Source organism: Schistocerca serialis, chromosome 5, assembly GCF_023864345.2.
Source record: "Schistocerca serialis cubense isolate TAMUIC-IGC-003099 chromosome 5, iqSchSeri2.2, whole genome shotgun sequence".
Taxonomy (NCBI): domain Eukaryota; kingdom Metazoa; phylum Arthropoda; class Insecta; order Orthoptera; family Acrididae; genus Schistocerca; species Schistocerca serialis.
The window spans coordinates 649920822-650458244 of record NC_064642.1 but is presented as its reverse complement, the minus strand read 5'-3'; the positions used below and the strand labels follow the sequence as shown (position 1 = coordinate 650458244).

Sequence of the window (537423 nt, the reverse complement as noted above, 5' to 3'; positions counted from 1 at the left end):
CTCCTGGGGTATCGGCGAGGACCATTCCCAACCGTCTCCATGAAGCTGGGCTACGGTCCCGCACACCGTTAGGCCGTCTTCCGCTCACGCCCCAACATCGTGCAGCCCGCCTCCAATGGTGTCGCGACAGGCGTGAATGGAGGGACGAATGGAGACGTGTCGTCTTCAGCGATGAGAGTCGCTTCTGCCTTGGTGCCAATGATGGTGGTACGCGTGTTTGGCGCCGTGCAGGTGAGCGCCACAATCAGGACTGCATACGACCGAGGCACACAGGGCCAACACCCGGCATCATGGTGTTGGGAGCGATCTCCTACACTGGCCGTACACCACTGGTGATCATCGAGGGGACACTGAATAGTGCACGGTACATCCAAACCGTCATCGAACCCATCGTTCTACCATTCCTAGACCGGCAAGGGAACTTGCTGTTCTAACAGGACAATGCACGTCCGCATGTATCCCGTGCCACCCAACGCGCTCTAGAAGGTGTACGTCAACTACCCTGGCCAGCAAGATCTCCGGATCTGTCCCCCATTGAGCATGTTTGGGACTGGATGAAGCGTCGTCTCACGCGGTCTGCACGTCCAGCACGAACGCTGGTCCAACTGAGGCGCCAGGTGGAAATGGCATGGCAAGCCATTCCACAGGACTACATCCAGCATCTCTACGATCGTCTCCATGGGAGAATAGCAGACTGCATTGCTGTGAAAGGTGGATATACACTGTACTAGTGCCGACATTGTGCATGCTCTGTTGCCTGTGTCTATGTGCCTGTGGGTCTGTCAGTGTGATCATGTGATGTATCTGACCCCAGGAATGTGTCAATAAAGTTTCCCCTTCCTGGGACAATGAATTCACGGTGTTCTTATTTCAATTTCCAGGAGTGTACATTGTGCCTAAGGAACACGAAGATACAATAAATAAGGGCTCAAACAGAGGCGTACAAAAAGTTTTTTTCTCTCGCTCCATTTGCGACTAGAACAGGAAAGGAAATAACCGGTGTAAGGTGCCAGATTTTAGCACCTTATTTATTCAGAAAATAATAAATGACAAATACCACGTGGATAGAGATAACTACTTGACAGAACAATACTAATATCAAATTATCAACGTCGATACTGGTACGTAAGGTTGTTAGAACTGTGCGTATTACCATCGGGAAGGTAGTTTGGACGGACACAGGAAAGAACTGTTTTGAGCTGTCGAATAAACGAAGTGGCTGGCAGCTGGCCGGAGCTTCACACGGCGGCTGCTTTGGCAGCAGAGTGGTACTTGTGGCCGCAGGGAGCATCGGGGGAGCCTGAGACCACACAGGTGGAAGGAGCGAGGGAGCGAGAGAGAGAGAGAGAGAGAGAGAGAGAGAGAGCGTCCGTGCGAGACAGAGAGAGACTGCTTCCCGCCGTTGCGGCTAACGGGACACAAAGTTTGGCGGCAACAAGATACCGCACGAAAATTCAGAGTCCTGATTGGCCGAAAACGCGCAGGGATACATGTGAGACGAACAGCAAAGTTTGGCGGCAACAAGATCGGGGCTCTGGTGCCGGAGGTGGTGCTGGGCGGACGCTGTGGATGTGCTCTGCAAGCGGAGGCCTAGAGATAGTTAGTGTGGTGTGCGTACTGTAAGACCTTTGGTACACACACCATCAGATTATTTGACTTGTCGCTCTAACGAAGTAGGCGAGTGTCAGCAATATGTCTCGTGGTCTTATTGTGGCGTATTTATCTTCTGCCGTTAGGTCAGTCGATAGAAACGCCACTTGCATGCTTAGAGTAGCAGAGTGACGGTGACCAACTTTAAACAAAACTTGATTAATTTTCACACGCATTTATTAAAATAATAACAAGTGTAAACATTACTTAACTTGATTCTGGATGCTATTTACAACTGACAATCTGAAGTTCCTGTGGTATTAGTACGTTAATCTTATTCTCACATATATCTCTGATACCTGACAAAAGTGTCTATTCATTTATCTTCATGGCTATGTACGGGAATATGGTAATCTTATTAGGCGCAGACTGCAACTTGACTATAAACTGGTACAGACTAATGCAGACTGGTACAGACTGGTGCAGACAAATGCAGACTGACTAATCGGAGGTCTGTACACTCGTTATAATACCTCGCGCGTTCATGTATCACGGCGCGAGTGTGATCCGAGAGGAGAAAAGGTTCTACTTTAGCAGCAATCTCATTGGCTGCGTTACATATTAATACGCGGATCGACGGAAGCAGAATTTGGTCCGTCTCTAAGGCAGCGCCATCTCGTAGTGCGGAGATGGACGAGCGCTGCGCCTGCGCTGTTGTGCTTAGCGGGGCGCGCTCTAGTGGGAAAGTTGTGTACGCGCTGACTACGCGGAACTATGTACACAACAGTTAGCTTTGCAGATAATGCTGGCATTGCGATCAATGTGACCCCTCTCCAGTTTTTCAAAGGTAATGCATACGTCTCCACAAAAGCAGAATCATCTGTTTCTCTGACAAAAGAAGCAGATTTTTGCTCACTTGTGGCGTTCGAATGCAACATTAAGTGTTGCTTTGCTGCCGCGCATTTGAGTCTACCAACTACTCCTGGGATTTGTGCAAGTAGATTGTGTATTTGCTAGTGACGGACTCCACAGTTTAGTACCTTACGGTCTGGAGTTTACAGACAGAAATCACTTCCACGTTTTAGGTAAAGTCGAGTTCTCATAGGATAAAGACGGCATCACGCCGGTACCTGGGCCGACTGTCGTAATCGTCGCGCTGAATTATGGTGATATTAGCACAAACAGCTGGCAAAGTAGGGCACTGTAATTGCAAATGAGTACCTGTTCCTCTTTTGCTTGAGCTCTCTGATTCTGTGTCCATCTAGGTGGAGCTTCAATAAAACAACTTGTGTGGCCAGTATTAACCTGCGTAAGTTAGTGAAAGTGGCATGATTAGAGACAGAGTCTCCATTGTGCCAATGGTAGGATACTTAGTTTAGACAATTAATTTGATTGTAATGTTTTAGGTTAGTAATATTGCTCATCCTGTTTTAATGAATAAATGTAAGATTTGATAACATACCATAATTAAAGTATTATTATTTCCGCAGGTAGCGAACTACTCATTGAGAATAAGAGTTTTCATAATTACAATTATCATTCAAGTTCGATGCAGACGGTATTGGGGGTATATTCGCGCAGTTAAACAGAGCCGAAGTCGGATAGCACTAATTAAAAATAAAGATGTTTCATAAACATAATACACCCGTACGTTGCACCGCTAGTGGTACAGGGTACCCTCCGCCACGCATCATTCGGTGGCTTGCGGAGTATTTATGTAGATGTAGATGTAGACATGTGACTGAAACAACCTTTACTGGTGGACTAAACACAACTAAAACAATTTTTAGTGCGTGAGAACTGCAGAAGTTCTCTCTGTTCGATAATTTATTTTGGTGCCTTGCTCCACAAGATACACACTCAGCGTATGTAAAGGCCAAAAAGGGCTAGGATATAGGAATTTCCCAGCGAGTTCGCAAATCATCAGAAATAGTTACAACAGAAAGCTGACCAACAAACTGCCGGCCACCAAGGATCGAGTGTGAAATTCCAAAAATATGTGCGGCTCAGAATCAATAGAAAGAGTTGTTTCTCGCCACCTGTGTAATGGTGAATAAGTCATGCCGGGTTGCATCACATTAGGCAGAAAAATGATGACCCCTCGCCTCCCCTCACCCATACACCTTAACAAAAATGAGTGAGAGCGATTGGCACGTGCAGTAACCTCATAAACAAGGATCTGGGTGAGATATTCTTAGAGATCTCCCTCGTTCATGTTGTTCAGTTCAGATTATAGTATGTCGGACTTAAGATCGCTCGATAATTAAATACTGGTATGACGACTACGTCGCCGGTTACATGTTGATTAATAATCAGTAATGGCGGCCGAAGACTTCCGGAATAAGAATTCACACTCATTCTGCTAACGGCCTTATCAAAGAGGGCGGAGGAGCGGACACCGGTTTAGGGCACTCTTTGTCCTTGGGGTGGGAAACTGCCCCTAAAGGTGGAAGAATCAGCAATTTGACTGCATGTCGAGTTTCCTAGCTGACATTTTCATCAACCAATTAGAGAATAAGTTCTTCAAAGGAGAAAATAAACTTGTTCAAAAAATTGTGTATTACAAGAGATATGTAGATGACACACTACTCTTATTTGATGGCACTAAAGATGAACTAGAAGAAGTCCTCGCATCATTCAACTAACTCCACAATAAAATAAAGTTCACAATAGAACATGAAACAAATCACTCCATAAATTTCTTAGACCTCACAATTGTGAATAAACAACAAGAACATAACTTGTACATTCACCGAAAACCAACCTACACTGACATCACAATACATGAATCTTCATACCACCCGAGCACACATAAGTATGTAGCATTTAGATCACTGTTGAACAGGGCACATACATTACCTTTAAAACCCAAAGCACTAACACAAGAAATAGATACTATCAAAACAATTGCAGTAAATAATGGTTACTCTGTAAAATTAATTGATAAACTATCTAGAAAAATTCAACATCATTCACAAAAGCAACGAAAAGAAAACTACCGACACAAAACAAATCTTCACAAGCATTCCATACTTAGGCACAGTATCACAAAAAATAGCTAACTTATTCAAAAAAACCAATATTAAAATATCTTTCTCCACAAACAGCAAACTTGGATACCACTTACCTCACACAGTGAACACAAACAAGCCAATAACACAAAACAGTGGAATATATCAATTACAATGTAACAGTTGCCCTGCATTTTACATAGGAAAAACTGGAAGAACCTTCCAAACACGGTATAAAGAACACACCGACGTCTTTCGACTAAACCATTTTGAAAAATCTACAATAGCTAACCACATGTATACTAATAACCACAGACTTGACGACATCCACAACAGCCTAACTGTACTTCACACAGAACCCAACAGTAAAAAACTTAATCCACTGGAACAGTTAGAAATAATGCTACACAAAGAAAAATATTCTGAAAACTTGTTGAATGAACAAACAGAGTTTAACAGCCACAATTTTTTCTACACCTTTAAAAGTTTATTTTCTTCCTGAGGAATCAAATCTATAACAGTACAAACAGCTGACAACCTACAACATGGTACCAAATAATTATTTTAATAATACCTGTGTACTAATAATATTATATCATATTATCTTGTGTGAAACAAGAAAATCGATTATATTTAGAAGTAGAACATCTGTATGAACGAGAATCTTTGGCATGTTCTGCTACTACAATGTGCGAAAAAGTGTGTGACTATGTATATATGCCAGTATGTACTGCAAAATTAAAGATGTATATTGTGTATACCAACTGATCAACAGAAGCAGACATCAAACAATGTTAAACTGTAAGTTATTTTCATATTATTAACGCTGTTAAACTTATATCTACAATATACCATGTTGCAACACAAAAATGTAATATCAACAGGCAAACAACTAAAAAACCCGACGTAAATCACTAAAAAGCACCTGAAGATGAGCCTCCAGGGCTCGAAATGCATAGTGCAGTAAATAAACGCAACTTGTGACTGAAGGTTGTTTGTTCTTCATTTTAAGAATCAGCAATGACCAACGGCATGAGGATGCAGAAGGCACTGGAAAACACTGCATTAAAGGTACGTACCGTGTACGCACAAGATATGTGGCCTGTAATTCAAAATGTCCCATTGTGATCTCTCCATTGGCAAAAGATTCCGGAATAGCCCCACATTCGAATCTCTCGATCTGCCAAGGAGAAGGTGACCATGAGAAAAAGATTAAATAACCAACGAAAGGATAACATTCTACGAGTCGGGGCGTGGAATGTCAGAAGTTCTAACGTGCTATGGAAGCTAGAAAATCTGAAAGTTAAATGCAAAGGCTCAATCTAGATATAATAGGGATCAGTGAAGTGAAATGGAAAGAAGACAAGGATATCTGGTCAGATGAGTACAGGATAATATTAACAGCAGCAGAAAATGGTGTAACGAGAGTAAGATTCGTTATAAATAGGAAGGAGTGGCAGAGACCGTGCTGCTGTGAACAGTTCAGTGATACTGCTATTCTTATCAGAACAGACAGCAAACCAACGCCGACATAGATATTTAAGGTATACATTCCGACGTTGCAAGCTGAAGATGAAGAGACAGAGAAAGCATATGACAATGTAGAAAGGGTAATACAGTACTTACGGGAAGATGAAAATCTAATAGTCATGGGGGACTGGTGTGTAGTTGTAGGGGAAGGTTACAGGACAATGTGGGCTTGGGACAAGGAATGAGAAAGACTAATTGAGTTCTGTAATAGATTTCAGCTAGTGATAGGAAAGGAATTGATATACTTGGAAAAAGCCGGGTGATACTGGAAGAATTCAGTTAAGTTACATCATGTTCAGACAGAGATTCCGAAATCAGATACTGGATTGTAAGGCGTACCCAAGAGTAGATATATACCCAGATTACAATTTATTAGTCATGAAGAGTAGGCTAAAGTTTCAGAAATTAGTCCGGCAGAATCAATACACAAAGAAGTGGCATACAGAAGCAGTGAGGAACGACGAAATACCCTTGAAGTTCTCTAAGGGTATAGATACAGCAATAAGAAATAGTTCTGTAGGCAGGACAGCTGAAGAGGAATGAACATCTCCAAAAAAAGGGCAAAGTTGGGAAGAAAAACATAGGTACAAGAAATGTAACTGCGAGGAAACCATGGGTAACAGGAGAATTCAATGAAAGAAGAAAGTACAATAATGTTCAGGGAAATTCGGGAATACAGAAATAAATGTCGCTGAGGTATAAAGTAAATAGGGTGTCCAGGGAAACTAAGACAAAATGGTTGCGTGAAAAATGTGAAGAAAATGAAAAAGAAATGACTGTCGGGAAGACTGACTCAGCATACAGGAAAGTCACAACAATCTTCGGTGAAATGAAAAGCAAGAGGGGTAACATTTGGAGTGAAACGGGAATTCCACTGTTAAATGCAGGGGAGAGTGCGGATAGGTGGAAAGAGTACATTGAAGGACTCAATGAGGGGGAAGATTTGTCTGATGTGATAGAAGAAGAAATGGGAGTCGATTTAGAAGAGTTAGGAAATCCAGTATTAGAATCATAAACTATGAGAGCTTTGGAGAACTTAAATAAGGCAGAAGAGGTAGATAAAATTCCAGTAGAATTTCTAAAATCATTGGACGAAGTGGCAGGAAAACGACTATACACGTTGGTATGAAGGGTGTGTGAGTCTACAACATACTATTTGAATTTCGGAAAAATATCATCCACACAATTGCGAAGACTGCAAGAGCTGACAAGTGCGAGAATTATTGCGCAATCAGCCTAACAGCTCGTGTATCCAAGTTGCTTTCAAGAATAATTTACAGCAGAATGAAAAAGAAAATTAAGGATAAGCGCCGCGCGGTGTAGCCGCAAGGTCTAGGCGCCTTGTCACGGTCCGCGCGGCCCCCCCGTCGGAGGTTTGAGTCCTCCCCCGGAAATGGGTGTATGTGTTGTCGTTAGCGTAAGTAAGTTTAAGTTAGATTAAGTAGTGCGCAAGTTTAGGGACCGATGACTTAAGCAGTTTGGTCAGATAAGACCTTACCACAAACTTCCAAACTTTTAAGGATAAGTTAGATGACGATGAGTTTGGTTTTAGTAAAGGTAGCGGCACCAGAGAAGCAATGTTGATGGTGTGGTTGATAATGGAAGCAAGACTACTGAAAAATCAAGACAAGTTCATAGGATTTGTCAACTTAGAAAAAAGTTCGACAATGTGAAATGGTGCAAGATGGTCGAAATTATAAAAAAAAAATAGAGGTAAGCTATAGGCAGAGAAGGGTTTTATACAATATGTACATGAGCGAAGAAGAAAAGACAACCAAGAACGATGTGCTCGGATTAAGAAGGGTGTAAGACAGAGATGTAGTTCCTCGACCCTACTGTTCAATCTGTGCATCGAAGAAGCAGTGACGGAAATAAAATAAAGCTTTAGGAGTGGAATTAAAATTCAAGGTGAAAGGATTTCAATGATACGATTCACTGATGACGTTTCTGTCCTCAGTGAAAGTGAAGAAGAATTACATGATCTGCCGAATAGAATGAACAGTCTAATGAGTGCAGAATATGGACTGAGAGTAAATTGAAGAAAGATGAAAGTAATGCCATGTAGCAGAAATGAGAACGACGAGAAACTCAACGTCAGGATTGATGGTCACGAAGTAGATGAGTTAATGAATTCTGCTACCTAGGCAGCAAAATAACCAATGACGGACGCAGCAAGGAGGACATCAAAAGCAGACTAGCAATGGAATAAAAGGGCATTCCTGGACAAGGGAAGTCTACTAGTATCAAACATAGTCCTTCATTTAAGGAAGAAATTTCTGAGAACGTATATTTGGAGCACAGCTTTGTATGGTAGTGAAACATGGACTGTGAGAAAACCGGAACAGAAGTGAATCGAAGCATTTGAGATGTAGTGCTACAGACGAATGTTAAAATAAGTAATGAATGAGGAGGTTCTGCGCAGAATTGGAGAGGAGAGGAATACGTTGAAAACACTGACAAGGAGAAGGGGCAGGATGATCGGACATTTGTTAAGACATCAGTGAATAACTTTCATGGTACTCGAGGCAGCTGTAGAGGGTAAAAGCTGTAGAGGGAGACAGAAATCCAGCAAATAACTGATGACGTATGCTACAAGTGCTACCCTGAGATTAAGAGGTTGGCACAGGAGAGGAATTTCTGGCACGCCGCATCAAACCAGTCGGAAGGTTGATGACTCAAAAAAAAAAAAAAAAAAAAAAAAAAAGACGACTCCCAAAACAGTGAAACAGTCACAGACGCATTTATCGGCTATGGTGATTGGTGATTAACACTACAGCTACCAAATTCAGTCAACCATCGTAGCGTCCAACTCGTCTATAGCAACCACTGCTCGAGATGATAGACTTACCATAAGCGTTCTGTCAAAGTAACATTGTCCATGACCGATTACAAACTTATACCTGGTAATGAATAAACTATATTCTGCACAAGGAAGATTCGAGCATATCCAACATCTGAACTACTAGGTAAATGAAGAAAACTGGCCCGGAAAGTATTTCAGGTGCCGTAAGATACGAAACCCAACTTACATCATCCGTCCCGAATGTGGATGATGTGAGCTCGGTTAAGTATAGTAAGATGCTTTAAATATTTTCCAGGCCAATTTTATTTCGCTCGCCTTGTATATAAGTTATACGAGGAGCTATGGGACGAAGGGAAACAAAATGTGAAATGTGTGCGTAGCCGAAATCATGCATGCCCACTCTTTTGTACACATCGTGTCAAAACTGACATTACTGCTATAAAAACTGCGCGGCTTTAGCGCCTTCTCGACAGACACGTGTTTCTAAAAACATATTTCTGCTCAGTCAGTACGACAAGCAATCATGGGTACCTCCTCTGCGGCAGAAAGTGATGATAGAATCAGCATAGCTATGATTAAAAACATAGACGTTACTGTTATTTCAGTTCTCAAAGGCCTCCTCATTCTCCCTCTAGTTAGTGCTATGGATCCTGCTAAGTGGAAGCAAAGCATAATTTAACAAATATGTAAGACTGTTCAGCCAAACTCACCAGGCGATTTTAGGCTGATCAGCGTATTACCCTCAGTATCTACGGACTGGGAGTACACCGTCCAGTAACAGGTGACGCAATACCGTAAAACTTATACAACTTAAAATTTATACCGATCAGGCTTCCGGAAACACAGCAACATTAATCAAATTGTCAGCAGACGTCAAATACGCCATGGACAGGCGTTAAGAGACCAGCAAAGCTTTTCATACTGTTGATTTATATGTATTACTTATGAAAATGAAACAGATGAATTTCTGACGTGAAATACCGTGGTTCGGCAGATACGTTGGAAACAAATGTCAGTGAGTTGTCTGTAGGTCAGAGGGGTCAGCCGCTAACACATGCTCTCTGGAGTCATCTAGGTGTTTGTCCTCGGTCCATTGTTTTTCTGCCATATTTCGACGCTATTCTACCTGCTCTTCATTCTTGTAACTACGACTTTCATGCTAACGATAACCAGGTGGCTCTAAGAATCAGCAGTACGAACGACGCTGCTTACGTATCAGACATACTGCATGTCCAGTCAGATTATTGTGAGAACCTGAATAACCTGAATAACTAGCTTTTGCAGAGCGGGCCACTACGAGACGTAAAAGAAGAGAGTCAGTGAGGTTCTGGAACGTACCAAGACTGATATGCAGCCATGACTCCAGTGCTGTGAGCAGCTGCTCTAGTTTTCTCGGTTGAGGATCTATGGTGCGAAAACCATGATCGAGGTAGTCCTGCAGATTTTCGAATCGGTTCAGATCCGGGGAGAATGTTGGCCAGGGTAATACGATGAAATCAACCAGTTATTCTTCGAACCACACACGTACAATGCGAGCTCTGTGACGCGTTGGCATTGTCGTGATGGTAGGCGCCATCGTGCCAAGGTAAAACAAACTTCATGTCGGGATGGACATGGCACCAAGAATAGATGCATGCTTGTGCTGGTATACTGCGTCTTCCAGAATTACGAGGTCACCCAGGAAATACCCCGAAGTCCTTCCCTAGACCATAAGTGATACAAGGTGTTCGCTTTCAGACGTTTTACGTCAACGGCCATCTTTTAGATGAAGCCTAAAACGTGATTCGTCTGAAAAGGCCACCTGTCGCCAATCACTGGATGTCCACTTGCGGTACCGGCGTGCAAATTCCGGCCTCCATCGGCGATGAACAGCAGTCAGCCTGGGAGCATGAAACAGGTGCATTCTGGGAACTCTCATGTGCAGCAACGTTAGCTGAACGATCGCTGAAGAGACACCGTTCGTGGCCACTTGGTTGATGTAGATGGGCAGTCGTTGAACAGTTGCGCGTCTAGTCACCCAGACACATCTCAGCTGCCGTCATTTATGTGCCGTGGTTCAACAGAGTTGCCCAATTTTATCATGTTCGGTTTACACTGACCACGGCTGTACACGAACAGCTTGCAAACATAGTCGTTTCTTGAAATGCTTCGCCGGCCGGAGTGGCCGTGCGGTTCTAGGCGCTACAGTCTGGAACCGAGCGACCGCTACGGTCGCAGGTTCGAATCCTGCCTTGGGCATTGATGTGTGTGATGCCCTTAGGTTAGTTAGGTTTAATTAGTTCTAAGTTCTAGGCGACTGATGACCTCAGAAGTTAAGTCGCATAGTGCTCAGAGCCATTTGAACCGTTTGAAATGCTTCCGCCCATGGTCCAAAAGCCAATTAGGATGCCCTTTAGGATGTGAGATGAATTGTTCCATTTCCGCATTACAACAACAGCTGCACTGATTCCCGTTTTCCCGCGACACGCATTATACAGGGTGAGTCGCCTAACGTTACCGCTGGATATATTTCGTAAACCACATCAAATACTGACGAACCGATTCCACAGACCGAACGTGAGGAGAGGGGCTAGTGTAATTGTTTAATACAAACCATACAAAAATGCACGGAAGTATCTACATCTACATCTACATTGATACTCCGCAAGCCACCCAACGGTGTGTGGCGGAGGGCACTTTACGTGCCACTGTCATTACCTCCCTTTCCTGTTCCAGTCGCGTATGGTTCGCGGGAAGAACGACTGTCTGAAAGCCTCCGTGCGCGCTCTAATCTCTCTAATGGTTTTTAACACAAACCTACGTTTATTTAAATGGAACCACGTTAGTTTTGTTAGCACATCTGAACATATAAACAAATGCGTAATCAGTGCCGTTTGTTGCATTGTAAAATGTTAATTACATCCGGAGATATTGTAACCTAAAGTTGACGCTTGAAACCTCCGACGTTCAGTTGCGTGTTGTAACAAACACGGCCCACGGTCGGCGAGCAGCATCTGCAGGGACATGTTTACGATGACGACCGTGTTTACGAGTGTGGCTGTAGTGCACTGTTGTGGTTTGGTCTAGCTGTCGCAGTGTCCGCATGTAGCGCTTGCTGCTATTGTTATTCTGCATTCGTATCCGCACGCAGACCAACTGTAGTACACCGTGTTACCAGACGTCTGTGATAGTGTAGTGTTGTAGGAAATGTGACCATGATGTATTCGAACTCTGAATAGGCGGAGATGAGTGTGGACGAAATGCAGCTGAAGCCTGCAGGGTTTATGCAGAACGGTACCCAGACAGAGAGCATCCAACGTGCCGCACATTGCAAAACATCTACCACCAACTGTATGCAACAGGTATGGTCGTAGCACGCAAACGGGTCCGTAACAGGCCCGTCACAGGAGAAGCGGGTGCAGTTGGTGTGTTAGCTGCTGCTGCCATGAACCCACACATGAGTACAGGGTACATTGAGAGAACCGGTGGACTGAGTCAAAGTTGTGTCATGCGCATACTGCATCGTCACCGATTTCACCCGTTTCATGTGTCGCTACATCAGCAATTACATGGTGATGACTTTAATCATCGAGTGCAATTCTGTCAATGGGCATTAACAGAGAATGCGTTGCAGTTCTACCTGTTTACCGATGAAGCGGGTTTCACAAACCACGGGGCAGTGAATCTACGGAACATGCATTACTGGTCCGTGGACAATCCTCGCTGGCTCAGACAGGTAGAGCGACAGCGACCGTGGACTGTAAATGTATGGTACGGAATCATTGGCGACCACCTCATTGGTCCTCACTTCATTGCAGGGGCCCAAACAGCTGCAACATACATCGCGTTTCTACAGAATGACCTGCCAACGTTGCTCGAAAATGTCCCACTGGAAACGCGTCGACGTATGTGGTATCAGCAAGATAGTGCACCTGCACATTCTGCAATTAACACTAGGCTGACCCTTGACAGAATGTTGGACGGGAGTTTCATAGGACGTGGAGGACGCATAAATTGGCCAGCCCGTTCTCCTGATCTTACACCTCTGGACTTCTTTCTGTGGGGTACGTTAAAGGAGAATGTGTACCGTGATGTGCCTACAACCCCAGAGGATATGAAACAACGTATTGTGGCAGCCTGCGGCGACATTACACCAGATGTACTGCGGCGTGTACGACATTCATTACGCCAGAGATTGCAGTTGTGTGCAGCAAATGATGGCCACCACATTGAACATCTATTGGCCTGACATGTCGGGACACACTCTATTCCACTCCGTAATTGAAAACGAAAACCACGTGTGTACGTGTACCTCACCCCTCATGGTAATGTACATGTGCGTCAGTGAAAAAGACCAATAAAAAGGTGTTGGCATGTGGACGTAATGTGCTGTTCCAGTCTCTTCTGTACCTAAGGTCCATCACCGTTCCCTTTGGATCCCTACGTAATTCGGTGCTCTCCAATACACACGATCGAACAGCGGAGGAGTGGTACTCAAGCGTCAACTTTAGGTTACAATATCTTCAGATGTAATTAACATTTTACAATGCAACAAACGGCACTGATTAAGTATTTGTTTATATGTTCAGATGTGCTAACAAAACTAACGGGGTTCCATTCAAAAAAATGTAGGTTTGTGTTAAAAAACATTCTTACGTGCATTTTTTTATGGTTTGTATTAACCAAATGCACTAGCCCCTCTCCTCACGTTCGGTCTGTGGAATCGATTCGTCAGTATTTGATGTGGTTTACGAAATATATCCAGCGGTAATGTTAGGCGACTCACCCTGTATATCCTCCATTACTAGAGCTGCCACCTGTCTGTGATTGGTTAGTGCACGTCGACGCTGAACATTGGCGGTGATCACATTAATGTGACTGGACCATGTATGAATGAAGATTTTTTTCCAGTATCACGAAAGGCACAAATCCATAGTCTTAAACTAAACCCTAAGAAACCACAGATCATCCTCGTACCACAGTAAACCTTTATCAGGGCACATTTTTGAAACAGTTTCTCCAATACTTCTTGATAGTATCCAGTTACCTAAAAACAAAATAGTATACCATTTTGGTTGAACATCTAAATTTAGCAAAACAGATTGTTGCAGCTCGCATGAAATTCGCATCAGCCAGAAGTAATCCAAAGCTTTAGAAAAAACATTTCAACCTTAAATTAAACAAAAATTAATATAGTCCTTAGTCCAACCAATTCTTTACTATTGTGATGTGGTTCAACGTTAGAGTAAACTCCATACATAGCGATTAACTTTGAATGCACCCGCACGACACGTGTGTAACATTCAGTTGATCACATCAGTTCTTGCTGTTAGGCTGGATCCAGTCGGACAGGTGATACGACTTTCACGAGCTCTGGTTACTTACACAATTTCATAGTCACTAGTAGCCGCAGTACCTCTTCCGACGTACTAAATAACTATCATACGGGATCGGTTACATTTATTACGCTGGATGTACTTTTATGTAACACTAAATGTTTCAAGAAAAGGACTCCAATTCGTGGCGTTGCTGTTTTCACCACTTAATATTTCTCGAGCTCCTTTACCACTTCAGCCATACAATTGTTGAAGAAACTGGTCTGTAACCTGCGTGTCACCCAAAACTCCTCTCCATGCAAGAGAAGATTGAAGAATTATCAGCTATCGTTGGTGTAGCTTCTCTCTTGGCTCATTATAGCTGTTTCCCATTGTTTCAGCAGAAAACTACTATCTCCCTCACTTTGTAAACTATCCAGGTTTTCCTCACACTCTTTTATTTCTGTAGTCTTCCTTCCATCTCACCTGCTAACCGTACCCTGTTACCTCTCGATCTTCCTCTGTCCAATAAACTTCTTCCCAATGAATTATTCTGTACTGCTGCCAACGTTTCTTTTACGTGCCGTCACTCATATTTAACAAGAACGTAGTAGTATTGCTTATGCCATTGTTAGCGTCCGATGTTTTTTAAATTTCGTATGTTCATTAGTGCCCATTTTCGGACAAAACCAACTGGTTACCTGGTCAGTGTGCCAGCACTGTTTAGACTTGAGAAAGAGGGAGGGGAGGCAGTAATAGCGTACAGTTCGGTACTTCGTGTAGTGTCCAGCATTCACTCCCATACGGCCATACTTTGTGTAGTTTCAAAAACTGCTACAGGATTATACGCAACGATTAATGAAGCGCTCATTTAAAAGAAAATCGGAAATGGTACCTAAGTTATATCATACCTTGAGTGCTCACGATGCTTCACTGTCAGTGTTCGTAAAACTATCTCCCCGGTGACGTCGCTATTTCCCAGTGTCCGCTGATTCGCCGTCCGCTGTTTCAGTCGTGAAAGACAATGCCGACTGTTTTGAATCTATGCTAACCGATTTTTCAGTTTCCTACCGTTCCACAATTACAAAAGTATTGAAACAGAGGTGCTGGCTCTTCTCCAATGTAGTTTAAAACACACGTTTAGAGAGCGTTGAAGTTATGAAGTAGGAAATGTACAGGAATGAGTATTAAGGTAACAGAGCATCACTGTATGTACACTTTGAACTTCGCAGATGATCAGGTCGGGCTGTTCAGCTTTTTTTTTTCTTTTTTTTAACTAACATAATTATTAGAAGAATATAATAAGAAGACACTAAAATAATAATCTCTTTACTTTTTTTTTCATTCTGACTCGTTTTCATTTCACTGCCCGTTACATACATATTACTGGTCGCTTTAATTCGGATGTTTCATTTTTTCTAAAAAATCTAAAATATTTTTGCAAGTATGTTCTCTCGTCTGCACATGCTTAGTTGTTTATTTAAAATCAGTCCCGTAAATGGAACAGTTTTTCTTACGGTTCCTATGTTAATCTGGAAGTCCAGTTCTGTGCAAAAGAAAAAAAAAAAGAAGATCTGTGATGTTCTTGCGAAGATGGTATTTCCTTCTAATGTCCACTATTTCCAAGAAATTTCTGTCTGATAACTCATTTGTCTATATCGTGAATGAAATATTTATTGAGTTTTTTTTTACTAAATCTGGAGGTACTTGACACTTGCTTCACTCGGCAGCGTGTCCCTCCTTCCGTAATTTTCACACCATTGACTTAATTTACTTACGCTTGTCAGCATTTACTTGCACGGTTCGATGCCTCTGTATCGACTCTATCACACTTTTTTAATTAATTTTGTCAGTAAAATTACTGATAACAGGAAGTTGCTGCATCTTCCCGCAAAGATATTTTACGCGATTATTATTCGTCGTCACTTTTCGCGCTTACACAGGAAGGTAACGAGTGTGGCTTTGACTCTCCCTAGTCACGTGACCAAGTTATACCCCACTGCGACCAGCTGACCAGTTTTGCCGAGAAGTACAGGTTGTCCGAGGGCGGATGGTCAATATTCAGGAAAATAACAAAATACACTGGCAAACAAGGAAATTCCTGTTCAAGAGAAGCCTGTAGTATCAGATATAGGCGATAATGTGAGGCAGAAATTTCTAAGAATGTACGTTTGGGGCGCAACATTCTATGGTAAACTGTAGGAAAACCTGAACAGAAGAGAATCGAAGCATTTGAGGTGTTGTGGTACAGAAGAACGTTGAAAATTAAGTGGACGGGTAAGGTAAGAAATGAGGAGGTTCTCCGCAGAATCGAAAACACTGATAGCAAGAAGGCACACGATGATAGGGTATATGACACCAGGGATTGACCTCCATGATACTAGAGGGAGCTATAGATGGTAAAAACAGTAGAGGAAGAAAGAGATTGCTATAGATCCAGCACGTTACTGTGGACGTATGTTTCAAATGCTACTCTGAGACGTAAAAGTTAGCCCAGGAGAGGAATTCGTAGCAAACCGCATCAAAGCAATCAGACGACAGCAACGAACATTCGAAGCGAAAATATCTAGTAAACATGGGCTCCAAAACACACATCTTTAGAGATATGAACATCTCTTCATCTGCGATATTGCGAAACAAATCTCTTCACTGTAAGCTCTTTGCTTTCCATATTTTGAGAGGTGGAAGCAACAAGAAGCAAAGTACAATAAACATGGGCTCTAAAAAGCTTACCTTAAGAGCTGTGAGCAGTTTTTTCTGTACCACAGGTGAACAAATGCTCATAGCTTTTTTTTTTTTTTTTTTTTTTTTTTTTTTTTTTTTTTTTTTTTTTTTTTTTTTTTTTTTTTTGCACACCTTTTCTCCTCCTATTCGCTTCGAATGATCTTTCCTGTTGTATCCCTGAATATTCGGCAATCCTCCTGCGACGCCCTGTGTATTGTCATTATATAATTGTTACTATAATTATTATTATTATTACTATTACTATTTTACAGCCGAAAATTAAACAAAAACGCATCATATTGGGTGGAAATCAGTGGATATGATGCACATGTACAGATAAGCAAACGCAAGAATTATACGAATGGGACGGAAATCAGTAGATACACATGTACAAACAAACGATTACAGTCTCAGAAAAAAAAAATTTATTCAAGGGAAGACCTTCACAAACTAAGCAAGTCAATAACACGTTCGTTCACCTCTGGCCACGTTGCAAGCAGTTATTCGGCTTGGCGTTGATTGATAGTGTTGTTCGATGTCCTCCTCAGTTATATCGTGCCATGTTCTGCCTAACTGGCGAGTTAAATTGTCAAAATCTCGAGCTGGTTGGTGGGCCCTGTCCATAAGGCTCCAAACGTTCTTAATTGGGGAGGGACCCGGCGACCTTGCTGGGCAAGGTAGGGTTTGGCAAACCAGAAGGCAAACAGTAGAAACTATCGCCGTGTGTGGTTGTTAAATACGCATGCTGATCTGAAAACTGTTGTTAGGTTTATTCTACCCTGACGAGATTTTTCTCTACACCTTATGTGAATTGCACCGCTCTCCACAGGATCGACCGTGGAGCACAACAAGCACTTTTGCGCTCCTAGTGGCTGACACAAACGGTCTCCGATCGAAGAGCGGAGGAGTGAAAGACGCCATAGCACACCAGCGAGAGGATTATTTTATCTGAACCGGTGCAGTTACGCTGCAGACACTGTAGAGAGACGTTGTGCGTCGGTCTGATACAGTGAAGCGCATTTCAACGTGGAATTCGTTTTCTTGTGTTTGTTGTTGTTGTTGTTGTGGTCTTCAGTCCTGAGACTGGTTTGATGCAGCTCTCCATGCTACTCTATCCTGTGCAAGCTTTTTCGTCTCCCAGTACCTATTGCAAACCTACATCCTTCTGAATCTGCTTAGTGTATTCATCTCTTGGTCTCCCTCTACGATTTTTACCCTCCACGCTGCCCTCCAATACTAACTTGGTGATCCCTTGATGCCTCAGAACATGTCCTACCAACCGATCCCTTCTTCTGGTCAAGTTGTGCCACAAACTTCTCTTCTCCCCAATCCTATTCAATACTTCCTCATTAGTTATGTGATCTACCCATCTAATCTTCAGCATTCTTCTGTAGCACCACATTTCGAAAGCTTCTATTCTCTTCTTGTCCAAACTAGTTATCGTCCATGTTTTACTTCCATACATGGCTACACTCCATACGAATACTTTCAGAAATGACTTCCTGACACTTAAATCTATACTGGATGTTAACAAATTTCTCTTCTTCAGAAACGCTTTCCTTGCCATTGCCAGCCTACATTTTATATCCTCTCTACTTCGACCATCATCAGTTATTTTGCTCCCCAAATAGCAAAACTCCTTTACTACTTTAAGTGCCTCATTTCCTAATCTAATTCCCTCAGCATCACCCGACTTAATTAGACTACATTCCATTATCCTTGTTTTGCTTTTGTTGATGTTCATCTTATATCCTCCTTTCAAGACACTGTCCATTCCATTCAACTGCTCTTCCAAGTCCTTTGCTGTCTCTGACAGAATTACAATATCATCGGCGAACCTCAAAGTTTTTATTTCTTCTCCATGAATTTTAATACCTACTCCGAATTTTTCTTTTGTTTCCTTTACTGCTTGCTCAATATACAGATTGAACAACATCGGGGAGAGGCTACAACCCTGTCATACTCCCTTCCCAACCACTGCTTCCCTTTCATGTCCCTCAACTCTTATAACTGCCATCTGGTTTCTGTACAAATTGTAAATAGCCTTTCGCTCCCTGTATTTTACCTCTGCCACCTTTAGAATTTGAAAGAGAGTATTCCAGTCAACATTGTCAAAAGCTTTCTCTAAGTCTACAAATGCTAGAAACGTAGGTTTGCCTTTCCTTAATCTTTCTTCTAAGATAAGTCGTAAGGTCAGTATTGCCTCACGTGTTCCAGTGTTTCTACGGAATCCAAACTGATCTTCCCCGAGGTTGGCTTCTACTAGTTTTTCCATTCGTCTGTAAAGAATTCGTGTTAGTATTTTGCAGCTGTGACTTATTAAGCTGATAGTACGGTAATTTTCACATCTGTCAACACCTGCTTCCTTTGGGATTGGAATTATTATATTCTTCTTGAAGTCTGAGGGTATTTCGCCTGTTTCATACATCTTGCTCACCAGATGGTAGAGTTTTGTCAGGACTGGCTCTCCCACGGCCGTCAGTAGTTCCAATGGAATATTGTCTACTCCGGGAGCCTTGTTTCGACTCAGGTCTTTCAGTGCTCTGTCAAACTCTTCACGCAGTATCATATCTCCCATTTCATCTTCATCTACATCCTCTTCCATTTCCATAATATTGTCCTCAAGTACATCGCCCTTGTATAGACCCTCTATATACTCCTTCCACCTTTCTGCTTTCCCTTCTTTGCTTAGAACTGGGTTTCCATCTGAGGTCTTGATATTCATACAAGTCGTTCTCTTATCTCCAAAGGTCTCTTTAATTTTCCTGTAGGCGGTATCTATCTTACCCCTAGTGAGATAGGCCTCTACATCCTTACATTTGTCCTCTAGCCATCCCTGCTTAGCCATTTTGCACTTCCTGTCGATCTCATTTTTGAGACGTTTGTATTCCTTTTTGCCTGTTTCACTTACTGCATTTTTATATTTTCTCCTTTCATCAATTAAATTCAATATTTCTTCTGTTACCCAAGGATTTCTACTAGCCCTCGTCTTTTTACCTACTTGATCCTCTGCTGCCTTCACTACTTCATCCCTCAAAGCTACCCATTCTTCTTCTACTGTATTTCTTTCCCCCATTCCTGTCAATTGCTCCCTTATGCTCTCCCTGAATCTCTGTACAACCTCTGGTTCTTTTAGTTTATCCAGGTCCCATCTCCTTAAATTCCCACCTTTTTGCAGTTTCTTCAGTTTTAATCTACAGATCATAACCAATAGATTGTGGTCAGAGTCCACATCTGCCCCTGGAAATGTCTTACAATTTAAAACCTGGTTCCTAAATCTCTGTCTTACCATTATATAATCTATCTGATACCTTTTAGTATCGCCAGGGTTCTTCCATGTATACAACCTTCTTTCATGATTCTTAAACCAAGTGTTAGTTATGATTATGTTGTGCTCTGTGCAAAATTCGACCAGGCGGCTTCCTCTTTCATTTCTGTCCCCCAATCCATATCCACCTACTATGTTTCCTTCTCCCCCTTTTCCTACACTCGAATTCCAGTCACCCATGACTATTAAATTTTCGTCTCCCTTCACAATCTGAATAATTTCTTTTATTTCATCATACATTTCTTCAATTTCTTCGTCATCTGCAGAGCTAGTTGGCATATAAACTTGTACTACTGTAGTAGGCGTGGGCTTCGTATCTATCTTGGCCACAATAATGCGTTCACTATGCTGTTTGTAGTAGCTTACCCGCATTCCTATTTTCCTATTCATTATTAAACCTACTCCTGCATTACCCCTATTTGATTTTGTGTTTATAACCCTGTAGTCACCTGACCAGAAGTCTTGTTCCTCCTGCCACCGAACTTCACTAATTCCCACTATATCTAACTTCAACCTATCCATTTCCCTTTTTAAATTTTCTAACCTACCTGCCCCGATTCGTAGAACGCCAGTTTTCTTTCTCCTGACAACGACATCCTCTTGAGTAGTCCCCGCCCGGAGATCCGAATGGGGGACTATTTTACCTCCGGAATATTTTACCCAAGAGGACGCCATCATCATGTAATCATACAGTAAAGCTGCATGCCCTCGGGAAAAATTACGGCTGTAGTTTCCCCTTGCTTTCAGCCGTTCGCAGTACCAGCACAGCAAGGCCGTTTTGGTTATTGTCACAAGGCCAGATCAGTCAATCATCCAGACTGTTGCCCTTGCAACTACTGAAAAGGCTGCTGCCCCTCTTCAGGAACCACACGTTTGTCTGGCCTCTCAACAGATACCCCTCCGTTGTGGTTGCACCTACGGTACGGCTATCTGTATCGCTGAGGCACGCAAGCCTCCCCACCAACGGCAAGGTCCATGGTTCATGGGGGGGGGGGGCTTCTTGTGTTTATAAAACAGTATTTTGTAGTGGATTCGAGAAATTACTTTGTGACGTCAGATACCGTCAACATTACCTATGAGGTCGCCCCATGTTGTGCGCCAAAAATGTAGTGAACTGTGAATTCTTCTCTCTGCTGTCGGACGTGAAATGACGTGCAGATAACTGATGACATTGCCCCACGTTAGGAGCCAACAATTAATTGATATCAATAATTAAATAAAATAAAACACGAATGGTTTAACATTAAGGTGTTCACGAATGAACGTAAAAGATTCTTTATATGATCAAACCATGAAAGAAATGTATTTATTGGCGTTCTGTTTACACAAACTAAAACAAATTTATATATCTCAGGGCCTATTTGATTGGGTGTGGACACAACTCAGTTATTAAGGGGAAGGAGGAGGGAACGAATCGTATCACACTATTCTTCCTTATCGTTCGTCGTATACTGCTGTCGGCGGCAGGTGCTGCGTCGGTATGGCGCGTCGCCTCGGATCTGTGGTGCGCGAGTCGGCTGCCCTGACCAGCACTCGCGGATTTGCGGCGGGGCCCAGGTACGATCTCTGCGTTGTCTGCCCGTTATCGGTTGCGTGGCCGAAGCTGTGATATCACGACGTCGGAGGGCGGATGTTGGCGCTAGGTGGAAGACGGCCCGTGCCCTCTCGCTTCCGCGGTGTCTCCCCGACTCCTTCTCACTTCTCCTTCCATCACTCAGCTCAACTCCTCTTCGAAATATTCTTCCTTATGCGTCGTCATTGGCTGACAAAATTTCCAATACAGCACAGTGACAGATCATAGCCACGCCACACCTTGCGGGGTGGAAATTTCCTATCTGGCGTGGGCTGGCGTGTGCCTCGTGAACTGGCATCTTTCTCACAATTTCACATTCGTGAGATGTTTTCCTGCATTCCGAGGCTGTTGGGAGAGCAGCTACTGGACAGACTCATGTTTGGGCTCCGTCTCGCGTGCATTCTTGGCGTTCCGTCCTAATGGCTGTAGGTGTCCATCAGCTCTCGGCACGGCACGCTTCTCGTTGTCAGGCAGGCCCTTCGCATAGTGTCTCTCCTTGAGTTCCCGCTGTTCAAATGGCTCTGAGCAGGACTCAACTGCTGTGGTCATTAGTCCCCTAGAACATAGAACTACTTGAACCTAACTAACCTAAGGACATCACACACACCCATGCCCGAGGCAGGATTCGAACCTGCGACCGTAGCAGCAGCGCGGCTCCGGACTGGAGCGCCTAGAACCGCACGGCCACCGCGGCCGGCAGTTCCCCCTGTGTCCTTGCAGAATGGCTGCAGTGTCCTCTACCCAGGGGATCGCCCCATGGGGTCCTGCTCGGCCTCTCGCAGCACGTTGGCGGAATTGGCCGCGGTCGGACGTATTACACAATTTAGTTTATATGTGCGTATGAACTTAAACTTTCCTTATGTCTGCCTCTGGTAGTACTTGTCGTATGTGCTTAAACAGCCACGATTCGCAATTTTAACATTCCCGCCGGCCGGTAGGGCCGAGCGGTTCTAGGCGCTTCAATCTGGAACCGCGCAACTGCTACGGTCGCAGTTTCGAATCCTGCCTCCGGCATGGATGAGTGTGATGTCCTTAGGATAGTTAGGTTTAAGTAGTTCTAAGTTCTAGGGGACATATGACCTCAGATGTTAACTCCCTTAGCGCTCAGAGCCATTTGAACCATTTTTTCCCATTCCCAGTCCAAGGGTAAGTATCATTACATTAGTCAGGTAAGCCTATTTTGCCTACTTTAAAATGAAAATTAATGATAAAGACAAATTATGGGCCACTCAGTAAGTGTGAATGCAGTGTGTCGAGAGTTTATGGTTGAGGTCGAAAGGAATTTGTATTAAGCCTTTATTTGGCATCCCTATGATTTGGGAGAGCACAAATTTCACCCAAGTGATCGTTACATTTGATAGTGGAAAAGTCAGGATACAAGAAAAGCAAATAGTGTGTCCCAGATTAAGCTGTCGGCATGCAGAATGAATTACGTAACGTTGACGTGGCGCTCTACGAGTTCTATGACGTAATTTCCGGCTGAGGAGCCGTCATATGAAACAAAAAATAAGTCCTCCGACTTATCGGCGACCTGCCAAGTAAACTAGAAGAACCGAAAGGAAGCAAGAACACTCCATACGTCACGAGACGAGAGCTTGAAGCCAACAGCAAGCAAGACGCCGTGTCGTACTTGTCTTGTTCAGCAGAAGCCCATATTCGGTGGGTTTTTATGTTGTGCCTTACACTTCATGAATGTATGCTGTTTCTACGCACCAGAAAATTTAATGCATCGGGAATGAATCGTTACTTGTACGGTCTGCTGTAAGAAAACTAGAGGAAACCTCATACTGGCGGTTAAAACATTTTCGTGTTTAGTTATTATCGCGTTGTAACTCGGGTGTTAGCAGAATAAGCCGTTTTAAGGCAAGAGCACATTAAAGGCTCCTGACACACTTGTCGTTTTTGTTAGAATTTAACTGTAAATTATTAACATATCGGTGATTAAAGCCTCTAGAAGACTGTGAGATAAAATCCAAAGTCCATTGTATCAAAGCTACAGCGTAGCGTAGTATGTAGAGGCAGAGATTAGTACGGTATAGGGTTCGAGTTCTGTTGTATCTAATTCTTTTTTTTCTCCACCTACATATTTTCCGAAAGACTGTGAGACTGTCTTCCGAAATCAATAGAAATAATTTCTGTCATTCTTAATTTTATGTAAATGTAAGGAAGTTCCCTGTCATGAGTGAGTTTGTTAGATTTGGTGGAATTTTAAAAGCTGATGTCCTCACTGCCCGTGACACGTATCTTTCCTTTTTATCTTATTACATGTTCACTGATATTGAAGTTTTTATTTGTGTTTACCACGGACAGAACAATATAGTATTATATGGAGAAAGGCGGAAATTTGCGTTTTGATATAGCCATCGTAGGAATTTTACGTGCGTCCATTTTCGTGAACGAACTGCACCGTTCGCGAGCCAAATAAAGCCGACAACTTCGCTGGAGGGCGCTGAGAACGCATAATCGCGTTAACCAGGTCGTCCCGTGTGCCGACAGCGCTGTATCTTGTGACGATGGACGTCCCATCTGCTTACGGATCAACGTTAGCAAACCCGTCCCGTGTGCTGATGGCTTTTCCACAGCTATACACACAGTGCCTCATTCAGCTGACATCCCAGTGCCATTCTCAAAGAGATAACTTCTTTGGAAATTACTCTGCACGCAATGAGCGCTGATTAGCACTCCTTCCGAAACACCACAGGTGAGCGAGAGCTGTAGCTTATCGAAACCCCAGACCACAAAGCCTGGGAGGGGGGGTACAGTATGCCTAGGACGAAAGCACTCTACGAAACAACGCTGAACACATCCACGTCGTACGCGGAAACGACCAACACTTGCGTGCAGGCAGAATCTGCTTCCATCGCTGAAGACCACAATGCATCATTCCATCTTACAAGTGATCCTCTCATGGCATCAGCAAAGCTGTGCAAGTCGATGCCGAGGCGTGAGTGGCAGATGGGCTAGAGGTGTTTGTGCCCATAGTCCCACTGATAATAACCGGTTAGTTCACACGTCTGGGCTCACAAGCCCTTTTATCTGTGATGTGGTAGGTGTACGATCTGACAATGCTGCCCTTACAATACGACAGTCCTGGCGGGCATCTGTGCTGTGTGGGCGTCCAGAACCTCGTCTACAGATGTGACAATCTTCACGCGATCACTGATACCAGCATCGTTCCACAACTGACGCAGCACGTACAACTTATGTGTCAACTCTCCGAAAGGACCGTCGTACCACTAGGTAGGCCACAACTTGACTCCTTTCAAATTCGCTGTGTTGGCTGTACGAAGCACGAATGCGTCTCCATGCCATGGTTCCATCTTGCTTCACAATTTTGCGCGACACTGAGCCTTCAGTCTGTGGGCGTTACCTATTAAAGAGTAGATACAGATGGTCCTCTGATAGCTGTGGCGCTACGCTATCTGTTGGTGGACGACGTTGAAACCATTATCAATACATCTTCTGCCCTCCAGGTGGTGTATGGCGTCATCGGATCAAAATCGACGTCGTCTTTTCAGGTGTACCTCTATTTTTTTCAGTGTATTTCCAGGCTGTTCCAGGCTGTTGCAGGTATCTCATATCGGTGTTTGCTAGCTTGTCATATGAAAAGGTAAGGGTCAGTGTTTTTCACGGCCCCCAGATTCAGCGGCTCGTTAAAGATGATCAAAATGGTTCAAATGGCTGTAAGAACTGTTGGACTTAACATCTGAGGTCATCGGTCCCCTAGACGTAGAACTACTTAAAGCTAACTAACATCAGGACATCACACGCAGCCATGCCCGAGGCAGGATTCGAACCTGCGACCGTAGCAGCCGTAGGGATCCGGACTAAGGCACCTATAACCGCTCGGCCACAGCGACCGGCAAATGTGATCATTTCTTTGGAACAATGACAGAACTTGAAAAGAATACTTGGTTGGCATTCAAAAACATAGTCAACAATTTTCATGGAAATAGACGAGCACAGAATTACATCGAATTTGTCCAGAACTCTTCGAGAGCTTCAAAATGCTTTGTTACAAAATGAGCATCAAACTGAATCATTTTACATAGCCATCTCGCTGACTTCTCAAAAAATCTTGATGCAGTCAGTCATGAGCAGTGTGTACGGTTCCACCAAGATTTGAAGGTTTATGGAGGCACTATGTCAAGGTAGACGGGATACACACACGATGGCTCACTACTGTTGGAGCATCAACCTAAAATATCCACAGATTAAACACTCCAAAAGAAGTTACAAGCAAAAATTTTCATTCTTTACCATTTGGTAAAGAAACTTTACTAATTGCGTGGACACAGTTCAACCTGTAGTAAAGCTTTTTTATGAATTATTCTGTGTGAACAGCATATTTGGTAAGTTTTCCCTTTATTTTCCTGTACATGCAAATTTTGAACTTCTTTTGAGGAAAATAGAGGGTACCTTGTAGCTTAAGAAGTTAACGTAATGGACAGAAACTGCGGTTGTTTTTTGATTCACAGGCCAAGAGCTATTCATGAAACAAGTCACAGACATACTACAACCCAATTTTTCGTCTCCAGTGTACTTTTTAAGTATCAGCATAGTTGCTGAAGTCTCTGTCGACGATTGTGTCATGTAAACCTATTCTGAATACTGGTGATATCTGCCGGCCGGAGTGGCCGAGCGGTTAAAGGCACTACAGTCTGGAACCGCACGACCGCTACGGTCGCAGGTTCGAATCCTGCCTCGGGCATGGATGTGTGTGATGTCCTTAGGTTAGTTAGGTTTAAGTAGTTCTAAGTTCTAGGGGACTTATGACCACAGCAGTTGAGTCCCATAGTGCTCAGAGCCATTTTACTGGTGATATCTGTCAGGAAATATCTTCCCGGTATATTCATTGTGGCAAGACCATTTCGATTAGAAACATTTATTTTGGCCAGGGACTGTTGCAATAAATTAGTTTACATAGGAAACCACTCGCCATGGTTGCCAAAAATTGCATGTTGTTGTTAGTAATTGAAGGCAGTGCAATCACTTTGGAATACGATTCGAGATAGTGTATCGTTAGCTTCATGAGCCTTAGCGAATCTATTGAAAATTTCATTTTCTGTAGAGAAGAACACCCGCGGTGATGCTACTATGCTCGTCTGGTCTCTTTTGACATCCTGAAAAAGCGGGCGCAAGTTTGCTGCTGGGCTTGCCGTAAACTCTTTTATAGACCCATTTCCCGCTACCTGCTACGAACGGCAGGGAAGATCTATTCCGGCAGTAACCGTACCCCTCAAAGTACGTGGCTTGCCGCTATAGAGGACTTCTCTTCTTCAACCGAGAATACCTTCCATATATTACACTGTTCTACCAAACTACAACTCGTCATGTTCGTAAGATGCCGTAGCCACGAAGCAATGTTGAAATGAGCGGCGCGGGTTAGTCGTATGAGGTGTACGTTGTTTTATGAAAATTGGCCACTGCTTCATTCATGTATGCATGAAAGTTCTTTGTACGTGAGTTTAAATACGAAATGTATTTCTTAACTGCCACTCTCAAAAGCGAAATGCATGAATCGTAAAACCAGAACAGTAGAACCATAATTTCCTAACATATGAGAGTAAGCGTAAATTACAAGGACAGGCCAATAATTTAAGGCGTCCACAAAAAGTGTAAATAATAAAAGCTGAAAACCAAGACATACAAAATAGAGCTAAGGATTTTAGAATAGACTTGCTGCTTATCTCAGATTTATCTGTCTGTTGTAAAGGAAGTAAATAACAATTTCAGAACATGAAAAAAGTGCTGTAGAACCGAATAATGAAGGAAAGGATAGCTGATTGTACTTTCTGTTTTTGTTGAAAGTAAGGATTCAATAAAAATTAACAGTCTGCTTAATACTGAGTTTGGGCCGAGAATAAGCGGAGCCTAGCATAGATAAAGAATCACTTCAAAGAATGGCAGTAACAGGGATCTGTATAACGAAGACACAATTGAGAAGGTAAATAATGTTTGAAATATCGAAACATACATTAGCTGAAGATGCAAGAAAACCATCAGGAGACTGAATAAGGTGGAAAATGTGTCAGTGAGACAACGTCGACTAATAAGTTCAACAATGAAAGGAGCTCTAAAGTTGATATCTCACGTTATTGAAGGACTCTTTTGTATCAAATATGTAGGAATAAAGAGACAAGCACAGGATGATAAGAAATGTAGGGGAGAAACCTACAAGATATAGTATAAAGTAACTGCAACGCTGTGTGTCTCGAGCGTTGTGTCAAACGGTGTCATGGAAACTGAGAGGGACTTACAAAGAGTGCTTGATTGTCATGTTGCAGGCGCAGACGCCGAGTGATTGCCTTGATTTCCGAGCAAACTGTGTTTAAAGATAGGGAAATTAGGTCACGAGTTGAACTGCGAAAGTGAAAGTCGCAAGTTCTAGAGTAACCTCTCCCCCCCCCCCCCCCCCCCCTAATATATATGATTTCAGGAATGAGGAATTCTATGGTTTATCTAACCTACCCATGAGGTCACGACAAGTAGAACTCAGTATAGGGGAAAGACCGTAGCACCTGATACAGAGCACACAAGATTCCGAACACATGGAGCAACTGGCATCTCTTCTAGCATCAGACGCAGGCCGTTACGACCCACAAGGACGGTCGAAAGAGTGGCGCGCGGAGTGGTAGCCTTGTGGTGTTGACGTCAGTTTCTTACAGATTTACGGATAATAAGAGGGTTGTCTGTCAGGCTGTAAATAAAATTCTGTAATTCATTAAGCAAATTATTTCTAAAAAAATCTTGAAACTACACATTTTTATTGCGTCTTTTCATAATCACCATGAAGATTTACCGAGTTGCTGAATCCGTCTGCATATTTATCAGCAGCTTGAAATATGTGGAAGCAAACGAAAAGAGAACTTGTGGCAATCTAAATGTTGCCTCGCGATCTCAAGAAAAAGGCCCCGAGAAATCTGAGAAAAATTGGCCGCCATTAAGATATAGTGAATCGCAGATTTTCATTAACGTATTTTATCACTTATATGCATCAGTTCGTTTCTGACTACAGGCGGAAGACCACTTTTGTCGTCATCATGGACTCGTCCTTCCATTCTTAAATGATATCATTGACGGACACTTCTTCACTCATCAAATTCGCTATGAACGTCTGAGTTTTGAGAATTTTTTGCCAATAGAAAGAGTAGTAAAGAATCAGTTTCACGTTTGGCGGTCTTGCAACGTTCATTTTTATAGGCTACTCTATGGGAACGAGAAGTAATGAATCTTTTCCTTATCCACGCTCTAAGTACAGTGATCTACAGTGACTGCGCTCGCTGGGGCACATAGAGATTGAACTGACAATTTAGTAATGATGAAGAGTAGACTGAAGTTTAAGAGAACCGTTTGGAACAATCAATGTGGAAAAGAAAGACATGGGCTACTGAAGTAATGAGGAAGTTCTCTAATACTATAGGTACTGCGATAATTCGTACCTCAATAGACAGTTTAACATAAATAGACTTCCCCAAAAAGGGTAACAACATAACCGGGATAGGCCAGGAAGTTTCCTTGGTCAACAGAACAAGTACTTCAGTTGATCGACGAATGAAAGAAGTACAAAAACGTTCAGGAAAAGATGCGAAACAAGTAAAACAAATCACTTAGGAATAAAGTAAACAGGAAGTACAGGGAAGCCAAGGCGGAATGGCTGCTCGAAAAATGCGAATAAATCAAGAAAGAAATGGTCGTCGGAGGGAATGGTATAGCATACAGAGAAGTCAAAACAACTAACCAAGTAAAGACGAAAGTAATGAAGAGTAGCAGAAATGAGATTAGTAGTAAATTTAACATGAAAATTGGTGACATAAAGTAGAAAAAGAATTCTGCTAGATTGGAAGCAAAACAACACATGCTGGACAAAGAAAATAGGTTATCAAAACCAAATTAGCAGAGTAAAAAGGGTGATCCTGGTTAAAAGAAGGAGGTTAGTCCCAAACATGAGCCTTCATTTGAGGAAGAAATTTCTGACAGTTGACGTTTGGAGTATGGCTTTGAATGAAAGGTATTCATGGACTGTCGGAAAACTGGAAAATAAGACAATCGGAGTGTTCGACATGCGGTTCAATAGAAAGATGTACAAAATCAGATGAACTGATTATGATAAGAAATGAGGATGTTCTCGGCAGAATCGATAAGGAGAGGGACTCATGAAAAACGTTGACAAGAGGTAGTGACAGGATGATACGACATATGTCAAGACAATAAGAAATAATTAGAGGGAGATATAGAGGGTAAAAACTGTAGGGGATGACTGAGTTTGGAACATATGCAACAAATGATTGAGAGGATCGGGCGCAAGCGGTACCCTGAGATGAAGTGGTTGGCACAGGAGAAGGTTCACTCCAAAAGGATCCGATATCTCTTGACAACGCGATCGCCGATCAATGACAATCGGTTATGACATAAGTTTCTGTACGGAGAGATTTTTATCTGAATGACCGTGGGGAAAGTAGATGAAAGACTCAGATGTAATCGAAAAATCCAAAGAAAGTGCAATTCATGCATGAACCTCGTCTTACAAATCCCTTGAGCAAGAATAATGAGAATAGAAGGCAAAGCCAGAAGTGATAGGATTAAAAATTGCTTGAGGCACTGATGCAGTCTTTGTCTACTGCTGTTTGACCTGCGTATCGAAGAAGCGATAAATAAAATAGGACAAAGTTTCGAAAATCTGATTACATTTCGGGGAGAAAAGTTATCTATGAGATTCTCTGTTGGCATTGCTATCGTCTGTGACAACGAAGAAGGATTTCAGCGCATGTTAAAAGGAACTGTCTGCTAAGCACAGAAAACAGAAGCAGAGTAAAGCAAAGAAAGGTGAAAGACTTGAGCAACAGAAACTAAACAACAAACAACATCACAACTGGGCGCCAAGGACTAGACAGTGTGAAGGAGTTCTCTTTTGGAAGTGAAGCATGATGGACGAAGGAAAGAAGACATAAGAAGTGGTGTAGTACGGTAAAAGAAACCATTTCGAAACAAAGAACTATACTAGTATGAATCATAGGCCTAAATTTGAAAAAGAAATTTCTGAGAACGTGTATCTAGTACAAAAAGTGAATCATTGACTTTGGGACAGCGAAAGAAAATGCGTTTGGGAAGCGGTGTTGTAAATGGGTTCTGAGAATTTGCTGAACTGATCATTTAAGAAAGCTAAACTACACAGGCTTGCTAGAGATAGGAATATATGGAAAAAATCAGCTGCGAAAAAGGTGATCACTGAACGTCCTAAGACGTCGGGGATAATTTACGTGATACTGGGAAGGGCCGGGAGGGGGGAGGGGGGGGGGGGGGAAACGCTGTGGTGTGTAGTGGTAGACACAGGATTAGTCAGAAGGAAAGGTACATGGTTTGAGGGGTGATAGTATTAGCGATTCTGAACAAAAACACAAAAAAGGTCCTATTCATTTTTTATCTAGAACTAATGGTTTGTGCGAAGAGGGTTTTGTAGGTCAATTTGAGGTACATCTACATCTACATCCATACTCCGCATGCCACCTGACGATGTGTGGCGGAGGGTACCTTGAGTACCTCTATCGGTTCTCCCTTCTATTCCAGTCTCGTATTGTTCGTGGAAAGAAGGATTGCCGGTATGCTTCTGTATGGGCTCTAATCTCTCTGATTTTATCCTCATGGTCTCTTCGCGAGATATACGTAGGATGGAGCAATATACTGCTTGACTCTTCGGTGAAGTCATGTTCTCGAAACTTTAACAAAAGCCCGTACCGAGCTACTGAGCGTCTCTCTTGCAGAGTCTTCCACTGGAGTTTATCTATCATCTCCGTAATGCTTTCGTGATTACTAAATGATCCTGTAACGAAGCGCGCTGCTCTCCGTTGGATCTTCTCTATCTCTTCTATCAACCCTATCTGGTACGGATCCCACACTGCTGAGCAGTATTCAAGCAGTGGGCGAACAAGCGTACTGTAACTTACTTCCTTTGTTTTTGGATTGCATTTCCTTAGGATTCTTCCAATGAATCTCAGTCTGGCATCTGCTTTACCGACGATCAACTTTATATGATCATTCCATTTCAAATCACTCCTAATGCGTACTCCCAGATAATTTATGGAATTAAGTGCTTCCATTTGCTGACCTGCTATTTTGGAGCTAAATGATAAGGGATATATCTTTCTATGTATTCGAAGCACATTACACTTGTCTACATTGAGATTCAATTGCCATTCCCTGCACCATGCGTCAATTCGCTGCAGATTCTCCTGCATTTCCATTGTTACAACCTCTCGATACACCACAGAATCATCTGCAAAAAGCCTCAGTGAACTTCCGATGTTATCCACAAGGTCATTTATGTATATTGTGAATAGCAACGGTCCTACGACACTCCCCTGCGGCACATCTGAAATCACTCTTACTTCGGAAGACTTCTCTCCATTGAGAATGACATGCTGCGTTCTGTTATCTAGGAACTCTTCAATCCAATCACACAATTGGTCTGATAGTCCATATGCTCTTAATTTGTTCATTAAACGACTGTGGGGAACAGTATCGAACGCCTTGCGGAAGTCAAGAAACACGGTATCTACCTGTGAAACCGTGTCTATGGCCCTCTGAGTCTCGTGGACGAATAGCGCGAGCTGGGTTTCACACCGTCTTTTTCGAAACCCATGCTGATTCCTACAGAGTAGATTTCTAGTCTCCAGAAAAGTCATTATACTCGAACACAATACGTGTTCCAAAATGCTACAACTGATCGACGTTAGAGATATAGGTCTATAGTTCTGCACATCTGTTCGACGTCCCTTCTTGAAAACGGGGATGACCTGTGCCCTTTTCCAATCCTTTGGAACTCTACGCACTTCTAGAGACCTACGGTACGCAGCTGCAAGAAGGAGGGCAAGTTCCTTCGCGTACTCTGTATAAAATCGAACTGGTATCCCACCAGGTCCTGCGGCCTTTCCTCTTTTGAGCGATTTTAATTGTTTCTCTATCCCTCGGTCGTCTATTTCGATATCTACAATTCTGTCATCTGTGCGACAATCTAGAGAAGGAATTACAGTGCAGCCTACCTCTGTGAAACAGCTTTGGAAAAAGACATTTAGTATTTCGGCATTTAGTCTGTCAGCCTCTGTTTCAGTACCATTTTGGCCACAGAGTGTCTGGACATTTTGTTTTGATCCACCTACCGCTTTGACATATGACCAAAATTTCTTAGGATTTTCTGCCAAGTCAGTACATAGAACATTACTTTCGAATTCATTGAACGCCTCTCGCACAGCCCTCCTCACACTACATTTCACTTCGCGTAATTTTTGTTTGTCTGCAAGGCTTTGGCTATGTTTATGTTTGCTGTGAAGTTCCCTTTGCTTCCGCAGCAGTTTTCTAACTCGGTTGTTGCACCACGGTGGCTCTTTTCCATCTCTTACGACCTTGCTTGGCACATACTCATCTAACGCATATTGTACGATGGTTTTGAACTTTGTCCACTGATCCTCAACACTATCTGTACTTGATACAAAACTTTTGTGTTGAGCCGTCAGGTACTCTGTAATCTGCTTTTTGTCACTTTTGCTAAAGAGAAAAATCTTCCTACCTTTTTTAATATTTCTATTTACGACTGAAATCATCGATGCAGTAACCGCTTTATGATCGCTGATTCCCTGTTCTGCGTTAACTGTTTCAAATAGTTCGGGTCTGCTTATCACCAGAAGGTCTAATATGTTATCGCCACGAATCGGTTCTCTGTTTAACTGCTCAAGGTAGTTTTCAAATAAAGCACTTAAAAAATTTTCACTGGATTCTTTGTCCCTGCCACCCGTTATGAACGTTTGAGTCTCCCTGCCTACATCCGGCAAATTAAAATCTCCACCAAGAACTATAACATGGTGGGGAAATCTACTCGACATATTTTCCAAATTATCCTTCAGGTACTCAGCCACAACAGCTGATGAGCCTGGGGGCCTATAGAGACATCCAATTACCATGTCTGAGCCTGGTTTTACCGTGACCTTCACCCAAATTATTTCACATTTCGGATCTCCGTCAATTTCCTTCGATACTATTGCACTTCTTATCGCTATAAACACGCCTCCCCCTTCACTGTCCAGCCTGTCTCTGCGGTATAGATTCCAATCTGAGTTTAGGATTTCATTACTGTTTACGTCTGGTTTCAGCCAACTTTCTGTCCCTAGTACTATATGGGCATTGTGACAGTTTATTAATGACAGCAGTTCTGGGACCTTTCTATAGACGCTCCTGCAGTTTACTATTAGCACATTAATATTGTTATTCCCTCTTGCATTTTGCCTACTCCTACCTTGCCGCGTCTCAGGAGGCGTCTTGTCGGGCCTAGGGAGGGAATTCTCTAACCTAAAAAACCCACATGTGCACTCCACACGTACTCCGCTACCCTTGTAGCCGCTTCCAGCGTGTAGTGCACGGCTGACCTATTCAGGGGGACCCTACATTTCTCCACCCGATAGCGGAGGTCGAGAAATTTGCACCCCAGATCTCCACAGAATCGTCTGAGCCTCTGGTTTAAGCCTTCTACTCGGCTCCAAACCAGAGGACCGCGATCGGTTCTGGGAACGATACCACAAATAGTTAGGTCAGATTCCACCCCGCGAGCGAGGCTTTCCGCCTTCACCAATTCCGCCAACCGCCTGTACGAACTGAGGATGACCTCTGAACCCAGACGGCAGGAGTCATTGGTGCCGACATGAGCAACAATTTGCAATCGGGTGCACCCAGTGCTCTCTATCGCCGCCGGCAGGGCCTCCTCCACATCTCGGATGAGACCCCCGGCAAGCAGACAGAGTAAACAGTGGCCTTCTTCCCCGTCCTTTCCGCTATTTCCCTAAGGGGCTCCATCACCCGCCTAACGTCGGAGCTACCAATAACTAATAAACCCCTCCCCCCGTGTGCCTGCTCGGACCTTGTTGAAGGAGCGGGTAGTTTCCCGATTTGATAGACCACAAGTGTCTCGTATCAAACTGTTCGTCTCAACTTGTTGCCTCAATATGCTACCTCAAATTGGCCAACAAAAACTACGTAAGCTACAACGCACGCGCTTCGAGCTAGTTTTTCAACATTTTCGCGCTCTCTTCGCTCAAACCATTAGTTCTAGAGAAAAAATGAATAGGACCTTTTTTGTAGGAAATTTAATATGTTAACTTTGTACTGTGACACGTTTTGGCTGGAGGGTGCGGTTTACGAGTTATTCAAGAAAAATGTACCAAAGTGATTTTAAATGTGTTCTATCTCGGAAAGCATTCGGAATAGGGCATACGCCCATATGAAGTTTTTTGTTCAGAAGCACTAATATTATCAACCCTCAAAGCACGTACCTTTCCCCCTGACTCACCCTGTATACACGAAGTTGTTGAGATCATTGTGTGTCATTGCTACCCTGAGATGAAGTGTTTGTCGTAGGAGTGGAAATCGATTGATCGAACTTAACACACAGCGCCGGCCATCGAAATGTTGTATACTGAGATGACAAAAGTCATGGGATAGCGACGTGCACATATACAGATGGCAGTAGTATCGCGTACACAAGGTAATAACGGGCAGTGCATCGGCGGAGCTGTCATTTGTACTCAGGGGACTCATGTGAAAAGGTTCTCGACGTGATCGTGGCCGCACAACGGGAATTAATAGACTTTGGAAGCGGAATGGTAGTTGGAATTAGACACATGGGACATTCTGTTTCGGGAATCAGTAGGGAATTCAGTACTGCGAGTTCACAGTATTGGGAGTGTCCCTAGAATACCAAATTTCAGGCAGTACCTCTCCGACGACCATCGCTTAAAGGCCGAGAGCAGTGGCGTTTGCGTAGAATTGTCAGAGCTAACAGGCAAGCAGCACTGCGAGAAATAACCGCAGAAATCAATGTGGGCGTACGGCTAACGTTTCCATTAGGACAGTGCGGCAAAATTTGGCGTTAATGGGCTTTGGCAGTAGACAACCGACGTGAGTGCCTCAGGTAAAAGCACGACATCACCTGCAGAGCCTCTACTGAGCTCGTGACCATATCGGTTGGTCCATGGATGATCGGAAAACCATGTCCTGGTTGGATGCGACCCGATTTCAGCCGATAAGAATTGACTGCAGCGTTCGAGTGCGGCGCAGACCTCAGAAGCCATGGACCAAGGTTGTCAACAAGGAACTGTCCAGTCTGATGGAGGCTCGGTAATGGTGCAGGCTGTGTTTACACGGAATGGACTAGGATTTCTGGTCCAATTGAACCGACCAACGACTGGAAATGGTTATCTTCGGCCACTTCGAGACCATTTGCACCCATTAAACGAGGGAAATTTTATGGATGACAGTGCTCCCGTCACCGGCCCACAGCTGTTCGCGAATGATTTGGAGAACATCGTGGACAATTCGAGCGAATGATCTGGCGTCCCAAATCGCTCTGCGTGAGTTTCATCGAATATTTATGGGACACGATCAAGAAGTCAGTTCGTGCAAAAAATCCTGCACCGGCAACACTTCCGCAATTACGGACGGCTATAGATGGAGCATGGCTCAATATTTTGCAAAGACTTGTTGAATCCATGTCACGTCGAGATGCTGCATTACGCAGGGAAAAGGACGTATTTCCATTACTTTTGTCATCTCAGTGTATCATTCAATGATCAGTTGCCACTGATCATCTACGGATACGAATGTCGTGGCTTGTTATGCTCATACGTACAAATATCTGTCGGAATGCATTTACCCAAACACGGTACCTAAGATCTACAAACAGATCCTAGTCGACAGTTAGCTCATTCACACCAAAATTTTATTTTCGATTAAATGTGATTAGATAATTATCTCAGTAGGACAGAAGAGCGAACTCGTAAAATGACAGACCAATATCTTTAATGTCGCGCGTTACAGCATTCTTGAGCGTCTTCGGATATAAGAATCTTCTTGGCGGAGAAAAGCTTCTATCCGTAAGCCACTAGCTACTTAGAAAGTGTCGCTCGTGCAAAACTCAGCTTCCTCTTTTCTCTCACGATATTCTGCGAACCATGTGTGAAGGGCAACACGTAGTTTCCATATTCCAAGGTTTCGAGAAACCGTTTGACAAAGTGCAGCGCTACAGACTGTTAACGATGGTTCGGAAAAGACGGAACAGTTATTTAAGTAATGGAACCGTGTCCTGGACGGCGAGTGTCCGCCAGGGACGATTTTATTGTCATTAGTGTCGCAGCGAAGTTTGATAAGACCGTCTTGTTTTATATGTGGTCATGGTGTATCATAGTTAATGGCATAAACGCGTGCAGTTGAAAGTACACGATACTAGAAGCAAACAAGTCTTAGTAAACATGGGCTTTATAACACATACCTTAAGAGCTACGAACATTTCTTCTTCTATACTATGAAACCAGTGTCTTCTACTGTAAGTTCTCTGCTATCCGCGTTTGATAGGTGTTAGAATGGAACAAAAAAAATAAGCATGGGATCTAAAGCGCATACCTTAAGATCTATGAGCATTTGTACATTTTCGCTATTGAGAAATACATGTCTTCTACTGAACAAGTGCTCATAGCTCTTAATGTATGCGTTTTGGAGCCCATGTTTACTGAGACTTCAACGCTTATAGGATCGTGTAATTTCTATTGTGTGCGTTTATGCAGTTATGATACATCCTACATAAACGATTTGACGGATAAGGTGAGCAGTAATCTGCAACGGTTTTCCTGATGACGCAGTTAATGGGTATTGCCGTCTTTGAGTGACTGTAAAAGGATACAGGACGACGTAAATAGGATTAGTGTTTGATGGGATGAATGGCAGCCTGTTCAAAATGTGAAAAAATAATAATTCATAAAGGCGAATATGGCATTAGTGGCGTGCTGGTTGCCACATGCACCTCGATTAAATGTCTAGGCGTAAGTAACGCTGCAAAGGGACATCAAATGGTTGTAGACAAGGCGAATGGTCGACTTGGATTTATTAGGAGAATTGCAGGAAAGTGTCTTTATCCTTCAAGCAAGCCGAATACACAACACTTTATAGATCATTCTTGAGTACTGTCTGAGTGTGTGCGATCACCACCAGGTCGGATTAAAGGAAGACACTGAAGCAATTCAGAGATATGTTACTAGATGTATTAATAGTAGGTTCGTTGCGTTACCAAGAATTCCTCATGAACTGAAACGAAAGTACCTGAATTGGTGAAGATGTTGCTTTCGGAAACACTGTCAAGTAACTGATCCGATGGAATTACATTTTTCTGGAGACATATGAGTCAACACGATATAGAAGCAAATAAGTCTCAGTAACATGGCTCGAAAATTCATACATTAAGAACTACGAGGACTTGTTCAGTAGAAGTGATGTACTTCACAAGCAGCAATACTGACGATTTATAAGGGGAAAACTGGCTGAAGGTGTGAATTGAAGTTTCTGTTAGGGAGGGCATTGCACGACGGTGGTCAGTGCAGTTATGGTAGCCGTGATGCTAGGGTGATCCAGTGATTAGAACATCTGCCTAGTAAGGAGACGACACAGGTTCAACTCCTGGCTGTGGTACAAATTTTAATTCATTGCTACAACTTCTATCCTTACCGAAATACTATTGAGTGAGTTAAGAGAGCCGAATTTGCGACAGTCTGTCCTTGTACAGAATCTGTCCGTCATGTCTGACAGCCGGCCGTTGTGACCGAGCGGTTCTAGGTGCTTCAGTCTGGAACCGCGCGACCTCTACGGTCGCGGGTTCGAATCCTGCCTCATGCATGGATGTGTGTGATGTCCTTAGTTAGGTTTAAGTAGTTCTAAGTTCTAGGCGACTGATGACTTCAGATGTTAAGTCCCATACTGCTCAGAGCCGTTTGAAACATTTTATGTCTGACAACGCAAACCAGGAAGTGGCTCTGAGCACTATGGGACTTAACTGTTGTGGTCATCAGTCCCCTAGAACTTACAACTACTTAAATCTAACTAACCTAAGGACATCACAAACATCCATACCCGAGGCAGGATTCGAACCTGCGACCGTAGAGGTAGCGCGGTTCCAGACTGCAGCGCTTAGAACCGCTCGGCCACCCCGCTCGGCCAAACCAGGAAGTCCCCACCCTCTGGCTCCTTGCCACATCTGCAAACTGTAACCCGTTCCAGACACAGTTAGCCAAGCAAATAATGGAAACTGAATTTTCGTGTGTAAAAATCATCCATATTTTCTGCGGGAGACTTTCCTGTATATATCGAACGGGTTTGATGTACGGGGCATGAGTTATAATCTGTACTACTGTATAAAGACAAGATAAAATCTCCCAAATTTCTTTACGCATTTACTTCAGACTTTTACACGACACTCTAATAAAAGTGTTAACAGAAGGTCGCGCGGGGTAGCCGCGCGGTCCAGGGCGTATTGTCACGGTCCGCGCGTCTCCCCCCGTCGGAGGTTCGAGTCCTCCCTCGGGCATGAGTGTGTGTGTCATCCTTAGCGTAAGTCTGTTTAAGTTAGATTAAATAGGGTGTACGCTTAGGGACCGAAGACCTCAGCAGTTTGGTCCCGTAAGTCCTTACCACAAATTTCCAAATTTGTTAACAGAAAAAGAGGGAGTTGTGCTTATGGCTTATCGGCTTATGGGTAGGATACTACTAAGGAATGTGAATTGTCCGAAACTTTGTAATCGTACCCGTTCACAGATTGCAACAATGCGAAATACTGTCATTAAAGGTACTATTGTCACAGATCTAGCAGCTGGAGAACTCTGCCTCTCATATGCCATACACCAATGATTACACCCGGTTTACCTACTCATTACAAACGACTTCATTTGCCAATTAAGGTTTGGTTTCCAGAAACAATGAACTAGGCTAATTATTAGCGGGGTTGACGCTTGAGGCGATGGACACTGAGGGTGGTTGGGAGGGGGAGGGGGGGGGGGGAAGAGTGAGGAAACGGATGTAGAGAGGGTGAAGGAGGAGATTGGTGGAATGAGGGGGAGGAGGAAGTGGACAGAAGAGGGAGTAGAACGAGATTAGGAGATGTATCCAGCTGCATTGCATATTTACCAATTCCGAAGCACTGCTGGGTTCATTAGCTTTTTTCAACTTCAATCTGTTAGCAGGATGGCACTGAAAAACCACAAAGCATTATGTATATCTGCAGCTATACACAAACTCCTCAAGCTGCGAAATGGGGCGTGACGAATGGTGTCTCGTATTACTGCTAGTTCTTTTCTTTCTTGTTCCACTCGTAAATATAGCGAGGGAGAAACGGCTGTCTACATGTTTCCGTAGGAGCCCTGATTCCTCTTATCTTGTCTTCGCTCTACCACATACGCGAAGTATCCTGCCGGAGGAAATTCACTGCTTTCAAAGTTACAACCCTTTTCACTTGGTTCATTACTGGAAATTTCGTGATTTTATGACCAACATGCTTCGTTTAGATGAAACCACTGCCTGAAATTTGTATTATTTATGTTCTCTGAACTTACCGCTTCTGAACTAGAGATAATTAGCAATAAATTCGTAAAAATGGGTTCACGGGAGAAATCCTTTCAGGGTTATCTGCACATCGGATTTCCTATACACCATGTATGCCTATTGTCATTCCATAGCTACATAACCTTTCGAATCTTCTCAGCGTTATCTGTACATCTGATTTCCCATACACCATATATGCCTGTTGTCATTCCATTATTCCTTTATATTCCATATAGCTACAGCCCTTTATATTGCTATTACTGCACCCTATAAGCTGTACAAAAATGATGTTGACAGCATTCAAGAGCTCGTAGTGATCAATACAATCCCATCGAGATTATCATAAATCACTTAAATGAAATCAACACGTGGTTAAGCTACATGACCTATTATAAACTGAATTTCAGCTCCTAAATGTTTTTTTCCATGTCTCGGTTTTCGTGAACCATCACAAGGCATGCTATCAAACGAATCAGTCTAATCACTCGTCACTAAATTATTTCGTAAAACACATATGATAATAGAATACCACAATAACATAATATGAGAGTGATCGTTTCTGTTCCACGAGAAAGTAAATAATAGCGAACTAATATTCCGGTCTGAAAAACGCGCGAAGCCACAGAAACTGGTGAAAGGTCTACAGTAGTTCCCTCTGATACGGGTTGCTCCCAGAAGGGTGATCAAGTACACGTTTCTATAGTCGGAGGGACCTACACAGAAGATTTTACCGATCGGCATCGATTTACGCACTATAAGACACCACATAGGTTTGCCAGTTAACTGCCAGTGAACAGTTGTGACCTTCTGCTTAATGCCGCCATTCCTCCGACAAACTGCAGGCACGCGCTAACGCCCTGTGATATACAGCGCACTCGCTGCCTTATCAACTGCCCTTCTGCTCCATGACGTTTCTACAGCATCGCTTACTTATTGTGTAAATTTACGCACGTCATGGGAAAACATTTCCAGCTTGCTATCTCGTTTTCTGGCTCACACATTGCGTCAACACAGTTTTTATGAGTGGTATCCCAGCTCCATCAGAGCACCTCTTACGTTTGTACTTCCTGTCATTCAGTCTTTTTATGTGGTAGTTCACTACAGAGGTGAGAGGCCATACAAGCTATTAGTCAAAGTTCCGTCCATTGAAATACTAAACTTATACACATTTCGTTACAAATCGCGTTTTGTTCTCATAAATCTCACATTTTGCTTAGAATCCACATTTTCAGGGTATCTGTACAATGTTACCAGAGTTTTGAATAAGGATACGTATTGACTACTTAATGATGCGTTTCATTAGCAACGTACTTCGATGTATGGACTACTATTATTATTTACTTCTTTGCAACCACTTCTTATGTTAATAATTCTTCGTTGCGTCAGAAATCTCTTTCTTTAAGAGTGTACATTAGAATAAAGTCATAGCTCTCTACACCAGCGTAACGGCTTTAAGGTATTTATGTATTCAGTTAACGGTAATCAGGACCTTGTATTTACGAGCAGTCATTTGTAATAAATCTCTTTTAGTTAGGCGGTGTGTGGAATAAAACAGCAAACTGATATTAGCGACCGTTCCAAAATACATTCCTGAACCATTTAAAAACAATTATTGTTGAAACCATGCCCCATGAGCATCATACTCAACACATCCGCAATTACAGCCATTACAGGGCCTGTACCTTTCTGCTTTCTCATTTCAACGAATTGATTGAAGAGAATTGATTGATAAGAACAAAGCCTCTGGCAATGAGAGCGACTAAGCGAAGGAAGTACGCTGTAGCGAAACGTCATAACTGAATGCAGAAGTGTTGCACGCTTGTGTAGGTGTGCCTTTTCGCTTTTTATTTTTATTATTAGTATTTTAGCTAACTGTAAGAGAAGTAAATTACGTGTTTTGAATCACATGCCTGGTTTTATTACGTTTACAGTTTAAATAGCAAAAGTTGCACAAATCACCTTCGCCTAAAACACATTAGAACAAATCACTCATAATGTTAATATAAATACCACACACTGACTTTCTTGTAGTACAAGTGTTCTTTTTTTCAATTTTAGGAAATGCTTAAATTATGTAGCAGTTGTTGAAATTATGTTGTTTAATGTCTCTAATATGCATCTAATGGCTTTGCAAACAACATGTATAGCATACAGAAATTTTCTGCTAGAAGAACTTGAAAACAATTTCGTCGCTTATAGACAAAGGTACTGTCGATGTAGAATGAATACTATTACACTGGGCCTTTGTATTATTATTATTATTATTATTATTATTAATAATAATATTCAAATCTTGCTTAGTGCATATAATATGACAAATATTTTCATTATGGTTAAGCAATGCATCAGCAAGATAGCGTCTTTGAACAGTAATCGAAACTTCCAGAGCCTCGGGTTCTAACCCAGCCACTGCTTCAATTTTGAATAAAAGCAGTCAGCATTCGGTGCCGAAGCCTCCCCCTATAACGAGTCACCCTCGTCCTGCCAGCGGCATCAAAGAGAATGGAGGAGCAGACGGAGTTTCAGGGCAGACTCTTGCCCTTGGTGTGGGAATCCGTCCGTAAAAGATGGGTAGCTGATCAGAACCAACGGAATGTGGATACAGAAGACAAGGGAAACAACTGCATTGAAGATACACTACGTACATCCACATGTAACATTGTAATCATGACCTCCCCATTGCCAAAAGCTGCCCGATTACTCTCCCATTCGGATCTCCAGAACGGGACTATCGAGGGGGAAACAACCATATACAGAGATTAAATGACCATCGAAAAGGTAGCAATATGCGAGTCGTAGAGTGAAATTTCAGAACTTTGAACATGGTAGGGACGCTAGAAAATCTGAAAAGGGAACGGGAAAACGAGGGCAGGCAAGTGAAATGGGAATAAAATAAGGATATCTTGTCAGGCGAATATGGGGAAATATCAACAGCACTAAAAATGTTAACATGAGTAAGTTTCTTTATAAACAGGAATGAAGGACGGAGACTGAGTAACTGTGAACAGATCAGTGGAAAGAGTTTTCTCAGCCAAATCACCAGCAAATCAACGCTAGCACCATAGTAAAGGTATACGTGCCGACGTCACAAGTAGAAGAAGAAGAGATAAAATATATGCCGATATTCAGCTAGTAATGCAGTACGCAAAGGATATCTCATGAGGGATTGGAACGCGGTAGTTGGAGGATTAGTAGAAGGAATGGTTACGGGAGTATGTGGGATCCGTAGTAGGAATGAGGGAGGAGGAAAACTAATTAAGTTACGTAATAAATTTCTGTTAGTAATAACGAATACACTGTTAAAAAATTCAAAAGAGAAAGAGGTGTAATTCGAAACGCCCAAGAGAAGCGGGACGATTCCAACATGGAGACACAGATTCTGAAATCAAATAGTGGATTGTGAGGAGCAGATGTACAGGGTGATTATAATTAAAGTTAAACTTTCAAACCGCTGTGGAAATAACACCCCTGGTGAGAATGACGTCAAATTGCAACGGAATGTTATCGGAGAAGGGAAAAAACATATGGTAGAAATAGTTACAAAATGTAGCTATAGATGGTGCTGTAAGCATCATAATTTAAAAGTGGTCGACTGAAAATGACAAATGAATCGTACAACAATGCCTAAGGTGTACGTTTGACGTTAAACAAACTGTACTACACAGTGTGCATGGGTGTACAGGTGTGATAACAGTATCACACCACGGCAAGGTCATATCACATCGGAGGCCAAACACAGCATAAAAAGCGTCGCTCCTATCGGTTTTTAACTGTCCTAAGGCAAAAAATCGCATAAAAAGCATCAATCTCACAGGTTTTGTAAAACGCATAAAAATATCAATCAGAATCAAATCAGATTATTAATTTCCATGTGACTGGCGTAAAACATGTTCAATATGCTGTCCACCATTTTCTGCAACAATTTGAAATCGAGAAACAGGATGTTCCACAACAGATCGAAGTGTTTCTGGGGTCACGTTCAGAATGTGATGCGCAATGCGTGCCTTCAATGCAGCTAAGTTTGCATTCGGGACACTGAACACAACATCTTTCAGATTGTCCCACAGCCAGAAGTCACACGGAGACGGCCAGGCTGTAGGGAAATGGCGGCTGATAATTCTAGAATTTCCGAAACGGCGTTTCAGCAGCTGCGTAACTGGATATGCAACGTGCGGAGGTGCGCAATCTTGCATAAAAATGATCCCATCCACGCTGTTGGAGAGCTGAAATGACGTGGTAGCACAATAGACACTGATAGCGCTTACCATTGACGCTACAGGTAACAGGAGCGGAACCACCTGTCTCTTCAAAAACATATGACCCTATGATAAATGATACCGTAAACCCGCATCATCCTTTTCAAGATGAAGTGGTACTGGTTGATCTGCGTGTGGATTTTCCGTTGCCTATATTCGACAATTCCGTGTATTGACATTTCCCGTCAGATGGAAGTTGGTTTTGTCTGTCCACAAAATCTTCCACGGCCAATCACTGTCCACTTCCACACGAGCAAAAAAATTCTAAAGCACAGATCTCTGCCGGCCGAAGTGGCCGTGCGGTTAAAGGCGCTGCAGTCTGGAACCGCAAGACCGCTACGGTCGCGGGTTCGAATCCTGCCTCGGGCATGGATGTTTGTGATGTCCTTAGGTTAGTTAGGTTTAACTAGTTCTAAGTTCTAGGGGACTAATGACCTCAGCAGTTGAGTCCCATAGTGCTCAGAGCCATTTGAACCAAAGATCTCTCTTGCTCGCAGTTCAAAAGGAAGCAACTCGTGCACATGGGTAATTTTTAATGGATAGCAAAGAAGGAAGTTTCGTAGGATTTTAAGCACCGTGTTCACGGGTATATCCAGTGTTCTGGCAATTCTCCTTGCACTACACGTTTGCACACCACCACTCATCTCCTCCCGCATTGCTGTAGCCACTGCTTCCACTGACGTCGAATCAATTCGTTTCCTCCCTTTATCAGGTTGTACACCAAAAGAACCCTTCTGGTCCAATTTCCGAATCTTTTTCTCCAGACCCACGGCAGTCATCGGACCAATGACGTTTTTCGAACCCTTCAGTGTCCGGAACTTCATTTACGTATTCTGACACATACAACGCTATCTACTGATCAATTTTCACACTATTTTTTTCTTCTTCCGCTGTGCGTGTTCTCCCTTCTCCGTTAACATTCCGTCGCAATTTGACGTCATTCTGACCAGTGGTGTTATTTCTACAACGTTTTCAAAGTTTAATTATAATCACCCTGTAGACACGCAACACAATTTAGTAATGATGAAGAACTTGCTGAAGAGACTCGTCCCGAAGAATCAATTTTGAAAGTAGTGGCACGCTGAGGTATTGGAGAATGATGGAATGCTTTTGAAGTTTTCTAAGGCTGATACCGCGATAATGTATACCACAATAACCAATTCTGTTGAAGAGGAATGAATACCTATGCAAAGGACAAACACCGGATTTCAACAGTACACCATTGGTACAAGGTAAATGCAAAGAATATCTTTTAACAGAAAACATGTCAGTTGATCGACGAAAGAAAGAGACACATAAATGCTTGGGGAACATACAGCAGTATAAGTTACTTAGGAGCGAAGTAATGGGAAGTGTGGGAAAACCAGTGCGAAATGGCTATAGGAATAATGCGAAGAAATTGAAATAGAAATTATCGTCGGTAGAATCGGCACATATAAAAGTCCATTAACCTTCGGTGGAATTACAAGCAAGGGTGTCAACATCAAGAGTGGAATAGGACTCCACAGTTAAACAACGGTTTAATACATACTTTCACAACAGTCTGCTTCTGAAGTTGTTACTATTCGACAGCTGGAGCGGCACTAGCACTACAGTTATTTTGTACTTCAATATCGATTTTTTTTTTACATTTTGAGTTCGATTTGTTAGTAAATTGCCAAGAAATATAAATTATCGTGAAATACATGTAAAACCACCCCATTCACACTGATTCAACGTCATGAACTACAACGCATTTGCAGCTTACTCCGTTGACTGCAAGAGAATAAAAACAAGCATTTCATGCATGAGACCGCTATATTTTTGTTGTTGCCTATTTCATAGGCACTTTCCTTGACACTTAAAAATTTTTATGCGTCTAATGATTCGCCCATTCGTACACTTCACTCGACTTTCTGACACATGGATGCTTCAAAAGCGGTTGAGTTGACGATTTTTTTCCGTTTGCGGCTCGAATTTAGCAACAATTGGGGCATTGCTTTCTTCAGTTCGGGGAAACACTTTCATTGCTTTTGACGATTTATTAACACGTCTTTGTGGTTTTCCCCTGAGCTACAGGCGTGGTGGCTTATTTTGTAGATTAAATAATGTAGGTATTACATTTCATATCGGTTTCCTACGTTTCACATTCACTGATTTTGTTGAAAGTGTAGCGAACAGAACTCCGCTTTATTGGGTGGACATACTACGTCTTTCTGCAAAAGGTCAGGTCTTGCGGTGTTTACTAGCTATATTTATTATTAAAGGAAAACGACATTATTCGCTAACTATCTGTACACTGCAACAGAATCGTCAGTAAACTATAGTATCCTGTAACGTACCACCGCGCGGGATTAGCTGAGCGGTCTTGGGCGCTGCAGTCGTGGACTGTACGGCTGGTCCCGGCGGAGGTTCGAGTCCTCCCTCGCCCATGGGTGTGCGTGTTTGTCCTTAGGATAATTTAGGTTAAGTAGTGTGTAAGCTTAGGGACTGATGACCTTAGCAGTTAAGTCCCATAAGATTTCACACACATTTGAACATTGTTTTGTAACGTACCGCTTCGTCCCTCCGAGGGTCCTTAGGAAACTAAAATATGACAAATATGGTGTCGATTTTTATATCATTACATACACTCCCTGTTGTAAAAGCTGTGTTAAAAATCAATATAAACATTAGTATTCGTACTCATCCGATATAATGTTCAGAAGTGCCGCTTGCTGCTGATTCCGGCGCTGTTATTGCTGTGGATAAAAAAGAGACGGAGTGTCGCTACTGTTATGTTAGAGACTGTGGTTAGGGGAGAGAGCGGAGAGGTGGAAAGAGAACATCGAAGCCCACTGGGAAGATTTCTCTAATGTTATGACAGAGGATGAAATGGGGGTCGATATGGAAGATAATGGGATTCCACTATTAGAGTTTAATATAGCTGTGACAGATATGCAGTGAACTAAGTCTGGAATTTTTAAAATCATTTGGGAAATGGCAACCAAAATACTAATCAAGATGGTGTCTAGACTCTGGAGTCTGCTGTAGTGCAGTGACATGATACTCTGCGGTATCACCAGACGGTGCCATCAAGCACAGATATTCCACATCAGGCCCCACATACTTACTTAGGCCTCTGCCACGAGATCTTTAAATGGTCTCCTTCACTCGCCGATGTCTGACCGAGGCTCGAACTAGGGACCTTTGCTTTTCGCGGACAAGTGCTCTACCATCCGAGCTACTCAAGCACGACTCACGATCCATCCTCATGGCTTCAGTTCTGCCACTATCTCGTCTCCTACCTTCCAAAGTTCACAAGAGCTCTCCTGCGAACCTTGCAGAACCAACACTCCTAGAAGACAGGATATTGCGGAGACGTGGCGTACCCACAGCCTGGGGGATGTTTCCGGAATGAAATTTTCACTCTGCAGCGGAGTAGAGCATTTACCCACGAAAGGCAATGTCGCGAGTTCGAATCTCGGTCCTTTACACAGTTTTAATCTGCCAGGAAGTTTCAACACTCATCCAGTTCGTCAGTTGCGATTCAGTAGTTGCCAACGGTTCCAGTTGATCGACAGCAACAGTTCCAGTCTACAATTATCGCCCACCGAACAGATCAGTTGTCGTCATAAGCCAGCCTCTATAATCGAGTGATCTTCGCCGAGTGTCAAGTGGGATTCATTATTCACAGGCAGGATTCAAATCTCTCACATACAGCAATCCAGAGAGCCCTTCTGTAGATTAAATAGTTCTATTTCACTCTGTTGGGTTAGACTGGTATCTTGCTTGTGCACTAGAGAGCGTTGTATGAGTCACAACTCTGAATATTTCACCGCGCGTAGTGTTAATAAATGTTTATTACTTGTTTCATTTTGTTGCCTGTATTATTTGTTTTAGATCTAAATCCTGCGAGCAGGTCTGTTGCTGGCATACGAGCCAACTGTCTTGTACGGGAACAGTTATTTTGTAACAGGGGATTCGCTTCGTGCTGCCTTAGATATTGGGTATCAGATACTTTTGATGATTTCAACAGAGACATCCCTCATTCTGGAAGATAGCAGGTGCAGTTGAGTGAGGGAATTGCCGTAGAATCATCTTAACGGATTATGCGTCCAAGTTGCTGACAGAAGACTGGAAAACAAAATCGAAGTGCTGTTAGATGACCATCAGTTTGGCTTTCGGAAAGGTAAGGGCACCAGGGTGGCAGTCCTGGCGCTGTATTTGACAATGGAACACTTAATAAAAATTTAAACACATTCATTTTGTCGACCTAGAAGAAGCGAAAAAGTAAGAGGGAGCAAGTCGTTAGAAATTCTGTGAAAAATAGGAGTAGCGGTTAGGGATAGCGGCTAATACACAATAATACAAGAAGACCAAAGCCCGAATGCTGGAATTAATAATAGAGCAGTAGTCCTCTACTCTCAGTCTCTGCGTTAATATTCGGGGAAAAGGATTTCAGCGATAATATGCTATAATTAAACTGCTACTCTCAGTGAAAACGAATAATTACAGGACCTGTTGAATCGAATGGTCTGATGAGTACAGATATGGATTGAGAGTAAGCCGTAGAATGACGAAAGTAATGAGGACTAGCAGATATGAGATGAACGATACACAAAATCAAGGAATTTTTCTGCCATGGAATAAAAATAACACGTGACTTATGAAGCCAGAAGGACACAAAGAGCAAACTAGCGCCGAACGGGGGATACCTGGCGTCAATAAGTGTAGTTCGCAGGGAAGGCGTACATCTCATTAATAACTGAGTATGTAGTGTGCAAGTGCTACTGAGATGAGAAAGTCGACACAGGTGAGAAATTCCGTCAGTGAAATTCCTGTGGGGAAAATGTTTTCATTGCACACAAACGTACGGTTACCAAAATACGTAGTACTCATCCACAGTCATATTTTAAATAGCTGTTTAAGGACGTGAAAATGTCACTGCAGTTTAATAGTAAATATGTAACATTCAGTTATTCAACTAGACGCAACTAATTGTGGTCACGGCTAAACTTCATTACAAGTTTGGTTCAGAAAAGAGCGAATCATACTGCTAAAACAACTAATTATCAACCTACCGATTTTCTTAAACCAACATTTAGCTTTAGATGAGCAAGAAAAGTTCGACATCATATATCACTGTGAAGTAGAACTAATGTAGACGCCCACCTCCGTCCACGCCCACACATTCGTCTCCCCCCCCCCACCCCCCACACACATGTGTGTTCTTTATTAAATTAACACACTATACATGAAACTAACAGGATGTGTCATTCGTAAAATGGTAGCCAACACCCAACGGATCACCACTTTTGCTCATCTTTCGCACTATTTTAATACGAGAGTCGTTTAATAACTAATGCCCCACAATTTTTTTTTTTTTTTTTTTGAAAAGCCATTAAGATACATAGATAAGCGTCCTTGTTGATGTTTCACACCTGATGTTTGTTCTGTGCGCTGGTGAAGTTTCGAAGCAGATGGCAGAGCTGTAGTACTGCGTCAAAATGACGTATACATATGACTCAGGTTACAAGCAGCGTGCTGTTATTGAATTCTTGTGTGCAGAAAAAGAAACCGTGGTGAACATCCATAAACGATTGTGTACAGTGTATGGAGATACTGCAGTTGATGGTACAGTAGGTCGATGCGTAAAGAAAGTTACAGCCTCAGGAAATGCAGAAACAGAGCTCCATCATCAGCCACGCTCGGGATGAACATCACTGCCTCATCCACCCCACAGTCCAGACCTGGCACCCTCGGACTTCCATCTCTTTGGGCCGCTTAAAGATTCTCTACGGGGAGCACAATTTGCCTACAGGACAAGAGCTTTTATGAGCAGGGAATACATGCTCTTCCACAGCGTTGGCGTATGGTCATAGATTGTGATGGAGACTACGTGGAAACATGGGACTTGGACAAGACACGTTGATCTATATTGTCACCAAATTTTGACTCTTAATAATAAAGATGTTCTGAGAAAAAAGTGTGACATTTGCTTACTGAACGACCCTTGTATATACTTAGGTGGTGTAATATAACAATGACAACTGACTTTCTAAACCAGTATTTAAAAGAACTACTGATATCAGTGAATCTACCACACCAAAATAAATTTTATTTCAAATTTAAGTAAGGAATTAATTGTACGGGCTTTTGGTAGTTTTATTTATCCATGTCATGGCTGTCATATTCGGGCAATGCCATGTATTTTATTGTTACTTTGTAATCATTAGCGTTCAAGTAAAATGAAGACTGTATTTTAAGTAAGAATTTGGAAAAGTTTGTCTATCAAAATTCATAACAATAAAGATAAGTCACGCTAGCTCATTATTATCGCATCGCGTACTGCTGTGACGCATTCGTGCATTCGTTTCCCTTCTTTTTTTTCTCATGAAGTTAAAGAATTCTAAGGTTCTGATTGTGAGCTCTGACTCAACTAAATATTTTGTAATCCCTGGTATCTGAAAACTTATTCGTTCTCAAGTAATGACTGACATCAATACACGCTTTACTGATCATCACGTGAACTCAAGGCTGATTATAAGCAATTGGCTTCAAAAATAAATTATTCGCTTTAGATCTGATTACTCGAATAATTTATTCCATGATTGGAATTTCAGTACAAAACAAATTTTAACTGACAGACTCGATTACTTAACGTAACAATTACACTTCCATGCACTCATTCTTTATTAAAACAGTGCATTCGGTTATCGTACTTGTGATTAAACGTACACTTAACCACATCATTTCGACCAATTTTCTTCGGAACCGGTGCCTTTCAGACAAATTACGTACACGTAATTGACTATATCTTACACCGGACACTGTAGTAACGTCAGAATAGGACTCATTCTCCCAGGCCAGGTCGGTCTGTACTTCCTTAAAAAGTGAATCGTATGATTTAACCTCATACTCTACACTCCTTCTAAAAATAATTTCAGTGATTCCGCCACTATTAACAGCAGAACCTCTAGAACTGGGCTTTCACATCAGTGATGCCTTTCAACAGAGCAGTACGAACACACTACTTCGAGTGTGGAATGAAGTTGACTGGAAACTCTATATGTGCAGAATTCGCAGGAGTGAGAGAGATGTGGGACGGTGGAGAAGGTTCCAAGCTCTTCTCACAAAAACTTCATTAATTCTATCAATATGTTTCCAAAATAATCAGCAAAGGCAATTAGTGCAACCGCTTCAGTTCTTAATCAAGTGTGCGTTTCTTCTATACCTTTCTCTAGAGACGCAATTAATTCTCAAATCCTTTCGAACACCAGATTCTTGTGAAGAACTCATCGATGACGATGTCATAAATATCTTCTCTTTGTTGCCAATATAACACACTAATTTCGGATGATAATTTTTGACTGCTAAGTTCAAGCCTCATCGCAATTACAGGGAATGCCATGCCAAGCCACCTACGTGAAAATACCACAAATTTCACTACGGAGTAGATGCACGACGCTGGTACTGTTGAACTGAATGTAGGCGTGGCTCACCCCTTGACAGTGACGTCGTACGATGAGAAGTCGGTCAGCAGGATGTGGAGTCTTCGCAGCCCCTCCTGGGTTGGTAGGCCTGCGGCATCTGGCGTGCTCCTTGGAAGCGACTGCGCCGCGATTGTCTCCTCCGGTAGTCTAATAGTTGGCCGGGTACCTTGTTTTTGTCAAGGACGCGGCGATTATTTTTGTTTGCACGGGGAAGTCTACCCAGGTCTGACACGATAAGGAATAATAGGGTCGTTGCCTGTCCAATGTTCGGCGGCATGATGTAATATCTTACCTCACAGAAAAGTGAGCACTTAACGGGGCATTGGATATCTGTGAATTCTTAGAAACAGTCTTGTCTCGTAACGCCTTTGAATTTAACAGGGAGACCTAAAGCCAGCGAGAAAGGCTAGCAATGAGAAACAACCTCGCAGGCATTGTATTTAAATTTTAACAATAACCTCAAAGTCCAGTTGCTTTGAAAAACACCATTATTACAGATACTTCGACGGCTCTGTTTTATCACACAGAAGTGATACAGAGATGTGAAATGTAGTTGCCCAAAAATGTCTTCCATGCACCCGGATCACTGAATTTACCGTTGATACCGAAACATTTCGGAAAATTAACTTGCTCGAGACGGCTACAACAGAGCGGGACAGGGGAACACGTATTCGGGACGTGTGGAAAGCCAACATGTACAAATGTTATTACAGCAAATTCATGCCACCCATACAGTGCATAACGGCGTACTTTACATTCACGATTAATAGAATTTTAAGGTTTCCGTTGCTAGGAAGCTAAACCGACAAAGAGCTAGTACTTCTGAAACAAGTCTCGATTAATAATAACTATCTTCTTAATATGATTGAAATATACAGGGTGAGGCAGGAGGAAAGCTGCTAGCTATGAGGGGTGATAGTGTTACCAATTCTGAACAAAAAACTTGATATGGGCGTACGCCATTTTCCTAATGATTTCTGAGATAGAACACATTTAATATATGTTTCTATTTATTTTCTCTGTTCCTCAAACACCGTCATTTTTAACTACGTACCACGGTAAAATAGGGGAACCTAAGGCGAACAATTTGGTTGGTTGGTTGGTTGGTTGCTTTGGGGAAGGAGACCAGACAGCGAGGTCATCGGTCTCATCGGATTAGGGAAGGACGGGGAAGGAAGTCGGCCGTGCCCTTTGAAAGGAACCATCCCGGCATTTGCCTGGAGCGATTTAGAGAAACCACGGAAAACCTAAATCAGAATGGCCGGACGCGGGATTGAACCGTCGTCCTCCCGAATGCGAACAATTTGGTATGGGACACTTGTGGTCTATCAAGTCGGGGAGCTAAGTCAAATTGACCTACAACAACAACCTAATCTACAGTGCGTGTACGTCGCGCGAGATTTTCAGTTTTTCCGCGCTCTGTTCAAGCAAACTATTGATCCTAGAGAAAAACTGAATAAGTTCTTTTTTATAGGAAATTTAATGTAGTTTAATTTTGCACTGCGACACATATGTCTGGAGGATGCGGTTCTCGTGTTATTCAAGAAAAATGTACGAAAGTTGTATTAAATGTATTCTGTCTCGGGAAACTATTCGGAATGCGAAGTTTTTTGTTCACCCCAGTCACTAACACCATAACTCTTCAAAGCATGCACTTTCCCTCCTGAGTCACCCCGTGCACAGAAATTTAGAAAAGGCTTTGGCGCGAATAAAATCTGTAAATGCAGACAATAAAGCCGCCCCTAATAACAACAACGAGGGCCGCGCAGGATTAACCGAGCAATCTAAGGCTCTGCAGTCATGGACTGTGCGGCTGGTCCCGGCGGAGGTTCGAGTCCTCCCTCGGGCATGGGTGTGTCTGCCTCTCCTTAGAATAATTTAGGTTAAGTAGTGTGTAAGCTTAGGAACTGATGACCTTAGCAGTGAGGTCCCATAAGATTTCACACACATTTGAACATTTTTTGAATAACAATGAGGTGAAGGAAAGATATGCAGCAATGATTTAAACGAACGAATATCAGATAAAATTAATGTAGAATTCGAGGCCAAGAACGCACTAAGAAAAAAATTAAAAGATATAATAACATGTGACGAAAATAACTAATTTTTGAGCTCGAGCGTGTGCAAACTCAAATGTGGTTGCTATATCGGCCACACAGGCAGTAACTTCATAACACGAAATAAAGAACACCCAAATAAAAGAGTAAAAAGGTCTACGTCTAGACCAAAAGCGTTCCCTACACAGCTTGTTGGAAGAACCTGAAATAAATGACAATCCAGAAAATAACTACATGAACTCCGAAAATGAGCAAACCGAGTTCCGTCACGGAAACTGTTTCGATACCTTCAGACTCATTCATTAGTATGGGACACAATTGCAGTACATTTATAATATATGATGAATATCACTGCATAAAACTAAAATAAACCGACTAAATATTAATATCTAGCTTCCTAATCAGCTCCAACGCTGCGACACTGGCGTTCATTAAACCAGTCCACATGTCCTTACAGCATCGTAGGACACACTCCTATCTTAAATGTCTGATAAGTTGTTTCTGTGCACCACAGAACTCGGAGACTCCACAATACTCCATTAATGGAGTGAGTGAGAGCACCGACCACATCTACTGCGGATTCTATTTAATTTGAGCTACAGTCTCCTGTCATGTTCGACGCCCACATTGTCACAGTTATACTTCTCGGACCATTCCCGTTCTTGGTAATTTCCGTTGTGTGGGTAGTTCTTGTTCCAGAGATCTCTTGCTTTGGTGTTACCTGCTCAGCTAGCTGGTTATGCACCTGCCTGGTGAGAAGGAGATCAGTGCTTCTAATCCCGGTCCGGTACACATTTTCGCTAGTCGCCACTGTTTCCGCGTAATGTCCCGATGCAGCTGACATCAGCAATCCCTTTTCTTTGTCCCCCACTCCACCTTCAATTTACATATATATCACAGCTGCGGATTCCGTGTGGTGTCTGTTCTTTCGGACCTGTTGAGCGGCAGTTTTCTGTGCATCTGATGCTCATGAAGTCATATTTCCTGAACTATGTGTCGTATAATGACGTATTTCCTAGGTGTATTCAGTGGCATATGTGTATACTTCCTGCAAAATGTCTTAAGAATAGAGTTAGTAGTAAAGATGTATTAAACTGAAGCGTCATACACGAGGCAGTTGTCTGTGTCGCTTGGCCACCAAGAGCTGTTGCATAACGACTTTATTCACGGATCCAGTTATATGGCTCCCTCCGTGTATAGCGATTTTACGACTATGACGTGTGAGGCCTGAAGATGGCATCAATGTAATGCCCAAACAGGTAGCACATAAGTTCATAAAATAAATTCCTACAATACATACGGCTGTTGGTAAATTATTACATCAAGGTCTGCATAATGTGTTGCGAATACAGTTAGTGGAACAGATGTAATAAATTAAACTGTCAAGAACGACGCGGCAGCTTTTCATGGATTTCAGTACTTGGCGTCATATCTCCTGAGTGTCTTACAAAATACAGTTAGTAGCTTTGTTAATGTGAAAAATCAAGACTGATATAAATATAACGTCTTGCATGATGCGTCTGTTTTTTCATGCACCTCAGGGTTTATGACATCATATCTCCTAAACCATGTGTCAACAATGATACGGTTTTTCTGGTTCATTAAGAGGTATGTGTGAATATTATCTGCAAAATGTGTGGCGAATAGAATTCGCAGTAAAGAAGTAACAAATTGAAACGTTATTCTTCATGCGGCAGTTTTACTGCAGGAACAGCAGAAACGTAGTAAGCCCTGAAATTTCTTCGTTTCGTTGTTTTCAGTAGGTCATTAGCGAGAAAAAGTTCAGTAAAGCTTTGAAATTACGTATAAAATTCGGTACAAGTTGTAACGGGATATCCTCCTGTAGCATTACTTTTCCTCAACAGTAGTTCCTGATACCAGTATTATTTTTAGAATTTTGGGCAGGGCAGTATTATCTCAGTTGCTCTTCCGAAAGCTTTCATATAATTCTGTACACACTATGTTATATTTAAAGCAAAAATTTATGAAAAGGAATTACTTTATTTCGATGTTATTATCGATTAGTACTAGTTCTGAAGTACTAGTTCTGAATGTGTAGTTAATAATTTTTTCAGAAACATTTGAAGTTACGAATTATTGCCACACATAAAATTTGTATTATTAGTGACACAATACAGTACTGATTACTGCGTCTATTTCTGGATTCATTTGTGAAGTAATAATCGAAAGAAATAATAATACAGAAACTAGTGGAAATTCATTTGTTAAGAAAAATTGTAAAGCCTTTGGAATATGCTTATTTCCGAAGAGTGTAAGAGTCGCAAGGATGCCTCTGTTGTGATCGGACGTATTTTAGTATTTTGTACGAACAATGTAATCTCGGCTTTGTTAATGTGAAAAGCCAAAGAACTGTATGATATAGTAACATGTGAAAAAAATAGTTTTACGTAAAACAAAAATTCTGCAACAATAAGCTTCAAACTGATTTAGATCGCCGGCCGTTGTGGCCGAGCGGTTCTAGGCGCTACAGTCTGGAACCGCGCGACCGCTGCGGTCGCAGGTTCGAATCCTGCCTCGGGCATGGATGTGTGTGATGTCCTTAGGTTTGTTATGTTTAAGTAGTTCTAAGTTCTAGGGGAATGATGACCTCAGATATTAAGTCCCATAGTGCTCAGAGCCATTTGAACCATTTGATTTAGATCAATCCAACCCTAGGACCTAAAATGTGACATTTCCAGCTTCAAGAAACAGACGCCTAGACAAGAAGAACTGGAGCCAACTCTGCATGACGAGCTAAGTAAACTAGAAAGTTTATTGTAATCTTTGCTTCTCTCACATCTTCGTAACAGACTAATGTGGATAATAGATGGAATTAGGAACAAGAGGGGAGATTATAAAGTCCCTATGTGCTATCATTCTCTGATACTGGATACCTATAGTGCGGTTATTTGTGAGTCATGGACTATATTATTGTTTCAATCCCACTCTTTTGATAGGCAGGTGGTTCTTAGCCCCACAGCAATGATTTCCAAACAGTAAGCGATTTATGTATCGAGTTTGGTTGAAATTATTCCAGTGGTTTAGGAGGAGGTATGGAATATCCATTCATACATACATATATACATACTTAAATGCATTTTTATACTATGTATGGATTATACACATATACCTTTGATTGACTGTAACTGGTGTTTTACTAATACCTCCAGCACTTATCGGCGTAAATTACATTTAATCTACACTGCTGGCCACCGTAAATGCAACACCCTGAAGGAAGCATCCGAATCAAGTGAAATTTACACCATGGGTTTGCAGCGATGAGATATGCAACTGATTAGAATTTCAGCGCAGACGCACATCACGCGCGCCTGTGGCGCCACCTCATAGCGCCATTTAAGGCTTGGCGATTTCGACGAGTGTACGTTCGGCACGTGTGTTTACCTTGTGGTTGTTTCACAAGACGACCAGTTATGCCTCGTAGACAACAGCGAACATCGTTTGATCAAGTATCCGAGTTCGACAGAGGAAGGATAGTGGCTTACCGAGATTGTGGATTATCATACAGAGAAATCGCTAGTCATGTTGGACGAAACCAAACAACTGTATGCGGATATGTGACCGTTGGATGCAGGAGGGTACGACGGACCGACGTGGTCGATCGCATTCACCTCGGTGCACCACTGCACGTGCTGATAGGCAAATTGTGCGCGTGGCAGTGACGGATCGCTGAGTGACATCCCGAACCATAGCACAGCACATTGCGTCTGTAACGCATCATCCAGTGTCTGCGCGTACCATTCGACGCCGTTTACAGCAGAGTGGTCTGTCCGCAAGACGTCCATTGCTTCGTCTACCATTGACGCAGAACCACAGACGTCTCCGTCGCCAATGGTGTGATGACAGACGGATGTGGACGGCAGAATGGAATGACGTTGTCTTTACTGACGAGGCACGCTTCTGTCTGCAGCACCACGATGGTCGGATTCGAGTGTGGAGACACCGTGGAGAGAGGATGCTAGACAGCTGCATTATGCACCGCCACACTGGTCTTGCACCGGGTATTATGGTATGGGGCGGTATTGGATATTACTCTCGCACGCCTCTAGTACGCATTGCCGGTACTTTAAATAGCCGGCGCTACATATCCGAGGTGCTGGAGCCAGTTGTCCTTCCTTACCTTCAGGGCTCGGCCACAGCCATATTTCAACAGGATAATGCGCGACCACACGTGGCACGCATTGTCCAAAGGTTTTTCGTCAATAACCAGATTGAATTGCTTCCCTGGCTGGCTCGCTCTCCGGATCTTACGCCGATAGAAAACATGTGGTCCTTGGTTGCTCAACGAGTGACCCAGATTACATCCCCAGCTGCCACACCAGATGATCTTTGGCAACGTGTGGAAGCTGCTTGGGCTGCTGTACCCCAGGAACACATCCAACGTCTCTTTGACTCAATGCCGAGACGTGTGGCAGCGGTGATCTCCAACAATGGCGGCTACTCTGGCTACTGATTCTGGCAGGAACCACATGTCACAGACGTCTGTAAACGTAATCATTTGATACTTGGTCAACATGTTATCTACAAAATAAATTTTGTTGTGCTACCTCTTGTCTTTCTTGGTGTTGCATTTACGGTGGCCAGCAGTGTATAAATATGCGTCCACTTGTTCTTTTCTATACTGACTAAGTTCCTATGTGTAGGTGCTGTAACTTTGTGTGTCGATTTTCTCGTTTTATAAAGCCATTGATATATTTTGTTCATATTTTCTCATTTTTAAATTCTAATACTGTCTGCAAACTCTAACTGACAATCAAATTTCATAAATTAACGTGTGACCGACACATAGACTTTCATAATCTTATCCAATAGAAAACTCTCGCCGATCTCCTCAGGAAGTTCCAACGCCTCATTACTTCTATTGCTTTTGGACACACCACTATCAGCACACCTCACTTGCTACTGTGTCAAGAGAAATCGCAACAGTGACTGTCGTATTGGCGGCCTGTGGTGTTTCAGACATTGTCGCACTGTTCACGTGGATATTTGTCTTTCTGTAAACAAGATACGTGGCACGACTGTACGATCTCGCACGGCCAAGTGAACAATATGTCTGTCCTCTCGAGCGCTATTCGCTTGGGGCCGCTGATAAACCACATGGCGCTGAGTATGGCCTTCCTGGAGCCCTCGATTCGGCATTCTCGTGGCAGTCATGAGATTCCGACAACCTGTATGGCGTATCCTGTAGCTGTCGTTTTCCGAAACTTGCTGACTTATCTGTATCGTTCTTTCACGATGAGTCGGTTCAGGGCTCATGTATCAGAAGCCGGTACTTGTGGTGCCAAACTTACAGGGGCGTCAGCGGCATCACAACCAAAAAGTTTCATGCAGGACGTATCATAATTAGTAGCGCCTACCTGGGGCTCCGATCTGAAAGGGGCACAAGGGACACTCGAAGATTTATATTCACTTCGTATCAAACTGAGTAGTGAGAAGTGACACGGGTGATAGTGAACAAGGGAAAATGGGCGACGGGAGGCGCGGAAGAACGTTTCGGAACCGATCCTGCTTACGCGAGGCATAACTAACATTCAAATGTGATTTCCTAACGAGAAACCCGCTGCGTGAGCTTCCTTTGTATACAGACCGTAGACGGCGTAACTCCTATCTGTATTCTGATGTTGCGCTTAATGCTTAATCATTTGCATCTCCAAGCATGGAGCACACTTCATGATATTTTGACGTTTATTGCATGCCGTCTTCAGTGTGTTGTGTATTTAAGTGCCAGAAGAGTAGTTTTTGAGTGACACTCGATATCTGGTTAAAAGCAGAATTGAATTCCGCAAAGCACCACGTCGACGACTTATATAATTAGGACGTAAACGTACAGAGTATGAAATTAACTCCAAGATTTATTACTGATATAATTCAGTTGGCTATGTCATATTCGATGGCAGTTGAGCAACATAAACGAAAGCAACATCGGGTGTGCCCCTAGAGCAAAACTGGAACACCGTTATCCTAAATATATTTACACTAAACGATTATTCAGATGGGTTTAGAAGCAATGTTCGTTGACAATATTATTGTTAAGATATAGTAAAGTACCGTCGCTGGATGATTTCAAGAAAATTTAGAACGTCCTAGATGACAGTATCTTTATGTTCTCAGTGACAACAGTCTGCATGCTTACAAATTATGGCTAACGCCTATAAATTGGAAAACACTATTAGTATTCCGGTGTAAGTGAATATTTAACTTTGGGAACACGTCGTATTGTTTAAGTACCTATTGGTAACCCTACGAAATTAACTGAAATGGAATGCATTTGGGAAGTCAGTATACAGAAGACGTACGTAAGATTTCTCTTTCTCGAAGAGTTCTGGGAAACTGCAGTCTAATGAGTAAATGATAGTGGTGACGTAAATTAAAGTACTGCGACCATGTTTAGAGCTGTTACTATCGTGAGGAGATGACAGCAGAAGTTGAAGGCATGCAGAATGCGTTTATACAGCCGTATTAGAACGGAACAGCCCGTACTGAAGTGCAACGGAAATGCTGAGGGAACTTATATGGGAATGTTAAGAGAAAGAGAGACAGTTTCCTCAGGAAACCTACGAGATTAATTAATGCTCAGTAGTCCCCTTACGCAATATAAATCCACTTGTTTAAATGAATAAGTGGCATGTTGTAGATGTGAGTGAATTACATGAAACCATTATTTAGTGAGTTAATCATTCAATGCTGAATTAAGATAACTGGAGCATTCCAGTAGTTATTAAAAAGTCTGAGATGGAAGATGGTGCTGACTTCAGGTGTAATTATTGTGAAAGATAATTACTTTTAGATAATTTAAAATACGTGAATGGAAAGTCGAAATACTTAACTTTCGAATGGAGTAGGTCGCCTTTCTCAAATATAAGTGTTAGCACACAGGTTTCTGCATGTAGTGAACTGTAACGGTAACTTAAACTAAATGTAACTTTTAATTAACAGTTTCCTATGAAAATCCATTACACCAAGGGAATGACAACACTCAAAATGACAACATGAAAAATAAATTCCTGTAAAATTCCGTCTAAAGAAGAGCTTGACTTTTTATTTAGGTTTTACATACCAATAGGTAAATACACTGAAACAAGATAAAAATTGCTAGAAAAATTTGGTTGTTTACGGGAGTAAAAAAAAAAAAACGTAAGCAATGTGAAGAATCTGAAGAAAACATCTGTTGTGTCACAACTGTATATAGCACATTTGTACATACGAGGTAAATTATACTTCCAGTGAAACGGTGAATGTTAAAGATTGCTTTGGAACATGTTCTAAATAGAGATGAAAGCAGGAGGGAAATGACCCATATGCGATAATTTCATCTCCACGGATACGGAAACAACTGAAAGCGGGACGGAAACCACCAGCACCCTTGGCATTCGTGCTGATCACTCTAATCAGCATTAGTACTAATCACTCAAACAACAGAAAATCAGCAAACATTAAGATGTCTCTTACCACTGTATTCCTAACTTCAAGAGCACCCGAATATCACCAAAAAACTGAAATACTGCACGCAATATTATGTAAAAAATGTAATTTTCTTCAGTTTCACAGAAGACCATTACTAGACAAAAACTGAATTTGCACACTACAGTTAAAGGGTCACTTTATCGAAACCTCATGATTCGAACCCATTCCGAAGTTTAAGTTTATAATTTGGCTCAAAGATGGGTACAACTTTCCCCTGCAATGATGCAAAAGCGTGGTGCCCTGTAATGTCACCTTTGGGCTCTAAGACGCTTCAAACAGCAGGGCGCCAACACGTGCGAAGAAAATACAACTCAGAAGTGCATGCCACGACTAAGATGGGTTAATGATGGCACATTGGCACCAATTTTGAGCAAAATTCTGTCCAATACCACCGTGGACGGATGGGAAGGTCGTCAGTCACCCTCTCACCCATATGTCACCCTTCTTTTGGCGCCTCTGCGAAGGACATCAGAACCGCGGTGCCCAGCGCTGAAACCACACGGGTTTTATTACGAGTGGAAGAGGAAAACATTCCGGACATACTGCCGGTCAGGAGGCCGCAGAGGGTGAAAGATAGTGACACGGGACTGGACGCGCACGTAGTTTATGTATCAGCCGATAGAGGACAGTATTGGATAGGGGACTGTGATTTAGTTTCAATTGTGCCCACTAGAGTGCACTAAAGTAATTGTTTTTCATAAACTGTTCTAGTATTTTCATAAAGTGTTATTATGTCTTTTGTGTATGTAAAATGTTATAAATGTGTTTTAGCAGTATGAATGATGCGTGAGTGTGGTTTAAGGTTAATATGAAGATAATTGTTTAACGAGTTATGTAGTGGGATTTAGTGTGGGAACATTTCGAAGAAGTATGGATGTGGACAAAGGGGATTTCTGTAGAATAGATTTGTAAAGTAAGTTTATGGTAAAGGAAAAGTTAATTCAGGTATAAATAACAGTAGTAAATAACTTTATGCATAAACAAAACTTCAGAATGTTAGATAATTGCCGGCCGGAGTGGCCGTGTGGTTCTAGGCGCTACAGTCTGGAGCCGAGTGACCGCTACGGTCGCAGGTTCGAATCCTGCCTAGGGCATGCATGTGTGTAATGTCCTTAGGTTAGTTAGGTTTAATTAGTTCTAAGTTCTAGGCGACTGATGACCTCAGAAGTTAAGTCGCATAGTGCTCAGAACCATTTGAACCATTTGTTAGATAATTACGTTGGTAAAAAGTGCAGTCGTTAGATTTACTATTTTGCGATTGGTTATTGATGAAAAGCGCGCACTGACGTGGGAGAATGTTGTTTTGCTATTGGCTGTTGAGTTAACTGACCAATGGTAAAGCAATATTCTTCGCGCGCCTTTTTCTGCTGGTAGAGAATACTTAGAGTATTCTAGAGAGGAGTCGTAGCCTAGCCATGAAACAGTTCGGACGTGTGTAGTAGTAGTTCCGATGGAAATGATAAGTTGCCCGATCTAGCTGTGTTTCATACATCAAAAGTGTTGTAAAGTGACGGCATAATTATCCAGATGGGTGTGTAGAAATTTCGGAATTTTGAAGTGAATTTTGTGACGAGAAAAAACATAAATTCCGCGTGTCGTATTGAGCAGGTCGGTGGCTAAAAACTGTGACTGCATTAGGTACCGACAGACTTAATATTTGTCGAGCATTCTCAATCAAAAACAATCCGTATTTTTGTAGCTATTACGTTTTAAGGAAATGCAACACCAGAAACTTGCTAACATGAGTGAAAGGGATTGTGAGTGACTGCGTTGAGACTAGCACGGGCTTGGCAGTGATACTTGTTCACCAAAGTTTCAGAATATGTTAATTAAGGACAAAATTTCCAACCTTTCATTTCGTGTGAAAACTTTCTCCCGAAACGTAGATTAATGACTTTAACTGTAGCCTGGTTCACGTCGAAGTCCAGTAGGTTTCGCTCGGCTTCCCTACTGATGATCTACTGAGACAATGTTCACAGGTAGGTGCAGATCCGTCGTAAAGGGATGGAAGGAACCGCGCCGCCGCAAACAATACCCTTGACTCTGTTGAAATTTTATCATAATAATCTATTTCGCCAATCTCAAACTTTCAGAATTAAATGGAATAACTGTTCATTAATAATTAATCACTTTTTCATAACACGCAAACTTGCTTTTCCTATCTGAAGATTAACTATCTTCCTTTTCATTGCAAGTCGTTCGATGAAAAATACTACTACTACTCTTTAATTTCTTTGAACTTTGCTTTTAGAAATATTACAGTCTTTTACTTTATTGACCTTTGGATTTACTTTATTCCGTGAAGATATATTCCAGTTATTAGTCTGCTTTCAAATAAGCCTTTCATTATTTTTTCTTCTAATAGTTTTGGGATAAATGACAAGTCGGGTAAACTGTTTTCTTTATTTCCTGCAAAACCCCACTAAGCGGAAATGTAATAAAAAATAAATAAAACAAAAAAAAGTGAATGTCTCCGCCACTTTTCAGCTACATGAACTTCAAATAATCATCCAAAGCTCAACCACTTCAGGCGTTGACTTCCGCGACCGACTAATATTTACAACTCAAGACACAGCACTCGACGATCTTTTTCAGAGAAAATTACCGTATTCTCTTTTAAATGGTCCTTGATTTGGCGTTTAGGGCCAAAGGGAAAAGCTATCACATTCTCGATAAACTTCTGATTGTTTATCAATAAATAACTCTTACGTATGACGCCCGTTCTCTTTAATATAGACCATGCATTCAGTGCATCCAACGAGATTTCCGGAATTTACTATATTGCGACGGTCACACCGAAGTCACACAATACATCCTAACCAAATATCGCTAAGCCACTACCCCTTGGTGCTTGTGTACACCTATACAACCACAGTAATACAATGCAACACTACTACTCCTTAGTGCGTGATTTAATTCTCAATCACAAAATAGCTAAACCACTTCGCGTGAACCCGTTTCTTCACATGCACCATCCAACGGAAAATCTCACAAAAATATTGAAACACGGTTCACCCACCATCGCGTGGCTGTTAAGCGGCACAACTCACCAGTAATCACAACAGGGAGAAACTAATCACACTTCAATAAATCGGAGCTTTTCCTATACCTCGCGAGTCTACACTCTATCGAAATCGGCGAAATAATTAATTTCTACACAAGCCGATATCTTCTCAAGATACCTTTATAAACGTTTTATAACTGCTTTGAACGCCTCTGAATTCTATCCCCATTGCAAATTCACGTATCGTAGTGTGAGGCGATCTCATCACACTCTTGAGATAACCTCTCTCGAGGCTCACTACTCGAACTCCACTCGGATACTGCTACTGCAATTCCAAAAGGTCAAGCCAAGAACCGTTCTCTGCGAACAAACACATCACGCCAATTCTCTCTGTAACAGTGAGTGTTTCTTCTTTGCAATCGCCGGCAAACGTCCGTAGTGGCCAGCCGCATGGTAGCGTCTTTGCCACACGCCGCTGTGGGCTGCAGACCCGTTGACAGGACACAGCTTTTCTCGGCCATCACTGATCACACATCTACTACGTTTCAACAAAAAATCAAGAAAACTATGTAAACAGCTTTATCTCTTCATTCTTCTAGCACATGAAAATCGATAGTAAGTTGAGGTGATACAAACAAGTGATGCGCATTTTACGGGCTGAAGACGGTTTGTCGAAATGCAAAGAACGTTATAAATGAATTAGAAAGCTTAAAAGTCTGATCACTTAAGATGCTTTGAAACAAAGCGAATCGCGTAAGATCTAAATAAGACTGTAATTATAGTTATGTAACCTACGTTATTTGGATAACTGCGACTGCTGAAAAAATAAGGACTAAAAACAAAAAAAACACAGTACTTATTTACTATACATTTCTGGACGCCAACAAATACGTCAAAATGTTCTGATGAAACGTCCTGCACGAAAAATGTTCGAAAGCGCAAGCTTTATTTTTTCCCTCAGAAACTGCAAGTAGCTATTTTACTTAATTAATGCAAGTACCATTTGTCTTTCTGAAGAAACGCCTTCTCTCTAGAATGTAAAACTTTTTATACAATAGATTGCGTGTGGCAGCTTACAGAAAGCATCTTTTGATTTCGTTTCAAATTACAAACGATTATTTTTTCCTCTTTCGCATTAAATATTTTACGAGAAATATGGGACTCTCGGCGTACCACAATCACAAAGCAAAAAGACTTTTTAATTTCATTGTGTAAACAAAACTTAATGCGGACGGCGCTAGTTTCATTATTTGTTCATCAGGTACCAACGTCAGAATCCCAGGGGAAAAAAAGGTATATTTCAAAACTCTCCCGCTGAAAATAAATTTGAGAAGACCAGAGGAAGACAGGCAAATAAAGCTTACTGTCTACGGAAATTATGGACAGTCGCTCTTTCAAGGACGAAGTATGCTGGTGCAGAGCATCAGGTAACATAGCAGCAAAAAGGCAGAATGCAACGTTTCACCGACATTAGAGGCGTTAGAGAATGTACACTTCATGCTTCTTAAATATTTCTACAGGTAACAACACAACGATCTTCAGGGTGAGTCCCTGGCAGAATATAAACCACTTAACGCAATACTGCGGCGTAAACGATCGTGCGTCATAGGTAACACTACTGGCAACAAGATCGTCAGTGATAAGCACATCGGGTTTTCTCCATTACTGAGACCCATACGAATCGGTGGGAAAATTATAACTTCTAGCTGCACAGGCTAGTGCGGTACAGCAATGGCGGAAGTTGAAAATTCGTGCTGGACCGGGGCTCGAACCAAGATGCTTTGTTTCTTTTGCTGCAGTTGCTTTAACCGTCTTTGCCACGTGAACACAACTATCCCACCCAAGTTCTCAACTTAGCGAGCGTTGCATTGCAGCATAACTCGTCCATTACAAGCCCGACTCGCAAATTGTCGATTCCCATAGAGGTTCGAACGATATTTGTGCAGACGCCCCGAAACACATGTAATGGAGACGTCGCGCTTGATTATATCAATGTAACTGAGTATTAGCTGTTTTGTCGCACCCATCCGACAGAGCAGAAAACACTCGGGGTGATGCGGCCTGTAGTTAAGAGAGGGGTAGAAGAAAGGGAAAGCGATAGATGGGAAAATCGTGACTTCAGCTGCACAGGATATTGTGGTACTGTAACTAAGAAGGTAATTTTTACCACCACGGAGCGAGTGGGGCATATGAAAGTGGGAGGTATGGGAATCAACTGAAGTGTAAGACCCTTTCTTGTATTACTATTATGAGATTATGGTGACCAACGGTCGCCTACGTAGAAAAGAGAATCCTTAATGAAAAGAAAGGACAAAGAACCGAGAAGGGTCAGAGACCCTGCATCCGAGGAGCTCGGAGAAATTGCAAGGGCGGGCTAGCATGTGTCAAAGCCCAGATCTGGAAACAAAGTGATAAGATGAAAGGGGGGGGGGGGCGCAGTAAGCCGAAGTCTGTCGTGCGTAGGCGCCAGAAGGGAGTTGGTCCCGTAGTACTAGACAACAGAAGAGGGGTGAAGCAAAATGAGAAGCCAAAAAAGAAAAAAAACGGAAAAAAGTGCATTTACGGCGCAGTGCGTAATCTCCCATCCGCGGAGATCGGAAGTTCGGAGGTAGAATCGATCATAGGTGGCAAAACTCTGACATGGCCGGAGAGCGGGAAAGGTGGGGAGGGGGGGGGGGGTTCGCCAGTTCCCGGTATTGCCAGTCTCAGTAGCATGCGTTCGAGTGCTGCATGGTGTATTGAAATTTGCACCCAGTGAAATTTGCGCCCAGAAAGGGTCGAGGAGGGGTCCACTAATCCCCTTGCCCGTCAGGTAGAAGAGCTGAGAGACGCCACCTACAGGTTTCCAGCTCGCTTATGCAAGCCATTCTATGCAAAACGCTGCGAACTGAGGTCATTATTAAGAGTGCATCGCAAGAGCTTATTGTCCATGTGTCAAAGCCCAGATCTGGAAACAAAGAGATAAGATGAAAGGGGGGGGGGGGGGGGGAGGCGCAGTAAGCCGAAGTCTGTCGTGCGTAGGCGCCAGAAGGGAGTTGGTCCCGTAGTACTAGACAACAGAAGAGGGGTGAAGCAAAATGAGAAGCCAAAAAAGAAAAAAAAGGAAAAAAAGTGCATTTACGGCGCAGTGCGTAATCTCCCATTCGCGGAGATCGGAAGTTCGGAGGTAGAATCGATCATAGGTGGCAAAACTCTGACATGGTCGGAGAGCGGGAAAGGTGGGGGGGGGGGGGGGGGTCGCCAGTTCCCGGTATTGCCAGTCTCAGTAGCATGCGTTCGAGTGCTGCATGGTGTATTGAAATTTGCACCCAGTGAAATTTGCGCCCAGAAAGGGTCGAGGAGGGGTCCACTAATCCCCTTGCCCGTCAGGTAGAAGAGCTGAGAGACGCCACCTACAGGTTTCCAGCTCGCTTATGCAAGCCATTCTATGTAAAACGCTGCGAACTGAGGTCATTATTAAGAGTGCATCGCAAGAGCTTATTGTCCACACACTAAACTTGTAGTACCCTTGCTCACATGTCCGAAAGAACAGATACCATCTTCATATAGATGAGGCTCATCGGTCAATGATCTTCTTCAGTGCAGATGCGCTCACATTGCTCAAACTCTTACGGGCATTGGTAGGTTGACTGCCGCGAGTAATGACTATAGTGGGCAGGGGCATTACAAATGTTGTATTTGGGCAATATGTGGGTCTCACGGTGAGCGTCTCAGAGATAAGTCTCTGCAGTACCAGTAACTGTTCCGCCCTGCACTGTTCCTTTCGCGCATAGCGTGTGAGCAGAATCATTGTCGGTAAAACTCTGTACTGTCTCTAATTTATCGAATTTTCTCGTCGTGGTCATTACATACGGTGTGTGTGGGAGAAAGTGGGATGTTGTCCGATTCTTCCTGGATAGTTTTCTCTCGAAATTTCGATAATAAACTTCTCAGTTATGCGCAGCGCCTTTCTTCTAACGACTGCCAATGGAGCTTGTTGAGCAGCTTCAGCAGCACTCTCACGCCGACTAAACGATCCCGGTGCGAAATGCGCCGCTCCTCGTTGGACCTTTTCCATCTTTTCTATCAGTCTTACCTGACAAGGACCCCATATTGATGTACAATACTAACGAATAGGTCGAACAAGGTCTGGCATCTGCTTTTCCCACTGTTGGTGTTGTGTGGTCACCCCACTTAAAGTTCGCTCTGGACAGTTGCTCATAGTTATTTTATGGCAGATACTGTTTCCAACAATTTTTCAATGGTGTCTTTCTTTTCCTACGTATGCAGAATATGTCATATTGATTTATGTTCAGTCAACTGACGGAGCACACTTCATTTGTCAGCCTTCCGCAGGTCATTCTGCAAATCGATATTGTCTTCCGGCATTGTTACATTGTCATTGACAGTCGTATCATCTACGAACAGTATGTGCTGGTCACAAAGGACGGCGAAAACCTGGGACACAGCGTGTATCGAAAACCGACTCACACGGACCGATACCTGCACAAACTTTCAAACCACCATCCAAGCCAGAAAAGAGGCATGATTAGTACGCTAGTAACGAGAGCAGGACGAATATGTGAGCCGCAACATCTCAAACGAGAAATGCAACACCTGGAAACTGTCCTGAGGAGCAATGGGTACTCCACAAGCTATATTAGAAGTGTAACAGAGCCAAACACTTGGCGAAGTAAGGAACCAGAAAGAAAAATGTCGGGTACGGCCTTTCTGCCATACATTCCCAGAGTGACGGACAGAATCGGCCGTATATTGCGCAAACATGGCGTAAAGACGATTTTCAAACCGACAAGGAAGATCAAAGAGTGTCTTAGATCGGCGAAGGAGAAAAGAGACCCACTTGCAATGTCGGGAGTATACCGTATACCATGCACATGCGGAAAAGTTTATGTCGGAATGACTGGACGATCCATTAACACCAGGATCAAAGAGCATAAGCGACATTGCAGGTTGGGACAGGTGGAGAAATCGGCCGTGGCAGAGCACCAACTGAGTGAGACCGACCACGTAATAAAATTCGCCGACACGGAAGTTCTGGCTGTAGAGAAGCACTATCACACGCGCTTGTTCAGAGAAGCTGTAGAAATACAAAAACACGCGAATAGCTTCAACAAGAAAGAGGAAACCCTTAAGGTAAACGGATCCTGGCTTCCCGTACTGCAGCGAACGACCGTCGCAGGTAGCAAGAGGAGAACCGCACCGGAAATGACCGCGGAGAAGCCCTCGGACGTCGGCGCGCCAGGTACATATAGTCTGCGGCCGCGAGCTCGGCTCCAATTCACCACCGGCTATGGATGGTGAAGCTTTGACAATGCCAGCCACTCGTGCTGGCGAAACGTCAGAAAAATCATTAGATGAACGTCGGCCGAATAACCCGAGACAGAAGGCAATAGGCAGTTTGTCAACAAGTGGCCACGAAAGCCTTAACAATTTTGTATTAAAGAACATCCAACACTTTCTATTATATCATTTATGTACTTGGTAAACAATAATCGTCCCAACACATTTTCATGGGATACTTTGAAAATTATCTTTAAATCTGTCAATTATGTTCTGTTAACAGCCACTTGTTGAGTTCTGTCTGCAAGTAAGACTCCATCCATTCGAAAATCCAGCCCAGTACTCGGTAAGCTCGTATTTTTCCTCTAAACGGCAGTGTGGGACTGTCTCAAATGTCTTTCTGAAGTCCAGGAACACGGCAGCAAATTGAGCGCCGATGTCTACAGCGTTATGGACCTCATGGAGGAGTTTCTCAAGATCTCTGTTTGCGGAATCCACGTCGGTTTCTACAGGGGAAATTTTCAAAAAAATGATTCAAATGGCTGTAAGTACTATGGGACTTAACATCTGAGGTCATCAGTCTCCTAAACTTAGAACTACCTAAACCTAACTAACCTAAGGACATCACACACATCCATGCCCGATGCAGGATTCGAACCTGAGACCGTAACAGTAGCGCGCTTTCGGACTGAAGCGCCTAGAACGGCTCGGCCACAACGCCCGGCTGGGAGATTTTTGTTCTCCAAAAAACGTCATAGAACGATGTAAGTCTGTAAATGTGTGCATCTGTCCTGAGGCCATTCTTGGAAACGGGAATGACCACCGTCTTTTTCCAATGGTTAGCTGCTCCAGAGATTTGCGATAAACTCTGTAACCTCCCCACAAAAAATAATAATACAATAAATATTATGGATAGTGATTCTAATTTTAGTGTAACCTCAGAACAAAATTTGGTTCCCATTTATAATCTCCGTATAGAAATGCATTCACATTTAATGTACCCACAAAATTCTTTTCTCATTTAATGTAAGCTCGAAACAGAAAAATTCTTAAACCTCGTAATAAAAAATAAATTCAGTAACCTGGTAAATTTTGGACGACAGCAGTGCTGTGTCATGGCCCTGTAAGATCATTCTGAATAAAAAAAGGAAAAATTCTTACCTCAATAAAATTGCCGAATATACACTCCTGGAAATGGAAAAAAGAACACATTGACACCGGTGTGTCAGACCCACCATACTTGCTCCGGACACTGCGAGAGGGCTGTACAAGCAATGATCACACGCACGGCACAGCGGACACACCAGGAACCGCGGTGTTGGCCGTCGAATGGCGCTAGCTGCGCAGCATTTGTGCACCGCCGCCGTCAGTGTCAGCCAGTTTGCCGTGGCATACGGAGCTCCATCGCAGTCTTTAACACTGGTAGCATGCCGCGACAGCGTGGACGTGAACCGTATGTGCAGTTGACGGACTTTGAGCGAGGGCGTATAGTGGGCATGCGGGAGGCCGGGTGGACGTACCGGCGAATTGCTCAACACGTGGGGCGTGAGGTCTCCACAGTACATCGATGTTGTCGCCAGTGGTCGGCGGAAGGTGCACGTGCCCGTCGACCTGGGACCGGACCGCAGCGACGCACGGATGCACGCCAAGACCGTAGGATCCTATGCAGTGCCGTAGGGGACCGCACCGCCACTTCCCAGCAAATTAGGGACACTGTTGCTCCTGGGGTATCGGCGAGGACCATTCGCAACCGTCTCCATGAAGCTGGGCTACGGTCCCGCACACCGTTAGGCCGTCTTCCGCTCACGCCCCAACATCGTGCAGCCCGCCTCCAGTGGTGTCGCGACAGGCGTGAATGGAGGGACGGATGGAGACGTGTCGTCTTCAGCGATGAGAGTCGCTTCTGGCTTGGTGCCAATGATGGTCGTATGCGTGTTTGGCGCCGTGCAGGTGAGCGCCACAATCAGGACTGCATACGACCGAGGCACACAGGGCCAACACCCGGCATCATGGTGTGGGGAGCGATCTCCTACACTGGCCGTACACCACTGGTGATCGTCGAGGGGACACTGAATAGTGCACGGTACATCCAAACCGTCATCGAACCCATCGTTCTACCATTCCTAGACCGGCAAGGGAACTTGCAGTTCCAACAGGACAATGCACGTCCGCATGTATCCCGTGCCACCCAACGTGCTCTAGAAGGTGTAAGTCAACTACCCAGGCCAGCAAGATCTCCGGATCTGTCCCCCATTGAGCATGTTTGGGACTGGATGAAGCGTCGTCTCACGCGGTCTGCACGTCCAGCACGAACGCTGGTCCAACTGAGGCGCCAGGTGGAAATGGCATGGCAAGCCGTTCCACAGGACTACATCCAGCATCTCTACGATCGTCTCCATGGGGGAATAGCAGCCTGCATTGCTGCGAAAGGTGGATATACACTGTACTAGTGCCGACATTGTGCATGCTCTGTTGCCTGTGTCTATGTGCCTGTGGTTCTGTCAGTGTGATCATGTGATGTATCTGACCCCAGGAATGTGTCAATAAAGTTTCCCCTTCCTGGGACAATGAATTCACGGTGTTCTTATTTCAATTTCCAGGAGTGTATCTTCTCCTACAATAAAATTTTCCGGCACAGCTCTGTGCAATACTGGCCGATGGATTTGTCATTTATGAAAGGAAGCAACTGATTTTTCTTTTGCAACAATCAGAATGATCATGGATTGGAGAAATTAGTAAATTCTTTAAATTGAAATGAATGCTTGTAAAAAATTACTTTATATGACAAAGATTATTATTAAGACATTTTTAAAACATTTGCATGGGAGTTCGGGTAACGTTACTAGATATGCGCGAGGCTGCTTTTTACCTAACACAATAATACTCAGGTTCCGGCATCGCTGCACCGCGACCGGCCCAGCCAACACGATACACTATACCAGACCGGAGCAGACTCCACACTAGCAACAACTTAGTGCTACAGCTACACACTTCCTACTCAGTCAACACTGCTCTCTGGTCAGCGATTCTCTTATACCTTGCATATCGCAGGCAGCGCATGAGCAACACATTGAAATTACATCTGCTCGGACCTCTTACAACTCCTTATGGAAGAGAAGCAAGTTCTTGCGCATAATCTTTGTAGAACCTTATAGGTATCTCATATTGTCCAAATTCTAGTATGTTCTGGTGAAGAATTTCGTTCAAGGTGTAACACGTGCGAAACACTTGCTCTGCCGGCAGGTGGCGTGGTTGCGGGTGGACACGCAGACCATCCTGACGATCGCCACGCACGTCATCACCAAGAACCACCGAATCGGCGTCACGCACAGTGACCAGCGCACGTGGTACCTGCAGATCCGAGAAGTGCGCGAGTCAGACCGCGGCTGGTACATGTGCCAGATCAACACCGACCCCATGAAGAGCCAAGTCGGATACCTCGAGGTCGTGGGTAAGTCGTCAGTGGACTCTTTAAGCAGTTTTTGTATGTCCATCCTTTTGATTGGAGGTCTGAGGAACTTCGGCCGTCCACTTACATAACAAAGTGAAACACTTGCAGCCGTCCTTATGATCCCAGCTATTATATGGCTACCAGTTGCGGCGCTTCAGTGCACCATTTTCAGGCCTTAACCGACGCTGAAGGGATTAACTCCAATCGTATACACGATTCGTCGGTGGCCAACATATATGAACTTGTTTTCGCAGACTACCTGTAATAAAGACGTTGTGGTTGATGAATCCTATATACGATTGGAGTTGACGCCCTCAGCGCCTGAAGTTGTGCTCTGAAAACCGAAACTGGTAGCCATATAATAATATCGTAAGGACGGTTGAAGATTTTTCATTTTATTACATACTTCAAACGATGCCACAGTAGGTATAGGGCAACTATTACGCTCTAGTTTGCCGTCAGGTCACGCCGCATTGCAGTAGCAAGGAGCGGTTAAATGCGGTTAGACTGAACGCAAAACCTCATCACGTGTTCACTACATAGATTCAGAGTGGTCACTATTTTAGAGTGATTTTTTCTTCGCATCTATATTTGTGACAGGGCGTTAGTAGATGATAGTATAATTAAGCTAATGGTAGGAAAAAATATCTTATCCTTAAACCATTATTTTCTTTGTATTCTGTTTATTACAGCTACGGAAACGCACACCTGTTCTATAACTTTGTTGTTCAAAGGTATTCCACGGATCATACGTTGCAGCCGCCTTGTTATTAAGGAATTTTGTGTTATTGAAGTTTTATTGTTGATTATAGGTTTTGCTTGTGTCTTTGTAAAATGGATGCATATGAACACATGACTAGGACTACTCGCATCTTTTTTTGGTTAAAATTGCTTTTAATGGAAGCAGAAATATTTCACTGATCGTGTTATTTTACGTAAATTCAATTCTAGAAAAAAGTTCATTAATATGCTTTCGTTCTTTTTCCTAATAAATTTTCAAAGTTTTCTACACTCCTTTCTGTAGTCACACAGTAAAAGAAATCGTTTGTGTAAACTTTACTATGTTCTTAACAGCAAATCATATACAATATATAAAAGAGCTTTGTTCCCGCAATCAAACGTAATACTTTCAAAGCTGTGAAAAGTTTGGATCAAACCTTTCAGTTCGGGAAACAGGCGTTGATAAGGTAGGGAGCACGGCACAAGGGTGCTGGAGCGAAATACTGAGCCACAATTTGAGGATACAATAAAAAAAAAAAAAAAAAAAAATTGACAAAACCAAGAGCAAATATTGGTAACAACACAGTTACAGAATAATATTATCATAAACAACAGGTGATACCCTCAGTTGTTACAGTATTAATTTAAAATAAGATTTTAAAAAATTTCCCCCTATTTAAGCAAACAATTCTTGAAAGTGTGAAAGATAAACAGCCTTATGGCCCAAAACTTTATATATAAACAGAATTTCTGTTACATAGAATTAATTTCACAATTAAAATTACAAGAACTTAACTACCGAAGTATGTTGAATGAACGAATGTTGACCCAGGAAAAATAGTTCCTTATGAAAGTCAATAATGTAACACAGTTAATAGCAAGCTAGAAGCTTTCAAACTAATCAAATGCAAATCGTCGTAACAGCAAAACTCTCTAATACAATTAAACAACCAGATTAATGACCAAAGAATCTGTAGCTTACAGATCATTACATAATGCAGCAGCCTGAAAAGAGTAAACACAAATTAGCACACTATTGACGTTGGAATTCAACGTCGTCCGCCCGTCTGAATTTCGTGTGCGGGACCCAATCGGAAACGACAACCATCACTGGCAGTACAATACAAACAGCTTCTATAACACACAAAACCAACATTAATATACAATTCACTTAAACAAATCACCACAACGGTAAAATACAGAATCATAAAAGAAGAAAACTAATGAAGGTAAGATTCGGCTCAAAGTTCCTTAAATTCGGTATTGCATTATAAACTGCAGCTACAATTGACGTTAATTCTGCCGTTAAGGCATCTTGAATCAAACTGACATTCAGAAAAGGTAATCTGCAAAGCAACTCAGGACTTTGACCGTGCACACATTTTCAGCTACTAAGAATACCGCCCTTTGACGGCACGAGGTTTTCAAGAAGTTGCAACCGCCCACAGGCCGAAAGTGGTACAGCAAAATCCAACTTAAGTTGAAAGTTAATCTTTAGCAGGCAGGCGAGGAATTCTTTGACAAATCGTGAAAGCAGCAATGCACTCTGATAAGTTACAAATTCGTCGAATGTCGGTGACAAGTGACAGTATCAAAAACTGACAGCAGAATCAATTAGGGCCGTTAATTCCACTCTCGATTGACAGTGATGCAAACTCAACACTCAGACGATTTAGAACACCCCTCGATCAAACGGAGTGGTAACAAGGAGCAATAAAAGTGTGAAAACGATCAACCAGACAAGTAGGTCAAAATTAGAAAATTAATCCGGGGAGCTGCCGTAGCTGTACAAGTCAGGAAGCGGCCGAGTTTCGCCTAAACAGAAACAATTTCAACAGAGACCAGGGATACACACTTAGCAGGGCATGGGGACGGGCGTTGGACATCGAAAGAAAGCAGAGACAGATGCGCGACGCGGGAGCGGCAGTTTCAAACGTGGCGCCTCCTCCTGGCGCCACCTGACGTCACCGGTGCTGCCACGAGCTGCCCGGGTCGACTTAAGCGCGCGCGCCACATTGGATCGATCTGATTGGCTGCTGATGATGTCATCATGCCTATATAAGGGAGAGACCGTAACAGCCCCGGCAGTCAGTGAACTCCTGACGACGATGGCGGAGGTGGCCATCGAAAGCTCGAGCATTTTTTTGAATTGACGCGGATGGAAACCCGAGAACGTTTTATTCATGTACAAGTCAGGCGGGTGTGTCGTCACAGCGTAAAGGCGGAACGGCTCTTGAACAGAGCATATTTTTAATGATCACTGCAGCCACACTCCAGTTCCGCTGTCACCAAGTAGGCCCCGCATCTTCTCACCATAGGATTATGCTGAGAAGATGCGAAGCGTACTTGGGGACAGCGCATACCGCAAGATTGGCACCGATCCTACCAAGAGGGTCGAGAGGAAGACTCTGGCGCTTCTCAAGGATTCCGACTTCCCTGACGAGATTACCAAGAAGCTACGCCAGAGGGCTGCTGTTCCTCCGAGACTACGGACTGCCGAAGGTACACAAGGAATCGATTCCGTTACGTCCAATTGTCAGCAGCTCCAACGTACCTTCTCGCCAAGCACCTCAAACAACTGCTTATTCCTTACGTTGGGAAATGTACACACCATATCCGTAACTCCGTGGATTTCCTGGGACGCTTCAACAACCTTACACTTAAGGAATCTGACATACTGGTGAGCTTCGACGTGGTATTTCTATTCACTAAAGTTCCGTTACAAGAATCCTTGGAACTCATCAGCAAGAAATTTGACGAAGCGACCACCAACCTTTTCAGACATGTTCTGACATCAATTTACTTCTTATTTGACGGTGAATACTACGAGCAGACAGAAGGAGTAGCCATGGGGAGTCCACTCTCACCTGTTGTCGCAAATATGTACATGGAACATTTCGAGGAGGAAGCTCTTGAATCAGCACATCTAAAACCCATCTGTTTTTTTTTAGATATGTGAATGATACCTTAGTTATCTGGCCACATAGAAGAGATAAAATGGCAGACTTCCTCACACATCTCAACTCCAGACACGAGAATATTAAGTTCACTATGGAGATCGAAACGAATGGGATGCTACCTCTCCTAGATGTTTTGATTAGAAGACGAGTTGACGGCACTTTGGGCCACAGCGTGTACAGGAAGAAGACGCACACCGATTTGTACCTACATGCGGATAGCTGCCATCACCAGACACAAAAGAATGCCATGCTCAAAACTCTTGTACACAGAGCTCACACCATCTCCGACAGGGACAGTCTCCAACAAGAATTGGACCATCTGAAGACCGTGGTTCGGAGGAACGGTTACAAGGAAGGGCAAATTCGGAAGGCTCTACATCCCACACCTGCAGCACCGGCGGAAACTGAGGATGAACCTCAGGAGGAGGCTGCATTGGCTGTTATTCCGTTTTGTGGTGCCTTATCCGTAAAAATTGGACGCATTTTACGCAAACACCAAGTGAAAACCATCTTCCGTCCTCCAAGCAAAACCAAGAGCCTTCTTGGTAGTGTCAAGGACAACCTTGGTCTACGTAACTCAGGGGTTTATCAGATACCTTGCCAATGCGGTGGTGTATACATAGGTCGAACCATTCGTACCACTGACGACCGATGCCGAGAACATCAACGGCACACTAGACTGCAACAGCCCAGTAAGTCGGCAATCGCTGAGCATTGCCTATCGGAACTCCACAGCATGGATTATGACCAAACCAAAGTCCTGACACCCAAATACTGGGACTGTGTCATCAAAGAAGCCATAGAGATCAGAGGGAGCCACAAGTAAATCGTGACAGCGGTTACATCCTTAGCAAGGTGTGGGAACCCGCGATCACCCGGATTAAGAAGAAAAAGGATATTTACCAGAGAGTACCGACTTCGGGGGAGGAGGGAAGAATAACGATAGCGGTGCCGGCAGACCCTCCTGAACGAGAAGACCTAGGACGCAACGGGAGAACGGACGCTGTATCTGGACCGCGCGCGGGGCGCGGACCGCACCGACTCATAGGAAGCGCCTGAGGCAGGAGCGGGAGGGGGATTGTCTTACATATGGCAATGTGGTCGATTGCCGAAATATTGTGTCCTATGCACACTCATACCAGGCAGTTCACCCGAGATTCATTTCGTCAGCTTTCTACCTGATTGTGCGCTAATTCTCGTACTTGTCAGCTCTTTCAGTCTCCTGAATTGTGTGGGTGATATTTTTCCGAAAGTCAGACAGTATGTCGCCAAACACATACATTCTACATGCCAAAGTGAATAGTCATTTTGTTGCCACTTCCCCCCCCCCCCACCCCCCCCCACCCCACCCCACCCCACCCAACGATTTTAGAAATTATGATGGAATGTTATCCACCCCTTCTCTCTTATTTGATCTTAAGCCCTTCAAAGCCCACTAATACTGGATCCCCTACCTCTTATAAATAGGCTTCTGTTTCTTCTTGTATCACATCAGACAAATCTTCCACCTCCTAGAGGCCTTCAATGTACTCATTCCACTCCGTTATCTCCTCTACATTTATCAATGGAATTCCTGATGCACTGTTAATCTTACCACACTTGCTTTTAATGTGAACGAAGGTTGTTTTGCCTTTCCCGTATGCTGAGTCAGTCCTTCAGTCAATCATTTCAGCCTACTCTTCATCACTACTAAATTGTGATCTGAGTCTGTATCTGCTCCTGCGTACGCCTTTCAATCCAGTACATAATCTCGGAATCTCTGTCTAATTAAAATCTTCCCTTATCTCCCGGTCTTTTCCAAGTATGCCTCCTTTTCTTGTGACTCTTGAACAAAGTATTCACTATTACTAGTTGAAATTTATTACGGAATTCAATTAATCATTCTCCTCGCCCGTTCCTTGTCCCAAGACCACATTCTCCTGCCCCTACAACGGCATTCCAGTCCCCCATGACTGTTAGATTTTCATCTCCCTTTATGCACTGTGTTACCCTTTCAATAGCTACATACACTTTCTCACTCTCTTTATCTTGAACTTGTGACATCGGCATGTATACCTGAACTATCGTTGTCGGTGTTTTTTTGCTGTCGATTGTGACAAGAACAACCCTATCACTGAACTGTTCACTGTAACACATTCTTTGCTCTACCTTTCCATCCATTACGAATCGTACTCCTGTTATACCATTTTCAGCTGCTGTTGATATTACCCTATACTCATATGACCAGAAATCCTTGTCTTCTTTCCATTTCACTTCAATGACCCCTGCTATATCTAGATTTAGCCTTTGCATTTTCCTTTTCAGATTTTCTAGCTTCCCTACCACGTTCATGATACTGACATTTCACAACCCGAACCATAGAACGTTATCCTTTCGTTGGTTATTCAGTCTTTTTCTCATGATCACCTCCGCCTTGGCAGACCCTTCCCAGAGATACGAATGGGGGACTATTCCGGAATCTTTTGCCAATGGAGTGATCATAGTGACACTTCTTTAGTTCCAGGCCACATGTCCTGTGGATACATGTATCTGTAATCTGTGGTTTCCATTGCCTTCTGCGTCCTCAGGCCGTTGTCATTGCTGATTCTTCCGCATTTAGGGGCAGTTTCCCACCCCTAGGACAAGAGAGTGCCCTGAACCTCTGTCCGCTCCTCCGCCCTATTTGACAAGGCCGTTGTCAGAATGAGGTGACTTCTTACGACGGAAGTCTGCAATCGCCAATGCTGATTATTGATCATAATTTACGCGGTGGCGCGTTTCGAACGCGGAACAGAGGACGTTTTAACCTTCATGCGCTCGCGCTAGAAATAGAGAGCTTTCGCGCGGGCGGTCGGCCGACCGCCCGAGAGTTTTCATCAATCTCTTGAGGTTTTCCGTTTTGAAAGGTCATATTTCCATAAAATATCGACGTAGGATATCTCACACAATATTGCAAACACATTTGTAATCAAAATTATTTATTTAGCAATAAAATATACAGTGGAATACAAAAAGGAAGCCAAATACCCAAATGAAAGATAAGAACATTTTTTAATTGTAATGTTTTGGGACTATATAATGTAATACTTAAGACTAGAATTATTCACTGTCTTAACTCGTCACAAGAAATGGCAATTTTGCTTTGAAAAAAGAATTTTTGATTGAAAACGTCACATTTCTGTCAGATGAAAAATGCTGATCAGTCTGTATCCATTTCATTTTCGTTTTGAGACTGACAACAATTATTGCACGTAACTGTCGTTGTTGAATGTCGTAGACAAACGTTTCTTCCACATTCACCGCATTCTCGCTTTGCTTTTATATTCTCTTTTGAGCCACATAAATAACATATTCCTCTCCATGTAGGGGTTGATACAGCTAGATAAACTACATCACTCTCCGTAATTTTCCAAAAATACTAACAAATCTTTTGGTAAATGCTTCAATTTAGCTCTTTCTTTCAGATTTTCGCTCATCAGATCCAAAGATAACGCATGTAAGAATTGTCTTCTCGTTTTTTCTTTCATATTACCTGTGTTGAATTGAAAAATGCGTAACGAATTTATTCCTACCAAGTCAAGTAAGAGGAAAAATATACATGCAGGACACCTTTGTGTTCTTCTTGATGTTGAAATTATGGAGCACATGAGATCTTTAGTATCAACTCCACCTTTGGTTGAATTATAGTCTGTGATTTGTACAGGTTTTTTGGTATCTTCATCAGTGATGTCGGTATCATGCATTGTGGAGAGCACTACTACAGCTTTCCTTTTCTTGTAATCATAGAAATCAAAGTTTTGTCGTCTTGACAACCGAACATGTAGTCTCCTGCCACTGCATTTCCACTTACTGTCACAAATTCTGGGGGAATTTCTCTTTTATATTTTCTCATTGTACCTAAAAATGTTAGGTCTTTGGTAAGGAGGTATTCATCCAACGGGTAACTTGAAAAATAATTATCAGTTGTTACATTTCTATTTGTTCCTTCTATGCATTCAACCAATCTAGCGACCAAGTCGTATTGTTTGTTGGAGAGTACGTTAGGGCCTGGCACTTGTTTTTCGCAGTACACTTCTAAAATTATATGTATAAAAAGTGCGTACATCACACAATGCATACATTTTTAACTCGTATTTGGCTGGTTTTTGAGACATGTACTGGATGAATGAACATCGTCCTCTAAACGCAACCAACATCTCATCAACAGTGACAAATTCCCCTAAACTGAATGATTTTTAGCTGTTAACAATGAAAGAAGACAAAATTTCTCGTATATGAGCAAGTTTGTCCGTTGCTTGACGTTCCAATCTCGTGTTTAGGTCATCAAATCTTATAGCTCGTAGCAAAAATCTAAATCTATTTAGGTTGAAATTGGCTCGCAAAATTATTAGACCTGTTCCATTGTTATTGAAATATTCAGAGAAATTTGCACGGTTTCCTCTTTTGACCGCAACCAAAAACAGAGCACCAAACAATGCTAGCATTTCAGCCGTTCTTGTCGGCTTATAATCCCTTTCACGTACTTCAGAGTTACTGCTTCCTTCTACCAGTGCTTGAGGTGCCAATTTTTTCCTTTCAATATAAATATTCGTGTACCTTACGATCCCTTCTACCATTTCAGGAGTTATTATACACTGAAAACTTTCCAGTCGAGTTTCACATTGTCTGGCTTATCCTCTAGGACCTGGTAGAGTTTTGATTATATTTTTGACTTTGATTTTGTGCTGGTAATATTGGCACTACTAGCCCAAATAGTTGCCATGTCCTTACCTATATAAAATCTGATGTCATTTGTTGGTAGGTCTTGTTGTTCTATGTAATTTTCTCCCCCGCTTTCCAAACAATTTCCGACTCACTTTGATGTATATCATCTTCAATCCCTTCTTGTTCATAATCTGAGTCATCGGAAACGTCATCTTCTAGGGCTTCCTCATGGCCTTTCCCCTCTGCTTCCTCTCTCTCCAATTCAGCCAAGATTCTATGTGTCATCAGACGTAAGGTTTCGTAAAAAATAAAAATAATTGTTACTTTTGCCAACAGAAATTTCTTAGAATGACGAAGTGCTAAAGTAGAAAGAAAAACAGAATTTGTGAATGGTAAAATTTATAGAAAGTAATGCAAATTCACTAGAGAATTGGAAGAGTCTATAAAATTGAGGAATTATAGCGGAATTACAAAAAGAAATACTTACATTCCGAAGTGGACGAGTACAACAAAGTCTCGTAAGCGCTTGAAAGGCGGTATACTGACCGCCGAACGTGTTCGGATCTGTCGGAAAAAAGTGCAACTAGAGAATACATGTCCCTCTCGTCGCCTCGGTACCTTTGTGGAGTAAGTATGGCGCGAAATTGCAAAAAGGCGGTCACTTCACCGCCCGCGCGATCGCGTGAAGGTTAATTACTAATCAAAGATGCTGCCACGACACTAAAGGCTCGTTCTCACCTTATATTTCCTAGAAATACTTAGTTTTCAAGTTAAGGACTGCCGAGACACTCCCAGAGTACCTAAGCAGGTCACACGTAAACTACTCTGTCGTAAGATTCTGGTAATGGAGTGTTGTATTGCACACGTCTAATGTGTGAGTAAATTGAAGAGTTGAGATTATTTTCAAGTGTCTGACTGGTCCTAATGCATTTGAATTATTTGAGTGGTTCTCATTAACACCAATAAATAACATCATTGAAATCGGTATTTTCCTGTACTAAAGACTCGCAAATGTTCTATAATTGTTGGAAATTGCTAATTTTTACTTTAAATTTATTTTTATCAACATGTCATAGATACCTGAATCAACGCTTCCTCTGTGCTTCACAGCAAATAATTTTCCTGTCAGTTTGTCTCTTAAGGCATTGAATGAAATAGGTCTTATCACAAAATAACACTAATAAGTGGTGTCTCACGCGAGGAGACTTCTGTTCCACAAATCATAAGAATGTGCTTTGCCTTTGATAAAAATTGATATCCATGTTTTCAGCACTCTTCATCTGGTAACCTTGCGAGGTGCTGAGATGGAGAGACGCGATGTTCACCTGATTTCATATAAATCTGCATCAGAAGGGCAAGTAGACTCTGCTCCCTCCCCCCCCCCCCCCCCCACACACACACACAATTTAAGCTCAAACAACTCCTATCACTCATATGAGGGCTATCCACAAAGTACATTACGTTTTGGAATTAAAAATAAATAAAGTATTGGAAATTTTTTTTATTATATACAGATGAAAGCCACACTTAAATACTACTTTTCTACATAGTTGCCATTTAAATTAAGGCAATTATCGTAGCGATGGACGAGCTTGGAAATTCCGTCGTCGTAAACTTCGGCCGCCTGCGCCTTCAACCACGTGGACACCTCTTCTTGAAGCTGTGCGTCGTCATCAAAACGCTGCATAGCCAACCACTTCTTCATTGCTGGGAATAAGTAGAAGTCGCTCGGTGCCAGGTCGGGGCTGTGCGGCGGATGAGGAAACAACTCCCACTTAAAAGATTCGAGAACTTCACGAGTGGCATTTGCCGTGTGGGCCCGGGCGTTGTCGTGAATCAGCAAGATCTTTGAACCCAACTTTCCCCTGCGCTTGTTTTGTATTGCTCTTCTGAGGTTATGCAGAGTTTGGCAATACCTTTGAGAGTTTATTGTAGTGCCTCTTTCCAGGAAATCCACAAAAATCACACTTTTTCTGTCCCAAAAGAAGAGGTAACCACGTGGTTGAAGGCGCAGGCGGCCGAATTTTACGACGAAGGAATTTCCAAGCTCGTCCATCGCTACGATAAGTGCCTTAACTTAAATGGCAACTATGTAGAAAAGTAGTATTTAAGTGTGGCTTTCATCTGTATATAATTTCCAATACTTTATTTATTTTTAATTCCAAAACGTAATGTACTTTGTGGATAGCCCTCGTAGGACACTAATTAATGCTACAAGAAACTATTTGGGCCCCGAGTAGACAGCTGAGAAATTGACATCCGTGTCGTCATTTATTTTTGTGGTAATCTGATTAATTAATATCCCCCAAAAATGTATGGTACAGCGACAGGATATTAAATGTGGTACCTTAACTTCTGAAACGATAATCCGATTGGATATCACGATGACATTTATTGTCCTACACACCGAGATAATTCAATATACAAAGTAATGATTCTGTAATATAACCGACAAAAAAGAGGTATCTGAGAACGTGCTGTTGGCAAAGTCAAATAGATACCTATTCTGTAACTATCGTGATACACGGACACCGCGTTGTATCTGTTGTGGGCGGGAATGAATTTCAAGTGGATCGAAAAAGTGGATTGCGCTGTCTACACTGTAGAATAGTGATGGTCAGAATGCGATAATGCCCGTAGCTGAGAACGTCAGCATGAATAAACAGGTCCCTACTTTTCCGGTGCTTGTGAATGCTTTACCAAACTGGAAAGTCGAATCATGGGTACACAGTTATCAGCACAGGGCTGCTCTGCACGCTGCAAACAGGGTTACCGACCTCCGTTACGAGTTGCGGCGGCGGATAATTTTCCGACAAGTCGCGGATTCGGAAGATGACTTATTCAGACTGTGACCGTAATCACTCCCATGCTGACCAAGAATTTGGTCTTGAGACTCTTCGAAAACTCCAACACTTCCAATCGTGGGATCACTCACCAGTCATTTCCACAGAGTAAGCCACCTACAGGAGTTTAAGATGAGCTAAACTGATCCATATGGCTCGTCGACTACCTTGAGCAGTTTGTTATATGTAGACCTAACAGGTCCTGTCAGCCCATTTGTCAGCATTTTCGAAATCTCTTTAGCGATTTTATCTGTGCAGACCAGAGAAATTGGATAAGGTGGCGCAAATAATTAATTTCTTGTGCGGACGTCTTGAATCCATAGTGGAAATTCTTTATCATCCCAATTTCTGGCAGAAAACTTGTGTGTTCTGCAGTAACGTGTCCCGTAATTCATTGGACTCTGTATGTTCAATGTATTGTACTGCTTCTACTTTCTGTTCAATCACCTCTCTAATTTCTCTGGTCACTACTACCTTATTCTGCTCCTTGGTTTCTTTGGGCACTTCGTCAGATAAACGAAATGGTAGTTGAGGTAATTAAGACTAACGAAACTGGTAGAAGGTTACACTTGTATCGCGTGCTCCTTAAACTTAATGCAAATAGAAGTGTCAGTGCAACCCATACCCTCTCCTCCTCCGAAGTCAAGATTGCTCTTGCGTTCTTCAAAAATTCATCCTAATGATCAGATCTGTTGCCAAATTTGGCACGACCACGAAGCTGATTTTAAGTTTGTGTCCTTGACACACAAATTCTAATCGAGCCTGAAGCGTATTTATTGCTTGCAAATGCTGCCAGAGCCGATTGTATTTTCGTCTTATTCCTCTACTGTGTTGGCCAGATCCTTTTTTCAGAACATGTCTGGTATACTGCCTCCGATATTGCAGTAATGTAGCTGCCACTGTCAGAAATACCATTCAGTCTCATGTCACATAGTGGCGCCAGTAATCATGAGGCAGAGATCCTGACTTGTTACTTCTTCTCTTTCTTCCAGCGTACCTCGAAAATGTCCATATAATTTAGCATACGTGCTCGAGTCGGTCCGATGACAATTGCGGAATTGTGGTGAACCCTTTCCGCACAACCCACGATTCCATTGTTCCTTGGTGGAGTTTGGTGAGTGACCTTCCACTACCTCGCTTTCCTGATAACTTGGTTCGTTTCGCGCCAGATGCGTTTATAGTGTCGCTCGCTATTCCTCCCACCGAATTTTTACCTGTTTTCTCTCCGTCTGGAATTCTATCCTCGATTCTCTTGCCTCCCTGTCGCGCCATCTCTCTTATTTCTTCTCTCCTTACTTCTGTGGAGCTGCTGGGAGTTCCCATTCTGAGTTCTCCTTCGTTCTCGAGCGGATTGTGCCTCAAATATTAGCTCAAGTTCCCTAACTAGGCTGTTAAATGTTTCGATGTTCGTGCCACATTAGTGTGCTGCTGCTAATTACTTGGTAGTTTTGAAAAGCAAAACTTGATTATTTCGCTATCAATACAGGGTGCGTCTAGGAACTGATTTTTCTTAATGAGTCCATCAAGCAGTTTGATGGGGCTCTTATATTCTGACAATTCGTGGTCTGGCCACTGAATAATTTCCTGTTTTATTCTTTCTTGCATCTCTCGGTACCATTGTGTCGTAAGGAAAGCGTCTCCAAATTCCTGATATGTACGGAAAGTTGTCGCTGCCCCGGGAATTTTTTCGGCTGCTGGCCCCTCGACATGTTTACAGATAAATTCTAACTTTGCCGCCAATGGCCATGATGTAGGTAATGTACTGCTGAATTGTGACATACAAATCTTCCGTCCTCACGAAAATCCTGAAATTTTAAAACGGAGTGGAAGCGTTTGTGGTCAAATCCTAGATCGCCCCTGGGTGCTCGCTATTAACCCAGCGTCAGAGTCCCTGTTCTGCTCCGCACGCCCCGAGTATTCACGTCGAGTGCCGCATTCCAACTTCAAAAGCAGGCTGCAGCTGTGCGAAACACTCGCTTCCAGTTCGGCAGTGCACGCCCTGCGGCCCGTTGCGCTGCTCTGGGACCGGGCAAGGGGAGCCCGCTGATGGTGACACGACTGTCTGAACGGCTTCGTTTATCTCTGAACGCAAAGTGCTCTTCAGGACTACTTGTTCCCACTGAACAATGTGGACATCCAAACTGTCTACTGACGGCGCAGTACCCGCAACTGCATTCTCTCCCTGAGTTTAGAGTGACACCGTTGTTGTTGCGGTCTTCAGTCCTCAGACTGGTTTGATGCATCTCTCCATGCTACTCTATCCTGTGCAAGCTGCTTCATCTCCCAGTACGTACTGCAGCCTACATCCTTCTGAATCTGCTTAGTGTATTTATCTCTAGGTCTCCCTATACGATTTTTACCCACCACGCTACCCTCCAATACTAAATTGGTGATCCCTTGATGCCTCAGAACATGTTCTACCAACCAATACCCTCTTCTAGTCAAGTTGTGCCACAAACTCCTCTTCTCCCCAATTCTGTTCAATACCTCCTCATTAGTTATGTGATCTACCCATCTAATCTTCACCATTATTCTGTAGCACCACATTTCGATAGCTTCTCTTCTTGCCCAAACTATTTATCGTCCATGTTTCACCTCCATACATGGCTACACTCCATACAAATACTTTCAGAAACGACTTCCTGACTCTTAACTCTATACTCGATATTAACAAATTTCTCTTCTTCAGAAACGCTTTCCTTGCCATTGCCAGTCTACATTTTATATCCTCTTACTTCGACCATCAACAGTTATTTTGCTTCCCAAATAGCAAAACTCCTTTACTACTTTAAGTGTCTCATTTCTTAATCTTATTCCCTGAGCATCACCCGATTTAATTCGACTACATTCCATTATCCTCGTTTTGCTTTTGTTGATGTTCATCTTATACACTCCTTTGAAGACACTGTCCATTCCGTTCAACTGCTTTTCCAAGTCCTTTGCTGTCTCTGACAGAATTACAATGTCATCGGCGAACCTCAAAGTTTTTATTTCTTCTCCATGGATTTTAATACCTACTCCGCATTTTTCTTTTGTTTCCTTCACTGCTTGCTCTATATACAGATTGAATAACACAGGGGAGAGGCTAAAATCCTGTCTCACTCCCTTCCCAACCACTGCTTCCCTTTCGTATCCCTCGACTCTTATAACTGCCATCTGGTTTCTGTGACACAATCGCATGAATTAATGTTAGCAGTACGCCTGGCTATTCTGTCACGATTGTTTCCCACTTTATCTAATTTCCTTGCATTGGTCGCTTCTTGTCTTGCCAAGCCAACCTCCTTCTTACCCCTAAACACATTTTGATTAGCTTCAATACTAATTTTGTTCTATTTGAATCACATGGACGTTCTCGTTTATGTTAGTGCTCATCACGTTCCTTTTCTGATTTTTTCATTTCTTTCAGTATTTGGAGGAGCAATTATTAATCATCCTTAGGCTCCTTTATGCCTCTGGGTGACATTTAGCACTAAACCAACCCTACAAAACTTAATTTTCCTGTAAATGTAAATCTCAACCAACAGTTTATTCAGTCAGAATCCTTGTTTGTATGGAAGTCATAATATTTTGCCTCCAACGAGGGGTAAGACATAACATTTCAAAGCCAAGCATGGGGAGGCACGACAACTTCATCGAGATTTCATTGTTACAGATTTTGTCGCTTTATTATTTTAAAATCATTTGTCTAATACCCACAGTCCGTCAACGTGCCCATTTTGCATTTCCAGAAAATGACAAAAACAGGGCTGCCGGTTGCAGTTCCTTATAATCAAGCATAAAACTGTATTTCTAAATAGTGTAGTTCAGTAGAGGCCCAAAGTGGATCAAATTAATAACTGGGCATGCCCCAAAATATTCTTGGGTTTATCCTCCATTACTGCTATCCACATCAGGGTTGCAGTTTAGAAAAAACAAAATTTACTCCACCTATTTCGGCCGGAAACTTCTGTTGTGATCCAACGTCTTTCCTCACAGACAAACGACGGGCATCCTCATTTCTTTTCTTATCCTCTTTCACCTTTGTTCTGCTCCCGTTACCTCTCTGTTCTTCTCTTTAAAAAACAAATCATTTTGCCACTTATCTTTCTTTTGTGATTTGTATCCCTCAATCCTTCGCTTTCATCTCATCTGAATATCTCTGTCTTCTTCCTAATTAATACTAGACCAAATCCGCACTCTATTCCATTCTTATTCGTACGTGCACCATTATTGTCCAGCAATCTAATAATTGACCTATCAACTCGATTCATCTCTTTACTGTTACAGTCATTATCTTTGTAATAATAACACTTTTACTCATTTCCTCAAAATTGTTATGACATTTGGGAGAAAGAGCCATGAGAAAACTGTCCCACTTGGTGTGCAGGATGTATGAAACAGGTCAGACATACTCAAGCATCAAGAAGAATGTAATATGACGGCAAATGGTGACAGCTGAAGATTAATACAGAAAATACTACCTCGGCTTCTCTACACCCGAATGAAAGAAATGAAGTATCATGTGGTGTAATGAAGTATCAGGTGGTGTTCAGGAGAAATGTAGAAACAGGTGAGGCAATACTGACCTGATGACTTACTTTGGAAGACAGGCTGAAAAAAAAACGAAATTTATGGCATTTTTAGATTTCAAAAAGGCTTTTTACGATGTTGACTGGAATACGTCCTTTGGAATTCAGGGTTAAAATACAGGGGTGGAAAACTATCTACAACTTTGTTGTACAGAAGCCAAACTATGATACTCGAAGGATATGAGCGATAGATAGCAGTTGAGAAAGAGTGACATGGCGGAAGTCTATCCCGCACGTTATTCATTATGTACTAAATCAAACAGCAAAGGAAAGGGTGGTTAAATTTGTAAATGAATTAAATTGCCACTAATAGAACAGTAGCCTTAAGATGTGCAGGTGACACTATAATTCTAGGATTCGGAACACTATTCAAGCCGACTAAGCTTCTTGAAACCAGGCTACAGGATCAACATGAACAGTAAAACACAGGTAAGGAAATTTAGTCGAATTAAATTAAGTGATATTGTTGGAATTAATTAAGGAATTGGGACTCTTCAGGTTGAGTATTCAGATAGCTAACGATTCAATTAAAAAAAGAAATGTGTAAAATGCCAACTGCTCCAAAGAAAGAAAAGTTTTTCTGAACAAGAGCAATAGTTTACCATCTGATTTTAATATGTCAGGGAGTCTTTTTTGCGCCTGGTGTGTAGCGTTCTCAAGAGAGTGAAACGAGGAAAATAAACGGCACAGACAAGGAGAGAACGGAAACTCTTGTAATGTTGTGTAGGAGTAGAATTTTGAATATTAGATGTGTAGATCGTACTACTCATAAAGAAGTATTGCATCAAATTTGAGAGAAAAGAGCTACGTGGCGCAAGATGGGACAGATTGCCAGGACTCATATTAAAGCATCAAGTAATATTTAATTTGATCATAGAGGGAAGCGTGGGGTGTAAAAACTGCACAAGGGGTCCAAGGCTCAGCACTGTAATTAGGGTCAAAGCGATTTAGGATTCAGTAGTTATATAGACATGAAAAGACTTGCATTGAGAGTGCAATCAAACCAGTTCTTCAACACTATTTTAGTGTCATTATTGCTTTTACCTTTTCTAAAAACTTGCATCTAACATTTTCGCGACGGATGGCTAATTGAAAGAAAGAGATAGCGCAATGTCCTTTTTTTCGCTTGGGAAAATAAATACACAAATAAGTAAGAGTTAGAAGCAGAGGAAAATGGTGTAGTGACGGACAGTGGATTGAACCGGATAAGAGCTGTTCCTAGACTCTAATGCACGTGGAAGCATCTAAAGCGCGTTTTACGCGAGCGACTTTCTGGTCAAAATTGAACACTCGAAGTGCTTGTGGCTTTTGTGTCTGAGTGTAAATCAGCAGCTAACGACGTCACAAAGTGTGACGATAACGTCAGTGCTCTATATACTGTGCGAGTGTGGAGTGCTAGATTCCCGAGTATGCTGCACCAGTGCGCATGCGCAGAAACAGGAACTGTAACGGCGTGTGCTAACAGTCGGTAGTTAATACACTCCTGGAAATGGAAAAAAGAACACATTGACACTGGTGTGTCAGACCCACCATACTTGCTCCGGACACTGCGAGAGGGCTGTACAAGCAATGATCACACGCACGGCACAGCGGACACACCAGGAACCGCGGTGTTGACCGTCGAATGGCGCTAGCTGCGCAGCATTTGTGCACCGCCGCCGTCAGTGCCAGCCAGTTTGCCGTGGCATACGGAGCTCCATCGCAGTCTTTAACACTGGTAGCATGCCGCGACAGCGTGGACGTGAACCGTATGTGCAGTTGACGGACTTTGAGCGAGGGCGTATAGTGGGCTTGCGGGAGGCCGGGTGGACGTACCGCCGAATTGCTCAACACGTGGGGCGTGAGGTCTCCACAGTACATCGATGTTGTCGCCAGTGGTCGGCGGAAGGTGCACGTGCCCGTCGACCTGGGACCGGACCGCAGCGACGCACGGATGCACGCCAAGACCGTAGGATCCTACGCAGTGCCGTAGGGGCCCGCACCGCCACTTCCCAGCAAATTAGGGACACTGTTGCTCCTGGGGTATCGGCGAGGACCATTCGCAACCGTCTCCATGAAGCTGGGCTACGGTCCCGCACACAGTTAGGCCGTCTTCCGCTCACGCCCCAACATCGTGCAGCCCGCCTCCAGTGGTGTCGCGACAGGCGTGAATGGAGGGACGAATGGAGACGTGTCGTCTTCAGCGATGAGAGTCGCTTCTGCCTTGGTGCCAATGATGGTCGTATGCGTGTTTGGCGCCGTGCAGGTGAGCGCCACAATCAGGACTGCATACGACCGAGGCACACAGGGCCAACACCCGGCATCATGGTGTGGGGAGCGATCTCCTACACTGACCATACACCACTGGTGATCGTCGAGGGGACACTGAATAGTGCACGGTACATCCAAACCGTCATCGAACCCATCGTTCTACCATTCCTAGACCGGCAAGGGAACGTGCTGTTCCAACAGGACAATGCACGTCCGCATGTATCCCGTGCCACCCAACGTGCTCTAGAAGGTGTAAGTCAACTACCCTGGCCAGCAAGATCTCCGGATCTGTCCCCTATTGAGCATGTTTGGGACTGGATGAAGCGTCGTCTCACGCGGTCTGCACGTCCAGCACGAACGCTGGTCCAACTGAGGCGCCAGGTGGAAATGGCATGGCAAGCCGTTCCACAGGACTAAATCCAGCATCTCTACGATCGTCTCCATGGGAGAATAGCAGCCTGCATTGCTGCGAAAGGTGGATATACACTGTACTAGTGCCGACATTGTGCATGCTCTGTTGCCTGTGTCTACGTGCCTGTGGTTCTGTCAGTGTGATCATGTGATGTATCTGACCCCAGGAATGTGTCAATAAAGTTTCCCCTTCCTGGGACAATGAATTCACGGTGTTCTTATTTCAATTTCCAGGAGTGTATATTCTGGACGAGCTCACTCCTATTACAGAAATAGATTTTGTGCTTCCGCGTCTTAATTTTTGATGTGTTGTTTGCTTTGTTTTCGTAACACACGGAAAGGCTGCACGAGGCGTTAGCATTTTTCCTACTAGCATTTTCCTACAAGAGATATGAAATATCTGAAAAGAAAAAAAAGATAATTACGTTTTACAGAGGAAAAGAATACCCCAAGCATAAACAAGAGGGTAAATAGATAACATGTTATAATGAAAATTATTTGGCACTTTGCTAGCAAACAAGATACAAAAAAGGAGAAAGACGCTGTTAACTGAGTTCTAGATACTGTGTGTCTGCAACTATATATTTTCTCGAGCAAATAATGTATCTCTTATAAAGTGTTTGGATTACAATTTTCCTATTATTAAGTTCTCAGGAATGTAAAGAATTAACTACACGAGCTTTGACAAGTAAACCCACAATTAATTTTATTTTGGTTATTATTACACCCTATTATCATCGCTTGTTCCTAGATTTTCTCATATATTTAGATTTATACGTAAAAAAAGATAGTCCCTCATATCCTACTTCCATCGGCAGGTACAACACAAGTTCTTTTGGCGCTGACGTGTTGATTGACGACTCGAGACAGCCGACAGTCAGTTCAAGAATAAAACACCAGGGCACTGCAGTAGACTCACTTGCCTCAAGTAGTCAACTGCGGCAGGAGCGTCGATCCTGTGAAAAGGGCTTAAGCGGCACTGCAGTATGAACTATGGAGGAGCAAGACCGCTTACGGAATTTTGAATCAAAACAAGCAGAGCTTTTCGAATTGGCAACAAGTTACATGCCTCTACAGAGTTTTCCTGTACATGAAAATTTTTGTTGTGCTGTGTATTGTTCGCAGGTAGGTTATATATGAAATGTATTCAGTAGTGAATATGGACAGCCATCAATTTTATAATCGAATGATGACAATGAAAATTAAGGCCTGACGGGAACTCGAACCCGGATTTAAAGTCCGGTTCCATCATCAACTTTACCACCCTAATTTCAATAAATTGTGTCATCCATTTACACATTTTCAAAAGCTTTATAACGGAGGGTCGAATACGCCTACGACGAACCCATGACTTCCTCGGGCGTCGTGTTCTTCTTCAGACACACAGCGAGGAATGCCTAGAAAATAGTCTCGTTGGTAGGGAGACGACCTACTCAACGTGAGAAACTTAGTCTTCGTCCACAAACAAAACACAAGAAGAAGTTGTGTGTGTGTAAATGTGAGGTTGCGTGGTATGTGTACCAAAGGTTTGATTCTATTAAGAGAGTGTACGAAATACTATCATTTACAATATGGCATTCAATACATCTACGTCTAACAGGTCCCGCACGTGAAATATGAATACCGAGCTGTGTATGAGATCGACAACGTACTTTCCAGCTCCATTAAGTAATGTGTCGTGGCACTATCTGGTTCGTAGAATGTATTAATACAACATTCAGAAAATGTTATGATTTCGAAAAAGCTTGAGGGTCGGACACTACTTCATCTTATCCTGTATCTTGTAGGTCCTATTATGCAAAATTGGTATTATTTACTTTTTGAAAATGTTGTCAGTAAATGCAGCAGGTGTATGGAAACCTACATCTACATCCATACTCCGCAAGCCACCTGACGGGGTGTGGCGGAGGGTACTTTAAGCACCTCCATCGGTTCTCCATTCTATTCCAGTCTCGTATTGTTCGTGGAAAGAAAGATTGTCGGTATGCCTCTGTGTAGGCCCCATCTCTCTGATTTTATCCTCATGGTCTCTTCGCGAGATATACGTAGGAGGGAGCAATATACTGCTTGACTCTTCGGTGAAGGTATGTTCTCGAAACTTTAACAAAAGCCCGTACCGAGCTACTGAGCGTCTCTCTTGCAGAGTCTTCCACTGGAGTTTATCTATCATCTCCATAACGCTTTCGCGGTTACTAAATGATACTGTAACGAAGCGCGCTGCTCTCCGTTGGATCTTCTCTATCTCTTCTATCAATCGTATCGGTACGGATCCCACACTCCTGAGCAGTATTCAAGCAGTGGGCGAACAAGCGTACTGTAACCTACTTCCTTTGTTTTTGGATTCCATTACCTTAGGATTCTTCCAATGAATCTCAGTCTGGCATCTGCTTTACCGACGATCAACTTTATACGAACATTCCATTTTAAATCACTCCTAATGCGTACTCCCAGATATTTTATGGAATTAACTGCTTCCATTTGCTGACCTGCTATTTTGTAGCTAAATGATAAGGGATCTATCTTTCTATGTATTCGAAGCACATTACACTTGTCTACATTGAGATTCAATTGCCATTCCCTTGCACCATGCGTCAATTCGCTGCAGATCCTCCTGCATTTCAGTACAATTTTCCGTTGTTACAACCTCTCGATACACCACAGCGTCATCTGCAAAAAGCCTCAGTGAACTTCCGATGTCATCCACAAGGTCATTTATGTATATTGTGAATAGCAACGGTCCTATGACACTCCCCTGCGGCACACCTGAAATGACTCTTACTTCGGAAGACTTCTCTCCATTGAGAATGACATGCTGCGTTCTGTTATCTAGGAACTCTTCAATCCAATCACACAATTGGTCTGATAGTCCATATGCTCTTACTTTGTTCATTAAACGACTGTGGGGAACTGTATCGAACGCCTTGCGGAAGTCAAGAAACACGGCATCTACCTGGGAACCCGTGTCTATGGCCCTCTGTGTCTCGTGGACGAATAGCGTGAGCTGGATTTCACACGATCGTCTTTTTCGAAACTCATGCTGATTCCTACGGAGTAGATTTCTAGTTTCCATAAAAGACATTATACTCGAACACAATACGTGTTCCAAAATTCTACAACTGATCGACGTTAGAGATATAGATTTATAGTTCTGCACACCTGTTCGACGTCCCTTCTTGAAAACGGGGATGACCTGTGCCCTTTTCCATACTTTTGGATCGCTACGCTCTTCTAGAGACCTACGGTACACTGCTGCAAGAAGGGGGACAAGTTCCTTCGCGTACTCTGTGTAAAATCGAACTGGTATCCCAGCAGGTCCAGCGGCCTTTCCTCTTTGCAGCGAGTTTAATTGTTTCTCTATCCCTGAGTCGTCTATTTCTTTATCTGCCATTTTGTCATCTGTGCGAAAATCTAGAGTAGGAGCTATAGTGCAGTCTTCCTCTGTGAAATAGCTTTGGAAAAAGACATTTAGTATTTCGGCCTTTAGTCTGTCATCCTCTGTTTCAGTACCATTTTGGTCACAGAGTGTCAGGACATTTTGTTTTGATCCACCTACCACTTTGACATAAGACCATAATTTCTTAAGATTTTCTACTAAGTCAGTACATAGAACCTTACTTTCGAATTCATTGAACGCCTCTCGCATAGCCCTCCTCACACTACATTTGGCTTCCTGTAATTTTTGCTTGGCTGCAGGGCTTTGGCTTTTTTTATGTTTGCTGTGAAGTTCCCTTTGCTTCCGTAGCAGTTTTCTAACTAACAGGCAGCCACAAGCATGTATGTATGAAAGAAACATCTACCAATGTGCCCTGTTGACTACGAAAAGTAGTATTTGTCAGTTCGGTTGTGTCATTCAGGTACAACAATAGACACATAGGCCAACTTACCAATGAGAGAGCTAGTGACCCAAGTTTGACTTTCTGTACAGAAGCTACTCGTGCTTTTGGCACTATATTGTATGACTAGTTACGGTTAATAACAACGTATGTCTATAAGCATTGAAGTAAATGCAACATGGACCTGCATCTGTATGTAAACATTGTTGTACGACAATCATTTTAAAAATTTTAGGATTGTGGTTTGAGAATGGGCATGTCAGCCGGAAACCGGTAACCACTGCAGCAAAAATTGTACACTATTGGTCACTGAAATTTCTACACCAAGAAGAAATGCAGAAAATAAACGGTGTTCATTGGACAAATATATCTTACTGAAACTGACATGTGATTACATTTTCGTTTGGTCGAGTTCTCGCTTCCCACGCCCGGGTTCCCGGGTTCGATTCCCGGCGGGGTCAGGGATTTTCTCTGCCTCGTGATGGCTGGGTGTTGTGTGCTGTCCTTAGGTTAGTTAGGTTTAAGTAGTTCTAAGTTCTAGGGGACTGATGACCATAGATGTTAAGTCCCATAGTGCTCAGAGCCATTAAACCATTTTTTTATTACATTTTCACGCAAAACAATGGTTCAAATGGCTCTGAGCACTATGGGACTTAACATCTGATGTCATCAGTCTCCTGGAACTTAAAACTACTTAAACCTAACAAACCTAACGACATCACACACATCCATGCCAGAGGCAGGATACGAACCTGCGACCGTAACGGTCGCGCGGTCATTTTCAGGCAATTTGGGTGCATAGATCCTGAGGAATCAGTACCCAGAAAAACCACCTCTGGCTGTAATAACGGGCTTGATACGCCTGGGCATTGAGTCAAACAGAGCTTGGATGGCATGTACAGGTACAGCTGCCCATCAGCTTCAACACGATACCACAGTTCATCAAGAGTAGTGCCTAGCGTATTGTGACGAACCAGTTGCTCGGCCACCACTGACCAGACTTTTCTGTTGGTGAGATATCTGGAGAATGTTCCGGCCAGGGCAGCAGTCGAACATTTTCTGTATCCAGAAAGACCTGTACATGACCTGCGGACGTCCATTATCCTGATGAAATGAAGGGCTTCGCAGGGATCGAATGAATGGTAGAGCCACGGGTCGTAACACATCTGAAATGTAACGTCCACTGTTCAAAGTGCCATCAATGCTAACAAGAGGTGACCGAGGCGTGTAACCAATGGCACCCCATACCATCACGCCGGGTGATACGCCAGTATGGCGATGACGAATACACGATTCCATAGTGCGTTCACCCGATGACGCCAAACACGGATGCGACCATCATGATGCTGTAAACAGAACCTGGATTCATCGGAAAAAATAATGTTTTGCCATTCGTGCACCCAGGTTCGTCGTTCAGTACACCATCGCAGGCGCTGCTGTCTGTCATGCAGCGTCAAGGGTAACCGCAGCCATGGTCTCCGAGCTGATAGTCCATGCTGGTGCAAACGTCGTCGCCGGCCAGGGTGGCCGAGCGATTCTAGGCGCTACAGTCTGGAACCGTGCTACCGCTTCGGTCGCAGGTTCGAATGCTGCCTCGGGCATGGATGTGTGTGATGTACTTAGGTTAGTTACGTTTAAGTAGTTCTAAGTTCTAGGGGACTGATGACCTCAGAAGTTAAGTCCCATAGTGCTCAGAGCCATTTTTTTGAAACGACGTCAAACTGTTCGCGCAGGTGGTTGTTGTCTTGCAAACGTCCTCATCTGTTGACTCAGGGATCGAGACGTGGCTGCACGATCCGTTACAGCCATGCGGATAAGATGCCTGTCATCTCGACTGCTAGCGATACGAGGCCGTTGGGATGCAGCACGGCGTTCCGTATTACCCTCCTGAACCCACCGATTCCATATTCTGCTAACAGTCATTAGATCTCGACCAACGCGAGCAGCACTGTCGCGATACGATAAACCGCAATCGCTATAGGCTACAGTCCGACCTTTATCAAAGTCGGAAACGTGATGGTACGCATTTCTCCTCCTTACACGAGGCATCACAACAACGTTTCACCAGGCAACGCCGGTCAACTGATGTTTGTGTATGAGAAATCGGTTGGAAACTTTCCTCATGTCAGCACGTTGTAGGTGTCGCCACCGGCGCCAACCTTGTGTGAATGCTCTGAAAAGCTTATCATTTGCATATCACCTGTCGGTTAAATTTCGCGTCTGTAGCACGTTCATCTTCGTGGTGTAGCAATTTTAATGGCCAGTAGTGTATATTCATACAACCAGTCGAAAAAAAACAATCAAATTTCTTTTTCCTGTATCGCCTAATTTGTGACCGTTCACAATAAACAGTTGTTAGCTGTACGAAACGTAACGTAAGTGAATGACAGACGGTAAACCTTAAATTTCAATCGTAAGTCTGATGAAAAAGAGACGTTAAATTACGAACGGCAACGAATGCACGGAGGGCAAAGAAAATTTGACTTTTGTGAAGTTTATCCAGGGAGCGCCTGGAGAGAGCGGGGTACGGTGTGCGATTGGAGAGTCCTCGCGGCCCCCGGAGTGTCCTCATTGAGCGGCGCGGGAGCGCGGCACTTGCGGTCTAACGAAGGCGCCGGCGGCTCGCCGAGCATTCACAAAGGGCCGACAATGGCCGTGTCAGGTGTTCATTAGGGCCTCGCGCATTGTCTCTCGGCGCGGCGCGATCCGCCCAGGGCGCCAGGGGCCTTCCTGACTGCAGCTGCTGCTGGCTGCTGGCTGCCGTGTAACAGGTGTTCTCGCGGGGGAGCACGCATAACGCGCTTTGTCCGCGCCGCTCTGTGACAACCGATGCGCAACGGCTCAGGAAGGGCAACAGGGCAGCCCTTCTGCCTCCTGGCGCCCCTCATACACCACGTTCACACTGCCCAGCGCCGCCGCCACATCAACTCCTAGCTTATACACTGCGACACAATACCGACAAGTTACACAGCATACGCGAAGAGAGAAGTTCACGGTCTGTTAATGTACTGGTGTGACGATAAAAACTGCATTTGTTGGGGCGGTTTTTGCGGTGTGCGTACTGTAAGACCTTCGGTACACACACCGTCAGAGTATTTGACTTGTCGCTCTAACGAAGTAGGCGAGTGTCAGCAATATGTCTCGTGGTTTATCGTGGCGTGTTTATCTTCTGCTGGTAGCTCAGGCGATAGAAATGCCGCTTGCACGCTTAGAGTAGCAGATTGACGGTGACCAATTTTAAACAGACTTGATTAATTTTCACACACATTTATTAAAATAATAAAAAACGTAGACATTACGTAATTTGACTCTGGATGCTGTTTACAACTGACAATCTGAAGTTCCTATGGTCTTCGTACGTTAATCTTATTCTCACTTATCTCTGATACTTAACAAAGTGTCTATTCATTTAGCTTCATGGCTGTGTACAGGAATATGGTAATCTTATTAGGCGCAGACTGAAACTTAACTATAGACTGGTACAGACTAATGCAGACTGGTACAGACTAATGCAGACTGGTACAGACTAATGCAGACTGGTACAGACTGGTGCAGACAAATGCAGACTGACTAATCGGAGGTCTGTACACTCGTTATAATACCTCACGCGTTCAGGTATCACTGTGCGAGTGTGATCTGCGAGGAGAAAAGGTTCTACGTTAGCAGCAATCTCATTGGCTGCGTTACATATTAATATGCGGATCGGCGGAAGCAGAATTTGGTCCGTCTCTAAGGCAGCGCCATCTCATAGTGCGGAGACGGACGAGCACCGCGCCTGCGCTGTTGTGCTTAGCGGGGCGCGCTCTAGTGGGAAAGTTGTGTATGCGCTCACTAGGCGGAACTATTTACACAACAGTTTTCCAGTGACACCCGTTCAAGTTCATCGTCGACCCGTTCATTCAGTTTTTTATATACGAGGGTCACTCCAAAAGAAATGCACACTATTTCTTTTTAATCCATCTTTTATTCTACATGTTTGAAAGTTTTTCAGTGTGTAGATACATCATTTAGGAAAAACATTTTCATTTTTCCGCATAATTTCCATCCTTCTCAACTGCCTTACGCCATCTTGGAACCAGCGCCTGTATACCAGCACGGTAAAATTCTGGACCAACCTGTTGGAGCCACTGTTTGGCAGCGTGCACAAGCGAGTCATCATCTTCAAACCTTGTTCCACGAAGAGAGTCTTTCAGTTACCCAAAGAGATGATACTGACATGGAGCCAAGGCAGGACAGTAAGGTGGGAGTTTCAGTGTTGTCCACCCGAGTTTTGTGATCGCTTCCACGGTTGACTGACATGTGGCTGTGCATTGTCAAGCAACAGCAAAACATCCTGCTTTTGCCGATGTGGTCTAACACGACGCAGTCGAGCTTGAAGTTTCTTCAGTGTCATATGCATCAAAATTTATGATGGTTCCACTTGGCATGATGTCCACAAGCAAGAGTCCTTCGGAATCGAAAAACACCGTAGCCAGCAGAAGGTGTGGTTCTGAATTTTTTTTCCTTGGGTGAATTTACATGAAGCCACTCCATTGATTGCCTCTTCGTCTCTGGTGAAAAATGATGCCGCGCGGGATTAGCTGAGCGGTCTCAGGTGCTGCAGTCATGTACTGTGCGGCTGCTCCCGGCGGAGGTTCGAGTCCTCCCTCGGGCATGGGTGTGTGTGTTTGTCCTTAGGATAATTTAGGTTAGTAGTGTGTAAGCTTAGGGAGTGATGACCTTAGCAGTCAAGTCCCATAAGATTTCACACACATTTGACATTTTTTGAAAAATGATGGAGCCATGTTTTATCACCTGTCACAATTCTTCCAAGAAATGAACCCCACCATTCCCGTACTGTTCCAAAAGTTCGCTGCATACCGTTTATCTTGTTTCTTTGTGAGTCACTGTCAACATCCTGGGAACCCATCTGGCACAAACCTTTTTTAACGCCAACACTTTCAGTATTCTGCAAACACTTCCTTCCCCTATCCCAACGTAGCGTGACAATTCGTTCACTGTGATGCGTCTGTCGGCAGTCACCAATTCGTTAACTCTCTGCACATTGCCTGGAGTTTGTGCAGTACGAAGCCTGCCGCTGCGAGGACAATCCTCAATATTGCCGTGCCCGCTTTCATCACGTAACCAGCTTGCCCACCGACTAACTGTACTGCGATCGACAGCAGCATCTCCATACACCTTTTTCAACCTCTTTTGGATATTTGCCACTGTCTCGTTTTCACAGCACAGGAATTTTATGACAGCACGTTGCTTCTAACGAAAGTCAAGTGTAGCAGCCATGTTGAAGACATGATGTGACGGCGCCACTCACGGTAACAGATTGAGCTAAGTTTGAAAACAAGCGGGAAGGATGTATCTACACACTGTAATACTTTCACACATGCAGAATGATAACTGTATTTTTACAAAAATAATATGCATTTCTTTTTGAGTGACCCTCGTATTTATTTATTTTGGGTCACTTGGCAGCACTGCATTCTTCTTCAAATTTCTTCACTGTTATAAGTTTCTGTTTCTCTCCCGGGATCTTCTTCGGGATACCATTCGTTGTCCTGGATGGCTGAGCACTATTGAAAGGCAGAGAATCGCTTTCCCTTAAAAAAAAAAAAGGCAAGTTATTTCCAGCGCATTTTTGGAAATATGGAGAGGTTGGATAAAAATCTTCTGGCTGCTGTTGATATACCACCGTCTTTTCGTAAATACTGAAACAGGTATTGATCCACTATACTATTATTGCACTTGGGGGTGAGGCCGCATCGAAGGCACATCTTGAGTTTTGTCTGATATTTCACGAGAAAATGCTGCGCTATTTGATAGTATACGCACGAAAGACCTAAGAGCATTCACAGTGCTATGATTTTTCCTTAGTTACCAATGTACTTGTCTAACGCACCGCATTTTCCAGATAACGGCCACAGGAGGCCTAGTACAATTACATCGTGGTCCGATAGTACAGACAGAGAGGGGTAGTCGAGAATATTACAGTTGTTGTGTCGCCTGGTTTGTTTCCTGGAATTAGTCGACTATAATATTATAGCACTTGGCAGTTAGGTCGCTTCGATTGGCTTGCGAGATCTTATCGTAATATTTCACGAGGACACTCGGAACCACTTGAAAGTATGTGCACAATTGCCTTGAAATCATTCAGAATGTGATGCGTTTCGCTTTGTGACTACAGTACTTCTTTACTGAAACATCAGCGCGTGTTTCCGATAGCGGCCACTGGAGGCCCACGGTCAATAATATCGTGGCTGGGTGATAGCTGTTTACGCTCTTGGCTGGGTGTTTACTTCCGTGACAGCTGGCAGCCACGAAGACGGAAACCTGTACCTGATACTTCTGCTGAAATTTTACTCATTCTTCGATATGTAGACTGTTTCACGGACTTTCTTCCTATTAGTATTACTTTCTCTGGATAGCAAGCGTATGTTCTTAACATCCATTGCCTGGTCACATTCTTCCTGACGCTCCTCTACCGGTGATTATACCTTTTGCCTTAAGGACGGTAGGACGTCAAACGGGCCGACTTGGAGCAGGAGAGGCACCACAGGACATTTTAATTGCCACTGTCTATACTTTTACAAGTAAATTCATAAAACTTCGTCAGCACGACCAGGAAGGACGATTCACACTCGTAGCAGTGGAATTTCAAAAACATAACAAAATAAATTTATTTACATGTGAAATTTCATCATTTTTTCACTTACTATTGGCTGCATTTGTTGCTGTAGGTACACTTTCCGTCATAAGAGAGATTCTTCGATAAAATTTGCACAGCATAAAATCCGTACTGAGACTCTAGAATTTATTTACGTTATGACAAAAAGAATGAGCTCTTACATTTTAAACGTCATATTTAGGAAAAACCCAAATTTTATAGTTAATTAGCCCAATATTTACCACAGTTTTTAATAGATTTGAAAAATTCTAGAGTTTTGCAGTATGGAGATTGTGTTTAGTAACCAGTGCAAAACTGAAACAGCGCATAACTGATTTTACACCTCAGACAGGATCTACGTGCAAGAGGTTTTGAACGTTCTTCAGTACGACAACTTGCGTTCCCGGATGATAACGGAAACACTTTACAGCAAATTTCTCTGTGTTGCGTTCCTCTATCAAACATGCTTTCTCCTCACACCGCATTTTACCTGCGTATTTTACATGTACAGTACGGTATCTGTGAAGCTCTGTACCTCGGGAACGGATAGAGATATAAAGAACATTTTCAAAGCTGTTCGCGATCGGGATTTTAGGAATGCATCGTAAAAATTACAGCAATTTGCTGTGCATAGATGTTATCGGAGTATGGGGAAAAAACATGTTTTTAGTCTGTTCCTCGATAATGGATAAAGATTTTTAAAAATGAGGATAAGGTCTAGTGAATACTCCGGTAAAATTTGAGCATTTTTCTGCTATTTTTTATTATTGAGATTTCGCCACATACCGAATTTTTCATGTAGCCTAGAAATAGGGTAAGTCTGAACCTTTGTATCTAACAAACGGATAAAGACATTAAGAAAATATCCAAGGTTATTCGAGACGGGGATCTTAGAAATATGTCTTATAAATTTCAGTCATTACCTATGCACAGCAGTCTTGTAATCCTTGCGTGGTTTTTAGTCTACTGGTGACAGCGAAAATATAGTAAAAAATTCTTTTTGTATGGCTTCCCGAGGAACCCGAACTATGGTGCCTCCATAAGTAACATCAAGCCCACCGTAGACCACATCAAATTCAAAAAGAACCAATGTATTTGCCGCATTTGCCTAAACAGGAGGAAGTGTGTAACATTCAAACTTCGACCTTGTGCTGTAGGATAGTGGCATTAAGGCGTTCCTTCTGCTGCGTATATAAGTGGTTCCTATCCCAAGGGCTATCCAAACCTCTTGACCCTAGCTTTTTATCACTTATAGAACCCGAGGTATGAGCACCTGGAAATCCTGTTTTTACGCGCGGTGTTTTGGTACATTTAAGTACACTACTGGCCATTAAAATTGCTACGCCACGAAGATGACGTGCTACAGACCGACAGGATGTGCAAATGATTAGCTTTTCAGAGCATTCACACAAGGTTGGCGCCTGCGGCGACACCTACAACGTGGTGACATAAGGAAAATTTTCAACCGATTTCTCATACACAAACAGCAGTTGACCGGCGTTGCCTGATGAAACGTTGTTGTGATGCCTCGTGTAAGGAGGAGAAATGCTACCATCACGTTTCCGACTTTGATAAAGGTCGGATTGTAGCCTATCGCGATTGCGGTTTATCGTATCGCGACATTGCTGCTCTCGTTGATCGAGATCTGATTACTGTTAGCAGAATATGGAATCGGTGGTTTCAGGAGGGTAATACGGAACGCCGTGCTGGATCCCAACGCCTCGTATCACTAGCAGTCGAGATGACAGGCATCTTATCCGCATGCCTGTGACGGATCGTGCAGCCACGTCTCGGTCCCTGAGTCAACAGATTGGGACGTCTGCAAGACAACAACCATCTGCAAGAACAGTTCGACGACGTTCTCAGCATCATGGACTATTAGCTCGGAGACCATGGCTGCGGTTACCCTTGACGCTGCATAACAGACAGGAGCGCCTGCGAAGGTGTACTCAACGACGAACCTGGGTGCATGAAAGGCAAAACGTCATTTTTTCGGATGAGTCCAGGTTCTGTTTACAGCACCATGATGGTCGCATCCGTGTTTGGCGACATCACGGTGAACGCACATTGGAAGCGTGTATTCGTCATCGCCATACTGGTGTATCATCCGGCGTAATGGTATGGGGTGCCATTGGTTACACGTCTCGGTCACCTCTTGTTCTCATTGACGGCACTTTGAACAGTGAACGTTTCAGTTAAGATGTATTACGATCCGTGGCTCTACCCTTCATTCGATCCCTGCGAAACCCTACACTTCAGCAGGATAATGAACGACTGCATGTTGCGGGTCCTGTACGGGCCTTTCTGGATACAGAAAATGTTCGACCGCTGCCCTGGCTAGCACATTCTCCAGATCTTTCACCAATTGAAAACGTCTGGTCAATGGTGACCGAGCAACGGGCTCGTCACAATACGCCAGTCACTACTCTTGATGAACTGTGGTATCGTGTTGAAGCTGATGGGCAGCTGTACCTGTACACGCCATCCAAGCTCTGTTTGACTTAATGCCCAGGTGTATCAAGGCCGTTATTACGGCCAGAGGTGGTTGTTCTTGGTACTGATTTCTCAGGATCTATGCACCCAAATTGCGTGAAAATGTAATGACATATCAGTTCTAGTATAATATATTTGTCCAATGAATACCCGTTTATCATCTGCATTTCTTCTTGGTGTAGCAATTATAATGGCCAGATGTGTGTTTGGCGAGCAGACTATCACATGCATACTCATTATAGCGAATTTCGGTTTTCCCGTTTTCATCATCCCCGGTCAGAACTAGAAGTTAGAATTCCTAAACTCTGCCAGTTCGGCAGTGACCACAACTTCCTCATGCCGGAAATCCGATTGCATCTCAAAGAACAATAATGCTAAAGAACCCATCTTGAAAGAAAGAAAGTTTAATATAAAGTTATAATGGAATGAATCGATAAAAATTTTATATCAGAAACAATTAGAACCGTAAATAAAAGGAAACTCTTTTAATTCAGAGAATAATGTAGATCAGTCTCCGGAGAGAATCAAAAAATGCGTTGAACCAGCAGCTCAAGGAGTACTAGGTAGACGAGTTATAAAGCTTGCGAGGGAAACAAACAGAACACAGTGGTGTGTGAAACTTCCTGGCAGATTAAAACTGTGTGCCCGACCGAGACTCGAACTCGGGACCTTTGTCTTTCGCGGGCAAGTGCTCAACCTCGGTAGAGCACTTGCCCGCGAAAGGCAAAGGTCACGAGTTCGAGTCTCGGTCGGGCACACAGTTTTAATCTGCCAGGAAGTTTCATATCAGCGCACACTCCGCTGCAAAGTGAAAATCTCATTCTGGAGACAGTGGTGTGTGTGTGTGTGTGTGTGTGTGTGTGTGTGTGTGTGTGTGTGTGTGTGTATGTGTGTGTGTGTGTGTGTGTGTGTGTGTGAGTGAGAGAGAGAGAGAGAGAGAGAGAGAGAGAGAGAGAGAGAGAGAGAGAGATTCCTAAGGGAACAAACTGCTGACGTCATCGGTCCCTAGACTTACACACTGCTTAAACTAACTTACACCGACTTATGCTGAGAACGACGCAAACACCCATGTCTGAGGGAGGACTCGAACCTCAGGCGGGAGGGGACGCGCGGTGCATGACATGACGCCTCAGAGTGCACGGCAGCACAGAGGTTCCGCAAAGAAATTAAATAAATGTGTAAAGAAAAGGAAGCGTGCGTGTTTCAAACAGAGAACATTCAAAACATAAGAATCTTATGAAGAATACCTAATAACTCGTGCCGGCCGGCGTGGCCGAGCGGTTCTAGGTGCTATAGTCTGGAACTGCGCGACCGCTACGATCGAAGGTTCGAATCCTGCCTCGGACATGGATGTGTGTGTGATGTCCTTAGTTAGGTTTAAGTAGTTCTAAGTTCTAGGGTACTGATGACCTCAGAAGTTAAGTCCCATAGTGCTCAGAGCCATTTCTTTTAATAACTCGTAATAAACATAATCGCATGTGAATCGTTTTATGAAGGGAAGACTGGGAAATGTTTCCTAAAAATATGTAACATGCGCTCCGTCGGCTGCAGATACAAATCTGAAGAATGATGTGATGAGAGAGGAACTAATTACACTAAATTTTGAAAATTTACCACGTAAATGAGGAATCATGAATTAAATACCTAACACAATTGTTCAAAGGTAAAAGAACTGCCAGAAAGATGAAAGCTATCGGCGATCAGCAAACAAGTTCAAGGTGGCGTAACTTTTTCACATGCATAGATAGTAGTTAGCTGTAACTCTGCTAAAAATAGGAAGTCCCCAGGGAAAGGTAGAGTTATTAGTGAAGTACGGAGGATATCCATTAATTGAACAATCAAGAAAGTAAGTTAAAAATCATACAATTCTTAGTAAAGTTCCAAATCAGTAGACAATTATTATCACAATTCTCACACACATGGAAGGAGATAAGAAAGACCCGCCCGATTACAAAGGGATAAAGCCACTCAGTTCAGTTCTTACAGTGATAACAAAAGTAATAGGAAATACAATAAAAAACATTACAACCCTTTCAGAGGAGCAGTACGGCCTTAGATCGGATAGGTCATGCATAGATCCAGTATTCATTCACAGCTAGATTGTATACACCTATCTAGTTTATCTGTGTTTTATTGACTTACAGAACGCTTCCGATAGGATTCTGGTAACAGAGGTGGTAAACCCGCTCTGCAATACGGACATTCCTTCCTGTTTAGTAATAACGATCGAAAACATTTATTCTAACAACAATATCCAGAACAAAATCGATTCCAGGTTAGCTAGTTGTATATTTTCTAGTTGGATACCAATTAACTGTGGTATTAGAAAATGGCTCTGAGCACTATTGGACTTAACTTCTGAGGTCATCAGTCCCCTAAAACTTAGAACTACTTAAACCTAACTAATCTAAGGATATCACACACATCCATGCCCGAGGCAGGATTCTAACCTGCGACCGGAGCAGTCGTGCAGTTCCAGACTGAAGCGCCTAGAACCGCTCGCCCACTCCGGCCGGCGTGGTATTAGACAAGGTAACTCTTTGAGCACACTACTCCATCAGTCATGGATGAGATGATAAAGAAGCTATTGGCTGATAGTGGTTGTGAACTGGGGGGGTGACAAAATAAAAATCATTTGTTATGCTTATGTAGCAGCTCTACTAGCAAACAGTGAAGATAACATGCCGAAAAATATATGTATATTTAACGTGACAGCCAAAAGGCAAAATATGGCCATATTCACAAAAAAAAGTGTGACCATATCTGTGGAAACAGTTAGATGCAATCTGGAATTACGTGGAAAAATTATGGAACACGTTACGATATTTCAATAGCTTGGTACTGCATTGTCTAGCAATGAAAATGTCGAAAAGGAGGTTAAGGAAGAAGTAGCAAAAGCAAGCAAAGTGGCAGGATGTTTAAATGATCAAGTTCAGACAGGCAAAAATCTTGGAAAAGATACAAAGGTAAGAATACTTGGAACAACAGTGAGACCAATTATGACGCACACGGCAGAGACAAGACCTGAAACATCAAGAACTAGAAGACATTTGGTAAACATGAAAAGGTAAATTCTGCAGATGGAGGGTTGCGGGGAAGACACTGAGACGTAGGGAAGTGAATGCATTAGAAAAGAATGTAAGGGCGCCCATTAATAAGTACGTACGTATCAGAAAGCGTGGGTGGAACGAAAACCGACAGGATGGATGAACGGAGGATTGTGAATATCACAGGAAATAAATCACCTGTTGATAAGAGAAATATAGGCCGACCGAGGAAAAGATGGAGTCAGGGTAGTATGAGGTATACTAAAGTAAACATGCTTCAGCCAAGGAAGAAAGGAGGAGGAATAATAAGGTGTTCATTATTAGCAGAAATGTCTTTCGAAAACTGGATCCTTAGTTTAGTTAAATCTTCCATTACTTGTATTTGATCCTTTTCATCTCCAGAGTAACTAATATCGGTCTCGTAAAGGTGTGCCGTGCGGGATTAGCCGAGCGGTCTTGGGCGCTGCAGTCATGGACTGCGCGGCTCGTCTCGGCGGAGGTTCGAGTCCTCCCTCGGGCATGGCTGTGCGTGTTTGTCCTTAGGATAATTTAGGTTAAGTAGTGTGTAAGCTTAGGGACTGATGACCTTAGCAGTTAAGTCCCATAAGATTTCATACACATTTGCACTTCCTTTCGGAAAGGTGTCATATCTGTACTATCTGTGCAGTTAAGATATTATCTAAGTTTTCAATTTTACAAAACGAAATTTCAATTTCATTTTTACTCCCTTATTTCAATTTTTTTAATTATTTAACATTTGTACTAACTCAGTCTTGTGCTATTCCAACCTCACTGTAAGTTTAACTATTTTACATGGCTCATACTATTGCATTAACTTCCTTTAGTGATTATTATGTCTTCTACTGAATGGAAATACACACTGATGACCATTAAAATTCCTACATCATGAAGGCGGTATGCATTAAAAGTCAAATGCGCCTGTTTCCATGTGCAAATGGTCAGTATTTCAGCAGAACGACACACAGAAGATAGGAGCAACACCATCCATGGTCTGTATATAAGGAAACATTTCGCAGCTGGTTTACAATTCAGAAATTGCATCTGAAAGTAGTTCCTTTGCGAGAAGATAGTGTTATATCTTGTATAAGAAGATACAACATCTGCCGCACTTGAGAGCACAGACGTAATGTTCTTTCGGCCATGTAGGGTTGTACAGTCATGTACCATATCTCAGTAAACGGGCTTGTTTACTGCATCGCAATACAGGGTGGTTATAATAAAGATGACGGTGTTCCATGTGCTGCTCCACTTTCTGCCAGTCGAAAACAAGACGATGTAAGCAGGCAGAATATGAAGTGTTTCCTGTTTTGATTTCAGTATGCTGTTCGTTACTTGGCGACACATGTTGAATTCTTTGTAAAGTGATTCTTGTTGTAAAGGGTTAAGGAGATGGAAATGTTCCGTACGAAACGCAATGGCTATGGAGAAGAAAGACCGTGGACTGCTGATGAAGGTTTTTTTTTTTTTAAAAAAAAAAAAAAGAACGGCTGCAAAAGCAGCGCTGCATTGCGGAAATGTCGCTGACAGAAACAGATGTGAAAAGGCCCCGTATCAATAAATGGGCTAAAGAATATGTCAACAAATTTAAGGAACCAGGTGAATTAGGTAGTGCAGCAGGGACAGAGCGGCAGCCCACACTCTTGGCTGTTGTTGACAGTTGCCGTAGCTATAGCTGACCGTGCATCACATGCCTCAAAATCTGCAGCCAGTGCTCGAGCTGAGTCGCAGGATTTGTCTCTCCCCTGGCCAAGAGATCAAAGGATTTTGCAGCGCATTTTACACTGTTATCCCCCAAGACAGGGGTGACTTTTTTGGCACGCAGGGAAATGGATGGCATGTGAATACATCTTGGATAGGTGAGGCACATTTTACTTTACACAGATACTTGAATACACAGAATTGTCGAATATGGGGTTCTACTTTTCCACATTTTGTGTAGGAACTCTACTGCATTCAGCTTACGTGATTGGTGGTGTGGTTTCACAAGCTCCTTCAGTCTCTGCCCGTTTTTGTTCAAGGAGATGACACTTTGTGGGACTGTTAGGCATGCAGCTACGAGAATGCTTCGGTAACCACCGCATCATTTCTAAGCGATTTCTAGATGTGTGACTTCCCCGATACCCCAATATAAATCCATTTGGTTTCCAGTTGTTGGAATACCTGAAGAAATGGTGTCTGTCAGGGGTATACTAAGACTCTTCTTCATCTGAAGGATAGCATTCGCCGACATCTAGCTCTGATTAGACTAGATGCGCTGCAGCAACTGTCGACCATGTCGTGTTACAGATGCAGCATGTTGCTGAGTCGGGCGACAATGTTGAACACATGTTTTAACTTGTGCCAATCCTAATAAACGTTCCAGAACCACCACCATTATGCCTTCGATCGTTCCTCCACTTTTCCTGCACCCACACCACATTGGGACTGCTTACAGCGCCATATTTTCACTTTGTGGCAAAGAGTGGAACTATATTTTTCAGCATGCTCCACGAGTGCACCGATTAATGAACATACTTAAAATATTGCAGTGTTTTGCATTGTATACAGTCCGCACTGCGGCACTCGGAACACTGCCTATTTAATCCTAACCAGCTGCAGTGCTACTGTTGCTGAAGGACCACGAACACTTAGAGCGGCCAATCAGTGTTGTGGCTCCCCCTGCGGCGGCAGTACATCTACATCTACATGGATACTCTGCAAATCACATTTAAGTGGCTGTCAGAGGGTTCATCGAACCACCTTCACAGTTCCCTATTATTCAAATCTCGTATAGCGCGCGGAAAGAATGAACACCTATATCTTTCCGTACGAGCTCTGATTTCCCTTATTTTATCGTAGTGATCGTTCCTCCCTATGTAGGTCGGTGTCAACAAAATATTTTCGCATTCGGAGAAAAAAGTAGGTGATTGGAATTTCGCGAGAAGATTGCGTCGCAACGAAAAACACCTTTCTTTTAACGATTTCCAGCCCAAATCCTGTATCATTTCTGTGACACTCTCTCCCATATTTCGCGATAATGCAAAACGTGCTGCCTTTCTTTGAACTTCCTATCTGGTAAGGATCCCACACCGCGCAGCAGTGTTCTAAAAGATGACGGACAAGTGTAGTGTAGGCAGTCTCCTTAGTAGGTCAGTTACATTCTCTAAGTGTCCTGCCAATAGAACGCAGTCTTTGGTTAGCCTTCACCAGAACATTTCCTATGTGTTCCTTCCAATTTAAGTTGTTCGTAATTGTAATACCGAGGTATTTAGTCAAATTTACGGCTTTAGGATTAGACTGATTTATCGTGTAACCGAAGTTTAACGAGTTCCTTTTAGCACTCATGTGGATGACCTCACACTTTACGTTATTCAGGGTCAACTGCCACTTTTCAATTATTCAGATACTTTCTAAATCGCTTTCCAGTTCGTTTTGATCTTCTGAGGACTTTATTAGTCGATGAACGACAGCGTCATCTGCAAAAAACCGAAGACGGCTGCGCAGATTGTCTCCCAAATCATTTACTTAGATAAGAAACAGCAAAGGGCCTATAACACTACCTTGGGGAACGCTAGAAATCACTTCGGTTTAACTCGATGACTTTCCGTCAATTGCTACGAACTGTGACCTCCCTGACAGGAAATCACAAATCCAGTCACATAACTGAGACGATATTCCATAAGCAAGCAATTTCACTACGAGCCGCTTGTGTGGTACAGTGTCAAAAGCCTTCCGGAAATCCATAAATACGGAATCGATCTGAAATCCCTTCTCAATAGCAATCAACACTTCATGTGAATAAAGAGCTAGTTGAGTTTCACAGGAACGATGTTTTCTAAACCCATGCTTCGAGGTAATTCACAATGTTCGAAATCAATATATGTTCTAAAATCCTGCTACATATCGACGTTAACGATACGGGCCCGTAATTTAGAGGATTACTCATACAACCTTTCTTGAATATTGGTGTGACCTGTGCAACTTTCCAGTCTTTGGGTACAGATCTTCCGTTGAGTGAACGGTTGTATATGATTGTTAAGTATGGAGCTAATGTATCAGTATACTCCGAAAGGAATCTAATTGGTATACCGTCTGGACCAGAAGACTTGCTTTTATTAAGTGATTTAAGTTGCTTCACTAGTCCGAGGATATTTACTTCTACGTCACTCATGTTGGTAGCTATTCTTGATTCGTATTCTGGAGTATTTACTTCATATTCTTTTGTAAAGGCATTTCGGTAGACTGTGTTTAGTAACTCTGCTTTGGCTGCACTGTCTTTGATAGTATCTCCATTGCTATCGCGCAGAGAAAGCATTGATTGTTTCTTGCCGCTAACAGACTTCATATACGGCCAGAATCTCTTTGGATTCTCTGCCAGGTTTCGAAACAATGTTTCGTTGTGGGAACTGTTATAGGCATCTCGCATTGAAGTCCGTGCTAAATTTCTAACTTCTGTAAAAGATTGCAAATCTTGGGGATTTTGCGTCTGTTTAAATTTGGCATGTTTGTTTCGTTGTTCTGCAACAGTGTTCTAACCCGTTTCGTGTACCAAGGAGGATCAGCTCCGCTGTTTTTTAATTTATTTGGTATAAATCTCTCAATTGCTGCCGATACTATTTGTGTGAATTTAAGCCACATCTGGTCTGCACTTACATTATTAATTAAGAATGATTGGAGATTGTCTCTCAGGAAAGCGTCAAGTGAATTTTTATCTGCTTTTTTGAATAGGTATATTTTTCGCTCATTTTTCGAGGATTTGGGGATTAAAATATTCCATCTTGCTACGACAGCCCTGTGTTCACTAATCTCTGAATCGGTTTTGATGCTCGTTATTAACTCAGGATTATTTGTTGCTAAGAACTCAAGTGTGTTTTCACAACCCTTTACTATTCGCGTGGGCTCATGAACTAACTGCTCGAAATAATTTTCAGAGAATGCGTTTAGCACAATTTCGGGTGATATTTTATCCGTACCTCCGGAATTAAACATGTATTTTCGCCAACATATCGAGGGTAAATTAAGGTCACCAGCAACTGTTATCGTATGAGTCGGGTACGTGTTTGAAATCGAACTCAAGTTTTCTTTGAACCTTTCAGCAACTGTATCATCTGAATTGGGAGATTGGTAAAATGATCCAATTATTATTTTATTTCAGTTGCCAACAATGTCCTCTGCCCATAGTAACTCACAGGAAGGATCTACTTCAGTTTTGCGCCAAGTCAAACTATTCCTAACAGCAACAAACACGCCACCGCCAACCGTATTAGCCTATCCTTTCGGAACACCGTTAGGTTCTTCGCAAAAATTTTCGCTGAGCTTATATCCAGCTTTAGCCAGCTTTCAGTGCCTATAACGATTTGGGCATCAATGCTTTCTATTAGCGCTTGGAGCTCTGGTACTTCCCCAACACAGGTACGACAATTTACAACTTTTATACCAACGGTTCCTGTACCTACGTTCTTCCTGTGTCCAACCTGCACCCTTTGTGACTGGACCCCTTCTTGTGTTTTCCCGCGACCCTCTAACCTAAAAAACCGACCAGTCCACGCCACACAGTCACTGCTACCCGTGTAGCCGCCTCCTGCATATAGTGGACACCTGACTTATTCAGCGGAACACCACCCTTTGGCGCAAGTCAAAGAATCTGCAGCCTACACGGTCGCAGAACCGCCTGAGCCTCTGATTCGGACCCTCCACTCGGCTCTGTACGAGAGGTCCGCAATCGGTCCTGTCGACTATGCTGCAAGTGGTCAGTTCTGCTTTCATCTTGCAATCAAGACTGGCAGCCTTTACCACTTCTATTAGTCACTCGAAACCAGAGACAATCTCTTCTGATCCAATGTGACACACATCATTGGTACCGACGTGAGCAACCACCTGCAGTTGGCTGCACCCTGTGCTCTTCATGGCATCCAGGAGGACCCTTTACACATCTGGAATGACTCCACCCGGTATGCACATGGAGTGCACATTGGTTTTCTTTCCCTTCTTGTCAACCAAGTCAGTAACGCGCCTAACGTTGGAGCTCCCAACTACCAACAATCCCACCCTCTGTGATTGCCTGGGTCTTGCAGGCTGAGTGGTTTCCTCTGAAACAGGACAGGCGACAGCATCTGGCTCAGCGACAGTGTCAACCACAGACAGCACCTGGAACCTATTTGTCAGAAAAACCGGGGAGGCCTTATGTGCGGACGCCTGGGAAGTCCTTCGCTGCCTACTTCGCACTGGGGCGACGTACCACTCGACCACAGATGAGGGGTGAACCTAAATGTCAGCAGGAGCTGGGTTGGCCACTGGTAAGGACCGATCGGAGGACTCGGACGTGCTGCAAGTCCGTTGGATCCCCACGGCCGGCCCACAGCAGCTGGGTAATCGAAGCCATCACAGCCTGAAGCTGAGAGCGAAGTGTCACCAACTCCGCTCGAATCCGCACACAACAATCGCAGTCAGTGTCCATACTGAAGACCGTGGAAAACTAAACTATGCAGATAAAAGGACTATCGGCACGTGCTGCGCAACTCTACGGTAGTCCCTGACGAAAACACACGAACTGTGTCTAGTAATACGCAGATAGTCAACCGAAGCACTCAGGTGAAACTAAATGATTTTCCCCTGATAAGGAACTTGTAATATGTCACAAAATCGATTTATTTTCTGACGCAAACTAAAACGCGAGAACTGTGGCTATTAGATTTTGAATTTACACGCAGAAGCTCACGAAACTAAACTGTTAAAGCACACAGATGATATAATAAATTCCGCTCCTAGTTAGGAACTCGTAAATGACACAACAGCGGCTTACTTATCTGTTGCTGCGTCTGTATCGGTCGGCTACTGGTGCCCGACTGCCGCTCCGACAGTTGAGCACCCAACGACAATACTGGACACAACAATGATACGAAGTCGCCTTTAGTAGACGAGTTCCCAGTTCTTTGTGAAGAATCATGACGGACATACCCATGTGCAGAAGCCCCGGAGAGAACGGAAGTTGCTAGATTGCATTGGTGATGGTCATATGGGCCGACCACCTTTCATGACTGTGTCGAGTGTGATTGCGTACATAGCACAATTACGTCTGGTTCGTGTAACTGGTAATTTGGACAGGAGCCGTTACATGTCCGACATGTTAAGGCCGGAACTGTGTCTTATCTTACCATTCACTAGCCACTACGGTTTATAAACTCTGCCAGTTGAAGCAGCATTTGTCATCCAAGCTTAGTTTGACTCGTCACCCAGACGGGTCTGAGCCATTGTTCCTGTCTGTACATTAAATTTCTAACCCTGTACACTACTAAATCACGTGTAAATTTAATTATACATTCTTCCTACTATAAGATACACGTACAGAAGTATTTCGTTATTTGATATTCTTCCTGATGATGCAATTTTATTATCGGCTGTGTAGATTCTCTATATCATCGCAAATCAATAATCACTACTACTATTGCCATATTCTCTTACAGTGTCATTTTCAAATACGACTCACCATACTGTCATTGTGTGTGTGTGTGTGTGTGTGTGTGTGTGTATGTATGTATGTTTTAGCCTTCTTCTTGACAGTAGCAACGGACATAGCATCCACCAAAGTAGCCTATATCCTATGACTATGATGACGAAGTCTGTTTAGAAATAGTCCTTGGTTCCTCAGGGAAGCTTGAAAAGGCGGCGTCTGAGTACTCGTCGGAAAATACGATGGTCCTATACAATAAAATGGAGTCCCTTATTGGAAATTTTTCTTCTGCACAAAAAAGATATATTTCAGTCTTCACACAACGGACAGTTACGTTGGTTTTCTTCTTTCTTCTTAGACCTTCTTCTTGTCCTCCGGCGCTGCAGCCCATGTAGGATCCGGACTTTGTCGACCACCTATGAATTTTTTGAGTCTTAATGTTGGCCTTCGCACAAGTAAACACTTATTTAGGATTTACAGAAAAATCATAACTACAGACAATGTAATCCTTACAAACTCCCAACAACCACGAAGACACAAACACTTACCTTTCCGTCTCATGGCCCGTTATATCAGTTCCGCTATGTTTGAATTTGCCTCCGAAACCGAATTAGAGAATGTCAAACTTACCGCAATTGGTAACAGCTATAAGCCTGATCTGTTTAATAACATTTCACGAAAAAAAATGCAAAATTGTACAACTTCCGTACGCCGAAAAAATTGGAACGAGTCAGCAATTACAAAAACTTGATCGAGAGAGGTGGCGCAGTGGTTAGCACACTGGACTCACATTCGGGAGGACGACGGTTCAATCCCGCGTCCGGGCGTCCTGATTTAGGTTTTCCATGATTTCACTAAATCGCTCCAGGCAAATGCCGGGATGGTCCCTTTGAAAGAGCATGGCCGACCTCCTTCCCCGTCCTTCCCTAATCCGATGAGACCGATGACCTCGCTGTCTGGTCTCCTCCCCCACAGTAACCAACCAGCAAAAACGGAGCGCTGTCACTGTGTTGGAAATATTTCAGAGAACATCGCCACGTTTTACAATAACACAATGTCTACATTATTATTGAATATTTAAGGCAAAATGGAACGTTTCATAAGTGTGGTGTGTACAATGTCACTTGCAAGCCCTGTGGTAAGTCAGGCAGAGCTGTGACAGAAATGCTGCAGATTAGTAAGACAGATTCAGACTTAGTGGCGCATATATTATGAGAAAGCCACGCATTATGTGAAGTGTTACGTAGTGTTAAAAAGAGCAGAATGATGACCCTACTGAAAATACTTGAAATCAATAAACATAGTCCACCAGTTTAATTTTAAATGACCAAACATAGTTCACTTCTTTCTACATTTTAAGTTGCTGTACGCAAATTTTAGATTAAAATTGTAAATTCAACTTCGTTTTTCATCTACTGTTAAATGAAACGATATCCACATAAACCCTTGTTTCTCATATACAGGTTGAATCACTAACTATTGCCACCTACAATAACTCCGACAGTATGATAGTAACTGAAAAGTTTGTGAGACAAATGTTGCATGGGACAATGGGGGCCATAATATGACGATGGTGATTTTTTGTTGCCAGGTAGGGTCGTGTCAGAGACATGAAGGTCAACTTTTAAATGGGATGCTATAGTTTGGCACTTATTTTCTGATAGCGGCTATCGAGACGAATCATTGGATCCAATGATGTGTAACAGTAAGATCTTTGAAAGTCAACGAAGGTCACAAAGGTGGCATAAACGTCCATTTACAGAAGGTTTTCGAAGTGATGACCATTGGTATCAATGGATTGAGTGGTATTCCTTATCACTTCGGCGCATACGGAAGCACGTGCTCTGACAATTCTCTCTTATGTATCATGCAAATAGTAATTATTCGCCGAATACGGCGCACCCATCTAAAGTGTCATTGACATGTAAACACCATTCGACGGTTTCGCAATATGACACTAATAGGAAAGGCAAGATCAGTATCGTCGAATCAAGCGATTGTGAATGATGTATTCTTTCGAAGAACCAGTCGATGTGCTTCTCATTTACTGAGAATGGCAACGAAATTCAGTAAGAGCTAGAGGCTTATACGCTGGAAGATATCCTCAACGTACTCACCCTACACGTCGTACACTTAAATATGTGAATGATAAACTGAGAACAACTGGATCTTTAACGCATCGGAAACATCCGGCAAAGGAAACTTACTAAGGAGGAAACGGAAATTTGTACTCTTGCCACTGTCGTTCGAGACCGTTGTGTAAGTTCACGTCAAATCGCAAGGGAATCTGGCATGAGCCAGAGTAGTGTTGTTCGTGTTCTGTGTCGCCATAAATATCATCCTTACCATATCAGTCTCCACCAAGAATTAACTGGTACGGATTGTATGCGTCGCGTTGAATTCTGCCGATGGGTTCAACTTCAGATTCAGAGGGATTACACATTTATTAATTTGATTTTATTTACTGACGAGGCTATATTCACTAACTATGGAAATGTTAATTTACATGAATTGCATTATTGGGTAACTGAAAATCCATGCCGGCCGTAGTGGCCGTGCGGTTCTAGGCGCTGCAGTCTGGATCCGAGCGACCGCTACGGTTGCAGTTTCGAATCCTGCCTCGGGCATGGATGTGTGTGATGTCCTTAGGTTAGTTAGGTTTAATTAGCTCTAAGTTCTAGGCGACTGATGACCTCAGAAATTAATGTCGCATAGTGCTAAGAGCCATTTTTGAAAATCCATATTGACTGCGGCAAGTTGCACGCCAAAAACCGTGGTATGGGATTCTGGAGGACAGAATTATAGGCCCCTAATTCATCGAAGGAAATCTTAGTGGTAGGAAGTACACCACATTCCTGCAAGAAACATTAGGTTTGTTATTGGAAGAAATACCTTTAGGAACAAGGAACGGAATGTGGTATCAACACGATGGGTGATCGGCACATTTTTCACTGATGGCTAGATATGAGTTGCAGAGACAGTTCCCAAATCGTTTGATTGGACGTGGAGGAGATGTGTCGTGGGCAGCTCCTTCGCCAAACTTCACACCTCCGGATTTTTTCTCGTGGGGAGTAGTAACAGACATTGTTTATAAGGACGTTCCAACTACACCTGAAGATATGCGAGAAAGAATTGTCAGAGCATGTGCTTCGATAAGTGTCGATGTGATAAGGAATACCAATCAGTCCATGATAAGAAGATTGCAGCACTGCATTGATACCAATGGTCATCACTTCGAACACCTCTTGTAAATGGACGTTCATGCCACCTTTGTGACCTTCGTTGACCTTCAAAGACCTTACTGTTACACATCACTGGATTCGTCTTGATAGCCGCTGTCAGACAATAAGTACCAAACTACAGCATCTGATTTAAGAAAACAAGGTTAGCCTTCATAACTCTGAAGCTACCCCATCTAGCAACAAAAAAACAACGTCATATTATGGCCCCTGTTGTCCCCATACAACTTTTGTCCCACAAACTTTTCAGCACCTGTCATACTTTCGAAGTTATTATAGGTGGCAATAGTTAGTGACCACCCTGTAGAATCAAATATAACGATTTCTGTGAGACCTAAAAATATAATACATTGCTTTGCAAACACTCTATGTCTCATCATTTTAGTATCTTTTGTTTCTGTATGAATAATTAGCGCGCGATTTTCATAGCGTAAGATATAGATTTTTTTACGCCGTTGACAACAAAAACGACGAAACGTGACAGTAATTTCACTTACTTTACTCATCATCCAGAGTTTCATAATCGACAATTGCGTGTGTTTGCAGCCGGGAGCAATCCTGTTTCGCTAGCCAATACAAGTACCAAAATATGTAAAGTTTGTCCCAATCACGTAACACACCTCACGACAAAACCCATAGTAATCGCAAACAGTGTTTGCAGATAATCCTGTTTCTGAAGCAGTGACTTCTAACGTATATTCTTTAACCCACCAAGAGATTACAATAATACTCCGATGTATCGTCAATTTATATCTATCGAACCATTCGATTCGCTGAAACATCTATCACAAAGTAATTTTAATCGGACTATAATGCAATCTAAAGAAAAGCAATTCTCACAGATATCTGGTGCCGTGACAGTCTAGCACTCGGTATATATCGCTTGCAAGTTATCTAGGAATTGCCAACTTCTCGTACAGGTAACGAGCGATCTTCAAATGTCACCATTAATACAATATATGTTTTGACAATTCCACAAACACTAAGCTTTTTCAACCCAACTACAGAGCTAAATTACAGTTTTCATCTTTTCATTTATGTTTTGTTAGCATAATAAACAGCTTTAATCTTCACAATGCGGCTGGTATCTTCATGCGGTCGCTGGTCAGTGACTATCGTCAAGAACATGGTACCAAACTGCCACAATTCCAGTTATCTCAACATAAAAGAATGAGTAATTTTTGTGCATATATTGAAAATATGATTATTGCAACCATATTGAAATATTCAAATACAGCTGTTTAGGAGAGAACGCTCGGTATTTGAAACACTGTTGTTGTGGATGCACAACTTTCGTGCAAATGATGCACTTAGAACATTGCATTTATTCAAAACCACATCCTTTTAATATGATTGTACGATAAAAGTCAGACACTAGAACCAACATTTCCCTTACAACACACAATCAGGTCTATTGACATCACAATAATGCAAGAACATTCCTTTCTGAATTGATTCAATAAAGCCTCTCCTAATAATGCCTATACCATCGAAAATTCCTTTTCTCCACTTTTCATCTCTGTTAGAAATATTTTTGGAAAACTGGATTTTAGTTTTGTCTTCTGTTATTTGTTTTATGTCACTACATTATAGATCATTTTCCTCTCAATAATGACGACACTGATGTGCATCTTATTACTAATCTACACGGTTCCATTGGTCGTTGCATTAATATTGCCGTCATAGAAATTTCAGTATGAGACGAATGTGTTTACAGCGGTATAGCTCAGGAATTAGTTTCTTGTTTTCTTCACATTTACTGACAGTAGACTACAAATAACCGTTTTCAAATTCGTATGGTTGCGATAATGATCGTTTCATGTTGCTAATGTCAACTGCTCTCTTTTAATAGTAGTATAAGAGATGGTATCCAAAACTTTTCAAAATTCCTATTTTTTTACAAATACAATGTATTGATAAGGTCTCCCCATACATCCTCCTTGAATCCCTGTTATACACTACTGGCCATTAAAATTGCTACACCAAGAAGAAATGCAGATGATAAACGGGTATTCATTGGACAAATATATCATACAAGAACTGACATGTGATTAAATTTTCACGCAATTTGGGTACATAGATCCTGAGAAATCAGTACCCAGAACAACCACCTCTGACCATAATAACGGCCTTGATACGCCTGGACATTGAGTCACACAGAGCATGGATGGCGTGTACAGGTACAGCTGCCCATGCAGCTTCAACACGATACCGCAGTTCATCAAGAGTAGTGACTGGCGTATTGTTACGAGCCAGTTGCTTGGCCACCATTGATCAGACATTTTCAGTTGGTGAGAGATCTGGAGAATGTGCTGGCCAGGGCAGCAGTCGAACATTTTCTGTATCCAGAAAGGCCCGTAAATGACCTGCAACATGCGGTCGTGCATTATCCTGCTAGTGATACGAGGCCATTGGGATCCAGCACGGCGTTGCGTATTACCCTCCTGAACCCACCGATTCGATATTCTTCTAACAGTCCTTGGATCTCGACCAACGCGAGCAGCAATGTTGCGATACGATAAACCGCAATCGCGATAGACTACAATCCGACCTTTACCAAAGTCGGAAATGTGATAGTACGCATTTCTTCTTCTTACACGAGGCATCACAACAATGTTTCACCAGGCAACGCCTGTCAACTGCTGTTTGTGTATGGGAAATCGGTTGGAAACTTGTCTCATGCTAGCACGTTGTAGGTGTCGCCACCGGCGCCAACCTTGTGTGAATGCTCTGAAAAGCTAATGATTTGCCTATCACAGCATCCTCTTCCTGTCGGTTAAATTTCGCGTCTGTAGCGCGTCATCTTCGTTGTGTAGCAATTTTAATGGCCAGTAGTGTAGTAATATTAGAGATAGTATCCAAAATTTATCGAAATTCCTATTTTTTTACAACCACAATGTATGGATAATGTCTCCCCATACATCCTCCTTGAATCCACATGAAAAATGGATAATAGTTGAGGGGTTTACTTAGTTGTTGATCTTGTATCTACCAGCGGTGCATACGTACGCAAAAATGTCCTTTTTATTTGAAAGACGCTGACTGAGTTACCAACTGCCTCATTCTTTCTTCCTCAGATCCTTTGAAAGTGTTCTCAAAAGTATTGGCATACGAACATATTCGCGCTCCTTTTCACACGCAAATCACCTGTCAGTCCCACAGGTCCCCTTAGCTGCAATTCGCTCACACCTTCTAGTTCAAAGCTATTAGTCGCTCAGACACATCCACTCCCACTTGCGCATTGTCACCCACTAACTCAGTTCAGCTCATTGTTATTATCTCTTTGTGTCTGTCTCCTTCGCCTGTCTCACACCCACAATCTTCGTACTATTAATGCCTCCTCCCACTGTCACTGCCTCCTTCATACTCTCTGATACTGAATGTGTCTCATTCACTCTTTCACACTCCTGCTGTATCTCCTCACCGTCACTGTCTCTCTCTCTTCCTTGTTGTCGTTGTCATAGATATTTTCTCTCAATATCACTGGCTATCTCCCTCTTCTACTTTCTTCTTCTTTTATTCTACTCGTTCACTCTTCCCCTAGCACTGTTACTGTCACTGTAAACTACACTACTGGCCATTAAAACTGCTACACCACGAAGATGACGTGCTACAGACGCGAAATTAAACCGACAGGAAGTAGATGCTGTGATATGCAAATGATTAACTTTACAGAGCATTCACACAAGGTTGGCGCCGGTGGCGACACCTATAACGTGCTGGCATGAGGAAAGTTTCCAACCGATTTCTCATACGCAAACAGCAGTTGACCGGCGTTGCTGATGAAACGTTGTTGTGACGCCTCGCGTAAGGAGGAGAATTGCGTATCATCACGTTTCCGACTTTGACAAAGGTCGAATTGTAGCCATCGCGATTGCGGTTTATCGTATCGCGACATTACTGCTCGCGTTGGTCGAGATCCAATGGAATCTGTGGGTTCAGGAGGGTAATACGGAACGCCGTGCTAGATCCCAACGGCCTCGTGTCACTAGCAGCCGAGATGACAGGCATCTCAACCGCATGGCTGTAACGGATCGTGCAACCACGTCTCGATCCCTGAGTCAACACATGGGGACGTCGGCAAGACAACAACCATCTGCAAGAACAGTTCGACGACGTTCGCAGCAGCATGGACTATCAGCTCGGAGACCATGGCTGCGATTACCTTTGACGCTGCATCACAGACAGGAGCGCTTGCGATGGTGTACTCAACGACGAACCTGGGTGCACGAATGGCAAAACGTCATTTTTTCGGATGAACCCAGGTTTTGTTTACAGCATCATGATGGTCGCATCCGTGTTTGGCGACATCGCGGTGAACGCACATTGGAAGCGTGTATTCGTCATCGCCATACTGGTGTATCATCCAGCGTGATGGTATGCTGTACCATTGGTTACACGTCTCGGTCACCTCTTGTTCGCATTGACGGCACTATGAACAGTGGCCGTTACATTTCAGCTGTGTTACGACCTGTGGCTCTACCCCTCATTCGATCCCTGCGAAACCCTACATTTCAGCAGCATAATGCACGACACCATGTTGCAGGTCCTGTACGGGTCTTCCTGGATACAGAAAATGTTCGACTGCTGCCCTGGCCAGCACATTCTCCAGATCTCTCACCAACTGAAAACGTCTGGTCAATGGTGACCGAGCAACTGGCTCGTCACAATACGCCACTCACTACTCTTTATGAACTGTGGTATCGTGTTGAAGCTGCATTGGCAGCTGTACCTGTACACGCCATCCAAGCTCTGTTTGACTCAATGCCCAGGCGTATCAAGGCCGTTATTACGGCCAGAGGTGGTTGTTCTGGGTACTGCTTTCTCAGGACCTATGCACCCAAAATGCATGACAATGTAATCACATGTCTGTTCTAGTATAATATATTTGTCCAATGAATACCCGTTTATCAACTGCGTTTCTTCTTGGTGTAGCAATTTTAATGGCCAGTAGTGTATGGTCCACTGCCGCAGCGTCCCCCCCCCCTCTCTCTCTCTCTCTCTCTCTCCCCCACTGGAACTGTCTCCTTCGCTCATTCTGTAATACAACCACTGTCTACTATCTTCTAGTACTTATTACTTTTCCGTCTGTTTGGCAGTGTCACTGACTCCTTCTCTATCAGTATAAAAAAAAAAAAACATGAATATTTACGCATGTGCCAGCTGGTGCCGCACTTTATGCTCCGATAAGAGCATTTTTCCGCTGGTTCGCTTCTTTCTCCAGCTACGGTAGGGCTTGTCACTCAAATGAGAACAACTTTATGGGTCAGGAAAACATTGATAGTTTACTTACGTAATTGAAATAACGTAAAACTACTTTTACACATCAGACCGGATTTTGGGTGCACAAACGTTTTGTATGCGCTTCAGTACTACAATATCGGAGTCTCAGAACCCTTCTGATGATAACGGAGACACTGTATACGTATATGTCCGTCGCCTCACACCGGATTTTACGTGCGTACGTACGTAACTTTGAATATCTGTGTCTGGGAAACGGATAAATATATCAGTAAAGTTTTCAAGTCTGTTCGTGATCGGGATCTCAGGCATACATCGTAAAAATTTCTGTCATTCGTTGTGCAAAACCTATTTGGAATCAGCGGGTCGGTTTCGTAAGAAAAATGGTAAAAAATGCTTTCTTTGGGTTTTTCTAAGGAACTGCCCGTCAACTAATGGTGCTCCATAAGACCCTTAACGCCCACCGTAGACCACACCTACACTGTCGAGTAGTCACCCTAGACGATCTTTCTGTTGGGTATACAAATGGTCTCTAGTTCTGGGGCTATCCAGAACACTTGATTCTACCTTTATGTCACCTATAGAGCACGAGGTATGAGCCCCGGGAGAATCACGTTTTTATACGCGCTGTTTTGGAACAGCATGCATGGCGATTGTTCCGATTCCCTGAACTTGCGATGGCTGACCTATGAGAGCAGCAAGTCTGCATAATGTTTTGTTCCAAACTTGGGAAACCTGCTGCATATTGACATATACATCTCTACCCACAGCCACACACTGAAAACGATTGTGAAGTACATAGGAGAGGGTATCTCCCATTGTAGTTTCGTCGGATCTTGATCAGTTTTTTCAAAGTGGTGCAAAGATTGACAAACTGATTTAAATGTTAAAAAATGTTAGACTGCACTTCAATAAACGAAAAAAAACCAGTATCCTTTGACTACCGGATCAACGAGTCCCGTCAGGAATCGGTCAACTTATACAAACACTTAGTGCTTCGTCTCGTTCCATTCACGTATAAAGCGTGGGAAGAATGATTATTGAAATGCCGCAATGTCCTTTATAATTAATATAATGTTCTCCACACGATCCCTATGGGAGCGATACATAGGGGGTTGCAGTATATTCCTAGTTTCGTTATTTAAAGCTGTTTCTTCGAACTTTGTAAATAGGCTATCTTCAAGTGCCTGTCAGTTCAATGTATTGTGTATCTTGTTGACATTACCGACGCCTCAGACAAACCTATGATCATTCTCGCTACCTTCTCTGTATACTTCAATATCCTCATTTGTTGTGGGTCCCACACACTTCATCATGATTCTAGTATGGGGCGCACAAATGATTTCTAAGCAATATCGATTGCCTAGTATTCCACCAATGAACTTGTCAGCCACCTGCCTTTCCTACGACTGAGCCCCTGTGATTGTTCCATTTCATATCCCTACAAAGTGAAACACCCAAGCGTTTATATAAGTTGATCCATTCCTGACGGGACTCGTCGATAGGGTAGTCAAAGGATACTATTTTTTGGTTTTTTGGAGTGCAATTTAACAGTTCTTAACATTTCAATCAATTTGCCAATATTTGCACAACTTTGAAATCTTATCAAGATCCGACTGAATATTTGTGCATATCTTTTCAGAAAGTGCTTCATTATAGACAGCTGCATCTTCTGCTAGAAGACTCAGGTCACGGTTAATAATGTTCGCAATTCAATACGAACAGCAAAGGTATCAACACACCTCCCTCGGGCATACTCAAAGTTACTTATACATCTGTCGATGATGCACCAAGTGCTGAAGCAAGCTGTTGGTGACAACACTTTAGGTCAAACACAGCCTTACGATTGCTAGAAGTGTTTCTAATCGGGTGGACAAAGATTGATAACGATTACCAATCAGGTCCGTCGTTAACTGTAATTTCCCCCAGAAAATGCTTTTAAAGTAAGACACTTTATTCTGTAAGATCGTAAGCATCCGTGACAACCTTAAGGGAACATATACAACGGCTTCAATTCGATCCAAACTGTCCTTCAGCCGTTGTGACCCAGCAGATGGTTAACAAAGAGTTCCATCGTGATGTTCTGAGACGTTTAGAGAAGGACATGAGGAGAAAACATCCTCAGAAGTGGCATTCAAACGACAGGATAATCAACCATAACCATGCACAATCGCACAGGGCTTACATTATTCAAAAATTCTTGTCTAGAAAACAATGTGCCAGTTATCCCATCACCTTTCAGGCGTGCTTTAAAGATGTTTATTCTTGTTCTGATATTTCGGCTGACAACCTCACAGTCCTTCTCGAACTGAGTCGCTTCCAAGATTTTTAAATCACTTTACACAATACTGTGCAGTAAACGCGCATGCAGCTAATGCTGTTTATTATCCATTTATTATCAGTTGCTAGCAAACATACTTTTTAAGCCATCAAAATAGCACAGTTGGAAAAAAGAGCGTCACTCATAGATAAGACAATATGCATCTAAGAGCAAAACAACGAAAATGGAGAGTCAGCAATTCCACACTGCATGTGTTGGAATACCAAGCAGTGAAGACAGAACAATATTTCCATGATTTGTCAAGGTGGGAACACTCTTCTCCGTTGAACAGCTTGTCTGCTAAGTCTATCTCCACAGCTTTCTTGATCACTGAATTCCAGGAGGATGAGGCTGTAGCCAGTATCTGAAATCCCCCGTAATCCATGAAGTGGTCAGTGGAAATACAATGTTCAGCCACGGCAGATTTATTGGGCTGTATACATGGTGTTCAATGCAACGTTCTTGTACATCACCTATTGTTTGTCCTATGTACACTTTCCCACACTCACAAGTAATTTCATATATACACCAACCTTTCGTAAAAGCAGATCATCTTTCACATATCCAAACGTCTTTTAAAATGGACCGAATATTATACAAGGTGCATTCAAGTTCTAAGGCCTCCGATTTTTTTTCTCCGGATTGGAAAGAGATAGAAACATGCGCATTGTTTTAAAATGAGGCCGTGTTCATTGTCAATGCGTCCCAGAGATGGCAGCACCGTACGGCAGATGGAATTTTACCGCCAGCGGCGAGAATGAGAACTGTTTTAAATACTTAAAATGGCGACGTTTTCCTTACTTGAACAGCGTGCAATCATTCGTTTTCTGAATTTGCGTGGTGTGAAACCAATTGGAATTCATCGACAGTTGAAGGAGACATGTGGTGATGGAGTTATGGATGTGTCGAAAGTGCGTTCGTGGGTGCGACAGTTTAATTAAGGCAGAACATCATGTGACAACAAACCGAAACAACCTCGGGCTCGCACAAGCCGGTCTGACGACATGATCGAGAAAGGGGAGAGAATTGTTTTGGGGGATCGCCGAATGACTGTTGAACAGATCGCCTCCAGAGTTGGCATTTCTGTGGGTTCTGTGCACACAATCCTGCATGACGACCTGAAAATGCGAAAAGTGTCATCCAGGTGGGTGCTACGAATGCTGACGGACGATCACATGGTTGTCCGTGTGGCATGTTGCCAAGCAATGTTGACGCGCAACGACAGCATGAATGGGACTTTCTTTTCGTCGGTTGTGGCAATGGATGAGATGTGGATGCCATTTTTCAATCCAGAAACAAAGCGCCAGTCAGCTCAATGGAAGCACACAGATTCACCGCCACCAAAAAAATTTCGGGTAACCGCCAGTGCTGAAAAAATGATGGTGTCCATGTTCTGGGACAGCCAGGGCGTAATCCTTACCCATTGCGTTCCAAAGGACACTATGGTAGCAGGTGCATCCTACGAAAATGTTTTGAAGAACAAATTCCTTCCTGCACTGCAACAAAAACGTCTGGGAAGGGCTGCGCGTGTGCTGTTTCACCAAGACGACGCACCCGCACATCGAGCTAACGTTACGCAACAGTTTCTTCGTGATAACAACTTTGAAGTGATTCTTCATGCTCCCTACTCACCTGACCTGGCTCCTAGTGACTTTTGGCTTTTTCCAACAATGAAAGACACTCTCCGTGGCCGCACATTCACCAGCCGTGCTGCTATTGCCTCAGTGATTTTCCAGTGGTCAAAACAGACTCCTAAAGAAGCCTTCGCCGCTGCCATGGAATCATGGCGTCAGCGTTGTGAAAAATGTGTACGTCTGCAGGGCGATTACGTCGAGAAGTAATGCCAGTTTTATCGATTTCGGGTGAGTAGTTAATTAGAAAAAAAATCGTAGGCCTTAGAGCTTGAATGCACCTCGTAAAGTTTACAATGTGATATATCACACTGCAATCGGACGACACCATGTTCTGCAGTCACGCATCATGAAAACGACACGGCAACGATAACGGCTGTTGTCTACCGTAATGGTATTCATTCATATCCTCCTCACTATTCTCAATATCATTACAGTGACAAATAATAAAAAAGATGAATTACCTTACGTAAATTACCCACCTCGATCAATGCATAGGTGTTCCATTCATTTGTAACTGGAAAATATTTTTTGTTGACATTTACTCGCGAAAGTCCGTATCGCGAAACAAATTGCAATGTAATTTATTTAGTATCCGCTATTGATATGGCGCAAACATCAAATATTTTCAGCTAGAGGCACTTGTTGCTTTGCTTCACTCGCTCGCTAATGGAATGTAAACGTGCTTGACAAACAAACAGGATTTATCTTTGCGTAATATCCCGAAACATACAGCTCTTAATATTTATGGACCATACACATTCATTCGAAAAATCACGACGTGGTGAACTTTTATTTTTCGTGATACTAACGTTTTCCAAATCATGTTTCCTATATTAGTACAAAGAAGGAACGGAATATCTTTAGGTCTTCAAAAAATAGCTTTGATAAAACTTGTTTGCAGTCAAGTCTCTTCATGATATCACTTAAGTATTTTTTGAACAATTACGCATTTCCAGATTTAGAAGAACACGAGAATGACATCCATCAGAACTTACTGCTTCGTATTATGGAACGCTTGTGTTGGGAGAGCATGGACAGAACATGGGCGTTGCAGCTTTCCATAACTTTAATAGCTTTGCTCACATTTTTCTTTTTATTTCTATAAACCACTCATATAGAGTTTAGTGCACATTATGCTGAGTGTAATCCACAATCGCAGGAAGTGGTGACTCGTGGAATATTTCGTAATCAGTGGCAGGTAACATGCTATTCATGCCGGCTAGATACTTCCAGACGAACATCCCAATAATAGGAAATTTTGAATAATCTCAAATTTCAACCAAACTAGCAGTTAAATAATACTTTCGAACCCAAGAACTGTCTTGAACGTGCACCAGGTCTGTGTATTATTTAATTTGTTTCTTGGATTTAGTTTTGTGTTTTATGTTATGTACTTTTATGAATGTGTATCGTCATATGATATAATAATGTACACAGTCAGCCTCTTTTCATCCCCGCTTATTTGCTTTACATATTTTTTCAGTGATTTGTAAGACGTTCATTGTTTTGATTACTTTACTGTGCCCCGCGAATTTCGCAGGACCACACACAGAGACGTTCGTGTTCCCATACCCATCGGATTATTATCGACGAAATGAATATCGAACTTGAAGTTTCTACTTTCGTATCGTCCGCTGCCTATGAAAAGAACCAAGAAGGCTAATACACAAAATGATTTCTCTTCTGCAGCAGTTAATAAATGATCAGCTTTTATTGTTTTCGTTTCATATGAGCAGTGTGTCAGGGAGAGGCGTTGGTCCTAACCTTAGAAGCTGGAAATTTTTTGACCCAAGCAAGTGTTCCAGGCAAAGTGTAATTTGATTGGCTAATGTATCGATGAAGAGCAATACACCACTTATTTACCACATGCATAGCAGCATTTGGAGAGTCTTTGGAGATAATGAACTGTTAGCTGTTCAAAGCACCATAGAATTCAAATGAGTGAACATAACAAGTTCAGGGATGTAGGGAAGTGAGTGGAACACGGCAGGAAAGTTAAAATACTGTTAGCCTGTTAATACAAGCTATTAAACAGGAATTTGAGTGTATTTGACTGTATTAAGAAATATTGGTATAATTTTCTAATGAGTAATAACTAGGTGGTGCAGGATACGAACGAAAATACGAGATGGCAAGCTTTTAGTGTCACCGTGTTGCATTGTCAAAACGTGATTTTCCCGTGGGCCACACACTCATCACATTGTGCTCCTTCAAAATACATCCACTGTCTCCATATATTTGACATTGTAAGTTATTCTTATGATGTGGGAAATGGTAACTCTCTCCACGTTTTTCATTCTCCTCTAGACATTGTTGAAGGCATTGTAAAATATCACGTACTCCTCTTTATTGCTACATTTTCATCAGCTATACGGATGTGAATAGACGTACACAGAAGACAGACAAGCGTGGAAATCAGCAGTAAACCAGTGTTCAGATTGATAGCTACAACAATAACAGTATTGTCGAGGATACTGGCAGTTATTGGTGCGCGTAATGGTTTTCTTCGTCACAGTAACATTCCCAATAAGAACAGAACGGCATGTGAGTGTCATACGTTGTGGTTTGCCTTCCATCATGATCAAATAGCAGCAATAAAGCATTCCTATCACTCAGATTAAATACGATTGGAAAAGTAAGATGTCGCATGATCATAATTGGTATTATGTGCAATTCTTTGCACCCACTTACGAAAATATACTATTTATATAGCACATGTAAGATTTACAGATTTACATTTGATTTGTTCCTATACCTCTTCATCCTCCCCAAAACATCCTATTGTTTTAAATGCTTGGGTTGCTTTCCAAAACCCAGATTAATACGTAATTATTTAAATAAAATTCACAATTATCATAATTATCTGACCTCGAGTGTGTGCATGGTACTAGCAGATACGTTCGAATATCATAATCAACTACAGCTTCACTAAAATTCTACCGCGTTCTATACGTAAAAACACGACGTCTTTCTGTCGTACAGCATTTATGTGATACTGTCGTGTGTCTTGAAATGGACCAGAAGCAGTAACATACACCTGGCGCTCAGCGGTTAAGATACAGCGGGCTTCTATGGAAGTACGGGCTTACCACTTTGAGGAATGTATAAGCCGTGTGTTCATTACGTTGAATCGTATTATGTAGGACGTATTATTCAGTAAAAGCATTTCAACAAATACGACACAATTCAAAAGTCAAAAGTTAAATATCTTTATCAAAGATGAATTTCGCACTGTATCCTTCAAATCAATATTATATATCTTGTGCCTCCCACCTTTAACAGTAGCCCTTGTGGTAATTCAGGCCATGATCTAATTCCATTTCAAATTTCCTCCAAATCCGTGCAGCTGTTTCAGAGTGAAGGAGTAACAAACATACTCACACACGAACTTCCACATTTATAGCATGTATGGAAATAAATTATCCAAAACCATTCAAATATCAAACCATGTAAAACGAATGTAAAGGAACTACACTGACTATCATGACTACAGTAACACCATGTTTCAACACACCTCCGTATTCTTGTAATCTAGTATTTATATATTATTCTACCACTGATATACAGAGGGGTCCAATAAAATGTATCCACTGTTTAAAAGTCCATAACTTGCAAACTAATTGACGGAGTTGTCTCATTTTTGGTGAAAGTGTAGCGTAAGTCCAACTTAAAGATATGACTGTAGGAGTTCGAAATGGTCACCATTAACATCCACACATAAACGATGCCATAGAACTGCAGAACGAACTACTGACTGCAACGTGTTCAGTTGGATATTTGCACATGAATGTAAGATTCTCGAAGTTCATCCAATGTGCGTGGCTGTTGTCGATAAATGACGTCCTTTAGTGTTCCCCACAGGTAAAAGTCCAGAGGAGTTAGGTCTGGGGAACGTGGTGGATACTCCACAGCACCTCTACGGCCTATACATCTTCCTGGTAGATTTTCGTCGAGATACGCCCTAACACGATTTTGGTAATGGGCTGGGGCACCATCTTGTTGAAAGTCAACTCTTCCGTCTCCATACAAGTCTCGGATGGCAGGTAAAATGGATGTCTGAAGCTTCTGAAGGTACACCTCACCGGAAACTGCCGTCAAAGAAGAATGGCCCTATCAGGCCCCGGTAAGACCACCCACACAACACATTTACTCATGACAAATTCACGGCTTTGTCTACATGGACGTTCGGATTTTCTGCGGCTCAGTAGATGCAATTGTGGCGATTTACTGTACCATTGAGTTTGAACTGTGCCTCATCAGACCACGCAATCATCTCTGCAAACTCTTCATCGTTGCGCACCATGTTAGTAAACCACTCGCAGTACTCCATTCTACGATCTGGGTCGTCCTCGTTGATTGCATGTAGCAGTCGTGGTATATAACACTTCCACTTTGCTGACTTCAAAATTCGCCGAACACTCACTCCAGTTTCACGGGCACACGGTCTCAAAGACTTCTGTGGAGAGCAAGTGAATTGTTGTAACACACGACGGGAGTTAGATGGACTGGAATCGTTAAACGTGTCGGTGGCTCTGTTTGATACTCATTTCGCCATTGCCGTTGAAACTCATTAACGTTTTCGTATTTAAAATACCACTTCAAAACTGACTTCCTTTCATCGAAGGTAAGCCTTGCGCCAGCCATGTATACTCGAGTAACTAGGTGCAACTAAGAACAAAACTGACTATCTGGCGACTGTCATCTGACAAAGCAAAACAACGCAATACAACTCTTGTGTGGCGATTCCCAGAACTACAGACTATTACACTACCGAAGATGAGACAACTCCGTCAATTAGTTTGCCAGTTATGGACTTTTAAACAGTGGATACATTTGTTTGGACCCCTCTGTATTTAATGTCTCCTGCATTAACAATATTATTAAATGAGATAGCTGTGTTGTTTGATATATTGAGGCTAACAAATGAATAGAAGCTCCAGAGGGGTGAATACAGTCTGAACAATAAACCTAGAACAATACAATCGTCATCAAAATAGATATTTAGTTAGGAAGCCTCCTAGTAAAAACACACTGTAGTAAATGTTCAAATGTTCCATAGCAAAAGCGACAAGTAAACAGTTAATTAGTTGTCGACGAGAAATCAAGTGTGTCCGACACGACTAGTATCTGTTTGGTACTTCACTATATTCACAGGGTGTTGCATTTGGCGGTACGGCCTGTGGGCTCTCATGCCCTCACGGTCCTCTGGTGATCACAGTAGCCTTGGAGAAGTGCGTGGTAGCACGCTGTACTGTCTTACAATATGTGTTATCCTGCATTTCTCCCAGTATATTGATGCTGTTGACAGCCACGTTAAGAAAAGTTGATGATAGTATTGTCCCTTCCTATTGCCAATCTGCGTTTTATATCCTTTTCTACTTCAGCCATAGTCAGTACCTTTGTTGTCTCAATAACAAAATCTCACTAACAAAACTCGTCTGCCACATTTCCTAACCTAAATACCTCAGCACTATCTGATTTAATTCGATCACACTTCATTTCTCGTGTTTTCATTTTTTCTGTAATCTCGTATTCTTTTTTCAAGACACTATCCATTCCATTCAACGATTCTTCTACATTCTTTATTGTATCTGACTGAACTAGCAAGTCATCGGCAAACTTTAAAGTTTTTATTTGTCCTCCATGAAGTTTAATCACTTTCTAAATTTCTCCTTGGATTCCTTTTGCTGCTCATTTCAATATACAGATTGAACAACATTGGCGACTTGTTCATAAATCTCGATGGACGTGTTGTCGAAATTTTAATAAAATGTAATGCATCAAAAAACATCCAGCCAGTGCAATACTTAAGAGTGTGAATGATACTTATAGGAACAAACTAACGGTCCCTAGTAGCTTTTAGAGTTACCATGTGTAAAGTAAGGAAGAAACAAACAATTAGCGTGACAGGCAACCGCCATAGGGATTATCTAATAAACTCCCTTGTGTAAAAGAGATTCAGAGAGTGGAAAAGTACTTACAGCCTGTCAACTGCAATTTTTTTTTTCTGGAGCGTTTTGTATCTCCTCTGTTTCCTGCAGTTGCCATCTGACTTCATCTATCCTCATTTCGTGGGAATACGAACTTACAAATTCACTTTTGTACCTGTTTGCACATCCAAAACCAACATAAGCTGTCATTATTTCTAAGTATTAGCTCGATGCATGATTGATGATGTAATACATATTGTACACATTGTAGTTACTTCAAACACGTAATGATTTCGTAACGAATACTTCCTTGCTTGTACTTCGAAGTGATAATTGTCAAATAAAAGCTCATTTTAAGTTTCCAGGCATAAAATGCATACAAAAAGCTGTCCATCCAAAACGCAACCACATACCGAATGCATAAGAAATCCAGAAACAACTAAGATATGTCGCAATGTTTGTTCTTACATACGAATCAAAAGAGGCAAGCTGACGAACATGGCGTCGTGCTGATACATGTGTCACGCACTAATGCCACTTGCAGGTGCAGCTGAAATCTCGCATTAAAAGCAGCCTCCACAGTGCTCAAACAAATGTAAGCTCCATACCTTCCGCTAAATAAAAGACGTGAACAATACTAACCACTGTTAGCGTGCTAGCAGAATGCAGCCATACTGCTAAATTAGATTACATAACTTTAGGTGTACTTTTTATTCCTTAGGTTTGTGGTGAGGAGATTCTCAAAGGCATATAACAGGTCGTTACCCAAGAATATAATACGTAGTTACAAAAAAAGACATATACTAATGTCTCTTCCATAGATCTTAGGTGAAATAGTTTTCATAGAAAATTCTTTAACATATTTTCACTGAGGAGGTAATAACAAAGTTGTAGAAAACGCTGAGGAGCATATGATAACTCTTAGTTTATTGTACCCAAGTTTCATCAAAGGGGAAATCAGGTTATAACAATTACATTGATCACATTACCGCAGTGGGGGCGTGCGTAAATCACGTATTATGTAACCGTGATGTCATTCGATGCTATTAGAAATACACACATCAATAGGTTATACTAAGAAATTCGTCAAAAGAGAAGGAGTTGGTGCTGAACCACTGCTTTGAGATCGTCTTGAAGAGTAGCGGTTAAACGGTTCATGGTTGATTGCCTGTTACTGAAAAATGTGTGTTCTTAAATAACTGATACCTTTATGGACCAAAATAAGTGAATATTATTCTTACTTCTAGTGCCGAATGAATTCCACGAACTGTAATTTGAAAACTAAGAGTATTATTTATGAGAAATTTCGTTAATTACTAAATGTATTGAGCTGCGGCGGTCATTAACTAGCAGTTCCCGTAAAATGATACCATATGAAATTTCTGAGGATAAGGCGACTGCTTACTGCATAAAGAAGTTGGTTTTAGAAAAGCTCGATGAAACCTGGACCATACAGAAAAGAAGTGATATATTGTAGTACAGAAAGTAACTGAAAGAAGTACGTAATGAGACGAAAAGAAATGACACTTTTGTTCAAAGACAATAATTTTTACTAAAATCACAGCAGCTTGTTATGGGTATTACAAAAGGCGAGACATAGTTTTTAATAGCGTGTGTGAGCACCATGGACAGCGTTGCGAGCATTACAACGTGCTCTAATGGCGGACACAAGGTTGGTAAGGAGAGTTTGTGGTGAGGCGTTTCATTTTGCCTGCAACGCAGCTGATAACCTTGAGATGATCGTTGGCACATGTGGATGTGCTGTAGCAAGTCTCCCCAATGCATCCTACACGTGCTCAATGGGATATATAAGTCGGGGGAACTGGCGGGCCACTCCATTCGTTGAACATCCTCCTCCTGCGCTGTTCAGCGAGTTTGTGCATTGTCATCCATAGAAATGAAGCCTGGACTGAATGCACCCCTGAGAAGAAACACAGTGGGAAGGAGTACAGTGTCACAAAGATCGATGAAACCTGGACAATACAAAAAAGAAGTGTTACAGTATAGTTCAGAAAGTACCTGAAATAAGTACGCAATGAGTGTACCGTGTTCAAAGATTTGGATGTCAGTACTCAGTACACCTATGCAGCATTATGGCTCCCGACACCATAACACCTGACCCACCAAAACGATCGGTTTCGACAATGTACCTGGGTGCATTATGTGTTCCCACCTCTCGCCACATGATGGTCCATCCAGAACCACTACTCATACTGAATTTGCTCTCTTCCAAGAAGAGCACGCGAATCTACTCCTCGTGGTCCAGTAATCGTGCTTCTGGCACCACTCCAAGACGTATCGCTGATGAGCAGGTGAAAACCAACATAACGTATTGGTCGTTGGCCAAAGAAATCACACCGATTGAGCTGCCGAGCTACTGTGGAGCGTGATACTGTGGTCTTTGCTGCACCTGCTGTCTGACTTAGACCCTTTCTTGCCTGCTGCACAACGTACCTGATCGTCGTAGACCACCTTCTCTCGTTCAAGCAGCACTGCCTGTGGTTCAGCACACTACCCATACATGTAAAACAATAATGTGAACAATATGAAACTCTTGGGTGAAACGTGCCACTTTTCGTCTTTCTTCTAATTTCCCCACGATTTTTCTCCATATGAATTCATGCAAATGTCTTATCCGGGCCACGTTGTTATGAAGAACGCAGCAGTACACCATAACTTCTCCCAGATGGACACAGGCACTGTTTTCCTTTCCTTCAACTGCCTTGTGTTGCGGTGTCAGCCACATTTCGCTCCATAGTTGCACTGACCTCACGTAATGTGACCTAAAGCTTTCTCTGCACTACTAGGAGACTTCTGGCAACATGCTCCTGCACTATCGCTCATTTCCACCAAGTTGTTAATATGTTATATTATTTTATCTGTTACAGTCTTCAGTTAATACTCGGCAGAAATCAAACCTGCATTTGGATCGAACTTCCATAACTCATGTGCATAAACGTGTGCAGTATACTGCTGCATCCATTTTCAATAAGCCACCACAAGAAATGAAAAATCTTAGCAGTAATCCAAACGCTTTCAAATCGAAATTAAAGAGTTTCCTCATGGGTCACTCATTCTACTTCGTCGAGGAGTTCCTTGAAAAATTAATCTTATTCTCATGTTATATTGTTGATTGTGTTTACTTAAACTTATGACCTGACTTTTTGGGTCCATAAACATTTTAATTTATCTGTTATTTTTTTTACGTTGTAATTTCATGTACTACACGTTCCACGACCTTGCAGATGTGCTTCTCAATTTGGTCCTATGGAACCTGACGTGTAAATAAATACATAAATTTACAGAGCAATATATATTGGGTTGCAGTAGTCAGAATCCCTACTTCCTTAAATAGGTCACTGCAGGACGTTCTTGAGATTACATCACTAATAACTGGCATTACGTGCTTCTGGACTTGAGAATCTAATGAGCTATCCCACAAAATGATCAAGTATGACATTTGTAAGAGGATGACGAATACTGTTTCACTGGATTTAGAAGTAGGCTATTTTCTGGCGTCGAAAGCGAAACATAAATTATATGCCCTCTTGCTGGATTTTAATTTTGTAATATAAAACTGTCACTTTTACTGTTTATAGCCATATAAACGTCACTTAATCCTTTTGTTCCACAGCATCTTTATTTCAATGATATGAAACAAGGTTATATTAAACATATATTAGGTACCCGCACACAAAATACCAGTATAGTAAACTAAAAAGTGTCTGAGACATATATAAATAATTTATTTTCTCAGAAGTAATGTTGGTGGACTTATGCTGTTCTGGAAGCCATGGTTTCAATTACTCTCTCGTAATGATCTCATCTTTCATACACTCTCAACATGAATTCCATATTCATTAAATCAATGGCAACAGTGACCACGCGCCTTCACTCTTCCGTTCCTCCCGCTGACAGACTGTCGGCATCTTCCCCTTCCTCCAGCCTGCGTCCTTCGGAACTGCCACACTGGTGTCCTCTTCAGGAAAGTGCGTTTCATGCTCTGAGCACATTAACACGACGTAAGGATTCACAGTAGCAACGTATGTACACTACTGGCCATTAAAATTGCTACACCAAGAAGAAATGTAGATGATAAACGGGTATTCACTGGGCAAATATATTATACTAGAACTGACATGTGATTACATTTTCACGCAATTTGGGTGCATAGATCATGAGAAATCATTACCCAGAACAGGTGGTTACCTCTGGCCGTAATACGCCTTGGCATTGAGTCAAACACAGCTTGGATGGCGTGTACAGGTACAGCTGCCCGTGCAGCTTCAACACGATACCACAGTTCATCAAGAGTAGCGACTGGCGTATTGTGACGGGCCAGTTGCTCGGCCACCATTGACCAGACGTTTTCAATTGGGGCGAGATCTGGAGAATGTGCTGGCCAGGGCAGCAGTCGAACATTTTCTGTACCCAGAAAGGCCCGTACAGGACCTGCAACGTGCAGTCTTGCATTATCCTGCTGAAATGTAAGGTTTCGCAGGGATCGAATGAAGGGTAGAACCATGTGTCGTAACACATCCACTATTAAAAGTGCCGTCAGTGCGAACAAGGGGTGACCGAGACGTGTAACCAATGGCACCCCATACCATCACGCCGGGTGATACGCCAGTATGGCGATCACGAATACACGCTTCCAATGTGCGTTCACCGCGATGCCGCCAAACACGGATGCGACCATCATGATGCTGTAAACAGATCCTGGATTCATCCGAAAAAATGACGTTTTGCCATTAGTGCACCCAGGGTCGTCGTTGAGTACACCATCGCAGGCGCTCCTGTCTGTGATGCAGCGTCAAGGATAACCGCAACCATGGTCTCCGAACTGGTAGTCCAAGCTACTGCAAACGTCGTCGAACTGTTCGTGCAGATGGTTGTTGTCTTGCAAATGTCCCCCTGTGTTGACTCAGGGATCGAGACGCGGCTGCACGATCCGTTACAGCCATGCGGATAAGATGCCTGTCATCTCGACTGCTAGTGATACGAGGCCGTTGGGATCCAGCACGGCGTTCCGTATTACCCTCCTGAACCCACTGATTCTATATTCTGTTAACAGTCATTGGATCTCGACCAACGTGAGCAGCAATGTCGCGATACGATAAACCGCAATCGAGATAGGCTACAATCCGACCTTTATCAGAGACGGAAACGTGATGGTAAGCATTTCTCCTCCTTACACGAGGCATCACAACAACGTTTCACCAGGCCACGCCTGTCAACTGCTGTCTGTGTATGAGAAATCAGTTGGAAACTTTCCTCACGTTGTAGGTGTCGCCACTGGCACCAACCTTCTGTGAATGCTCTGAAAAGCTAATAATTTGCATATCACAGCATCTTCTTCCTGTCGGTTAAATTTCGCGTCTGTAGCATGTCACCTTCGTGGTGTAGCAATTTGAATGGCCAGTAGTGTGTATACTCTGATGACCACAATGCTTTTTCGTAGCTCTTCTATTACCAAGAATTGAAATAGAAAGAGGCACTGAATCGAGGACGTATTCAGATATTAATTTACATATTAACAGTTAACCAATGAGAGTTAATAAAAATATGAGGTGACATCTGAGGTGTCCAAGGATATTGTCGCTTTGCACATTATGGACCCAGTTCTTATCTCTGTTGTTCTCTCTTTCGGGACGTGGCACTGTGACCAGAGCTACAGCTTGCCTTGGAGTGTGATGGAAGACGTGCGCCCTGTTTTGTGGTGTTTCAGTGCCGCCGGACATCCTGGACTACCCGACGAGCACGGACATGGTGGTGCGCGAGGGCACCAACGTCACGCTGCGCTGCGCGGCCACCGGCTCCCCGCAGCCCACCATCACGTGGCGGCGGGAGGGCGGTGAACCCATCCCCATGGCCAACGGCCAGGAGTGTAGGTAACTTGTACCTGTCTCGTCCGTAGCCCGGCACTGCCGTGTAGCGAGTAGCCTGACTGGTCGGTGAACGTACGCTGCCGCAAAAAAAAAAAAAAGTCAATACAGTACCCTCAAGGGCAGGGTAGTTCATTATTGTAGGAATACATGATACCAAATACAAACAAAAAGAAACACGCGTCTCACAGTGAAGGGTGCCCAAGCAGTTTCATTAGTACACAGTGTAGCCTCCTCTGGCGGCAACACAGCCATGTACTCTCGCATGCAAACGGTTGTAAAGGTGCTGAATCGCGTCTTCCGATAGATTTTCTGAAGCATCTTCCGATTTTCGTTGCCTGCATTTCGGCAACGGTTCTTGTAAGCCAAGGAAAACGGGTAGGTTCGTGCTTCATCATGCCCCACACAGGTTCAACTGGCGAGTCATCTGGCTATCTTGCTAGCAAGGGCACTCATACACCACAAAGAGCAACACTATATGGACATGTCACTAGCACATCAATTACAGCGTCTGTAATGTAGCAGGCACTGGGTGGTTCACACAGCAGAAAACCCAAATGCGACTGTCTGCTGCATCTTACCACTCCTCCCCTCCACTCATCATTAAGCCTGGGATGGCACCTGTGTGTCGTGAGCGAACGTAATATGGAATACCCATCTCACCAGGTCCATGCCATTCCTTTGTATGTCCGGCACTTGTACATAGACAGAACCTAATCTCATCACTGAAGAGAACAGGGCGCCACTCCACTATTTCCCGACACCCCATTAGCTATGCTTTTCAGTGCTGTGGCGCCAGTGGCAACCTGGCCATAGGCACACGTGACCTTAATCTGCCCTGTGCTTCGTGATGCCACTCCAGGTGCAACATATTCCCAGATTTCGTCCCTGGATGATGTTCCGTCGACTACCGCTGCTCGCGCAGTTCGTCGATCTTAACGTACCGGTACGTTTGTACTACCTGGACGCCCGGAACCTGGTCTCCATGTGTGGGAGTGTTCCACAAACCACTATTGAAAGTAGCGACACACAACCGTTACATTGCCGACAATAGATGCAACAAACCGTCGGTACATCCATTAAGCATCGCACAGACCCACAATGCGATCGAGTTCAAATGGCTATAAATCAATACTTATTCGTTGGTGAGACATGTTTGTTACCTAGCGCTAAAAGTGCGAACACTTTTCACTTCTAAACTCAGCAGATTCACTATCTGGACCGTCAGAAGAGACAGGCATTCTGAGCACCGTCTCATCGCCGATGACCGTGTCAAATGAATAACTAACACTGCAACCTACCAGTCCTTGAGGGTGTTTTATTTTTTGACGACTGTGTACATCTGACAAGGGAAATGTCCCCACTAAAACGCAATAAAAATGTAGTATGCTCACTGTTTGAATACCTAAATATATTCAAATAATATACAGGTCGAGCACAAAGTCTTGCCCTGATTATAACAATTTATTACAGAATAACCATTTGACAGAATAATTTACATTTTATGCCGTTACATAGGTTAGTGTTACTAGTTTTTATTTTTTTAATTTTTAGATCTCTTACGTTAGTAAAGCTTAACGTGTGCTCTCTTGGTTACTCGGAGAATGTCGTGGTGGTATTCCAGTTCCCGCCAGGTGTTTCGTAACATGTGTTCTGTCACAGCAACCACAGTAGCTTGTATCTTAGCCTTCAGTTCGTCGACATCAGCAACTGGTGTGACGAAGACACTGTCCTTGATATAGTCCCAGAAAAAAAAAGGCAAGAGGCGTAATGTCTGGAGAGTGGGGTGGGCATGGTGTTGGACAGTTCCTTCCAATCCACCGATTTGGACATCACTACCCTCTCCAGACATTACACCCCTTACCCTCTTCAGACATTACACCCCTCGACTTTTTTTTTCTGGGGCCATATCAAGGACAGAGTCTTCGTCACACCAGTTGCTGACGTCGACGAACTGAAAGCTATGATACAAGCTGCTGTGGGTACTGTTACGAAACACCTGGCGGGAACTGGAATACCGCCTCGACATTCTACGAGATGCCAAGAGAGTACACGGTAAGGTTTACTAACGTAAGAGGTCTTAAAAAACAAAAACAAAAACAAAAAAAAACTAACCTATGTAACGGGATCAAATGTAACTTATTATGTCGAACGGTTGTTGTGTTATAAATTGTTATAATCAGGGCAAGCCTTCGTGCTCACCCTATATATATATCTCCTGTTGTATTACATCACTTCATTGTAACTCTACATTCGCACTCCGGTGATCAATAAGAGAACAATGTACGACAATAAGGTAACGCCTACGAGGGCTATTTAGAGAGAACGATACGATAGGTCGTGAAATGTAAACGACAGTGAAATTCCAATGAAGCTTTGCACAGATGTGTTGGGCAGGTTCTCTAGTATGCCCGTCGATCGCGTGACGTTGCTGTTCTCAGTTCTGAGCACACAGAGAGCACGTAAAGATGTCTAGAACAATAGTGTCTCCCACCAAGTATGGGCTCCCGCTGCGAGGCTTCCCTGATTTCATGCAGCACCACATACCGCACGCCCTACATGTCATGCATATCCTTCTTTATGACAACTGTCGGCCGCACGCAGCAGGACCAATGGGAAGTGTTTGATCACCCACCGCTCAGTCCGGACTTGTCTGCCTCCGATGTTCATCTCTGTTCACCTGAACTGCTGGCTGCGAAGATAACATTTTGGCACAGACAACGAACTGTAGACCAGCCTAGAGAAGTGGTGCAAAGCACAGGCAACTGCCTTCTATGACGACGGCATCGGAAAGTTGGGACAACGCTACGACAGATTTCCAAGTAGGAACGGCGACTATGTAGAGAAACAGCTGTAAGGTGTTGCAAATAAAACATTTTTGATTTTCATTGTGCTTTCCATTTCGCGACCGATCGGGACCTTACTTTCTGAATAGCCCTCGTATACTGGGTAATATAACCCAGTAAGTACATATTGTGTGAGTTAACATATACCATTTTAAGGAACTCTTTACTTTTCTGCCAAGTAATTCCTCGCTTATCACTTTTGTAACTCTGCTGTTCTTAAACAGCTGTTAAGAGTTATTGTTTATTCGAGGAATTGTGCTTTTGTAACCTTTCCATTCGTTAACGTTCAAACATGGGCTGTATGCACGTGCAGAGTTTTACAAACAAATGGCCGTCATGGGTTGTATTGCGGAACTGTTTGCTCATTTGAAAATTACCTTTATTTGGTGTTAACCTTCCAGTTCAAATACTTCCCTTGTGAGTCAGACCCACATATGAACCGTAACTGATACAAAGTCAAACCAGTGTAACGTCTCTGTCATCCGTATGGGGTGAGCATGTGTGTGGAAAACTAGACATACAAACCATTTATATTTTAATATTTGTTATGCACAGTCTGCCTTAGATACTCGAGTAAATTGTAAACTTTATAGAAATTTTACAGTTTTGAGCATTATTGTTATTCAGCAACCGTATACTAGTTTCAATATAAGATTAAACATCGTACCGGTTGCACATAAACGTACATTGACCTAGGTTTCGACGCCTACTACGGATGTCTTCATCAAAATAAATTGTGTTTAGTTTTACTTTTTAATTGGACATAGCTGCTCCAAATTTTGAGTATTTTTTTTTAGCAATGTAGCCGGTTGGCTACTTAATCTTATATTGAAAGTTTGTAGAAATTCATAAACTTTTGACATACATTGAACACCAAACAAAATGATAATAATACTATACGTAAACATAACTGTCGTAGGAGGAAGGCGCCAAGTAATGATTTACCAACAACAAATGCGCTTACAATTGACATCTACGTCGTAAGAATTTGTAGAATAACCACCGTAAAGGCAGCTGTTTATACTTTTATATTAAACCAAACAAATATGAACCTGAGCATAATAGTTGATCCAAACCAGTAATCAAGTAAAAATTCCTTCCTATCAAAGGCTGATACATGTTCTACAAATTCAAACAGTGACTAAGTCACATTTCATCTAGGCTGAAGAGAGAAGAAATTCCACATCTCAGTCAACTGCTTGTCTGCGTCGGCCTGAGCATGAAAATTATCATGCAAAACCATCCATGCTGTAGAAAACAAACTCAGGAGTGTGCACGATGTCATCACTATAAAACATGACACACACAGCACGACGGCTAACAATCACAAGTTGATTGTAAGAAATGGTCTGCTGGATGATTACTCCTTGGTTGTAGGCTACCTCGTCAGCGTGACTCAATCCAAGTCCAGGAAATGGTCAATCTGCGTCTGAGTTACGACTTCTGAGGTTTTTTTTATTGAGGTTCTAATAATGGTACCACAATGGCCTGTAACGGCCTTGCCTAAAATCTAAGTACCTGTATGCACACCTCATACCGTTTGGCATAAATACATATTCTCTATAAGCGTCCCTAAATTGACGTATTAAATCATCCAAATTAGGCTTATAATACTACAATTCTTCCAATACAATAACAACTGCAAAATAATTAATCCTGTTGCCGTAAAATGTTACAGCAAGTTCATCAATCCTCTGCTGGTTGTTAGGAACAAGGAAGCCGAGGCGTAGATCGTCCGGGTAATTTCGGATATGGTCCCAGTTGGCATAAAAAAATTCCAACGCAGACATTAACTGTAAACAAATACCTTTATTCAGAAAGTAACATTACCTTTCCTCTTACAAGAAGTCATATAGACTCTATTCCTTACAACAAATGTAACGTATTTTACTTCACTCTGCACATTATCGTTTTTCTCAGGTTCATCACCAGCTATTTGCAGTCCAATATAGAATGGATTGGTACCTTGAAAATGGCGATTCTTTACTTTACACTCCTTCTCTAAATCTGTCCAGGATTTAACTTTAGATATATCGGCACTTTGTTCAGTTTTAGAATACGTTACAAACTTAAATCTATTCCTTCTAGTATATTTACGCCATGGTACACCGGTTGACCTTTGTGGATTCAAATCAAACGCACCCATTTTATTACTACAAGCTATACGAACTTTTTATAGTGTTCTTCCTTGGACCTCTCCATATCTGGCTCTCCGAGCCCCTCATATGGTAACAGACGTGAGTAGAGTACAGTCACTATCGAGCTCTTGACTATCGCTTCAAAGTGTCTAATGTCTCTGCAATAACTCCAAAATTGTGTTTGATAAGGTGACTGGTTGTCTTAGTGGTAATACGAAGAGTCGGAAGTTGGTATCCTCTTCTCCTCCAGGAGACATCCCAGACCTTACAGATAATTCGATGAGTGCAATGCTGTGCATGTAGTCACATACTGAGAAAACTGACTCGTGTCAGCCAACCTGTTATTTGGCATGATAACAATTCTTTGCCACTTGGTGGACGTTCTCGGACACTTAAGGCAAGAATTAAACCTAGTGCTCATTTGGACAATATTCTATACGACCATTTGAATATATCCTCCCTGCTGCAATCTTTCCTTCGGCTGCGAAGTTTTAAGAGTGATATTCATATTCGAATTCATTCAAAAATGGTTCACTATGGGACTTAACATCTGAGGTCATCAGTCCCCTAGAACTTAGAACTACTTAAACCTAACTAACCTAAGGACAGCACACACGTCCATGCCCGAGGCAGGATTCGAATCTGCGACCATAGCGGTCGCCCGGTTCCAGACTGAAGCGCCTAGAACCACTCCGCCACACCGGCCGGCCTCGAATTCATCCTGCACTGATTGTGTTCGACCTGTAATAATGTGGCTACACGTACTGTGTTCGATGTACGCCAATTACTGTACGCCAATTACTCGTGTACTGTGTGCCAGGTTGTTTGGCTCTGAGCGCTATGGGACTTAACTTCTAAGGGCATCAGTCCCCTATAACTTAGAACTGCTTAAACCTAACTAACCAAAGGACATCACACACATCCATGCCCGTGACAAGATTCGAACCTGCGACCGTAGCGGTCGCACGGCTCCAGACTGTGCCAGGTTGTTTAACCACTGTATTCAAGATCTATGATCACATAGGCTGTTGCAATGATGACAGGTGGTTTAGTCTTGACATGTCATTTGCGTCACGCGTTTCTATTTTACTTAACAGTTTAGTCCGAACAGTGTTATTTTGGCCCTTGTTTTTCCCCGGAGTTTGGCTATATCTTATTTTACGAACATCAACCAACAAGTAGTGTATAGAGAAGATATACTGACTTCTCATATTATTTTGTCCCCCCATGAACCATGGACCTTGCCGTTGGTGGGGAAGCTTGCGTGCCTCAGCGATACAGATAGCCGTACCGTAGGTGCAACCACAACGGAGGGGTATGTGTTGAGAAGCCAGACAAACGTGTGATTCTTGAAGAGGGGCAGCAGCCTTTTCAGTAGTTGCAAGGGCAACAGTCTGGATGATTGACTGATCTGGCCTTGTAACAATAACCAAAACGGCCTTGCTGTGCTGGTACTGCGAACGGCTGAAAGCAAGAGGAAACTACAGCCGTAATTTTTCACGACGGCATGCAGCTTTACTGTATCATTAAATGATGATGGCGTCCTCTTGGGTAAAATGTTCCGGAGGTAAAATAGTCCCCCATTCGGATCTCCGGGCGGGGACTACTCAGGAGAATGTTGTTATCAGGAGAAAGAAAACTGGCGTCCTACGGATCGGAGCGTGGAATGTCAGATCCCTTAATCGGGCAGGTAGGTTAGAAAATTTAAAAAGGGAAATGGATAGGTTGAAGTTAGATATAGTGGGAATTAGTGAAGTTCGGTGGCAGGAGGAACAAGACTTCTGGTCAGGTGACTACAGGGTTATAAACACAAAATCAAATAGGGGTAATGCAGGAGTAGGTTTAATAATGAATAGGAAAATAGGAATGCGGATAAGCTACTACAAACAACATAGTGAACGCATTATTGTGGCCAAGATAGATACGAAGCCCACACCTACTACAGTAGTAAAAGTTTATATGCCAACTAGCTGTCCAGATGACGAAGAAATTGAAGAAATGTATGATGAAATAAAAGAAATTGTTCAGATAGTGAAGGGAGATGAAAATTTAATAGTCATGGGTGACTGAAATTCGAGTGTAGGAAAAGGGAGAGAAGGAAACATAGTCGGTGAATATGGATTGGGGCTAAGAAATGAAAGAGGAAGCCGCCTGGTAGAATTTTGCACAGAGCACAACATAATCATAGCCAACACTTGGTTTAAGAATCATGAAAGAAGGTTGTATACATGGAAGAACCCTGGAGATACTAAAAGGTATCAGATAGATTATATAATGGTAAGACAGAGATTTAGGAACTAGATTTTAAATTGTAAGACATTTCCAGGGGCAGATGTGGACTCTGACCACAATCTACTGGTTACGACCTGTAGATTAAAACTAAAGAAACTGCAAAAAGGTGGGAATTTAAGGAGATGGGACATGGATAAACTGAAAGGACCAGAGGTTGTACAGAGTTTCAGGGAGAGCATAAGGGAACAATTGACAGGAATGGGGGAAAGAAATACAGTAGAAGACGAATGGGTAGCTTTGAGGGATGAAGTAGTGAAGGCAGCAGAGGATCAAGTAGGTAAAAAGACGAGGGCTAGTAGAAATCCTTGGGTAACAGAAGAAATATTGAATTTAATTGATGAAAGGAGAAAATATAAAAATGCAGTAAATGAAGCAGGCAAAAAGGAATACAAACGTCTCAAAAATGAGATCGACAGGAAGTGCAAAATGGCTAAGCAGGGATGGCTAGAGGACAAATGTAAGGATATAGAGGCTTATCTCACTAGGGGTAAGATAGATACTGCCTACAGGAAAATTAAAGAGACCTTTGGAAATAAGAAAACGACTTGTATGAATATCAAGACCTCAGATGGAGACCCAGTTCTAAGCAAAGAAGGGAAAGCAGAAAGGTGGAAGGTGTATATAGAGGGTCTATACAAGGGCGATGTGCTTGAGGACAATATTATGGAAATGGAAGAGGATGTAGATGAAAATGAAATGGGAGATACGATACTGCGCGAAGAGTTTGACAGAGCACTGAAAGCCCTGAGTCGAAACAAGGCCCCCGGAGTAGACAACATTCCATTGGAACTACTGACGGCCTTGGGAGAGCCAGTCCTGACGAAACTCTACCATTTGGTGAGCAAGATGTATGAAACAGGCGAAATACCCTCAGACTTCAAGAAGAATATAATAATTCCAATTCCAAAGAAAGCAGGCGTTGACAGATGTGAAAATTACCGAACTATCAGTTTAATAAGTCACAGCTGCAAAATACTAGCACGAATTCTTTACAGACGAATGAAAAAACTAGTAGAAGCCAACTTCGGGGAAGATCAGTTTGGATTCCGTAGAAACACTGGAACACGTGAGGCAATACTGACCTTACGACTTATCTTAGAAGAAAGATTAAGGAAAGGCAAACCTACGTTTCTAGCATTTGTAGACTTAGAGAAAGCTTTTGACAATGTTGACTGGAATAGTCTCTTTCAAATTCTAAAGGTGGCAGGGGTAAAATACAGGGAGCGAAAGGCTATTTACAATTTGTACAGAAACCAGATGGCAGTTATAGGAGTCGAGGGACATGAAAGGGAAGCAGTGGTTGGGAAGGGAGTGAGACAGGGTATTAGCCTCTCCCCAATGTTATTTAATCTGTATATTGAACAAGCAGTACAGGAAACAAAAGAAAAATTCAGAGTAGGTATTAAAATCCATGGAGAAGAAATTAAAACTTTGAGGTTCACCAATGACATTGTAATTCTGTCAGAGATAGCAAAGGACTTGGAAGAGCAGTTGAATGGAATGGACAGTGTCTTGAAAGGAGGATATAAGATGAACATCAACAAAAGCAAAACGAGGATAATGGAATGTAGTCGAATTAAGTCGGGTGATGCTGAGGGAATTAGATTAGGAAATGAGACACTTAAAGTAGTAAAGGAGTTTTGCTATTTGGGGAGCAAAATAACTGATGATGGTCGAAGTAGAGAGGATATAAAATGTAGACTGGCAATGGCAAGAAAAGCGTTTCTGTAGAAGAGAAATTTGTTAACATCGAGTATAGATTTTTCAGGAAGTCATTTCTGAAAGTATTTGTATGGAGTGTAGCCATGTATGGAAGTGAAACATGGACGATAAATAGTTTGGACAAGAAGAGAATAGAAGCATTCGAAATGTGGTGCTACAGAAGAATGCTGAAGATTAGATGGGTAGATCACATAACTAATGAGGAAGTATTGAATAGGATTGGGGAGAGGAGAAGTTTGTGGCACAACTTGACCAGAAGACGGGATCGGTTGGTAGGACATGTTCTGAGGCATCAAGGGATCACCAATTTAGTATTGGAGGGCAGCGTGGAGGCTAAAAATCGTAGAGGGAGACCAAGAGATGGATACACTAAGCAGATTCAGAAGGATGTAGATTGCAGTAGGTACTGGGAGATGAAGAACCTTGCACAGGATAGAGTAGCATGGAGAGCTGCATCAAACCAGTCTCAGGGCGGAAGACCACAACAACAACATATTATTTTGTGCATGCTTCTGCTTAGATGCCACTAAGCAGGAGGGATACTGTAATTAATAGCTTAACAGCAGTCGATACAGTTATTCATTACCGCAATCCACTTCACCAGTTCATCCCAGCAGTAATTAAAACTTGTGGATTCTGGTGTCAATACACAATCGTTCAAAATATATGGTTCTCGGGCGAGACGTCTCCACAATATTTCATCAGCGCAACTGGCCGACATCATACCTGAAGATGTCGGCCTGTTGCGCTGATGAAATATTGTGGAGTTTTCACTATGACATCCGACGTCTCGCCCGAGAACCATATTTACAACATGTCCGTCGGGAAAGCCTCAAGCAACACAATCGTCCAAAAGTTTCTGAACAGTATTACTGAAAATAATAAAACAAACTGATCATGCCATAAAACTAAGGGTATCGTTAAGTAGTGGGCATACTGACCTTCCCAAGCTAGCGAGAGTTTCCATTTAGCTAGATGGATATTATGCCTACTGACCTACTGATTAATGGCGTCCTTCTGCGTGATAGAGTCATTATGTGCATGAATTACTCTACTTGTATGGTTGCCACTCCAGTATGGAAAAAGCTCTCTAATACAGGTGATGGAATAAAATAACGGCTAACATTTTGCGATTATTATATTTACCTGAATTTTAATGTGTGATCGTGCAGTGTAGCTTTTGAAACACACATTCTTTCCTGTCTCTACAGTGATTAACAGACGCTAGACTGTATCTCTTACATACTTAGCTCATAATAACAGAGCAATAGCGCGAAGTATGAGTTGCTGAAACGCATAAGCTGAAAAGATTTTTGTGCTACACCTTGGATGAGAGCCCAAAATTATAATTCACGGGGTATCTATAGCCTCGATAGCTGTTTTATAAGGGCCGTTCAAAAAGAAACGAGCTGGAGACATAATCACAGAAACGAGTACCTGTATGTTAGACGTATTGACCCTGGCTGTTGAGACACTTGTCCCATTGTGACGAAAGGCGGTGAATGACTGCCTCATAAAATTCCTAGGGCTGCGATGTTAATCAGTTCCGCACGTACAGCTGGACGACGTCGTCCACATGAGTGCAGGAAAGGCTATGCTGACGTTCTTCTTTAACCAAGATGGGCCCCTTTTGATTCACTTCCTACAGCACGGGACAACAGTGACTGCCCAGCGTTACTCGCACCTTTGACCACCCTTCGCCAAGCGATCAAGTCAAAACGACCAGGCAATCCCACCTGTGGAGTCACTCTGCTCCATGACAAAGCAAAGCCTCATATGGCCAACACAGTCGCGGCACTCCTGCAGAAATTCAAATGGGAGGTTCTCGGCCACCCTTTGTACAGTCCGGACCTCTCTCTCTGTGATTACGCCATTTTCGGTCCCCTTAGAAAAGCTCTGAGGGGCAAACGATTCACCTCAGAAGACGACGTCCAGCTGTACTTTCGGAACTGGTTAACATCGCAGCCCCGGGAATTTTATGAGAGAGCCATTCAGCAGCTTGTGTCACAGTTGGACAAGTGTCTCAACAGCCAGGGTCAACACTTCCAACATACAAGTACTGGTTTCTGTAATTATGCCTCCGGCTCTTTTCTTTTTTGAATGCCCTTATAAATATAGGGTACCATACCCGACGCGTAACAGTTCATTCAAAATACAGAATAGACCATTCGTAAAAAGGCCAATGATTTTTTAAATATGTAGACATATTTGCGAACTAAACGAAAGTCTTTGTACGTACTTAATTGCTGGCCTATTATCACATAGTGTGAATTATACTTCCACTCCTTAATAGAGTATTTCTTCACAGGCTGTATCTGACTGCCGACCGTGAGATGCAATTCTGATATACTGGTTGCTTTTGTTGCTGTCTTGACCTGATAAGGCATAATTCTTGATGTATGTAGTGGCTCCGTGTGCATTTTAACCATACATTGTCACGTGTCATTAAAAATGAATATATATAGTTATTTGCATACTTCACATCGAGTTTGTAAGTTGTGATAAGACAGATTTCCATAAGTTAAAGATATCTGAAGAACATAACTCTGTTGTTCCATTTCGACTAAGTCTGACGCTTAAGGTGCACCTTTTCACTTTCTTCGAGTAGCTAGTTTATTTGACATATTTGTTTTTTCATGCATACTACGTATGCCTTAAGAGAAAAAAGATGGAGGAAAGTGCCCTAAAGTGGAATTCTCTTCTAATGCGCACCTCCTGGTCTTTTGGCTCTGCTTCTCTTGAATTCTTGTGGACCCAAGTGTAAACAGTAGGTCAGACTTCTACCATTCTACAGTGAAGTACACAAGTCTCCCACTGCACTTGTTACTTATCAGTTGGCCGTTCATGGTTTGACAAAGGAAATATGTTTACACTGTGCTAGACTTTTCGTTATTTGTCCTAGATAACGGTAGGTAAGCCTTCCAACCTGTATGTGTCCTGTTTTAAGTTCAATGTACATTATTAAACCATTTCATTTAGACGTTTCATTAAAATTTATTAGCTTAACAATATATGGGCTACTGTCGCATAAACCGGACCCCTTCAGTTGCTTCAATTGTACCCCCCCCCTTTTTTTTAAGTCGGCCTGTGTTAAAACACACTCTTACTTTATCGTAATTCTCCTGCAGATTCCAAGAGGATAACGGATAAGGTTGATCAAGGACAGGAGAGTGCGTCTAGTAAAATGACTAAAGCTATTTATGCAGATCAAAACAAGAAAATCTGTTGGAAGAAAGTGGGTAAACACTTTGATATTCTAAAAACAACTCTTATGAGGTTGTACACCATAGAATAAAACACAAAAGTGGCAGATCTGCAATTCTGGTTAAAGATCTTAAAGAAGAGCTGGTTTACAATTGTCTTGCAGTGGAAGATTCTTTGGGCTTACTCGTAATGACTTGTAAAGAATGGCCATCCTACTGGTGAAAAGAAATGACATATAAAACACTTTCAACGAGGAAATTACTGGGAGAAAGTGGGTTAGTCGTTTTCTTAAACTCACAAAACCAAACTATGTATGAGAACGCCTACGGGAACATCCTATAGCAGGTCTCTTCAGTTCAGCAAAGGAAACAAGAGGGAAACACTGTAACCGTGTAGAAGATGTTATACTGCATTATACTTATACTTCGCAATTAGTTTATGTTTATCTGATTTAATACTTTTTTTCGAATTTTGTTTAGTAATATTAAGATTATTTTCAGAAGGTTTCCGATTTTGGCATTTATTTTTCAAATTTAGTAACTGTAAAGTTTTGGAAAATAAGTTTCTTTATGATGAGTGTTAATTACATTTTTTAAGTATAAAATGTAAATGGAGACTAACATTATAATGTAAATACATTTTCTGTTTACTCTTAGAAACTATTTCTGAAAAATGAAAATATATATAAAAATATTCTCACAACGAAAATTTCTAGTTGCATTAATAAGAGGCTCAGACTTCATAAAGTAACAAGGAGCCAGGTGGCATACACAGCCTGTGAACTTCCAGTCACTATGAAACGTTCCCTTAGAAAAATTAGTGAATTACTGTGCTGGTAAACCCCTTATGTTATTTGATTTTCAAACAGCTGAGAAAAACTGAACATACTCAGACATTTCTCTCTTTACTTATTCTGATCATCACTAAACTGACACAATATTTTTAGCGCAACGCAATCTGACTTTTAATAATCCCTACAAAAGAATGGCCCTGACTAACAATAACCTATACCTTTCATGAATCACTTACCTCACAAAAATCTTCGTTACTCGAACTACTGCAATACAGCGAGCGCCACTACTGCCAGTTAAATAAAAGATTCTAACTACTGAAGTCACTAACTACTGATAGGCGCAGTTAGCAAATGAAAGATTTTGATAAAGAACAAACAATGTATTTACCTTAATAGTGTTCAAAAGTCATAATATGTACATATATATCAGTTCATGACATCCTGTCTTACAAATTTACTGTCTCTGATGGACACACGTCCATCCGCTCTCAAAACTCCGTCATCTCTCTCCCCACATCCACCACTGCTGGCGGCTCAGCTCTAACTGCGCAACGCTACGCGCTGTTAACAGCCAACTTACCAACACTACAATAGCGACTATTTCAACAATGCCCACCAGCTACAGCCAGTGATTTTCATACAGAGCGCTAGGTGACGTTACCAACATAGAAACCTAAACAGCCTAGTTACAACTAGCCCTGTAGCCCTTGTTGCTAACACATCAGTGTGCTGCTGTTCGACTTGCGAGAAACTGGGGCGAATCGCAATGACACGAGAAAATCACCGCGTTACAGTCAGCAAGATGAAGGAGAGTAATTGCCCTCAATCATCTGACTGCGCCAGTTGCCTGAGTGAAGTGCGAAACCTTTGAACAGCGCCCCGAGGTCTGAGCACACGTAGATATCACAATTAATTCTCGAGGTCCTTACACGAGTGATGCACTGTCCAGCCACATTAACGTGACCACCTGTGAAAAGCCTGAATAACCGTCTTTTGTAGCGCTAGACGTCCAGGAAGGGGGTCGGTGAGCTTCCAGTGCCGTGGCCTGCTACGCTATGTTTCTCGGTTGAGATGCGAAGGGCCCGATTGAAGTGGTCCCACAGATTCTCGACTGGGTTGAATCCGGCTAGTTTGGTCCCCAGAGGAGTATGGTAAACTTATCTCGGCGCTCTTCGAACCACACACTTAGAATGCGAACTGTGTGACATGTTCCATTGTACCGCTGGCAAATATCGTCTTGCTCATGAGAAAGCAACTGCGCGTAGGGGTGGATATGGTCCCTAAAGATAAATGCGTACTTATGGTAACCCATAGTGCCTTCCAGAATAACAACATCACCCAGGGAATATAGTCAAACAATCTGCAGACCATGGAACTCCCTCCTCCGGCCTGGACTCTAAAGACGGTTGTTGCAGGGTGTTTGCTTTCAAAAGTTTCACGTCGGACATGCCAGCGGGCATCTGTCATTTAAAAAGGCCACCTGTCATCACCCGGTGGACGTCCACTTGCGCTACTAATGTCCAAACTCCAGCCTTCGTCGCTGACGAACAGCAGTCAGCATGGGCGCACGAACCAGGCGGCTGCTGCAGGGGCTCCTGAGCAGCAACATTCGCTGGACTGTTGCTTAGGAGACACTGTTGGTAGTCGCTTGGTTCACCTGGGCGGTCAATTGTTCAACAGCTTCACATCTATAAGCCGTCTTTCACCCCTGACACCTATGGTCCGCAGTGCACCACAGTTGCCTCAGCGACGATTTGGGTAGCGCCATTTTGCCCTTATTGGATTTTAATCCCCCCCCCCCTCTGGGGGGGGGGGGGGCGGGCTGGCAGCAGCGTAATGTGCCGCTCTACAGCCTACAGTAAAGTTAAAAAGCATAATGAGAATATAAACAAACAAGAAAAACAGGCGATAAAACGGTAGCATTGTAAAAAAACTGTGGAATTTAAAATATGATAACCCTGCGGTGACGATGCAGATGAAGATACACAAGAAGGAAACAGGCACAATTAAAAAACACGGCGACAGTATGGTGACTGTTTCCAACACTGACAGGGGACGTACAACACTGAACATTCACTCATAACAGAACTGTACAGGTGACACAGCGGCAGATTGGGGGGGGGGGGGGGGGGGGGAGGCGGGCCGACCCGGACCTATGAGGGCGAAAAGGGGGGCAGGAGAGAAAAGAAAAAAAAGGGGGCGCCGGGCGCCGATGGAGGGAGGGAACATAGAAAAGGGGTGGCTGGGCGGACGCGAGAAGAAATGTGCGAGGCAGGGGAGGGGAGAGCAATAAGACTCGGAGGAGAGGAGGGAGGCAGAAAGAGGGTAGGTGGGGAAAAAACAAGATGGAAGGTGGGGGGCAGAAGAGGGAGCATGGGGAAAGGACAGAGGAAGGTAGGGGGAGGTGAGGATCAGAGTTGATAGGAGGGATAAATGGAGAGAGAGAGAGTATCATCTGGGAGGGAGAGTCGACAGAAGCCACCTTGGGAAAGGAGATGAAGGATGCAGTGGTGAAGGGTACGGGGGACACAACGGTGAAGGTGTGGCAGAGGCCGAGGGTTGGAGAGGAGATGAGCATCCAGAGGATGAGGTGAATCAAGGCGGCGGGCGTCATTTTGTCAAGCACGATACGCTTTTACCACGGCGTCACGTGAACTACTTACAGACGTAGCTGTTTCAGAGATCCTTCCACCCTTCTCCGGAAAGCCAATTATCATGCCCTTCTGGACGTCATATAAATCTCTTGCTCTCGCATTACAAGAACGTCATTACTATTACTGTTTCCCGCGTCCCCCGCCCCCCCCCCCCCCTCCCATCGTCACGCTTTATATACCCTCTGTCACTCGGAGTACTACCCGCCATCTGTGAGTGGTTACTGCACATTCAGTCGAACATAGGCGGTGGTCACATTAATGTGACAGATTCTGTAAATTTACACTACAGGTTTCCCTGTGAATAAAGCCTGTGTCTTCTCCACGTACTTCTTAGGTATCTATGTTAAACTTTCTGATGACCACACCGAATTCTTGCGATGCTAACGGTGTGCCTGACAAGGAATCCCTTGAGTATAGGGTCGCAAGCTTAGTATTTAGTAAGGCGCATTTGAAAGCGTTGTGTTACCAATTGTGACAGGAAAAATATTAGCAGTTAATGATTCGCCATGGGCATCAGGAGGGCGACAGATAATCAGTGTGCGGGAGGTGCAGAGATCAACCTCCAACGGTATATATGCATTACATTTTACACAATGAGCATCGCCGACATTCAAGCAATGTTCAAAACAAAACATGAACTCCGAATATAAAATGGTGCGCCACAGTGATCACAAAAGTTCACACCGTCAAGATCGAAGACGAACTCCTTGGGAATTAAAAACCGGACAGGAGGTTCAGTTTGCTTAAAGAATGCATATACAGTGAAGCACCAAACAAACTGGTATAGGCATGCTTATTCAAACACGGAGAGATGCAAACAGGCGGAATACGGCACTGCGGTCGGTAACGCCTACATCAGACAACAAGTGTCTGGCGCGGTTTCAGATAGCTTACTGCTGCTACAATGGCAGGTTATCAAGATTTAAATGAGTCTGAAAGTGGTGTTATAGTCGACACATGGTAAACAGCATGCCCGAGGTAGGGATGAAGTGGGGGTTTTCCCATATGACCATTTCACGAGTCTACCGTGAATATCGAGAACCCGGTAAAACATCAAATCTCCGACATCGCTGTGGTCGGAGAAAGATCTTGCAAGAACGGGTCCAACGACGACTGAAGAGCACTGTTCACGTGATAGAATTGCAACTCTTCCGCGAACTGTTGTAGATTTCAATGCGTGTGAACCATTCAACGAAACATCATCGATATGGGCATTCGGACCAGGAGCCGAAGGCCGACTCGTGTACACATGATGACTGCACGACCCAAAGCTTTACGCCTCGCCTGTGGCGGCCAGCACCGACAATGGACTATTGATGACTAGAGACATGTTGCCTGGTCGGACGAGTGTCGCTTCAAATTGTATCGAGCGGATGGACATGTACGAATTTGAAGACAACCTCATGAATGCGTGGACTCTGCATGTCACCAGGGGACTGTACAAACTGGTAGATGCTCTGTAAAGGTGTGGGGCGTGAGCAGTGGGAGTGATATTGGGCCCCTGATACCTCTAGGTACGACTCTGACAGGTGACACGTATGTAAGCATCCCGTCTGCTCATCGGTATCCATTCATGTCCATTGTGCGTTCCGACGGAGTTGGGCAATTCCAGCAGGACAGTGCGACACCGCCGGCCGGGGTGGCCGAGCGGTTCTAGGCGCTACAGTCTGGAACCTCACGACCGCTACGGTCGCAGGTTCGAATCCTTCCTCGGGCATGGATGTGTGTGATGTCCTTAGGTTAGTTAGGTTTAAGTAGTTCTAAGTTCTAGGAGACTGATGACCTCAGAAGTTAAGTCCCATATTGCTCAGAGCCATTTGAATGCGACACTCCATATGTTCAGAATTGCTACAGGGTGGCTCCAGGGACACTCTTACGAGTTTAAACACGTCCGCTGGCCACCAGACGCCCCAGACCTTAACATTACTGAGTATATCTGGGATGCCTTGCAACATGCTGTTCAGAAGGGATCTGCACCTCGTACTCCTGCGGATTTATGGGCAGACCTGCAGGATTCATGCTGTGAATTCCCTCCAGCACTACTTCTGACATTAGTCGAGTCCAGGACACGTCGTACTGCGGCACCTCTGCGTGCTCACGGGGGCGGTACACGACATTAGGCAGGTGTACCAGTTCCTTTGGGTCTTCAGTGTAGAATCATGTTAGATGATGAGAACGGATGAATGTGATTTCTTACAACCGAGTGCTAAACATTCTGTCGTGGTGCTTATTGTGAAACTGGCTAATCCTTAAGGCAGGGCCGGCCACGGTATGCCATACTTCACGCGGGCAAGGCGTGCGGGTTGCGTGCCGCCACGGCACGGCCTCAGGCTTTGCTCGTTCCTTCCCTGAAGTACTCGGTACAGCGCGACATTTCATTTAGTACTGTGGTGCTGCGTTTTTCTGTCGGCACAATTCTCTTCATTTCGGCAGTATTGAGCGGTCAGCGCTATTTATCCTTCGCCGTTTGTTCGTGGTATGAAGGACTATTACAGGTTCAGTCGATGCTTGCACAAAAAGAGGCAGTCTAGCAATCTATCGTCACAAGCATTTAAAAATGAATGGGAATGACAAAAGAAAAGGATGTGAATTCTCAGTGTCTATTATGCAGTTGCATCAGCGATGGGTACTGTAAACTTGGTATGAAACGATATTACAATACCAGGTAGAAGGAATTTAAAGGTTCCGTTAACATCGAAAGAGCAAAAAATTACAACAATCGATTGATGGGGATCATCGTTCAGCACATCAAGAAGTTCTTAGTTCTAAATACTCAGGCACGTAACACACGAAGAAATTGATGGTATCAATAGTAAAATTTATGAAGTCGCATTTGCAACTGTTTTCGAAAAATGGTTCAGATGGCTCTGAGCACTATGGGATTTAACAGCTGAGGTCATCAGTCCCCTAGAACTTCGAACTACTTAAACCTAACCAACCCAAACAACCTAAGGACATCATAAACATCCATGCCCGAGGCGGATTCGAACCTGCGACGTAGCGGTCGCGCGGTTCCAGACTGAAGCGCCTAGAACCGCTCGGCCACACCGACAACAGTTTTCGATTGAACTGAACGAAGAGTATGAAGCCTTTATATATTACTAAAAAGTTCGTTGTTAAGTCATGCCCAGAACGATTATTCGGTTTAAAACTCGCTATTGGTGAATTTACAAAAGGAAAAGGAGTTCAGGAACGAAAATTAGAACATCCTGAATGGATTGCAGACCTCATATTTTAAGTGCTCTTGACTGCAACTTCTCTGTGGTTCTACGGGGATTCGTTAAAAAATCTCATAATAGAAGTAATACACTCTGAGAGACGCAGTCTAATGCCTTACGCTCACCGTCGTAAAAGAAAACACGAGCTTCGAAGAGTTCGTTGTGCCCTTGAGCGAATTATAAGGGTAGTTTTCCAAAGGTTTTGAGGACGCTGTCAATCTTATGTATGTTTTCGAGACAGTTTGCCATTTCAGTTGAAGACATGTAACTTATTGAGCTGCAACGTAAATCCAGTTTTAATGACAAATCTTTTCACACTAAAACTGTCCAGGCCGTTAACAACGCTTTCCTCAGAATTTCCGCGTCTCCATAATGACATTGCAAAAGCGCTATAACATTTTGATCGACACATTTGTGTGAAAAATATTTTTCGATTACGAAACCAAACATCACGATTATATGGGAACCTGAGTGCGAAAAATCTGTGAAGTTTTCTACCTGTGTCCGTATGCCGGCAGTTTGTACCAGATTAAAATTATATTATGTCTTCATCGCCAAAAAAAGTTTAATAATGTGTAATATTTCTTTCTTTTGTGAGTTATTTTATTAAGGAATGTGAAATATGGAAACAAGTTGTATGCAGTTTAAATGCTCGCTGTTTCGCTCTCTTCCCTCCCCTCATGCTCAGGCTGTATGGTGTGGCGGTCGGGGGAAATATGTAGCGAGACTGAGTGCTTTGGCTCTCGAGTCTGGGCATGGTCTGCGTGCTGTCTTGGCCGCCCCTGCTTTAAGTCGTAGATGCCGATACTGCGATAATATGTTTTAAAGGCATGGAAAACACAAACATCCAGAGGCTAGCTTTGTCCTGTGGTTCCGGGAGGAATGAATTCCAATGTCACACACTTGATGTATAGATTGCTCTACATATTACGATTTTTATACCCAGACCAAGCATCGAGTAAAAGCAAGTTATTTTCACCGGCTATCGGTCAGAAGCACTGTTGATATCACAGTTCTAGTTCTTTTACACCAATTTTCCACTCTTGCTCGCTATGACGTAAATATCCTCTATTCCCCTTTCAAATTCATACACACGAAAAAGAATCGTAGGGGCAGAGCGCCTCCACCTTTTCACAGCACTTCCCATCTAGATTAACAATAAGCTTAATTCTATACACATGTGGTAAGACACTGATGTTAGTTGATCTTGATTCAGCTCTCTTGGTACCCCTAGTACCTAGGACTCCTTTCATATCCATTTCCTCTTCAAATCCCGATTGGTCGAAGTTGAAAACAAATCCCTTACTGAACGATGGGATAAGTTTATTTGTCTCATTTACAAATTTTAGTGCAGTTTCGTCCGTTTGCTGTACATCATCAAAGTGGTGCTTTTCCTGAAATTCCGTTGTCTCACGTCTTCCAATTCTGCAGCACTGTTTGAAGCTATGCAACCATCCACTGTATAATGTTGCATTAATTTGTTCTGAAAGCGGTGCTGATATTCAAGACCATAAAAGTGGGTTAAAAGCTGTGAGCTATGTGAGGAAGTTAACCTTGCATTACTGCGCAACTTTTTCACCAGGTATTCAGTCTACCTTACCAAATTCCCAACCAGACTACCATTAATTATAATCTTTTAGTACTCATCTTACGATAACCGTTGATATATATATATATATATATATATATATATATATATATATATATATATATATATAAGACAATTTAAATAAAAAGAAATAGATCAGTTTATATTTGGACATTTATTTTAACATTGATCATTGTTCCACTAAAATTTCAGCACATCAAACTTGATTCATAGCTAAACTGGTGCCTTATTTAGGATTGTGAAAATGTGAGTTTGTAATCTTACGGAACACATCAAATAGGGAGCCAAGATTGGGAGACTACATACAGCACTGCATTCATAAAATAACACACGAAGAATGTTGAAACACATCCAAGAGGAAATCAACCACAACCAACCGATGCAATTTTCACCCAAAGAAGTTATGTTCGTAGCGCAATCCTGTCCATCATGAAATTACCACACACTGGTATACTAAATTCATACTAACTCTCTATGAAATCTTCCCGAAAAGAATAGCTGAGGACTACTTTGATGCTTACACCACATGCTTCACGTGGTCAACTTGGTTTACACAGAGAGTGTAACTCCACAATAATTTTGATAATTAAAATAAATTACATCGAAACGCAATTTACAGAAGAAAAACCTCAAACTGGTTACTACCGTCTTACTATTAACCTGATGGGTCAAACAATTGTATAAGGACGTGGTACTGGTCTCACAAAGTACACCCCATGTGGGTTGAACATAAAGAAAAGTTGCTATATTGAAAAACATTGTCAAGACGAGACGTTATAATCTCACGCACATTCACATTTAAGATTCATGATCTTAGTTAGAGTTACTGATCAACACGTGGTTCCACTTTCCTCACCAAGTAGTGACAAAGCAACTACCGGAAAATATTCTGAACTTCACACTCGAAATACACTGCGTTGCAATTTAAGATAACATTAGATATTTTAGATCCAGACCTGAAATAAAGATAATTAAATTTTCAGTTAGGTTGAACTTAAGAAATCCATTGTCCTACAGACTTAGCAGAGACGAGCTTAGCCGGAGATCTCACCACTTCAGACGCTCGCCGCGGACGGACTGACCTGGGCTCCTACTGAGCGTGCTTAACAGATACAAACGGAAGTGACCAGAGAGGCAGCTTCCTATACCAACATGACAAGGGACGGACAGGACCATACTAAGAATAGAAACCTCTCTGGTTTTAGAAAGCGTAGCTACCTGTTCCGATGTTGGTCCTACTGTTCTCTAGCAGACAGGTTTGTCTGTTACCATCAAGCATGCAACTAGAAATACATTTGCTCATTCATCCTCTCACACAGAAGGGAAGGGGGATAACAGTATCTTATCATATACAGTATATAAAAGAAAACAGATGTAGGTTCCGTATGAGTCTGTGTGACATGAATTACATATAAACTGTGTTTTAAAGTGTAGTAGTGTGACATATCGTTCTTGTTTATGTGTAAAAGTAACACGTTTCACTGCTTAGTGTCCTCCCAGATAGTCAGAAACACCACAGTAAATTTAGAAGAGGAATTTATGCCGTAAATGACAACAGATTTAAGAAATTAACATTAAAGGAATCCAACAGAGACTTTTCATAGCCCCAACGGTCCAGGAAGAGACTGTGTGGGGAATTTTCTGGCCATGCTAGGACATTCCCAAGCAGGCTTCTCACACCCAACTTAAACCAAAAATGTAAAGAAAAGGCAAGAGGTCACCAGCTACTTGCTAAAACACAATAATTTCAACACATCTTCAAAATCTACCAATTTCAAAGAGAAAATCTGTGACACCTATTTAAAAGATAGTGTAGACCTAATTCGGTCAGCAAGTAAAAACAATGGTCCCTGTGTCATTAATATGAAAACAATTTCTGGTTGTTACCCTTGTGGAGTTCACCAGTATTTGCTCATTGCAAGAGCCAACTGATCACAGGATAATTTATGACTGTTTATTAACAAGTAAAATTTATGAAAATAGCAAAGGTGCCACAGCAATTAAAAAAATATGAAAATAACATCAGTATTATAAAGCAGAACATTACAATCCACAATCTGCAAAAACAAAAAAAAGATAAGAGAAAAAACGTGTTTTACAAAGTGGTTATCGCAAAAAAATTCTATATCTTATAAAACTAATAATTTGTAGAATTAAAATAACTTTGTGGCACTAATTTAATCACTCTACTATATTTCAGTTAGTTAGCAAATAATGATCACTGTGTCATTATACTGAAACTACAATTAATTGTGTGATTGTTACCCTTATGGGGTTCCTCACTATAAATATGCCCTAAGCAAAGGCTAATCTATCACACTCCAATGACAATGAATAGCTATCTGTCTGATAAACGAAGCAATGCCACAGGAAAGAATTTACGAAACAAAATATCACAAATCTAATACATCACACAAGAACAAACATTGATCAATAAAACAGCTCTCAAATTACAATAGTCAACATCTAAAAAAAAACACCAATAAATAAAGCACCTGCAAAATACAAGAGTCAAAGTCTAAAAAAAGAAACAATAAATAGAACACCTGCAAAATACAAGAGTCAGTCTAATAAACAACAATAAATCGAACCCCTGCAAAACACACAAGTCAAAGTTTCTCTGACAGAAACACACATATATGCATTTGACTAAGAACCGTATAATCACTGTTCACTGACACACTCAGCAGTTCCACTGTTCCGAGGCAAAATATAAGGGGTGGGTGGGGGGGGAGGGGGGGGGGTTCGTCGCCGCAGCTGTCAGTAGGGTTTTTTGTCCATCTGTTGCGTGCTACCCCGCTGCCTCTGCCCTCTCATGAAGTTTCTCAACGCCTCTTGATGACTGGGTGTTGTGTGCTGTCCTTTAGGTTAGTAAGGTTTAAGTAGTTCTAAGTTCTAGGGGACTGATGACCATAGATGTTAAGTCTCATAGTGCTCAGAGCCATTTGATTTTGAAGTTTCTCTTGGTGGCCCGTGTCACGTACATCTCGATTTGGTTCCATGTTTGTGTTGTCAAATTCCTGCGGTATCCTTGTTTGACAAGCCAGGTTGATATTCCTGGGCAAGGATGACACTTAATGGCTCTTCTTTGTGCCACCCTTAGCTACCAGAGAACATCGAACCATGATTTACTCTCTCTTGACAGTGGGCATCCGCCAGGAAATGTTGATAGGCGTCGTTGAAGTCTGCCAGTTTCTCTGGACAGTACGTGTCAAAAGGCTCCACACTCCTTGTGTTGTCAAATTCTTGAGTTATCCTCAATTGGCTCGCCAGTTTGATATTCCTGGGCAAGGATGACACTTAGTGGCTCTTCTTTGTGCCACCCTTAGCAACCAGAGAACACTGAACGATGATTTACTGTCGCTTGACAAATGGGCTTACGCCAGGAAATGTTGATAGGCGTCGTTGACAGTACCTGTCAAAAGGCTCCACGCCCCTTTATCCCCTGTCTTCTGTCGTTTCACCGTGGCCGTCTCGTCATGGTCGCGTGCATGTGTTGCGTTGCCAGCAGATGGATTTCCGCGGGGTGGACCGCTCGGCCATTTCAGGTCATCGCCTCCACGAAGGGTCGCACCGTCCCGTACCCTTCTTTTGTTGTCGACCGTGCTCCCGAAGTGGCTTGGTTGACAGTGTGTCCTGCTGGAAATCCCGCCTGTTTACAACTAGTGCTCCTCCTCGCTGCTCCCGCTGTCTCGTAAGAGTTTAGCCAGTTCCCTTTCATGTTCTCAACTGCATTCTCAGAAATTGTTCATCATAGTTATGTGATTACAAAATGTCATACATAATACCACTTAGCATTGTCTTTCACAATTTTTAAGAACAAAAGTGACACTTATTTTTTTTTAAATACAAAAGTTAGATGAATCGACAATATAAAAATAAATGTTAAATGACTTGACAATATAAAAAATAAAAGTGAAATGACTTGACAGTATAAAATTAAAAATTAAATGAACTGACAATATAATATCTAAATCCACAACACTAATATGGTTTTAATAAATCAAATGCTACTTATTAATTCACTAAAATGAATAGGATTATGCCTTGTCCAAGTATAGGTCAGGACAGAGTAGGGTTCACATGTTATTTACACATACACACATGCACACCTGTTGTCTATTCTACAAACTAACTACCCATAAACATGAATTACTCAAAATTTTACTTCAATCCACTACTAGTTAATGCAACAAGCTACTTCAATGCTATTTCAACACAGTGTTTATACCACTGCAACATTGTTCTAATTCGTCCTCTTCCTGACGCTCGTGGCATATGTCTTGTCACATGATAAATATGGAGAAACTTTCCTCAAACACACACAGTAAAAAGAACAATGGTTATTTACATGCCAAAACATTTATACCAGTTGACACACCTGACAAGAGACTCGCAATTATACATATATCATACTCATGTGTTTATACATACAACAGTAAGACAATTTCATGTAAAATTACGCTATCACAAGATTTAATCACGCAGATGACTCTGAGAAGGGTAAAAATATTTTCATCCTACATGTTATATTTCATTTTCTTACCCATTTTACTCCAATTTCTTTCCTTCTTTAAGTTACCTTTCGCTCCCAGATCAGTTATTTCGCCTGTGGTGGTTATTCTGGATTCATTTCTCATGAATGGCAAAATTGTGGTCTCCTCTATTCTGTAAAACAGTTTCATCTTAACAAATTGAACTTACAACAGACACAAAAGATCCGAATCCTGCTGTAGTTTAAATGACAAATGTTTTGCTTCATCCTTATTACATTAAACCAAGCTTTCCTTCGGTCCCATAATCAAAATTATTTAATCACCCTCTACCTTCAAGAGGGACATTTCTTCATTTCAGCTCATATAGGCTGCAGTGCATCGCACACCAACGAAAACAGTAAACTGTAATGCTCACAGCATCTGAAAAACACATAAAAGTCACTTTTCTAGGACAAGTATTAAAGCAGAATAATTTTTCAGGCTCTGGCTCAACATTAGTCAAGACTACAAAAAGAATCCACATTTCCGTTCCATTCTCCATTTGCTAGAAAACTGCTTGTCATTTGACTGCCATACTACTATTTCAGGGCCACATAAATTACACAAACCACAACTCTTCTTTCACCTTGAAGGGAATCAATCTACTTACGAAATCCACAGACAGCACTTTACGTACTCAGCTATAAAGAACAAAAAAGACATATATCATCAATATTAACATATTAGCGTATATTGGGAAGCCATTGGTTAAACAATCATATTATCGCATCCTGTTTTCAAGATTCCAAACTTACTCATTCCTTTCTCAGAGTTCTCCTATTTTAAAATATTCATACAGCACGCATACTATAGTAAGAGATCCTCATTTATATTGACAGATATAGAATAGTAATAGATAGATAGTAGCACAGAAAGCAGAAAATCGGAAACAAGGCTACTAGCAGCTGGGGACCTGGGTTTGCCAGACCCATAATACCCGCAGATCGCATATTCCCCTGAGTTTTGCATTAATTAAACACAGATCTTGCTTCTCTCAGGAGCGACTCTTTTCAATTTACACAGAAAAACCATAAACAGCATTTCACTCTTTCACAAAGAAACCTTTTATCTTCACATTTGAACCAACCTAAATCCTATCTGCACAAGGAAAGAAAAAAAACTACAAACGTCACTTCAATCAATCACATAGAAACGTCTTATCATTATCGCTCATTTGTTGCGATTGGGCGCCCTCTGCGCTGATCATTTGTCATTGCCGGTTTTGTTCATTTCCATTTGCTGGATTATGTCTAGGGTTAGCCGGCCGAATTTCAACATCATGTGGTGCTCCACCTACAATCCTATTCCCACCGTGTTCACCGTAGTATCGATTCTGGTTGCCGTAACTGTTGCGTTCACGAACCTGTCCACGTCCTCGATCATTTCCGTTGTTCCACCTGTGTTCGCGACTGTTACCCCAGTTTCTATACGGCCGGTCCCGATTATTGTTCCGTTCGCGTCGCGACGACCAGTCACGCCGTTGATTAGTACCACGGCCACGACTGCGATCGCACTGCTGTGCCCCGTAATAACTTTGTGCTTTATTAGGTGGGCATTCTCCTGTATTGTATTCCAACTCTTGGAGAAGTGTCTTAAACGTAGCCACGTCCTCTTTGCATTGTCCCGCAAGAATGACGTGGCGCAAGTGCATCGGCAATTTGGTGATGCATATCCTAATTAGTTCCGCAGGCCCGTATGGGTCATATAGAAATTGGTTCACCTGCAGCATGTGGTCGAATTGGCGTGCTGGGCTGCCGAAACCAGACTGGTTCATATTTGGCAGCATAATTACGCCATGCTTGACCCTATCTTGTGCCACTTCCGACCAATAGGCGGACAGAAAGGCTTGTCGAAACTCCCGAGTGGAGTTGCAGTGACGCGCTGCCGACCTCATGCGAATCGCCGGTTCGCCTTTCAAATAGCCACACATATATTCTATCTTATGTGAACTTGCCCAGTCGGGAGGAAGACAGAACTCAAATTGCTCGAGCCATGCTCGTGGATGTATTCCTTTTTGTGAATTTCGAAATATCTGAAACTTTCTCACCGTAAGGAAATGTTTGAAACCAAATCCCCGCATTTCCTCCTGGCGAGGCCCTTGAATGTTTCTATTTTTCTCATGTCTGCCCCTCAAAATACATTCTTCCCTGTCGTCAAACTCTCCCTCGTGGCCGGAGTCTCTCTCTGCACTGTTCGTACAGCTATTTTTAGTGCTGTTGGCGAGTTGGGAATCACACCCCATGCGGCTTTCCAGATGCGCCACGCGTTCTTGTAATTCGCCTGTTACAGCTTTGTGCCGCCTGTTCACTTCGAACTGTCCCTTCTGAAATCTAAGAAGCGAACGCACTTCTTCGGTCTCTACGACCGCTACCGGTGTAGTATTGTTATCGCTCTCCGTCACCTTCATTGTGCCTACGATGTCCGCTAATGCCGCAATCTTATCATGTATTTGTCTGTTGTCCTCGGCCCCAGTCTGCTTCAATTGTTCTACTTGCTGTTCAAGTGTGTGAATCGCTTGACTGTTGTCTGCTACTGTGTTGCTAACGGATGCGGGACAATGCGTTTCTGCCTCCTGGACCCTGGAGAGTACCTGCTGGTATTCCCTTTGGCATTCTTCTCTCAGCACTTGGAAATTCCTAAGTAGCTGTTCCTCGCTCTCTTTCGATTCCGCATCGCGACTCCGCTTGCCCTTTTCTAAGGCTTGCAGATGATCATTGATTTGTTCAAATGTACGGCCTAATTCTTTCATAATATCACTTTTCATTTCACTTGCCAGATTGTTTATTCTTTGTGAGATATCATCGGACACTCTCTGCATCGACTTGTCGACTTTATTTGTCTGCTGGATTAGTTTTTCATCTATTTGTTCGCCTATCTCGGGGATCGATTTTTCAGATTTCTGCGTCATTTGTTCGCCTAGCTCGCAGATCGATTTTTCGGATGATTCTTTTTGTTCTCGGAACGATTCTTCTGATTTCTCTGCGTTTTCTTTATCTTGGTGCAATAAGGCTTTTATGAGTTCTGCCAAATCAATTTGGTTAGTTGGAGGCAAATTAATTTCTGGCTCTGCTTTGAGCCCGTTCGTCCTGTTTTGCATTTCCTCTGAAGTATTCCCCAAGGCATTTTTTGAACCGTCCAACGTGTTAATATTCGAAATAAAATTATCCCCTTGGTCCGTGTTGCTTAAGTTGTTGGACCGCCTACTTTTAGCTTGGTTACGTGTCTGCATTAGTTCAATTTATACCCGGTACGCAACACACTAATCAGAATAAATGTATCCCCCAAAAATTACGACAGTCACACGTAAGGTACCCAATCTAGTACGCACTTTTTCACACGCAAAACAAATTTATATGTTTGATCGAAGTCAGTGTAATTTACAAGCGAGATAAAAAAACATATATATAAAACACACAAATATAGAAAACAAAACAGGACAAACAACATAACGCCGCTCAACAACGCCGTGAATCTTTTGAAAGTCTGCTCAGAAACAACGCAGAAGTTGTTTGAGCGCTGCAGGGGAAAAAAATTTAAGATTATACAACGCTCGCAATCTAACGTTTCAGAGATTCCAGAGTCTAGCGGAATCACAGAACAGCGTCGCCATGTATAATGTTGTTGCATTAATTTGTTCTGAAAGCGGTGCTGATATTCAAGACCACAAAAGTGGGTTAAAAGCTGTGAGCTACGTGAGGAAGTTAACCTTGCATTACTGCGCAACTGTTTCACCAGGTATTCAGTCTACCTTACCAAATTCCCAACCAGACTAACATTAATTATAATCTTTTAGTACTCATCTTACGATAACCGTTGATATATATATATATATATATATATATATATATATATATATATATATATATATATATATATATATAAGACAATTTAAATAAAAAGAAATAGATCAGTTTATATTTGGACATTTATTTTAACATTGACCATTGTTCCGTTAAAACTTCAGCATATCAAACTTGATTCATAGCTAAACTGGTGCCTTATTTAGGATTGTGAAAATGTGAGTTTGTAATCTTACGGAACACATCAAATAGGGAGCCAAGATTGGGAGACTACATACAGCACTGCATTCATAAAATAACACACGAAGAATGTTGAAACATATCCAAGAGGAAATCAACCACAACCAACCGATGCAATTTTCACCCAAAGAAGTTATGTTCGTAGCGCAATCCTGTCCATCATGACATTACCAAACACTGGTATACTAAATTCGTACTAACTCTCTATGAAATCTTCCCGGAAATAATAGCTGAGGACTACTTTGATGCTTACACCACATGCTTCACGTGGTCAACTTGGTTTACACAAAGAGTGTAACTCCACAATAATTTTGATAATTAAAATAAATTACATCGAAACGCAATTTACAGAAGAAAAACCTCAAACTGGTTACTACCGTCTTACTATTAACCTGATGGGTCAAACAATTGTATAAGGACGTGGTACTGGTCTCACAAAGTACACCCCATGTGGGTTGAACATAAAGAAAAGTTGCTATATTGAAAAACATTGTCAAGACGAGACGTTATAATCTCACGCACATTCACATTTAAGATTCATGATCTTAGTTAGAGTTACTGATCAACACGTGGTTCCACTTTCCTCACCAAGTAGTGACAAAGCAACTACTGGAAGATATTCTGAACTTCGCACTCGAAATACACTGCGTTGCAATTTAAGATAACATTAGATATTTTAGATCCAGACCTGAAATAAAGGTGATTAAATTTTCAGTTAGGCTGATCTTAAGAAATCCATTGTCCTACAGACTTAGCAGAGACGCGCTTAGCCGGAGATCTCACCCCTTCAGACGCTCGCCACGGACAGACTGACCTGGGCTCCTACTGAGCGTGCTTAACAGATACAAACGGAAGTGACCAGAGAGGCAGCTTCCTATACCAACATGACAAGGGACGGACAGGACCATAGTAAGAATAGAAACCTCTCTGGTTTTAGAAAGCGTAGCTACCTGTTCCGACGTTGGTCCTACTGTTCTCTAGCAGACAGGCTTGTCTGCTACCATCAAGCATGCTACTAGAAATACATTTGCTCATTCATCCTCTCACACAGAAGGGAAGGGGGATGACAGTATCTTATCATATACAGTATATAAAAGAAAGCGGATGTAGGTTCCGTATGAGACTGTGTGACGTGGATTACATATAAACTGTGTTTTAAAGTGTAGTAGTGTGACAGATCGTTCTTGTTTATGTGTAAAAGTAACACGTTTCACTGCTCAGTGTCCTCCCAGATAGTCAGAAACACCACAGTAAATTTAGAAGAGGAATTTATGCCGTAAATGACAACAGATTTAAGAAATTAACATGAAAGGAATCCAACACAGACCTTTCAACTGTTTACCGTTCAATCACTGTAACGTATGTTGCGCGCAATCTGATGTGTGTAACGTAGTAAGTCACTGTCAGGGACAATATGTATATTGTACCGAGCATCTTTGGAACGCGCGAACACCAGGTTTTGTTGCAAGGGCACCTTTTCCTCCCTTGAAAATCCGTGGATTTTCTTATGCACTACATGATCATATTGCTGCGGACGAATCTGTTCGTAATTGTTCTTTTGTTATGCTGCGGAGATCTTCTATCTACATAATTATGGTTAGTACCCATTTCTTGGACAACGATTGTCCTTATGATGAACTACATCGCTCGACACCGATTCCATATCACATTCACTTGTTAAGCACATATTGCCATACTTGTACTCATGTACATTGTACGCACTGTGGAGTATATATGACATCACACAATCCACTGATTCCTGTGGAATCTTGCAGAAACGCTAATATTTCATCTGCCACTTTTTCATTCTGCGAAATTCCTCGGGTTCCTTTCTGACGATATGTTTATTTCGGCAACTGTTTGGAAACTAAATGCGAGTTTGCTATTGTGTGGTCCTTAAGTGACTTGCAAGTTACGGCACAGAATCATGAGGTTACGCAAATCATACTCAAGTAGGTTCATATTGAATCCGCACAGGGTGTGTAACGCTGTCTTATAATGACCCTGATACCACTCCTACATGGACTGGTTAACCTCTTATATAATTTATTCTTCAAGTTAATTGATTAAAGTTCTCCTCCAAAAATGATGATGGCAAAGGAGTCTGGTGAGTTTTTAACAGATAAATGCCACCCTAAAGACATACAGTTATATTTCTTTTCTTTAAATGGACTACAAAATTAAATTTGTACAAGGAACAATCATCACTTGACAGAGGTGTTGCCAAGAATATAGTAGCTACAACAAACGACACTGCATGGAACCTACTGTGCTCCTCTACTACGAGAAGAGGGAGCAAAGAGAACAAATGAAATGTATACCTTCGATAAACAAGTCGATAATAGGATGCATTACCACGATATCACCTAAGGAGGCGAACTGCTGAGGAACCTCAGTTCGAATTTTGCTCGAGTGGAAAATGAGCTGAAACCCTACAGACCTGACTGCGTATATTAGCGACAGTACCGCGCTTCTCGTGTCGACTGCTGCATGTACACTCATGCTTATAAATTAAGGATAATTGCAGAATGTGGTACCACACAACGTGGCACTACACGAAACTGACGCTAATAGTATATGTACATTGGGGACACACACGACACAGATCTGATGAGTTGAGAAAACCGTCCCAAAACACATGTACTACAAAACGCCACTGTTTCCTGCACATGTACCCCGACATCAGTATGGGATATAATCACCATGCACACGTACAGAGGCCGCACAACGGGTTGGCATACCCTGGATCAGTTGGTCGAGCAGCTGCTGGGGTATAGCCTCCCATTCTTGGACCAGTGCCTGTCGGAGCTCCTGAAGTGTCGTAGGGGTTTGAAGACGTGCAGCGATACGTCGATCGAGAGCATTCCAGACGTGCTTGGTGGGATTTAGGTCTGGAGAACAGGCAGGCCACTCCATTCGCCTGATATCTTCTGTTTGAAGGTACTCCTCCACGATGGCAGCTCGGTGGGACCCTTAGTTATCATCCATCAGGAGGAAGGTGGGACCCACTGCACCATTGAAAAGGCGGACATACTGCTGCAAAATGACTCCCGATACACCTAACCTGTTACAGTTCCTCTGTCAAAGACATGCAGGGGTGTACGGGCACCAATCATAATCCTACCTCACACCATCAAACCACGACCTCCATACAGGTCCGTTTCAAGGACATTAAGGGGTTGGTACCTGGTTCCTGGTTCACGCCAGATGAAAACCCGGCGAGAATCACTGTTCATACTATACCTGGACACGCCCGTAAACATAACCTGGGACCACTGTACCAATGACCATGTACTGTGTTTTTGACACCAGGCTTTACAGGCTCTCCTGTGACCAGTGGTTAGTGGAAAGCACCTTGCAGGTCTCCGGGCGAATAAACCATATCTGTTCAGTCGTCTGTAGACTGTGTATCTGGAGACAACTGTTCCAGTGGCTGCGCACGGTCCCGAGCAAGGCTACCTGCAGTGCTCTGTGGCCGTCTCTGGGCACTGATGTTGAGATATCGGTCTTCTTGTGTTGTTGTACACTATGGACGTCCCGTACCGTAGCGCTTGGACACGTTTCCTGTCTGCTGGAATCGTTGCCATAATCTTGACATCACAGTTTGTGGCACACGGACGGCCCGTGCTACGACCTGCTGTGTTTGACCAGCCTCCAGTCGCCCTAGTATTCTACCCCTCAGAACGCCATCAATATGTGTTCTTTGAGCCATTTTCAACAAGCAGTCACCATTAGCACGTCTGGAAACGTCTACACACTTACTCGCTGCACCGTACTCTGACATGCACCAACACACCTCTGCATATGTGGACTGCTGTCAGCGCCACTGTCCGACGACCTCAGGTAAAATGCACCGCTTGGTCATCCCTGAGGTGTTTTAAACACGCAAACCGCCCACCAGAGCGTGAGTGTAGATGGGCGCCGCCTCGGAGACCAATCGAAGAGCGGAAGCGAAAAAAAAACGAAAAAAGAAAAAAAGTGTTTGTCCGGACAAGTGAAACTGTGAATGAAATTATTCTGCAGCAAGGACGGCAAAGTACGCGGCCGACTCCTGCCACGGCCAGCAAACGACTCCCCAACTTCTCTTCCTCCCCGCACCCAAAGTGCGACCTCTCTGCGGCGCAAGAACTCGGCCAACCATCGGCAGTAAACAAATATTATGCCAATTATGGCCTTACAACAAATTCGTCTAGACTCCCACTACCGTACTTCATCGTCCTAAGCGCCAATAACATTTCTTCCCGACGATGACTGCCAACGTGTGTTGATGTAACAGCCTACTCCAGGACGCGGGAAATTTTCACGGCGACGGGTGCCAGTGTAATATGATAATTGGTGTATTACATGTGGCGCTGTTCTGTCGGCTGTCCCGTGGAGATCAGCTACCATTTCTCTGAAACGTCCCAGACAGTAGCACAGCCGTGACGCCAGCTTGGCGCGTTCCTGAGCAAAACATAGGGCTTACGCGAGTAAACTGCCACAACCAGCGAGTTTCCGTTGCTCTGGACCCTGAGACATCAAACGAGAAAGCCGCCAGCCAGGCGTCGGTTGGACACTGTCCGCAATTCCCAGTGACCGGATGTCCCCTCATCTCCTGCTACTGTGAGTTCCCCAAAGCCCCAAAGCTCCTGCTCGTCACTTGTGTGAAATGAGCACAATATCGCATGCATCCTACTCCCGATCACGTACATCCCATACGTACGTCCGATTTCCTACTATGCATGGTAGTACAATACGGTAGCGAAGTGACATCAATTTGCATGTACGCAAATTCAGATTTAAAAAATGCAACACAGGCTGCTTTGAAGCTCTTAACAAGTATGTGTTAAGAGCCCAGAGGGCCTGCGCTTTGCATGTTGTTGTAGGTATAATGCAATGTTTGCTTTGTTTATTGTTGCCATTGCTCTGCTTTGTGTCAACACCACTAGCACTGTACCACTGTTCTGAGTTACTCGTCACTAAGCAGTTCAACTACGCTCCTTAGCCTCATTCTGTGCTCACCATTGGACACCTGTCGACCGCTGTGTCCGAGCAGTTCTACGCGCTTCAGTCTGGAACCGCGCGACCGCTACGGTCTGATGACCTCAGATGTTAAGTCCCATAGTGCTCAGAGCCATTTGAACCATTTGAACCAGCTCCGTCCCCTGTTGCCATCAGCAGTCAATATTATGGTTGCATGGTGGATAATACGTGAGGCGTCGAATGCCGTAAACGTCTTTGGCCTTTTGCGACTTCACATTCAAGGGGTTCCTTGTAAGTATGGCTTCTAAGTCTATCGGCAGTCCACCTGGATGTAAGGAAGTGGCACTCTAGAGGAGATCGCGCTTGCTTTCAGCATGTAGCTGATGTAAAAGGTGCATTTCTGTCTTCCCCTCAGCCTCAAAACACCTGTTCTTGTCCACCTTTCACCATCAGCAACATGAACCCAACCAGATTCTCTTCTCAAGTATCCGTCAGCCAATTATATAAACCCACTAAAGACGTCAGACTCATAAGTCTCGTTAGACAATATGCACAAACAGAAAGACTCTCGAATGAGGAAAGCTGTAACAGACATGATAACTCTTTCTCCTCTCATTAATCTATTGTGCAGTGCATTTGACCATGCTCTTACTAGAATGTGTACGGGAGTGTACTAGGAGCTGGTAAACTGCAATTCCCTTGGCGAAACGGTCGGAGCGTGGCGTGTAAGTAGCGATCCCCACGGTGGCCTGGTCACGAAACAGGCAAGTGGAATTCCTCAGCTGAAGTTCATATGGTAATTCAGCGGTAGGGCGCCAGCTTAGGGAGTCGTAGTAAATTTTACAGCGTCCTAGAGCACCGAGTGCAGCGGCCGCCGCCGCCGCCGCCCCCGCCACCGCGGAAGCGGACGATGCGACCGAGGCTTACGGAAAGTTGTGTTCCGAGCCATTGCCGTAAGCGAGTACGTAATCCCTGGTGGTGCGGCCGGCGTGTGGCCAGCCGGAAGGGCCGGCCCCAGGAAGCGGTCCGTGCTCCTCACCCTCCGCCACGCGCCGCGCGTACTTCCCACCAGCTAATGGCGTCCCACAGCCAGCGGGCGACCTGTGGCTGGCCAGGCCCCGGGGACTCCCCTCTGCGCAGCTGCACTCCCTCCCCCCCACCCCCCCCCCACCCCCTCAACCAACCACGCTCCTTCCGCGGACCACCTTATCGGCAGCACAGTGGCCGAGTCGTAAACAGTGCCGGAGCCGCCCGGGGCGGCTGTGTCTGCTGATACGCAGAGCAGCGAACAGGAGCAGCGCTCCCTGAATTTCGGATTTCACTGACTTGACGTCATTTACGGTAATACAGACCGTCGGCCTGGTTCACAGAACTGCAGACACACCTCACTGACGCATCAATTAATACACAGTAGCGGAACATACTTTGTGTCCCGTAAGACCTCTTTTTTCACAGGCGACACCTCCGCATCAACGATTCCACACTTATATGAACGGGTAGTGGATTGCGGATATGTGGTGCTCAATGGGAGTGTGAATCGACCCTGAGGTGCGAGGAGATAGTCCGTGCAGTTGCAGTGACGCTGTGTCCTGGATGGCGCAGTGGTTGGTTAAAGCACCTGCCTACTGAGCAGCCGATCCCGGGTTCGAATCCTGGTCCAGTACACATTTTCACTCGTCGCCACTGATTCCGCGTAATGTCCTGATGGAACTGATAACAGTGATTCCCTCCGTTTCCTTTCCTTTCTTCCTCTCTCCGCCTTCAAGTGCCGTTAATGTAAAACCGGCTTGCTCCATCCAGGCATAAGATGAAGAAGGATGCATCTCGTAGACTGATTGCCGTACAGCCAGTGGCGTAAGGTGATGTCCATTAATTACGGGAGGTTCATCTTTTAAAATTTGGACTGCCGCCGTCTCTTGGAGATATCTGATGAGATGTGGAGGGAACCCTCTCCCCCTCACGTAAGGCTTGCCCGCGCCGCGGTAAAAATACGTAAAAATGAAAGTATTTTGGTTTAACCAATGATAAAAACACTTGATAAAACATGTGATTAAAGCCACTGTATTCTAAACGTTCCAACAGTGAGTAGTATTTGCACCGATAGACGGAAAGAGACCGACAAGAACGCCGTACGAAAATAGTATTAATCGTTTTGACGGGCCCCTAAAAACTGATCCTTCATTGACGTATATATTACATGTCGTTGGCCATTTCCTTACGTTGAGAATGAAAGACAACATTGTTTGTACTGTCATTTGAATGGTGTGATTACGTAGCTTTTAAATCTCTTGATGTATATGATCACTAAGAGAATTCTTCTTGGTAGACTTAAGCGTAGCTTTCTCTCAGAAACGATTAACCTCTTGCTCTCGCGTTTGTTTCGAATTGTCGGCACGTCGCTTAACATGCACATTATAAAAATTTTGATACTAATTCATGTTGAGCATAATGAAATCGGCTTCTTATGTGTTCCACAATATCACGACTAACTCACTATCACGCAGTGAGTGTGACCGGCGCGGCTGGAAGCTTTCCGAATGAAATCTAACACTTGTGCGGCACTTGTTTCAAACTGGGAAATCCGGGGCATGCACATGTGTGAAGCATTCACTTCAGCTCAGAGAGGCCGTAATGCTCGGTGGACGCTCGGGATTAATTTTATTAAAGAAAGTATTATAGTTATAATCATATATATTCTCTGAATTAAGAAGTTGACGTGAGATTTTCATTGTCCGCCCCCCTTTAAATGAGTTTTGATGACAATTTGCAACCACCTTCCTCTCCATTTTGGGCTCTTGATTTCTTTTGTTTGACACAGTTGCCTTCGGTAAAGGTAAAGGTTGGCAGTTGTGAGGTTGTGCCTCATAATGATGGCAAGGTTAATAAAACCTTAAGGCTCATTATCAGTAATTATTGATCGTAAAACGCGTTCGATATTGTAAAATGGTTCTAATTTTTAGAAATTCTCTGAAAAATAGGAGTAAGCTACAGAAATGCACAGTTACTATACAGAATGTACACGAACCAAGAGGGGACAATAAGAATCGAAGATCAAGAACAAAATGATGCGATTAAAAGGGGTGTAAGGGAAAGTTGCAGTGTTTCGCCCGTGCTGTTCAACATATGCATCAAAGAAGCAGCAACATCGGTAATAAAAGAAGTGTTCCAGAAGTGGACTGAAATTCAGGGACAGAAGAATTCTACAGTAAGGTTCGTTGATGGCCCTGATGTCCTAAGTTAAAATGAAGAAGAATCGCGGGATTCACTGAACTAAATGAACTGTCTACTGCGAGAATGTGGGTTGACAAATCGAACATAGACGAAAGTAATGAGGAGTAGTAGAAATGAGATTAGCAATAAACTTAACATCATAGCTGATGACCACAGAGTAGGCGATATTAAGACATTCTTGTAAGTTGGCAGCAAAATAATACGTGAAGGACGAAGCAACAAGGACGCAAAATGTAGACTAACACAGACAAAGAGGGAATTCCTAACCAAAAGAAATCTACTAATATTTAATATTGATCTTAACTTGAGGAAAAAGTTTATCAGAATGTACTTAGGGACCACAACATTGTATTGGAGTGGACAGTGGAAAAACCAGGAAAGAAGACAATCTAAGAGTTTCAGATGCAGTGCTGTAAAAGGATGTTGAAAATTAAATGGACTGACAACGTAAGGAACGACGAAGTGCTTTGCGGAATCGACGAAGGAATGACAAGGAGAAGGGACAGATTAATACGATATAAGGAACTAACATTCAGAATCAAATTTTCAATCTGCATAGGAGCGTCCGCTGATATAAAACTTCCTGGCATATTAAAACTGTATGCTGGACCGAGACTCGAACTCTGACTGACTTTCGCAGTCAAGTGCTCTAAAGACTGAGCTACCCGTCCTGACAGCTTTACTTCCGGTAGTGCCTCATCTTCTACCTTACAAAGTTGACAGGAGCTCTCCTGCGAAATTTGCAAGAGTAATTACTCCTGGAAAATGGGATATTACGGAGACATTTCTGAGCCACAACATGGGGGTTGTTACCAGAATAAAGTTTTGAAGGTAGGAGACCAGGTAATGGAGCAAGTAATACTGTAAGGATGAGTCGTGAATCTAACTCGGGTAGTACAGTCGGTAGAGCACTTGCCCTCGAAAGGAAAAGGTCCCGATTTAAAGTCTCGGTCCTGAACACAATTTTAATCTGCCAGGAAGTTAATTTCATACGAGAACACACTCCACTGCAGAGCGAAAACTTCATTCTGGAAACACCCCCAGGCTGCAGCTAAGCCATGTGTCTACAGTACCCTTTCTTCCAGGAGTGCTAGCCTTGCGGGTTTCGCAGGAGAGGTTCTGTGAAGTTTGGAAGGTAGGAGACGAGGTACTGCTTTGAGGTAAAGCTGTAGCAATGAGAATGTCATGTAATTACACGGGATTTACTCTGAATCTGTTAATACGTTCATATGTCATCAGCAGGAACATATGCAACTAAGCTAATGATATTGAACAATATTAGTTAGCATCTCGGATTTATATATCCTTCATTTTATCAAAAAGAGATGTGTAATTACTGGCACTAAGCTTAGGTCTAAAATTGATTTTCTTTTTAATGATATAATCTAGCTCTCTCACTAGTAAGTACCAGGGAGCAAAAAGAGGTGACACTACTGGGCACATCGGAAATTCAGTTACTATGATATTTCTCTTTATGGTGTGTACGTAAACTCGGCGATACCTTCTTTTTTCTGAGTCATCCGTCTCCTGACTGGTTTGGCGCAGCCTACCACGATTTTCTCTCCTATGCCAACCTCTTCATCTCAGAGTAGCAGCTGAAACCCACATCCACTATTATTTGCTGTACATGTTCCAATCTCTGTTTTCCTCTAAAATTTTTACCCTCTACAGCTTCCTCTAGTGCCATGGAAGTTATTTCATGATGTCCTATCAGATGTCCTAACATCCAGTCCCGTACTCTTGTCACTGTTTTCCATATATTCCTCTCTTCGCGGATTCTATGGAAAACCTCCTCATTCCTTACCTTATCAGCCTACCTAGTTTACAACGTTCTTCTATAGCACCACATCTCAACTGCTTCAATTCTCTTCTGTTCCTGTTGTCCCATAGTCCATGTCTCAGTGCCATACAATGCTCTGCTCATAACGTACATTCTCAGAAATTTCTTTCTCAAATTAAGACCTATGTTTGGTAGCAGTAGAATTCTCCTGGTCAGGAATGTTCTTTTGCCAATGCTAGTCTGCTTTTTATCTGCTCCCTGCTCGGTCCGTCATGCTGCCTATATAACAGAATTCCTTAACTTCATCAACCTTGTGATCACCTGTCTTGATGTTACATTTCTCGTGGTTCTCATTCCTGCTACTTCTCATTAGTGTTATCTTTCTACTGTTTACTCTCAGTCCATATTCTGTGCTCATTGGATTGTTCATTTAATTCAGAAAATCCTGTAATTCTTCTTATTACTGATATCTATTCACCTTGGATCTTTCTTTTATTTCCGTCATTGCTTCTTCAACACACAGATTGAACAGTAGGTGCGAAAGGTTAAATACCTGTCATATACCTTTTACAATCTGAGGGCTTCGTTCTTTGTCTTCCACCTTATTGTTACCTCTTGGTTGTTGTACATATTGTATACTACCTATCTTTCCAACTAACTTACTGTGGTGTCTGGAAAAGGCTGTTCGGATGGCAGACTCGAGGGACACAAGATTTTCAGTGGTAGAGCACCACTGGCGGAAGCCGCTCTGACATAGAGCCAATAGCCCACGTGACTACAGGACCCAATCCAACCGACGACATACATCGGACCAGATCTGGTTGAACATCACGAGGAAATGGCGCTTTTAGTCAGATGAGAGATGTTTAATCATCTGACTGTGGATTCGATCTGGCCCAGGAGCTGTGTCAGGGCAATGTGCAAGTGCGCTGAGGAGCTCCCACTCCGTAAATGGGGCGTTATAGGAGTTCACTGTGGTGTGTAGTGAACGAGGGGATTTCCTTTCCGTCTGCAGGTTGGGGGTACTAAAGGCTGGGCGGTAGTTCTCCGACGCAGAGGTTACAGCAAAGTGCTCGGCAAAGTGCTTGGCAATCAAATTTGCTTCGGTACATAGCACGCCATTGATGGTAACGCCAGGGACACCTGTTGGAGTCTGGTACCCAAAAAGATGTCTGATCTCCGACCAGACTTGGGAAGTTCACGTATGGCACCCGATGTTCGACACGTACCTCTCCCGACATACCTGTTTCCGTCGTTTTATAAGCTGACGTACATGGGCACGGAGCCGCTTAAAGGCTATCAAATGCTTTAGGGAAGGTTGTCGCTTATGTTGCTGCAGAGCTCGCCGATGCTCTGTAAATGCCTCAGCGACTTCCAGTGACCACCAAGGGACTGTCTTTCGCTGGGGCACCCTAAAGAGCGAGGGACCGCGTTTTGTACCGCAGAAACGATTGTGGTAGTCACCTGCTCAACCATGACATCGATGTTACCAAGTGGGGGAGAGTCAACACTTGCAGCGGTGAAAGATTCCCAGTCCACCTTGTTTAAAGCCCATCTAGGGAGGCGTCCATGGGCCTGACGCCCAGGAAGATGGGGAAGTGGTCACTACCACACAGATCGTCATGTGCTCTCCAGTGGATAGATGGGAGAAGCCCTGGGTTGCAGATTGATAAATCAATGGCCAAGTAACTACCTCGAGCTACACTGAAATGTGTGGCGGCCCCAGTATTTAAGAGGCAGAGGTCGAACTGAGACAGTAAAGTTTCAACATCTTTGCCTTGGCCAGTAAGCACGGTGTCACCCCACAAGGGTTTATGAGCGTTAAAATCTCCCAAAAGAAGGAAAGGTTTAGTGAGTCGATCAATCAGTGCAGCTAATATATTCAGGGGTATTGCACCATCTGGAGGAAGATATACATTGCAGACATTTATTTCCTGTGTCATCCGTATTCTGACAGCCACAGCTTCAAGAGTGGTTTGAAGGGGCACAGTTTAACTACAGAATGATTTTAGGACATAAACACAAACTACACCTGACACTCGATTATAGCCACTAGGTTATAGCCATGGAGGGCAGGGGTCCGCATTGCCAGGAACCAGGTTTCCTGGAGCACAATGCAGAAAGCAGGTGTAAAGCTTAACAGTTGCCTTAGTTCAGCCAGGCGATGGAAGAAACCGCCACAATGCCACTGGAGGATGACATCATTGTGAGACTGGGAAAGCATGGAATATTCAATGAGGCAGATTACGCCTCAGGGTCATCTGCTGCCACCGACTTTTTGCTTGAGCAGTGTATATTCATTGTGTGTGAGGGTCCAGCGAGATCCAGGTCCTCAGCAAACGCCAGAATCTCCACCCCATCCTCAGATGCAGAGCTTGCAGCTAGCGGTGGTGTTCTTAGGGGTCTTCTTTTTCGCTTTCTCGCGCTGTTCCTTGGGTTTCCCTGGTTGGGCGAACTTCACTGAATCAGTCTCTGGGACTGAGGATAAGTATGAAGCCCTACGACCAGCTGTTTTTGGGCTCTTCAGCTGCTGGTGGGCGTCATCTTTCCCATTAGCAGAAACCTGGGAGGGGAGTGGTCCAAGGGACCCCTTTCTGACAGAGAGGAGCCGAAGAAGACTTACCTTCTCCCACTGAGAAGTGGGGACTGGTGTCCCCAATGGTTGGGGAACAGTGCCCGTGAGGTAGGTGGTGCAGGAGCAACGGGGGAGGGGGGGTGAGTGCCCCCCGCCATCAAGGGATCAAGGGAACAGGTGTAACATGCTGGCTTTGAAAGCCGACTGGACTTTATGGAATTGATGGGACTACAACTATTCTCGTAGCAGCGTCATATTAGGTGATCATAGCCACAGGATGTAGGTGCTTAAATTTCCTCTTAGCCTCAGTGTAGGTCAGTCGATCCAGGGTCTTATATTCCATGATTTTCCTCTCTTTCTGTAAAATCCTGCAGTCTGGTGAGCAAGGTGAATGATTCCCTCTGCAGCAGAAACAGATGGGAGGCGGGGCACAGGGAGTAGTGCGATGCGATGGACGTCTTCAATCTCGAAAGGTGGGGCTGGAAGTACAGGGGGCAGACACATGGCCGAAGTTCCACCACCTACTGTACCGCATGACTTCAACTTGGCCTTTGAGGGTGACACATTACATGAGAAGTTCAAGGTGATGGTCTACCGCTGTGACGTCAGGCCTCTGTACCAGTGTCAACCTGGTTATCCCGCGGACCCCGATGGACGCGCCGGTCGAAATGAACACTGCGCCGCTCTAAATTATTGCAATAATCACTGTGTGGACGATGCGGCCTATGCTACACCTTATTTTAGTTCTATATGGCGATGCTATTCTGATTATATGTTTTGACGATGCCATTATGGCCTTATCACTTTAGAGCATGGTGTAAAAAAGATCTGAGGATGGTCACTACGGACTGAAACCGGTCATCGTCTAAACTCTAAGGAATTCGTATTGTGATCAAAGACTGGACTAAAAAAAATTTAATGTAGTTGCATTTGCGTCAGAATTCTGGAACGGAGGGACTGAGGAAAAGTCGGGTCACTAGCTAATGGAAAACCACATTCTCAGCATAAAAATATATGTGTAATTTCTTCACTTATTTTGTGGAAAAGCAACATTAATTCTCATTTCGATAGCTATCGAAAACCCTTAAAAAATTACATTGTTGCAGTAAAAAAGTTGTAATGAGCATAGTGTTTTTAAAACCTTCCGAACTTAGGGTGGAAAGTATGCGTGCGTGACTGATATATAAATTTTTATTACTGTTATAAATTTTCAAATCCATGCAATAGTCAGCCACTACATCAGCTCATTTTTTATCATTTTATTATCATAAGTAAACAGATGGGGAAAATTAGATTAAAAAAAAGTAAAGTAAGTTTAAGCTTTTATATTTATTTTAAAATTCATCAGTGTTCAATATACGTGTAACATGTGCTAAGTCTGTCTCAAAGCTGGTGCCTTATTTACTATTGTAAATTAATTAAGAAAGGTGTTACTCAGAGGGGGTTCAGTTTGCATAACACGTGATTTTCGAAGAATAGGAAGCCGAAAGAATAGGAAACAGGAATGGATATCGCGTTCAGACAAGCACACAAAGATAGTTCAAGGGTACACGAGGAAAGGAACTTAAACATCACTAATCCCTTTTATTTAGGCAAAGAAATTTCGCACGTCGCGTAGTCGTGTTCCCAACAGATAACCACAAACTGCTATTGGAAGTTTAGACAAAGATCATGTGGTTCGATATATCCACAATCTTATCAAAATGCTCTGTAAAAATCTTTCTAGAAATTGTGAAATAGGGAAATTGGTCGCGACAGCGATTAATTATGACTGAATAAGCGAAATATTATGCAAAAGAGTAGCTGAGGGCCAATTTTGTTACTACACCACATGTTCCATGTGCACAAGTACATTTACAGAAAATACGTAATTCCGCTAAGATTTTAATGAAGAAATCAAATCCAAACACATTAGTTACAGAAAACTTCCGAACTGCGTTAACAACGACATAGTATTGATCTGATGGCTCGTTAAACAATTTTTTTACGAGCACGTGGTAATGTTACTACAAAGCACACACCACGTGGATTGAACACAAAGAGAAATAATTAATTTGAAGAATTTCAACGAGAGCAAACTATACAATCACATGCTCATTCACACTTATTGGGACGGAAACAAAGCAACTACCGCAATACACTCCGAAACCAACACTGAAATCCCACTGCATCGCGATTTAAAATAATTTAAAAAACATTTTCGATATAAATCTGTAAGAAAGGTAATTAATGTTTCAGTTAGGCCGAAAACTTACGAATTTCATAGTTCATTGTCTTTCGGACTTACCAAACACGCGCTTACCCGACGACGTCATCACTTGAGAAACTGCCCGCAGACTGATAGCATGGGCCCCGTCCGAGGGTATCCCACAGATACAATAGGAAGTGACCAGAGAGGTAGCTTCCTTTACGAACTTGACAAGGGACGGACAGAACCACACCAAGAGACAAACCTCTTTGCCTTAGGAATCGTATCTACCTACTGAGACTGTTCTCTAGCAGACAGAGTTTCTCTGCTACCACCACACTCATTCATCCTTTCACACCAGAAGGGAAGGAGATGACAATATCTTAAGAACATCATATACACTACGTAAAGGAGGCGGATGTGGGTTTCATAGGGAAATCTGTATAATAAGAATTACATATAAAAATGTACTTGAAAGTGTTGTATGACAAGTTGTTCGTGTTTATATGTAAATATAACATATTCCACTCCTCAGTCTCCTCCCAGATAAATTCAGAAATACCACAGTAAATTTAGAGATGCAAATGTATGACGTAAACAAAAATAAATCGATCAAAATAGTATGAAAGGAATCTAACAGAGACCTTTCAAAGTCTGTAGTTCCTCGTACAGTGAGCTGGATAGGAATGTTCCGCATGTTTATCATACGGCAAAATACACTTCCCTTTGCTTGTTATCATTTGCCAATGTCTGGTTTAGGTATCTCGAAAGATGTTTTGAATATTTTATGCTTCCTGTAACATCCCCTCATACCCGGACGCATATGCCGCCATTGACAACTGCTGAACAGCAGGTGGTCTGAAGCCTCTATTATCGTAACAAATTCACAGAGACAGCATTTGACATCAGCGGTTTTCATCTCTGACACCAACTGTGAGACTCGATGCGGAGATAGCATGCGGTTAGACGCAGTATGAAGAGTGCTGGTGGAGTCCTTGACTTCACTCCGGTGTGGAGTAGCGGAGATCCAGCTGTCTTCCGAGAACGGACAGTCAGTGCTACAGCATCCAAAATATTTGAGTAGACAAAATGTCTATCCGGGATCACTTGCAATATCACCATGTTTTCTTTTAGTATGTTTTTGATAAACCGCTGCTTTTTATTTGGTTGGTTGATTTGAGGGGGAGAGGACCAAACAGCGAGGTCATCGGTCCCATCGGATTAGGGAAGAATTGTGAAGCAAGTCAGCCGTGCCCTTTCAAAGGAACCATCCCGTCATTTGCCTCAAGCGATTGAGGGAAATCACGGAAAACCTACATTAGGATGGCCGGACGCTGGTTTGAACCGTTGTCTTCCCGAACGCGAGTCCAGCGTGCTAACCACTGCGCCACCTCGCTCGGTACTGTCTTTTATTGCGTTATTTTACACCACTACCACATTTATATGGTTATGCAAAAAGGCAGTGCATGAAATTAACATCAGAATTGTAGTAAAAGAACAATCAAATGCACACGAATCCTATGCAGAGGACAAGCTCCTGAGTATATGTTCGTCTATTCAACAATATAACAGAGGAAATAGCTCATTTTTCCAGCAGAAATTACTCGACAGAATAGAAGCAGTGAGGCATGAGGAAATTCTTCAGTTTGATCATGAAAGTGCGAGGATTACGTCTCTAAGATTTTTCTTAAATTCTTGTGGTAGTTTTTTTAAAATGTATGCAGCAGAACACCGCACACCTTTCTCCACAAGAGTCAGGACACGCGATCCAAATGCAAATTGGGTTTCCACCTAGTATTAACAGAATGAAAGTTGCTAATTCTTGGGAACAAGCTTGTGCTATTAACAACATACATTAAAGAAGATATATATTGAGAGGCCAATGTGAGGGTTCCCAGACCCCTGAATGGTGTGGACAAGAGGATCGCGAACTTATCCATTTCTAAGCGAAAAATTCCCTTGGTGAAAGGGAAGAGTTAACCCAGAATATACTGCCATACGTCATAAGCGAATTAAAATAAGCAAACATTCTAGTGGTACATATAGCAGCATTCAGGTTTTTAACAAGATGCTGAACAAGGGCATTCCACGACACATTACCATCTATTTGGTCACTTAGGTATTTGAATTGTTCAACCACACTAATCATATGCCCATTCTATCTAATTATATTTTCAGTTTTAGTTTTATTGTATATAGGAAACTGTACAAACTGAGCCGTACTGCTATTAGCATGAAGTTATTTTCTGCAAGCCACGAACTTATGTCTTGAAATGCACTGTTTGACACATTAGCTATGTTACACTCAAAATCCTTCGCTACCAAGCTTTTTCATCAGCAAATAGAAACATTTTAGAACCGCTGCCGTTTCACAATTCATGTTAAATACTTTAAAAGGTTGTTGAGGGGACACAGTATATGAAGTGTTACATAGGAACCAGGAACAACGTCTGGAAACATCATCCAACGACAATACAGAGCGTCAAAGTAATACGATCCGGCGACTGTAAATGTATGTATATGCAGGGTAATATTGTGATGATATTACGAACTTTCAAAGATAGATAAATGTATCAATTCGTTTAAGGGCCTGTGGTTCGGGAACGAATGAGTCGAAAGTTACAAGCGAAAATCATTCCAATACTTCTGACAGTGGAATACATACTGATACAGGTGTTGCTAAGAATGTATCGTATGCACCTTTCAGAGATGCTAGTATGGACTGAGACAAGAAAAAAATATCCAGCAAACACGGGCTCTAAAATGCATACCTGAGGATCTATGAGCACTTGCTCATATTCGCTAATGAGAAACACATCTCTTCTATAGACTTTCATGATTCCTCATCCTAGATTACGTCTGTTTTTCTAACTTATAACTTATTGTACCATTTAAAATAATTTTCCTTGATTTGTTCTATTTATGTAATATTTTATGAAGATTTGAATTTATGTACCTCTCCTGGAATTTTTATTCTATTTATCTGTCAGTTTATATGTATCTCTTTTTTGGCGACAATATTTTTTATATAATTTTTAGTTTCTTTTCTTCGTTCATTTTATTATTCATCATTCGTATACTTTTGTAAATATTTAATTTTGTGTACTACACTTCTTATAAAAAAGAAAAATAATTCCTGTTTATTGCTGCAATAATTTACCAACAGCCGTATGTACTGTAGAAATTTATTTTATTTCATTTATGTTTGCAAACCGCCTCAGTCTGTGTCGCCTGACCACCAAGAGCTGTTGCAGGACGATTTGACTCACGGATCCAGTTATATGGCTCCTTCCGTGTATAGCGATTTTACGACTATGACGAGTGGGGCCAGAAGATGGCATCCGTGTAATGCAGAAACTGGTAGCACATAGAAGTTCATAAAATAAAATAAATTTCTACAATACATACGGCAGTTGGTAAATTATTGCATCAAGAAGTTCATGCCAGCCGTCGTCCCACGATCCATAATGGATCAACGAAGAAGAATTCCTGCTTCTGTCGCTTCGTGGTGGTACTTTCGCATCCATCACCGCCCTCTATTGGCTTGTCTTCCTGGTAATTACGTTGTAGCTAGCCTCTTAGTTTTCCTTAACAGATTTGTTTTTTACATACTACTTCCCACGCACAGTTCGTGAATGGAACAGGGAAGGGGGGATCAGATAGTGGTACAATAAGTACCCTCCGCCACACACCGTAAGGTGGCTCGCGGAGTATAGATGTAGATGTAGATGTAGATTTGATCACCAAGATGTTCATGGTGTGTTTTTCTGCTGTTTTAGTTTGACTATAGTTGTAGTTTAATTCTCTTGTACATACACCCTATAGTTGCATTTTCTGTTTTATATATATATATATATATATATATATATATATATATATATATTACTGGTTAGCAGACAATCTGATGATCGTTTCTACCCGAAACCCATCAAACAACGCTACTGGCGCAGTGGTTAGACACTGGACTCGCATTCGGGAGGACGACGGTTCAATCCCGCGTACGGCCATCCTGATTTATGTTTTACTTTTTTTTCCCTAAATCGCTCCAGACAAATGCCTGGGTGGTTCCTTTCAAAGAGCACGGCCGACTTCCTTCCCCGTCCTTCATAATCCGATGAGACCGATGACCTCGGTGTCTGGTCTCCTTCCCCCAAAACCAACCAACCAATAATGCTACTGCTTTATCAGCTGGTGGCTTTTTATTTAGTGACCAATACAGTAACTGTGCAGTACTCCTATTAAAGACTATTTTTGCATAACAGGCTCGAAAAAAATTCTGTAATTTTGGGTATAAGCATCAGCATCTACGAAGGGAGTTGTGGGTACACGTTATAAAGAAAAACGTTGAAATTGTACAACAAGTGTCTTGTTAACCGATCCGTAAAGTATTGTAAAAGCACTGCAAGCAGGAAGTCCGGCAGATTCTTGCACGCCAGAGCAGCTATAAATTGAGTTTCATTTGCATTCAATCACTTTGGGAGAGTGTACATTCACACGATGTCTTGTGGATTGATGCTGCAGTGACGAGCGTCGAGGGCCCCGTGTTCAACATCACGCGTGTCAACCGGCTCCACATGGGGGCCTACCTGTGCATCGCCTCCAACGGCGTCCCACCCAGCGTCAGCAAGCGCATCATGCTCATCGTCCACTGTAAGTCTCACATCCCCAATTACGTTACTCTGCATGTGTCTCTTAATACACTACTGGACATTAACATTGCTACACCAAGAAGAAACGCAGATCATAAACGGGTATTCATTGGACAAATACATTATACTAGAAGTGACATGTGATTACATTTTCACGCAGTTTGGGTGCATAGAGCCTGAGAAATAAGTACCCAGAACAACCACCTCTGGCCGTAATAACGGCCTTGATGCGCCTGGGCATTGAGTCAAACGGATGGCGTGTACAGGTACAGCTGCCCATGCAGCTTCAACACGATACCACACTTCATCAAGAGTAGTGACTGGCGTATTGTGACGAGACAGTTGCTCGGCCACCATTGACCAGACGTTTTCAATTGGTGAGAGATCTGGAGAATGTGCTGGCCAGGGTAGCAGTCGAACATTTTCTGTATCCAGAAAGGACCGTACAGGACCTGAAACATGCGGTCGTGCATTATCCTGCTGAAATGTAGGGTTTCGCAGGGATCGAATGAAGGGTAGAGCCATCGGTCGTAACACATCTGAAATGTAATGTCCACTGTTCAAAGTGCCGTCAATGAGAACAAGAGGTGACCGAGACGTTTAACCTATGGGACCCCATACCATCACGCCGGGTGATACGCCAGTATGGCGATGACGAAAACATGCTTCCAATCTGCGTTTACCGCGATGTCGCCAAACATGGATGTGACCTTCATGAATCTGTAAACAGAACCTGGATTCATCCGAAAAAAATGACATTTTGCCATTCGTGCACCTAGGTTCGTCGTTGAGTACACCATAGCAGGCGCTCCTGTCTGTGATGCAGCGTCAAGGGTAACCGTAGCCATGGTCTCCGAACTGATAGTCCATGCTGCTGCAAACGTTGTCGAACTGTTCGTGAAGATGGTTGTTGTCTTGCAAACGTCCCCATCTGTTGACTCAGGGATCGAGACGTGGCTGTACGATCCGTTATAGCCATGCGGATAAGATGGCTATCATCTCGACTGCTAGTGATACGAGGCCGTTGGGATCCAGCACTGCGTTCCGTATTACCCTCCTGAACCCACCGATTCCATATTCTGCTAACAGTCATTGGATCTCGACCAACGCGAGCAGCAATGTCGCTATACGATAAATCGCGATAGGCTACAATCCGACTTTTATCAAAGTCGGAAACGTTATGGTATGCATTTCTCCTCCTTACACGAGGCATCATAAGAACGTTTCACCAGGCAACGCCGGTCAACTGCTGCTTGTGTATGAGAAATCGATTGGAAACTTTCCTCATGTCAGCACGTTGTAGGTGTCGCCACCGGCGTCAACCTTGTGTGAATGCTCTGAAAAGCTAATCATTTGCATATCACAGCGTCTTCTTCCTGTCGGCTAAATTTCACGTCTGTAGCGCGTCATCTTCGTGGTGTAGCAATTTTAATGGCCAGTAGTGTGTATATTCTGTTGCATTGAGAAGCAGTACACTGGTGTGCAAAACTTCAGGACGTAAGTAATTTTCGAATAATTTGTCACTGCCAAGTGACATAGCTCGATGAAACTCAGACCACTCAGAGGAAAATCTGATACGGTATAGTACAGAAGGTAGATGAAAGAAATATACAATGAGATGATCGAAAATGATTCTTTTGTTCGAAGACAATAGTTGCACCGAAGTCGCCGCCAATAATGATTGTCCCCTGGGCATTACCAAAAGGCAGCACATGGGTCTTAATAGGGTGTGTGATCACCATGGGCAGCAGTGCATTCTCTGCAACGCGCTCCGGGACCCGAGGTTAGTAAACAGTTCTTGCGATGGGGCGTTCCATTCATCCACTAACACGGTTCACAACAGTTGGATGGTCATTGGTGCATGAAGGCGCGCTGCAGCACGTTTTCCCGCTGCATTCCACACGTGCTCTATGGGACTTAAGTCGGTGGGAACGGGCAAGCTAGTCCATTTGCAGAATATGCTTTCGTTCCAAGAGCTACTTCACTTGCGCTGCGCCGGCCGCGGTGGCCGAGCGATTCTAGGCGCTTCCGTCCGGAACCGCGCGACTGCTATGGTCGCAGGTTCGAATCCTGCCTCGGGCATGGATGTGTGTGATGTCCTTAGGTTAGTTAGGTTTAAGTAGTTCTAAGTTCTTGGGGACTGATGACCTCAGATGTTAAGTCCCATAGTGGTCAGAGCCATTTGAACCATTTGGTTGCATAGCTTCAAACAGTGCTACAGAAGTGGAACACGTGAGATAATGGAATTTCAGGAAAAATGCCAATTTGATGATGCACAGCAAACTGAGGAATCGGCCCGAAAATTTGCAAATGGGGGGACATAATGTTAGGCTTGCTGATCTTTAGATCTTTGGACAAGGTACGCGCTCTGGTCAAGGTCATTGCAACACTATATTCGTTTCCTATTGGGCGTCTTTTCAGGGGAGCAGGTGTAGGAGCTCCTGGGACGAGGGGATGTTCGGTGAATGTACCGGCTTGGCCGTTTCTGCGACTCAAATGCCATTGAGCACGCTTGGGGTGCCTTGGGAAGAAGAACTGCCGTACGTCCACTAACACCCACGAGCCTCCAGCAGTGATCAACAGCGCTGGTAGCGGAATTGAACATCCTACCACAAGAAGCCTTTACAACATTGTGGGCAGGATGAGAGCACCTTCCTGAGCATGCACTGCCACCTGCTGTTCAACATCCTATTAAGGGCCATGTCCCGTCTTTTTTAAAGTCCATCACAAATCGATGTGTATTCAGTGTAATTATTGTCTTTGAATTAAACCGTCATTTCTGTGCGTCTCACTGCTCATTTCTTCCAATTACCGTCTGATTATACTGTAACAGTTCTTTCAAAAAATGATCAAATGTGTGTGAAATCTTATGGGACTAACTGCTAAGGTCATCAGTCCCAAAGCTTACACACTAATTAACCTAAATTATCCTAAGAACAAACACACACCCATGCCCGAGGGAGGACTCGAACCTCCGCCAGGACCAGCTGTACAGTCCATGACTGCAGCGCCCTAGAGCGATCGGCTAATCCCGCGCGGCAACAGTTCTTTCTATGTATTCTTGTGTTACTTGACAGTGACACATCATTCGAAAGTTATCTTCGTTCATACGTTTTTCACAACTGTGTACAATTCAAGAACTAGGGCTTCCGTAATAGTTATGGACTCGCTACTGCTCTACTGAACGAGTTAGTGATAACTGTAGTCATATTGTGTCATTGATGCGACTGCAACATAATCGGCCATAAAGTACAGAAGCCAGTATATAATCCCAGGATGGCACTGCGCTCCTTGGCTTTTATACGTTATTCGATACAGTTTCGCCTCCTAGCAAGCAAACTAAAATCTTACAGAATATCACAACAGATTTGTGACTGCATTAAAAGTTTCCTCAAGAAATACGACCAGCTTAGTACTGTACTCTCAAAAAAGAGGCATCATATGTGAAATAGCTTCTAGCTTGTCTTAAAGGGGTGTTACTGGGCTCCTAACGTCTACAGTCTACATAAATCACCTTTGTTAATTTTAACGACCTTATATTACCACAACCGCAAAATGTGATGGAGTAGCCGACCGGCAAGATTTAATGCACAGAGAATACACAATCCTATTTATAGGATAATTTGCGCAGATATTACAATTTTCAATACTAACGTCAGCTGTAATGTCATTATCGTCATTATTAATTTATTGGAAATAGGTTTCGACGATACGCATCGTCATCATCAGATCCTATAAACACATAGGGCTGAATTTTCTCGAAACATATCAGTTATAAAGTATCACGTGAAAACACGTGAAAATAACCGGTATCCGCACCAGCTCTTGTAACAAGCAACCACGCAACGTCCGATTAATGTCTTTCTGGAAAATTCAGCCACTTCGTATTTAGAGGGCCTGGTGCTGACGAGGTGTATCGTCGAAACCGGTTGCCTGTAATTGATAATGGAATTACAGCAGACGGTCCTGTGGAAAATGGTAATATTCCTATTAGCTATGGTCCCTCCTTCCTATTTAGAAATTATGGATAAGGTGAAATTTGCAATGAATCCTTGGTAGGTTCCTAAAGTACTGAAATTCATCCGCGATAGGGTAGAAACTGCGTGCGTTTGATTCTCTGTACTCTGCGTCAGTTCAGTGCCATTAACAGGCTGGATGAATTAAGCACGCAGACTTGAATCAACGGTCCATTAAGCCAGCGCGGGAGCTCGTCAAACTCTAGTGGCAGGCGCTACAAGAGAGGCGTAGTGAATCACGGCGAGCTTTGGTGTTAAAGTACCGAGAGTGCACGTTCGGAGATCAGTCAAGCAATGCATTATCTCCCCCAACATAGGTCTCACTAAATCAGAGGTTATATCGCCGGTGAGTGTGGCATGGAGTAGAGCGATGGGGGCCTGAAGAGAGAGAGGTATATGATTAACTATGTTCTCTGTACTACACGGAGCGCAAAAGAGGAAGGGTTGCAGAGTATGTAGTAATCACTTATCAATCGCTGTTAAATGCCACTAAAGGAAAATTTTCTTATTGAATCGTCAATCTTTTGACACATCTGATGCGGCCTTCCAAGATGGTTCAAATGGCTCTGAGCACTATGGGACTTAACATCTGAGATCATCAGTCCCCTAGACTTAGAACTACTTACTTAAACCTAACTAACCTAAGGACATCATACACCTCCATGTCCGAGGCAGGATTCGAGCCTGCGACCGTAGCAGCAGCGCGGCTCCGAACTGAAGCGCCTAGAACCTCTCGGTCGCAACGGCCGGCGGCCTTTCAAGAGTTCTCTGTTGTGCTATCGTCTTCCGCGTACACCTAACGTCCTTCGTTATTTGTTGGGTGCATTCCAATCTCTTCCTCCTTCTACAGTTTTTACCCTCTATAGCTCGATCTAATATCATGGATGCTATTCGCCTGAGTCTCGGCACACGTCCTATCAACCTGCCCTTCTTGTCAGCGTTTTCTATATGTTCCTTTCTTCGCCGATTCTGCGGAAATCCCTGATCAGTCTACCTGATTTTCAGCCTTCTTCTATAGCACATCACAAAAGCTTCAACTCACTTCTGTTCTAGATCTCCCACAGTCCGCGTTTCGCAGCCATACAATGGTGTGGTACAAATATACATTCACAGAAATTTCTTTCTCAAATTAAGGCACACGTTTGATACTATTATATTTATTTTATCGAGGAATTCCCAGTTTTTATATACGTTCATCGCTAATTTCATTTCTGCTACGCATTACTTTCGTCTTTCTTTGGTGTACTCTCAGTCCGTATTCTGTACTCATTAGACTGTTTATCCCATTCAACTCATCCTGTAATTCTTCTTCACCTTTACTGAGGATACCAATATTCTTTCACCTAAATTATAATCCCACTCTAGAACATTTCCTTTATTTCCGTCATAGGAACTTCAACGAATAGGTTGAAAACTACGTGATGGAAGATTACGCCCCTATCTTACACTCTCTGTAATCCGTGTAACTCTTCATGATTTTCTTTTCTATTGTTCCCTCTTGGTTCTTGTACATATTATGTATTATCCGTTTTTCCTTATAGCTTACTTCCATTTTCCTCAGAATTTCGATTATCTTACACCATTTCAATGGCCTAACTTTTTTTCTAGATCGACAGATCCCATGAATGCGTCTTGTTTTGTATGTCTTACTTACGTGATCAACCACTACGTCAGAACTGCTTCTCTGGTGGAGCCTTATCCTTAGAAAGCCAAACTGATCCACAACTTAGAGATCCTCAGTTGCCTTTTCCATTCTTCTAGATACATTCTTGTTAGCAACTTGAATGCTTGAGTCGTGAAGCTCATTGTCCCATAGTTCTCGCATTTACCTGCTCTTGCTATCTTCGGGATTGCTTAGATGATATTTTTACAAACGTCTGATGGCACGTCTTCTCACAGATTCTAGATAGCAACCTGAATAGTCGCTTAGCTGCCACTGCTTCCCAATGATTTCTGATATTCCGAAGAAATGTTGACTATCCCTTCTGCATTATCTGATCACAAGTCTTCCAAAGCTCTAGTAAATTCTGACTCCACCACTGGATCCCCTATATCTTCTAAATCTATTTCTATTTTCTGAACCACGTCATCCCCATCACAGATGTCTTCAGCTAGCTCTTTCCACTTATCCGCTCTCTTCTCTGCACTTAAGGGTGAAATACTTGCTGCACTTTTAACGTTGACGTCCTTGGTTTTTATAGAAAGGTATTTTGACTTTTCTGTAAGCAGGATAAGTCCTTCCGACGCCCATTTCTTGATCGTTTTCTTCACATTTTTCATCCTTGACTTCCTCTGCACTTCATTTCATTCGTACGTTGCTCATATTTCTCTACTCATGAAATTCTCTGATCATTTTTGGGTTTCTATCTTTCGTCGATTAATTGCTGCATTTCTTCTGTTACTCACAGTTTCTTCGTAGTTACTTTCCTTGTACCTGTGTTTATCAGTGCAACTTCCGTGACTGCAATTTTAGATATGTCCATCCTCTTCAAATGAACTGCCTGCAGTGGCATTCATTACGCGGTGTCTACAGCCTCAGAGAATTTCAACTTATCTCATCATTCCTCAATATTTTCGTAATGCTCTTCTTTTAACATTGATTTTTTTCCGGACGATTCTCTTAAGCTTCAATATGATATTCAACGTTACTAGATTGTGATCCATACCTGTACCTGCTCTTTAGCACGCCTTACAGCCCAATATCTAATTTCGGAATCTCTGTCTGACCATGATGTAATCCAGCTGAAATCTTCCCATATCTTCAGGTCTTATCCAAGTGGACCACCTTCTCTTACAATTTTTGAACAGTGTATTCGATATAACAAGCTGAAATTCATTGCAGAATCCAATACGTCTCTAACCTCCCTCATTCCTACCTTCAAGCCCATACTCTCCCGCATCTCTTACTTCTCTTCCTTCCTCTACTACCACGTTTCAATCCTCCATGATGGTTAAACTATCTTCTCCTTTCACAAACTGAATTACTCATTCAAAAGGCTAATTATTTCCTCTATATCTTCATCTTCTGCTTGTAACGTAATGGATACTTGCATTATTGCTGTTAGCGTTCGGTTGTTCTCGATTCTGATGAAAACAACCCTGAACTAATTACAGTAGCGCACTCTACGCCATACTTTCTTATTCTGAAAGAATCCTGCTGCTGGTGATGTTACCCTATATTCGTCTTACCAGAAATCCTTATCTTCTTTTCATTTCACTTCACTGACCACAACTATATCTAGACTAAGCTTCTTGCAACCACGTTCCGATTCGTAATATGTTCCCCTTTCGTTAGTTACTCAGTTTTTTTCTTGGATTCCCAGCCCCCCACCCCCTCCTCCTTGGCGGTCCTCTTACGGAGATCCGAATGGGGGGAAAAATTCGATATCTTTCCCAATGGACAGATTATCAAAACACTTTTTCAGCCACAGGCGACATGTCCTGTGGACACACATTGTGTGGATATACATGAACGGTTTTCATTGCGTTTAGCATTCTCATCCCATTTTTCATTGTTATTTCTTCCGCCGTCTAGGCGCAGTTTCCCACCCCAAGGACAAGAGGTTGCCATAAAATTCTGTCCGCACCTCCGCCCACTTTACAAGGCCTTCGGTAGAACGAGAGTCATTCCTTATACAGGAAGTATTCGGCCACCTTTACTGATGATTTTTATTCAAAATTCAAGCATTGGCTGGTTTCGAACACGGGACCCAGGACGTCAAGGCCATTTACAATACTACAACATATTTTGCTATGAAGCCCACTGGCGGATTTACTTGCACTTTTAGGTCTCTAGAAGAGCGTAGCGTTCCAAAGGATTGGAAAAGGGCACAGGTAATCCCCGTTTTCAAGAAGGGACGTCGAACAGATGTGCAGAACTATAGACCTATATCTCTAACGTCGATCAGTTGTAGAATTTTGGAACACGAATTATGTTCGAGTATAATGACTTTCCTGGAGACTAGAAATCTACTTTGTAGGAATCAGCATGGGTTTCGAAAAAGACGGTCGTGTGAAACCCAGCTCGCGCTATTCGTCCACGAGACTCAGAGGGCCATAGACACGGGTTCACAGGTAGATGCCGTGTTTCTTGACTTCCACAAGGCGTTCGGTACAGTTCCCCACAGTCATTTAATGAACAAAGTAAGAGCATATGGACTATCAGACCAATTATGTGATTGGATTGAAGTGTTCCTAGATAACAGAACGCAGCATGTCATTCTCAACGAAGAGAACTCTTCCGAAGTAAGAGTGATTTCAGGTGTGCCGCAGGTGAGTACCACAGGACCGTTGATATTCACAATATACATAAATGACCTTGTGGATGACATCGGAAGTTCACTGAGGCTTTTTGCAGATGATGCTGTGGTGTATCGAGAGGTTGTAACAATGGAAAATTGTACTGAAATGCAGGAGGATCTGCAGCGAATTGACGCATGGTGCAGGGAATGGCTATTGGATCTCAATGTAGACAAGTGTAATGTGCTGCGAATATATAGAATGATAGATCCCTTATCATTTAGCTACAAAATAGCAGGTCAGCAACTGGAAGCAGTTAATTTCATAAATTATCTGGGAGTACGCATTAGGAGTGATTTAAAATGGAATGATCATATAAAGTTGATCGTCGGTAAAGCAGATGCCAGACTGAGATTCATTGGAAGAATCCTAAGGAAATGCAATCCGAAAACAAAGGAAGTAGGTTACAGTACACTTATTAGCCCACTGCTTGAATACTGCTCAGCAGTGTGGGATCCGTACCAGATAGGGTTGATAGAAGAGATAGAGAAGATCCAACGGAGAGCAGCGCGCTTCGTTACAGGATCATTTAGTAATCGCGAAAGCGTTACGGAGATGATAGATAAACTCCAGTGGAAGACTCTGCAGGAGAGTCGCTCAGTAGCTCGGTACGGGCTTTTGTTAAAGTTTCGAGAACATACCTTCACCGAAGAGTCAAGCAGTATATCTCGCGAAGAGACCATGAGGATAAAATCAGAGAGATTAGTGCCCACACAGAAGCATACCGACAATCCTTCTTTCGACGAACAATACGAGACTGGAATAGAAGGGAGAACCGATAGAGGTACTCAGGGTACCCTCCGCCACACACCGTCAGGTGGCTTCCGGAGTATGGATGTAGATGTAGATCCTACTTTAGACGTGTAATTTAGTACGATTCAGCGAGATATGAATTGGTAATACACATAACTTTTGTCCTGTTAATGGAAATGGGTAAAAGTAACGCTCGGAGGACAACAGTTTTTCTTTCAGTTTGGCCAGAAACTAACTATGAGGATCACGGGTGCAATAACACCTAATAGTAGTAATATTTGTAGCAAAATGCACTGTTGAATGGATATCATTTGAGATAACCTGCAATGAGTACAAAAACTCAATTTTCGTCCGACAAAGCCTGGTTTCTGTGATGAAACGGACTCTAATATCCAGTACATATTTCGCCGTAGTCGTAATCTCGACAAAGGATAACATGTGCAATACAGAAATATACGGCGAAATTTAAGTCTAGCGCGTAGCATAGGAATGATGATATCACATTAAACTGCTACTGTTCTTTTTCTATGTCCTTAATGCATGCCAAATTCTGTGTACGTTAATTTTCCAAATATTCCTGTAGAGTTTTTGGCAGAGCAGATTGAATAAGAGGTAAAGAAAATTTCATCACGGAAATGTAAGTTCTTTTTTTTTTTAGAGAGAGAAAATACCTTCTCAGGAAACACTAATTTGTTCAACAAGAATAGATATGAGAGAAAGGAAGAGTTTACTATCCCTTGAAAATCTGGGGACGAGGGAGAGGAGGACGCCACAATTTAGGCTCTAACTTTGTAAGAAAGTAACTAAAGTGGTTTAGGAGAACATGAAAACTAAATCGATAGTGGCCGCTACCATCTGCTTACAAATCATCTTGTTACCTTCTAAATGACATTGAGAAAACTTTTGTACAGCAACATGAGGTCTTTGAAAAAATCGAACAGAGAATAAGAAAAATGAAATTTTTCATTTTCATCTAGGACTGCGAAAAAACTGAACAAGGGAAATGTTTCCACATAAAACTAAGGAGGCAGGAGGAGGATACATTGTGACACATTCAAAATTGAATCGCTAACCGATACACGTAACTGAAAAGAAATCTGGTCAGTAGAACACGTGCAATATGCAAATAACATGAGAGAAACATAGACCAGGAAGAAATCATTGTGTGAAAGCAGCGAGAGAGGAAACAAAATGTCTGGGGTTTGTACATAGTTCAGAGTCAATATAGTTCTCTTAATAGGAACTAAAAGTATTGATCATTATCTGATGACGATATTGCTAACAGGATGCATCTTGATAAGACAAAATTTTGAGATTATATATTACATTGTAAAGTAGACGCAGGCACGTAAGTGGATTCAAACGATAACTTAAAAGTAACGAACAACTTGTTGAAACTTCAAAGCAGTGACTAAAAGAAACGGTCACACTAGGAATTGAAATCACATAAGACGGTTTACAATAACTCTAAATTCTATGAGGTGCAGACCAATGAACTGTACAAAAACGTAGCAGATAGTTTAATAAAAGGGTCGGTTTAATAAGCAAGCAGAAAAACAGGGTAGGTCATCATATGCGAAAACACTATGCTTGGCCAATTAAATACCTCAGGTGCAAAATGCAAATGTTGACCAACGGAGGCAGGAATATGGGTTGTTTAGAATTTAAATCAGTACTGTCTCTCATCATTGGTGTTCAGCCTGTAAGGGCATAAAATCTTATAATGCGGCCTAGTTGTAAAATAAGGTTAGCTTTAGCCTGTGTTATGTTCAATTAATGTCAAACATTATTGTGAGACTGTTCGTATACTTTGCATGAACTCCGGTTCACTTCTCTCATCTGCAAACCTTCAGTGTTCACGTCCCTGTTTACTACTGCTGGGCTGTTGCAGTTCCGCCGATGATCTGGATCCAGAACCAGCTCGTGGGCGCGTACGAGGGCCAGCAGATGACCCTGGAGTGCCATTCGGAGGCCTACCCCAAGTCCATCAACTACTGGACGCGGGAGAAGGGCGAGATCATCGCTCAGGGTCAGTCAGCAGCGCAGCCATATCACCAGCCATCATGCTAACGTAGATACTGCACACTACTGAAAACTGCTGTCGAAGAATACCGGATGTACTTGATCTAATCTGTAACACATTACACTACATAACGCACCACACATATAGCTTGCAGGACTTTACCCTTAGTTTTTAGGAACTCTAAGGATATGCTTCAACATCAGAACGGTTAGATGTAGAAACTAAATGGGCGAGCAGAGGACACTGAAGGAAGCCAATAACCCTATTAAACATATACTTATATGGATATGGTGTCTGTTCTTTCGGACATGTTCAAAAGAACAGACTCCATTGATGACCTGCAGCTGTCTAGAACGAAATTAGAATTATATTAATACCTTCAGTTGCTGACGGGTGTTGATATGTATCAATGGGGACAGGTGAAAATGTGTGCCCCGACCGGGACTCGAACCCAGGAACTCCTGCTTACATGGCAGACGCTCGCGCACGCCTCCCGCGAGACCCACATTCTCACCTTTTATTGCACACACTACATTCGAAGTGTCCCACCCAAACACACTCATTACTCGTGGAAGACATCCTTACCAAGTTCCGTAAGAGTTCGGGGAATATGTATGCATCCGCACAGAAGAAGAAGGTCATGGCCGGTATTGCCAGAACTATATATTATATGGATATGGTGTCTGTTCTTTCGGACTTGTCACTGCAGTCGCACTATCCTCTGTGCCCTCTGTGACTCAGATGGATAGAGCGTCTGTCATGTAAGCAGGAGATCCCGGGTTCGAGTCCCGCTCGGGACACGCATTTTCACCTGTCCCCCTTGATATATATGAACGCCCGCCAGCAGCTGAAGGTATTAATATAAAATGTTGCTATTAAACATAGGTCCGGATGCGACGTATTACGACGGACTACATGGACCCCTTGTAACAGCGCCACGAAGGATTTAAATGGCAGATATGCACTTGATGACAAACACGTCACAGAAAGTGTTCCGCATGGCCACCGTTCACATGAGGTTCGATTTCAGCACCTCTCCTCACAAATGCCAGTACACATTTAAAAAATCCCAGCAGTTTCCCGACAGCGCTGACAACCATCCACAATGCGTTTTCGGAGTCAATGGATGCTATCAGCAGGGATGGAACAAAACAAAGCTTTTAAATATCCCTCAAAAAAAGATCCAGCGGTTTCAAGTGGGTCATCTGCGACGCCATTGTATTGGTGAGAGACGACTGACACACCTGTTTTCGAAACGCTATTTACCAGTAATTCGATATCCATCATGATGATAACATCAAATTAGGGCAGTTTATCGCTTTGTAATTTACGCCTCACTTGCAGTATTTCGAAATAATCGCGGCCTTACACGTTATCTGTGTTATAACATTGGCATGACTGAACTTGTGCAGATGTCCTATCAGGGAAACCATTCATTTCCGAACTTACTTTTACTAGGATTTCTACTTTTTTCATCGGTCTTTACTCGCTTTCGTTTATAAGTACAATAGCCAAACACCTTGAACAGAAGGTCTTCCTTAATGTTGAATGACAAGCGAAGGTTCTTCCGCTTTATAAACTTACGTAACACAAAATTTGTATTGGTGATTCTCTGTGAAAATGGAAATTATTTTAGCAAAAGTAGCTAGTAGATAGTACAGTAGATAAAAACTGCATACATGGCAGAAAGTTTCAAAATTTCACTGTTACCTGTAAATAAAAACTTGGAATAGGAAACTCATTCAGTGAATCTAGAACAGACTCCATATTTGCTTCAAAGGAAGTCATAATTTGCAGTTTATGCAATAGTTAATGTATAACACTATGTCACATTCAGAATAAGTACAATATGCCCTGTTTTACATCATATTCTGACAATACCAAAACTTGCGTGAACCGTGAATTGTTGCCAACTGAAATCGTAAATCTTCCCTCGGTTTAGGAATCTAAAATTAAGATAACTGACAACTTTAGCGATACAGAAGTCTATATGTCAACTTAGTTTTTGTACTTTCATTCACTTAGCTTCTACAGGGTAGAACAGTGGGGAAATCTTCACATATACACTGGAGAGCCAAACAAACTGGTACACCTGCCTCATATCGTGTAGGGCCCCCGAGAGCACGCAGAAGTGCTGCATCACGCTGTAGTATAGATTCGACTAATGTCTGAAGTAGTGCTGAAGGCAATTGGCACCATGAATCCTACAGGGCTGTCCATAAATCGATAAGAGTACGAGGAGGTGGAGATCTCTTCTGGACAGCACGTCGCAAGGCATCGCAGATATTCTCAATAATGTTCATATCTGGGGACATTGATGGCCAGCGGAAGTGTTTAAACTCAGAAGAGTGTTCCTGGAGCCACTCCGTAGCAATTATGGACCTGTAGGGCGTCGCATTGTCCTGCTGGAATTGTCCAAGTCCTTCGGAATCCACAATGGACTAATGGATGCGGGTGATCACACAGGATCCTTACGTACGTGTCACCTTCAGACTCGTATCTACACTTATCAGGGGTCCCATATCACTCCAACTGCAGTCCCTCCGCACCATTACAGAGCTTCCACCAGCTTGAACAACCCCCTGCTGGCATGCAGTGTCCTTGGATTCATAAGGTTATCTCCATACCCGTACACGTCCGTCCGTTCGATACAATTTCTAGACGAGACTCGTCCGGCAAGGCAACATGTTTCCAGTCATGAACAGTCCAGTGTCAGTGTTGACAGGCCCAGGCGAGGCTTAATGCTTTGTGTCGTGCAGTCATCAAGGGTACACGAGTGGACCTTCAGCTCCGAATTTCCATATAGATGATGTTTCGTTGAATGATTTGCACGCTGCCTCTTGTTGATGGCCGAGCACTGAAATCGAAATCTGCAGCAATTTGCGGAAGCTTCGCACTTGTGTCAAGTTGAACGATTCTCTTCAGTGGTCGTTGGTCCCCTTCTTGCAGGATCTTTTTCCGGCCGCAGCGATGTCGGAGATGTGGTGCTTTACCGGATTTCTGATATTCACGGTACACTCGTGAAATGGTCGTACTGGAAAATCCCCACTTCATCGCTACCTCGGAGATGCTGTGTCCCATCGCTCGCGCGCCAACTATAACACCATGTTCAGACTCACTTAAATCTTGATAAGATGCCATTGTAGCAGCAGTAACCGACCTAACAACTGCGTTAGACACTCCTTGTCTTATATAGGCTTTGCCGACCGCAGCGCCATATTCTGCCTGTTTTCATATATCTGTATTTGAATGCGTATGCCTATACCAGTTTCATTGGCTCTTCAGTGTATAAATAACGGAATAATTCAATTTTGTTTGATGTTGAGACACATAGATCTTGTACTATTTACGTGAACAAATGTTAGCACTAACTCGTACAATAGATTTCGGATGGATATACTTGTTAACAATCCATTATTGTTTAAAAATATTGAAGCTATACACAGAGGGCTTATTTGCAGGAAAACTTATTTTCACTATTCTCTGTAGAATCTGCATTTAGCTCAAAACGATAACACAAATACAAGAAACAGCTGTACCTGCCACTCAACTGCTCTGTTCGTTTTCTTCTGTGTTTTCCATAAAGATATATCACTTGTAGTTCCTATCTTTGTTCGTGAAAGACTTCTGTTTTTTTTTTCTTTTTTTTCATACTAAGCAGCACTTGACACACATGAGCGACACAGACAAAACGAAAGCTGCTTTTCCTCTGTGGCCCATTTATACCGAGATCGCGACGGTGCAAAGGTTTCCTACTTGTTCGAAGTTGTGTGTTTCCTCATTAGTGTACAAAATTGCGAACTTCCGATAGGTCAGCAATCGGTTACGTGTTCAAAACAAATTAAAACCAAGCTGAATGCCGTTAGTATAAGGATGTGCACCACCAATTGCCAAAAGTCTCAGGAGTTTCGTGTACTGCAAAAACATTCAACGCTCTCCGTGAGCGAACAATTGGACTAGGACACAAGTCATTTGTTAGATACAAAGATTTGCCTATCTACTAATGGTAAGTGGAGTCAGTTCGTTCTTCAATTTCTGAGTCTTACACCACTTGGCATCCAACCCGACCATGTATGAACTCAACAGGAAGTAGCCTTAATAAGTGGCGCATTGGGAAGCGTCCTCTGCCATTATCTTCGCAGTGGTTTGCAAAGTATGGGTGTAGATCTCGATGTAGATGTAGATTGTTGGGTGCGTAATTTTGCTTGATCTGACGTATCCTATGCTATTCTTAATACGGAGTGTTTCGATTTGCGTTGCGTAGAAACCAGTGGTTGTCGAAATGCGGCGTGCCGGCCTTATGCGGCCCGAATCTAGTATTCTTGCGGCCTGTTGTTCTCAGACGTATTTTATGGTAACAGGCAACCAGTTCAAAAATGGCTCTGAGCACTATGGGACTCAACTACTGTGGTCATAAGTCCCCTAGAACTTAGAACTACTTAAACCTAACTAACCTAAGGACATCACTCACATCCATGCCCGAGGCAGGATTCGAACCTGCGACCGTAGCGGTTGAGCGGTTCCAGACTGTAGCGCCTTTAACCGCTCGACCACTCCGGCCGGCAGGCAACTAGTAACTAACAGTTTAATGCCAAACGTCAACCAACAGCTTCTTAGGAGTGTAGTTTTCTTGCTAAGGAAAAAACAAAAATACATTCAGAGGCACTAGTATTTTATGATGTGCTTTATCCTTTCGCTGTTGGCAAGCGGGGTGCACTAAGCCCTTGTGAGGCAAATTGAAGAACCACTTGATTGAGAAGTAGCGGCTGAAGTCTCGTAAACTGACATACGGCTGGGAGAGCAGTGTGCTGACAACATGCCCCTCTATATCCGCGTCCAGTGATGCCTGTCGGCTGATTATGACACGGCGGTAGGTCGGTATCGTTGTGCCTTCCAAGACCTGTTTGGACAGAGTTTAGTTTTAATCCTTTCGCTGCTGTGGGCGTGTGTACATGTCCTGCTGTGCCGCACCCCAAGGGTTGTGGAGATGAGTAAGCGCGCCACTAGGATTTTGCTACAGTGCTACGGACATCTGTATGCGTCCTGAGCCGCTGACCTGTAACTTCTGTGGACAGGTTACTTCCACATCTCCGTGAACAAAAAACTTTCGAGTATTTATCGTACAACATATGTGCCTCATTACTTGCTATTATTTGCAAAAAACTTTGTTTCGATATCTTGAATCGTTTATGAGGTATGAAGACTGATATGACCGCATGATTCGCCATGAAGACTGATATGAGCACGTGATTCGCCATGCTCAATGACATGAATGGACGCACCGCGCGCGGTTCGTCCTTCCGATATAATACCTAATAACTTGAGAACGACATGAGATCTGCTTCTCCTCACAGTTTTAAATAAAATTAGATTTCTTCTCTACATATCACTCACTGGAATGTATGAGCTACAATCAGCCATGCGCAAATTTTGCGCATTACGTTTTTACCTATGGAAAAATCTTTAAAATTTCGTGCAATGTTTTACCTAATTTGATGCAACGCGGGAAGTATGACGGATAAAGAAAAGTAGTTCAGTTCTTTATCGACTGAAGATGTCAGATTGTAATATGTGCAAAAATCAAAATTTTTTCACATGATAGTTTTCGAAAATATCGGATGACAAGTACTTGACATCGGCCGGAACGCCGTCTCTCAGCATTGGAACCAGCATGTGGCGAGCAGTTCAGCCTCAACACGGAATGCCAAGCACGCGTCTGTAGCAGGAAAAATGTTGAGCCGCGCGGGAATAGCCGAGCGGTCTTAGGCGCTGCAGTCATAGACTGTGCGGCTGATCCCGGCGGAAGTTCGAGTCCTCTCTCAGGCATGGGTGGGTGTGTTTGTCCTCAGGATAAACTAGGTTAAGTAGTGTGTAAGCTTAGGGACTGATGACCTTAGCAGTTAAGTCCGATAAGATTTCACACACATTTGAACATTTTGAAAAATGTTACCTTTAATAAGTAAAGTTGGCCGCTTTCCTCAGGTGCAGAGGGGGTAAGTAGCGTGGCCACCGCTAGACTAGACGACTTGAGTAGCAGGGTGCTAGATTGTTTGGTTCAAAAGATGGCTCTGAGCACTATGGGACTTAACATCTGAGGTCATCAGTGCCCTAGAACTTAGAATTACTTAAACCTAACTAACCTAAGGACATCACACACATCCATGCCCGAGGCAGGTTCGAACCTGCGACCATAGCGGTCACGCGGTTCCAGACTAAAACGCCTAGAACCGCTCGGCCACACCGGCCGGCTGTCTGAGTTTTGTCACGGAAGTAACACGGATTCGTGAATTCTTATTACACTGACAGCCGTCTTCATAAACGGTAATTAGGTACATTTGTAGCAAGGTACATTAAATTAATAGAGACTGTAGTAATACAACACAGTGAGTAAAAGAAAAATGGCATTAATATCAGTATCAAACTTTTGTGATGATGCCTCATACTTCATTTCAATATGGGATGAGTCAAAAAGGACTTTACAACTTTGGAATCATATATAAATTTATTACATAACTTACGGTATCGGTAGGTATCTATTTTGTAGCAAAAGACCTCTAGTTTGACTCACGTAGTGTGTCAGATACCCCTGCCGCCACCAGGAGCGCCAGCGTAGACCACAGTTAAATTGTCTTCTTTTAGTGATGCGTAGCATGTTCGCTGTGTGTTTTGGGTCCATGAAACGAAGTCTGCAACAACTGTTCCGCGTAACGTTCACACCGAATACGCTGAAGAGCCTCCAGGCAGGAGATAAATGAACATTATTGACACGGGTTGTTCGTTGCAGTATGCTAAATCACCAGGTCGCCCGCGTCGTGATGATTATGTTGAACAGGTAAGTGAGAGCTTTGCCTCTCTTCTGCGAAAATCAATGCGGCTTGCGTCCCGTGAGACTGGCATTTCGCAAAAGTACTGCGTAGACGTTTAGACTTGAAACTGATGTGTCGACAGAAGTGCCGACACAGTGTGGTTTGAGGAGACCGAAATGCACGCTATAAGCTCACGCAGGATGGCGTGAGGTATCGTTCTTGATGAGACATACTTCATGCGATAACTATCAATTGCTATGGCGCCTTGCTAGGTCGTAGCCATTGACTTAGCTGAAGGCTATTCTAACTATCTTCTCTGCAAATAAACGAGGCTTCGTCCGTTGCATCGCTAGCTAAGTCGTCCGTACAACTGGGGCGAGTGCTAGTAAGTCTCTCGAGACCTGCCGTGTGGTGGCGCTCGGTCTGCGATCACTGACAGAGTCGACACGCGGGTCCGACATGTACTAATGGACCGCGGCCGATTTAAAGCTACCACCTAGCAAGTGTGGTGTCTGGCGGTGACACCACAGAAACCATACGGATTCACAATGGCATAGCACATTAGCGATGCAGATAAAGTTGTTCATAGGGAATTCTGTGCGGAAATGCTGCATCAGATAGAGGATGAAGAGACATTCCTGAAGCAATAATCTTCAGAGATGAGCCAACGTTTCATGTCAGTGGCATGGCGAACACCCGCTACTGCAGGATACAAAACTAAACTAAACTCCTCCTGCGCATGTCATGAAGGCCCAAAGATACCGACTAGCCGTCGTGTCGTCATCACCCTACACGTGTCACTGGGTGCGGATATGGAGGGGAATGTGGTCAGCACACCGCTCTCCCGGTCCTATGTCAGTTTACGAGACCGGAGCCGCTACTTCTCAATGAAGTAGCTCCTCAGTTTGCCTCGCAAGAGCCGAGTGCACCCCGCTTCCCAACAGCGTTCGGCAAACCGGATGGTTACCCATCCAAGTGCTAGCCGAGCCCGACAGCGCCTAACTTCTGTGATCTGACGGAGACCAGTGCTACCACTGCGACAAGGCCCTTGGGCCACTGCAGAATAGTGTTTTGTACAGGAGAAATGGTTCAAATAGCTCTGAGCACTATCGGACTTAACATCTGAGGCCATCAGTCCTCTAGAACTTAGAACTACTTAAACCTAACTAACCTAAGGACAGCACACACATCCATGCCCGAGGCAGGAGTCGAAACTGCGACCGCAGCACTCGCGCGGTTCCGGACTGAAGCGCCTAGAACCGCTCGGCCACCGCGGCCGGCTGTACAGGAGAGTCAAAGTCAATTTTGTGTTATGTTTTTACTTTGTTTTCATTTGTTTTTTGACAACTCCAGCGCGTAGACGAGTTTTTAATCCAGAGCTCAAAGTCAACATCGTGTTATGTAATTACTAACGCTGTGTTTCAGTGAATGGTACACTGTGAAACATTTTTGAATAGGTCTTTCGGAGAGGAAATGAATTACCGAATAAAAAATACAGGGAGCTTTTAAAAAAGTCATACTGCTGTTCATATATTTGTAAAAAACAAAGCTACAACGAAGGCAGTCATGCTGATCGATATCCCCCTGGCGGCTAAAGAACATTTGCTTGAAACATTTTGTAATTTGCATCAGGGCAAAGTTATTTAGGGTGGTCAAGGTAAATGGGACACCCTGTGTATACAGTTGACCTCAATCTGTTCCAGAACGCCCTGTGCTCATTTGTTACGAAGATTTTCGAAAACGAAAATCTCCCCTATAAAAGCCAATAGTGAATTCGCAAACAAAGATCTTGCGAAACCCAGATCCCTCTGTTTTCCCATGAGATTCATAGCACTGTAGACATCGGCACTCAGGGTAACGTCAAATTCTTCGACTTCAGGAAGGCATTTGATTTTGTCCCGCACTGCCGTTCAGTGAAAAAAATGAGCTTACCGGGTCCGGACAAGATTGCGACTGGATTCAAGATTTCTTTGCCGATAGGATTCAACATGTTGCTCTTAACGAAACAAAATCGACAACCGTAAATGTAATATCTGGGGTACAGGCACCCTTAGGAAGTGTGATAGGAGCCACTACTGTTTTCAGTGTGCATAAACGATCTAGTAGAAAGCGTCAGTAAGTTTTTAAGATTGTTTGCAGATTAAGCGGTTGTCCATAAGAAAAGTAGTAACGCCAGAAGACAGTATTGCTTTACAGAATGACCTACAGAGGATTGATGAATGGGGCAGGACCTAGCAGTTGACTCTGAACGTAAGTAAATGAACATATTGGGCGTAAGGAAACCACTTCTATACAACTACACTGTTAGAGACAAATTGCTGGATACAGTAATCACCCGTGCCCAGGACTACCTATACGAAGTGACGTTAAGTGGATTGACCACATAAAACAAGTAGCAGGAAAATTGGATGCCAGACTGAGATTCAGGGAAAGAATCTTAAGGAAAAATTACTCGTCCACCAAAGAAGTGAAGTTCAGGGTGTCTGCTCGACTGATTCTAGTGTACTGTTCATCAGTCCGGAACCCTTACCAGATGGGATTGATAGAAGGAATAGAGAATTCCAACGAACAGCGGCATATTTCGTCACGGGGTCATTTAGACGGCGTGAGCGCTTTACAGAGGTGCTCAACAAACTCTAGTCGTAGACTCTACAAGAGGGGCATTCTGCATCACCGAGAGATTTACTAAAATTTCGAGAGAGTACTTTCAGTGAAGAGTTAGACAATATATTAATTTTTTTGAAAGTCTCTTCGGGTTTGCTGCCGGATCCTAAAATCAACTTGATATTTCGGCGATCCAACTGTTCGCCATCTTCAGGAAGATGCTGCTTCTGCTGATGAGTCCCGCTGAGAACTGCCACCAGGTTGCAAATCGACGTCCTATATAGGCCACCGTTCAGTACACGGCGCATGCGCCGCCCATCACGGTTTCTGCCTTCCAATACAGGGAGGTGGCGCCGCCCTTAGTGAAACACTGCTGGCAACGATATATCGCACTCAGGGCCGCACCGAAAAACGTTAAATTTTGAGGCGAGATAATACAGGATTCCATGTCTTGCTAAGAGGAAACCCATTGTCTCTGTTGATTAAATTATCAGCCAACCTAATTTCAATCGCCTCTTTATAGACACTGTTCCAAAAACCGGAAATGTTGGCAACTACCACAGTTTCATCAAATTTCATACTGTGTCCCTCATTTAAGAAGTGTTCTGCTACTGCCGATTTTTCCGGCTGTTGTAGCCTCGTATGACGACGATGTTCCACACACCTGTCATGCACTGTGCGAATCGAACGGCCAATGTAAGCTTTCCCACATTGACACGGAATTTTGTACACACCGGGTTTCCCAAGCCCCAAATCATCTTTCACAGAGCCGAGCAGTGCCCTAATCTTAGAATGTGGACGGAACACACTCTTAACCTATATAGGACGTCGATTTGCAACCTGGCGTCAGTTCTCAGCGGGACTCATCAGCAGAAGCAGCATTTTCCTGAAGACGGCGACCAGTTGGATCGCGGAAATATCAAGTCAAGTTGATTTTACGATCCGGCAGTAAACCCGAAAAGACTGCGAGGTGCCGGGGCTAGCAGTGTATTTAACACTAAATTCTTCTCGAATCTTCATATGGAAATGATGCTCTAGGCCCCCCCTTTTCTAACTCCTACTTTTGCTGTTGCACATGGATTAAGAAGAAATGCGAACTGACTGTAATCGACCCTGCAAGTGGAGTAGAAAAGAGTTTGGCACCTACAATAATTTAATCTGTTAGACATTAATTAAATAAAGTAAAGTTTCAGTAACGTAGTGAGAAATGAAAGGGTTGCTCTGCCGATTAACAGAATTAAAGTTCTGTCCAAAATAACAATTTGATTTATTATGACTAAACTCAAAATCATAAACAAAACACATGAAACATTTACAATACATCAAACTGGATCAAATTGGATACTCAAATAAATGCTGTGAAGGTGAAGTTGTCAATAAACTAGATTGTGACATTTATGACGAAGTGGTATGTGGAGCCAATTCCCTGCAACTCAAATCTTAAGAGAAACACCCAGCCAACTGAACATTAATTGCTGCTACGGTAGTGATAACTCAGACAATGAACACCCAAGACAGAACAAAGTTAGAAAAGACGAACAGGCGCGTTCTGCTGAGCTCTGATTATCACAGTGCAAATTCCCCAGTTTGCCGGTGCTGTGGACATACATCAACAAGCTGTCTTCTTAACTGCAAGGACACGATCTGGCGTACCGGAAGCGATGGCTGGTTGCTTCGACGTCCCGTCATGGTGATGATAATGTCGCGAGTGTAGCCTGAAACAAATTGTCCTGGTCTGGTTGTTCCAGACTAAAGACTTCCTATCAATACAAATGCGCCTCTGAGGGAGACGAAGAAGGCTCGCCACACAATCACTGATGGTACAGTAATTGATTTTAACAAGGGAAATCACACAGTAACTCCGATACAGTCAACTTTAGCCAAAACTGCCCAAGACAGACAACATAGGCCGCTTGTACGCAAAACAATTGACAACTGTACTTGGAAAGTTACGTTGAAGTCGAAACTTTGTTAAACAGTTACAATCAAATAAAAGTATATTAGACAGCCAACGGAAGGTAGGCTGTCCAGAGCAGCGAGAGCCCAGTCTTGTAACCTACTCCGACCGAAAGGCGAGAGCCGACTACCACCAGAGCACACGTACAAACCGAACACAGAACATTCCCGCCCCCACGACTGTGGCCATGGTTAAACGTTCCAATCAGCAACTCGAAAACCGGCGGGAAATTCCACTCTATTGCCGAAGCACTACCATTCCACCAATGGAGATTCTTGGCGCCAATTTCTGTGCCGATTTTGCTACGTCACGGAGCTATGCCCCGAGCAAGCCAATCACAGTTACGATTTTGCAGAAAACGCGGGAATTTGCCCGCCAAGACTGCCTGGGGACACAAGTCATTGCCACACCTCGCTGGTAGCCCGCCAGAAAGTGTTTTCGCTAAGTTTCTGCGAAGTAACGGAATCTCTATCCCAGCCGCTCCTTCAGGCCCCTGCGGGCGTGTCTCCGCCGCTATTATGACAATGTCGGCGTCTGGAAAGCATTCACTCGCCTCCCTCACACCTGTCGGCTTAACCCTTTCAAGATCAGCAGAGCCCACTTGTCACCGGACCACCCTGGTGACGAGAGACGCTGCGTGGGAAGTCCGCGTCTGAAGGAATAGCAAATTTTCACCGCATGCAATTAGAGAGGAAAGTCGAATTACTCAGAGATAGAAATATGAGAGGGGGCTTCTGCCACCTCTCAAGACTTTCAAGACTTATCACGCTGGGAAAGCCTACATAATCACAATATATTAATTCCTCCTAAATACATCTTGCGAAATGGCCACGGCGAGAAAATTCGAGAAACTAGAGCTAATACGAAGGGTAACCGACAATAATTCTTCCCTCGTGCCATTCGAGAGAGGAACTGGGAAGGGCACCGGAGGCGTCAGTTAGTGGTGCCAGAAGTTCCCTCCGCCACACACTGTCATTCTGGTTGCGGCGTATTGATTTGTATGTGGGCTAAGGTTGTCTACACGGTCAGGTTGGCGCGTTAGGGATAGGGAAAGTGGTGGTGGTGATTTGGATGAGGGTGGAGGGGGGGAGGGGGAGTATGGCGTGGTGTGGTGTGGCGCCTCGGCTTTGTAGCATCCGTCCCGCGCCGTCCCCTCGCGCTCATGTAAAATTCATCGCCGGCCGATCTGAAGGCACAGCCGCGCGCCAGATCAGATCGATGCTCAGGCCGCACTCTCTCCGGCGTGGGCCGGCGGGGCCCGAAAGACCATTCTCCTCCGGAGAATCGCCTGCTCCAATTGGCCAATCAGCTCCAATTGAAGCTGTAGAAACGTTTACGGCGAGCGAGACAGTCCGGCCGCTCCAGCCTCGACCGGGCGCGTCCGTCATAATCTGGACGGCGCGCGGCGGCCTAAGCAGGAGCGATTGTGCCGCTACTTTTCCCGTCCAGCGGCGCGTGTATTTGGATGCTGCAGCGGCCGCCGAGACAATTCCGGCCGCCCGAACGGGGCTGCGTGGATGAGCGGCTCGATTGGACGTCAAATTCCCATACAAGAGCCGAGAGCCGGGCTTTGCGGGGGGGGGGGGGGGGGGGGGGGGGGAGGGAGGGCGTGGTCTCCATCGAGGACTGCTGCGTGCGGTCGAACGGGAATACATTGTGCGGAGCGGAAATACGTGTGACAGGAATATATGTACCCGGTTCTCAGGCGGAATAACTACCTCGTGATGGGAATAAGCGAAAGAACATAAGTGTCATCGAGTTTAGGGTACTTTTCTCTTTACTCTGTCCTTTCTTTTTGCTGATGATACAAGTATAGTAATAACATCCAAAAACCAAGAACAAAGTGATGTAATTGTAAATGATGTTTTTCTCAAAATTATTAAGTGGTTCTCAGCAAACGGACTCTCTTTAAATTTTGATAAAACACGGTATATACAGTTCCTTAAAGTAATTGGCACATCTCCAGTAATAAATATAGACTTTGAACGGAAGTCTGTAGCTAAGGTAGAATTTTCACAATTTGTAGGTGTGTCCATTGATGAGAGGTTAAACTGGAAGCAACACATTGATGGTCTGCTGAAACGTCTGAGTTCAGCTACGTATGCTATTAGGGTTATTGCAAATTTTGGTAATAAGAATCTCAGAAAATTAGCTTACTATGCCTACTTTCATTCACTGCTTTCGTATGGCATAATATTCTGGGGTAATTCATCGTTGAGTAGAAAAGTATTCATTGCTCAAAAACGTGTAATCAGAATAATTGCGGGAGCCCACCCACGGTCATCCTGCAGACATCTATTTAAGTATCTAGGAATCCTCACAGTTACTTCACAGTGTATATATTCACTTATGAAATTTGTTGTTAATAATCCAACCCAGTTCAAAGGTAATAGCAGTGTGCATAGCTATAACACCAGGAGAAAGGGTTAAATCTGACATTGGCACAGAAAGGGGTAAAGGCCACAAAAGTCTTTGGTCACCTACCAAACAGCATCAAAAGCCTGACAGATAGCCAACTAACATTTAAAAATAAATTAAAAGAATTTCTAGACGACAACTCCTTCTACTCAATGGCTGAATTTTTAGATATAAATTAAGGGGGGAAAACAACTTGAACATTAGTGTCATGCAGTATTTTGTGTAATGTAATATCTTGTACAGACACCTTTTATTAACCTGACACGTTCCACATCATTACGAAGTGTCGTATACATGATCTATGGAACAAGTATTAATTTAATCTAATCTAATCTACTACTGTATTATTTTTCCACCTGAAATTTTACTAAATGTGCCGGGTGATTAAAAACGCCAGTATACATTTGAAAACTGAATAAATTACGGAATAATGTAGATAGAGAGGTACAAATTGACACACATGCTTGGAATGACATGGGGTTTTATTAGAACCAAAACAATACAAAGGTTCAAAAAATGTCCGACAGATGGTGCTTCAGCTGATCAGAATAGCAATAATCTGCATAACAAAGTAAGACAAAGCAAAGATGATGTTCTTTACAGGAAATGCTCAATATGTCCACCATCATTTCTCACCAGTAGCTGTAGTCGAGGAATAATGTTGTGAACAGCACTTAAAGCATGTCCGGAGTTATGGTGAGGCATTGGCGTCGGATGGTGTCTTTCAGCATCCCTAGAGATGTCGGTCGATCACGATACACTTGTGACTTCAGGTAACCCCAAAGTCAATAATCCCGCGGACTGAGGTCTGGGGACTCGGGAGGCCAAGCATGACGAAAGTAGCGACTGAGCACCAAATGACGCGCGCAAGAGGTCTTTCACGCATCTAGCAATATGGGGTGGAGTGCCATGCTGCACAATCATAGTACGCTCCAGCAGGTGTTTATCTGCCAGGCTGGGGATGATGTGATTCTGTAACATATCGGCGTACGTCTCACCCGTCACGGTAGCAGTTACAAAACCAGAATCATGCATTTCCTCGAAGAAGAAAGGCCCGATAACGGTAGATGTGGTAAATCCAACTCATACCGTGACTTTCTCGTCGTGCAATGGAGTTTCCACTACAGTTCTACGATTTTCGGTAGCCCAAATTCTGTAGTTGTGGGCGTTGACAGACGCTTCATCGGTCCACAACACGTTACTCAAGCAATCCTCATCTTCCGACGTCTTTTGAAACGCCCATACCGCAAATGCCCTCCGCTTCACTAAATGCCAGGTAACAGTTCATGATGCATATGAGTTTTCTGCGGATAGCCTCAGTGCCAACCAAACAGTAGTGTATGAAATGCCGGTGCGACGTGCGACTGCACGAGCGCTGACTTCCCCGTGCATAGACGAACCCGCTACAGTCTCCATTTCTTCTTGAACTGTCTCAGCAGCATTACGCCTTGTGCTCGGTCGGCCACTACGGGGTCTATCGTCTAAACAACCCGTGGCTTCTAACTTCGAAATCATTCTCGCCACAGCTGCATTTGTCAACAGACCTTTACCCGTTCGAATCCCCTTCCTATAGTGATAGGATCGTGACGCTGAACTAGCACATTCCCCATTCTGATGATACAGCTTCCCTAAAAGCGCCTTTTCAGGTAACATCAACATGCTGCGACTGCTGGCGCATCTGATTCTCTCTCTCATTACAGCTCCTTTTATACACGATTGTCATGTACAGTCACTGACGTTTTGCTGTCCAGCGCCATCTGTCGGACATTTTGTGAATTTTTTTTTGTTCTAATAAAACCCCATGTCATTCCAAACATGTGTGTCAATTTGTACCTCTCTATCTACATTATTCCGTGATTTATTCAGTTTTCAAATTTATACTGACTTTTTGATCACCTGGTATTTAAAAAGTAGAAAAGCCACATTTTTCTTCACAAATTCGTCTTTTTTGAAATTGTGCTCTCGGTACTCTGTTACATTTTGCCAGACGTCTTCCAAGAGTCAAGTCATGAAGCAAGAGATTGAAACATTCAGTACCAGAAGATGCTTGGTCTTTGAGCCAAGTAGTGCTTCGCTTAGGTGTACCGCCAGTTAAAGCTATGAACCCATTCCATATAATTCAAGTGCTTATAACTGAGTTCTTTGATTTTAAAGATGCTGCTGAAACACTGTTGTCAATTCAGGCGTGTAAAATTCAGCATTTACTCTCATTGGCCGGAGCAGAACTGTGTTCAGTGATGAGTCCGGCCTCGAACTGAGCCCTGACAACCAGCGAAGATGCGTCTGGAGAGGTCCCAGAAGGCGGTGGAAGACCATCCTCGCTGTCGCTCGCCATATGCCCTGACGGCCAGGAGTGGCGGTCTGGGGTGCCATTTTTCTTATCGTAGGACCCCTTTGATCGTCATCCGCGGCACCCCTACGGCACAAGGGTGGGTCGACGATATTCTACGCTCCGCTTTGTTGCACTTCATGGCAAGCCATCATGGCCTTATATTTCACCAAGACAATGTTCGCCGCACTCGGCGAGAATTTCTACTACTTGTCTTCGTGCGTCTTAAACCCCACGTTGCCCATCAAGGTCGTCGGATCTTTCCCAAGTTGAGATCGTTTGGAGCATTATGAGGAGGGCCCTCGAACCATCTTGGGATTTTGTCGATCTAACACGCCAGAGGGACATTATTTGGGACAATGTTCCTAAGGAGGGCATCCAACAACTCTATCAGTCAATGCCAATGCTTGCATAAAAGCCAGAGGTTGACCAACGCGTTAATGACTTGCACAATTTGCGAAGCTCTTCCTCTTGAATAAATCATCCAGTTTTTCTGAAGTTATAATTATTTGTTTGTCTGTACACGTCATGAAATCTAGCGATATCCATCCGATCCGGGTAGTTCCTTCGTGGTGTAATGTCTTTTCTGTCTTAGACTGTATGAAAGCTAAACGTTATTACGAAATATCTTGGAAAGTTCTGGACCAATTTACTTCAAATGTTTATGCAGTACTCAAATGAACATTCGGACGAATGCAGACCACATATTGTTAATATATATCAGATTATGAGCACGATACTATTACGGAATCAGAATTTGCAGTAACATTAAACAGGGCTCTAAGTCAGAGAGAGGAGGGGAGGTGGAGATGGGTAGAGGGGTGGGAGGAAATGGACATAAATAGAGGGAGGGTGGAGATGCAAAGAGAGAGGCAGCTGGAGGCGTTGGACAGAGAGGGGGAGGAGAAGATGAACACAGAAAGGGAGAGAAGGTAATGATCAGAGAAAGGGGGAGAGAAAGGGGGCAGTAGGAGGTAGACAAAGAGGGGGGGGGAAGGAGAAATTGGACAGAGTGAGAGGGAAGCAGGAGGATATGGATAAAGAGATGGGGAGTAAGAGATTAAAACGTATATCCTATTGGCGAGGAAACACTGACTATGAGAAGGGACAGGATGTTAGAACGTCAGGGAATAACATTCATGGTGCTAAAAGGAACTGTAGAGGGTAAAAATTGTAGAAGAAGACAGAGATTTGAATACATCCAGCAAGTAACTGAAGACGTAGGTGGCTTCTCTGAGATGAAAAGCTTGGTACAGGAGAGTAATTCTGACAGGTCGCATCAAACCAGTCGGTAGAGTATGATTCAATAAAATAAAATTAAAAAAGAATCCCGATAGGTATTAGAAACGTGTGCTTTCTCTTTTTTTCTGTTTAACCAAACTGAGCCACTGCAACACAGCCACTGCAACACATGGGCGGGCGGGAACAGCTACTGTTTTAGATACTGAACATGTATTAAGGCTTCAAAATTAAAAAATACTGCTCATACCAAATTTTCTGCATTTCTTGCTGTCGACGAGCACAAGATTCAGAAGTGATCTGTCAAGATCAGCGCAACCTGGTAGATGATGAAGGATCTTCTCTTATTTTTCTTTTTTTTTTTCCTAATGGATCAAACTGCTAAGGTCGTCGGTCCTTAGACTCACAAAATAATTAACTAACTTTGCCTCGAGTTGACTGGGTGTTGTGTCGTCTTCATCATCATCATTCATCCCCATTGCGGTCGGAGGAAGACAATGGCAAACCACCTCCACTAGGACCTTGCCTAATACGGCGGTGCGGGTCTGCCGCATCGTGCCCCTATGCTCTGTCAAGGAGTATGTGACTATATCATCAATATGCAAAGAACAACACACACACCCATGCCCGAGGAAGGACTCGAAACTTCGGCGGGTGCGGCCGCGCAATCCGTGACATGCCACCTCAAACCGCGAGGCCACTCTGCGCGGCAATCTTCTCTGCCGACGCCTGAAGTTACCAAAGCTTCAGGTTGCAGGAGGTTTCGTAAGCGAGTCAAAGTCGAAGGACAATGCTTTCGCACAAACTCCCGCCCAAGGAACATAGACTGTGATGAATTCCGTTCCTTCAGAAGAGGTGAAATAGCAGTTTCACCACATAGATGCTGGCCGTTGTGACCGAGCGGTTCTAGGCGCTTCAGTGCTGAACCGAGCTGCTGCTACGGTCGTAGGTTCGAATCCTGCCTCGCGCATGGATGTGTGTGATGTCCTTAGGCTATTTAGGTTTAAGTAGTTCTAAGTCTAGGGGACTGATGACCTCCAATATTATGTCCCATAGTGCTTAAAGCCATTTGAACCATTTTTAAAGTGCAGTGTAAAAATATGAAGTAAATTAGTCAAGAATTTTTGGAGGTTTTGGTAACAACTTTAAACTATGATAAGTCTTTATGTAACAGCACAGATACTGCTCTGAAATTTACACTTTAAGTGTTTGGCAGAGGCTTGAGATAACCACTTTCAGACATTTTGAGCCACATAGACACTATAAAGGGTCAAGGACCTGACCCACTGCCAAACCAATACCTAAAACAGCTACTCTCAAACGCGGACTACTACACCGTAGATTTCAGTGGCATACTCTCTAAGGGACACAGTCCGAACGTATGTCAACATTCCTAGACAGTGACCTTAGGAAAGGTAGATAAAGATATGAGATTTTCATAGAGTTATCGTCTAGTTAGACTTCTTCTTGCAGTTTCGAAACTAATTTAGAGGCAGTTGCAACCTAAACACAATATCCTCAAGACCCCAGATTTTGGAGCAGGCACTAATGGAATGGGCCCACCAACACTTCGCCGATTGTTGCAGCTAGTACTGAGCTAGGTGGAGTAGCGTCAAAACACTGGTCTCGTAGTCGGGAGGAAAGTGGTTCAAAGCCCACATCCCCTCCCCCCCCCCCCCAGACCATGCCGATATCCCTGGTTTTCCAAACCGCTTAAAGCAAATACTGGGATGGTCCCTTGGAAGGCCACAGGGGGTTTATTTGAAGATCCCCAAGCTGAGCTTTCACTGCAAATCTAACCTCAACGTTCCTCCTTTTTCTCTTTTTCTTAGTGCTGGAGCAAGGACACAACTGAGCGCGGAGAGTTCTGAATTGTTTGGAGCCGTCTTTCTCTACATCTCCGATGCTTTCGACAGCATGTGGACGACCACGTGATATACCTTTTTATTTTGGAATCCCTACCACACACGTTCGTCTCCTGCACACATACCTCCAAAGTAGAACATTCCATGCTTGAGTTTAGAAAGGGGTCTTCTTAGACAGTACAATCAATGCCAGTGTGCGCAATAAGGAGGAGAGCTGCGGTCAAGGCCCAGTTTTCGGTGTTCATGTGCCATTCGCGGACCGTATTTGGTTTCCCCTCTATGCGTACGGCACTTGTGTCTTGAGACGGTGCATGGACTCTCGGGCCTCAGTCGATGCCTCCGAGACGCGTAGACCGCATAACTTTCATACAGTGGCGCCTTGCGTGCAACGTAGTCAGAAGTCAACCCAGTATCGTCAGCCAGTGGAAATTTTCGGCCTACCTATAGCCCGTTCACTTTTAAGAAAACTACTCCAGCGTAATGGCATTGGACACACGATTAACGTGGCGCCAGAACTGCAGGACAAGGCGCTGTTTTATTTCAAGTATTCTCTACCTGCTGTTAAACTCAACTTCACACGAGTGTCTCCTCCTCCTCCCCTCGCCCTTTCCCACGCAGGGTGTTCTCGGGAGACTGCACAATACTTTTGGAGAAGGTAGCACAGTTCTTAGACTGTTGCGTACCGCACTTGAACGCAAAATTATTTTATAAGATTTGAGGCATCTGATCCATCGAAACAAGGCCCCGGGAGTAGACAACATTCCTTTAGAACTACTGACAACCTTGGGAGAGCGAGTCCTGACAAAACTCTACCATCTGGTGAGCAAGATGTATGAGACAGGCGAAATACCCTCAGACTTCAAGAAGAATATAATACATCCAGTCCCAAAGAAAGCATGAAAGATATGAAAATGACCGATCTATCAGTTTAATAAGTCACGGCTGCAAAATACTAACGCTAATTCTTTACAGACGAATGGAAAAACTGGTAGAAGCCGACCTCGGGGAAGACAGTTTGGATTCCGTAGAAATGTTGGAACACGTGAGGCAATACTGACCCTGCGACTTATCTTCGAAAATAGATCAAATAAAGGCAAACCTAAGTTTCTACCATTTGTAGACTTAGAGAAAGCCTTTGACAATGTTGACTGGAAAACTGTTTTTCAAATTCTGAGGGTGGCAGGGGTAAAATACAGGGAGCGAAAGCCTATTTACAATTTGTACGGAAACCAGGTGGCAGTTATATGAGTCGAGGGACAAGAAAGGGAAGCAGTGGTTGGGAAGGAAGTGAGACAGGGTATTAGCCTCTCCCCCATGTTATTCAATCTGTATGTTGAACAAGCAGTAAAGGAAACAAAAGAAAAATTCAGAGTAGGTATTAAAATCCATGGAGGAGAAATTAAAACTTTGAGGTTCACCGATGACATTGTAATTCTGTCAGAGACAGCAAAGGACCTGGAAGAGCAGTTGAATGGAATGGACAGTGTCTTGAAAGGAGGATATAAGATGAACATCAACAAAAGCAAAACGACGATAATGGAATGTAGTCGAATTAAGTCGGGTGTTGCTGAGGAACTAGATTAGGAAATGAAACGCTTAAAGTAGTAAAGGAGTTTTTCTATTTGGGGAGCAAAATAGCTGATGATGGTCGAAGTAGAGAGGATGTAAAATGTAGACTGGCAATGGCAAGGAAAGCGTATCTGAAGAAGAGAAATTTGTTAACATCGAGTATAGATTTAAGTGTCAGGAATTCGTTTCTGAAAGTATTTGTATGGAAGTGAAACATGGTCGATAAATAGTTTGGACGAGAAGAGAATGGAAGCTTTCGAAATGTGGTGCTGCAGAAGAATGCTGAAGATTAGATGGGTAGATCACATAACTAATGGGGAGGTGTTGGATAGAATTGGGGAGAAGAGGAGTTTGTGGCACAACTTGACTAGAAGAAGGGATCGGTTGGTAGGACATGTTCTGAGGCATCAAAGCATCACCAATTTGGTATTGGAGGGCAGCGTGGAGGGTAAAAATGGTAGAGGGAGACCAAGGGATGAATGCACTAAGCAGATTCAGAAGGATGTAGGTACTGGGAGATGAAGAAGCTTGCACACGATAGAGTAGCATGGAGAGCTGCATCAAACCAGTCTCCGGACTGAATACAACAACAACAAAAATCCATCCATTTCTTGCCATGGAAAAGGATATACCTATAAAAAGAAAATTCATTCATTCATTAACAAGTCTTATATACTACTTGCAACAGAAATAAATACCACTTAAATAGTAAACTTGACGTGCACCAGAAAGGCAGGCTATACTTCTTTGGCACGAGAGAATTTGTTGCTGTAGGGGATCTCAGATATGACTAGTGAGATAAACAATGAGAATCAATGGATACTTTTAACCAGTCCATTTTTTCTATATTATTCGGTTCTGTAGGAACCTCACATTGTTATTGTGTACCGGTAACTTGTATTCTATAAAGCTATTTTCGAAGTGTCAGTCCTCATCTATCCGTTCGTCTTTTGTGTAAACGTTTATAGAAACACGATACACATTTTGAGTTAATTCCACTCGCAATATACACTACTGCACTACAGTTTAGTAGTTGAAAAAATGCTTTTTTACTGTACTAAATATATTTTCTGAAAACAATAATAATCAGTTGATGGGACATTCAACCCGCAAGGGAAGTACATTGATACTTTCAGCAAGAAACATGCCAGAGATTCCGAGTATATGAACGGAGAGGTGGTAAACTGATCAAAACGCTTTTAAAACATCGTTATTCAGTGTTTTTTAATGAAAAGTTAAAAAAGTCAACAGCAAATATTCAGCTCCGAGGAGGAAAATGTAGATAACCTCTTGAACAAATCCAGACGTATCTTAGGTCAACTGCTAGATATGTTCATGCAGTGGAAGACAGGTCATGCTAGGAAGCATTCAGAAAGTTACTACGAATTACACTCAATGACACAAAACGTTAAGCTCGTAGAAGCAACGGTCCAGTGTAGACCCAGTTCCGTACATATACATACCATTTGCTGGTATGTAAATCATTAGATTATCTATCATCTGAGACCACTACAACGACTGCTAGAGTGCATTGGTGTTAACCTCACATGGTCTTGTTATCAAATCTAGCATTGTACGTATGTAATGGGCCTTTAAAACGTCAGACGGTGAAGCCTGGCACGAAGTCGACGTTCCAAAACATTCCAAAGGTGTTCTATAGGATTCAGGTCAGGACTCTGTGCAGGCCAGTCTAATACAGAGATGTTACCGTCGTATAACCACTCCGCCACAGCCCGTGCATTATGAACAGGAGCTCGATCGTGTTGAAAGATGCATTCGCCATCCCCCAATTGCTCTTCAACAGTGGGAAGCAAAGGGTGCTTAAAACATCAATGTAGGCCTATGCTCTGATAATGTAACGCAAAACAACAAGGGGTGCAGCCCCTTCCATGAAAACACGACCACACCATAACACCATCGCCTCCGAATTTTACTGTTGGCACTACACACGCTGGCAGATGACTTTCAGCGGGCATTCGCCATACCCATACCCTACCATCGGATCGTCACATTGTGTACTGTGATTCATCACTCCACACAACGCTTCTCCACTGTCCAGTCGTCCAATGTTTACGCTTCTTTCACCAAGCGAGGCGTCGTTTGGCATTTACTGGCGTGATGCGTGTATTATGAACAGCCGATCTCACCTCCCACCTAACTGTCGTAGTACTTGCTGTGGGTCCTGATGCAGTTTGGAATTTCTGTGTGATGGTTTGGATAGATGTCTGCCTATTACACATTACGACCCCCTTCAAATGTCGGCGGTCTCTGTCAGTCAACAGAGGGGGTCGGCCTGTACGCTTTTGTGCTGTACGTGTCCCTTCTCGTCTCCACTTCACTATTCCATCGGAAACAGTGGACCTAGGGATGTTTAAGAGTGTGGAAATCTCACGTACATACGTATGACACAAGTGACACTCAATCACCTGACCACGTTCGAAATCCGTGAGTTCCGCAGAGCACGCCATTCTCCTCTCTCACGATGTCTAATGACTACTGTGGAGTAGGTGGCAGCAAGATGCACCTAATATGAAAAACGTATGATTTTGGGGGTGTCCGGATACTTTTGATCACATAGCGTATAAGTAACCCAAACTCCACAGCGGTACATCACAGATGTCCTGCGCTCCCGTGTGTTACCGCTCTTGAGACAGTACCCTGGTACTAACCTGCAACAGCACAACTTTCGTCCTCACATTGTAGGTGTCACTATGAAGTTAATACATCACTTCGAGAGTTTATCTTGCCCAGCAACATACCTCAAATCTCTTCCTATTAAAACTTCCATAAGACCAACTTATATGTCAACTCTATTCCAGAAACAAAATCCATGACATCGAGGAGCACTTACACAATAGAGGATCAACTTAAGAGAAAATGCAGTGGCTGTATGACACCCTTCATACCAAATCAACGTATATATCCGGAACCAAGTGGATGCTACAACTTACTGATAAAGACTAACAAAGTGCTCCAACTGACAGTTTCGATGCTCATTTGACTTTATTTGGTAATCACTGAAATACAATATATAATTTCTCAATACGTAAACTTTCGTATCACTGCCCTTCTTCTAAGTGAGAAACGATCGGCAGCAGCCGGCCGAGACAGACATAAACGCAGCAACAGGGAATTATCAGATTTTCTGGCTTTCACGAGTTCCTAACCAGAAACTTATTTTACAGTACCATCTTTGTGCTTTAATAGTTTAGTTTCTTGAGTTTCTGCGTGTTAATTTAAAATCTAATAGCCACATTCTCGCGTTTTCGTTTGAGTTAGAAAGTAAACCGATTTTGTGACCTATCTAATCAGGGGCGAATTATTTAGTTTCACCTGAGTGGTTCAGTAGCTATGTTTCTGAATCCCTGCGTATTCATATAATTTATTAGACACAGTTCCTATGTTTTCGTCACTGTATACAGTAGAGTTCTGTAGCATGTGCTGATAGTCCGTTTATCTGGGTAGTTTAGTTTTCCATGGTCTTTAGTATGGATAGGAACTGTGATAGTTGTGTGCAGATGTGAGCCGAGTTGGTGACAGTTCGTTCTCAGCTCCAGGCTGTGATGGCTTCAATTACCCAGCTTGAGGCTGCAGTGGATGGGCACCACAGTTGTGGGTCAGCTGTGGGGATCCAACGGACGTCCAGCACGTCCAAGTCTTCCAATCAGTCCTCACTGGTGGCCAGCCCAGTTAATGCTAGCACTGAGGTTGACACCTAACCTGTGGTTGAGTGGGAGGTCGCTGCAGGGTGTAGCAAGCAGCGAAATACTTCCCAGGAGGTTTCAAGTAAGGTCTCCCCAGATAGTCTGACAAATAGGTTCCATGTGCTGTCTGTGGCTGACACTGTCACAGAGTCAGATGCCATCAGCTGTCATGTTTCAGACGAAACCTCCCAGCCTGCAAGATTTGGACAAACACAGAGGGTGGAATTATTGATAGTTGGGTGCTCCAACATTAGGTGCATTATGGAGCCCCTTTGGGACACACTTCATGTGCATACCGGTTGGAGTCATTCCAGATGGTTCCTTCTGGATGCCATGAAGCGCACAGGGTGCAGCCAACTGCAGGTGGTGGCTCACATCGGTGCCAATGATGTGTGTCACTTTGGATCAGAAGAGATTCTCTCTGGTTTCGAGCTGCTAACATAAGTGGTAAGGGCTGCCAGTCTTGCTTGGGAGATAAAAGCAGAGCCAACCATTTGCAGCATGGTCAACAGGACCGATTGCGGACCTCTGCTATAGAGCCATGTGGAGGGTCTGTATCAGTGGTTCAGACGGTTCTGAGACTGTGTAGGCTGCAGATTCCTAGACTTGCGCCAAAGGGTGGTTGGGTTTCAGGTTCCACTGAATAGATCACGTGTCCATTATGTGCAGAATCCAGCTACATACGTAGCAGGGGCTGTGTGGCGTGGACTGGGCGATTTTTTAGGTTCGAGGGCCTCGAAAAACACAAAAAGGGGTTCAGTCACAAAGGATGCAAGCCGAACACAGGAAGAACGTAGATTTAGGAACCATCCATATAACAGTTGTAAATTGTCATAGCTGTGTTCGAAAAGTACCAGAGCTCCTAGCGCTAATAGAAAGCACTGATGCTCAAATCGTTATAGGCACTGAAAGGTGGCTAAAGCCAAAGATAAGCTCAGCTGAAATTTTTGTGAAGAACCTAACGGTGTTCCGAAAGGATAAGCTAAATACGGTCGGCGGTGGCGTGTTTGTTGCTGTTAGAAGTAGTTTATCTTGTGGCGATATTAAAGTCGATAGTTCCTGTGAGTTAGTGTGGGCAGAAGTCATTGTGGGAACCGCAGAAAAATAATAACTGGATCCTTTTACCGACCTCCCATTTCAGATGACACAATTGTTGAAAGTTTCAAAGAAAACTTGAGTTTAATTTCAAACTCGTATGCGACACACAGGATTAGAGTTGGTGGTGACTATAATTTACCCTCGGTATGTTGCCGAAAATACGAGGCACGACAATAAAGTAATGAGACTGATTTTCTTTGCAAGATGTGGCAACCCTGCAGGCTTGTGTAGGCACAGTATTTTTGACCTTGTTCTATAAGCTGCTTCTAGTCCAAGCGGCACATCGATGCAACTGCTCAGTCGTGAGCTGTGCTGTAACAAGTTAACACATGTTTGTGTCTGTCGTCACGAAAATGGAACTGCATAACATTGCGCAACAGTATGCCACTTATTTTTGCGTTAAATTGGGTGAAAACGCGACGACAATTTACTGTATGCTTCAGAAGGCTTTTGGAGAAGAGGTTATGTCAAGAGATCAAGTTTTTCGTTGGCATAAAATGTTTAGTGAAGGCAGAACGGACGTTGAAGATGAAGACCACAGTGGACGACCATCATCTTCAAGGACAGATGTCAACCTGGCCAGGTTGCATGAACTCGTACAATTTGATCGATGATTATCCATGATAATGATTGCAGGAGAATTGAACATCAATCAAGAAACGATTCGTCTAATAATAACTGAAGATCTTGGTATGAGAAAGATTTGTGCAAAACTGGTCCCCAAAAATCTCATACCACAACAGCGAGAGACACGGAAAAATGTGGCAGCCCATCTGTTAGAGCAAACGGAAATCAATCCAGAATTGTTGAGCTGTGTTATCACTGGTGATGAAAGCTGATTTATTCAGTACAATCCAGAGGCAAAACGCCAAAGTTCGCAATGGTGCTCAAAGGGATCACCCAGACCAAAAAAAGTTCGCTTGTCAAATTCAAAAGTGAAATGCTTGCTTGTGTACTTCTTTGATTCTAGGGGAATTGTACACAAAGAGTGGGCACCACCTTGACAAACAGTTAACCAATATTACAACAAAGAAATTTTAGAATGACTTCCTAAAAGAGTTCTTCGTGTCTGTGCCAACATTGCTGATAATTAGATTCTGCATCACAATAATGCGCCATCCCATACTGCACTGTCAGTACAGCAATTTTTAACCTCAAAACAAATTTCAGTACTACCACAGCCACCTTATTCACCAGATATCGCTCCGTGCGACTTTTTTCTATTTCCAAGAGTCAAAACGGTGGTCAAGGAACACCATTTTCAAACAATGCAAGATGTCCAAAAAGCTGTGACGAGGTTCTTGGAGGATATTACAGAAGATGGGTTCCAGAAATGTTACCATCAATGGCAGAAGCTCTGGAAAAAGTGTGTGCAATCTGACGGGAACTACTTTGAATGATGCAACATTAAACTTGACTAAAACGCTAAGCAACATTTTTTTTTCACATCAGTCTCATTACTTTATTGTCACACCTCGTATATGTTTAATTCGGGGGGGGGGGGGGGGTACGCATAAGACATCATCCGAAATTGTGCTAAACACATTCTCTGAAAATTATTTCGAGCACCAAGCTCATGAGCCCACGCGAATAGTAAACGGTTGGGAAAACACAATTAAACTCCTAGCAACAAATAATTCTTAGTTAATAACGAGCAACAAAACGGATACAGGGATTAGTGAACGCAGGGTTGTCGTAATGAGACTGAATATTGTAACTCCCAAATCCTCCAAAAATGAACGAAAAATATACTTATTCAAAAAAGAAGATAAAAACTCACTTGACATCTTCCTGAGAGAGGATCTCCACTCCTTCCAAATTAAAAGTATAACTGTAGAGCAGATATGGCTTGAATTCAAAGAAATAATATTGACAGGAACTGAGAGATTTATACCAAGTAAATTAACAAACGACGGAGATGAACCTCCTTGGTACAGAATACGGGTCATAACACAGTTGCAGAAACTACGAAACAAACATGCCAAATTTAAACAGGCGCAAAATTCCCAAGATTGGCGATTTTTTCCAAAAGCTCGAAGTGTAGCGCCGACTTCAGTGCGAGATGGTAATAATAGTTCTCATAACGAAACTTTGTCTCGAAACCTGTCAGAAAATCCAAAGAAATTCTGAATCTGTGTAAAGTATGTTAGCGGCAAGACAGAATCAAAGCCTTCTCTAGGCGATAGCAATGGAGATACTGTTGTAGACAGTGCTGCCAAAGCAGAGTTACTAAAAACAGCTGTCCGAAATGCGTTCAACAAAAGAAGACGAAATAAATGTTCGAGAATTCGAATCAAGAACAGCTGCCAACATGAGTAACGTAAAAGTAAATATCCTCGGATTAGTTGGTTCAAATGGCATGAGCACTACGGGACTTAACATCTGAGGTCATCAGTCCCCTAGAACTTAGAACTACTTAAAACTAACTAACCTAAGGACATCACACACATCCATGCCCGAGGCAGGATTCGAACCTGCGACCGTAGCGGTCGCGCGATTCCAGACTGAAGCGCCTAGAACCGCTCGGTCACGCCGGCCGGCCTCGGATTAGTGAAGCAACTTAAATCACTTAATAAAAGCAAGTCTTCCGGTTCAGACTGCATACCAATTAGGTTCCTTTCAGAGTATGCTGATACATTAACTTCATACTTAACAATCATATACAACCGTTCGCTCGAAGAAAGATCCGTAGCCAAAGACTGGGATGTTGCACAGGTCACACCAATATTCAACCAAAGTATTAGGAGTAATCCACTAAATTATATGCCCATATCATTAACGTCAAGATGCAGCAGGATTTTGGAACACAAATTGTGTTCGAACATTATGAATTACCTTGAAGAAAACGGTCTATTGACACACAGTCAACAGGGATTTAGAAAACATCGTTCTTGTGAAACAACTTGCTCTTTACTCGCATGAATTATTGAGTGCTATTGACAAGGGATTTCAGATTGATTCCGTATTTCTGGATTTCCGGAAGGTTTTTGACTCTGTAGCACACAAGCGGCTTGTAGTGAAATTGCGCGCTTATGGAATATCGTCTCAGTTACGTGACTGGATTCACGATTTCCTGTCAGAGAGGTCACAGTTCGTAGTAACTGACGGAAAGTCGTCGAGTAAAACAGAAGTAATTTCTGGAGTTCCCCAAGATAGTGTTATAGGCCCTTCGCTGTTCCTTATCTAGATAAACATCTTGGGAGACAATCTGAGCAGCCCTCTTAGGTTGTTTGCAGATGACGTTGTCATTTATCGACTAATCAAGTCATCAGAAGATCAAAACAAATTACAAAACGATTTGAGAAAGATATATGTGTGGTGCGAAAATTGGCAATTGACCCTAAATAACGAAAAGTGTGAGGCCATCCACATAGTGCTAAATCGAATCCGTTAAACTTGGTTACACGATAAATCAGTCGAATATAAAGGCCGTAAAGTCGATTAAATACCTAGAAATTACAATTACGAACAACTTAAATTGGAAGGAACACGTAGAAAATGTTGTGGAGGAGACTGCCTGTTTTTGACCAGACACTTAGTAAATGTAACAGCTCTACTAAGCAGACTGCCTACACTACGCTTTCCGTCTTCTTTTAGAATACTGTTGCGCGATGTGGGATCCTTACCACGTACGATTGATAGAGTGCATTCAAAAAGTCAAAGAAGAGCAGCACGCTTTGTATTATAGCGAAATAGGAGAAAGAGTGTCATTGAAATGATAGAGAATTTAGGATGGACAGCCGGTCGGTGTGGCCGAGCGGTTCTAGGCGCTTCAGTGTGGAACCGCGTGACCGCTACGGTCGCAGGTTCGAATCCTGCCTCGGGCATGGATGTATGTGATATCCTTAGGTTAGTTAGGTTTAAGTAGTTCGAAGTTCTACAGGACTGATGACCTCAGATGTTAAGTCCCATAGTGCTCAGTGTCATTTAGGATGGACATCATTAAAACATTTCCGTTGCGGCGGAATCTTCTCACGAAATTCCAGTCACCGACTTTCTCCTCCGAATGCGAAAATATTTTGTTGACACCAACCTACACAGGGAGAAACTATCACCACAACAAAATAAGGGAAATCAGAACTCCTATATAAATATATAGATGTTCGTTCTTTCCGCGCGCTGTGCGAGATTCGAATAGTAGAGAATTGTGAAGGTGGTCGATGAACCCTCTGCCATGCACTTAAATGTGATTTGCAGAGTATCGATGTAGATGCAGATGTAGAATTTCTTCAGTAGGTGAAACTTTGTTGGAAAAGAAAATCTAAATGAAGTCAAAGCAAGCTGAAGGATATCTGTGCGAGAATCTGTCAATAAATCTGAGAGATATATCTTACCTGCAGAGTTGTGAAAAGACGATTTGAACTTCTAGTGCAACGTAAACTTAATTAATGGCACTCGTTAATCATTACGCTCGTTGACTAAAACGGCACCGCAGCGGAGGATGTGAAAATGAAGACTGAAATATCTTCTGTGATTGCTGCACAGGTGAATATCACAGCGAAGACATTATTTTCGACCGTCATGCAGATTTAAAAATGGAAAAATATGTGAGTCTGGAATTGAAAACCAGCTACTCGATAGAGGAAAAGCCCCTGAAACTCGTCTGATTCTGTATCGTCGCTGCGAAAGAAATGGACCTGCTCCCAGAAACAGTTTATCGGTGAAAGAGGATGGAAAAACCCGTTTGTAGGAATCTACATGTTTCCAGCAAGCTCTGAGCGAGTGAAACCCAATTTTCTTTGGGCGTCCGTGCGATTCAGAAAGCAGCAGAGACCGGACGTTACTTTGGTGCTATGTTTCTTCACTTCCAGAAAGCCCTCCACACAGTTTTGTACCGTCGCCTACAAAAATAAATGTATACGAACTGGGTGAAAACTGGTATACACTGATGAGCCAGAACATTATGACACCTGCTTGTCGGCTTGTTTGTCCGTCCTTGGTACGAAATACATCACTGATTCTGTCTATCAGGGATATGACAGTTACTTTCTAGATTTATGGAGTTACGAGGAATTAGATGTTCACGCACAGGAGATGTAATCTGCGTAAGCGGTGATGGTGCCCGATAGCGACCCAGGTGGGTTCTATAGGATTTGCATGAGGCGAAGTTGGTTGCCGAACCGTTCACTATAGTGCTCCTCAAACCACTGTAGCGCAGTTCTGGATTCGGGCCACGGGCAATTATACTGTTTAAATCCGTCGGGGAAGACATTGAGCATGAAGGGATGTAGGGGGTTCGCAGGTGTCAACGTGTCTTCGACTACTACCACGGGTGTCATACAAGTGCAGCAGAATGTGTCCCATAGCATAATACTGCTCCCATCGTGTATCAAAGACGCACTGCACGTTTCGAACAGCCATTCACCGCGATTACGGCGTTTATGGAGACGACCATCGACGTAGTATAGGAAAAATGTGATTCACCCGAAGAGCCTACATCTTTCCATTGACCGACGGTCAAATGCCGATGGTTCCGTGCCCACTGCTGTCGTAACTGATGTCGATGGATCAACGTGTGAAGACGTGGAGGTGGTATGCTTCGGAGCTCCATGTTCAACAGTGTAAGGTGAACGGTGTGCTCCGAAACACTCGTGCGTGCACCATCATTGTGCTCTTTCGGCATAGCTGCAACGGATCACCATCTACCCTACTTTAAAGAACAGCCTCCAAATCCCACTTTCTGTGAAGAGTCGTGGACGTCCAACCGTTTAGCGCCTGGTGGTAGTTTCATTGTCCTTCTACCTCTTTCCGCACATATTCACGACAGTAGCACGTGGACATTCGACCAGCTTCGCCGTTTTCGAAATACTCGTTCACAGTGTCTGCGTAATAATAACCTGCCCTTTGTCAAAGTCGATTATCTCAACGGATTTCCCCATTTGCAGCCCATATCTTCGCTAGGGTGATCTCCCGTCCGTGTCTGTTCCGTTTACATACTTTTGTTAACGCGTCACGTGCCCGCAGCACCACCAAGGGGCACCCAACGTTGCACTGGACAGTGGTCATAAAGTTTTGGAGTATCAGAGTAAATTACTCTGTTCAAAAGCACTAGATTTTATGGTTGGGGGAATATTCAGTGTGTATCGATCTTTGATCTGACAAACGTAAGTTTTTATTTTTGCAGTTTGAGTGTAACATCAGTGGTAAGTGGTAACATGTTTTTCTTGCCACAGGCGTATGTATTTGGAAATTAAACTGTCATGTTACCCCACGAATTTAGAGTTGGTTATACCTCGGTATTTTCACATCTAGTAAAGAAATTTTGTTCGTAAGTTGTCTTGGCTGCATGATATTTAGGTTCAAATATTTTGAAGGTTCTCGAGAGTTCTTTTTGCTGGAAGCATCTCATCTTGAAATAATTCAGAATTAATGTTCGTGGGATTCATGTTTACACGCAATATCTACGAAGCGACTGAATTCTGGAATGGCGTTAGCTTCACTAAAGGCGGAATTCGAAGGGTCTATGAAAATCACGACTGCATGTATTCTGTTCCCACGATCAAATGAAAAAATGCAAAAAGCATACCATATTTAGAGGAAGTTTTGATGTTGTTACAGTATTTGTCACTAGGCTGTAATTAATTTTTTACACCTTTCTTTTGGCCTGACAAAGGAAAGTGACAGACAGCAGGGCACCCGGCAGGTATTCGAACGGGTCCTTCCACCGTATTGTCATAACGTCATGCTCTATGTTCGACAGTACACTATGGGGACCACACATTTTTGCTTATAATCCTTTACCTATTTCTCACAGATTTATATTTAATTTCTGATTTCCGTGCCGATGCCACTGCTTCACTCTACAGCAATTTTTTTTGTTCCTCTTTTGACATGTCTGCAGATCTGAGGCGTATAGTTCGTGCTAACATGTCACGTTCTCTCTGATAAAACATTGTTGACGTACGTACCCTTCATGTTGTTATAGGCAATCATATGTCTATAGTCCCAAACAATGGGCATACCTTTTTCTTAGTTGTCCTAGTTGGTCTACATCGCAAAGCGCACCTTCAGGCAACTATAATATATTCAAATTCGCTTTTAATATTTTTCATTTAGCTTGAATTATGTATTTCAATTTCTACTAATAGGGGAGACTCATTCACAACTGAACTCGCTTTGTAGTTGACAGAGGTTAGGTCCGGATGAGATAACTTTAAGATTCTACAGAGATTATGCGAAAGACATTGCTCCCCTTCTAGCAGCAGTTTATCGTAAGTCACTGGAGCAAAGAAGGGTACCTAGCGATCGGATAATAAGCGCAGGTTATTCCGCATTTAGGAAGGATTGCAGGACAGGTGCACATAATCATAGGCCTATGTCGTTGACGTCAGTCTGTTGCAGAACTGTGGAAAATGTTTTACGGTCATGTTTTATGACATTTTAGAGAACAAAGATCTCCTCAATAAAAATCAGCATGGTTTTTGCTAACAGCTTGCTCAGTTTCCACATGATATCTACAGCGCTGTAGATATCGGTGCTCAGTCTGGTGCCGTGCTCCTCGACTTCAGGAAGGCACTTGACGCGGTCCCACAGTGCCGTTTAGTGAAAACAAAAACATAAATTTATCGAGTATCGGATCAGATTTGCGACTGGTTTTAAGACTTCCTTACAGACAGAATTCAACATGTCGCTCTCAGCGGAAGAAAATCGACAGATGTAAACGTAGGAGGGTTGCGCAGAAAGTAATGCACCGCATTTTTTCCTCAGCCGAAAAGAATTCTACTAATGCGAAACGTTACGTGTGTATTATTTGAAGTCTCCTGAGTGAGCGCGCCAAAGTTCCCGTCACTTCCGACAGATAGCGTAGCTGCAGGACAGTTTCAAAACGGTGTCTGTAGGTACATTACAACCAAGGTGCCGTTATTGAATTTCTCACTGCAGAGAAAGAAACTGGGAAATATTCACAAACGCTTGTGCAAATTATATGGAGCATCTGCTGTCGTTAGTACAGTTAGTCGCTGGGCACGGAGGGTGAGGTCATCAGAAGGCGGTTCACCGGAGCTCCACGATTTACAGCGGTCGGGATGGCCATCCACGGCTGTCATACGTGACAACCCTGACCTAACCCCTTCGGACTTCCGCTTGTTCGGGCTATTAAAGGATGTCGTTCGTGGAAGACATTTTGAGAACGATGAGGAGGTGATTCACGCAGTGAAACACTGGCTCCGCCACTAGGACGATTGGTACCGACAGGGCATACACGCCCTTGTTTCGCGCTGGAGGAAGGCCATAGAACGGGATGGAGATTATGGGGAAAGACAGTGTGTTTGGATAAAACACCATTCTTTCGTGTGTGTAATTCTCATTACGTTCAATAAAGAGGAAAAAAATGTAGTGCATTACTTTCTGGCAAACGTCGTAATTTCAGGAGAACTGAGGAAGTATGATATGAGCGTTACAGGTTACATTGTGTGTAGATTATCTAGTAGCTAGCCTCGAAATCTGTTGAAGGCTGTTCGCAGATGATGCGGTTGTCTCTAAGAAGGTAGCAAAGCCAGAAGACAGTAACGATTTGAAGAATGAGCTATGGAGAATTGATGAATAGTTCAGGCACTGGCAGTTAGACCATGAACTTAAATAAATGTAATGTATTGCGGATACGCAGCGAAAGAAATCCACTACTGTAAAACTACGCTATTGTTAACAAATTGCTGGAAACAGTAACCGCAGTAAAATATCTGGAGCGACCTTACGTAGAGTTACCACATATAACAAATAGTAGGGAAAGCAAATACCAGACTCTTAATGAAATGTAATTCGTCCACTAAAGAAGTGGAATGGAAGGCGCTTTTTGACCGATTCTCGAATGGCGTTCTTCAATCTGGGACACTTACTGGGTATGACTGATAAATAGATAAGATAGAGAAGATCCAACGAAAAGCGGCACATTTCTTCACGGAATCGTTTAGTCGGATCGAGAGCGTGAAACTTCCCCTTTGAGTGTAAAGAATGACTGTGCTGGTAAAACTTCTACGTTACTTGATTTTTAAACTCTAGAGAGAAACTGAATGTTCTGAAACTGTTTTCTCTTTACTTATTCTGATCATTTCTAAACTGACACACAGTATTTTAGCGCAACGCAATCTGACTTTCAATAATCCCTACAGAAGAATAGCCCTGACTAACAATAACCTATACCCTTCATGAATCACTTACCTCAAAATAATATTCGTTACTCGAACTACTGCAATAGAGTGAGCGCCCATACTGCCAGCTAAATAAAAGATTCCAACTACTGAAGGCACTAACTACTGATAGGCATATAGTTAGCAAATGAAAGATTTCGATAGAGAAAAATGTATTTACCTTAATAGTGTTCAAAAGTCATAATATATATACAAATTCTTGACATCCAGTTTAACAAATTTCCTTTTTCTGACGGACACACGTCCACATTGTCCGCTCATATTAACATCTCTCTCCCCCCATCCACCACTGCTGGCGTCTCACCTTCAACTGCCCAACGCTACGGGCTATTCACATCCAATTGCCCAACACTACACTGGCGAATAACTTCAAACAAGTCCAACCAGCCACAGATTGCGCACAGCGCAGTCAGCGATTTTAATAGAGAGCGCTACGTGGCGTTACCAACATAAAAATCTAAACAGCCTACTTGGAAGCGTTACAGAGATGCTTAAGAAACTTCAATGGCAAACGCTACAAGAGAGCCGTTGAGCACCATGGAGGGATTTAGTACTGAAACTTCGTGAGAGTCCTTTCTGGAAAGAGGTGGACAACATGTCACTTCTTCCCATATATGTGAGCATCACGGATGGATATGGTATTGAAATATCGTTCGAGCACTTTCAGGGAAGAGTCGGACAACATATTACTTCCTCCCACATACATCTCGCGAAATTACCACAACGAGAAAAGTCGAGGAATTAGAGCTAATTCAGAAGCTTATCGTTAGTCGTTCATCTCACGTGCCATCTGTGATCGGGTCATGGAAGGGGGAATCAGTTAACGGTACCAGAGATCTCTTCCGCAACACACCGTCAAGTGGCTTGCGGAGTGTTACTTTAGATGTTCGTAGCAACCTGCAGGAGTAAGAATTTCAGAATGTGATCACGTGTCATATTATCTGTGACAGTCGCCAAGACACATCTTTATCAGAGCATAACGGTCAGGCGAAGTTACATCTAAGTTTGCTTCTGCTTCTGTTCTCTCATGGTAATTCACGTCCGATCCGGTTTTTTTAGCACTTGGCGACCAAAATTTTGCAATACCGCTTACTAGTTCCACGCATCTCCCAACGGCTGCACGGCTCTTCCAGAGTATAGATTTGGCGTTTGTATCTAACACAAAAACGTGATGTCGGTTTTTTCTGTCGACAGAGCGACCTGTAACCACACCAAGCAGGAATGAATTTCGTACGCGTACTGAATATATACGATCCTCAGGGAATATTTTCAATAAATTTTGACAACAGAGTCCACGGAGAGCAGTGACCTAATTCTATATTTAAAAATGAAAAGTCGATATCGCAATAATATTTCTTTATTAACCGGTTGCGGCTTATCTACAAGCCATCTTCAGAATTTTTTGGACCTCTGTGGCTGGTGCTGCCGGCTCCTCGGATTTTTCGAGGTACCACGATCGTGGTATAACGAAAAATCCTGTCATGAGTCTGCCTCGCGTATCATGTTATTTCTGGAAACCCAGAAACTACTCTGTAGGAATCAACCTGGATTCCGGAAACAGCGATCGTGTGAGACCCAACTCGCTTTATTTGTTCATGAAACCCATAAAATATTAGATACAGGCTCCCAGGTAGATGCCATTTTCCTTGACTTCCGGAAGGCGTTCGATACAGTTCCGCACTGTTGCCTGATAAACAAAGTAAGAGCCTACGGAATATCAGATCAGCTGTGTGGCGGATTGAAGAGTTTTTAGCAAACGGAACACAGCATGTTGTTCTCAATGGAGAGACGTCTACAGACGTTAAAGTAACCTCTGGCGTGCCACAGGGGAGTGTTATGGGACCATTGCTTTTCACAATATATATAAATGACTATATATGACGGTAGTATCTGTTCCCGAAAGAACAGTTACCGTGGATGACCATGCAGCTATGCTAGAAATGAAATGATAATTAAATAGACACCCTAGCTGCAAGCAGGCGTTGATGCACTTCATTGGGGACATGTTGAAAATGTGTGCCCCGACCGGGACTCGAATCCGGGATCTCCTGCTTACATGGCAGACGCTCTATCCATCTGAGCCACCGCGGGCACAGAGGATAGTGCGTCTGCAGGGACATATCCCTTGCACGCTCCCCGTGAGATCCACATTCCCAACATGTCCACAACACTACATTCGTAGTGCGCCTATTAAATTTCATCCTCGTATTAATGCCTATGCGTAATACCAGTAGACTTCTTTTGAGAAGGAAGACCCTCTTTGCCTGTGCTAGATGTCTTCTCACACCCCCTTTCCTTAATCCATCAAATCTATTTTCCTTCACAGGTAGACTTCCTTCCAGTAATTTTGATGTTATCTTCGTTGCTACTCTGGTTTTCGCTGTTCCTTAGTACTTTCGTTATTCTTACGTTTACTTCACATTCTGTGTTCAATTAACTGTACATCAATGTCTATATATTCTGTAATATTCTTCATCACGTCCAGAGGACAGAAATTTCATCAGCGAATTTTGTTGTGGATATCTTTTCATTTTTTTAACTTTCCTTTATTTCCACCGAAAGGATGTTCGATATTGAGTCTGAAAAGTAGAGCAGCGAATCTGAATCCTTGCCTTCATAATCCGAGGGCTTATAAAATTATAACATCCAAAAAATCTGTCATACAGAATTTCTGGAAATTACAGATGTTTTCTCTCATAGAAATGTTTGTGCGAAAGATAGGGATTCACGTTCCAGATGAACTTCTCTGAATGTATGCAATTTTGTCATATGATGGCATGATGGAGACCGTGGCTGTTGTTTGAAGACAAATGTTGATGGTGTTAGGACAGCAACTAGCCACAAATTTACTTTCAGTTCCTTTATTCAAAGGCTACCGCTACCGGTTTCGAATCGTTGTGATTCATCCTCAGACGGTTTCATGCTTTCTTTATGACATGTGGTGTGTTTTTTACCTATTAATTGTCCTAAAATATAAATAACACATAATTATAAACACACCACACATAGATGGTTGCGTTACAGAGGCCGGCCGGTATAGCCGAACGGTTCTAGGCGCTTCAGTCTGGAACAACGCGACCACTACGGTCGCAGGTTCGAATCCTGTCTCGGGCATGGATGTGTGTGATGTCCTTAGGTTAGTTAGGTTTAAGTAGTTCTAAGTTCTAGGGGGCTGATGACCTCAGAAGTTAAGTCCCACAGTGCTGAGAGTCATTTGAACCATTTTTTGCGTTACAGATTTTCATTGCATGTGACACGTGAAACGTCGGTCTCGAGTGTTTGTTTTCATAAAATTCGTCCAGCAGATGTAAATGCATTCCCAATGAATTCTTATTGTTGCACACGTAAATTGTTCTCACTGAAAACTTAAGATTTGTCACTGAGATGATTTCCACCACTTTCAAATGGTTCAAATAGCTCTGAGCACTATGGGACTTAACTTCTGAGGTCATCAATCCCCTAGAACTTAGAACTACTTAAACCTAACTAATCTAAGGACATCATACACATCCATGCCCAAGGCAGGATTCGAACCTGCGACCGTTGCGGTCGCGCGGTTCCGGACTGAAGCGCCTAGAACCGCTCGGCCACACCGGCCGGCTTTCTACCACACACCACATGTTTTGATACATACAAAGAGCTTACAAAAATATGAGTATCACAGATGCTATGCCGGGCGCGGTGGCCGTGAGGTTCTGGCGCTGCAGTCCGGAACCGCGGGACTGCTACGGTCGCAGGTTCGAATCCTGCCTCGGGCATGGGTGTGTGTGATGTCCTTAGGTTAGTTAGGTTTAAGTAGTTCTAAGTTCTAGGGGACTTATGGCCTAAGATGTTGAGTCCCATAGTGCTCAGAGCCATTTGAACCACAGATGCTATGATATATCGTAACATTTGACGATGATGTCCTTTGTTTGGGAAGGATCATATATATTCATTTACACAACTGTAATGCTTGAATGTAGGCCGATAGTTCCTTCTGGTTTCTGTGCGTGTACTTGTACGAGAACATAGTAAATAAAAAGTATGAAGTGACCACACTACCATTAATAATTAGTACGTAAAATGCTACACAGAACGCACACAAATTCACTTCTGGGTAACCAGTACGAGTTTTACTCGCGAAACGAAGACTGGTGCATTGGCACAGCAGTAAAACATGGAAATGCGGGAATTCGAATTGGGAACGCTCTCGCGCAGTACAGACTTGCCGAACCGACGCGAGAGAAAAATACGGTACACACAGGGCGGTGTCAGCAAATCATATTTAGAGTCGTCGCGCGCAATCAGCCCGCACTGTAATCCAGGAGACGTGTGTGACAGTGATGTCAACGCAACCAGCTTCTCTCTGGGTCTTCCCCAGCGCTATCAATATATTGGCGATTGCGTTTGGCGGACGCGGCACATAGAAGCCAGGATTTGCGACAGCGAGCGGATTGCTTGCATTCGACGCGAGTAATTCAGTCTGGCTTCATCAATTGACCCTCTTCCTTCATATCCCGTCATAACTGTTTGTCACCGTACAAGGTGGGTAGGAAAAGCAATAAGACTGAATGTAGGGCTGGAAAGCCAGAGGAAGGGAGGAAAAGATGGTCAAGAGAGTGTAATAAACTTTTGTGAACCCGTGTTCTCTCCTACGGGCCGGAAGCGCCATCCAATTTACTTGTCCCACCCAAACTATTTGAATCTGCGCTACATACTGCAGTAGATGGTTCTCTGCAGCTCTTTTACGACTACACATCACTAAAACCCCAGATTAACTATGATATTTTCCACTATTTTTCGCGTATTGTGGTAATTAATGCAGACTATTTTTCGTTGCCTGTTGTAATCGTTTCTTTCCTACTCGTATTTACTTGTTACTGTGTTTCTATACCAGCACATTCGAAAAACCTACACAACTTTTGTTTTACTGTTCTGTCTATGTCAAGAAAGTATCACTTGTTACACATCTAAAATGAATCTATCTCTGTCGAAAGAGTGAAAATCCACTTCATCACGGATCTGTTACCGAAGAGTAGGTAAGAGAGAGGGCAGATAAATGAGACATACATGCACAATATTTCTTCAGTACAGAAATGATATCATTAGGAACTTGTACTTGTAGTCAACTGGAATTTAAATAGCAATCTAGAGACTAATTGGTAACAGTATTCTCCTAATGGAGAGTACATATTAGGCCACAAAATCTATGTGGATAATGTCAAGTAATTCCCACTACCTTGCATTCGGTACTGTATGGATGAAATGTGTGTAAGGGCGGTTATAGTTAATCCGATAGTCAACGGAAGTAAAGCAATGGCTCATATGGAGAACAGTGAGGAAAGCAAGCGGTTGTAGCCGTAATGAATACATCACTGATATAAAGTACACTGAAGCTCCAAAGAAACTGGTGGAGGCATGCGTATTCAAATACAGAGATGACGCAGAATGTGGCGCTACGGACATCAACGCCTGTATAAGACAGCAACTGTCTGGCACAGTCGTTAGATCGGTTACTGCTGCTACAATAACAGGTAATCAAGATTCAAGTGAGTATGGACGTAGTTTTGTAGTCGCCGCTCGAGCAATGGGACACTGCATCTCCGAGGTAGCGATAAAGTGACGATTTTCCCGTACGACAATTTCGCTAGTGTACCATGAATATCAGGCATGTGGTAAAACATCAAATCTCCGACGTCACTGCGGCCGGAAAGAGATCCTGCAAGAACGCGACGAAAGACCAGTGAAGAGAATTGTTCAACGTGACTGAAGTGCAGCCCTTCCACAAATTGCAGCAGATTTCTATGCTGGGCCATCAACAAGTGTCAGCGTGCGAACCATTCAACGAAATATCATCGGTATGGGTTTTCGGAGCCGAAGGCCCACCCGTGTACCCTTGATGACTGCACGACACAAAGCTCTGCGGCTCGTCTGGGCCCGTCAACACCGACATTGGACCGTTGATGACTGGAATTGTCGCACAGATGACAAAATGGTAGATATCGAAATAGGCGACAGAGGATAGAGAAACAATTACAATCGCTCAAAAGAGGAAAGGCCGCTGGACATGATGGGATACCATTTCGATTTTACACAGAGTACGCGAAGGAAATTGCCCCCATTCTTGCAGCGGTGTACCGTAGGTCTCTAGAAGATCGTAGCGTTGCAAAAGATAGGAAAAGGGCACAGGTCATCCCCGTTCTCAAGAAGGGACGTCGAACAGATGTGCAGAACTATTGACCTATATCTCTAACGTCGAAAAGTTGTAGAATTTTTGAACACGTGTTTTGTTCGAGTATAATGACTTTATGGAGACTAGAAATCTACTCTGTAGGAATCAGCATGGGTTTCGAAAAAGACGATCGTGTGAAACCCAGGTCGCGCTATTCGTCCACGAGACTCAGAGGGCCATAGACACGGGTTCCCAAGTAAATGCCGTGTTTCTTGACTTCCGCAAGGCGTTCGATACAGTTCCCCACAGTCGTTTAATGAACAAAGTAAGAGCATATGGACTATCAGACCAATTGTGTGATTGGATTGAAGAGTTCCTAAATAACAGAACGCAGCATGTCATTCGCAATGGAGAGAAGTCTTCCGAAGTAAGAGTGATTTCAGGTGTGCCGCAGGGGTCTGTCGTAGAACCGTTGCTATTCACAATATACATACATGACCTTGTGGATAACATTGGAAGTTCACTGATGCTTTTTGCGGATGATGCTGTGGTATATCGAGAGGTTCTAACCATGGAAAATTGTACTGAAATACAGGAGGATGTGCAGCGAATTGACGCATGGTGCACGGAATGGCAATTGAATCTCAATGTAGACAAGTGTAATGTGCTGCAAATACATAGAAAGAAGGATCCCTTATCATTTAGCTACAATATAACATGTCAGCAACTGGAAGCAGCTAATTTCATAAATAATTTGGGAGTAGGCATTAGGAGTGATTTAAAATGGAATGATCATGTAAAGTTGATCGCCGGTAAAGCAGATGCCAGACTGAGATTCATTGGAAGAATCCTAAGGAAATGCAATCCGAAAACAAAGGAAGTAGGTTACAATACACTTGTTGGCCCACTGCTTGAATATTACTCACAAGTGTGGGATCGGTACCAGATAGGGTTGATAGAAGAGATAGAGAAGATCCAACGGAGAGCAGCGCGCTTCGTTACAGGATCATTTAGTAATCGCGAAAGCGTTACGGAGATGATAGATAAACTCCAGTGGAAGACTCTGAAGGAGAGACGCTCAGTAGCTCGGTATGGGCTTTTGTTGAAGTTTGGAGAACATACCTTCACCGAGGTTTCAAGCAGTATATTGCTCCCTCCTACGTATATATGGCGAAGAAACCATGAGGATAAAATCAGAGAGATTAGAGCCTACACAGAGGCATACCAATCCTTCTTTCCACGATCAATACGAGACTGGAATAGAAGGGAGAACCGATAGAGGTACTCAAGGTACCCTCCGCCACACACCGTCAGGTGGATTGCGGAGTATGGATATAGATGTAGATGTAGAAGATGTTGCCTTCTCGTGTGAGTCTCGTTTGAAATTGTATCGAGCGGATGGACGTGTACGGGTACGGAGACAACTCCAGGAATCCGTGGACCCTGCATGTCAGCAGGGGCCTGTACAAGCTGGTGGAGGCTCTGTAATGGCGTGGGGCGTGTGCAGTTGGAGTGATAATGGTCGTCTGATACGTCTAGATACGACTCTGACAGGTGACACGTACGTAAGCACTCTGTCTGACGATCTGCATCCATTCATGTCCATTGTGCATGCCGATGGACATGGGCAATTCCAGCAGGACAATGCGACATCCCTCACGTCGAGAATTGCTACAGAATGTCTCCAAGAATATTCTTCTGAGCTTGAACACTTCCGCTAGGCACCAAATTCCCCAGACATGAACAATATTAAGTATATCTGGGATGCCTTGCAACGGGCTGTTCAGAAGGGATCTCCACCCCCCCCCCCCCCCCTCGTACTCTTACGGATTTATGGACAGACCCGCAGATTTCATGGTATCAGTTCCCTCCAGCACTACTTGAGACATACGTAGAGTCCTTGCCTCGTCGTGTTGCGGTACTTCTGCGTGCTCGAAGGGGCGCTACACAATATTAGGCAGGTGTACCAGTTTCTTTGGCACTTCGATGTGGAACGTTATAGCTTACGATAGTTCACATGTGTACCTGAATTCATCAAGAGGGATAACTTAAAATTTAATTTTTAAATAGCTTTGCCTCAGATCTATTTTTTTCCAAAATCAAGTAGACTGTGTTCTAGTGATGTGTTCTCGAAGGACCTACAGATTGTTATATCGTTGTGGTGCGCCATCGGACAGACGATATTGATGAAAACAGATACATAAGAGTCTTTCACTATGTTATATTGTCTATTCTATAAAGTTTAATTATGAAAATAAAATACTGGAAAGTGAGAACCAAACTGCCTATAGCTCTGGGCTCACAGGAAGCCTCGCAGGAATAAAATTTTCTTTCCATTTAATACATTATGTTCAAGATATGTGATCTAATTCCAACATCATGCACTTACGCACAGAATGTATTACAAGGGAAAGTTGGCCAGTGTTCTAAACAGATTTATAAGAATCACCATCTATACTGTGCTCAGAACTATCGAACGATAAGATTTTTTCGCGTTACCTACAAAAGTATCTGATCAAAAAATTGCGTAAAGGGTGTATCCAGAAGTATTTCCACATCTAAAATCATCAGCAACATGCATACATACGTACATACACACACACACACACACGCACACACACACACACACACACACACACACACACACACACACACACACACACACACATCCGTCACGTTGTTGACAATAACATGATGGTGATCTTCCAAAAAAATGTTCAAATGTGTGTTAAATCTTATGGGACTTAACTACTAAGGTCATCAGTCCCTAAGCTTACACACTACTTAGCCTAAATTATCCTAAGGACAAACACACACACCCATGCCCGAGGGAGGACTCGAACCTCCGCCGGAACCATCAGCACAGGATGATCTTTCTGCCTGTCATCCCACAACTTTTCATTTCCGTTGTCTTATTTTTGTTACGTTACCAGACTACGAAAGATGAAATACTTACATGCTTTAAGAGTTCATTCACAGAAGCTTACAATTTATAAAACAACGTTCACCACCAGTATCACTGAAATCTACGCCTAAGAGGTACATCTACAAAAGTACAGTGCTAAATCCTCCACACTAACGTCACCCGTATGATAACACTTGAATATTTGTAAATTTTGACGCTGAACATTTTTTATAAGTTTTAAGTTTTTGTGGATCATTCCTTTAAAATTCTGTAAGTTTTTCATCTTTCACCTTTTGGAGCCTGATAATGTATATAGAACACGTCTCATTCTTATGCATTTGAATGCAATGCACAGAGCGCCCATACAGCTGTCGGAAACTGTCAGAAACGTCCTTCTTTGAGATGTTGTTCAACTCGTGGCTCACATTCGCACTTTTTCGGCGAACCACCAGCGACCCATTGTACACTTCTTCGATTTGTGCTAGGTGAGTGGTTGTAATACCAAGTCTTGACATCCTTGATGATCTTCTCAAGAAAAAAATTATCCACGTGTTTGATTTTAATTGTCACAGCAGGGGTCCACAATTCATTTTTAGGGAGTGTGAGACCACCTGTGCACACACGTTTCTCTGCTTTAACACATTTTGGAGAATGAGTTGAGGGCTTGATTTAGAAATGTTCCGTTCCTTGCTCAAGCGTGATTTGTGATACAACACCGTTGACACACCATGGCCACAGGTCCACTACTTAAAACCGCCCGCTCTCAGCTCATTGGTTAAAAACATGTCTGTTGTTTACTGTTGTTAGTTCAATCAGCCACCGTGCTTGTGGTGCTGATGTCGCTTGTACACCAGAAACAAAATCAGTCTCGGAATTTTTGGTTGGACAGTGTATACTGTTTTCGAAAATTACAGAACCAGCGGAAAACTGCTACTATCAGATCATAAAAAGTCGAATATGCTCTCGTTTAAAAGTCTCTGATTGAAAACTGGGATACCAGCTGCTTCATTCTACCTTTCTCACCATCTTTCAAAATTTCCCCAAAAAGTTTCGCATGCGAACATACTCGCGCTCTTTGTAACACGCAGCTCACCTCTCACACCCAGAAGCTCCGCTAACTGTAACTCTCTCGCGCCCACTAGTCCATTGCTGCGATTCGGTCATACATATCCACTCCCATTCTCCCGTTCTCACTCACTCACTCAGTCCAACTCATTGTCATTATCTCTTTGTGTGTCTATAGCTGTCACTGTCTCCTGTCTCACAATCACAGTCTCCTTCGTTCTGTCCTTCTGCTACTGTCTCCTCTCATTACCATTGCCTCCCTCTCGGTCTCTCTTACTGTTACAATCTCATTCATTGATTGATTCATTCATTAATTCATTTATTCCCGCTGCTTCTGACTGTCACTGCCTCTCTCTACTTCTTTGTCATTGTCATAGTCTCTATCTCTCATTATAATTGGCTCTGAACCACTTCCCTTTCTCCCTGTCTGTGTAGTTCTCCCACTGGTAATGTCTCCTTCACTCTTTTCCTAGCAGTGTTATGTCATTGTCAACTATGTTCCGTTCTCTTCTCTCGTACTGTCCCTGTTTCCTTCGCTTTTTCTGTATCACAACCACTGACTACTGTCTTCCAGTAATTATTAGTTTCCCGTTTCTTTCCCAATGTCGCTGTCTCTTCCTCCTAAGCAGTAAAAGCGCAACTATGTTCGAATGCTAGAATGTTTAGGAAAATTTTTAAAGATGCTGGAGGCCGAAACAGGGTTCATTAAATTAGTGTTAGCGGTCTAATAATGTAGCAGCCGAATCTTTTTATTTTAATGACCGTGAACAAGTGCTAACCGGCTTCACCGCTAAAAGATTTGCTTCAATCGAAATTTTACTGATCGCTTGTGCTCAGTCAATGAATAGAGGTTTTTGCATTATTTAAGATCGCGAAAGGTTTGCACAAACTAAACTTATATGTTCATTTTAAGCACAATTGAAGAGAGTCACTACCATTGTAAAATACACATATGTTTACGTTTAATCTCGACACAGGACTAATATTTCGAAATATGGTCACACGATGTTGTAACAGACTGCACACACTATCCTTCGCTGCAGGCTGGCGCTATAGAATCGAACGCATAATAACGACATTAAGTATCATTTAAAATCACTTCTTGGTAAAAACACTTGTCGCGTTTCCGTATAATTCGGTTTGTTGGGGGTGATCCCACGACGATGTGGTTACACTCTCAGACGGTAGGATATTTCTCCACTCTCTCTCCGGCATCTCACAACAGTAACACTAGCTGGTCGCACTCGCCGCTTGACTATCGATCCTTGGCTTATCCTCGACATGTGTGAGTTAAATATGCTTTTATTTGCGTAAAGAACTGATGCAACCGGTACCCCACTTTTCAGTCATTTTTTAACGAGCAAAATATTTTCCTTTTTTTTTTTTTTTTTTGATCCGATAGGAGCATTTTCCACTGGTTCCCTTCTTTTGCCTTAAATAGCAGAGCTTGCCATTCATATGAAAAAAACTTTATCGGCCAGTAAAATTTTGACAGTTTACTTACGTGAAATTGAAATAACACAGTACTAATTTCCCAGAACACTTCAGATGATGCATCCTGTTCCTCCACGCTACGTCACTTTATATTCTACTTTTTTGTCTCACACATATACAAGTAGGTTAAATTTGACCTCCGTATGGCGAGAACGGACAAAGATATGAAGAAAATTTTCAAGTGTGTTTGAGATCGGCATGTTTGGAATGTATCGTAAAAATTATACCCATTTACTGAGCATAGCCGTCTTGGAATCTGCGGCTTAGTTTTGGTAGCCAAATACCGAATTTCTGGGGTGTGTCTCTATAACGGATAAATATTTCTGAAAATAGGAAGATAACGCCTCTAGATAAATGTCTAGGTAATATATGAGCAATTTTCTGCTGTATTTGTTATTTAAATTTTGTCTCACACCGGATTTTATGTGCGTACTTTACGTGTACTTTGAATCTCTGTATCTCGGGTGCGAATAAAGATATCAAGAAAATTTTCAACTTTGTTTGAGGTCGATTCCTTATGAATTTCAGCCGTTTGCTGTGCATAGCTGTGGTGGAATCCGTGGTTCGGTTTTGGTACGACAAATGGTTAAAAAATATTTTTTGTAGTTTTCTAAGGAACCGTCCATGAAATAATGGTCCTACTATAAGCCCTATAAATCCACCAGTGACCACATCAAGTGCAAAAATAACCAACCGATTTGCTCCAGTTGCTTAAGCAGGAGGAAGTGTGTAATATTCATAAAAATTGGCTCTAAGCACTATGGGACTTAACAGCAGAGGTCATCTGTCCCCTAGAGCTTAGAACTACTTAAACCTCACTAACCTAAGGACATCACACACATCCATGCCCGAGGCAGGGTTCGAACTTGCGACCGTAGCGATCGTGCGGTTCCAGACTGAAGCGCCTAGAAACGCTCGGCCACATCGACCGGCCTGTGAATAAAGAGCTAGTTGTGTTTCACAAGAACGATGTTTTCTAAACCTATATTGACTGTGTGTCAATAAACAGTTTTCTTCGAGGTAATTCATAATGTTTGAACACAATGTATGCTCCAGAATCCTGCTGCATATCGACGTTAACTATATGGGCCTGTAATTTAGTCGATTACTTCTACTACCTTTCTTGAATATTGGTGTGACCTGTGCAACTTTCCAGTCTTTGGGTACGGATCTTTCTTCGAGCGAACGGTTGTATATGATTGTTCATTATGGAGCTAATGCATCTGCATACTCCGAAAGGAACCTAATTGGCATGCAGTCTGGACCAGAAGACTTGATTTTATTAAGTGATTTAAGTTGCTTCACTACTCCGAGGATATTTACTTCTACGTTACTCATGTTGGCTGCTGTTCTAGATTAGAATCCTGGAATATTTATTTCGTCTTCTTTTGTGAAGGCATTTCGGAAGGCTGTGTTTAGTAACTCTACTTTGGCAGCACTGTCTTCGATAGTATCTCCATTGCTATCGCGCAGAGAAGGCATTGATTGTTTCTCGCCGCTAACATTCTTCCCATACGACCAGAATCTCTTTGGATTTTCTGCCAGATTTCGAGATAATGTTTCGTTGTGGAAACTGTTATAAGCATATCGCATTGAAGTCCGCGCTAAATTTCGATCTTCTGTAAAAGATCGCCAATCTTGGGGATTTTGCGTCTGTTTGAATTTGGCATGTTTGTTTCGTTGTTTCTGCAAGAGTGTTCTAACCCGTTTTGTGTACCAAGGAGGATCAACTCCGTCGTTTGTTAATTTATTTGGTACAAACCTTTCAATTGCTGCCGATACTATTTCTTTGAATTTAAGCCACATCTTGTCTATACTTTTATTATTAATTTGGAATGAGTGGAGATTGTCTCTCAGGAAGGCGCCAAATGAATTTTTATCTGCTTTTTTGAATAGGCATATTTTTCGCTTATTTTTGGAGGCTTTGGGGATTACAATATTGAATCTCGCTACGACAACCCTGTGTTCACTAATCCCTCCATCGGTTTTGATGTTCGTTATTAACTCAGGATTATTTGTTGCTAAGAGGTCAAGTGTGTTTTTACAACCGTTTATTATTCGCGTGGGCTCATGAACTAACTGCTCGAAATAATTTTCAGAGAATGCGTTTAGCACAATTTCCGATGATATTTTATGTTTACCTCCGGAATTAATCGTGTATTTTCGCCAACATATCGATGATAATTTAAAGTCACCACTAACTATTATCGTATGAATCGGGTACGTGTTTGAAATCAAACTCAAGTTTTCTTTGAACATTTTTGCAATTGTATCATCTGAATTGGGGGGTAGGTAAAAGGATCCTATTATTATTTTATTCTGGTTGCCAAAAATTACCTCTTCCCTTACTAACTCACAGGAAGTATCTACTTCAATTTCGCGACAAGTTAAACTACTTCTAACAGCAACAAACAGGCTACCGCCAACCGTGTTAAGCCTATCCTTTCGGAACACCGTTAGGCTCTTCGCAAAAATTTCGGCTGAGTTTATATCCGGCTTTAGCCAACTTTCAGTGCCTATAACGATTTGAGCATCAGCGCTTTCTATTAGCACTTGAAGCTCTGGTACTTTCCCAACACAGCTACGACAATTTACAACTGTTTTACCAGTGGTTCCTGCCTCAACGTTCTTCCTGTGTTCAGCCTGTCCCCTTTGTGACTGAAGGCCTTCTTGTGTTTTCCTCAGACTCTCTAACTTAAAAAACCGCCCAGTCCACGCCACACAGCCCCTGCTACCCGTGTAGGCCCTTGACCTATTTAGCGGAACCCGAAGCCCAACGACCCTTTGGCGCAAGTCAAGGAATCTTCAGCCTACACGGTCGCAGAACCGTCTGAGCCTCTGATTCAGACCCTCCACTCGGCTCTGTACCAGAGGTCCGCAATCGGTCCTGTCGACTATGCAGCATATGGCCAGCTCTGCTTTCATCTTGCAAACAAGACTGGCAGCCTTACCACTTCTGTTAGCCGCTCGGAACCAGAGAGAATCTCTTCTGATACAAAGTGATACACATCATTGGCACGGACGTGAGCAACCACCTGCAGTTGGTAAGGGGACCCACAACGCGCCTAATGTTGCAGCTCCCAACTACCAATAGTCCCACCCTCTGTGTTGCCGGCATCTTGCAGGCTGAGTGATTTTCTCTGAAACAGGATAGACGACAGCATCTGGCCTAGCGACAATGTCAGCCACAGACAGCACCTGGAACCTGTTTGACAAAAGAACCGGGGAGTTACGTGCGGCCGCCGGGGAAGCCTTTCGCCGCTCGCTTAGTCCCGGGGCGACCTCTCACTCGACCACAGGTGAGGGGTCAACCTCAGTGCGATCAGTAACTGGGTTGGCCACCGGCGAGGACCAATCGGAGGACTCGGACGTGCTGGACCTCCGTTGGATCCCCTCGGCCGGCCCGCAACAGTGGTACCCATCCACAGAATTTCCTGGTCGCTGGATTGGAGGTCCTATTCCATGGCCTACGAGGTCACTTTACCTGAATTCCCTTGAGAGCCCAGTGGATGCGGAGATGGAATTAGTTGCCAGAATTGTACCGGCCTGTGATGTGATTCAAAGCATATCTGGAATACTAGTCAGAGTGCACCAGAATCTTGTTCGCCGACGTCATGTTTGCATTGAGGTTGAACCAGTCAGTTTCAGCACATTTTATAAGACACAGTACAAATGGTACATTCATTGCGTCTATGATGGTATTTTCAGTTAACTTACGAAAATAAAAAATTACGCAGTAATGTGATTTTATTCCTATTATCTCCTTAAGCTGGCTTCTTCGACCTCAGGTTCCCTGACTCAAAATGTTCAGTGGAGCATCCTCTATCATCATCATCATCATCATCATCATTATCATCAAGACTGATTATGCCTTTCAGCGTTCAGTCTGGAGCATAGTCCCCCTTATAAAATTCCTCCATGATCCCCTATTCAGTGCTAACATTGGTGCCTCTTCTGATGTTAAGCCTATTAGTTCAAAATCATTCTTAACCTAATCCAGGTACGTTCTCCTTGGTCTACCCCGACCCCTCCTACCCTCTACTGCTGAGCCCATGAGTCTCTTGGGTAACCTTGCTTCTCCCACACGTGTAACATGACCCCACCATCTAAGCCTGTTCGCCCTGACTGCTACATCTACAGGGTGTTACAAAAAGGTACGGCCAAACTTTCAGGAAACATTCCTCACACACAAATAAAGAAAAGATGTTAAGTGTACATGTCTCCGGAAACGCTTAATTTCCATGTTAGAGCTCATTTTAGTTTCGTCAGTATGTACTGTACTTCCTCGATTCACCGCCAGTTGGCCCAATTGAAGGAAGGTAATGTTAACTTCAGTGCTTGTGTTGACATGCATTTGTGCAATCACGTCATCAACACAGATTTTCTGTGAACGTTTGGGCAGGCATTGTTGGTGATGTCTTGATTGGGCCCTATGTTCTTCCACCTACGCTCAATGGAGCACGTTATCATGATTTCATACGGGATACTCTACCTGTGCTGCTAGAACATGTGCCTTTACAAGTACGACACAACATGTGGTTCATGCACGATGGAGTTCCTGCACATTTCAGTCGAAGTGTTCGTACGCTTCTCAACAACAGATTCGGTGACCGATGTATTGGTAGAGGCGGACCAATTCCATGGCCTCCACGCTCTCCTGACCTCAACCGTCTTGACTTTCATTTATGGGGGCATTTGAAAGCTCTTGTCTACGCAACCCCGGTACCAAATGTAGAGAGTCTTCGTGCTCGTATTGTGGACGGCTGTGATACAGTATGCCATTCTCCAGGACTGCACCAGCGCATCAGGGATTCCATGCGACGGAAGGTGGATGCATGTATCATCGCTAACGGAGGACATTTTGAACATTTCCTGTAACAAAGTGTTTGAAGTCACGCTGGCACGTTCTGTTGCTGTGTGTTTTCATTCCATGATTAATGTGATTTGAAGAGAAGTAATAAAATGAGCTCCAACATGGAAAGTAAGCGTTTCCGGACGCATGTCCACGTAACATATTTTCTTTCTTTGTGTGTGAGGAATGTTTCCTGAAAGTTTGGCCGTACCTTTTTGTAACACTCTGTATAGAGTTCATTCCCCGTTTTTCTTTGATTTCCTCATTGTGGACACCCTCCTGCCATTGTTCCCATCTACTAGTACCTGCAATCATCCTAGCTACTTTCATATCCGTAACCTCAACCTTATTGATAAGGTAACCTGAATCCACCCAGATTTCGCTCCCAAACAAAAAAGTTGGTCGCTGCACAGATAACTTAGTCTTGGTACTGACTTCCTTCTTGCAGAAGAGAGTAGATCGTAGCTGAGCGCTCACTGCATTACCTTTGCTACACCTCGCTTCCAGTTCTTTCAAAAATGTTCATCCTATATGCCCTGTTAAATTTTTCCACGCTCATACGGAAAAAGGGCTGCATATACACTGTTCGTCATCTCAGCAGGAGTCGAAGACGTCTTGATGGATCATAACAAACGGCACCTGTGAGGTACGGACCATCATTGGGCCAGTAAAGGCATACACTCTACTGTGGCAGTAACCCTTATAGTGGCACGGAGCGTGCGAGCGCAGCTGCGGAAGCCAGCGAGCTGCTCGGCAGCGGGGGCCGTCGCCACGGCGTGTGGCGTGCCGGCCGCAAATCCCGCCCAGCCTCCGGCTACTGAATATTTGATGCGCGCTCCTCGCCACACTGTGCGCGCTCTGGCCGCCTTAAAAGGACGCCTGGCCTGGCCCGCTCTGCCGCGCGCTCGCCCACCGGCTGTCTCGGCCGGACGTCCGCTAACGACATTAGCCACGCCTTTTGTCGCCGCTCCCAGCCTCGTCTGCCGGCCCACACAACACAGGCGTCCACTGTGCTGTGTAACCAAGAGGACACAGGCCACTAACAGTACACTGCGCTCCACTCACCACTACGACCTTAAGCGCCGCCACATACAAGAGCGCAGGGATCCGTCGCACAGGCGACCGGTCGCTACGTAGATCGCACGTGTGTGAGCGAATCGTAGCGATCTGTCGCTGATCACTGGTCGCACGGGAGTCTCAGGCAAAATGATAGATCGCACGCAATATGGCTAACTTGCTGGTAAGCAGTGGTGTGTGACAATATGGCTGCGACTTGTTTCTCTATGCATGGTTGTGCAGTTTTGTTTTCTTTCACTTTGCCCATGCTGAGCAAGAAATTTACGTCGTAATTTATAGTTATCCTGGGTCCACAAATTACTCTGAGAAGTGAAGTTGACTCCGGAGTTGCCATTTCTACACTACTGCCCACTAAAAATCCTACACCAAGAATAAATGCATATGATAAACGGGTATTCATTGGACAAATATATTATACTAAAAATGACCTGTGGTTACATTTTCATGCAAGTTGGGTGAATAGATCCTGAGAAATCAGTACCCAGAACAACCACCTCTGGCCGTAATAACGGCCTTGATACGCCTGGGCATTGAGTCAAACAGAGCTTGGATGGCGTGTACAGGTACAGCTACCCACGCAGCTTCAACACGATACCACAGTTCATCAAGAGTAGTGACTGGCGTATTGTGACGAGCCAGTTGCTCGGCCACCATTGACCAGACGTTTCCAGTCGGTGAGAGATCTGGAGAATGTGCTGGCCAGGACAGCAGTCGAACATGTTCTGTATCCAGAAATGAAGGGTAGAGCCACGTGTCGTACCACATCCGAAATGTAACGTCCACTCTTCAAAGTGCCGTCAATGCGAACAAGACGTGACCGAGACGTGTAACCAATGGCACCCCATTACCATCACGCCGGGTGATACGCCAGTATGGCGATTACGAATAAACGATTCCAATGTGCGTTCACTGCGATGTCACCAAACACGGATGCGATCATCATGATGCTGTAAACAGAAGCTGGATTCTTCCGAAAAAATGACGTTTTCCCATTCGTGCACCCAGGTTCGTCGTTGGGTACACCATCGCAGGCGCTCGTGTCTGTGATGCAGCGTAAAGGGTAACCGCAGCGATGGTCTCCGAGCTGATAGTCCATGCTACTCCAAGCGTCGTCGAACTGTTCGTGACTGTTGACTCAGGGATCGAGACGTGGCTGCACGATCCGTTACAGCCATGCGGATAAGATGCCTGTCATTGCGACCGCTAGTGATACGAGGCCGTTGGGATCCAGCACGGCGTTCCGTATTACCCTCCTGAATCCAGCTATTCCATATTCCGCTAACAGTCATTGGATCTCGACCAACGCGAGCAGCAATGTCGGGATACGATAAACCGCAATCGCGATAGGCTACAATCCGACCTCTACCAAAGTCGGAAGCGAGGGTACGCATTTCTCCTCCTTACACGAGGCATCACAACAACGTTTCACCAGGCAACGTCGGTCAACTGCTGTTTGTGTATGAGAAATCGGTAGGAAACGTTCCTCATGTCAGCACGTTGTAGGTGTCGCCACCGGCGGCAACCTTGTGTGAATGCTCTGAAAAGCTAATCATTTGCATATCATAGCATCTTCTTCCTGTCGGTTAAATTTCGCGTCTGTAGCACGTCATCTTCGTGGTGTACCAATTTTAATGGCCAGTATTGTATTAAGAAGTACTACCAAAATGCAGTGATTTGCATTTTGATACATGTGCTATTAAAGCAGAATTGATTGGAAATTTGTAGTAACAGTTGCACAATGGACTCAATTTTATGATTCTGAGTGTGTTATGAAATAATTATAGGCATTATTGAAGGTTTTAAATTCGAAACAGAATTACGTATGTAGGCCTCTCTATTGCTTTATTAAGAGGACATTTTAATGTAAATGTTCATGGCAAATCTATTATTCAGTCACACTCAAATCCCTTGTGATTTCATACAAACTAATTCTCCTTCATACCACTTATAACAAGAGTTGCAATAACCAGTAGTGCTGCTACTGACAACATCTCTGTAGACACAGCGAGTGAACTTGCTGTTAAACTATAAGAATAATGAATAAAAAAGGAACTGAGGACTAATAAATGTAAAATGAATTGTATTAGCACACTGGGAATATGTACACAGTCCATTTGGCGTCAGTGAAAAACGTAATGTATTTTGTAAAGTAGCCTACAGTTCTCAAGACCAGCGTTTCAAAACAATTTTAACAAATTATAGTCCTCCTTTAACTTAAATGTATGTTCTGCAGGTATTCGTGGGGATACGGAAATCAACTGCAACTGCTGCTAAACATAGCAGTTCATTTTCCAAAGAACAACTTCACGACACAGGTACACTCACAATACTGGTTCATATTGCTTGACAAATCGCCCGTGGGTGAGGTGTCGGGGCGAGCGATTAATCGCAACTGATACCGTATGGCCGGTATTACACTATCAAATTTCTTTGTCAAAGATTTGATCAAAGATGTGATCCAATATTCCGTCCAATATATTTGACAAAGAATTTTGACGTAGCGCTACAAGGGGTATTACACTGTCATCAAATTTTTCGTCAAAGTTCAAGATGGCTGACAACAACTTGTTATTTAACCGCAGCAGTTCTACGTACTCCAATTGCATTGTGTGCACATGCGGAAAAGAAGTGGGGGAAAAAAGTGGAACCATACATACGAGGTTGACAGTCTTAAAAGTCCTGGGATTACAACTTGATAATAAATTCAGTTGGGAGGAGCACACCACAGAACTGCAGAAAGGCCTTAACAAATCTGTATTTGCAATTCGAGTGTTAGCAGACACAGGCAACATAAAAATGAAAAAGCTTGCATACTTTCATTCCATAATGTCATATGGGATAATATTTTGGGGGTAAATCTTGAAGTCAAACAAAAGTTTTCAAGGTGCAAAAGCGTGTAATACGTATTATTTGTGGAGTAAATTCACGGACCTCCTGCAGAAACCTCTTCAAAGAACTGGGTATACTAACTACTGCCTCTCAGTATATTTACTTCTTAATGAAATTTGTCGTAAATAATATATCTTTTTTTCCAACAAACAACTCAGTTCATACATACAATACCAGGAACAAAAATGATCTGCACAAGGACTTAAAAGCGCACTTACTTTAGTTCAAAAAGGGGTCCACTACTCAGGAACACTCATCTTCAATAATTTGCCAGCAAACATAAAAAATTTAGTTAGAAATAAAGATCAGTTTAAAAGGAGCCTGAAAGACTTACTACTGGCCAACTCCTTCTACTCCATTGGCGAAATTTTTAATAAAAACAAATGATGTATTGTTTTTATTCATACTATTAGTATTGTTAGTTCAGCTTAAAAAAGTCGACATGTTCCACATCCACGAGGATCTCCTCAGCACGAATCTATGGAACGAAAACTAATCTAATCTGGGTGAAGCCGTGTGTTTTCCGACGACACGATAAAAGTATTCAACAAAACTTGTTACGTGAGCTTACAGTGGAAGACGTCAAGTCGTACATCAATTACTTAAGAATGGATGAGCATACATTTCTGTATGTGCTCAATGAAGTGTATCCTCATATCACAAAGCACAATATTCACTTAAGAACTGCTACATCTTCAGAAGACAGGCTCACTATAACACTCCGATTCCTTGCTACAGGAGAGGGTTATGTTAGGTTGGGTTAGGTTAGGTCAGGTTAGGTCTCCAATCTTCTTAATCTATTTTTGTATTCAGGGTGCCTCACGTTGTAAAGCGCCTCATCAGCTTCAGACATCTCTATTAATTTTTTAGTTGTCGGCACACACCAGTTGTATTTACGGGCAATGGTTATAAAAACACTACAGACGACAGAACGCTGCAGCGATGCTAGTGCTCCATGTGGTAACATGTCACATTGCAGTGAACAGAAGACAAGCGGTTTCTTTGATCAAATATACAGCGAGGCCCTAGATTTGATCAAATATTGGACGACATTTGACAAAGTCCCTATTACACTATCAAATATCTTTGGCAAAGATATTGGACAAAGATTTTGGACAAAGAAATTTGATAGTGTAATACCGGCCTATGCGACGGATCACTGTGATCTGTGGTTCACGTGTGCGGCCCTTTACAGTAATCGTACGAATACAGCATTTCTGACTGCGAGCGCCTCTAGCGGCAAGAGCGGAAAACTTTATGGAAGAGGGTATGGAGCGTGCATTCAGACGCACAGAAAGAGAACGCTATCCGCAACATCTCCTGTAGCTCAAGCCTCGTGAATTTTGGACGGTGTATTTTAGCCCGTGTAGCGCATAGCGTATTCTGATTGTTTATATCACCTTCAGAATTACCGTGAAATTTGTGTAGGCGTTTTACACGCGTCTCAACAATTTGATACAAGAAACTAATGTTGACTTAAAGACCTGAAGGGCAGTGGTATTGTCCTTTTTGCCACAGTACCATAGCTCATATTCCACTTTATTTACATTTTCCGGTAGCGTAGTAAGACGTGACAGCCTATAAATTTTTTTTCTGTTACACTTACATATATTGTCCAGTCTCTGTTCCTATTAATTACGTTACAGTGACACTGTACACGGTGCCGAACTCATGAAAGAACAACGCAATTGGAACTATGAAACCGTTACAGCAAATAGGATAAGCAATTTGCACCACGTGCTTGTCCATTACTGTTTTCATTTTTCTTTATTCGCCCTTCCGCTTTTTCTATACAAGTAAAATATCTATAGCATTTTGCACCATCTCATCAGAAAATTAAAACCATACAATAAGGGAAAAAATTAAAATATGCAATATCAGTGCCCGTATTTTGGAGTAATTAAAGAAGTGACAACCGACAATATTTTTTACGTGTTCTATTGTACTTATTCGTATCGTCCCATTTGTTCAAACTAATTATGTTACACTGACACTATATAGAAAACTGTCTCACGCATAAATTCTTAGACACACACAAGAGTTGGAGAACCTGCTTAAAGTGGAGGGAATTAATCAGAATCTCATGTATAAATTTTATCTGCATGTGGACATAGCACCAATATGTATACACTAGGAGTTTACTCACACCTGCGAATTTGTCTATCATCTGTCTTGTAAACACATGGTCATAAAACCGCTAAAATTATCTCTGCAAGACTTCATAATACCGTGTCTCGATATTTTTGAACATTTAAAGAAACATATATCAGTATCACATTTACTGTTACACAAACATTGTACATACCTATGAAAAGTAACTGGTGCTCCTTTCACACACTTCTCTTTACATCCATAGCAATGACAATACTGCACAATAGCTGTAACTAAAACTCAATCGTGCAGAAACGTGTAATATTCAAGTTTCTCTATTACCGCAAATTGTAGACAAGCAGCGTCGACCCAAAATCAAGTGACTAACCAGGTTTTATGTTGAGAACATGCGCAGTAGACTATGTTTACTCCACATACAACATACTCTATGGGTTGGTGTCCAATACTACAGGATGGCGCACGAAAACCCTGCCCCAAGTACACACTGCTCACCAATTGCGTACCAATTGTTTGCCTACATGAGCAGATACAACAACAAATACATAAACGTGTAATAATTACGTAACAAAGAAATAAGAAATAAGCTAATGCAAAGGTCTGTATTTACTTAATTGATTTGTTGTTGCTGATGATGATGATGCATCTTTAGGGCGCTCAACATCTCGATCATCAGTGCTCGTACGTTGACTGCATGAGACGAAAGGGACTAAAGCACATAACATGAGGATAACCTAAAATACTACATAAGGACACATACGCTCCCTTTTACTCTTTCGTGCATGAACACATACGATTCCCTTGAACAATACAGTGGAGCAAGCGACTCAAGGCAGACCATTAAAAGTACTGTATCATTTCTGAGCAGCCACTAAGAGGCAAGTCCTGAAAAGAAGAATGGCTTATCATTAACATAATAACTGCATGAGCCAATCATCCTCTAACATACTAAAAGCTTCGACCTTAGAGGCAAAACACAAAATCGTGAAACATGTGCCACATTTAGCTCATTAGTACAGGAAATGGAAAAATTATACATAAACATGAGTACTGCACACGACTCCACGCTGCAGACGATACGTTATTACTCGCAATTGCGAACAAAGTCACGCTTAAGAGGTTCCCATGTGGGATACCATGAACTTGAGGAAATCTATCGGCAAGAGTATTCCTGATTCCGTACCAAAAATAACGTTCAGCGAGAAAGAACCGAAGAAAAATGGGCGGCCACAAAACCAAACCATGTAATGTAGCTGAAGAGTGTATTGTGTCTCCTAGACAACTGGCAACAGCGATAACTGCCTGGAAGTGCGGACCTTCTCTGGTTTAATACTAGTGATCATTACTGATTCCCTTCAAGGGATAGCATACTCCCTATCTCTCCATTATTAAAGAAAGCAAGTAAGATTTCATTAGATTCAGGGTTAAGGTGTCGTAGCTTACCATAATTTATGGCCTTGTGTCGGTCTCGCGAGCTGTAGCTAATGCTGTGTCCATTTCTCATACGGCGTACGGAAGGTTACAGGCCTCATCATTGTCGGAGGTGAAATCAAGGCGTCTCCTCTCCCGAGGTTGGCAATAGGCGTGGAAACCAGGAACTAGACTTATGGACGACGTTACATCGTTGAAATACCGCGCCATGGTCTGACGAATATCTGCGGACGTGACTTTCAGGACTCCATAGTCCTGTACAGCAGCCCATGGACATGACATCCGTTTTCCGGATATCTTCCTCACAGATTCCCATGTTGCAGTGGCGGAAGTTGACCGGTTAATAGAGTTCAGAAACTCGTGCCATGATTGCTTAGTGTTCTCCTACACTGTCCGTCGGGCGTTTGCTCCTTCTGTCCGAAAGGCAGTAAGGTTCTCTGCTGTTGGTCTGTGCTTGAACTTGCCCAGAACTGTCCACCAGTCCCGTATATCGCAACGACACTGATCGTTCCACCAAAGGAACATTTTCCCTTAGGTCTCATTCTTTGTAAAAGGCGGACAGTAATTGGAAAGTGGTCACTGGAGTGTAGGCTGTCTGCACCACCCATCCGACAGAGTCTGCGAGGACAGGAGAGCAAACTGCCAGATCGATGGTGGAGAATGTCCCCATTGCTCTGCAAAAATGCGTCTTTGTTCCCATTTTCAGGACACACGTCTTACCAGATTAAAATACACTTTCAGAAATAGAACCCTTGGGTAGGTAGAGAGACTAGTATTATGGACATTAAAATCCCGGATGTACAGAAACGGTGATGGAAGCTGGTCGATCCGCTCGGAAAGAGCCTCGTCATCCAGCGGTTCCTGCGGCGGGAGATAAATGGAGAACACAGGTCAGCTGAAAGGACACAAAATGCACAATGACAATAACTGCCTGCAGTGTGGTTTAGGGTTACAAGTGAAGAGTAAAGTGTTTTCTGCCACTCTTCCCCGAGCTCTGTCGCCATTGAGTTCATCTTTTCGCCACACTGGGTAGCCGTGCGGTCTAAGGTGCCTTGCCACGGTTCGCGCGGCTCTCCCTTGGGAGGTTCGAGTCATCCCTTGGGCATGGATGTGTATGTTGTCCTTAGCGTAAGTTAGATTAAGTAGTGTGTAAGCATAGGGACCGATGAACTCAGCAGTTTGTACTACAAATTTCCAGTTTCCATCTCTTCGGTCTAGACAATAAGCCCTAAAAGCAGGCATAACGGAGTCCTTGAAATGTGTTTCCTGAAGGCACACACACAGTGGTTTGACTACAGGACCTGCAGTTCGTGCACACAAACTCTGAAGCCATATAAATTTCACTGCTGTATGTTCATTATCTGTGGGTAATCCCTCCCTCTTTGCAACTCGGCGGGCAGCCCAAGGTCTTTGTGGTGGACTGGTGGGACTTGGTAGATCGATAATTAGGACCACATCCATTGCCAAATCGTCAGTAGGAATAGTAGCTGCTGATTTCGTTGCTAGTGCCTTAGGTTCTGTTCCACTGGACGTCGACTTCGTTTGTGATGTTTTTCCCTTTCTGGGCAGAAACACGGGAAGACCACTGAGTGAGTGTACCAGTTGGTACCGATGTAGTGTTTGGTGTTGGCGGCAATGGCTGCGTATTGTCAGTCTGCGAAGTTTGTGAAACTGAGTCTGTGGCAAACGCTGTGTTACTAGAGTCTGTCTGCCATGTGCATCAATAGGAGCAGGTGTTGGTAGTGGCAGTTCTTACCTCCATTTGTGTCGGCAGACTAACGTTAACTGTGGGCTGATTCCCAATTGATGCAAATGAGGTAATGGTTTTAAAAAGCTTCTTTGCTTCTGCTTGTGGCCAGCGTTCTTGCTTTGAGAAGTGTCTGTACTTGCCCTGAAGTGGCAGTTTCAGTCAACAATGTACGATTGCGAAAGCCTTTTTATTGACTTCAAACCACTCATCATCCATCTAAACATTTCAGGACCTAGAATAGGAAGGCGTATCACAAAAACATGCCATATAACTGTATGTGATGCTGGATTTCTGAGTAATATGATCAAGAGAGGTATCCTCAGGGCTTCTTTTACTGGAATAGGTAAGAGTGCTCACGAGCGGCCCACCCGATAGACTGGGAGCAGTTTTTGAAGAATTAATTGGCTCTATGGTCTTCTTGCAAGCAGCTAAGGAACAGGTGTCCACCCAGACTGAGCCCCGCTTGTCTGGATAAGCCTTGAAAGTTGAGGTGTGGCAGGTTCCCCAGAGGTAGCCAGCTTACAACTGTTTTGCCTCAACAGCTGTGTGTTCCATCAGTACGCAGTGCACCATCGGACTGAGGTCTTTTTAGAGGTGTTATTACCATCCTGGCATGGTGTTATTGTAGACAACGCGGAAACTCACACTGAACCACCATGTGCAAATTTTGCTGGTGAATTTGGTCCATTTCTAAACATTTTCAAGGGAGTAAGAATGTCGGATGTGGTGTCCAATGGTGTCCTACCTAACGCCTCAATCCCAGAGCCGGAGAAATACGTTGTGATAACTATATGTTTCACAGCTATGGAACTCGGAAATAGAGTTTTGGGGCATTTAATTAGCAAAACAAGATACGCGGATGACACAACACTTATAGTAGGCTGTTGGCAAGACATTAAATGTATGCTGGAAAAATAGAAAAAGAAAATGAAAAAGTTTGCTGTGACAGATCAAAAGGTGCAAACCAATTTTGAAACTTCCGGACATTGTTGTCCTATAACGATTAAAAATCACTGCGACAACAACAGTTCCTAATTTTATTTTCATTAAAATAAGCATAATCTCTTTGCCTGATGTGCCATTTGGGCGAACACAAGGTAACACTGAAAGTAAAATATGAAACACTTTCTATTTTACACCAGCTGCAGCAGTGAGGTTCTCTAGGATTTATTAACTTAGCTTGACCATTAAAACAGGTCTTTACAACGCTACGTCATCTACTGTTTATCCACCTGTTACGATTACAAATTTATGTGAAATGTATTTGCAGTTGCGAATACAAACAACCATCAGTTGCATAACAGAATGGCTACAATGAAAATTGTGCCAGACCGGGACTCGAACCCAGATTTCCTGTTTAAGCAAACGGTCTTCTTAATAATACCGACACGGCAATATCGGAATTACAAATTTGTTCGAACTTCCGCCTCACAGTTACCTTTCAAATTACAAAATAGTGTGTTTATGCTATCAGAAGGGTTTAAATTATTGTACTGCATCTTTGTATTTGCTTGGGATATTTTACAATGACAAAGAAGTACATCGTTGTAGCCACCTGCTGATACTTCTTTACTGCTGTATATCCTTTTTCTTCTTTTGTATCTTGTGGTCATTTCACCTGTTACAATTTTGCTCTCATATTCAATCTAGGTACATATCTTGGGCCGTCATATTCTCTTGTGGGCACAACATCGGGATGGTGGTCATCGCTGAAACAACCGGTTTTCGGACATGTCGGTTATTTCAACGCAAGTTTAACCTGAGTGTTACAACCGCTTCAGATAACCAGTTTATGAAATAACCGATTTCCGGTTTTTTATTCCTAATATTTCTTGTAATACACGTGGAAATGGAACAGAGACTGAAACATTTTGACTCCCTTAGTTTCAAGATACATAAAATCAAAATACTGAATTAAATAGGCAAGTATAACAAAACTTAATAAGTCCACTGTTCGATGCTTTTCACGAAAAAGTGATAAGTGGTTGCATACTACAAAAAATCATCAGCATTTTCGTCCTTATTTTAATTTTTTGGAACTCTGTTCAAAAATCATCTTGACATCGAGTATCATATCGCCATTTGGGCATTAGGAATAGTGAATGCTACTGGGTGAAGTGTGAAATTGAAGAACTCTATTTTTCGTGTTGATTTGTCCGTTTTCAATAGTTACAAGCAGTTTAAGGCATATAACGTAGACACAGACAACAGATCAACTACTTTCAGTTTTTATTGTACTCTACAAGTGAACTGTTAGTTATGTAAGTTCCATCCTTAAATGATGTCCGAAGTATGTTATGGCAACTCTCGTTCTTACACTTTTAAAGAAATGGAGCATTGTACGTCAGTGGTACCATACTTCGTAAAATACTTCCGGAGTAGGGATGGTGCCATTCTGCAATAAAGTTAATATCGGTCGAAGACAACATGAACTTACCATACAGACCAGATGAGGCAAGTCTTACAAGGATACCATACACTACACCAAGCCACGTGGTGACAGGCTCATTATTGTCGAAGCAGTGCTGTATCAATTTTTATGCCATGTGCTTGTAGCTCATTTCTGTTGGCATTCTTATTAAAACAGCACTGATCGATTTTCCCATATTCTACGACGGTTGGAACTTAAATATTGGCAACTATTTATTCACAACCGATGCAAAAGAGTTACGTGTTTGTACCTGTTACTGTCCTTCAAAGTAGTAAAGTAGTCACCAGCGTTGTATAGAACCCGTTGCCAGCGATGTGGAAGGCGTAGTATACCGTTAGCAGAACGTGTTCTGTTAATGGTGCGAATGGAGCGGTCTACCGCCTGTCGAACCTCTGGAACAGTTCTGAAGCGAATGACACGAAGTGGTTCTTAATCATCGGAATCAAATCAAAGTCACAAGGACTTAAGTCCGGGGAGTATGGTGGGTGCCATCGACCGAACAGAGCAGCACAAGTTGCCGACCTTCGTTGAAGGCTTTTACCCAACGTGCCACTGTTCTGTACGGCAATACCGATTACCCGCACACCTCTTGAAGACCCTGATGACACTGTCGTGCTGTATGATTTCTGGCACATTCAATCTTGATCCAACTTCATTGTTCCTGTTTCGATAACGTAGTGACACCGTTACGTTAGACCGCTCGCTCACAAGTGAGTGTGTTTCCCTCGACTGTGCGCACGCAGGTGACGTGGGACGGGCGAGGCCATTTGCTCGGAGGTAAGGTAGGTATGTCAACAACGCGTGCTATCAGCGGAAATAGTGGATTCCATTGCATAGTGTCTCCACAGCAGTGTTGCCACTATTTAAGTCCCAAACTACGTATAATAATGCAATATTTCAAAACCTGTTACAACAGAGATCAAACAAATACCGAAAAATATCGGTTATGCAGAACTAAAATACCGGTTTCGGTAATAAGCACTCGGTTCCTCCCATCCCTAGCACACCACTGATGAAATGACGACTACGAACGCGAGAATGTTGTGCAGTAGTCCATTGATTACCATCAGCTGTATTTCTCTTCTATGCCATGACCCGCGTTTTCGATCGAGTTGCGGGATTCGAAAGGAGAACTTCAAAAAAAATTGTTCAAATGGTTCTGAGCACTATGGGACTTAACATCAGTGGTCGTCAGTCCCCTAGAACTTAGAACTACTTAAACCTAACTAACCTAAGAACATCACACACATCCATGCCCGAGGCAGGATTCGAACCTGCGACCGTAGCAGCCGTGCGGTTCCGGACTGAGCGCCTGAAGCGCTAGACCACCGCGGTCGGCAAAGAACTTCGTTTGAGGACAGTTGCTACATGTTTAATTAAATCAACGACAGAATAATTATGATCACCCTTCGTATAGCTTGAAGCACTACAGTACTGTAGCACGTCGGTTTATGCGCAACCATACATACTCATCCAAGATGGTTGCAAGGCGATTCGTTCAAATGCAGCAGTTACATTTTGCACGCTTCCTATAGAGACTGCCATCTGACGTTTCATCACTCTACTGCATGTTACATAGTTCATCGCTAGCTTCTCTTCAGTACATCATACAACGTGTGTCTAACTACACTGCATGACAAAAACGTGTGCAATACCCAAAAGGATAGGACGAAACGAAATGAAACATCACAGGTTCATAGAGTACGTGATTTTCTCTCAGTGATTCCAAAATCGAGTGAAATTTGCAAAGAACTTGGCAGTGTGGGCCAACTAATAAGTGTGACGTCGCACCTTCTCTAGCCCGGATGTGTGCACTTGTTTGGTTGGAAAGGTGTTGTAAAATTGTTGTATCCTCTCCTGGATACAACCCATCACAGTTTTAGCTGGCCCTTGATATCTAAGATACTGGCAGATTGATGCAGCTGACATCCAAGCTGGTCGCACACATGTTCTATTTGGGGAAAGATCTACGGTGCTCACAAGCCACAGGGAGTGCCTCAACATCACGGATACAGTTCATAGACACGTGCCTTGTGTGGATAAGCATTATCGTGTTGAAAAATGGCTCCATAGTACCGTTACTTGAGAGCTAAAACATAAAGACACAGGATGTCTATCATGTAGCGTCGCGTCTTTTGCTACCAGTCAGCTCAACACAGCCCTGAGGAAAGCCACTTGCTATAGTCGATGAAACATCGGACAATTTTATATACTGACAATGCGGTCAACAGCGGAGAAGAATGTTATTGACACTACCATCCCTGATCTGCAGCCATACTTGACGGCTCCCCCCACAATTTCGCCAGGAGCGCCATCGCTGTACCTCTCCAAAACTATGGAAGAATGGGTCGCGACCATAATAGCCGACTATAGGTATCTGGGGAGAACCATGATTCGTAAGTGAACTGAATGCAGCCCTGTTCATCAGCACTTTGTGCTTGCCGGTCATAGCACCAATCTAAACCCACCTGTTGGTGATGTGGTGGCAAGGGCAGCCTCTACATGAGAAGGCAATTCCCTAGTTTGGCTGCTGGTAGTCACTGGGCAATGGTGCGAGTTTACACAAATGCCAATGGGAAGTAGTTACAACGTGCTGGTACACAACACAGCCATCGGCGCTTTTGGTGGTCAGACATGGTTGACTGGAACCTTGACAACGAGCCTGCCTGCCCTCACGTCCACGTGAAGTCCAGCGTCGGACCATTGTCATTTCTGAATGCTCCACATACCTGAATATTACGCTATTCAACCAGCTAGCCAATTGGAGACCCATAACATTTTTCATGGGAGGAAGAGTAAGCATACTGGCGCAGCTTTACTGCGTCTTCTGGTAAACCACAGCTCCTGCATCTTGATATGTTACTCTCTTCTCTGTGGCATTTATGTTTGTCAGATTTTTCTTTTTTTTTTTTTGTAACAACTAGGCACATTCCAATTTCTATTCTCCTTTGAAATTTTTACTGTCCACAGCTCTCTCTAGAAGTTATTACTGACGCTATTAAAATACGTCCTGTAATCTTGTCCATGCTTCCAGTTGCTTTTTTAAACACACAGCCTTTCTTCGCCGGTCTTATTGTATTACCAGTCCACTTCAATTTAAGTACCCTTGTGTAACACCACCTCTTAAATGCTCCGATGTTCATCCTTTCCGGGTTTCCCATAGTCGATTATTTGTCATACAATGCTATGTTTCAGACGTAAATTTTCAGTAATTGATTTCTGAAATTAAGGCCGATTTTGATACTAGTAGACTTCTTTCAGCGAGGAATACTCTCTTTGCTTTTGTCTTTGTTGATTGAATTTCAAACAGATTTATGGAAAGTTGTTGCAGTTAAATATGTCCTTAGTGACCTATGTAGTGCATAATTGCCATAGGGAATTTTTTTCAGTCTGGTTATAAAAAGCAGTTGTTGCCACTCTTCGTAAGAAAGGTGACAAGAGAAACAGTTATCGTGCCATTTTGTTACTGACATCCATCCGAAAACTTAATGCAGTCAAGAGTAGTCTCACACTTACGTTGAAAAAATTTACTTAGCAAATCACAGTTTGGATTCCACAAGGATTGCTCGACTGAGACTGCTATTTATGCATTTACTGATCAGTTGCTATTTTTTGTGATCTTTCCAAGGCGTTTGATTGTGTAGATAGTGTTACTGTCTCAGAAAAAACTGACTGAGGATTTTATACACAGCTGGTGTGAATGATACTTAACAAACAAAATGCAAAAGTTGGTCTATATAACTGAACCAATGTAGTAAGTATACGAAATTTTAGTGACTAGGGAGAAATCACTAAACGAGTCCAACAGGCTTCAATTTTAAATTCAGTAATACTTCTTATGTATGTCAATGACCTTTCACTTAACAATTTTTAGTAGAACTGGTAGTTTTTGCGTACTTGTGTTTAAATCTCATTAGAGACAAAAGAAGAAAACAGATTGTAAATTATGATTTTAAAAAAATTATTAAATAAGTATCAGAAAACTGACTCTCTCTGAATGTTGATAAATTACGCTGAACTCAGTTCTCTACAACAAATAGAATCGTAGCAGCAACTGATGTAGCGCAAGAGCAAGATTCCGTAAATAGCGTAGAATGCTCGACATTTATAAGTGTACATACAGACAAAAAAATGAACTGGATAAGGCATACTATTGAGCTTCTCAAACAATTTAGTTCAGCTAATTTTGCTCTTTGTTTAACTGCTAATCTTGAAAAGAAACGAATTAATCGTCTGACCTGTTTTGCGTATTTCCACTCAGTACTCTTACCGAATAATCCTCTGGGCAAATCACCACTTAGAAAGAAAGACTGAAGCACAAAAGCGAGCAGTCATGTACGTCCCTCTTCAAGGAGCTAGGCATTTTAATTGCTCGTTCACAGCACATATATTCTCTAATGAAATTTGTCGTAAATAATCCATCACAATTTAATAAGAACAGAGCAGTACGTGCCTACAACACTAGACGGAAAAATGACCTTTACTGCCCATTGTTAAAACTTTCAGCGGCTCAGGAAGGAGTTCAATATGCTGTAATAAAAATCTTTAACCATTTGCTCAATAAACAACGTGTCTGACAGGTAGCAAAGCAAATTTTAAACGTAACTAAAATTATTTCTCGTGGACAAACCCCTTGTGTTCCATGGACGAACTCCTATCTATGAGCTGGTAGGTAATGACAGGAAAACGATAAAACGTATTTTTTTGGTGCTGTTGCGTGAGTAGGTCAAAAAAAATTTCATTAATGTTACGACTAATCATGCACATATATCCTAAACTGACTCGTTCCACAACACTTCAATACAGGAATCGCCCAAATAATTAATGGAATATACAGATAACTAACTTACTAACTCTCTAGCCTCTTTCTGATATCCACCTGTGTTTTGTCTACCACGCTTAATTTAGCGTCCACGGTAGCACAATTCCTTCACCTCGTTTACTACTTGATTCCCAATCTTCTCTTCTTCTTCGGTTATCAACCCACAGGTTGGTTGGCAGCAGCACGCCATTCCGTTCTTTTGTCAACTTTCTTCTTCATATCTGCATAGGTCTGGCACCCGATGTCATTTATTACTTGTTGAATGTAGCTTAATCTAGGTCGTCCTCGGCGAGTTCTTCCTTCAATGATTCCTTCTAATATTCTCTTAATGAAATTGTTATGCCGTAAAATGTGACCTATGAAGGTTATTCTTCTTTTCTGTATATTTCGCCAAAGAGATCTGTTTTCTTTCACTCTTCTGAGGACATCTTCGTTTGTAGCCTTGTCTCGCCAGCTGATTTTTTCCATTCTCCGGTAGCACCACATTTCGAATGCCTCTAATCTTCTCTTTTCTTCTTTTCCACTAGTCCAAGTTTCACATCCGTAAAGGGCTGTACTCCACACATAGGTTTTCATGACTCTCTTTCTTACGTCTAAACTAACATTTCTACTCGTCAGTAAGTTTCTTTTTCCATTGAATGCTATTTTGGCAAGTTGTATTCTGTTTTTAATGTCACTTTTGCTCCTTCCATCTGCTGTTATTTTGCTACCTAAGTAGTTAAATTCTGTAACCTGCCCTAGTTTCTCTCCCTTTATTGTTATTCGTATGGGTTCATTGTAGTTCAGGGCGCCACTCACCATCACTTTAGTCTTTTTCTTATTTATTTTCATTCCATACTGTTCTTTTAAGGTGTTTTCCATTTCATTGAGTGCGGCTTCTAAATCTTCTTTCCTTTCTGTAATTATGGCGATATCATCTGCATATCGCAACATATCTATTTTCATTCCGTTAAGTTTTATTCCTACTTCAATATTCTCTCTTATTTTGTCTATTGCTTCTTGGATATATGCGTTGAAAATTACTGGAGATAGTGGGCATCCCTGTCTCACTCCTTTCCTTATTCTTGCTGTTTCTTCTTTGTTTTCCTTCTTAACTAAGGCTGTTTCATTTTGGTATATTTTAAAGATTATCCTTCTATCATTATATTTCAGACCAGCCTTCTTCAGAATTCTAAACATTTCTGGCCATACAACATTGTCAAATGCCTTTTCGAGGTCTACGAAGGCTATAAATACTTGTTTGTTTTTGGAAATTTGTTTCTCAATTATTAGTCTTAAAGATAAGATTGCTTCCCTCGTCCCTACACCGCTTCTAAAACCGAATTGGTCTTCACTTAGAGTGCTATTCAATTGGTTTTCAACTCTTTTCAAAATTATTCTTATTAGAATTTTTGATGCGTGTGAAAGAAGACTGAGTGTTCGATGGTTTTCACAGTCCATAGTAGATGCTTTCTTAGGTATGGGGAATATGATGCATTTCTGATAGTCTTCAGGAACTTCACCTGTTTTGTATATTTTCTGTATGAGTTGCAGTAATGTAGCTTTCATTTTGTCTCCTGATTTCTTAATTAGTTCAGAAGGTATATCATCAACACCTGCCGCTTTCTTATCTGGTAGTTCTTTTAGTGCTTTTTCAAATTCATCTTTCAGAATTGTGTCCCCTAGTTCTTCTTTCTCTACTTCTTCGCTTAATTCTATCATATTATCTGTTAGAGGGTCTCCTTGATATAGCTCTTCAATGTATTCTTGCCATCTCTTCAGCGTGTCATATCCAAATAGTACCTTGCCCTCTTTGTTCTTTATAGTTCCTGAAGATTTTACTTTCCGTTTAGCAAAGTTTTGTTTTATTGTTCTGTAGGCCAAGTCAGTTTTTCCTTTAACCATGTTTTCCTCCACCTCTTTACAAATGCTGTTGAGGTAATTTTCTTTTGCTTTCCTAGATTCTCTGTTTATTTGGTTTCTAAGCTTTCTATATTTGTTTTCGCTTTGCTCGTCAGAGGCATTTTTGTATAGTCTTCTTTCTTCCATTAGACAAATTATTTCAGGTGTTATCCACTCTTTCCTGTTTACAGGTTTGGCTTTCCCAATAAATTCTTCTGCTGCTTTATGTATGCCTTCTTTGATTTGTTTCCACTCCTCGTTAGTACTCCCGGGAATAATGTTTGATGCCATCTCATCAGTTTTCCGTGCATAAGGGATCACTAGTTCTTCAGACTTTAGGTTATCTCTGTTCCATACTTTGTTCGTTTTTCTCTCTAATCGCTTGAGTTTGAGTAAGCATTTCATCATTACAAGGTTGTGATCACTATTAATATCCGCAGACGGGTAGCTTCTGCAATCCTTGATTTGGTTTTTAAAACGCGATTTTACTAATATATAGTCGATTTGGTGTCTTCTAGTATCTCCTGGGGCTTTCCACGTGTACCTTCTTCTTTTATGGTGGTTGAAAAGGGAGTTCGCTATGACCAACTTGTTTTTGGCACAAAATTCAATTAGCCGGCTTCCTCTTTCGTTTCTATCTCCTAGACCATATTTCCCTACAATTCCGTCAACTTCCTCTTCTCCAACACTAGCATTCCAATCTCCCATTATAATTAAGTTCTCTTCCCAATATTGATATTAAATTTCTCATTAATCTCATTTCTGCCTCTCCTTCTTCTTGTTTTTCGTTTACTCTCAACTCTTATTCTGCTCTCAGTACAACCTATATTGCATTAACAGGCCCTACAATTCTTCTACAGGTTCACAAAGAATGCAATATCAGCAAATTTCATTACTCATTCGGAATTTCAACCCCACTTCTAAGCCTTCCTTTGATTTCTTCCCCCGTTTCTTTGATACACAGATTGAACGCATATTTTCAGCCGAGATTTTCTCTCTTGGTCTTTTATTTTTATCGTCGCTCTTCGTTTTTGTACATGAAGTGTAATACCCATGTTTCCCAAGAGATTATATGTCAATTTACGATGATTTCAAACATCGTGCACCATTATATGTTATCGAAAACTTTTTCTCGGTCATTTATGGTAAGTTAAAACTGTACATCGGACCGGAATCCGTACCTCTCTCGGGCACTGCCCTATTAACAGCACTGCCAGAGCAGTCCTGACAGGGTGACTCAAAGTCAACCACTTGTTCAGCTACATGAGGAGCATTTTGAAACTGTTATCCATTGTGAATGTGGAACACTGGGACTGTGATGGAAACAAGTTTTCATAAATTACTGCAACTAGTCGTCTTTTTTTATGGTTCAATTTTACTATACCGTGATCTGTTTCTTATCGCCTAGCGACTCATCTCCAGATGGTGCACACTTATAATAATGCTACAAACGATCAATAAAAGGCGCTAGGAAATTCGAAACCGGTCATGGTATACCAAGATTTTAACAATAACAAAAGGCGTCTGGTTGCTGTAATTTCTGAAAACCTATTTTCATGATAGACCGAGTTATTTCTGAAAATCTTAAATTTTAATTTCCATCCATTATACATTTCTGGATTACAGGCTCAAAAGACTGTAATTCAAACTAATCACATACTGTTACAAATAAATAATCCAAAATTTATTCTTATATTAATTTCTTCTATAGACCTTCTATAGATATTCATATTCTGGGATTGTTGTTTGATATATTTCAGACTTCGGAAAACAGTTATTGTAAACAGCAAAATGAAATACAGGTATATGGTGACGGATGTTACGCAATGGATTCATTCTAAATTTCGTGAAGGAACTAATATTCTAACGAATGTGATTTCGAGTGATCTCGAAATAACGCACGTTGGCCTCAAAATACTTTTTTTTTTTTTTTTTGACCTCTCGTGCATTTTATTTCATTTATCAATTGTTACAATCGTACAAATAAAGTAAGCGGAACTGTTAGTTTTTATAGTTCGCACAATGAAACCTCACATTTTAAGAGATGTACTGTATAAAATACACTGACAGAAGAAAGTCCGAACACCAAACAATAGTTAATGTAGACTAATGAAATTTCGATAATACGTTAGTCTAGGTAACATATTTAAGTGGTTTACGTTGCCATTTCACAGGTATTAAGCAGGAGAAAATCCACTGAAAACGTGGAAGTCTCGACCATTAATAAACTGTAATCGCCAGAATGTTGAATGCAAGCACGCAGACGTGCGTGCATTATCCAGTACAGTTGCTGGGGATCAGTCTGTGGGATAGAGTTCCAAGTTGCACTTGGTCAGTCCATCAACAGACAGTTAACACTGGTTGAGGATGACACCCATAGTTGTCAGTAGTGGGATAAGGGTGTTCTGGCGCTCTCTTGGTATCAAACTGACAGCAAATCAATTAAACTGTGACAGGTGATTGATTTATGATCGTAACTTAATGTTTGCTATGTGGTTTTCATGCAATTGTCATCCCTCCTCACCTGAGGGGCACCTTAACCTTTTATTATGCTAACTGATTTATGACCCCTTGAGGGTTGATTTATGACCCCCTTGGAATAATCTCTTCTGAGAAACACCCCTCCCCCACCCCTCCCCATCCTCCTCCTCACCCCTCTGGGAAAAGCGACACTTTTTCAGTTCTGAGACATTTGTCCCCCTCCTGGAATATCCTTCAGCCCTCTTCCATTCAAAACTTCTCCTCTCCCCATCTGGAAATTGGCAGGAAAAAGAGTTTATGCTGAGATGTTGGAAGAGGAGGTTTGAGGGTAGTTTATTCTGGTTACCACCCTGTTAGAAATCTCACCCACTTGGAAAAGTGGTGGGAAAATCTCAATCTCTGCTGATCTGTTGTACTGAAAGGTGCAAGTCTTATTCTACACAGCAACAACACGTCCTAATTACGTAATGACACTGCTGCAAGTTGGAGGTGTTGTTTTGTTGCAAAATTTTCGTGTGTGTGCTCTCCTTGACGTGCAGAGATCGGCTGAGCTAGTGCTTAATGGCACCACCATATGATGTCCCATATCTCCACCCCTGATCCGCTCCCTCCACACCGCTCCTAGAAAAAATTAGCGGGAAAAATGGCTCAGTCTGTGCTGGGGTGGTGGACTTGAAGGATCCCATGAAAAGAAAATTGAACTACATTGCAAAGGGCCTAATAATATATTGTTTATTTATAAAAACTGAGTTTGCATACCAATTCGAAGGAGATGGACCTCTTTATTTGGCGGAAAAAATGGTTCAAAGGCCTCTGAGCACTAAGGGGCTTAACATCGGAGGTCATCAGTCCCCTAGAAATTAGAACTACTTAAACCTAACTAACCTAAGGACATCACACACATCCATGCCCGAGCGCCTAGAAACGCTCGGCCACTGCGGCCGGCTTGGCGGAAAAAGTTCGTCATTCTCTGCTGTTTATTTAATTTTAGATGATGCATATCTTGTAAAATACATCAAAAAGAAGTACCTGAATATGTAAATAGATCACATTTTTCCGACAGCGCTAGCAATACCGTCATGATATCCATGTGAACATAAAACTGAGTGTAATTATACCGTTACAGATCACACTAAACATATTTGGTAAAAACCTCTAGATCTCTGCTCTATGTGCTCGACCTGCTGTGTGGATACTGACTGAGTGAATGCTGGGAAAAGTAACCTTCCCGCCTTTCATCCCTCCAGTCCCCTCCTTCCCTCCCCCCTTGACCCACTTGGTACTTTCTCTCAGGCAAAGCATCTGTTTGTGGCAACTCGTGGATATTGATACCTGAGAAAGACCAGTCGAAAAACATGCTCCCTATCTCTTCCCCCCCCCCCCTCTCTCTCTCTCTCTCTCTCTCTCTCTCTCTCACGTGATTACTCGTGGCCAGGGGGCGTCTAACTCCTTTTTTGTCCTGGACAAAGTAGCTGATACCTAGTAAATCCCCAGCACTCCACAAATCGCTGGGCCGTGGATGTCTTGGAAATAGTCCATTTGCTCTACTCCCACTTAATCAAATTGATTGACTAACTAATTAAATCAACACTCATGTGGCCGGCCGTGTGGCCGAGCGGTTCTAGGCGCTTCAGTCTGGAACCGTGCGACCGCTACGGTCGCAGGTTCAAATCCTGCCTCAGGCATGATGTGTGTGATGCCCTCAGGTTAGTTAGGTTTAAGTAGTTCTAAGTTCTATGGGACTGATGACCTCAGATGTTAAGTCCCATAGTGCTCAGAGCCAATGCTCATGTGTGGGACAATTTTCTTTTCCTTCCTGTAAATGGATACTAGGATGGTATGTTTGACAGGAAAATCTGGGTCTATCTAGGATTCAGTACTGCATCTGCTCAGTTTCCGAACACTACTCTTCCCCTTCTGGATTTTCCTTGTCTCCTGTTGTTGGATACTGCCACAGTTAGGTCGTTTGGCGGAAAAACCACTACGTTAGTGGTAGCTGAAAATGGAAGTGAGAATTTCAAATGTCAACTCTGTTGCACTATCTCCTTAAGCAATTTGCAAGAGACTCCAGTCTGCAGGAGATAGGAGGCTGGAGTGTGCTCACAACACCACTATCACCAACAACAAATTAATCAATTCTGAATTTGACGTCGAAACTGGAAGGAGTGCTTTGAAAATGATAGTCGTAATTTCAGATTTCGGTGGGAATTCATGCCGTTTGTGTAAGTTCCGACCATAATGAGGAGAGGAAAGGCTCTACTGCATGATAGCGTAGTAACAACAACAAATTCACTTTTATTGAAATAAATACCACACCATCTTTGCACTGGAAGACAGAGTCCACTGGGATGAATTGTGAAGCACTCAACGCCACACAAAGCAGCCGTCACCACATGGCAGGGTATTTCGTAAACAAATATACTTAAACCACAATCCATTCCATTACAGCTGTCACAGTTAGATGTCAGATATCGCGGAAAATTCCGTAGAACCACGTACAACACGGCCTTGCATTGGCTACGCCGACAGCTGTATACTCATCTCCCAGCACCACTCGCCGTCCGTACCAGACCTTCAGAGGTCGGACAAACTGCCCACTTGTCAACCGGACAATTTGACAATTTATTTTTGGGAGGGGGCGTGGGGAGGAATAGTCATCCAGTGAAAACACTCGCCATATTGCATCTTCTCAAATTTCCACGGAGAAATCGGACACACGCGATCGCGAAGGCTGCTCAAAACATACATGGGACGTTGACATTTCCAGAGCTACAGTTGTCCGATACTTCGCTCATTGTTGATTGTCACTAGACTGGCAATGTAATTGTGATATTCAGTTGTAATTAAACTTACATATATGTGGCCGGTGTCCTAGGACGACTACACTTTCCATCCTTGCACGTGGAAGAGGTACCCAGTAGCCAGAATGAAAGCAAGTTTCCAGCTTAAGGCGCGAGCCGCCACTGAGCCTCCCAAACAGGTCTGGTGGGGTACGAGGATGCAGTTGACCCAGAAGGCGGGTTAATAGCGAACTAACACTCGTTATTAACCCGACCAGAGGGCGAGGAAACTCACGAGTGTAAACTCTTCTGATCTTGAAGCAGCCACGAGCTATTTGGCGGAAATATTTCTGGAACTTTTTGCTGTTATAGTTCTATTAGGAATTGAAATGAATTATGTTTGAAGTTCCATCAGGCCGACAAATTTAGCAGATATCCGATATGCGATTTAAAGAAACTGGGGAATGGAATGACCCCGATCGTGCGACTGTATCTTTAATGAGCATGAAGCTTACTACTTTTTGTTTTTTTACTGTCAAGCCTCCTACCTCCCCTCGAGCCCGACCTTACACTCGCAAATATTTTGCCTTCTCGGCCTGGCTTCGTTGTCCTTAAAGTTCTTCCACAACTGTAAAATAACAGGGTAAGTTCTTCAATCTTGAAATTGTAAATAAATACCTAAATCTTCTTTTCTTAACAAATAATCTAATAGTCTTGTAGTTGTTGTCGTGGTCTTCAGTATAAAGACTGATTTGATGCAGCTCTCCATGGTACCTTATCCTGTCCAAGTCTCTTTATCTCTGAATAACTACTGCAACCTACATCCACCTGAATCTGGTTACTATATTCATCTATTACTCTCCCTCTACGATTTTTAACCCCCCCCCCCCCCCCGCTTCCCTCCAGTACTAAATTGGTGATCCATTGATGCCTCTGAATGTGTCCTACCAGACGATCCTTTCTTTTAGTCAGGTTATACCACAAAGTTCTCTTCTTCTCAATTCTATTCAGTACCTCATCATTTACGTAATTTACCCATCTAATCTTCAACATTCTTCTGTAGCACCCCATTTCGAAAGCTTCTATTCTCTTCTTGTCTAAGCTGTTTATCGTCCATTTTTCACTTCAATACAAGGCTACACTCCTTAGAAATACCTGCATAAAGGACTTACTGACACTTACTCTATACTCTATGATAACAAAATTTATGTTTTTCAGAAATGCTTTTCTTTCCATTGCTAGTCCACATTTTATACCCTTCCTACTTCGATCATCATGTCATTTTGCTCCCCAAATAGCAAAACTTACTTTAAGTGTCCCTTTTCCTAATCCAATTCTCTCAGCATCGCCAGATTTAATTCGACTACATTCCGTTATCCTCATTATGCTTTTGATTATGTTCATCTTACATCCTACTTTCAAGATTTTGTTCATCTGCTCTTCCAAGTTCTCTGCTGTTCTCACAGAATTACAATATCATCGGCAAACCTCGAAGTTTTTATTTCTTCTCCCTAGACTTTAATTCCTACTCCCAAATTTTCTTTTGTTTCCTTTACTGCTTGCTCAATATATAGCTTGAATGACATCGGGGATACGCTACAACCGCCAATGGCCTTGCCGCATTGGTAACATCGGTTCCTGTCAGATCACCGTAGGTAAGCACTATCGGGCTGGGCTAGCACTTGGATGGGTGACCATCTGGTCTGCAGAACGCTGTTGGCAAGCGGGCTGCACTCAGCCCTTGTGAAGCAAACTGAGGAGCTACTTGATTGAGGAGTAGCGGCTCCGGTCTCTGAAACTGACATAGGGCCGGGAAACGGTGTGCTGAACACATGCCCCTCCTTATCCGCGCCCAGTGACGCCTGTGGGCTGAGGATGACAAGGCGGCCGGCCGGTACCATTGGGCCTTCAAGGCTTGTTCGGGAGTAGTTTATAGGCTACAACCATGTCTCCCTCCCTTCTCAACCACTTTTTCCTTTCGTGTCCTTTGACACTTACAACTGCCACTTAGTTTCTGCACAAACTGTAAATAGCCTTTCGCTCCCTGTGTTTTACCCCTGCCATCTTTACAATTTAAATTTTTTTGGAAAGTTTGTGGTAAGGTCTTATGGGACCAAACGGCTGAGGTATCGGTTCATAAGATTACACACTACTTAATCTAACTTTAACTAACTTACGCTGAAGACAACACACACACCCATGCCCGAGGGAGGGCTTGAACCTCCGACGGGGGAGCCGTACGGACCGTGACAAGACACCCCCCCCCCTAGACAGCGCGGCTACCCCGCGCGGACTACATTTTAAAAGAGAGTATTCCAGTCAACTTTGTCAAAAGCATTATCTAAGTCTACAAATGCTGTAAACGTAGGTTTGCCTTTCCTTAACCTATTTTCAATGAGAAGTTGTAGGGTCAGTATTGCCTCGTGTGATTCCTAATTTCGCGGGAATCCAAACTGATCTTCCCCGAGGTCCACTTCTACCAATTTTTCTATTCTCCTATAAAGGATTCGTGTTAGTATTTTGCAGCCGTGACTTATAAACTGATAGTTCGGTAATTTTCACACCTGTCAGCGCACTGGAATTATTATATACTTCTTAAAGCCTAAGGGTATTTCGCCTGTCTCATACATGTTGCTGACTAGATGGAAGAGGCTATTAGCATCTCTAACGGAATATTGTCTACTCCCGGGGCCTTGTTTCGACTTAAGTCTTTCAGTGTTTTGTCAAATTCTTCACGCAGTATCATATCTCTCTTCTCATCTTCCTCTACATCCTCTTCCATTTCCATAATATTCCCCCTTGTATACACCCTCTATATACTCTGTACACCTTTCTGCTTTCCCTTCTTTGCTTAGGACTGGTCTTCCATCTGAGCTCTTGATATTCATACAGGTGGTTATCTTTTCTTCAAAGGTTTCTCTAACTTTCCTGTAGGCAGTATCTATCTTACCCCTAGTGATATATGCTTCTACATCCTTACATTTGTCCTCTAGCCCCTTCTGCTTAGCCGTTTTGCACTTCTTGGTCAATGTCATTTTTTAGCCATTTGTATTCCCTTTCGCCTGCTTCATTTATTGCGTTTTTACATTTTCTCTTTTGATTGATTAAATTCAATATCTCTTGTGCCACCTCAGGATTTCTACTAGCCTTCTTTTTACCTACTCTATCCTCTGTTGCCATCACTATTTCATCTCTCAGAATTACCCATTCTTCTTCTACTGTATTCTTTTCCGCTGTTCTTGTCAATCGTTCCCTAATACTCCCTCTGAAACCCTCTAAACCTGTGTTTCTTTCAGTTTATCCAGGTCCCATTTCCTTAAATTCTTGCTAATAGTTTTAAAACAAAATAAATAAAACACTTCTTGGAAAAGTTTCTTTCATTGTTTTTATTCTTGTCTGTTTTGGGTTTTGCCGAAATTAGAGTTCTCCTGAGGCACCATGACTTGTCAACAACACAAATTTTTGTGCCAGATTAATTACAATGATGAACACTTTGTAGCAAAACTGAAGTGCACCAACCAAAAATTACCTCTTCTTCACAGTAGCTCTGTATTTCGGTCTCAGTTTTAGATTGTAGAGCTCTTCCATTACATATTTTATATACTCATCTATACTCGCATTTTTGGTCGTAGTTGTAAAATATACGAGTTTGCTTTCTGCATAAGTAATTGCCACATGAGTAACTTTGCCATCACTGTGTCGAAATTGTGTGACACTTGCGTTAACAGCTATCAATTTCTCACACTCTCCCATGCATGGCATCTCAAAAACGAGCCGATCTGATAAAACCTAGCAAATACCTACTGTGTCGCTCACAAAGGACATATGTTTTTTCATAACTCCTTCCTTGAAATTTAAGTCAGATGGACTGTCTGGATTTCCATCGTAGAGGCAATGTGCTGCTTTCACTCGATAAATCATTTCTTTTTCATGGAAAAGAAGTGATATCACAAACTATATCATACCATTTCGTACGCGCCGCGTACGCGATTGGTCCAATGGCGTAGTGATGAAGGCGGCTAATTGCTGTAAGGGAGAGGGGGGGAGGGTCACTTCCATAAATTTTAATTCGTGGTAAGATTTATTAGTTTAGGAGAACAACGAAAGTTATTAAGTATTCATAATTTTAAAGTATTCGGAAGTGTATAACTGAGGATCTAGTAAGACCCAAACGCTCGACATTACGTCTACGCCGCTGGTCTTCCATTGCGATTTCTATGTATGTATTGTGATATCTGGTTCATATTAAAAGAAAATCATATTTCCTTAGTGCTTTTTTCGGTGTTGGCGTCCTGTCTGAATGTTAATAAAGAGAACACAAATTATTATGATGGCATACAAAACTAAATACTTTCTCTTTGATCCCTTCACAGGAACTGACGTCATGTGCCATGTGACAAAGTAATTAGTATCATGTTTGATTCAGCTTTTTTGATCAATGGTCGTAAAATAATTTAAAATCAAGGTCTACTGAATGATTGAAAAGAGTAAAATAACCTAGTTTCTGTATAATCTGCCCCTCTTAAAAAAGCAAACGAAATTTTCTTTTCTTCGAGGGAAAAGAAAACGTTCATTTGTCGTAAACAAAATTTTCTTCCTAACAACGCAATAATTCAGTTTCATATACAATTTTCGTCCTCCTCTACAAATCCAACTCCATTTAGCCGCTGGCGAATAGAGGCAACAAGTTCCCTGATGAATCTGTTGGTCTGTGACAACTCATCTCATGGGTCATGAACTGTTTCGGACTGCGCTGGCTTGGTTGCCGGTGCTGGTCGTCTACTTTTAGTAATTTTCTCCGTCTCTGCCCGTAGGTGCTCTGTGGGACTGAGGTGAGCGTCTTTGCGAAGCCACTCCAACATCTCAACGTCTCCGTTCATTTCAAATCAGTGTTTTACACAGTTGTCTGTGTGGACAGGAGAACGGCCATATTGGAAGATTATTCTGCCATCCGAAAATCTCAGACAAACAAGAGAAAGCATTACGTTCTACAGTATTTCGCAGTAGTATTTACTAGAAAACGGACGCTTCAGTTGCCACTTGCTGAGGTCCATCCCCAAACTGTGGCAGCAGTTCGGACACGTCTTTGACGGACATATTTGCTATCAGATGTCGCTCCTCTTGGTCGATATATATGGACTGAAGTATTTGGTACAGTTGGAAACACCTTCTCACCCGTAACCATAAGTAAGAAAGCGATTTTCTTCTGTATGCAAGTGCGAAGTTGAATTTGGCAGCCCTATGTTGTTCTTTCAACAATTCCTTAACCGCTGATTTTCGTCCATACCTTCCTTTCTCGTTGAGACGACGCAAGATGGTCGACCTGCTTACACTTAGCTGGAGGATATTCCTAATTTCTGCACAGTCCTAAAACGGTATCCATCACTACAGAGGAATATACTATTGTCTTGGTCGTCCGTTTGTCTGTGGACGTCCAGGGCGAAGTCGATGGTTAACGTGGCCTTCCTCCGCCTTCAAAATGGTTCAAATGGCTCTGAGCACTATGGGACTTAACTTTTGAGGTCATCAGTCCCCTAGAACTTAGAACTACTTAAACCTAACTAACCTAAGGACATCACACACATCCATGCCCGAGGCAGGATTGGAACCTGCGACCGTAGTGGCCGCACGGTTCCAGACTGTGATGCCTAGAACCGCTCGGCCACCTCGGCCGGCCTCCTCCGCCTCTCCTCGAACATGTATCCTAGGGCACACGAAATTGCACTGATACAGTATCCGTCTTCATAAAGCGCAAGAATGCGACCTTTATTAAATTCCATGCGCTGTGACAATTAGCAAGTAAGAACGTACTGACAACGCAGGAAGGAACGAAGTTCGATACAAGGTGGAGAGCAGTTCCTTCGCCTCAGAAGTCAAATTCATTCCCGATTACAACTTTGAAAAAATATTTAATGAATCAATTCCTTGTGAGCATTGTTTAGAGGATCGTGTACATGTACTCGTACTTTGTCTCCAAACATCATATGTAGTAATAAAAGACACCGTTCTCAGAGATTAAAGATAAATTTTAGATTTACATTGTGTATCTAAGGTCATGTTGCTCCAGCTGTCGTTTGTTAGCCAACTGTGTTACCTCACATCTCACACAACAGAATTATGTAACAGCGCTACATGCAAGTGGGAGGAGAGTGAATACGTAAAGCGGTGAGTTTGTAATCTCTTGCTGGCGAGTCCAATTGCTTCTACAAATCCGGATCGTTGTAAACCAAGAATTGTTAGTTTAGGAGGACAACGTCAATTGTAATGTTCAGAGTACTCGTAGTATCCTAAACATTTGTGTAATATGGCTTCCAATGCTCGTTGGAGAAGAGAAGGACAAACAGTCTCCCCGGGTTTCCTTATTATAAATACACGTTAATTGGAGGATGAACTCAGTCGTCGGTTGTTAATCGTGTTGTATTTTCAGCGGTATCATACCCCTAGATGTTAAATTCAGTTTCAATTAATGATTTCCACAGCTACAGGAACACGACGTGTCATAATTCTTAGGCAAACTATAATGCGGTGCTATCAGACGAGAAGATCGACCCGGCCCAGGACGCGCAGACTTTGTTTTTAAACCTTTTCGAAACAGGACAATTGGCTGTTTTCTTATCCGGTGAGATTGTGAAGATGTTTTAATTACAATGAAATGAATACTCCTAGCTGCATACAGGCATTGATATAAGTCAACGGGGACAGTTGAAAACGTGTGCCCCGACCGGGACTCGAACCCGGGATCTCCTTCTTGCAAAACAGACTCTATGACTCCCGTAAGAGTTCGGGCACTGTTTGTGCGGATGCGGATGCACACATGTCCGCAAGAACAGATACCAATTTCATATATTTGTATAAAGATGTTTTAAGCTTAAACTGAATTTTTTTGCCTATGACTGTGTTAAATGAAGTCATCTTAACAGCACTAAATAGCGGTTTGTTCAAATGGCTCTGAGCACTATGGGACTTAACTTCTGAGGTCATCAGTCCCCTAGAACTTAGAACTACTTAAACCTAACTAACCTAAGGACATCACACACATCCATGCCCGAGGCAGGATTCGAACCTGCGACCGTAGCGGTCGCGCGCTTCCAGACTGTAGCGCCTTGAACCGCTCGGCCACTTCGGCCGGCTAGCGGTTTGTGAAGAGATTACTGGCCGCACTTTGCCGCATTTCGCCGGGTAGTAGCAAAATAGCTTACTGGAGGGAAAGGAGGAACGAAATGAAATCTCTCATGTCGGCAGGTCGTGTGACCTTTATTTCAGTGAATACAAAATCATGTGGAACGAACAATGAGGTTGGTGGTAGAAGCACACTGTTGGTTTTCACCGTGTCTAATTTGTAAGCTAAGCGCAACACACGTTACGACACAGTCATGAATGTGGGGTCTGAAACGATGTAAAGCCAGTTTAGGTCGGAACATAGAGAACTGGAAGCCACGGCACTACTGAATTCTACAATTCGTATGCACTGCTTGCTCACGACATTACTGTTGCAGTGTAGTTATACTCGCAGAACCCAAGAAGTCAACTGAGTATTTTCCACTGAGAAAGTGCAGTACTAAACAGCCTTCGCTACATCAGTTTACTGAAACTCGTGTTCCACAGAGTTAGAATCTCTGGTTGGTGACTGAATGTAAGGCCTCTGATACGGATGTGAGTTTTGCAATGTTGAAATATTTTTCTTCATCGTTAAAGTAGATACTGCACATACAGTTATTCGGCGAAAATGTGAATTTGGACCACGTAGAATGAGTTTAATGAAAAGGAAAAAGTTATTTGCAATATATTTTTTCCCCTTTATGTACTTCAAATAGGTGACGGCGACTAACTCATCTGGAGAATACTGTTGTGACATTTAACGGAAATGTTGTATGCAGCAAGAGCGGGGCTCGTATCACCATCTGCTCTCATGACTAAGCTGGTTCGTTTATTTTTGTTTTTCCTCCATCTAGTTGCCGATGGGACGATCATGCCGGGTGGTGATAATAAAAGAACAGCTACTCACAGACGTCCAGTGTGGGCTGTAATTATCAAATCGCAGCGAAAGTTAGTAGATATGTTTATGCGTTAATGCGGAACCCGATTTACGCTGGAAAAAAATTAGTTCCAATTTTGGTCACATGGTGCAAATCTAGCGCTGTGAATGAAAGAAAGACGTATAGAAATATTTCCGTTCGTAAATGGGTTAGACATGTGAAGACATCGATAAAGATATGATTGTCGGAAGGACAGACTCAGCATACAGGAAAGTCAAAATAACCTTTGGTGACATTAAAAGCAACGGTGGTAACATTAAGAGTGCAACGGGAATTCCACTGTTAAATGCAGAGGAGAGAGCAGATAGGTGGAAAGAATACATTGAAAGCCTCTATGAGGGTGAAGATTTGTCTGATGTGATAGAAGAAGAAACAGGAGTCGATTTAGAAGAGGTGGGGGATCCAGTATTAGAATCGGAATTTAAAAGTGCTTTGGAGGACTTACGGTCAAATAAGGCCGAAGGGATAAGTAACATTCCATCAGAATTTCTAAAATCATTGGGGGAAGTGGCAACAAAACGACTATTCACGCTGGTGTGTAGAATATACGAGTCTGGCGATATACCATCTGACTTTCGGAAAAGCATTATCCACACAATTCCGAAGACGGCAAGAGCTGACAAGTGCGAGAATTATCGCACAATCAGCTTAACAGCTCATGTATCGAAGCTGCTTACAAGAATAATATACAGAAGAATGGAAAAGAAAATTGAGAATGCGCTAGATGACGATCAGTTTGGCTTTAGAAAAAGCAAAGGGACGAGAGAGGCAATTCTGACGTTTCGGCTAATAATGGAAGCAAGGCTAAAGAAAAATCAAGACACTTTCATAGGATTTGTCGACCTGGAAAAAGCGTTCGACAATATAAAATGGTGCAAGCTGTTCGAGATTCTGAAGAAGTAGGGGTAAGCTATAGGGAGAGACGGGTCATATACAATATGTACAACAACCAAGAGGGAATAATAAGAGTGGACGATCAAGAACGAAGTGCTCGTATTAAGAAGGGTGTAAGACAAGGCTGTAGCCTTTCGCCCCTACTCTTCAATCTGTACATCGAGGAAGCAATGATGGAAATAAAAGAAAGGTTCAGGAGTGGAATTAAAATACAAGGTTAAAGGATATCAATGATACGATTCGCTAATGATATTGCTATCCTCAGTGAAAGTGAAGAAGAATTAAATGATCTGCTGAACGGAATGAACAGTCTAATGAGTACACAGTATGGTTTGAGAGTAAATCGGAGAAAGACGAAGGTATTGAGAAGTAGTAGAAATGAGAACAGCGAGAAACTTAACATCAGGATTGATGGTCACGAAGTCAATGAAGTTAACGAATTCTGCTACCTAGGCAGTAAAATAACCAATGACGGACGGAGCAAGGAGGACATCAAAAGCAGACTCGCTATGGCAAAAAAGGCATTTCTGGCTAAGAGAAGTCTACTAATATCAAATACCGGCCTTAATTTGAGGAAGAAATTTCTGAGGATGTACGTCTGGAGCACAGCATTGTATGGTAGTGAAATATGGACTGTGGGAAAACCGGAACAGAAGAGGATCGAAGCATTTGAGATGTGGTGCAATAGACGAATGTTGAAAATTAGGTGGACTGATAAGGTAAGGAATGAGGAGGTTCTATGCAGAAGCGGAGAGGAAAGGAATATGTGGAAAACACTGATAAGGAGAAGGGACAGGATGATAGGACATCTGCTAAGACATAAGGGAATGACTTCCATGGTACTAGAGGGAGCTGTAGAGGGCAAAAACTGTAGAGGAAGACACAGATTGGAATACGTCAAGCAAATAATTGAGGACGTAGGTTGCAAGTGCTACTCTCTGAGATGAAGAGGTTAGCACAGGAAAGGAATTCGTGGCGGGCCGCATCAAACCAGTCAGTAGACTGATGACAAAAAAAAAATGGGTTAGGAATGGGAAATGGGCAGAAACGGTCGAACAAGTAAGAAAGGCATAATGTTGATTTTATTGTTAACCTCCGCTTACTCAGTGTGCTCAAAATGGAAACTAGAGACGTCGACGAGATGCTGCATCCGTAAAACGACGTGATTAACAGTTGCCCACAGTAGTTGCGGTGTAATCTTAGCAACGTGTTAATGTATACTGTCCTTCAGATCGTGTGGAGACAGAAAGTGTTCTGCTAAACGTGTTTCTTTAGACAACCCCAGAGGCAAAAGTCACATGGATTCAGATCAAGAGATATACCAAGTCAAGCGACTAGGACACCTCTGGAGCGAACACGTTCGTGAAAGGTTGCATTAAGCGGATCTTTCGCGGGCCAGCGAAATGAGGTGTTGCCCTACCTTGCGTGAAAACAATGGTTTCCACACAGTTGCGCTCTTACAAAAATGGAATCACATCCTGTATAAGGAAGCCTCAACAATGTGCAGACTTCACGGTACACCTGACATCCCAGTGACTCTTCGCGTAGAAAATGCAGTCTAATAATACCACGAATTATGCCATTCACTGCATTCACAGGACCCTGTGGTGTAACATTTGCCTTGTCACTCCTTGGAATACTGCAAGGCCATGCTACGTATCACGAGGTTTCAGTTGCTGCACAGTCTGCATCTTGTATGGATACAAATGTAAAATACACGCAAAACTTTCCATACTGTTGACCATGGTACGAAGAATTTTCGTGACACAGCACGAGCACTAACGTACCCAGGGCACGTGCTGCATAATAGCAATAGCAGCCTCGTCAGTAAGTTCCACTGGAATAGGACGCCTTCTTCTTCCAGGCGCCACACCGAGCTCACTCGTGTTTTCGAATTTCATTATCACCTTCCTTAAACCATTTAATGACATATTCCGCTTCTCGGATCCTTTAGTCGGCCGTACACCGTCAGTTCAGCGCTCTTAATTGCTGCTGCTTACATGAAGCAGCTTCACTAACGACGCAACCTCTCTTTTCTCGACAGCCATACTGTTCACTCACGTTATGGCTTGTCAAATGGCAGCGTGGATGTCATACCGTCATACAAGGCACATGCACCTCCGTGTGTAGCTGTATTGTAAGCAACCGGTATAACATCTACTAACCTTCCTTCATGCCTGGTGAAATAGTGTTTTAGATGAAAGATTTGTATTTGGAACACTGTTCAAAGCCCTATTCAGTTTTAGATGTTCAACATTTTTCATAAAGGTGAATAATAGATCGTTCGTCAATGTCGGACTTTCTTCCCCATCCTAAACATCTATCTGTTATCATTTCCACACCGACAGGACGTTAACCATTGACTTCGCTTCTCCATGTTATTAAAATCTTGTTGGGATGCAAGAATGTACTTCTCTGCCTCACTAGCTAAATATAATAAGGTGCAATGTAACTGATCCACGCCGCCGATTGATTTCTAACGTGAGAGGTAGCACTTCCACATGCCACCAGCATTCAGAACACTCACTTGACGTCACTTTTATTGCACATCGTTAGAATCTAATTATAATTTTTTACATAATTACCTCAGTACCACTATGTTGTAATGCATGTATAAATACTATAACATTTGGCAAATTTGCAAAAAGGAGCAATGTGTTTCTTTGAGGGTTATGGCATGTTATTCAAGATTTTATATGGGTGGCAGGAAATTAAGGTGTAAAGTACAAATTTGACAGATCACTGTAATTTTACAAACGATATAGATTGATAGGTAGATTTTCCTTTGCATGTAATAATTCTTTGCAAACGTAATTATCGCTAAGTACTTCATTTATGACGCGTTTCGAATAATCATGACCAGATAACTGTGGCCAAAATTAACACAAAAGGCAGAATTAAAAAACCTTATATATAAATACTACAAGACCAATGTAACATCAGGGAGGAAAGTGCTTACAGCATGCTTAGGAAAGCTCATAGGAGTGAGCAATACAAGACAAATGTACACTCTCATGTGTACATTTAAGCGTGTTTTCAAAAGACGTTACTCTGAGACGTCGCATGCCATATTGGAGACAGCAGACTCGAGCACCGTATCGCTTCAACTTGGCGCCAGATGGCGTCGATCTCAAAGATAAAAGATATCAGGCCATAGCGTTTACAATATAAAAAACATCGTAAACATTCCTCACATTCCTTGTTTCTTACATCGAGCGTCATATCGTCAGTGAAAAAATTTTATGAATAAAACGTATCGTGGGACATACACGAAGAACTTACTGCACACTAGGCACTATGTCCAAATATTCGTTCCCGCTTCGCACGTCGGGCGAGTAGTTTATACATCTTCCCGCCTCAAAAATAGCCCTGCTAGCGCTTCCTTATTTGGTTATTTGTTTTCCTTGGCGTGTGAGTCGTTGTGTGCGTCACATCGTTGTTTGTCTCTCAGCGTCTCTTGTTTGTGGCTCAATTCTGACGCCGCATTGTCTTGCCCTTTGATGTCGTCTTTGGCTTTCAGGAACATCCTGCAAACAGGAACTGACAGTTTAGCTTTGATAAGTCCACGTGGCATATACAGCCGAGTCCGTCAGAAATTCGTGATTGTCTTGCAGAGACGATCAAGGTTACTTCACCAACAAACTCTCATGGCTTACTTCGATTCTGAATCGAATGTATTTTATATCAAGTTTCTAAATCCGCTTCAAGTGGACAGTCTCCTTCTGGGGCATCGACAAGAAGTCCCTTTGACTCATCTTGATGGCCGTAAAAGTACAGTTATTCCGGCGAATGTGGAGTTGGAATATGCGAATATCAGGGTGTTTGACAGTTCCTTCGAGACTGTCCTGCTTCCGTTTGCGGGCATAAGGAATATACGGCGGAAAATCTGATCTGCTCATCATCCTTTACAAGTTTACATTAGAGTCCGATCGGTGGACATGGTGGTCAAACAGAATATCCCCCAATCATTTGCAGGTATGGGGATGAAGGACATATATAATTTACGCAGGATAAGAAGGGACCGGTTTTGTATGTAATGAGAGTGGACACTTCCGCACATACTGCCGAGTCGTGTCACAGTCTTCAAATCCACTTACGAACAACGTAAAAGGCTAACTTTAGCGGATCAGGTTCCTCAAGTGACAGCCCTTATGCCTAACCAATTTCCTGAGGAGCAACGCGAGCAATTGCGTGATGCTTTTAGCGCATTTCCGCAGTTATTATCGCGTAGGGACTTTGCTTACGTGCCTCCACCACTTCCACTTCAAAACAAACGTAGACGGACGCAAGATGGTGAGAAGTCAGACTGTACCTCTTCTCTTCTCCTCTCTACTGAAAAGACTGCGTTGGAGGATGCCTTTCCCCTCCCCAAGTTCGGACCAGATGCTGTTCAAGATTCGAAAGCGTCCAGCACCTCCTCCACTGAAACTAGCGAGACCGAGACCGCCTCTTCGGAGTCACATGAGGATAGACCTGTTCCGGAGCTCCACACTATATAGACGGACTTGCCCGGAATACTTGAGTCTGTTACGTACTTCCATTCTTTTTCTGCGCCCACTGTTGGAGAAATCACACCACAGGCCGCTGCTGATCAGAATCAGATCGGCGCAGGTGTGCCAGTGCAACTTGCGGTGACTTAAGGCCGGTTCCCACTAGGGCTGCCGCGCGTCAAAACCGCGCGTCAGCGGCGTGGTTGCCATGGAAATGGCGTCAGCGGCAAGGCGCGTCGCGGTTTGACCATGTCGAACCGCTTCCGCTGCCGCGTGCCGCGCTCCAGGTGCGCGCCGCCAATCACAGAACGCGCTGAGCGTGACGTCAGGTACGGACCCCCGGGCCACACGAACTTTCGCCGAACCGCTGGCGCGGACGCGGCGGCAGCTATGAAATACTTATCATCCGATTCCAAGGAAACTATTCGGTAGAAAAATTTGATTCTTGGGCATGTTACAGCCTGATATCTTCTCTCGATAAAGGACCGAATTTCTTTTCGTTATTCGTCGTGGTTACTTGCTGTATCGCATTTACGTAAACCTTTACACGAAATTTTAATGAGTGTGCAGAGGTAAAAACGCATTGCGTGGACTTTGCGTAGAGTTCATTTTAGGTAATACATTATTGCGTATGAAATTTAGTCAATATATCGAAATTGTTTTTAAAGCTGAGAGCAGATCGATAGCTATCACCATTCTCGAGATATTGACTGTAATGTCGGCGGACGGGCTATGCCGTGACCGCGCGCGGGTTGCTCGGCGACGCGACCGGTACTTCGTCCTGCTCGTCGTAAACCATGTGGTTGTATCAACCGCAAATTTCGTAAACGGTTCAAGAACTCGAATTTTTTTTTTTTCAAACGATAACTTGTGAAAAGTCATGTATTTCGTCGCATGATAAATATCCTAAATCTGTTTATCTACCGAGATATGAAAGTAACTACAGTTTTTCAGAAGGGATAGATGATTTTTTTTAAATGGCATTAATAGCATGTTGAATGAGAAGTTAAACCGAAACTAATTTGCTGGTATGTCATAAGATGTAATTTACTAAATATGTAGAGCTATTGATTATTTCCTTTCTTTTTTCTTTATCCAGTGTACTTTACTGATTCAAGACGCGTTTCGCCTTTTACTTTAAGGCATCTTCGGTGGAATCTAGAATGACTCAGTTTTGTTTTGATCTATGATACTTGCAGATTATAAAACAGTTCACATCTTTTTTTACGTGAATGACTGATTACTTACAGTGAATTGAGTTTTTGGCGGACATATACGTTTCCCCTCACCTGGTCACATGCTGGAGGTTGAAATAAAACTTAGATTATGGAACATAAGCACATTTTCATGTTCGCTCTTTTTTCTTCTGTCACTAGCAGTAGACGTTTTACCGAAAACTCTGATTTAAAGTCGTAACTACAGTGTGTTCACCTCATGCCCCTTCCTGTCTGCTTTGTTTGCCGGCCGAAGTGGCCGTGCGGTTAAAGGCGCTGCAGTCTGGAACCGCAAGACCGCTACGGTCGCAGGTTCGAATCCTGCCTCAGGCATGGATGTTTGTGATGTCCTTAGGTTAAGTTAGGTTTAACTAGTTCTAAGTTCTAGGGGACTAATGACCTCAGCTGTTGAGTCCCATAGTGCTCAGAGCCATTTGAACCATTGCTTTGTTTATGTACATGTTGCCAACCTGCAGAATTATATGCTGAAAACTAATGTTTGTTTATTTTTGTTCTCCTTATATCTGTATGTGTGTGTGGCTAGCCAGTGATAGTTATAGAAAGTTGAAAGTGAATCCAGTAGTTGTCAGACAGTGGTTGAAAGATTTGGTGTTCAGCTGATTTCAGTTTTGGTTTAAATGTTTTAAGGAGTGCATGGAAGAGTAAATTCACTGCTTACATTAATAAATAAAATAGTAGAATAGTATTTCAACAGATGATTATTATCAGAATACTATCACCCAACCCCTTTGTCCTCACTCTTTGACGCCCCACAATACGTCCTGTCAACTAACCCCTATTGTTGTCAAAGTTGTGCCGTAATTTCCTCTTCCTCCTCTATTTAATTCCGTACCTCTTCTTTAGTCACACGATCCTCGTATCTAATGTTCAGCATTCTTATGAATCACCACCATTGGAAAGCGTCCATTGTCTTCTTGACAGAACTGTTCATCGTCCACGTTTCACTTACATACAAGGCTGCACTCCACACAAATACCTTTGTAAAATAGTATCCAACCATTACCATTTATATTCGGTGTGAACAAATTTTCTTTTTCAGAACGCTTTTCTTGCTATTGACAGTCTTCAGTCAGGTTTGCGTCTGCACCAGGAAATGCCTTACAATTTAAAATCTGGTTTCGAAAACTGTTCCAAATATATATTATTCTTTCGTGATTCTTAGGCAAGGTGCTGGCGATGATTACATTATGCTCTGTGGGAAATTCTATCAGGTGGCTTCCACTTTCATCCCTTCCACCTAGCCTTTGTGTTCTTACTGTTTTCGTGTACCTGCTACCGTACCACATTTTAAATTTTTGTCTCGCTTAACTATCTGAATAATCTCTCTTGTTGTACATTGTTTCACTGTGTTAGGAGATAGTGAACAATCGTGAACGGTAGTCATGAAATCTGTTTATGGTGAAATGAGAAAACATGAATAATGAAATATGTGAAAGAGCACATTGTACAGAAAATGAAAAATTGGTATGTCTTCTCCCAACTTCGTCTTTCCTTCATGTAGGTGTAAGATATAGTTAATCAAACGCACCGCGCGTTTCAGTGGGTCCTGCCCCGTACCTCAGTGGCTGTCCGTCATTGGCTACCGCTAACGTCTGCCGCTTCCAGATGGGAACGCCAATTCCGCGAGCCGCCGCGTCAACGCGGAAAACGCTTGCCGCTGCCGTTTCCGCACGCCGCGCTGCCGCGCTCTAGTGGGAACCGGCCTTAAACCTTTGCTCCAGAAAGCGTTAACGCGTTACGGCGCTGAGAGGACGAGGGAACTCCGTCGGACCGAGGAATTTTATTATTCCGTCTTGCGACAACTTTATTACGGTGCCAAACAAGCTCGCTTACGGTTTATAGATGTCCGCTATGTTAAGGTGAAGCACCTTCAGTTAGAGAGACAACAAATGAAATGGTTCATGGTGTGAATAAAATCCCGCTTCTTCCAACAGGATGAATTGACTTCCTTATATCACCTTATCCGGTTACGGACGCGTCGAAAAGAGCATGTACCATGTCCCTTAATCATTCGTGTATTGACGTCCTAACGTGTCATTTCCAGTGCGATCTATAATTACTTTACCGACCTTTATGATGTCCCTGCTACTGAAACGATTGCCCCTGACGCATTTACTCCTCTTCTGGATTGCCTATCTTCTCTCACATTAAATGATGCATTTGTAAGTGACTTTACTCGCGATAGTATACATCGCCTTATTATTGGTTTACTGTTGCGAAAATCACCGAGACTCGGCAGTATTCCTAAGGAATTTTATGTACATTTTTGGTTTCTTATAGGTGATACCATTACATTATTGGTCAATGAGGTGATCTGGGGATGTTTGATTCCTGATCGCTTCAAAGTTGGTAAAAACGTTCGAAGACAATCGGGCGTCCAGACACTGATATATTACACCCTGTTACACTACTTAATTTCGATTACAAAACTGTCGCTCCATCGGTTAATAGCCGTTTGTCGATACTGCTAGAGAAAATTCTTGCTGTTCGTCAAAGCTGTGTAGGCTGGGCGCACGATTCTGACTTCTGTAGCCGAACGCCGGGACGTTGTCTCCGCGGCTGTGGCGACTTCTGGCTCTGGAGCCTTGCTTTTTATTGATTTTAATAAGGCATTTGGCCGGGTCAGTCACAGCACTGCAGGTGCTCAAGACGACCGGTCTCAATCATACTGCTTGTCAGTTATTACCCAATATTTTTACTAATATTCACGTATCTGTCGTAGTGAATGGTCAACTGACTCCCCTGGGCTTACCTCCGTCTGGGCTTAACGCAGGGTAGCCTCCTCTCCATGTCACTTTCTCTGTTGTCCTTTGAACCTCTGCTTCGCCGTATTTCGGCTCAGTTATGTGGCTGGTAGATATTAGGAGAAACCTTCTCGGTACAAGCGTACGCGGATGATATTATGGTACTGCTACGTCATATCGATGACATATCCTTGCTCAAGAAGATATTGATTTCCTTTTGTTGAGTCTCCGGGGACAACATTAATGAAAGGAAATGTACCATTTTACCATAAAAGCCTTTTGAACACTTTGTCATTCCATGGGCAACGGTAGTTGTTCGCCACATGTCGTTGGGGATTGGTTCAAATGGCTCTCAGCACTATGGGACTTAACTTCTGAGGACATCAGTCCCCAAGAACTTAGAGCTACTTAAACCTAACTAACCTAAGGACATCACACACACCCATGCCCGAGGCAGGATTCGAACCTGCGACCGTTGCGGTCACGCGGTTCCAGACTGTAGCGCCTAGAACCGCTTGGCCACACCGGCTGGCCGTTGGGGTCTACCGTGGTTCGCTGCTCGATGAGAATGGCTGCACTCAGTTGGCGGGAAGTGACGAATGGAATTCAAGGGGCAATTTGTGAACACGAACGTCGTTCCCTTAGTCCTCTTCAAAAAATGCGTGTCTTAGATTCCTACATTTTCAGCATAGTGTTCCATGTTGCACATATATTCCCGCTCCCCGCGATGATGGCACAAATCGATGCTATTGTCGGTTATTTCCTTTGGAAAAGTTATATTTTTTCACTTCCCTTTGAGGGTTGGGACTTCCCACTATCAAAGTAAAGGCTTCAATATTGTTTATAGGGCGTGCCATTTTAACATGTACTCGAGTAATTCATTCTATTACATTTTGCTTATTTATGTGTCTTCGAACGGCTAATATGACTCCCCCTGCCAATGTTGGCAAGATCAACTCTAAATTGCAGAACATACGTGAATTTTATATTATAATAAGTTTTCTGGGAGCCAACATCATATTAGTGACATGTTTTGCCACCTATCTTTGCTTCCTCGTTGGGGCTACAATCATTCCTCTCCCCTGTTGAAATGGCCACGCCATTGATATCCTGGAAAACAGTGTGGTTTCGCGTTAGTTTTCCTGTCCTCCCGACGGAAGTCGCCTCGTCGTGGTATAAGGTCATTCGCAGTCTGACCCTGGCCAACGAACACCTCCATCGCTTTGCTACGACTGGTTTTTGCCACACATGTCATCAACCTGATACGTTGCCACACAGGCTCGTCTCTTGCGGACGAGAACACTGGCACTGGATTCATCGACAACTGGCGTTCCTTACCCGATCAATTGAAGCTGCTATCTCGGTTGAACTTCTCTTTTTCCAGACTTTTTCGTTTTCCCTCGGACGAAGACCAAATCGATCGTATGGCTCCCAGGACAGTAAACCCACTATGTAATCGGCTGTGTCAACGACCCCGAACCCCGTGTTTTACGCCAGTACTTATGAAAGCTGATTGTAAGTGGCAGAAGATTCCACGTTATCGTACTTTATCTGCAAATACGTTGAACCTTGTCTTGCATCGTAAAGGAATTGGATGGTTTTTTTTCGTTTCTTTTCTTTTTTCTTGTTCTGAAGTCTTTTCTCATTGTCTTCCTACAGATAAAATTGTTTTCTGTTGACTCCAGCAATTGGGAAATTACGTCTTTTCGTAAAAAATAAAAACAACGAAGAAATTAAAAAGTATAAACAATATAAATAATGAAAAATTGAATAAATAAACCAACCTAGTACCATATCTATGTGAGGGACAAGCACAGTGACAGGCGGGGTAGAGGCATCGTGGCCAGTCCTTGGGTTTCGACCACAGCCCACCTTGGCTCCACCCAGCCTGAAGCTGACTGTGTTTATCCTTTTAGAAAAAAATAGTGGCTCAGTGGCAAAGCAAAAAATGTGGGATGTGAATTGTGGAAAGCAAGTTACCAGTTTCACATCAGCCTTCTTCCAAAGCTCTTTCTTTCTCATCCTTTTCTTGTCTAAGAGATACCGGGAAAAAATTGCTTTGCGCTTGATTTTTGTGCAACCCACATAATGGAACTGTGTTTCAAGTCCTCTGACATCTTTTATTTACAGTCATTTGACTATACGCTGGACAAAATCACTAGACGAAACTGGTAAAAAAATTCCATCGAGAGACAGCAATGTAAAAGCGATCATTACAAAGGAATACAATAGTATTTTTAATTATCTTTCAAACAAAGCAATCAACGGACAGCCTGCTGAGAACACAGACCTGTTATTTCAAAACACACAAAAACTCATCGTAAATAACAAATTTTCTAACTCTTCTAGGTTGAACTGGGAACAGACAGAGATAGAGTGATAGAGGAGGGGGCTTGCGGGGGGGGGGGGGGGGGGGGGTGACACTAAGGGCAGGGAAATGACAGTTGAGTTGGAAACAGAACATGGTTGATAAGGCAGGCAGAGGTGAGGGGTGAGGGGGGTGTAAGTAAGAAAATTGGCAAGTTTTGGGGTGAGTGAGTGGAGGAACGAGGAAAGATGAAGGGTAGCATGAAGGAACGGAGGGGAAGAAAGAAGAAACGGAAGGAATGTTACACCAATGATTCATTTTCACCGAATTTTATATAACTTCATATAATGACCGAGTGAGTTCGGTAAAAGCAAATGTTACGCTAAATTTACTAGAATATGTTTAAATTAACTGCTTCTTAATTTTGATTTACGGCTTTAAAATTTTAATATTTTGAAGAGTATAGAATTTTGTTGTATGGTGTGGCTGAGGACTATTATGTCACAAATATTTCAACCACAATCCACATTTAAATGATCCTTCCACAGCACGCAGGCGTTCATGTCGCTGCTTTCAAAAACTGTTCCAGCCTTATTTTCCAAGATAGGGTCACACCTTTCATTGCGCTTGTCTCAGGAAAACACCTCCTAGCAGCAGGAAATTATTAAGTAACTGCAAAGTTTCAAATCCGTTGATCAGTTTATTGAACACTGTGGATAGTATCGCTAGAAGTAGCTGCACCCGTGAACGCCATCTGCCCGCTGGGGACCGCCAGAAGAGGAATCGGGCCAATGACTTGACGCAGTCTCCAAGTCTCCTCACGCTCTGCTTTAGATGTGTCAGATTTTAGTAAAACTTTTTGTTGCGAGCAGTACGGGTCTCTGACAGACGTAATGCCGTCCGTGTTACTTAGCACATAGCAAACGGATTTGTTTTACGTGTGCAGAACGGATCTAGGTTAATTTTATCGTTTTCTGAAATAAATCTTTGGGAGAGCGGCAATGACTGACCTTGAACGGCGTGAATTTATCAGACAACTTTTCCGATTCACTTTAAGTGTGATGCTGACGAGCTCTGAAAGACAGCTATCAGAAAGCAACTTTAAAATTGAAATAATATAAAACGTACTGACTGTAAAGGAGATAAAAATGGCTCTTAGCACTATGGGACTTAACATCGGAGGTCATCAGTCCCCTAGAACTTAGAACTACTTAAAACCTAACTAACCTAAGGACAACACACACATCCATGCCCGAGGCAGAGTTCGAACCTGCGACCATGCGGTCGCGCGGTTCCAGACTGAAGCGCCTAGAACCGTTCGGCCACACCGGCCGGCTGTAAAGGAAGTGCTTGCCATGAAAGGGAATTAATACGAGTATATTAAATTTTACTAAAGATGTTAGAACCTTTAATGGAAATGTTTTTTCTGCCTTTAAGGGAGAACGTACGTAGAAGCGAACGAAATCGTGAAAAATTTTTATTGGATCTTGATTTACTGCGTGGTACTAAAATTTTAGTTCCTGAATATTAGGTTCCAGTTCCACTCCTATGTGTGATAAAAATAATGACTGCCAAATCTTGCACAGGGACAAGCGCCTGCCTTGTTATGTACTTGCTCATATTATTTAGTCCTCTGGTGTTTTCACCTAATTTTGCGCAGTCACAATGTGAAGAATATTTAGGTGTTTAGCAGATCCAGAATTTCTACGAAAGTGCGTGTATGGAAAAACAGAAAATCCTAATCGAAGTTACAAGTCACTGATATGAAAACCATTCCGCTAGGCGACATTTGTCTCCACAGCTGCTGTTGAAATTGCACCTTATCATACTTGTTTAATTTTTAACCGAGCTAATATTCGAAGACTACGAAGTCTGGCGAGGCTATGACGTGATCCAGGAGCTTTCACACTGTCGATAATGAAGGAAATCGATAACGGGAGAAAAAAATTTGGGAATTTGTGGTAGGGGCATATGGGACCAAACTGCCGAGGTCATCGGTCCCTAAGCCTACACACTACTTAATCTTACTTAAACTAACTTACGCTATGCAAACCACACACATTCATGCCCCAGGGAGAACTCGAACCTACGACGGGAGGAGCCGCACGGACCATGACAAGACGCCCGAGACCACGCGGCTTCCCCGTTAAAATTTTTACGTGCATTATTTCAAGATCTAATAAAATCGCAAATTTTTTATATAGAAGGCTGTGGAGAGCTGTGTTATGAACTGGAATGTGTTGGTCATGTCTAGAAGAGGATGGGCACCAGGCTGAGGAAGTTGAAACAAAGTTTGAGAGACAAGTAACTTTCTGATGGTAAAACCATAAGAGGAAGTCTGGCAGACAAAATAGTTGATGAACTACAGCAGTGGTATGGGATGGCCATTAGAAATAATACTGAGGATTTGTTGAAACTGAAGCATGCAGTATGGGCTACCTTCTTCCACAGACTGTCAACTGATGAAAAACCAGTACTCCGCCTTTGCCCTCCTGGAGCTGATTCATTGTGCAATCACCGCAACGCCCAGTACTCAAACAGTTCATACAGCCTTAAACATTCCATCCCAGCAGCAGTCATGGATATCATAAAACCTCTTTACAGAGATCTGACAGATCTTGAATAACTGAAGAAGTGTCTGCATGGACAGACTCAAAAGCCCAATGATTCCATCAGTAATCTTATATGGACTCGCTTACGAAAAAAATTTTTTTTGTTGGAATTAAGACCCTAAAGTTGGGGGGTCAATGATGCTGTTAGTGCTTTTAATGATGGCAATATTGGTAGGGTGAAAATGCTACAGCATATGGGAATTATTCCTGGAGCAAACTTGAGCGGATGGCCAAGGTTCGCATTGATAGAGTGTGTCTGCCCAGTTAGCCGCACTGTTTACCGAGTGGGAAGGCGTGCCTGTACCCGGTACGAATCCGCCCGTCGGTTTTTACGGCGGTTTTCCATCTGCCTCGGCGCATGCAGGCTGGCTCCCCTTATTCCGCCTCAGTTACACTATGTCGGCGATTGCTGCCTCCACGTATGCGTACACCATAAGTACTCTACCACGCAAACATTTGGGGTTACACTCGTCTGGTGTGAGGCGTTCCCAGGGGAGTCCATTGGGGGCCGAGTAACCCTGGGTTCAGTGTGGGAGCGGCGGTGGGGTGAGTGGACTGCTGTAGCCTGTTGTGGGGTAATGAACCACTGAGGGTTAAGGCGGGGACGAAGCTTCTCCATCGTTTCTAGGACCCCAGTTCAATACAATACAATAGAATGCAATAGAAGCAGAGTATGCAGCACAGTTGACCACTAAGGAGTCCAGAAAGAACTAAAAACTTCGGAAAAGATCAAGAGGACGAAATACAGTATGGTGCAACGTGCTTCTGAGTGACTAAAAATAAAAAATTTAGCACATATATTAAGTGAGTTACCGTCTTATGAAACTTTAGAAGCCGTTCCTGAAAATTTACATTTTCTGTTGCATTTTCCCAAAATGTCAGAAACCACTTCGAGTAGAGTATTCAAATTTTCCAGGAGTAATAACATACATATCCTCAGTCTACGGAACTAGAAGAAGAACATAATGTTACATATAATTAAAATCCGGCCAGTGTGGCCGAGCGGTTCTAGGCGCTTCAGTCTGGAACCGCACGATCGCTACGATCGTAGGTTCGAATCCTGCCTCGGGCATGGATGTGTGTGATGTCCTTAGGTTAGTTAGGTTTAAGTAGTTCTTAGTTCTAGGGGAGTGATGACCTCAGATGTTAAGTCTCATAGTGCTCAGAGCCATTTGAACCATTTTTTATAATTAAAATTATTTAGGATAACGTACAAGAAAAGTATACAAAATTTAAACTGTGTAATTAAAAAATTATATTTCCGAAAGCAGTGGCTGATATGCAAGTATTGTGGTTCAGTAGACTCAGAACATACAGTTCAATGTCCTGTAAAAGTTTCATGTCAATGGCTACAGTGGTTCCTGAAATACAGGGAAACCAAGTCACTAAATTTAACGTTGTCGGGTAGGGCGTTCCAACTCCCCTTAAAATCAGGTAAAGCTAAGATGACAAGCAAAGGAAATATCCCTTGAGGGTGAAGGGCAGAATGCGTAAGGTTTGCATTAGTTCACCCAGATGAAGTAAAGCCTAATGCAAGCACTGGCAAATGTATGGTTCAGGTTTCCCGTAACTTACATTTTTAATACTTTATGTACGTTTTCCTCACAAACCACTGTTGTTAAGGTAATTACATTTGGCATGCAACTACTTAATACTACAGTGAAACAACCTGTGGAAGGAATTATTATTTAATAGAATAGCAAGGTATTTATGTACGGCAAGAACTATAAAATTTGGTGCAGTTTTTTCACAGATATTTGGGTGCTGTAAGACTAGCAAAAGAGATATCAAAATTCTGTTCCACAGATATTTGTGATGATAGATCAAACTTTGTGCAAAAATACATTAACTTCTTTCTCACAGATTTTTCAGACACGGAACATTTGTACTCATCTTGTTGAAAAAATCTCTGTTGTTCATAAATAAAAACGTATACAGTCATTAAACATACAAACTTATATGTATATGCATATAAAGTTTCTTAACGACAGTTACAAATTTAGTTACACTACCTTAAAAAATTTGGACCTGACAAAGTTTATTTCAGAGTACTGCTATTTCGCGTACGTCCCCCTTAAATAACTTATTATGGAGGTACTGTGGCGAAAAGTTACAGTTAACGGACGAGGCACTTGAAACCAGCCTACAATAGGAAGTCGTACAGGTCACTGTTTTCTCTGGTATTTTTCAAGTGTCGCTACCAATTCCGTATGCCGGAATTGCAGAGTGGAGGGTGATTTCGTAGCTGTACAGTATCGCGCTCACAAACTGCAGACATTATAAGAGGGCTGCGAGCATCGCTAAGCTCGATAACTGAACAAAGTATTTCGCCAATCTTTTCTCCGAAAAAAACCTGTTCTCTTCATGCTGTTCATCCGTAGCAGTCTACGTCAGCCTTAACACATACTTCACAGCGTGTACATAAAATGTGCGGTCGAAATGAAAACTTTCATTGTACACACCTCAAAAAAAGTTTTGCATCGCCCCGGTTCCCAGAACTCCTGAAGATAGACATTGACTGTGGATATTCTATCACAGACGCAGACGCAGTCACTTTGACTGTTCAGAGATGTCTCTCAAAACCCACCCTATGACACGGGGGGGGGGGGGGTCCGACAGCCAATCAATTCCAGTCATTCCACCAGGAAGGACGTACAAGGCTCAGGCTCGTGTTGTCTGCAGTTCAGCCATGCCTAGACGGAAATACCGCGGTTCGATCGCGTCCGCATTGTTACTTTGTGCCATGAAAGGCTCTCAACGAGGGAGGTGTCCAAGCGTCTCGGAGTGAACCAAAGCGACGTTAAAACTTGTCCGCGAAAGGCAAAGGTCCAGAGTTCGAGTCTCGGTCTGGCACACAGTTTTAATCTTCCAGGAAGTTTCATATCAGCGCACACTCCGCTGCAGAGTGAAAATCTCATTCTCGGACATGGAGGAGATACAGACAGACAGGAATCGTTGATGGCATGCCTTGCTCAGACTGCCCAAGGGCTACCACTACAGAGGATGGCCGCTACCTAGGGATTATCGCTCCGAGGAACCCTGACAGCAACGCCACCATGTTGAATAACGCTTTTCGTGCAGCCACAGGACTTCGTGTTACGACTTAAACTTTGCGCAGGAGCTGCATGATGCGCCACTTCACTCCCGACGTCCATGGCGAGGTCCATCTTTGCAACCACGACACCATGCAGCGCGGTACAGCCGGGGTCAGCAACATGCCGAATGTAGCGCTCAGGATTGCCATCACGTTCTCTTCACCGATGAGTGTCGCATATGCCTTCAACCATACAGTCGTCGGAGATGTGTCTGGAGGCAACCCGGTCAGGCTGAACGCCTTAGACATAATGCCCAGCAAGTGCAGAAAAGTTGAGGTTCCCTGATGTTTTGGGGTGTCATTATGTGGGGCCGACGTACGCCGCTGGTGGTCTTAGAAGGCGCCGTAACGGCTGTACCATACGTGAATGCCATCCACCGACCGATAGTGCAACCATATCGGCAGCATATTGGCGAGGCATTCGTCTGCATGGACGACAATTCGCGCACCCATTGTGCACATCTTGTGAATGACTTCCTTCACGATAACGACATCGCTAGGTTAGAGTGGGCAGCATGTTCTCCAGACATGAATCCTATCGACAATGCCTAGGATAGATTGAAAAGGGCTGTTTATGGACGAATTGACCCACCGACCACTCTGAGGAGTGGGACAATCTAGAGCAACAGTGCCTTGATGAACTGGATGGATAGCATGCCACAGCAAATACAGCCATGCCTCAATGCAAGAGGGCGTGTCACTGGGTATTAGAGGTACCGGTGTGTACAGCTGTCTGGACCACCACCTCTGACGGTCTCGCTGTATGGTGGTACAACATGCAATGTATGGTTTTCATGAGCAATAAAAAGGGTAGAAATGATGTTTATGTTGGTCACTTTTCCAATTTTCTGTACAGGTTCCGGAACTCTCAGAACCGAGGTGATGCAAAACTTTTTTGAATGACATGAAAAAAAAAATGTTAATTGACATCTTCTCTCAGTGGCTGCAGATCGCAATCTCTGTACGAGTTCTTCCATGTATCAGTTCGGTCGGTGTTTGTTTCCATTGCAGGAGGTAAATACGAGCCAGTGCTGCTGGACAACGCCTACAAAGTGCACATGAAGCTGACGATCAAGTCCGTGGGTCCGGCAGACTTCGGCTCCTACCGGTGCGTCTCCAAGAACTCGCTGGGAGACACCGACGGCAGCATCAAGCTCTACGGTAAGCGTACACCTTCGGCTTGTCGCTGAATGCAAGAGTGAAAAACTGTCAATTCAACAGGTGAACGAATTCCGACACACAACAAACGTATTCCTAGAAGCTAACGGTTTTGTTTCAAATTTAAATTTGCATAATCTATGTGAAAGGGCAACGGCCTTGCCGCAATGGATACATCGGTTCCCGTGAGATCACCAAAGTATAGCGCAGTTGGGCGTGGCCGGCACTTGGATGGGTGACCATCCAGCCGCCATGCGCTGTTGCCATTTTTCAGGGTGCACTCAGCCTCGTGATGCCAATTCAGAAGCTACTCTATCTAATAGTAGCGGCTTCGGTCAAGAATACCACCATAACGACCGGGAGAGCGGTGTGCTGACCCCACGCCCCTCCTATCCGCATCCTCTACTGAGGATGGTCCCGGTAGGCCACTCGTGGCCTGAAGACGGAGTGCTTCTTTATAATCTACGTGAATTCAGGAGTTCGATGCACGAAATGTCTGGGCAGCAGCTCAATATAGTTCCTTAATACTCTCCATTCATTTTTACCATTTTCTTCGGATGTATGAAACCAGTTTTACTTAAATCATCAGGCATTTACTGTTAGTTATTCTTCCTTCATACCGATCGAGGTGGCACAGTGGTTAGCGCAATTGACTCACTGTCTGGAGAATGACGGTTCACATCCACGTCCGAGCATCCCAATTTAGATTTCGCTGATTTCCACTAAATCGCGTCAGGCAAATACTGCGACGGTTCCTTCGAAAATGCACGGCTGATTTCCTTGCCGATCCCTGAAACAATCGGAACTTGTACTCCGTCGCCAATAAACTGATGACAACGTGATGTTAAACCGTAATTTTCTTCCCTTCTGTCTCCTTCCACCATCATGTTCACGGTAACTAGGGTAGCAATAACTAAAATTATATTTAAATATTTTTAAGGAAAATTAATTTTAATGCAAAACATAGCGTAGCACATGTCTGTGATGATATACGTGCACTGAGATGACAAAAGTTATCTGATAAGGATATGTACATACACACATGTTGGTAGTATCGTTTACACAAGGTAGTGCGTTGGCGGAATTGTCATTTTTACACAGGTGATTCATGTGGAAAGGTTTCCTACGTGATTATGATGGGAATTAACAGATTTTGAACGCAGAATGATAGTTGGAGCTAGATGCATGGGACATTCCATTCGGAAATCGTTAGGGAATTCAGTATTCCGAAATCCACAGTATCAAGAGTGTGCCGAAGGTCTAAAGGTACCTACCGGTCGTCGTGTCATCCTCAGCCCTATAGACGTCACCGTAAGCGGATAAGGACTGACATGAAGTCAGCACACCGCTGTCCCAGCCGTTGTAAGTTTTCGTGATCGGTGGCGCTACTTCTCAGTGAAGTACCTCCTCAATTGGCCTCAAGAGGGCACCCTTCTTGCAAACAGCCCTCGGCAGACCCAGACGGACATTACCTCTCACCATAGACAAGGCAGTGGATTACGGCCTTCTCTTAACATCCGAGAGCAGCGTCGTTTGCGAAGAGTTGTCGGTGCTAACAGAAAGCAACACTGCGTGAAATAACCGCAGAAATCACTGTACGACGTACAACGAACGCTGTGCGGAGAAATTTGGCTGTTTCAGCAGACGACCGACGCGAATGCATTTGCGGACAGCACAACATCGCCCGCAATGCCTCTCCTGCGCTCATGACCATATCGGCTGGGCCCTAGACGACTGAAAAACCGTGGAGTGGTCGGATGAGTCCCGATTTCAGTTGCTAAGAGCTGACGGTAGGGTTTGAGTGTGGCACAAACTGCCGAAATCATGGACCCAAGGTGTCAAGAAGGCACTGTGCAAACTGGTGGTGGCTCCACAATGCTGTGGTCTGTAGATGGAATGGGGTGGATACTCCGGCGCAAATGAACAGATCATTGACTGGAAATGGCTGTGTTCGGTTACTTGGACACCATCAGCAGCCACGTCAAACAATGATAAAATTTTTGTGAATGACAGCGCGCCGTATCACCTGGCCACAACTGTTCACAACTGGTTTGAAGAACATTGTGGACAATTCGAGGAAATGATTTGGCCACCCAGATCACCCAACACGAACCCTATCGAACATTTATAGGAATAATCTAGAGGTCAGTTATTACACAAAATCCTTCTCAGGCAACACTTTCTCAGTTATGGACGGCTATAGAGGCAGCGTGGCTCAATCTTTTTGCAGAGGACTTTCAACGACTTGTTGAGTCCATGCCACGTGGAGCTGCTGATCTACGTCGGTCAAAAGAGGGTCCGTCACGTTATTAAGGGGTGTGCCGTGACTTGTCACCTCATTTTTGGGAGCTTAGATATTATTACTAATGTTGTGCATGTGCTTGAAGAAACACATCTTCCAAGGTTGTTAACAGTAGATGATACTGAAAATTTATTCATTCATTCACTTATTGCTTATTTAGCCTCACCAAATTAGAGTTTAAGGTCCTGTCTTACATGTGATCAGGAACAGCAAGTGCAAAAAATATTACATTAGTTGCAACAGTAATAATTTGCATTATTAGTAAAAATAATAATTGGCAATAAAATAATAATAGTGAGACTAGTTATAATGATAAAATAATCGAGACCGTAACAATGATAGTGATTAACTGTTACATAAACTCAATAATTTGTGTTGTTAATAAAATGAAATAATTGGCAATAATAACAGTTAATAGTAACAGTGGGAATAATAATTATTATAATTATAATTATGAAATAATGGTTTTTGTTCAGTGATAATTTCTGAGTATGCTAGGAAAATGAATTCCGTGTTTTCCGATGACGCGTTACAGAATAATATTTCAATAATCATTTATTGGATCTGTTACCCCAATTATTTTTGTGTCTGTGAGAAGGCCTTCAGAATAGTGAAACACCATGTAATATTCATTCACGAAAATGTGCGACACAAAAAAGAGTAATTTAACAACTCCGAGATGCGCAATTACTGTGTTACTACGGGAACAGTAGGGCGTAGCATCGTCGTAGCTGTTCTTCCATTGCATTTAGTAAACCCATAAACGAGGTGAATACGTGACAACTCTTCGTCAGTAAACCCATTCTCATTTATTTATTTATTTATTGCTTATTTACTCTTACCAGATTAGTGCCTTAAGGCCCCCTCCTACATATGATTAGGAACAACAGTTGTGTATCAACACTGAGGAAGGAAAAAAAAAACTGACATAGAACTTACCAGCGCCAATAAACCCATTCATAGTTTTGCGTATCACTGTTAACGTACAAATCCGTCAATACTACTGTGTATCACTATTGACATTCAACTAACATGTGCCAGAGAAACAAACGAGAGATACCTCTGACCAGTACTAAAAGCAAGCTTGAGGGCGAAGAGTACAGTAGCTATAACTGTGTCAATCACAAGCACCTCAGTTAAGGCAACAACTTTATTTCCCAATAAGATAGAGCTCATACCGTTGACACATACCAATTATTGTGTAAATAGTTTCACTGTAATACAAATGTAAGCGGAGGGAAGAAATCAAACTAAATGTAACTAATTTGTAACGAGCCACTACATACATTGAGTATTTCGTACCGAAGTACTCAGAAAATATCCCTGACCAACCTCCTACAGTTGCTTGCGCTTCAGCAATATCGTATCAACCCGCACGTGGAGAGAATTCCTACTACTTGCCTTCGTGCTTGCCAAACCCTACCTTGGCCAGCACGGTCGCCGGATCCGTCCCCAATGGAGAATTTTTGGAGCATTGTGGGCAGGGCCCGTGAGCCAACTCGGGATATTGACGATCGAACGCCCCAATTGGACAGAATTTGGCACGATTTCCGTCAGGAGCACAGCCAACAAAGCTATCAATCAGTGCGAAGCCGAATAACTACTTGTATAAGAGTCAGAGGTGTATCAACGCGTTATTGACTTGTTCAGTAATGTGAAGCTCTTTCTCTTGCTTAAATCATGCATTTTATTTTCAACCGTGATCAATCTGTACATGTACATCACATCTACCGATTTCCATCCCATTTGGATAATTTCTTCGTGATGCGTCGTCTTCTTTATAGTGTAACTTGAGAGGAAATACCCAAGCTTGCATTGTTAAACCACCGTTATTTCTTCAGCGTCACGCCTTGCGGTAGTATTTAATTCCTGTCTTCAACTATTATAAATCTTTCTGGAAAGAGGACAAGATCTAATCTAATTGCTGCAAACTCATCGTTATAGGAAACACCAGTTTCATGGAAATACTGGACAAGCTCAGTATACGAATAATGAATTCCCGTTTTCGACAATGACGTATAACTCTTCAGCACAGAGACTTTAGTCATACGAAACAAATATCCATCAGAGAGACAGAATAACCTGTTCTTCAAATGAAATTTAACATGTTCGCCGCTCAGGATTTATTAACTAGTCCACTATCCGTTTCAGTGTTGATCTCGCTGCTTTTGCAATTTCACAACCGTTGACGGGTGAAGGAAAGCAATCACGAATTACGGTAGACTTCATCATACAAACGGCTTTCGCCAGTAGCATCTGGCTGCTACGCCGCCCTTTGTAGGACACGGGCCAGGTCCGGGTGAGTGACGTACGAAGCCTTCGCATGTGCTGTAGATTAAGCGCTGATTTTGAACCGGACGGATTTAGATTACAAGCAGCGTCAGTTTCTACAGCTGCTTCTGCCGCTTTGCAAAGCAAATTTGGAGAAATGAATTATGCATACAGCGCCTGGGCACTCATTTAATACGATTTGTGAAACCGTGGGCAAAATTTATTTACAAGCTTCAAGCTAGAACAGATGCTGGGAGACGAGATAATTTCACGTTTACGCTATCCACTGTTCTCATATATTAATCATACAACGGATTTATGACTTCATCACACGAGCCTATGCACGCGATGTTCGACTTTCACTACTTTATTCTTCAAAATACGTTTTCTATCTCTGTCTGTCTCCATCGTGAGGTTACTCACACTAAACAAAATTCGTGGCATTTTACATGTTTAAACGCTCTCACGGCTCCGAAATATTTATATGATCAGTGATCTTGTTTTGTTTGATTTTATTAATGATACACACATACTCTTCGCGAGAAAACTATTCCAGCTGTATGTCAGATGTATGAGATAGACGAAACATATTCAGACTTCAAGAATCTAAATTTTAAAAAGACAACTGCTGATAACCAAACCATCACTTTAAAATGTAATGGTTGCTAAATATTAAGACGTCTTATTTACAGAAGAAAAAAAAGACTAATAGAGTCTACTTCTGGGGCGATCAGCTAGTGATCCAAAGGAATTTCGGAACGTGCTAGGCTGTATTGGCCTTTAAAACTTCAACTCTGCACTTTTGAACCATCGTGTTTGCACTTTTACCGAATTTACGTAATCTTTTATAGGGTTAATGATTCCAGATATGACTGCTGTGCAATTTTTAAGCGATGTAGCCAGTATACCATGACACACTTGTTATGTGACTGTAGAACTTTATGAACGTGAAACACAACACGTCCAGAAAGAGTGTCAATGAGGTTCTGGACGCACGGTAGTGATGTCGACCCATGCCATATTCAGTGTCGTGTCCATCTACACTAGGTTTCTTGAGTGAGGATCGGGTTTAAATCTGGGAAGTTTGGTGACCAAGGAATTACGGTAAATTTGTCCTGGTGCTCTTCGAACCACGGACGTACACAGAGCTGTGTGGCAGATTGCATTATCCTGCTGGTGGATGACATAGTGTCCATTAGTTGTGCCGTCCAGAATGATGAGGTCAGCCAGAGAATACCATGAAAACATTCCCCAGAGCACAATGCTGGAGCCCCCGGCCTGAACCCTTCCGATGATTAGTGCAGGGTGCATGCCTTAAGACGTTTCACGCCGTACACGGCAACGACTATCAGCCCGATGGAGCACAAAAAATGTTTAATCTCAGTTGACGTCCAACTGCGGTATAGCCTTGCGAATTCCAGTCTTACAAGGAGAAGCCACGACGTTTGGAACGCAGATTTACTGCAAACTACGTACACTCGTAGTACTCCATGAGGATAAAAAATGTGTAAGCGGTAGCGCGTACTTCTCAAGCGCTATTGAGAAAATCGCAAGATAATTTCGGTCGTCAAATATATACCTGCGCGTGGCCATTTTTACCATGAAGCTGCGGCAGCCGAGTGGTTGCCGACACGGTAGCTCAGCGTGTTCGATCAGAGGGCTGCGTGCTCTCTGTAATCAAAAAAAACTGAGTCAACGATCAACTTGAACGGATGTCTTGTGACGTCCGCCCCGACCAAACGCAACGAACTATATCGAACAAAATGAGATAAAAAAAAGTGGTTAGCGTTCAAGTACCGTAATCGCTGTATCGCTGTATCGAGTCCCGATCGTCACTTTTTTTTATTTTCAACACAGTCATTTTCTTTACTATTTATATTACAATTGATATAATGGGAAAATACGTGTAATCGGATGAACTTTTATTAAATTTACCAACGTTATTTGGCAGTCTACAAATTTTGATTATCACAAATAATATAATATTCATAACTTTATGTTTTCCATGTTTTGACGAAAAATACCATTTTGCAACTTGTAATGTGGAAAGCGACGAATAATTGTACATCTTTCGAAGCCGTGTGTACCGGTCAAAACTTGCAGGTAACAGGTAGTTTCGGGCTCCTTCCAGGTAAAAGGGATTTCTCAAATCACTGACATGCATACATTTTCAGTATTACTTTATACATTTGGTCGTTTACTAGTCGATAGTTATGAATATTATATTATTTGTAATAATAAAAATTTGTAGACAGCCAAAATTTTCAGTATTACTTTATACATTTTGTCGTTTACTAGTCGATAGTTATGAATATTATATTATTTGTAATAATAAAAATTTGTAGACAGCCAAATAACATCGTAAATTTAATAAAAGTTCATCCGATTACACGTATTTTTCCCATTATATCAGTTGTAACATAAATAGTAAAGAAAATGACTGTGTTGAAAATAAAAAAAGAAACTGACGAACGGGACTCGATCTATCGGTCCAGCGATTACGGGGCTTGAACGCTAACTACGTTTTATTTATTTATTTTTTTGTCGATCGTTGTGTTTGGTCGTTGCGGACGTCACATGAAATCCGTTCTAGTTCGTTGTTGATCTCTTCACTCAGTTTTATTACAGAGGCCAACCAGCTCTCCGACCGAACACGCTGAGCTACCGTGCCGGCTCCACTCGGCTGCCCCCGCTTCATGTTAAAAATGGTCATGCGCAGGTATACAGAGTGTTACAGAAAGGTACGGCCAAACTTTCAGGAAACATTCCTCACACACAAAGAAAGAAAATATGTTATGTGGACATGTGTCCGAAAACACTTACTTTCCATGTTAGAGCTCGTTTTATTACTTCTCTTCATATCACATTAATCATGGAATGGAAACACACAGCAACAGAACGTACCAGCGTGACTTCAAACACTTTGTTACAGGAAATGTAAGAAATGTCCTCCGTTGTCGAGGACACATGCATCCACCCTCCGTCGCATGGAATCCCTGATGCGCTGATGCAGCCCTGGAGAGTGGTGTATTGTATCACAGCCGTCCACAATACGAGCACGAAGAGTCTCTACATTTGGTGCCGGGGTTGCGTAGACAAGAACTTTCAAATGCCCCCATAAATGAAAGTCAAGAGGGTTGAGGTCAGGAGAGCGTGGAGGCCATGGAATTGGTCCGCCTCTACCAATCCATCGGTCACCGAATCTTTTGTTGAGAAGTGAAATGTACAGGAGCTCCATCGTGCATGAACCACATGTTGGGTCGTACTTGTAAAGGCACGTGTTCTAGCAGCACAGGTAGAGTATCCCGTATGAAATCACGATAACGTGCTCCATTGAGCGTAGGTGGAAGAACATGGGGCCCAATCAAGACATCACCAACAACGCCTGCCCAAACGTTCACAGAAAATCTGTGTTGATGACGTGATTGCACAATTGCGTGCGGATTCTGGTCAGCCCACACATGTTGATTGTGAAAATTTTCAATTTGATAACGTTGGAATGAAGCCTCATCCGTAAAGAGAACATTTGCACTGAAATGAAGATTGACACATTGTTGGATGAACCATTCACAGAAGTGTACCCGTGAAGGCCAATCAGCTGCTGATAGTGCCTGCACACGCTGTACATGGTATGGAAACAACTGGTTCTTCCGTAGCACTCTCCATACAGTGATGTGGTCAACGTTACCTTGTACAGCAGCAACTTCTCTGACACTGACATTAGGGTTATCGTCAACTGCACGAAGAATTGCCTCGTCCATTGCAGGTGTCCTCGTCGTTCTAGGTCTTCCCCAGTCGCGAGTCATAGGCTGGAATGTTCCGTGCTCCCTAAGACGCCGATCAATTGCTTCGAACGTCTTCCTGTCGGGACACCTTCGTTCTGGAAATCTGTCTCGATACAAACGTACCGCGCCACGGCTATTGCCCCGTGCTAATCCATACATCAAATGGGCATCTGCCAACTCCGCATTTGTAAACATTGCACTGACTGCAAAACCATGTTCGTGATGAACACTAAACTGTTGATGCTACGTACTGATGTGCTTGATGCTAGTGCTGTAGAGCAATGAGTCGCATGTCAACACAAGCACCGAAGTCAACATTACCTTCCTTCAATTGGGCCAACTGGTGGTGAATCGAGGAAATACAGTACATACTGAGGAAACTAAAATGAGCTCTAACATGGAAATTAAGCGTTTCCGGACACATGTCCACGTAACATCTTTTCTTTATTTGTGTGTGAGGAATGTTTCCTGAAAGTTTGGCCGTACCTTTTTGTAACACCCTGTATATGTAATGTCCGAAATTATCTTGCGATTTTGTCAATAACGCTTGAGAAGTAGGCGCTGCTGCCTACACATTTTGTTGTCCTCATGGGGTACTACGAGTGTACGACGTTTGCAGTAAATCCGCGTTCCAGACGTCCCCTTGTTAGTCGCCCATGAACAAGAGTCAGAATGGGTGCACGAACAAGGCGCCTGCTGCCTAGGCTCATACGCAGCAACGTTCGCTGAACGATCATTGAGGAGATATTGTTGGTAGTCCATTCGTTTATCTGGGCTGTTAGTTGGTCAACAGTTGCACGACTGTTCTCCCGTACACACCTCTGCAACCGTTGTTCACCCTGCGGTCCGTGGACCACCAGAGTTGTCTCAGCGCCAGCTTGCCATGCACTGTGTACTTTAACCACGACGGCACGCGGACACTTTTCAAAGTTAGCCGTTTCTCAAATGCTTGCACCCTTGGCCCGAAAGCCAATGATCATGCCCTTTCGGACGTCAGATAAATCGCTCCGTTTCCGCTGTATAGCGACTGCACTGTTTTCCGATTTATTTATCCTCCACTGCTAGTGCTGCCACCTGCCGTCTGTAAATGGTTATTGCACACTGACGTCACATTAATGTGGCTGTACCGTGTACAGTCACACAGAATATTCTGAAACAATGTTGTGAATCTAACAAGTATTGTGACATGCCATGTGTGATTGATAACCTTCGAACAATCGAGATGTTGATACTGACTGATACGTAGAACAACCGTGTGTAATTACTGATAATAATCTGAATCCGTATAGAACACTCCACACAACGTTTCGTCATGGCTGTGATGTTAATTCTTACCCTGCGTAACAAGATAACGAAGCTCAACTCTGCCCTGACACAGTACCTTTGACGTAACACTTCCCTGCATGTTGCCCTGAAATAAATCACGCGGCTTTTGCTGAAAGGGACGTTAAGCAATACTTACTAAGTAAAACACGCAATGTACAATGCGTGTGAGCCCTGCAGTACTCAGTAGGTTTTCAGTCGTAAAACTGAAACACGAAGTAAGTAAATCGAATGCCTGTTTGGATTTACTTCTTGCATTTTAACTCAGAAATCATGGACTGTTATAAGATTAGTCTTTGAAAGCATGAAAATATTTCTGTTAAACACAGTTCGACTGACCGTCAGTTGGACGGACCAAGGAAACATTAAAACTGTCTGAGTTCAAATGGTTCAAATGGCTCTGAGCATTATGGGACTCAACATCTGTGGTCATAAGTCCCCTAGAACTTAGAACTACTTAAAGCTAACTAACCTAAGGACTTCATACACATCCATGCCCGAGGCAGGATTCGAACATGCGACCGTAGCAGTCGCGCGGTTCCTGACTGAGCGCCTAGAACCGCTAGACCACCGCGGCCGGCACTGTCTGAGTAAATAGAACAATTTACACTAGGTACAGATTCTGCGTTGAAAACATTTAAAAGGGTAAAGAGTGACGTAATAATTTCCTGAATCCACTCATGGTAATTGTGCTGCAGTTGTCCATACTATTTTAACGAAGAATAAAGTTTGTACAGTATAACTCGCAAAATTAATATTCTTCCTGAGCTCACTTATTTGTAATCGCAGAAAATGTAAATGCGATGGAGGATATTACCGCATTCAGAGCACCCCGAGAAGTAGGAAACGATATCCCAAAACTAAATCTCCGATCATCACAGACAAGTGATCGCAGAAAATGTAAATCTGATGCACATTACCGCATTCAGAGCACCCCGAGAAGAAGGAAACGGCATCCCCAAACTAAACCGCCGCATCATCACAGACAACAGCAAAAGCCAAAGACAACACCTGAACCATACAAGAAGCCACACAGCCAGAAAGTGATGTCATCTACAAGTAACATCAATTAACTATGGTAACCCAAAGAGATCTCTTTCGTACCTGTGCTCAGGAACTAAGCTTCCTGTGGCAAAGATTACAAAACTGCTGCCACTTCTCACTTTTTTTCTTTTTTTGTTTTCAGTCATCAGTCTTCTGACTGCTTTAACGCGGTCCGCCAAGAATTCCCCTCCTACGCCATCCCCTTCTTCTCAGGGTAGCACTTGCAACTTACGTCCTCAGTCTCTGTGTTCCTGTACAGTTTTTCCCCTATATAGCTCCCTCTAGTACCACGGAAGTCATTCCCTCATGTCTTAACAGACGTCCTATCATTCTGCCCTTCTACTTCTCCGTGTATCCCACATATTCCTTTCCTCTCCGATTCTGCGCAGAACCGCCACATTCCTTATCTTGTCAGTCTACCTAATTTTCAACATTCGTATGTAACAACACATCTCAAATGCTTCGATTCTCTTTTGTCGCGGTTTTCCCTTAGTTCATGTTTCACTGCCATACTAGCAGCTCCTCTTGGCTAGAAATACCCTTTTTCCCTAACAGTCTGCTTTTGATATCCTCTTTGCTCCATCTGTCGTTTGTTATTTTGCTGCCTAGGTAGTAGAATTCCTGTAGTTCATGTACTTCATGACCGTCAACCCCGATTTTAAATTTGTCGCTGTACTCATTTCTGCTACTGTTCATTACTTTCGTCTTTTTTTTATTTACTCTCAATCCATATTCTCTACTCATTAGACTGTTCATTTCATTCATCAGATTATGTTATTCTGCTTCACTTCCACTAAAGATAGCAATGTCATCAGCGAATCGTATCATTGATATAATTTCGCCTTGAATTTTGATTCCACTCCTGACTCTTTTTATGTCCATCATTACTTCTTCGATGTACAGACTGAATAGTAGGAGCGAAACAGCACTTCGTTCTTTCTTATTACTTCCTCTTGGCTCTTGTACATATTGTATATTACCCGTATCACACTACAGCTCACCACTTCTTTTCTCAGAATTTCGAACATCTTGCACCATTTTACACTGTCGAACGGCTTTTCGAAGTCCACAAATCTTACGAACGTGTCTTGACTTTTCTTTAGTCTTGCTTCCATTATGAACTGTAACGTGAGAATTGCCTCTCTCCTGCCTTTACCTTTCCTAAAGCCAAACTGATCGTTATATAACACACCCTCAATTTTCTTTTCCTTTCTTCTGTATATTATGCTTGTCAGCAACTCGGATGCTTGAGCTGTTAAGTTAATTGCGTGCTAATTCTTGCACTTGTCAGCTCTTGCAGTCTTCGGAATTGTGTGGATGATATTTTTCCGAAACGCAGGTAGTATGTCGTCAGACTCACACATTCTGCACACGAACGTGAATAGTCGGTTTGTTGCCACTTCCCCCAATGATGTTAGAAATTCTGAAGGAATTTTATCCATCCCTTCTGCCTTATTTGATTTTAAGTCCCCCAAAACTATTTTAAATTGTGATTCTGAGACCGATCTCTTCTAAATCGAATTCTGTTACTTTTTCTATCACATCAGACAAACCTTCCCCTTAATAGATGCTTTCAGTGTACTGTATCCATCTACCCGCTCTCTCCTCGGCATTTAGTAGCGGAATTTCTGTTGCACTCTTAATGTTAGCACCCTTGCCTTTAATTTCACCGAAGGTGGTTTTGATTTTTCAATGCGCCGAGTCAGTCCTTTTGTAGAATCATCTCTTTTACGATTTCTTCACATTTTTCATGCAGCCATTTCGTCTTAGTATCCCTGCACTTCGTATTTATTTCATTCTTCAGCGACTTGTATTTCTGCATTCCTGAATTTCCCTGAACATTTTTTTGTACTTGCTTCTTTCGTCGATCAGCTGAAGTATTTCTTCTGTTACCCATGGTTTCTTTGCAGCTACCTTCTTTGTGCCGATGTTTTTCTTTCCAACTTCGTGATTGCTCTTTTTGCAGATATCCGTTCCTCTTCAACTGTGCTGCCAACTGAGCTGTTGCTTATTACTGTATCTACAGCCTTAGAGAACTTCAAGCGTATCTCGTCATTCCTTATTACTTCTGTATCCCACTTCTTTGTATAATGATTCCTCCTGAATAATTTCTGAAACTTCAGACCACTCTTCAACACTGCTACTTTGTGATCTGTGTCTATATCTGCTCTTGGGTAAGACTTAGAATCCAGTATCTGATTTCGGAATCTCTGACTGACCATGATGTAACCTAATTGAAATCTTCCTGCATCACCAGTCCTTTTCCAAGTATAGCTCCTCCTCTTGTGATTCTTGAACAGAGTATTCGCTATTGCTAGCTGAAATTTGTTACAGAATTCAATTAGTCTTTCTCCTGTCTCATTCCCTGACCCAATTCCAAATTCTCTTGTAACCTTTTCTTCTACTCCTTCCCCTGCCACTGCAATCCAGTCCCCCATGACAATCAGAATTTTCATCTCCCTTTACGTACTGTATTACCCTTTCAGTATCCTCGTATTCGTTCTCTATCCCCTCATCTTCAGCTTGCGACTTCGGTCTATATACCTGAACTACCGTTGACGGTACCTGTCGATTCTGATAAGAACAATCCTATCACTGGACTGTTCACAGTAAAACACTCTCTGCCCTACCTTTCTCTTCACAACAAATCCTACTCCCGTTATACCATTTTCTTCTGCTGTTGATATTACTCTATACTCATCTGACCTGAAATCCTTTTCTTCTTTCCATTTCACTTCACTGAGCCCTACTATATCTATCTTGAGCCTCTGCATTTTCCATTTCAGATTTTCTTGCTTGCCTACCACGTTCAACCTTCTGACATTCCAAGCCCCGACTCGTCGAACGTTATCCTTTCGTTGGTTATTGAATCTTTTTCTCATGGTCGCCTCCCACTTGGCAGTCCCCAACCGGATATCCGAATGGGGGACTATTCCGGAATTTTTTGCCTATGGAGAGATCATAATGACATTTTTTCAGTTGCGGGCCACATGTCCTGTGGATACACGTTATGTGTCTTTAACGGAGTGGTTTCCATTGCCTGCTGCATCCTCATGCCGTTGATCATTGGTGACGCTTCCGCCTTTAGAGGTATGCCCCCCCTCCCCCCCCCCCCCCCAGGGACAAGAGAGTGCCCTGACCTCTGTCTGCTCCTCGCCCTCTGACAAGGCCGTTGAAAGAGTGAGGGAGACTTCTTATGCAGGAAGTCTTCAGCCGCCAGTGCCGATTATTAATCAAAATCTAAGCTATGGCAGGTTTAAAACCCGGGACCGATAACGCTTTGGTTACTTCTCAAAGACTCAGATCCTAGACTACGAGTACTTTCCTTTCCAGACACAGACCCCCTACAACGTTACGACTTATTTAGACGGTAGACTGAACAGAGGCAAACCTACTTTTCCACTAGTTGTAGATGTAGAGAACACTTTTGACGATGTTAACTGGGACACATTGTTTGACATTCCGAAGGTAGCTTAGATAAGCCAAACGGACAGACAGTTTCTCTTCAACTGGTTCAGCAAGCACACTGCTGTCATAATAGTCGATGGAAATAGATCTGAGGTAGAAATTGAGGACCTAGTGAGACAGTGATGTATCCGATACCCAATGTTGTTTAAAATGTACACTGAATAAGCAGTAAGGAAAACGAAAACTAGATTTGGAAGGGGAACTGAAATAAAAAATTTTAAAGTTTGCTCATGACAAGGTATTTCCGGCCGAGGCAAAGCGAACTGAACGGAACGGATACGTCTGTAGAAGAGTTATACGACTAACATCACTTAAAAGAAAAAAACAAGGTTAATGGAGTGCAGTTGAATTAATTCAGTTGATAGTGAGAGAATTAGAACAGGAAACGACGCTGAAAGCAGCAGATAAATTTTGATATTTCGACATAAAAATAACTGACGATAGCCGAAATAGAGAGCATATGGAATGCAGACAAACAATAGTAACAAAAGCATTTCTGACAAAAATATTGACATGTAACATAAATTAAAGTCTTCGGAAAGCTTTTCTAAAAGTATTTGTATGTACTCTGAAGTATGTACGAGAAGAGAAGAGAGGCTTTTGAAATGTGATATTACAGAATATTTCAGACGATTAGATGGTTATGTCGGATAACTAATGAAGTCCCGAATCAAACTGGGGAGAAAACAGGGCACACCTTGACTAAAGGAAAGGACAAATCCGGAGGCATCAAGGATAGCCAATTTGTTAACGGAGGAAAATGTGGGGAGTAAAAATTGTAAATGAAGACCGAGTCAGCAGTACAGTTTAGGAGCGTCATTTGGATGTGGGTGGCAATAGATACACACCATGAATAGGCTTGCACAGGACGGTCGTCAGAGGAGAATTTCACCAAATCAGTCTTCGGACTGAAGACGACAACACTACCTTCCAATGACAAATTTCTATTAATTATTTTCCAGCAAATTCAAGGTATTCTCCAGCGCAAGCTATGTTTTTTTCCCAAATAAAGAGTGTGCCCTGCAGGTGCTTTGGTTAGGTGCATAGAGCACCACAAACCGGATTACAGGATTTTATAACCCATGAAACGTTCCTTCTATTCCGTAGATGCACTTCTATGGTTGTAATGTGTAAAAGGTGGTGGGTAGGAATTACTAACTCATATCTATGTTCAGCATGTAGCAATACTTACAAATTAATTTGTGATGTAGATGCAAAATGACTCGTTCCATATCATTATACTTTACCGAGCAAACGTCCCATGGAACATGAAACTAACTAACTAACTAAATGAGAATTTGAAAGATCAGGGCGACTAACATAAGCCACTCACAAGGTAACCTCTTTTCTTTCATTTCCAGCTGGTGCTGCAGCGTGCAGCACGTAAATTTTTGCTAAAGGAACTTCCAGTTTACGCTTACATTTTTTAGATTAGGTATTTACGGACAGAGATCTGAGTTCTGACACTGTCCGTCGAATGAGCAGAGGTGGACAAAAATATGGGAACGCCAATAACAAAAAAGATGCCCAATCATCTTCTTTCTGCAGATGATTTGTCACAACTGTTCATGAAGAACGATAGTGTAAATGTGTCAACTCACGACTAAACGAATTCCGAAAAGATGGAAACTGACCTCTAGACGCTCACAAACCCACTAGATAGCAGAGCTCCTCTGTGACCCTATTCTCGTGCTGCCGGACGTACCGCCATAAATCCTCATAGCCGCTGCTGCGTATTCGATGTATTCACTAATAAACAAGCTATTGAACTATATCCTGTAATGTCTCAAACGGACAGAGTAATCTGTTCTCCCCTACCCTCCCCCCCCCCCCTCCGCCCCCCGCAATAAATTATTCCGTTGTGTTATCGTTTTAGCTCTCTACACTTTATTCGGTCGTAGCTTTAAACTAAAGGCCTTCTGATACGAAGGTCTTGTAAATAAATCCATCATATTTTGCCGCAACAATTTGACTCTTAAAAGAATGTGATTTAAATCTGTGGCTTCCTTATACCACCTTATATAGATTGTTGTATGATTAATATGACGAATAATTTTCTGGCTTTACCTGCTGCACGTAAACTGATATAGATGTCAAGCTTTATAAGACTAAACTAAAGGCTGACATTAATTTCAGCGACAGGTAGCAAATTACCTAATTCTAGGATCATTGCTTTCGTTTGAAAGTGAGCACCATCTTGTTTCAGGATCAGACCACACTTCCATTTTGAATTACGTTTGTTCAACCAGCATATCTTCTCATGCTAATAATTACTCATCCAGAATTTGGACGGTTACTTTCTTAAACTAATAAGGTAACTTTCGATTTCGATATTCATTTTTCAAGTGAGGCCCAATGTTAAATAACGCAGCATCTGACGAAAAGCGTCTGCAAAACGCTACGTAACGCAGATTTACATCTACATCTACATCCATGTTCCGCAAGCCACCTGACGGTGTGTGGCGGAGGGTACCTTGAGTACCTCTATCGGTTCTCCCTTCTATTCCAGTCTCGTATTTGTTCGTGGAAAGAAAGATTGTCGGTATGCCTCTGTGTGGGCTCTAATCTCTCTGATTTTATCCTCATGGTCTCTTCGCGAGATATACGTAGGAGGGAGCAATATACTGCTTGACTCGTCGGTGAAGGTATGTTCTCGAAACTTCAACAAAAGCCCGTACCGAGCTACTGAACGTCTCTCTTGCAGAGCCTTCCACTGGAGTTCATCTATCATCTCCGTAACGCTTTCGCGATTACTAAATGATCCTGTAACGAAGCGCGCTGCTCTCCGTTGTATATTCTCTATCTCTTCTATCAACCCTATCTGGTGCGGGTCCCACACCGGTAAGCACTATTCAAGCACTGGACGAACAAGTGTACTGTAACCAACTTCCTTTGTTTTCGGACTGCATTTCCTTAGGATTCTTCCAATGAATCTCACTCAGGCATCTGCTTTACCGACGATTAATTTTATATGGTCATTCCATTTTAAATCACTCCTAATGCCTACTCCCAGATAATTTATGGAATTAATTGCTTCCAGTTGCTGACCTGCTATATTGTAGCTAAATGATAAATGGTCTTTCTTTATATGTATTCGCAGCACATTACACTCGTCTACATTGAGATTCAATTGCCATTCCCTGCAGCGTGCGTCAATTCGTTGCTGATCCTCCTGCATTTCAGTACAATTTTCCATTGTTACAACCTCTCTATATACTACAGCATCATCCGCAAAAAGCCTCAGTGAACTTCCGATGTCATCCACAAGGTCATTTATATACAGGGCTATTACAAATGATTGAAGCGATTTCATAAATTCACTGTAGCTCCATTCATTGACATGTGGTCACGACACACTACAGATACGTAGAAAAACTCATAAAGTTTTGTTCTGCTGAAGCCGCACTTCAGGTTTCTGCCGTCAGAGCGCTCGAGAGCGCAGTGAGACAAAATGGCGACAGGAGCCGAGAAAGCGTATGTCGTGCTTGAAATGCACTCACATCAGTCAGTCATCACAGTGCAACGACACTTCAGGACGAAGTTCAACAAAGATCCACCAACTGCTAACTCCATTCGGCGATGGTATGCGCAGTTTAAAGCTTCTGGATGCCTCTGTAAGGGGAAATCAACGGGTCGGCCTGCAGTGAGTGAAGAAACGGTTGAACGCGTGCGGGCAAGTTTCACGCGTAGCCCGTGGAAAATTGGCTCATGCCAGAACTGGAGACCGACAGCGCCGACTTCATCTTTCAACAGGATGGTGCTCCACCGCACTTCCATCATGATGTTCGGCATTTCTTAAACAGTAGATTGGAAAACCGATGGATCGGTCGTGGTGGAGATCATGATCAGCAATTCATGTCATGGCCTCCACGCTCTCCCGACTTAACCCCATGCGATTTCTTTCTGTGGGGTTATATGAAAGATTCAGTGTTTAAACCTCCTCTACCAAGAAACGTGCGAGAACTACGAGCTCGCATCAACGTTGCTTTCGAACTCATTGATGGGGACATGCTGCGCCGAGTGTGGGAGGAACTTGATTATCGGCTTGATGTCTGCCGAATCACTAAAGGGGCACATATCGAACATTTGTGAATGCCTAAAAAAACTTTTTGAGTTTTTGTATGTGTGTGCAAAGCATTGTGAAAATATCTCAAATAGTAAAGTTATTGTAGAGCTGTGAAATCGCTTCAGTCATTTGTAATAAACCTGTATATTGTGAATAGCAACGGTCCTACGACACTCCCCTGCGGCACATCTGAAATCACTCTTACTTGGGAAGACTTCTCTCCATTGAGAATGACATGCTGCGTTCTGTTACCTAGGAACTCTTCAATCCAATCACACTATTGGTCTGATGGTCCACATGCTCTTACTTTGTTCATTAAATGACTGTGGGGAACTGTATCAAACGCCTTGCTGAAGTCAAGAAATACGGCATCTACCTGGGAACCCATGTCTATAGCCTTCTGAGTCTCATGGACGAATAGCGCGAGCTGGGTTTCATACGATCGTCTTTTTCGAAACCCATGCTGATTCCTACAGAGTAGATTTCGAGTTTCCAGAGAAGTCTTTATACTCGATCATAACACGTGTTCCAAAACTCTAAAACTGATCGACGTTAGAGATATAGGTCAATAGTTCTGCACATCTGTTCGACGACCCTTCTTGAAAACGGGGATGACCTGTGCCCTTTTCCAATTCTTTGGAACGCTACGCTGTTCTTGAGACCTACGGTACACCGCTGCAAGAAGGGCGGCAAGTTCCTTCCCGTACTCTGTGTAAAATCGAACTGATATCCCATCAGGTCCAGCGGCCTTCCCTCTTTTGAGCGATTTTAATTGTTTCACTATCCCTCTGTTGTCTATTTCGATATCTACCATTCTGTCATCTGTGCGACAATCTAGATGTCACGACAGGCGAGCCCACCAATACGAAAGGAGACAGAGAGAAGCAATAACACCAGAATGATTCGATTACGAGACATGAGTCTCTTCGATCATGGACGAGTCACTGGATGTCACCTCAGGAACAAATCCATCAGCGACTTTTCAGCCCTCGTAAATCTGCCAAAGTCGCCTGTTGGTGACGTGATTGCGAAGTGGAAACGCGAAGGAACAACCAAAACCAAACCTAGACCCGACAGACCTCATGTACTGACGGAAGGTGGTTGCGAAAAATCAAATTTAATTAGCAGAAGGAATCATACGTGACTTCCAAAGTGCACACCAACAGTCCATCTAGCAAATGACTGTACATAGGGAGTTAAGAGTAATGGGGTACAATGGTTGAACAGCTCCTCATAAGTCACACATTTCTGTAGTCACTGCTAAGCGATGCTTGATATGTTGTAAATGGCGACACCACTGCACAGTGGATGACTGGGAACGAGTGATTTGTAGTGATGAATCAATCTATATCCGGTGGCAAGCTGAAGAAAGGGTTTGAGGTTCGTGAATGGATAGAGAACGTTACCTTCCATCACGAGTAGTGCCAAAAGAGAAGTAAGTAAGAGATGGTGTACGTTATTGGGATGATTTCGTGGTTAAAGTGTTATCCCCGTATCACGCTTCAGAAAACGCTAAACGCGTGTGGATATGAACATATTTTGTAAAGGATCACTTGGGCAGACAATGACTTTTCATTTGCATGACTGTACAATATCATAGAGTAAAATCTCTGAGGCAAAGGTTTGTGGATTTGTGGGTAATAAATATCTTGAAAAAAAAAAAAAAACGGTTCTAGGCGCTTCAGTCCGGAACCGCGCTGCTGCTACGGTCGCAGGTTCGAATCCTGCCCCGGGCATGGATGTATGTGAGGTCCTTATGTTTGTTAGGTTTAAGTAGTTGTAAGTCTAGGGGACTGATGACCTCAGTTGTTAAATCCCATAGTGCTTAGAGCCATTTGAACCATTTTGAAAGAAAAAAAAATCGAAAGAAAGACGTGTAGCTGTTGTGAGGTCTTCTTGGCATTCTTTTATACAACCAGAGTAATTCAAATCTTGAGTTCACACTGAGGTGACGAAAGTCACGGGATATCGATATGCACATATACAGATGGCGGTAGTATCGCGTACACGAGGTATGTAAGGGCTCAGCTGTCATTTGTACTCACGGGGCTCATGTGGAAAGATTTCCGATGTTATTACGGCCGCACGACGGGAATTAACAGACTTTGAACGCGGAATGGTAGTCGAAACTACACGCTTGGGACATTCCACTTCGGATATGGTTAGTGAATTCAATATTCCGAGATCCTCTCTTACCACGGGCAATGCAGTGGCCGACAGCCGTCACTTAACGACCGAGAGCAGCGGTGTTTGCTCACAGTTGTCAGTTCCAGTGCAGCAGAAATTAATGAGTGATGTACGGTGAACGTATCCCTTAGGACAGTGCGGCGAAATTTGGCGTTAGTGGGCTATGGCAGCAGACGCCCGACGCGAGTGCCTTTGCTAACAGCACGACATCGCCTGCAGCGCCTCTCTTGGGCTCATGACCAATTGGTGACCCTAGGCGACTGAACATCCGTGGCCTGGTCAAATGAGTACCTATTTCAGTCACCAAGAGCTGATAGGGGAGACTGAGTATGGCATAGGCCCCACGAAGCCAAGGACCCAAGTTGTCAATAAGGCACGATGCAAGCTGTTGGTTATTCCTTGATGGTATGGCCTGTGTTTAGATGGTCCTCTGGTTCAGTTGACCCGACCATTGACTGGTAATGTCCATGTCCGGCTACTTGGAGACCATTTTCAGCCATTCGTGGACATCGTGTTTCCTAACAACAGTGTCATGTCACAGGGCCTCAACGGCAATTGGTTTGAAGAACATTATGGACAGTTCGAGCGAATGATTTGGCCACCCAGATCACCCGAGACTTACCCCATCGAACATTAATATAACATAGCCGGAAGTTCAGTTCGTATACAAAATCATGACCCGGAAACGCTTTCGCAAATTACGGACGATTGTAGAGACACCATGGCTTAATATTTCTACTGGGTACTTCCAACTACTTGTTGAGTTGCTGCTACACTGGACAACAGGAGGTCCGAACTGATATTAAAATGTTTCCCAAGACTTATGTCATCTCAGTGTACGTTTTATTTGTAGATATCGCATTTCACCCGTCCCAACAGGAAAAATGTGAAGGAATGTGGTCCGGAAACCTTGGCGGCTAGTAAAATTGACGATTTCTGTGACTCGACCTTCCGGGTAATATTAGGTTTACGTCTTTAGATGATGTGTCACTAAGGATCTGATTACGAGAATTTTCAGGGTCTCCGACATGCTGGAAGAAAATACCCATTCTAGGAGTCAGTTAATGATGGGAGTTTGGTTTCAAGACTGTCCATCTAACGGAGTCCTGAAAGATGAGACTGTAACACAATAGGCTCAATAAACTGATCACAAATTAAAAGTACAGTTGTGTAAATTGAAGCACGACTTCACAACTTGAACTTAAGAAAAAAACTTATAGTCGATGAATAAACTCATAATAACTCAAGAACCTAGACGCAGAATGTAAACTTATCGCTATGATCATCTGTATCTGACTGCTACGGTCGCAGGTTCGAATTCTGCCTCGGGCATGGATGTGTGTGATGTCCTTAGGTCAGTTAGGTTTAAGTAGTTCTAAGTTGTAGGGGACTGATTACCACAGATGTTAAGTCCCATAGTGCTCAGAGCCATTTGAACCATTTTCATCTGTATCTCTGTAACCAATAATAATTGGATATACGTAATGCGGGAGGTTTTAGTCAATTAGTCTGTACTACGATCTCCTACAACAGGTTCATCCAAGAATTGCGCCCCGCGGGCTCCAGGCAGTGTAGTTAAGCGCCCCGTCCGCGACCGTGTGTCGCCAGTGTCGGCATAGGAGCGAGAGAGAGAGGTGCGGAGCGAGTGAGACCGCGCACCACTCCTCTGGACTGTCCCGCGGTCATATCCAACGTAAACAAAATAACAGAGAAAGCGCACCTCTGTAAAAGAGGCCGATGAGCGGCAAAACAAGCAAACTATTTACTGTCTAGGCAACAGCTAATGTTCGTGTGGCAGAATTACTGCGCAAAGCTTTAGGAAACAATATCCAAAATAAGAATCGAAGAATAACTTAGTAGTTTTCTGACCCACAGGTTGATTCTATTAGTACTGCACATGCACACTCGTCATATGCACAATAGGCGTCTTCTGAAAAATATTTCAGTTTCTTAAATGAACTGTAGTCATAAATATTCTATTTTAGAAATAATTTTATGTAAGGGATATAGAGTCTCATTCTGACTGTTAGTAGTTACAAGTAAATATTTTTTGTTGTACTTCGTGCTACAGGTTTTTGTATCCCTTTTCAGAGTTTAGAAATCGGATGCTTACTTTGCTGTTTTGTGCGCAATAATTTTAAGTGACCAAGTTTGAAAACTTATTAAAAATTCAATTAAGATTATAAACTCTTTCATTTTTACAGTCATTTTTGTTAAAGAAGACAGTTAACGTTTTACACGTTTTTCTTTTTCGAGGAAACGATTTTGTCTAGGTTTGGTACAATATTCCGTGAGACTGCTAACCTCAAGGAATTAGTCAAATTTTAATCGCCAAGTAATGAACGGTTCGTAGTTTTGCAAGCTTTAAAAGAGAGAAAAAGCGCTCTCAAATATACGTGGAGCCAAACATTGAGAGAACTTTAGCCACGTGCTTGTGCAAAAGAGGATATTTCTCTCGTGGAAAACAGCTGTAGAAGTCATCCAAAGGTTTACACGTAAGAAAGCGATCCTTCAGGCGGATATCGCACTGTAGGTCAATCAGCTCTTGTTGAAGCACTTGTGAGACGTCTCTGCCCGAAGGGAAAACTGGCGCACAAATAAATATATCTAAGGCAAGTTGAAGCTCACTTGTATCCAAATATCTGGTTTCAAACCGTTCTTGTAATTCGCAAATGATTTGAACATAATCTGAAAAATCCACATCTTCTTGAACGCTGTCTAGTGCAGGAGAGTGTCCACAATTCTTCTCCCACAACTGTTTTTCCCACGAAGTAAGTTTTTTTTTTAATGCTTGAATCGACTGCACTAAATCAGCAATAGAGTTATTCTCGCCTTGCAGTGAAATGTTCAAAGTATTTAAATGACTAGCAAGGTTTTTTTCTTTTTGAAAAAGCCATTTCGCCACTCACTTGGGATCACAAAGTAGTTGTTCTGGACGTCCTTTCATTTCCAGAAACGTATTTATTTCGCCCATCTAGGAGAAACACCGATGAAGCACCTTTCTTCTCCTCGGCCATCTTACTTCGGCGTGGTAGGGGGTGTCCGGGTATTCCGCTTCGATATCAGCCAGAAATTCTTTAAATTGGCGATGTGTGAGTCCATGCGATAGAAGATAATTAACCGTTCGAAGAACTGTGTCCAAATCATTTTTTATGTTGACAATCTTCGCACGAAGTGCCTCCTGGTGCATCAGACAATGGACTGCCGCGAATAAGGAACAGCTGACTTCAGCCATTTTTGACCTGGCGAAACTCAGAAATCCAGTGCGTATCCCTCGTAGCGCAAGGGCTCCATCCGTTGTTATACTGGTCAGGCGTTCCCATTTTAAACCCATTGACTCTAACACGTTTTCTACGGTTAGAAAAATATCCAAACCCGTGGTTGCGTCTTTTAATGGTATAAGGTCGAGAAATTCTTCTGTGACACGTAGATTGTCGTCGACACCTCGAATGAATATGACGAGCTGAGATGTGTCCGCAACGTCCGTGGACTCGTCAAGAGCGATAGAACATGAAATGAAGTTTGCCGCTCTCTCCATTAATTGCTGCGGCATATCTGAAGCCTTATCTTCAGCTCGGCGAGCAAGAGTTTGAGGCGAAAGAGCTATTTTTTCAAATTTTTCCGTGAGGTCTGCTGGACAAACACAAGCCGCCGAGTCGACCAGGCAATCCTTGATGAGATTCCCAGCCGCAAAGGGTTTCCCTGATTTTTCAATTCTCGGCGAGCATTTGTAGCTTGCGCGCAAACTTTGCCCACCTGTTTCCTGCTCCTACCACGGCAAAAAATAACATACAATTATTTTTGTACATTCCTGTTTTTTAAACACTTTTATCATTTTAACAACAAATTGTTTCATTCATTGAAACTCAAATAAAAACTAACAAAAAAAGATTAGTTTTAGGTGCGTTTTCCCCCCAGTTCCTCTGAAAAGCGGCCTTAGACGCTGGCAAGGACAGCGAAATGTGGTCACAAAATAAATTTTTATCTATTGGAATATTTGATTTTTAATTAATTGAATACATAGATCAAACTACAACATATGTTTTCCTATCCATAAAAACACAAGTATACAAAAACAAAGAATGACTCTTAATGACACTTTGCTGCCCGAGAGAACGTTTGTGAAGGGTTTTCAGAAAGTGGCAAAAAATAACGACCTGAAACTTCTTCTTATGTCTGTGCGACGCGATTTAATGCAACCCAAATATAAAAATTAACCGAAAAGGAGTGTTCTTTGTTGCTGACAATCTGATATTCGATAACTGGCACATTGCTAAGTGACATATCAGATTACAAAATATAGTTTTACTTGTCATCTTTATAAATAATAAAGAGCCATACGATAGGAAACACTTACTTCACAGTGATGCTGCTTGAAATTTTATTTCAGTTCTTCAAGACTTCACTGGCATTCCTCTTGCGACACATTTTCGAACTGATATTTGTGACAGGTATTAAAGTGCCGTTCAATCGAGTACTTTTTTAAATACATGAGGTTCCGATGACATACTAAACATTTGGCATGATTTTCGACAGCAGTACAAAGGAAATTAATTTCCCACTCAGGTTTAAATAGTGCGGACGCGCCGCTCCTCTTTCTTTTTGTCTGCTGCTGTTGACCATCCATCTCGATCCGCTGTAGCCTTACGTCTGTTGCGTAACGGCTTTGTGTCGCTTTTGACCGCTGCTGGCGCCGCGGTATGTCGTCCGTAAGGCAAGATGAGACGCAGGCCCGTGAGGTGACGCGGGGGGCTCACGCCAAATTCCTCACGTCAGCGTGAGTCACGGCGATAATCATCGCAAGTTGGATCGCAGTTTCAATACGCAGTTTGTTGAGGAACTTTGGTTCTGGCAAAGATGGCGACTACTTCTGCTATGTTAATAGATATAAGTTCAGAATCGGATTCTGATTCTGAGTTTGAGTTCGAAACGGTGTGTTACATCGCTCTGATGAAACTGGCTACAGGTTCTCACGGCGAAGAAGGCAGGAGGAGGACCATATGGCGTGAGTCAGAAGGGGCAGTGTAGCTGGTGAGAAAAGCCCTTGCTGTCGCCAGGGCTGGCCGCGTGGGATTAGCCGAGTCTGTGAAACAAATTTATGTCAACAATGCCATCTAGTTGACACAGTAATTCATAGATATACTTGCAGTGGTCGCATGAATAGTTGGAAGTGGATCCGGGAGCAAATAGCTCTGATTACAAGAACATCCCCTGAGTATATATCGCTGTCATTGATACACAGGCCTGAAGCACGCTATTTCCCAGAAGCAAAAAATAACGCTGTGTACTGGTTGCTGGGAAATTTTGTTAACTACGTCCTTAACAAATTAGGATCCGATAGCATCATAGAGTTCAAGGTACACATGCTGTGTGATTTCAACAAAATTAGAAGCTATTCGAATCACAAGAAAAAGTTCGGTAATATGCTAAAATTGTATTTGAAAGAATGGGCATTGGTTAATATAAAAAAGGAAGACTGTGATGACAGTGATGTATTGTAGTTACCTTAAGAATACTATTTAAGATTTTGCAGTATATTTATGATGTGTGCTTTCTCTACTTCAGAGAGTAGTTTTTTGAAATTTATAAGCTAATGTACAGAACTTATGTGACATTGAGATTGTCTGTCTAATAGTGCCAAACACAAAACATTAAAGGTGCATTATTGGCTGATACTAGAAATTTGGAAAAAGACGGTTTTTATAGAAATGTCCTTATCGATTGGTTAAAATCATAAAATTCTATCTGATAAATGTAATATTCAATGGCTGGCACATTGCCCTGTTCATTTTTGCAGTGAAAGACTGATTATATAGATCTGATCACTTCAGATACTTAGATTCAATTAATGTCCAGAAAGAGTAGTTGGAAGGCTAGTCAACTTTATTATATATCTCCTTTCCGCCATTCTCAAGTATTTCAGAAATTGTCTAATATGATTATTAAACTGCTTTCTATTTAAAATTATCCCACCAACTTGCTGATATCCATCATAAAGAACTAATTATGCTTCTGTAAAGATTGCAGCTCATAATTCGAAGTGCTGATTTTACTTCTTCAGGTTGAAGTTTGAATGTCTTTAAAAAAAAATTTTTCTTGATGTTTAATTTAATTCTTTCTGGTAATTTAGTCAGTAACACAATCTTCTGTTGTCTTTCCTTAACGTCAGCGTAATTGAAATGATCAAACCGTTTTGTTTAAATAACTTCATGTATGTATAACTTAGTATGTATTTGGAATGTGTAACATTGTTTTTTTTTAATAAAGGTTTTTATTAAAAAAAAAGCGGTCTAGGGCGCTGCAGTCACGGACTGTGAGGCTGGTCCCGGCGGAGGTTCGAATCCTCCCTCGGGCATGGGTGTGAGTGTTTGTCCTTAGGATAATTTAGTTTAAGTAGTGTGTAAGCTTAGGGACTGATGACCTTAGCAGTTAAGTCCCATAAGATTTCACACACATTTGAACTTTTTTTTTGTCGCCAGGGCTACTGTAGCGAGAAGAGGGCAATTTCATTTTCATCAATTAACAGAAACACAGAAACCGTATTTTCGCATACAGACATTAGCAGAAACAGGAATCATATATATATATATATATATATATATATATATATATGATTCCTGTTTCTGCTAATGTTCGATTCTATATTGATATCAAAGACGTGGTTAAATCCATCTATTCCGTTTTCACTGGTAGATATGGAGGGCTACACGCTAGTACGGAATGATATTGTAAGGAACCTAGGCATCTTTTTCGGTAAACATTTAACCAGGACAGAGCACATCACGAAAATTTGCTACAGAGTTTTAACAATGTCAATGTAGAATGTTAACAACGAATTACAATGGAACTTACCATTTCGTATGTCCGTTTCCTTGGCCACTTCCTCCCACTTCTCAGCTTTCAGCTACGTTTTCAAGTAATCTTCATGGCTTGTATCATACAGAACTTTGTGAACACGTACGGCTTCAATTAGCTTTTCCTCCATTTCGAACTACCAACAGCCAGAACCACCGTGAGCCTCGCAGTAAACTGCGTACAGGAGACTGCGGTCCGCAAGGTCACCAAACGCGGGAACTGCGTCACGTCACGCTGCGTTCTAACGTGAGCAGCACCATTCAGTTGTGTGGTTCGCAAAAACTCACCCTGAGTCACCCTGCGTCACCTCAGGGGCCTGCGTCTCATCTTGCGGCCAGGCTAAGAAGCGCGCGTACAGCGGCATAGTGAGGCGCGGCGGGCGGTCCGCACGGCCAGCTAAACGACATGGCTCGTCCATTGCGACAACATACGAATTCGCCCGGGCGCTGGCCGCGTGCGATCGCGGGCCCTAACGCCCCAGGGGCACAGTTTCGACGAGCCTGTCCTAAGATATTAACTATTCCTCCTGGAGCTGATCAACAATGCCGGTAGCTACACACCTTCCCGACTTCCTTATTAATACACTTTTGTCCTTATATTTCATTTTTTTCATTATGTAGATTAAATTTTTCCAGTCCTGCTGGACAACTGAAAAACTTACTCCCTGTCGCATTTTCGTTGACTGAAGGTCGAGAAGAACTATGTAGCTATCCGACTTATCTCTTCTTTGGTCAGTTCTGAGGTCGGGGTCATAATTGCTTGTTCGGTATCTTTATCTTTTCTTAAACAGAACTGATCTTCCTTTGGTACCGTCTCAGTTCTTTCTGATTTTTATAAAGCAATCCGAGGTGACGCTTTAGAAGCGACTGATTTTAACTTTAATCCGATGGTTTTCAGATTTATTCTTTCGTTTCGTCGTTTGCAGTATGACGATTTCATTATTTTTGTACATGTGATGACAAGTGTCTTTTTTAACAGTTTAGAATACCGGAACAAATAACTCATTACTTCCTATATCTCGCTCTTATGAACCTAACACATCTTACCGGAAATAATAACCTCTCAAATATAACACTTGCTATGAGATATTTATTTTCCATCACGCAGTCAGTCACTGAAGCGCGCTCGCAGGACTTGTCCACGAACGACGGCCGTGGTCACACTGTGCTATGTAATTTGGGCACGGTTGGGAGAGAAAACATTTATCTGTCTTGCTTGGATCAATATCCATCATTAAATTGTTTGAATAACACTACCAACCTTATTTTGATCCCCAATGCAAGGTTAATTAATGTAGCCTACACCGCTGATTAACCCTGTTGCCACTGTATGTTAATAAAATAGAAAGCACGCACATCCAACGCCTACACCGGAGTTAAGCTCAGTTTGTCGTTTATACTTAACGTTTTCATGGTTTGCGATCAAAATTTTCATATCTATGGGGAAAAAAGTGGAAGTGTAGTAGTTAAACCGACGGGCGGAGTCAAACACACAAACATAAAGTTGCTAATTTTCACCGAAAAACATTGCTTATTTATTTCATCCACCAGAGCCATGTTTGTTTCTTGTAAGCATTCGCATTTCTTTTTGCTCTCACGCAGATAAAGTCACGCGGATTCAAGTTTGAATAGAAGCCAGTTCTACATTCGCCGCCTGTGACAACAAGTTAATCATTTCTACACAGTTTAATTGGAAGTTTGTCAATTCCTCTGCATAACAACTCCATCCTGAAACAGTGCCATTAAGACACTATTCTCTCTAATTGATGCCTGACGGGATGCCTCGAAACTAGCACACTCGCTGTGGAACCCTGGACTATAATATCCGAATCACTAGATCCACATTGGATCGAGAATTTCCTTCAACATTTGTTTTCCAGCCAGTCGGCACTGTTTATTCACTAAGTCATTTTTTCCCAGAGATGGTCCCAGAAAGGAAGTTTTGGTCGCAACGTCTCATCGACGGCGTGGTCATTAGAGATTCAGCACAAGTTCAGATTGAGGAATGTAATCAGTCGTGCCCTTCTGAAAGAAACCTTCCATGTGGTTAATTTGAAATGAAGGGCATAAACTGCAAGGTCTTCAGTCCGTTCGTGCATTAAGTGGCAAACCAGGAGTGGTCGCCAAAGGAAGGAATTCGAAAGGCAAATCGTGGAAAGCCTAAGTATAACACAATAAAAAAACACCCGAGAAAAACGACAGCACAGACAAGTCGTTAAAAGATCTGTCAAGAGAAGTCATTAAAACCAAGAAATGAAAAAGAGTAAAGGGAATAAAAAGGTGACCAGGTTGGGCCACCCACCAAAGGCCAACAACAGACACCTGGGGGATGGGTGGGGGGGGGGGGAGGAGGAGAGGGGTATCCCATCAACCCTTTAGTCAGTCAATGAGGCCAAAAAGCCCTACATTACAGGATCAATAGAAGAATAGCAACAACATTCACAGGCAAAATGTAACGTCAGATCAGCCACTTTGGCGTCGTCTGGTAGCACCAGAGGCAGTGTGTCAGAAAGATTAAGGTACAGTCTATGAGCAAGTGGGCCATTGTCATGTGGGCTCCACATCGGCGGTGAGGGGGATCCTCACATTGGAGTGTCTAGCCATAGGACAGCCAAATGTGAAGGGGCAGCAGAGGATGGTGGATTCCCAGCGAGAAGACTGCATGGTGGAAGACTTACACATGGTCATGGTCTCCTTAATTGTCCTCAGTTTGTTTGGGGAGATTAGGGCACATCATTCTGAGTTCCAGAGGAGGAGGAGGAGGATATTAGTGTTTAACGTCCCGTCGACAACGAGGTCATTAGAGACGGAGCGCAAGCTCGGGTAAGGGAAGGATGGGGAAGGAAATCAGCCGTGCCCTTTCAAAGGAACCATCCCGGCATTTGCCTGAAGCGATTTAGGGAAATCACAGAAAACCTAAATCAGGATGGCCGGAGACGGGATTGAACTGTCGTCCTCCCGAATGCGAGTCCAGTGTGCTAACCACTGCGCCACCTCACTCGGTGAGTTCCAGACTTCCAACAATCGATGGCATATAAATTACTGAAGATCCAGTTCTGGGGCCCCCATTTCCAGAATCGGCATCCTGGTGACCAGCTCGGCCAGCCAGTCAGTTCGTTCATTTCCCAAAATCCCAACATGACCAGAGATCCAAACGAAAACGACTGGCCCTCCAGCTTGACGGATTTAGAGAAAAGTTCATGGCGACCTGGGTCTATATCCTGCTAAGGGAGCCACTTCAGATTAGGGCGCTCTTGCTAGTGAAAGAAAGAACATGGCTAAGGGTTAGTTTAATGTCCATCAGTCCAGCAGTAAAGATACTGCAGCCGTTTGGCAGACAGTGTAGTTTCCTGCACTTTGTGTGCTTACATGCAAAGCATCTTCATTCAGCCCACAGTGAATACCAATTCCGAACCAGGATCTGTCTCAAGGACAGACAAGATTAGGCAGCGAAAAATCGGGGGGTCCACGGAATCTCTTGGACCAAAGGAGACTTTGAGACCAATTTGAAGTCATTGCACAAACCATGGGGGCAGATGCGATGTCTCCCTGACGAGAGGCGATAGTTGAGAAAGTTGCAGTTCCAATCAGTGACACTGGAGGCATGCAACAATTGTAAACTCAGTTCTGGCTCGCTGTAGTGGAAGGTGGAGCTTCCTTCCAGAGAAAAGGTCATAGTAGTCAGTATGTTCAGAGAAACTATGAATGCATATAGCATAGTTCAGCGGCTGTTGTTCGTGCCTGATTGGTAATGGAGGGATTCCAGCCACGATTATTAGGCTGTTCACAGGCCTTGTTGGGAAGACTCCTGTCACAGGTTCGACCCCACAATGATGAATGGTGTCCAGTATCCGAAATGTTGAGGATAATGCTGTACCATATGCTGGGCTACCATAATGAAGATGCAACAGAATCAGGGGTTTGCAGAGCCGCAAAAGGGTAGAGCAAACTGTAACACACACAGTCTTACTGAGGTAGTTAGTGTATTGAGGTGTCGCCAGCACTTTCGCTTCAGTTGGCAAAGGCAGAGAAGTCACGTCAGCTGGAAATTGAAGACCAGTTCCAAACGGCGGTGCCTCTCAACTGCAAGAAGTAATTGATCGTCTAGGTAAAGTTCGGGGTGTGGGTGGGCAGTATGACAGCCACAGAAGTGACTGACATGAGTCTTAGTGGCTGAAAACCGAAAGCAATGGGTGAGAGCCCATGACTGCACGTTTCTTATGGCGCCCTAGAGGTGACACTCAGCAACATCATTACTGCAGAAGCAATAATAACAGCAAAATCATCGGCATATAAGGAGGGTGTTACCGAAAACCCCTGCCACTAGATCACTGATGCCCACGAGAGAGAGGAGGATGATTAGTGCAGAGCCCTGCAAAAGTCTACTCTCCTGGACATGGGGGGACTGAGTGAAGCACCCACTTAAAACTGGAACAGAAGTTCTTGACAAAAGTAGTGAGTGAACTCCAGAGACCTTACTCATGTAAGGTAGCAAGGATGTGGTGATGCCAAGTCATCTCATAAGCCTTCTGTAGGGCGAAAAAGACAGTGATGAGGTGCTGAACAAGTGCAGGCCATCCAGATGGTGGACTCCACGTGAAATAAATTGCCATCAGTGGAACAGCCTTCGTGAAAACTACCCTGAGGCCCCAAGACTCAAGGACCCAACAAAACCACTTACTCACCATGCATTTGAGCAACTTATAGAGAGCATCTGTAAGGCTGGCTGGGAAATAACTGTCCATCCCTAGCGGTTATTACCCAGTTTCAGCACCAGAACTATTGTGCTTTCTCGCCACTGACATGGGAGCTCACCCTCATTCCAGATCAGATTAAAGAGGGCAAGGATGTGACACTGACAGTCGACTGAGAGAAGTTTCAGCGTTTGGTTGTGAATGCAGTCTGGCTCTGGGGCTGTATCAGGGCAATGGGCTGTGGCACTGGGGAGTTCCCATGAATTGAGCATTACATGTCTCCAGGTGATGGGCAGTAAAAGATAGGCACTTTCACTCTAGCCTTTGTTTAATGAGCCAGACGCTGAGGTGGTTGTTCTCAGGTGCAGAAGCAAGAGCAGAATGCTCAGTGTCTGGATCAGTGTAAATGACACTATCTAAAGAAAGACTTTGTGCACCTGCAGTGGACTGGAAGCTTCACAGTAGTCTCATCTTCACTCATACCTGTGATGGAGAGGTACGTGATCCAATGGTGGAAATGTGCAATTCCCAGAATTTTTGCTTTCATTGTTTTATGGGGTAGCAGATGCAGGCACGGAGCCATTTAAAGGCAGTAAGATGCTCCAGTGAAGAGTGATGCTTATTCTGTTGGAAAGCCCACCTATGATCTCTAACAGCCACAGCAATGTCTGGGGCCACCACAGTACTGTCTTTCAACAGGGGAATCCCGAAGAAAGGCTGGCTTGGTTGGCTGCCAAAAGAATGGCTGCTGTTGTATGCTGAACAGCACATCGATACTGCCTTGCAAAGGGGAGCTAAGGACGACAGCAAACATGAACCCACCCCAGTCAGCATTACAGAGAACCCATCTGCGTGCACGTCCAAAGGAGCAATGCTGAAGGAGGGACAGTAATATTGGGAAGTGGTCACTACCAGACAGGTCATTGTGAGCCCTCCAGTGGATAGATTGTAGAAGACCAAGGCTACAAAAGGAGAGATCAATGGTCGAATAAGTTCTGTGCACCACACTGCAGAGTGTGGGGGCACCAGAGCTCAACAGGAGAAAATAGAGCTGTGACAGTAAAGTTTCGATATCTTTACCATGGCCAGCGAGCAATGCAGCAGTACATTCTGGGACATGAAATCACTGGAAGGGAGAAAAACATTACATATGGGCAGGCGTTCGAGCTGCTGGAAATGACATTTCCTGGATGGCAAAACAGAATAAAATTTGTTACAGTTGCACTGGAGGATCAAACTGTCTAACACTGTGGGGGCATGAAGCAACCAGTGGGGGGCGGGGGGGGGGGGATTATGACACAGAGTCAGGTACTGACACCAATTGAAATGAGAGGAGTTCAACTAAAAACAGGTTCTGTGGCACATTCTCAGGCGAGATAAGGTGTCTCAGGAGTTACTAGGTTCTCCACCTGTGGCACAGAATTAGTACATGCCAAGTCTGGTGGCGTGGGGCCCTCTGGAATTTCCCTCAGCTTAGAGGACTTCTTTTTGTCTTTCTTGTCCTTCTCCTTAGAAGACAAAGACTGGGAACCTGTCCATGAACTGGTTTCAGGGGCAGAGGAAGAAGACAAGTGTGTCGGCCAGCAGCCTTGTGGTTCCTTCAGTCAATGGGTGGCATCTGGCGGTAGACCAGTAGGAACTGTGAAAGCAGGGAGAGGATGACGGACCTCCAGCTGGGGATGGGGACTGGTGTCCCTGGCAGGTGGGGAGCCAGTACTCCTGGAGTGGGTGCAGTGGAAGCAAGAGAAGGACTCCCAACTGTCTTGGGGGCAGGTATCAGAGGGTGGCTACGAGAGCCCACCGTAAGAGGCACAGCAGAGGAATGCACCAGCGACAGAGAAGGCGATGACGTTGCAGCTGTAGCACAAGATTGTGTCATTTGTTTGGGATTCGTATGCTCGTTCTTTTTCTGGCCTCCTGTATGTGAGGTTGTCCAGGATCTTATACTCCTGGATTCTCTTCTTATGCTTAAAAATGGAGGAATCTGATAAGCAGAGAGACTGGAGCTCGCATCAATTTACACAGATGGGGAGTGGAGCACAAGGAACATTTGCTTGCAGCGAACATCCACAATCCCTGCAGACAGCGGCAGCAGTGTAATGGGAACATGTATGTCAGAACTTCATACACCTGAAGCATCTCAAGAGAGGAGGAACACAGGGTTTCACGTCACAATGTCAGACCTTCATCTTGAACTTCTCAAGGCAACATATCACCCTCGAAAACCAAGATGAAGGCCCCTGTAGCAACTCTGTTTTCCCTTGGTCCCTACAGACATGACGGATGAAGTGCGCACCCTGTCACTCGAAGATGACCCGCAGTGAATTGTCTGATAGTAAAAGAAGATAACAGTGAAAAATGACTTCTTGGACCATATTTAAACTCCTGTGAAGAATGATAGTCACAGGAATGTCATCCAAAGTTTCACAAGAGAGCAGCGCCTGTGATCACGTAGGAGATGATGTTTTAATCAGGAGGGAGTTTCTCTTCGTCTTAGAGATAGCTGCAACTTCGCTGTGTTTGTCTTCAATGTGTTCCACAAAAAATAACGACTTTGTGGCCAAAAACGTGTTCCCATCAGTCCTGGTACAGACCAGCTATTGGAGGGGGGGGGGGGGGGGATTTTGCTGCTTGTTGTCTTGTCCTGCGTTTCTCCCATGGCGTGGCCGATGAAGGGAACGTGTTGGGATCGTACTTTGTTGCATCATAACGAGGACTTTTCATTTGAAGAGACAGCTGGGGCTGTGTGACCACGGGCAGGAAAAAGTTTGCCATTTCATGTACAAACTATCTGCCATGGTGCCACTCCCCATGGGCGCCACACAGCCACAGCAACAGCTAGCGAGCCAATAATACATTGCTGGGAGTCCCCGTATCCCCGTCATGACAGGCTTATATCCCACGGCACACATGGGGAGGGTGCAGCACACACATCAACAGGAAAATGCCTGCATGGTTAGGAGGCTACCATTCGTGCAGATATTTGACAATCCCTCCCTCCCCTTCAACGGGATGGCTACTGTGCTGGATTCTGGGTGTGCTACAACAACATGAGGGAAGGGTGCCGGGTTGGAAGGGCATAGAGGCGGAGCATGCATGGCAATGGGTGACCATCGCTGCCCGACATGCACTTTTGTAAAATTTGGAAAGGATGGCAATCAAACTCAATAATGGGGACCAGGTAAGCGTTGATGGAAAGTGAAGATGGCACTGGGAGTGAAACTCAATATCAAGACCAAAATCGCGAATCAGGTCCAAACAGGAAAGTCAGAGGGAGTAACAGATAGATGAAGTGTAGGTTTGCAGCATAGAAGTGCTGCAAATGCTAGGGCCCCATGGTAGCCAAGCACGTACTCACCAAAGAATAGTGAGCTCTCTGGAGGGGAGTCATTCCGGCATTCGTCTTAAACGATAATAAGAAATTATGGAAATTGGAATGGCCAAACGGAGATTTGAACTAGCTTCTTTTCGAATACAAATCCAGCGCCTTCCCATCAAGCCACCCAGCTCGGTGAAATTGTTACTTGCTCGGACTCTAGTTCTGCATTTACGTGTCATCTGGCAAGATCGCTAATTACTATTTTTCTACACCGCCAAATATCCATCGACGTTATAGAAAACCGTCCTGTGGATGTCTATCCGTGTATGTCCCTCGGCGGACGAGAAAACACTAACAGCACGCTGGTCCTGTTTGGAAGCATTTGGAAATAACGTCGGCTACACGCTCTTGAAAATGACACAGTAATCGCGTCTCTAAATGTCTGTGCTGATATATCCGAATCGGAATCGCGCTGCTTTGCATACAGGCTGCAGAAAAGTCTGGAAAGAAGTTTTGTATCTCTTATTTCATGTAAGAAAAGTTCGCCAATTCCTAGGAGGGTTAGTTAAACTTTTAATTATCACCTCCAAAAACAAAAAAAAAAGGTAAACAGATAACGCTTTTTTGTGTGTTTTGGTGCATGTATGCAGTCCTTGTGCGCACTCAAACTGCTGTGCAACAGTGCGGCATTACGCAGCTAGAGGACCGAAAACAAAATCGTGCGGTGATTAGTTTTCGGCAGCTGAGTAAATTGTCAGCCGTGTCACACCAAGCCAGACGTATAAGGAAATCATCTGGATTCGCCCAACACAACTGCGATATTTCTACTCTTGCCGAAAACTAATTACCGCACAATACACCCACTATCAAAAGGTTGCGACATTTTGTTTTATTTCCTTTTAGCACCCCTAGCGACGTGCAGTGGTACTGTACAGCGACTCGAGACATGTACCAAAAGAAGAAGTCTAATAGTAATAATAATTACGTAAACTTGTTTTTTCCGCGGTAATAGACCAAACTTCATAAATACCATCGTTTTTTTTTTTGTGATCTCAGTCTTCTGGCTGGTTTGATGCAACCTGCCACAAACTCGTGGCTACTGCCAACCTCTTCATTTCAGAATAGCATTTGTACAGAACATTAACAGTTATTTGTTGCAAATATTCCAAGCTCTGTTCTCCCCTGCAGTTTTTACTCTCTACAGCTCCTTCTAGAACAGTGGTTTCTGATCTGGGATTAATTAACCGCTGAGGGGCAAAATATAATTTTCTGAGAGGTGAAAATAAAAGGGTTCAGTTCTGTCTCTGTCACGAAACTGAATTTGATTTGAAATATCATAGTTATTATCACGATTTCGTGGCACTGTAATATTGCTCACATAAGTTACTATCAACAGTTTTTTTTCTGAAATACTGGAATTACCGCTTGACGCAATGTGCTGTAGCTTATAGCTTGTGAAACTAATCTATCAACAAAACTTTTCTCACATAGTCCATGCACTACACACATGCTTTCTGCTTTGTACCATGCTTCTGGGACAATGAAATTGAGACATATACATCTCAGGTGTTTAAAAATTTGATGAAAATGCCTGCTGCTAGTTGTATGTAGTTCCTACACTATACCAGAAACTCCTTAATTTTTCGCTTCGTAACAATGAACGAACTAATTGGCAACACAACAGCAATTGCGTGTAGTTACTACACTACTATAGGGCTTACACGTTACTATTTTTATTATTATGACTATTAGAATTAGTTGTAGAAGTAGTGGTGGTGGTGGCAGTTGCCAGATGCAAAGGAATCAAAAACTGAGGTCTATCAATTTCTGCCAGTTCAAAAGTAAGGAGTCCAGCAGTCAAGTTACTTACGAATAGTAGGCCTAAGTTTAGTGCACACATTTTAATTTGATTGGTTTTAAATGGGGGTGTAGAGTGTGGGTGAAGTGAGTGTCGCATGGGACACGAGTGGTGCAGAGGAAGCATGTTTAGCACCAAGTGTCTACCCACCATGTGGATAGTTCGCATTATTTTCTGAGAACTAACTGTATGCAGCATTCACGATGCACAGAGAATAGGTTACTAGAAAGGAGCAATATCGACTCATTCATTGACTCATTAGTTTGCTTTTTAAAGAAACACCCAGAAAAACTGATCATCATTTATCTTCTATCATTTTAATAATGAAAATGTTCAAATAATATTCTTTTTAATGCTAAAATTTACTTAGGCGCCAATGTTGTTGATGGTTAATTCGAGGGGAGGGGGGGGGGGGGGGGGGGGGGAATTGGAAATCTGTGGTAAGCTCCTATGGGACCAAACTTCTGAGGTCATCGGTCTCTAGGCTTAGACACTACCTAATCTAACTTAAAGTAACTTACGCTAATGAAAACACACACACTTACTCCCGAGGGAGGACTCAAACCTCCGACGGAGGGAGCCGCGCGAACCGTGGCAAGGCCCCCTAGACCGCGCGGCTACCCTCCCGTGGCAGGGGGGAGGGAGGGAGGAACGCTACGTACAGCTAACGTCTGATTGCGCTCAGGGGAAATAGTCTCAGAAAGGTTGGAAACCACTGCACTAGCACGATGAAAATTATTCCCTGAGGTTTTAACACGTGCCTTATCACGCTTGCACTTCTTGAGGAGGAGGAGGAGGAGGGGGAGGAGGAGTAGGAGATTAGTGTTTAACATCCTGTCAACAACGAGATCATTAGAGACGGATCACAAGATCACATTAGGACGGATGGAGAAGGAAATCTGCCGTGCCTTTCATAGCATTTGCCTTAAGCGATTTAGGGAAATCACGGAAAATCTAAATCAGGATGGACGGACGCGAGTTTGAATGATCATCCTCCCGAATGCGAGTCCAGTGTCAACCACTGCGCTACCCCGCTACGTGTGTCGATTCTTTTCCTTGTAAATGATTTCCGTATGTTCGTCGCTTCGTTTAACCTGCGCAGAACCACCTCATTCCTCAGCTTACCAGTCCACCGAATTTTCAACATCCTTCTACAGCACCACATCTCATACGCTTCGCTTCTCTTCTTCCCATCCAGAGCTCGTGGTCTAGTTGTCGCCTCTGAATCACAGGTCTGGGTTCGATTCTCTCTGCCCGGGGATGGGGTGTTTGTGTTAGCCTCATCATTTCATCATCATCATTCGCCACAGTGGCTAGATTGGAGTGTGTAAAAATTGGACTGTGTAAAAATTTGGACTTTGTACGGGCGCCGATGACCGCGCAATTGAGCACCCTACAGATCGATCATCATCACCATCATCATCATCATCATGTCTTCTTTCCGGATTTTCACACCCTCCGTGATTCACTACCATGCAACACTGTGCTCGAAACGTACACTGCAAGAGTTTCTTCCTCAGATGAAGGTATTTCGTATTTGATACAAGCAGGGTTCCTTTAGCCTTATTCCACTGTTCTAATCTACTGTTTATGTCCTGCTTGCTTCGCCCATCATGGGTTATTATACTTCCAAGTTAGGAAAATTCTGTCTCTTAGTCTACTTCTTGGTCACCAATTTTACGTTACTTCTGCTGCTGCTTACAATTTTCGTCTTTCTTCAATTTAGCCTCAGGCTCTTTTCTACCCCTGTTGCACCGTCAGTTAGCTTCTGTAAACGCTAATCCTGGACTTACTTGAGCATCTAGAAAGTACTTCACTTCGTGATCAATGACACCGGATTGAGAAACCAGTCGTTGCTGGCAAGGAATCTGCCTGAAAGGGAAAGAGAGTCAACACAAAAATAGAGAACAGTCTCGGCGTCGGCTTGCACGGCAGCGTGGCGGAGTCAGCTAGTGAGGAAGAAAGACGACTCGGCTGGGGGCAATCGGTCAATGCGTCGTCGTCAAAAGGAGTCCCTGGCGATCAATAGCCAGCATTCACTGCCACCGCCACGGCGGCTTTTCAGCCGCAGCCGTCCCAGCCATTTGTCTTCGGCCATTCATTTTCGGCGCCGTCGACTTCCTGTTACGATCCTCTGCGTTCTTTTCCATTTCAACCCCCGGCATCACAACCGCCACCCTACCGTCCCCCCTCCCACTCCGCGATTTCTGAACTCGTGTTGCAGAAAAAACGGGTTTGAATGTAAAGAGAGAGGAGAACCGAATGCTTTCTGTGTCGCGAGCCGGATGGACGCCGCAAGGGTGTCGTCCTCCGAAGTGCTCCGGCCCTTGGAGGGGGTAGAAGACCTGGCAAGTAGCGGTGTTGAGTGCCCGGGCATTGAGGACCCTCCGGGAGGAAGCGACTGTGTTTGCTTCGGGTACTCCGCCAGCGCTAATGCTACCGCGAAGAAGCCCTCGGCGGTGATTTATTAGCGGTCCCGGGGTTGCAGGGTGGCATGGGAGCTCGGCTGAAACAATGGGACGAATACTCGTGGGTCGGGAACTGACAGTGACAAATGCAGCTCCCCGCGTCCCGTCACTGCAGGACGATATTTGCAGAGCTCATCCGATCCACGTTTGCCTAAGCGGTGCTACGTTGAGGAACGCTGCTGCACGAAACCTGACACGATACGTTTGAGGACTGTTCAGAGATTTTCGTATCACAGCTGTAAAACCTTTGTTTTTCATTTTTTAATTGTGTTTGCAACGTCGAGTATTACGGGGTGACGCAGAAAAACGGTAACTTCTGAAACGCGCAATAAAAGTAGAAAAATCCAACAAAATACTGTACTGACAGCATCTGAACCACTATAGCTTGGTTTTTAGGAGACAGTAATCCAAATTAACGACTTTGGAAAATCACACCCTGCACATGGCGTCCTCCTCTGCCTTCGGTCTGATCTTGAGGTTCCTCTCTGAGTGCTGCAACGTCTCAGCTGCGGTACTGCGAATTTCGTCTTGAATTCTTTGTTTCAGTTCATCCGGTGTTCTTGGTCCAGCCGTGTAGGCCCGGCTCTTAAGGTAGGCTCACAAGAAAAAAAATCGCAAACACACAAATGCAGTAGCCTTTGGGGCCAGGGATTGTCACTGAATCTTGAGATGACAAACGTTACCGAACAATTCTCACACAGCTGTCATTGATTGCCTTTATATTGTTCTTACCGTTAGTAGCATGATGTTGTTAGTTGTGTGACTGTGTACTGGTAGGTGCCACTATACATTTACTTTATGGTCGTGTAATTGTGATCACCTAACTATGTGCGGAAAGACTCTCTAGTACCTTGAATAAGTGGTGTTTATACACTGACAGAGTCTGCTTGGTCTGAAATGATACCTTATATTTCCGCACAAAACAAGTTTCCGAATGTCGTCGTTAACTCCTGTCGTTAAGGCAAGAATGTGTTTACTAGTAAAATAAATAACCTTTAGGAGCTAAATATAAATTATATAGATTCAGTCACTCGCCACATAGCAGTAATTAAGCACTCATTTCAAAGATTCGATCACTAAGAAAATCGTCAGTCCTAATAATTAATCTGATCGTCGCACTTTCATCCACACAAACCGACCATCACTTTCTTGTGTAGATCAATCAGCTTACTTCTCGTCTCTGAAATTTCGGGCATCCCTGTAATTTTATTTTGTGATAATTATTCATACGGCGTGCATGAAACTACGGGTCGTCGTAGTGCATGACGAACTCCTATGTAGGCATTTGGCTGCGGCGGAATCGAGTCAACGGAAAACTTTAACAAAATGTCGATTTATACATTTAACTTCAGACCGCGTAATTATTTGCAGGCTATCCCACCTAGGCAAAGCATACGCAACACTGTATAGAATCGCGTGAAATGGATAAATTATTGTTTTCACGAACCTTTTTTGATTACATATAATTTCAGTCTTCGTTTGATGTCCCATAAACAGCATAAAATTGGCTTCAAGTTGTCTATCTCTCAGCAATTCCATCAAATTAGCAGTTCTTTTCCAATGGCGCCCAATAATGTACTTGAATCTCCATAAATTCGGTACACGGCTTTATACTGCAAAGCTTCATACCACAGTCAAAGTTAAATAATTCAGCGGGCATGTTACATTTAATTCAAAACAATAATTATTCTGTCAGAGAATTCCCTTCGCTGACGAGCGTCTACCTCGTCATTTCGTCTCTGACACTGTACTTTGATCTGTCCGACGCGCTTGCTCACTGGCTGCATCAGCTCCGACTGATTCCCTTCGTTTCAACGTAACAGCATACAATACTTAAATATTCATAAAATTTGTAAAATAACCGTACACGATAAATACATCCTGTTAGAAACTGGTTTTGTGAAGTTTAAGAATGTTGTTCAATGCAAGTGCAAAAAAAGTTTGCAACATACCGATCTGAAGTGACCATCACCGTGGTGCGCTCTTCATTTTCGAAAAAGTAAGGTCCGATGACGCCGTGCGACGAAACTGCACCAGATACTTTCACATTTCTGCCGAGTTACGGTCTGTGTTAGGGTTGCTGTCTGCACAATAACGGTCGTCTGCTTATTCACGAAACTCCTGAGACGAAAGTGGGCCTCATCGGACGTCCACAGCTTGTCCGTAATTCAGTCGTCCTTGTTTATGTTTGTCATAATTTGCTCATAGAACTTTAATCTCAACTGGTAATCGTTCCTCTTCATTTGTTGCACTATCTGCAACCTGTACCAATGAAATTTGTAATCAGAATGCAGAATTCGGCGAACATTGTCACGTTTGTTAGCAGATCCCGTATCTTTAAAATTTTTAATCAAACTTTTTAAAGCGTGTTTCTAGGGAACCTGACTATGACGCCCGGACTTGAAAAAAACGTCGGAACTCTCTATGCGCACTTTCCAAACTATCACTGTCCTCGTGATAAGTTTTTAAGTCAGAAGCACTTTGTTGACCGTTCCAATGATTCATGACTACTAAATGGAGAGACTGTTTCGAGCTGCCAACTGTACATGGCTGTCGCTACGCATTTCAAATGGTCCCATTTTTCTGTGTCATCTTGTATCTGCAGACATAAACTGAAATAATTGCAATAAATAAATAATCTAATTTTAACAATAATAAGCAGAAATGACCATCTTTAGACATTGCATAAAAGCTGTGAACGAATTCCAATTCCAACCTAAAGATTTAAACTATAATAAATGTTTCCTTAACATAATAAACTCGCGTTGTCGTTGTTACTTTTGTGGTCATCTTTCGACGCTAGCTTGTCACGACAAGTTTTCATCAAGAGCAGCTGCCAACAAGCGTAATTTCGAAGTAAATACCCTCGGTGTAAAGAAACAAATTAATTCAGTTAATAAAGTCGTTTCTTGAGGTCCAGAGTACAGTGCTTGCAGAAAGTTTAGGTGCTGGTCTCCATTTTGTAGAATCCGCATTTGTTCCTAGCGTAACAGCATTTCAGTCAAATTCGATGTTACCAGGCATGTTAACTATCGGTTTTTAGTTAAAGCATCACTGCTGTACTGTTTCCCGTTTTGTAAAGAGGGCTAAGAAAAACACTACCTTTCCGACTAAAACGTTTTCTTTCTAGGAAAATGTAACTCATACAGCTATGAAATTTGTACTGCTATTTTACTACAGCATGGCACTCGTAAGATAATAAAACAGCCTGGGAAAGAAATTACTGTTCGTTTGGTCACACCTCGAACAAATATTTTCCCTTGTAAATTCGGTGGCAAAGTTGAGCAGATTTGTTCTGCGGTAAGTTCCCTTTGGCAATACTTACACCTGTTGTGACTGCACAGGTGTTTTCAGCATTTATTGTCTGCGATGGATCCGCAGTCACAAAAGGTTTAAGTGTTACCAATCGGGAGTTATCGCGTATTTTGCCATCGAAATTACCATGTAAAAAGCGTGGGAGGTGACCAAATGAATAGAAAATTTTTTTTTCAGGCTGTATTCTTGTTTTTACGATTGCTGTACTGTAATGGAACAGCAGTAGGACCAACACTTTCCGAGAAAAGAATTTAGTCATAAATGCAGGTCTATTTTTAATCACGTTAACAAAACGGAAAAACATTCCATCTCAAAACGTATTAGAGCACGAGCTGTGGAATGTAAACTGAAAACCCGTAATTAAGATGTTCTTGAATATCAAGTGGAACATTGACTGAAACGCTGTGGCTTTAGGGACACTTGCGAATTCAACGAAATTTTGAGCAATCCCTAAACTTTCTGCAAGCACTGTATATACGACAAAGGTTCCTTTCGGGGTACGCTGATATCAATGCTCTGTTAGTACTCATACCCACGCCCGGGTTCCCGGGTTCGATTCCCGGCGGGGTCAGGGATTTTCTCTGCCTCGTGATGGCTGGGTGTTGTGTGCTGTCCTTAGGTTAGTTAGGTTTAAGTAATTCTAAGGTCTAGGGGACTTATGACCACAGCAGTTGAGTCCCATAGTGCTCAGAGCCATTTGAACCATTTAGTACTCATAGACAACCGCTCGCTAGACGAAATATTCGCTCCGAAAGACTAGAAAGTTGCATAGGTCACACCAAAACTCAAAGAAGGAGAGAGAAATAGTCCGCTGAATTATAGACTCATATTAGTGATTGTGGTATCGATTTGTAGCAGCATTTTTAAGCATGTACTGAGTACCAGCGTTATAAAATATCTCGAAGAATACAATTAACATATAACCAGCATGGATTCCGATAAACATTCCTGTGAAACCAGCAGGCTTTTATTCGCATAAAGTAAAAATGGTATGGACAGGGATTCTCGAAATGATTCCATATTTCTAAATTTACAGAAGGCTTTTGATAGAGTTCTGTTCTTAATCAGATTATGTGTCTATGGAGTATTGTCTCAGTTCTGCCGAGTGGATTCGTGATTTGATGAAAAGTCATCGAGTGAAACGGATGTGATATCTTGGGTTCCTCATGGAAGTGCTATAAACCCTCTGCTGAATTTTATATAAATAAATTAGGAGAAATTCTGGGCAGCACTCCAACATTGCTTGGATATGGTTCTGTCGTTTACCGTCTATTGAATACATCAGAAGATCGAAAGGACTTAATGATAATTTATACAAGACATTTCGATTAAATGACAGTAAAAAAATGATAACACAAATCTGGAGGTTGTAGATTCACTTAAATACGTGAATATTACAATTACAAATTACTTAAATTGGAAGCAAAGCTACGTTTTATTGGCAGAAGATGCAACAAATCTACTAAAGAGACTGCCCACACTACGCTTGCCTGTTCTCCTTTGCAGTATTGCTGCGCAATACGGCATCCTTGCGAGACGGGGCTGACGATGGGCATCGAAAAATTTCAGAGAAGGGTAGCTCTCTTTGTGTTGTTGTGAAATAGATGGGAGAGTGCCACAGATATTATAAGCTAGTTGGGGTGGGAATCATTAAAACAAAGGCGTTTTTTGTTGCGGTGAGATCTATTCATGAAATTTTTAGTCAGAATGTCAAAATAATTTGTTGACTCCCACCTACATAGGGAGACATGACCGTTAGAGATCACATAAAACATTTGGTTGTTCGTTGTTACCGAAAGTTAAAATACCGAGAAATAGTCGAAAAGTGCTTATATAAATCCCACAACAAACACTTAAGTGAGAATTGCAGAACAACCATGTAGATGTAGCAAGTCTCTTCAGGTCTACATAACTACTGTAGCCTACATTCTACGTCCATTTGAAGCTGCTTACTTCATCTTTCACACATACCTCCGTAACTACTACCGGATTTTCTATTACGGAGACTTCAGTTTAAGCTTTGATTACAACCGAACCACTAAGGCCTATCACAAATTGAGTTATACAAATTTTTTCTTGTTTTATTCTGTGCAGCCCTGTATGGAGCAATTTGGTTTTAAAGTGAAATATATATATATTTTTTATTTTAGTTGGTAGTAATGATTGTCCGGTTTTCGGCGTCTTCGCTACGAACAGCTCATTTCAGAACAAAATAGGTTGAAATGTATTTGTCCGATGTTAACGAAATTTTTATAGGTTATAGGCACATTTATTGGTAGAGAAAATCTCAAGTTGCAGAATTTTTCAACCCCACCCCCACCCCCTCTCAGTAAAAAAAAGAGTTATTATTTTTGTAAAGTAACTTTTCCTCTCACCGACGACATACATACAAGAAAGCGACGGTTTGTTTTGAAGGTCTCCTTTGTAACTGAAAGAAGCTACAGCCAATGTGACCATACAGTGTGATACGGAATTTAGAAATAGTGAAAGACTGATTATGTGGATGCAGGACCGTGGATGTTGTGGGCACACTGGCGGAATCAGGTGCTACGTTGCCAGTGACAGACAAACCGTTTCTCAACAGCACGGCAGTTCGCGGCAACGACGCAGTCATTTTCACCTGTGCACGCTATTAATCGCTAGGTACAGCACTCACAGAACCAGTCCAAATATCACTGTTTATAAAAATCCGTACCACTCAATGCAGTCACAGTGGCTGTACCCTCTTACAACCACAAAAGAGACCTTCAAAACAAATCCACGCTTTCTGTTATACGTTTATCCTGCACTGAGAAAAAGATACTTTACAAAAATCGTAAGTACTTCTTTGTGGGCAAGTGAAAAACTCTTTAACTTGATATTTACACTACCTATATATAGGCCTATAACCTATTCAATTTTATTAACGTCGGGCAAATACATTAACCTATATAGTTCTGAGGTGAGCAGTTTGTAGCGAAGACGCTGATAACCGGACAATCCTTTCTACAATCTAAATTAAACATACATGTATAATGAACTTTAAAACCAAAATGTACCATATAGCCTAACCCAGAATAAAAGAAGTAAAATATGATATAACTCATTTTTCGATGGGTCCATTGGTTTGCTTGCAATTAAAGCCGAAACTCTAGTCTCCATAATAAAAAATCCGACAGTAAATCAGCTATTCCATAATGTCTCTGGATGTGCCTAATCAACTCAGCCCTTCTTTTCATTAAATAATACCGACTGTGCTAATACCTCAAAGCTGTCTCTACAATTCGGTTCACTCCCTTTTCATCAAATGATCGAGCTACCTATCTAGGTGCTGTATCCGTCTTCTTGAAAGTAACCGTTGGTCGATCTCTGTACGCAACCGAAAGAGTACGAAACCAATAATACGCAAGAACGGTTTTGTGTAACTTTGTAACAAACAGGGTGGATCGTCAGTAAGTAAAGATTTTTGGATTTATGATTCGAATAGTCTTCGGCGTATTAGGATCGTAACTGCCACTTTACATCGTGCCCACAGAAATCACTGTGCAATGCCCGAAGAGGATGTAACGGTGCTGATAGAAAAATGCAAATATGATACGTGATTCTGGGTTGTAAGGAAAGTGAATAATAGGAAATAACAGTAAATTGCCGAAGAACTCAAAGGTCCTACTGAGAACAAGAGAAAAACGATTTTTTTCCAAATAAATAAACGTTTCAGGAAACAGGTAGAGTCTGGTAGCTCTTTGCAAGAGTTTAATGTATTCTTTCCTTATAATTTCATTGAGAGATATTTTAATAATTATGATAATACGTAATTACGCTAATGTCACTGAAAAGATATCTAAGAGAGCTTCTGGCTGCGTGTAATTGATTGTCAGACTAATGTAGTTACGGTGTACAACGTTAAAATCATTCAAAGATACCACTAACACGCGCTGATATACTCTGGGTTTTCTTGTGTTCGCAGCTATTCCACAACCGTCCACGGCCTACAAATCAACGACGACGACAGAAGTTTCTTTCACCATTCGACCACCAGAGAAAGGTAAAGTACAAATTTAGATTCCTAAATGTTCTTAGTGCTCTACCACTATCGGTGAAATGCGAAGGTAGATAATATCTGGGAATGTCATACCATTTGTTTGGTTTCATAGTAGTCTTCGCCGTATACTAAATATGATGAATTTTACAATTATATCATGAAGAGCTCATAATATTTTAAAGCACGCGTATTATAGCTTTATCAGAATCTACAAATGTAGAATTGCTGAAGAAAATGCTTTGTGAAGAACTGTTATTCTTTATTTTTAAGACGTCAATTCAATGAAAGATTTTCCTCTGCAAATACAGCAATAATGTAGTTAGAATCTAAGGAGCATCGTATTGGCACTGAAATTAGTTGAAATCTCAACAATGATATCACCAAACGTGGTAGGTAATCAAGGCTAATATTCGCTGATTACAACTAATGGAAGTTAGAGTACATCAGCTGAAAACGTTTTTGGCTTTAGGACGTCTTTACTGTTCTGAAATAATGACAGTATACTCAAAATGTTTGGGATGATCATTAGCTAAATTGTAATGTAAAATATGAATAATCTTACTTCTGGCGCCGGCCAGGGTGGCCGAGAGGTTCTAGGCGCTAAAGTCTAGAACCGCGCGACCGCTACGGTCGCAGGTTCGAATCCTGCCTCGGGCAGGGATGTGTGTGATGTCCTTAGGTTGGTTAGGTTTAAGTAGTTCTAACTTCCAGGGAACTGATGACCTCAGAAGTTAAGTCCCATAGTGCTCAGAGCCATTTTTTTTTATTGTAGTCACATTCGGTAGTAAACGGAGCCACTTGTTTGCAAAGCTACACAAGAACCATGAATCTACAGTTGCAGTAATAGGAAAGATTTTTAAGTTTTCTGAAAGGACGGTGTATGTAGGCTGGTAAGTAAAGATTAGTGCGTCGCATTTTCTGAGTTGGGGACTAGCCCTGCATTTGCTTGAATGACGGTGGAAAACCGCCAGGAAACGATACTCAGCCTGGTCGGTGTGCCAGCCCACAGTCGTTGAGACTGAGCGTCCGCTCGAACCGTATCCGTCTGATTATTTGGACGGCCGTATGTGACCGAAAGCAACCGATTAGTTCCACGACATATTGCGGCACATTCACGCGTCAAGTGCACACGATCAAGTTGATCGCAAACGGCTACACACGGCCGACTGACCGACGAATTCCACCACAATGGGATTAGTCGAACATCGTAGCTGCAAGCGAGCGCCTGCTGTGTCTGGGTGTGTTTCAGACTGAATTGCCAACCACGTACGTAGAGAAACTTATAAGTCTTATGAAGGACAATAGGTCACTACAATATGCAAAGTAAGTCATATTAGCACCGCGATTTACAGAGGAAACTATAGTTGAAAACGGGAGGCGTATCGAGTGTGGAAGATTTAATACTCTCCTCTTTTTGTACGTCTGAACGACTGCCAGTACTCCATTCCATAGGACTGTTTAAAAAAGTCTAAAAATTGTATTTAAAATCAAATCTGAGAAGAACACCTTCAACCAAACGTTGATGCTATGTAACTACTAGCCTCTAAAGTATTCAAACCGCTTTCATTCGTACATTTGCCCTGGGCAAAAGAACGAAATAAATTTCTCTCGGATGTAATGGTGGTGGTGGTTAGTGTTTAACGTCCCGTCGACAACGAGGTCATTAGAGACGGAGCGCAAGCTCGGGTTAGGGAAGGATTGGGAAGGAAATCGGCCGTGCCCTTTCAAAGGAACCATCCCGGCATTTGCCTGAAACGATTTAGGGAAATCACGGAAAACCTAAATCAGGATGGCTGGAGACGGGATTGAACCGTCGTCCTCCCGAATGCGAGTCCAGTGTGCTAACCACTGCGCCACCTCGCTCGGTCCGGATGTAATGCACTGCACTGACACCACGGTTCTCGCTCAGAAACTATTCCTGTCGACTGTGTTAGAGGGCAAGTGAATACAGCTGCTGGTTGTTTTCCCTCCATTTCAGTTAGGAAGCTGTGCAACAAGCATTTACATTAGAGTATAATGTGAACATTATCAGGCTTAATTTTTTTTTTTTTTTTTTTTTTTTTTTTTTTTGCAGCAGTCCCCATTCACTAGTCATTATTTCAAATGCAGATTCTATCACTTGTCGAGTCTTAGAGAAAGATTCCTGTAGAAAGCAATTTGTATGGGTACAAGTTTTGGCTCTGAGAATGGTCTCATCACGCAGGTCTCCAGGTCTCCACTTCTGTTGCCTCACGACAAAGTGGCGACCGGCAATGTGTCTGATTTTGCTCGCCAGCAGTGGACGAGCTTCACCGGTCGGCCGTAGTCGTACAACCATACGGACAACCTGTCAGTCGGACGAATACGCCCCCAGGCTGATTCGCCACGCGGCTCCGATCCGAGTGTGAGTTCGGCGACTCGTCTACCAGTCTTAGGCGTGGTATGACAAATTATTATGCCACCCGAGACCAAAGGCGTCAAAAAAATTAAAATTACGGTCAACTGGTATCAGTTGTCCGAGAAACTGAGCGGTTTTTGCTGTATTCTAAATTTTGGCTTCCATATTTGGAGCATAGTGAATTCGAGAGGTGACAGGCGAAGAAACCCGAACGTCAAAAGTTAATCGTTATAGTTGAGAATGGACGCACAGGTGAAAATTGAAATAAATGACAACCGTTGGAAGAAATTTATGTCTTTCAAGTAGTGATATAAATTCGGGCAGTGTTACGGGCGTGTCCCCACCTAACGTCACAATTTGCCTGAAACTGTTTCGTAAAGGTCGCTTACGCCTGCTCTGTCTGAGCTCCTGAGCTTACGAGGATACATGTGATTTTGAGAATGTTATAATTTACGAAAAATTATCGAAATTAGAAGTTAACAGCATACAAGTCAAATAATGCGTACCCCATAACCACGTATAAACTAATCGCAGCTATGATCGCTATAGCCGCGCGGGATTATCCGAGCGGTCTACAGCGCTGCAGTCGTGGACTGTGCGGTTGGTCCCGGTGGAGGTTCGAGTCCTCCCTCGGACATGGGTGTGTGTGTGTTGTCCTTAGGATAATTTAGGTTAAGTAGTGTGTAAGATGGTCGAAGTACAGAAGATATAAAATGTAGATTGGCAATGGCAAGGAAAGCGCTTCTGAAGAAGAGGAATTTGTTAACATCGAGTATAGATTTAAGTGTCAGGAAGTCGTTTCTGAAAGTATTTGTATGGAGTGTAGCCATGAATGGAAGTGAAACATGGACGATAAATAGTTTGGACAAGAAGATAATAGAATATTTCGAAATGTGGTGCTACAGAAGAATGCTAAAGATTAGATGGGTAGATCACATAACTAATGAGGAGGTATTGAATAGAATTGGGGAGGAGTTTGTGGCACAACTTGACAAAAAGAAAGGACCGGTTATTAGGACATGTTCTGAGGCATCAAGGGATCACAAATTTAGCATTGGAGGGCAGCGTGGAGGGTAAAAATCGTAGAGGGAGACCAAGAGATGAATACAGTAAGCAGATTCAGAAGGGCGTAGGTTGCAGTAGGTACTGGGAGATGAAGAAGGTTGCACAGGATAGGGTAGCATGGAGACCTGCATCAAACCAGTCCCAGGACTGAAGACCACAACAACAACAAGTGAGTAAGTTTAGGGACTGATGGCCTTCGCACTTAAGTCCCATAAGATTTCACACACATTTTTTTATGATCGCTATAAACATAGGCTACTATGAACTTACAGCAGCCATAGACATACGGGCAACAAAATAATGTATACATCATCCGTATAAGGGTGCTTATACTTGTAAACATACGACATCGTACCTGCAAAGCTCTCAAATTACTTTCACAACAAATTAATTAATACCTTAATTTAGGAAATATAGAACGTCAGTCAAAATACAGTTGCATGTCAATCCATCTGGACGATATATAAGTAAGTAGCAATTCATGTTCAGTGTACGGCTGTTGTATAAACATGTATAATGAAAATAACTCACATTGTACCTAAGGTCAGCCGATAACGGCAGTTTAGCCGAAACGGATCTGTAGTGAAAGTGAGAGAAATAAAATTTAATATCACACAGAGGCGAGCCTAGATACTCCTTATAAATATGTCACTCGCTGACTTACACTACGTTCCTATGGAACAAACTGCTGACAGTTTCGTCACATGAGGTGAAAGTGTACGTCCTGCGACTCTTACGCCGGAAAATAAAGCTTGTTTAAATAACTGAGCGCGTAAAGTACAAGTGCTGCCTCAGGTGTAGAATAACTCCTCTCATTGAATGAAAGCCAAATCCAGCCTTGGTTCTCGTATCAAGATGTACACAGAAAGACTTTGGGTGAATCAATAATACAAGTCCAAGTGCGCTGAAAAGAAACCATCAATCAAGAACTGTACGTAGCTCACTTATTATTAAGCAAAAATGTAACACCACTTATTTTCAACTCCATTACTAGATTAACTGATAGATACATTCACTTCACATGTGAGCGTGTTAGATATATTCATAACAATAAATTCAGTACGCTTATGAGCACCCAACATGGTGCAAAACGTCCAGTAAAAGAATATGAATCTAATTTTGTCTTTTACCTTTTGGTAAAGAACCTTGCAGATATTGCGTTTTTGTATTTTCTCCTTTCGTCAAATTCAGTATCTCCTGTGTCATACTAGTATCTCGTGTATTATTCTAGGCTTTGTCTTCTTACCTAAGTGATCCTCTGCTGCCTTTCCTATTTCATCTGTCAAAAGTACCTATTCACCTACTGAATTTCTTTCCCATTTTTCTCCAACATTGCCTAATGCTGCTTTTAAAACATCCAACGACATCTGGTTCATTGTACTCATCGCAACCTCATCGCCTTTAATTTCCTACCTTTTTTACAATGTCTTAACTTTTAATCTGAAGTTCACAAGCAATAAATTGTGGTCAGAGTGTACATCTCTGAATATGTCTTACAGTTTAAAATCTTTGCCTCGCCATTCTATCGTCAATCTGAAACGTTGCGGTATCTCAAGGTCTCCGTCATCATTCTCAAATGGTTCAAATGGCTCTGAGCACTATGGGACTCAACATCCGTGGTCATCAGTCCCCTAGAACGTAGAACTACTTAAACCTAACTAACCTAAGGACATCACATACATCCATGCCCGAGGCAGGATTCGAATCTGAGACCGTAGCAGTTGCGCGGTTCCGGACTGAGCGCCTAGAACCGCTAGACCACCGCGGCCGGCCATCATTCTCAAACCAAGTGTTAGCCATGATTAAATTATGCTCCGTGCAAAGCTCTACCAGACGGTATTCTCTCTCATTCCATTCCCCCAGTCCATATTCTTCTATTTTTTCTTCTCTTATTTTTTCTACTACCGAATTCCAGTCACCTAGGACAATTATGTATTAAGTAATGTAATAGTAAATTGCAGAAACCCACGTCTACTTAAAGGTAACAGGAGTAGAATGTTGCTAAAATGTCCACTGTTTCACTCTCGCTCAGAAGAGAACGCCGGAAAACAGAGACTACATAGTAGCATCAATGTCTATGTATAATAAGGGCTATGGATGAAGCTTACAGTAATTTCGACAGCCAAGTTGTAACTAAGGATTACTGCTCACAAGTTATACTCGTACAGTCTATTGTCAAGTGATACCTAAAGAAATAACGTATACATCTTATGTATACAGGAGTATAGCAAAATATAAGGAGCAACATTAAAAGCCGTGAATACATTGGGGTATTTCAATGTTACAACTGATGTGTTGGTATACGGCTATATGCATCACATGTACATATCTTTTTTTTATATTAGACTTGGTAATGGTGTAAGAGACCAAATTGACCAGTTCCAATCACTTAATAAATTTTAATTTCTGACAGACTCGTAAAGCTCCATTGGGACTCTGATTTCAATCGTCTCCTAGTTCACAGCGGATGTGGAAACATAAGTACATATACTGATTAAATTCTGGATTTACGAAACGCATTCACTCGTGATATTCTAGGCGCTTCAGTCTGGAACCGCGCGACGGCTACGGTCGCAGGTTCGAATCCTGCCTCGGGCATGAATGTGTGTGATGTCCTTAGGTTAGTTAGGTTTAAGTAGTTCTCAGTTCTAGGGGACTGATGACCTCAGATGTTAAGTCCCATAGTACTCAGAGCCATTTGAATCACTTTCACTCGTGATACTAATGTTGTACAATTGTTCGATTGCCACACTCACACAGAAACGGAACGCTGAAGCATTACTCGGCAAAAGAAAACGGTAATCTCGCAGCGGTGACAGCAACGTGGTGTTCACACCCACGAAACAGGGAAGTAATGTTGTCGAACACTCCAGCATTCTTACATTTGGAGCGGTGTCGCACGCCGAACGTCATCACCACGTTTCCTGTCGACACAGTTTGTAGAAGACGAAAATCTAATTTCAAAACCCGAAAGCGATGTTCGCTGTCGTGTTTACATGTTAAGCCCGAATCTATTTTGCTAACCAGATCAAATATCGGATTCTCAGTGTCACTTGTCTAACACATATGCATTATGTAAATCTGCTGTTCCGATTTAATGAGCTCTGTGACGTGAGAATATGAGGGCCTTCGCAGATGGTTGAAATGACTCTGAGCACCACGTCTGAGGTCATCAGTCGCCTAGGACTTAGAACTATTTAAACCTAACTAACCTAAGGACATCACACGCATCCATGCCCGAGGCAGGATTCGCACCTGCGACCGTAGCGGTCGCGCGGTTCCTAACTATAGCGCCTAGAACCGCTCGGCCACTCCGGCCGGCCCTTAGAAGATGTTTTTTTTCTGTTTTAAGGGAGAGAGGAGATCGGTCAAGTGGAAATGTTTAAAAATCTTATCCATGCGAAATCGTTTCATTACTCGCTCCAGATCACGCACGTTATGGAAAATAATTCTGACATGGTCACTAACTGAACCTTATTGTAATCAGACGTTTTGGATATTTAATAACAATAGCTAGAAACATTCCTAATGCCTATAGACATTACAAGTGAGCAACAAAAAGGTAGTTCGCGCGATGCATTAAAGCATTGAACTTAATAGATTCTGAGCGGTAGCGTAGCGTAGAGAGTTAAGATGTGTTTGTGCCTAGTACGAGATTGCACATTCTAACCCTTCCTGTGGTTTGGAATTTTTATTTTTAAGTCTTTATGAGAAAAGCTTCACACACTTTTTTTTCCAGTACTTGTATTTATTTTATTCGTAATCCTTTGCCACGTCATTTAATAATCGTATTAACTTTTTTACTTGTCTACCACCTTACAAATGGTTTCAAGAACTCAATCCCTCCCCTTCTTTTGTGGGTTACGGAATCTTCTGTCACTGCAAATGGTTGAGTACAACAGCGCTTGCCAGTAAGAGAAAGTGGATATAATAATTTACAAAGTAGCCTGCTGTAAAGGATAATAGGGTAGTCGCGAGTTGGTTTTGCGGGTTAAGAAAATATTTCCACATTTCTATATGTTGTTTTGTCAAACAGAGAGAAAATATGATACTCCTCAAATGAATGAAGAAAAACTTGATGGTCCATATCTCAGCGAGATTCTAACATTTTGGTTTTTGAGTCATTCCTGAGAAGTGAACCCGTATTGAAACCCATATCACAGCCTCCATACACAACAATTAAACGCTCAAGGGACTTCTTTTAGACAATACTCCTCGAACGTTGTTACTATGACATCATTTATTTACGGTGTAATGTGTATGAATCAGTTTCATCTAAGTAAACCACTGGCTGCTTTGATTCTGACACCTCATTCATCTGTAACAACCTAATGTAATGTAGTAGTCCTTTTTTTCACTATGTCCTCTCGCTCGTGCATAACGTATTTATTTTAGCAGATTTTAGAACTAAATCCCGGAGACAGTTTTTCTAGGAGTTTTCTTCCTAGCCTTGACTTTCATTTCCGTGTAACAAAAGCTGTGTAGTTTTCGCAAAGTTGGTATTTCTTTATATCGTTGGTAACAACGAAGGAACTGCTTTCAGGTAATACATTTATCCACATCGTCAATGGCATAATGTGCCTGGAACTTCAGCTACTCAAATCGAACTCAGAAAATGAGTACAGAGTGCATTAACTAAAACACAAAAATTACGTTCAGTAATATGTTACTAAATTCGTCAAAAAACCGTCACAGAAAATATACCATTAAATTCCCGAGTAGGAATAGCTTACGATCAATACTCAATTAGAGGAAGACATATTTCATGGTGCTTCAACTCCACCTAAATTCGAAAGCAATACCACACTGGATCCCTAACAGTTATTTCCAAACATAAAAGTTATCCCGCATCTCACAATGATAACAACCCTATAATACTAACAGGACATATATGGCTCCGAAATGAGCGCAGCTGGCAATTATTCACACAGATTTTGGTGCGAACCCTTCATATACTTGCAGTTTTTCTACATCCACGCATCTCTATAATTTTCTGTAGAGGGCCCCCTGAACTCTCATTTGAAAAACTTACCTTAATACCAGTAATAGCAGTACTAAAATCCCAAACTGCAGTCTCATTCATGCATTAATAAATCTAAAAGCACATTAATATATGATATGACGATCATCATGATGTCAAAAAGTTTACATAACTTGCAAAGATTGGCGAAATGTCGCATCTGTTGTCATCAGCGTAGTACATTTCCTCTCATCTAACCGCCGTTACTTGTCGGGCTAGCAACTGGACTCGCATTCGAGAGGACGACGGTTCAATCTCGCGTCCGACCATCCTGAATTAGGTTTTCCGTGACTTCCCTAAATCGCTCCAAGCAAAACGCCGAGATGGTTCCTTTGAAAGGGCACGGCGGACTTCCTAATCCAATGAGACCGATGACCTCGCTGTTTGGTCACTTCCACCAAACAACCCACCTCAACCCAACCCAACTTGTCGGGCCTTTCTATTTACTGTCCACACAGATAACAGGTAGTTACCATACTCAATGTTCATCTGAAAGAGATATCTATGCGACACAGCTTCTGCTGCCCGGAATGGTACGGGAAAATGCGCATGAGGTCTGATGACACAGTCACCGCTCCACAGTTAGGTGAAAATTACTTGATACCAAAAATGCACTATAACCTAGTCCCCACATCACCGTACTGTAAACTGAATACTTGCATCACAGTATACGTGCTAACCCAATAGGCAAACAACCACGAACAACGTCCGTTCCGTTATGAAAGTTTTGTATTGATTAGAGGGCCACAAGGTAAAGACCAATTATATCGCTCATGAGTTTGCGGCAAGACACAATGATAACAAGGAATCAGTGATGTCAGTTCAAAGTAGCACACTCCCTTCCATACGTAATACTCAGAAAGCCTACCACTTAGCAATCCCTTGACTCGGCACACCGGTACTACAGAACCGAAAGCTGCTTCCATCTACCACGTTCCGCGAAAAGAAATATACCATCATGTCCAAGCTTAAAATCTCCAAAGACGTAACCACAGTAATCACTGCAAGTTTCAACGTTAGTCACAGAGCACCGACTACCATAGTCTCACTTGGTTAGACACTGGACTCGCATTCGGGAGGACGACGGTTCAATCACGCGTCCGGCCATCCTGATTTAGGTTTTCCGTGATTTCCCTAAATCGCTCCAGGCAAATGCCGGGATGGTTCCTTTCAAAGGGCACGGTCGACTTCCTTCCCCGTCCTTCCCTAATCCGATGAGACCGATGACCTCGCTGTCTGGTCTCCTTCCCCAAAACAACCCAACCCCACTTGCTTACGGCCGAGCGGTTCTAGGCGCTACAGTGTGGAACCGCGCGACCGCTACGGTCGCAGGTTCGAATCCTGCCCCGGGCATGAATGTGTGGGATGTTCAAAATGGCTCTGAGCACTATGGGACTCAACTGCTGAGGTCATTAGTCCCCTAGAACTTAGAACTAGTTAAACCTAACTAACCTAAGGACATCACACACATCCATGCCGAGGCAGGATTCGAACCTGCGACCGTAGCGGTCTCGCGGTTCCAGACTGCAGCTCCTAGAACCGCACGGCCACTTCGGCCGGCCTGGGATGTTCTCAGGTTAGTTAGGTTTAAGTAGTTCTAAGTTCTAGGGGACTGATGACAGAAGTTAAGTCCCATAGTGCTCAGAGCCATTTGAACCCACTTGGTTACACGTTCGGTTACTGCACTGTTCCGGAATTGCCACCTGTTGCTTCACGTAACTAGCCCTATTAGTAGCAGACACAACCCCGCCTCAAGAAGAGAAGAGACTGAGAAAAAAATTTTTAATAGCCTAAAGAATTATGATTTTTAATGTGAAGAGACATTCTCGGAATACCTATTCGTTATGTATCATTATTAGGTTAAGTTCAATAGCAGTGGCTTAATAGGTAGTTCCTCCTATAACGATGTCAACACACTAACGTAAAAATACAGTTGCGTATCGCATACTGTCCAGAAATACCAAACATTAAATACCATAAATTGATAGAAATTAATCTGAAATTATTTTACTTAAATCCGTGTGTAAGAGGTAGCGCTCTAGAACTGTTTCTCTAACAGAAGTAATTTAATTTTCTTACTCGTAAACTTTTAAAGAAGCCAAGAATCACTACTGCCAATACACACGTCAAACCGCTCTTTAACGTACGTCACAGGACCTCAAAAAAATAGTTCAAATGGCTCTGAGCACTATGGAACTTAACAGCTGTGGTCATCAGTCCCCTAGAACTTAGAACTACTTAAACCTAACTAACCTAAGGACATCACACACATCCATGCCCGAGGCAGGATTCGAACCTGCGACCGTAGCAGTCGCGCGGTTCCGGACTACGCGCCTAGAACCGCGAGACCACCGCGGCCGGCACAGGACCTCAAATGCACTCGCTTCACTATTGAGCTTTTAGTAAAGTCACAGTAAAGGTTGATATATTTTGCTATCTTTTCACTTATGCGTCCTGCCTTCACCAAAAGTCCAAAACATGTTTCAAATATATGGCTTATGACAGATACAGTCAGCGGTCCATTTCGTTTCTATGGCAGCGCCCGTCAATAACATAAACAACGTCTGAGTCTTTATGTTACGTAACTACGTTCGTAAACTTTCAATTTTAGAACAAACATAAACAGTCCTGTACTTTTAAATAGATAGCTCACTCTTACATCCTTTTAAACACAAACTATTGCCCTAATTATTTAATTATGATGTTTTCAATTAAATAATGTTAAAAGTGAAAATTCCTTCACTCGTAAATTCTATGGATTACCTAACTTGCGTTCATTTGTAACTTAAGAATCTCTGACTTTGTAGGTTATTTTCTACTTGTAACTATTCCACGGATTAAGATCTCGCTTGTTTCTATCATAATAAACGATTTCTCTCAAATATCAGTTATTTAGAAACTTCAGATTAAATGAGAAAGCAGGAACTAGGTTTTGACTTCTAAACAAAGTAATTTATTACCTCCTCCTTACTTACTACGTAAGGCGACAAACGCCATTGAGCGATCGAGTGACAAACAAAACTAATTCCCCCACTCTAAGAGAAATGAAGTAACACAAAATAATCAAACAAAAATCCTAGATGCTACCACCACTTTTTAACTCAGTTTAAAACATGAATTGAAAAATTCTCAGCCGCTTCAGGTGTTACCGATCCCACTAGCAAAACTTCGATAAAAATGTCATTCGTCACTATTAATTACAGGAATGATGGTTGCAGTGGAATTCCGTTTACATTGGTTCAGCTAGAGTCTGGATCAACACGAGACATTACTATCGCAACTCTGAGTGGGATAAACTTTATCAAAATATAAAAAAAGACCACAGGTCTAGGTGTTCGGGTAACAATCTTCAAATCTCTACAAAAATCGAGAACTCCGCTCGACAATACAATAATTCAGTAGCCACCATATCGTAGTCACATACTAGCTTCGTGCATCATATGTTATTTCCCCGTAATTCTTCTTCACGTCCAATGGGAAGAGCAATGTCATGAGGAGGTCTTACCGCTGGTATCCTTACACGGTCCATTTTAATCCCTCTCTTGTACCTTCCTTTTATTTCCGTCATTGCTTCTCCGAAATACAGATTGAACAGTAGGTGGCAAAGACTACATCCCTGTCTTAAACAGTTTTTGGTACTATCATTTCACTTTTTCTCTTTCAATCTTATTGTTATCTCTTGGTTCTTATACGTATTATTTTACCTATCGTATTATAACTGACGGGAAAACATACGAGGGTTGGAACTTTAATAGTGGCAACTATTTATTTACAGGTCGTACAAAATAGATACGTGTTTCAAAGTTTTACTGACCTTCAAAGTAGTCACTAACATTGTGTATCACCCTTTGCCAGCGATGTGGAAGTCGTAGGATGCTCTTAGCAGTGCCAGTTGTGTTGACAGTTCGAGAGGCGCGGTCTATTGCCCGACGAATTTGTAGCAGTTATGAAGCGAATGCCGTGAAGTGTTTACTTCAGTTTGAACTGACGAGGGGTTAATTCAGGGATGTGCAGTATGTGGTATAGAACTTAGCAGCCCCATCAGTCAAACAAATCAGTAACAGCTTGCACTGTACGTACTTGAGCATTTTCCTGCAAAATGATGCTTAGATCCTGCAGAAAGTGACATCACTTCTGTCTCTAAGCTGGTCATAGGTTATTTTGCAAAAATGAATAGCATAGAGACAGAAGTGATGACACTTTTTGCGAGACCTGACCATCATTTTGCAGGGCAATGCTCAAACACGTACAGTTCAAGCTCTTACTGATTTGTCTGACTGATGGGGCTGCTAAGTGCTATACCACCTACTGCACTCCCCTGACTTAAGCCCTCTGAATTCATCTCGATTTCTAAATTGAAGGAAACACTTCACGGCATTCGCTTCAGAACTGCTACAAATTCGTCGGGCAATAGACCGCGCCTCTTGAACCGTCAACACAACTGGACAAAGAGTATCCTACAACTTCCACATCGCTGGCAATGGGTTATACACTATGCTGGTGACTACTTTGAAGGTCAGTAAAACCTTGAAACACGTAACCTTTTTGTACGACCTGTAAATAAATAGTTGCCACTATTAAAGTTCAAACCGTCGTATATCGTTCTTACAGCTTTCACTACACACGGTCTATCTATTTAACCCTCAATATCCTCCCCACCCTAGTCGATCTTCAGTGCAATCCCCTGTTGTACCGGCTAAGGAATATTTCTTCCATCTGGAGTTCGAAGAATTAAGGTGCGCACCATTCCACCCCTCCGTGCTCTTGTTTCCATAATGAGGGCTCTCTTTACAAGTATGTTGGCTGCTTATACTCTTGTAAGAGTACAATTTGTTCTACTCTACATTTAACTGGTTTTTTGTTAGGAGAATTATATTTGATTCTTCATCGCGAGAAAATGATTCCCCGTCACTGAATGACACGAGACTCAGGACCAAATTTGCTGTATGAAATACTATCAATTGTAATGCGTTACAGGACGTATCAAAAGGCCATTGTTTGAGATGGCACCCAAGCCTTCGTACAACTATCACCGAATAAAAAGCGTACAGATTTAACGTTATCTTCCTGGTTTCGTGTCGAGAAGAGAGAAGAGCAATTTGATAAATTACAAATGAGGTCGTCATTTATAGATTTATACGTTTACCATCTGGCCTCACATGCAGCCCATTTCTCCTGTCTGCAACGTTGCATGATTTGGCTACAAGGTTTAAAGGCATTTATCCTCTTGCTGTAGAACTTATAGATAAAAGTACTGTCACAAAGGACTTTGCCGCCAGCTGCGAGGACGATAATATGGTCACTATCTGTATCCTATCAGGTGACGGGTCTGTTGCAACAAATAAAACTTCCGGTGACAAAATGGGCTACAAATTCTAATATACTAAAGGGCAATGGAAGGGCGGTCAGTTAAAGAACATACCACAATCTTAGGCATCGGCTGAGATATGGAATCAGTTTCAATCCTCTTCGATCACCGTCTCATTACCAATAAATAACAAGATGAACTCGCAACTAAACGTCAGATACTGCACACGACTGCGAAATTTTATGATCCTCTTTGGATGTTTCACCAATATCCATAAGAGGAAAAATCTTTTGAGATACATGGTATAGAAGGTATACATTCGAACGAGATCTTGCGTCCAGACTTAGCCCACCGATGGAAAGTTTGGACGTGACAGCTCGCTCATAAGTAACCATTCAGAGAACCCAAATGGATAGGTTTTCGCAGTTAAAAACCGCAAATTTCACAAACTCATGTTTTTGTGATGCCTCAGAAATATCATACGGGGCAGTGCTATACATTTGAACATTCGACACCAAAAATGCATTTGTCCGTTGTGAGTAAAAACAAAGTTTGTCCTATCAAAAGCGTAACGCATCCGTGGCTTTAATTACTAGCCGTCCTACTGTATTCACACCTTCTGAGATATTCCTACCAACGTTTCGGATTTCACACAGCAAACACAATAATATTGAGCGTTTCCATGATGGCACTTGGCTGGATACGAAGCGATCCAAATTGCTGGAATACGTTTGTTGCTAATAGAGTAACTGAAATTCATGAAATTATAACGCCATCGCACTGGAGATACTGCCCTACCACAGACAATCCGGCAGATTTTCTATCATGTGGAACTTCGATAGAGATATTGCAATATTCCATGCACGGATCCTCGTGACTAACTCTGAAACCTGAAACTTGGCCTCAACAACAAATCTATTAATGCATGGGTGTGACCCATTGACGCATCAGAATATAGTTCTTGCTGAAAACTTTTGCAAATAATGGTATGGATTCTCCGTTTAATCCATAACAGTACATGTCCAGAAAAGATAAAGGGTCAATTCACTGTCCACGAACTAGAATCAGCAAAACAAAGCTGTATGCGAATGGCCCAGCATGAAAGCTTTCCAGCAGAACACCACCCGCTTCAAAACAAGACAGAGTTTCCAGCGAAATCAAAGATACTCTATGTGATCAAAAGTATCTGAATACCTGGCTGAAAAGACTTACACGTTCGTGGCGCCCTCCGTCGGTAGTGCTGGAATTCAATATGGTGCTGGCCAACCCTTAGCCTTGATGACAGCTTCCACTCTCGCATTCGTACGTTCAATCAGATGCTGGAAGGTTTCTTGGTGTTCTGCACTGAGGAGAGGTATCGATGTCGGTCGGCGAGGCCTGGTACGAAGTCGGTGTTCCAAAATATCCCAAAGGTGTTCCACAGGATACAGGTTTGGACTCTCTGCAGGCCAGTCCATTACAGGGATGTTGTCGTGTAGTCTGCGCCACAGTCCGTGCATTATGAACAGGTGCTCGGTCGTGTTGAAAGATGCAACCACGATCCCCGAATTGCTCTTCGACAGTGGGAAGGAAAAGGTGCTTAAAACATCAAAGTAGGCCTGTGTTGTGATAGTGCCACGCACGACAACAAGGGGTGCAAGCCTCTTTCATGAAAAGCACGACCACACCATAATACCACCGCCTCCGAATTTTACTTTTGGCATCACATACGCTGGCAGATGAGGTTCACCGGACATTCGCCATACCCACATCCTCCCATCGGATCGCCACATTGTGAACCTGATTCGTCACTCCACACAACGTTTTTCCACTGATCAATCGTCCAATGTTTACGCCTATTTACACCAAGCGAGGCGTCGTTTGGCATTTACCGATGTGATGTGTGGTTTATGAGCAGCCGCTTGAGCATGAAATCCAAGTTTTCTCACCTTCCTCCTGACTGTCATAGTGCTTGAACTGGATCCTGATGTAGTTTAGAGTTCCTGTGTGATGGTCTGGATAGATGTCTGCCTGTTACACATTACGATCCCCTTCAACTGTCGGTGGTCTTTGTCAGTCAACAGAGAACGTCGGCCTGCACTCTTCTGTGCTGTACGTTTCCCTTCACGTTTCCACTATCACATCGGAAGCAGTGGACCTAGGGACGTTCAGGGGTGTAGAACTATCACGTATGGACGTATGACACAAGTGACACCCAGTCACCTGACCACGTTCGAAGTCCGTGAGTTCCGGGGGCGCCCCATTCTGGTCTCTCACGATCTCTAATGACTACTCATATGGAGTACCTGGCAGTAGGTGGCAGCACAATGCACCTGATATGAAAAACGTATGGTTTTGGGGGTGTCCAGATACTTTTGATCACTTAGTGTTGATACTGTAGTTACAACCCGTTTCTTCAGGATGTACTCATACGACATCGAGGACAACCTCACTTCGCGGACTTGAATGTACTGGAAAAGAATGTACTACTCCTACAACGTTCTCATCCATTTACAAAGTTACTTATTCAACATACGCAGATACGCTTACACCACCTAGGAATTGCCATTGTATTAGCAGAATTACGGAATGAATATTGGATTCTAAGGGGAAGACAAACTGTAACAGAAGTTTTACACAGGTGTCTCCCTTGTACGATACCCAGAAGTGCCAGTATTTCTATATCTATCTCCATTATCGTACTCTGAACTGATGTCATACACAAACAATCAAAGAATGTGTACAAGAAACTGTAAATATTGCACTGTCTCAGATTACCTTTACGGAGTAACGGTCAAAGATTGTAGTACAACAAACAATAGACAGCGCTGTTTTCGCTCCAATATGTAACGTTAAAACTGTCACTACTCAGTATCCTTGCACGTAACATTCAATCTTTGTTAATGAACATTACATAAAAGCGAGTCCGTTAATATCGCCTGCCAGGATAAAGGTGCTAGTCAAATGCGGGTGATGAAGTAACATGATAACAGGCTGCCCTGCTATTGGCTGTCTCTGCTCTTGCGTCATCTCGAGGAAGCCATACAAGCTGACGTCGTTACCTTCTTTCCTTTTCCATCTAGCAGCTGGTTCCTTCACCACCAGTATAAGCCCTCCATTTTACATATCGTATAATAACTGACAAGACAACACATATTGTTCTTACAGTTTTATTTAGTTAATAGTCAGAGATATAATCAAAGATTAAAACACTGCAAAGAGAGTACTTTTAACCTTCAACATATTATACGTAACCAGTCATTCTCTATAGACTACTCCTTTTTTTTTACCAGAATTTTGAACATCTTGTACCGTTTTACAAAGTCGACAAATACTATGAACATGTCTTGTTACATTAACAAAGCTGAACAAATGGTACAATGCAGTTTCATAGTCCCACACATATAATCAGCTTTTGTATCCCGCAAGCAATGTGTGAAGTAAATGTTATTGATTTGTGTTGTTTTTCTTCGCGGTATTTCAGTAATGAGTATTAGGGAAGTTAGATAAATATATGATCTAGGATGATAAAGTCGTGCGCCGCCTCACAAAGATGTGTGATACGCTGTTCCAGACAAGAAGCAGAAGCCTTCGCACCGCGAACCTGGCGGCTCTCCAACGGATGACGCGGAGCTGCAGTACAACGAAGTGTCGCGGGCTGCGGCCGATCCACACAGCGCGCCGCCCAAGCAGCGAGGTAGGTACACACCCGCCATCTTGTTCACTACCAGGCTCATTGCATCACTAGAAGACTTTGGCTTTACTATTACCGGAAGTCAACGCAGTGCCTCGTGACATATTTCTACCAATGGGCTGAAACGCTATAGGAGTTTGGATATAGTCTGTTCAGAATTACTTCAGAATTTGAAAAGGGTTTTGAAAAACCACTACCCGCTACAAAAATTGATGCCCTACTTAAATCTGTTATATACACTATTGGCCATTAAAATTGCTACACCACGAAGACGTACTACAGATGCGAAATTTAACTGACAGGAAGAATATGCTGTGATATGCAAATGATTACCTTTTCAGAGCATTCACACAAGGTTGACGCCGGTGGCGACACCTACAACGTGCTGACATGAGGGAAGTTTCCAACCGATTTCTCATACACAAACATCAGTTGACCGGCGTTGCCTGGTGAAACGTTGTTGTGATGCCTCGTGTAAGGAGGAGAAATGCTGACCATCACTTTGATAAAGGTCGGATTGTACCCTATCGCGATTGCCGTTTAACGTATGGCGACATTGCTGCTCGCGTTGGTCGATATCCAATGACTGTTAGCAGAATATGGAATCGGTGGGTTCAGGAGGGTAGTACGGAACGCCGTGCTGGATCCCAACGGCCTCGTATCACTAGCAGTCGAGATGACAGGCATATTATCCGCATGGCTGTAACGGATCGTGCAGCCACGTCTCGATCCCTGAGTCAACAGATGGACTATCAGCTCGGAGGCCATGGCTGCGGTTACCCTTGACGGCGCATCACAGACAGGAGCGCCTGCGATGGTGTACTCAACGATGAATCTGGGTGCAGGACCGGCAAAACGTCATTTTTTCGGATGAACCTAGGTTCTGTTTACAGCATCATGATGGTCGCATCTGTGTTTGGCGTCATCGCGGTGAACGCACATTGGAAGTGTGTCTTCGTCATTGCCATACTGGCGTATCATCCAGCGTGATGGTATGAGGTGCCATTGGTTACACGTCTTGGTCACCTCTTGTTCGCATTGACGGCGCTTTGAACAGTGGACGTTACATTTCAGATGTGTTACGACCCGTGGCTCTACCCTTCATTCGATCCCTGCAAAACCCTACATTTCAGCAAGATAATGCACGACTGCATGTTACACGTCCTGTACGGGCCTTTCTGGATATAGAAAATGTTCGACTGCTGCCCTGGCCAGCATATTCTCCAGATCTCTCACCAATTGAAAACGTCTGGTCACTGGTAGCCGAGCAACTGGCTCATCATAATACGCCAGTCACTACTGTTGATGAACTGTGGTATCGTGTTGAAGCTGCATGGCAGCTGTACCTGTACACGCCATCTAAGCTCTGTTTGACTCAATGCCCAGGCGAATCAAGGCCGTTATTGCAGCCAGAGGTGGTTGTTCTGGGTACTACTTTCTCAGGATGTATGCACCCAAATTGCGTGAAAATGTAATCACATGTCAGTTCTAGTATAATATTTTTGTCCAATGAATACCCGTTTATCATCTGCATTTCTTCTTGGTGTAGCAATTTTAATGGCAAGTAGTGTATGTATGAAGCAGTTTTGTGTTTATATGTGTATGTCCAGGATCTCCTTCAAAACTCTTGGTGTGTTTTCAGTCAAATTGGGCACAGAAGTAGCAGGCCTCACAAACATTCGCACTGTGGAATTTGTAAACTCCTAGCTCCAATAGAAGAGCAGTTACGTGCAAAAACGTGTTTTCTCCAACCTCAGGCATTTAGGCTACCCTGCATGACAGGCAAATTATGTGGGAACAGAACAGGCCTGCCAAACCATCTTGCACTTGCAAACTACATACTCATTTATTTGCTGCATGTATTCCAATCTCTTTCTTGCTCTACAGTTTTTGTTCTCTACAGCTCAATCTAGTACCATGGAAGTCATTCCATGATGTCTTAAAAGATGTCCTATCATCCTATTCCATTTCCTTGTCAGTGTTTTCCACACATAACTTTCCTCTCCAATTCTGTACAGAACCTCTTCATTCCTTACCATATCAGTCCACCACATTTTCAACCTTCGTCTGTAGCGCCACATCTCAAATGCTTCGATTCTCTTCTGTTCCAGTCTTCCCAAAGTCCGTGTTTCACTACCATACAATGCTGTACTCTATACGTATATTCTCAGAAATTTCTTTCTCAAATTAAGGCCTATGTTTGATACTAGTACATTTCTCTTTCCCAGGACAGCCCTTTTTGCCAGTGCTATTCTGCTTATGATGTCCTTGCTCCATCCGTCACTGGTTATTTTGATGCCTAGGTAGCACAATTACTTAACTTCTTCTTCTTTGTGACCATCCGTCATGATGCTAAGCTTCTCGCTGTTCTCATTTCTGCTACTTCTCATTACTTTCGTCTTTCTTCGATTCAGTCTCAGTCCATATTCTATACTCATTAGACTTTTTATTCCATTCAGCAGATCATGTAAATCTTCTTCACTTTCAGTCAGGACAGCAAAGTCATCAGCGAATTGTATCACTGATAAAATTTCATCTTGAATTGATATAATTTCACCTTTCTTTTATTTCCGTCATTCCTTCTTCTATGTACAAATTGAGCAGTAGGGGCGAAAGACTACATCCTTATCTTACACCCTTTTTAATTTGAGCACCTCGTTCTTAGTCGTCCACTCTTATTGTTCCCTCTTGGCTCTTGTACATATTGTATATGACCCCTCTCTCTCTATAGCTTACCCCTACTTTTCTCAGAATTTCGAATATCTTTCAACATTTTACAATGTAGAACACTTTTTACAGATACACAGGTCCTACAAACTTGTCTTGATAATTCTTCAGTCTTGCTTCCGTTATCAACCGGAAAGTCAGAATTGCCTCTCTAGTGCCTTTACCTCTCCAAAAGCCAAACTGATCGTCATCTAACATGTCCTCAATTTTCTTTTCCATTCTTCTGTATACTACCCTTATCAGCAACTTGGATGCATAACCTATGAAACTGAATATGCGATAATTCTCGCACCTGTCAGCTCTTGCAGTCATCGGAAGTGTGTGGATGATACTTCTCCGAATGTCAGATGGTACGTCGCCAGACTCATACATTCTATACACCAACGTGAATAGTCGTCTTGTTGCCACTTCCCCCAATGACTTTAGAAATTCTGATGGAATGTTATCTATACCTTCTGCCTTATTTGGTCCTAAGTCCTCCAAAGCTCTCTTAAATTCCGATTCTACATCCTCTAAATCTACTCCTGTTTCTTCTTCTGTCACGTCAGACAAATCTCCCCCTCATGGAGGCCTTCGGTGTATTCTTTCCACCTATCCGCTCTCTCCTCTGCGTTTAACAATGCACTCTTAATGTTACCACCCTTGTTTTAAGTTCACCGAAGATTGTTTTGACTTTCCTATATGCTAAGTCAGCCCTTATGACAATCACTTCCTTTTCGTTTCTTCACATTTTTCATACTGCCATTTCGTCTTACCTTCCCTGCACTCCCTATTTATTTCGTTCCTCAGAATCTTGTATTCCTATATCGCTGAGTTTCCCTCAACATTTTTGTACTTCCTTCTTTCACTGATCAACTGAACTATTTCTTCTGTTACCCATGGTTTCTTCACAGTTGCCTTCTTTGCACCAATGTTCCAATGTTTTTCTTTCCAACTTCTGCGATTGCTCTTTTTGGAGCTGTCCATACCTCTTCAATTGTAGTGCCTACTAAGCTATCCCTTATTGCTGTATCTGTAGACTTAGAGAACGTCAAGCGTTTCTCGGCATTCTTTAGTCCTTGCGTATTGCACTTCTTTGCATTTTTATTCTTCCTGATTAATCTCTTAAACTTCAGCTTACTCTGCGTCACTACTACATTGTGATCTGAGTCTATATCTGCGCTGCTGGGTACGCCTTACGATCTAGTATCTGATTTCGGAATCTCTATCTGACAATCATGTAATCTAACTGAAATCTTCCCGTGTCACTTAGCCTTTTCCTAGTATACCACCTCCTCTTGTGATTCTTGAACAGAGTATTCGCAGTTACTGGCTGAAATTTATTACAAGACTCAGTTAGTCTTTCTCCTCTTTCATTCCTTGTCCGAAGCCCAAATTCTCCAGTAACCTTTCCTTCGACTCCTTCCCCTCCAACTGCATTCCTGTCCCCATGTCTATTAGATTCTCATCTCGCTTTACGTACCCGTTCAATGTCCGCAAATACTTTCTCTACCCCTTCATCTTCAGCTTGCGACGTCGGCATATACACCTTAACTATAGTTTTCGGTGTTGGTGTGCTGTCGATTCTGATAAGAACAACCCTGTCAGTGAACTGTTCACAGTAACACACTCTCTACCCTACCTTCCTGTTCATGACGGACCTTATTGCCGTATATCATTTTCTGCTGCTATTGATATTATCCTACACTCATCTGACCAGAAATCCTTGTCTTCTTTCCATTTCACTTCATTGACCCCTATTATATCTAGAGTGAGCCTTTACAATTCGCTTTTCAGATTTTCTAATTTCTCTACCACGTTCAAGCTTCCGACATTCCACGCCCCGACTTGTAGAACGTTATCCTTCCATTGGTTATTCGATCTTTTCCTCAGGGTCACCTCCCCCTTGGCAGTCTCCTCCCAGAGATCCGAATGTGGAAATTTTTTGCCAATAGAGAGTTCATCTTGACACTTTTTCAATTACGGGCCACATGTCTTGTGGATACATGTTATGTGTCTTTAATGCAGTGGTTTCCATTGCCTTCTGCATCCTCATGCCGTTGATCATTGCTCTTTCGCCTTTAGAGGCAGTTTCCCTCTCCAAGGACAAGAGAGTGCCTTGAAGCTCTGTCACCTCCTCCGCCACATGTGGCAATGAGCATGACTGAGGGTAGGTTAAGCGAGGTGTAAAGTGGAAGTGGGCAGGTGGAAGAGGAAAAGGGGGAGGCAGAGGCGGGAAGTGAGAGGGGAAAGAGGGTATGCTCAGAGGAAGATGGAGGAAGATATGTCCAGATGGAGGGGTGGAGAAAATGGACAAAGAGATGGGGAGGAAAACATAAAGCGGTGGAGAGGCTGCAGTGGAGGACATAGACAGGTAGACGTGGGAGGGTGAGGTCAACAGAGGGAGGATGAAGTGGATGCAGTGAGGGGGAGGGGGAGGTGTGTTCATTACATGTTTTCAACACGTACATGGGTGAAGCCTTGGGGAAAAGGTTAGTTATTTAATATGCCATGTTTAGAGTTAAAGATCACATCTTCAGGCTACCCATGCGAATACAAAAACAGTTTAACAACATTTTATGTAGATACTAAAGTGATTCCTTATATTCTCGTCATGTGCTTTGACCATCCTGTGGAGCAAAATAAGGATAACCCAATATGAGGTAATATTCATTACGCTTGTTATTTTGCTGTTCAAATAAAAAATTTAAATAATCTCTTACTTTGTTCATGATGAAGAGGCTGTCTTCTCGTTGTGTGTTTTGTTACCTCAATTGCTACGACTCCTAGGTTCTTGCTAGTCATTGTTTACAACCAAGCGAAGGGCACTTAAAAAACGCCATCAACTTTACTGTGCAGCAGAAACAGGATGTCGGTCGAAGCAAAGCTTGTTTCGATTTAACCATCCATGTGTCGATTCTGGTGTTATCTGTCACTTTCTTTGTGATCTGCAGACCTTGCTGACGCACCTCTGACGTTGTGTGACGAAATATATTATCGCATTGAGAGAGACCGTGACAATTGAATGTTAATAACGACAACATAGAGATTATTTTTAAGAATTAAAAAGATTTGATATTGGAACACACTCTGTGCATATTCTTAATCGTTACATGTTTTCCATCTGAATACTACTGAACTGATGTTGATGAAGAAACGTGAGTACCTGAAATCTGCAATTTCGTTTAGGATCTCGTTTCTCCACTTTTAGCCATGAATGAAGATTTTCATTTTCTCCAAGATGTCCTTTGTTCTGCTCTTCTCTGAAGTGTTCAGTACTTGAAGATTGTCATCTATTGCAACAATGTCCCCTGTTTCGTCTATAAGGTTCGGCATTGCTTATTTCTTAGCTTTATCAAAGTGTGATGCAGGCAGTATGTTCTCTAAAACAGGATTTAATGTTTTAATTGTTGCAATGGGTGCATTTCTCTTTATAGATTCGTAATTTTCTCAGTTTGTCAGGTGGTTGTGAGTTGTCATACATCAGTTTCTTCTTAACTTGTGGGAGGTGCGAAGCGCAAAAGTGATTCTTTTGCCTTCGTTTAGGTTGTTCCTTCTGAAAGGGCACCTAAATAAACATCAGAAATTTGTCAAGTAAAAGGTCTGGTGTGTCTTATAGGTATGTGGACTCGCATGAAGACCCAAAATAAGTATAAACTGAGATGTATTGGTAACGCAAAAAACGACTTCGGCACTACTAATGCCAAACATGATAATTCTTGAAAAGTACGAAAATATTTTATATACTAGGCTGAAAAGTGCTAAAAAATATAAATAGCAGTAGTGTAATATCTTCAGAGTGCCAGACGTTGAACTGAAGGAATAATTTATGTCGTCAAAATTGGTGCATGTAAAATTTTCTTTTCAAATTCTTGTAAAATTTTCTTTTCAAGTTCTTGTGATAACATAAGCGTGCGTACAATTTCGTTCATAATCGCAGCCGTATTATTGGCGCTACAACATACCTTATTGGTATTTCGATAATTTCTCACTAAATCAGCGTATGCCAGGAGGCCTCATTCGGGGAAGTTCGGCCGCCAAGTGCAAGTTTTATTTCATTCGACGCCACATTGGGTGAGTTGCGCGCCGTTAATGAGGATGAAATGATGATGAGGACAACACAACACCCAGTCCAAGAGCGGAGAAAATCTTCAACCCGGCCGGGAATCGAACCTGGGCCCGCTCGCATGGGAGGCAAGCACGTTACCACCCAGCTAAGCAGGTGGTCAATTTCTCATTACTGCTATATAATGGGAATTGAAATTCAGTACGTATCATTTAGGTGGTGCATAGCTACAAAAGACTTTAAAAAATGGACAAATTCAGTGTATCAGTGTCAAATTCGTGTGTAACGTCGCAGTCCGGGAATCCAAAATCGTATAAAAAGTAATTTATGAGATAGTAGAATTATGTTGTATTTACATAGCGCAACATAATTGATGCAGCCCTGTGTTTGGCTTGGCATAATATTTTTGAGATAAATGTAGATGTGATTAGTTTTGGAAAGCGATATATTCAAATAAATATGCTTGACAATTTGGTGCTGGTGGTACTGAATCCCAGTTATTTTATTGTTGACTGATATTGTTGACTGACTTGGCGATTGATTTCATAGGATCTGAACACTGCTGTTTAATCAGATGGGCAATGCGAGTAAAAGGAGGTAATTTTGGCGTCAGTGGGCTTGAAATATGCGCAGCAGAGTTATGTTTTGGTCGGCGTTGCGCTACATTGCTTTGAAGTAAGCTGTGACTTGCCGTTGTGCGGCCCGACGGTATTGTAGACAGCGCCGCAGCATCTTTCAATGACGGCTTGGCACTTACCTGTTGTAGATACCGCACTTTGTCTGTGCGGGACCTCTATGCTTCCACTAGGCTGTACTACGCACTGAACTTGGCCCTGACTAATTTGTAACATTTGAGAAATCACATTAGAGCTGCTTTCAGTTTCTATGGGATAACTGTGCAAAATGGTTCAAAAGGCTCTGAGCACTATGGGACTTAACTTCTGAGGTCATCAGTCCCCTAGAACTTAGAACTACTTAAACCTAATTACCCTTAGGACATCACAGGCCCCTATGCCCGAGGCAGGATTCGAACCTGTGACCGTAGCGGTCGCGCGGTTCCAGACTGTTGCGCCTAGAACCGCTCGGCCTCCCCGGCCGGCGATAACTGTGCACAGTCGGTATATCGGAATCTGTAAGATGGGAGATGGGTTTTTATGGCATGTGAGGTCTGCGACGGGGCAACGTCTGTACCGGGTTCCAAGCAATTGTTTGCAATTACCTTAATATTTGTATCTGCCTATTTGAAACGGCTATCAGTCGTTTCTGTGTATGGTTTAGGCGTGTCACGTATGCTGGAAAATTGTTCATTGAGCTGAGTAGTCTGTTCATTCAACTGAGTCTTCGTGTCATCTAGTAGTCTTCGTACGCTTGCAAGCTGTTCGTTCATTTTATTAAATCGTTCATTGAACAAGGTATTCAGTTTAACGGTCATTTACATGAGATTTTGAAACATCACCTCCGTATTACTTTGAGTTTATGTGTCATATGTCACCTGTGTTGTGCTTTGTGATGTGGAGACACCATCAATAACCATGGATGTCTCATTTGTTGCATTATCTGTATAATTACCATTTACGGAATCTGACGGATTTTTAAAAACATTGTGTACTTTCCACTACTGTGTTCTCTGACATACTACTGACATTTTGACTGACGATGCTAGAATTGGGAAGTTCATTGATCTGATTCGGTAAAGAAGCGTGTTCTGACACCTGCATCTTAGCAATATATATCTCAGCGTCGTCCACTATACAGGAATCGACACTCAGAGCAGGTGGAATATTAGTTGAATTCATACTGACAGGAAACTGGTAGTGATACGAGGCCGTTGGGACCCAGCACGGCGTTCCGTATTACCCTCCTGAACCCACCGATTCCATATTCTCTAACAGTCATTAGATCTCGACTAACGCGAGCAGCAATGTCACGATACGATTAACCGCAATCGCGATAGGCTACAATCCGACCTTTATCAAAGTCGGAAACGTGGTGGTCCGGATTTCTCCTCCTTACACGGGGCATCACAACAACGTTTCAGCAGGCAAAGCCGGTCAACTGCTGTTTGTGTATGAGAAATCGATTGGAAACATTCCTCATGTCAGCACATTGTAGGTGTCGCCACCGGCGCCAACCCTGTGTGAATGCTCTGAAAAGCTAATAATTTGCAAATCACAGCATCTTCTTCCTATCCGTTAAATTTCGCGTCTGTAGCTCATCATCTTCGGGTGTAGCAATTACACTCCTGGAAATGGAAAAAAGAACACATTGACACCGGTGTGTCAGACCCACCATACTTGCTCCGGACACTGCGAGAGGGCTGTACAAGCAATGATCACACGCACGGCACAGCGGACACACCAGGAACCGCGGTGTTGGCCGTCGAATGGCGCTAGCTGCGCAGCATTTGTGCACCGCCGCCGTCAGTGTCAGCCAGTTTGCCGTGGCATACGGAGCTCCATCGCAGTCTTTAACACTGGTAGCATGCCGCGACAGCGTGGACGTGAACCGTATGTGCAGTTGACGGACTTTGAGCGATGGCGTATAGTGGGCATGCGGGAGGCCGGGTGGACGTACCGCCGAATTGCTCAACACGTGGGGCGTGAGGTCTCCACAGTACATCGATGTTGTCGCCAGTGGTCGGCGGAAGGTGCACGTGCCTGTCGACCTGGGACCGGACCGCAGCGACGCACGGATGCACGCCAAGACCGTAGGATCCTACGCAGTGCCGTAGGGGACCGCACCGCCACTTCCCAGCAAATTAGGGACACTGTTGCTCCTGGGGTATCGGCGAGGACCATTCGCAATCGTCTCCATGAAGCTGGGCTACGGTCCCGCACACCGTTAGGCCGTCTTCCGCTCACGCCCCAACATCGTGCAGCCCGCCTCCAGTGGTGTAGCGACAGGCGTGAATGGAGGGACGAATGGAGACGTGTCGTCTTCAGCGATGAGAGTCGCTTCTGCCTTGGTGCCAATGATGGTCGCATGCGTGTTTGGCGCCGTGCAGGTGAGCGCCACAATCAGGACTGCATACGACCGAGGCACACAGGGCCAACACCCGGCATCATGGTGTGGGGAGCGATCTCCTACACTGGCCGTACACCACTGGTGATCGTCGAGGGGACACTGAATAGTGCACGGTACATCCAAACCGTCATCGAACCCATCGTTCTACCATTCCTAGACCGGCAAGGAAACTTGCTGTTCCAACAGGACAATGCACGTCCGCATGTATCCCGTGCCACCCAACGTGCTCTAGAAGGTGTAAGTCAACTACCCTGGCCAGCAAGATCTCCGGATCTGTCCCCCATTGAGCATGTTTGGGAGTGGATGAAGCGTCGTCTCACGCGGTCTGCTCGTCCAGCACGAACGCTGGTCCAACTGAGGCGCCAGGTGGAAATGGCATGGCAAGCCGTTCCACAGGACTACATCCAGCATCTCTACGATCGTCTCCATGGGAGAATAGCAGCCTGCATTGCTGCGAAAGGTGGATATACACTGTACTAGTGCCGACATTGTGCATGCTCTGTTGCCTGTGTCTATGTGCCTGTGGTTCTGTCAGTGTGATCATGTGATGTATCTGACCCCAGGAATGTGTCAATAAAGTTTCCCCTTCCTGGGACAATGAATTCACGGTGTTCTTATTTCAATTTCCAGGAGTGTATAATGGCCAGTAGTGTAGTTCAATAATTGTCACCCTGCACCTCGTAAATACCTTTCGGTGCTAGACTTTCTTCCCAGTAATGATGCGAAAAGCTGCTGGAATACAGCGTATTGCTGTTCTTCGAAGTTCACGTAGTCCGTTTCTAGTAGCGGTTTATCCCGCTGCTTGTGAGCCAGGAGAAATGAGGAGCCGCGTAAGGCAGCGCGACACGCCTTTAGCCTCCGGCCCGCGTAGTGATTCCGCGAACCGCCGTCCGCTGGCGGCCCTCAGGGGACTCGGTGTGTGACGGCGCTCGCGTCGCAATCGGCGCCGGGGATCCTCCGGGGAGCCCCGACCGCGCGCCGGCGCGCCGTTCCAACACCTCCAGCCTAAGTGGCCGGAGCCACGAGATTCCCAGGCGATTCTTTTTCCACGCCAACCACTGTGTTCCCCAGGGTGAGGATATGCGTTCGTTCTTCGGATTACGTATAGTGGTTACAGGGAAAATGAACGATCTCTTTCCCTACCTGAAAAACTAATATTTTTCTATCGCAATTTTCTACTAGCTTACGATCCATTACGGACTGTGTTGTGAAGAAGTGATGCCACACCTTCCTGTTGTGGTGAACAATTATCGCCACATCAGAATTAGGGTAACTAGGGATCGACAAATCTTTAACAGTAGCAATCACAATACCTTACTAATTAACACAAAATTTGATTCCATCTCGAATCAACATCTAAATATGCATGTACATTTATACTCCGCAAGCCACCCACCGATATGTCCCGGAGGGCTCTTTACGTGCCACTGTCATTACCTCCCTTTCCTGCTCCACCCGCGTATGGTTCGCGTGAAGAACGACTGCCGGAAAGCCTCCGTGCGTGCTCGAACCTCTCTAATTTTACATTCGTGATTTCCTCGGGAGGTATAAGAAGGGGGAAGCAATATATTCGATACCTCATCCAGAAACGCACCCTCTCGAAACCTGGACAGTAAGCTACACCACGATGCAGAGCGCCTCTCTTGCAGAGTCTGCCACTTCAATTTGCTAAACATCTCCGTAACGCTATCACGCTTACCAAATAATCCTGTGACGAAACGCGCCGCTCTTCTTTTGATCTTCTCTATCTCCTCTGTCAACCCGACCTGGTACGGATCCCACATTGATGAGCAATACTCAAGTATAGGTCGAAAGAGTGTTTTGCAAGCCATCTCCTTTGTTGATGGACTACATTTTCTAACGACTCTCCCAATGAATCTCAACCTGGCACCCGCCTTACCAACAATTAATTTTATATTATCATTCCACTTCTAATCATTCCGTACGCATACTCCCAGATATTTTACAGATGTAGCTGCTACAAGTGTTTGTTCCGCTAATCATACAATAAAGGATCCTTCTTTCTACGTATTCGCAATACATTACATTTGTCTATGTTAAGGGTCAGTTGCCACTCCCTGCACCAAGTGCCTATCCGCTGCAGATCTTCCTGCATTTCGCTGCAATTTTCCAATGCTGCAGCTTCTCTATATACTACAGCATCATCCGCGAAAAGCCGCATGGAACTTCCGACACTATCTACTAGGTCATTTATATATATTGTGAAAAGCAATGGTCCCATAACACACCCCTGTGGCACGCCAGAGGTTACTTTAACGTCTGTAGACGTCTCTCCATTGAGAACAACATGCTGTGATCTGTTTGCTAAAAACTCTTCAATCCAGCCACACAGCTGGTCTGATATTCCGTAGGCTCTTACTATGTTTATCAGGCGACAGTGCGGAACTGTATCGAACGCCTTCCGGAAGTCGAGGAAAATGGCATCAACCTGACAGCCTGTATCTAATATTTTCTATGTCTCATGAACAAATAAAGTGAGTTGGGTCTCACACGATCGCTGTTTCCGGAACCCATGTTGATTCCTACAGAGTAGATTCTGGGTTTCCAGAAATGACGTGATACGCGAGCAAAAAACATGTTCTAAAATTCGACACCAGATCGATGTCAGAGGTATAGACCTACAGTTTTGCGCATCTGCTCGACGACCCTTCTTCAAAACTGGGACTACCTGTGCTCGTAAGAAGGCATTTTTCCAAAATACAATTACTGGTCAGTTAAAACGGCGCTCTCCAATACGGAATACTAATCAGAGGCAAACGTAATCAAATATATTGGGAAAGTCCACAATTACTCACACAATTATATCAACATCTACAACCATATCGTTAATAAAAGAAAAGTGGCAAGTGTTTCTAATGCTGACGACAGCAGTGCCAATCAATTTGTTGGTCCACGCTAACAAGAGAAAATTAGTAACAGAACTCCTCCAGTATTTTTTTAAAAAAAAGAGAGCTGGGCTTCATCTCAAGGAAAAATGTTGCAAAAATAAATGTGTACTAGGGATCAGAAACATAAAATATAGAATATTCAGACTGTGACTCATGTTACGTGAAAGTCCGGCAGACGATTAGAGGTTAGCTTCGGCGAGCACGTTGTTCTACAGTGGAGCAATGTGGTTGGTAAGTCAAATTTCGCCGCTCATCTGATTTTACAAGTGACCGTGTGTAAGGCATCGGTCTCGTCATGGCCTTTTCCTCGAATCTTTGAATCAACGTAGGACTACAGCACACATAAATAATTCAGTCTCGCATTACAATTTTAATTAGGATATGAAACATGAATGGTTATGAGATTCGATGAGTGCTGTAGTTAGTTTTATTTTGATTAGCACTTTCTTTAACATGTTTTCAATACTACATTTTCTTCTGTCTGACACTTCTGCATGTGGGAATGGTTTCTGGAGCTACTTGTGGCGGCCTGTGAAGTCGCGGTTTTCATAGGTTCAAATGGCTCTGAGCACTATAGGACTCAACTGCTGTGGTCATAAGTCCCCTAGAACTTAGAACTACTTAAACCTAACTAACCTAAGGACTTCACACACATCCATGCCCGAGGCAGGATTCGAACATGCGACCGTAGCGGTCGTGCGGTTCCAGACTGTAGCGCCTTTAACCGCTCGGCCACTCCGGCCGGTGGTTTTCATACGTCTGACGCAGGTGGGCCTTCATAACATCCTTTCAGCAGACGACGTCCGGGCGAGACACAAAGAATCTGGCGCTCATCGGACCATGGCTAAGCCGCTTAAAGCGGAAACCAAAGTGGATCTGTGGTCCCAATTTCGGCGAAAGGCGGTTCGCACAATACGAGGGCAGGGCGAGGCGAGCCATCCGCGTTAGCCAGAGCGAAAGTCAAGTGGGTTACAGCTGACCTGGAGAGCAAACAAACATTCTACTGGAAGACAGCGGGACACCACTCTCTAGTCAGAACAATGTCGTCTCGAGAGCACCCCCCGGAACAGACTCAAGAGTCTTCCGTGGGTACGCAGATCCTTAAAATATTCCGTTCCTGTTTCCAGAAATCTTATTAGCATGGCGGACGACCACCGCAAGATAGGAATCAGGCGAGACGGCCGCTGCTTCGTGCAGAAGGTACTGACTGGTTGGTCCACATTTAACGCTTAGATGGGAGGCAAAAGTTCATGCTGATTTGCAGCAACTGGTAGAGCGTTTCCAGACGCTACGAGGGAGAGACGTGAGCGTTGCTCCAAGAGGAGATGGCAGCCGAGGACGAGGCATGTTCAGGGACGGCAAGTGAATTGGGGTCTTAAAGTTTTTCTTTCGGAACGGCATCTGCTACGATGAAGCTCGGAGACTGCAAGCGCCGCCGCTGTCTGGTGATTTCAAGTACCTGTCCAGGGTGCAAGTTCACAGGCGCAGCACGAGCATCTTTATTCTGTTTCTCTTCTTGTGAGGGTAACGGGTCGAATAATCAGTCAAGTTATTCATTTTAATTAATGGTGGAGACAACGCCAAAGTAATTGACGCTAAACGTAGATGTCCTTTTACACAACATCCTAAATGTGGGTTTTGTCCTCTGTTTTCTTTGCACTCAGTTGTCAATTTATAAAGTTTAATGTAGTGTCACTTTTTTAGTGACAGACATTTGATATTATTGTCTAGCAACTTCCGCTGGTGACGAAATTGTATTATCCTGTATTAATTCAATTTTGTTACACTGTCAAATTACAAGGTGTACAACTTTGCTTCCGCCATTTGCGATATGTGGCGACAACGGTAAGTAGCGGTCGAAAGAAACAGATCGCAGACATCAGGCAGTTAGCATAACCTCATTCAAACATTAGTCGATTTGTGTCTCCATCATCAAGCTGTTCTTGATTGAAAATGTCAGTTAAGGAGCCTAATTCTCGTCATTTGCGGGAGGTGTTACTGTTCCGTTTCAATATGAAGAAAATAGCGGCTTAGTCTCATAGAATGCTCTCAAGTATGTCTGGTAAGGACGCTATTAGTGAAAGAACGTGTCGTGAGTGGTTTCAACGCTTCAAGAACGGTGATTTTGACGTCGTAGACCAGCATAGTGGTGGAAAGGAGAATGTTTTTCGAAGATGCAGAACTGGAGACATTACTGAGTGAAGACTCGCGTCAAACCGAAGAAGAATTGGCATGATTAGTGGGAGTGACACAACAAGCCATTTCAAAACGTCTCAAGGCTATGGGCATGATTCAGAAAGAAGAAAATTGGGCCCCGTGTGAGCAGAAACAAAGAGATGTTGAACGGCGTTTGTGTGTATGTGAACAGTTGCTTTAGAGGCAAAAACAGATGGGATTTCTGCATCGCATTGTGACCGGGGACGAAAAATGGGTTCATTACGATAACTCTAAAAGCAAAAAAGCATGGGGACAGCCCAGGCATGCTTCTCCGTCGACGGCCAAACCGAATATTCACGGCTCCAAGATCATCCTCTGCATTTGGTGGGACCAGCTCGGCGTCGTGTACTATGAGGTGTTAAACCAAGTGAAACAATCACAGGTGCTCGTTATCGAACGCAATTAATGCGTTTCAGCAAAGCATTAAAAGACAAACGGCTCCAATACAGCGAGAGACGCGATAACGTGATTTTGGAGCACGACAACGCTCGACCCCACGCTGCAAAAGAGGTCAAACGTACTTGGAAACGTTGAAATGGGAAGTCCTACTACCCCACCCGCCGTATTCTCCAGACATTGCTCCCTCTGACTATCACCTGTTTATATCAGTGGCGCATGGCCTGGCTGACCAGCACTTCCGATCTCATGAAGAAGTCACAAATTGGATCGATTCGTGGATCGCTTCAAAAGGTGAACAATTTTTTCGACGCGGGATTCCTACACTGCCCGAAAGATGGGAGAAAGTAGTGGCCAGCGATGGAAAATACTGTGAATGATACATGTGTAACCAATTTGTTTCATTACAGCCTCAAATGTTGGTGAAAAAAAGGTGGAAGCAAAGTTGTACACCTTGTATTAATTTCAATTATTACGTTATTCAATAAATTATGTCTTTCCAGATATGTGAATTTCATTTGGTAGTGTAAACGAAACCCCTTTTCATTAGCTGCAATGCGTACTTTCACCATTAAATTTAGTAGGATAACAGACATTTTCTTCATGCGCATCCTGGTTCATCATGATGACTGCTAGTTTCATGGGGATTACCTGCAGCACTTGATCTGGCGAACCAGGGAAAAAGAATAAGTTACCTTGTCAGTCTAGGAAGCACTCGCTAAGCTGATGGTTAGCTGCAAAGCATCATGTGCAACAAAATGGTGTGAGAAGAGTAGGCGTTTGGATTTGTTAGAGAATGTCGAGATTTTTCGCCATAGAGTTTCTCCTGGTACGATGCTCCTCAGTGAGTACGTAACCACGAGAGCTTCCCGCTTTTGGAACACATCTGAGGATCTTTGGCGATCGACCAAAAGAAGCGAGCGCTAAAGATGCACAGATGCAGCATAAACGACATATTTTTGTAGCTATCCACCTCCAACATTATTTACGAGTGAGCATGGTCGGCGAGCTTCTTCAATTGATTTCACACGCATTTAAGCGGTCTGTCTAATAGTTTACTATCTTTTACATCAGTTAGTACCGTAATAACATGTGCCATTATTGACAAACCTCCTGTTGGCTTCTGCCCGTGTTCTTCGGCTGACGTTTGTTTCATGATTTTTTCGACGTTTCGCCAGCACGAGTGGCTGTCGTCGTCAAAGCTTCATCCTCCATTGCAAGTGGTGGACAGGTGGCCCTCGAGAGTTTTAGTGACTTTGTATGCACTCTTACATCAGTTAGCACGTGAGGACATCTTATCCTATGTAAGCTCCTAAATTACTTATGTCAGTTCGACGACGTTTGCAGCAGCATGGACTATCAGCTCTGAGACCATGACTGCGGTTACCCTTGACGCTGCATCACAGACAGGAACGCCTCCGATGGTGTACTCAACGACGAACCTGTGTGCACGAATGGCAAAACGTCATTTTTTCGGATGAATCCCGGTTCTGTTTACAGCATCATGATGGTCGCATCCGTGTATGGCGACATCGCGGTGAACGCACATTGGAAGCGTCTATTCGTCATCTCCATACTGGCGTATTACCCGGCGTGATGGTATGGGGTTCCATTGGTTACACGTCTCGGTCACCTCTTGTTCGCATTGATGGCACTTTGAACAGTGAACGTTACATTACACAAGTGTTACGACCCGTGGCTCAACCCTTCATTCTATCCCTGCGAAACCCTACATTTCAGCAGGATAATGCACGACCGCATGTTGCAGCTCCTGTACGGGCGTTTCTGGATACAGGAAATGTTTGACTGCTGCTCTGGCCAGCGCGTTCTCCAGATCTCTCACCAACTGAAGACGTCTCGTCAATGGTGGCCGAGCAACTGGCTCATCACAATACGCCAGTCACTACTCTTGATGAACTGCGGTATCGTGTTGAAGCTGCGTGGGCAGCTGTACCTGTACACGCCATCTAAGCTCTGTTTGACTCAATGACCAGGCGTATCAAGGCCGTTATTACGGCCAGAGGTGGTTGTTCTGGGTACTGCTTTCTCAGGATCTATGAATCCAAATTGCGTGAAAATGTAATCACATGTCAGTTCTAGTATAATATATTTGTCCAATGAATACCCGTTTATCATCTACATTTTTTCTTGGTGTAGCAATTTTAATGGCCAGTAGAGTATATGAAAAAAAAAACCTGAAATTACTTACAAACTAGGGCTGCACACACTTTACTCAACATGTAAACTGCACTACAGATATTCAGATTTGGGTTATGGCATGTTGATATACCTGCCGTCATTGGTGATGATGTGGCGCAGAGGAATAGCGAAATTCTGCATTACCCGCTGAAGCGTCGGAACATCGATGCTGTCGATGACCAGCTGAATGGCTGTTTTCAGCTGAGCAATGGTTTTTCGGTTATTGCTGAACACCTTATCTTTAATATAGCTCCACAAAAAGAAGCCACAAGAGTTCAGAACCAGAGAATATGGTGGCCAATCGAGGCCCATGCCAGTGGCGTCTGGGTACCCCAGAGCCATAGTGCGGTCCCGAACGTCCTCCTCCAGGACATCAAACTCTCTCCTGCTTCTGTGGAATCGATCTCTGTCTTGCATGAACCACATCTTGTCGAAATCATGGTCACTTTCGATAATGGGGATGAAATCATCTCCCAATCCACCTATCGTTCGGTAGTCACCGTGCCATCAAGGAATATTCACACCGATTATTTCATGACTGGACGTTTCACACCACACAGTCACCCTTTGAGTGTGAAGAGACTTCTCGATCGCAAATGCGGATTCTCAGTCCACCAAATGCAACAACTTTGCTTGTTGACGAACCCACTGAAATGAAAGTGGGCTTCGTTGGTAAATCAAACCGTCATACGCATACTAATTCCCATCATGCCCCGCGGCCAACTGTGCAGTTTGAATGTCCTAACGCAAACCGTTCAGAAGTTATGACGATTTTTTTATTTCATGTAGTTCAGTAACTGTCACCCTTTATCTGTCCTAAGAAGTAAATGAATTCCGCATTCAATATAATGATTTTTGATAACATGGTCTAGCTGTGGCTAAAAGACAGTTAAAAGTAATGTTTAACAAAGTTTTCAAATTTTTTCATCACCTGTGATTACAGATCATTGTTAAATGTACACTCCTGGAAATTGAAATAAGAACACCGTGAATTCATTGTCCCAGGAAGGGGAAACTTTATTGACACATTCCTGGGGTCAGATACATCACATGATCACACTGACAGAACCACAGGCACATAGACACAGGCAACAGAGCATGCACAATGTCGGCACTAGTACAGTGTATATCCACCTTTCGCAGCAATGCAGGCTGCTATTCTCCCATGGAGACGATCGTAGAGATGCTGGATGTAGTCCTGTGGAACGGCTTGCCATGCCATTTCCACCTGGCGCCTCAGTTGGACCAGCGTTCGTGCTGGACGAGCAGACCGCGTGAGACGACGCTTCATCCAGTCCCAAACATGCTCAATGGGGGACAGATCCGGAGATCTTGCTGGCCAGGGTAGTTGACTTACACCTTCTAGAGCACGTTGGGTGGCACGGGATACATGCGGACGTGCATTGTCCTGTTGTAACAGCAAGTTCCCTTGCCGGTCTAGGAATGGTAGAACGATGGGTTCGATGACGGTTTGGATGTACCGTGCACTATTCAGTGTCCCCTCGACGATCACCAGTGGTGTACGGCCAGTGTAGGAGATCGCTCCCCACACCATGATGCCGGGTGTTGGCCCTGTGTGCCACGGTCGTATGCAGTCCTGATTGTGACGCTCACCTGCACGGCGCCAAACACGCATACGACCATCATTGGCACCAAGGCAGAAGCGACTCTCATCGCTGAAGACGACACGTCTCCATTCGTCCCTCCATTCACGCCTGTCGCGACACCACTGGAGGCGGGCTGCAAGATGTTGGGGCGTGAGTGGAAGACGGCCTAACGGTGTGCGGGACCGTAGCCCAGCTTCATGGAGACGGTTCCGAATGGTCCTCGCCGATACCCCAGGAGCAACAGTGTCCCTAATTTGCTGGGAAGTGGCGGTGCGGTCCCCTACGGCACTGCGTAGGATCCTACGGTCTTGGCGTGCATCCGTGCGTCGCTGAGGTCCGGTCCCAGGTCGACGGGCACGTGCACCTTCCGCCGACCACTGGCGACAACATCGATGTACTGTGGAGACCTCACGCCCCACGTGTTGAGCAATTCGGCGGTACGTCCACCCGGCCTCGCATGCCCACTATACGCCCTCGCTCAAAGTCCGTCAACTGCACATACGGTTCACGTCCACGCTGTCGCGGCATGCTACCAGTGTTAAAGACTGCGATGGTGCTCCGTATGCCACGGCAAACTGGCTGACACTGACGGCGGCGGTGCACAAATGCTGCGCAGCTAGCGCCATTCGACGGCCAACACCGCGGTTCCTGGTGTGTCCGCTGTGCCGTGCGTGTGATCATTGCTTGTACAGCCCTCTCGCAGTGTCCGGAGCAAGTATGGTGGGTCTGACACACCGGTGTCAATGTGTTCTTTTTTCCATTTCCAGGAGTGTATTTTCTATCTTCCTCTATTGCTTCATCGTTCTTCTCCAATATTCTGCTCACTCATCAACAACTGAATCCCTTGCTTCCAGTTATTCACGTATTACATGGATGCTTTTTTTTCTTCTTCCATTTGGTTCCAGTCTTTTATACACTTTAGAAGGTTTTCTTCTACCATCACTGTACCATGCACAAATGATTGTAATTGTTTCCACTAACTAAAATCGGTATTTTAATATTTATTCTGTCTGTGACTCATTTCTTATTTGTTTGTCACTGACGCCATTGCCGAGCGACTCCAGAAACATATTTCTGCAGCTAGCAGTTTTTAATTTAGTTGCTGTTCCATTTTCCAAACTTCTGAACCCTGTGCAATACTGACCATAACCATTGTTTTAAATGTTATTGTTTTATCATGAATTCTTATGTCTTTATCACAGATCATTTTGTTTAGTAAAGAGACAGCCGTGTTTCCCAATTTACTTCTTGATCTAATGTTCTCCTCACTGCCCCACTCCTATGGTTGATTTCCGCATGGGTAGCGTCTAAGTTGAAAATGTTATAGAGTAATACACAACAGAGGAAATCAGCAAAGAGTATTGAGATCTCATAATAATAATGTATGTGACAGAGACGACTTTGCCAACCAAGACCACACATGAGAAAAGCATCCTAACCTCACCTCATTCAGCATAGGGATCACTCCCTCAGATAAAGCTGCATGGTAGTATGATTCATGTGGATCCTAAGGTCATCCTTATACCACAGCCTTCAGATGAACAATTATTAAACGGTTAAAAACGTTTCACAGCAGCATTTTTACTCAGTCATTTAATTTCTGCGTCAGAGATGACTTACAGTTCCGTGGAGTTCGAACCATTCTCTGCCTCAGCGATTTACCCCTGCTCAGTCATCAACATGGTTTCCTCCACAGTACACAAACAGACACTAATTATAATTTAATAAGCACACTCATTCTCAAAATCTAAACAAGTATATATCATCTGTTCGCTTATTTTCTAGGGTAATGTTATACTGTTCCTATTATCTACAAGACTTTTGCAGCTCACAATTTGGAAATAGAATTTACATTCACTCAAGACAAATTATCTTTACGAGTATAACCGCATGAAAAATTAAATCAGTTTCACAAGAAAATATACAGAATTACATGAAATCAAGAATTACACAAAACATCCTATATTTCCCTTCAAACGCTCCCCAGGGAGTCAATTTACATTTACCAAGTCGCATGGATAAAGCTCAGGACTAGTCACATGAACAAAATTGCCTCTGGACTGACTGGAGCATCAAGGTGCAGCGAGTTTGCTCCAGCGTGAGGGATGCCCTTCACTCAACTCGTGACGTAGCAGCAACCGCAGATGGCTCTGGTCCATCATCTTGCCCTTGGCAGCATCATGATGGTACCTGGGCTGTAGGCATCATTTCGACCTGGTAACATTCAGCAGTCTGACTCGCTGTTGGGTGTGGCGACCATGACATCTGGTAGCGGGAAGTGAGACACCAGTATCGATGGACAGCGTCCAACATCTCCAGTTCAGGAAGTGATGTCTCTTGTCTTATCTTTCAACCAGATATACGGTGTCACGTTGGTGCACAACCTATCTCCTACTGTTGACTTTTTGTCTTTCAGTGTGCTAATGGGTAGCGTCTTAGTGCATGACTGCAGGAGCAAGTCGTCCGGACTGTGGCCATCGGCTCCGCGCGCCATCTGTAGAGAGTTGTGTCTACCTGGTGGTTTCCTGTGGAACTTGTGTAGCCGGCGTGGTTGCAGGACCCTCGAGCGTGTGGCATGACTTGAGGGGCAAAACTCCTGTCTGGGAGGTTCCATTTACAACCGCTCTGTGGGTGGTTGCTGTCGGCTGTCAGTTACTCGGAGCCCGGCAGTCTGCAAGGCTCTCCAGGCTGTGGCGTGGCGTGGCGTGACGTCAGTAGCTGGCAGCTCGGGTGGTTTTTTTCATGGCAACAGAGGCGTGTGGCGCAACTCCTGCTCCGCACGCACTCTTGCTTGGCTGTAAAGGCGCGGGCTGGCCCAGCCTTCATTCAGCACTACCGATTGACCTCGCCGCTGGCTTCACGATGCCCAACAGGATGCGCTGATACCGGGTTTGGCAGCTCCCAATATCTACACAGTCCTGATGGTATGCTTCAGTGCCGTCGCATTCTACTTCAAGTTGCCTTGTGGACATTGCCGCTGGCTTCACGATTCCTAATAGGATTTACATCGATTTTTACAAATAGTTTCTTATGAATAGAACAACAACACAGAAACGAGCTCTTTGAATAAATGATTATTTGTGTCACTGTATGAAATGAAAAGAAGAAACATGTGTTATTGTATTGACTAAACGTGACATCCTTAACAGTTGTCTTAAAAATTTGGTGTGAACTGTCTCTGGTTTCTATGTGAAGAGTTGTGTTAGCAGGATTTCTCGTCAAGCATACCCCTACGTTAGAGCAGCACTGCGTCCACTCATCAATCAATCATGCTCACTCCACACAACACTTAGCTTAACTTATTTTCTTTACTCAACACCTGTCAACTTTGTCTCTAAACCCTCTCTACCGTTAGAGTGATTACACTACATGTACTCATCCTGCTCTTAGTACTTCCGGCGGCGTTGTCACCCAGAACTACAGTGGTCTGAAACCATCCTTCATCTGCATAAATGCTCTGTCTCATGAGAACTGACATGTAGATTCGCACATCTGAAACTTATAAATGTCATTGCATCCCACATATGTGTTGCTTAACATGTTGCATAAATGCCTCCAGTCTTCCTCTTGTTGGATTGACACTGTAATAAAATACGAAAAGATAAATTAGTTCGTTGATGTAGGCTGATCTTCATCCTCACAAATGGTCCCCTCCTTACTACTGCCTTTCTTTTCCTGAGGCTGAGGTTTGCCAAAAAAATGGCTCTGAGCACTATGCGACTTAACTTCTGAGGTCATCAATCGCCTAGAACTTAGAACTAATTAAACCGAACTAACCTAAGGACATCACACACATCCACGCCCGAGGTAGAATTCGAACCTGCGATCGTAGCGGTCACGTGGTTCCAGACTGAAGCGCCTAGAAACGCACGGCCACACCGGCCGGCGAGGTTTGCCACACAAGCGTGACTCGCAGTGTACGTGTTCACGTCACATAATATACATTTCACCCATGGCGCTCTCAAGGCTCCCGCAAAATACAAATACCTCGAGAAAGGCTTCATCGCACGACTGCCGACGCCCCAGAATCCCGGCAGAATTAGCATCTCCATGCAACTAATGTTTGGGCAGCTAATACCACTCATAACAGACTCGAAAATCGAGGCCAAAATGCACATGTCATGGCCGCAATCTCCTCAGTGCGAAATGGCGGAAAGCAACGTACACTCACCTTTTGAGCAGTATACAATACACCGCAGAAAAGGACAGAAATTATCTCACCATGGAGATATTATAGAAGACGGTGCTACGACAATTATACAGTTAAATTAGACGTTCATAATGTGACTGTTTCTTGACTAATATTCTTGCGCTTCTTGGAGCATGATAATGGACAACAGTGTAGCCCAAAGGCATAATGGCCATTTGTAACATAAATAAGTTGCCGGTTGGACAAAGAGCTTAGTTTGTCAATGTGCATGCCTTGTCATGCCACAACAAAGTGTCAGTTTATACGAGCAGCCGTCATTTATAACAAATACCTACTCAACCCTGATTTTGATTTTCAACTAGACACTGAAATTGTTGACAGGATGGTATAACAACCAAGAAACTCATTCGACCACGTTCCAGAGGAAGGCATACCATAGGCTAATGCCAATTACAAATACATCAAATACAGAAAATCAATAAATGATTAATATAGACTACGCTGCATAATATCACTTAGAATTTGCTAACCCATTGAAGTTCTATGTTCAAACTGAGTGTTTATTTTAACCTAAATAAACTACTGTACACACCTACTCTACAAATCGTTACACACGAAAGGTATGGTGAATGATGATGATGATCTCGCAAGCTCCGAGGAGCGTAGGGGACGATCGGGAGACCTGCACCGCCGACTAGGCAAGGTCCTAGCAGAGGTGGTTTGCCATTGCCTTCCTCCGACCGTAATTGGAGATGAATGATAATGATGAAGACGACACAACAACACCCAGTCTTCTCGAGGCAGGAAAAATCCCTGACCCCGCCGGGAATCGAACGCGGGACTCCATACGCGGGAAGCGAGAGCGCTACCGCAAGACCACGAGCTGTATACCAAGAGAAATCCTTGATTTCAAGGTCTCAAGGTCCAGGGTGTTCATGCGAGTGATCCTGCGGACTCTGACAGGTCCGCTATAGATAGGATAGAATTATTAAACAGATGGAAACTTTTAACCAACATCTTTTAACCAACATGCCATTCTATCCCAGATCTCTTACCGTTTCACTCTCACCTCGCACAATCTCCTGAGTGCCAGGTCAACAATTTGCTCGTGTTGCACTCGCGTTCACAGGAGAAAGTCTATGACTTCGAGGATTAGATCTCTGGGTTGCCTGTTCTTGAGAATAGTCACTGGTGCTATCTTAGTGAGCGCCATCTCAGCGACTCCATGTGGCAACTCGTTCATCAGGACCAGGAAGTCGCGCAGGGAAACATACCAGGTGGCTAGTCCTTTCACGCATTGCATAAGGCAAAGATTTCCCAGGCTGTTCATTATTCTCTGCCGGGGACGATCAGGGATGCCATGTGGATGCGTATATTGGTTCAATCCTGTATTTTCTTAATACAGCTTTCATCTCTCTGACCGGAACTGTGGTCTATTGTCGGAGATAATACTATACACAGGACCTACTTCGGTCAAGGAACTCTTTGCAGAATGCTCTGCACAATCTGTGTGATGGCGTTTCTCAGGAGGGGCGGGGGTGAGGGGGGGAGGGGGAGGAAGGTGAGATACTGATATATCAGCTCGACTACTACCAGGATGTAGCTACATTCTCATTTTCCTTAGGATCACATATGTCCTCTCCACGTCGCTTCCAGAATCAAGAGATACGTAAGTGCTGATATTTTTCTTTTTATGGAATTCTTTAACGTACTATTGAATCCCCTAATGAAGGCTGCTGAAGACGCGTTTAACCTGTACGGTAGTCGTTTGAATCAGTGACATCTACCGAAGGGGAGGAATGCAGTGTGTTTCCTGCAGTCTGGTTGTTGTGTAATTTGCCAGAAACTGGACCGCAAATCGGGGGATGGGAATACTGTTATACCATGGAAATTTTGTAGGCGTTCCTCCAGCTTCCTTCTCTGCCTCGTGATGACTGGGTGTTGTGTGTCGTCCTTCGGTTAGTTAGGTTTAAGTAGTTCTAAGTTCTAGGGGACTGATGACCATAGATGTTAAGTCCCATAGTGCTCAGAGCCATTTGAACCATTTGAACCTCCAGCTTCTCAGCAAGACCTGGATTGGTTCTAAAATGATATTAATTTGATGTGATCCAGTACCAGACGGTTTGAGCCGTCGGACTTTTCTACTACTGTGAGGAGGTTGTTGCATGTGGAGGTTGCAGGTTCAATGACGTCTTCGTCTAGATTCCTCTTGATCTCTAAGAAACTTTTGTGACAGTAGGCGAGTGGAATCTGGTAGCTGACACAAAGAATTTTATGTGCTTCTGTTTTCGGCAGAAATAGCGTGCATTCACGTTTTCAAGTAATATTTCATCCAGATCCTCCTTGTCATGCGTTGGAATGCTTACTAAGTTCCCTGACATGTTATCAGTAGCATTTCTTGCGCTTCGTGCACGGTACGATTACTCTCATGACGCGACGATGAATTTCTATCTTCCTCCTGTAGTGTAAGTTACGTTGAGGCATTCGGCAGGAATTTGCGCATGTATTGCGTGATCAGCAAATGTAATTTATATGACACTATCTTTTTGTTTGTGTGCCCTCCTGATCCCACGAGCAATACGGTGTTATGTTGGTTCAGGAAATCCCATGTCGAGTATTACTTCAATTGTCAGGGAAGGGACGACCAGAGGGCTCGTTGCCAAGGTGTGCCCTTGGTATCTCAACGTTAACCGGATTTGTAGCTGCAATTCTGTGTCCTTTCCTCTCAGCGTGCCAGTGATTTTCGTTTTCTTCAGCGTAAGTGCTCCCCATGGATGACTCGCAGTACATCTCTTGTACGCAGATTCCATTGTCCACAATCTTGCTCACATTCAGCTGCATACGGTGACGTGAATAATGGGATGCTCACCCGGTCGTGTCATGACTTCTTTTTCCTCATGCGCAAGCCCCCTTGTGTCTTCCTATTTTAACAAGTTTCTGCGGCCTTATTCAGAGCTGCGTCAGCAGCAGCAGAACATCAGTTTCCAAGCAGACTTCTGCTACGTTTCCCCTGTGATGGATTAGATGGACTAATCTGGATATTTTTATCTTGTTTGTTATTTTGCTGATATTGACTGTTGCTCTCCCAGTTGTTTCTTAGCTGCTGCTGTGGCTCTCCGGTGTCCTTCTGGAACTGGTTTGGGTTTTGTGGATCCTCCAGTTTCCGTTTTACCATTCGTTGTAATGTGTTTGTAATTGTCTCGTCTACCTCTATTCTCCCACGGTGGCTGGTTATTCCCTCTATAGTTCGAGTTTCTGTTTCCCTGTGATCGAAATTTTCCCCGATTTCGTCTGTCGTCGTTCCTTTGTGACGATCTTTGCCAATTGCGGTCAAAGATTCTTTTCCTTTTGTATTTGGTTGACATAGTCTAATTCACGTAGCGCGCTCTTGAACGATTCAGTCGAATCGTAACACCGTCCGATAAGGAGTTGTTGGTAATGCAGCGGTAATTTGTCGTAACAGTGCCCCACAATTTCCTTGAGATGGTACGGTAGGTCCAAAAGCCGATTCTTTTTAACAAGCGACTCAAGGAACTTCACCCGACTACAGAATCCTGACGCTTCTAGGTCTTCGCCCAGCATAATCTCCTGTTCGATTCTTTCTTGCATGTTCTGCGACCAATATGTTTTAAGGAATTCATCCTTGAACTCTTTGTATGAGCTATAACCTCCGCAACACTGCGCATACGTTCCGCGATCGACTCAAAAAATCTGCAGGTAAATTCTAGCTTTTATTTCAGCGTCCACGATTTTGGTAGCACTTTATCGTACTGAGCTATCCAATTTTTTGGGTGTAATGAATTGTTATACTCTTTGTACACTTGGAAATTTTGATTGGACAAGAAATGTTTGTAGTCAAATGGTTCGCCATTTCAAAATTCAGATGGCTCCAAGCACTGTGGGACTTAATATCTGAGGTCATTAGTCCCCAGACTTAGAACTACTTAAACCTAACTAACCTAAGGATATCACACACATCCAAACAGGATTCGACCTGCGACCGTAGTAGCAGCGCGGTTCCGGACTGAAGCGAGTAGAACCATTCGGCCACACTGGCCGGCTTCGCCATTTCCTGCAAACGAATTTTCCCTATTTTGAATAGATAAGAAATGTTTATGTTTCTGCAGCACGTGTCTCCACAAATTGCTATCCCAACGATCCCTGTGCACTGTTAAGGCCTGCTCTTGTGTCGTCATATTCATGGAATAAGGGTTCCGTTCGCTGAAGACCACACAATTGTGCTCTCGTTCGGTTTCTGCCGTAGTTTGCTTCACTGAAGGAGCGCGCTCTGTCGTGCACCCTGTGGCGGCTGACGTGTTCTGCGGCATTCGCCGTTGTGCAGGTGATGTAGCCTCATACTGCGTATGGAAATGTCGTAATACATGCTCTTCTCTCCTACCATGCTCACGAGGGAGTGCTGCCGTACCAGATTGTGCTTCTAATTGCGCAACCCGCTCATGTGCTTGCTGCACGTATTTTGCTGGCTCGTTTTCTGTGAAATGATCCGAATCAGCTCTTCTTTGACCTCTGATATTTCTGCCTGTTTGTTCTCAATCTGTTCGATGCGCTGTACGTTCTCGCTAATTTTTTCCTGCGTTTCCTGGATGATCCACTTTCCCTGTTTTGGAGCATGGCAAAAACCTTTTTAGTTTTGAACATTTCGGTTTTGAAGTGTTTTACTTGCAAAGCGTCCTTGGGTGCACCTAGGGCTACTAATCTTGCCGCTCTAGCATCCGTTTTGCCTCGTTCGCGGCCTCTCACGTCTCTTTTGATGTTTTCTTGACTTTTGTGCCTCTCCGGTAACACCCATGACTTCCTTCTTAGCCTGCTCTGTACTTTCAACAACCCGTTCAGCTACCATCCTTATCTCCTTCGTCTCCTTAGAGACTAATTTCTTCATTTCCTTTGAGGTTAATTCCTTCGGTCTATCTTCTCTCACTCCTTCCTCTTGTCCGCAGCTCGTGGTCGTGCGGTAGCGTTCTCGCTTCCCACGCCCGGGTTCGATTCCCGGCGGGGTCAGGGATTTTCTCTGCCTCGTGATGACTGGGTGTTGTGTGATGTCCTTAGGTTAGTTAGGTTTAAGTAGTTCTAAGTTCTAGGGGACTGATGACCATAGATGTTAAGTCCCATAGTGCTCAGAGCCATTTGAACCATTTTTTTCTCCTGCCTCTTCCTCTCCGCTTTCCCCTATAGCTTCAACCTCCAGACCACTTCTAACCAAAGTTAATAACATTCTTTTTCCTGCTGGAGAAGCAGTCAATCACTGACTCGTAAATTTCTGCAGAGGGAGGGAAAGAAGATACGATCCCGAATTGTGTTACCCATAGCATCTTTAGGCAGTGTGTTTAGAGAGTTTTCGTTTGGGCCTAAAGTGAACAACCAATTTATCACAGAGACCATTATCTTGATGGGCCAAACGTTACAGCAAGTCCGACCAGGGGCCTCAGCTAAACTAAGAGAAATTCTTTTGCGTCCAAATATAGATCATTTCAGAGCCGCCATAGATATTGCGTTCCATTCTAAAATTCTTCTGAAGGCCCGAGGCGTCCCAAAAAAGTCAGCAGGCAGAGGAACGGCACAACCTGAGAGCTCCGTCTGCAGCATTCGGTCCGACGCGAACATGGAAACTCGTAGATTTTTTTGGCCGCCATCTCTATACAGAACTGGCATTTGTAACGCTGTCGAAACGCCTCGACCAGGCGACCTACTTTCTCGCCTGCACCCCTGTCCTTTCTGCGGCCAGAAACGCCAAACTGGTAGATCTAGACAGACTGTTTTTCGCCTCTTCGGACAAAAGCGATGTCTGCACAACGGTGCGGGAAATTTTTGGGACCAGCACTCTTTCCCTAGCAGCTGCGCATGGATTCCAAGCCCCAAATATCCACTGCAACATGTTCAGAGTTAAAGATCACATCTTCAGGCTACCCATGCGAATACAAAAACAGTTTGACAAAATTTTATGTAGATACTAAAGTGAATCCTTATATTCTCGTCATGTGCTTTGACCATCCTGTGGAGCAAAAGAAGGATAACCTTGTGCTTTGACCATCCTGTGGAGCAAAAGAAGGATAACCTAATATAAGGTAATATTCATTACTCTTACTGGTTTGCTGTTCAAATAAAAAATTTAAATAATCACTTACTTTGTTCATGATGAAAAGGCTGTCTTCTCGTTGTGTGTTTTGTTACCTCAATTGCTACGACTCCTAGGTTCTTGCTAGTCATTATTTACAACCAAGCAAAGGGCACTTTAAAAAACGCCATCAACTTTACTGTGCAGCAGAAACAAGGTGTCGGTCGAAACAAAGCTTGTTTCGATTTAACTATCGATGTGTCGATTCTGGTGTTATCCGTCACTTTCTTTGTGTTCTGCATACCTTGCTGACGCACCTCTGACGTTGTGCGGCGAAATATATTATCACATTGAGAGAGACCGTGACAATCGAATGTTAATAACGACAACATAGAGATTATTTTTAAGAATTAGTAAGATTTGATATTGGAACACACTCTGTGCATATTCTTAATCGTTACATGTTTTCCATCTGAACACTACTGAACTGATTTTGGTGAAGAAACGTGAGTACTCGAAATCTGCAATTTCGTTTAGGATCTCGTTTCTCCACTTTTGGCCGTGAATGAAGATTTTCGTTTCCTCCAAGATGTCCCTTGCTCAGCTCTTCTCTGAAGTGTTCAGTACTTGAAGATTGTCATCTATTGCAACAATGTCCTCTGTTTCGTCTACATGGTTCGGCATTGCAGATTTGTTAGCTTTATCAAAGTGTGGTGCAGGCAATATGAAAGGCGGTACGGAACAGTTAACCAAGTCAATGTGAGGATCAGTAGAGTAGAAAATTATTGGAGACAGACAGAGATTAAAATAATTGAAATAGCTTACCAAGGCTAGTGCAGTGGAGATTAGACAGAGATAAAAGGACATGTCAAGACAGCGACAAACCATATGAAATACTAAGACATCAATGGGTGCATGTTAAAAAATAATTGTGTATCACACATTATTTTTAAGAGATGCGACACCAAAAAAATTTGAGAAAATGATATGGAGGGCATCTCTTTACTAAGGGATTTAGATTTCTTACGTTCAAAATATTCTTAAGTTACAGAAGAGACTTGCCACCGTCATCACATGGGATTTGAGGAAAGAATTTCTACTATGAAAACAAATTGGTCGGATATCTCATAAAAATTTATTCCTTTATTGAAAAGAAGACTACAAATAAATAAATTCTGCTGTCGAACAATGAAGAATGAATTTACGAATCTCTTCATGATTCCCTAGAAAAACTTCGATCTAACTGACATTTTGCATTATTTAACTCAAAAAAATGTAATTTATTGTCTATAATAGCATTTATTCTATAATACAGTTTCCGGACGATTCCGTGGTTCTGTGTCTATCTGAAAATTCTGAAAGCAGAAAATTAAGGTTAAATATTTAGTGATTTCTTCACCCTCAAACGCTTTCAAATAAATACAAACACAATAAATATTAATAACACGTAGAAACAGAATCTACTCAATTATATCTTCAGATGTCGCCAGTGTTCAGTAATTCATTGTTATATTGCCACTGCCCGTGTTCAATTTATTATCAATGTTCTAAGGCTCAGGATTTAGTAAAATGACATGTCAATTTTTGTAACATCATATTCTTCAAATAAACAAGATTATCCTTTACGACGACGTTTAAAAATTCTTTCCACCATCTGTCTTCAGTTCTGAAGAATAGCAGGAACTAATTATTTAACGAATACGTATAGTCTCGCTATGTTCTAAGCGATTTGTCGAAATTCATTTTCCCTGAATCTGAGCAGGAAAAATTAATTTCAGGGAATTAAGATAATCTATATGCTAATTTTATTCTCCGTTGTTTTTAAGCCACGAGGATACTTAAAGAAAGGAATTTTGCGCCAGCGCCGCCGCAGCGGCTTTGCGCGTGAAAGTAAAACGTGTATTAAGTTTTCTCCTTAATTAAGAGGAAGGATCGTAAAATTTCCGTCCGTTTACTTCCATCCCGCATTTTGAAATTGTTATTGTATCCAGTCTGATAAACTCCTTGGTAAGAAATAGAGAGGTACGCCTTACTTAAAAAAGAAAATTCTAATGAAATTGATTTCCGCAATGACTCCACACTCACGTCGTTAGAATACGAAAAACAAAGCGATAATGAATAAAAGCATTTTAGGAAAAAACCGGTACGAGAATGAAATGTACGCAAAACAAGAAGGTTGGTTGGTTTGGGGGATTAAAGGGACCAGACTGCTACGGTCATCGGTCCCTAAACAAGAAGGAAAAAAGGGAAATTTGTAATGAAGCTTCCACCATGCACACTGATCTTTGCTAAAAATTATTTGTTCACAGGACGTTAAAATTGGGAAAAATGTAACATCAATAATTAAAATAATTCCTTTTATTTGTCATGATTGAACTCAGTGTAACATCTAGTTACCATTTTCCGCTCACTTCATCGTATTTAACAGTTTTTCTTTAAGCTGAACGAAACTGTCATTAATGGGACAATCTTCTTTATAAAATATTCTGACATTGTTACACTGTCGGTAATTTAAACTTGTAAAAGCAATAGCGGTTCCGTAGTTAGCGGTAATTTTTAAAGAACAAAAATAACTGACCAACTTGGGTATGTTCTCTAAATCATGCATATCATGTCTCCTTCCGTCCCGGAAATTCAAAATCGCCGCCCCAGTGTGGTCTTCGACAATTGTTGCGTTCCTGATGCTCGTATTTTTCAGTCGTCGAAAGTTCTGGAACGAGTTCCACTCGTGAGACCAAGTGAGAAGCTGGTTCAATAAATAAGTAATGCAGTTAATACGCAAGGTGCCGAAGTGCCGCCAAATTGAAGAGTATACACCAGACTGGAGGCCACAATAGTTTTTTCATTTACAAAAATATAGGGCAGCTGTAACGCGCCTCATACTACTTCAAACACATGAGGCTGCCAAAACGTCTTCCTTTCATGCTTCAGAATATTAGTATTAATGTCAACACTTCAACATTTCACCACAGACAGTACTAATCGCTGTACTAAATAAATATACCTTCATAGCAAATAACGGTTTGGAGTACGTGAAGCCATCATTCTAAAAGAGAACATTTTAACACATTGACTGCCACGTGAGTTAAATATAACTCACAGTAAGTGTTCTCGTCGGACGACGTGAAGTAAATACAACTCACGGACATTTTTCCATTTAAAGCTCTGTGGTACATTTGTAACTCACAGGAGCATGCTGTGACTTCTTGTTATAGTAGGTTATCGTCCCAGTAACAAATGATGTTCTTGACCCACGGTTTTCAAGAGCTCAAAAGTAGTTATTGACGTTTGAATTCGTGAGTTATATATTACTCACATGGCTCAGTCGTATTGGACTTTTCTTCTTTTTATTATTTATGTATTATTTAGTTTGACATATTACTTACACAGTAGATTGCAAATCACATACAGTTTTATTTACATTCTTTAACTCTAATTGAAACAACAATGAAACTGAAAAATTTATGTTTATTCCACTTTGTTTCTCTAACACCTGTATGCACTGTGCTTTATGAAAAAGCACTACGCAACAATATGAGTCTCAATTTTTACATTTCCATGCAGTTTGTTTGCGTTTATTGACAGCTTTCTCTCGTTCAAATTCATTCTTCATTTTTTATAGCACACGGTACACCTACGTCTGGCTGCTCCCATGCTCACAAGTGTACAATCTGCAGGTAACGCGGTAGCTTTGGTGAGAGATGTCTCAGGCTCATCGGCATCTTCTGTATGGAGTAGTCTCAAAGTCACTTCCTCTTTGAATTCTGTGATTGAGATCTTCTTGTTGTTGATGTATCGGCAAATCACATGAGCATTTACCAGTGCGGACCCTGCCAACAATTCAATTGCAAGCTTCCTGTACCATTTCACACCCCGCCTTAGACAATGCGAGTACGATTTCATTTGGTCAGAAAGATCTATAAAAGACTTTGACTGATTATAGTCAGTTATCATTGCTGGTTTTTTCTTTGTGCCCTTCCTGGTTTGAACTTCTGCTTCTTCTTCTCCATGAACACTCAGCATCAGAATACCCCTCTTATCTTTCTGTGTCAGTACTACTACACCTGTGGTACTTTCCTTTGCTTTGTGTTCCCCCTTCTTCAGTTTTGCCTGCACAGCATCTTGAGGATTCAATTTTCTGTTCGATCTTCGAGTACCAACTGAATGTGTTGATTGTTCAAGAAGCTGGTGTGCTATATGAATACTTGTGTAAAAATTGTCTGTATATAAGATTCTGCCCTCATTCAGTAATCCACTCATAAGGCTCATAACAACAGATGTGGCAAGAGGAACCCCAGGATTCGCATTCTTCCCGGAGTAAACTTCCATATTCCAGGTGTAGCCACCCTTTAGACAAAATATGAACAATTTAATTCCGAATTTATGGCGCTTATTCTTTATATACTGAATGAAACTTAGTCTTCCTCGAAATGGCACAAGTGTTTCGTCAATGCAAACTTCTTTCTCCGGCAGAACTGCACTTTTAAATCTCTGCAGTAATTTATCAATAAGAGGTTGAATTTTGAATACGCGGTTTCCCGGAGGGCACTGGTTGTTATCGGATAAATGTCACATACATAAAAGCAGTTCAAAACGGTTGCGTGGTATAACATTTTTTACATTTTTCTGATAGAGCATATTTCTTAACCAATTTGGAATCCTCGGTTTTACATTTAGTGACATCCATAACAAAAATCCTAAAAATTGTTCAATTTCAGTTTTGCTGACATCAGTCCACTTTTTCAGTCGTGAATTAACATTTTCTGACTGACTTTCTAAGACTTGTTTTGCGTAGGAATTAGTTTGTTGAGTCACACATTCTAAAATTTCATCAGTTACAAAATATTTGAAGAAATCGTATGGTGTCTTGCCTTTGACAGTTAGTGCAAAAGAAGCATTTACACCAGAACTGAAATGAATAAATGTAAAGTTTTCCATATTTTTACCCGTAACTGGCCCCTAGACATTCTCATTAGAATTTGTTCTGAGTGTGTCATCTTCGTCTTCAGAACTTTTTGATATTACACTTACTTCAATTGAACCTGAACCAACTGCAGTAGTTATGGCACTAACACGGTTAGAGGTGCTTTGTTGCCTGGTTTTTACAGCTGTGAAGTCTGGTTCTTTGACTGAATGTGGACATAAAACTCTTCTTCCTACCTTCACTGATGTGATACTACCACCAGAACTTCCAGTTTCGTTTCTGGTCTCCTCTGGTAAAAATTCGTCTGAGCTATTACCAAATAAAGACAGAATCTTCATCACTTATGTCCATAACTTAATCTAAAAGCTGCTGCACATGCCTTTGTTCATCTTCATAACTTCTATGAGACTTTTCTTCTGCCACAATATCACTTTGTTACGGAGCAAACAACACTGAATAAAGACTGTAGCAACAATGCAGGAAAGCAATAATGGAACTGTACACAAATAATGCTGTGAAATGAAAAACTGACAGGAGCACAAACCTAAAATTATTAGCGACATAGAAAATGACACACCTGGTACCTTTACACTGGGACCATGTGAATCATACGTAACCAACACAAAAAATTTAATGAAAGGTACTAAAATGCCATATTTTCACTTTATTTGCACTTAACAAGTGTACTTGGAGCAAACTAAAACAGGATATTGAAAAAAAGTAAATGAAGTAAATGGCCCCAAGGGGTCGGTAACCCAACTATACCACGGCAGTCAATGTGTTAAATATGTTATTATTTTCTGATAATAAATTGTGGATATCCACTACCACTAAAGTACTAAGCAAAAGGAAGATGAGCACTGTAACTTCTAGTACAACGCATATAAAAGAGAAACAAGCGTTGTCTACACTCACGTTTTCAGGGATTCAGAAGCGTTGAAGCACACCACTTCGAACTTCAGAGAAAAAAATTATTGCTCACACCTTCCCTGCTCCTCCTCCCACCCCTTGACATGAAAAACACACACACACACACACATACACACACACAAACACGCACTCACATTCATGGACACTATCGTTACAGCGTCGGTTTGAGTCATTAACAATTGTGAATGACGTAAATAGTTCTGGGTATGGGCTTTCGTGTGTATTGCTCACTCGCGTTATTTTTGTTAGGCTATCCTGTTGTCTTTTCCTAACACACAATTAATTATTAATCAGGAGAAAAAAGATACATACATTGCATAAATGAATCTACATGTCCATGGTGTGTAGTAACACTCTATACGTCGAACTTACACCATCAGAAGAATGATAATCTGCCAAAGTATTCGCCAACGATACAGGAGCGTAGGTTCATGGTTCTCTTTTGATGCTCAAAAACCAACTTCAGACCATTAGAGAAGTCCCAACGCTCTTTTCAGCGGAAGTCTTAAGCTTGACGAAAGTTCTGAGTTCTGATAATGGTCTTCTCTGCAAACTGTCTACTTTTGGCGGTCACGTGACACTCGACAACACTATTTTGGAACGTCATGGGCCACTTCAAAGTCAAGAGACCTGTCGAAAGCCGGTTGCGTTGAAGACTGTTGTCTGTGCTAACCTAGCAGGTGACTGACAGGCAGCAGCCAATTGATAGCTTTTGCATATTGGGTAGCTTCACCCGCATGCGTTTCTACCATGAGGAAAATGTAGTTTTGCCTAGTCGCTGCAAGATAATACCGGGATAATTCCTCAAACCAGTTCGAGTTGTGTTCTACCTCTAGATCAAATTTGAAATCTGCATTAGTTTAAAAATAAGAAATGAAATACATAATAACAATGAATATCCAGAATACCAATGAAATATCAGTCAGTTTTTTTTCCGTCTGAGAAGGCAACAGGCACTAGAACTCAGCAGCATCAGACGTCAATTGCCAAAATATTACAATACGTGTCACAAAGTTACAGTTCAACACAGTACCATACTATTTGCTACCCAACTGCGAACTGTGGCTATTAAACATTGCCCGCATCTCGTGGTCGTGCGGTAGCGTTCTCGCTTCCCACGCCCGGGTTCCCGGGTTTGATTCCCGGCGGGGTCAGGGATTTTCTCTGCCTCGTGATGGCTGGGTGTTGTGTGCTGTCCTTAGGTTAGTTAGGTTTAAGTAGTTCTAAGTTCTAGGGGACTGATGACCATAGATGTTAAGTCCCATAGTGCTCAGAGCCATTTGCACCTATTAAACATTAAACTAGCACGCAGAAACTCAAGAAACTAAACTGTTAAAGCAAACAGATATTATGAAATTCCCTCCTGGTTAGGAACGCGTAAAAGTCACAATATCGGTTACTTCTCTGTTGCTGCTTGTGTCTTGGCCGGCTACTGCTGCCTGACTGACTGGATGACTAACGCCAACAAGCGGTCACTAGCTTTTAAAACAAATAAACGACTATCGACCGCTCTACGGAAGTCTCCCTGACGACAACTCAGGAACTATGTCTATGAATCAATGCCAAGACAAATAACCACTTACATAATCACCAGAGGTGGACTACAGCCTTACTGAGTTACTCAATTTGCAAAGCTCTTTCTCTTTAAGAAAATCATACAGTTTCAAAGAAACCGATTTCCGTTCCGTTCGGCTAATTCCTTCGTGGTTCATGGTCTTTTTCTTTTTTCCCCTCAAGTCTATCTCACTGAATGTATCTCCAAAGTTATATCATTGTAGGACACATAGTTCTGGAGATATTACGTTATAAACATTGAGATGCGTGAAGAACCAGCTTCTGCTTAACATCATATACAACAGTTCGCTCGACGAAAGATCCGTACCCAAAGACTGGAAAGTTACACAGGTCACACCAATATTCAAGAAAGATAGTAGGAGTAATCCACTAAATTACAGGCCTATATCGTTAACGTCGATATGAAGCAGGATTTAAAACATGTATTGTGTTCGAACATTGTGAATTACCTCGAAGTAAACGGTCTATTGACACAGTCAGCAAGGGTTTAAAAAACATCGTTCCTGTGAAACACAACTAGCTCTTTATTCACATGAAGTGCTGAGTGCTACTGACAAGGGATTTCAGATCGCGAAGGCTCACCAAAGGCTGCGTTTTATTGGCGTCGGACACTTAGAAAATGTAACAGACCTACTAAGGAGACTGCCTACACTACGCTTATCCGTCCACTTTTAGGATACTGCTGCGCGGTGGGGGATCCTTACCAGATAGGATTGACGGAGTACATCAAAAAAGTTCAAAGAAAGGCAGCACGTTTCGTATTATCGAAAAATATGGGAGAGAGTGTCACAGAAATGATACAGGATTTGGGCTGGAAATCATTAAAAGATAGGCGTTTTTCGTTGCGACGGAATCTTATCGTGAAATTCCAATCACCACCTTTCTCCTCCAAATGCAAACATATTTTGTTGACACCGACCTACATAGGGCGGAACGATCACCACGATAAAATAGGGGAAATCAGAGCTCGTACGGAAAGATATAGGTGTTCATTCTTTCCACGCACTATACGAGATTGGTACAATTGTGAAGGTGGTACAATGAACCCTCTGCCAGGCACTTAAATGTGATTTGCAGAGTATCCATGTGGATGTAGATGTAGATTACCCAGATTATATTCATCCACTGTTTCAGAACGAGAGCAGTAGCTACTTTCAACAAATTTTAAACGTAATTTCAGAGCTTTTCAAAACTTTTTCTCCTTCACATGCTTCACGTCAAGTAAGTAACACTTTAACTCATTTGTAAAGTAATTACAGTTTTGAAGCTGCTTTATACATGGAGTGCGATTCTTAAAGAATCGGCGGTTTACTGGCATATTCGTAATTGCACGTCGCATGCAATAATGACATTGTAGAATGAGATTTTCACTCTGCAGCGGAGTGTGCGCTGATATGAAACTTCCTGGCAGGTTAAGACTGTGTGCCGGACCGAGACTCGAACTCGGGACCTTTGCCTTGCGCGGCCAAGTGCTCTACCAACTGAGCTACCCAAGCACTACTCACGGCTTTACTTCTGCCAGTATCTCGATTCCTACCTTCCAAACTTTACAGAAGCTCTCCTGCGAACATTGTAACCGAAACTGGTCAGCAGTGACGAATATACCTTCTTATTCAAACAAGACAGCCTTAGCGTAGCCATGACGTCTTTTAACGTTTAGTTGGTGCAATCTCTTGTCTACAGATTACCTGTTGGCTTCTACCTCGGGTTCTTTTGGCCGACGTTTTTCTGACAGTTTCTCTGAGTTTCGCCAGTACAAGTGGTAGGCATTGTCAAAGCTTCATCCTCATCCACCACCCTCCATCAGCTCCAGACAGAAGCCAACAGACATCTAAATCTACATGATTACTCTGCAATTCACATTTAAGTGCTTGGCAGAGGGTTCATCGAATCACAATCATACTATGTTAAAGGCGCTGCAGTCTGGAACCGCAAGACCGCTACGGTCGCAGGTTCGAATCCTGCCTCGGGCATGGATATTTGTGATGTCCTTAGGTTAGTTAGGTTTAACTAGTTCTAAGTTCTAGGGGACTAATGACCTCAGCAGTTGAGTCCCATAGTGCTCAGAGCCATTTTTGAACAATCATACTATCTCCCTACCATTCCACTCCCGAACAGCGCGCGGGAAAAACGAACACCAAAACCTTTCTGTTCGAACTCTGATTTCTCTTATTTTATTTTAATGATCATTCCTACGTATGTAGGTTGGGCTCAACAAAATATTTTCGCATTCGGAAGAGAAAGTTGGTGACTGAAATTTCGTAAATAGATCTCGCCGACGAAAAACGTCTTTGCTTTAATGACTTCCATCCCAACTCGCGTATCAATCTGCCACACTCTCTCCCCTATTACGTGATAATACAAAACGAGCTGCACTTTTTTGCACCCTTTCGACACCCTTTCAATGTCCTCCGTCAATCCCACCTGGTAAGGATCCCACACCGGGCAGCAATATTCTAACAGATGACGAACGAGTGTAGTGTAAGCTGTCTCTTTAGTATACTTGTTGCATCTTCTAAGTGTCCTGCCAACGAAACGCAACCTTTGGTTCGCCTTCACCGCAATATTATCTATGTGGTCTTTCCAACTGAAGTTGTTCGTAATTTTAACACCCAGGTACTTAGTTGAATTGACAGCCTTGAGAATTGTAGTATCTATAGAGTAATCGAATTCCAACGGATTTCTTTTGGAACTCATGTGGATGACCTCACACTTTTCGTTATTTAGCGTCCACTGCCACCTGCCACACCATACAGCAATCTTTTCTAAATCGCTTTGCAACTGATACTGGTCCTCGGATGACCTTACTAGACGGTAAATTACAGCATCATATGCGAACAACCTAAGAGAACTGCTCAGATTGTCACCCAGGTCATTTATATAGATCAGGAACAGCAGAGGTCCCAGGACGCTTCCCTGGGGAACACCTGATACCACTTCAATTTTACTCGATGATTTGCCGTCTATTACTACGAATTGCGACCTTCCTGACAGGAAATCACGAATCCAGTCGCACAACTGAGACGATACCCCATAGGCCCGCAGCTCGATTAGAAGTCGCTTGTGAGGAAAGGTGTCAAAAGCTTTCCGGAAATATAGAAATACGGCATCAATAGCGGCCATTACTTCGTGCGAATAAAGAGCTAGCTGCGTTGCACAAGAACGATGTTTTCTGAAACCATGCTGATTACGTACCAATAGATCGTTCCCTTCGAGGTGATTCATAATGTTTGAATAGAGTATATGCTCCAAAACCCTACTGCAAACCGACGTCAATGATATAGGTCTGTGGTTCAATGGATTATTCCTACTACCCTTCTTAAACACTGGTGCGACCTGCGCAATTTTCCAATCTGTAGGTACAGATCTATCGGTGAGCGAGCGGTTGTATATGATTGCTAAGAAGGGAGCTATTGTATCAGCGTAATCTGAAAGGTACCTTATCGGTATACAATATGGATCTGAAGACTTGCCCGTATCAAGTCTTTGTCAACAAGTGCCCACTAAAGCCCTAGCCATTTTGGGATGTTTTGTCTCTCCGGCAGACATGAAGGTGCGCGAGCGGCTGCGCGACGCGCCGCCCGGAGGCTCGGCGTCGACTCCCGGCGGCGCCCCGCTGCCGCTGCTGCTGCTGGTGACTGCGCTGTCCACGGCCCGCCTGTTTCCTCTCCCGCTGCCGCCGCCGCCGCCGTAAGAGGGCGCCGCCGCCCGCGACAGCCTCCCGCCAGCACGACCCTCCCCCAGCACCGCGCCACAACGACCACGACCAGGATCACGACCCCGCTTTGGCACCACCACGGCAGCGCTAGGCCGCGAGCACCGTAGCGCCGGCTCGACCGCCATCTGGTCGACGGGCGGCCGCCCATCCGACGCCGTATCAGACGAAGACTGTGTCCGTCTGCGGACGGCGTAACAAGCTGCCCGACTAGTAGTACGAGTGCTAGACACGCTACTTAGATGTGTGAGACGATTAAGACAACTGTGGTTCTTTCGTAGACTGGAGAACACTTTCTTAGCGGAAAGAAGAACAATTCGAGCTCAGTAAATATACTCACTGATGTGACTTCCAGCATCAAGAGATGTCTTTTGCTCTACTGTAATGCCAAAAGTGTACGTAACAAAACCCTTTCTCTCCTCCCCTACCTACCATATCGGTCATTTTCCTCGGAAACGTTGTGGACGAACTTCTTACTGCTGCCAGAATACGTTTTAGGAAAGCATTCAAGGACGAAATGAATTGTGAACCTCACATTGCACACCATCTCCCCTAAACTGGATAAACTAGGACGTGATTCTAAAATGGAACATGGCACACATATACGAGAAAACCGTATTTTTTTTGTGTAATCTACATTCTTTCTCATAACAAACACAGGCCAACGAAAGCAACATTTTAATTATTTTTGCTAGCACCTAAACCTCCAGATTTCAGACACTCATATCGGTACCAAACTTCGTATATCGACTGAGTATCAACCAAAATCCCCATATATTTTGTGCTGCGTGCTGTCATCCAGGAGAACGTAAGTAATAAGTAACATCTGACCCACGGAGTACAGAAAAAGCGAAGCTGTGTTCGTCTGTCGTGCAGAGCTCCCGAGGGGATATCGGTAGAGAGTTAGTTTGTCGTACCAAGGGTCGCGATTCCGAGGCCTGGACATGCCAGTTTCTGTACCGCAGTAAGTATCAAACTGTTATATAGGACAACATGTCCCTGACGTGTGAATGGACTGTTCGCAATTTATAGCAGTGCTCGATTGGCAGTCCACACTCGCTTCGTTTATTTGAAAGTAGCAAACCTATACTGTATATTCGTCGTAGTTTCTCAGAATACACAAAAAATCATAACAGAAGAATAAAGGTGTAACTGCATCAGACGTGCGGAAGTAGCAATGGTAATTAAAATAAATCTTCTTTTTCTTCTTTTTGTTATTATTATTATTATCATTATTATTAATATTTCGGCATGTGTGATGCAACTGTTTCCTTATTCATCTGTTCGATTCTTTATGTTTATTCTGTGAAACTACTAATGTGTACTACAGGTTAGTTGTTGAGACTACAAATGTACACTATAGATTAGCTACTTTCAAATGAAAGAAGCGAAATCGGACTGCCAATAGAACGCTGCTATAAATTTAGAACAGTCCTTCCACACATCTGGAGCACGATGTCCTATATAACTGTTCGACACGTTTTACGGTACAGAAACTAGCATGACCATACCTCGTACTCGAGACCCTTGGTTCGACAAACTAACTCTCTACCTACAACCCCCGCGGTAGCTCTGTACGACAGAGGCACACAGTTACGGTTTTCCTGTACTCCGTGGCTCAGGTGATATTTATTACTTGCCGTTTTCGTACGTTCTCCTGGATGGCAGCACAAAGCACAAACTATATCGGAGTTTTGGTTGATACTCGGTCGATATACAACGTTTGGTACCAGTCTGACTGTTTGACATCTGGAGGTTTGGGTGCGAGGAATAACTTCTGTTTTAGGACACTGAATCGAAATCTGACATTTTTTCTATCATGTACCGTTTTGTCATAATGTGACTTCTATATAAATCACAAAATTCGCAAAAATTTGAGTGAAAAGTGGTCTAATATTTCTGTAGGAACAAAGGTTTTTCTTTCTCTTTTCTCCTTCAGGTATCTAATACAGTTTTTTCTCGCCTATTTCACATCTCCCATAACACTGGTATTGCATTTGAATTCAAACCGTTCTTCCATTAATTTAATATTTTGATGAGAGCGCTCACCTTTTTCTTCACTGATATCACCGGAATTTTCAGGGAAAAAAGAGCAGGTTACAGTTTCAGACGTTAATCTCGAAGCTCATCAAACAGCCCAGCTCCTTGAACTTTCGCAGCATATCAGTTGCAATACGGATAAAATATCCATGGGTCTTCTTGCCTAAGAACTATGTATGAGTAAGGAGCTCCTTCAGTATCAACTCCGGCCTCTGACTATCAGTTTTGCTTCAGAGCTGGAATCGAGCATCACTTCTGAATGTCATGTCCAACAAACACTCCCTTTTTCAATTTCCCTTCCAACTTACGTGAATATTTCCCACATACCTCCTTGAAATGCTCAAACTTTGGGTAACGCATTCCCGAACTGTTCCATTGGGCCTAACTTGATGTGTAAAGGCCAAAATGGATTTTCCTCGTAGCCACGAGTTTCTTGCACGAATCCTTCTTCTCTCCAAGCTTCAAAGGTTGGTTTTTTCTGGACCGAAGTTGATCTTCTCCCTACCATACACCGACGTTGATGCTTGCTCTACTATAGTACATATTGATTATAGTAATAAATGAAATAACGAGTGTTTCATACAAAAATAATAATTGATTATCATATTATCATGCACATCGCTCATATTTTCAATAATAATCTAGTTTTATTATAAAAGTTTTTTGAAGTTGGCCTGATGAAATTTGTTTCCATTCAAAAAATCATGACTTCAGTTCTGCTAAAATTGAAAACTGAGCTTATTTATTTTCTCGGTACATAAATTTTTCAATCGGATTCTTTATTATACAAAGTTATTTCTTTTATGAAGCATTGGTCAACTAGTCAATGGCAGGAATATTGTTTTCATGATAACCTGGATTCGACGAAACATCCCAAAAACGGCTCTACACAGATATCTTCCGTTTTTAGGGCTCTATGCAAACATCAACTAGAAATTCTACAGGTGACAGTGTTTCCTCCCATTTTTAAAGCAGTCCAGCAATATGAGGTTCATCATTCAGTTCATTTGCCTAAAACGTATTTTAACTGAAAGACAGCGCACAAAATGTTTTCGAGAAAAAGGGCTGGTGTTACAAGTCTGGGACAAGCCGTCTAAGACCGATATTAATTAATTTGAGGACTAACTGCAAGTCCAGTCCTTTTTAGAACAAAATCAAGGATATCGTCTCCGAATGTAGTGACCCCGTGCGAACATGGTAACCCACGATGGCTTTTCGATTTATTTTGTCCTGTGACTGGATATTGTTTTCACATTCCTCTGCAGTAAACGGATAGTAAAAGTAAGTAACTATTCCAGTGACAAATCAGGATAAGCTGAGTTAACCTGTGACAACTCCTAATTGTAAACAAAACGAGAAAGTAATCAACGAAATGTGTTAAACGCAAATATGGTTTTGTGTTTAATGATTTTTTAAGTATCTAAGCTACAGAGATATTCTAAAAGGCAATACAGAAGCTATATTTTGTATGTTACTGTAACAAAGGTACTATGAGTGAAACAAATGTAACAATTTCCCAAACAGTCGTATAGAATAAAGAAGTGGTAAGTAATAGAAGTAGAGAATTAACGTTCAGCTTACATGTTTTAGTGCGCGTATTATTTGTTGAGCACGGTAATGTATTTGAGTGTGATTCGGCCTAACCTGAGACTTGCTTCAGCTATTTTGTAGATGTTTCACTTTTCATTCCTGTTCTGCTGAATTATGTATTTTATCGAGAGTAAGAGAGCACAAAACACTCAGTATCAAATAAATGATGAGTTATCGGAAATAAATATCTTTAAAAAACTTTTCTTTTTATTTTTTACTGAAAATCAGGAATATTCTTAATTTAAATAACGTAATTCACTGATTTGGACAGAAGTTATTGTCCTTGGGTTTTCAAGCTCCACTACGTATCTTCTATATTTCAATGTGTTTGCTATGGTAGAAGCAGTCTTACACATAAAGATGAGTGTATATGTACATAAAGACCTCTCCTATAACAGGGTAACTAAGCCAAAAGTAAATTTCATTATAGAAGGACGCAAACAAATTGTGAAATTTTTTCCTTCTGGATTCTGTTTGTATGTTTGTTATGATCAGTGTATGCGAACTGTACTTCTGAATGATGAAAAGCAAATAAACATTCAGTTTCGATTGAAACTATTTTGAATTCTGATATGCGAGATTAATTTTATGCCTAATGACTTCGAAGAAGAAACATCATGTGCAAAATCAGGCTGTCATTATGCTTCCCATATCCACACCAATAAAATGTATTTCATTTTTTCCGTCCTTGATATCTGTTGACGAATCGCCCATTTTATTACTGCAATTTTGCCGAGCCTCAGTAGCAAATACAGATAATAGTTGCCATTGTTACGCAAGGAGCTATTAGATACTTGTTAATTAATTGGTTTAATATGGGTTCAATTATTATTAGTTACTTATTATGGTAAGAATTACAAAATACAGAACATACTTACACGTAAATGGAATAAATTATTTTACTCAAACTAAAAACATGGCTAGTATTCTGGAAACAAATACCAAGTTGTGGCTCAATCATTCTTCGCAATTACTTTCATCAATGAGTGACGAGAATTAATGTGCCAAGAAGTTATAAACTATTTAAAATTCTTACGAGTGGTAGAGAAAGTGGAGAAAAACCAGCACTCAAAACTTCACCTGCTTGACGATTATGTATCTGAAAACTTCATGTTAACGAGATTTCTTGTAGACGCAAATGTTCACGACAGGGATATACATGTTTGGTGTTTGAAAAACATCCGAGAAAAAGGACTCAGTGGACTTACCCATGGATGCATTGCAAGATTTATACAGCGCACCACTAAAACTTGAAACGAAGATAGTGACTTCGACGTAAGGTGTGACGCGTTATCAATGAAGTAATGCGACTGAATACCATGGCAATTACTTTCACCAATGAGTGACGAGAATTAATGTGGCAAGAAGTTCTTTGTACAGGACTGTCATCCTTAGGTTTCTATCTGGAAGGGTATAAATGCTTTCTTTGCAAGGTATGCCAATACATAATCCCATACAAAGAGGTGTACGAAAAGAACTTCACTCACCATGAACGCTGCATTTCAAGGGAGAGAAGTCTATAAGCGCTGTGGTGCGTAATGACAAAGCAACAGTTAATTCTTACATCGTCAAACCCCTTACGTCAGCAAGTGGATACACGTTTCCTATGATTCTTGAATTTACCAAGAACCGATAGGTTGGTTTGCAGTGCCGGCCAGTGTGGCCGCGTGGTTCTAGGTGCTTCAGTCAGGAACCGTGCTACCGCTGTTCGAATCCTACCTCGGGCATAGATGTGTGTGATGTCCTTAGGTTAGTTAGGTTTAAGTAGTTCTAAGTTCAAGAGGACTGCTGACCTCAGATGTTAAGTCCCATGGTGCTAAGAGCCATTTGAACCATTTGGTTTGCAGTACAAGCAGCGCAACACATGCTGAAAACATCAAATCTGGTTCAAGTAGCTTCAAAGTGCGCCCAAACCACCGAGAAAAACCCGCAATAGTCTCTTCTTCTCATGATTTAACGCGACAGAAATGTCGATCTACCCAATGTCAGAACATAATATATGTAGGCAAGGCTATTCCTCCTCGATGAACACCTTACCTTCAGGCAATTGTGCTATTTCTTTCGCCGGTTCAAGGTGGTGTTGAAGCAGATAAATGATCATATTATTATGGATTGCTTTCTGTTCACTTCATCGTCAGGCGATTTAATTTCGTTACTCATGGATGTTCTACACAATTTCTTCTGCTCTCCAGTCTTCGCAGACTTCATTCGGTTCCCCTACATTGTAGCTGTGTAGGATAACTTCAGGCTAGAGAAGTTCAAAGTCAGTTGCATCCGCTTAATATGTGCCAAAGTGCTACAACACAATATAAATATTGCACAAAAATTATCTCATTTCTTCTGGAATGCAAGCCGGTAAAAAGGCACTAAAATTGCGCCATTTCTCATCGAATGAGGTGCTGCTATACAAATAAAAAGAACGAAATCATGTTTCGTAGCTCTCTCCACGATAACAAGAAACCCGGGTCGAGTGCCGAAATGGTGGTTAGCTGCGCCAAGAAAAAGATCCTGCAAGAACGGGACCAACGACGACTGAAGAGAATTATTCAACTGGACGGAAGTGCAACCCTTCCGCAAACTGCTGCAGATGTCAATGCTGGACCATCAACAAGTGTCAGCCTGCGAACCATTCAACGATACATCATCGATATGGGCTTTCGGAGCCGAATGCCCACTCGTATACCCTTGATGACTCCATGACACAAAGCTTTAGGCCTCGCCTGGGCCCGTCAACACCGACATTGGACTGTTGATTACTGGAAACATGTTGCATGCTCGTATGAGTCTCGTTTGTAATCGAATCGTGCGGATGGACGCGTACGGGTATGGAGACAACCTCATGAATCCATGGACCCTTCACGTCAGCAGGGCATTGTTCAAGCTGGTGGAGGCTCTGTGATGGTGTGGGGTGTGTGCAGTTGGAGTGATATGGGATCTCTAATAGGTCTAGATACGACTCTGACAGGTGACATGTACGTAAGGATACTGCCTGATCACCTGCATCCAGCCGGCCGGGGTGGCCGAGCGGTTCTAGGCGCTACAGTCTGGAACAGCGCGACCGCTACGGTCGCAGGTTCGAATCATGCCTCGGGCAATTTTCATATATATTTAAACAGTTCAATTTACACATGTAAAATTTATATAGTCAATTTAGATACGATTGCTATCCTTGTGAGTCAAAAGCCTGCTGATGGTGGTAAAAAAAAAAAAAAAGCGAATATACGAGGAAATTTAGTAGGAAACTGTTATCTGTAGATGATCTGATAAAAAGGCCTTTTCAAGTAGATCTTTTCAGGTTACAGTGAGACATAAAGAATTAGGTAGATCTACTTCAAGTGTAAATCCAACAGGGGGAAGGCGTGGGACGAGGCTCATTGATCTGGGTCATACTATGCGAGTAGAGGCAGGCGTATGCCCATTTCAGGTTTCTAGAAAAATATAATTCATGTGTAGCAAAGTGCAACATACGTTTTAGAAAAGACCCCGGATGTAAGATTCTACAGCGTGATTCAAAATTACTGTTACAAGCTGCTACTGATTGTATAGGGGGAGTTAGTAGATGTACGTTTAATAAGGAACCTATGTCCGAAATGTACCGTTTGGATCTAAAATCAGTTAAGAGGATTGGATCAGTTTGAAACCTCTCTCTCCAGGGTTCACAAACAGCGAAGACATTGAGCTCTGACATGTATGCTGTAGAATCACATGTCATGGGCAATGTTTCGAGTATTCGTCGTCCCGTTCTCTTCTACATGATGAAGGACGTCGTCTTTAAAGTCGAGAAAACGACGTGTCCGTTGAGCACCACAGCCAACACTCCTAGTTTCGGACGTATCATTCAGTTTCTCTAAGTTGTTGTTGTAGTCGGACGAAGGTGCCATGTGACGTCATACTTCAACAGGGACGGACGACCGCACTCTCTTCTCAGTTTGTGAGCGTATCGTGAAGTGGGAGACTTCAAAGTGATCCGATCTTCAAACTTTATTTTATACCCAAAAGATACGTTTCCGGACATGGGTTCCATACACAAACTTTATCTCCTAACTCCACTCTACAACCACGAGAAGCTTGTAATAGGAATTTTTAATTACCCTGTGTATGACGAAGAAAATAATCTAAAGCGTTACAAAAAAAATTCTATGTCCCCAACAAACCAGACAAAACACAAATACTTAAATTGTAGCCGCGCGGGATTAGCCCAGCGGTCTAGGGCGCTGCAGTCATGGACTGTGCGGCTGGTCCCGGCGGAGGTTCGAGTCCTCCCTTGAGCATGGGTGTGTGTGTTTGTCTTTAGGATAATTTAGGTTAAGTAATGTGTAAGCTTAGGGACTGATGACCTTAGCAGTTAAGTCCCATAATATTACACACTCTTTTTTTTAACTTAAATTGGAAGACGACATAGTCAATTTCTGCACACAAATCCTTAAATTCAAAGCTGCTCTTAGCACCTTACTTGTTGATAAATGATTTAATCCCGCCAGCTGCGCGACGCCACAGAATAAAAATCCTGCCAGTACTGTGGAATGGTTGACACTGCCATACACCGAACAGTAGTTTGCTCCATAACTGTAGATCTAAGGAAATTTATAAAATTTAAATCAGCAAGTTTGCTATCAACGACTGTTAACGAAATAAACAGCAAGAAAATTGTTTATATGGGCGTCGAGGCGTTTCCACCAGCCAAGACGAGAACACTCACATGATTCAGGTACCTTTTTTTTTAAAAAAAAAAAAAAAGAACTACATCTTCGACGACGGAGGAGGGTCTAAATATGACCTGAAACAACAACAGAAGAACGAAAAACAAGATATCCTCGACAACAAATGGCAAACAGGAAAATTTTTATCCTTTATACAGTTTACTGTAATATTGTATTTAAAGCCAACGTAAAAGCTTTGTGATAGCTGTTACTGGGGAAAAAAAGAAAAAAAAAGAAGAATAGCGTTCTGGTCAAGCGCATGGACTGGTAATTCGTGAGTTCGGGTTCGATTTCTCCTGTTACAATAACCTTTTTTTATCCTTTTTATTCCTCGCGGTATTAAGCGATTAATTTTAAATATATTTAAGCACTTCATTTTATGCATGTAAAATAGAAATATCCAATTTAGTTACTATCTTTGTAAGAACTCCATGTTTAATATCTGCACTCTAAATTGCTTTTGAAAACGTGACGATGTGGACTTGTCATAGCCGAGCAGTACTCGTGTGAGCTGCGGATCGCTGTATACACGACAGGCACACGTTGCAAAAGTTTTGTCCACTCACCTTTCATCTTGCGATAGTTGTATACATCTCGCAGAAGATCTTACACTGTCGTATGTCGGTGGATGATATCCACCGCGGGTGTAATGAGGATAGTGGACTCTCTAACTATGCTGAGAGATCTCGTAATAGCCCCGCGGGATTAGCCGAGCGGTCTTGGGCGCTGCAGTCATGGACTGTACGGCTGGTCCCGGCGGAGGTTCGAGTCCTCCCTCGGGCATGGGTGTGTGTGTCTATCCTTAGGATAATTTAGGTTAAGTAGTGCGTAAGCTTAGGGACTGATGACCTTAGTAGTTAAGTCCCACAAGATTTCACACACATTAGAAAATTTTTTTAGGTGCCGTAACACATAGTGGTGCCAGAATAATTTGTAGCCATGGTGCAAATTTAGCCACTACACTTTGTCACAGTTATAATGCAATGATCACAAATGAATTAAAGACCATTGTCACACTATTTACTTGCCAGAGCGACCCCATTGTCACAACTCTCCTTCTTACGTGATCTTTCAAGCCTTCTGTGAGAAAATCAACTCCCAAAACTCAAGCCACAAGGCGAACATCGTGGCCTGGTGTTCTAACATATCTGTTCTCCAAGTTTAGCTAATCAGAGGCTAGGAAAGGTAATGCTTCCTTTAAAGGGGTATGGAAGACAGTGAGGGAGGAGTGGTGAGCTTAACTTGATAGGCCAAAAATGAAAAAAAATCATTCCTAAAAAAAAACATATTTTTTCACACGCCAGCACTGCATTAATCAAATAAGAAAAAATAACAGTTGCCGAAATGGTTACAGTAAAAAACACATCATGCCAAATACCTTTACAACAGACCGAATAATCCATACAGTCAGTAGACAGCCCTAGTCGCCAGAATTGGACATGCACATAACCCGGCTTCCTGACTAAGTTCCAAAAGTAACCACCGTATTACAGAATTCAAAGAACAATTCATTAAAAACTAGACATAACAGTTTTACATAAAATAAACAGGGCGAACACGTTCATTATCTTCTAAGGCCCAGCAGTATCTAAAATTTAGTAAAATATCAATAAATACCAATAAAAGTGCTTTATCTTAACAACCAATATGATGATTAACCTGCGGGGGAACACCCAGCGAAAACAACGTAAAGTCAATCAGTTTGTTAAGCCCCGAAACATCCAGAAAATCTATTTTCAATTTTAGGAAAACACGAGGTAAAAAGTCATGCCTTCTCATGCGACACTGCCAAACCTGTTGTTGGGAAACTACCGCAGAATCTTAGTCAACCACTATCGATACGACCCCTCATGGCTCAGTATTAGCCACAGGGGGAGAAAAAAACGTATTTCTCTGTTCATTCACGTTATCACCCACGCACCTTCTCTGTCGTTTCAAATGACATCCACACATCTACTGCATGGTGCGTCACGACACGGTGTTTGTTGTCCAACTGTGTTTTAAGCCTTATTGCACTATATTACATTATCTGCTACGGTGAATTAGCAATAAATATTACGGTTGATTGAATATGATTGTAAAATATAATGTAAGAGATGATAGCTAATATTATCTTCATGTTTGTAATCTAGCCTACATGTAGAACTCTAACATGCAAACCAAAATTATTTTTTGCATTTGCGATCGCCCCCCGCGCCAACTCCCTCGTCAGAAAAATCGACGCGATGGCTTATAAGAGTTTTCAAACCGGAAGCAATCGAATAATATCCATCTGTGTTGTGTTTTTGCTGGTCGCTGTCATCGTTAACCAGGAGTTAAATTCTGTTCTGCGAAAGGACGTGTGGCATGCGAAGTTGACGGCCACTGAAATGATGCATGTGACAGAAATTGAAGTCGTCTTATTTATTGTTGTGTCTTCTGGTTCAAGTGAGTAGCGACTAGGAAGCTTTTAATAACAGCCTACTTATTTTGATTATTATCGATTCATCTACAACCATCAGTCACAAGGTCGTACAGCAAGTCTTTTATTAATGACGTATAATTTTTTTGCCCTGGTAACAGTGTCTGATGCGACTCTTTGGGTTAAAACGACGCTAGGAGAAGCGTAAGTGGCTGTGGACTGAAAGGCTGGACCAGGAAACATGCAAGGCAGCGACTTTCATAGTTACGTACGCTGACTTTATCGTAAATCATACTGCAGTTAATAAACAAGCTTTCCAGATGATTAGAAGACAGCTGTAAAGAGAAAGAATTTTTTTATCTGCAAGGCAAACGAACTTTGACTACAGATATTGAATCTCAAGGTACTCAAGCAGTCAGCCCATTTAAATAGCCAAAGATTATTCGAACAGTATACAGTTGGCGATTTTATCCCACAACAATAAATAACAAGCTTCATATTCAACATCGTTTATTTAAATAGTTAAAATTTTCTCCCAGAACAATAATGATGATAAAGCTGCACATAAACAATAAGGCTCAAATAATTAATAATTTTTCCCCCCACAATAATAATGACAACACCTTACGCAGATCAGTCTAAATATTTTTTAAAAATTATCCCAGAACAATAATGATAACAAAACTGCACTTGAAGGGCGGAGCTCAAATGATTAACAATTTTCACCACACAATAAAACTAATGACAAAGCTTAAGCAAATCAGTTTAATTAGTTAATTTTCTTATTCCAGAACAATAGTATTAAAAACTTCACTTCAACAGCAGGACTAAAAAATGTACAAATAATTAATTATCTCGTCCAATGCAACAATAATGACAAAGACGTTTTATATACACTGATGGAAATAAATTCTCATCACCAAAAACTAATTAATCTAGAGTAATGAAATTTCTGGGCTACATTAATGTAAGTAACATATGTCAGTGATTAACACTGCAAGAGCACACGTTAAGGTAAGCACGAGATACGCCGCTGCAGGTGTGAAATGCTGGTAAATTAATAACCGGTGTAATCGCCAGCAGGTTGAAAGTAAACATTTAAAGGTGCATGCGATGTGTTTTACAGATGCTGGAGGTCAGTTTGTGGGATGGAGTTCCATGCCTGCCCACTTCAGTCAATACAGGGGCGGTTAACACTGACTGCGGATGACGCTGGAGTTGTCGTCCGATGATGACTGGAGACAGATTCGGTGATCAAACAGACCAAGGCATTATGTCGATGCTCTGTAGAGCATGTTGGCTTACAACAGCAGTATGTGGACCGGAGTTACGCTGTTGGAAAACACTCTCTGCAATACTATTCATTAATGGCAGCACAACAAGTCGAATCAGCTGACTGACGCACGAATTTGCGGTCAGGGGGCGTGGGTTAATCACAAGAGTGCTCCCCAGGTGTAGGTCCAGTGTGTCTACCACGCTGACAGGTTGGTTGCTGGCCCTCAACAGGCCTCCTCTCAACCAACACACGGCCGTCACTTGCACCGAGGCGAAAACAGCTTTCATCAGGAAACACACCAGACCTCCACCCTGCCCTCCAATGAGCTCTCGCTTGACACCACTGAAGTCGCAAATGGCCGTGGTTTGGGTTCAGTGGAATGCACGTTGCAGAGCGTCTGGCCCAGAGCTCCTTAAAGTAACCGACTTGTAACAGTTCGTTGTGTCGCTGTGGTGTCAACTGGTGCTCAAATTGCTGTTGCAGATGCAGCACAATGCGACACAACGATACGTCGAACATTATGGTCTTCGGTCTTGGTAGTCCCACATGGCTGTCTGGAGCCCGATCTCCTTGGGCCTATACATCCTCGTGATCACTGCTGCCAGCAGTCATGTGCGGGAGCTACATTCCAGTGAAGCCCTTCTGCAGCATCGCAGAAGGAACATCCAGCTTCTCGCAGCTCTATTACATGATCTCATTTCAACTCAGTAAGGTGTTGATAATGGCCTCTTTGCCGCCTTAAAGGCATTCTTGACTAACATCAACTCACCACGTCCAATCTCAAAGGTAACTAACGCTCACCACCGTTACAGTATGTATTAAAACCAAACCTGATTTTCATCCTCATAGTTTCACTATTAACGGCATTCTTATGCGACTTACAGATGTAGAAACAAGTCTAACAATTTTCGTTTACGTTGCACTACTCCTTCAGGGTGTAGAGATTTTTTTCCGTCAATGTACTGTTTCAATTCAATTACACCCATCAGGCACATGCTTCTGTAGCATATCTTTTACTAATGATGGATAATAATAGTATTTTTGAGCTACACATAAATTCGAATGGTGATTTGAATCACACAGCAGATGTAGCTAGAAGTATACATCGGAGTCATGCTTCATGGGCCTTAAAAATTTATACATATAAAGAACACATGTACAATTTATCTTCCACGAGAAGTTTTAAGCTGAAAGATAGATGACGTTGTTTCTTCAGCTGACGTGAGGGAAAGGTTTCAGCACACGTACACCTAAGTTATCATGTTTCGATTAATTATCTGACCTCTGAAAGATTAACTTTTTGAAGAGCGCCGTTTCGAAATTTGGGTTACAGAACGTATGAACAAATGACGGTAGGATAATGCGAAAACGGAAAGAGAACGATTTGCAGTGTTAATGAGCTCGAAAGCCTGTGCTTTAGAAGCTAAATCATGTCAAACCTTGCTGCCACTAACCTGTACGTTTACATTTTTTACACTGTCAACCATAACTTAACTTATTTATCATCAACTTTTTCGTTTCTCCACGTAACTATTTTTATCTGTAATTGTTTTCTCATGTAATTTTGTTATTATTTGTATTATCAACTTTTCATTTCTCCGCATAACTATTTTTATCTCTAATTGTTTTCTCATATAATTCTGTTAATTATTACATCAGTCTTAATTCCATGTTTAATTAGCAACCCACTATCATATTTTAGCTGCTATCCTCGTAAATGCCGTTAATATCACACTCTGTTCTTGTCTTGAAAACCGTTACGTGCAGATTACTCCCATTGTGTTTAGCGAGATTCTTGCCCCTTGCCAGCACACGGCTACTTTCAGAACCGTTGCAAACCCTTGGCCACAAGTCCCATCGCCTCCCCAGGAACCAACCCCACAATCCCCCTCGAGACCGCTTTCCCTGGAGAGAAACGGGAGAGCACTCCCCCCCCCCCCCCCCCTCCTCCTCACTCCTTCCGAATTCCTCATGCCAGACCCTATTGCCAGCACAAACCACGACCCACAATCATCCTTCAGCAGCCCCCTCGGGCAATCAACACCCGAACGCACCAAGCTGCATATTGCACATGCAAATGTCCAATCTCTGCCAGCTCACTTTGGCGAGTCAAATATATATTTCAAACTACTGATATACGCGTAATACTTTCGTCAGAGACTCGACTCAAACCAACTATTCCCACAATGTCCCTAAACCTAGACGGCTATATCTTTCTCACGTAGAACAGTTGCAACAGACGAGGGGGTGGAGTAGGGGCGTACATACACTCTGATTTATCACCTACTGTGCTACATACATCCGACAATAATGCAGATAAACAAGAAGAATATATGTTCATACAAATCAAATTCCTTAACAGAAAGTGCTTAACATGTGTCCTTTACAAACCTCATGAAGTAGGTGGGTTCGCCTGCTTCGAAACTGTTCTCTCAAGTTTCGAATCGCCATATGAACATGTAATTATAGCAGGTGACACTAACATTAATTTTCTGTGCAGTAGCCCTTCCAGTAGGAAATTTAAGAAGATGCTTTCTTCCGCAAACATGACGCCACTTCAGCTGGCACCTACTCATCACACAACTACCAGTCACACTTTCATAGATATATTCGCAACGAAATTTCCAAACAGAATAGTCCGCACCTCTCAAATATCTGCACCTGGCATCTCTGCCCATGACATTATTTTCATGACATATTCACTATAATGTCTTAGAAAGAAACAAAAACTGTCTATATACCGAGACATCAAACGCAAAAATTTGCCTGAACTCGAAATAGGCACAAGACATAGTTTGGGGGATGACCTCTACTCCCCTCGTGGATATAAACGAAAAACTTCAGGGATTCACTAACAAAATTACTCAACTATATGATAAATATGCTCCAATAAAGACTAGAAAAGCAAAAAGGGAACCTGCACCTTGACTGACCGATGAACTAAAACAGCTCATGAACCTGAGAGACGCTGCACATCGAGCATAGAAGATACACCCGACAACTGAAAATCATACTGTACACAAGCAGAAACGAAACATAGTCAGTCAAGCAGTGAAAAACGACACGCTGACGCTTGCCACCTCATTAACTGACAATAGATGTAGACCAGCTATCCTGTGGAAGAATCTCCATAGTCTCGGTCTAGGCAAAATAAAAGTTGTAGAAAATCCAGTGATCCCAGCTGAAGAACTAAACCGATTCTTCACATAACCTACAACCACAATCTAACTGAAAAAAAAGCAGAGTATCATTGATTACTTCATGGGGATCAACGACTGTAGAAAAATGCTATCTACAGCACTTCACTTGCAATACTGTCAAGAAAGCCATCATGCGGATTATATCAGCATCTACTGGACATGATAGCATCACTATCCAGATGGTAAAACTTATTATTGATCCTCTACTGCCTTCTGTAACAAGACATTTTCAACGATTCCTTAATCACGAGTGTTTTCTCTGAGGCATGGAAACTGGGACAAAGCCGCTGCCTAAAAGGGACATTGCCACAGCACCCTCTGACTACCGCCCCATCTGCATTCTTGCTATCAAAAGCCTTAGAATATATAGTCCATGACCAGCTCACCAACTACCTAACTGCTAACAACCTACTAGACAAATACCAATCAGGTTTCTGTAAACAATGAACCACAACATCCGCACTGATAAAGGTGACAGATGACCTGAAACTTGCCATGGATAGACAAGAAGCGACTATCATTGGCTTCTTAGATTTCAGCAAAGTATTTGATACTGTCGACTTCGACATCTTACTTGCCAAACTTAGCGGTCTAAATTTCTCACCAAGTGCAGTGCAGTGGTTTCAGTCATACATGATGTCTCGTCAACAACGCGTCCTGTCCGAGAATATAAAATCACAAAGGTGGCAGGTAGTGTCAAGCATTCCCCAAGGCTCAGTATTAGGTCCTATACTCTTCTCTCTGTATGTCAATGATGTGTCATCGGTTCTTGGTTCAAATGGGTCTGAGCACTATGGGACTTAACTTCTGAGGTCATCAGTCCCCTAAAACTTAGAACTACTTAAACCTAACTAACCTAAGGACATCACACACATCCATGCCTGAGCCAGGATTCGAACCTGCGACCGTTGTGGTCGCGCGGCTCCAGACTGTAGCACCTAGAACCGCTCGGCCACTCCGGCCGGCGTCATCGGTTCTGACCTTTTGCTAATATCACATGTATGCTGATAACCTTCAATTGTATCTCAGTGCAAAACCAATCTTAAGAAAGCTATTGAAAATTTTAATACTGACCTCGATGCACTATCAAAATGGGCACAGAACATAGGACTAAAAGTCACCCATCTAAAACCCAAGCGGTACTTGTTGGTCAATCTAAGCTCATTAGCCCAAAATATTAGGAATCCATACCATCTCTAATCCTAAATGGAACAAATATCAACTTCTCTCCCTCAGCAAAGAGTTTGGGAGTAATAATAGATGAAAATCTAAACTGGACCGAGTAAGTAACTGCAGTGCGCAAAAAATCATCAGCATCCCTTCATGCCCTACAAAAATATAAAAAACTCTTCCTTTTCGATCTGAAAAAGAAATTAGTACAAACACTTATACTCCCAATTATTGACTACAGCGATATTATCCTACAAGGTATCTCTCAGGAAAATCTGCGACGTCTGGAATTGGTCATGAATTCCTGCGTCCGATATATCTGTGACGTTCGACTTTTTGATCACATTTCACCAGCATATGCACAACTGTCCTGGCTGCGTGCTGACAAACGCAGAGATTTCCATACACTCTGTCTCATCTACTGTCTTATAAATGTAAACTGTCCCTCATCTCTGTCCTCGTTCTTAGCACTCATGTCTGAACAACATGACAGAAACACACGTTCCTGTCATAATAAAATCCTCTCTGTTCCACTACATCGCTCAGTCACCTTCTCGAAGTGCTTTACAGTAGCAGTAACCCGACTGTGGAATAACCTCCCTCGTTATATTAGACAACTTAAAAACATGTCTGGCTTCAAAAAACAGTTAATGAGGTATCTACTTAAGCAACAGTAATGCCTTCGTCTGTACATGAATGCACTTCATCCCATTACTTCCTTCTTTCCTACTAGATCTTCCTCAGTTCCCAGTTTTTTCTTAACTGATGCGGCCTCCTTAAATCTCCCTTCCCCAAAAACAGCTACTTTATACGCTAATATATTAATGTACATCGGCACAAATCTTCATTACTATTGCCAGTTTTTCTCTTGTTTACCATTACCATTTCATTTTTTCTTTTACTGTTATAATTATTGCTGTTATCATAATTTTTATGTATAGCAGCAGTTGTAAAAATACTGATAGTATTTACTTTATTAGGTCTTAGTCATTTCTCTTTATTGATATTGTCACTAGATTAACCTATTTCTCTTATTCAAACTACTGTCATGATGTAGCTATGATGTGTAAAATGCTGCATGTTTGGAACACTGGTCCGATGTAAGAGAGAGCCTGATGGCCCTAATCTGATCAGGTTAAATAAATAAATAAATAAATCAGTTGCTGGTTGTTGTAAGCATTTTAGATTTTCATTACACTGTGCAGTTTACAATATTATTGCTATTGTGTAGTAGATGTTTTCATGAATTTCTGTCTTCGTCCTCGTGTAGCCTTCTGTGTCAAAACTGCTACTTTGCTCGGTTTGCCTTCATATGGACTGAAGGCGTTGGTATACAGTATACTTAAAACTCAAATTGACGTCTGTATCCGAACACTAACAAAATGGACAGCACTTTAATGCACCTTCAGATTAGAGATATGTATAGAAAACAGCCGCTCTCTTTGAATGGCCACTGTATCAGGTACGACGATTAGCCTAAACATCTGGGGCTGCAATTAGGCCTCGCTCTAACGTACAACTGACATTAGAATTTACAAAACAGTAACTAAAGTCCCGTAATGCTTCCTTTTCTCAACTGCCTGGAACGACTCGGAGTTATTGAGCGAGTACATTGAGGACTTCATCAGCAGACCTTGTCTACAGCGTGGCTAAGTACCGTTCGCCAGTCTGGATGAGAAGTAAACACATAGATAAGTGGATGTCCAACTGAAGAAGGCAATGCGGATAGTCTCTGGAACACTCAGCGCCACCTCATGTGCCTGGCTGCTTATTCTAGAAAACATAGACCTCCATGAAATGAGTCGATCACAGCCACAGGCTCATACAGTAATAACCTAGTCAACCCAGAACTCTCTGTACCCTCAGACCTAGCAACAACGAACAGACCTAAATCTAGGTTGACTTTATGGAAAATCAGCGAAGAATTGGAAAGCTTCGATTAAAAAGGCAGCTTTCAAAGAACTACTGGCTCTAAGAGGACATAAGGTCCAAAATCTGGTGGACGGCCCCATCAAGGAGATCAAAGGATTCAACTTCCCAAAGAACTTGTGGTCAACTTTTAACCATGTCAGACCAAGTATTGATAGATGTAACAACTGACGAACAACAGTCTTGAATGGGAATTCGGGGAAACGAAATCAATGGATCGTTAATTGTGTTTGTTGTGCATTGTTATGAGGGTGAACTGAAGGGCACATATTGTCTGACAGCCATACTGGGGATCAAGAGTATTTGCAATAGTGTATACAATTATAAGAACATATGTAAGGGTATTGTAACTTCAATACAGAGATAACAGAACATTGTAGTTAATAAATTACGTATTGCCTTTGTAAAGGCCAAATGTATAAATAAGTAAGTAAAATTGTATGGTAAACACTACAAGTGAGCAGAGATCTGACAGAAACAAATAATTTTCTGCTGTTCAAAAGATATAGACTGTTTATAGAAATTTGTACTCTTAAGCACCGATATTCTATCGCGTTTCAATGAAACATCTGATGGTGTGTGGAATTTATTTATTTTGTGAACACATATTTGGGTTATAAAGACAATGTCAGACAACAGCAGAAATGGTGAGGAAATAATAACTAGTATGAAACTTCAAAGACTTTATGTCCGTTCTAATGAGAATTTTAAGTGGGAAACACACATCTGGGAACTCCTAAAACAATTTAGTTCAGCCACATTTGCACTTTTAGTCTTGGGGAGAGACAAATCAGTAAGTTGACGTTTTTTACATATTTTCGTTCAGTAATGTCACATAAAATAATGTTCTAGAGTAACTCATATTTAAGAAAGAAAGTTTTCGTTGCTCAAAAACGTGCTGTAAGAATATATGATGCTCATCCACGATCGCGTATTTAACATCTGTTTAAGTAGTTGGGCATTTTGACTACTGCCTCAGAGTTTATTTATGACCCCACGAAGTTTCTATAAATAATTCACTGCAGTTCTAAAGAAATAATGAACATTATTTAAAAAATGACATTTATTACTTCACATTAAGGTTATGTTTAGCAGAAAAAGACGTTAACAATATGGCCACCAACATTTTTTATAACATAAAATTTCTGATAGAGAGCAAAGTTAAATTTTAAAATAAACTAAGAAAGTTTCTTCTTGACAACTCTTGTTCTACAGAAGAGTTTCTATTCTTGTAATGTGTGGAACGTGGCGATAGAATTTACTAATCACATCTGTATTTATAAAAAAAAAAAAGCAGTAAAACCTCGGCATGTAGCCATATTTACTTATGAATGTATAATCTCAATGTAGAGCAAATCGTTCCATATCATTATGACTAATCGTGCGAATGATCCGTGGAAAATGAAAGTAACATAATAACTAGCTAACTAACAGTAATCTTCAAAGACGACAGCAAGCTGATGAACAACTTTTTGAACGATGGTACTCGGGAAAGACATGTTGGCAACCCAAGAGAGTAAAATTTATCTTTCATAGTACATTTCTGATATAAAAGAATGCATTAAAACTAAGCACTAAAATAATGTGGCGGTAGAAAAAGAATGGGGAGGGGGGGGATGCACCATACTAGCCAAATTAGATTCTACAGTCACGTCCTGTACAATTAAATCAAAATAAATATCTTCAGAATATCCTACTTCAACAAGTTGTACATTAGCGCAAATTTCACCTAGATAAATACCTAGAAGCAAACTGCTGTGATATTTAATACAACAGCCGTAATCGCAGGCTGCCAGGTGTAATATCTATATTTTTCAGTACCTGAAAAACAGATATCGGTGAAGACCCTGCAGTTGTACCAAATTTATTCGTAGCTGCGGAATCTTCTTGAGATTAGCTGCGTTAGGTATGATTACGTTACATACTGATGACACATGAAAACATGTGGATTTCCTGCTTGTCGCGAGAAGTAGCCTTAACCACTGTTTTGTTAGAGAGACCAGTCAGCTCCCTGACCGAACACGCTGACCTATCGTGCCGGCTCCACTGTAGCTAGCTGAGTACGTTTACCGGACAAACCCAAACTTCTGTACATCACGCTGTACACAACTCTATCGTTCACAACTTTACTTGAATGACTGCCAGGGTGTTTCAAGGAGACACATGTATTCGATGTTAGTATTAAGATCGTCATTTTGCACGTCGACGCTTGTAATACTTACTTTTAACTATGTGGTTCAAAAATTGTTCAAATGGCTCTGAGCACTATGGGACTTAACATCTGAAGTCATCAGTCCCCTAGAACTTAGAACTAATTAAACCTAACTAACCTAAGGACATCACACACATCCAAGCCCGAGGCAGGATTCGAACCTGCGACCGTAGCGGTCGTGCGGTTCCAGACTGAAGCGCCTAGAACTGCTCGGCCACACCGGCTGGCTTTTAATTATATGTGAATAAACAGATGTCGGTAACGATCTTTTAGATGTATAATTATAATTACAATCACTGATGTAAGTTTCTTCGGTCACTGTTAAAAATAAGTATTACAAGTGTCGAAGTGCAAAATGACTACTGTAGTATTAAAGTCGAATACGCTTGTCTCCTAGAAACCCCGTAGCTGGAATTTAAGTAAAGTTGCGGGCGATGGGGTTGTGGACAGTGTGGCGTATGCAAGTATGGGTCGGTCCTGAAAACGTGCCCGAATAGCCGAAGTGGTTAAGGCGACCCCTCGCGACAAGCAGGATATCCAGGTTCGAGTCCCGGTTTGGCACACATTGCCATGTCACTAAAACTAGCTTCTTCTTTACCTTAACTGATTTCGATTACCGTTACTGTTCGGTTAAGATTGTCTTATGCAAAGCTGAAGGCACAATTCGCTTACGAGTTCTATAATGATTTCCACCCTGTCCTGCAAACAAGTACGCAGCTGATACCTGTCCCTGACCTTATCAATCTGTTCATAAAATTTGGAAGTCTCACTGCACTAGCTTTGCTATTAACATTAATTAACCAAGTAATGGCGAACAAGTGTCAGCATAAACCGTTGGAGTAACACATGTTGTTGTGTAAAAACTACATAAAAGTTCCGGCGTTTGAAATAGCGTTTTGCAGCGGGCAATTTAATTTTAATTTGAAGTTTTACTGGAGGAGAAGATGGGAAATGTTGTCCACTGTTATGTCTTGCAGTTAGACAGCACCCATAAATAACTAAACATAAAGAAGGTAAAACGAACAACAATTGTAATTTTTATTCAATAGAAAGGAATAATTGCGAATATTACTTTATTTTCGTGAGTAGATATGTTGTGTCCAATACAAACAGAGATAATAATATTGATACCGCATCTTACGACCAGATGACAGATACAGAGATCATTTAAACATGATGATGCATTTAAGTAATACAAGAAAGTACTAAACCAAGGTAATTACCATGCAAATCTAATGATAACCTCTCAGATCGGTGAAAGAGCCCGAAGATACAAAAATAAATAAAGATCTTTATTATTGATCAAAACTAAGAATATCTTTAAGGGCAGTACAGGATCATCACAGACTTAGTTACATCGTCGACTTTTTTGTAATAAACGAAGGATAACAACTTATCTCAAGCAACGTACGAAATAATCTAAATAATTATTTCTTCAAATAACTAAATTTCCGGCAATACATGCGTCATTTAATATTGAACAGTGATGTCAGTTTTTTATTTTCCTATTATTTTCAAACAATATCCGTGCCGAATAAGATATTTGTTTTATGGGGCGATCCAGTTTGGGACGCAGCACACATTATACTGCGCTTTTGCAATGATCGCTAATGCATATTTTAGGTAACAAAGAAACTGTACGAATTTACCCTGAATGAACGAAACATAGAAAACTAAGGAATGTGATAATTGATAGGTGTGCCTACGGTGCTAACTGCACTACGAATTTCTTCCGTGTCCTGAACACAGCACCGAATCTTCTGCTAAGATTCAGGTGTTCCGAAAAACTATAAAAATAATTAGCGTATATGTATATACATATTCCGGTGTACTGGATGGATATTGTGCCCAATTATTAATTCAACAACGAGGCAAGTTCAAGGTAAGGTGATGTCTGATACAGTGGTGTACTCGCCATATCGCCGCAGAAATAGATAGTGCTCGGGTTTTCAAGCCACACAGTAAAAATACCCCAGGATTTCCGTGCTCGAACAACAGGTCACTTCTAGACGGGCAGTGTTAGGCAGAAAACGTATCGTCCGGCTGTCGTACAAGCCTCTGCTTCTGACGCAGGATCCACGGAGCAGTATCGCCGCAGCTGACCAATAACGAATACGCAGGTAAACATACATGTGTAGTAATATACTGGTGCAAATATTCCTTTGATTTCAGTCGCTCTCAACGGAATTCTGCACATTTGTAATCATAGCTTGTGCACTGAACTTTGTTAAGAATATACGCTGATTTTTACTTGGGTTTTTGTGTCTATGAAGTGGTAGCCACTCGTGGTCTAGGGGTAGCGTCTTTGATTCATAATAATCAAAAACGTCTTCGGTCCTGGGTTCTATCCCCGCCACCGCCTAAATTTTGATAAATAATCAGCATTGGCGGCCGAAGACTTCCGGCATAAGAAGTCATCCTCATTCTGCCAACGGCCTTGTCAAAACGGGCGGAGGAGCGGATAGAGGTTCAGGGCACTCTCTTGTCCTAGGGGTGGGAAATTGCCCCTAAAGGCGGAAGAATCAGCAATGATCAATGACATGAGGATGCAGAAGGTAATGGAAACCACTGCATTAAAGACACGTAACATGTATCCACAGGACATGTGGCCTGTAATTGAAGAAGTGTCGTGATGATCTCTCCGTTGGCAAAAGATTCCGGAATAGTCCCCCATTCGGATCTCCGGGAGGGGACTGCCAAGGGGAAGGTTACAATGAGAAAAAGATTGAATAATTTACGAAAGGATAACGTTCTACGAGTCGGGGCGTGGAATGTCAGAAGCTTGAACGTGGTAGAGAAACTAGAAAATCTGAAAAGGGAAATGCAAAGGCTCAATCTAGATATAGTAGGGGTCAGTGAAGTGAAGTGGAAGGAAGACAAGGATTTCTGGTCAGATGAGTATCGGGTAATATCTACAGCAGCAGAAAATGGTATAACAGGTGTAGGATTCGTTATGAATAGGAAGGTAGGGCAGAGGGTGTGTTACTGTGAACAGTTCAGTGACCGGGTTGTTCTAATCAGAATCGACAGCAGACCAACACCGACAACGATAGTTCAGGTATACATGCCGACGTCGCAAGCTGACGATAAACAGATAGAGAAAGTTTATGAGGATATTGAAAGGGTAATGCAGTATGTAAAGGGGGACGAAAATCTAATAGTCATAGGCGACTGGAATGCAGTTGTAGGGGAAGGAGTAGATGAAATGGTTACAGGAGAATATGGGCTTGGGACAAGGAATGAAAGAGGAGAAAGACTAATTGAGTTCTGTAACAAGTTTCAGCTAGTAATAGCGAATACCCTGTTCAAGAATCACAAGAGGAGGAGGTATACTTGGAAAAGGCCGGGAGATACGGGAAGATTTCAATTAGATTACATCATGGTCAGACAGAGATTCCGAAATCAGATACTGGATTGTAAGGCGTACCCGGGAGCAGATATAGACTCAGATCACAATATAGTAGTGATGAAGAGTAGGCTGAAGTTCAAGACATTAGTCAGGAAGAATCAATACGCAAAGAAGTGGGATACGGAAGTACTAAGGAATGACGAGATACGTTTGAAGTTCTCTAACGCTATAGATACAGCAATAAGGAATAACGCAGTAGGCAGTACAGTTGAAGAGGAATGGACATCTCTAAAAAGGGCCATCACAGAAGTTGGGAAGGAAAACATAGGTACAAAGAAGGTAGCTGCGAAGAAACCATGGGTAACAGAAGAAATACTTCAGTTGATTGATGAAAGGAGGAAGTACAAACATGTTCCGGGAAAATCAGGAATACAGAAATACAAGTCGCTGAGGAATGAAATAAATAGGAAGTGCAGGGAAGCTAAGACGAAATGGCTGCAGGAAAAATGTGAAGACATCGAAAAAGATATGATCGTCGGAAGGACAGACTCAGCATACAGGAAAGTCAAAACAGCCTTTGGTGACATTAAAAGCAACGGTGGTAACATTAAGAGTGCAACGGGAATTCCACTGTTAAATGCAGAGGAGAGAGCAGATAGGTGGAAAGAATACATTGAAAGCCTCTATGAGGGTGAAGATTTGTCTGATGTGATAGAAGAAGAAACAGGAGTCGATTTAGAAGAGATAGGGGATGCAGTATTAGAATCGGAATATAAAAGAGCTTTGGAGGACTTACGGTCAAATAAGGCAGAAGGGATAGATAACATTCCATCAGAATTTCTAAAATCATTGGGGGAAGTGGCAACAAAACGACTATTCACGTTGGTGTGTAGAATATATGAGTCTGGCGATATACCATCTGACTTTCGGAAAAGCATCATCCACACAATTCCGAAGACGGCAAGAGCTGACAAGTGCGAGAATTATCGCACAATCAGCTTAACAGCTCATGCATCGAAGCTGCTTGCAAGAATAATATACAGAAGAATGGAAAAGAAAATTGAGAATGCGCTAGGTGACGATCAGTTTGGCTTTAGGAAAAGTAAAGGGACGAGAGAGGCAATTCTGACGTTACGGCTAATAATGGAAGCAAGGCTAAAGAAAAATCAAGACACTTTCATAGGATTTGTCGACCTGGAAAAAGCGTTCGACTATATAAAATGGTGCAAGCTGTTCGAGATTCTGAAAAAAGTAGGCGTAAGCTATAGGGAGAGACGGGTCATATACAATATGTACAACAACCAAGAGGGAATAATAAGAGTGGACGATCAAGAACGAAGTGCTCGTATTAAGAAAGGTGTAAGACAAGGTTGTAGCCTTTCGCCCCTACTCTTCAATCTGTACATCGAGGAAGCAATGATGGAAATAAAAGAAAAGTTCAGGAGTGGAATTAAAATACAAGGTGAAAGGATATCAGTGATACGATTCCCTGATGACATTGCTATCCTGAGTGAAAGTGAAGAAGAATTAAATGATCTGCTGAACGGAATGAACAGTCTAATGAGTACACAGTATGGTTTGAGAGTAAATCGTAGAAAGACGAAGGAAATGAGAAGTAGTAGAAATGAGAACAGCGAGAAACTTAACATCAGGATTGATGGTCACGAAGTCAATGAAGTTAAGGAATTCTGCTACCTAGGCAGTAAAATAACCAATGACGGACGGAGCAAGGAGGACATCAAAAGCAGACTCGCTATGGCAAAAAAGGCATTTCTGGCCAAGAGAAGTCTACTAATATCAAATACCGGCCTTAATTTGAGGAAGAAATTTCTGAGGATGTACGTCTGGAGCACAGCACTGTATGGTAGTGAAACATGGACTGTGGGAAAACCGGAACAGAAGAGAATCGAAGCATTTGAGATGTGGTGCTATAGACGAATGTTGAAAATTGGGTGGCCTGATAAGGTAAGGAATGAGGAGGTTCTACGCAGAATCGGAGAGGAAAGGAATATGTGGAAAACACTGATAAGGAGAAGGGACAGGATGATAGGACATATACTAAGACATGAGAGAATGACTTCCATGGTACTAGAGGGAGCTGTAGAGGGCAAAAACTGTAGAGGAGGACAGAGATTGGAATACGTCAAGCAAATAATTGAGGACGTAGGTTGCAAGTGCTACTCTGAGATGAAGAGGTTAGCACAGGAAAGGAATTCGTGGCGGGCCGCATCAAACCAGTCAGTAGACTGATGACCAAAAAAAAAAAAGTTCTTTTGAATGATCAGCATAAATAAATGAGTATTGCTATCGGTAGCAATCTTGTAGATCCGGCCCCGAACCACGGTCACAGTATTACTGTTCAACCCTGAAAGTAAGATCGAACTGACGCCCTTCGATCCAGCACATTCCTGTGAATACCATTTAGATTAATGTGAGAGGTTACTCTTTCGGAGAAATCGTCATATCATGAACTTGGCTCATTTCAGTCGAAGTAACCAATGAGCCGAAGACCATTAATTAACCTCAGACGAGACTGGTGGAGGAGTCGCTACCACAAGAAGTCATGAAAATTTTAGACACATTCGTTACCTCCGCTACCAGATAACTACAGCCTTACGAAGGAAGTTTGATAAATGATGATTAGAAAGCATGTAGAAACATGATCCGAATGTTGCAGCTCATCGAATGGCTCAACTTCAAGGTGGGTACACTAAATTTATGATTAACGCCGTAGCCCTTTCGAATGCATAAGCTGAGTCGACCAGAATCCGCGTGTCCTGACCACGCACAGAGGCACAAAAGGTGTCTAAAATACGGAGGTTTAATTAAAAACATCAAAAACTGTGCGAGAGCAAAGAGCGGAAAGAATCGCGTAAAGAGCCGACCGCGGTGCATGCAGTATGTCGCAGCACCTGTGCCGGCACTGCACACAAAGTTAGCGGCCGCCAGAGCCCCTGGAAGTGCAGGAAAACCAACCTCGTATTTATACCTGCGCGACGTGGCGGGCACCCCACATAGGTCTGCGTACGACTCTCTGACCTTTGCATGGGGGATCACAGCGGCGGAGAAAAATGCGAACATGAAACCTCCTCATTATTCCGCCTGACTACGAAAAATTTCGTCAGATCCAGTTCAACTCCGCAAAATAATCGAGTGTTACACGTCGTGCGAAAAGCCGAGATCAACACTTTCAAAATATCTATAATCATGTTTCTCACAATTCAGATTTTTCTCGGTCTTCTGACAGGTTTTGTGTGAGATGTCACGACTATATCTACTGTGCTAAACTCTTCATATTACAATAGCTCTTACACCCAACTCCGCAAAATGAGGACGCTTGTCCATTCTTTAGAGACAGATGGCTTCGTATCGGACTGTGCTATTTCTTTAATGTTAATTACCGGTTTCGGATTTTCAGTCATCATCAGACCTAAAAATTCGGCAGAAACACATAGGAGCGTAGCGTAGTTCCTAAATTTTTACATCTAATGCTGACAAAGAAGCCGAAACTTCTGTTCGAGCTTAATAAAAACATTACGTGATCAAGACATTACTTTTACGAGGGGCCTTTAATAAGTAATTCAACACTCTTTTTCCTGAAAGAAGGTTGATTGTATTTACGATTTCAGTACACCGTATTATTCCCCATTCATTTGGCTACAAAATCCTTTATTTCAACATAATCTCCGTTCAGTGCGGCCGCCTTACGCCACCTTACTGGAAGGGCCTGTGTTCTCGTAGGTTACCACAGTACTGGTTGACCCCGGACCCAACGTCTTGTCGCCTCAATGACCTCCCCATCAACCACTTACTGCTTATCACGGAGTGCATCCTTCAATGGGACAAGCAGATGGAAGTCTGAAGGTGCGAGATCCAGGCTGTAGGGTCATGAGGAACAACAGTAAAATGGAGTTTTGCGCTTCTCTCGTGTGCACCGACTTCTGTGTCATGACGAAGCGTAAGTTCGTTTGCAATATTGTGGCGACGAACACACTGAAGTTGTTTCTTCAATTTCCTGAAGGTAGCACAGTACACATTAGAATCAATGTGCGTGTGTGAATTCCTAAGGGACCAAACTGCTGAGGTCATCGGTCCCTAGACTACACACTACTTAAACTAACTTATGCTAAGAAGAACACACACAACCATGCCCGAGGGAGGACTCGAACCTCTGACGGGAGGGGCTGAGCAATTCGTGACATTGCCCCTCAAACCGCGCGGCTTACACTTCAGAGCTAATCGTTCCACCATGAGGGAGGACATCAAACAGAATAATCTGTTTAAAGTCCAGAAGACCTTCACCATGACTTTACCAGCAGAGGGTGCGGCTTTGAACTTTTTCTTCAAAAAACCCGTTTTGTTACCTGTTCGAAGTCATGAAACCATGTTGCATCATCTGTGGTTTTTTCAAACACTGGACGAGTGGGTCAGCACTACCAATAGAGACGCACAGTTGTGCTGCGAGGGGTCTGACTGCAATCTGTCGATCACCTCGAATGAGAGTGTCCGCACGATTGGACGCTGCAAGAGACAACAGCTATATGCGGCCAGCCGGCACGCGGGAAATAAGGGCGGTTTGCTCCACCTTTTTCCGATGATGACAGAGGCCGCGTTCAAAGACTGACCGTGATGTTATTCAATGTTAGGTATTGGTAGCCATTCTGCAACGGCCAATGAATATTTGCAATGCTCTCGTTGTTCGCGAAAAGAAGCACAATGATAGCTCCTTGCTTCGAGTACATCGATGCCATCTATTGCAACTTCATGATTCTATAGCGGCTGAAGCAAGAATATTTCACAATGTCCCGCAGCGATGTCCCACAACAAAGTACGCATTTTTTCAACCGAAGTTTGTCCAGAAAAAGTTTGTTTCATTACTAACTGAACGCCCCTCGTATAACCTAACTTACACCCGATGTCCTATAACATTTATTTTACCTTCCTAGCCATTGAAATTGAACACCAATTTGGCGGCATGCAACAAGAGTAAAACTGGCAAAAAGCATAATACGTACTTGGGTATGCAAAGAATTAGGTAAGTAGAAGTAACGACATCTACATTCTCTAGATATGGAAGGATTACGCAGTGGGTTTGTCATTCAGATATTTGCTTTTCATTGTTATCTAAAGACAGTCACTTTTTCCACGGTCATTTACTTCACATAGTCACATCATTTCTGCCATGTGCCGCTTCTCGGTGCCGATTGGTTTTCTTGTAATTTCACAGTTACTTTGCGTGGACGTTTGCAGCGTTCGTAAAATTACTAGCATACGAAGCGCTTAAATATGGCTCATCGCCGAAATCATGTGTCCGTGTGAATAAATGACTGTAATAATAATACAGTCAAGGTGAAAAACGAAATTGTCTTTCAATAATTTTGTGGTTGTGCCCACCATATTTATTATGCATCCCGACACGAATTACAGAGTAGAACTTGCAACCTACGTCCTAAGCTATTTGCGGATGTTTTCCAATCTCTGTCTTTCTCCACAGTTTTTATCCTCTACAGCGTCTTCTAGCACCACGGGAGATATTCTCTGGCGTCTTAACAGATGTCCTATCATCCCGTCCCTTCTTTTTGTCAAGGTTTTCTGTATATTCCTTTCCTCACCGATTCTGCAGAGAACCTCCCCATCTATTACCTCATCAGTCCACCTACTTTTCGACATCCTTCTGTGGCAACAAACCTCAAGCCCTTCGATTCTCTTCCGTTCCGGTTTTCTGACAGTCACTACAGTACGATGCTCTGCTCCAATATTCCTGAAATTAAGGCCTGATGTATGTTGAACAGAATGGGCGAAAGACTAAATCCTTATCTTATATCCTTTTTAATTCGAGCACTTCAACCTTGGTCTTCCACAGTTATTATTCCCTCTTGGTTGTTGTACATACTGTATATTACTCTGTTTCCCTCTTTCGAACATCTGGAACCATTTTACAGTGTGGACCACTTTTCCCAGGTCGACAAATCCTATGAACGTGTCTTGATTCTTCTTCTGGCTTGCTTCCATTATAATCGCAACGTCCGAACTGCTTCTCTGGTGCCATTACCTTTTCTAAAGCCAAACTAATCGTCACCTAACAGATCGTCAATTTTCTTTTCCGTTCTTCTGTACATTATTCTTTCCAGCAACTTGAATGCATAAGCTGTTAAGCTGATTCCATGATAATTCTCGCACTTGTCGGCTCTTGCAATCCTCAGAATTGTGTGGATGATGGTTTTCCAGGAGTCTGACGTTATATCGCCGGTTTCGTACATTATGCACACGATCGTGAACATTCCGATGGAATGTTATCTGTCTCTTCTGACTTATTTGCTCTTAAATCTTCTAGAGCCCTTTTAAATTCTGATTCTAATACTCGATCCCCTATCTCTTCCCTATCGACTCCTGTTATTCTTCTACCACGTCATAAGCAGTTTCTCCTCCTCGTAAAGATCTTCAATTTCCTCATTCCAGCTATTCGCTCTCACCCCTAGATTTAACTGTTGAATTTCATTGAATTATTAATATTACTGCCGTTACTTTTAATGTTTCACCGAAGGTTACCTTATACCTTTGGTAAGGAGACGCATCTACCACCACGTGTCGTAGCTCGACAACGATAGGATCGTGGTCTGTCTAAACTGCAGTTATCGTTCCGCGATGTTACCGCTTGAGGTGTTTGGGAGCCCACAACTTTCAAGCGAATAATGGAATCGATGGGTTCAGAAGTACCACATTCATTGGTGGCATATGATTAACAGCCGAGAGGCCATTACGTTGTTCGCCCGACAGACCAGGATCGAACGAACACGTCATATACCTTTAGTCAGGAAATGGGCTCGTTTGCCGAAAGAAAATATCCACATGATTCGATTCGTCATGTAGTCTTTTTATAATGCATCAACTATTACCGTTACTAATTAACCTGAGTAATTTCTATTGAATAAATGACTAGTAACTAGAGGTGATTACCTTCCCACACTAATACGTACCTCAGCTTAATTAATGAAATCCAATGTCGGAAATGGTATTACATTATGTACCATCTGGTTATAATTAAACTGGCGGTGTTCCGAGTGGTGTAGTGTGGGCTGTATACATCGCATCACGCTGAAACATCGTAAGTACAGGGTGTTTCAAAAATGACCGGTATATTTGAAACGGCAATAAAAACTAAACGAGCAGCGATAGAAATACACCGTTTGTTGCAATATGCTTGGGACAACAGTACATTTTCAGGCAGACAAACTTTCAAAATTACAGTAGTTACAATTTTCAACAACAGATGGCGCTGCGGTCTGGGAAACTCTATAGTACGATATTTTCCACATATCCACCATGCGTAGCAATAATATGGCGTAGTCTCTGAATGAAATTACCCGAAACCTTTGACAACGTGTCTGGCGGAATGGCTTCACATGCAGATGAGATGTACTGCTTTAGCTGTTCAAATGTTTCTGGATTCTGGCGGTACACCTGGTCTTTCAAGTGTCCCCACAGAAAGAAGTCACAGGGGTTCATGTCTGGCGAATAGGGAGGCCAATCCACGTCGCCTCCTGTATGTTTCGGATAGCCCAAAGCAATCACACGATCATCGAAATATTCATTCAGGAAATTAAAGACGTCGGCCGTGCGATGTGGCCGGCCACCATCTTGCATAAATCACGAGGTGTTCGCAGTGTCGTCTAAGGCAGTTTGTACTGCCACAAATTCACGAAGAATGTCCAGATAGCGTGATGCAGTAATCGTTTCGGATCTAAAAAATGGGCCAATGATTCCTTTGGAAGAAATGGCGGCCCAGACCAGTACTTTTTGAGGATGCAGGGACGATGGGACTGCAACATGGGGCTTTTCGGTTCCCCATATGCGCCAGTTCTGTTTATTGACGAAGCCGTCCAGGTAAAAATAAGCTTCGTCAGTAAACCAAATGCTGCCCACATGCATATCGCCGTCATCAATCCTGTGCACTATATCGTTAGCGAATGTCTCTCGTGCAGCAATGGTAGCGGCGCTGAGGGGTTGCCGCATTTGAATTTTGTATGGGTAGAGGTGTAAACTCTGGCGCATGAGACGATACGTGGACGTTGGCGTCATTTGGACCGCAGCTGCAACACGGCGAACGGAAACCCGAGGCCGCTGTTGGATCACCTGCTGCACTAGCTGCGCGTTGCCCTCTGTGGTTGCCATACGCAGTCGCCCTACCTTTCCAGCACGTTCATCCGTCACGTTCCCAGTCCGTTGAAATTTTTCAAACAGATCCTTTATTGTATCGCTTTTCGGTCCTTTGGTTACATTAAACCTCTGTTGAAAACTTCGTCTTGTTGCAACAACACTGTGTTCTAGGCGGTGGAATTCCAACACCAGAAAAATCCTCTGTTCCAAGGAATAAACCATGTTGTCTACAGCACACTTGCACGTTGTGAACAGCACACGCTTACAGCAGAAAGACGACGTACAGAATGGCGCACCCACATACTGCGTTGTCTTCTATATCTTTCACATCACTTGCAGCGCCATCTGTTGTTGAAAATTGTAACTACTGTAATTTCGAAAGTTTGTCCGCCTGAAAATGTACTGTTGTCCCAAGCATATTGCAACAAACGGTGTATTTCTATCGCTGCTCGTTTAGTTTTTATTGCCGTTTCAAATATACCGGTCATTTTTGAAACACCCTGTATGTACATTAATCGGTGCACTCGTGGAGAATGCTGAAAAATTAATTGTTCTACTCTCTGCCACCAGGCGAAAATATGGTGCTGTAAGCCATCATCATGTGAAATGTTTCCTGTTTTGACGTCAATATCCTGTCTGTCGCTTGGCGATACCTGTTGATTTCTTTTGTGTAGTGACTGTTGGTGGAAAGCGTTATGATAACTGATTTTCGCACGAAACGCAATGATTATTGAGAAGAAATACCTTACACTGGTAAAGTAGTTTTATCGGAACAGCAGCAATAGCACCGCTGCATTGCGGGAATATCGCCGATAGAAGCAGCAGGCCCCTTGATAATAAATGGGCTAAGGAACGTGACAAAGAAATTTGAATCAACCGGTGAATCGGGTGGTGTACCAGGGAGAGCGAGGCGTCCCGTTCCCATGGCAGTTGTTGATGAAGTTTCTGTAGATATAGCCTACCCTGCAGCACTCGTCTCAGACGCTGCATCCAGTGCTCAGGCTGTGTGAGGGGAATTGCCTCTCCCCTGGTCAACAGTTTCAAAGATTTTGCTGAGCATTTGACACTGGTATCCCTATAAGATCCAGAATGTGCACCAAATGAAGCCCCAATATAGGCTACAACCCTGTGGCTTTTCCCTTTGTTTGTTGACACGCAGAGAAATGGATGAGATATGTCTAGGGAATATTCTCTGGACGCACAGGCACATATTACTCTTCATGGTACTGTGAATTCACGGAAGTGTCGCATATGGTATTCTACTTCGACACATCTGCAGGAATAACCTCTGCACTAAGCTCATGTGCTTGTGTGGTGTGGCTTCACAAGGTCCTTCATTCTCGGTCAATTTCTCTTTGGGGAGATGACATCTCATGTGCCTGTTAGGTGAACCGTAACAATGCATATTATAAGGACCTCCTTCTCCAACACATGATTCCAGCTTTGTAAGAACGCAACTATCCCACACCATTATTTTCTCGTAAGATGGGGCAACACTACATGTGACTTGTCATGCGAAAGACCTGTTTCGAGATACCTTCACGTCAACTCTAGGCAGTTTCTAGATATATGGTCTTCCAGGTCCCACAACAACCTAAACTCATATGACATCTGGTTGTGAAGATATCTGAAAGATCTTGTCTGTCAGGGATGTAACCAGACTCTTCCTGATCTGAAGGACTGCATATGACGATATATCACTCTGATTACATTCAATGTGCTGTGAGCAAGCGTCGACTATGCCGCACTACGGACGCAGCACGTTGCTGGGTAGGGAGGCCAAAGTGAACACATGTTGTAACTTGTGATCAAAATCCTAATAAGCGTGCCACAACCACCGTTATCATACGTTTGATCATTTCTCTCCCTTTTCTGCACTCACATCACATACTGATTGATTGCAGCACCATATTTTTACCTCGTGGCAGAAAGTGGAACTATTATTTTTTCAGCGTACTCCGCGAGCGCACCGATTAATAAACATAGCTACGATATTTCTACGACTTGCGATGTATACAGTCGCACTGCAGCACTCAGATCACCGTCACTTTAATTATATCCAACCAGTAAGTCAGGGAAGGGGGCAGGAGGGTAAGTTTCCATAACGTAGCTTCTCACATCACCTGCACGTTAAGACGCTATTAATCTCTTGTGAGAGAAGGACCATTCGAAGAAAAGCACTGAGCCAGAGCTTCCACCTGCACCCAGTGGCCATGGGAACCCTGTGGTGGCAGTGCCACTTTCGCGGAGTCACTCAGAGTCCGGGTGAGTTATAGCGAACTGTAGCTGTAGGAGGCTGAAGAATGCAGTTGGCTAGATTTACCCAGCGTCGAACCCAGGTTCCCTTAGGCTCTCTATGTTTTAGCCCAGTTACACTGAAACATTGAAACTAATCTGCACTAGTAACGGTTTGAGTTAACCACTCGTCACCAGAATAAACAGCTTTGCATTTCAACATATACAACTTACCATTAACCATTTTCCCACTGCACACAATGGAAACACCATCAAACAGAAACAGCAGCTCAGTGTATCTGTGAAGGTATTTTTTACATAAGGATCACCTAATGATAGTAGAAGCTGTAAGATTTATGATTCTAAGTGGAAGTCGATTTCATAAATTACTACTTTTTTTAAAAAACATGAATAACCGAAGCTAGTAATATGGAACTTTGATTGGCATCGTTACGAAGACTGAAAGAGGAGCATATCAGAGTTCCTCATTTGCACAACAAACATTTTCAAATTAACAAGAGAAATAACCCAATGAACTCCACAACCAAGATGCATGAACAGCCAGATAAATGCGAACTGCTGAGAGTATGGACTCTGAGATATGAAAATAGCACCTCATGTTATAGCAAAAGGCGACAGTTAGATATTCAGGCTGCACCGCGTAACGGAATATCGTCCGCTAGCATTACTTTTCCTCAACGGTAGTTGTCGATACCAGTATTATTTCTCGAATTTTGGACAGGTCAGTATCATCTCAGTTGCTTTTCTGAAAAGTTTCATATAATTTTCCACACAGTATGTTATATTTCAAGCTAAAATTCATGATATGGAATTAATTTATAAAATATTTTAGTTTCGATGTTATAATCTATAAGTACTAGTTCTGAATGTACAGTTAAAATTATTTTTTTAGGAACATTTGAAATTACGAATTATTTGCAAATTTAAAATTTCTATTATTAATTACGTAATTCTGTGCTGTTTACTATGCTTATTTCTGAATTCATTTATGAAGTAATAATAGAATTGAATATTATAACAAAAACCAGAAGTAAGAAAAATTGTAAACCCTTTGGAATATTGTTATTTCCACAGTGTGTGATAGTCGTGAGCTTGGCTCTGATGTGATCGGACGTGTTTTTCTATAATAGATGCGAACAATACAATTTCGGCCTTGTTAATGTGAAAATTCACAATACTGTATGATATACTAAAATCTGAGGAAATCACTGGAAAATATATTTACGTAAAAAAAGCTTCTGCAACAACAATCTTCCAATTTATTTAGTTCAAATCAACCGTGAGGACTGATGTTAGATCTTCAGCTTCAAGAATCAGACACCTAGGCAAGAAGAACTGGAGCCATCTCAACATGACAACGCTAAGTAAACTTGAAAGTTTATTGTAATCTTCGCTCCTCTCAAATCTTCATAAAAGACTTTGCTTATTAGTTATTTGGACTGGGCATTGTTTAATGTGGACAATAGATGGAAGAAGGAAGGAAGGGAGAGATTACAACCGTCAGTGCGAGAAGCCAATACTAGTCAGCATGGAACGAAAACCAGGGAACGAATCATAAGAATACAAAGTTGTATGTTCTCAGACCAAACTCTCTTTGAAGGGGAGGCAGGAAGTTTGTAGCGTACCTGACCGAACGAAATTGCCGCGAAACATGAAAACAGCGGGCAACAATGCAAAAGTTTCTCTGACACCGTCTACAAACGAGTATAAACATTTTATAAGGTTGGTACGAAGTTTCAACGGTCTTTTACTATTTAGTTGACGAAGCATACACATATCTAGAAGGGGACGTTAAAGACAAGATTGACCGAACAGAAAATACTGTTGAGATGATGTGACGTTTCTCACGTTTCAAGGTAATGGAAAGGCAGGATTCTTGTTGACATCCACGCTGAACAGATACTCGCTACATCTCAAGGGGGCGCTTGGGGGGTTAAGGCAATATTGTGGCCGCGCATCAGGGATTAACTACCGGAAATCTAAACTTCAGAATACGCCGAGCAGTCCCTGGGATCCATCCCAGAATGCCACATGTCTTTAGCAACGCTTTTACTGTTGCACCTCACAGTAAATACAGTATGTCCCAAAACCCGCTTTCTTGTGTGAGAACCTTTTAGCCAACATCTGACAGTTGGTGGCGACTATTTTAATTATAAAATAAATGTAAATGAATTGATACAGGATCGTGAAGCGACGTTACGTTCCCTCGAGTCCTTAGGCTATTTCCAAGTGCTCTCAATGGTTAGGACTTGCTTTATGTTCCCATATTACTTGTGTTAGTATGCTTTATCTCACCACATTCGACCAGGAAAGCTGGTTGAAGCCAGACGTCAATGACAACGAAATCCTAAGTTCAGACTGGAAAGTTTATCGTAAGGATAGGTTAGTCGCCAGTGGTGGCGGCGTGCATATTGCAGTAAAAAATTCGATAAAATCTAGCGAGGTTATCACGGATTCCGAATGTGAATTAATCTGGGTGAAGTTGAGTATCATAGAACGGTCAAAAATGGTGATCGGATGCTTTTATCTCTCAGGATCTGTAATTGTAGAGCGCTTCAGACAGAGATTGCAGAATATCGTTAGTAATTTTCCTGATAATGCCGTTGTGTTAGGGGGTGACTTCAACTGTGGCTGGTGCCAGAGACAGAGAATCGTGTGACATTGTTCTGGATGTCTTGGCCGAAAATTACCTTGAGCAGACAGAGAACCAACTCGTGAGGGTAACCTCTTAGACCTCCTGGCAACAAACAGACCTGAACTTATCGAATCAGTTAACATAGGTATCAGTGATCATAAGGCTGTGACAGCATCTACGACGACGGGTCCTACAAGGAATGTTAAGAAAGGTAGGAAGATATATTTGCTCAGCAAGGGTGAAAGGATACAAATTTCAAAGTAACTCAGCAGTCAGCATCAAATATCGGTGATGAGGACGAAGATGTGAAGAACAAGTGGAAAAAATTCAAAGGCATCGTTCAATATGCCCTAGACAAGTACATTCCGAGTGTGGGATGGGAAAGATCTACCATTGTTTAATAGCAGTGTTAGAAAAGCGCTACGTAAACAAAGAGCACTTCATCTCAGATTCAACAGAAGTAAAAACCTAGCTGACAAACAAAATCTGAACGAAACGAAAATGAGCGTAAGGAGAGCAATGAGAGAAGCGTTCAATGATTCTGAAAGTAAGACGTTGTCAACCGACCTGAGTAAAAACCCTAACAGATTTTGGTCGCATGTAAAATCAGTAAGTGGGTCAAAATAATCTATTCATTCTCTCAGCGACCACACCGGCACCGAAACGGAAGCTAACAGAGAGAAGGCTGAAATATTGAATTCGGTCTTCCGAAGTTGTTTCACCGCGGAAGGTATAAACACTGTCCTTCCTTTCAATCGTCGTGAGAACATCGAAATGGCAGATATTGAGATAACCGATCACAGAACTGAAAAGCAGCTACAATCGCCTAGTAGTGGAAAAGCTTCAGGACCAGATGAGATACCTATAAGATTCTAAAAAGATTATGCGGAAGCACTTGCTCCCCTTGTAGCAGTAATTTATCATAGGTTGCTTGAACAACGAAAGGTACCTAACGACTGGAAAAAAAAACACAGATCATTCCCGCTTTTTGAGAAAGGCCGTAAGGCAGATCCACACAATTATAGACCCACATCGTCGACGTCAGTCTGTTGTAGAATTATGGAACATGTTTAATGCTCAAGAAGTATGACGTTTTTGGAAAATGAACATATCCTGTATAAAAATCAACATGGATTCCGCAAACAGAGATAACGCGGAACTCAGCTCGCTCTGTTCCTCTATAAGATCCACAGCGCAGTGGACAACGGCGCTCAGGTTGACGCCATGTTCCTTGATTTCAGTAAGGCATTTGACACCGTCCCGCCTTGCCGTTTAATGAAAAAAAAAAACGAGCTTACGGAGTATCGGAGCAAACCTGCGATTGCATTCAAGACTTTCTTCCAGGTAGAACTCAACAAGTCGCTCTTAATGGAAGTTAATCGACAGATGTAAAGGTAAAATCCGGAGTACCACAGGAAAGTGTGATAGGACTATTGCTGTTTACAATACATATAAATGATCTAGCAGAAAGCGTCGGATGCTCTTTAAGGCTACTCGTAGATGATACAGTTGTCTATACCAAAGTAGCAACGCCAGAAGATAGTAAGAATTTGCAGAACGACCTGCAGGGAATTGTTGAATGCTGCAGACTCTGGCAGTTGACCCTGAAGGTAAATAAATGTGACATATTGCTCATACATAGGAAAAGAAATCCATTACTATACAGCTACACTATTGATGACAAACAGCTGGAGACAGTGTCTGCCTTTAAATATCTAGGCGTAACTGTCAGAGCGATCTTCAGTGGAATGACCACATAAAACCGATAGTGGGAAAAGCAGACTCCATACTCAGATTCATCGGAAGAATCTTAAGGAAATGTAACTCATCCACAAAAGAAGTGGCTTATAAGGCACTTGCTCGCCCGATTCTTGAGTACTATTCATCTATCCGGGATCCCTATCAGGTAGGAGTGATAGAGGAGACAGCGAAGATCCAACGAAGAGCGGCGCGTTTCGTCACGGGATCGTTTAGCTCGCGAGAGAACGTTACGGAGATGCTAAACAAACTCCACTGGCTGACGTTACAAGAGAGGCACTGTGCATCACGGAGAGATTTACTATTGAAATTTCGTGAGACCACTTTTCAGGAAGAGTTGGATAATATATTACTTCCCCCCATATACACCTCGCGTATTGACAGCGAGGAGAAAATTCGAGAAATTAGAGCCAATACAGGGGCTTACCGACAATCATTCTTCCCACCCACTATTCGAGAGTGGAACAGGGTTGGAAGGATCAGAGAGTGGTACCGAAAGTACCCTCCGCCACACACCGTTAGTTGACTTGCGGAGTATGATGTAGATGTTCCCTTATTGGACACGATGTCTCCCCTTAGCTCACAGTTCGATGGTTATCCTCGATACTGTCTTCAACAACCTCATCCCTGGTTGTATTTCCTTGCTTCGTCTGTGTTATTTGCATTAACGTGTGGCTTCAACCAGCTTTCTGTTCCCAATACTATCTGTGCATTTTAACCTTCAATAAGCGATACTAATTCTGGGGCCTTTCCTTGGATGCGCCTGCAGTTTACTAAAATCATATTAATCTTTTCTATCTCTGATCTGCGAGGACCAAGATTTTCTGAGGTCACTGTGGCTGATTTAACAGCCAAATCGTGTTTGCAACCAAGGGAGGGGTCCTCTAACCTAAAAAAGCCCCATGTGCATGCCACACGTACTCCGCTACCCTAGCAGCTGCTTCCTGCGTGCAGTGCACGTCTGGCCTGTTAAGGGGAACCCTACAATTCTACACCCGATAGCGGAGGTCGAGAAATTCGCGTCCAATACCGTCGCATAGCCGTCTGAACCTCTGGTTTAGACCTTCGACTCTGCTCCAACCAGAGGACCGCGATCAACCCTGGGTACGATGCTACAAATAGACAGCTTAGCCTGCACCCCGCGTGCGTTGCTAGTTGCCTTCACCAAATAAGCGAACCGCGAAAAGGAGCCGAGGATGGCCTCAGAACCCAAGCGGCAGGCGTCATTCGTGCCGACATGTGCCTTTACATGTTGCACCCAGTGCGCTCGATAGCCGCCGGCAGGACCTCCTCCACATCTCTGTCTTCCCTTACAATTTTTACCCTCTACGGATTCATTTAGCACTGCGGAAATTATTTCTTGATGTCTTAACTCATATCCTATCATCCTATTCCTTCTTCTTGGCAGTGCTTGGCATATGTTCCTTCATACACCGATTCTACTGAAAAACTTTTCACTTTTTGTCAGCCCTCCTTGTTTTTAACATGCTCTAATTGCACCAAATCTGAAAAGCTTCGATTCTCTTCCTTTCTAGTCTACCAACAGCTCACAATTCACTACAACACAGTGCTGTGCTCAAAACGAACATTCTCAGAAAATTTCATCCTCATGTTAAGGTCTATGTTTGATACAAGTAGATTTCTCTTGGCGAGGAATTCTCTCTTTTCCTGTGCTTATTTGCTTTTTATGACCTCCTTGCTTCATCTGTGTTATTTGCTTCGTCTATTTCGTGGTTCCCAAGTTTGATGTTAAGTTTATCACTAATCTTGTTTACATTCTCTGGACTGTACACTTCATTCAGTGTGTGCTATAATTCTTCTTCCCTATCGTTCAGAATAGCAATGTCGTCAGCGAATCTTATTATTGATACCCTTTGACTGTGAATTTTAATCTCACTCTTGAAAATTATTCTCTTTATATCTATCTTTGCTTCCTCAATGTATAGACTGAACAGCAGGGACAAAAGACTTCATCCCCGCCTTACACACTTTTAATCCGAGTGAAATTCGAAAGGAACATAATGGGAATATCAAATTCCCTTAAAATTACACTTAAATCAGCATTGTTGTGAAATCTTATATAGCTGTGGCCCCGACCGAAAAGATGATTAAGGAACATTACATAAAACCTAAATATGGACAACCAGACGGGATTTTAAAACGCCCCTTTCCCATATGTGATAGCAGTTTTACCAGTGAATCACGTCACTCGCACACAACTATAAAATACGCAGATACGTCTGTTTTGGGGGAAAAGCTCCCATCTAGAGCAAACTGGAAGTCTGACAGTAAATACATCGATACAAATAAATACCGAAAACATCATGTGGGTTTCTCACATAACATTGCACAACGGAATCCATAATCTCTGTGTGGTCCTGTTACATGACAGAAATGGCTATACCGTTCATTGTTCATACACTAATGACTAAAGGACCTACGTTAGCTAACATATGACAAGTGGCACACCAACACGACTAGAATCTATAGAGAAACGTTAAATTCAGTGTTAACATGATCATTCAGTTAGTCGTTCCGATCTGTGGTGTATGAAGTATTATACGTTGCCCTAAGATGCTACTGTGGGTGCAGATATGCGTCACGTTGATCCATATATTTTACAACTAGCTTAAAAACCTCAAATTGCCTGGGTACTCACTTTTCCACTTTCCTACTAGCAACGGAATTAAAAAATGAACTGTGTTTGTAGTGTAATATCCAAGACATTTCCTGTACGCTGGGCGCAACTTCTTCGTGTGTCTACAACGTGATTTCGGAAACGTCTCTATGGCAACGCCTCCTCATATCTCTATAGACGGCTTTCGTTTTAGCGCTTCGTAGTTGAAAAGTCAAAAGCTGTCAAAAGCGCTGCCAGATGTCAGGGATTCCCTTAAGTTGCCTCCACTGTAGGAGTATCTTGGTAGTGAATAATAAATGTATTGAAATCTCATACATGATGTGGCATTTTTCCACGCACCTCAGTGTTTATGAAGTTATATCTCTTGACCTACGTTCCGTACAATGATGTATTTATGTAGATGCATTCAGTAGTATACATGGATACTGTCTGAAAAACATGTTGCGAATACCGTTAGTAGTAAAGAAGTAATAAATTTAAACGACATGCACAGTGCGGGTGATTTTCATGCATCTCATTTTATGACATCACATCTCCTGAGCTATGATAGGTAGGTGATTATTACCCCCAAATCGAATGTTGTCTGACAGTAAGGGGTATATGTACCAAGTTCGGTTGAAATTCAGTGGCTTAGGAGGAGATGTAGACCACACACACACACACACACACACACACACACACTCGCAGGTATACATTTTTGTGATATGTGTGGACTACTACTGAACCCCTGTCTCTCATAATGGATTATTTGCAATTAAAGATGCTAATGTTACCAACACTGTAGAGTTAAAGATCAATGAACATACAACTGAACCTACAAACCTCATTGAGAACGTTAAAAGAAACCCATAGGCCCTACTCGGGCACCATTCATAATAACAACTTCCAGTCTGGGTACATGCAGATAATATTTCGATCGCCTAGAGGATCATGGAGCAGCAAATATCGCGGTGTTTTTAAAAGCTTAAAATTTCCTACCACTCTCGAAAGACCAATTCTCGTATGCAGTGTCTTTTCTTGCTTCTTCTTTGAACTGGAAATAGCATCATAAGCAGAATTCTGAAACGAGAAAAAGACCAAATATGAGATAAAAGCAACAGATGTGGTTTGAAAGGAAGCATGATGAAAGATAGCTCTACCGTTCTCAAAAATTTTCCTCTAAAATGACAGTGGGCTGTTGCCTTCGTAGCTGGAGCTTGGTGCTAATCACACTAACGAGCTAGATAGCTAAGAAATACATAGGTTAAGGCAGGTTCAACATAGTAGTGCTAAAATTACGCTACACTGTATGATATACACTCCTGGAAATTGAAATAAGAACACCGTGAATTCATTGTCCCAGGAAGGGGAAACTTTATTGACACATTCCTGGGGTCAGATACATCACATGATCACACTGACAGAACCACAGGCACATAGACACAGGCAACAGAGCATGCACAATGTCGGCACTAGTACAGTGTATATCCACCTTTCGCAGCAATTCAGGCTGCTATTCTCCCATGGAGACGATCGTAGAGATGCTGGATGTAGTCCTGTGGAACGGCTTGCCATGCCATTTCCACCTGGCGCCTCAGTTGGACCAGCGTTCGTGCTGGACGTGCAGACCGCGTGAGACGACGCTTCATCCAGTCCCAAACATGCTCAATGGGGGACAGATCCGGAGATCTTGCTGGCCAGGGTAGTTGACGTACACCTTCTAGAGCACGTTGGGTGGCACGGGATACATGCGAACGTGCATTGTCCTGTTGGAACAGCAAGTTCCCTTGCCGGTCTAGGAATGGTAGAACGATGGGTTTGATGACGGTTTGGATGTACCGTGCACTATTCAGTGTCCCCTCGACGATCACCAGTGGTGTACGGCCAGTGTAGGAGATCGCTCCCTACACCATTATGCCGGGTGTTGGCCCTGTGTGCCTCGGTCGTATGCAGTCCTGATTGTGGCGCTCACTTGCACGGCGCCAAACACGCATACGACCATCATTGGCACCAAGGCAGAAGCGACTCTCATCTCTGAAGACGACACGTCTCCATTCATCCCTCCATTCACGCCTGTCGCGACACCACTGGAGGCGGGCTGTACGATGTTGGGGCGTGAGCGGAAGACGGCCTAACGGTGTGCGGGACCGTAGCCCAGCTTCATGGAGACGGTTGCGAATGGTCCTCGCTGATACCCCAGGAGCAACAGTGTCCCTAATTTGCTGGGAAGTGGCGGTGCGGTCCCCTACGGCACTGCGTAGGATCCTACGGTCTTGGCGTGCATCCGTGCGTCGCTGCGGTCCGGTCCCAGGTCGACAGGCACATGCACCTTCCGCCGACCACTGGCGACAACATCGATGTACTGTGGAGACCTCACGCCCCACGTGTTGAGCAATTCGGCGGTACGTCCACCCGGCCACCCGCATGCCCACTATACGCCCTCGCTCAAAGTCCGTCAACTGCACATACGGTTCACGTCCACGCTGTCGCGGCATGCTACCAGTGTTAAAGACTGCGATGGAGCTCCGTATGCCACGGCAAACTGGCTGACACTGACGGCGGCGGTGCACAAATGCTGCGCAGCTAGCGCCATTCGACGGCCAACACCGCGGTTCCTGGTGTGTCCGCTGTGCCGTGCGTGTGATCATTGCTTGTACAGCCCTCTCGCAGTGTCCGGAGCAAGTATAGTGGGTCTGACACACCGGTGTCAATGTGTTCTTTTTTCCATTTCCAGGAGTGTATATTCCGTAAATCCCACGGGATCATTCGCATGTAGAAAACTGCAGAAGATTCACGTTTTACATAAGTATAACATCGAAATGATAATAAAAAACGCTAAATCAACTGGTGTGAATTATACTATAAACAATTAACGAAGACATTACTTCTAACAGTTCCCGTGGAAACAAAGTCGTCATAGAAGCAGCTGATCCGCAGATATTTCTTTAATTCATCCTCAAACTCACATAACTCACAAACAAGCTATTTAAATGCGCTGTCAAATCTGTACTGAACGATTTGTTGACCTGGCGTTGTGAGGTTAATTTAGTTAGCGATGACTTTTTTTCTGCGTTCAGCTTTAGAAAGCAATTTCCGCTAATTACGTTTATCAGTTATAATCATCTCAAGTGCTGCATTTACGACCATTAAAAATAAACGGATTATGTGCGCCATTAGCAGGAATGTAATAAAACGCGTTATAATTGCTTTTATTTCTACAAAACGGATCTCTATACCATCATGGCTAAACTGATTGGAGTTATGTTTTCATAGCTACTGAACACCTGTTTATCGGTATATATGATCTCATTCTGTACTAAAGTTTTTTTGGAGATATTGGGACTATATTTTTGTTCTACTTTTATTAGAAAACAGAAAAAATGTGGACGAAAAAGGACTAAACACAGGGAAAACATGTAACGACACTTGGTGCGAGCCATCATGTATAAAGTAGCCGCTTATGAATCCTCACAAAGATGATTTTACTTTTCCTGGACGTCTGACGCACATAGGTCGCGGGATTCTGTGCAAGGATAATTCACGGGTCTGAATTATACATATAATTTCAAGTAAACACAACGACAAAGACGTTTTATAAGTAGAGAAATGGATTTAAAATGTTACATACGGCCGCACTGCACAGAATTCTTAATGATTTAATCATGTAGTTATCTGAAATCCAAACTTCCTCTGACCATGTAGAAATCATAGGTAATCACCTTCAAGTGACTTGGCGAAGTTCTCGGATAATCTAATACTGGCAGGTTGTCGCTTGAATGAGCTACATGAAACACGACAATTTAGAAGCACATAATTCTTGACTTGCCAACGGCCTTGCCTCCGTGGTAACCCTGGTTCCCATCAAATCACCGAAGCTGAGCGCTATCGGGCTTGGCTGTCACTTGGATGGGTGACCGTTCGGGTCTGCTGAGAGCTGTCAAGCTCTTGCGAAGTCAGTTGAAGAGCTACTTGATCGAAAACTAGCGGCTTTGGCGACGAAAGGTGACAACCTCCGTGAGAGTGGTGTGCTGACCACACGCCTCTCCAGATCCGCATCCAGTAACGCCTATCGATTGAGGATGACACGGCAGTCGGTCGGTTCCATTGGCCTTCCGAGACCTGCTCGAACGAAGTAGTATTTCTTAACATGAGGAGGGTTCCTGGAGGTCATGTGCAATGAAAGTCTTGTGGGAACATCGAAACTGTGTGTGTTTTATAGACATTTTTAGCAAAAACAAATCAGTGAGCTAACAAGTTTTCCGTCCAGGCAAGTCTCGTTTTCGAATAATATGTTAAACATATAGTATCGGTAATATATTTAATGAAACTAAGATTCCAAAGTAGATATATTCGAAGGTGTAAGAGACGAACAGTGATTTTCCCATATACAGATTGTTTCCCCTTAATAATTGCTTAGTTTTCTACACCTAGTATTGTACGCTATGTTTCTACTAGAAGGAGACATTATACTGCTTCTGCTCCTATCTGCAAGTAGTGTCTTCCTTTATCAATTAGAAACGAACCCAGCAGCACTTCACAATTGCTAAATAAGTACGGGAACTGGATGTACCTCATAATCATGACCTCTCCCTTCTGCCTGTCCATATCTTCTTCCCATCTCTTTGTCAATCACCTCCACCTGCCCCCTCTCTCTCTCCATCACCTGCTCCCCTCTCTCTCTATTTCATCTTCCCCTTTCCCTTTGTCCATCTCCTCCCATCCCCTCTCTATGCCTGTTTCCTCACCCCTCTCTGGCCACCTCCTTTCCCTTCCTCTCTGCGACATGAGAATTTTTTATTATTATTAGAAATTCAGTTTCCATAGTAGTATTTTATCACAAGCCGATAATCCATAAATGCAATTTTCCTGTTTTCTGTGAAAACCAACTGCAAGAAATAAAAGAAAACACCATTTTGTAGTCTACACTACCTTAGATTAAAATATGCTATGAGGAAGAATATGTATGGGACAGATAATTTGTGTGATGGTTTAATTGTTCTGCTATTTTAGTTAACACTGACTCCAGCAAAGAAAACAAAACCGATCATTTTTATAGCAGAGTGCAGCACATCTTTTTCTTTCTCACAGTCGGTTTTTATAGAAAACCCATACCATACATGGAGGATCGCCTCTGTAATCTCTTTTCTTCATCCACTGTTCTGCAGGCAACAGGCCTCAAGTGTAACCTTACCAAGTCTTAGTATTTTCAGCCTTCCACTGTTTATTTGGATCATGAAAATTCCTGGCAGGACGTATGCCCCTTGGAACAACATGTCACCCCCATTACGTCTTTGCCCTGTCCATGTAATCTTCAAGAACTTAGACGGCCGCAGTGGCCGTGCGGTTATAGGCGCTGCAGTCTGGAACCGCAAGGCCGCTACGGTTGCAGGTTTGAATCCTGCCTCGGGCATGGATGTGTGTGATGTCCTTAGGTTAGTTAGGTTTAACTAGTTCTAAGTTCTAGGGGACTAATAACCTCAGAATTTGAGTCCCATAGTGCTCAGAGCCATTTGAACCATTTTTTCAAGAACTTCAAACATTCCTCAGCAGGGTGGCATACTATCAGAAGTTCATTCTCAGCAGAGCTGCTATTGTCCAACCATAGTATCTGTTGGGGAAATATGCTCCTGGTCTGCAGGTTGTGGCCATGCTCCTGTGCAGCATAGGGATAGTCTTCACTGCACGCCATGTCATGTCTTGCAACGTTTTAACCTGTTAAGTGTTTACTCTTGGCCATGGACACATCTGAGCACAAGGTAGATGTGGTCATGGTCTACTGCTGTTCAGATGGCTTTGAATAGCCTACTGCCTCTGCATGGAAAACACTCATCTTAGCCTAGCAGCAGTATTCTCAGGTGGAGACAGAAGCTCTTACTACTGTCTATACATTAAGAAATTCATGCGTTATTGTATGCTAAAAAGTTTCATTTTGTCACTAACCATAAACCCTTAATTTGCTTGTTTAATCTGTTTGCAACCCTACTGAACAAAGCTGCTCATCATCTTCAGTACTGGGCTCTACTCTTGTACCAGTGCAATTATGAGATTCATTTCACACCACCTGACAACGTGCAAATGATTGCTCTGTCCCAGCTTCCTGTGGGCCCTGTCCTGTCATTTGATCAGGAGGAACTGCTTTGTTTTTAAAAATGATACAGAAGCAAGGCACACAGTGGATGGCTTCCCCATCACCAGTTTCCACATTACATCTACTGCAGCAGTTGATTCAGTGCTCTGAAAGGTAGTCTGCATGATACAAAAGGGGTAACATGGCCATCCACAAGGTCAAGCTTCAGACCCTCTTTGAAATATTTATGTGCTGCGATATCACCTCTACCTCTCAGATGGCATTATTCTCCTGTTTATGAAGGTGTTTACTCCCCACATCATAGTTCCAGCACCTGTGCCACAGGGGATCTTTTGCTTATTACATTAGGGTCACTGGGGAACCTCTCAAACAGAACTGGTAGCGAAATGCCATGTTTTTTTGCCTGGGCATTGATCAGAAGGGTGGAACAACTTGTTGTGACCAAGCGCAAATGTTTTTTCATCATGGACAGCCCCTCCACAGTCTAGGGAAACAATCCACATTGATTTTTAGACACTTTCTGGTTTTGGCCACTAATTCATTTCTTAATGTACCGTTATGTTTTTACTGTCCGTCTACAACAGCAGATGTGACTGTCAAGGCTCCAACAGAGATATTCTCCACAGAAAGCTCACCTTGCACTCTGATTTTGGGCAATAGTCCTTGATTAGTGGCTCAGTATTTCAAGGACTTTTGTGAACAGAATTTCATTTGCTACATCGAGACCCCACCCTTCCACCACAGTGGATGATTTGGGTGGCAATAATTGCATGTGACTGCTGGTGTGCTGTTGGAGTATGGTGAATCGCATGCTTCATGCTGACTTGAGAGACCAAGCACTGTAATGAACAGGTGTCAGCAAGCAGTATGCAGTTTCAGCTAAAGTCAGTTCTCTCCTTTGTAATTTAATTGTAATCATATGTAAAAGTGCATCATACTGCAAGCCTGTGAGGAACAGTAAGTACAGGATATAACATGATTCTAGAGCAAGAAACGTATGTGTAAGTAAGTTTACTTACTGAATCGGATGTAAGGATATGAAATGGGCATGCAGGCTACTACATTACAATAAAATTAGTACACACATTTTGGGCCATTAATAAGAAGTCACTTGTAATACTAAGTAGTTGCACAGTGTGTTCTTGGTGTGACTTTATGTCATGTATAGCAGGCAAAATTACTACAAAGTGGGTGTATGTGCCATTCTGAGCAGTGCAGCTGGATTATTTTATACACCATGAAATCTGCTCCCGTAACTCGTTTACCCACATTTGCTGCAGTGAAGTAACATGGGGAAGGTGCAGCAGAGACCAAAGTCCAGCTCTATTCTATGCAGGCTGATTGTGGAGATAAGCGAGTTACCTGTGGCTGCCAGGCAGGTTGTCATATGTGTTCAGGACTGATTTAGCAGCATAAATTGGAGTCAGTTTCTAGCAGGTACTTATGGTTGGTGCATCAATCAGTGATGAGTAGACACTGTGCTGTTGGCCTGTAATTCAACGAAGCACCAACAGTCGATTGCCACAGGCATTTGGGCACATGCATGGCTTGGTGCAGCATTGCTCACGCTCCCCGAAATGCTGATGGTACCAACAGATACCCATCTGTGTATCGGGTGTTGGCACAGGTGAGCAAGATGCAGCCCTGCTGCAATAGCACCTTCTATCCCTTTGCTAGCTGTGATCCCTACCAATGTGGCAAAATGCTACCAGCTGGATAAGCTATTGCATCAGCTGATCTACTTTCATCACTAATAACTCATACTTGGTGGGTGGTACCATGGTGGTTTCACTCGTGCACTGCACAGTTGATACCGTAGTGGGTTGATATCCATTTGACCTATGGCAGCGCCATCTAGTTGGCCAACCATGGTGCCAACTGGTTTCCTCCTTCAAGCTAGATGAGTTTCGTTCTTTGTAGTTTTTTCATTTGATGCTTATTTCATGAGATATTTGGCCTGGTCACTATCAATGGACCACCCTGTACATGTAATGGTATAAGCATTTATAGGCAATGGCCTTGCCGTAGTGTATACACCGGTTCCCGTGAGATCGCCGAAGTAAAGCGCTGTCAGGTGTGGTCGGCACTTGGATGGGTGACCAAGCAGCCGCCATGTACTGTTGCCATTTTTCTTGGTGCTCTCAGCCTTATGATGCCAACTGAGGAGCAACTCAACTGAATAGTAGCAGCTCCAGTCAAAGAAAACCATCATAATGACCGGGAGAGCGGTGTGCTGATGACATGCCCCTCCTATCTGCATCCTCATGTGAGGATGACCTGGCGGTCGGATGTTCCCGATGGGCCACTTGTGGCCTGAAGACAAAGTGCTTTATAAGGATTTATAGGAAATCTGGTTTTTGTGTATCTGTATATGTATAACTGTATGAACAATTAAATATAGCAATCTTCTTCTGAGAATTTATTTCTTGGTGCAAGGTGATGGCACTGTGTTGATATAAGCAAAGAGATTGATTAGAATATGTAGTAGAATCTGTATGACTTATTCATGTGGGAACAATTTGAGGAAAATCTAACAAAGCAATATAGTCTACATTTGATGGTGCCATGCTTGTGTGTGATGTATGTGCAGTTGATTGTTGTGGAAAACCTTATTTGACAACAGGATGTACCAGGGAGAGTTTGGATAGACTGACCACTGGGAGCCATGGGTCTGTATTTTCTGGGCAGTATTACATGGAAATTTTTTATGTATTTTGATACTTGGTTTTGGTGGCAACAGTTGCATGTGACTGTAGGTAGGCTGATGGACTTCGGTGAATCATATGCATAATGACGACATGAGAGCTCAAGGATCGTAATTAACAAATATCAATAAGAAGCATGGTGTATCAATCAAAGCTAGTTTCCTCCTTTGTAATTTAAATATTGTCGTATGTGGGAAGTGTAGTGTACTGCAAGCCTGACAAGAATATTATGTACATCATATAATATGATTCTAGAGTAGGAAATGTAAGTAAGTTTACTTGCTGAATTAGATGTAATGATATAAAATGGATGTGCTGGCTGCTACACTACAACAAAATTAGTATGCACATTTTGGGCCAATTAATAAGTAGTCATAATATTAAGGTACTGTAGAGGGTTTTCTTGGTGTGACTATGTGTCAAATGTTGTAACTAAAATTGACACAAAGTGTGGGCATGTGACATTACTAGCAGCTTGGCTGGATTATTTTACATGGTATCATCATGAGCCTGAAGTACTCACAGATTGCTATGCATGGCTGACATGAGATGACAAGGGACATGCTGTTAAGCAGCTGCAGGGTTGTCTGGGTACTGGATTAGCAGGAGGGGCCTGCATGCATGAGGAGCGAAAGCCATAACAGGCTATCAGCTGAAATATTAAGCTGAAAATGGTATGTATTTTCATAAACTGTTAAAATTATTTGCAGTGCTTCTCCTGAAAGTAGGTCTGGTCACTGAAACCACCTATCCCATCAAACACAGGACTACCTGTAAGACCAGTCATGTGGTGCACAAGCTAAGCAGCAACCACTGTGCTGCATTCTATGTAGGCATGACAACCAACAAGCAGTCTGTCCACATGAATGACCATCAACAAATGTGGCCAAGTAACAAGTGGACCACCCTGTTGCTGACCATGCTGCTTATAACAGAACATAAAATCATGTATGTCAGTAATTTCTTTACGTGTAATGTTTTATGTAAATATAGCCTTTCACTGCGAGTTTAACAACTAAGAGACTGTTACCTTTGGAAGGAGGTGGATCTTTGGAAGAGGTGGTTGGCCGTCTTTTGATCTGGAGCACGGGTTGGAGGAGGTGGTGCTACAGATGTGGTGGAAAACAATGTCTTATTTCATATTAGTGTAGAAGAGTTAAATGTGAATAAATGAATTAAATACTGATGTACAAAAGTAATGTAACACTTGCTCCCTAAAAATCAAAATATCACGTCACCCTACAAACCAGTTAGTGTCATCGAAACACAAAGAAAACTGTGGGAAGTTTGCAGTGGAATCACCTCTAGACTTCATGAAGACAACAACGCAGCCATCGATATGAGTTAAGTACAAGACTGTTCGTACTTGTTAATGACCTCGGAATATAAATTTGAATCTCCTGTAGTTCCTGAAGTCACTATGTGGACAAAGGAGTAGGACAACTTATTTTTTATAGACTGTGGAAATTTTAGGAAGAGGTCTGTTAAATGCTGGATATGATATCCTTCATTTCAGTGACTGCTTCACAGCTTGTGCCATATGGACCCTTCCTACCAACACCAGCTTTTCTGAATTGTGCAGGTGGGAACTTTCCGTGAAATACATCCTACATTTCCATAACCCTCTTGGCCTCAACCTTCGTTAGTCGCTGTTCTACACATCCAACCCTTTCCCTGCTCCCATTCCAGCACTACACAGCCATCATTCCACCACCACAATTAATCTCCCCCCCCCCCCCCCCAACCTGCTACTTCCCCCCCTCCCCAGCTCTCCCCTGCCCTCCACATAACCTGCAGCATTTCACTGTCCACCATTCCCACCATACTATCCATACACCTCCCCTCCCCAGCCTCCTCCTTACCCCCACCCAGTAGCCACTACTACCATGCACTGGTGCTGCTGCTCGCACTGTGGTTACAGTGGCCTGAGACTGCCGTCATGTGTGTGAGTTACATTTCTGTAGTGTGTGCTTGTTGTATGTGTGTCTATTGTTGACAAAGGCAATTGGCTGAAAACTTTAAGTGTGAAACTCTATCTGTTGTGCCTATCTCCACTATACGGTGAGTGGCAACATTCCTTCTCCTAATATTGTTACATTCCATCCTGCATTTTCCATTGTTGACTCTTTCCTGTCAAAAGTGTATTTAAGTTCAGTTCCCTTGTACATCCTTTTTATATATTTCTTCCACCTTTCAGTTTCCATTCCTTTGCTTAGTACAGCCTTTCCATCAGAGTTCTTAATTTTCATGCATGAGCTTGTCTTTTCTCCAAAAATCTCCTATAATTTTTTTGCAGGTGGTATGTTCTTTCTCTCTGCTGTGCTTGCTTGTATGGTCTTGCATTTGTTCCATAGCCAATTTGCACTTTCTATCAATCTCATTTTTTATGTTCTTATTTCTTCTTCTTTGTTTCATTCACTTTATTTTTAAATTTTCTCATTTTATTCATTAAATTCAGTATCCAATGTTACCAAAGGATTTCTGCTGAGTCTTCTAGTTAATAGTTCATTGCACAGGCCAAGTGATGCCATGATTTTTGTCATCAATCCTATTCACTGTCTTCATGGTATCATTCCTCAAGTCCACCTATTTGGCTTTTATTGTGTTCCTTTCCCTTTCAGTCAGTCATTGCTTAATGCCCCTTTTGTAGCTTTCAATAACCTCTGTTTCTTTCAGTTCATCTAAATTATATCTCCTTAATTTCTTACCTTTCTGCCGTTTCTCGTGTTTATCTGCATTTCATAACAATAAATGTGATTAGAGCCCACATTTGCCCCTGGAAATTTTAAACAGTTTAAAATCTGGTTTAGAAATCTTGGTCTATCAGTGTACAACGTGATTTTGCTAAATGGGGACAAACTGCAGGAAATGATCCCTGGATGGATAAGAAGCAAAAAAGTTGCAAGGACATATGGCCAGAAATGCATTCAGAGGGCAGTATCCACTTGAAGGTGGAGATAGAAGATCTTTGGCAGCTTCTTTGGTGTCAACACCAAGCACGAGGCCCACCAGCACAGAATAAGCCACCTGATTGTATGGACCATTCTCCATGGCAGCTGTCACTATCGATATCACTTACAATTTGTACAGACCTTATTACCCACTTAAACTTGCCTCTATGGTAACAGTGCTGTTGCTAGTTCATTGCACTGTTACCATAGAGGCTGGGATTTTGCCATCCATTCTATTCACAGATGGACTCACTTGCATAACCATATGCATCAACATGCTGCTTCTGGGACTAAGGGAGGCATGCTGGCCCCAGATTAAATTCACCTGGGGGATTAATTATGAGGTCTGTTGGGCTGGCCAGCCTGTATATAGTTTTTAGGAAGTTTCTCTCATCTAATGTTGTGACCTCTGATCTGGTACCTATACCACACCTCAGTTAGATGATCTGCCAACATTTCATAAATGTCTGTGCACATTTAAATGGGGTAACACTAGATGCAGGCAGATGGGGTGCACAAATTCCATCCCAGGGGTGGGACGAAGAGGGGGAGGGAGGGGGGAAGGTGAGATGTCAGCACTAGAGCAAATGGCCACCTGCTACTCCTAACTATACTGAATACAGAATAACATGCCTACCCTATGAAGACATGGGATTAGGCCAGGAGAAAGAAAAAGAAAGATCCTATACAATATTGCAGTGCCTGTGTTATTCTGATTAGGATGCAATGCCTGTTCCTTTGAGCATGCATGCACATCTAAAGGAACTTTGCATCATAATTAGAAAAACACAGACACTTCAGTATCGTGTTTATCTTCCAATACCGGGCAAGCAACTCTCAAGTACAACATCTCACCTGTACGGGAATATACATAATGGATGTACAACAACAGGTCATAGATGCACAGTTGATGACATATGGAAGTTTGGATCTAGATGTGAGTCATGCACAGATAGCCAAATGGTAAGGTGACCACTCATGATAAGCAGGCCATCTGATAGTATTCCTTATTTGCATTTATGAATTCATTTGATAAGAAAGATCCTACTCACAGATGAGGTTACATTTACAAGTGGTGGTATCATCAACCTCGACAATAAGCACCTGTGACCTATTAAGAATCTCCATGGTATGGTGGCAGTGAACCTCCAGAATTTATGGTCATATATCCATATGCCCCAGTCCCACTTCAGCCTTAATGTATGGGCAGGGATTGTTGGTGACTGCATCAAGGGATCAGTCATCCTTACACAACACCTAACAGGTGAGGCTTATGTGCACTTCTAAGATGACACTGCCTCCACTGCTGGAAGACATGCCTTTGCCAGTATGAAGGGCAATGTGCCCAGTACATAGTGGTGCTCCAGCTCACTGCCTTCTTGACTGTGGAGCTAAAACACTGGTACAGGCAGAACATTCCCACTTGTGTCACATGTTCTCAAGTGCTTTCAGTCATTGAAGCCTACACTATCAAAAATCTTTTATCTCCACCTTCCAGTGAGTGTACCTCCCCTGGAATGCATTTACAGCCATATGTCCATATGACCTTTCTTGATCCTTATCCTCTCAGGGATCATTTCCTGCATTTAGTCCCCATTAAGTTAAATCACTCCATATTTACTAGCAGATGTCTTCCATACATACTACGTTCTTCGTGATTCTTAAATCAAGTGTTCCCAGTGACTGAATTTTGCTCTGTGTAAAACTTTGCTGAAACAGTGTGGCTAGCAAGGACTTTGAAGTGGTAAATGCTGGGTAATAAAATTTAACATCTGTACCAGAAAAGACATGTATTCACAACAGCGGATTAATGCAGTTGCTGTATATTGAGTATTTGGCACATGAGAGCTTCAAGCAACACAATCAGTGGGGTAAGAGAACTTGCAATTTGAACTTATGTAATATAAAATGAGTTAACTTTTAAGCTCTCTGCTGTCTCAGCCTCTGATGCATTGGACTAACACACATTCACTAAAACAGGGAAAGGAGTTCATTAGCCATGAGAAAGATGGTCTGATCGTCATCTCGTGTCAGTCAGTCAGCTACACTTCCAAAACACTCAAAGAACAGTGGATGGCAATAAAAATATATGCAAGTGCATTTCAAACAATGAGACCTTATACTGATTGCAATAACAAAGCAATAGTGAACTTGAAAGAGACATCTCCACTACAAGAGAAGTTGGGAATGATCAAATATGTACAGAAAAAATTTAGTAAATGACAGAAACCTGATAATAGCAAGCAGTGATAACTCACTTTACAATTAGTCTTGCAATCAACTTTGTAATTAAGAAAACACTGTTAAACAAATGAGTAACAATAAAAAATGTGTCAATAAATTAAAACCAAAAGGCCTAGCTGGCTTCCACTAGTGGAATATTTTTACCCAAGCCTGTGCTAACAACACTCCATATAACACATTGGGTTTGAACACAAATCACCAAAAATATTTATAACACCAACAGGTAAAACTGTGGATAAAGTATGACTTGCTCTCTTCACTTGTGAAATGTGGTTGGCATCCTTGCACATGCCTGTGTTTAATGTGTAACTGCCAGAAGTTTCATTGTTGTATATATGTTAGCTATTGTTCAATACTGTATTGAATAAAATGTTGTATCACACAGTTTGTCAATTTAAAGATGGCAGGGTTAGAGGAGCAATGCGTCTGCATTAAATTTTGCATGAAACCCAAGAAAAATTTTACAGAGATACACCAAATGATGCAGGGAGCCCACAGTGATGACTAATTAAGACACACATGGTGTTATGAGTGGTTCACACAGATTAAAAATGGCCAGAAGCATTTTAAAGATGACCCTTATTCAGGACGTCTACTGACAGTGCTCATGTCACGAATGTCAATGTCAATGCAAACTAGTTGTAGAATGATGATCCCAGAGGTTGCAGAATAATGTAACATTTAGTTGGATCATGTCATGAAATCCTGATGCAGGATCTTGGAATGCATCATGTTGCTGCCAAGTTTGTCCTATGGCTCATGAGTCAAGAGCAGAAAGACTTTCACCTCACAACCTGTGAAGAGCTTCAGGATTGCACAAATGGGAACAAGATGTTCCTTAAGAGAATGAGAACTGGTGATGAGATGTAGGTCTATGGTGACGATGTTGAGATGAAAGTTCATGGGATGGAAAAGTTTCTCCAAGACCAAAAGAAGCTCATCAGGTCATGCTGATAGTTTTCTTTGGCTTCCAAGGATTAGTTCAGCTATGACGAATACATGACACAGGGACAATCTGTTAATCAGTGGTACTATTGGGATGTGTTGTGATGCCTGTGAGAAAATGTGAGAGCAGCCTGAAATGTGGTGAGACAGCCGATGGCTCTTACACCACAATAATGGACCCACACATTCATTCTTGTTGCTGTGTGATTATTGCACAAAAAATGAAAGCACTGTGCTGCCTCATCCTCCATACTCTATAGACCTAGTCCCTGCAGACCGCATTAATTTCCAAAGTCGAATACCTCACTGAAAGGATGAAGATTTGCAATGACAGGTGAGATTAAGAAGATTCGCAGATGGCATTTCATGTGATCCAGCAAGAGGCATACCAAGACTGCACTCAGAATTGGAAACAGCACTGGGAGCAGTCTATCAATTGTTGAGGAGAATATTGTGAAGGAGACCATGCACAGTGAGTAAAATGGAAGTGCAGACAAATTCTGTGGACAAAGTTATGTAATTTTTGTAAAAGACCTCATAAGATGCCCACCAAACAAGCCCATGTGCTTCTGTTGCTCCACTCAGCCTGTATATCTTGGGGGATGAAAAGCAGGGACAAACTGATGCCATCTTGCAATTTGAGTGCTGTGTTTCTCAGTCAACTGAGTTTGGCAATGCAGACCTCTGCTCAAATGCAGCCCACTTCTGACAGGTGCTTGCAGTCTTCAGGTCCCACATAACTGCCACTCACAGCTGTTCAGTGGCTTTACCTTGGTTATTGGGGAACAACAACTGAGCCAAGTTGAGCAAGAGAGTCATTAAATAAATGTACCAGGGCATGCATGTGTCCTCTTGCAGAACACTTGAGTAGGGCACTGCTTGGTGACAGGCAAAGAAGTTACTTTGCACTTTTGATTACCTGGCGAAAGCCCACACAGCTCTTGTAATATGCAGCTTCCCTTTCATTCTCTTTCCCCACTCCATGTTCTCCAACTATTTTTACTTCTCATCATTTTTAACTTTTGAATTCCATTTCCCCATTACAATTAAATTTCTATCCCTGTTAGCTATCTACAGTAATTCTTTTATCTTATCATACATTATTTCAATATCTTCATCTGTGGAGATAGCTGACATATAAACTTGAGCTTGGTAGTGGGTGCTAGCTCTATTTCTATCTTGTTTAGAATAATGTGCTTACTATGCCTTTTTTAGCAGTGTACCTAAATTAGAATTTTATTATTCATTATTAGACCTTACTACATTCTCTGATATTGAGTATCACAGTTTTACAAACACAGAGAACCTAATATGCATACCATCATTCTGTGCTGTGAACTACAGCACACTATATTCACATACTCTATGATGAGCATGTCCACCATTTGCTGGTTGACTGATTGGCCAAGTGGTGTGTCATGTATTGTGGTCTGCTGACAGCACTGCCTCACTCAAGCTATGTGAGGCCACAGATGGAGCAAGGGGTCAGTATGTGGAGAGCGAGTAAGTAAGTACTTGACACAAAAGAGCAACAGATATGGCATTATGGCTAATATGGATTGAGCTACAAGTTTGCTTGGCCAGCAATGGTGCAGCGTGGCACAGAGCTCGGGATGATGCTCGGGATCTCAGCTACAGTGCAGGCTGTGTTGTATGTAACAGATGAATACTACCCATGGTGTGTGCATTCTTGAATATCTGTGAACAAGAAGGGTATCATGCCAGTAGTGCTGACAAGAACACTGGGTCTGGCCATGATTTACCTTTAGTTGGCACTAATTCTTATAGTGTTCGGTGTTTTCCTGTTTATTATTGTCTTAACAGTGGTGTCACTGCAAGGTCAGAAGTTGTGCTTGCCTAAAACAGGTTTCAGCTGTGGAAGATTCTTTGTTAAATTAGATACTGGATGCATGATCCTATAACATGTTTAATTATATTTAACTGATTAACTTTTCTTGCATTTAGTCTTTTGGCCTAGTGTTTTGCATTTGATGGAGCAGTCATATCTTTCGTCATATTTCAGCATTGTACAAGATGTTATCTGTATCGTTTAAACTGACTATTTCTTGCTGCTTTTACTTAGTTTTGCAGAATTAGCTTTGGGTGTTGGATGTCTTCTATGATCTCTTCTTTATAGAAATTGTGTGGGAAAAGTAATGAGACTGACAATACTGTGAGCCATCTGGCAAGGCTGTGTTGTCCTGCTTATGAAGGCCAGTGTGTTCAGTCCTTCCAGCCATTCAGTCTGAGTTTGTTTTCATGGTGTGTGTACTGTAAGACCTTCAGTACACACACCATCAGATTATTTGACTTGTCGCTCTAACGAAGTAGGCGAGTGTCAGCAATATGTCTCGTGGTCTTATTGTGGCATGTTTATCTTCTGCCGTTAGGTCAGACGATAGAATTGCCACTTGCATGCTTAGAGTAGCAGATTGATGGTGACAAACTTTAAACAGAACTTGGTTAATTTTCACAGAGATTTATTAAAATAATAAAAATCATAGATATTACATAACTTGATTCTGGATGCTGTTTACAATTGACAATCTGAAGTTCCTTTGGTCTTGGTACATTAATCTTATTCTCACATATTTATGATACTTGACAAAGTGTCTATACATTTCTCTTCATGGCTATGTACAGGAATATGATAATCTTATTAGGCACAGACTAATGCAGACTAATGCAGACTGACTAATCGGAGGTCTGTACACTCGTTATAATACCTCGTGCGTTCAAGTATCAATGCGCGAGTGTGATCCGGGAGGAGAAAAGGTTCTACATAAGCAGCAATCTCATTGGCTGTGTTACATATTAATACGCGAATCGGTGGAAGCAGAATTTGGTCCGTCTCTAAGAGAGCGCCATCTCGTAGTGCGGAGATGGACGAGCGCTGCGCCTGCGCTGTTGTGCTTAGCAGATCGTGCTCTACTGGGAAAGTTGTGTATGCGCTGACTATGCAGAACTATGCAACAACAGTTTTGTACAGTCAGAAAGTGATTTTTGAGAGTGCCATCAGCAAAAATGTTTTTGTTGCATGTTACGAAAATGGAACAGCAGAATTTAGAGTAACATTACACCATCAAGTTTCATATTAAACTTGGGAAATCAACAAGTGTAACATTTGAAAAGATGAAACTGGTTGATGGGGAACATTCCTTATCAAGAGATCAAGAGCACAAGTATTCTGCTGACACAAATCATTTTTTGATGGGTGAGAAAATGTTGAAAATGAATGTAATTCAGGGAGATCTTCAACTTCAAAAACCAATAAAAATGTACACTGTATGCATGCTCTTGTGAGTTCAGACTGACATTTTAACAATAAGGATGATGAGTGACCTGTTTGAGACCTTCACACTACATTAAATTTAGACCAAAGTTTTGCACATCTGAAAGGGTCTTTGCCAAAACAGTGCCAAAAAACCTCACAATTGAGCATAAAGACAATTGAAGAAATATACAGGTTTATCTTAAGAGGACTGCCAATGACCACAAATGGTTCAGTCATCTGATCACAGGTGATGAAGCCTGGACTTTTAAATACAATTGTGAGACAAAGTGTCAAAGTGAGGAGTGGCACACTGAGAGACCTCCTCAACTGAGATAAGCTTGAATGAGCAAATCAGAGATTAAAACAACATTGATTTCCTTTCTTGACAGTAGGGGTATGATGATTAAAGAATTTCTTCTCTCAGGACAAACTGTCAACCATGTGTTGTATGAAGATTTCCTTGAGAGGCTAAGGAATAGGGCGAATCAAATTAGACTGAACATTGCAGACAAGTGGCTGAAACATTATTATAAAGCCCAATGTACATGGCAACTTCCATCACAGCATTTTTGATTTCAAAAGGCATTCCTGATGTTTCACAGCCCTGCTGTTCATCCAATGTGACTTTTTTCTTTTCCAGAGATTGAAATATGTCTTAAAAGAACATCATTTTTGGATTCTGTAAAACATTTAAAAGAATGTGATGACCATGTTAAAGGTCATACCAGCTGAAGCCTTTCAGCATTGCTACTGAGACTGGGAATGATGAATCCTCCAGAGTATAGATGCTGAAGGGAACTACTTTGAAGGGGAAAATATTGTTACTTTAAAAAAAATTGAAACTCTAATAAATAAAAAAATTAATCTCATTACTTTTCCTTTCCAGCTTGTATAAACTATTAACTGTAGGACTGTTGATTTATATTTTGCTCTCCCTTAATTTTAAATCTCATTTATTTAAAGTATCAAAATTTTCTGAAGATGACATTTAATGTAAGATATATTGTTTATGTTTTGTTTATTGTAGTTCAATGCATGTAATATTTCCTTTTTTGGTTATTTAGGCTGATTAATTCTGATTGTTTGGTCATATTATAAATAAATGGTATTTGACTTGGCAAGTGTTTACATCAACACAACTCCCTGCCAGTTATGCTCACTGTGTTAAATTGCATCACAGTTCTTTAGTACCTGAGTATTCCACTTCCTGGTATGTAGATTCCTTCTGAGAATTCCCTTAAACTTAATCTAATCCTCATCATCATTAAATTTTGATTGGAGTTTTTATTTTCTCCTAGGTATTCCTTGTAACTAAATACCTGATTTTAGAAACTCAGTCTACCCATGATGTAATCCAGTTGCTATCTTCTTATATCCCCTCTAAGTATCCAAATATACTACCCCCTCTCATGATTTTGAATGATGTATATGTTATTGCTAGCTGAAATTTGTTGCAAAAGTCAATGAGTCTTTCTCCTCTCTCATTCCTGTGGCTGATCCTGTATTTCCCTTAACTTTCTCCTACAGATTGGTCCATAGGTGTGGAACCATCCTTCTGAAACAAAACACACAAGTATAAACAGAAATTTAATGTCAGTTAGTATAAGAAAGGAGAGGGGAAAAACCTTTGAGGCTATGTTACCAACTTGACAATCATTTTTAGAAGCTGCCATATTGGATGAAACTTTTAACTTTCCAATGGAAAAGCAGTCATATGATGTAACACACAGATAATTATTTGAGTATAGCTTTAATCATTCTCAAGATATGTTGAAATCTGTGCAAAACAAAATAAATGCTGGTAATAGCACATAAAGGTTACAGAATGTGCTCTCCATGTTGTCCAGCACTTTATTAGATAGTTGCTATCTGCTTCACACATTCCTCGAGAACATCACCAACACATTTGTCACACTATGATCACAAGCTTTGTGAAGTGTGCGAGATTTCTGATCTTCACCTGATACATGTTTGCCTTCGTATTTTCCTGCAGATAAAAATTAAAGGACTTTAAGCCAGAGAATGTTGCAATCACTTGACCAGACTTTCACAAACTATTCATCTTCAGGGAACCAGATATTCAAGTATACCCATGTAGCCAGCCACTAATAAGTGACGTATCACTATACATGGTTTAACAACGAAATTTGGAAAATGCTGAGGAAGCAAACGCTGTTGCGCTCTCAGTTCAAAAGAGAACATGCAATTGACAACATGCAAATTTTGTAGAGATTTTTGCGTCTGTAAAAAGTTCAGTGCATGAAGCATACAACACAATTACTGATGTCATATCTTAGCAGAAGATCTTACCAAGAGAGTGAGAAAATTCTGGTCCCACCTAAAGTCGCTAAGTTGCTCTAAGCCTTCTATCCATTCATTTGTTGAACAGCCTGGTGCGGCAATAGAAGATAGCAAAAGAAAAGCTGAAGTTTCAAATTTCACCTTTAACGAATCATTCACTCAGGAGAATCATACAAATGTACTGATTTTAACCACTGCACAGACTCCCATATGGAGGACATTGTAATAGGCATCTGTGGTGTAGAGAAAGAACTAGAAGAGTTGGAAGTAAATAAGTCACCATGTCTGGGCGAATCCCAATTTGGTTGTACAAAGAGTGTTCTATAATATTGGTCCCTTACTCAGTTTACATTTATCATGAATTTCTTACTCAGTGCAAAGTCACAAATCAGCACTGTTTGGTAAAATGTCACTCATCTGGAACTCAGCTTACCCAATTCTCATGAAATATCCTGCAAACTCTGGATGAAGGGCAACAGGCAGATTTTACATGCCTAGATTTCCAAAAACAATTTGACTCTGTGCCCAACTGCATGCTTTTAATAAAGGTATGAGCATACGAAACAGGTTCCCCTATATGTGAGTGGCTTACAGGGTATGAGCATATGAAACAGGTTCCCATATATGTGAGTGGCTTACAGATTTCTTAAGTAGCAGAACCCTTGAAAGCAAGGGTTCTTCAGAAAGAAGGAGACCATCAGGAATGCCCCAGGAAAATGTGACAGGACTGCTGTTATTTTCTATACACATAAATAATCTGGTGAACAGGGTGAGAGCAATATGTGACTGTTCACTAATGATGCTATGGTGTACAGGAAGATGTTATCATTGAATGACTGTAGGAGATTAGAAGATGACTTAGACAAAGTTTCTTGTTGGTGTCATGAATGGCAGCTAGCTCTAAATGTAGAAAATTGTAGATCAATACAGATGAATAGGTAAAACAAACCCGTAATATTTGAATACGTCATTAGTAGCGTACTGCTGGTCACTCATGTTGATAAAATATCTAGTCATAACTTTACAAAGTGATACAAAATTGAATGAGCATGTAAGTATTTAGTATGGAAGGGGAATGGTCAACTTTGGCTTATTGGGAGAATTCTGCGAAACTATGGTTCATCTCCAAAGGCATACAGAACACTAGTACAACATATTCTTGCATACTGCTCAAGTGCTTGGGACCCGCACCATGATGGATTAAAAGAACACTTGGAAAACATTCACAGGTCAGCTGCTAGATTTGTTATCAGTAGGTACAAACAACATGTGTATTATGGAGAAGTTTCAGGAACTCAAATTGGAATCCCTGAAGGGAAGGTAATGTTCTTTTCAAGGAACATCATTGAGAAAGTTTAGAGCAACTGCATCTCAAGCTGACTGCAGGACAATTCTACTGCCACTTACATATGAAGGGCGTTCAATAAGTAATGGAACACATTATTTTCTTTGGCCAGTTTCAGTTGAAAAAATTCAGAATTTGTTATGAGACATCCTCTATAGTTTCATGAAGTTGCAATAAGTTGTAGCACTATACACAGACTTCAAAATGGTGTCTGTAACAGAGGTGCATTCCAAGCAGAGAGATGTCTTGGAATTTCTTTTGGCAGAAAACCAGAGCATCGCGGATATTCATATGTGCTTGCAGAATATCTGCAGAGACCTGGGCGTGAACAAAAGGTGAGCAGTTGGATGAAGCATCTTTCATTCTCATAACAAGGTCACGCAAACCTGTCTAATCTCCTGTATGAGAGCTGGTCACACCTAGCTGTGACTTTGGCAATGCGTGAACACAAGGACACTCTCATTACAGGTGATCAACTAATCACAATATAACACCTTACTGTACAACTGGATGCCTCTGCTGGTAGTGCTCACACAGGTGTGTGCCTGCTGGATTCCTCATAGCCTAATAGAAAACCTCAAAGAGCAACGAAGGACCATCTTTGTGAAAGTACTTGCACGTTACAAGGTCGATCATGACAGTTTTTTGTCAAATACTGTCACAGGCAATGAAACATGGGTTCAGTACTTCAAACCAGAAACAAAATGGCAATCCATGGAGTAGCACAACACTATCTCTGTCCCAAAGAAAAAGTTCAAAGCTGCACCATCAGTCACTAAAGTCATGATGACCATTTTCTGGGCTTTGAAGAGGTTATTTTGTTTGATGTTCTTCCTTATGATACAAAGATCAACTCTGAAGTGTATTGTGTTAACCTCAGGAAATTGAAGTAAAGACTTGAGTGTGTTTGTCGCCACAAAAATGCAAATGAACTGCCAGTTGGGGTGGCCGAGCGGTTCTAGGCGCTACAGTCTGGAACTGCGCGACTGCTACGGTTGCAGGTTCGAATCCTGCCTCGGGCATGGATGTGTGTGATGTCCTTAGGTTAGTTAGGTTTCAGTAGTTCTGTTCTAGGGGACTGATGCCCTCTGAAGTTAAGTCCCATAGTGCTCAGAGCCATTTGAATCATTTTTGCAAATGAACTTCTCCTTCTCCATGATAACACAAGGCCTCACACAAGTCTGTGTACCCAAGATGAGCTCACAAAACCTAACTGAAATGTTCTTCCTCATCCACTCCACAGCCTAGATATTGCACCTTCCTACTTCCATCTGTTTGCCCCAATGAATGATGCACTCCGCTGGAAGCAGTACATTCATGATGGGGAGGCTATTGATGCAGCACGACTTTGACTCTGACAGTGATCAGTGCAGTGGTACCATGCAGACATACAGGCCCTTCCAGTGAGATGGTGTAATGCCATCAGCCATCACAATGAATTGAGGTAATATTGAAAAATACAGTTTTGTAGCCACAACAGTGGGGAATAATATGGTGTATTGGAATCCTGAATGAAAACAAGCTGCTTTTGGAAAAAAAGTGTGTTGCATTACTTATTGATAGTTACTCATACATTATGTGTAAGAGCCATGAACATCAAATGAGAGAAGCTAGGGGTCATACAGTAGCATACAGACAATTTCAGCTCCCAAGGCCTTTATACAGTGGTTATGTGTGAGACATTCTGAGAGAATACTGAATGATGTCTCTCCAGTCATCTGATGCATAATCACTGGATAATGGCCTTGGGGGCCAAAATTACTTGTGTTTTTTAAAATAAAAAGAAAAGTACAGCTGGTGCTGGAATTTCATTCAAAAGTTGAAAATTCCTCGTCTTCAGACAGCACCATACCTACCTTTAAGAACAGAAGATTATGTTACTGTTAATGGACCCTGAATGAAGAAGTCTCCAACAATTTGAGAACCCCATACTCTAAATGAAACCATCACTTTCAGTGCACCAGATAGCCCAGATGGATCCAATGAATGAGGGCTGATATTTTATCAGTATCTCTGATTCTGCTTATTTATCTCTCCATTCACACTTGAATTCATTTCATCTGCAAACAGTACATCTTATGGGAATCAACAGCTTTTGTCCACCTTGTAGGTCACACAATCTACAAGTTGAACACAATGAGCAGGATAATCCACAGTGAAATGTTTAACATTTACATTTTGTAAGTCTGCCGTCCAGGAAGGGGAAGTGCACCAGCCCTTGACTGAATTCAGCCAGCAGTTAACAATGAGGGTCATTGTTCTGGCCTCTTGGATGTGGTTCTCAAGTGGTTTCTTACATCTGACTATGTGAATACTGGGCTGGCACCAAAGTCTTACAATCCATAAATATTCAGAAAACTTTCAACACTTTCACATAAGTCACACTACATGCACACAGTTGGGGTGCACACATTCCATTGCAGTTGGTAAAGAGGTGGTGAAAGGAAGGGCATCAGACCACCTATTAAATGGAACATTCCAAATACATTTTTAACCATTCCAACTCTGCACATACATGGGACAAAGGCATAATAAAAATAAATAAAGTTCTCATTATTGATGTATGACTGATCCAGTTTCCCATGAGATGTGGTGATATTGCATTCTGTACTCGTACTGAACAATGTCCGAATAGTTGTTGATTTTGCTTCATCAGTAGCTATTTTCTATCATCCATCTTTCAGTTTGTCCACAACTTAGCCATGAAACTTTATGAAAATATTCACTACCACACTGTGAGTAATGCATGTTATATCTGAGTGGCATTGATTTAAATCCTTTGCGATAACACAGATGCAATCCTCTCCTGATAATCATGATGATGTAACTTGCATTTGGCCTTTATTAAATGTGTGAGCTTTTATGTCACTTGCAGGGAAGAAACATAACTTATAACATGAAAATTAATTAAGTTGTGCTTAAATGAAAGGCATAATTGTTCTTCTTGTATAAATTCTCTATCTGTTGGATGTCACATGACCCCTTTCCCATTTGAAAAATATGAATTTCATCCAAGAGGGTGGCTTATGAAATGGATGCCATATTAATAACATAGCCTCACATGTTCTCCTTGGTCTCTCATCTCCTACTTGACTTTAAATTCCTGTTTATCAACTTTTTTGATTTAGAAGAGAGGTTCCACACCTATAGACCACCCAGTGTTCCTTCCCCTACTATAGTGGTCCAGCCCCATGATTATTAGGTTTCATCTCTTGGTACATAATGAATTATTAGTTCATTTCCTCATATTCTCTTATCATCCTCTGCTGGTGACATTGTCATTTATGGCTGAACTATAATTGTTTATGTTCGCACGGTTTCTGTTATGATTAGGTTATTCCCATTGTGTAGCAGTTAGGTGCTTACTCTTTACTTCGTCTTCCTAGTCCTGAGAAAGTGTTTCCCCCATTGACACTGTTAATCTTCTTCTATTTTTGTCTGATCATAATCTTGATCTTCTATATATTTCACTTCACTGGTCCCTACTACATCTAGTTTCAGCTGTGAATCTCACTTTTCAGTTTTTCTAGGGCACGTTGTGGTGCCAACAGCAACTTAGGACATTGTTTTTGGTGGTGATTAGATCTGGAGTAGGGGAATGAAAGTGGGTTTTTGCAGTACCAGTTTAGGTATTCACTGAACAAAAAGGATTTCTGGCTGCAGTATGCTTGGATGTGAGATCACAGAGATTCTGCATGATGTCTACTGTGATTAAGGATGTCACCATAGTTTACTACCATTGGAAATTCTGGAAACATATAGACTAGTAATATATGGCTAAAGTTATTGTACACTGCTGGGCATTAAAACTGCAACTCCGCAAAAGGTATCATAGCAAATAAATTTTTACATAATTTGGGCGTATACAGGATGTGAAATTCGGTACACTGATCTGCTACCTCTGGCAACAATAATGGCTCTAATCAGGCTGGGTGCCTAGATGAACTGAGCTTATAAGGTAGAGTAGCTGACAAACTTCGTGTTGCCCGAGTATTTATTTATAGCTGTCCTTGTGGCTTTATATATATGGAATTTATTTTTGACTTACAAAGCTTCTTATTATATAATGTTTGAAGTGGGATAATTTGGACATGAATGGTAAGCTTGTCTGCTTCACTAATGTGGGAGAGAGCCACATAGATCTGGCCATGCAAAAAGCAACTTATGTGAGCTCACAGTCCTCAGTCTCGTATAATCAGAAAGACTCAACCATTTTTAAGTATTTTTATTCATAAACAAAATGAAATAAAAATATAATGTGTAGACACCCAAATCACAAAGAAAAATTAACACATTCACTGTTCCATCAAGTATTACAAATAAAACATATCAAAAGAAGCAAATCAGTGCTGTTAAGTTTCTGATACACAAAGTAAAATCAGTAAATATGTATATTCTAGCCAAGTATTTTGAATGTCATTTTGTAGTTGTAAAGATAAGATTGCTGTGTTTAATGATGTCACTGATGTAAACTTCCAAAAATTCATCTGACACTAAGTTGAAAAAAAAGTAACAGCACATGCTACTGTTTTTTTGGGGTAGCCTACTATGAAACTAATACCACCATCTATTGGTTCTTTTGTGTTCTGCACCATGATGACTAAACATTTGAACTATTAAGCTGAGTGGATGATTTTAGATAAAACAATAATTATAATATTTAATTCATGATCCAGTTTTGATGAAATAATGCCTTTAAGTTGCCCCAAGCTACACTCAACTTACTGTGAAACCCCCCACGAAAATTCATGTATTAGTTTTGGGGATTAACATGTTCACACATACAGACACAATGGTTTCACTATTTTATTATTAGTATAGATGAAGATATGGCACACCATGCTGTTTCAACCCCATGCCACTGTTCGTCAGTCGTAGTGGCTGGAGAGCAGTGGCACACCTGTCTCTCAGGAACCCATGACAACATGACTTCAGTGCGTGAGACATATGGAGAGTGTGTTGGCCAGGGTAACAGTCAAACGTTGTGACTGGGGTATGTTTGGAGAGAAAAGATTATGTCATGGAGACCACAGTAGGTAGAGCACACCTACTGGTCTTAAAAGGCAGAAATGTAATGGTTGCTATCCAGTTGCCAACTGTATGAACTAGGTTATGTTAATTACTCAATGGCATCTTGTACTATTGCACCACACACTGGACCCATATGATAATGATGAATGCAATCGGCCAATCTTCCATCTTGTCAGAACCTCCACAGACTAATATGTCTATTATGCTGCTGTACGCAGAACTGTGACTTGTCTGAAAATAGATGTGTTCCTCTCTGTGTCCAGTGTTGGTCTACCGCACACCACTGTTGTCTGTTGCCACACCAGTGGAAGCCATAACAGTGGTTGCCATACTGACTGTCTTTGGTGCTCCAGCTTTCATCACACTGTCCATATGTTCTTACTGCAAACAACAACATTTTCTAACTCAATGTGTACAAGGTGGCTGTGCAATCCTGTATGGCTGAGTAAAATAATATACATCCTCTAAGGAGTTAGCTGTGTGGGGCTATTTAGATCCTGCAATGTGATGAGTATGGCCCTCCTGAACCTGTCTATTCCATATGCACATGACAACTGTGAGATTTCATCCAATGCAGCCAACACTGTCACTCAATGATGCACCACAGTGTGATAAGCCACAATCCTGCCACTGCCAATTTCTGGCGAAGGCTGGCAGACGTTTCTCCTTCTCTCTGCGATTATAGTGAAATGCTAATTGTCTGCGTGCCCTAGGACATAGTACGTTACATGTGAGTTTGACATTTATCATATGCAACATTCATTATGTTGCAGTTTTAATGGCCAGCTGTGAGTGGATTTTTTTATTTATTTATCCATCCTTAGACAATATACACTGTCTGGATATCATCAGTGAATGTACAAATTACGGTATGAAGTCTATATTTTTCTAAACGAATACCATTTACATTGTTTAATGCATAGGTATTTTGATGTAGAACCAACATACATAAATACAAAGCCCAGCATACATATTACATAAACTAAAAAAAAAGATAATTTATATTGTTTAAATAAATATACTAGGTGTATGATAGGGAACAGCTATGGGCATAAATACTCAATATATGAATGAAAAAATATGATGTCAGGTATAACTTATACTAGGTGTTCCCAACAACTCTTTGGTTTTCATTTAAGGTATTCATCCAAAGTGTAGAAACAATGCTCTTGAAAAAACAGTTCTACAGTTTTTTTAAAAGAATATATACTGCTAATTTCTTTTATATTCTGTGGCAGCTTATTATAGATTATCAAGCGTCAATAATCAAGACTGTTCTGAGCTTTTAGCTTATTTTTTCTATCTAAATGGAGGCAATGACTCAACCTGGTGTTATGATCATGAAAATAATGTTATTCAAGTTATAATTGTCAAGATTTTTTCTGATATACATTATGGTCTGAAAAATAAACTCACAAGGAACAGTCAGAATGCCCAGGTTTTTAAATAATTCTTTGCAATGAGTCCATTTATTGCATTTTGTCATTATTCTTACAGGTCTCTTTTGTAATCTGAAAACAGTTTGTAGATTCTGGGTACTATTTCCCTAAAAGATTATTCCATAGCTAAGGATGGCATGCAAATAACCAAAGTAAGCTGACATTACACAGATGTCACTGCATACTGATGTAAGAACTCTAAGCCCATAGCATGCTGTGGAGACCCTCTTTGAGCTGGCTGTCGATGTGCAGTCCTGGGAATTTACTGTAAGTTCCATCTGTTATTGAAGTGTCGTGTAGTTTTAAGTTTATGCACTTATGCATTTTGTTTATTCTAAAGTGCATGCTGTTCATTTTCTTAATGTTGACAGTTACTCCGTTCTCTGTAGGCCATTTATAAACATCTGCTAGTGCTTCATTGGCTTTTTCCAAAAGCAAGTCAGATGTCTTACTGGTAATCAGTATATTACTGTCATCAGCAAAAAGAACTTTTTCTCCATGCTCCACACATTGTGTCAGTTATATAAATTAAGAACAATATTGGGCCCATAACACTTCCATGTGGGACTCCTATATTAACATACTATGGGTCAGATAAGTGATTTACCATATACTTGGATGTGCTATGCAAAATTTATACTCTGCACTCTGTTATTTACGTATGATTTGAACCATTTATTTACCACTCCCCTGATTCCCAGTGACTCCAACTTGTGTTGAAGAATGTCATGATAAATGATATCGAAGGCTTTTGATAGATCTAGGAAAATTCCGGTAACATAACTGTCTTTCTCTAGTGATTCAAGAACAATTTTTGTAAACTGAGCTATTGCGGTTTCAGTGCTTCTCCCGGTCTGAAGCCATACTGTTCCTTGCAGAGAAGATTATATTTATTTAAGTAGCTCATTAGTCTATTTTTCATTAAGGTCTCCACTATTCTGGAAAATACTGGAAGTAGTTGGCCTGTAATTTTCTGTGTTTTCAACATAATCTTTTTTGTGAAGAGGTATGATTTTAGCCAGTATCAGGTAGTCTGAGAAGCAGCCAGTCTTAAGAGACTGGTTAAGAATGTCAGTTAAAGGGACTTTAATGCTGTCTACGCACTATTTTTAACAGACAAACTGGGACTTCGTCCAGTCCTGTTGAGGATTTGTTTTTTGATTGTTTTATGATACTGCTTGGTTCTCTCTCAGTAGTGGGGAGCAGAACAATTGAATTTTTTATATAATTTTGCACAGGAATATCTGACATTTTTGGAAATTTGCTCTGCAGGTCTTCTGCAATACTGGTGAAGTATGAGTTTATAAAGTTAGCCAGCTCTTTTTGATCACTGATTGTATTGCCTGATTTCTTGATTTTAGTATTTAAGTGCCTCTTTTTTTGATTTCCAATCTCACATTTAACTTAAGTCCAAGAAGCTTTACTTTTGTTATTTGCATTTTTTATCAGTTTGTCATCACCTGACTTTTTAGCTGCCTGAAGTACCTTTCTGTAGATTTTTTGTAGTTTTGGTAATAGCTTACAAAACCAGGGTCATTGCAAGTATTCTTTATAGAGCTGAGTAGTCTAAAAGTTTGGCAGATTTTGTGATCCCACTGATAATCCATTTCATTTTGCTCTGTGCACCAACAGGAAGTAGGATGTTGGGGAATAATTCTTCAAATTTGAGCTTAAACAATGACATGAAATGACAGAACTTTTTGTTGGCATCTGATTTTGTTTATAAATCATTACAGCTTTCTCGACTTAACTGTACAGTAAACTTTTGCGTGGCTAATTTGGAGTAGATTCTTTTGTATGCATGTAGCTTGGTTGCTTTTCCCATAGGGACATTTATTTGTGCAGTTTGACAAAGATGATCTGAAAGGCCCAGATTTTTGAGTACTAAATCACAGGAGTCTTTCACGGCGGCATACATGAATTGGGACTCCGCTATAAAGGAAGTGGCCGAAATTCATTTAAACAACAACAATTTCAACAGAGACCAGGGATACACACTCAGCAGGGCATGGGGACGAGCGTTGGACTTCGAAAGAAAAGAGAGAGAGATGTGCGATGCGGGAGTGACAGTTTCAAAAGTGGTGCCTGTCCCTGGTGCCACCTGACATCACCGGTGCTGCCACGGGCAATAGCTCTGCTAGCTGCCCGGGTCCACTTACGTGCACACGCCACATTGGATCGATCTGATTGGCTGCTGATGATGTCATCATGCCTATATAAGTGAGAAACCGTAACAGCCCCAGCAGTCAGTGAACTCCTGATGACGATGGCGGAGATGGCCATCGAAAGCTCGAGGATTTTATTCGAATTGACGCAGCTGGAAAACCAAGAACATTTTATTCATACTAAGTCACAGTTTTCTGTGCCAATACCAGTGGCTACATGGTTAATAGTAGAGGCTGAATGTGTCATTATCCTTGTTGCATATTTGAATAGTGATGTCGTACCAAGGCTACATAAAATGCACAGAAAAGCGTCAGTAACTTTATCTATTTTTGCTGTGTTTATGTTAAGATCTACACATAGCAAGATGTTACTTTTAGTGTTTGATGCCTGTTCTAGACTCTGCATTAGTTTTCCACAGCATATGTCAAAATCACCACTAGGAGAGCGATATACAAATAATATGTTAAGTTTTTTGGAAATATTTTGAGATGACAGCTCTATTGCTGACACTTCAAAGTGTTTTTCTTCACCAAGAGAGAAGAGAGACATTGTCACTTCTTACCTTATGTAGGTGTTCATTCTTAATATAAATACATGACCCTCCCCCTTTAATTGAAACTCTACAATAAGAAGACGCTAGTATACATGAGGGTAAAGTTACATACGCAATTTCAATTTCCTTGCACCAGTGGTCAGTGATGCATTTAACAGAGCTATTTAGGGTTTGCAACTTGACTTCAAGCTGTTGCACTTTGTTTTTAATACACTGAATGTTTTGGTGCAATATTGTTAGACATTTGACTGTGCTTGTATTGTTGATTTTTTTTACAAAAGCACAGCTACCTATGTGAAGTGCTTCACTGCAGTTACCACTAGACACTAATGCATTGTTTAAGCTTAAGCTAATAGAAGTATCAGCTACATTACGTAAATTAATTTGCATAAGACTATTACTGCTAAGCCAGTTTTTTCCTGTTCAGGGCTGCTTGGATGTTGGTCTTTAAAAAAAGCATTCCTAATACCCCTGATATTTAGAATTTTGTTCAAGTCCCCTTTGTCTGTGATAGTTTCATTTATTTTCTCAGACTAAAGTTTTTGCCTTAGAAATTTAAATGCAACCCATGTTTGGTGTGAATGCATCTGCCCAATTTACCTGTATCAGCTATTCTACATTTTCCAAACAAAGCACACAACTGTTTCATTTTGATGTTCCCTTTTCAAATCTCCTTGTTAAGATGTGAATTATATATTAGGTCATACCTATGAGGTAGCATTGTAACTATTGTGTTATGAAATTTATTAACATCTAAGATGTTTTTCAGGCTTGCTAAGAAATTTTGCACCTTGTTTCTCGCAATGTCATTGGTACCAGCTACGCACATAACATATTCATTTTTGTGTTCCATTTTTCCCTGCAGTTTAACATTGGCAACATTTGTCATGCTTTCACCAGGTTTTACTAATCCCACTGGTTGGAAGTCGTTGTTATTATGTTGTAAAGTTATCGCCAGGTTTCTGCCATGGCTGTCTCTTGCCCTTTTAACCATTCACTTGGATTATCAACAACTTTCTCAATTATTTAGTTATGTTTTATCACTTTTGGTTTCTTTGAGTTGATGCAGCCAAAGCCCTGCAATGCATAAGGTTATTCAGATCAGGGATTCATGATGATTATGTTCTCATCATACCTCTTGATTATGATTACTGCAATAAAAGTTAGTAGATGAGATAGAGATTGTGATTGGAGGAGATGTGGGAGATGAAAAGAGGAAAACAGATGCTTTGGTTCTAAGGGTTACAGAGAGGACAGGGCACAGCAAGGCAGTGTGGTACTCTTGAACTGGAAACTTCATTACAAAATCTTTGCATGCTGTAATGTAACATGGATGATACTGAGATTAAGGAGATAATTTTTATTTTAAATGAAAGGGTCTTGGGATTAAGGGATTTTTTGTCCAGTCTGGATCAGATAAATATTTACCTTGGAGAAGGAGTTTGTGGTGTGATAGGGGGTGGAGTCCATTGATTCAGTATTATGAGGTTTGTGTAGTTCTTTTGGATCTTGAAATGAGAGGAATTCATAAGCTAAATTTTATTTGTGTTTTTAAAGTTATAAATTTACTTCTACTGAAATACAGGAAAAAATCCTTTTTCATAATTATTACCATGCATAACCAGCTGATGAAAACTTTCTGAATACATTCATGTGCCCTAAAAATGCTGAGATCATTTCAGTGTTCCCTTTAATATGTGCAGCTGAAATTTGAAAAATCAGTGTTCTTCCCTCACTTTCCCTTGTCCTGTAAGATCTTAATATCAAATCTGGTGAATGGTAGGCCCTATACTGGAAACAGGCATTTGTTAAAACACTCCTGTGGAGACCATAGTCTGGCATCCTGAGTTGTTGAGTGGCATAATGGACAAATGAGAAGTATGATGATTTTGAGTGCATTTGGATGCAACTGAAGACTCTTGCTTAGTGATAGCATGAGGAATACAAAGCACATTGTGACCATTGAAAATAACAAGCTCTGAAACCAATATCCTGGCATATCTTTTGTATATCTGTGCTTTTTCTTCAGTTTCTGTTCTCCCACAATGTTCTTAAGATGTGTGTACAATATTTGTTTACTGAATAAAATGATTCAAATAATAAGTTGCTGCAATTTGTTCTACTCATCATCTGCTGTAGTACCTGAATTCCAAAAGTATAAAATCAAGGAGGTTTTACAGCCTGAGATGCTGCACATATGCTCACATCAGACACCTACATACATCATATTTGCACTGAACCACATGTGATAAAAATTTCTGTAGGTCCAATTCAAAGTACAACAGGTGCCATTGCTGTAGCAAATATCATCAAATATGAATGCAATATTGTTGGTCAGCAATTTGTTATCAAATTTTTCCAGCAACCATGCAGATTTTAGATGAACTCACAATCAAATCTATTTCAGTATACAAGGGCTTCATTCCATAATGAGTAGTTGAAGTGAGAGAATAAATACAGTCAGTAAAATTCTTATTGGGTTTGTGACCGCATTGTCAACCATAAAATTCTGATGTTTCAGTGACTATTGCAAGATGCCTTCCTCAGGGTGTATTGCTAACTGCTGAATGGGCACTAGTTTAATTACTTATATACTATGGAGGAGTGCTGTCATTGGATATGAGGGAGAGGAGGAAGGGTATTAGGCGTCCTTTTATTAGTCTTTGCATTGTGTCTTGTCATTGGTGGAAATAGACGTTTTCCGTTGGCATTTCCTTTATTACTTGCCATTGGTAGAAGTTGGTGAAAAGGAAAATTGAGTTGCAACTGAAGTGTCATGCTAGGTACTAACTGCCTGTTATTGGCTAGGGCGTGACTGCACTCTGTGTACCCTCCACTGCTATGACCTACGGCACCCCTGTAGCTTTGCGAGAGCTGTCCTTCAGCAAAGCTGTGACTGCTGGAAGCCAAGACATTGGGAGTCAGTACCCGTCTTCTCTGTTCATGTTCTCAGGTCACAAGGCTATTTCCATAGCTGCTCTGATCTTCCTCATCAAGCTAAATGACTGTTTGCCAGTATGCAGCCCTTTCAAAATTCAGTCTTCATTCTGCACTGTTCCTGGTAATCTAACATTGCTGGTTTGTTGTATTGTTTGAGATGGATACATCTCTCGTGTTCAGATAACCTTGTGCTTGTTGGACACCCAGTCCAACACCAATTTCCATGAACGACAAGATGCAATGCAAAAGACCAATAAAAGAACACCTAATACCCTTCCTTCTCACCCTCAAACCTAATGACAGCACTCCTCCACAGAAGATAAGTAATTAAACCAGCACCTATTCAGCAGTAAGCAATACCCTGAGAAAGGTGTCTTGCAACAGTTGCTGAAATGTTGGAATTTTATAGCTGACAATGTGGTCACAAACCCAGAATAATTGTATTAACTGTGACAATGGCCACAGAACCCTACATTTGCAGATTAAAAACAGTTACGATTTCGTAATCATTTATGTATTGTCATGAATCAAACCTATGGAAAACGTAGTCAAAATTACTTTAGCATTGACACTTTGGCAGGAACATGTGGAGGCATGGAACTGGGTTGCCACTCCCACACAGAACACATGTGTAGCCTTACATTTCATTCAACTTGCTAAAACTTGTAAATTACTCCATGTTCAAAAATGGAACTGGTATCAATGTCTTTTGGAAGAACAGCAATATGCTTTCATTTTAATTTTATTTACAGCAACAAATTTTAAGGCAAAATATGGAAAGTTTAAGAAAATGCAATTTCTGCCAAAGTTATTGAGATTTCAGCATGTGAGAACTTTTCTGTTATTGACTTTGGATGAAAATATTTTGCAAATGACACCATAGGAATACATTTTGTTTTCATCTGATGCAAACTGGAACTCATTTTGAGATCTCTGACATGAGATAATTTGAGTTAAATGTGGCACACAATGCTATGCTCATGTACTGAAACCATAGTGGTCACCCATTTTGTTTTATTGAGAGTAAGAGATTTATAATTACCCTTTTATGTTTCCTGATTTTCTACTTATATGTGAAACAACAAAATCATTATTTGTGTTAATGAAGTGAGGAAACTTATAGTTTTGAAAATAAGAAGAATTGTGATGGCAAAATACACTAGCTATGTATTGGAACAATTATAATAGAGACAGTGAAAGATATTTCTCCTGTGTGATTAAGACTAAGTTTCTGAGATGTACCTCATTTGGACTTGGCTGCTGATAACAGCTGTCTTATAAAAAGTGAAAAATTACAAAAATATTATTTTGCTATGCAGGTGCACTTATGTACACCATGCATTCAGCTGAATCCAGCTGCACATCTTTTTGTGATGACACTCGAAAAACTCCACTAACATAGCTCTAGGCACTGTCAAACATGCTTGAAGTAACACAGTCACTATTATTATTTATTGATCTGGCATTTCCTATTGTGTTTATTAACACAGTTAAGGTAACACAGTTAAGGTAATGTATGTCACCAATACCACACATTTTGATGGAAATACATTTATTAAACACTGAACAACTAGACACAATACAGCAGAAACTGTAAGTGTTACAGCACATAAGAAGATGGCATCAGACTCATCAAAAGAAAGTTGTTCAAAGATAAAACACACTTTTCACTTATCGATAATCGCCACACTATTACGAATTTTCTGAAAAATAGCTTCATTCAGCCTACTCTTTCTATGATGTGCTGCAAATGATAGACAGCTTTCTCCCAACCTTAGAGGTGACTTTCCTAACAGCTCAAATGCAGACAATGTAGCTTTTCTTTACTATTCCTTGAAATGTGACCTTTCATGTGGACCCATAACAAGTTCATCAGTCTGAAATGGCAGCAACAATATGTCTGCTAATTACTGTATGCCCATATTCTTTTGCCAGCTTATCGATTCCATACAGGGGAAACCACGATTTAAGCAGTGATATTATACCCGTATGCTCCTCCTTTTCAAAGTTATCACTTTGACATTTTGATGTTGAAATGTATCATAACCTTTCCTTCTGTCAAGGTAGGCATCATTTCAGAGGAAATGAAATGGTTGGAGCATTGTCAAGAGCAACTGTTTAAGGTACAGTATTAGTCGTAGTAGTTTTCATCCTTAGATCACTTTTACAAGGATGTTGGACATGTCATGGTATTACTGTTTAAGAACAACAAAACAATGTAATTCATATATATGAGCATTTATATATGTACCAGTCTAGTTTAATATGCACGGGATAGACAGTCAGCCTTGTCGTTATGGTAGCGACCATTCCAGCATTTGCCTGAAATAATTTAGTGAACCCACAGAAAACCTACATCAGGATGGCCAAATGAAATAGAAACCGCCATCCTCTAGAATATAAAGCAAGTGTGTTTAAGACAGTGTTACCTCATTCAGTTCATCCCCAGTGTATAAAACTGTTTTACAAGAATATATTTAGTGATGTAAAAGGCTACACTATTCATTTATTTCTCACCCCATTCATTGCACAGACTGCAGACAAAAGAAGTGCCGACCTCGCACAGCAATCCCCTGCCCAAAAGAGAGCAACACTGAACATTTTCACTGGATAACACATGACAAACTTTCTTCTGAGTAGTAATAGATACAACATTATCTCTGCAACTGTAAAAAACAAAAACAACAAAATCTCAGCACACAATGAATTAATCCACATGATGACAAGCCATCTGTAACTCCACCCTAGCACAAACAGTAAATGTTGCAGTGGTGACAGTGATGCTCTGGAAACCACAGGTAGATATTGTGGGATAGGCGGAATGCCTGCTGTGCCATCCTTGTGAGGCTCACCCCACTACTTCCTTCATAACTGTTAATCATAAAGGAAATCTGAACAGTCTATAATTAATTTCAGTCACAGGTACTCATTTTGGTGTGGCATTTTTCTCATGAAGAAACTTATTTACACCCAAGAATACTGAGAAACAGGTTCCACTCATGTCTGTGTAAACATAGCAAGTAACAGTTACTCTGTTAATGTGTTGTCTATGAAGGTAATTTCTCCCAGTATTTCAATCACTCAGCTATTAGTTTATACTTGGTTGTTTTCCATCTATTTGCAAACACTAGCAACTATATTTTTGTTCACAACTTGCATGTAGTTTTTGTTGTAAATCTGCTTCTTCAACAATATAGATTTTATGAAACACAAATTATGTACAAACAGCAGCCAAAACAAAAGACTAATGGAGGTAGATACCACTTGGTTGATACAGTAAGCTGAAAGTTTCCTGAATGACTCAGATGTTAGTGCAGAAGAGCACTGTTCTTAGGTCAACTGGGAAGCACTCAAATATAAACCACACTTTTGGTGTAGCCATATACCATTAGATCCTCCTCTGAAAACACAATGCTCAATGGAATGGTGCATGAAAAAAGTACTGGATTAGGCAAACAGGCATTTCCGTGGGATAGTCAAACATCAGTGGTAAATACTGCTTGGACACTATATTGTGGCAGTCAATTGCGAACATAAACAAATGAGGACTTAAGCCAGTTGAGGGGAGAAGAGTGGTGCAGGGGACAAGCTAAAGAGTCATTCCACATCAAGTGTCCTAGGGGTCCCCACTCGACCATCTAAGATTCTGTTAAAAATTTATATGTGTATAAATATGTATGTGTTAGGATACTGTGAAAAAAATTTTTTGGCTCAATTCTTTCAGTGGTTCCAGAGCTAAGGTCACTTTCTTGGAACCATACCATATCATAAAGTGCATGGGGTGAATAATTTGGCCAATTTTCTTATAGCTCTGTGCATGTGTCAGACATCTATCACCATGAATTTTTGTACATTAGTACAAATTTTAGTGCTGAATGCAGCTATAGCATTAAAATTGCTCAGAAATGGCTATCCCTTATGTTACTACGTCTGAAAGTGCCTCGTAAAATTTATCGTGAAAAATTTAAGTCATACTTTAAGCATCTTTTACTATAGGGGAAATGCAGCTATGACCTTCATTTTTGAGCTGCTAGCCAGCAACCAGGTGCTCACTATACTATACCAGTATTAGCATTTATGAGTATTTAGTTCTTATTTTATTGACCCTTGTCTCAAGAGTCAAATTAAAAACTGCAAATTTACAGCATTTTTCAGGACCAGCTTTTAATATGACTACCATCTCTGATCTGCTTTTAAGTGACACAATTGCAAAGAGCTCATTTTTTGCTACAAGGAACATTAAAAAGTACAATGGTAATTTTCCATATAAGATTTTTAAACTAGCTTCAAAGGTACCTTAGCAGTTGCCCATACAAAAATGAGAAAATAAACAACATTGCTGTGAACATAACAAAGCACTAAGTTCACAAAATGAACCAAGTATCATAAGTCTGTTGCTGCAGTTCATGTAACCATTTTCATGGTATTAAAATTCTCTTCAATGCTCTTCAGCACCTCTGATGTGTAAGTGTATCTCCGACGCATGGAACTGGAACCTGGAGCTGGCAAAATGCTGATTATCTGCTGCTCTGGGATCCAACAAGTGTCCTTCCTTAAGGGCCAATGAAATGAGTTAGTTGGACTATGAGGATGCATGAACAAAAGGTATCTCATTCTTCCAATGATGTTTCACAGATGTTTCCAATCCATCATCTGTTGTCATAAGTGCAGGCTATGTATTGCCCAGATTGGGTGCTGTCAATTGGAACACTCGAGAAATATGCTGATTGATCGTGCAGTCTAATGCTCTGCTTTCCGGGCGGAAGGCGTGCCAGTCTCCAAGACGAATCCGCCCAGCAGATTAGTGTCAAGGTCCAGTGTGCTGGCCAGTCTGTGGATGGTTTTTACGGCAGTTTTCTATCTGCCTTGCCGAAAGTGGGCTGGTTCCCCTTATTCTGCCTCAGTTACACTATGTCAGCGATTGCTGCACAAACACTTTCTCCACGTATGCGTACAAAATAATTACTCTACCAAGAAAACATTGGGGTTAAACTTCTGTGTTGTGAGACATTCCCAGGAGGGAGTCCACCAGGGGCTTGAACCATGCAATAACACTGAGTTTGGTGTGGGGCAGCAGTGGGGTGAGTGGATTGCTGTTGCATGTTGTGGAGTTGTGAACCACTAAAGGCTACCGCAGGGATAACATCTCTCCATTGTTTCTAGGTCCCCAGTTCCATACAATACAATACAATGCTGCTTGATCAACACTTGCAATAAATGACACTGTATCACTGGAAATTCTGCTAATTTGTAACCATTTTCCATCAATTGGTCTGAAGCAGAGGTTTTCTCTGATCCCTGTAACCATGCAACCATTTTCAAATCTCCTTTCTTCCAAAGGTCTTGCAGCACCAATTTCTTCCTTTGCAATAAAAAGGAATTTAATTCCATGAACTTGTTCATCACAAAATCTAAGTATCTCACTTGGTGTTAGAATTTGATCTGAAGTTGGCCATTGGAGACTTGGTCTTGTTGCTAATCGCTTTCCTGTGCCCCCAATACCATCACATAGAGACTTCCCATGGCTTGTGGTGAATAAGTTACATTCTGCACTGATACTAAAGTCATTGTAGTGCTGACACAGATTCATGATGTTCTTGAAATTTTTGTACTTGGCAGCTGATTCATCGCTGAAATAGCTGATGTGCTTCAGCATTGGAAAGTGGGTTCACAGGTGACCAATCAGCTTGGAGCAGAAAACATCAATTGCAAGTGTATCATGCTGCAGGTAGTCACTGACAATGCAGAAGCTAAGAGACTCGATCTTTCCAGTCAAAGCCTTGTAATAAATAACAAAGGGATGTAATGCAGCCTGTCTGTTTTCCCAATGGAAACCTTGTACAGCATCCTGCATAATAAATGAATAATTTTCTGCAAAATCCATGAGAACAAGCAGCGTTCCACGTTCCAGATTTTTTTTTTTCAGTAGTTCCTTAGATGCTTTTCTATGTAACGATGGGTTGAGAGACTGACAATTTTGGTCACAATGTTTTGGATAAATTCTTCTATCATTGACTGCTTTGTCTCCAGGGTATCTCAGTCAGTGTGTATCCATTTCTTGTATTCAATTGCAGCGTCTACAAATATTTCCAAGGCCTCTAATCCAAGGTCTTGGTCACATCATCAGAGAATGCAATCTTTTGAATCCAAATTGTAAGCTGTTTTCGCTAACAAACTCTTGTAGCCATCCTTAATTAGAGTCACTGCTAGCATCAACTTGACATTCTGGTGAGCTGTACCAACACAAACTGAGTGTGTTTCTGCTGAACCAACTGTGATGCGCTACTTTGGCCGGAGAACACAAAATTTGGAAAAGCTAACTTTTGGTAAATATTGTCTGCAATATTCTTGATAGGCTTCTTTCAAGTTACAAAGCAGCAGACGTTTCTACATGGGAACTATTGGGCCAGCTGATGACCTTATGGCAACAAAGTCCTTTTTTCCAGGGCAGATTCAGGTGCCTGTCATAGAATTTTGCTACACTTTCCCTAATATCTTTTTGCAAAGCTTTTCCTTGCTTTGGATCTGGTTTCACAATATCTCTTTCTCTTCCTTCAGCTTTCTGGCAGTTTTCACCATTGGCTCAGACATGCTGAATTCTTCCACCTTTTCTTAATGCTCCAACTGCTAGGAGCCAAAGTTAAAATCTGAATTTTCTCAGAAGCTGAGGAAACCTACAACTTTCCTTTCAATTCATTGATGAGGACTTTGTATGAAGAGCAATCATGGCATTTTTGACCTGGCTACAGTTCTATGATATCATCTGCTTTAAGTCAGCCAATTTTAGCAGTTTTGGTAGCCACAGCCATTTGAACTTGCCTTATCTTTCATTTAGCGTATCCACTGGAATCCCAGTTTGAAACATGCTGAAATTTTATTGGTGACACACCAATCACTGTGAAGCTAGAGATCAAGCTGTCTGAAGCAACTGTAGCATCATCTTCATTAGACTCTGATGAAGGCAATGGTTGGCCTTTTTTGCTTCGATATCAACTCTATAAGCAAGGCAATGCTTCTGTCCACACTTAACATCAACTGTTGTAAGTTGTTTCAAAAAGTCAGCTGTTGCAACATCAATAGGATGCATACTTTTGTTGAACACGATTCTTCTTTTGAAATGGTTTGCAGCATGATTTCTGCAGGTATTGAAACCTGGTCAACAGTTTTGCTTCATGATGTAAACATATTTTGGCACCACAATCAAGCTGAAATCCAACTCATCAAATCAGCAAATTCCAGTCCTCCTCAGAGAGGTCACTAATTCACTTCAGAAGGCATTATTTCTTGGTGAATATAGTTAAATGACATACAGACTTGTTTATTTGTCCAATGGCGCACTGCTCTAGGTTGATATTTCCATTGTTTGGAGCCATAACAAGTGGTAACTTCAGTAATGATTCAACAATTGACTGAAGGAATCAACCAAGCTGCAAGGTAAACAATCACAGATAATTACCACAAATGATACAATGGTTGACAATTTGTGTATAAACATGAATGATATCCAAATTAAATTACATCTTATATAGTGTGAATGTATAAGATGAGAATACCAGAGAACATTCCAGAACATTGCAGAAAATTCTGGAAGTTTCTAGTGCCTTGTTATAAAACTGTTGCCCTGCACCTAAGTTTCTGGAATCCACGTCTTGTTTTATAAAACAGTTCTACCTGCATATCAAATATCCAGAAATTTCTGGAACCCATGCCCTGTTATAAAATAGTCATACTTGCATATCAAATTTGCAGAAGTTTCTGGAATCCATGTCCTGTGTTATAAAACAGCAATGTCTGCATCTCAATAAACAGAATTTTCTGGAACCTATGTTCTGTGTTATAAAACAGTCACACCTGCATTTCTAATTTCTAGAGGTTTCTGGAACCCATATACAAAACAGTTGTACCTGCACATCATACGAACAAAAAGTATCATGCTGCAAATAATTTATACTAACAAATGACAAGTGCCTGACATTCTCCAGCACAACAGCTGCCAACATGATAACACATGTAAGTGTAACAGCTTAGGTTTATGTCAATCTATTATAAACACCTTATATGGAAAAATTACCATTCTATTTTTTCAAGTCCCTTGTAGCAAAAAATGTGCTGTTTTCAGTGGTGTTAATAAAAAGAAGATCAGAATTGACAGCAATATTGAAAACTGATCCTGAAAAGTGCTAGAAATTTACAATTTTCAATTTGACACCTGAGACAAGGGTCAATAAAATCAGAACTATTTACTCATAATTTTATGCCAATACTGGTGTAGTATAGTGAGCACCTGGTTGTTGGCTAGCAGCCCAAAAATCAAGGTTCCAGCTACCTTTCCCTTATAGTAAAATATTGTTAAAGTAGGGCTTGAATATTCCACGATAAATTTTACAAGACACTTTAAGACCAAGTAGCAAATTGGATAGTAATTTCTAAAGAATTTGAATGCTTTAACTGCATTCAGCAACGAAAGTTGTACTAGGATACAAAAATTCAGAGTGACAGATATCACAGAAGATGCACAAAGTTATAACAAAGTTAACTGAATTCCTCACACCATGCACTTTGTGACTTGGTATGGGTGCACTAAGGTGGCCCTAGCTGTGGAACCAATATAACAATTGAGCCAAAATTTTGCACATTGACCTAACACATATATATGTATACAAAAGCAAGTTTTGAACTGAATCTGAGATGGTCGAGTGGGGACCATTTGTTATTCTAGGACACTTGACATGGAATGACCCTAAAGCATTTTGACAATGACTACAGTGCAAATGTTTGCTGAGGTTGGCACTGTCATAAACATTGTGTTTCAGGCCTGATATCTACTGGTATTTTACACAACCATATATCAAAAGACCTCCCACACCTCTATCTAAAACTGTCACCTAAAAGTATTTGCATAATAACAAAAAAGTCCAAATTGTGGCCCAGGAGAAAGCCATTGTGCAGAGTTATCATCAGTAGATACCACAGAGAGCTTGCTGTAAACATTGGCTGGTTCGCAGGTAAGGCTGTGGTAGTCCGCAACAGTCCAATCAGTTGTGCAGATGGCTATTGCTATTCTGGGATACATTATGCCACGCCTGCTCAACCTACTTATGTATTTCTGTAAGAGTTGTTGGTTGATGAGTAGCATGAGTTGCTTCTCATACCATCACATCCCACACCTCCTTAACTGGATACAAGTCCAGAGTTCATGCAGAGAGCAACATGTCACTTCACAGTTGCAAGAAGGGAAGTAGAATGGGTCAACAACATCCTGCATGTACCATGCACTGGTTGGTGTCCCCTCCAGAAACATGAAAGGTGAACGAGAGTTTTACTTTATTGCACCGCAAATCGTAAGGCCTATAATGAGGCCAGTGTGTCTTGGATGAACGCAGTCTATAGCACTCACCAGGTCTATGTTGTATACACAAATAACCATCACTTGCATGTGGGCAGTATCTGCTTTCATCATTGAAGACCATAGAGCATATTCCCATCTTCCAAGTGCATCTCGTATGGTAGCAGTCAAGTCATGCATATTGGTATTGTGAAGTGGGTGGAAGATGGGCTACGGGTGTGCATACTCATAGTCCAACTGCTGATAACTGGTTGACAGTAGTTCATGCTGTGTCCTAGCCTACAAATTCTCTTACCTGTGATGTGGTAGCTGTATGATATGCCACTGCTGCCCTTACAATATGACGATCCTGGTGGGTGTCTGTGCTGTGTGAACATCCAGAATCTCACATACTGTTTTTGATAATGTTCATGTGACAACCGATATTAGCATTGTTGAACAACTGATGCAGCATGTTCAACTTGTGTGGCAATTCTACAACAGGGCCATCCAATCATTTGGAAGGCCACAATTTGACCATTTGACCCCTTTCAAACTAATTCATTTGGCTGTAGGAAGCACAAGTGCATCTCCATGGTATGGTTGCCTGCTTGCTTCATGTATTTGCATCACACTGAGCCTTCTGGCAGTAAGCAGTCCCTACTGAAGGGTACCCCCCATGAACCATGGACCTTGCCGTTGGTGGGGAGGCTTGCGTGCCTCAGCGATACAGATAGCCGTACCGTAGGTGCAACCACAACGGGGGGGTATCTGTTGAGAGGCCAGACAAACGTGTGGTTCCTGAAGAGGGGCAGCAGCCTTTTCAGTAGTTGCAAGGGCAACAGTCTGGATGATTGACTGATCTGGCCTTGTAACAATAACCAAAACGGCCTTGCTGTGCTGGTACTGCGAACGGCTGAAAGCAAGGGGAAACTACAGCCGTAATTTTTCCCGAGGGCATGCAGCTTTACTGTATGATTACATGATGATGGCGTCCTCTTGGTTAAAATATTCCGGAGGTAAAATAGTCCCCCATTCGGATCACCGGGCGGGGACTACTCAAGAGGATGTCGTTATCAGGAGAAAGAAAACTGGCGTTCTACGGATCGGAGCGTGGAATGTCAGATCCCTTAATCGGGCAGGTAGGTTAGAAAATTTAAAAAGGGAAATGGATAGGTTGAAGTTAGATATAGTGGGAATTAGTGAAGTTCGGTGGCAGGAGGAACAAGACTTCTGGTCAGGTGACTACAGGGTTATAAACACAAAATCAAATAGGGGTAATGCAGGAGTAGGTTTAATAATGAATAGGAAAATAGGAATGCGGGTAAGCTACTACAAACAGCATAGTGAACGCATTATTGTGGCCAAGATAGATACGAAGCCCACGCCTACTACAGTAGTACAAGTTTATATGCCAACTAGCTCTGCAGATGACGAAGAGATTGAAGAAATGTATGATGAAATAAAAGAAATTATTCAGATTGTGAAGGGAGACGAAAATTTAATAGTCATGGGTGACTGGAATTCGAGTGTAGGAAAAGGGAGAGAAGGAAACATAGTAGGTGAATATGGATTGGGGGACAGAAATGAAAGTGGAAGCCGCCTGGTCGAATTTTGCACAGAGCACAACATAATCATAACTAACACTTGGTTTAAGAATCATGAAAGAAGGTTGTATACATGGAAGAACCCTGGAGATACTAAAAGGTATCAGATAGATTATATAATGGTAAGACAGAGATTTAGGAACCAGGTTTTAAATTGTAAGACATTTCCAGGGGCAGATGTGGACTCTGACCACAATCTATTGGTTATGACCTGTAGATTAAAACTGAAGAAACTGCAAAAAGGTGGGAATTTAAGGAGATGGGACCTGGATAAACTAAAAGAACCAGAGGTTGTGCAGAGATTCAGGGAGAGCATAAGGGAGCAATTGACAGGAATGGGGGAAATAAATACAGTAGAAAAAGAATGGGTAGCTTTGAGGGATGAAGTAGTGAAGGCAGCAGAGGATCAAGTAGGTAAAAAGACGAGGGCTAGTAGAAATCCTTGGGTAACAGAAGAAATATTGAATTTAATTGATGAAAGGAGAAAATATAAAAATGCAATAAATGAAGCATGCAAAAAGGAATACAAACGTCTCAAAAATGAGATCGACAGGAAGTGCAAAATGGCTAAGCAGGGATGGCTAGAGGACAAATGTAAGGATGTAGAGGCCTATCTCACTAGGGGTAAGATAGATACCGCATACAGGAAAATTAAAGAGACCTTTGGAGATAAGAGAACGACTTGTATGAATATCAAGAGCTCAGATGGAAACCCAGTTCTAAGCAAAGAAGGGAAAGCAGAAAGGTGGAAGGAGTATATAGAGGGTCTATACAAGGGTGATGTACTTGAGGACAATATTATGGAAATGGAAGAGGATGTAGATGAAGATGAAATGGGAGATACGATACTGCGTGAAGAGTTTGACAGAGCACTGAAAGACCTGAGTCGAAACAAGGCCCCCGGAGTAGACAATATTCCATTGGAACTACTGACGGCCGTGGGAGAGCCAGTCCTGACAAAACTCTACCATCTGGTGAGCAAGATGTATGAAACAGGCGAAATACCCTCAGACTTCAAGAAGAATATAATAATTCCAATCCCAAAGAAAGCAGGTGTTGACAGATGTGAAAATTACCGAACTATCAGCTTAATAAGTCACAGCTGCAAAATACTAACACGAATTCTTTACAGACGAATGGAAAAACTAGTAGAAGCCAACCTCGGGGAAGATCAGTTTGGATTCCGTAGAAACACTGGAACACGTGAGGCAATACTGACCTTACGACTTATCTTAGAAGAAAGATTAAGGAAAGGCAAACCTATGTTTCTAGCATTTGTAGACTTAGAGAAAGCTTTTGACAATGTTGACTGGAATACTCTCTTTCAAATTCTAAAGGTGGCAGGGGTAAAATTTGTACAGAAACCAGATGGCAGTTATAAGAGTTGAGGGACATGAAAGGGAAGCAGTGGTTGGGAAGGGAGTAAGACAGGGTTGTAGCCTCTCCCTGAAGTTGTTCAATCTGTATGTTGAGCAAGCAGTAAAGGAAACAAAAGAAAAATTCAGAGTAGGTATTAAAATTCATGGAGAAGAAATAAAAACTTTGAGGTTCACCGATGACATTGTAATTCTGTCAGAGACAGCAAAGGACTTGGAAGAGCAGTTGAATGGAATGGACAGTGTCTTGAAAGGAGGATATAAGATGAACATCAACAAAAGCAAAACAAGGATAATGGAATGTAGTCGAATTAAGTTGGGTGATGCTGAGGGAATTAGATTAGGAAATGAGGCACTTAAAGTAGTAAAGGAGTTTTGCTATTTGGGGAGCAAAATAACTGATGATGGTCGAAGTAGAGAGGATATAAAATGTAGGCTGGCAATGGCAAGGAAAGCGTTTCTGAAGAAGAGAAATTTGTTAACATCCAGTATTGATTTAAGTGTCAGGAAGTCATTTCTGAAAGTATTCGTATGGAGTGTAGCCATGTATGGAAGTGAAACATGGACGATAAATAGTTTGGACAAGAAGAGAATAGAAGCTTTCGAAATGTGGTGCTACAGAAGAATGCTGAAGATTAGATGGGTAGATCACATAACTAATGAGGAAGTATTGAATAGGATTGGGGAGAAGAGAAGTTTGTGGCACAACTTGACCAGAAGAAGGGATCGGTTGGTAGGACATGTTCTGAGGCATCAAGGGATCACCAATTTAGTATTGGAGGTCAGCGTGGAGGGTAAAAATCGTAGAGGGAGACCAAGAGATGAATACACTAAGCAGATTCAGAAGGATGTAGGTTGCAGTAGGTACTGGGAGATGAAAAAGCTTGCACAGGATAGAGTAGCATGGAGAGCTGCATCAAACCAGTCTCAGGACTGAAGACCACAACAACAACAATAACAACTGAAGGGTAGATGCAGATTGTGCCCTAGTAGCTATGACACTATCCTATCTGTTGGTGGATGATGATGAAACCATGTACTATCCTCAGGAGGCACATGCCGTCACTGGATCAAAATTGATGTCGTCTTTCCTGGTGTGCTATTTCTTTTTTTTTCTGGCAGAGTAGTTCATTTACTGAACAGTCATCATCAAACTTTTATTTCAACAACAATGTAGAGTATTCCTGGCAAAAATTCAAGTTTATTTTACAACCCACAATATACAGAGGGGCTCATAAAAATGTAGACACTCTTTGATAGTCAATATTAATGGAACAAAATGATTTACCTTTACAATTCCTGAACACGGGGCGGAGGGGGGGGGGGGGGGGGGGTGTAAGGTTAAGGTTATTTTGTTCCCTCAAAGTGACCCTCATTGCAGCCAAACAATGTTGATGCTGCAGAACTGTTGACCAACTACTGCTGTCAGTGTTCCTGGTGTGATAGCTGCAGAGGATGCCTCAATGGTTTCTTGTAGCTCATTCTGTGTAGCTGACTTCCGTCGGTAAACTTCATTTTTCAAAGTCCACACTAAGTAAAAGCCAAGGGGTATATGGTCTGGAGAGCATAGTGGGTACTCAACAGCTCCTCTTCGACCTATCCATTGTCCAGATAGATTTTCGTCCAAGTAGGCCCTGATAACTCTGTGGTAATGAGGTGGAGTATCATTTTGTTGTACGTAAAATCTTTCATTTGAAAACACTTCTTGGATGACAGGTAAAATGGATGTTTGCAGCATATGAAGATCACCTCACCAGTTATGGTACCTTCAAAGAAGAATGGACCAATCAAACTGCATGATGATAGACCACACAAAACATTAACACTCAGTAGATTAGTATGTTTGTCCATGTGAATGTGAGGATTTTCAGGAGACCAGTTCATGCACTTGTCGTGGTTTTGCAGTACCATTCAGTTTGAATTTAGTCTCATCAGGCTACATAACTATCCATAAAAACCACTCACCCTTATGAAGCACAGCTTCAAATCACTCGAAGTACTCCAGCCTTCGATCTGGGTCATCCTCGTTCATAGCATACAGTGATCTTAGAAAGTACACTTTCTGTTTTGCAGATGTCAGAATTTGCTGTATGCTTGAACAGCTTACCCCACTTTCACATGCACCCTGATTCAGAGTAAAGGTGACCTAGTAAAATGTTGCAACACAGCTGTTGGAAGCTGGACTTGTTGATGTGTTTGGCCAGTCAGGCCTTTCCTTATGCTCATCCTGAACGGAACCATCGACTTCAAATTTATGCCAAATATGATAAATTGTCATACATGTTGGTGGCAGAGTTTTGTACACAGAATGTGATTGCCATTGTACCTCCAGCATGTTTTTATATTTCTAGTAACACTTCAATACAGTCTCACATTGCTCAAATGACAATCCTACTTCATTCACTGGTGCACAGTCATCTGCTGAAAAACTCAGGCCAAAATCTGTTGAGAAAAAAGTGGACTATGATACCACACAAAATTGCAATGATATGTCATTTTGTTCCAAAGACATTAACTGTCAAAGAGTGTCTACACTTTTCAGGATTCCTTTGTAAATTCATCTAACAAGGTTAAGAGGCATGGGAAAGAACTGCTGTGGTTCAGTAACCATCTTAGAAAGTAACTGCAAAGTAAAAGAAAGTTATGTTACTAATTTTTAAAAATCCCAAACCTTTTTGGTGAGCAATATTTGCTGAAACTAATTATTAGTAGAGGAATTCCTTCTTAGCAAGTGCGAAAATAAGATGTACTTCAACATTCACAAAATGATTAAAGTCAATATGAGTGTGAGGAGAGTAATGCAAGAAATTTGAATTCAATCTTAATGCAATATTTTATACACTACAGTGAGAAAGTAACCTTAGAGTTTTTAGTCTTACTTGAAAGTCTGATAGACAGTCAACAGATAAAAGTCTTTGATCCAGTTACTCATACTCATTCAGGGATTTAAAAGGACCAGAAGAGATAACTGTTTAACTACACAGATATAAGGGCATGCTGGAAAGAAATGCCTCTAACATTTTAATGTGAAAACTGTTAAGGCTTTTTAAATAAAACAAGTGTTATTAACATTCAACATATTTGTTCTTCATGTCTACATATTTGTTTCTCAACAGACTCGTTGTGGTGACAAACACATTTCTTGTAATGAGAGACCAGTTTGTTGGTTGGTTCGGGAGAGGGGACCAAACAGCGAGGCCATTGGTCCCATCAGATTGGGGAAGGATGGTGAAGGAATTTGGCCATGCCCTTTCAAGGGAACCATTTGCCTCAAGTGTTTTAGAAAATCAAAGAAAATCTAAATCAGGATGGTTGGACACAGGTTTGATTCGTTGTCCTCCCAAATGTGAGTCCATTGTACTAACCACTGTCCCACCTCACTCAGTGACCCAGTTTGTTGATTCTGTCACTGTAGAATGTTTGACTTTGTTGACAGTGCTACAACCTCACCTCTGCTCCCACCACATCACTATCTACATCGATATCAACATCTACATCTTTACTCTGCAAACCACTGCAAAATGCATTGCTGAGCATACATTCCATTGTTCCAACTATTAGTGTTTCTTCTCGTTCCATTCACATATGGAGTATGGAAAGAATGATTGCTTCAATGACTCTGTGCTTGCTTTAATTATTCTAATCTTGTCTTCATGATTCCTGTGTGAGTGATACATAGCAATTTGTAGTATATTCATAGAACCACAGTTTAAAGTCAATTCTTGAATCTCTGTTAGTAGACTTTCTTGGGATAGTTTACATCTGTCTTCAAGAGTCTTTCAGTTCAGTTTCTTCAGAATCTCATGGGTCAAACAAAACTGTGACCATTCTTGTTGTCATTCTCTGTATACATTTTAGATCCCTGGTTAGTCCTGTTTGTTATGGGTCCCACAAACTTGAGCAATATTCTAGAATGGGTCATACAAGTGATTTGTAAGTTATCTTCTTTGTAGAATGATTGCACATGCCCAGTATTCTACTAATAGACCTAAATCTATTACCTATGTTACCCACGACTGAGCCTATGTGACTGTTCCATTTCATAACCCTACAAAGTGTTACACCCAGGTATTTCTATGAATTAATTGATCCCAGCTGTGACTCACTGATATTATAACAATATCAGAGCAGGAAAGTTGCTGCTCACCATATAGCAGAGATGCTGAGTCGCGATAGGCACAATAAAAAGATTCACATACTCATACCTTTTGGTCATTAAGGTCTTTGTCAGCAGTAGACACACATACACACATGCACACACACACTCACACAAACACAACTTCCACACACGTCTGCAGTCTCAGAGACCTGTGTAGTTTCACCTCTCTGGGAGATGAAGAAGCTTGCACAGGATAGAGTAGCATGGAGAGCTGCATCAAACCAGTCTCAGGACTGAAGACAACAACAGGCAGAGACTGCAGACATGTGCAAGTTGTGTTTGCATGAGTGAGTGTGTGTGTGTATGTGTGTGTGTGTGTGTGTGTGTGTGTGTGTGTGTGTGTGTGTGTGTGTGTGTATGTGTGTCTACTGCTGACAAAGGCCTTAATGGCCGAAAGCTATGAGTGTGTGAATTTTTTTGTTGTGCCTATCGTGACTCAGCATCCCCGCTATATGGTGAGCGGCAACTTTCCTTCTCTGGTATCATTACATTCCATCCTGGATTTTTCACTGATATTATAGTCAGAGTATACCATATTGTTGTTTTTTTCATTTTATGAAGTGCACAATTTCACATTTCCAAACATTTAGTGCAAGCTGCCAGTCTTTTCACCACTCTGAAATCTCATCAAGATCTGACTTAATATTTATATAGCTTCTCTCAGATGGTACTTCATGATAGATAACTGCATATCTGCAAAAATTCTGAGGTTAGTATTAATATTGTCTGCAAGCTCATGAATATACTACATGAACAGCAAGGGTCACAGCACATTTTCCTGGGAAACACCTGAAGTTACTTCTACATCTGATGACAATTCTCAATCCAAGGTAATATGCTGTGACCTCCCTACCAAAAACTCTTCAATTCAGTCACAAATTTCACTTGATACCCTACATGATTGAACTGTTGATGATAAGCATAGGTGTGGTACTGAGTCAAATGCTTTTCAGAAATCAAGAAATACTACAGCTACCTGACTGCCTTGATTGAAAGCTTTCATATGTCATTTGAGAAAAGTATGAGTTGAGTTTCACATGATCAATGTTTTCAGAATCAATGCTGGTTAGCATGGAGGAGGTCATTCTGTTCCAGATCCTTCATTATGTTTCAGCTCATAATATGTTCTAAGCTTCTAAAACAAATTGATGTCAAGGATATTGGATGGTAGTTTTGTGGAGAACTTCTACTACCCTTCTTACAGACTAAGCCTGTGCTTTCTTTCAACTACTGGGCACAGTTTTTGTTTGAGGGATCAAAGATAGATTATAGTCAGAAGAGGCGCACTCTCAGCCGCAAATTCAGTATATAATCTGATAAGGGGTTCATCAGAATCTGGAGATTTGTTCAATGTTAGCAATTTCAGCTGTTTCTCAACATCACTGACACTAATAATGGTTTCACTCATATTTTCAGTGGTATGAGAATTAAGCTGAGGCAATGCTCCTGAGTTTTCCTTTGTAAAAAAAGAGATCTGAAAACAGAGTTAAGCATTTCACCTTTTGCTTTGCTACCCTCAGTTTCAGTTCCTCTCTCATTCACTAAGGCTGGGCTTAAACTTTGGCACAGCTAACAGCCTTTACATATGACTAGATTTTCTTTGGGCTTTGTGAAATATCACTTGACAATTTTCTGCTACAGTAATCATAGAAGATTTCATGCATTGCTCTCTTGACAGCCAAAGGCATTTCATTCAGCATCTCTCTATCTCTACTCCTGTATTTTGTATTACATCTATTATGCAACAGTTTCTTGTTCTTTAGAAGTTTCTTTACAGTGGCTGTACACCATGGAGGGTCCCTCCCATTATGAACTGTCCTACTGGATATGTATCTATCCAGTACATGGTCAACTATTTTTTCAGCTTGAGCTGTAACTCCTCTTGTGCTCCTGCCCTGTGCTGAAAGTTTCAGGTTCCTTGTTGAGATACGGCACTACTGATTTTTTATCTAGTTTACTGCAGATTTATATCTTTCTGTTTGTTTCAGTTGTCTTTTTTACTTTGGCAATCACTGCTGCCACAATCAAATCATTGTTATTGATGATAGTTTTGGTGTGGACATCCTCAAAGAGGTCATGTCCATTTGTTGCCATTAGACTTAGTATGAGGGTTGTCCAGAAAGTAAGTTCCAATCGGTCACAAAATGGACACCACATTCAAAACCCGATGAAGCTTTGTACAGATGTGTTGGGTAGTGTCTCCAGTACGACCATCAATCACGTCAAGACATTCTTCTCAGTTGTGAGTGCACTGTGAGTGAGTAAAGGTGCCCAGAACAACGATGTCTCCTGCCAAGTAGGAGGCTGAGAGGCTTTGCCTTAATGAATGCAGCCCATCTAAGACAACTGCCATGCACTTCATTCTTCATGGCAATTCTCAGCCGCACTCTGCGGGGGCAGTGCAGATGCTCCTGCAGCCTTTTCGATGGGAACTGTTCAATCACCCACAACACAGCCCTAATTGGCTAGTCCAAAGTATCATCTGTGTTCACATGAAACGCTGGATACGAAGACAACACTTGGGCGCAGGCTACGTGCCATAGACCAGCATAGAGAATTATCAGAAAGCACAGGTGACTGCCTTCTATGACAATGGTGTTGGAAATTTGGTACAATGCTCTGACAAATGTCTAAGTCGGAGTGGTGACTATGTAGAGAAGTATCTGGAAAGGGTAGCTAACACTTGCAAATAAAATGTTTCTGATTTTCACTGTGGTTTCCATTTAGTGACCGATCAGAACTTACTTTCTGGACAACCCTCGTATATTTCCACCATGAATGGGATTCTGAATTATCTGTTCTAGGTAGTTTCCAGAGAAGGTATTTAGTAATGTTCCACAGGTTGTCTTATAACCCCCTCCACTAAGAAAACTAATTTTCCCAATTGAATGTTGGATGATTAAAGTCTCCACCACTTATTCCAGTAACATGCAGCAAGTTTTCTCTAAAGTTTTCAGTCTGATTGGTGATAGAAGGCTCCAGTCACCATTTTATTCCCACCCCTGATACTAAGCCTTGCCCAAACAATCTCATATGCAGCTTCAATTTCTGTCTTGGTGAATCTGAGTTGCTTATTTACTGGAACAAATATGCCACCTCCATTTTCCATTAGCCTATCCTTTCAATATACAATCAAATTTTCCTCAAAAATCTCACTACTATCAACATGAGGTTTCAATGAGCTTTCTGTACCTAGTATTAAGTGAGCTTTATTGCTTTTCAATGACACTGGCACTTTGTTGTGAATGGTTCAGCAGTTAATCAATAGTATTTTAATACTCTCATCTGTAGGAGGCATTTCTTTCGATCTTACACTGATACCTCTGTTTTTCCTAAAACTATAATTATCTGGATTAGATGGAGAGTTGCCTAATCTAAAAAATCCTGATATGTACCTCACACACAATCAGCCACCTGGGTAGCAGCCTCTGATGTGAAGTGCACACCTGACGCATTTCAAGTGATGGTACATTTCTCAAATTTAAGTTGCAAGTCCAGGAAGTTACAGCCCAGCTTCTCAGTCCTTCCACTTGACTGAGAATGAAGGAGCCACAGTCAGTTCTAGAGACAATGATACAAATTGTGAGCTTTGTTGAAACTCTGTGCAAGGCTTGTTTTCTCTGGCAGTCACTGGAATTTTCCAAGTATGACCTCAGAGCCCAGATGAAGAGCATCATTTGTTCCAATGTGCACCACAGTCTGCAGCTGGTTGCACCCTGTTCCCTCAATGGCTGCTGAAATAGCCAATTCAACATACTGAATGAGGCCTCCACATATAGACACAGAGTACACCTGGTGTCCTTTCCAGTCTCTTGCTGCCATTTCCCTATGGAATACCATTATTCACCATATGTTTGAACTGCTGCCGATTAATAGAACCATACCCTTTTGTGTTTGCCTCCTCTTGACACCAGACAAAACAGGTTTCCCAAAAATGAGTGAAGTCCCACTAGCTCAGTTTCAGTTTCAGTGAAAGACAACACCTCAAACTTGTTGGTTAGGAGGATTGGTATAATACCCTGAGTCCTCCCTGTTCCCCGTCCACCCTTTACAGGATGCCTAGATCTACCACTGAAACACCACTTGTAGTCAGGTGGATGAGTAATGACAGATCCCATACTTTCTGGAGAGGAGAGAGGATCCAGAAGGGAGGATAGTACTTCAGGTACCTTTGGTATTGGTTCTACAGGTACAAGACTCTTGGGAGCCCTTCCGAGACACTGATTCACAGCAGCTGCCAATTGTTTGATAGTAGTATGTCAACCAACTCATTTAGTATTTAAGAACAGCATTCACTGTGGGATTATCAAAATGAGATCCTCAAAGATGTTTTTTAACTCCTGGAAACAGCTGAAAAGTAGACGTGATCATATCAGGACTGCATGAAGAATGATCAACAAGAGAGAACTCAAGGTGTCAGATTGTTGCAGATTTTGCAGCACTCATGTGGTGAAGCATTGTCATGTTGAAGGAGAGGGTGCTCTAAGTGGGGACAAACGCTTCAAATTCAAAACTCAATTACAGCATGCTGTTTCTCATGCACTGACATAGTTATGGATATGTAGATATCAAGAACAAAGTTGTAGATTGTTTATAGCATTTGTTTTATTTAAAAAGCTTTATGAGTTTTCATATAAAAAATTTGGAGGCATTACTTTTCAACATGCCCTCGTATTACACAAAAAAAGAAAAATACTTATCTTGATTCAAAATCAGTTATCATAGGCTCCTGCAACAGTGAATTGCTTCATTTGATTTGAAAAGTTACAAATCATTCCAACTTTCAAGACTGATTACCAGAGAGGTGCAGACCACTGTCACACACAACATTTGGTTGAAGAATAATGTAATATATTTTCTGTTTTGTGTATTATAACCTTTAAGGCAACTGAGAAATCACCTTTGTAGGAATTATCCTGGAGTCCTCATACTGCAATCTTTTGTAACTAATTATTCTGTGTTTATTAATGAAACCCGGTGGCTAATAGTTAGTGGCACACTTGTTGATGCCCTGTTCCTTAACTTCTGCAAAGAACTGAATACATTTTAATTTGCTTGCCTTGTGAAAAGACTTCACTTTACAGAATATCAACTATCTTTGTGGCTGAAGACCTTCTAGCAAGTACCACAAAGTATGTCATTCTCAATAGGGCGTATCACTGGATCCAAAAACAGATTTGAGAATCCAAAAGCACAGAACTCTAGAACCCTTACTGGTAAAGACATGTATCAATAACCTCACAAATAATATCAGAAGCTCCATGAGGCTTTTAGCAGATGTTACTACTGTATTTACAGAAGTTCCTACATCATAAAATTACAGCAAAATGCTAGAAGACCTAAAGAGGAACTATGCTTGGTGCATGAACTGTCAGTTGACTTTTGACATAACAAAATGTAATGTGCACATAAATTGGGTTGAAGATCAATTGTTGTTTGACTACATCTTTGGCAATCAATCTCTGGAAAGTGTTCCAATGAATTATCTAAGGGAGTGTGTGTGCTGTGTCTGTGCCACATGTGGTGCACAGCAATAGTCTCAGAGAGTGCCACACCATAGGGAGTCTCAGCATGGTGCCACATGTACTATGGTCAGTTGCCTTTTAGGTGGTGCACATACCAGGAACCATTTCATGATTCTGCTAAAAGACATTCAAATAGTCCATTCTTCCATCAACAGTTATGTCTGGCACCACAGAGAGTGCTGAAACCAGGAACTACTTATCACCATCTGCTAAAAAGTTCTCAGTTGCACATCAATATGCCAAGAACAATTTTTAAGCAGTTGAATGCCAACTCTGCCAACTGTCACACAATTCCAGTTCCAGTTGGCTACAGCGATCGGACATGTCTCACCTGCAGTCATCAGTTGCTGATCAGTTTCAGTCATTCAACATTTAACACCTAGTGAAAAGATAATAGTGTGTATCCAATGTAATTAAAATACTTGTCAGTTTTGGTCACAAGAATTTATTGATAACTAAAAATTACACATCAGAATGGTAGGTTACACTGTTATGCAAAGGATAGTTGCTACTCACCATATAACGGTGATGCTGAGTTACACATACACACAACAAAAAGACTGTCACAAAATGAGCTTTCAGCCAACAAGGCCATTGTCAAGAAAAGACACTCTGCCTTCAGCTGCCAGAGGCTGTGGTCGCGCATGTGTGTGTGTGTTGTCTTGTCTATAAAGGCCTTGTTGGCAGAAAACTCATTTTGTGACAGTCTTTTTGTTGTGAATGTCTGTGACTCAGCATCTCTGCTACATGATGAGTAGCAACTATTCTTTTCATAATATCGTTACATTCCAAAGTGGCAGGTTAGTTTTAATAAATCACTGCAATCAACACTGATTGGTATTTAATTATCTACTAGATAACTGTTAACTTCCAGTAACGTTTTCAGAAGTTATGTATCTGGTGTGATTTACATTAAAGAAGTATTTAATTATCTACCAGATAACTGTTAACTTCCAGTAACGTTTTCAGAAGTTATGTATCTGGTGTGATTTAAAATAAGAAATGCAATTAATCCATGTAGCAGATAGTTTACAAGATCATTGTTCAACTTATTCTTGAGTATTGCTCATCATTCAGAGACCCTACAAGATAGTATTATAGAGGAGGTAGAAACACTCCAAAGAACTGCACACTTAGTGAATGCAAGAGCATCTGTGGGACATTCATCCAACTCCAGTAACAGATTCAATAACGTAGACATCATAGAGAAGCTTATTCTAAAATTTAGAGACCACATATTCCAGGAATAGTTAATATATGACTCCATACCCCACATAAATTGTTACTAGGTTCAGAGAAACTTCAGGTTATACAGGAGTTTAAAAAACAACAGTTCTTTCTAGACACCATTTATCAATGGAGCAGGAGGACATATGATAATGATACACAGTGCACTCTATGTAAAGTGGATTGCAGAATCCAAGATAAAATTATTGACGAACTTCTGTAAAACAGGGGAAAATGATGACTTGTACACTGTTACTCTCTACATACATATTCTGCAAATGCATCATCATCATCATCAACATCAACATCACCCATTTTATACCATCTGCTGTATAAAGGTTTTTATTTTTCATTTAAGGGAACATTACCAGAATTTTTAACTCTGTGTCTATTAGGTTGGATACCAATTTAGGAAACACGCTATGGATTTTGATCACACCTCCATTGCAGGGAAAATAACACCTTCCCAGGTGAAAGAAAGGTGTATTGTTCAGCAGCATGGTGAAGCCACATGCCAGACTTAATATGTTCGCAGGTACACAGGTACAAAATCTTTGGGATCACCTGATGCAGCAAAGTAAACTTATCTGTGGTAATGTTTACTACAGAGACTAGGCAACATCTGGGGTAGTTGCAGAACTCTAGTAATTCCTAGAACTCCCAGACTGTCTGTGAACACCAAAAGAATGTGTTTTCATAGTACCAAAAGTCTTGCTTTGTTTTGTATAGTGATAACTGTGGTTTCTGAATAATGTCTGTATTGGAAAATCAGCTGCAAGGACCTAGCACGAGGGTGTGAGCTGGCATATGAGTTTGGTTTTATGGATTATTGGTGATACACAATTAAAAGCCAGAAAGTGGAATGTATGTCACAATGCAAGAGAGGAGTATAGAGTGAATGGTGGAAGGGAGGGGGGGGACAGTGGATTGACAGCTGGAAGTAGGTCAGGATTGGCAGCCACATGTGGGATGGGGAGTTTGGACTGCACTGAGAGGGGACAGAATCAACATAGAGGATGAAGTTGGCAGTCCAACCCAGAGCAGTGGAAAGCAGAGTGACACAATATTTGCAGTGAAAAGTAAAGTGCCAAAGCTATGTTTTATAGTTTGTTTACAGGAGGGGGGAAGTATTTGTGTTCAGTAGAAGGCTGTTTAACCAGCTTTCGGGAGGGACTTGAGTGTCTAAGGGTGTTACTGAGGCTATATGAAATCTTACATTTCAAAGTCTCTAAAAATACAGAAATTCTCTCAGTAGAGATTAATAAAATGCCTTCACTTTTAATTTAGCATGTACTTTTTAATAGTTAATTTTTTCCTCTTTAACTGTTTTTAGGTATTTTGTATTGTCATTTATTTTCAGAGTCCACCATAATCTCTGTGCATGATTTTGTAATATTAGTTACGGTTGTTATTTTGCTGGCCTTGTTTTCCCGACAGATCATGAGTACTAGGAACACGTGTTAGGTCTTTGAGGCCTGTGATACCACTGCTTATGACATTAATCTTTTAGCAAGGCTGGTGACTTGACTGATTTCAGTTAGAGGTATTTGCATGGCTATAAAGAAGCAGCTGAACATCAATATCTTTATCTAAGTAGTGTAGTGGCACCACTGTTTAGGATAGGGAAAGTTAGTTTTGTGCAATATTCTGAGCACAAGCTACAGCCAGGTGTGGGCCGGATTGCAGTGAGTTACACATACCAGCAACTGCAAAGTAGAATAGAGGCCACAGGGCCGTGAAATAGCTGAAAGAGTATACATAGCAGTTTTGCATGTCACAAATCACAGGCAGAAGGGACCCACTGGCCAACCTAGCATGTTATGAGTACGACAACCGAAGTGGCTTTTATGGCAAAACAGAGGCACACAGCTGCATATATATATAAGTGAGGGTTTCTAACGAGATTCATTCAAGTGTGGCAGTTCTCCTGAATGGCGGGACATGTCACACCACCAGCTACACGCAGCAGCAGATGGGGTGCTAGCGTTCTAGTCCACGCAGGTTGCTGGTTCAACCCTTTGAGGCCTATGCGGGGTCCGTAGCCAGCCAGAGGCAGGCCACTCCATGGCTTGCTACCGTGAGCAGTCGTCCTGGCTTCCAACACACACTGGAGGCATCCTGAGGCGAGGGCCCCAGATTCAGACGTCGGATCGCGGACGCTTGTTGACGCCTCGATCTCAGCCACGCCGGCAAGAAGCACGCAGCTGGCCGACACAAAAACTGGTAGGGTGTAAATTACTGACAAGGAAGACTAAAATGAAGCTACATAACAGACTCATCAGAGTAGTCCTAACATATGAATCAGAAACCTGGAGTTTAACTAAAATGGAAGAACATTAGTTTCATGTTTTTGGCTTCTTAAAAGCCAAGGACCAGAAGAAGGAGCAGAAGAAGAAGAGAAGAAGCTGATGATGATGACAATGATAATGATAATAATAATAATAATAATATTTGTTCATCTTTTAATCATTTTTGCAATTTATTTATTTTTTTATTGGTCCTGCGGATAATACATTTTGTACAGAAAAGCACACCATGATACAGGACAAGTCAATTTGAAAATTATGTTAAAGCAGTGTATGATAGAAAGATGACAGTAGAGGTACATAACTCACATAGCAGATTACATATAGGATATATAGACAAAATATAAAAAAGATGTGTGATGAGAGATGACAATGGTGGTACGTATTACACATAACAGAATACATATAAGAGATACAGACAGAGTATAAATAACATACAATCATTAAATTATCTAACTAATAGAAATACCTACAAGTGAATAAACAGCTTATTGCAGGTAATTTAAATTTTGTGGTACATACTTCATATAGCAGAATACATGTATGAGATACAGACAGAATATAAATAAAATACAGTAATTAAATTCTCTTACTAAGAAGAAATATCTACAAGTGAATAAGCAACTTATTACAAGTAATTAAAATTTTGTTTCAAGAAATTCAAATATGGAATAGAAAAAAGTGATTCAGCAGCAATTCCTTTAATTTAATTCTCATTTTTTTGCATTTTTGCTTATCTTTATGTCTGTTGGGAGGTGTTTGTATATTTTAATGCACATACACTTAACACTTTTAGCACATAATTTTGTGTCATGAGCTATAATTTGAAACTGGATTTTGTTTCTGGTGTCATGTGAGTGGCGGTCTGCATTTCTGAAAAGGGATTCCAAGTGCAGTACTGTGAAACAAGCTAGTTCCATTATATAGAGGCACAGCAGTGACATGATTTTTAACTGTTGAAACAGTGGCTTACAGTGTTCAGTCCTTATTTTACATTTCATTGTTCTTACTACTTGTTTTTGTAACTTGAAAATTATGAGAGATTCAGACCTGTTTCCCCAGAAGATTAGGCCATAGTTCAAGACAAACTCAATCAGGGCATGGTACACCAGCTTCAATGTATCTACACTGGCTGTGTCTTTTAATGATCTTAATAAATAATAGGTTTTATTAAGCTTTTGTCACAGTGCCTCAATATGTGGTTTCCAATTTAGAGTGTTAATGATGGTAAGCCCAAGAAATTTGGTGTCCTGCCTGTTTGTAATGTCATCTTTGCCAACAACTATAACTGCATTGAAGGGGGTAAGATTTTGTCTAGTGTGGAAGTTCATACTTACAGTTTTTTGAGTATTTATGAGTAGTCTATTTCCTTCAAACCAAGACTGTAACTGACAAGTAGTTTCATTGGTGTATGCAAATTACTTCTAGATGATGGGAAGTCCAGAATGGAGTAATGACAATATGAAAAAGACAGAGTGGTAACAGCACATAGAGAAGGTGTTGAGTTGCCAACAGACACAATGAAATAGACTGCTAAACATTTCAGTTTTCAGACAATAAAGCCCCAGTGCCCAGAGACAGTGTGTGAATTTGCTTGTGTGAATGTGCGTGGGTTTTTAACTCAGAAAGAGGACTTTTTTTGCCCAATAGCTTAAATGTTTAGCTGTCTGTTTCATTGTACCTGTCTGTGACTCAGTGCCTCTCCTATATGGTGAGTAGCAATCTGTCCTTTTCAGATTGTTGTCACTTCTAAATAGGTATACAATCTAGCATATTGATGGGAGATAGGCATACCTGATAAAAAATTAGACATGCCTAGAAGTCGTCACACTAATATGATTAACGTCACATCTAGCTCTGATAAGGGTCTCACTTCAGGAAGAAAGAGAGTCCATACATTTCTTCAGTTATGGCATATCCAGCTGTAGCCATTCGTCAATGATTAGACCCATAGGTTTACAAATTGTGGGAATGTTGATTGATACATTTGACCGACTCTTCTCAATAGCTTCAGATGTCTTCCAATTGATCAAAATTGGATGATTCAGTGGGCCAGTCAGGGTGTGATTAGGTACCTGAGCGTTGTCAAACCAGGAGTATTTGCATGCAGCCTTTTGAATCCGTCAGTTGTCATCTTGGAAGAGTGGAGTGTTCACAGCTTCCACTTGGTCACAAAGAATATGAAATAAATGTCCTGCTTCATGTTCATGGTAAGCCAAATGAGTTGTATGAAAAATACCACCAAAGAATCATGGCAGCACTGATAGCATGAACTATGCTCTTCACACATTCTGGGTTAAATGCCTCTTTGATACATTGGTCCACTCAATGCAATGCATCATTTGAAAAGATGTAAAATTGTGACTTCTTGGATCACACTACACTTCCAGTCAACCTCTGTCCAGTTTCGTGTGTTGTTTTACTCACTGAAGTTGTGTAGTCTTACGTGCCACTGTGAGTAGTGGCCTTATTCAAGGTACATGACTCAAAACGACCCTTGCATGCAGCTGCCTTTGCGATATTTTCTCAGGAACTGGTTGAGAAATGTCTGCAGTCACTGAGAGCAGCAATTCCTGTTGACTTAGAAACTAACTATATGACTGAAAAGGCATGCAATATGTCTGTTGCTTTCGTCTGCCAGAATATTTGTATGATCATCTAGTTACTATCACAGTGAGTGGTACACCCTGCAGACATGTTGGAATGCCTACATTGATTATACCAACAATCTAAGCAGCTTCATTCATGGTCTGGTCATGGGCCCACCCAAATACGATGGTTCCTTTACGTCAAGGTATAATGTCTTTACATCAAACCATCATATAGTATTCATTCCATACAACTGAATAACACATACACACTGCTTCACTGACATGACATGGGTCAGCACTGGAGAGTCACATGACCATCTGATACCAATTCTACATGACATAACACAAATGTGGTCTTTTAAGGGAGTGACACATATTTTATCAGATATGTGTGGACACAGACACACACACACACAAACACACACACACACACACACACACACACACACACACACACAGTGAGACTATTCCACTCATACAAGCTTACACACTCAAGTTCACTCAAAATAAACACAGTTCTTCCATGCAAGGCTCACTTTGACAGCTTGCTGGCTATGTTACTCAACTGCACTGAAGCAATCAAAACAGAAGCAGCAGCAAAAATTATTTAATGTGACTGATATACTGAAGCTAGTGTTTAGTAAATACATCCTTGGACAAAATAGCAGATCTGTGTTAATGTGAGCAACTGATGTATTTCAGTGGTGAAGAAACTATTAGATATTAGTATCTTCTTTAAAGTATTTTGAACTAAACCTATTGTTATTATGTTCTGCTGTAAAAACTTGCTGTGAACTTCATGAAAATCATTTCTACCTCTGGTTTCTTAATTTTGAACCTCGTTGTTTAATGATGAACATTTCTTGTGTGATGTTAGTAACACAAAAATTTGTATATGTATAAACCTTAACTGATACCAAACATCTGACAGCTGTTGATCTTCCTGATGGTAATAATTTCTCCTACTGGTGCCTTTCTGCCTTTCCCCTCCATGTACCTTTTAGTTAGAGTGCTGGCTTCTTGCAGTGAAGATGGGATGCTTTTCACCATACTTACACTTTAGTAGTTACACGGTAAAGTTGCTGTGATGTCTTGCATATGCATGATACCAGTTTCAAGATTATTATGTAACAGTGTTTATTGTAGTAATTACAGTGTAATATATTACAGCTATTACTGATATTTTCTCATAATTAATTTGCACAATATGTAGCATCTAACAGGTCCACCTCACCATTCAAAACAGCCTGACCAGACTGCTTATTCTCATGAGTTCTAAAAGTAAATGATCCAGACTTTCAAATGCATTTGGAAGAAATGATAAATGAAGTTTTAGATGGCAGTGATTTTGATCCATATTATGAAATAAGACAGTGATGATGGTAATAATTCAAAACAGGAAGTTAGTAATGATGATGAGGATGCTGGTGGTGGTGGTGGTGGTGGTGGTGGTGGTGGTGGTAGTGGTGGTGTGGGAGGAGGTGGAGGAGGAGGAAGTGGACTGGAGAATACCAAACCAGGTGAAGGAGATCTGAATATGAAAAAGTCATAACACCATGATTCCTGCTTTTATGGTAGAGAAAACTGCTTCAAATGGAATTAAGCACAACTACCAAGTAATGTTAAAACAAAACAACAGAACAGTGTTTTGCACATTCATGTTCTGTGACTTATAGCTAATGCCTTGTGTAGGAATCCAGATGTTGAAGAAGTATGGGGTCTACATATTACTCAAGACATTTCACATGTGCTTCTACACTGGTCAAACAACAAAACTGGTAAAACAGAAGTTCTCACAAAAGAACCTACTTTTTGAACACTATGTTGAAATTCTTTAACTCAAAATTTTTGTACACTTATTTGCATTCACAGCAGTCTCCAAATCTGGCAAAAAATACAAAATCAAAATCAATGGATGGATATTAACAGTTCTTTCGTATGAGTATCCAGATGACAGGAAAGAAAGGGAAAAGAAGCTAAGGCTGCCACATTGCAAAAAATTTTAACAGGTATGTTTGATTGATTGATTGATTTCTTTATTAATCCATGTAACAATTTACATTGTGTGGATTTCGTCAGCAAAATCATATACAATACAATATACCTACAATTATACACATAAAATTAGTATTTACACACATTTTTGAGGTATCTTAAATTAGTTTTATATCCTTGTGTAATTTGTAATTTTCTTATAGTACTGTACAATTTTTGATTATATATCATAATTATTTCCTCATGTATTACAATGCAGGCTACTTTAATTACACTACATGTTTTAATTCAGATAGTCCATTACTGCGTAATAACTTTTATTTAATAAAAAAAATTTTAGTTTTGTTTTGAACTGTCCGATTGTGTCAATATCTCTTATTTTTTGGGGTAATTTATTATATAATTTAACAGCATTGTACAACAAGCTCTGCTGAGTTTTAACTTTATTTTTCCTCTCTAGATGCAGATTGAATTGGTTTCTAGTTTCATAGCTGTGTACTAATGAATTTTTCATATAGCAGTCAATATTTTTTTTTACATACATAACACTTTGAAAAATGTATTCACAGGGGACAGTTAGGATTTCCAGCTTTTGGAAATGTTCAAGGCAGTGAGCCCTACTGCCACTCTTGGTTATTATACGAATTGCTCTTTTTTGTAATTTGAAAACTATTTGAATATTTTTACTGTTGACTCCCCAAAATATTATTCCATAGGTAATAACAGAGTGGATATAAGAAAAATATACAGATCTGACACATGTAGTATCACAAACTGCAGTCAGAATTCTCAGAGCATAGCATGCTGTAGCGATTCTGTTACTAAGTATTTTAATATGTTCTTCCCACTTTAACTGACTGTCAATATGCATACCAAGAAATTTTGTGTAGTCTACACATTCTATAGTTTCATCGTTTAACTTAAAGTTGTTAAAGTGTGGTTTTTTGCAGACATAGAAGTTAACAGCATTTGTTTTTTTAAGATTTAGTGTTAGTTTATTATTGGATGCCCACTCACGTACACTGTTTAGTGTTTGTTCGGCTTTTTCTTTTAGTGCATCTGGTGATTTGTCACTGATTAGAACATTTGAGTCATCTGCAAACAATATTGTTTGTCCATGCTTGATGCTCTGTGGGAAGTCGTTTATGTAAATGAGGAATAGTACTGGGCCAAGGACACTACCCTGTGGGACACCTATATTTACATAATTTGGGTCTGAAGTATACTTTACAATATAGTTTGAGCAACTTGAAATATGTGAGATTTCAGTTATCTGTCTTCTATTTTTTTGATATGACTGGAACCACTTTTTCACAAGTCCCCTAATTCCAAGTTCATCTAACTTATTTAACGATATGTTGTGGTCTACTGTATCAAACGCTTTAGTTAGATCAAGAAATATACCTGTTCTGTAGTTCCCTTTATCTAATGCTTCTAGAATGTGTTTTGTGAGGTGTGCTGTTGCTGATTCTGTGCTTTTCCCTGATCGAAATCCAAACTGGTCAACAGACAGTAAGTTGTATTTATTTAAAAAATTGATTAGCCTATCTTTCATAATAGTTTCTAATATTTTTGCAAAGCATGATAGTAGAGAAATTGGCCTATAATTTTCAATTATTCCTGCATCACCTTTTTTGAAGAGAGGTAGTAATTTTGCATATTTTAAATAGTCTGGAAAGTAGCCCTGCTTGAAAGATTGATTTATAATATCAACTAAAAGTGGAAGTAGGCTCTTGATACAGTCCTTAATTATAAAAATGGGGACTTCATCCAGACCAGCTGAGTTTTTGTTTTTCAGTTTGCTGACTGCTTTATAGACTTCTTCCTGTGTTGTAGGGAATAACACCATTGAGTGTGATACACCATTATTTGGCTTTTTGACCTGAGGGGCTGTTAGAAAATTTTCCTGTAATTTTATTCCTATGCTACTAAAATAATCATTTATATAGTTTGCCAAATATATTGGGTCTTTTATTAAAGTCCCTTCCTCTTTGATTTTCAAGTTTGACAGATTCATTTTCCTGGTACCAGTTTCCTGCTTCACAATCTTCCATACTGCCTTATTTTTGTTTTCAGCAGAGTGCACTATTTTGGAGTTATGAGCTCTCTTTGCTGCAAACAATATTTTCCTATATGTTTTCCTATATCTTTTATAAAAGAGTGAGAAAGCAGGATTAGTTTGGCTGTGTTTAATGGAGCTCAGGTACTTTAGTGTTTCAGATGATTTTTTGATTCCTTTTGTGAGCCACTTGCTTTTTCCTGCTGTTGGTAATGGACATAATACTTTAGGAACTGTCAGCAGAGCTCTTTTCCAGGCTGTACTATGTGTATTGAGGAAATGCTTGTACCTTTTTGTGGTCAATGTAGATTTCAGAAGTACATTCCAAGAAAACCAGAAAAGTACATGTATAACAGACAGCAGCACCCAGTTCTTACATACAGCAAGCTGCTGATTACCTAGGTGTAAATTGTATGATTTGTGGATTATCCATGTATTGTTTGACAACTTCTGGGGGAAAGAAAAGATGTAGACTGAAATATTCTTTTATAATTAGAATGGATATTTTTGGTTCAAACATTAATTTACAACTGTGAAGATGTAGATTATGAAAATGCTTGTGAATGGTTAAGTAGTAATGGCTATGAACCATGATTTGAGCAGCCAAGTGACAAAGATATAGAGAAAAAAGTGTGTTCAGCAAAGGACGAGAGTGAAGAGGAGGTGATCAAGGAGCCCGTTACTATGCACACTGAGACACTGAATTGTGTTAACCTGTTATTAGAACACGCAGGGCAAAATTTGTTTGACTGTACTGATGTTCTGACCCTCCAGAAAATGAGAAACATCAAGAGGGAAAAGGTGAATGGAAAATAGAAACAGAAAAAAAACTGAACACGATTGCCTGAATGTGAACTGAAAGCAAGTATTATGAAATGCGGTGTGCTTTAGGTGCTGTTTTGTAATCAATTGTCAGTTCCCAGTAGGTAACACATAAGAAATGCAGTGGGCTTTCAAAATGTGGAATGCTGCAAACCATTAATGAAGAGCAGGAGCTGATACCCTATTCCTAGATTTCAGGAATTCATTTGACATGGTGCCCTGCTGCAGGCTGTTAATGGAGATAAAAACATATGAAATAAGCTCCCAGATGGCTCTAAGTCTTCTTAACTAATAGAACCCAGTATGTTGCTCTTGATGGCAAGTGTTCATCAGAGAACGGTATTGTCATGAGTGCCCTACAAAACTGTAGTACGACTGCTCTTGTCTATATACACAATCTGATGGAAAATGTGAGCAGTGATTGCAGCTGTTTGCTGATGTTGCTCTGGTGTATGGGAAGGGGTTGTCACTGAATGACTGCAGGAGGACACAAGAAGACTTAAGACAACATTCTAGTTGGTGTGATGAACAGCAGATTTATCTAAATGTAGCAAAATCTAAGTTAAGGCAAAAGAGTAGGAAAAACCAACTCATAATGTCCAAATACTGCACTAGTAGTGTGCTGCATGACACAATCACGTCGATTAAACAACTAGGTGTAGTGTAACAGAGTGATATGAAATAGAATGAGCATGCAAGTAATGCAGTAGGAAAAGGGAATGATTGTCTTCAGTTTATTGGAAGAATTTTAGGAAAGCATGGTTCATTTGTAAAGGAGACCATTTATAGAACATTGAAGTGAGTCCTGCATGAGCGTTTGTGATTCCCGCCAGGTCAGATTAAAGGAAGACATCAGAGCAACTCAGAAGCAGGCAGCTAGATTTGTTACAGGTAGGTTCAATCAATAAACAAGCATTACAGAAATGCTTGAAGAGTCAGAGGGGTGAGTGGTGGGCTGACTGGATGGAGGACCCAGTGGAAACACTGTTGACATTTCAGAATGACTTCATTTAAATCCAACACACAAGCTGTCAAGTCTGAATGACATGCCTGTTGTCCCTGCCCAGCACTGGTATAAGGGCAGTGGCTTCTGTCCTGGCTGCTAAACAGGTGCTCTGTTGACAGAAGGCCTTTGGCAGGCCAGCAGCCTTTGGAGACGATGGACATTGATGTCAAAAACATGCTACTTTCCTTGGCAGCATGGATCCCTTGTACCCCATCACTCAGCAAGCATCACCTTGGTGGTACGTGGAAATAGCTGTGTGTGGGGGTTGACTTGCTGCCCTCTAGCAGGAGCTACACAGCAACTGGTGCTGAGGTGCCAAGTCCCACTAGGAACTCAAGTGTCGGTGGTTGCAGATATGGATGGCAGGTCAGCAGGTCTGTGGCACCCAGTCCCATCAAGAACTTGGTGCTGGCAGCAGGCGTAGCCCTGTCTTGAACACGGAGTTGCTGTTGGTTGTGGCCAGTCATCTTGCTGCCCAGTGTTGTTCTGGCATTATGGTGGTGCTGCTGATATCTAGCAATGAAAAGTGATACCTGCATTAAAATTCAGACTTATTTACATTTCACTAAACTCCGGTACCTAGCCATATCATCCATAACAAGAGACTTGCCCTGATGTGGTGAAAAGGTCCCTCTGGCTATGTGGTATCACTATGCAATGCAGTTTGCTGCTGTGCTTAGATATCCTTGTCTTGCCGTGCTCCTGCATGTCCGTTATAATTACCCACATCATCACAATGGCACCTAGCAGCCCGTGGCTGCCATTCTAAGATGCTACGGCAGCTTCCTCACTTCTTCTTCTTACTTTTGCCAAAGACTTATTACTTTTGCTAAAGACTTATTACTTTTGCTCAAAGACTGGGTAGTGACACTGCATGCTTCACGAACACAAACAGAAATCCCTGTGGGGAAGACAACATTCTTTTTGTGATACACTACTGAACAAAAGGTGCAGTACCAGCATTTGAAGTTGCCTGCAGAATGAGTTTACTGCCACCAACATCCATTTCACATACATCTACATCTACATGGCTACTCTATAAATCACAACTTAACTGACTGACAGAGGGTTAATCAAACCACCTTCACAATAATTCTGTTTTTCCACTCTCAAACAATGCACAGAAAAAAGTGAAGTCCTATATCCTTCCATGAAAGCTCTGATATCCCTCAGTTAATTATGATGATCATTACTCCCTATGAGGTCAGCATCAACAAAATATTTTCACATTTGGAGGAGGAAGTTGGTGATTTAAATTTCATGAGAACGTCGTGCCACAGTGAGAAACACCTTAGTTTTAATGATGTCCATGCCAAATCATGTATCGTGTCCATAACACTTTCCCCTTTATTTCTTGATAATATAAAACGTGCTGCCCTTCTTTGAACTTTCTCAATGTGCCCCGTTAATTCTATCTGGTATGTATTCCACACTGCACAACAGTACTCTAAAAGAGAATGGGCAAGTGTAGTGTAGGCAATCTCATTAATAGATCTGATATGTCTCCTATGTGTTCTGTCTGCAGCTCGTGGTCTAGTGGCTTGTGTTGCTACCTCTGGATCACAGGATCCCGGGTTCGATTCCCGGCCGGGTTGGGGATTTGCTCTGCCCAGGCACTAGGGGTTTGTGCTGTCCTTATCATTTCATCAATATCCTCATCATTCATGACAGTGGAAAGATTTGACTGTGAAAACAATTAGACTGTGAAAAAATTGGGACTTTGTATGAGCACTGATGACTGACCAGTTGAGCACCCCACAAACCAATCATCATCATCATCATCATCTATGTGTTCTGCCAATTAAACACAGTCTTTGGTTTGTCTTTCCCATAGCCTATGAGGACAAGATGAAGAAACTGGGTTTGTACAAAGGCATATAGATAGTCTTTTTTTATATTGCTCTATTTGTAAGTGGAACAAGAAAGGATATGCCTATTAGTGGTATGAGGTATTCTCCATTGCCTCCCATCGGTGGCTTATGTAGTATGTATGTAGAGGTAACAGTTTTTGTAAATACACTAAACAGCAGACACTAGTAAAAACCTATGTATTTTGAACTATCTGTGCTTTTTGGTTATCCACTCTGTCTTGACCTTCATTAACCCTTGCTGTAGATAGAAAGCTGGAAAGAATGGAACAAGTGTCAGATTCTTCCATTTTTCCAGCGTAAAAGCTCTTCAGTTCTTCTTGTGTTACCTCCATGGCTGCTTCCAAGGCTTCTATCTCTATCCCTTACATCTTGTGTTTCTTTTCCGCAATTCTGTTTCAACACTGTTGGCCATTAATTTTGCAACACTACGGAGAATAGAAAATGAAAATATTTTAATGAGTGTGTGGTGTAGTATAGTAGTAAAAACATGTGATTAAATTTGTTAGTAATTTGGAGACTACAGGTGTGAAATATAGCATACAGAGCTGCCACGTCCAGCGCCAGCAACAGCTCTAATCTCACTGGGCATCAAGTCAAACTGGAATGGTGCGGCAGATATGGGTACCTCATTCCCTGCTGTTTCAACACGGTGTCAGTAACCATCAATCATAGAGGCTGATGAATGGTGACATGCCAGTCTGTCTGCAGCCCATTGTCAAATGTTTCCAATGGGTGAGAGATCTGGAGAACATAGTGGCCATGGCAATGATGAAACACCTTCTGTATCAAAGTAGGCCAGGGCAGCACAGGCAATGTGGTCTTACATTATGTTGTTGAAAGATAATATTATGGAGACCTCATAGATAGGACACACCAACTGACCCTAACATGTCAGAAATGCAATGCCTGCTTGTACAGCTATGGGCTACGTTAATTGGAGGTAATCATGTTATACATTCAATGGCATATCGCGCCATTATCCAGGTACTGGGCCTGTATGATGATGTCAAATGTAAGCTGGCAGTTATCATTCCCATCATCATCCCCACATAAGAATACATTCATTGTGATGCTGAATGCAGAACTGGGGCCCGTCTCAAAAGAAGATATAATGCCACTCCTTTGTTCATTGTTGTTGGTCAGGGTAACACTCTCTGCTGCCATATAGATGGCAGTTGCAGCAATTATTACTGTGCTGACTGTCCATGAAGCTCATTTCACAGACTGTATCAACATTTGTCTTGCTGAAAATGAAGTCTGACACAAGGTACATGTCCTGGCTACAAGTTCCTGAATGGCTGAACAAACAGGTACCAGTTGTGTGGGACTGTTGAGATTCTAAATTGCATGCAGTGTAGCTCTCCTAAATACCTCTATTCCATATTCACATGATAGCTGTGAGATCCCAACCACTGCAAACAGCTGCATTGTTGGATGGTAAACTACAGTCTCTATAGGATACAGTGCTGCTGCCAATGAATTCAACACATGCTAGTAGGTATTTCTCCTATGGACACACGGCATAACACAGTCGTCTTACCAATAACCACAATTCATGAATGACAAACCCACTGCATAGTTTTTCCTTATATACAGAATGTAGGTGGCATTTGTCATACCTACTTTGTGTGGTTGACCTGTAAAGTTAATACATGCCAATCCAACCATGTAGCCCACTTCATGGTAATTTCACATCTGTCAGAAGCCACTACATGGTTTTGCAATTTAATGGACAAAAGCGCATTTTCATGTGTTTCTTCAGTACCTTTTTATTACTTTTGGAGTATGTAGCCCAAGCTGAAAACATCCTTCTACTTGTAGTTTTATAGTTTTCATTCTAGGTTTATCCTAGGTTGTCCTCTTTTTTTCTCCCCTGCATTTTCCCTTCAATATTATTAATGATGAAGGTGTTGTATCTGACCACTTGCCCAATAACTTTTATTTCTCTCTTTTCCATTTATTTCAATAATTTTCTTTCTTTGTTTACTTCCCTTAAGAGTTCCAAGTAGATTGTTCTTTCCATCTTGTTCATTCTTTTTATTTTTGCTGCATGCGCATCTTTGCAGTTCCAAGTCAGTTGCTTTCCAATTTACTCAGAGTCTAATTTTCGTTTCCACGGAGCAGGGTACTTCATAAAGATCATTTTGCAAAGGATTTTCTGACATCTACATTCATATGTGGCAAGTTAAAATGTTTTTCTCGGTTATAAATGCCAGTTTTGCCAATTAAATTCTCCTCTTCACTTCTATTAAGAGTCTATCATCTTCTGTGATTATACAAGGTCTAACAGAGTGAACATTAGGATATAAAAAAGGACAGAACTTCAAAACAAGTTGACAAATTTACTGAAATATACACTGAAAACAAAGAAAAATGTATGCCATCACATATCATAAGTTCTCTTTACTTAGGTTTGAATATAAAGCCAAGTAGATAATTGCCACCACATTCTGTACTTCTTTCCAGTGAGCAAGCGAAAGTTTCCATTGCCTGCAGAGATTTCTCTCACAGTTGATGAGGATTACCTTGGTGATATGGCACTCAGCATCTGTTATTCTGTTTGCTTACACCACAGTCTGGATGAAAATAGGCTTTATTTGACATCAGTATGTTGTCTCGCATCCATGGTTCAGCTGCTAAAGGTTCCAGGAAGTGATATGTGAAGGTTTGTCTGTGGACTTTATGTTGTTTGTTTTGTTTCTCTACGACCTGGAATCAGTATGAGTGTAAGTACACATTATCATGGATGACAATGTGACCTGACATTGTTAGAACCAAGGCATGTTTGGCAGCAGAATGGTGATTTGTTAGTATCTAACCCAAATGAAAACATGTTTTACCCGGTGCTTCCCACATGTACCTTCTTTGTAAGAGAAACTGCAAATAATATGTAACAACATCAGCCTGCAGGGAGATCAATATGAGCAATCAAACTCAAAAAAGTTGAGGATTAGGAATGTTCTATTTGTGGAATGACTTTTGTTTCATTCTTTGACTTTGCCTAGTTCATTTTGGACTATCTGTGCTAATGCTTGTGATTTGTGTCACATGATCATACATGTTTAATAAAATGGTTAAATGTCATGGAATCAGCATGTGCATCTTACTCTGCCTACTAATCACCATGGAAAAAACCCACACTGGTGACCTACGACAACCATACAATTTCTATGGGCTCACAAAACACCCAGCATTACCTGAGCTATAAATAAGAGTGATCACAATTCTCCTACTCAAATATGAAAACATATGGATCAGGCACGTCACAGTACTTTCTCAGATTTTATGATTTTCTTTATGGAAGATGAGCACAAGAGACCATTAGAAACAGCTGTTCCTGGACCTGCAAGAGATTTTCATGCACAATTACATTACTGTCAGCCCACCCAGCTAGCTGCACGGTCTAATGCACTGCTTCCCAAGCAGAAAGGTATGCTGGTCCCCAGCACGAATCCACCCGGCGGATTTGTGTTAAGGTCCGGTGTGCCGGCCATTCTGTGGAAGGTTTCTAAGGCAGTTTTCCATCTACCTCAGTGAATGCGCACTGATATCTACCTCGGTGAATGCGCACTGATTCCCCTTATTCCACCTCAGTTACACTGTGTCAGCAGTTGTTGCACTAACACCATTTCTATGAACGCGCACACCATAATTACTCTACCACGCAAATATTTGGGGTTACACTTGTCTGGTATGAGACATTACTGGCGGTCCACTGGGGGCCGAACCACACAATAACCCTGGGTTCATTGTGGGGCAGTGGTGGGGTGGATGGACTGTTGTGGGGTTGTGACCCACTGACGGCTATGGCAGGATGAAGCCTCTCCGTTGTTTCATATATACATATGTAGATACATATTGCATACATTATTGTGACCACATCCATCATAATTCCAATTGTGCTTAACACTGTTGTTGAGATGATGAACCCATTTCTTTCCCTTATGGATCACAGGTGATCAAGTCACACATGAAAATTTCTGGGTTATGCACAGCATCACAGCCGATCAATAGGGTTACGTTCAGTGACACCTCCAGATCACATTACTTACTGCTATACAGACACATTTCCAGCAATGTTCATACAGCACAGTGTGTGTAACCTAAATTACCACAGTTCTTTCCTGAACACACACTTGCTTGGTTTGCCATTGAAAAATTGGTACTTTCAGCTTACAATGTCATCAATTACATGGCAATATATTTGGCATTACTGTGTAATATTGGAGAGCATGCATCTATCATTAGCAACATAATTCTGTCATCATCCACCTTTTGCTAGTTTGAAACAGCTAAAGTGTGTTATGCAAAGGTTATACAAATCACCTGAGCAACAAATTCCTCATGCAAGTTACTCAATGCAATAAAGTGGAAGGACACTTTCACAGTTCTGCACCCTTTACAGAACTCAGTGGGCCCAAAATTAATGCTGGACAATATATTATGGATCATATGGGCAAGGAAATTGTCTCACATCATTCAAGTATCCTTGATTACAAATGAAGGACTCACACAAAATGTCAAACTACAGATGCATGGGTGCTCCTACTACCCAGAAGCTACTGGCAAGCCATACATCTGGCAGCCATATTGCACTATGATATGGCATTCAGTAACTGAGCAGGGCTGAACATGTCCAGTGAATCATGACACATCTTTCTGGCTTCCAAGATTCAACTTGAGGACCTGCTAATGTCAGACATCACTTAGTGTTCCAACAACAACCAACAGAGCATGCACTGACATTGGTTTTCCTTGCATTTTATTGCCATCACACTCAAATGCACCTCACCATGTGATCACACACATACCACTTGCGATATTCAGTACACATCACAGATTGCAGAATCAAGAAAATATGCCCACAGCCAATGTGCAAAAATCAAACTAGTTTGCTTCATGGTACTAAACACAATGGCTATCTCTACACTCTTGTCAAGAGTACCAACCAACATTATCTAGTAGACTTAGGCTTTGGGATAAGTATGATCCCAAGAAAAGTTCCCAATTTTCATACTTCAGGATCTCTTCTACAGCTCTGGGCTTTGAATGGTTCATCTATAATGATATATGGTCCCACTAACTACACAACTGACTTAGGTCTTAGCAAAATCTTTACATGGACTTTTATGGTGGCTAACACTGACGGATATCTGTTAGAGACCGATTTTCTGCATCATTATCACTTGTGCCCTGATTTAAGAGAAGGACTACATTTTGACAGAAAAACTGGTGATTCCATTGCAAGTACTGATGATGTTTTCTTGTGGGAAATGCAAGTCCCTAAGGCCTTTAGTAAATGAGCTTCAAGGATTGAGATCCTCACTAGCAGAGCAGCTGACTGCACTGTATCAGTTGGGCACAGATACTAAAAGGGATGTTTGGTGTTACAGGAAGAAAATGTATTGTTGCATGAGTCTTTGAATGGCTGATGCAACAACCTTGCTCCAGCAAAACATCTGCTGCCATAATTAAGAAGCTCCTCTGCTACTAATGTTAATCACCATTCATCCATCAATTCCAGTACCAACTGCATATTGCAAAACATGGAGAGCTTATAAGTAGAATAAACAACTTCAAAGACAGTTCTAAGGATGATAAAGAACTGGGTGAATGCTCATCCAAACTCCATTGAAGTCAGATGCAGTGAATACTAGAGGAACAAGGACACAAAATGATTGTGTGAAGCGGTAGTACACACTATCCACAAGTGCACTGATAACCAGAATTGTCAGTGGCTACACCAACTCTTCAGCTGTACCGTGTCAACCTGCCAGAACTGAAGGAACACTTACAAGTCAGACTGTGCACTCAGTGATAATCACCTAAACTCAAGTGTGAGTAATGCTTCGCCAACCCACACCCACCATGGTGTCGAAGGAAATACAGGGCACAGGATAGTCGCTATTGAAGGCCTACCTGTCTTCCATAAAGCACGGTGACCAGCCCCTCCTAAACTGCAGGTCACAAAGACAGCTTCAGATGAATTATTAAAGAAGGGTGTAGCACATCCTTTAGATAGTGCATGGGCTTCCCGGATGCAATTAGTATCAAAGAAAGATGGCACATAAAGGATGTGTTTGGACTACAGGGCCCTGTATGCACGAATCACACCGGGCAGGTTGTTGCTGTTGCTGTTGTTGTTGTTGTTGTTGTGGTGGTGGTGGTGGCGATGGTGGTCTTTAGTCCGAAGACTGGTCTGATGCAACTCTCTATACTACTCTACCCTGTGCAAGCGTCTTCATCCTGCATTCTTCTGAATCTGATTACTGTGTTCATCTCTTAGTCTCTCTCTACGATTTTTATTGCACCACACGTCCCTCCAATAATAAGTGACCGATCCTTTGATGTCTCAGGATGTGTCCTATCAACTAATTCCATCTTTTAGTCAAGTTGTGCCACAGATTTCTTGTATTCCCAAATCCTAAACAGCACCTTCTCATTAGTTATGTAATCTACCTACCTAATCTTGATCATTCTTCTATAACACCACATTTCAAAAGCTTCTATTGCCTTCTTGCCAAAATTGTTTATTGTCTATGTTTCACACCCATACATGGCTACACTACAACACACACCTTCAGAAAGGACTTCCTAACGCTTAAGTCTATACTCAACGTTAAAAAATTTCTCTTCTTCAGAAACGCTTTTCTTGCCGTTTCCAGAGTACATTTCTTATCCTCTCTGCTGTCGCCATCATCTGCTATTTTGCTGTTCAAATAGCAAAACTCATCTACTACTTTAAGTGCCACTGTTTCTGGGATAATCTGAATTAATTTAATTACATTCCATTATCTTTGTTTTGCTTTTGTCGATGTTCATCTTATATCCTCCTTTGAGGACGCTGTCCATTCCACTGAACTGGTCTTGCAAGTCCTTTGCTGTCTCTAATAGAATTATAATGTCATCAGCACACCTCAAAATTTTTATTTTTTCTCTATGAGCTTTAATTCCTACCCCATATTTTTCTTTGATTTCCATTACTGCTTGCTCCGTTTACAGGTTGAATAACATAGGGGATAGGCTGCAACACTGTCTCACTCCCTTCTCGACCACTGCTTCCCTTTCGTGCCCTTCAACTACACTCCTGGAAATGGAAAAAAGAACACATTGACACCGGTGTGTCAGACCCACCATACTTGCTCCGGACACTGCGAGAGGGCTGTACAAGCAATGATCACATGCACGGCACAGCGGACACACCAGGAACCGCGGTGTTGGCCGTCGAATAGCGCTAGCTGCGCAGCATTTGTGCACCGCCGCCGTCAGTGTCAGCCAGTTTGCCGTGGCATACGGAGCTCCATCGCAGTCTTTAACACTGGTAGCATGCCGCGACAGCGTGGACGTGAACCGTATGTGCAGTTGACGGACTTTGAGCGAGGGCGTATAGTGGGCATGCGGGAGGCCGGGTGGACGTACCGTCGAATTGCTCAACATGTGGGGCGTGAGGTCTCCACAGTACATCGATGTTGTCGCCAGTGGTCGGCGGAAGGTGCACGTGCCCGTCGACCTGGGACCGGGCCGCAGCGAAGCACGGATGCACGCAGTGCCGTAGGGGACCGCACCGCCACTTCCCAGCAAATTAGGGACACTGTTGCTCCTGGGGTATCGGCGAGGACCATTCGCAACCGTCTCCATGAAGCTGGGCTATGGTCCCGCACACCGTTAGGCCGTCTTCCGCTCACGCCCCAACATCGTGCAGCCCGCCTCCAGTGGTGTCGCGACAGGCATGAATGGAGGGACGAATGGAGACGTGTCGTCTTCAGCAATGAGAGTCGCTTCTGCCTTGGTGCCAATGATGGTCGTATGCGTGTTTGGCGCCGTGCAGGTGAGCGCCACAATCAGGACTGCATACGACCAAGGCACACAGGGCCAACACCCGGCATCATGGTGTGGGGAGCGATCTCCTACACTGGCCGTACACCACTGGTGATCGTCGAGGGGACACTGAATAGTGCACGGTACATCCAAACCGTCATCGAACCCATCGTTCTACCATTCCTAGACCGGCAAGGGAACTTGCTGTTCCAACAGGACAATGCACGTCCGCATGTATCCCGTGCCACCCAATGTGCTCTAGAAGGTGTAAGTCAACTACCCTGGCCAGCAAGATCTCCGGATCTGTCCCCCATTGAGCATGTTTGGGACTGGATGAAGCGTCGTCTCACGCGGTCTGCACGTCCAGCACGAACGCTGGTCCAACTGAGGCGCCAGGTGGAAATGGCATGGCAAGCCGTTCCACAGGACTACATCCAGCATCTCTACGATCGTCTCCATGGGAGAATAGCAGCCCGCATTGCTGCGAAAGGTGGATATACACTGTACTAGTGCCGACATTGTGCATGCTCTGTTGCCTGTGTCTATGTGCCTGTGGTTCTGTCAGTGTGATCATGTGATGTATCTGACCCCAGGAATGTGTCAATAAAGTTTCCCCTTCCTGGGACAATGAATTCACGGTGTTCTTATTTCAATTTCCAGGAGTGTACTTAGAAGAGTGTATTATGACCATCATCTGGTTTCTGTACAATTGTAAATAGCATTTCAATCCCTATATTTTATGCCTTCTACCTCCAGAATTTCAAAGAGAGTATTCCAGTCAACTTTGTCAAAAGCTTCCTATAAGTCGCCTAATGCTATAAACATAGGTTTGTCTTTAACATTCCAACATTTCTCTGGGATCCAAACTAATTCTCCCCAAGATCAGCTTTTACCAGTTGTTCCATTCTTCTGTAAATAATTTGTATTGGTAATTTGCAACCACTACTTATTAAATTTGTGGGAACGTTAACATAGCTGGCCAGAAAAAAATTACTTGCAGTTGATGGCAGCAGGTCAGTTTTCTCTGATTTGAATATGTTGTGTGTTGTATTCTTGTATGTATCAAGTTTCTGTAAAACAAAATGTGTTGGGCACTCTGTGCCACTGTTGTTCACCATTTTTGATCACTATGAACCAGAGTTTCACATTGCTGACTACAAACTTCCAGTGAATGCTAAAATTGTGCAAATCTGTGTTGTGACAATGTGGCCAAAACACCTCCACTGTGTTACACTGACTGCAAATATCATCAACCTCTTGTGTCCCTTAGTATCGGTGGACATGAAAAGCGCTCCGCATTTTGCCCAAAAATCTAAGTGACAGTGACACTTCTCACACTGCAATCTCATCACAAATTGCAGGGGTACATCAATGCAATGCAACTGACAAGCCCCTTATTGACTTTGCTATGGACTCTACTATTGTAACATCTACAATCACATTTCATCAACATTTTCACAACCTGGTCTACCAATCCATGCTAATCACATTGTGGCCTTTATCGTATGCACTGGACACATGTCTGCTCGATGGGCATGCTATCTCATCTGCACTGCACAGCAGGTTGTCCATCCTCCAGTCTGCACTGCTGTCTGAATTATCAGCCATATTCCAACCACGTTACCAAACCAGTTTACTGCTTCATGGCTCACACTACCTAAGTTCAGCATGGGCAACCCACGCCTGTCATTCATGATCATCAAAAGCATGTTTGCCTCCAATCTTAAGCTGTCACTCCTGGTATATCAGCAGCCACGCACATGATGCAGTCTCACCTCTATTGGTAACATTCCCTCTTCAGCAACACTATTCACCTCTGTTGTTAACCTAGCGACTAACGAAACTGACCTCAATGCTCATGAGAGGTGCCCCTGAGCCACTGTCACTGATGACATGAAGTATGTCATTCTACTCAACTACCTGGGCTCCCAAGGTGACATTATCTATGACCTCATTTTGTGGCACCACCACCTATGGATAAGTATGGGGCCACCAAAACAATGGTCTTACAATGCCTCTCCCAGGTTCCTGAGGAGCAACTACACCAGGTACTTTACAATGAACATTTATAGGAAGGAACCCCCTCCGAATTGTGGCAACATCTTTGCAGCAAGACAGACCCATGCATTATGCCTGACAAGATGATTTGGATGATATGGATCATCAAGTTCCCATTCCAGGTGCAGACAACTTTACTTGCCACTGTTAATTACCGTATTTATTCGAATATAAGCCGCACTCGAATCTAAGCCGCACCTGAAAAATGAGACTCGAAATAAAAGAAAAAAAAAATTCCCGAATCTAAGCCGCACCTGAAATTTGAGACTTGAAATTCAAGGGGAGAGAAAAGTTTTAGACCGCACCTCCAAATCGAAACAAAGTTGGTCCATTGTAATATGAGACACAATTTAGGTCGAATGAATGACGATACAGCTACAGTAGTTTGGTTCGTGTCGTAAGCTTAGCAGTTAAGCTTTACCAGGTAGCCATTGCTATGCGTCTACATCTACATCTACATCCATACTCCGCAAGCCACCTGACGGTGTGTGGCGGAGGGTACCTTGAGTACCTCTATCGGTTCTCCCTTCTATTCCAGTCTCGTATTGTTCATGGAAAGAAGGATTGTTGGTATGCCTCTGTGTGGGCTCTAATCTCTCTGATTTTGTCCTCATGGTCTCTTCGTGAGATATACGTAGGAGGGAGCAATATACTGCTTGACTCTTCGGTGAAGGTATGTTCTCGAAACTTTGACAAAAGCCCGTACCGAGCTACTGAGCGTCAGGCGCTCCGTCCGTATTTATACGGGTACCCTTCCTTTTTCACGTGCTTTGTCTGGTTTGAATCGATTGCTTATTTTGCTTTGATCTGATAAGTGCCGTTTTCTTTGTTTTAGGTGTTTACGTCACTCTAAGCTGAAGATGCATTACTGTACTGCGTCATGCATTGTTTGTCGCATTCTGATAGTGCGTGTTTACGGCCTGTCGCCGCTCACAACATGGCTTGCTTTTGTGCGTGGTACTGCCGCTTACAATTAAAAAACAAAAGAGAGGAATAATTCCAATCCCAAAGAAAGCAGGCGTTGACAGATGTGAAAATTATCGAACTATCAGTTTAATAAGTCACGGCTGCAAAGTACTTACGCAAATTCTTTACAGACGAATGGAAAAACTGGTAGAAGCCAACCTTGGGGAAGATCAGTTTGGATTCCGTAGATATATGGGGACACGTAAGGCAATACTGACCCTAACTTATTTTAGAAGCTAGATTAAGAAAAGGCAAACCTACGTTTCTAGCATTTGTAGACTTAGAGAAAGCTTTTGACAATGTTGATTGGAATATTCTCTTTCAAATTCTGATGGTGGCAGGGGTAAAATACAGGGAGCGAAAGGCTATTTACAATTTGTACAGAAATCAGATGGCAGTTATAAGAGTCGAGGGACATGAAAGGGAAGCAGTGGTTGGGACTGGAGCGAGACAGGGTTGTAGCCTCTCCCCGATGTTATTCAATCTGTATATTGAGCAAGCAGTAAAGGAAACAAACGAAAAATTTGGAGTAGGTATTAAAATCCATGGAGAAGAAATAAAAACTTTGAGGTTCGCCGATGACATTGTAATTCTGTCAGAGACAGCAAAGGGCTTGGAAGAGCAGTTGAACGGAATGGACATTGTCTTGAAAGGAGGATATAGGATGAACATCAACAAAAGCAAAACGAGGATAATGGAATGTAGTCGAGTGAAGTCGGGTGATGCTGAGGGAATTAGATTAGGAAATGAGACACTTAAAGCAGTAAAGGAGTTTTGCTATTTGGGGAGCAAAATAACTGATGATGGTCGAAGTAGAGAGGATATAAAATGTAGACTGGCAATGGCAAGGAAAGCATTTCTGAAGAAGAGAAATTTGTTAACATCGAGTATAGATTTAAGTGTCAGGAAGTCGTTTCTGGAAGTATATGTATGGGGTGTAGCCATGTATGGAAGTGAAACATGGACGATAAATAGTTTGGACAAGAAGAGAATAGAAGCTTTCGAAATGTGGTGCTACAGAAGAATGCTGAAGATTAGATGGGTAGATCACATAACGAATGTGGAGGTATTGAATAGGATTGGGGAGAAGAGGAGTTTGTGGCACAACTTGACTAGAAGAAGGGATCGGTTGGTAGGACATGTTCTGAGGCTTCAAGGGATCACCAATTTAGTACTGGAGGGCAGCGTGGAGGGTAAAAATCGTAGAGGGTGACCAAGAGATGAATACACTATGCAGATTCAGAAGGATGTAGGTTGCAGTAGGTACTGGGAGATGAAGAAGCTTGCACAGGATAGAGTAGAGTGGAGAGCTGCATCAAACCAGTCTCAGGACTGAAGACCACAACAACAACAGAGGAATCGTCTCATTAGCGAAACAATGGCAAGAGACTGCTATTTGTTGTTACTTACACTGATGCTTTCTTTGATAATGATCAACAAGAACCAAATAATAGACTGCATATGACAGAACATCTTCGGAATGAGAGTTAGGCGAAATTTTTTTTCCTTTGAAAATCTTTGTGGCCGCTTCTTTAGTACATAAAATTCTGCACAGAAATTAGAGTCATCTTAGATTTAAAAATCTAGTTGCCGTGCTTCATTTCTGACTGTATCACTATTAGGCATAAGAATAATACGAATATAAACATGACATGATACGTATATTCTTCTGCGTTTGCTGTTGTCTCACTTTAGTTTCGTAGTTTAATGGGCAGACAGGATTTAAATGAGATAGCAGCAGACACGAAAGAATACATGGCAAACTGTTTATATTCATATTATTCTTATGGTGAAGAGAATACCGCATGTGATTCACATTTCATCAGGCTCCTATCAGCAACCATCTCTTCTCACAGGTAGCAAAAAATTCAGAACGTAGAGTTGGCCATATTGACAAACATCCCAAACAGTCTTGCCAGTCGGATTTTCGTAGTACATTGAAATTCTGCTACATTCGAAGATGAACAATATGGAATTTGTATTTACTTCGTTGGATAATGTATCAAAATGCAGTGGTCAAAACTCGGGGCGGAGAAAAAAAGCTCGTATTCCACCTTTTTTTTAAAAAAAATTATTTACTGACGCAGAGGTTTTGGCGCCAGTATTTATCTTTGTGCCTACAAAGCATGCCTGTGTGGCGCTACATATATTCGATGGCAGAAGTTAGTTGTGGCGGCACCTAACAACATTTTTCAGAACTTCTGCTTGCTTCGCACTCGATTCTAAGCCGCAGGCGGTTTTTTGGATTACAAAAACTGGAAAAAAAAGTGCGGCTTAAATTCGTGTAAATATGGTAGTCTCTTGATGCCAACCTGCCCTGTCTGACTGCATTTCCACTATTTCTTGACATAGGCACAGTACCAACAAAACTCCCAACAATGGTACGGATACACATGCTGCACTGCCATACATGCGACCTCCTGCAGCCACTGACACTTGTTGAGTGCTCCCGGCACTGTCCAATGCTGACCTCACAGCAGGCATTGCCTCCTCTGTTAACAAAAAAAACTCAACTTAAGCTGCCATTCCCGGCATATTAGCAGCCACACATGTGCAGTCTTGCCTCTATTGGTACCATGCTCTCTTCAGCACCATTGTGCAGCTGTGTTGCAATGTTGTAACTACCCAAACTCACCTCAAGGTCTGTGAGAGGTGCCCCTGAGCCTTTAATGACATGTAAGTTGCCTTAACACACACAAAGTCATCATCTGCTCTTCGTCTTCCAATGAACATCTGTCTCTACATCCTTGACTGCATCAGTGGACTACATTTCCTGGTCGACACCAGATCACAGATCAGCATGGCACCTCACATGCCTGCCTTGCCTATGTCTGACGACTTGCACCTTCACTTTACAGTTGCCAGCAGCTCTCTTGTTGCCGTCAGGCATATCTGGATGTGGACTCTAGACCTCAGTTCCGCTACATCCTTCACATAGTTGTTCATTGTCGCTGATGTTATGGAGCCAGTCTTGGGTGCTGATTCTATGAGCCTTTCACTTTGTCCCCTTACTGCATGCAAATGAACTTACCTACATGCCTCCCGACTACATTGCTGACAGTACATGTGCTCTGGCCACCTCAGTGCCCCAACGCAATGATACTGATGTTCCTTCACCCACACCCATGCCTACACAGTGGTACATACAGCAGTGTGTGGACTGTGCTGACCACTTACTACACATCTGCCAACAGTGTATGGGTACACAAGAGACACTTACTCTCCTCTGACAGGACCAGATGCCCCATGCAGCATCTAAAGAGGACAGGCAGAACTCGCAAAGGCTGGCTCCACCCTCAGTTCCTCACATATCACTTACACTTGCGGACCTGCACGTATCACCTAACACCTCAAGTCACCTGATGCAGCCACCCCAGCCTCACCATTTAGCCAGGTGAGCACATTGCCTGTTGCCTATTCTGTGCCTCATTTGTCAACTGATGTCATCTGTGCCATGCTCATGCTACCGCCACTCATCTCCCTCACTCTCACACTCACGTCAGACAATGCCTTCCACACCATGTCCACATCTGCACGGTATGTTGCCTCCCACTCTGCATCTGTGCCTGTTCAGAATTACCTTGCCCATGCCGCACCCACACTGGTGCAGTAAGCCACTGCCCATGCTGAGCCAAAGTCTGCATTCAGTGCTGCCTGCCAAGCTGTGAGTGAACCTCTGCAGCTTGTCAGCTGTACCATGCATCAGCCTTGCCCGGACAGCCTCGATCCACCTGATGCTGCCACCTCCCAGGTCAGCCAGTGCCTCCACATGTTGCTGCCTGGTGCACTGCGTCCCAACTTATGCAACTCGCTGACTGTGTCGTGCATGCACAGACTTGCTCGAGCAACCTGGCTCCAGCCTATAGTTGACATGCAACATTATTTCTGCTGCTTGGGACACCGACCTTCTTTTGACCATGCTGACCCAGTCTTAACCTGTTGCTCCACCCCGCATGACCTTTTTATCTTGTTAGCCATCAAAAATGGATCAATGCACTGCATTAACATTACACCTGGCCTGCTGGTTAGCCTGTGATGCAGACATCTTCCACCAACTGCATCCACATGACAAGGGCAGCAGTGGATGAGTTGTTACAAGCTGATATCATTTGCTCATCAGATAGCAGCTGCCTCATCCCTAAGAAGGACAGCTCAGCCAGACTTTGTGGGAACTATCATGCCTTGAATGCTTGCACGATCACTGGCAATTACCCAGTCCCCAGTATTGAAAACTTCACACAGCATAATTGATTGTAAGAAGGTGTATCTGCAGATACAAAGTTGACATTCACAAGACTGCTCTAACCACACATTTTGGATTGAGGTCCTTTTTATGCCTTGGATTAAAAAGGCTGCACAGACCTGGCTATGCTTTATAGGCAGCCTACTTTCGAAATTTTCTTTTTGTAATGCGTATCTGGACAACAGCCTCATTTTTTTTGCAAGACATGGACTCAGACTCTGCCCACCTCGAATAAGTTCTCAGTGCTCTCAAAAACAATGGTGCAGTCATCAACACTGACACATATCAACTCCATGAGGTGCAAGTCACCTTCTTGGACCACATCATTAATGCTTCTGGCATCTGCACAACTCAACAGTGCACAAAGCTAATTCATAGCCTACTGCCACCATCTGACTACCACAAACTTGTCAATTTCCTTGGGATGGTCAATTTCTATCTCTGTCACTTGCCCCATTCTGCTGCACTGCAGGAACCCTTAACACAGGCACTCAAAGGCAAAAATACAACTGTTCAAAGAAGCTCATGATGACCATGGACATGCAATGCATGTTCCTAGTGATCAAGGATGGTCTGGTTTAGGCAGCTACTTTAGCTCAACCAATTCCAGGAGCTCCCCTGTCCATCATCAGTGACAGTAGTGATTTAGCGATAGGTCAACAGCTCCAGTCAACTCTTGTGCTTCTTCTCCTGTAAGCTGACCGAGGCACAACTCATATGGTGACTTATGCCTGGGAGCTACTGGCCATTTACGAGGCTGTGTGGTATTTCAGAGAAGATACGAAGGACACCCCCATGTCATTTACATGGATTGTCAGTCTCTAGCCAATGCCATCCATAGCCCAGCCAAGGACGAGTGCCTCTGCCATTACCATCACCTCCAACACATCGCCCAATTAACTTAAGACATCGATCATGTGAAAGGGAAAGACAATGTAGTCGCTTACTACTTGTCATGCATTGGCACCATCCCAGCCACGATGAACTTCAACAAGCTCATGCATGCTCAGCAGGACTGCCCCTAGCTACAGGACCTCTTAAACAAAGTCTCCTCCACAATGAACAGAGCCAAAGTTTATCCCCAGTTCAACCTGCACCATCCTCTGCAACACATCCCAGGGATGCACACACCTGCTCATCCCACAAAAATTCTGCAGAATTATTTTTGACTTGTTTCATGACCTTGCCCACCCTGGTGTCAAACCCATTAGTTACATTATAACTAAGTGACATGTTTGGCCCCATGTTAAGTGAGTCTGCAAGCTGTGGACAAGGGACTGTGTACTAAGCCAAAGATATAAAACCACCTAGCACCCCATCCCCCACTAGGCATCTTCCAGATACCTAGGGGACACTTCCAATACATTCATGTAGACCTGGTGAGCCCCCTTCTCCCATCCAGCAACTACCACTACCTCCCCTTCATTGTTGACCTACGACACACACTCCATAGACATCACTGCTCGAACAGTTGCCAGAGCTTTTGTGTCTTCCTGGTTTGTGTGTTTTGGCTGCCCTGCCTCCATAACAATGCACCAAGATCAGCAGTTCCAGTTCTCACTGTTTGCCAAACTCTGCAAACTATGTGGCATTACCCATTACAGAATCACTGCCTACCATCCTCAAGCTAATGGGCTTGTCAAGAGCTGGCTTCATACCCTAAAGGCTGCTCTTAAGTGGGACAGGTATGACTGGTGCAACACACTCTCATGGGTGCTGCTGAGTGTCTGCACAGCACATAAACATGACTTCAGTGCCTCACTAGGTGAGATTTTATGCGGCGACACACTACCACTCCCTGGTGGTTTTGTCTCTTTCAGTCAATCTCCTACGCCAACCCTTTTTCCCACCTTGGTTGACAGCATTTTGTGCCATATTGCCAGCCTTCATGTTCTCCCCCCCCCCCCCCCCCCCCCTCCAACCTCCCTACCCCAATATCTCTCCTAAAATTTTTGTCTCCAAAGACCTAGCCATGTGCAACCATATCATGCTGTGTGACAATACTGTCCATACCACACTACAACCCTCATTCTCAGCCCCGCATAGAGTTCTCCGACATGGTCCCAATGTCTATGACATTCTGATTAATGGTAAGCCAGTCACGGTCTACTGTATCTTCCTTCATTGTCGGCGTTGTCGTTGTTGCCGTGAGGCACCGTTATACCAAGTGGATCTTAGAGTATGAGATATGGTAACCTTAAGTCACTGACAACACACAATGGTCACGGTAGCACCTGATTCCACAATAGCTGCAGTAGTTAGGATCTACGAACTACCTCCTCTTGACCAGGTCCCCAAAACTTAACTCATAACAAGATCCCTTCAAAGCAAATTGTCATAAAGATCATCTATAAAGGCTTCGTACAACAATAAGAAATGTTACAGTTTGTGGAATAATAACAGATACGACCAAACTGTCTTGTTTCTTCTGTTTTATTTAACGTAACTTTGTTCACAGTTTTATCTCACATTCACCACTCTTTCACACCTTGATGTGGAGTATATGCGAGTGCCTGAACCCCAACTCCCAAGTTCCATCGAAACCCTTTGATGAACAGTTTTGTTTGCTCGACACCAACAGTCAATGATAATGGTACAATATTTTGTTATTGACTATTCTAGTTTAGCCACCGCCCTCCATGAATGTGTGTTAGGCGTAAGACAATTACACACTTTTCTCTCCGATCCGCTATTATTAAGAGGTCACGTAAAAGTTAACGTTTTTCTCCTTTTCAGATATTGGAGCCCGCTCTCTGCGATATAATTAAAAAAAACGGTCTCAATACCGCGTCCCTCATGAGATGTGTATAGATTTATCCCAGAATTGACCATGCTGTAGGTGTACTCAATTTAATGACCACATTTCGCTATCTGCAATTTCGTGTAACTAATTGTTCTTTTGTTACTCTGATCATATACCATAGTTATTTAAAACTCACCCCTATATTTTTTCACAAAGCACAATTAGCACTTCTTTATTTTTTTATTTCTTAGAGTAAACGAAAAAATGACGCCGTATCATCGGCTTCGTCAATATAAAGCAAAACACCTCAATATGCCCAATTTTACCTCTTCTTATAGGATTGGCTACCTTACTCATTAATTTACTACATATTATTTCCAATAACACTAAACAGGTATTGCTGTTATATTATAATTGTATTCAAAAGCATGTTATTATTATTATGACCAACAAAATCGTAACGAATCACGCGGCATGCGTTTTTAACGATAGCTTTACACTCCCCCAGCCTTTATTCATGCAATATTATGTACAAATATACAGACAGGACTGAAAGATCGATCTCTCTACCATAACCAATAGAGGCAAATATGCTATTCAAGTTCAGTTACATCTATCTTGACTCGTATTGTTACAACAGTCTCCATCAAGTGACTGAAATCTGCTTGGTATCTCATCAACAAGCCCTGATATGGACTCTACCATCACAGTGGCTACCCCCTACTCCTGACCCTCCTCCACCTGTGAATGGATCCTCTCCTTTCCAGATCCTATTTAACGTCTGCTGCTTCTGCCCGGAGGATCTTAACCGCAAGGTTACAGACAAGGAGCTGGTAGTCACAGGGCCCCACGATGACTGCATGGTGTCATCTGAGACCCTGGTACACCATATCGGGAAGTTCTCACCTTAACTGATAATGTCAACCCTGGATGGACATTTCACCAATGATGGCCATCTAACCATCTCTACAACTCGCCCACCCCCTCTAGGCAGGGAGCTCCTCACAGACTTACCCAATGCACACATACTGGGCAATACATCTTCCCCACCTCTCCCTCCCATCCTTCCATGGTCACTCACACAGGCAACACTACCAATGGACCCATACACTTCCATTACTATCATTTCTACACATTGCACCAGACTGCCCCTGCCAGTGCTTTTCCACCTCACCCCCTGGCCCAAGTCGTCACCTCCACACCCTGCTCCTCCCCACTACTCAGCTGGGGCTCTGTGGGAATTTTAGAATCACTGGCCAGAAAAAAAACGACTTACAGTCTCATCTATGACAGCTGACTGTAGCAGTGCAGTTTCTCTCTGACTCAAATGTGTTATGTTGCTTATTCTTGTACATATCGAGTTTAAAAAAGTGTGTTGTGTACTCCATACCACTTGTGGCATCTATCATTCACTATCACTTCATACCAGAGCAAAAACTGATAATTTGGTCATGTTCACACTTGTCAGCACCTGCTTTCTTTGGAATTTTAATTATTACACTCTTCTGGAAGTCTAAGGATATTATACCTGCCTCATACATCTTGCACACCAGGTGGAATTGTTGTGTCATGACCGGATCTTCCAAGGACATCAGCAGTTCAGAGGGAATGTCATCTACTCCAGTGGCCGTGTTTTGACTTAGGTTTTTGCAGTGCATTGTCAAATTATTCTTGCAGTACCATATCTCTCCTTCTCACAGTATCATAACTCCTATCTAATCCTCATTTATGTCCTTTCCAATTTCTATAATACTGTCCTTCAAGTTCATCTTACTTGTATAGCCCCTCTATATACTCCTTACATCTTTCAGTTTTTCCCTGTTTGCTCAGGACTGGTTTCCTATCTGAGCTGTTGATATTCATACAGCTGTTTCTCTTTTCTTCAAGGACCTCTTTAATTTTCCTGTAGGTGGTCTCTATCTCTCCTCTTGTGAAATTTGCTTCTAAACACTTACATTCGCCCTCTAGCCATCCATGCATCGCCATTTTACATTTCCTGTCAATCAAATTTTTTATACATTTGTATTCACTTTTTCATGCTTTATTTGTAGTGTTTTTATATTTTCCCCTTTCATCAATGAAATCCAATATCTCCCGTGTTCCTGAAGGATTTTTACTAGGTATGCCATCACAAATAACCAGGACTTGGCTCGTTCATTGTCTTGAGCATCAGTCTTTAGTATTGTACACTGCTGAAAAGCTCATTTAGATACTTAAGGCTAAGGAGGACATTTCAAAAATGAGCATAATTACTCCATTTGGTTTTTTCAAGTTCTTGTACACACCTTTTCATTCAAAAAATCTTCTGTTTCCCTTACAAAGGACAAATGTCAAATGTCAGTTCTGCCACATATCAGTGACATTCTTGGGACACTCAGTGATGCAGGCCAGGATTAGACCTACTACAGAGAGAGCTGAACTTATTAGACATCATGACCTACCATATTCCAAAAACTCAGAGGGTTTATGGGGATGATTAATTTTTACAGGTGACTTTTCCTGCAACCTGCAAGAACTTAGGCACCCTTAACCAGTGCACTGGCAGACAAAAATGCCAAGGGAAAATAACCGTTACAATGGACAATGAAAAATATATATGCATTTGAGGTTACTAAAGACTGTTTACAAGATGACACCACCCTGGCTAACTCTACCCCACTGGCTCATTTTTCCATTATGACAAAAGCAAGAGGTTCTGCAACAGACTGTTAATGCACATCAACATCCCTTGCATTTCTTTTCACATATGTGGAGGCACAGCAGTTATGGTGAGCCTATGACCATCAAGCAGTGACGTACTTCAGAGAGGGTATCAAGAGACGTCCCCTCACAATTTTTCCTGACCATCACCCTTTACTTCACGCGATGTGTAACCTGAACAGGAGCATTAAGCCCCATAATTTCTGATACTATGACTACACTTAACAGTTCACTACCGGCATTCATCATATGAAGAAGGCAAATAATGTGGTTGCAAATAACCTTCATGCATCAGTGCACTTGTGCACTGATTGATTTCACCGAATTGACTGAAGAGCAGAACAAGATCAGCAATTAACAGTGTTCTTACAGAAAAATACACTGATACCAGACTGAAGTTGGAACATATCCAGATACCTAGGACTAACCTCCTCCTGTGGTGTGACACTTCACAGATCAGATTATGTCCTCTAGTTCCTGTAAAATTCTA

At 42.4% G+C, this 537423-nt stretch overlaps 1 protein-coding gene across 1 annotated transcript; it reads left to right on the top strand.

Moving 5' to 3' along the window:
* Positions 1-73034: 73034 nt before the first annotated feature.
* On the top strand, positions 73035-409465 carry LOC126480664 (neurotrimin-like). The gene is made up of 8 exons (XM_050103887.1): positions 73035-73239; positions 139248-139406; positions 187713-187841; positions 198800-198937; positions 300209-300358; positions 347256-347333; positions 364654-364776; positions 405095-409465. The coding sequence occupies exons 1-8, from the start codon at positions 73182-73184 to the stop codon at positions 405241-405243; spliced, it is 984 nt and encodes a 327-aa protein (XP_049959844.1). The 5' UTR covers positions 73035-73181; the 3' UTR covers positions 405244-409465.
* The last annotated feature ends 127958 nt before the right edge of the window (positions 409466-537423 follow it).

What these genes read in the sequence shown, in the direction of transcription:
- LOC126480664 (XM_050103887.1), top strand. Translation starts at nt 73,182, where the DNA reads ATGTGCCAGATCAACACCGACCCCATGAAGAGCCAAGTCGGATACCTC. An exon ending in CATCATGCTCATCGTCCACT is followed by an intron (nt 187,842 to 198,799) that starts GTAAGTCTCACA and finishes GGGCTGTTGCAG; the next exon opens with TTCCGCCGATGATCTGGATC. An exon ending in CGGCAGCATCAAGCTCTACG is followed by an intron (nt 300,359 to 347,255) that starts GTAAGCGTACAC and finishes TTGTGTTCGCAG; the next exon opens with CTATTCCACAACCGTCCACG.